Consider the following 562,226-nt stretch of genomic DNA (forward strand, 5'->3'; position numbering starts at 1 on the left):
GGGTCACAAGAAGCAGCTGCCCTTTCATACGAGCCTTATCTGAAAATCATTGAGGAGGAAACCAAGAACTAAAGGACATCAGTTAAAATTCCCACCTCATTCTATCCACAAAGGAACGAGTTTTTCATTCATTTTACTGTTTGAATACTGTTCGAGTCAATTAACATGTACTGACCTACTGTGTGAGCAACGCAATTTTCTGGACCCTTCATAGGACAAGTTTTCAGTGTCTACAGTATATATAGCACAATCTGGTCAGTGGGCTGGGGGAATACGACAGAACTACAGAATACTGTTCTTGTCTCTCAGCAACAAATACTTTACCTTGGAAGCAAACTTAATTGCAGGAAATAGGCCATTCAGGATCAACATCATTTTGCCTGTTTCCTCCTCTGTGAAATGAGGAAACTGGACAAAGGTACCTTTCAACTCTAGTACACGCTAAACATTCCGAGGATTTCAAACTAAGCACTTCATATTCCTTTGCTCTTCCATCCTAATCTCCATAAATATCCTCCAAGATTTTACTTGGAAACTTTTTTCAATTCCTTCAAAAAAGCATCATTTCAGTTTTCACATTGGGTTGCCCATAGTTTTAACTCCAACTGGTTTCCTTATCTAGTCCTCTCATCCATCATTTCACCTCTCCCCAAAGACTCTACCATGTTTCAAATTCATACTTATCTCTCAAACACTGTAATCTGAAGCCTCCTAACAAGGTAGGCTTTGTCTGTAAACCCTCAGGAAAGGCCTGACAACTCAGTGAAAACTGTTCAAACCAAGTTGGAGTACCTTGCAACACACCTCCATACTCCCATTCATCTTGTCCAATTTGTTCCCTTTATTCAGCTGATTCCTATCACTTCCTTTCTTCTTTCTCCCCCAGACTGTTTCCAGCCTAGTTCCAGTATCTCAATAACCTTAAATGTTGATTTGTCTATCTTTTTTTCTGGAAATATCCCAAAAGATCAATGTAAATGAAATAGGAAAAGCAGGGAGAGGATGGAGATGGAGCTCAACTAGTTCATGGTCTCAATTTCCTGAAACAAGTCCTTGTGAAAGAGACTAAGCCTTTTAATGCCATGGTTTATGTGTGGCACAGACCGGGTATCCCCAAAAGTTTAATGGTATGTCCATATAGCAAAGGAGGAAAAAAAAAATCATTCTTTCTAAAAATAAGGATGGCTAGTCACTGAAATTCCAGCAGATGTGGCAGACACCTCTGTTCACCACGTCCATGCTCAAAAGACCTAGGAGCAAACTTTCTGGAATTGACCAGCAGACAGGAAGAAATGAGGTAAAGAGAGGACAAAAAGTCTTCTACCCCCTTTTAGAGAAAGATATCCCTACATTTACCAAAAAGAGATAACAGAGCAAAACACAATTGCAGTGTAGTAAAAAGAATGTGAGCCAGACACAGCTAGATTCCTATTCTTATTTACTAGCTTTAAGAATCCAGGCAGTTACTCAACCTCTATGTTCTGTATTGTAAAATCTGTATTATTTTACTGTAAAATTGACCCTGTATCTGTGAAGATTAAAGGAGGTAAGATCTATATATATAATACAGCATCTAGTATTTAGCAGACAGTGAATATTGGTTCCTCTTTCTACCCCTACACCTTTTTCTCAACTGCAGTTAACAAATCCAAAAAACATTTCATTGGCTATTTATTAAGCTGTATTCCTTCAGGGTCTTTGGCCATAATTAGCCAAAATCTAGTAAAAGTGAAGTGCTAGGAGAAAAGTGAAAACAGAAGAAAAATCTGGATGCAAGTAAGGCTCCCAGCATCTCTAGTGATAGCAGTGACTTGTGTAGGACTCCAAGGCCAATCAGATTATAAAACAGCACACTTAATAAATGACAACATTGGTGACTAATAATGAAATTCTTTATCACTTTGGAGAAAGAGTAAAAGTCACACATTGATAATCCATGATGCCAAGCTTCTGAAGAGTAAAAATTTCCCAACGAAGAGAGGTATCTCCCTTAGTTTCTGTTTTATCAATATGAATAAAAACATCTGCTCCTTCACCAGCAAGTCCGGTACTCAAAAAGAACTGACCGAAAGTCTGGAAGAACCACCAATTCAAGTGTGAAGGGCTAAAGCTTCCAAACACAGCCACTGTTTTCTGTCACGCATCTTCATCTCAGTGGGGACATGGCCACTGCCCAGGGAACCTGTGGCAGGGATCCCAAGGTGGAGCAGCAGCAGATGTCATGAACACTGTGTGGTAACAGTGGCTTACAGCTTCCAGGCTCATAGCTCTGCGTGATGAGCTTCTGCCTTTAACAACTCACTGGGCTTCATGAAGATGCCTTCCATGGCTTTCCAGTAGTTGTTCTGGCTTGGCTGGGCCATGCCATGTACCTCCTTTTGCCCACTAATAGGTCGACCATATTGTTCTCCTGTGACGGACAGCAGAACTTCAGTGGAAGAGTGCTTGAACCGCACCTCACCATCCCTCACCCAGTAGGGCCCATTACAGAGCACAGTCCAGTCATCCAGATAATCACCTTCACCTTCCTCACCAAAAGCACTCACTTCCTGAAAGACACAAATGGTAGCAATATTAGCATGACTGACACATAGGCTTGGAAAGGAGAGGGAAAAACTAGGAAGAAAAATAAGAGGCTTTCCAGTATTTAAAAATAAACTGGGGGAAGGATGCCTGGGTGGCTCAGCAGTTGAGCATCTGTCTTTGGCTCAGGGCATGATCCTGGTCCTGGGATCGAGTTGTGCACTGGGCTCCCCGCGAGAAGCCTGCTGCTCCCTCTGTCTATCTCTCTGCCTCTCTGTGTATCACATGAATAAACAAATAAATAAAATATTTTAAAAAAGAAAAAAGTCAGCTTTTAAAAAAATAAAATAAAAATAAACTGGGGGAAAACTTTTAAAATAATAAACAAACTGTGGAAAAAGATAAAAAGACACAAAGGACATGAAATCAGTTGCCCTAGGATTATGTTCCAAATACTAAGTTTGCAAGTAATCCTGTATTTGCCTTATATCTTCTCTTACAGTCTTACTCTTGCTATTTGACTTTAAATATTTCTGCCTCTTTATATTTTAAGAGACCCGGTGAGCAACACAAATTGAAAGGGGGAATGGACTGTGGAGACTGGCAGATCTTGAATCTCCACTCCGTGTAATTCCTTAATTTTCTCCTCTAAAAACTGATGACAGTATCACCTTTACAATAATTTTGAAAACTAAATGAAGTAACAGAATAAATAATAGCAGAGTCCTTCCACTTGTCTTTTAATCCCATTACCCTTAAGGCCAAATATTCAGTTTCTACTGCAATAAAAAAGTTATGGAGTATTTCAGAAATAAATAAATACACGCTAAGCTATATAAACTATATAATTTTAAAGATATTTTTATTGGGTACCTGGGTGGCTCAGTGGTTGAGCATCTGCCTTTGGCTCAGGTCATGATCCCGGGGTCCTGGGACCGAGTCCCACATCAGGCTCCCTGCAGGGAGCCTGCTTTTCCCTCTGCCTATGTCTCTGCCTCTCCAAGTGTTTCTCGTGAATAAATAAATAAAATCTTAAAAAATAATAAAATAGGGGTAGCCCTGGTGGCACAGCGGTTTAGCGCCGCCTGCAGCCCGGGGTGTGATCCTGGAGACCCAGGATCGAGTCCCACATCGGGCTTCCTGCATGGAGCCTGCTTCTCCCTCTGCCTGTGTCTCTGTCTCTCTCTTCGCTCTCTCTGAATGAATAAATAAATAAATCTTTAAAAAATAATAATAATAATAAAATAAAGATATTTTTATTTTTTTATTAATTCTTTTTTTGGTAAAGATTTTATTTATTTATTCATAGAAACAGAGAGGGAGAAAGGGGGGCAGAGGCACAGGCAGAGGGAGAAGCAGGCTCCCTGCAGGGAGCCTGACTTGGGACTCGATCCAGGGTCCCCAGGACGCTGCGCATGGGGGCTGCCCTATTTTTATTTTTTTGAGCAAGAGAGAGAGCACAAACTAGGGGAGAGGCAGACAGACGGGGAGAAGCAGACTCCCTGCTGAGCAGGGAGCCGTATGTAGGGCTGGATCCCAGGACCCTGGGATCATGACCTGAGCCAAAGGCAGATGCTTAACCGACTGAGCCACCCAGGTATCCTCCAAAAACCTTTGTTAAGTCTGATCTAATCGTAACAAAAACATCAGACAAATCCAGAGAGGAGCACCCTATAATATACTTGACCAGCATTCCTCAAAACCGTCGAGGTCATCAAAAAGAAGAGTTTGAGAAACTGTTACACCTAAAAGAAGCCTGAGGAGACATGACAACTAAATGTAATATGATATCCTGGATGTGCTCCTGGAACAGAAAAAGTACAGTAGGTAAAAATTAGGAAATCAAAATAAACTATGGAATTTAGCTGATAACAATGTATGAATACTGCTTTATAAACTGAAGAAAATTTACCATACTAACATAAGATGCTAATAGGAAAAACCACGTGCAAAGTGGGGGTGGGAGGGAAGCAGTCATTAAGGGCTATCTCCTAAAACCTCAAGGCTTAAAAAAAAAATGGCATAATATTGGGAGGCCTGGCTGGCTCAGTAGGTAGAGTATGTGATTATTGATCTCGAGGTGCTGAGTTCAAACCCCACATTAGGCATTGAGCTTATTTTTTTTTAATTAATTAAAAAATAAAAATTAAGGGATGCCTGGGTGGCTCAGCGGTTGAGCATCTGCCTTCAGCTCAGGGCGTGATCCTGGGGTCTGGGGATCAAGTCCCACATCGGGCTCCCTGCAAGGAGCCTGCTTCTCCCTGGGCCTATGTCTCTGCCTCTTTCTCTGTTTCTCTCATGAATAACATCTTTAGAAAAAAGAAATTTTTTTTAAATTAAAAAAGTGGGATAATACTTAATTCATTTTCCTAATGTGGTTAGTTGGCATCATTTAAAATAATAATCTTTTTAAATCTTTATTTTTATTTTTTTATTTAAAGATTTATTTTTATTTTATGATAGAGAGAGAGACAGACAGGCAGAGGGAGAAGCAGGCGCCATGCCAGGAGCCCGACGCGGGACTCGATCCCGGGACCCCAGGAGCGCACCCTGGGCCAAAGGCAGGCGCAAAACTGCTGAGCCACACAGGGATCCCCTCTTTTTAAATCTTTTATTTATTGATTCAGGAGAGACACAGAGGCAGAGACATAGGCAGAGGGAGAAGCAGGCTCCATGCAGGGAGCCCGATGTGGGACTTGATCCTGGAACTCTGGGATCATGCCCTGAGCCAAAGGCAAATGCTCAACCACTGAGCCACCCAGGCGTCCCTAAAATAATAATTTTTATTCAAAATTTAGAAAACGTTTATTACAAGTATAGTTGACACACATTGTTCTAGCAGTTTCAGGTGTACAACATTGTGATTCAACATGTCTATACATTATGCTATGTTCACCGCAAGTATAGCTACCACTGGTCACTACACAATGCTTTTACAATTATCACCAACTACATCCCTATGCTGTACCTTTTATCCCTGTGACTTCTTCATTCCATAGCTAGAAGCCTGTTATCTCCCATTCCCCTTCATCCATTCTGCCCATCTCCCCAATCCGTTCCTCTCTGACAACCATCAATTTGTTCTCTAATAGGTCTGATTCTGCTTTTTGCTGTTCATTTGTTTTCTTAGATTCCATATATAAATGAAGTCATACAGTATTTGTCTGACTTATTTCACTTAGCCTAGTACCTTCTAGGTCCATCCATGTTGTCACAAATGGCAAGATCTCATTATTTTTTTATAGCTGAGTAATATTCTGTTGCATATATATGTATACACCATATTTCCCTCACCCATTAATCTACTGATGTACACTTAGGTTGTTTCCATATCTTGGTGATTTTAAATAATGCTGCAATAAACATAGTGGTGCGTTTATCTTTCCAAATTCGTGTTTTCATTTTCTCTAATACTTAGTACTAGAATTATTGGATCATATATTTCCATTTTTAATTTTTTGAGGAACCTCCATACTGTTTTTCACAGTGGCTGCACCAATTTACATTCCTACCAACAGTGCTCAAGGGTTCCCTTTTTTCCACATCTTTGCCAACACTTGTTATTTCTTGTTTTTTGATTGTAGCCATTCTGTAAGGTATAAGGTAATATCTTACTATGGTATTGATTTGCATTTCCCTGATGATTAGTGATGTTGAACATCTTTTCCTATGTCAACATTGGGTTTCTTTACTGCAGAATTTATCAAGATGACTTATGATATGCTAACACATACCTTTTGTCTTTCCTCATTTCTTGATTTCATCTAGATGTAAAGTCTATTTTGACCAGAAACAATTTCCTTCACACTTATGAGACAAAGGCATTCTCCAGGTCTGCACACACAAAAAAGAGTATCTACACCTTGAAAAGAAAGGGCTAAAACCAAAATATTAGATAACTCAACTGAGTTATGCACAGGGCATCAATGATCCACAGGATGCCATCTCACCTGGTTTCCAGAGAGAGGTGAGGTGAAGTGGTGACTATGAAGGTTTCGGCCAGTGTTGACATGTGTCAGCCGGATGGGCTGGCCACATCTGATGGGGGTTCCTCTCTCACACACTGTAGCTGTTTTCCCCCGTATCCTCCAGTAACTATTGCTGTCATCCACAGAGGTTACACCTGTCACTGACTGCTGCCCACTACCTGCAGTTCAAAAAAAAAAAAAAAAAAAAGGTAAAGAAAGGAGAGTGAGCTCAACCTAATCCCTCTCTTTTCTAAGGCCAATAATGCGTCCTGTGTCATAAAACAGGTTTGAAGGAGTGGAGAGAGGAAACTCTATGCTTGAAATTTTTTCATCTACAGCATTTAAATATAAGTGAAAAATAATGTTTATATTTCATATAGTACACATACTTAAATATATGTTATTACAATAATACATAAACATCATTATTTTCCGATAAATTATACTTAAGACTGTAGCATATCAGAAAACTAAGAATTTGCATCAAAGGGCACTAAATAAATTAACTTATATCCATTTTTTTTTGAAACACAACTATTAGTCACCTATATACAATAACCTGGATAGCCCCTGGTATATGCCAGGTGTTTAATCACATAATAGAAGTATGTTTAGGGATCCCTGGGTGGCGCAGCTGTTTAGCGCCTGCCTTTGGCCCAGGGCGCGATCCTGGAGACCCGGGATCGAATCCCACGTCGGGCTCCGGGTGCATGGAGCCTGCTTCTCCCTCTGCCTGTGTCTCTGCCTCTCTCTCTCTCTCTCTCTGTGTGACTATCATAAATAAATAAAAATTTAAAAAATAATAAATAAATAAATAGAAGTCTGTTTAATATTATTCAATGCTTACTATGTATTACAATCAAAACCTTGTCACATTTCACAATAAAAAGGAGACCAGCTTTTGCTTTTGCTGTCAACTTTAATCCAAGCAATTAATCACTGCAGGTCCTGAATTCCCCATAAGTTATCTATCAATAGGTTATAAAAGTATTTATAAGGGGACATTTGGGTGGCTCAGCGGTTGAGTGTCTGCCTTCAGCTCAGGGTGCGATCCCAGGGTCCTGGGATTGAGTCCCACATCAGGATCCCTGTATGGAGCCTGCTTCTCCCTCTGCCTATGTCTCTGCCTTTCTCTGTGTGTCTCATGAATAAATAAATAAATAAATCTTTAAAAAAAGGAGGGGTATTTATGGGGATCCCTGGGTGGCTCAGTGGTTTAGCACCTGCCTCCAGCCCAGGGCATGGTCCTGGAGTCCCGGGATCGAGTCCTGCATCAGGCTCCTGCATGGAGCCTGCTTCTTCCTCTCCCTGTGTCTCTGTCTGCCTGCCTCTCTCTCTGTCTCATGAAAAAATAAATAAAATCTTAAAAAAAAAAAAGTATTTGTAAGTCCTCTAAATTTGGTTAATACTGCTTAAAGAGGTACAATTCTTCAGGTTAAAAGGCACCAAGTTAGGGCAGCCGAGGTAGCTCAGCAGTTTAGCGCCTGCCTTTGGCCCAGGGCATGATCCTGGAGTCCCAGGATCAAGTCCCGCATCAGGCTCCCTGCATGGAGCCTGCTTCTCCCTCTGCCTGTGTCTCTGCCTCTCTCTCTCTCTCTCATGAATGAATAAATCTTAAAAAAAAGAAAAAAAAAAAGGCACCAAGTTAAACACATAGCTACAGGCTTAAAAAGGAAAATATACAAATAATAATTGGTAGTAGTCAGCTAATGTGTACTGAGCACTTTCTAAATGTGAGATACCAATCCAAACCTTTTGCCTGAATATTCTTATTTGATACATGTATATATTCTCTAAAGTAGGTATTATTATTATCATCCCCAATTTACACTGGAATGTCAGAAAAGCTGAATAGTACACCCATGGTCACACAGCACCAAGAGACAGCGCTGGGGTTTGAACATAGATAGCCCAACTCTAGAACTCCCACAAAGCTTTACTTTCTGTCGTTATATCAGAAAGACTACTCTCTCATATAAACTCTGGGGATATTCTATTCCCTAAACCTTCATCTACTACTCAATTCTTTAAAGGCACTTGACAGGGGCTCCTGGGTAGTTCAGTGGCTGAGTGTCTGCCTTTGGGTCAGGTCATGATCCCAGGGTCTGGGATCGAGTCCCTTACCAGGTTCCCTGCAGGGTGCCGGTGTCTCTCATGAATCAATAAATAAAATCTAAAAAAATAAATAAAGGCACTTGACACTTTCCTTGTTACTCTCTTTTTTTTTTTTAAGATTTTATTTATTTATCCATAGAGACACAGAGAGAGAGAGAGAGAGAGAGAGAGAGAGGCAGAGGCACAGGCAGAGGGAGAGGGAGAGGGAGAAGCAGGCTCCATGCAGGGAGCCCGACGTGGGACTTGATCCAGGGTCCCCAGGATCAAACCCCGGGCTGCAGGCGGCGCTAAACTGCTGCGCCACCGGGGCTGCCCTGTTACTCTCTCCTGTTCTTCCTAGCTTTGCCTTCAGTCAGCCTGGCCTCACCTGACAGCCTTTTAATGACACCTTTCACACTTAACACATTACACCTTGCACCACAATTATATGGGTGAACGTCTGTAGCCAACCTACCAGCTTCTCTCTATTGCCTCTTCCACTCAGCTCACAATAAGTTTGTTACATCTTTTAAAAAAAAAAAAAAAAGAGGCAAACCAAGCCTCCTTCCTTACTTCTTGGTTATTGCCTTACAGCTCACTTGGTCCTGGGTTATTATCATGTATCATTAAATTATAGTCCATACTTTGCGTCTTCTATTTTTTCAGTTTTATTCAACCCTTGACTTCCTCTCCCCATGATTCAGAGATCAGACAGCAGATGGGACTGCATTCAGAGTGGTATGGCTGTAGACTCCTCTCCCACCCTTAAACATTGGGATCACTCAGAGTTCAGTCCTTATCCACTCTATACATATATATTTTTTTTTTTTTAAGATTTTATTTGCTAGAGAGAGAGAGAGAGAGAGAATGAGCAGAGGGAGAAGCAGACTCCCTGCAGTCAGCCTGATGCGGGGCTCGATCCCAGGACCCCAGGATCATGACCTGAGCTGCAGGTAGATACTCAACCCACTGATCCACCCAGGTGCCCCTTAAATACTTACTGATCGGAGATCAGGACAAAAGCATTTATACATGCTTCAACAGGTTTTTCAAGTGATTCAAATTGACACCAGATTGAGAACCACAGTTCATTCTGGGCAATCGCAGGTACTCTACCCACATCTTCAATTCCCCCCACCCCCAGTACAATGATGTTGTACTTAACTCTACCTCAGGCTCAGCACAGATCTCTTTTGAGCTCCAGACCGAATCTGGTTCTCAAATCTAGCTGCCCATTACAAGCACCGGAAGAAGTTTTCAAATCTACAGATTCCTATTGTCAGACCTCTCTCCCACACTGATTTAGTAGAATCAAACTAGGAAACTAGATCAAGTTAAAAAGTAACAAGCTAGACACACAGCAGGTGTTCACTGAATGGCTGCTAGGATTATAAGACATCCCAAGGACAACAACTCAGTTCCTTTCCTAGTCTAACTGGTCAGACATGTTTTGAGAATCATAAACCACAGACTAGCCCCCATGCTCTCTTAGCTAATAGCATCATCAGTCATCTAAGATAGAAATCTAGCAATGATCCTAGATGCATTGCGTATCCTCACTAACTTTTCTCTTTTTTGTCAGTTGTTTTCCTGTAACTTGCTAACTGGCTCACTATTGTATCTCCTGTGTCTAGAACAATATTAGGGACATAAGAGTTTATTAAACCTACACTGAATGAATGAACGGGTCAACAAACTGCTAAATTATAAATGAACCCACAAACCAAGCATTTTAATTTCCTATGTTATAAAGCCCTCTAAGCGGTTTCCTCTCAAATTCCAATGAGTGCTTAAAATTCTTACAAGTAGGGTAAAGTTTGAATAAAAAGAGGCCAGAGAAAGAGTTGAAGAGCGAGTTTAAGATGCAGAACAGCTAGAATAGAAAGATACAAAGAGTGAGGTCTTGGAGTTCAAGACTTCTTTGGTACAGCACTTACTGTAATTTTCTACATGTCTGTCTCTCCCGCACTGAGTAGTGCCACCCTGGAGTAGCTGAAAGCAGGGTTTGAAACTGGACAGATTTGGTTCGAACCCCGCCTCTGTCATTCACTAGCTGCAAGGCTCTGAGCATGCGATTTGAGTTTGTTTTCTCATCTGTAAAATGAGGATAACAATCGTCTCCTCCTCGTAGGAATGTTATAAATCCTAAAAAGTACATGTGTAATGTGCCCGATACGTAGCTCACCGGATAGAAGCTGGTACTACGCCCAATTCTCCGCCTCTAGACCTCAGGAATCTCCCCCGAGCTCCTCTAACCTTCCCAAACCACACCCCTCAGATCTTCTCTTGGCTCCGCCCCCTCCGGAGCCTACCAGGCCTTCCCAGCCCACCCGAACCCGGGCAGCAGTACCTGACCCATAGCGCACGTCGTGTGAGTGCAATCGCACGTTGTGGCGCGTATTGAGTAGCTTCACCACAGAGCCGCATGTAACGACAGCCAGATTGGACGCCCCCACAGCATTCCACAAACCTCCCAACAACAGTAGCGACACCACAGCCATCCTAGCTGTAGCGCACAGCCCCTAATCTTCGGAGAAAACTCGGCCCCTCCCCGGAACCGGAAGCTGCGGACGGAACCACAGAGAGGAGGAAATGAGAAAGCCCTCGTCTAGTCTTTATGGTTCCTTTGGCTAGAGCGGCCTGAGGAAGCCGCGAGGCCTGACGTTTCCGATCCCGAAGCTCTGTTCCCAAGTCTCTGTGACACTTACCTTCCTGAACCGCTACGGCAAGTATTCGCGTCCTCCCAAACGAAGCCCCGAGAGCCGGGTGAGAGAAGAGAGAGCAAGAAAGAGCCCGCCCACTCCCAGTGACAGGGAGCCGGAAGTGACGTAGCACGTTGACGCAGCAGCGGCGGCGGTGGCGGCGGAGGGGCCGTGCGGTGGGTCCGTACTATCCTTTCCCAGTCTCGGTTCGACGACTCCATTTTCCTCGGTGGGGGCTTAGCGCACCGGAGTAGCGGCGGCTTCAGGCAGGTAAAGTTCGAACTGGAAAGCGTGTTCCTCTAAACCGGTCAGGTGAGGAACCAGGCTCCTAGGGCCTGGTCCCGTAAGAGAAGAGGTACTGGGGAGCCGTATGCGGGAAGAAGGGGGCCCTCCGGGCCTTCTCTGCTCTATGAGGGGGAAAGGAGAAGGAAACCAGAGTAGTTGCCTAGAGTCTCAGAGCTTTTCCTAACCCTGTGCTACCCGAAACCCGTGAATTGGGTGCCCTGTTGTATCAACAAGCTTCCTGGGATTCCGTCCTTCTCCCGAGAGCTTGTGAAAATTGGGCCACGCCAAAGGATTGGGAATGGAAGGACTTGGGGCTTCTGAGTCAGGATCAGGTGACCGAATTTTTTTGTTCTGGTGGTGTTAAATCTACGGATCTTACAGCAGCTCGGCCATCAGGCTACAGGGCGATGCCAAATACCATCTTTTTCGGTATTGTTAAAAATAAGATTAGAACTTTTTATAGATGGTTGCCTCCATCAGTCGCCTACCACAAACATCAGAATAGGCTATTAAGTCAAAGCTTCATTTTCTTCCAGTTTCTGCCTTTCTCTCCAGGCAGTCCCTTGCTGGAGCAGTTCGTTCCTTTTGGTGGTTTCAAGAAGTGATACTTATTTTTCTTTAAGAGGAGGCCTAAGCTCTCTGATAATATGTCCATGGAAATTCACTGTAATATCAGAAGTAGCAAGGGAGTATTGAGTTACACCGCTGCTATTAACGAACATAGAGAGTGTAAACAGTTTTGAATTTGATTAATTTCTTCGAGAGAAAAAAACGCCTACTTGCACTGTTTATTTGGAAGTGACTGGTTCTAAAGTGTATTGATTACAAAAGTGTGATTGTTTCCTTATCCTCTGAATTTAGATCCCTTTTCTATCACTTGTGTCCCTTCAGCCAGTACAAATACATTCTTCTTTAGCTGGCTTGTATGGCTACAAGATAAGATAAGCATAGTTACTCCCTAAGAGGTTTAAATCTCATTTAGAGGTTAATCACGTTTAGAAGTGGTGCAGTCTAGAGAGGCTCAGTCACGTTTCACAGTTGTCCCTCAGTAGCCCTTCACAAGAAGGGGCTATACTGGAAACGGTCTTTGGAGGCAAGTAAATTTGCCCTTGGTCTTAAGTTCTTGATCTCAGTAAGTGGCACTGTGATCAGGACCCTGTGTAAAGTCCTTGGATTCTTCCTATTATTCTCCAGTAAAATCAGTCACCCAGTCCTACGTTGCCATGACATACACATTATGTTCTGGCATCCCCCTTATCCCCCTCCAACTATCCTCCTACTTTTTTGATTTCCCTTCAAAGTCAGATTTCTCTGTGTGTCAACTTTCTTGAATTTTATTCATTCTTCGGACTCTACTAGTCTGGTATCTCTTATAACCACTTGGTTGAAATTTTTCTGGTCAAGGTTACCAGTGATTTCTGTATTGCTAAATATCATGGATACTTTGTTCTTTCCTCAATCCCTGAAATATGCAACACAGTTTACTCTTGTCTTGCAGCTTTCTTCTCTTGGTTTCATTGACACTTCACTACTGAATTGTCTCCATTTCTCTGGTTGCTCCTTCTCAGTCTCCTTTGCTAGGCATTTTTGCTATCTACCTAGTTTCTAAGTGTTGAATTTCCTTCAGAGTTTAATCTTGGGCTCTCTGCCTACTTCCTTTAGGTGATCCAGTTTCATGGCTTTAATTACCATCTGAAAGCTGGCACCTGTCAAGTTCAAATCTCTAGCCAGCCTTTTCTATATTCAAGAATCCATACACAGAATGCCTGTTTAATAGCTCCATTTGGATGTCTCTCAGACATCCCAAACCTAACATCATAATAAAAATAACATTTTAACTTTTTTCTTTTAAAGATTTTATTTACTTATTCATGAGAGACAGAGAGAGAGGGAGGCAGAGATACAGGCAGAGGGAGAAGCAGGCTCCCTGCAGGAGCCTGATGCGGGACTCAATCCCGGACCCCGGGATCACGCCCTGAGTCAAAGGCAGACGTTCAGCCATTGAGCCACCAGGCATCCCTCAAAAAGAACATTTTAGTTTTTGCATCATTCCAAACCTGGTTTGTACTGTCTCACTAGTACTCTCGTCCACATGGTACCAAGGCCAGACCTCTGAGAATCCTCTGGGATTCTTTTCCCTTGCTATCCTTCTCCCGAAGTCTTTTGGTAAGTCCTGTCACTTCTTCCAAAATATATTTCATTTTTTTTTTAAGATTTTTTATTTATTTATTCATAGAGACACAGAGAGAGAGAGAGGCAGAGACACAGGCAGAGGGAGAAGCAGGCTCCATGCAGGGAGCCCGACGTGGGACTCGATCCAGTGTCTCCAGGATCATGCCCTAGGCTGCAGGCGGCGCTAAATGCTGTGCCACAGGGGCTGCCCCCAAAATATATTTCTAATCTGTTTTCTGTTCTCCATCTCTGCTTCTATCCTATTCCAAACCACCATCATCTTTTGCCTACAACAGTGGTATCCTCAGTTTTTCCTGTTTCCATCCAGATCCCACTGCAGTTCATTTTGCAGGTAGCTGGTCAGTCTAATCATATCACCTTGCTTTAAACACTCCAGTGGTTTTCCATGGCCTTCAGAGCCTCCACTTAAACAGGCCCCTCCTTCTGCAACTCTACTGCCTTCACCATTCTCTGGTCACATTGTCCTTGGGACATTGCCTACCATATGCCAAGTTCTTGCCCACCTTTTCTACTAGGAATCTCTTCCTTTGGCTCTTTTTTTTTTTTTTTTTTAATTTTTTATTTATTTATGATAGTCACACACACACACAGAGAGAGAGAGAGAGGCAGAGGCAGAGACACAGGCAGAGGGAGAAGCAGGCTCCATGCACCGGGAGCCCGACGTGGGACTCGATCCCGGGTCTCCAGGATCACGCCCTAGGCCAAAGGCAGGCGCCAAACCGCTGCGCCACCCAGGGATCCCTTCCTCTGGCTCTTGATACCACATCCTACTCATTGTTGACATCAGCCTAAACTCACCCTCTCAGAGATGAGGGTATTTATTTCCTTCCTCGTAATTACACCAAGGTTTATTTTGTTTGTGGTTTGTCTCTTACACCAGAATACAAGTATTCTAGGAACAAGGACTTTTGTTTTCTACATGCTTGACATGTAGTAAGCACTTATTAAATAAATCTTTGCTGAATTACCAAGTAAACTAAGTCAGTTCTGTTTAAAACCCTGCAGGGAGGACGCCTGGGTGGCTCAGCTCTTGAGCACCTGCCTTCGGCCTGGGGCATGATCCTGGAGTCCCAGGATCAGGTTCCCACATCAGGCTCCCTACATGGAGCCTGGTTGTCTCTGCCTCTCTCTGTGTGTGTCTCTCATGAATAAATAAAATCTTTAAAAAATAAAATAAAATAAAGCCCTACAGGCGCTTCCCAGCACCTTTTAGGGTCCAAAATCTTTAACTTACCCTATCAAGATCCTTAGAGCTTCACTCCAACTCATTATGAACCTTTCTCCCTCTCTCTAGTCAAACTGGCTCTCACTGTCCCTGCTACAGCATATCCTGAGGCTTCTGCTGGAAGTACTCTTCTCCAATACCACTACTCCTCACATGACCACCAAAGAAGCCAGTTCCTTGGCTAATTCCTCCACAATCTTACAATCTTTATTTAAAGTCACTTCCTCGGGGATCCCTGGATGGCTCAGCGGTTTGGCGCCTGCCTTCGGCCCAGGGCATAATCCTGCAGTCCCGGGATTGAGTCCCACATCAGGTTCCCTGCACGGAACCTGCTTCTCCCTCTGCCTGTGTCTCTGCCTCTCTCTCTGTGTCTCTCATGAATAAATAAATAAAATCTTTAAAAATAAATCAATAAATAAAAATAAAGTCACTTCCTCAAAACCGGATTGGAGTCCACTCTTACAGGCTCCCATGGTACCTTGATCATCAGTTCTTTCAATTACTCCTTTAGTTCTAGATCAGGGGTCAGTAAACTAAAGCTCCTTGGCTAAATAGGCCACTCCCATTCATTTACATATCATCAGTGTTAGATTTTGTGCTACAGTGGCAGATCTGGCCCTCTGTGGTTTGATGACCCCTGTGCTAGGGCAGGAACTATATATTCCCCAGTGTGTGTGGCAGAAAACTCAGTAACTTATTCCCTCCCTGTGTTGCAGGGATTTTGACTCTGGTTACGTATTTCAGTTTCTGCTCCTCTTTTGTCCTTTCCTTATTCTGCAAGGAAACGTGGAAAGAAAAGAGATAACTCATATTTTTAAATAATTACTTATGTAAGTCATCGTCAACAATAATGTTTTTTATACTGTTATTTAAAAAATCATAAGATTGTTATTTCCTATAAATGTGGTGTGCACATTAAAATGACGATAGGTAGAGTAACTTTTTCTGTATATTTTTCAAGTAATCTCTATACCCAACATGGGACTTGAACTCACAACCCTGGGGTGAGGAGTAGAGTTGCATGCTTTACTGACTGAGCCAGCCAGGCACCCCCTAACTTTTTATTTTAACATCTTGATTTGGTTTGATTAGGATTTTTCTTAAGGAGTAGTACTAAAGTTTAAAAACTTGTCTAGGGATCCCTGGGTGGTGCAGCGGTTTGGCGCCTGCCTTTGGCCCAGGGCGCGATCCTGGAGACCCGGGATCGAATCCCACGTCGGGCTCCCGGTGCATGGAGCCTGCTTCTCCCTCTGGCTATGTCTCTGCCTCTCTCCCTTTCTCTCTCTGTGACTATCATAAATAAATTAAAAAAAAATAAAAATAATAAAAATAAAAAAATAAAAATAAAAACTTGTCTAGGGGACGCCTAGGTGGGTCAGTGGTTGAGCGTCTGCCTTCAGCTCGTGGTGTGGTCCTGGGGTCCTGGGATCAAGTCCCACGGGCTCCCCTCAAGGAGCCTGCTTCTCCCTCTGCCTGTGTCTCTGCCTCTCTGTGTCTCTCATGAATAAATAAAATCTTAAAAATAAATAAAAACTTGTCTAAAGTAGATTCTGAATACTTCACGTATTAAACTTTCAGGTTTTTGGATTCCACATTGGATTGTCATTTCTGAACACTTTTGGAATAGCCCTGGGCTTTTGCTCATAAAATACAGAATATCTTCTCGTTGAAACTCCACACCAGGGGATCCCTGGGTGGCGCAGCGGTTTGGCGCCTGCCTTTGGGCCAGGGCGCGATCCTGGAGACCCGGGATCGAATCCCACATCGGGCTCCCGGTGCATGGAGCCTGCTTCACCCTCTGCCTGTGTCTCTGCCTCTCTCTCTCTCTCTCTTTCTGTTGTGTGACTATCATAAATAAATAAAAAAAAAAAAAAAAAAAAAAAAAAAGAAACTCCACACCAGACTTGTGGGTCTGTTCCCTATACCGCTAGGCCCGTTCAGACCTAAGACTTTGCTCATGTTGCTATTTCCAGGTTATCTGCTTAACTCTTCTCAATTTAGGCATCACCTTTTCTGAGGCATTCTCTGACCTTTCTCTCCTTATATTGCTCTCAGTCCTGGTATATAACTATAATACAACATTCATTATGCTTTGTCATAACTTCATTTATAAGTTTTTTGAGATAGCTTTTGAACTCTATCAAAGTAAAAAGCATATTTTACTCTTTTTTATATACCTAACTTTTAGCACAGACCTTAATTCTATATGCGTGTATATGTATATATATATATATATATATACACATATACACACACACACGCACGCACATAAGAGTAAATGTTAATTGAAGCTGGCAGTGGAGAGAATTAACAGACATCTTGTTTTGCTCTGGTCTCCTTTTAATTGCCTCCTACATCATCTTGTTCAAAAGGAGGGACCACCAGGGGCCTCCCTGTGGCAATCTGATCCCAGCTCCATTCCCCTTCCAGAGAATGTCATGGTAACCACCACCCTCTCCCTTTGAGCCACATCTTGTACTGCAGCTTTCCTTCTGCCTGGAGAAACTTCCTTTCACTAATCCCTGCTCCTTCTAGACCTATTTCAGTAGTAAATTTAACTTATGGTCTGAATATAGGGAAAATTCAGGAGCATAAGTACTAAATAAGAAATTTAAACTCCGCTGGGTTCATCCCATATCATATGTTAATAATAATAATAATCATATGCTAATTAGTATTTTTGTTCTGGAATAGTTGCTACTTGCCAGCCTCAGCCTGCAGTGCTGCTGCAGCGCCCTCCGCACATCTAGCTCCTGCAAGTTGCAGCAAGTCAGGCTTGCTTCTGGCACACCTCTTTTAACTGAAAGTCTTGGCAGTGAGCTAGATTGGAAGCATTCCCCGCTATAGCACAGCATATACTCTATTGCTAACCTAGGGAATGGGAGGAAAGCTGCGTGTAGCACAGAGCACCAGCTGCCCCCCCACCCCCCGGGACTGGAAAAAGCTGTTGTTTTCATCAGGTAGGCTGTTTCTCTCTAAGTAGACTGGAAGGCATCTGGTCTGTAAGAGCTGGCATTTAATGTGAAGATGTTGAGGATTTATAAGACTGAATTTGTGGGTCTGATAGCCTAATTCAAGCAATGTGTGGAGGCTGCTGTACCCAATAATGGCTTAGTTCCGCGGGGGGTGGAGGGGTGGTGTCAAGATTAAAATTAGAGCAGGAGATTTAATTAGCAGTTTTTAGATACTCACTATTGGCAGTTGTCAAAGTAAATTACCTTAAGGACACAGAAATCTTGGGGGAAAAGGAGCATCAGTCTAACCGCAAGACTTTTATCACTGCCCTGTGGGATGTCTCACAACTATATAGCATAGCAGCTCTCAAATGTTTTAATCTTGGGACACTTGTACACTCTTAAGGATAATTTAAAATTGCAAAGATGTTTTGGTTATGTGAGTTATATCTATTGATATTTATGATATTTTCATATTTTAATGTGTCATTTTGATTTGATAAGAAATTCAAATTGGGTATATTGGGACGCCTGGGTGGCTCAGCGGTTAAGCGCCTGCCTTCAGCTCAGGGTGAGATCCTGGAGTCCCTGGATCAGGTCCCACATCAGGCTCCCTGTATGGAGCCTGCTTCTCCCTCTGCCTGTGTCTCTACCCCTCTCTGTCTCTGTGTCTGTCTCTCTTTCATAAATAAATAAATAAAATATTTTTTAAAAATTGAGTATATTCATTTTACAGTCATAATAAAGCCAGCACCAAAAAAAAAAAAATATATTTGGGAGTATACAGGTATATTAAACTAATAAATTATACATCCTTTTTTTAAGATTTATTTATTTATTTATCAGAGATCTAGAAAAGCAGAAACATAGGCAGAGGGAGAAATAGGCTCCCCAAGGGGAGTCTGATGCGGGACTAGATCCCAGATCCCGGGATCACTCCCTGAGCCCAAGGCAGACAACGCCCAACCGCTGAGCCACCCAGGCAGCCTCACATTATACATCTTAAACTTACACAATGTTTTATGTCTATTATATGGCAATAAAGCTGTGTGTGTGGGTGGGGGGGGTGATAGTAAGTCCTCTACATCTTAATATAAATAATGCTTTTATGAAACCAAAACAAAAGTAGTGAGAAGAGCAATGTTGTTGTTTTTTTTCCCCAAATCTTTTTAAAGATTTTATTTATTTATTTGAGAGGGAGCATGTGCATAGGAGTGTGAGGATTAGGGGGAGCAGAGGGAGAGGAACAAGCAGACTCCACCCAATGCAGGGCTCAATCCCACACCACAAGATGACCTGAGACAAAACCAAGAGTCAGATGCTTAACTAACTGAGCCACCCAGGTGCCCCACCCCCCCCATCTTTTTAATGTCTGTCTTAATAGAATATAGCTGGATTTTCATATTTGTTTTTGCATTCAATGTTGTGATACAACACATTATATTACCTCTGGAAAACTCCACCGTATGCTCGAGAGAAGGTGGTCCCCGGACCATACTTTGAGACCTGCTGATATAGTAGAAACAACTGTGACTTTGGAATCAGACACACCTTAACTCAAACCTCAGCTTTTGTGTTGGATATCTGTATCAGCCTGAACAAGTGATTTATTTTGTCTCTGTCATCTCCTTTGTTGAATGCAGAGAGAAGTGCAGTATAACTCCTAGGACAGCATAGGGGTTAATAGGTATTCTTAAGTGTCTGGAACCTGGTAGATGTGTAAGTACTGTTCCTCTGGGTACTTTTTTTTTTTATTTTTTTATTTTTTTTTTTTTTTGCTTTAAGGAAGTGCCTGTATTAGTCTTGCTTGGGTTTTGTGTGAGTGTTGTGGGTTGGTTTCTAATTCTTTTCCCATGCCTATTCTCTACATATAATACATAAAATTGTTCTATGGTCATTATTTTTTTAAAAGATTTTATTTATCTGACAGCATGCACAAGCAAGGGGAGCAGGAGAGAGAGAAGCAGACTCCCTGCTCGGCAGGGAGCCTGATGCAGGACCCTGGGATCAAGCCAAAGGTAGACACTTAACCAACTGAGACACCCAGGCACCCCCTCTGGTCCTTATTTGTTTTCATATCTCTCTCCCTCTACCAGAAATCCACTCCTCAATAACAAATAATCCTGTTTTCTCCTCGAATTCCTAGGTCCTAGCAGAATGTATGTACCTGGCAGTCATTCAGTAATACTTGAATAACATCTAAAACCTCAACCTGAAATTGAACATAAGACCATATCATTGCCCCTCTCTCTCCACCAGAACACGGTATCTTCAGTTTTGTTTCCTTGAGTTCAGTCAATCTTAAATTAATTGGTTGTGGTATCAGTTGATATCACTAAGAGTAATTTTCAGAAGAATTAGAGCCCTAGCACTTAAGGCTCCTTCTAGAGCTCAGACCATTTCTGGTAACTGTTACCCAACCTCCTCTTTTCTCCCATCCCACTGCCATCTTTCCTTGGTTAGGTGGCAACAGTATGAGAAAGTAAGTAATTTATTTAACAGATATTTAGTGGTTCCTGTTTTGTACAGGACACCTAGAAGGGTGCAGCTTACATAGTACAGAATCACAAAGTGCCGTGGGATGCCTCTTGTGTTGCCATTTGTTTTCATGGGGTTTTTTTAGCCCTTCTGTTAGGTAGGGTCTCTAATTTCCAGAAGCTTATGGGTTTTTTTTGTTTGTTTGTTTGTTTTTAAGATTTTATTTATTTGGGGATCCCTGGGTGGCTCAGCGGTTTCACGCCTGCCTTTGGCCCAGGGCGCGATCCTGGAATCCCGGGATCGAGTCCCACATCGGGCTCCCGGCATGGAGCCTGCTTATCCCTCTGCCTGTGTCTCTGCCTCTCTCTCTCTCTATGTCTATCATAAATAAATAAATATTTTTTTAAAAAGATTTTGTTTATTAAAGGGGGAGGGCAGAGACACAGACAGAAGAAGAAGCAGGCTCCGTGTGGGGAGCCCGATGTGGGACTCAATCCCGGGTCTCCAGGATCATGCCCTGGGCTGAAGGCGGCGCTAAACCGCTAAGCCACCGGGGCTGCCCCAGAAGCTTATGGTCTTAAGTGTGAAAAACAGGCACATACACAGTGGACCATAATTCAGGACAAGATGAGGACTGATGCTGAGTTTATCAACAGCCAGCTTCAGGTTTCAGGATAGGATCTTGATGTTATGATGTGTGTGATGTGTGCTATTTTTTAAAGTCCTGCAAAGCCTGAGGCACCTGGGTAAGCACATTCAGTTAAGTTTCTGGCTCTTGGTTTCAGCTCAGGCCCTGATCTCAGGGTTGTGAAATCCAGCCTTGTATTGGGCTCTGTGCTCTGTGCTCAGTGCAGAGTCTACTTCATATTCTTTCTCCTCTCTTCCTCTCTCTGTCTCTCTGTCTCTCTCTTTTGTCAAATAAATCAATCAAATTAATTAAGTAAAATAAAGTCCTACAAGGCCCAGGAAACTCCATGTTATGGTTCTGCCATTTCCAGGCTCTGGACGAGTCTGAAAGCAGCGAAGTAGAAGACAAAATTGGGATTTGTTGGTACAAAATTGTAGAATGCTGAGGAAAATTAACCCCAAGATTCAAAATCAGACTCAGTTAACATTTTTTGAAACTGTAAACTAGGTTCTTTCCCTCTGTGTTATGTAATAGTCTCAACTACTCGGCAAAGTAGGTAGCACTATTCCTGTTTTCCAGATGAGGCTGATATCCAGACAAATTAAATAATTGGCTTAGTTTATATATCTAGTAGATGTTGGGACCAGGTTTATTTTTTTTTTTTTTAATTTATTTATGATAGTCACACAGAGAGAGAGAGAGAGAGAGGCAGAGACATAGGCAGAGGGAGAAGCAGGCTCCATGCACCGGGAGCCCGACGTGGGATTCGATCCCGGGTCTCCAGGATCGTGCCCTGGGCCAAAGGCAGGCGCCAAACCTCTGCGCCACCCAGGGATCCCTGGGACCAGGTTTTGATCTCTACTCTTGAGCCCAGCAATCTTTGTATTTAACTATGTTGCCTTTATTTTGTAGACCATGAAAGTCACATTCAAAGTTTTTTTGCTGGGAAGGTAAATGTAAAAATAGGTTTATGAATCTAATATTTCTAAAAAGACCCCCTTTTCACCCAAATGCTCCCAACTAGTAGTCACACAAGTGGGCTCAAGTTCATGAAATATTATTTAATCTGTTGAAAAGAATTTTCCTTTTGACTCTGTCAGCAGCCAGGTATAGTGTGTATGAAAGTGCCTGTCATTAAGTTGGCACTTGTTTCCCAAATTTCTTATGAGCAATTCATAGAATCTCCCTGCTGCCACCAAATGCCTACCTACATAATCATTAAATTTTTTCCTCATTTGCCCTTGCCCCTAAATGATGAGTGAGATAAAATTCTTTGGTATACAGTTAACCCTTGAACAGTGCAGGAGTTAGGGCACTGGCCTTCCATGCAATCAAAAATCTGTTTATAACTTTTTTTTTTTTTTAATATTATTTATTCAGGGATGCTTGTGGCTCAGGAATTGGGTGTCTGCCTTTGGCTCAAGGCGTGATCTCAGGGTTCTGGGATTGAGTCCCATCGGGCTTCCTGAATGGAGCCTGCTTCTGTCTCTGCCTCTCTCTCCCTCTGTCTCTCATGAATAAATAGAATCTTAAAAAAAAAAAAAAAAGATTTTATTTATTCATTTGACAGAGAGCACAAGCAGGAGAGCAGCAGGCAGAAGAAGGAGAAGCAGGCTTTCCACGGGGCCGGGAGCCTGATGCAGGGCTCGATTCCAGGACCCTGAGATCATGACCTGAGCTGAAGGCAGATACTCAACTGACTGAGCCACTCTGGCACCCCAAAAATCTATATAACTTATGACTCCCCAAAAACTTTACTAATAGCTTACCATTGCCTGGGATAACATAACACAACCTGAATAGTTCATTAACACATATTTTGGGCATTATATGCACTATATACCATATTCTTAAAGTAAGCCTGAGAAAAGAAAATGTTAAGAAAATCACATGGATGAGAAAATATATCTACAATACTCTTATTTATTGAAAAAAATCAGTAAGTGGACCCATGCAGCTCAAACTCCTGATTTTCAAGTCAGCTAGCTATGTAGAGAGAAGTCCGGTGTAATCATTTATCTTTTTAAAGGCACACGTAGGGGATCCCTGGGTGGCTCAGCGGTTTAGCACCTGCCTTTGGCCCAGGGCGCGATCCTGGAGTCCCAGGATCTAGTCCCGCATCAGGCTCCTGACATGGAGCCTGCTTCTCCCTCCTCCTGTGTCTCTGCCTGCCTCTCTCTCTCTCTCTCTCTCTCTCTCTCTCTTTCTCTATCATAAATAAATAAATCTTTTTTAAAAATTTAAAAAAATAAATAAAGGCGCACGTAAGAGGAGTAACCATGGGAGGAGTGGAAAATGGATGAAATGGACCCATCTGATTTTTTTTTTTTTAAGATTTTATTTATTTGTTCATGAGAGACACAGAGAGAGAGAGAGAGAGGTAGAGACACAGGCAGAGGGAGAAGCAGGCTCCATGCAGTGAGCCCAATGCGGGACTCGATCCCGGGACCCTTGGATCACGCCCTGGGCCAAAGGCACCAAACTGCCGCGTCACCCAGGCATCCCAACCCATCTGATTCTTAACTGTCTCTTCCTTAGGTGGGAATGATTGAGGGGGCAGAGCAGTGGCTTGTGGCTAAAAGGCTGTTTGTGGAAAGAGTTAAGGACACTCTGTAAAGTCATGTGTCTCATTTATCCTTATCTTCCTTCCTTCTTTAGTCATCCTTAGGCAGGCGGTGAGAAGCTGCAAACATGTCTGATTTTGTGGAAAGCGAGGCCGAGGAGTCAGAGGAAGAGTACAATGATGAAGGCGAAGTGGTGCCCCGAGTCACCAAGAAATTTGTGGAAGAGGAGGATGACGGTGAGGAGGCCCCAGCCTCAAGCTTCTCCCCACTATTGCTAAGCTTTGGATAGTTGGATTCTTGCTGATGAGAGGCTCAGGCTGAGCACAGAAGTTATCACACATGAGGTACCAGCTTGAGAATTTTCAGTAATTTATAGCAAATACTTACTGAGCATCTGACTGCTGTATGCCAGGCACTGTGCCTAGAATTGGAGTATGAAATAAAGACCCTGCAATCATGGAGTTTATGTTAGTGGGAGGGGACAGAGAGTAAACCAACAAATAAATATATACATAATGTTTTCCTCTTTGAGAGACCTAGCAGTGTTGGTATTTATGTGCCCAGTTTTCTATTTCTCTGGCCAAACCCAACCATTAGGATCCTCAGCAGAGTAGAATCATGAAATGGCTTTAAAGACAGAAAAGTAAATACAAGTTTTATTAAAAGAATTATAGATAGAAGAAATCATATGGCTGCTGAATTTATAAACTAAGATGGAAACAAAGATTATTGGTGGCTCTAAAACTCCTAGTAGGACTTTGAAGAGCCCAAATAATTAGGAGGATCATCTTGCCTAAAGACAGATGGTGAACATAGAAAGGAGATACTACTTTTCCAGATGCTGCTGCTCTAAGTTAGTGATCATGTTTTATATCTTCAGGTGAGACTGAAAAGTTAACATGGCACCCATATCATTAGGTTTAGAGCAGAAAGAGAATCACAGTTTAAGCAGGTGGCCCTATCCCACCCCAACCCGTTACCCAAACTCTATGCTTCAAACATACATGTTTTCCAGATGAGGAGGAGGAGGAAGAGAACCTAGATGATCAGGATGAGCAAGGCAATCTGAAAGGCTTTATCAATGATGATGATGATGAAGATGAAGGGGAGGAGGATGAGGGTAGTGACTCTGGTGATTCAGAAGATGATGTTGGCCACAAGAAGAGAAAACGCAGTGAGTAGTCTCTCCTCAGTCAAGTAAGGCTGGGGTGGAAGTTGCAGTGGAGAAGGGGCCTCCACATCACCATGGGTAACACTTTGTTTTCTCCAGCATCTTTTGATGACCGCCTGGAGGATGATGATTTTGACCTCATTGAGGAGAATTTGGGTGTCAAAGTCAAAAGAGGAGTAAGTGTCATTCTTTGTCTCTGTCCCTGGGGATGAAGGAAAAAGCCCTTGAAATTGAGTGATTTGGGGGGAGAAGACACCTCCAGAACAATTTGGGAAGCATCAGAGAAGAGAATATTGCTCCGTGTCCTTATGCCATGGAGACTAGAGTTGCATCCCACGTCTGGGTGCCTGTTAGAAAAAGGCCTGTCAGAGTTTCAGGGGTGGGCCTTAGTGCTGAAAGAGCATAACTTAATGTGTTCTTTGCCATCTCCCTTGGTCAGTGGAACTATGGTGGGGATATGAGAATGAGACTAGAAAACAAGCATCATTATGCTAGTCTCCTCAGGCCCTGATGAGACAGGTTTTCCCACCCCTAGCAAAAATACCGACGTGTCAAAAAAATGTCAGATGACGAGGATGACGACGAGGAGGAATATGGCAAAGAGGAACATGAAAAAGAGGCTATTGCAGAGGAAATCTTCCAGGATGGGGAAGGGGAAGAAGGGCAGGAAGCTGTGGAGGCCCCCATGGCTCCTCCAGAGGAGGAGGAGGAAGATGATGAAGAATCAGGTATGTGACATCAGGCAGGAACGCCTGTGTTTGGGTGGGTGTTGGGATTGCATAGACCCTAAGAGCAGGATGGGAAACCATTCTTCAGCTACAGGGCTTGCAGCATTTGACAGAAAGTTCATTTTTAGGAGCCTCCCTATTCTTCTCACTGGCCTCCTACATGGTAGGAACTAAAGCCATTCAGGGGATCCCTGGGTGGCGCAGCGGTTTAGCGCCTGCCTTTGGCCCAGGGCGCGATCCTGGAGACCCGGGATGGAATCCCACGTCGGGCTCCCAGTGCATGGAGCCTGCTTCTCCCTCTGCCTGTGTCTCTGCCTCTCTCTCTCTCTCTCTCTCTGTGACTATCATAAATAAATAAAAAATTAAAGCCATTCAGTCCTGGTTCATGCTCTGCCTCTGAGCACTAATCCCTTCCTTCCTTGCCCAGACATCGATGACTTTATTGTGGATGATGACGGACAGCCCCTGAAAAAACCTAAGTGGCGGAAAAAGCTACCTGGATACACAGATGCGTGAGTGGGGTCTGGTACAGGGTGGTGATACAGACATCTGAGTAGGTACAGTCAGGAAGGAGGAAGTGAGGTTTCTGCCAAAACTGGGACATCCCAGCTCTTAACTGTTTGGCTTCCTTGCCTTAGATAACCTTTACTAGGCAAGAATTTCACACTGCTCCTAGAAGCCCTGAGAGCTCTCTACATTATAGGGCCGCTGTGGAATCAGGGTGGAGTCACGTGTGTAGGCCTCCATCCAGCCTCCCTCTGCTCCTGTAGCTCCATGTTTATTCATTTAAACATTTGCCTTCTAAGTGTAATTTTCTTCTAAGAAAACTTTTGCTCTAAGAGGATACTGTAATGCCTTAGCAGAAGATATATCTGCTGAGCAGAATATGGACCTACCTGCCCTTGTTCTGTTTGATTTCCCAACACTGGCACATACCAACCATGGGCTTTTATCTTCCATAAATAATAGTTTTCCCAGAAATCTTCCCTAACTAAGCCTTTATTGCACTGTAAGTATGCTTTTTAAGATTTACCTTTCTCTTAACATTCTGGGTTTCCTTTGGGGCAAGCAGAGGATCTCTGCATGGGCTGCATCTGTTTCCTCTCACTAGAGCCTAAGCCAAATGCCTCTTGCTGTCACCCACAGGGCCCTGCAGGAAGCCCAGGAGATTTTTGGTGTGGACTTTGACTATGACGAGTTTGAGAAATACAATGAGTATGATGAAGAACTGGAGGAAGAGTATGAGTATGAGGATGATGAGGCTGAAGGTGAGATCCGAGTGCGCCCCAAGAAGACCACCAAGAAACGTGTGAGCCGCAGGAGCATCTTTGAGATGTATGAGCCCAGCGAGCTGGAAAGCAGCCACCTCACAGATCAAGACAATGAAATCCGAGCCACTGACCTGCCTGAGAGATTCCAGGTAAGAAAGCTTCTTTCCTTCTGCCAATCTGTCATTGCCTGCCCTGAGCCTCCTTGCTCCTGGGGTTGTAGCAGAGAAATAATCTAGTAGTAATCTGATGTTGAATGGTATATAGGAAGTTGGCTTTGAACCCCATCTGACCAGGAAGTGCAGGGAGTCTAGGTTTTAGAGAAGGCTCTTGTGCTGCTTATGCTTCTTGAAATGGCACTCTTTCTTTAGTAGGATATATAAGGTGTCTACTTCGTGCCAAGACGGTGCTGGAAATGTGTGTGTGTGGAACACACATTTGTGTCCTGAAATGGTATATGTAAATGGTATATGTGTTTCCTACACGGGATACAGGGTAAAGTCAGTCTCATTGTCTTATCCCCTGCAGCTCCGCTCCATTCCAGTCAAGGGGGCTGAAGATGATGAACTAGAAGAGGAAGCTGACTGGATCTACAGGAATGCCTTTGCCACACCAACCATTTCTCTGCAGGTACCCAAAAAAAAGATCCTCATTTTAACATGAACCGGAAGCCACTTCATCAAGCTGAAGACCTGCTCCTCCCATGCCCCAAACATCTCTGTGCCTAGTACAGGACAGTATGGGTGTCTGCAGGTGTATGAGAGATTTTTCTAGATTTTATCAGACAAAGTTATCCTCTGACATGAAATAGTTTCATGTGTGGTAAGACAAAACAAGTAACAATGTTATTGCTATTTCTTTCTTTCTTCTGGCTCTAGGAAAGCTGTGATTACCTAGATCGAGGGCAGCCAACCAGCAGCTTCAGTCGAAAAGGGCCCAGCACAATTCAGAAGATTAAAGAAGCCCTGGGCTTCATGCGAAATCAACACTTTGAGGTAGCATCTGAAGCTCTCTAATGGCTCATTGGTTAGAAATTCAGTGGGGGCAGGGTGGGTAGTGGGGCTCCTAGGTGGCTCAGTCAGTTGAGTGTCCAGCTCTTGATTTTTGGCTCTGGTCATGATCTTGGGATTGTGGAATCAAGGCCCACGCCAGCATGAGCCTGCTTGAGACTCTCTCCATATCCCTCTACCTCTCCCACACCCCCACTTCTCCGCTTGTGCATGCACGTCCTTTCTCACTAGCTCTCTCTCAAAAAAAAAAAAAATTTTTTTTTTTTTTTTTTTTTTTTTTTTTCTTCAGCTAAGGGATGAGGGTAAGGGGAGCTGCCTGTCAGGTAGAGAGCCCTCCTGTCCTCACATATGTCCTCACATTGGCTCAAAGAGTGTGAGAAGCAAAGGAGAGAGACTCTAGTGATCAGGAGAATGATGCCACCTGTCTGCAGCATCATCTTCCCCTATGGGGGAGAGCAGGTGCCCTTGATGAGCCTCTGAGGGAGGCCATGTTTCCAACTTGAATTTTCTGGAGCCACTTACCCCTCTGGCAAAGGAGCTTCTTATAGATCTTTCCACTTTGGTTGACTGCGGTCTCCTTGCAACCTTAGGTGCCTTTTATTGCTTTCTACCGTAAGGAGTATGTGGAGCCTGAGTTGCACATCAATGACCTGTGGAGGGTGTGGCAATGGGATGAAAAGGTAAGATGGATCCGTACCCTCTAAGAAGCTGAGGTGGGGACTGGGAACCACTACTTCAAGAGCCTAAGCCTTCTGTATGGTGGCAGCCCAAACCTCTCTATTCTGTCAAGCTCTCCTCAGGGTCTCCCGGTAAAGAATAGAGCAACTTTGGGTCTCCAGGGCCAAACACCAGCCCTTACCCCTGCCCTATCTTGTCCTAGTGGACCCAACTGAGGATTCGCAAAGAGAACCTAACACGGCTATTTGAAAAGATGCAGGCCTACCAGTATGAGCAGATCTCCGCTGACCCTGATAAACCTCTTGCTGATGGCATCCGGGCTCTGGATACCACTGACATGGAGAGGTAACATGTGCAGGGTTTATTCCATTACAAAGAGCCCTCAGACCTAAGATGGGCCCCCAGGGAGCAGCATAACGTACGAAATCCTCAGCACAGGGCCCATCCTTTAGAAATCCAATTTGTCACCACATCAAAAGTGATCTTTTTGGCAAACAAATTCATCTTAGTTATCTATATTGTTGAAAAAGGTTAAAAGAATAAGAATGTCATGTTTGCTGATCTGAAAATTCCCTGCATATAAAGTTACTTGGAAACCAAATTATAACCAGAAAGTATCTTGATGAGCCTGCAATCAACAAGTATGGGAGGGGAGCAGATGACTTTAGTGGCCAGTGTCATGAAGCTGGTGGAGTAGGGGGACAGGCCATCTCAAAGACTCTGAACTTTGCTAGAGACATGATGCTTCAACTATCTTTCCCTTTTTTTTTTTTTTTTTTTTTTTTGGTCTTTCCCTTTTTTTTATCCATTTCTAATGATCATCATTTGACATACTCCTTTTCTCAGATACCTTAGTTGAAAGTAAGTCATGGTCTGGTGGTGGTGGTGTGTATCTCTAATAATTGAAGAACATAGGCACCATTCCAGTTGAGATCTTGCTTCATGGGAATTGGGCTTCTTGTAGCAGAACTGGATTTATTCTACTACTCAGTGACAATTGAGATCTTATGTCTCTTTCCTCCAGGCTGAAGGATGTACAGTCAATGGATGAGCTGAAAGATGTCTACAACCATTTCTTGCTTTATTATGGTCGTGATATCCCCAAGATGCAGAATGCCGCCAAGGCCAGCCGCAAGAAGCTGAAGCGTGTACGGGAAGAGGGAGATGAGGAAGGTGAGTGCTGGAAAGGAAAACCTGGGGAGGCTTGATGGCCACAGCATCCCCTAGGATGGCCTGGGCTGAGTGCCCTTTGGGGCTTCTCTACAGATGTCAGGTCCTTGGGAGTGACTGGAAACTAGAACAGTAACTCAGGATTTCTTCCCAGGTGAGGGTGAAGAGGCAGAAGATGAGGAGCAGAGGGGCCCAGAGCTCAAGCAGGCCTCCCGCCGAGACATGTACACCATCTGCCAGAGTGCTGGGCTAGGTAAAAGCTAGCTGCTTTGTATCCTGTGTATTTAGCCCTGAGCAAGGGGAGTTCTTTGATTGCCACTAGTGGGCAGGAAAAGGATTTAGTCATTTCAGCGATTCACCAGTGCAATTCTGAACACTTGCCCATATTACCAACACCCAGCCCACAGTAATAGTCCAACCTTTCCCTAACTACCTGAAGGAATGAGAAGCTCACATGATCAGAGGGATGGAGTCCATCCTATCTTTGAGAGGTTCTTCCATTAAACTGTAACTTCCATCTTAGTTTTGAGCCCAGGAGTCAAAGAAAATTCCTATTTCTGCTGCCTGATAACAGCATGTCGGGTGCTTAAAGGCAAATTTTTTGTGTTTTGTTTTGTTTTACTATTTATTTTTTAAGATTGGTTGGGGTTTTTTTTTAATTTTTTTTAATTTTTATTTATTTATGATAGTCACAGAGAGAGAGAGAGAGAGAGAGGCAGAGACACAGGCAGAGGGAGAAGCAGGCTCCATGCACCGGGAGCCCGATGTGGGATTTGATCCCGGGTCTCCAGGATCGCGCCCTGGGCCAAAGGCAGGCTCCAAACCGCTGCGCCACCCAGGGATCCCTGTTTTTTTTTTTGTTTTTTTTTTTAACAAAGTTTATCCTTAAACATATAACAGGATATAAGACAATACTTTGTTGTCATAGGTGCAACAGATGCTGTGACAGGGAATCCAGATATTTAAACAGGAATGGAATTAAGAGTCATCATTGCCTTGGGCACAAAAAACAACTTAACTTTTTGCCAGATTTCTTAATTCCACCTGTAGGTCCCTTCCCCGAGTCCTTCACTTTTAGCTCCTCAAGTTTCTTCTGCTCCTATTTTGGTTTCTGCTTGAATGCTTTATCTTTTTCATCCATCTTTTGGCGCTACTGCTAGTCACCTTCATGACTGGACATGGCACCTGCTGCCCTTTCCCCACACCCTACCCTTTTTCACTATCCGTAAACTTCCTGGTCCTGCTTATTTGTGACCCTTTTACAGTTTAGTTCCCAAAATTGCTGCTCTGGACTTAGAGACCAAAGACATTTGTCAGCCTAGCTGTTGTCTTACCTTTCACCCTCCTGTTTGCTTTAGATGGTCTGGCCAAAAAGTTTGGGCTTACTCCGGAGCAGTTTGGGGAAAATCTCCGGGATAGCTACCAGCGGCACGAGACAGAGCAGTTCCCTGCTGAGCCTTTGGAGCTGGCCAAGGATTATGTCTGCAGGTAGGCATACAACAAGTGGCTGGCAGGAAGAGGGGCCTGGGGGCCAAGGCACTGTCATTCTGCAGCTGCCCCGTTTCCCCACAGCCAATTCCCGACACCAGAAGCTGTGCTGGAAGGTGCTCGCTACATGGTAGCCCTGCAGATTGCCCGAGAGCCCCTTGTCCGACAGGTGCTGAGGCAAACCTTCCAGGAGAGAGCCAAGCTAAATATAACCCCCACCAAGAAAGGCAGAAAGGTGAGCTGGTTGAAAGGTTTTGATCTAACATGTGGTCCAGCTTTGTGTTCAACTGGATTGAATTTCTTACTTTTGTGCTCAGCTGAGCTGTCTGCCCATGAGCAAAGAGGCACTCTTTGCTCCTATGGTCAAGCCAGCCTATTAGTAGGCTGATGATTCCTCTTGCTGTACACAGGATGTCGATGAAGCCCACTACGCTTATTCTTTCAAGTACTTAAAGAACAAGCCTGTTAAGGAACTGAGAGATGACCAGTTCCTCAAGATCTGCTTGGCTGAAGACGAAGGGCTGCTCACCATTGACATCAGCATAGACATGAAGGGGGTAGAAGGGTAAGCAAAGCTTTGAGCTGGGGACTGTTTGGGGGAAGGTTTGATGAGGGGGGCAGGCCTTCAGGAATGTGAATCACAGTTTCAGAGTCAAGCAAGCCATTGTCCCTGGCTCACTTGTGTTTGGGGACATTTGAGTATCCCCTCTCTTCTCCACCCTGACACTACAGTGTTCTCTCCTCAGCTATGGCAATGACCAGACCTATTTTGAAGAGATCAAACAGTTTTATTACCGAGATGAGTTCAGCCACCAGGTGCAGGAATGGAACCGACAGCGCACCATGGCTATTGAACGAGCTTTGCAGCAGTTCCTCTACGTGCAGATGGCCAAGGAACTCAAAAATAAGCTGCTGGCCGAAGCCAAAGAATACGTCATAAAGGTTAAGGCAGAAACTCATGGTCTTTAGGTCCATGGTTTCCCCAAACTAGAGTGGAGAGCACAGGAACCCCTTAATAGTGGTCTTCTCCGGGTGGATAGAGTGTAATCAGGGGGACTGCAAACAAGGCTACAGATCACTCCAGGACCTCCCCATTTGAGGACCCTTTCAGCTCCCACCCCCAATCCAAATGTTTTTGGCTTATATTGTTGTCCTCTATATACTCCTGTTTCCAAAAGCAAGGTATGCCTTCATACCAAAAGTTTGCCAAGGGCTCAGAGCATGTGCACATGTCGTTAAAACCTTTGCACACACGTGCCCACATCTGTTTCCTTATTAGCACACTTGGTTAGCCTCTTGGCCATAGATCCGTGTGTCTTCTCCTCAGGCATGTAGTCGAAAACTCTACAACTGGTTGAGGGTGGCACCATACCGGCCAGATCAACAGGTAGAGGAAGACGATGACTTTATGGATGAGAACCAAGGGAAGGGCATCCGAGTCCTAGGCATTGCTTTCTCCTCTGCCAGGTAACTGCCCATTCGTGCTTGCCTGGCCTCACCCCTTCCCTCTCTTAATCTCATTCTTCTCTTATTTATATTCTCTTATTTCTGATTTATTGCACTGTTCTGGTCTGGTTGACAGAGATCATCCTGTATTCTGTGCCCTGGTCAATGGCGAAGGAGAAGTGACAGACTTCCTTCGGCTGCCACATTTTACCAAACGGCGAACTGCGTGGAGAGAGGAGGAAAGGGAAAAGAAGGTAAGTGGCTGGGATGGGGTAACCAAGTGTACATCTTAAGTGCATTTCACAGTTGCACTGGGGATACATGTTTGTGGTCTATACAACATCCTATACAAGACCCTGATAATCTCTACCTGGTTGCTGAACTCTGGAGTCCTAAGATAAGTCTCACTTTCATAAGCAGTAGATGGCACTCAAGTTCTGGGGCAGAATTTACTTCTGGCTAGAGGCCAAGTCCTAGACCTTGTGTGCATCTGGGAGCTGCCATTCTGGCCTCTGTTCTTACTAGCATCTGGGTCATACTGTTCCAGGAGCTGAAAGCCAGTGAGGCATTAAGCCAACCTTTTCCCAGCTTTAGCCTTTCAGTGTGTGTTTTTTTTTTTTCCCCAAGGAAAAAGGAATTTGAATTCATCTCAGGTATATGTTTCTGATTTTATTTAACATAAAGATAACTCCGTTTTGCTGAAGAGGGTTGCATCCTAAAGTAATTTTTAACAATCCTTTTTTTTTTTTTTTAAGAAAAAAAAAAACGTTGAAATGAGATTAGAATAGCCCTAACAGCCAAACAGTGGTTTATGTTAGCAAAACCTAAATATGTTTATTCCTGGCTGGATCAGTCAGAGGAGCATGCCACTCTTGATCTTAGGATTATGAGTTCAAGCCCCATGTAGGGTGTAGAGACTACTTCAAAGAAAGGAAGAAAGAAAAGGAAGACCCAGGTGTGTTTGCTCACAACTGAGTACAAGCCAGAAGCGTAGTAATTTTAGGAAATGTTAATGGATATATAACCAGAGGTCTTAGTCTCCTGTTTGTGTTCCAGTTAGACAGTGTGTATGTATCATATACACTTGTAGCTTACTTTTCTCTGGTCTTATAAGGTCTTGGGATTACTTAGGGAGAGCAAACTTTTAGAAATCTCCATATCTTCAGAGCCATTCAATTCCAATTTTATTTTAATCCAGGCTCAAGACATTGAAACCCTAAAGAAATTTCTCCTGAACAAAAAGCCTCATGTGGTGACAGTCGCAGGAGAAAACAGGTAGGAACACCAGGGGATCAGACTAGACCTAGCTTAAATTCATTCATCCCTTCTTACTGAATCTGGTATGTGCCTCTAAAAAAGTGAGCATGTGCCTCTGTAGACCCTTGGTAAATTTCCTATCCCCGGGGAGTATTTTGTCTTCAAAGCCTTTTCCTCCCCCACCTTACCCGCATCCCAGCCATAAGTCTGCCTATCCCTGAGAAACAATTCAGAAAGAGCCCCGACCAACACCCCTCATCCCTCCAGGGACGCCCAGATGTTGATTGAAGATGTGAAGCGCATTGTGCATGAGCTGGACCAGGGCCAACAGCTGTCCTCTGTTGGGGTGGAGCTGGTTGATAATGAGTTGGCCATTCTCTATATGAACAGCAAGAAATCGGAGGTAATGCTGGAGCCCCAGTCTTAGGACCTGCACAAGTGAGAGTTGTCAATCCCAGGGAAATTCATTAGGGAAATGAAGGTGACCAAGGGCACAGGACTGCACTTACTCAACCCATCCCAGGATGCTTCATTTTGCCAGTCATGGCTCAGATTAGGAGCCCTGCAGATTAAATTGGCCCCAGAAAAACAGGGCCCCAGAGGAAATGAGAAAGTCACTTAAAGTCAGAACGCTTTGGACTTCCTTTTGCTGTTGGCACCTGAGGGAACTTAATGGTCCTGCTGGTCCTCATTTGACTCTAGGCAGAGTTCCGGGATTATCCTCCAGTGCTGAGACAGGCCGTCTCCCTGGCCCGGCGCATCCAGGACCCTCTGATTGAATTTGCCCAGGTGTGCAGCTCTGATGAAGATATTCTGTGTCTCAAGTTTCATCCCTTGCAGGTGAGTAGGGTTTGACAGATAAGCCTAGGCAGGCAGAAAGGCACAGTCATCTTATCCCTGCCTGCTGTGTGTCCACAGGAGCATGTGGTAAAAGAGGAGCTGCTCAACGCCTTGTACTGTGAATTTATCAACCGAGTCAATGAAGTTGGGGTCGATGTCAACCGTGCCATCGCTCACCCGTACAGCCAGGCCTTAATCCAGTATGTCTGTGGCCTGGGACCTCGAAAAGGGACCCATCTCCTAAAGGTAGGGTTGGGTTGAATCAGAAAATAAGGAAAGTTCCCATTTCATTGAGTCTTTACACTATGCCAGTATGATTTGGCAAAAGGCCAAAATTAGGTAAAGAGACTTGTCCATAGTCATTCAACTAGTGAGAGTCCAAGTCAGACTTTAGACTCAGGTGGCCACAGCTGTGCTCTTCACTACTATAGCAAATGGCTCATGGGAAAGATAGCTGTAAACCAGAATTTAAAACAGATGGAAGAGGGAACCCCAGGTGGCTCAGCGGTTTAGCCCCGCCTTCAGCCCAGGATGTGATCCTGGAGACCTGGGATTGAATCCCACATCCAGCTCCCTGCATGGAGCCTGCTTTCCCTCTGCCTGTGTCTCTGCCTCTCTCTCTCTCTCTCTCTCTCTGTCTCTCATGAATAGATAAATTAAGAAAAAAAAAAAAAAAACAGATGGAAGAAAGTAAGAAGGGCACCTGGGTGGCTCAGTCAAGTGTCTGCCTTTGCCTCAGATCTTGATCCCAGGGTTTTGGGATCAAGCCCCAAGTCGGGCTCCTTGCTCAGTGGGGAGTCTGTTTCTCCCTTTCTGCCTTCCATTCCCCTGCTTATGCTCTCTCTCCCTCTTTCTCTCTTTTTCTCAAAATATCTTTAAAAAAAAAAAAGTGGAAGTGGGAAAAATACTAGACACAAACCTCAGGACAGTGATTTATTCAAGTGGTAAAGATTTCAAAATAAAATCTTAAAAAAAAAAAAAATTAAGGGCAGCCCCAGTGGCGCAGCGGTTTAGTGCCGCCTGCAGCTCAGGGCATGATCTGGAGACCCTGGATCGAGCCCCACGTCAGGCTCTCTGCATGGAGCCTGCTTCTCCCTCTGCCTGTGTCTCTGCCTCTCTCTCTCTCTCTCTCTCTCTCTCTGCATCTCTATGAATAACTAAAATCTTAAAAAAAAAATTTTTTTTCAGTCAGGAGTTGAAAGGGAATGCAAGGAGCTTTAGAAGCATGGGTAATACTCTTTTGCTTAAGATGAGTAGTGGGGTTGTTGGATATATGTTTTATCGTTAACTTTTTTTTTAAGTTTTTGTTTGTTTTAAGTAATCACTACGCCCAATACAGGGCTGAAATTCACAACCCCAAAATCAGGAGTCACATGCTCAGAGCACCTGGGTGGCTCAGTGGTTGAGCATCTGCCTTTAGCTTGGGTAGTGATCCCAGGGTCCTGGGATCGAGTCCCACATCAGGCTCCCTATAGGGAGCCTGCTTCTCCCTCTGCCTCTCTCTGCCTCTCTCTCTGTCTTTCATGAATAAATAAACAAGCCTGGCTCTGTGGCGCAATGGATGAATAAATAAATAAAATCCTTGAAGAAAGAAAAAAGAGTCATATGCTCTTCTGACTGAGCCAGTCCAGTGCCCCATTATATCATTTTTAAGCCATACGTTAGTTACCTTTGGCAAGTGTAATATAGTTCATTAAAATAATTTTTAAAATAGTAGGGTATAGTGTTAGATATCGAGGCATGGGGAGAGACTTCCCATCATAGAGGGTTTCCCAGAAACATGAAAGCAGGCAGGGAGGGGGGAGGCCTGCCTACTGCTCTGGTTCACCCCACACCTCTCCCCTAGATCCTGAAGCAGAACAACACCAGGCTCGAGAGCCGGACCCAGCTGGTCACCATGTGCCACATGGGTCCCAAAGTCTTCATGAATTGTGCTGGCTTCCTCAAGATTGACACAGCCTCCTTGGGGGACAGGTGATGCCCTCTGCCTGGGTGGGCCAGGAGGAGGTCCCTTGGGCTTTGCTTTGGGGATTCAGAGAATTAGGGCTGTCAAAGGGCCCAAGGTATTTGAATTGAGAAATATTTTAAAGCAAAGGTGAGGAACCTCTATTGAAAGTCAAGAGCCTCTGACCTATGGAAAAGATCGGTTCAATTATGTGAAACTTTTTTTGCGTGAGAAAATCATAAAAAGAACCAACTTAACTTCATAAATTAAGGCCAGGATACATACAAGACTTCGTTCAGTAAACACAAACATGTTCTCTTATTACCATCTACCATGGCTAGGTAAGGGTGGGACTGGCAGGGGCAATGGAAAAGGAGTGTGGGGGTATGAGGAAGTAAGGAAGGGGGAGAGAGATTCGGTATGTTTTGAGATGATGTTATTGAGAGAAAGTTCTATTCACTTGGACTTTGGACTTCACCATTGACCTCTTCCTCTCCAGAAGTTATCAACTCAGTCTTTGGAGGATCTTTTCCACGGGCACATAGCTCCTCATTCAGTAATGGAAATCAGTGGGGAAATAGGCTTCAAGTTCTAAAACTTCATTTTCCACCCAGCTTTGCTGTAACACTCCACGAATAACATAGGTCCATGTGAGTGCACGGGCAAGACCAGCCTGGGAAGGCTTTATGGGGGAAAATAGCTGCCAGCAAATTGTCAGAAGTCTCTTTCCCCCTTCTTGTTTTATCTTACTGTAACACTTATTTAAGTTCATTATAAAATTCATTGTATAGCAGTATTATGCAGAAAGTGGAAGTCCCCCATAATCCCACCCCCCAGAGATAACTACCATAACGATTTGGTGTATACTACAACGTTCCTAAATTTTATTTTTGCTATGCATTTACTAACTACCCATTTACTACGAAAATGGGATCATACGGTTCATAGTGTTTTGCAGTGCATTTTTCACGTATCAGTATATTGTGGCCATCTTTCCATGTCAGCACACATAGATCTACCTCATTATTTTTAATGGCTGTATAGTATTCCATTGTATGGAGGTACCCTAATTTATTTAACCAATTCCCCATTGGTGGACATTTGGGTTGTTACTAGAAGCTTCTTGTTTTATATCCTTGCCCCTTTTCTGCCTTGCCTTCAGCACTGACTCATACATTGAGGTTCTTGATGGTTCCCGAGTCCACCCTGAGACCTATGAGTGGGCCAGGAAGATGGCAGTGGATGCTCTGGAATATGATGAATCAGCTGAGGATGCCAACCCTGCAGGAGCTCTTGAAGAAATCTTGGAAAACCCAGAGCGACTCAAGGACCTGGACCTTGATGCCTTTGCAGAAGAACTGGAGAGGCAGGTGAGTGACAATGGAGAGGCCTGACACAGAAATCATGGCCTAGTTGGGAGGAAACTCAGGCATCAAATCTCCAGAAAACTTCTACTGTTAACATGTGAGACTTGATCCTCTCTTGTCCCTCCCCAGGCTATACTGGGTTTTTCTTTTTTTTTTTTTTTTTTTTTTTTTACTGGGTTTTTCAAGGAAGTGTTCACTCTGCCTCTTAAGGAGCCAAGGGAGTCTCAGACTGATACAGTCACTACAAGGGGGTGCGGGGTAGGGATTGCTGTCAGTCAAATTTCCTTTTAGACCTTGTCTCCTCCTTTCCTATTTTTTAAGATTTTATTTATTTATTCATGAGAGACAGAGAGGCAAAGACACAGGTAGGGGGAGAAACAGGCTCCTCACAGGGAGTCTGATGCGGGACTTGATCCCAGGACCCTGGGATCACACCCTGAGCCAAAGGCAGGTGCTCAACCCCTGAGCCATCCAGGCGCACCTCCTCTCTTCCTTTCCAGTAGCACAGCTTTGCATGTGTCTATTTCACACATCGGGATTCTGTGAAGCATTTTTATTCTAGAACGTTGCATGGTTAAGAGAAAACTTGAAAACTTCCTATCTTAAATGTTGAAAGGGAAGAAGAGAGAAGCCCTGATGGGGGCCATTGAAAGCCCTTGTTGGGATGCCTGGGTAGCTCAGTGCATGAATGTCTGCCTTTGGCTCAGGATGTGATCCTGGATTGCCAGGATGGAGTCTCACATCAGCCTCAAGAAAGCCCTTGTGGCTTCAGTCAGGAATGGTTGCAAGGCTTTTCCTGATGAATATCTTTCCCAGGGCTATGGTGATAAACACATCACCCTGTACGACATCCGAGCGGAGCTGAGCTGTCGGTATAAGGATCTCCGGACAGCCTACCGCTCTCCCAACACAGAGGAAATCTTCAATATGTTAACCAAAGAAACGCCAGAGACCTTCTACATTGGTAAATTCTGGGTCTGGTTTTTAGTTGGAGGAGGATATGTAAGGGTGGGGGGGGTGCATTAACATTCAAACCAAGCCATGATTCCAACAAAATGAGGCAGGTTTGTAGGTAGAAAGGACTGGGGACATTTAAGAAGATTATAAAGTCCTGGACTAGAAGTCAAAACTAAGTCCAAGGTCAAATTGTGTCTTTAACCTGCTGCCGCAGGATCTTTAGGGAGTCACTCATAGGCTTCATGTTTCCTTGTCATCAGATCAGAAGATTTCCCTTCTCAAGGAAGGAGGTGAGGGAAACCACCTCCTCCTATAGTGGAGATGCTATAAGACAGATGTTTTTTTGTTTTTGTTTTTGTTTTTTTAATGATAGTCACAGAGAGAGAGAGAGGCAGAGACACAGGCAAAGGGAGAAGCAGGCTCCATGCAGGGAGCCCGACATGGGATTCGATCCTGGGTCTCCAGGATCGCGCCCTGGGCCAAAGGCAGGCGCCAAACCGCTGCGCCACCCAGGGATCCCAAGACAGATGTTTTGTCAGGAAAATATCAGTGGAAGGAGTCACTCCTCCAGTTCTCTTAGCCTGTTCCCTTTTCTCTTCTTTCCTTCCCTGTCCTCCCTTTCCCACAGGAAAGCTCATTATCTGCAACGTCACTGGCATTGCCCACAGGCGTCCCCAGGGTGAGAGCTATGACCAGGCAATCCGCAACGATGAGACAGGGCTATGGCAGTGCCCCTTCTGTCAGCAAGACAATTTCCCGGAGCTAAGTGAGGTAGGTGCTGCAGTGTTATTATGGTTACTGGATTTCTTCAGTCAAATGTTCTCTGCACTCTGGAAAGGAGTCGAGAATCGAGCTGTTACATGCTTTTTGTTTTGCTTTGTTTTGTTTTCTATTACATGCTTTTACCGAACAAATACGCAGAGAGGGAAGAGGGCTGGAACACATACAGGTCTAATGTGAAGTCCCTTTGTATGCTGGTCAGAAATCGGTGTGTTTCCTTCTATTCTGGCTCAGCCTTTAACCCTGTTTCCCATTCTCTTGGAATCTAACCAGATTAGAGACGTGAAGTCGTATATTATTACAGGCTAGGAATCTCCCTGTTCATTCTAGTTAGAAAGTATCTGTAGGTTCTCTTTAATTTTTCCATCTTCCACACACATTTTAATTTGTCCCAAGTTCTTCTAGACACTATCTGCCTTTCTAATGGTCAGAAGTCATTACAGCCACTCTGAAAGCTTTTTCTGAGTCTTCAAATGTTAACAGGCAGTCTGTGAAGGTGATAATTTCTGAACTGTACCTAATAAAAGAAGCTGATGGGATTTGTCCGGGTTACAAGAAAGTCAAGGGGGGCCTGGTTCATTGAAACAGGTTGTTCTGAGGAGACTGATGTGTTTATTTCTAATGTCCACTATGTCTGAACAAAATGTGCAAGAGGGCCTCAGTTGCAACTAGAGGGATGTACAGATTAGATTAACATAAAGGATTGATCTGATGGCCAGTGGTGCCAAACATCAGTTATGAATTAAGGAACATTAGGGATGTTCAAAATCTATGTTGGTGGGTGGCTAAGTCATTGTGTTTTCAGACATGTTGCCAGGTGTTATGATAAGATAAATTACAGTGTCCCAGCAGCTCCTTTTTGAATGTGTGATCTCCAGAATCCTAATGACCAAGCTCCTATTCTGATGCACTTTTTAGGTCTGGAACCACTTTGACAGCGGTTCATGCCCAGGCCAGGCCATTGGTGTCAAAACACGGCTAGACAATGGTGTCACCGGCTTCATCCCCACCAAGTTCCTCAGTGACAAAGTGGTAAAGCGGCCGGAGGAGCGAGTGAAGGTAGATGAATGACCAGGCTAAGGCATCTAGTGCAACTTACAGTTGTCCAAATTGTGCTTTCCGGAACTTTGGGCTATGCCCCCCTAGAAGTGAAAGCTCTGTTCCCAGTGCCTGCTGGTAGAGGGAGAGTGTCAGGAGGATTTATAACTAGTTGAAAGAAGCCAGGGTGAGAAGCATGTGAATGAGTAGCAGCTTTTGTTCACTGTCTTTGTGAAAGTTCATTGGGTTGCCAAGCCCTTCAGGAGAGGGCTCTCTCTTCCTGTGTGGGAAGCTGTGCTTTAGACTGCAGGCAGGAAGCAGGACCCAGCCTTACATGCTGTGAAACAAAGGCTAAGGTCTCTTTCTGTTCTATATTCTTCTGCCAACTGCCATTTATTCACCCAGTAGATACCAGCACTTGACATTACATATGCTGTCTCTAGTCTCACAACATGGTAGGGAAAGAAATATTACCTTCCTTTTTCAGGCAAATTTGACCGCCTTTTCGGGGATCACCCAGTTAGTTGATGACATGGCTGGTACCAGATCTGCCAAATTCTCTCGTTCTAAGTGTCATGAACCCCTAAGAACTGTAGAGTTAGGAAGATTGGAGAAAGACCCTTCTAAAAAAGAAGCTAGAGGGATTTTTTTTTTTTTTTTTTTTTTTTAAGATTTCATCCATTCATGAGAAACAGAGAGAAAGAGAGGCAGAGACACAGGCAGACGGAGAAGCAGGCTCCATGCAGGGAGCCCGACATGGGACTCGATCTGGGGTCTCCAGGATCAGGCCCTGGGCCAAAGGCAGGCGCTAAACCGCTGAGCCACCCAGGCTGCCCTAGGGGGATTTTTTAAAGGAGAGCCATGCAATGCAATGGGCTTGTGCCACTGTTTAGATAGAAAGGCTCAAGTCAGAGGGAAAGAACAGAAAGCACTTATTTGCCTCCTCTCCAAAAAGGGCAGCCAGACTTTGATTGCACCCCAGGAACAGTAATTAGGTAACTTTATGGGAGAAGGGAATAGTGCCAGTGGCAGAGTAGATCCCAGGAAGCTCCTGTTTGGTTTTCCTGCCTAGAGTAAGAGGCATCTGTGCCGACCATGGCCCGTAGTCTGCAGACCAGACTCCACACTGAACTCCTAATCTGCTACTTGCTAGCTGGCTAGCTTTGGGCAAATCACTCTCCATCTTTTGGCCTAGACTTTGGTTTTCTCACATGTAAAATGGGGCATCGGGCTAGATCATCTTTGTCCCTTCCAGCTCAAATGTTCTGTGGATCTAGGTGGGAATGACCGTTCACTGCCGCATCATGAAGATTGACATTGAGAAGTTTAGTGCCGATCTCACCTGCCGAACCTCAGACCTCATGGACAGGAACAATGAGTGGAAACTGCCCAAGGACACCTACTATGACTTTGATGCCGAAGCAGCGGACCACAAGCAGGAGGAGGACATGAAACGGAAGCAGCAGCGGACCAGTGAGTGTGGCCTCCACCACACTTCTGCAGCCCGGGTCTTGGCAGCCCGCTCTCTGCACTATGCACTTGCTGATGGCTGTACCTCGGGGCGGGGGGAGTGAGTGCTCAGCTTTGAGGTGCTCAGGCCCAGAAACATCGTGGCTGGAGTCAGTGGCCAGGCTGGAAGCCAGGGTCTTTGTGGGTCACGTGTTCTTTGGTAATGCACTATGACTCTTAGAGCTTCATTCTCTCAGCACCTTAGAAAGCCAGGTTCACACATCCTTCACCTCAGAGAACCCAGGTCTGGAGAAGGTGAAAGAGTCTCAGAATTTGATAGCGGGTCAGAAGTGAAGCCACAAGTTGTCCTGCCGTTGTGGGGTCTCAGTCCCCTCACCCAGTGTGTACTCCTTTCCTGCCCTCCTCAGCATACATCAAGCGAGTGATCGCACACCCGTCCTTCCATAATATAAACTTCAAGCAAGCAGAAAAGATGATGGAGACCATGGACCAGGGTGACGTGATCATCCGCCCAAGCAGTAAGGGTGAAAATCACCTGACTGTGACCTGGAAGGTCAGCGATGGCATCTACCAACATGTGGATGTACGGGAAGAGGGCAAAGAAAATGCCTTCAGCCTGGGGGCCACACTGTGGATCAACAGCGAGGTGAGAGCTGGCTCCTGCCCGCTCCCCATCACCTCTCCTTCTCTTGGAAACAAGCCATTTCTGGCTACTCTGAGCTGATATAGTGGCTTATGTGCATTATATGTAGTTTAGCTGCACAGAGCAGTGGAACAGGAGGTTGATTGTGAAATGAGTCATTTGATAACACTTTTGTATGTTTTGCTCCTTTCTCTGTGTTCTCCAGATTTTAAAATAGACTACCTTGAGAGCATCAGCAGAGAAATAGAAGAAAATATACATGTAGAAGCACGTGGTTGTGTACACATACGCACACACGTTTCTCATTTTTGTTTTCAGTAGAGAAAAAATTGGGGAAGCTCTCTTGTTCCCAAGTGGCAGGGTAGAATCAAAGTTATGGTTTAAAGAATTTTGTGCCTTGTAAGCTCATAAATCTGGGCATGACTCAAACAGATAATAACTTGAGGGGTCTTTGCAGTGAAGTGAGGCTACAGCAGGGCTGGGAAGTCCATGTCCTCCTCTAGATCCTCTTTTGAGTGGATTGGATGAAGGGCCAGGAGTTTCAGCTCGGAATGTGACACACGGGGCCTTACCATCTCCCCACAGGAATTTGAAGACTTGGATGAGATTGTTGCTCGCTACGTCCAGCCCATGGCATCCTTTGCCCGGGACCTTCTGAACCACAAATATTATCAGGACTGCAGTGGTGGTGACCGTAAGGTGAGCCCAGGGCTCTTCCAGGCATGACCTTTCCCAATGACTTCAGGATATGATTTCCCTTCAGTGTAGGGGATGTTCATCTGGTGAAGGAAGTGTACCTCATGTATGTACCAGACATTGTGTACCAAGCATGCTGCTATCCCAACCTCTCCCCCTCGTTCTACCCCCAGAAATTAGAGGAGCTGCTCATCAAAACTAAGAAGGAGAAGCCCACCTTCATCCCTTATTTCATCTGTGCCTGCAAGGAACTGCCCGGCAAGTTCCTACTGGGATACCAGCCCCGGGGTAAACCCAGGTGAGCACTGGTGCTGAGAAGGTGCTGCCACTGGGGTCCGCAGATAGTCTAGCAGGGGAGTTAGAGACATCTGGAGCAGTATTCTCTCTCTGGTTCTGCTTAACTGTCTTTTGCCTTTTATCTGTTTAGACCAGCAGTGGAGGTTGGAGCTGGGGAGAGAGGGTGATGATTTAGAGGCAGAAGGGAAAGATTTGGTAAAAAAGATACTTTCCTCAGCCCTGTGAGAAAAAGTTTTTCCTTTGCGTCTTCTGTCTCCCAAGGAGTAATGGAAATCACCTGCCCCTGTCCACCTGACTAGCAAAGGTGGGGACCAGGACACAACTCTTTTTACTCTCCACTTCACCCTTGCCAGGGCGAGTCAGCACATGATGGCTCACTGTCACTGTTGTGTGCCAGATAACTTGTGCCTGTTCCGAAGGGGTGGGTGAGAAGAGCTTTTCTTCTTCCTACCATCGAATCCCCCTCTGCTCCCTTTTGTGTGTGACTGACAGGCTGGCCTTCCTAGATATTCCTTTGTCTGGGTCCCTTTAGAGCTCACTCTGAATTAGACAAAGTCCCATTTTTTCTAGATTTGCTTTCTTGTCTGTTACTCAGGCTGATCATTCTTCCAGCCTTCTCTATGCCCCCATCCTTCCTTCAGCCCCTTGGCCAAGGCCAGTGCATTTCTGCTCTTGTCTCTATACTACTTGCACATGATAAATAGTATAGATTATTAGTAGGGACTCAGTGGCTAGGTGACAGGAAGCTCTAGACTCCAAACTCTACACCATCTTGGGCATATGTAGAGTATTGTTTCTGAGAAACCATTTCTGACTCACCATCACGCTTCCAGAGGATGACAGCCAGGGCTCTTGGCTGGACACTGTCCCATGAGGAATAGTTGAACAAACAAGTGACTTTTTTTTTTTTTTTAATTTTTATTTATTTATGATAGTCACACAGAGAGAGAGGCAGAGACATAAGCAGAAGGAGAAGCAGGCTCCATGCGGGCTCCATGCAGGCTCCATGCACCAGGAGCCCGATGTGGGACTCGATCCCGGGTCTCCAGGATCGCGCCCTGGGCCAAAGGCAGGCGCTAAACCGCTGCGCCACCCAGGGATCCCACAAGTGACCTTTAAACAAGGGAATAGAGGCAACATGATAACTTTCCGTGGGAAGGTGTGCAGACTCCTTGTGTTGCAGAATTGACGATACTTCAGTGTCATTAGGTTTAGGAAGCAGGGTTCAACTTTATAAATGAGAACTTTATATTTGTCATCGTCTGTGGGTAAATGACAGTTATCCTTAAGTCAGCAGAACCCTATTGAGGCATTGTGCTAAGTGCTTCCCATGCACCATCTTCAGGTATTTCTTACACTCAATTCTAAAGGTTTAAGTGTCATTTCTCTCATTTTTCAAATGAAACGGAGACCCAGGTTTAGTAACTTCATATAAAGTCATCTAAGTGGCAAGTGACAGAGCCACAACTGGAACTAGAACTGGTCTGAACCCAGAACCCATCCTCTTATGTACTCCCTACACTACAGTGTTGAGTAAGGTCAGACTAACCACCTTAACAGGGGTGCTTCCAGACTCCCGGTCTTGGGAATTGTTTTTGGTACCCTGGCCCCTCCAACCCTGACACTGCGACCTCACTCTTACCCTCACCTGCAGTGTGCTGCCATCATTCTGCAGCCCAGGATGGTGGCCCAGCCCCCAGCAGGCCTTCCTCTGGCAGCCTGTACACCAAGCTCCTGGCCTTACCTGTGCTCACCTCAGAGTGCGGCCTCCTTTGACAGGGTCAGGGATCTTTCATCTCTCCTTTCCCCCAGCACCCAGTGTGGCTCCTTCACAGGGTGATCTGTTCTGGCCGCTTCTCAGGGCTGGCCCCAAGTGGTATCTGACACATGTCTCCTTCCAAAATCCCAGGATAGAATATGTAACAGTGACTCCAGAAGGATTCCGGTACCGGGGCCAAATCTTCCCTACTGTGAATGGACTTTTCAGATGGTTTAAGGATCACTACCAGGATCCTGTACCAGGTGAGTTCTGCTCTGAGCTCTGGGGTGTGCTTAGGACACATAGGCCCTGAATCAAGGTGATCACTTGCCATCTGTGGAAGGGATGAGGCATGGTCTCTCACCACAGCTGTCTCACTTCTGCTCCAGCCTCTTGGCATCAAGGAAGTCCTCCATCTACTCTGCCGATGCAGCTTCCCTTCTCTCCACCCACCTCGGGACCTCCTCCAGCCCCCTACATTGTGAAACCAGAAATAAGTTTCTGAACAGACAGAACTAACTTTGACCATTTCCTATAGGCATCACTCCTAGTAGCAGCAGCAGGACACGGACACCTGCTTCTATCAATGCCACACCAGCCAACATCAACCTTGCAGGTAAGGAACCCATGTCTGTGACTGGGAGCTGGAGGGATGGTGCTAAAAGGACTTTGACCTCTAACATGCCCATCCTCCACCTCTCTGTGCTTACAGATCTGACACGGGCTGTGAATGCCCTGCCCCAGAACATGACCTCGCAGATGTTCAGTGCCATTGCAGCTGTGACAGGTCAAGGACAGAACCCTAATGCCACCCCAGCCCAGTGGGCCTCCAGCCAGTATGGCTATGGCGGCAGTGGAGGAGGCAGCAGCGCTTACCACGTACGTGGCTTGGGGGCAAGGCTCTCTGCGGACGGTAAAGAAGACTGAAACAGAACCATCATCCTTTACTGACCCATGACCATAGACTGGCCTCTGGCAGTGTCCACCACAGTGCCCATATGTACAGATGGGGCTCACAGCCTTAGGAACTGTGTCTGACCCATAGCCCTTTTTTTCAGGCCCACTTGAGGGTAAAGGGAGTAAGAGAAGGTCTGATTTTTCCATAGTCCTTTGCGATCTTTGGGACCTTCAAGCAATCAGGGCTGGTGGGCTCCATTGTTGTGCCAGGTCCCATCCTGCTGGCCTCTCTCTACTGCTTAGGACTGCACATGCTCAAGAGACCCACCCCCATTTAACTGTTCACCTTTCTCCAGGTGTTCCCAACGCCAGCCCAGCAGCCAGTGGCCACACCACTAATGACCCCCAGCTACTCCTACACAACCCCCAGCCAGCCCATCACCACACCACAGTACCACCAACTACAGGCCAGCACCACCCCACAGTCTGCCCAGGCCCAGCCCCAGCCCTCCTCCAGCTCTCGGCAACGGCAGCAGCAGCCAAAGTAAGTATATAGTTGGTGACAGAGAAGGTTATTAGGGGCAGGTGTTGTCAAGAGGCCAACAGGCTCAGCATAGGCAGGACCCTGGACCTTGTGAGGGCCGTGACCCCAGTGATAGCCCAGGATGACTGCTTTCTAGAAGACAGAAAAGGGCAATGTGGCAGCTTACCACGACTGCTACTGCTACCCAAAACTAGGAAGTCCATTTCTGTAAGGATGGATGATCAGCAGTGTTTGGTGAGATACCAGATACTCTGGTGAGCTGCAGAGTATCCTGATCTCAGGCCCCTTCTTCCTCTCCCAGGTCCAACAGCCACGCGGCCATCGACTGGGGGAAGATGGCAGAGCAGTGGCTACAGGAGAAGGAAGCAGAGCGGCGGAAACAGAAGCAGCGGCTGACACCTCGGCCCTCTCCCAGCCCCATGATCGAAAGCACCCCCATGTCCATTGCTGGCGATGCCACCCCACTCCTGGATGAGATGGATCGGTAGGGGGCCTGCTCCTAGGACTCTAGTTACCTCTGAGGCTGGGAGAGGCCCAGCCGCCCACTGCCTCACTCCCTGCCCCTCCTTTTCTGTCCATAAAGTGACGTGAATTGACGTTCTCTTTGGTGGTCAGCCTGGATGGGTGACAAGCTGGATGGCCTTGGGAATTTGAGCTCAGTGTACGCTAGGTGACAATTCTTCCACTCCAGGCCCTCACCGACCACCTATCCTGGGACCAGGCTGGGAGGGGAGTGTGGCAGGGAGGAAGAAGAGGAAGACGAGAATGAGAGTGGAACAGTTTTGTATTCTACTCCCTACAAGCCATTTTTGAGCTTCTGCCCTCATCTGACTCTGGGCTGTGACCCCGGGGCACCAAGCTCAGCACATGAGTCTCCCCCAACTCTTGTGGGGAGAGGAATGCTATTTATTCAGTTTGGGGCAGGAGGGAGAAGAGGGAAAGTATTTCTGACCCTGATGCCGACAGCTCTGGTGGCTAGCAAAGCAAAATTGCAGGGGACAAAGGGGAGCAGTGCTAACCTGCCCAGCCCCCACCTGGCCGCCTTCACCCACCTGCTGCTGCCTCCGCTTCCTGCCTGTCATTTGAATAAACAGTGTTTCTACAGAGCACTTGGCAAAGCCTCTCTCTCCAACACTCCAGCTTTTGAAGGGTGGCTTTCAAAGCAGTGTGTGTGGAGCTCTCAGGGCTCCCTCTGACTCCTTCCAGGCCATCAAAGAGGCAGTGACTCAGAACAGCAAGCAGCTTCTGAATCTGACTACCTGGGGCCACATCCCTGCTCTGCCTCCGAGCCCTGTGCCTGTTGTCTCTGAGCCAGCCATCTTCTCTGTAAAGTGGAGTGATAATCTGCCTCATCAGGGCAGCCGGTAGGATTGAGAGAGGACATGTGAGCGCTCCGCCCAGGGCCTGGGACCTCATGAGGCCCCAGTACCCATTAGCTGTTGTTACTGCATTCACAGGTGGCTGTCCCATCCACTGTGCCCACTAGCCGCTTCTGGCGCAGTGAAGAAGGGCTGCAAGTAAATTTTGGTTTCTCAGTTTGAGCCCCTGCACCTCTTTCCCCACTCATTGCCAGCCAAGGCTTGATCTGTGATAGCTCTACATGAGGATGTCTGCCCCAGGATGGGCCCCAGGCTTGCCCTGGAAAAGAAAGTGCCAGGCTGCTACAGGGGAGGCTGGCCTCCCTCTTATCAGCTTGGGACCAGCCAGCTCCCTTGGCCCTAGCCCCTGCTCCTGGCCCCACTGCCTGTGTGTATTCCAAACTCCTGGTCTCCCCTGTTTCTTCAGAAGGGCCTGGTCTCAAAGCTTTGTGAGTTTGTGCTAAATGAGGCTTTCCTCCTCCCTCTCCTCTGCTTTGGGGCTCAGCAGAGAAATCACTGCTGCCCAAACTCCGTGAGCTTCCCATCTTGACTTCATTACATCATTCAAGATCTCTTTGGCTGTTGGCAAGAGTTGGGAGGGAAGAGCCGGTCTTCTGTCAGGGACACAGCAGCCAGGAAGACCATGTTCCCTTTGGTGCCACCAGCATCTTCCTAAGGGCCACTTAGAAGAGGGAAAGGCCAGGCACAGTGGCACAGAGTGGGTTAAAAGGTTCAATTTATTAGGGGTATCACTGCAGACAGCACTGCCTATCCCCGAGTGGATTTCACAGACCAGTCTCCCAAAAGATGGGGAGCCTCCTTCCCACCCCATCCAGATGTGCTCTGCCCTGAGCCTAGAATGTTACAGAGAAACAGGCTGTGCCCCGCCTCTGCCCTCCCTTCTGTTCCCATGGACTCCGTCCTGAGGAACAAATTACTCTTCCAAAACCCCAGTAGCCCCTGGCCCCTTGACTCCTGCTGTGCCCAGAACCCACCCCCTCCCCTGGGAAGGGACAGGTTGGAGGGAGAGAGAACAGCAGCAGGGGGTCAGCTACAGGCTTGATCGCATTTATTCTTCACCCTGGATGCCCTGGCCTCAACTGAGATTGGGATTTGATGCTGGGGGAGATTTCCTCTTGACCTTCTTGACTGGTGAGGCCCTTGCCCCAGGTTTCTTAGTCTGGATGGTGTTCTTCTCTCTCTTCCTGGGGGACGAAGACTCCAAGATATCCTCGCTAGAGGGCTCCTCCCGCCTGGGGTCATTGTAACTGTCCTCACTCTCCAGGTCTCCCCGGCTATCTGGGCTGGACTCTGACATCCTGGTCAACTCTCTCGGGCTTACTGACCGGCTCAGGTCTGGAGGTGAAGATTCCGATTTAACTGGGCTTTTCTTCTTAATCAACTTGCCCTTCTTGACTTTTTTCTTCGGCTTTGGCTTCTCATCTGTATCCTCTTCCTTGTCTTTCTCTTTCTCTTTTTTCTTCTTTACCTTCTTGATCACCTTGTGGCCCTGGGACTTCCCTGTGGGGCTCTCAGAGCGCCAGATAGTGATGGGAGCTGCTGAATCCGGGGTACTTGTGATTGTGCCCATAACTGGGTCAGCGGGTGTGGTGGTGGTGGTGGCCGGCCCCACCTGGGTCGGAATGGGGGGCTTGCTTTCTTCTTCCTCCTCCTCCTCCTCCTCTTCATTCAGATTATCTGCCCCACAGTCATGGTGGATGGGATGGTGGATCACGGCCACAGAGACAGGCCTATAGCTTTTGCACCTGGGAGGGAGGGGGGGACAGGGAAAGAGAAGATTGACAGAGAGTGGGGGGGCCAGTGCCCCTTAGTGCCGCCCTTGTCAGCCTGCCAGCACTCACCAGCCATACCAGAACCGTTCCACACACTCCTCCTCTGGGATGAGCTCAAAGCAAGGGGACTGGATGATGTTGAAACATGTTGAGCCCTCATCTCGGGAGCAGGCTGGGCCCACATCTCGGGAGCTGCTGCTATTTGTCTTCTCTGAGCAGTCCTTCAGCCTGCCACACAGAGGACTCAGCCTGGCTCCCAGGCCTCCATGACTCCCCCACACACACCAGGGTCCCAGAGTCAGAAGGACAGCTGGCTTCTACCATGCTCAGTCCAGGCTGCCAAGAGAACCCTCCTCCCCCTGGCTTTGGGGCAGAGCCAGGTCTATGAAGCAGAAACTGGGCTGGCAGTGCCAGGTCAAAGCTGAAGGGGGAACCGTGGGGAAATTGTGGGCCTTGCTCTGCCCAGGAGTGTCTCTCGGGCTGTGCGTCCCCCAAGGAGGAGGGCCCTTACCTAGAATCACAGTCGCAGTGGCTGACAGAGTGCAGGTGCAGGTTGTGGTGACCATAGTCAGAGGTGAAGGGGTGGATAATGTGCCCAGTGCACTGCTTGTGTTTCCAGCAGCACCTGTCTGGGTCCTTGAATTCACCTGAGAGGGCAGGAGTCTGGGTCATGCAGGGATGGCAACAGCAGTACACCTCTGGGTCTCCCCTCCCATAGCTCAATCTATCTTCACCAGACCCCTCTGCCACCCCCACCCCTACCTTCCCTGGCACCTTTCTGCTTCTGAGTGGTAACCACCCAGTAGGAACTCAGCACTCCCCTTGCCCCTCAGGCCCCCTGCACAAATCCTCCAACCAGACTCTCAGGAAAATGTATCAGCAAGTTTCCCTTGCTCCCCTCTGATGCCTGCCTATCATGCTGGGGAACTCCGCAGGCTGCCTGGGTAGGGGAAGGCCCTCAGGCCAAGCAGACCATGGAGCCACATGGCAGAGAGGAGCACCACTTCAGAGTTCCTAGCCTGCCCTGCACCACCAGGAAGCCCCCATCCCTAGCCCTCAGCCTCAGGATCACTCCAGCCCCCAGACTTGCTGTGGCCTGGAGGCTCAAGCCTGGGGGAGAGATTTGGTCTGTCTCCTCAGCTTCTCCTGACTCTAGTGCTTGCTTTCCCTCTTCTTCGCCAAGCCCCTCCCCTCCCTTCTGACACCTTCTTCACTTTCTCACCTCTCTCCTGTTCTCCATGCTCACTCTTCTCTACTCCGTACTCATGGCCTCCTTCCCCATCCCATCTCCTTAGAGCCACAGACTTGAACAACCCGACCCCAGCCTGAGCCCTTCCATCCCTTGTATGCAGCAAGTTCCCTTTCCCAGGACACAGTTGAGAAGCTGCTGGGGGTAAGGATTTGGGATTTGGGGGAAGCCCTGGAGCGAGCCTTCACCTCGTTTGTTCAGGTGAACATAAGCCCTGGACACACTGGACACTCAGCCTCTACCCCCTCCATCTCTAGTCTACCAATGGCTCTCCCTCGGGCCACCGCATGAAGTGACTTCCATGTGCCTAAGGTCTCACATACTAGGACAGAGAGAGCAAGGCACCTTCTTGCAGTTCCTCCCCCCTCCCCTGGACTCCAGTTCTACCCACCCCTGGAGGAAGTAGTGGGTTGGCACTGATAAACTCCAGGACAGCCTGGTAGGGGGTGCAGCAGCTGGCTTACTCCCTCAGGCCAGGAGGACTGAGCCTTTATCCAGCCTCTACAAGGGTGGACCTGGGACAAGACGTCACACCGGCCCCCAGCCAGGAGTTACCAGGTTAGGCGTGTGTTAGTCCAAGTGGCCTTAAAAGTACTTGAGAGATGGCACAGCAGCTTGGTAAGAGCTTTGCCCCACATTTCTCCTTCCTTCCTTTTCCCCCACCAGGCTGTGAGGGTCCCAGGTGCCCCATATGCCCCTGTCCCATTTGGTGGCCTCCATTTTTGCTTCTCCTATGCTCCTTTTCCATTCTGGGGGGAATAAGGCATGTGAGGCTGGACCTTGGACCACCGCCACCACCACCTTCTTCAGCACTGAACTAGGGACAGGGGGCAGTATAGTGTCAAGTGCCCTGAACTTGTAGTCAGACAGGCCTGAGTACAAGTCCCAGCTCTGTCACTAGCTGGATGTCCCAGGGCAGATTACTTCTCTGCACCTTCATTTCCTTATCCACAAAATGGGGATGGTGGTAATACCTATTTTGCAGAATTGTTGAAAGGACTCAGTTCACATATGCCAAAGAAATTTGTGCACCATAAAGTGCTACAAAACACAGGGGTGACTTATGGCCTCCAGAGAAAGGGCCTTCCCCGCCTGGCAGGGGTATGGGATGGGGTGGGGCTGGAGCAGCTGGGGTCCCCCCTTTCGGGACCAAACACTTCACTCCCTCCTGCCTGCCACCAGGTATTAGTTTTCCCAAATGAGAGGTGGTGGGGAACCCTGGGGCCAGAGATTCCCTGGACCCACCTTCAGAGGAGAAGGTAGATGCATCCGTGCTAGACGCCACGCCAGCCAGCAGATGTCCTCTCTCCCAGCTGGGTAACCTGTTTACATCTGAGAGAGTAGAGTGGCAGTGGCAGCAGCCCCTCCCCATGCCATTCACTCATCACAGACTTCCTGAGAAGCCCCACCTGTACCCTGGAGATGCAAATTAAAAAAACGATCCAACACGCCCCCTTCTCAAGGAGCTGAGGGATGGGGTGAGGAGGGGGACTCCAGAGGATGAGCAGTTCAGGCAAAGAAGTGGGGGGGAGGAAGGCCTGTGGGAGTTAGAACAAGGGCATCTACCAAGGAGTGCAACAGTGCTAGGGGATGAGGAGAGGTGATGAGGAAGGCTTCTTGGAAGAAGCGTAACAGGAGCAGAATGTGAAGTAATGAATAGGAGTAAGCCAGAGCCTAGGCAAGGAGGGACAATTGCAGGAATTCCTGGGGCATGTGGAAGCTGGTCAGAGGGTGTTCCTGAGCTGGATAGGGCAACAGTTCCATCAGCAGCCACAGGGCAGAGTCTGCCGCTTGCCCTTACTTCCCACAGCTAGCTTTGTCCTTTGGGGCATCAGAGCTGAGTCCTGCTCCTTTTTTTTTTTTTTTTAATTTTTATTTATTTATGATAGTCACACAGAGAGAGAGAGAGGGGCAGAGACATAGGCAGAGGGAGAAGCAGGCTCCATGCACTGGGAGCTCGACGTGGGATTCGATCCCGGGTCTCCAAGATCGCGCCCTGGGCCAAAGGTAGGCGCCAAACCGCTGCGCCACCCAGGGATCCCATGAGTCCTGCTCCTTAAGCTGACTGCTTGGGGGATCCCTGGGTGGCGCAGCAGTTTAGCGCCTGCCTTTGGCCCAGGGCGCGATCCTGGAGACCCGGGATCGAGTCCCACGTCGGGCTCCCGGTGCATGGAGCCTGCTTCTCCCTCTGCCTATGTCTCTGCCTCTCTCTCTCTCTCTGTGACTATCATAAATAAATAAAAATTAAAAAAAAAAAAAAAAGCTGACTGCTTGGGGGACTTCAGTGGCACTTGGTCATCTTTCTACAGGTCCCTGGTCAGCTCTTTCTATTTTCCACAACACAGTAAGTACCCAAAATTTATGGAATGAATGAATGAATGAATGAATGAATGAATGAATGAATGAATGAATAACTTCCAGCACCTTCCTGGAAACTCCTACCCTGCTGCTGTTCCTTTCAGATCATTGTACCAGCATTGCCTGAGGCTGCTCCCCCGCTCATCGACTCTCCCCCAGCCTGGAGAAGTATCCCTCCACCTTTCTCCTGCCCAAAGCCCCTGAATCCTAGGTCCCAGTCAGAATTTTTACCTTCTCCTTCTTTACTGTTTTTTTTTTTTCCCTACAAGCAATGACTATCTTTAAACAAAATACTCTATGAACCCTGCTTCTCCCTCTACCACTGCATATCCCACCTCGCTTCCTTTTCAATCCAGGTTTATTCACTTGTTCATTTAACAGACATAATTGATTAGCTTCACCAGGCACCAGTGGAGGAGGCCAAGTCCCTACCTTCAGTTAGCTCAGAGTCTCCACCTCTCTTCTCTGCCAGCCACATACATCATGGCAGCTACTGGGCCTTTCTATCAAAAAAGCCCAGGCAAAGGCCACCAACAATTTCCTTTTTATTTATGTATTTATTTATTTAAGCTTTTATTTTTTTAAAGTAATCTCTATGCCTGATGTGAGACTCAAACTCATAACCCCAAGATCAAGAGCCCCCTGCTCTACTGACTGCAGCAGCCAGGCACCCACCCCCTCAACAATTTCCTAATAACTAAACCCAGTGGCCTTCTTTCTTCTCTTGACACTGTTGACCAATTGATCTCTTTTCTTCTGCAAACTGTTCTTCTGACCCCCATGACTGACCTCTCTCAACTCCTCTGTCTTCCTTCTCTGAGTGGCTATTTAGTTCTTTCCTGACTTCTTTGCAGTTTCCTTTTCCTCTGCTGTACCCCTTAAATTGGTAATTACCAGGGTTCTGTTTGACCTCCTTCTCAAAGACTCTACAGACTTCTCTTGGATAATGTCATCCACTTACATGGTTTCAACATCCATCAAAAAAATGACATAAATCAGGGCCTCCAGTTCAGACTGCTTTCCTGAGCACAGAATCAATATTCTCTAGGACATTTGCAAAACATCTTAGACCAGCACATCATACACAAATCTATCTTCTCCCTGCCCTCCAGGAGCCATCTCCTTTTATCTCTTTCATTTCAGAAAGGAATGGACACCTTGGCTAGAAATCTAGGGATGGTTCTTTCCTTCACTTCTACACCCAGTTGATGACGAAGTCTTACCATGCCTACCTGCCCCCCACATCTGCCTCTAACTTGGTTCAGAACTTCATTATTCCTAAGACAACTCAAGAACCTCCAGCCTAATCTCCCTGCCTTCTGTTTTACTACCCGCATGCAGACAATGCAGCTAAATTGAGTTTTCCAACCAATCCACCACGTTCCTCCTGTTTAATAGCCTTCCACTACCTTCAGGATGAGGTGCAAACTCCCTATCATGACATAACTGACCCCCCAGGACCCAGCCCTGGTTCCTTCCTCAGTTGTTAAGTTTTTCTCACTCATCTTTCCTCCTACCCCTCTCTTCTCCATTTTTTCTCTCCTGCCTCTCACTCCCCAGAAATACCTGTTTATCTTGGAAAGAACAACACTCTCTCTCCAAGCAGAATTGGTCACACATGTCTTGTGTCCTTTTACCCTGCCATGGTACTTTATGCACTTACTCTAGGGCAACTTGAGAACAGGCCCATATTTTATCTGCCTCTGTATCTGCAAGTTCTGGGACATGAAAAGTGTCCCATAAATGTCGGTTGATTGAATAAATACATGAGTAGAATAGAAAAAACCCTATTGGAACCAACCATAAAGAAGCCACAGCACTGGAGATTCTGTCCAGGGTTCAACACTGAGGACTTTTCTAGAAAAGGAGAAGTGGCCCAGGATAAGCATCTTTCCAAAGTTAGGCACTGTGCTGGGCTTTTATTTATTTATTTTTTTTAAGATTTATTTATGAGAGAGAGAGAGAGAGAGGCAGAGACACAGGAGGAGGGAGAAGCAGGCTCCATGTCGGGAGCCCGATGTGGGACTCGATCCCGAGACTCGATCCCAGGACTCCAGGACCGACGTCCCGGGCCAAAGGCAGGCACCAAACCGCTGAGCCACCCAGGGATCCCCCTGTGCTGGGCTTTTAAAATATGCCTTGGATCTGAAATCCTCACCACAATCCCTTCTATCGGTGGGGGACTCAGAGAGTCAGGATAAGAAAGTTGTCCAAAGACACAAGTTAATAAATGGATCAAAACTCTGCCAAGGGGTGGGACTTGGTAACTTCAGGTAGGAGGAAGACAACCTGCTCTCTAATTTCACAGATAGGAGAGCTCCTACTTAGGAGCAGCAGCAATTGTGGCCAGACACAGGGCAGACTTCATAATGAAATGAGTAGAGGGACGGCTTGAAAGGAAGAGGGAGGCTTATGGTGGTATTCTTGGTGGGGCATTCAACCAGGTGCAGGGGCCTAACTCAAAACTCACAGGTGATGCTCATTTGTACAGAATCCTCCCAGTCCTGCGGGCTGAGGCGCTCCCCCCGCCCTTGTGGCACAGGTGGTGGGGTTCCAGGTTGGGCACCAAAGCAGCTGAATGGGGGAGGAAGGGAGAGGGGGAAGGGAGAAAGGAAGGGAAGCAGGGAGAAAGAGGGAGCTAGACAGCGCAGTGTGCACTGTCTTCTGGGAAATACCGCCCTGGCCCCGCCAAATCTGACAGTAATTGTGATGTCACGCGTGGAACCTCCAGACTCCTTCCTCCTCTGAGATTCAATGGAACCGCCCGGCCCAACCTGGCGACTGGGTGGGCGCTGGACCAGGCGCTCTGGCCAGGCCCCGCACTTCTTAGGCAGCGGCCAGGGCTCCGACTGCAACAAGGCAACGCCTCCCACTCCTACTAGCTCGGGGCCGGCCGCTCTGGCTCCAGCAGGACCGCCCGGCCGACCCCGCAGGCACTCTCCAGGGCTCAGGACCCCAGTCCTCAATCATTGGCCCACGGCTCGGCGTGAGCCCGCCCCTAGGCCCTAACTCCGCCCCGGCCCAGCCCCGACCCCGCCTCCTTCGCCAGGCTCTACCCTGTTCTAAACCCTCCTTGAGTGCCACGCCCCTAGACCGAAACCCACCCCCAAACTCCTGCCCCGCCCCCTGCTCACCAGTGCTGCTCTCAGCCCAGAGGGTGGCATTGTCCTCAGTCTTTTCCTTAGTCCACCTTTCGATCGTCAGTGTCGTCCTGACCCACATCGCTCCCAGCCCAGTTCTCTCTCTACAAGACTTCCTCGCGGAAGTCCAATCCTGAACCTCAGCTTGGCCGAGCCAGCCGTAAACCTCAATGTCAGCCTCGCCCCGATCCAGCCCTTAACTCCGCCCCATGCTTCCCAATCTCTCCCTCCACCCTCCCCTTGCTCTGCGTTGTTTTAGCCCAAACCTAAGCTTCAGCCGCGCTCTTCATCCGGGGCCTCCCACCTCCTTCCCGCCCCTCTTCGTCCCACCTGGAACCTTAGTACCGCCTCTTTCTCTCGGGCCTAAACCTTAGCTCGGCCGCTCAGGCCCAGCCCCCTCAGTCCCATCCCTAGCTCCTCTCCAGGCCCCGCTCTTAGTCCTACCCCCGGACCTTAGCCCCGCCCCCACCCCGTTCTTAGCCCCGCCCCAGCCATTCTCTCCACCTCAAGCTTCCGCAGCAATCCAGCCCCTCCCAAGCCCTCGGAACCCAGCGGCTGCCGGGGAGCCCCGCCCGCCCGCAGCCCCCACCCCCACCCCCGCCCCCACCTCCCTCACCCTCCCCCCGGCGTCTCCGACCGAAGCGGCTCGGGAGCCTGGCTGGGGCCGGCTCGCTGGCGTGCGCGCGCGCTTTTCCTCGTGCCCCCAGGCCTCTCCGCAGGAGCCCAAGGCCCAGTTCTCAAGATGAGGACTTGAAGTCGGCTCCCAGCCCCTCGGGGCACCCATCCCCAGGGCCCCTTCTCAGCGTTCCCTCCCAACCCCCACAGGCGCCGTCCCAGAGACGATACTGCCCAGTAAAGATGTCAGCATAGGACCAAGGTCTTGCTTACTCTTCCCCAAGACAGTTATTAAAATGATTAAGGAAAAAAATAAATTAATTAATAATAAATAAATAAATAAATAAATAAATATGATTAAGGTTTCTGAGCTCTTCCTATGTATGTCAGTGCTTCATCTTATTTCATTCTCACAACACCATGTGTCTCCATAGGTTTGCTTGTGACGGGGAGCAGGGCCGTTGGCATTCATAGTAACTTACTACACACACCCGCCCACCCTTAAAATATAGCATATACACTACACATACAACAGTCACACACGTGGACTGATGCAATATGCACACATGCCCATTCCCCTCACAGAGAGGGCCCAGAAAACCGAACCACATCCCTGATCCCCAGGCGGGGTACAGCACAAACATTCCACAGCAGCTCTGTGGTTCAGGTTTGTCACACACGTGCATACACACACCGAGTCACAGATTCTGTGCAACAGGAGGGGTGAGGAGCAGCACAGTCCTGTGAGGGAAGAGACATGGAAAAAACAGTCCCAGGGAGTGTGAAAAAGTATTACAGCCATACCACCCACACTCCACACATCACACTCCTCAAATTGTCTTGGCACCAGGCTCCTAAACCAGGATATGTCTCAACAGATGGAAAAAAGAGGAAAGGATGATGTTTAAACTCTGTTTTCTCCAGTCATCAAGGGCCTCTCCTGCTGCTGCTACTCTGCATGATCCCAGCCTTCACCCTCCTCCAGACCCAGGAGGCTGAGTGGCTACTGCCGCTACCCAGACTCCTCTCCTCACCTTAGCTCTAGACAATTCCAGGAATTGCAGGGAAGAAGCCAGGAGAGAGGAATCTGCAGGAAAGCCAACCCTTCCAGGACAGAGTGGCTGGGTGAGAATGGTACCAGGCGCCTGGGAGCCCGGATCCGTGGGGTTTTTTTGTTGTTGTTGTTGTTTCTTAAAGATTTTATTTATTTTTTCCCGAGAGACACAGAAAGAGAGAGAGGCAGAGACACAGACAGAGGGAGAAGCAGGCTCCCTGCAGGAAGCCCGACATGGACTCAATCTAGGATCTTGGATCACACCCTGAGCCGAAGGCAGATGCTCAGCCACTGAGCCACGCAGGAGTCCCTCGGATCTGTGTTCTAATTTCAGCCCCTCCGAGGCCTCTCAGGATGACACCAGGCCACATGGGTCCCAGCATTGTTGCCTCAGATGTCTGAGATGCTTCCACCCAATCTATAACTCTGGATCAAATGTCAACAATGGGGGGCACCCCTGGGGGCGCTCAGTGGTTGAGCTTCTTTCTGCCTTTGGCTCGGGTCCTGATCCCAGGGTCCTGGGATCAAGTCCCGCATCAAGTTCCCCACATGGAGCCTGCTCCTTTTGCCTATGTTTCTGCCTCTCTCTTAGTGTCTCTCATGAATAAATAAATAAAATCTTTTATTTTTTTTTTAATTTTTATTTATTTATGATAGTCACAGAGAGAGAGAGAGGCAGAGACACAGGCAGAGGGAGAAGCAGGCTCCATGAACTGGGAGCCCGATGTGGGATTCGATCCTGGGTCTCCAGGATCGCGCCCTGCGCCAAAGGCAGGCGCCAAACCGCTGCGCCACCCAGAGATCCCAAAATCTTTTTTAAAAAATGTCAAAAATGAGCCAGGTTCTTTACCACTCTTCCCTCCAATTAGTTACAATAGTTAAGGTTTTTGAGCTCTTCTTGTGTATGTTGGTGCTTTACCTTATTTCATCCATGAAACCTCATCAGTGTTATTAGCCTGGTTTTACAGATGGAGAAACTGAGGAACAGAGGATAAGTGATTTCCCTGGGAGTCTGAGAGCTCTTTCCTTTGGTTCCTTATCCCCAACTGTGTCCTCCTACTTGGTGCTTATTCCCATATTTCTACCACTGGATAATTGTTTTCTTTTTTTCACCCCATTTCTGCTTTCCCTTTGAAAAATACTTCTCTTTGGGGCACCTGGATGGGTCATTTGAGCGTCTGACTCCTGATTTCAGCTCAGGTCATGATCCTGGGGTCCTGGGATCAAGCCCCACATTGGGCTTCCTGCTCAGTGCAGAGTCTGCTTCTACCTCTCCCTCTGCCTCTCCTCCTGGCCTTTCCCCCTGCTTGCACAATCACTCTCTTGCTCTCTAGAATAAATGGGTAAATCTTTGGAAAAAATAATGAATTAAAAATAGTATTTCTCCCAGGGGAACATAGTGAGAAGTGATTGAGGATAAACAGTGAGGACTCAAATGGGGGACTTCCTGATTCAGAGCATATTTTTTTCTTTTTGCAGAGGGAAAAAAAATATGCTGGTGTTTTTTTCCTTCCTTTTTCCTTTTTCTTTAAGATTTTATTTATTTATTCATGAGAGACACAGAGAGAGAGAGAGAGGCAGAGACACAGGCAGAGGGAGAGGCAGGTTCCACGCAGGGAGCCCGATGCAGAACTCGATCCCAAGACTCCAGAATCACGCCCTGAGCCAAAGGCAGGCGATCCCAAGACTCCAGAATCACGCCCTGAGCCAAAGGCAGGCGATCCCAAGACTCCAGAATCACGCCCTGAGCCAAAGGCAGGCGCTAAACTGCTGAGCCACCCAGGGATCCCAATCCTTTTTCCTTTTTATTTTATTTTATTTTAAGATTTTGTTTATTTATTCATAGAGACACAGAGAGAGAATGGCAGAGATACAGGCAGAGGGAGAAGCAGTCTCCCTACAGGAAGCCTGACGGCGGACTCAATCCTGGATCTCCAGGATCACACCCCAGGCTGCAGGTGGCGCCAAACTGCTGCGCCATCGGGGCTGCCCTCCTTTTTCCCTTTTTTTTTTTTTTTTTTTCTTTCTTTTTCCTTTTTAAAGTAAGTTCTGGGGGCAGCCCAGGTGGCTCAGTGGTTGGGCATCTGCCTTTGGCCCAGGGCGTGATCCTGGAGACCCGTGATTGAGTCCCACATCAGGCTCCCTGCATGGAGCCTGCTTCTCCCTCTGTCTGTGTCTCTGTGTGTGTGTGTGTGTATGTGTGTCTCTCATGAATAAATAAAAATTTTTTAAAAATACTATAAAAAAATAAAGCAAGTTCTGGGCCTAACGTAGGGTTTATTTTTTTTAAGATTATTTATTTATTCATAGACACACACACACACACACACACAGAAAGAGAGAAAGAGAGAGGCAGAGACACAGGCAGAGGGAGAAGCAGGCACCATGCAGGGAGCCTGATGTGGGACTCGATCCAGGGTCTCCAGGATCACGCCCGAGGCGCTAAACCGCTGTGCCACTGGGGCTGCCCCTAACGTAGGGTTTAAACTCACAGCCCTGAGATAAAGAATCAGATGTTCTACTGAGTGAGCCAGCCAAACACCCCTATGCTGTTTTGTTTATTTTATTTTATTTTTTTTATTTATTTTTTTTTTTTTTAAATTTTTTTTATTTATTTATGATAGTCACAGAGAGAGAGAGGCAGAGACATAGGCAGAGGGAGAAGCAGGCTCCATGCACCGGGAGCCTGACGTGGGATTCGATCCCGGGTCTCCAGGATCGTGCCCTGGGCCAAAGGCAGGCACTAAACCACTGCGCCACCCAAGGATCCCTGTTTTGTTTATTTTAATCATGTTTTAAAATGTAAAAGGATGCAACTCATAAATTTATGTTTATATTATTAATAATGTTAGATATACATTAGATAGTACATCTTCTGAGTAAGAGCCAAGCCCATACCCGCGCTGGGCCTTCTGGTCAACCCAAAGAGCATTCAAAACCTCCATCACTTCTTACAGTGTTCCCCTCAGAGAAGTTTTTTTTTTTTTTTAAGGGAAGGCAGAATCGGTGAAAAAAAGAAAACAATTATCCAGTGGTAGAAATATGTGAATAAGCACCACGTAGGAGGACACAGTTGGGGATAAGGAACCAAAGGAAAGAGCTCTCAAAGCCAACCACTGAGAGTCCAGGACACCCCTCCAAAATGTGGTTCCTGAGCTCTCAGCCTGTCTGGGCCCAGGGGTCAGATATGGCCAGAATCCAGCAGGAAGCTCCATTCCCAAGACAGCCACACAGCCCTGCTAATTCCACATCCCTCATCCCCAACAAAGGACTCTAGTCCCCAAACTGCTAATAATAGAAATTTTAATGCATAAGGCACAGTGTGAGGCTGGGATCATTAAGCATCCTCATACTCAAAAGGGCCCAGCAGGCTAAGCAAAAGCAGCAGGGATTACCTCCCCACTGCTGGGCACCCTGGAGAGCCCCTGGAGGAGGGGGAACATCCAGTCTTTGGCATGGTGCCTGGGGCAGGAAGCGACTAGCATGGTCCCCGCTACCCCTCCAGGGGTACTGCCACCAACAGGCAGCTCTTTGGTCTGGAAAAACAATCAGTGCAAATGTCCAGGGTCGAAGTCTAGGGGAGTCAAGGTGGCACAGTGCCCCAGGGCTGGGCAGGCTCTGGACAGTCCCCTTACCGCTCACGGGCAACACGTGGGCTTCTTCTTGCGAGCAGTTAGATAGAGGTTACTGTCATCACTATGGATGCCTAAAAAAGGGTAGAAAATATGTGAAGCAAGGATTAGACGTTCCCCATGCTCTCTGCCACCCTCACCAGGCAGGCACTCACGGACAACATCTCCGATGCGCCGGGCCCCCGATTTCTCCAGCTCAGCCAGCACCGTGGCCTCAAAGGTCAGTGCTGCCACACGGAAGAAGAATTCCCGGACATTTTCACCTGACACATGGAGCAGACAGGTGCTCAGGGGCTGTTCCAGGCCTTGAGTCATGGGGCACAGCTAAAGGTATAGGAATGAGAGGCCAGGTAGACAAGAGTGCCACAGCAGAAGACCTGAAACCTCTGCCTCACCAGTGAGAGAAGAGACAGCCCAGTACTCAGCCTTCATCTCTTGGGCCACCTTGAGGGCATCCTTCTCCATCAGCAGGTACTGAGCAGGAGTCTAAGGGAAGGTCAGAGTCAGATGGCAAGTGGGGGTAGGGAGTCCCCTCACCAAGTTGGAAGCCCCACGTCCACCCCCACTGACACACTCACACTCAGGTCCTTCTTGGAACCCACAAGGAAGAGAAGCACACTGGAAGGGTCATTCTCCTTGAGTGCATCAGCCAGCCATTGTCTGCCAGAGAAGGGAGACAACCAAGGATAAGTGAGCTGGAGAGGCTCCTCTCGCTGACACTCATATGCCCATTACTCTCTCTCTGGTCTTCAATGCATTCTTCCCCTTCCCTACTAATGCCCCTGACCACCCCTCTTTTCTGACCCCTCTCTTCCTAGAGCCCCCATTATAGTCCAGCATCCCCACATACTTGGTATGTTCCAGGGAGGCCACATCATTCAGGTTGAAGACAATGATGATGGCTGGAAAAGTGGCAAAAACAGCTGACATTACTGGCTCATTTCCCAAATCTCCCCAACCCTAGATTAGAGACCAGGAACACCCACTTGCCCCACTTGCACCTCAGCTCTTACCTTGAGCTCCTCGGTAATAGGTTGACGCAATGCATTTGAACCTCTCCTGTCCAGCAGTATCCCAGCTGGGAGAAAGGAAGGGGTAGGGTAAAGCACAGGTATGTGGGTGTGTGGGGGGTGGGGAGGGGGGTATGGCACTGGGGCAAGGAAGGGCAGGAAGGTATGGAGGAAGTACTCACAGCTGCAGACTAAAGGGAATGCCCAACACCTCAAATCGTTCCATCTCAAAGTCCACTCCAATGGTGGCCTTGTAATTCTTATCAAAAGTATCTTTGCAGAACCTGAGGGAACACCAGATGCTCTGGCCCTGAGCCTGGCCCACCTGGCTAGGTCTGGCTGAACCCTGGCCAGCCCAATCCAGCTCAACCAGAGCACCTTCTTACCTATTAATGAGACAAGTCTTCCCCACTGACAGGTCCCCCACCACAATGACTTTGGAGATCTTAAATCTGCAGGACACAAAAGTAGGCAGGAGGAGTGAGTGCTATCTCTTGCAACCCAGGAGTCTCAATGTTCCCTACGGAGTCTATAAAGTTAGCTGTACCCTGGCTGAGGTTACCATAGACATGAGGCCTCCCAGGCAACTTGCCTGGACACATATGCTTGCAGAAGAGTGTTCTGTGTTTCAACATCAGAGAGACATAAATCTGAATCCCAGTTCTTACATTCGCTATCTGTGTGACTTAGGACAAGTTACTCAGCCTCTCTGAGCCTCAGTATCAACATTTACTAAGCGGAGATTTACTATATATTCTATTGGACTGTTATGAAGGTTCAAATGAGATAGATGTCCTATATTCTGAGACATACTGCCCCTTCACTCCCCACACATACATTTTAACATCTCTGAAATCAGGATACATCTTAAATTGAGCCCCCAGGGCTCAAATGAATGGTATGTGGGAAGCTGAGCTGACAATCACCCTCTCTGGTTGGACACTTTCTCTGTGTCAGGAAGTGAACTGCCACCTCTCTACCCCACTCCATTTCATAGGATTCAACACAACCTTGCTGGGAAGAAAAGAGAGAACAAACGGGTATAAAAAAAGGGGGGGGGGGGTAATAATCATATAGCTAGTAGAGGCTGAAATGGAGCCTCTAGGGGTTTGTGTGTACCCTAGCTTGGACTACAGGGCTTCCGGGGACTTCCTTTCTTTGCTAAAGGTGTCTAACTCACCCCACGGTGCCTGTCCGGTGCTCCTGGCATGCGCAGGTGACGCGGGGGTGGAAGTCTTTGTGCACGTGCAAAGCGGCCTCCTTCCTCAGGCACTTAGAGCGATAGAAGAGAATGGGACTCATCCACTCCTGGCGCACGTCCCGCAGCCAAGCTGCCCTGGGCGGGGCGGGGCGGGGGGGGGGGGCACGGGGACCACCCAGAAGCAGCAGGCCTAGCTGGGGCGCAGGGCTGGGCCCTAGCCTCTAACTGATCTGGTGCCGCCTCCTCCCCGCCCACACCCCACCGCAGCCAGAAGCCCGACGTGGCCCTGGCGCCTACCTGGGGCAGCTCCGCCAGGACGCGGTCCCTCCGCACCGGCGCCAGAATGTTCATCTCGCCTGCGACCTTGCGGGGAGCCCCGAGAAGGCGCGGGGGCCTGATCCACCCCAGCGACCCGGGCCCGCGGAGACCCGACAATCACCCGCGACCGGGGTGTCCCGACTATAACTCTGGGCCACGGGGAGCCTACGGGAGCCCGCGGCCTCGGGGACGCTACGACCACAGCGGGCCACGGGGATGAGACAATCATCCGGGGCCGGGGCGAACCTACAATCACCCGGGCCCGGGGCGTCCCGACGACGACTCGGGGGCGGGGAGACTCAGCCGCAGCCAAATGGGGGCGGGAAATCCCGTCCGGGGGGGGCCGGGCCCGCGCAGACCCCACAATAACCCGGGGCCGGATAGTTCCTACAATGACTCGGGGCCGCGGGGACCCGACGACAACTCGAGGTTGAGGCGGCCCTACCATAACACAGCTGCCCGGGGGCGCAGAGCGGCCCGCCGCACGGGGTCAGTGTGGGCAGGGGTGGCGCTGCAAGGCCCGCGGGCTGCTGGAGGAGGGGGCCAGGGGCCCAGTCCGCTGCAGGGCCCGGCGTCCCACTCCGCTCTCCCTCCGCGAGCGCAGTAACATGATCCCCGGAAATTCCTGGAGAAGGGCCGCCCCCTGCCCCTCTCCCGGCAGCTCCTGGCCTCGCAGCCTGTCCCAGCCTCCCCCTCTTCTCCTCCCCACTGCGCTGCCCCAGCTCTGGGTACCCTGCCAGACGCCTCACCGGCACCAGGACCGCCTCCACCCAGGCTGGAACCTGCCCAGATCCAAGTCCCCCCACCTCCCCCACGGCCGTTCTCCCCTGTACCTCTGGGCGGGGCTGCGGCTCCAAGGGGACCCTTACCCAGTCAAATTGGTGATGGACAATCGGTGATCGCTGCGCAGTATCTGGCTGGGCTAGGAACAGGCGGGGAGGGGAAAGGAGGAGAGACGGGGCCCAAGGAGAGGCGGCGCTTCCCTCCTCAACTCCAGGCCCAGGACGTGACTCATAGTCTGCCCCCGCTCGCCTGGGATGGAGTGGGATGGGGGAAAGCATACAGGGGATACCGGGGGCAGAACGGGGTGCCTACCGAGGAAAGAGACGTCCAAAGTCCCGAGTCTGTCTCCTTCAATGGAGGGTAAAGAAGAGCTAGGTGATCCTGGAACTCCTCCCTTTAGGTAGGTCACCGCTCTGGTACCGGCGTTCTCTCTGATCCCATCGGAATCTTACCCCCAAGGACAGCTCTTCCATTTTGCAGGTCTGCAGAATAGAAGAGGGGTGTAGGACACAATAATTCTCGCCGTCCAAAGGGGACAGCTAGTTCCAAAGCAGGGAAGAGGAAGATAGAAAGGGTAGGGTGGAGATGGGATAGACACAGACCATCGGAGAAGCAAACCGAAGCATTCCTAAAACTTGTTCTGTGTGGGGAACTGAATTTGAGGATGCCAACATGACTGGAGCAGGGGGAGGGAAGACTACTTAAAGAGAGGGGACTATGAATGAAATTACTCACGAGAACTAGCAAGTCCTAGTGAAATCAGTGCAACGGGTGTTTTTAATATTGGTAGTTTAAAGAATATTATCGGGAAAACGCACGACATCTAGGACTATCACAGGTAAAGAGGGGCAGATACGGCCACCTTCTACCTCCTATGACACTTTCCTCTTCTCCTCTGCCTGACTCGTCTTTTTCTGCGACCAAATCACTGTGTTATTGATAAACCACGTCGCCGCTCTGGACCTAAATTTCCACAGAAGTTGTTTGAGGGTCTTGGACCAGATAATTAAAGTTTGTTTTGTTTTGTTGAGAGAGTGCACACAAGCCGGAGTAGGGGGCCGCAGAGGGGAGAAGTCAGATCTTTGCTGAGCAGGGAGCCCTATGGGGGTCTGCACCCCAGGACCCTGGGATCATGACCTGAGCAGAAGTCAGAGGCCTAACCTACTGAACCACCCAGGAGCTCCTGTACCAGACAACTTCTGCTCTAACGTTCTAGAACTTTGCTTCACTCTCCCTGAGTCAACCTAATTATATTTAGCTCAGTTTTCAGTGTTACTGTCTCCTGAAACTGCAATACTTTCCTCAAAATGGGAAGCGCTCAGGATCAGACGCCAGCTGCAGCTGGCTACACGAAACACATCCACGACCTTAGCAAATAAACATAATAAAACGTGCCTCCAAAAAACTACAACCCCCAAGACACTTTAGACTCTTTTGCGGGAAGGGGTGGAGCATGCTTAATCACTCTCGCGAGGGCATTAAACTTAACTACTATTCCCAGAGGGCGCTGCGCTACAGTTTATCCAATCAGCTTTAAATAAAAAGCATCGCGAGTCTTCGGTGAGACTGCGCTCTATAAGCCCGTGGAAACGAGCCTGGGAAATCCCTTTCACGAAGATGGCGCCGAAGGCGAAGAAGGAAGGTGTGTGTTCGGGCTGGGGAAAGAGGGTTATCACGGTTAGCTGGCGTGGGGTCTCTTCGGAATGAACGAACTGGGAGGACAGCGGCTAGGCTAAGCTTTGGGGTGTCCTCTCCCGAGCTGCGTGTCGCATTCCGCCATGCCACGGTGCGTGTGTACCCAGCCTCGTGGGCTAGGCTCTTCTGAGGTGGTTTGTGGAGGCAAGCCTGGCCGGCCCCACCTGTCGGGGGTTGCCAGACTGTTGGCTTTGGGGAACTACTTATATCCACCGGCCGGAGCTCCGTGTCTCCAGACCTGTAAAAAACTAGCCTCCAATTTAATTTCCTTTTTTTTTCCCCCGTGTTTTAGGCGGTGCTATATAGGTAAATAAAACTGCTAACACATCTTGTCAGATATCAAGCGTTCGATTATCGTTAGTTCCTCTTTTCTGCGTCGTATTCCTGGACTTCTTCCCAAGTTCGAACCAGTATCGTGCATATGATGGAAAAATCTTAATCTCCTGAGACTTGTGATGTCTTCAAAGGAACCACTGATGCACGTGTGGTCTGGGGCGCCCGCTAGGACGGAAGTGATTGTTTTCTGAATCCCGAGCCCTAATTTTCTTTCTTTCTCTCAGCCCCTGCCCCTCCCAAAGCCGAAGCCAAAGCAAAGGCTTTGAAAGCTAAGAAAGCGGTGCTGAAAGGCGTGCACAGTCACAAAAAAAAGAAGATCCGCACGTCACCTACATTCCGACGACCCAAGACCCTGCGTCTCCGAAGGCAGCCGAAATATCCTCGAAAGAGCGCCCCCAGGAGAAACAAGTTAGTAATGCCCTTTCCTGTGAAAAGATGTTGGGTAACCATTCGTAATTTGGAAACTTACCAAACCTACAGCATGGGTTCTCAAATACATGTTGGTACCTAGTGTGTGTCTTCCTAAGGGGAGTGTGAAGGGATTGTTAGTGCCCCATTTAAGAACAAGAAGAGACGGGGATCCCTGGGTGGCGCAGTGGTTTAGCGCCTGCCTTTGGCCCAGGGCGTGATCCTGGAGACCCAGGATCGAATCCCACATCGGGCTCCTGGTGCATGGAGCCTGCTTCTCCCTCTGCCTATGTCTCTGCCTCTCTCTCTGTGTGACTATCATAAATAAATAAAAATTAAAAAAAAAAAAAAAAAAGAACAAGAAGAGACGTTTAACTAATTGTCAGGTTAATTATTGTTCTTATATGACCAGGATTTTTATATTTTTTTAATTTTTAAAAAACGCCTATTCACTAGAGATACAGAGAGCAGCAGGCACCCTGAGGGAGCCCGATGCAGGCCTGGATCCCAGAATCCTGCAATCATGACCTGAGCCAAAGGCACTCAACCACTGAGCCACCCAGGTGCCCAATGATTAGGGTTTTATTTTTAAGATTTTAATTACTTATTCATGAGAGATACCAGAGAGAGCCACAGAAGCAGGCTCCATGCAGGGAGCCCAACGTGGGTCCCCATTCTGGGTCTCCAGGATCACACCCTGGGCTGAAAGCGGTGCTAAAGCGCAGAGCTATCCGGGCTGCCCTGATTAGGGTTTTAAACTCCGTTTTCTTGGAGTGTAAAAAGTAGGACTTTGATAAATGTATTTTGTTTTGGAGTTCCAGATTTAGTTATTCATTGTGCCTATTGCTGGAAGGAATAGTCCTAACAGGTGCTGATTCTAGATTGATAAGGACACTTATAATAACCAAATGGACATAGAAGGCCTGCAACAGTGTATGTAAAAATTCTCATTTACACTCAAGAAATAGGAGGGAATAGGCAAAAGATTAGGGTCTTTGAAGTGTTTTGTAGTAATAAGACTGACTTTAGGGGCCACGTATTAGAACAATAGTAGTAACTGCCACCTTCTATTTCTTAAAAAAAAAAAAAGAAAAGAAAAGAGTGATAGAGTGGGTTGTGTCCGTGGAGGAAAGCACTTTTTACCCCCATTTAGACTTAGGATTTAATGTGATGAGAGGTTGAGACCTGATATCTAGCTTTAAGACAGGAACGTAATGTCCAGATGAACAGAGACTTGCTTTTCTGAATTTCAGGGGGAAAGGTGTGTGGTAGGTATGGTCAAGCCATTGTAAGTTTAACTTGGACTATAAATAAAAGTTGCTTTCATTCATTGGTCCTCAAACCAGTTTCAGCAACTAGAGGGGGCAGAAATGTCTATCTCATCTCCTAGTGAAGCACTAATGTTCTTTGGAACTCTACTCTGGGTTTCAAGATTCCATAGTCCAGCTTTATGCTCTTGAAGTAAGTTGTTTACTCTCTGAAGCCTCAAATTCTTTTAGAGGTTTGCCCTTCAAAACGCTAAAGTCAAAGAATGAAGGGGGTTTACTCAGATGATTCTTCAATCACTTGAAAGTCCTTCAAGTGGAAGAGAGTGCACAGGTCTCCCAAGTTTCAGGGTGCAGATGATGACACTGTTTAGCGACCAAAGTCTGACAAAAATGATTGCTACTTCATTGTCTGATGCACCTGGGCTCTTCTGGCTTCAGGCTCTGAAAGAGGGCCTATCTTCTCTTTTATCAGACCCAGGCCAGCTGACACCATTTTGCCTCTTCTCCAGGCTTGATCACTATGCCATCATCAAGTTCCCCTTAACTACTGAGTCAGCCATGAAGAAAATAGAAGACAACAACACACTTGTGTTCATTGTGGATGTCAAGGCCAATAAGCACCAGATCAAACAGGCTGTGAAGAAGCTCTATGACATTGATGTGGCCAAGGTCAACACCTTGATCAGGTGAGTAGGGCCTTCATCAGGAGCCAGGAAACCTACATGGAGTCAGGTAGGTTTCACAGCTTTTGAGCCTTGAGAAATGAGCAGCTTTTGCTGTATTTCTATGTGGTATGGGCTTTTGAGGATACATTAGCTCTCCTGCCTCTAGGACTTGATGTATGGTGTTGGCTTTCTTGATTCTTACACCTTTAGATAGACAGGCCCTAGACCCAATTTATGTCAGATTATCTGCACTTAAGTCTTAAAATGTACTGTGGTGGTCCCCACAAGGGGACTTGGCTTCATATGTGGTTTGGTGGCATCCCTAGCCTCTTATGCAAATGATGGAAAAGTCACTATTTAGGAAAGAATGACATGAACAAAGGAACTGCTGATGTGCCAGAAAGACTAGGGGGAAAGGGAAGGGGTTAGGGGCAGTAAGGGCAAGAGGAATTAAGACATCCTTCATCCTAGGCCTGATGGAGAGAAGAAAGCATATGTTCGACTGGCTCCTGACTATGATGCTTTGGATGTTGCCAACAAAGTAAGCTTCCTTTTCTGTGAACTCACCCACTGCCTGGGTCCAAGTGATGGCTCTTTTGGTCATTAATAAGTGACCAAAAAAAAAAAAATTGTGTCCAAAACATGACTTCTCACTGGTCTTAACTGACTGCACCCCATATCCTTAATAGGCCCTGCTTCACCTCATTTTGCTTTTTAACTGTGACTTTTCAGCTAATCTTCACATTTCAGCTCCTGGTAATGAAAGCTCCCCTTTTGTTTTTCAGATTGGGATCATCTAAACTGAGTCCAGCCGGCTATAAATCTAAATATAAATTTTTTCACCATATATGTTTGTTTGTTGATTTCTGGTTGGGCTTCTGGGAGGCCATACTATGGTATATATACACACTTAGGTAACAGGGCTCGGGTAAGACTCTTGGTCTACTTACCCTGTTGGAACACTGCCTTATTACCACACCACACTTCTTAAAATCCCAGCAAAATAAAATAAAATCCCAGCAAAATAAAATAAAATCCCAGCAGTGGAAGCTCAGATATTTCGGGCCCGGATTGGGGTTCATTGTCCTGGGACAACTACAACTTGCCACTGTTGGAGGGGTAAGAAAAACAAGAATCCTTCCCTTTATCTGGAAGAGGCTTTGTAGGAAACCAACACAGAGTTCTCATTAGCATCCACTTCAGGGCAGTGTGGACTGGTTGGCTTTCATAGCACCTGTCCCCACACCCAACTACTACGTCCAACCGGTCTGTCTGCTTCCCTCACCCCTTGCCCAAGAAAGGACAAGGACTTCAGAGGAGTGCTTTCAATCAACATTTTCAATAGTAGGTGCAGCAGTCGGCCTCAGAGGATGCCCCAGGCGTGGAGCTAATTCTCTTACACATGGAGGCTGTTTTTGGCGCCTTTGCTCTTGCCACAAGTTGCAGGCTTTGTGCCTTTCATTCAGTCAAAAACTTGCCTTTGTGTTGCTGACTGGGGACACGCTCAGGGCAGAAGTCTGAGCGGAGGAGGCGGGAAAAGTAGGTGAGGATCATGACGTCCAGCATGAGCAGTATACTCAGCAGAAAGGTGCCCAGTGTCCTCTGGCCCCAATAATGCAGGAAGAAATAGGTGAGGTAGGCCTGAGGGGCCAGGCGGAAGAGAAAGTACATGACCAAGTTGACATACTTATTGACCCTGTACAGGAGGAGGTGCTGGGCGTTGTTTATCTTCATCATCATGCGGATAGTGAGGAATATGTTGCTGACCTCCACCAGCAGTGTTAGGACTCCCCCACCAACAAAACTGTTCCAAAAGATGCCTGAAAAGAAGGCACTCATGGCCTAGAAGGCAAAGAAAGGAGAGAGCAGGTTAGGGACTCCAGATACCATCGATTTCCTAAAAATTGGTAGGGATGGCAAAGCTACCAGATGGTTGGCTGGGAAGTCCATCCTTATTGGCTTCCTTCTGGATTATAGTTTATGGTGGATTAAACATAATTATATTTTGATCCCCGCCCACAGGTTCTGGCTCTGGGTAGGGTTTCCAGTCTTCAAGGAGGTATTAGGCCATGGATTGCTGGCCTCAAATAGTTACCTGCCAAGGGCACACACAGTGCCAACCTTCACTCAGTGTCCTGGTAGGAGATGTAGGACACAGGTTGGAAATGAATTAGGATAGTATTTACCTCCCAGATCCAGAAAGGGCTGAGACTAGGTTGCTAGCACCAGGACTACACCACATCCCCTGCCTATCATTTACCATGAGGTGATGAACGAGATATTCCCAAGAAGCTCGTGTCTGACGACTAACCACGATGTCTACCGAGTCGTGGATGAAATACCCTAGGAAGGGGACGGAGAGAGATCATGAATGTAACTGAACAAAAAAATTCCCAGTCCCCACACATACTTAATATTTTCTGGGCAAGACCTACCTGCGGAAAAGCAAACGAGCAGATAACCAGAAAGCGACCATGCCGTCTCAATCTCCACCAGTATCTCGGGGGTCTGCCATACACTGGGAGGGAAGACGGCAAGCTCACAACATCTCGGCATCCCCGAGGACCCTCTACTCCCCCCATTACCCTTCCCGGTCCCCAGGGAATATGGGCTCGCGTTATTGGCCGAGTGGAAGTGAGGAGAGGCTTGGCTGAAATCCAGGTTATCTCCCGGTTCCTAGATGAGCTTTCCCCCTCCCCCGGGGAACTCTGCCGTTCCTAGCCGGAGAGCTTTCCGAACGGAGAGTCAGGTTGAAACCGCTTGGCCTGAGCCTGCCAGAGTGATGCCGAGGATAACGTGGGCTCCCCTAGCCACCCACCTTCACTCCCCCAGTCCTTCACTCACCACAGCAGCGCCCAGATCCCGGACACAATGGAATGGGCGAAGGAGACGAGCAGGTTGTGCCAACGCCAGGTGCGCAGGGGGTCGGCGCGCACGTGCGCGGGCAGGGGCAGCCGGCTGAGCGCGCGCCGGAGCGCCCGGAAGGTCAGCGTGGCGCCCAGAAGCAGCGGCAGGGCGGGGTGCAGCAGTGAGGGCATGCTGGCCCTCTCTGCCGTCTGTCTGTCTGCCCCCTAGCCGGCCTCGTTGGACTGCTCAGGAAACCGGGATCCTGTCGGCCCACCTCGCCCCGGCCGCCTCCCCGCCGGCCGCCAGCCTCACAGTTTTCGCTGAGCCCTCTAGGCCCCTGCGCTGCTCGCGTTCGCACCCCGCCGGTCTCTGCCCCCGCCCCGAGCCGCCCCCGCCCCGCCCCGCCCCGCCCCTCGGCGCCTCGGCAGCGGCCCGGGCGAGAGCCCCCTTTCCCCGGAGCCTCCGGGCCCCGCCTGGCTCCCGCGGACTTCGGGTGAAAAGGGGCTGTCCTGGGGACGCCGCCGCCGCGGTACCCCTCGCGGGCGCCCCTCGACTGCCAAGAGTCCAGCCTCGCTTGCTTGGCCTCATTCACCGGCGTCCCCACTTTCCCCGGGGCTCCCGGCTCCCCCGCCTGGGCGGGTACTGAGAGAACTCTCCGCCCTCAACTCCTTTCTGGGCAGAGCGGGGCGGGGCCCGCCACACACCCGCGTCCTTTAAGCCCAGGTCCTGCGAAGCGCTCCGAGCCCCGCCTCGATAATGGTCTCCGCCCATACCCTGTTCTGCCACTGGATCTCTGGCTTCTTCAGGCCAGAGACGGACTTGTTTACCAGCCTCTCCGGTGCCCCTCATCGACGTGGTGCCTAGGAAGGGTCGACTAATCCACCACCACCCCTCTACCCAGCCCGCTCTTGGGCTACTGGGGCCCAGCGGTTGTCACAATCCTCCCTCAGACAGACCCGGCTTTTCTGGCTCCTTTGGGCTGGCACGCGGGAGACCTCCGATTTGCACGGGCTACTGGCGTAACCCTTACTCGAGGCCAGTGGTCTGGAGCGGTTGCAGCTCGTGGTCACTAGGTGTCAGCCTATCCCCACGTTGGCGCGGGATCCCCCTCCCGCCTCCAAACGTACGAGGTGCAAACGGAGGAAAGGCTGAGAATCCAAGGCTGGGGATGGTAAAGGAGAGGAAGGGAGCAGTTGGATGGGGGGTGGTGAGGTGGGGGGGAAAGATGCTGCGAGAGGGAAGGAAAGCTAGAAGCCTGAGGTGCCGGAGACCCAGGGACCAAGAGGTTTGGGTGTTTGTTCTGCCTCCTTTGATGGCTCCAAGATTACATATTAACTAACCCCTGTGGGGCTCCTGGGTCAACCACGGCTCTACTGGTTTCTAGGTGAGAGCACGAGTTTCCCGGGTTGAGCGGCTTTCCTCCTCTGAGCTCTCTTTTGCTCACAGGGCAGCTTTGTTCATCAGCCAATAGCAGCCTGAGCCAGCGACCCAGGGCCCCTCGTGGGGCCCCTCTAGTGGTCTTTCCACGTGGGCAGGTTTGAGTACCCTTTTGAGGGGTTGGGCGGGACAGAACGTAAACACTGCTTTCCTCCCATTCCTCGCCCACTCAGAAATAGGGACGCTGTCCCTTAGCTAATCACCATCCTCTTACTCCTTAACCGAGCTTTTTATGGAGCTCGCAGAGCAGAAGGCCCAAGGAGACAACAGGAATTAAACTCACTTCCAGTCAAGACCCTAGATGATCATACTAACCAGCCCCCTACAGTTTAGGCAGGAGCCTTGAACCCACATGGGTCAAACAGCTCTCCTTCCTCCTCTCTCTGATGCTCTCCGATAGTGGTGTACTTCTCTCATCTTCTCTCCGCCTGGCAGATTCTCCCCACAGTTGAGCCTTGAAGGCGATGGCCTGCAGCCAAGTTGTGTGTTGGTGTGTGGGGGCAGGAGGAGTGATGAAAGTGCTGGCGAGCGCGGTGCTCACTAGCTGGGACAGCCTGGAGTTTCCACATCCCTAGGTGAATCAATTTGCACAGCTTGGGGTTTCCCAGGTCCCTACCTAGGCAAACACGAAACTAACCCGGCACCCTGCCCCACAGACCGAGAGTGCTGATGCTCTCTTGGTACAGTTTTGGTAGTTGATCATTTGAGTGCCAGTGAGAATCTGCTCTCCTTCCGAAATAGCATCACTAGTGGGCAAAGAGGTGGGCTGAGAGAGGTCAGTCGTCGCTTTCCAACCTCGCTGGTTGTGCAGGGCACCCCTCCGCTCAATGGATGCTTCGCGAGGGCCAGATGCACACCTGTTTTTAGGCAGTGGCTGGTCCTGTCCTAGGCGCCAAAAATGGCATAACACCCCACTGCTGGGACCCTGAAAAGGCAACTGTGGGCGGGGGCTGCAAGGACTGTGTAAACAGCACAAGACAGATGCAAAGCTGAACCCACATCAATCTCACTTGCTCCGCCCCGCAATTATCTTGCAGCGTAGGGGGCGTGGTCCTGAGTGGGCGGGTCCGCGCACGCGCCGCATCGGGGCGGGGGGGGTTCCGGAAATGTGACTCTGAGAAATAAGATGGAGAAGTACGAGCGGATCCGAGTGGTGGGGAGAGGTGCCTTCGGGTGAGCCAGGGATCTGGGGAAGGAAAATGGTCGGGGAGAGGGAAAGTAAGCCCCAGCTCTGACCGCGAATTCGCTGCCCGGTTAGCCCCGCCCCGAGGCGTGAGCGCCCCTTGGAAAGCCCTGCCCTCGCTTCCGGTCCCGGCCCGGGCTGGGAGGCTCCGCCTCTCGCGAGGTCACGCCCCGACGAGCCTCGGCGCCCCCGCAGAGTTCTGTTCTTCGATTCCTGACTAGTTCGTTCCACAGATAGTGAGCCCGGCGCTGTGGGCTCCGGACGCTCCCGGCGACGCGTATATAGTAAAGACCAAAATGAGAGTGTCTTTTCCCTCTCGGAGCTCACAGACTGTAGTAAAATGATACAATAGACAAGTAATTAAAAGTTATTAACAAGCTGCGAGCCTGGAATACGCCAGGGAGTATTTATTTGGGGTGGTCAAGGAAAATTTCCCTGAGAAGTGAAGTTTAAAGCCACGACTTGAGGAATGCAAACCAGCAATCCACAGGTGCAGGCAGAGCTTTTCAGGCAGAGGAAGCAGCATATCCTCACGTGGAAAGGAATTCAGAGTATTCAAGGAACTGAGAAAAAGACTGGTGAAGTTGGAATGTAGCGGGCAAGGTCAAGAATGGTATATAAAGGGGCGCCGGGGTGGCTCAGCTGGTTAAACGTCTGCCTTCGGCTCAGGTCATGATCCCTGAGTCCTGGGATGGAGCCCGCACGGGGCTCCCTGCTCAGTGAAGAGCCTGTCTCTCCCTCTGCTACTTCTCTGCGTGCGCTCTCGCTCCCTCTCTGCCAAATAAATAAATAAAACCTTGAGGGAAAAAAAGAATAGTATGTATAAAAAATAATGGTATAAAATGTGATTGTCACAGAGGACAGATTATGGCATTATAGGCTGAGGTAAAGAGATTGGATTTATTTGAAGTGTAAAGAGAAGAGGTTTCAGCAGAATGGTCTTCATATGATTTGCATTTTTTATTTTTATTTTTATTTTTTTTTAAACTGTTTTTTTTTTTTAATTTTTATTTATTTATTATAGTCACAGAGAGAGAGAGAGAGGCAGAGACACAGGCAGAGGGAGAAGCAGGCTCCATGCACCGGGAGCCCGACGTGGGATTCGATCCCGGGTCTCCAGGATCGCGCCCTGGGCCAAAGGCAGGCGCCAAACCGCTGCGCCACCCAGGGATCCCGATTTGCATTTTTTAAATGTCACCCTGGCTGCTGTGTGGAACTTAGAGTTGAGGATGCCGAAAGTAAAAGGCATCATTTTAAAGGCTAGTGCAGTATTTTAGGCAAGAAATAATGATTTGGACAAGGGTATAGCAGAAGTCAGAAATGGATGAGTTCATAATATTTTGCAGATAGAAACAGGATTTATTGATACGTTGCTGTGAAATGGAGGAAAGATTTTGGGATGATTTTCTGGTGTCTGACTTTAATGGTGGTGTCAGTTACTAAGATGGAAGAGACTAAGGAAGAAAAGAGTTTGGGAGGGGGCACCTTGGTGCTCAGTGGTTGAGCATCTGCCTTTCGCTCAGGTCGTGATCCCGGGGTCCTGGGATAGAGTCTTGCATCGTGGTCCCCGCAGGGAGCTTGCTTCTCCCTCTGCCCCTGTCTCTGCCTCTTTTTCTGTGTCTCTCATGAAAAAATAAATAAAATCTTAAAAAAAAAAAAAAAAAAAAAAGAAAGGGCTTGGGGCAGAAATCAAAAGTTTTATTTTGAATTTGTTAAAATTTCGGATGTTTGCAAGCAGTTCAGGTAGAAATGCAAAGCAAGTAGTTGGATTTCTGAGTCTGGGTCTCAGAGGAGAGGTCTGAGTTGGAAATACAAATTTGATACTTAGTTGATCCTCTTACAGTCCATTCATTCAGCAGATACTCATTGAGCTCTTACTATGAGCTAAACACTGGGCTATGATCTGGGGATATAGTTAAAAAGGAGAACAAGAACCCTGCTTTTATGGACACTGACTAGAGTTGAAAGAAAATAATTGTATGAACGGCTTCCACTCACTGAGCATTTCTGATGTGCCAAGCACTGTGCTAAGTGCCTTACATGCATTTTCTTTTTCTTTTTTTGTTCTTACATGCATTTTCTCATTTGATCCTCTCAACAACCGAGGGAAATTGTTTTTATCTTGCAGATGTAAATGTCATATAGTCGAAAACTAAGTGAGTAGTAAGAGCAGGAGCCAGGATTTGAGCCTGGCAGTTAACTCCAAAGTCTATGGGAACTTATGAAGATCAAGACTAATGTCACACTGCCTGTGATGAAACTGAGTCTCAGATAAGTTAAATGACTTGCCTAAGGTCTCACACAGAGTTTATGGTCAGTTCTCCCGGTTCTTAAACTCAGTGTTCTATGCATTTAGTTATAGACCTGTTAATCTTGGTGTCCATTCTCAGTCTTTTTTAAAGATTTTATTTATTTGGGACACCTGGGTGGCTCAGCGGTTGAGCATCTGCCTTTGGCCCGGGCAGGCCATGATCCCAGGATACTGGATCGAGTCCCACATTGGGCTCCTTGTGGGGAGCCTGCTTCTCCATCTGCCTAGGTCTCTGCCTATCTCTCTCTCTCTGTATCTCTCATGAATAAATAAATAAAATCTTAAAAAAAATATATTTTATTTATTTGAGGGAGCACAAGTGGAGGGGAGGGGAAGAGGGAGAGAGAGAAGCAGACTCCTCACTGAGCAGGAAGCCCAACTTGGGGCTCGATCCCAGGATCCTGAGATCATGACCTGAGCCAAAGGCAGATGCTTCACCAACTGAGCCACCCAGGTGCCCCACCAACTCCCCTCTCCTAAGTAACATCTGGGGACCAGGTCTGCCCTGCCTGATGAGTGGTGGGAGGCTCAGCTGGTGCCCACCCCTGTACTCTGTGTCCCCAGGATTGTGCACCTGTGCCTGCGCAAGGCCGACCAGAAGCTGGTGATCATCAAGCAGATCCCAGTGGAGCAGATGACCAAAGAAGAGCGGCAAGCAGCCCAAAATGAGTGTCAGGTCCTCAAACTACTCAACCACCCCAATGTCATTGAGTACTATGAGAACTTCCTGGAGGACAAGGCCCTCATGATTGCCATGGAATATGCACCAGGTGGGCCAGCCTCCTTGCACTGACCTGGCTCTGAGGGCCTCTCACCTCTGGGACTGGCAGACACAGATCAGCTGCCTACCCTTCTCAGAATGGGTTTGACCAAGGGTCAGAGGTAGAGTTCTCACGCCAGTTGTGTAAGGCTGGCAGGCCCTTGCCCTGTCTGGACTGTTAATTTTATTAAAAGAGCCCCATGCCTGGGACAGCCTAGATCTTAACTAGTTCCTTGTGGCTGCAGGTGGCACCCTGGCTGAGTTCATCCAAAAGCGCTGTAATTCCTTGCTAGAGGAGGAGACCATCCTGCATTTCTTTGTGCAGATCCTGCTGGCACTGCATCATGTGCATACCCATCTCATCCTGCACCGGGACCTCAAGACTCAAAACATCCTTCTTGACAAACACCGCATGGTTGTCAAGATTGGTGACTTCGGCATCTCCAAGATCCTTAGTAGCAAGAGCAAGGCCTACACGGTGCTTGGGCACAGAGGGGACCTTAAGGGTGCTGGAGGTTTTGAGGGCCAAGGCGCACTCTGCATCCCAACCCCCCCCCCCCCCAAGACCTTGGCCCCTTTGCCGTGACTGGGTGGTCCTGCAGGAGGAAGCACTTTGCCTGCTTTAGGGAGAGGCAGTTTCCCAGTGGGCTTTGCACAGACCCTTCCCTCCCCTGAGCTATAATAATATCTGCTTCCCTCCTGCAGGTGGTGGGCACCCCGTGCTACATCTCCCCTGAACTGTGTGAGGGCAAGCCTTACAATCAGAAGAGTGACATCTGGGCCCTGGGTTGTGTCCTCTATGAGCTGGCCAGTCTCAAGAGGGCCTTTGAAGCTGCAGTGAGTTATACCCCCAAAGAGACAATTGGGAGACCTCCTCTGGAAGTTCTTGGCTAAGATGTTTCCCTCACCTGACTGGTAGATTACCCTGGGGCAGGGCTGTGGCTTCCTTCAGGCTATGGGTTCCTGAAGGTGGGGCTTGGGTTCCCCATTAAACTGAGGACTCCTAAGGGCAGGGCTCTCCTATCAGGTTAGGGACCCTCCTAGGGTAAGACTTGAATTCTCCCAACAACCTAGGGTTTCTGAGGCCACAGATGCAGCACCTCTGTCAGGAGTTCCTATCACTGGGAGTCCCCTCATCAGAATGAAATTTGAGTGCGGGGCTATGACCACTCCATTAGACTTGCTGGGGGTGCTGCCACCCCCCCACCAAGAGCATGGCCCAGGCTCTGGCCAACCTCACTCTTGGTGCTTTCACAGAACCTGCCAGCATTGGTGCTGAAGATCATGAGTGGCACCTTTGCACCCATCTCTGACCGGTACAGCCCTGAGCTACGCCAGCTGGTCCTCAGTCTGCTCAGCCTGGAGCCCTCACAGCGGCCACCACTCAGCCACATCATGGCACAGCCCCTCTGCATCCGTGCCCTCCTCAACCTTCACACCGACCTGGGCAGTGTCCGCATGAGGAGGCCTGTGCAGGGAGCAGGGGAGGGGGCTCTGGGCCGCAGTGGGACACCAGGGGGAGCACAATGAACCTGGGGCAGGGGGAGCTCAAGGCAAGTCCTCCATTTCAGCGTGTGGAAGCACCAGGAATGGTCCTTGTCCTAAAGCACCCCCATCTGACCCACAGGGCAGAGAAGTCTCTGGTCCCCGGGCCACCCATGGCCCCCGGCGGCAGCACAGGGAGCAGGAGCGCCGGCGCCCGCTGCAGGGGTAAGTCGGGGCGCACTGCCAAGCCCACTGATGCCAGGCCATTCCCACCAGTTTAACAGGCCCAATGCGCCGTCCCTCAGGCATTCCCCGGGGACTCGGCCGGCCGGCCATTCCGCCACCGCTGTCGTCGGTTTACGCGTGGGGTGGCGGGCTCAGCGCCCCTCTGCGGCTGCCGATGCTCAACACAGAAGTGGTGCAGGTGGCAGCTGGACGCACGCAGAAGGCCGGCGTCACGCGCTCGGGGCGCCTCATCCTGTGGGAGGTGATCAGGCTGGGGCGGGCACCTGGACGGCGAGGGGCGGGAGGGGCGCTCGGGGCGCTGGCCCGCTCACACCACCCCTACCTCGGGCAGGCCCCGCCCCTAGGCGCCGGAGGGGGCGCCCTTCTGCCCGGGGCCGTGGAGCAGCAGCAGCCCCAGTTCGTCTCCCGCTTCCTGGAGGGCCAGTCAGGCGTGACTATCAAGCACGTGGCCTGTGGGGACCTCTTCACTGCTTGCCTGACCGGTGAGTCCATCAGAGGACCATCCAGGGCATCGCACAGAGTCTGAGAGGGCTCCCCAGAGCAACTTCCCTCATTGGTTGTCATTTCCTCATTAATGCTTTTTTCTTTTTTTAAAGATTTATTTATTTATGATAGAGAGAGAGAGAGAGAGGCAGAGACACAGGCAGAGGGAGAAGCAGGCTCCATGCCAGGATCCCGATGCGGGACTCGATCCTGGGACTCCAGGATCGTGCCCTGGGCCAAAGGCAGGTGCGAAACCGCTGAGCCAACCAGGGATCCCCTAAGATGTAATTATTTTTAGAGAGAGAGCACATGCGTGCCTGCTGGGTCAGGGGCCCAGGGCAGAGGGCGAGAGAATTTTTTTTTTTTTTTTTAGGATTGTATTTATTCATGAGAGACACACACACACAGAGGCAGAGACGTAGGCAGAGAGAGAAGCAGGCTCCATGCAGGGAGCCCAATGCGGGACTATCTGATCCCAGGACTCCAGGATCCCGCCCTGGGCCAAAGGCAGTTGCTCAACGGCTGAGCCACCCAGGGATTCCAGGGTGAGAGAATCTTAAGCAGACTCCCTGCTGAGTGCAGAGCCTGATGTGGGGCTAGATATCAGGACCCTGAGATCATGACCTGAGCAGAAATCAAGAGTCAGGGTCTTAATTGACTGAGCCACCTGGATGCCCCATTTATCCCTCACCAGGTAGTTTACTGACACAATCTCCTTTACCCTCCAGAACAGCCCTGGCCAGGTAGTTACTGTATATTATCCTCATTTGAGGTAGGCTCAGATCTAAAGCTCAGAGGCTGTCACCTGTCCACACACACACTTGAGACACTCCTGTCCTTTTTCTACTTCCTGTCCCATTCTTCCAGCCTTTGCTTCTGACTTCTTGCCCCTCTAACATGTGACTGGCCTATCTGGAAGCCCAACCCCCCCCTTCTGTTTCCTCACCACCCCCTCTCCAGACCGAGGTATCATCATGACCTTTGGCAGTGGCAGCAATGGGTGCCTGGGCCATGGAAGCCTCAATGACATCAGCCAGGTGGGTGTTACAGGTACCCTGGGAAGGAGGAAGTAGGGAGATGGATATCTGATAGCTGACTCCCAAGTTGGGGGCAGGGGATCCCCAGCAACCACAAGTCCCTCTAGCTCCCAGGCTGCACCTGCTCTGGGCAACCTAGGGGAAGTACAGAAAGACCAGGCTTCCCTAGTGGTTGCAGTGTATGTGTGTGTGTGTTGGGGGGGGGGCAGCGGGGGAGGACAGTTAAAGAAACAGCTGTCTCATGAGAAATTTGCAGCCTCCAGCTTCTCCCTTCACGGGATGCTGACGGCCAGGCAGCTAGTCCAGACCCTCTGCTTAGTCTCTCTTGCTTCCCCCTTCCCTCTAGCCCACCATTGTGGAGGCCCTGCTGGGCTATGAGATGGTGCAGGTGGCCTGTGGGGCATCTCATGTGCTGGCCCTGTCCACTGAGCGAGAACTCTTTGCCTGGGGCCGCGGAGATGGTGGTAAGCTCTTCACCCTGTTCTAGCCTCTCAGCTCCATCTCACAGCACCCTGACCAAGATTCATTCCTCTCCATACCTACCTTCCACCCCATGGCCCATTATCCCTCTTTTCTCTTCCCATCCCATTCATTTATTCCCTAAACACAACTTACACAACTTAACTGCATATCTACTATGAGCCCACCCGGGGCTGGGTGCAGAGAGACAAGATGAACAAGAGTCATTTCCTTCAGGTGCTTGTGATGAGGTTTCTCTCATCTGACAGTCTTAAACAGGACCCCCTCTGGGTCAGATGTCATGCTGAGAGGACTTACATGGGGTCTCTGTCCTCCTGGCAGACTCAGTCCTAGTGTCTTTCAGAGGGGAGAAATGACATCTCCCTATAATAAAGGACAGACAGCATCAGGGCTCCCCCCAAGGTACAGAGATGTGGGAATCCAAGGAATGGCATGGGATTTCCCTGCACGAGACAGAGGTGACATCTGAACAGAGCCTTAAGGAGGAGTAGGGTTTTGACCACAGAGGGCCCAGGGGTAGGTATTTCAGGCTGAGGGCACAGCCTTCACTCATGTGGTCACCTCCTCTCCGTGGCTCCCCCTCATCTTGGCATCACCAACTCTAAAACTAGCCCCCTCCTGGTTTCTCCTTGTAGGCCGGCTGGGACTGGGCACCAGGGAGTCCCACAGCTGCCCCCAGCAGGTGTCCATGCCCCCAGGACAGGAAGCCCAGCGGGTTGTATGTGGCATTGACTCCTCCATGATCCTCACTGTACCTGGCAGAGCCCTGGCCTGCGGGAGTAACAGGTAGATTGGTGCACTGGCCTGCCCTCTGCTGCTCCCTGGCTGCTAATGCTTCATCTGTCATTGCCTTACCTTCCATCAAGGGTCAGAACTGAGGGTGGGGCTGAGAGACCTGCTGATTCAACCCAGGGTGGGATCTGCCCCTGGTGACCAGCTCTTGCCCAGATTGGTGGGGTCAGGAGGGTCTATGCAAACTGACCATTGAAATTGGCTTCTGGCTCCACCTTCAGGTTCAACAAGCTGGGCCTGGACCGCCTCTCCCTGGGGGAGGAGCCTGCCCCCAACCAGCAGGTGGAGGAGGCCCTGAGCTTCACACCACTAGGTTCTGCACCCTTTGACCGGGAGCCCCTGCTCAGCGTGGACCTGGGCACTGCTCATTCAGCTGCCGTGACTGGTGAGTAGGACCTGGCACAGGGGGACACTCCTGTCCACAGGTGGACTCCACTGGCCTCCTTGGGATCTCAGCTGAGGTACCCCTTTCTCTTCTCTTCCCTCCCCTACAGCCTCTGGTGACTGCTATACTTTTGGCAGCAATCAGCATGGGCAGCTGGGCACTAATGCCCGCCGGGTCAGCCGGGCACCTTGTCAAGTCCAAGGCCTGCAGAACATCAAGATAGCAATGGTAGCCTGTGGGGATGCCTTCACTGTAGCCGTTGGGGCAGGTGATTGATTAGTGGGCACTCTGGGCACAGACAGGGGTATGGGCAGGCCCCTGGGCAGTGGGGGGTATCCTTCTCGGGGCTGCTGAACCTCCTATTGGGGCCAATATGGCAATCCAGGAGGGTAGCAACCTAAGCTTTGTCCTCCTGTTTCCCTCCTTGGGATTCTCTTTTTGCAGAAGGTGAAGTGTACTCATGGGGCAAAGGGGCCCGAGGTCGACTAGGCAGAAGGGATGAGGATGCTGGACTCCCTCGGCCAGTGCAGCTGGATGAGATACACCCCTACACAGTGACTTCTGTGTCCTGTTGCCATGGAAACACTCTACTAGCTGTTCGCCGTGAGTTACAACTTTTCCCACCTCACCTGCACAAGGGTTAATCCAGCGAGTCCCTGCCCACACTCCCATTCCCCAGTGGCCACAGCCCAAGTCGCTAAAAGCATCTTAAGCCTCCAGATAAAGCAAAAGCTGCAGGCTGAAACAGCTTCCTGCCTGGGGAGGCCAAGGGAGTTTGTTTCTTCCGTCTCCCTGAAGAGATGGCTGCTCCCAGTGCTTGCCAGGGCCCAAATGTATTCTTTCTCCTACCTCCAGTCCAGTTTAGTTTGAACCTGTTTCCCACCCGTCAGGGTCCAGAGTCCAGGGCCCATCATGGGAGTGGGAGCGGAGGTGGGTATCCCTTGCTGTAAACGATGCCCTCTGGGTGGCTGCAGGGGTTTCTTGTTTTTACCCTCCAGCGGTTACAGATGAGCCAGTTCCACCGTGAGGGACCTAGATACATCTTGGGACCACCTTGATATTGCTTCTCCTCTGAACACTCTCAAAAACTGCAGATGCCTGCAGCAAGACTGTCCCCACCAGCCCCCTGGATGGTACTCAGGGAGGTATACCAACCAGTGAAGCGCCCACTCTCTTTTGGCCCTGGATCTGTAAACCTTAACCCACCCTGTTTCCCAACATCTCCCTTTCTCTCCCCACCCCTTTTAAGTTGGTGTCCCCAAGGTCCAGCCAGCCTGGCTAGAGTCGGAAACCAGACCTAACCTATGGAAGCAGGGTGGTCTCGAGTCTGGGCAGAAAAAAGCTGGAGGCTGCTGGCTGTGGCTTCACCTAGACCCTACTCTTTTCCCCTGCCCACTTAGACAAATAAGCTGATAGTGCCCCCTGGGAGAGCAGCACAGTGCTGTGGAACAGGGCAAGCCCAGTCCTGTCTAGACTGGCCATTCTGGCCACCTAGCTTCTGCATTGCCTGGGGCAGGGAGCCTCACCACCCACCCTGACTCTAATACCCTGAGGCTTAGATTTGCACAACTTCTGAGTGGACTGGGAGTGCATCTGCAAGCGCACCAGTGACTACTGCAGAGGGGGATCCCTGTTGAAGGTTTCCTTCACCCCAGTCATTCCCCCAGAGCAGGCTGGGAGAAAGGGTAGCTGGCTGGGCCCGACCAATTTCCAGATGACTGGGAAATCGCGCCAATAAAAACATCAGCTGCCTGCCTAGAATGTGGTCTCTTCAGGGGTGGGGTGGCGGCCCGACACCCCAGGGCTGGGCAGGGCCGAGGTCCAGGGAGGAATGTGGGCGCAGCCTGAGGCTGGGGCCGAGGTTCCCCTGGCCCAGCGCCCAGGCCGGCTTCTCCGCGCCAGCCGAGCTCCCCAGATCTGGTTGCCAGGCTTCGGCTGCCTAGCACCTGCAAGCTGGAGTCCCGGGCCTCAGGGCGACACGTGGCCCCCCGAGACCGAGACCGAGCCATCGACTCTGGAGAAGCGAACCTTTGTGGCGCGGCCCGGCCCAGCCGCCGGGGCCCTCCGCCCTATCGAGCCTCAGGGTCCCTCCAGCCCTGGGGAGAAGGAAGCGGAGCCACGATCTCTCTTCCCGGAGGGAGAGAGGAGCCGGTGCGCGGTGGAGGGCGCCAGGCCGGCGGCCCGCGGACCCCGGAGCCTCGAGCCCGGGAGGTGGGCGGGAGCTGGGTGCGGCGGGCGCTAGGACCGCGCGGGCGCGGCTCCACCCCCTCTTCCGGCGGGCGGGCGCGCGGGCTCTGGGGCTGGGCGCAGGCCGCGGCCGCCAGTCGGCGCCGCCCGGAGCCGGGAGCGCGGCCGGAGCGAGGCGCGGGCTGTGGGGCCGTCGCGTGCCCGGCCCCGCTCGCCCGTGCCCGCCGCGCGCCCGCCATGCCTGGCTTCGACTACAAGTTCCTGGAGAAGCCCAAGCGGCGGCTGCTGTGCCCGCTGTGCGGGAAGCCCATGCGCGAGCCTGTGCAGGTCTCTACCTGCGGCCACCGCTTCTGCGACACCTGCCTGCAGGAGTTCCTCAGGTGCGGGCCGGGGGGGCGGGCAGCGGCCGGTGGCGAGGACGAGGGGGGACGGCGCCTGGGGAGGGGCCCGGGCCCGAGGCACGCCGGGCCTTTGTCTGCGCCGCGGCTCCGTGATCTCAAGGGCGCCCACCGTGACGTCACGGCGGAGGCGGTGACGTCAGACCCCGAGGGAGGACCCCACGCACTAATCCGAAGGGGCCCGGGGCCCGGGGCCCGGCCGGCGGCCGCGCGGGGTCGGAAGACTTCGGTGCCAGCCCGCGGGGTGGTGGAGGGAGAAGCCCTTTCTGGCCCGGGGCCGCGCCCCCCGCCCCCGCCCCCCGCCCCCGCCCCCCGCCAGCCGGAGCGGCCGCATCCTTGAACTTTGAATCCGTACGGGAAGGGAGGCCGAACCCTCTGCCCGCGCCGCGCCTTAAGCCTCTGGAGTTTCCGCCCATCTAACCTCTTCTGATTCTAAGAACAATCCGAGAATGGCAGCTTTTGTTCTCCCATTTCACAGATGGTGAAACAAGAGCTTCAAAGAAAGGCCGCGACTTGCCTACGGTCGCACAGTCCCTTAAAGGGTTAGCTGGGATTTAAGCCCCCAAGCCCCGGCTGCTTTTGGTCGAACAGCAGAGGGAGGATAGTGACGCTACAGACCGCCCCTGAAGCACTGGGCCCCTGGGGTGCCCCTCCTCGCCACTGGGGCTCTTGAGTACCAGGGGTGGTCTGATAAATCGCCAGAGAGGGGGTCGCACCCTGCGTGTTACTGACCCGGGGATCCGGGTGACCCCTTGGCTCTGGGGCATCTGTTGAGTTTTGGGTGCTCCGCGGTGTCTTGAATCTAAAACTCTTTTGCTGGGAATTGCTCGGGCCCCGGTGTGGGAAGGCGAGATGAGGGAGCCCCCACTTCTGTGGAGGTCGTGCCCCGAGAGCACAAGGGAAAGCTGTCAGGAGGCTGTTTGCTGAGGGGGCCTAGGGGCGCAGGCAGGGAGCACTTCTGGGGCTCCTGCCTCAGTGCTCCCCCCTCCGTCTCTCAGCCCTCCGCAGCCCCTAGCTGGCGGAAATCTCAGCAGGCCCTTTGTTTTCAGTTCCCCACAGCCTGGGCCGGCTCTTGCCCTCACATATGCTCCTGTGAGAGCTGCTGTGCTGCCCCCTCCTCCTTACCCTCACCCTCCTCCCTCCTCCCTTCACTGTACACACATACTCCCCTACAGACACACAGTCCCATTGTCTTTTGCGGTGCCCTTCCCGGCCCTCTGGTTTCCAGATGAGGCCAGCTGAGCCCCTGCCCCCACTCGCAGCTGACCCACCCTGACTGCCTGGAAGGGAGCAGAGGAGGGGGCTGTCAGGCGGCTTCCCTCCGCCTCCTCTGCCCCTCTCCCCAGCTTCTGCCCCTCCCCCTCCCGGAAATCCCCTCTTCCTCTCCCACAGCCACCTCCCCCCATCCTGTTTTCTCCCCTGGGTCTGGGCCTCCACTGCACAGCCTGGAGCAATCTCTGGCCCGGCCTCTCCGCCCCCCCTCCCAGCGCCTGAGCTGTGCAGCTGAGGCCCCCAAAGGAAAGAAGTGGTTGAACAGGCTCTGTCCCTCACCACCCCCTACCCTACAAGCAAGGGTGTCCATAGCCCCGGCGGAACCTTTGTCCTGGCTGGGCCCCAAGCTGCTCGGGCTAATCTGCCTGAAGCCTGGGAACTTGCCTTAGTCCCCTCCCTGTTTCCAAAACCTCTAAATCAGCACATTCCTGGAGCAGCCAGGCAGACCCCTCCCCGGTGGCCCACCCCTCTTTCCCCACTCCTGCCAGGGCTATTACTCAGGTTGGTCCAGGAAGGCTGGTTGCCCTGTGGGCATGGGCACACCTCTTCAGTGCCTGGACATGTATTGTTCTTGCCATCGGTGGCATGGTCATTGGTGGTAGTGGGGTAAGGAGGTGGGTGCTAGAAATCCTTTGGGCTGCCCATGTCCTACAAAGTACCATCGTGGACAGGGCAGCCATGTGGCTTCCGCTTCCGCCTTGATTTCTGCCTCCCACCTCCCTGACTCACATCTGCCAGGAATGCTATGCCTGAAGTCCTACCGGTGAGCCCTTGCCCTGCCTAGGCCACACCAGACATGTGTGACTGGTCCTGGCTAGGGTCAGCAAGGCCCTGTTGGCGGAAGGAGGTGTGCCAACAGGTTCTTTGGTGCAAGGTCAGAAAGCTTTCAGTGCATGCCGTGTGGTGACCAGAGTCTTGGCTGTGCCCCCTGCATGGTTTTTCTTGCCCTGCCTCTTGTCTGTGTGTACAGTGTAGTAGAACCTATATGAGGTTTGGAATCAGTCAGACATCCAGGTGCTGCTTCTGCTGTGGGTCTCAGTTCTTTCATCTGCAAAATGGAGGCACGGAGCCCCTTCCCAGAGGCAGGTGGTAGGACTGGATGGGAGTGTAAACAAGTGCCTCGGAGTGAGCCTCTCCTCTTTGCTTTAGAAGACACACCCTTGGGATCCCTGGGTGGCGCAGCGGTTTGGCGCCTGCCTTTGGCCCAGGGCGCGATCCTGGAGACCCGGGATCGAATCCCACATCAGGCTCCCGGTGCATGGAGCCTGCTTCTCCCTCTGCCTGTGTCTCTGCCTCCCTCTCTCTCTCTGTGTGACTATCATAAATAAATAAAAATTAAAAAAAAAAAAAAAAAAAAAAAAAAAAAAGACACACCCTTGTGGGAGGAGGGAAGGGATAGGGTAAACTGGCCCCAAACTGACCTTTGACCTGGGTTCTTGGACTAGAGCACTAATGGGGGCTGGGCAGCCCTGCAATTTAATCTCAGCCCATCCCCGAACCCCCCCACCATCAGCCAGTGAGAGGAGAGAGGGCAGGTGTCCTGTGCCTTTTCCAGTCCAGCTGCCCTCCTGGGGGGGAGGGGTACCAGCTGCCACCTGTCGGCCAAATGCTGTCTGAGGCAGCTGTCTGCCTCCACTGGGCCCAGAACCCCTCTATCCAGGACAAGAGCTAGGATCTTCTGGGGTTCTGGGGATAGTGGGTACCCACAGGCCTCTGGCTGAGAACAGGTCTAGAGAGGGAGTGTGAGGCTGCCCTGGTTGAGGGGGTGAGGCCTGGGTTCTCCCTTCCCATAGCTGGAGCCTGACCCTGCCCCTCCCCCTTCACAGTGAAGGAGTCTTCAAATGCCCTGAGGACCAACTTCCTTTGGACTATGCCAAGGTGAGTCCACAGTGCCAGGCAGAGGCCCAGGTTACAGGCTTTTGCCCTTGGTGGAGGCTGGAGCTGCTGGCAGCCAGTCGGCTCAGGGCCAATGTCAACCCTGTACCGTGGAATCGTGCCCCCACAAAGGTGGCCTCTTCCCTCCCACCGGGCCAGTTTGCAAATGAGGCCAGTGTTTGCCCTGGAGGGTAGGCACAATGCCCAGCCTGTGGGGGTGCACAGAGCTGCTCTGTGCCCAGAAGAAAGGCTCCCCCTCCCCTTTGGGGGCAAGCCAGACCAGTGGCTGAGGGCCAGGACCCCTCTACCAGGAGGAAGGAAGCAGAGGATGTGGGGGCTGCCTGGAACTGAGCAGGCTGATTGGCTACCACTCCAGAGGGAGTGTCCTGTGCAGGCAGGTTGGAGACCCTGGTGTCCAGCTGTGGAGCAGATACCACCTGCTGGGCCTTTTCTCTCTGGGCACAGAGGGGAATACAGCTCCAGGGAACCCGTTACTGACTCTAAGGTAGAGCTAGCCTGTCTGGGGGTGGTGGGGGTGGTGGGGGCGGTGGGGGTGGTAACTGGGGCCTGTAGCAGGCTCTGACCCTGACCAGTTCCTCTGCATCCACTCAGATCTACCCAGACCCGGAGCTGGAGGTGCAGGTGCTGAGCCTGGCGATCCGCTGCATCCACAGTGAGGAGGGCTGCCGCTGGAGCGGGCCGCTCCGGCACCTGCAGGTGAGTCTCTGGTGGGGAGGGCGGGGAACAACCCCTTTGCCGGCTGGCACTAACTGCCTCCCCCCACTCCCTAGAGTCACCTGAATACATGCAGCTTCAATGTCATCCCCTGCCCCAATCGCTGCCCCACCAAGCTGAGCCGCCGGGATCTGCCGGCACACTTGCAACACGACTGCCCCAAGCGGCGCCTCAAGTGCGAGTTCTGTGGTTGTGACTTCAGCGGGGAGGCCTTTGAGGTGAGAGGGGCCTGGTGAAGGGCAGGGGGAGAGTCGGGCACCTGGTAGCCCAGGGATCCCTCAACTCGGCCTTTCTGGCCTTCCCGCAGAGCCACGAGGGCGTGTGCCCCCAAGAGAGCGTGTACTGTGAGAACAAGTGTGGTGCCCGCATGATGCGGCGCCTGCTGGCCCAGCACGCTGCCTCTGAGTGCCCCAAGCGCACCCAGCCTTGTACCTACTGCACCAAGGAGTTCGTCTTTGACACAATCCAGGTCCGGCCCTTCCCGAGTGTGGGCGTGGGGTGGGCAGGGAGTGGGGAATCGAGCTACTGATCCCTGTTTCTCTGCCTCTGTGGCCACAGAGCCACCAGTACCAGTGCCCGAGGTTGCCTGTGCCCTGCCCCAACCAGTGTGGTGTGGGCACGGTGGCTCGGGAGGACCTGCCTGGCCATCTGAAGGAGAGCTGTAGCACCGCCCTGGTGCTGTGTCCCTTCAAGGACTCCGGCTGCAAACACAGGGTGAGATGTTGAGATGTCCTGCTTTCCCGTTGGCCCCCTTGGTCCCTGAAGCCTCATATGCAGACCAGGCCCACGGTGGTTCCTGCTGTGAGGCCGCTACTGGCCTCCTAAGTGCCCTCTATCTTCCCCGTTCAGAGCTGGGTACCTGCAGCTCTCCCCCCTCCCCCCTCTCCCCTGGGCCTGCTCCTGCTGAGAACTGTGTGTCGTCCCCCCCCCCCCCCCCCCCCCCCCCCCCCCCCCGCCTGCTCTGGGCTTTGCCAACAGTGTCCTAAGCTGGCGATGGCACGGCATGTGGAGGAGAGTGTGAAGCCACACCTGGCCATGATGTGTGCCCTGGTGAGCCGGCAGCGGCAGGAGCTGCAGGAGATGCGGCGGGAGCTGGAGGAGCTGTCGGTGGGCAGTGACGGCGTGCTCATCTGGAAGATAGGCAGCTATGGACGGCGGCTTCAGGAAGCCAAAGCTAAGCCCAACCTCGAGTGCTTCAGCCCGGCCTTCTACACACACAAGTACGGCTACAAGTTGCAGGTCTCTGCGTTCCTCAATGGCAACGGCAGCGGCGAGGGGACTCACCTCTCGCTCTACATTCGCGTGCTGCCAGGTGCCTTTGACAATCTCCTGGAGTGGCCATTTGCCCGCCGTGTCACCTTCTCCCTGCTGGATCAGAGCGACCCTGGGCTGGCTAAGCCACAGCATGTCACGGAGACCTTTCACCCTGACCCAAACTGGAAGAATTTTCAAAAACCGGGTACTTGGCGGGGCTCCCTGGATGAGAGTTCTCTGGGCTTTGGTTATCCCAAGTTCATTTCCCACCAGGATATCCGCAAGCGAAACTATGTGCGGGATGATGCCGTCTTCATCCGTGCCTCTGTTGAACTGCCCCGCAAGATCCTCAGCTGAGTGCAGACAGGGCTCCAGGAGAAAGGGAGGATGGAATGTGACCTCAGTCGGGAACTGGCTGAACCTGGAGAGGGGGCCGGACCCCCTTTCAGCCTCTTTTGCTGCCTAGGTTCTGTTCCTCCGTTCCCCCTCCCCCCCTTCCCTCCTACCCTCAGGTGCCTCCTATTGGTGCTTCAGCCCTGGCCCCTGGGTGGAGCAGGTCTTGGGGTCACCAAGGGCTTGGAAACAAGTGATCCCAGGGTCTGTCTCCTCTCCTGGGCAGGGAAGACATGCCTTGGTGCCGGCCACACTCTACCCGGGACTGAGGTACCTGCTGGTGCTATGTCCCAAGAGCCATAGTGGGGGGTGGGAGTTGGGAAAGTGAGGGGTAGTTCAAAGAATCTGTCTTGATGAGATCTGATTTCTCTTCCCCTTTCCCCAGCTGTGCCCTCTCCGGTTATTTATTTACTTAGTGCCAGGAGAGCACGGCGGGGGAGCCCTGGTTTTTAATAAATCCTGAATTGTATTTATTAACTTGGTTCCAGCCTGACTTATCTGGGATGGTCAGGGCCCTGGAAGGCAGGGCCCGACTGCGAGGTCACAGGGCCGAAGTCAGGCTGCTGCATCGCCCTCTGGCGGACGGCAGGGGAATCGCGTCGGCTTTGTGCGGCGCACAGCTGCCTGCCTCTGCCGCCTGGTGGTTAAATGGGGAGATGCAGGCTCTGAACATTTTAGAAGTTGGGAGTCCCCTGATCCTCGCTCCACTAAAGCCTAGGGTTTCCACCCTAAGTTGGTGTTTCTTGGTCCAGTAATGATAGCTGTCACGTGGCAGACACCGCTAGGTGCTTTACCTGTATTATTTCATTTAATACAACAGGCCAATGAAATCGCTCCCATCCCCAAACTAAAAGGACCTATCTCGACTGGTTGTGATGAAGACTTCCTAAGACAGTGCTTGTTCCTAGCACAAAATACGTGCTTGACAGAAGGTTCATCCAGCCCCAAAGCCCAGCCCATATCCAGGGACTAAGCCATGGGCCTTGTGAGATGTACAGGGCACCTGGATTTTCTCATCCATATTTGTTTACTTTTCATAGAGGCCTCAGTGCCTGTGATTACCCACATTTGACTGACAAAACAGGAATGGAGGCGTGAGCCGAATTCTCAGGGCTCGTTCAAGCTGGTTTGGGACAGGGCCTGGATTCTGTTGGAAGCTCTAGCAATCCTGGTAGTATAGCTCCCTTTAATTTTGGCTGTAGAATTGAGTTTGGATCCTTGCTGTGCTTGCTTTTTGGCAAGTTGTTCAGCTACATGGGGCACTGTAAGACTTACTGGCAAGATGGAGGGAGTATTCCTATTCCCCTAGACTTGCAAACTTCACAATCAATCAAGTCCCTTACTCTTTCTGCTTGGCCCTGGGAACAGGCCCAGTGTGTGACTACCACTACCTTAGTAAGGGGCAGGTTCAAGGGCTGGAGTTTTTGCCTTCACTTTGCCACACAGGCTGAAGTGAAAAGAGCTTGTGTTAGGATTAAGGACCTTCAAAAGGTCACATTCACTGACCGAGGGGGAGATGGGACCCTGGTGGCCTTGCTGAGGAAGTAAAGACTGCTTCTCCAGATGGTTCCATCTTGGTACAGTGATGCCAGGAAACTGGTAGGGAAAAGCCTGGGCTCTGCCAAATGCCTGCGTCAGGCAACAGGTGGAAAACCGTGCGTCCAGCATCCGTCTTCCCAGAGAAGCCGGACACCCTGGGTCAAGCTTGGGCCCCCTCTGCTGGCAGGCCTGTGCCGTGCACCACTCGAGAGCACACGGACAGGGAAGGTCGAGCGGTAGCTTCTAGAGTTGTGTTCAACAGTGGGTGTTGCACTTGACTCCAGACCCCAAACCTCATTCCAGCGATGCTGCAAGCAAGCAGAACTGCTTTGTGGAACTCAGGCCAGATTTTGTTTTGGTTTATTTTCTTGAGATTTTATTCATTCATGAGACACAGAGAGAGAGAGGCAGAGACACAGGCAGAGGGAGAAGCAGGCTCCCTGTGGGGAGCTCGATGTGGGACTTGATCCCTGGTCTCCGGGATCACACCCGGAGCCAAAGGCGGACGCTCAACTGCTGAGCCACCTGGGTGCCCCTCAGGCCAGGTTCTGCATCAAAATGTGGGCTGGACTCAAGCTCCTGTCCTAAGAGGCAAGACAGAGCTGGGCTCACCTTGTGGGTCAGCTCTATAGCTGTGTGACCTTAGGCAGACTCCAGGTATGTAACCCAGGTATGACCTTAGGCAGACTCCAGGTATGTAACCCAGGTAGAAGGCTTGTTTTTACTGGGATGGCCTAAGGAATAAAGGAGGTGAAGCCCTTCTCTAAAGCCCCCCCCCCCCCCGAGATGGGCGTGCCCAGAAGGGACTGTACTCTGAGGGGGCACTTTGCATGTTATAGATTACAGCACCTATGACCTCCAACTGTCAGAGGCCCTCAGAATTCCAAAGTGCTGGAGGAGAAGGGGAGGGAGGGACATTCAGTCTTCAGTTGGCTTATCAGCAAACCAGATAGATCCCTTTTTCAATGGTCCTTGGAGTGAGAGTGACAGCACACCCAGCCGGCAGGGCTGGGCAGCTGGCTGCAGTGACTACCCCATACTTTCCAACCACCACAGCACTTGCTCTGGGGTAACAGACTGGGAGGGCTCCTGAGTGGGACAAACACTACGTGGCTCCCCTCTTAAAAACGAGGACTGGCTTCCCTTCTAGAAATGAGACAGGTTAGAAACCATTACAAGAAAAATCACCTCACACATTCACAGCATTCAACGAATAGGACGAGATCAGAAGGTCAGTTTTTTCTTTTTACTGGTTTATAATAATCTTAAAAACCCCATCACACCCATAAACCACCACAGGTGAGAAGATGAGGGAGATGGAGAATGAATGCTACAGTATGTGGACAGCATAGGGAATCCAGGTATTCCCTAGGGGCAGTGTGGGATGGAGGCAGGGAGTGTGGACAGGAGGCCCTGGCTTGGACCCTTATTGCTGGTTGGGGACTGGCTGGCAGAGAAGGGAGAGGGGCTCAGGGTGAACTAGGAAACATCTCACACCAAAGGCAAGGGCAGTTGGGGGGGAAGTTAAACAGGGGAGGGGGGGGGTCACAGTACATTTTCCATGCAGACTAGGGGTGGGAGTGAGAGCTTCAGAAATTTGCACCCCTACACAGGAAGAGATTTGAGGGTTTGAGGTTTTGATTTAAAGCTCCCAAGTTGGTGTCTGGTCCAATTTCCTAAGATGGCAGCTCACCTCTCAGGGAGAGGCATTGGAAAAAATTACGGCAAAAATACCTGGTTTGGAAATCAAGCAAGGGATAAGGGGAAACAGTGGTGCCCTTTCACTGTAACTCTGAGAAGCGAGACCCGGAAGGGGGCCCTGGGTGAGATGGCGGTCAATGCCTGGGCGGGCTGGGGGTGGGGGTGGGCTGCACCAGAAGCTGCAGGTGCCCCCTAAGGGCTCAGGGACAGGGAGGTACCAGTGTTCACAGACGGCAGGGACATCAGGAACAATAAATTAGGACTTCATGTTGCTATCATTTGGCATGACACAATCAGGCATTTTCTTTTTTTTTTCTCTTTTTAAATATAAGGCAACTTGCCAACACATAATTTAAAAACTGGTCTTCAGTCACATTGCTTCAGATCACTAGAGAATTTCTGGCTAAAGAACAGTGGATAGTATAGTAAACAAAACCCCAAATCTTAAATAAGAACATCAGCTAACATTCCCCAGAGACAAGAGGAAAGGTAAGGGCTTATTTGGTTTAAAAAGGAAAAGAAAAAAAAAAAAAAAAGACCCCAACTATGTATCTTTAACAGAAGGGTGCAAAAAATTACAAAATGATCTAAATTTAAAGTTACAGAAAAGTTTAAATTTCTAGCCAACTATTTGTCACTTGGGAGTGAGACACATCGAGCATGGGGTGAAGGATGGGCAAGGGCGGGAGGGGCTGTTTTCCATGTAGACCCACCTCCAGCTGTTAGAACCATGCTCATTTGGTAAAGGAAGAATTCAAAGAGCTTAAGGCTTTGTGTTTTTTTTTTTTTTCTTTCTTTCTTTCTTCATTAAACTGGGGCTGCAATAGGAGGTGACTAGAGGGTGAATGTACCTGTGGGGCCGCTCACACAACGCTACTCAAACCCACACTACATTCATACAGAAACAGGACATTTAAAACTTACAGTGTAGAGCAATATTCTTAGCCAGTGTAGAGAGAACCAAATGCATTTTTTTTTTTTTTTTGGTGTTTTTAATTCCAAACCCCAATGTGATCATCCTTCACCTACCTAGTTCCATAAGATCCTGTTTTGTTTTGCTTAGGTTTTGGAGGGGCGTAAGGGATGGGAGCAGCAAGTGAGTTAGGAGAGTGACACCAGTGACAAAGGGATCTTGGGTCACAAAGGATCTTGGGTTGGCTGAATGCTCACTACCTTACTACCTTTCTCTAGGGCTGGAAGGGGCCGGGGGAGGGTGGGTGTCAGGAACTAAGACCAACACAAGGATCTTTTCCCCACGTCTCAAGGCTATGGCCAAGTACCTGCAGGGTGCCCTTGAGGAGTAGCAAGAACAAGCGCAGTGGCTCTGGAATCCATGTAGATGTAAAACAAAGCCCTGAGGAATGGAGGGGGGTGGGGGGAGGTGAAGACTGGGTGAGTTTGATTTGAGATCTTTGGGTGAACAAGGAATTTGCTTCCAGAGCACTTGGGAAGTCTGGCTTCTTAGTCCCAAAGAGACAGACAGGGAGAGGCCTAGCTTAAGGGTCTGGGCACCTACAGCTGCCTCACCCAGGGCCCTTACCTTACCCACACCTCAGTCCTGAGGGGAACAGGCAGAGGTGCAAGAAGACAGGAGGTGGCTGGCGGGAAACAGCCAAGGTAAAGGGATTGATTGGCAGCAGAGAGAAAAGCCTGGAGTTGGGGTTAGGGCCTAACATAAACCCAGAAGTTACTGGGGATGGTGGAGGGGAGGATGAGGGCACAGGGCATCCCCTGGTGTCCTCAATTAGATCCCACCAAATTCCCTTAGACATCTAAGAATGATCACATTGGAGGAGCGAAAAATTTGAAACTATCCAATGACTCCAAAGTAAGTCTAAACCTAGGAGGGTGATGTATGATGTGTAGCTTGTGGAGGGCAGCAGGGCTACCTATCTATACCCAGGGTGCTGAATATGAAGATTTCGACTATCTGTGGGATCAGGAGCTCGGTTGCCAGGGGCTCGGTGGGCCTTGCTCAGCATGGCCAGGCTCTGTTCTCGAAAGCAGGCCTGCTGGAAATCCCCACTTAGGTAATCCACTGTTTGCATCAAGCTGTTCTGGCTTGCCACTGGACCACCCCCAGTCCCTGCTCGGTAGTGGGCCCCAGCAGCCGTCCCACAGTCAAGGGGTGCACCCGTGGGCTGCCCACCATGGAACGGCATGGCGAGGTCCTGAGACCCCGAGCTGTCGCTATTGGGAGTGGGCAGAATGTTGTTCCACAGGGGTTGGAAGTAGTGACCATTGGGGTAGGCCAGTGGGGCTGCCAGGCCGTTGACGGGCGGGGATGGGGTTGGCTTCTCCAGGGGTGGCTTCAGATGGAAGGACTGTGCCAGGCAGAGTTCCTGCGGGTAGGCAGGGGCCTTGCCCACAAAGCCAGGCCCTGCCAACTCGCGTCCTGCTGCATGCTTGCCTGTCAGGCCAGGGGCCGGCGTCCCACCAGCCTCACTGCACATCTGCTGTAGGTGAGCCAGCTGGTGCTGGTTCCAGGCGACTGGCTTGAGGTCGCTAGGGTAGCCAGTGGGGGCTCGAGAGATGCCTGTGGGCAGGTTGACAGGGCCTGCGGCAGGCAGTGCGGCTGTGGCCGCATGGGTGTGCTCCATGGGATTGACCACACATGAAGGCATTGGCGTGGGGACGCTGTGGGTCGACACCCGGGTGCTTGCATTGATGAGCAGACTGCGACTAATGGGGCTGGGATTGGCGATCTGGCCCTCACACACTGAGGTAGTGCTGATGCCTGCCCTCGTCTGGCAAAACTGGTTGATCTGGTGCACGATGCTGCTCAGGTCCGGGGGCTGGCTGTGCTGCAGGGTGGCCGCCATTGAAAGGGGGATAGTTGAGGTAGACACGGTCACATTCGGGGGGGCATCTGAGTCTGGCATCTTCCGACCTCCATGCAGCAAGGGATTGGGGGGGTGCTGGAGACCCTGGTGAGACAGGGCTGGAGGGTGGACCAGGCCCTGGGTTTGGGCCATGGGCTGAGGGTGGCCCAGGCCCTGAGGCTGCTGGAGGCTCTGAGGGTGGGACAGCGCCTGGGGTGGCGGGATACCCTGAGGGTGCTGCAGCGTCTGGGGAGGGGCATGGGCCAGGGTCTGTGCATGCTGCAGGGCCTGCTGGCGGGCCAGAGCCTGGGCCTGGGGGTGGGCTAAAGTGCTGGGTGCCACAGTAGCATAGGGCGCCACTGGGGGGTTCATGATGGCCTCAGGGAGCAATCGGGCTCGGGTGCCGTCAAAGTCCTTGAGTATGCTTTTGGCTGGCACTTTGACAATGGCAAGCAGGCCTGCCTTGGTGGCAGCCTGAGTCGGGTAGGGGCTGTAGCGCTGGGCTGATGTGTCGAGGCCGTTCACAGTACGACGAACGTGTTTCCGCTGGGGAACCTTCACACTGTTGGGGAAGATTTTTATAGTCAGTGGGTTGTTTGCGACCTTCTTAGCATACGCGTCCAATTCGGCTGGGGTAGGATAGTGAGCAGCTCTCATTTTCTGTGTAGTGTCCCCTAGAGAGAGAGAAGGGTAAGGAGAGCAAAGAAGGAGAGGGAGCTCATGAGTGCCAAGCCAACCAGCCCTTCTAGATTCCCCTTTTGAGGGCGTTAGGTGGAGCAGGGGATAAAGAAGTTCTAGTCTTCATCTTAGACCCAGTCTTACTGAGCCCCTATGGTAATGAGCACTGCTAATGTTTAGTCAGTACTTGTAACTGGGCAGGCCTGGTGCTGAGTGACAGGCTATCTCAATGAATCCTCACTCCTGCTTTAGAAGGCAGCTACTATCAAGGATTCTCATTTATAAATGAGGCCACCAAAGATCAGATCAACAGAGGAACTTTCAAAGTCCTGGATTCTGGAGAGCCAGACCTGGCCAATTCTCACAAAGGTTAATTGAGGGTTGGTTCCCGTATATGGTACTCTCTCCAAGTCCCTACCAGCCCATGCTGGCCTTGGGGGGTGAAGGTTCTACACAGAGCTGCTTGTCAGGGCCCTCTGTGGCCACTCAACTCAGTCCCTTCCCCATGACATCGAGCTAAAGAGGGCACCCAGAGTGGCACCTCTTCAGCCTGTGGCAGCCAGGGAGGAAGCAGCTTTCCCTTGTGCCCTGGCAGCTAGGGCACCATACCCACTGGGTGGGCATCCTGGCACAGCAAACAGGATGCTTCTTTCTCAGGAGCAGAGGAATAAGCTGCCAACATCCCTTCCCTAAGCCTTATGTCGCAAGTTCACTTTTGTTTACAGCTTACTCTTTGCCTGATTGGGTGAAGATCAAAAGGCTTTATTTCCTTGTGTGTGTGTGGGGGTGACAATAATGACAGGGCAGCAGGGAGGGAGCTGAGAAGAAAGGATTCAGAGAATCTTAAAGTTCTGAGAGCCAAAAATAGTCTGTATTTGGCCCTTGTCAGCTGTCACTTTCCAAAATGAAAGAGGAAAAACCTGCCTTCCTTTGGAGACTGCGGAAATACCCACTCAATGTGCCTCATTAATGTTAACAGTCTCTCTGTTCCCATCTCCAGTGGCCACCCATCAGGGGGCTCGGGCGGATGTCAGACTTCTAGTCAAAAAGGAAAAGGCTCTGAGAACAAGAGCTCTTTAAGGATGCCAGGCTCCTGCAAAAGGTCTCAGCTCTCTTCTCCCTTTCTGAGGTAGGGGTCTCTTAAGTATACACAGAGGGAGCTTAGTAAAAGTTTGCTGATCAAGTCCACAGACTGCCCCAGCAGAAGGAAAGGGCCTGGCCGGGAGCCTAGGCTCAAGTAGCTAACTCCCGCCCTATTTCTCCCCCTTGCAGAAGGCAGCCAGGACACAGCATGACTAAGCTGACCGAATACTCAGCTGGTGGCCTCAGCTGCCTTGGCCCAAGAAGATCCCATTCAGTCACATCACTGGGCATCAAATGAAAGGGAAGGGGCTCAAGGAGTGTGCAAGAAGGAAGAGGGCACAGTTGCCTTCATTGAGTGGCGTGGCTGGTTAGCCTGGCAGCAACTGCTTAGAAAATGCTGCTTTCAGAGGCATGAAAAGAGAAATCAACTCCACAAGGCACAGAGAGATTTGGTCCCATGCTCACCAAGGCAGAACTAAGCAAAAGAGTACAGGAAAGAGTTGGGCTTTCAGGGGCACAATACCTCAGTGCAGTAGGGCACTCCCACGTGTTTGAGGTCTGCTTTATTCACTGCATACAGAACAGATGCTCTGTCCATAAATGAAATGTTTGTAAGATGACCAATTTGAAGAAGGTCTTAAAAGGATGAATGTGACAGTGACAGTTGAGGCCAGGAAGGGAGAGGGAGGCAAAAGACGCCCAGAAACCTTCTATCCATTAGGTAGCAGTAGCTGGTGAGCAGAATCAAAGCCCTGAGAGAAGAGTCTGTGTTCTGCTGCTTCTTATAAGCCACTGACCCTCAATGGGCATCAGTCTCCATAGAGTGGGGCCAGTTTCTGACCCTCACTACATTCTCCTAGATAAGAAAATACCAAAAAATCTGGGATCACTAATAGTCCAAGGCAGCAGCATTCCATTAGAAGCTGCCCACATCAGCCACTGTACGTTAGGTGTCTGACCGGCCAAAATCACGTGACACTCCTAGCACAGCGCCTTAACCAGAGCAGACATGTAGTGGACTCAGCAAGTGCCGTCAGTATAAGTTCTATTCTGCCCAGACACCTTGGGCTCAGCTGAGTCATGGCAGTCCAAAGCCGCTGGATTTTAGTTCAGACAGGTAATACAGGCCTGCCCCTGGGCCTTCCTCAGTGTTGGTGGGCTTCTCTCCTTGCAGGCCAGGTAAGACAGGGTGGTACAGTGGCCTGCTGACCAACAGAATCCTTTGTTCCAAGTCAGTACCAAGTCTCAGGGTGTCCCCACCGCCCCCACTGGAAGGTAGCTTGGCTTGATTCAGGAGTATGGAATGGGACACTTACACCAATTAGTTCTTTTTGTCCTGCTTCTGCAGATGTTGACAGTGGTGGTTAGAGCAGTCAAATAAAGGAATCAGAATCACAAGGAAGTAAGGCTAGGAAGGGTGGATATAGGCTATAGTATGTTTAAGAATCTCAAGGATGAGATGAGTATATTGGACAAAAAAGAGACTACATTCTTGGAATCCAGTACCACCCACCTCACGTACAAGACATAAGCCCAGCCCTTAAAAAAAAAACAAAAAAAAAAACCCAAGCTTTCTTTACACTTTATCTTACTCCCACACAGGCACCCTGGAAGCTTTCTTCTATAACATCTTCCCTTAAGTATACAGCTAACACAGATACCACAGCTTTGTAAGCAACTTATTTATTTTTATTATTTTTTAAAGTAAGCTATATGCCCAACATGTGGCTCAAACTCACAACCCTGAGATCAAGAGTCATATGCTCTACAGACTGATTCAGCCAGGTTCCCCCATAACCAGCTTATTTAAATACCTGGTACCAAAGATATCACTGATCAGGACATAAGGCAGTGTACAGAATAGGGAATCTGTGGGGGCGCTTAGGTAGCTCAAGTCATTTAAGCAACTGACTCTTCATTTCGGCTCAGGTCATGATCTCAGGGTAGTAAGACTGAGAGGTAGTAAGGCTCCACACTTAGCACGGAGTCAGCTTGAGATTCCCTCTCCCTCTGCCCCTCCCTAGCTCATGTATGCATCTGTGCACTCTCTTTCAAGTAAATAAATAAAATCTTAAAAAAAAAAAAAAAGAGAGAGAGATTAGGGCATCTATGGCTAGAACAAAGTTAGAGAGATCCAGATTCAAATACTAGCTTTATTACCTACTATTGAGGGTCTCAGTCATTCTTCATATACATAGGGATGATACCTGCTTGTTGTACCTCACAGAATTTTTAAAAAAGATTTTACGTATTTATTTTATTAATATTTTATTTACTTATTAATGAGAAACACACACAGAGAGGCAGAGGCAGATGCAGAGGGAGAAGCAGGCTCCACGCAGGGAGCCCGATGTGGGATTCGATCCCAGATCCTGGGATCACGCCTTGAGCAGAAGGCAAACGCCCAACAACTGAGCCACCCAACCACTGAGCCACCCAGACACCCCTTTATTTTATTTGTGTGTGTGTGTGTGTGTGTGTGTGTGAGAGAGAGAGAGAGAGAGAGAGAGAGAGAGAGAGAGAGAGAGAGAGAGAATGCACGGACAGGAGGGGCAGAGGGAAAGGGAATTCCAAGCAGGAGTGGGAGGCAGGGCTGGATCTCACGACCCTGAGATCATGACCTGAGCTGAAACCAAGAGTCAAATACTTAACCAATTGAGCCCTCTACCTCACAGAATTACTAAGATCAAGAGATTCACTGAATAGGAAAAGCTCTGTAAACAGGAACCTTAACTATCAGAAGTTATTATTCAAGGATAGCAGGTTTGGTGGAGTCTACACACAGGGAAAAGTAACCTGACCAAGAAATCCCCCTGGATTTGAGTCTGGGAGTTAAATGTAGCAGAAAGCAGTGTTATCTATTGCAGGGACTACAGGAAGCAGCAGCGGGGTAGGGGTGTGAGGGGGAGAATCTCCCTGAATCCCATCTTCCTCACAGGGGCCTCCCTGTTTATCTTTCTATTTTGAAGGTCAGAAGACACAAGTATCATATGCAGCAGGAAACTATCAATAGGTGGAGAGGCACAGGCAGTGTTTCAAACACCAGCTTTGGAGTCTGACCCAAGAGTAAGTTCTAGCCTAGTCACTGAACAGTAATGTGACATTCAAAAGAAAGATAAGAGTTTCTCATATGGGATCATTGAGGAATGAATGAGAACATAGATAAATATACTTAAAATAGTGCCTGGCACACAATAAGCAATCAACAATTATTAGCTAGTATTTCTGAAATTTCTATGGGTTTATCCAGAGGGCTAATTCACCATTTCCAGGCCCTTCCACCAGGGGGCAGATAGGCATAGAAAGTAATAGCAAACCTGGGTAATTTTGACCTTTGTCTCAGAGATGATTTGAGGACGTGCCTGGGTGGCTCAGTTGGTTAAGCATCTGCCTTTGCCTTGGGTCCTGATCTCAGGGTCCTGGGATCAAGCCTCTCATGAGGCTCTCTGCTCAGTGGGGAGTCTGCTTCTCCCTCTCACACTCCCCTCTGTGCTCTGTCTCAAATAAATGAATAAAATCTTTAAAAAAAAAAAAAAATTTTTTTAAAGGATGATTTGAGGACCAACGACGTTTGATCATTTCAGCCACTCACCTAGCAATATTTATTGAGCCACTACAATATACCTGATGGTGAGCTGGAGAAGTAGGAGTAGAGGCTTGGGGTAAATGCAGAAAAAAAATATTCAAAAAAACAATTTTCTAGGGAATTGGGAAAAGATAGGTCAGTGGAAGTTTTCCCAAGTAAAGTTCCAAAACTGCTGAGAACTCTCAAAGCAAGTGACATCATGGAATATACAATCTAGAAAAGCTCTAGGAGGGCATCCACCTAACCCCAACTATGGTCCCCTAGCAAGTGCAGGACCCACCAAAGCCAAGATGTTCCTTAATCCAGACTGCCCCACAGCAAATGACACATCTAGGATGGGAAATGCATTACATCCTCCTACACACAAAGAAAAGAAGAGGAGATGAGAAATGCTAGGGTCAGAAGGGATCGATCCTATGATTCTGTACCTGTGGTGGGTTAGGCCTGGAGAAAGCAATTAACCAGGTGACTTAGAGTGCGGGCCAAGATGCCACACATCCTATCTCTTGACCCCTGATCCATCTCTCTTGCCTTGAACTCTTACAATACAAAGCACAATAATCTATAAACATCTGTACCCCATCCCCACCCTACCAGACACCAAGTTCTGTTTCTAACAACTCATAAGACCCTCCTGAGGATGAGGGGCAGAGAAAGGCTGAAGAGCAGAGTCCAAAAACTGGTTTAAAGCTCTCTGTAGCTGAGAGGTCTCGGCTCTGAGCAGGGCCTTGGTGCTGGTTCCCAAAGGAGAGAGTTTAAGCTCCACCTCATCCTGAATGTTTTATGCTAATAATAATAAGTGACATGGCAGAATTTTTTTTCTTAAACATTTTGGGAGAGGTGAGAAGAGAGCAAGTAGGCTTAAAGTACCATCAAGTTTTCTTCTCTGCAAAGGCTTCGGTATATTTAAGGATAGAAACTAAATGAGACAAAGGGATTCCATTACACTATCCCTGAATCCAAGGAAGAAGGTTATCTCAATTCTTGAATAAAATTTGAAGACAGTGGTTGGCAGAGGCTACTTTGAGACTGCTTTGGGGAGAAAGGGAGTGGAGATCCAAAATCAGCACCAAAGATAAAGCTGCCAATTTGCTCTTCCTTCCAAATGGGTTACCCATGATATCCCATCCCTGGGTAAAGCTGTTTGAGTACATTAAGAAACTTAGAAGAAGGGATCCCTGGGTGGCGCAGCGGTTAAGCGTCTGCCTTTGGCCCAGGACGCGATCCTGGAGACCCGGGATCGAATCCCACATCAGGCTCTCGGTGCATGGAGCCTGCTTCTCCCTCTGCCTATGTCTCTGCCTCTCTCTTTCTCTCTGTGACTATCATAAATAATAATAAAAAAAAATTAAAAAAAAAAAAAAAAAGAAACTTAGAAGAAAGTCAATGGGCTTTTCTGTCATGCTTTAAGTATACTCCCTTCTCTAGTTATATCCCTGGAACCCCAGAACCAGTCAAAATGCAGTTAGCATTCAGATTTCAGTGGCCAGAGAGCACGTACAACTTTATTACCCAAAAAAACAAAACAAAACAAAACAAAAAATTTTATTACCCAATCATCATTTATTAAGAGAAAGACTGGAGAAAAAGCTGGTACAGCATAGCATAGCTTGCCTATTGGGTGAAGCAGCTACACAAGGAAGACTGTTGCTTTCAGCTCTGACATTGAGTTGGATTCATTGGCTAAATTCCAGAACTAGCCAGGCTCCGAGTCTTACTCTCCTTCAAAGAAAGGAAGTCAAGAGGCTAGACAATTTTTAACTTCTTTTTTTTTTTTTTTTTTTAATTTTTAACTTCTGAAGATGATCTCACATAGCAGGACATAACAGGGGTCAGCAAACTACAGCCTATGGGCCAAAATACAGCTGCTGTATTTTTGTAAAAAGTTTTATCAGAACACAGCCATACTCGTTTGTTTACATGTAGTCTATAGCTGCCTTTGCCCTATAACAGCAGCTCTGAGTAGACGCAAGAGGGGCCATCTGGCCCACAAAGCCTAAAATATTTGCTATCTGGCCTTTTATGGAAGAAGTTTACCAGCTTCTGTCATAAAGGATTTGGGTAAGGTGCTAAGGCACCTTTTCTATTAAAGGGTAAAGCCTAGATGCCTCAGTGACTTCCCCCTTTGCTCTGAAAGGTCTATCCCAAATTGAGGGCCATTTTTATACTTAAAGAAACTGTACATGGTAATGAACTAGGAATAGAATCTTTTCCTTGCACATCCTTGTAGTGCAGGGATAGAAGCCAGGAATCTGGGAAAACATGAGGTATAAAGCCCCAATTCCAGCCAATTTAAGATAAGAATCTGGGGCTTCTGGCTGGCTCAGTCAGTAGAGCATGCAACTCTTGATCTCAGGGTCATGAGTCCAAGCCCCATGTTGGGCGTAGAGTTTACTATTAAAAAAAGGGGGGGGGGAGAAATCTAATAGTTTTCAAAAGTTCAATCTTGTAGGCAAGTTTATTAGCAGGAATATACCCAGAGAGCCCGAGAAAGGTAGCTCCCTATCACTTCCAGAGGTTAGAGCTTCTTTACTTGTGAACTGAGGTCACTGGTTTGGCAGAGAGAAGAGCCAAAGAGAACTATTTCCATGGTAGAGAATGCTCAGAGTGTCCAAAACAACAGAAAAGGGTAAATAGGTTGTTTCAGAGATACAGTAAGTAATCAAGAGTGTGAGTTTTCATTCAATCCCTCATGGGGGTTCAAGCTGAAACATCTTTTTTTTTTTTTTTTAAAGTCTTATTTATTTATTCATAAGAGACACACAGAGAGAAAGAGACAGGCAGAGACACAGGCAGAGGGAAAAGCAGGATTCATGCAGGGAGCCTGATGCGCAACTTGATCCCAGGACTCCAGGATCATGCCCTGCGCTGAAGGCAGGCACTAAACCACTAAGCCACCCATGGATCCCCACCAAAACATCTTTTTGAAGGGTGACATACATATCCTGTAAAACTCCTTATAGTTTTGTTGCTCAACATACAGCTATCAGCACAATTATAATTAAAATGATACACCCTGAGGAATTCTAGTATTTTAAGAAGATCTCTCTGATCAGCAAAGTGTCCACACTGCTGATAAGTCTGGCAGCTGCTTTCTTGCTGTCTTTGCTGAAGAATAGCTTAGAGGTACCAAAGTTCAGAGTCAACATGCCCCTGATGTGCCTCCGTATTACACCCAAATGTAGGGACAAAATAAAGATCACATCCGTCCCTGGGATCCAGATTACTTACATTTCTGAAGTCCAGTGTTCATCTGCGTGTGAGAAAGAAGCTGAAAGGACAGGTCACCTGGCCCTGGTAGACAGGCTAGCATGGCAGACTGGCATCAACACAACATGGGGCAGTCACTCACACTGCAATGAATAAGAAAACAAGGTTATGGAATACAAGGCAATTCACTCAAGGAAGATACCAGGGACATCAGATATGAGCAGCAGTGGCCAAGTTTAAATAGACAAACAATTTAATTAGCAGCATGTTGGCTGAAAATACACCTATGTCTTTATCTGTAGCACCAATTTGCTCCCAACTATTACTATGGCCAAAATGGTGTTTCAGGGCAGCCTGGGTGGCTCAGCGGTTTAGCGCTGCCTTCAGCCCAGGGCCTGATCCTGGAGACCCGGGATCGAGTCCCACGTCGGGCTCCCTCCATGGAGCCTGCTTCTCCCTCTGCCTGTGTCTCTCTCTCTGTGTGTCTCTCATCAGTGAATAAATAAAATCATTAAAAAAATAAATAAAAAATAATAAAATAAAATAAAATAAAATAAAATAAAATAAAATAATAAAATAAAATAAAATAAAATAAAATAAAATAAAATAAAATAAAATAAAATAAAATAAAATAAAATAAAATAAAATAAAATAGGGATCCCTGGGTGGCGCAGCGGTTTGGCGCCTGCCTTTGGCCCAGGGCGCGATCCTGGAGACCCGGGATCGAATCCCACGTCGGGCTCCCAGTGCATGGAGCCTGCTTCTCCCTCTGCCTGTGTCTCTGCCTCTCTCTCTCTCTCTCTCTCTCTCTGTATGACTATCATAGATAAATAAAAAAATTAAAAAAATAAATAAAATAAAATAAAATTAAATTAAATTAAAATAAAATAAAATGGTGTTACAGTCAGCACAGATGCATGGGTGGAGAGAAAATAAAAACTGGAAATACCTATCCACACAAGTAACTGGAAAATAAGGTACTTATCTTTTATGCTCACAAGCGGTGGATACACTTTTAGCATGTGCATTTCCTATAGATGGCCTCTCCATACTGCTTTTGGGCAGGGCCACAGGGTTGCCAGATACATGGCATACTAGCTCTCATCTGTGCCCCAGCTAAGGCAGGAGCAGAAAGGCTAGGGCAGATTCTAGCTGAGGTGAAGGGAAAAATTATTTTTCCCTGAAAATAGAACAGGGTTCTTGAGGAGAGCCGGCCTTCACAGGACCTGGCTCAGTCTATTTACAGACCTGGTTGGGGCAGGGGCAGTCAGACATTTCCAAAAGCAGTACAGTGTATGAGCGGCAAAGGCACCCAAAGTCCAACTTGTGATGGCAGTAATCTGAGCTCACTTTTAGAAGGAAGAAGGAGCAAAGCATCCTAGGAGACGCAATTAACTACTGTTAAATCAAATTCCATTTCTAAGTTTCTGGGATTTACCTTTCCTATTGCCTATCACACAATTAGACCCCCTAGACCCTAGAAAAAAGAAAAGAAAAAAAAAAAAAAAAGCATTGTTCCCAGAATAAATCAAGGAGGTAGAAGGCTACCAGCAGCCCTCCGTAGGTAGGTAATCCTGACATTATGTCAAGATGGCCTGGTTTCCTCAGTGATGTCTACCAACAAGAATTGCCCAAGAAAGCAGATCTGATGTGGCCTTCTGTAGGGAAGAGCAAGCAATGTGAGTTTCCTGTGTACCAAGGACCAAGCTTTTCTCAAACAAGTATAATGCACTATAAAATACATGAATTCCTTTCCTTTATTGCAAAACCCAGAAATCAAGGTGGCATGTTTTTTTTTTTTTTTTTTCAAGGTGGCATGTTAAGGCTCTAATCCCAACAAAAGAGGAGTGGGAAAAGAGCTCAAGTATAAACAAAGACCACAAATCCTCTTTCTTTCTCTTTGAGGGCCCTCTGTATGTGAAACTACCTTGTCCTGATGAGTATCAAAGAGCTCCAGCTTGCAAGGCCAGGTAGCTGAAAAGACAGTTTGTAAAAGAAGCTGCTCAAACTGTGTCTAAGATAGCAAATGCAGAAAGAACTGAAGATTGAATGCCTCAGTGAGAACAGAGCTGCCCAAAAGTTTGGGCATAGATTCTGCTTTTTCAGGTCTCCGGTGGGTGGGATAACAGAATGTACCCAGCGCACCAACTGCAGTGCCTCAAGAAATAAAAAGGCTTCTGTTGGGGTCAAGTGAGTGAGGTACTGCTTACAATCCCTTCCCCTGTGAAAGCTGTTCTTTATTTAATAACCTCTCCCTACGCTCCTAATATAGGAGAGGGCAAAATCCCAGGAACAGAAGGGAATTATTGGATACTGGAGCCTAATGTTGTTAAAAGGACTACATGAGGGGCATCGGTGAGGTTTTCTTAATTAGGTCTCCCAACCCTGCTTGGAGATGGGTAATAATTTCACTTGTCATATCATCATCTCTAGCCTGGATTACTACAATAGTCTTCTAAATGGTTTCTCTGTTCCACTCTTGTTATCACCAGTCTACTCCCTACACAGCAGCCAGAGTAATTTACTTTTTAAATTAGAAATCATATCAACTCAAAAATCTCCAATGATTCCCCATTTCACTTTGAATACAATACAAAAATCCTAACAGGTCCACAAGGCCTACCATGACCTGTTACTACTATTTCCAACCTTTCTGCCCCTCCTGCTGATTCTACTTCCAGCCACAGTGGTCTCCTTATAGCTCCTCCGAAGAGCCAACCACACTTCACCTCCATGCCTTGTACTTCATCTGGACAGCAGCGATGCTGTAAAGATAGAGAGGTTCAGAGAACACATTCCCTAAGCTGTCTTCCAGATATACTCTTTCCCTGTACTTTTTGGAAGAAACCAATCTATGCATGATCACTGCAATCTCCGGTGTATCTATTAAATCTTGCTGCCTACAACCAGGAGGAGATGAGTGTGGGGGGCTGTGGATCCTATAACATATTTGACCATAACATACCACCCCTCAAATCACAACTGTGGATTTCAATCGGAAGAAGATGAGACAATTAAAACAGCTAAACTGTGGCAGACACAGTAATGGATTTATTAATAGCAAACAAAGGAGCAAGAATAATAGGTGAATTCTGTAAGACTGCAGAAAGTCGGGGTGCCTGGCTGGCTTAGTCAGTAAAGCATGCAGCTCTTTATCTTGGGGCTGTGAGTTCAGGCCCCATATTGGGTGTAGAGTTTACAACAACAACAACAACAGACTCCGGAAAGTCAATTTTTAGTTTAGGCAGGAGAGGGTGATTGAGGAAGAAAGATACCAGAGCTTGGTGCCCTCCGTGATGATGTCCCCAACAAGAACCACCCAGAAAGTTTAGAAAACTCATCATCTAGGCTACTATTAAGAGTACAGCCTCCAATTTGTGACCCTTTCTTTAAGAGTTTAGGATCTATCTCTGCCTTCCTTTCCAAAAAACTGTCCTCTGTACTTAAGGAAGACTTCAAGCCCCTCGAACAGTCTCAACTGAAGTTGAGAATCAGATTCTGAAGGAAAAAAAAAAAAGGAATCAGATTCTGGGGGCAGCCCCGGTGGCCCAGTGGTTTGGCGCTGCCTTCAGCCCAGGGCGTGATTCTGGAGACTTTGGATTGAGTCCCACGTTGGGCTCCCTGCATGGAGCCTGCTTCTCCCTCTGCCTGTGTCTCTGCCTCTCTCTCTGTCTGTCATAAATAAAAAAATCTAAAAAAAAAAAAAAAAAAGAATCAGATTCTGGGGCAGCCTGGGGGGTTCAGCAGTTTAGTGTCGCATTCAGTCCAGGGTGTGATCCTGGAGACCCGGGATGGATTCCCACGTTAGGTTTCCTGCTTGGAGCCTGCTTCTCCTTCTGCCCATGTTTCTGCCTCTCTCTCTCTCTGTGTCTCTCATGAATAAATAAAATCTTAAAAAAAAAAAAAAAAAAAAAAAAGAATCAGATTCTGCAAGGTCAGGAAAGGCAGGGAATATGGCAAGGTTTGTAATGAAACAGGAAGGAAGTAACTGGGCAGAATAAAGAACTCCTCTGGAGGCCTGGTAACTGAGCATAGGCCTTTTATTTAAAAACCTCAAACCAGGGAATCCCTGGGTGGCTCAGTGATTTAGCACCCGCCTTCGCCCCAGGGTGTGATCCTGGAGTTCTGGGAGCAACTCTGACCACAGGCTCCCTGCGGGGAGCCTGCTTCTCCCTCTGCCTTGTGTCTCTGCCTCTCTCTCTCTGTGTCTCTCATGAATATATAAAATCTTTAAAAAAATAAAATAAAAACCTCAAACCAGGGGTGCCTGGTTGGGTTAAGCATCCAACTCTTAATTTCGGCCCAGGTCATGATCTCAGGATCCTGGGATGGAGCCCTGGGTCAGGCTCCACACTTAGCGGGGAGTCTGCTTAAAGGACTCTCTCTCTCCCTCTGGCCCTCCATCCACTTACACAATATTTCCCTCTCTTTTTTTTTTTTTTTAATTTTTATTTATTTATGATAGTCACAGAGAGAGAGAGAGAGAGGCAGAGACACAGGCAGAAGGAGAAGCAGGCTCCATGCACCGGGAGCCCGATGTGGGATTCGATCCCGGGTCTCCAGGATCGCGCCCTAGGCCGAAGGCAGGCGCCAAACCGCTGCGCCACCTAGGGATCCCAATATTTCCCTCTCTAAAAATAAGGAAATAAATCTTAAAACAACAACTTCAAACCACCCACACATTTTGATTACCACCTGGGTTTTTCTAAAAAGCAAATTCCATATATATAATTTTACAGTTGATACTTCCAGAAGCACAAGTAGATCCAGAAATCAACACTAGCATTACCTTCTAAAGGGACATCAAAATTCAAGTCCTGACTTCAAAACAGAATCAAGTAGTAATCTAGAGCTCAGGCCAAGTGAGCTCTCAGCCAGCTTTCCTGCTGCCAGCTGGTCTACTCCCTAAGCAGGGGGACTATATCACAGTAAATTCAGAACGAAGGTGTTCAAACTCTACTAGGGTATCAGCACCAGTGCAAGCACTTCAGACTACCTCTAATTAAGAAACAAAACCCTTGTGCCCACTGGGAAAATTCAAAAGTACTTCCATCTGTTCCCCTCCATGTCCCTCTCCCCAATCCCTGTCAGAAGACTCCCAGAGGTTATATAGTGTTGTGCTGTCACATTCTGCTTTCCTGGGCGCATCTGATAAAGGACTAGCTCTGTGACTGTAAGAAAACCCCAGTTGTGTTTGTGCTGACTGTCCCTGCTTATGCTTAAGATCACTGAAAGGTAGAGAGAAAATCAAGTGATAGAGATTTATTACACTTGAGTGGCTCAATGGTTGACCATCTGCCTTCAGCTCAGGGTGTGGTTGCAGGGTCCTGGGATGGAGTCCTGCATCGTGCTCCCCATAGGGAGCCTGCTTCTTCCTCTGCCTATGTCTCTGCTTTTCTCTTTCTCTCTGTCTCTCTCATGAATAAATAAATTAAATCTTAAAAAAAAAAAAAAAAGATTTATTTTTACTCAGGGTTCTGGGGTAAGGTGAAGTAAGTCTAGAGCCATCACTTCCAGCCCAGTTTCACCACCCACAATCCACTGCCTCCCACTACATTTCTTTGCCAATTCCCTCTCTTGCTTTCCCTTCCCTGCCTGCAACCTCTACCTTCAAAAATATCTCCTCAAAAAAAAAAAAAAAAAAAAAAGGTTGACTGGCCAAGTTTCTGATTCATGCTGTGGTTAAAAATTTTTAATTTGTCATTTGTGGTCTTTAATTAAAAACTGAAATTGACACCACTGCCATCTCTGTGACCACAGGTAAAGAAAGAAAACCTTATGCTCCTTATTTGACTTCATTTTATAAAATACATTCAACAGTGATAATCCTGTGGACATGCATCGTAAGAGAATATGATTAATACCATGAAACTGAATTAATTTAAGAGTCCTCAGCATCTCTGAATAAAGCCTTCTCATCTGTGAATTAAATTAGGCTTATTTTAAAAGACTACTTTTTGATAAGGAGGAAAAAAGTTTTATCTTACTGCTCTGTTTCTTAACTCTGGGGCAGGGGGTGTCCAAGAAATTTGGCTAAAACCTAAGAGAACGGGCAGCCCTGGTGGCACAGCGGTTTGGTGCCACCTGCAGCCCAGGGCCTGATCCTGGAGACCCGGGATCAAGTCCTACGTCGGGCTCCCTGCATGGAGCCTGCTTCTCCCTCTGCCTGTGTCTCTGCCTCTCTCTCTCTGTGCATTGCTCATGAATAAATAAAACCTTAAAAAAATAAAATAAAATAAAATAAAATAAAATAAAATAAATAAAACCTAAGAGAAACACCAAAATACTGCTCTGGGGAAAATACAGGGGGAAAGACAGCAAAAATTACATGTTTATCAAATCAGACTCTGAAAAATCAGTCATCTCTATTGTCTGTTACGATAAAATAATCTATTCAACAGGTAATTTTGTCAGTCCAGGTTTAACCATCAACTTCCAATTAAATTGAACTTTTCACTAATTACTCAACCCGAATAAAGTTCAGTCATTGCTCAAAGGCATCTTTCTTTTCTATCTTTAACCCACAGGGGTGCTAAAATTCACTTGGAATTGTGACCTCACAACTCTAGGGAAGCAGAGAGAACAAATGTTCACTCTGGGCTTACTTTTTTTTTTTTTTAAGATTTATCTATTTGAGAGAGAGAGAGAGAAAGTGTGTGCAGGAGGAAGGGTAGAGGGAGAGGGAGAAACAGACTCCCTTGGTGAGCAGAGGCCAGGGGCTGAGCAAGGAGCCCAACATGGGGCTCAATCCCAGGACCCTGGGATCATGACCTGAGCTGAAGGCAGATAGATGCTTAACCAACTGAGCCACCCAGGCACCCCTACATTTTTTTTTTTTTTTTAAGTAATCTCTTACTTACCAACGTGAGGCTCAATCTCAGGACCCAAGATCAAGAGTCACATGCTCCATGGACTAAGCCAGCCAGGTGCCCAAGGGCTTACAATTTTGAAAGCCCAGAACCACCCATACTGCAATCCATCCCTACTTAGGGGTTTGAAAACATTACTCCTCTACTAACTGCCCTTTAAAATCTATGACAACAGGTCCTCTTCTTTTCCGGGTCCCACCCCACCCTAAATCCCTAAAGGTGCTCTCTTCTTCAGCAAGGATGCTCTTTCCTGGATCCTGTAATTATTTAACTCCTCTATGACCCAGTGCTTTCTCTTGAAGGTGTTATTCTGGTACTGGTAGAGTATTCTTCCTGGACATTCTAACCTTTCAACTTGTGAGTGAGCTTCCCTAGACCAGAGGCTGTCTTTTATTTTATCCTTCTAAGTTCCAGAATCAGGAACAAGATTATCCCATAACAGATACTGAATAAATACCACTGACTCACATTCCTGAAGAAAATAGCATATATTTTAATCTCAGGGTCTGGAAATTATGTGAATTTACATCCTTGAGACATATGGATAATACAAGTGCCAACAAGTGCCTGTGCATGTGCGTGGGGCAGGTACCTTCATTCTGCGAGAGGACAGAAGAGATAAAAAATGCCTGGGCAGCTCTTTCCATCTCTCGCTGCCATAGTGAGAGGAGCTGCCACCATATCCACCCACCTGCAATGAATGGTCTTGTACAACTACTCCAGCTTCCTGATCAAAAGGAACAAGCAGACACATAGCAACAAATCCAATAACCTGAAGGCTCACGACCTCTTCCACTACAACAGGCCAATTGGTGTGGAGCTGGTGGGCAACAGCAAAGGTTTGTGGTAGTGTTCATGAAGCCGAGATTCTTTTTTTTTTTTTTTTTTTAAAGATTTTATTTATTTGTTCATGAGAGACCGAGAGAGAGAGAGAGAGAGATACATAGGCAGAGGGAGAAGCAGGTTCCATACAGGGAGCCTGACGTGGGACTTGATCCCGGGTCTCCAGGATCAGGCCCTGGGCTGAAGGCGGTGCTAAACTGCTGAGCCACCCAGGCTGCCCTGAAGCCGAGATTCAGGCAATGAAAACCCTCTACCTCCTATGAGCAGACCACCACTAACAGGAATGCCACCCTCAGCAGCATCAGACACATGGTCTGCAAGAACAAGTGCTGTCCAGATCTGCACATGGCTGCCGTTCACAGAGCCGCTGCCATCCTGTGCAGCCAGATGCCTGTGATGGTGAAGAGGAAGCAGCTTGCCACACCAAGGACTCTTGAGCACCTGCCCCCCATCTCCAAAGCAATAAAGATGTCAACCACCAGAAAAATAATTAATTAACTTAAAAAAAAAAAAAGCCCCAGGGTGCCCAAATGGCTCAGTCAGTTAAGCATCTGCCTTTGGCTCAGGTCATGATCCCCGGGGTCCTGGGATCATGTCTGGCATTGGGCTTCCTGATCAGTGAGGAGTCTGCTTCTCCCTCTGCCCCTCTCTCCCCCACCTTGTACTTTCATTCCCTCTCTGACATAAATAAAATCTTTTTTTAAAAAGTCCCAAATAGGGATCCCTGGGTGGCGCAGTGGTTTGGCACCTGCCTTTGGCCTAGGGCGCGATCCTGGAGACCCGGGATCGAGTCCCACATCGGGCTCCCGGTGCATGGAGCCTGCTTCTCCTTCTGCCTGTGTCTCTGCCTCTCTCTCTCTCTCTGTGTGATGACTATCATAAATAAATAAAAAATTAAAAAAAAAAGTCCCAAATACTGCTCTCTATTTACATTGTATTGAAAAGTATCGTTTGATTTCTGTACTTTAATCTCCTTTAAGTAGAAATCAGTGTTCCTAAAAGTGTGAAAATGCAGGCTGTGTCCGTTGTAGGCAGCTAAATCAGAACTTGGAATTTTTCATCATGGTATGTAACAGAGCTTGAATTTCCAAAGGCCCATCAGGACTGGATCACTATAACTTAAGATGAACCACCTCAGAAAGACTGGCCTTTGCATTTAACTACATTCATAATCATAGACAGTGTTGTCAGACAGGATAGAATTTTACTCACAAGTACCTGGGACTGTGCCCAGCAAGACAAGGAGAACAAAAAACCAAAAGAAACCACTTCCTTGAGATGAAGACACAAATATTGAATTTTTACCTGTTATAGTTTTCTTTTTTTTTAAGATTTAACTTATTTTATTTTTTTTATTTTATTTTATTTTTTTTTAATTTTTTTTTTCATTTATTTATGATAGTCACAGAGAGAGAGAGAGAGAGAGAGAGGCAGAGGCATAGGCAGAGGGAGAAGCAGGCTCCATGCACTGGGAGCCCGATGTGGGATTCGATCCCGGGTCTCCAGGATCGCGCCCTGGGCCAAAGGCAGGCGCCAAACCACTGCGCCACCCAGGGATCCCAAGATTTAACTTATTTTAAAAAATATTTTACTTATTTATTTCACAGAGAGAGAGAGAGGGAGAACACAAGTAGGGGGAGAAGCAGGCTCCCTGCTCAGCAGGGAGCCCTATGCAAGGCTTCATCCCAGGACCCTAGGATCATGACCCGGGCAGAAGGCAGACACTTAAGTGATTTGAGCCACCCAGGTGCCCCAAGATTTTACTTATTTGAGAGAGAGAGCATAAGCAGGGGGAGCAGCAGGCAGAGGGAGAAGGAGAGGCAGGCTCCCTGCCAAGAAGGGAGCCTGTTGCAGGACTTAATCCCAGAGTCCTGGGATCATGACCTGAGCCACCCAAGCACCCCCTCCTTTTATAATCTTTTTTTTTTTTTAATTTATTTATGATAGTCACACAGAGAGAGAGAGAGAGAGAGGCAGAGACATAGGCAGAGGGAGAAGCAGGCTCCATGCACCGGGAGCCCGACGTGGGACTCGATCCCGGGTCTCCAGGATCGCGCCCTGGGCCAAAGGTAGGCGCCAAACCACTGCGCCACCCAGGGATCCCTATAATCTTCTGTAGAAACTTGTTCTGTATCAAAACAGTTTCTAATTATTATTCAGATGAAATACACTTCAAATATGTTACAATTTGTGGCAATTTTTAATCTTCAAAGCCTTGAGTCCTTGAATCCGCGAAAAGCTGCCCAGTGACAGAGAAGTACTGATCTCACACCCAGATGGGGAACCTGAAGCAACAGACCCAAACTATTTTTTTAAAAGGTAATCTGTCAAAAAGATATCAAAGTTGGGTACAATTTTAAGTCTTAGGATATCTAGAAAGACCTTTAATAGGCCTTGAGTGCAAAACAAGTCAGACCAAGACAGGTATTATTCATTCTGATAAAAAAAGAAATGGCAGTTCCCCAGTTAGCTTATGTAAACTTATACAGCCTACAGCTCCAACACAGAAAAAGAATTTTAAGAATTTACCAGGCTGTCAAGAAATTTTGGCAAGCATGTATTTAGAGAACAGCTAAACAAGCTGCTTATTCATGCCCTTTCTCCTCCCCTCAACTGTACTAGGTACAACAGAGGCCTGATTTCTCTAGTGACTCCATTGTCTCAGAATCACCTCACCAGAGAGCGGCCCTTGAACCCAGTCTAAAGTCTGACTTTGAAGTCTGAAGGATGACAGAAATTGAAGAGGCTTAAAGGCAGACACTAGGTAAATAACTACAAGGTGTTATTCTGAAACAAGCTGAGGGAGAACGTTTGGACCATGTGTGCCTGTTTCCTGACCCTGGTACAGAGGTGTCTCTTTCCTGGGTCTAATGTACCCCATCAAAGTTCACTGCTGCATTTAGACATTTCAAGTGGCATTTATAAATCAGTATTTGTGTTATGTAAGAATTAACACTGATTTACACTGCGTAAGAGGGTATCAAAACTGCAAAGAGTATCTTAAGCAAAATTTTGAACAAGTGTTGAAGTTATGAATGGAAGCAGTAAAAGGGATAGGATCTACAGCAACATCTGAATTCATGTAAGGGGAATGAAGACATGGCTCCCTCCAAAGTTGTATGGAAAAATATAAGCAACTACTAAATATGTGAAGAAATAATATAACTATCTAATATTTAAAGAAATATAAATTGGAGCACCTGGGTGGCTCAGTGATTGAGCATCTGCCTTTGGCTCAGGGCGTGATCCCAGGATCCTGGGATAGAGTCCCACATCAGGCTCCCCAGAGGGAGCCTGCCTCTCCCTCTGCCTAGGTCTCTGTCTCTCTCGAATAAATAAAATCTTTTTTAAAAAATGTAAATTGGGCAGTCTGGGTGACTCAGTAGTTTAGCGCCTGCCTTCAGTCCAGGGCGTGATCCTGGAGACCCGGGATCAAGTCCCGTATCAAGCTCCCTGCATAGAGCCTCTGCCTGTGTCTCTCTCTGCGCCTCTCATGAATAAATAAATAAAATCTTAAAAATATATAAAATAAAATAAAAAATGTAAATTAAGTGGAATGAGATTTTATTTTTTTGCTTAAAAAATGACAAACATGATTGAAAAAATCTAAAACGTAGAGAGTCAAGGATATACTGAAGAATTACTAAAGTGAGATGTTTAAATGTATACTTTTTTTTCTTTTAAGATTTTATTTATTCATTTGAGGCAGAGATACAGAGAACACAAGCAGGAGAGGCAGAGGGAGAAAGAGCAGTAGATTCCCCGCTGAGCCAAAAGCCGGACAAGGGGCTTAATCCCAGGACCCAGAGATCATGACTTGAGCGGAAAGCACACACTCAAACATCTGAGCCATCTAGGTGCCCTTGATAGATACACTCTTTCTGGAAATAAGCACGAACAGGTTTTTTTCTTTTCTTTCTTTCTTTTTTTTTTTTTTTTTTTTTTGCATGAACAGTGTTTTTTTCCCCTTAAGATTTTATTTATTTGAGAGAGAAAGAGAGAAAAGTGGGAGGGGCAGAGGGAGAGAGAATCTTAAGCAGACTCTGCCCTGAGCATGGAGCCTGACGCAGGACTGGATCCCACAACCCTGAGATCATGACCTGAAACCAAGAGTTGGGCACTCAATGGACTGTGCCACCCAGGCATCCAGGGGCTGCATAAACATTTTTAAAATATTCATATTTTTAAAAAATAAAATAAAATAAAATATTTTTATAAAGAGGAAGAGGGATAGGAGAGACAGATTAAATTCTCTGTCTTAATTCCTAGACTTGTGGCTCATTCCACTAGACAACTACTTTTTTTTTTTTTTTTTTTTTTAGACAACTATTTTCTAATCTGCATTGTGACCAGCTTTTTAAAAAAATTGAGTAAAAAAATTTTCACAGGGATGCCTGGGTTGCTCAGTGGCTGAGCAACTGCCTTCGGCTCAGGTCCCACATCGGGCTCCCCCCTCAGAGAGCCTGCTTCTCCCTCTGCCTATGTCTCTGCCTCTCTCTCTCTGTGTCTCTCACAAATAAAATCTTAAAAACAAAAAAAGTGATTGAACATTGCACCAGAAATAGGACACACAAAAATTCTGCACTTCATAAAAATTATGCAACAAAGAACACAGCATCACTCTTGTAATATTCTTGCCGAAGACATATAATCTAAATTAAACATGAAAAACCATCAGACAATCGTAAATTGAGGGGCTTTCTAGAAAATAACTGTCAGTAGCATTAACGTCATGAAAGTCAAAGGCCTGAAGAACTGTTCCAGATTGAAGGAGATCAAGAATACAATATACCATAACAAATAAATGCAATGTGTGGGGCACCTGACTGGTTCAGCTGGTAGAGCACATGACTCCAGATCCCAGGGTTGTGAGTTCACGCCTCATGCTGGGGGTAGAGCTGGCTTAAATAAACAAACAACAAAAATCCACTTAAAATAAACTCCAATGTGTGATTCTGAACTGTATACCCTTACTGCAAAGGGCACTACTGGTACAAATAGCAACATCTGAGAGGGGTCTGAGAATTATATGACAGCAATGCATCAACGTTAACTTCCTGATTTTGATCGTTGTATTGTGGTAATGCTGGAAATTATTCTTGTTTGTAGAAGATAAACACTAAAGTATTCTAAGATGATGAAGCAATCAGGTCAAATGATTCAAGGTACTATATTTGCAACTTTTCTGTAATTCTGAGATTGTTTCCAGGCATTTTATTTTTTTTTTAAGATTTTATTTATTTATTCATGATAGACAGAGAGAGAGAGAGAGAGAGAGAGGCAGAGGGAGAAGCAGGCTCCATGCCGGAAGCCCGACATGGGACTTGATCCCAGGACTCCAGGATCACGCCTTGGGCCAAAGGCAGGTGCTGAACCGCTGAGCCACCAGGGATCCCTGACATTTTATTTTAAAAACAAAACAAAAAATACACAAAAAAAGGAGACTCATGCTCCTTTTTTCCTTCTTGAGTATCTCAGACATTCTGTCTGTATCTGCTCTCTCTACATCTTCAATAAACTCTGCTTTCACTTCCAAAAAAACAACAAAATTTAAAAATTAACAGGGACGCCTGAGTGGCTCAGCAGTTGAGCATCTGTCTTTGGCTGAGGGCGTGGTCCCGGAGTTCTGGGATCGAGTCCCACACTGGGCTCCCTGCATGGAGCCTGTTTCTCCCTCTGCCTATGTCTCTGCCTCTCCCCTCTCTCTGTCTCTCTCATGAAAAAATAAATAAAATCTTAAAAAAAATTTTTTTTAATTAACAAAAAAGGCACCACTGTTGAGGTCTGGAAAGGGGGTAAGTGCTGGAGATCATAAAGAAGAGTTGGAGAGGATGATCTGTTGGTAACCATTATCATTTCATCTTCATGAAAGTGACTTACCTCTACATCGGTGAGGGCTGACATTTGGGGTTCTTGCCATCTGGAATAGATTTCCTATATTTTTCTGCCTCATCAACTTTCGATTTCTTTTCAACACTTACCTGAATATTTTCCCCAGTACCTATACTTCAAAGTCTCTCCCAACCTCCACTCTGTTCTGGCAATGCTTCCATTGTGTGGCATTCAATGCAACCCTGTTACCCTAAAGGTTTTGGAAAGGTTCCAAAAGAAACGTCTATCCTATGAGATGCTTAGGTGGCTCAGCAGTTGAGTGTCTGCCTTCGGCTCAGGGCGTGATCCCAGAGTTCTGGGATTGAGTCCCACCTTGGGCTCCCTGCGAGGAGCCTTCTTCTCCCTCTGCCTGTCTCTGCCTTCTCTCTGTGTCTCTCATAATAAATAAATAAAATCTTTAAAAAAAAAAAGAAAAGAAAAGAAACGTCTCCCCTAAAGGGACCCTATTAATAACCCTCCTTTTTCAGGCCTGACATCCACTAGCATTTCCATCAAGTTCATGTTTTTTGTTTTAAGACTTTATTTGACAGAGACAGAAAACCCAAGCAGGGAGAGTGGCAAGCAGGAGAGGGAAAAGCAGGTGCTCTGCTCAGCAGGGAGTCCAACTCAGGACTCAATCCCAGGACCCTGGTTATGAAGACCTGAGCCAAAGGCAGATGCCCAACCACTGAGCCACCCAGGCATCCCCAGAGTTTAACAGTTTTGACACTCTTTCCTCCCACTACACAAAAAGTTCCAAATGACTTCATGAACTTTATCTCCAGATTTCCTGAGAAGTACCCACTGTAACTAGCTTCTCCACTTTCACACCAATAGCAGCTGGTAGGCAGTCTTGGTTATTCTAAAGCAGAAAGGTTTTCGGTAACAATCAATGAAGAGCTTTGAAGTTGTAAAAGGAAGATATTTATCACTCACCCTTTCTTCTTTCCTTTTTAGTGTGATCAGGGAGGCTTTGGAGGAGAAACAGCTGTATTATGCCCCTTCTCCAAGCAGCCATGAACTTTTTGCCTTTATTTCACACAAACAGTAAGAAAAGTTAGCTCTTAAAATGCACTGCCACACTTGTTGGCCACTTATTCGCAACAAAATTTTTATGCAGCCACATCCATGAAGTATCTAAGGAGACTGATAAGCCCTTGGAAAGAGAGCCTAGCAACAAAAGACAGAGTGAGCAAGGACATCTGAAATAAAAGAAACAGCAAGTCACCTGAAGATCTAGGAACAGTCCCAGCTTGGAGTCGACTTTAGTTTTTTGTATGTTAAGGAGATAAGATTTTGCTTATAAGACCATTTACTTTTCAGGGTTACCATCAAATAATATTGAAGGGAAAGTCTAAAAAAAAAAAAGCAAAGGGACTTTGTCATCTTCAGAGAAAGACAAACTATTCCTTCTATCACTTTTTTTCCACCTAAGCAAGGATGTTTCCAAAGATATTATGCAACTTTCTATTAAAATAACACCGGGGCAGCCGGGTGGCTCAGCGGTTTGGCGCCGGCCTTTGGCCCAGGGTGTGATCCTGGAGACCCAGGATCAAGTCCCACGTCAGGCTCCCTGCGTGGAGCCTGCTTCTCCCTCTGCCTGTGTCTGTGCCTCTCTCTCTCTCTGTGTCTCTCTCATGAATAAATAAAGAAAATCTTTAAAAAATAAAAAAATAAAATAACACCTAAGAGATGGATCCCTGGGTGGCTAAGCGGTTTGGCGCCTGCCTTTGGCCCAGGGTGTGATCCTGAAGTCCAGGGATCGAGTCCCGCATTGGGCTCCCTGCATGGAGCCTGCTTCTCCCTCTGCCTGTGTCTCTGCCTCTTTCTGCCCCTCCCCTCCGTCTCTCATGAATGAATTAAAAAAAAAAAAAAAAGAAAGAAAGAAAACTTTAAAAGTACTCCAAACAAAAAGTACCCCAAACAGGGGGCATCTGGGTGGCTCAGTGGGTTAAGCATCTGACTTTGGCTCACGTCAGGATCTCAGGGATGGAGCCCCATGCTGGGCTCACCACTCTGGGGAGTCTCCTTGTCCCTCTGTCCCTCCCTTTGCTTATGCTCACGCTCTCACAAATAAATAAATAAGTGCCCCAAACAAGGGCACCTGGGTGGCTCAGCCGGTTAAGTGACTGACTCTTGATTTCAGCTCAGATTATGATCTTAGGGTTGTGGGATCAAGCCCTGCCTCAGCTCCATGCTAACACAACATCTACTTGAGATTCTCTCTTTCCCTTTCCCTCTGCCCCTCTCCCTGCTTGCACATGCTTGCTCTCTCTCGCACGATCTCGCTCTCTCTAAAATAAATAAATCTTCCCTGGGTTTGGGGAGTGGATGGTCTCTTCTAGGTGCCCTCACCCCAGTAAAGGAAACTGGACAGAGAAATAAATAAATACAATCTTTTAAAAAAAATCTACAAAAGTGCCCCCAACAAAAGTTTACTTTTGCACTTTGAGGAGAATTTCATATGCAAGCAGTAGACTAAATTACACCTTGCCAATTACTATAATCTTACAATAAGTACATACTGCTGTGAATGACATTTGGTTACATCTCAATCTATTCTCTTATGATGGGCAGCAATGAACTCAAGGGTATGATCTCAGAATATAAAAAGCCATTAAGGCTGCTCCTAATAGATTCTTCTAAAATATGATCCTACACAGCTCTTCAAAGGAAGGACAATATGTTTTAATTGTGAGATGAATTTTTACGTTGCTTTGATCTCCTGTCTAAAAGAGGTCTGGAAAAAGAAATAACTACAGTGGAGGAAGGGAGTAAAAATGTGTCATTCTGGTTATTAAAATCCATCAAGTTCATATTTCAGCCTTGGGATAACTGCAGCCAAAAACTGACTTGCAAGTAATTATCACCACTATCTGCAATAAAAGTTAATTGGACATAATTGAACTAACGCCCTAATCGGAGGGAAGCTGCAACTGGCAAACAGCCCACTTGTCTTGCTTCTTCAATCTGCAAATGAAACTGCTAATGATAATTTGTGGACAAACAAGAAATTGCTCTCATGGTTTCCCCACTGCAAATCACTCAGCAATTCCAGCTAATGCCCAGCATGTTGAGCCAGGAGAAAAATCATTAACTAGCGTTTCCTTTGATAAAGATGAATTTTAACCATAACCAAGTCCATTAAGGCTGAGAGTTGCTGGGAACTGTTAAATTTTCCCTAACCACCCTAAGTAAGGCACTCTGGCCTTATCTCTACACTCTACTACTATGCACTAGATGTGCCCTGTGATGCTAACATGTAGTACTTACCAAGAACAGACTTTTTTTTTTAAAGATTTATTTATTTATTCATGAGAGACACAGACTGAGAGAGGCAGAGACACAGGCAGAGGGAGAAGCAGGCTCCCCGCAGGGAGCCCAATGTGGGACTCGCTCCCAGATCCCAGGATCACAACCTGAGCTGAAGGCAGGAGCCCAACCGCAGAGCCACCCAGGCGTCCCACTAAGAGACATTATGGAAGGCCAGGAGCTACTATTACACTAATAATTTATCTTCTCATAAGAGAATCCTGGGTAACCTCATTTTTTTAGACTGGCAAATGGCATTGTTGATCTGCTTCAACAGCAAAGATTAAATCACTTCTGAATAGATGTTTTGGAGCTGATAGATTTGTGTTGCCTGACTCATTTGCCTTCAATTCTGGATAAGAGCTGCACCTCTTCCCCTGGAATTTTGTACCAGATTCTGCTTTTCAGTTGTATCTTCAGCCCAAGGGACTAAGACTGCCCTAGGGGTACTGTGGAGTCTTAAGAAGCCACTCTGTTTTACAGAAGGGGAAAACTGTGATCTTTAGTAACTTATAAAGTGGGATGACCCTGCTGAGGTGACAGAAAGTAAAAGAGAAAAGTAGGTACACAAAATGCTTACCTCTGTTTTTTTTTTTTTTTTTTTTTTTTTTTTTTTTTTTTTTTAAGATTTTATTTATTCATGAGAGACAGAGAGAGAGAGGCAGAGACACAGGCAGAGGGAGAAGCAGGCTCCACACAGGGAGCCCGATTCGGCACCTGATCCCAAGACCCCAGGACTATGCCTCGGGCTGAAGGCAGGGGCCAAACCGCTGAGCCACCCAGAGATTCCCCCTATGTTTTTTATTTTTAAGTAATCTCTACACCCACTGTGGGGCTTGAATTCACAACCTGGAGATCAAGAGTCTCATGCTCTACCAACTGAACAGTTAGGTGCCCCTTCTCTGTTTATTTTTCTTATTTTATTTGAGCTCTATTCTGGCAAGGAGGTAGCTAGAAATTAATGCAATCAGAACATTTCCCAAAGAAGCAGCTGGACAACCTGCTCATTTGGTACATTTTTTGTTAAAAGTTATTTTGGAAGGTTGCAGTTCACTTCCTGCAGTCATTAAAATACACTTTCTGATGGAAACAGAGGAAAGCCTAGGAATAGCTCAGCCAAGATGTAAAAAAACAGAGAGGGATCAAGAAACTATAATATGTATAGAAAAGGGAATAAAAGAGTTTAACCTGAAGAGAACACTTAGTAGGAACATCATTTATTCACTCCCTGAACAACTGCGATGCACTAGGCACGGTGGTAGTACTATGTATTGGGAATACAAATATGACAGACATCCCTGGTGAGAAATGTGATTACTGTGGTGAATGTTTCACAGTATACACAATATCAAATCATTCTGTTGTACATCTTAAACTAACACAATGCTGTAAGTCAATTACACTTCAAAAAGAAAAAAAAGTGGATCAAGTTGTTTGAAAACCAAAATAACAAAACAAGGGGTGCCTGGGTGGCTCAGTTGCTTAAACGTCTGCCTTAGGCTCGGGTCGTAACCCTGGGATCCTGGGATTGAGCTCTGCATCGGGCTCCCTGCTCAATGGGGAGCCTGCTTCTCTCTCCCTGTCTACCTCTTCCCCTGCTTGCTTGCTCACTCTGTCAAATAAATAAATAAAATATTTTTTAAAAAGTTTAAAAATAACAAAACAAATACTTCAAAGGAACAATGAGAAAGTAGGGGGAATAATATGGGTCATTGAAAGCCAAGCAAGAATTTACCAGACTGCAAAGGGTAAGCTACTCTAGGCAGAGAAAACTAGCATTAACTAAATGCATGTTTGGGAAACCACAAATGGTCTGGTATGAAGAGTTGGGTGTTGGGTGTATGTGACAAACCCTGGAGATGAGCCCGATATGCCAAATTATGAAGAGCCTTATATTTCATACTAGAGGGACAGAACAGCACTTTAAGAATAAAACTGGAAAAAAAAAAAAAAAAAAAGAATAAAACTGGGTTGGTGCGCCTGGGTGGCACAGTCCATTAAATGGCCAACTCTTTGTTTTGGCTCAGGTCATCGTCTCAGGATCTGGGATCGAGCCCTGCATCGGGCTCCGAGCTCAGCTTGGAATCTGCTTGAGATTTTCCCTCCCTCTCCCTCCCTACCTCTTCCCCTCCCACTCATGCTGTCTCTTTCTCTATATATAAAATGAAAAAATTAAAAAAAAAATTTATATATAAAATGAATAAATCTTTTCTTTAAAGATTTTATTGGGCAGCCCGGGTGGCTCAGCAGTTTAGCGCCACCTTCGGCCCAGGGCGTGATCCTGGAGTCCTGGGATCAAGTCCCACATCAGGCTCTCTGCATGAAGCCTGTGTCTCTGCCTCTCTCTCTCTGTCTCTCATGAATAAATAAAATCTTAAAAAAAAAAAAAAGAAAAAGAAAAAGATTTTACTTATTCATGAGAGACACACAGAGAGAGGCAGAGACATAGAGGGACAAGCAGGCCCCTCATAGGGAACCTCATGTGAGACTAGGACCCTGGACCTGGGATCATGCCCTAAGCCAAAGTCAGACGCTCAACCGCTGAGTCACCCAGGCATCCCAAATGAATAAAATCTTAAAAAAGAAAAAAAAGAAAAAAAGCTGGGGTTGGAGTCACAGCTTAATATTCTTACCATTAAAAATCAGCATAAAAGTAGCTCCATATCTTAGAGAAAAACAGTGATGATTAAATAAGATAATATTCATTTTTTTAAAAAGCTTTTTATTTATTCATGAGACGGGGCGGGGGGGGGGGCGGCGGGCAGAGACACAGGCAGAGGGAGAAACAGGCTCCATGCAGGGAGCCCAACGCGGGACTCGATCCCGGGACTCCAGGATCAGGCCCTGGGCTGAACGCGGCGCTAAACCACTGAGCCACCCGGGCTGCCCAATAAGATAATATTCATAAAGTGCTGAGTACAGTGTCTACGCTCAATAGTAGTTATAACTATTTTTTAATTAATTAATTTATTTATGAGAGACAGAGGGAGAGAGAGAGGCAGAGACAAAGGCACAGGGAGAAGCAGGCTTCATGCAGGGAACCCGATGTGGGACTCAATCCAGGGTCTCTGGGATCACGCCCTGGGCCGAAGGTAGGCGCTAAACCACTGAGCCACCCAGGCATCCCAGTAGTTATAACTATTATTAGCTAATGTCAGACTTTATCCTGAAGCCATGGGGAGACAGGGACAGGTTTTGAGGAGAGTAACATTGATCAGATGTCTATTGTAAATCAATCTGTGGAGGGCAGCCCCGGTGGCTCAGCAGCTTAGTGCTACCTTCAGCCCGGGATGTGATCCTGGGGACCTGGGATCAAGTCCCACGTCAGTCTCCCTGCGTGGAGCCTGCTTCTCCCTCTGCCTGTGTCTCTGCCTCTCTCTCATAAATAAATAAATAAATAAATAAGTAAATAAGTAAATAAACAAATAAATAAATAAAATCTTAAAAAAAAATCAATCTGGGGCAGCCTGGGTGGCTCAGCAGTTTAGTGCCACCTTCAGCTCAGGGCGTGATCCCAGAGACCCGGGATCGAGTCCCACGTCGGGCTCCCTGCATGGAGCCTGCTTCTCCCTCTGCCTGTGTCTCTGCCTCTCTCTCTCTCTCTCTCTCTCTCTCTGTCTGTCTTTCCTGAATAAATAAACTCTTTAAAAAAATAAATAAAAATAAATTTTAAAAAATCAATCTGCTGAAAATGTGAAAGACAAACAGAAGATGGCAGAAATCAGTTAAGTGCCTATAGTGATTTCAAGGCAAGAGATGATGATGATGATGATGATGAAGTCTTAAACAAAGATGCCATAAGGAGTAGATTTATTTCTGAGCTCAAAAACAGGTTAATAAAGTCTAAAGAAAGGCAATTTTACATGAACATAAATAACTTGAGCTTATTCAATAGTGTCACAGTACTAGAAATGCTGTTCAAAGTACTTTCACATGAATTCTCTTATCTGAGTTTTTCAAATGCCCTTTAAGATAGTTTGTGCAGGGACACCTGGATGGCTCAGTGGTTGAGTGACAACCTTTCGGGCTCAGGGCATCAGAGTCCCAGGATCAAGTCCCACACTGGGCTCCCTGCGTTGAGCCTGCTTCTCCTCCTTCTGCCTATGCCTCTGCCTCTCTCTTGGTCTCTCATGAATAAATAAATAAAATCTTAAAAAAAAAAAGGATAGTTTGTGCAACATCATTAGTTCCATTCTCAGAGATAAAGAAACTAGGAAAAGCTCATAAGTGCCTAGACTACAACCAGGTTTTCTGACCCCTGGCTCTCTTTCCATTTTCACCACTGCCTCCAACACGATGCCACTGTTGAAAATCAATTCTGAGAGACCATCCCTCTTTGGTCACCTGTTCCAGTGTTCATTTCAAAATCAGGAAATTCTTCTGCTATCTTATATTCATTGTTCAGGAGCTTCAGTCTATTCCTTTGTCTTCTTCAAGGTGAATTAGGGCTAGTCATCTATCTTTATATAATGTTCCTTCATATTTTCATACTATAAAATGTCATTTCTCTAATCTGGGCTAACTAACCCCCATTCCTTGATTTTTTTTTTTTTTTAAAGATTTTATTTATTTATTCATGAGAGACGCAGAGAGAGGCAGAGACATAGGCAGAGGGAGAAGCAGGCTCCATGCAGGGAGCCCAACACAGGACTCAATCCCAGGTCCCCAGTATCATGCCCTGGGCCGAAGGTGGCACTAAACCGCTGAGCCACCCAGGCTGCCCGTTGATTTGTTTTTCACATATTTTTTCTCTTAAGCTAGTCCTTCAGTAACGTGATCCCGTTTAGTTCTGGCTCCAGTAAGACAATAATCTCTTCTCATACACTCCAATTCTAATCCCTAGATTACCTCTCCAATTAATTCATATCAATATTTACTGAGCACCTACTATGCAGCAAGACACTGCTCAGGAGTGAGGGACTTGGCAAAGATCAAAACAAAGACTTATGCTTCCATTTTTACACAAGGTAGAGTGGGAGGATCAGACAAATTTAATGAGCAGGTAAGTTATGTAAACTCTTAGAAGGTGATAAATGCTATGAAAAGAAAAATAAGCAGTGTAAGGAGAGGAGTACTAGATGGGACAGCGATTTTAAATAGCATAGAGTGGTCCTTACTGAGAAACTGTCGTTCTCCGTGGTTTATCTGCTGGTTTTAGTGCAAGACAGCAGTAGAGGTTTTAATTTTTTTTTTTAATTTTTATTTATTTATGATAGTCACACACAGAGAGAGAGGCAGAGACACAGACAGAGGGAGAAGCAGGCTCCATGCAGGGAGCCCGATGCGGGACTCGATCCCGGGTCTCCAGGATCACACCCCAGGCTGCAAGCTGCGCCAAGCCACTGCGCCACCAGGGCTGCCCGCAAAGAGCTTTTCTTAAAAGGAACGGTTCCTTTTGTCTCTCTGCACAAATGTTCTAATACACCATCACACTCCAACTGCACCCTAACCTCACAGGGATTGAATGAAACCTAAGTACTAAAATCCTCTGTAAAACACTTTACTGAATGCACAGTAACACCTAGCAGGAAAGGTTAAAACCAAGATATGGATTCTTAATTAATCCACTGGTTCCACTTTCTGCTGAATGAAAAAGGTCTGGGAGAATAAGATAAGCAAAAGCCAAATAAATCAGTACTTCACAGCTACAAAATTAATGCCTTCACAATAGTACAACCACTCCCAGCTGAATAGTTGAGTAATACAGACAGTCCATTCAGGAATCCAGGAAATGTGTCTTTTCCATTGATATACTGTGACCTGGGATGAGCTGCCTTTAACTTCTCATAGTCTTGATACCTCTGTCCTTTTAAAATAGATTAAGTTTGGGACACCTGAGTGCTTCAGTGGTTGGGCGTCTGCCTCCAGCTCAGGGCATGATCCTGGGATCCGGGATCAAGTCTCGCATTGAGCTCCTTGTGGGGAGCCTGCTTCTCCCTCCTCTGCCTATGTCTCTGCCTTTCTCTTGTATGTCTCTCATGAATAAATAAAATCTTAAAAAAAAAATAGATTAAGTTCTATCCTTTACATAGTAAGTGATAAGTGAACTGCCAATAGAAAAAATACTTCAGCTTTTGGAAGGAAAGAAGTTTTTTTTTTTTAATTATTTATTTATTTATGATAGTCACACACAGAGAGAGAGAGAGACAGAGAGAGGCAGAGAGAGAAGCAGGCTCCATGCACTGGGAGCCCGACGTGGGATTCGATCCTGGGTCTCCAGGATTGCGCCCTGGGCCAAAGGCAGGCGCCAAACCACTGCGCCACCCAGGGATCCCGGAAAGAAGTTTTTTTTTAAAGGTTTTATTTACTTATTCATGAGAGACATAGAGAGGCAAAGACATAGGCAGAGCAAGAAGCAGGCTCCCTGCAGGGGGCCCCGATGTGAGATTCGATCCCAGGACCCCAGGATCACAACCTGAGCCAAAAGCAGATGCTCAACCTCTGAGCCACCCAGGTGCCCCTGGAAAGAAGAACTTAGGTTATGACTAACAACACTTATGTTTCTCTCTGAAGCAACAGGGATGGTGTCAAAATCCCTTCAATTCTCCAAGTGGCATAAAATCTGATTCACTCAGATCAGCAACTGATCCTGAAAACCACTTTGCTGAGTGCAAAGAATTATCAATTGATCATGGAAACCTTGCCTTTTAAATCTGCTGTAATATATTTTTTTAAGATTTTATTTATTTATTCATAGAGACAGAGAGGGGTGGGGGCAGAGACACAGGCATGGGGAGAAGCAGGCTCCATGCAGGGAGCCCGACGTGGGACTCGATCCAGGGTCTCCAGGATCACGCCCTGGGCTGCAGGGGCGGCGCCAAACCGCTGCGCCACCGGGGCTGCCCTAAATCTGCTGTAATATTCAGTTGATCTTCCAATGAGGGAGGGAGAGAGGGAGAGACAGAGAGAGAGAAATAAGTAACATTTTCCCACCAAATAGCACTTAAAGAAATCCTCAGCTTTGAAATTTATAATGTATAGTACTACTTTAATCACACCCTGACTTCTAAATGAATTTCATGTTGGCCAACAGTTGTCATCATTAGAGTATATACAGGCCAATGTTGAGAGAAGGGGTTTGTTTTGGTAACATTTCTTTGGTTTGCTTATCTACCACATGCCCACGTATGATGAATGACTGGCCAATACTGTGGGGCCAGAAGATGCCAACAAAGGAGACATGCTAGTACCAAAAGCTAGTTTATCTATGATCTACTTGGAAGATCTCAATTCTCCACAGGACCTCATTGTAATTAGACAATAAGGGTCAATGTCAAAAAATTAAACAATCTAAAGGATACTAAATTGAGCTAAACTTTTCTAGGTCCAGTAATGACTTATATACTACTTGGTTTTTTTGAGATTTTATTTATTTATTCAACAGAGAGAGAGAATGAGCAGGGGAGAGGGAGAAACAGGCTCCCCGCTGAGCAGGGAGCCGGATGTGGGGCCCAATCCCAGTACCCCAGGATCATGACCTGAGCTGAAAATAGATGCTTAATGGACTAAGCCACCCAGAGGCCCCTATATACTACTTTTAATGATTAAAGAACTACATTTAATTCAAGCTTGTGGGTATCTTACTTACTGGTCTCTTGAAGGACCAGAGAAAGAAAACAAACTCTAATCAGTTTGTTCAGCTAGAAAATCCCAGTTAAAAAGCAGAGGAAGGGATGCCTGGGTGGCTTAGTGGTTTAGCGCCTGTCTTCATCCCTGGGTGTGATCCTGGAGTCCCAGGACTGAGTCCCACATCGGGCTTCCTGCATGGAGCCTGCTTCTCCCCCTGCCTGTGTCTCTGCCTCCCCACCTCTGTCTCTCATGAATAAATAAGTAAAATCTTAAAAAAATATATTTCAAACAAACAAAAAACAAAAGTTCTTGGAGAAAAGAATTAAATAAATTAGAAATTTCAGGGTGCCTGGCTGGCTCAGTCAGTAGAGCATGTGACTCAATCTCAGGGTGGTAAATTCAAACTGGGCATAGAGCGTACTTCAAAAATTTTTTTTTCACTATATTAGAAATTCAAAGGGAAGAATTCAGAGACCTTGCCTCTGGGTCTTGCTTCACTACCAAATCACTAAGTTATTTAGACATTCTCAGGGTATTATTTTTCCTACCTCAGAGAAATACTGAGACCACTAAGAGTCTGCTTATTTCATTCACTGAATGAAACTAATCTAAAAGTAAAGATGTTTATGTTAATACTGGAAATGACTTCTGGGCTGAAAAAACTCTTGTCTTAACCTTTCGTGAACTGTTATATAATTCTATCCTACAGGGCAGCCTGGGTGGCTCAGCAGTTTAGTGCTGCCTTCAGCCCAGGGTGTGATCCTGGAGACCCAGGATCGAGTCTCATGTTGGGCTCCCTGCATGCAGCCTGCTTCTCCCTCTGCTTCTGTCTCCCTCTTTCTCTGTTTTTCATGAATAAATAAATAAAATATTTAAAAAATAATTCTATCCTACAACTCCACATTTAATTTCAAAGTATAATACGGACTAAAGATACATAGATGTACTAAAGAAATTTAAAAATTTGTTTAAACCAGGGGATCCCAGGGCACCTGGGTGGCTCAGCGGCTTGGTGCCTGCCTTCGGCTCAGGGCGTAATCCTGGGGTTCCGGGATCAAGTCCCACATCGGGCTCCCTGATTGGAGCCTGCTTCTCCCTCTGCCCGTGTCTCTGTGTGTGTGTGTGTGTCTCATGAATAAATAAATAAAAATCTTTAAAAAGTAAAAAATAAATAAATAAATAAAACAGGGGATCCCTGGGTGGCTTAGCGGTTTAGCACCTGCCTTTGGCCCAGGGCGTGATACTGGAGTCCCGGGATCGAGTCCCACTTCGGGCTCCCAGCATGGAGCCTGCTTCTCCTCCTCCTGTGTCTCTGCCTCTCTTTCTCTCTCTCTATGTCTATCATAAATAAATAAAGAAAGAAATCTTAAAAAAAAATTTTTAAAATTTTTTGTTTAAACCAGAAGAACCAGATTCTTCTATCACATGTATTTGCAGCTAATGAAACCTCCCAGTAAATAAATTTCTTTTTAAGATTTTATTTATTTATTCATGAGAGACACAGAGAGATAGATAGAGAGAAAGGCAGAGACATAGGCAGAGAGAGAAGCGGGCTCCATGAAGAGAGCCCAATGTGGGACTCAATCCCGATCCCAGGTCTCCATTATCACGCCCTGGGGCAAAGGCAGACACTACCACTGAGCTGAGCACCCAGGCGTCCCTCAATAAGTAAATTTCTAAGATCTGGCCTAACAGACTGTCCAGTATTCACAGTATGCTAACATATAGACCAAAGTTGGGGGAAGGAGCAAAGGCCTGGATTCTAAAAAGATGAGCAATCTGAGTGATTTTTAAAAAAACAAAACAAGGGATCCCTGGGTGGCGCAGCGGTTTGGCGCCTGCCTTTGGCCCAGGGCGCGATCCTGGAGACCCGGGATCGAATCCCACGTCGGGCTCCTGGTGCATGGAGCCTGCTTCTCCCTGTGCCTGTGTCTCTGCCTCTCTCTCTCTCTCTCTGTAACTATCATAAATAAATAAAAAAAAAAAAATTGGGATCCCTGGGTGGCGCAGCGGTTTAGCGCCTGCCTTTGGCCCAGGGCGCGATCCTGGCGACCCGGGATCGAATCCCATGTCGGGCTCCCAGTGCATGGAGCCTGCTTCTCCCTCTGCCTGTGTCTCTGCCTCTCTCTCTCTCACTGTGTGCCTATCATAAATTAAAAAAAAAAAAAATTTTAAAAAGGCATTTATTAAAAAAATATAATAAAATAAAAAATTAAAAAAATTAAAAAAAAACAAAAAAAAATAGGTTAAAAGTTTTTATCTAAAAGACATCTCTGTTTTGAATAGCTCTAACAATCCCGTAAATGCAGTATCAAACATAGGGTAATTAATTCAGTGGACTTTTCCCCTTTTGCTGCCAGACCGAACAGCTCTAAGGATAATCTCCTTCACCCTCCCAGGGCTCAGTTGGAAGATTCATTATTTATGCCCTCAATTGTTTACTGTGTCCTATTTTCCATCCATCCAGGCCCAAGGGCAGTGTTATCACTGGCCTGTTTCCAAAATGAATGTGTACAAAACCAAAGATAATCAAATACAATGGTATCCTACCATTGAAGAGCAACCCTACCCACCACTTGATCCAGGAGAGAAACAATGCTGAGCCAATGTTACCAAAAGCTAAACTCTCTTATATGGATGAAGGGAGGTCCATAAGTCATTCTGGTCCGACCCCCCGCTATTTTTTTTTTTAAAGACTTCATTTATTTATTCATGAGAGACACACAGAGAGGCAGAGACACAGGCAGAGGGAGAAACAGGCTCCACGCAGGAAGCCTGATATGGGACTCAATCCCTGAATTTGGATCAGGCCCTGAGCCAAAGGCAGACGCTCAACTGCTGAGCCACCCAGGGGTCCCTCCCCCCGCTATTTTTGCAGGTATGTGAGCCACTCAGCAACATATATGCAAATCCAACAGGATTCTTAAAAGGCAGTATCATGAGAAAGGCAGCTCTGGCCCTCACCAAGAACAGACCCGTAAACTATTTAGGATTAAACTGATTGGGATGCATTTTGCCTAGCAACCATTCATTCGGAAGAGTTCAGTAACTCACCAGCAATCAATTCCACATCTTTATCTGAACAGATAACAGACTCTACCAAAGTCCTCTATCCTCTGGATTCAGACTCACAGCAAACTTCCTCTTGGAAGCTGAAAAGATTCAGCTTCTAAGAGTCAAATCCCTGGGGGAGGGGTTTAAGCACACACAAAATATTGTCTCAGACACCTGACAAAGCTGAATAGCTTAAAAACTACCACCAACCACATCTCCATATGAATGCATTCATTGTCTCTAAATACATCTCCCACATAGCAAAATTCCCAGTTCTTTTTGCCTCCAGTATTTCCCCATCTTGAGCAAGCTTTTCCCGATTCCAACCAAAACTTATAACACTCAAGATGATTATTATGAGAATCAACACCAAGGGTCCAATCTTTTCTGTCACCTTCTCAAGGGGATCATTTTATACTTCTGATGTGAATGGGGGATTGGGCTCGAGTCTCCCTTTAGAGAGAACACAGGGCCCTTTTTCTTAACACATCTAAGCTGTGACTCACAGAAATAATCAGGATGGATAAAAACAGATTGCTAAAGAAAATTAAATCAGCTACTTTAACTTCAGCAGCACCATGTCCCCTCAACCTAAGAGATTATGGGAAGTCATGGCTTCAAATAATTGTTTCCTCGTAGAGGACCAAATTTGAGGAGTTCTATCTCCCTTTAAATGATATTTGGAGATCAGTGTAGATACACCTATGATTAGAGTTCTATACATAGCCTTTGTCTCCTGGGGAAAATTCTTTGGGGAAATCACTGTACCATGCAAAATATTGATTACACAAATCAGGCAAGAAAATAGATATATAAAAAAATTAAGTGAGCAAAGTGTAATATAGCTTTACAAAGCTGTATTAATTGCTTACCCACTGGTAGACAAAAAGCCACCTAGAAAATCAAATAGGACAGCAACTTATTTTTTAGTAGAAGCAAGCTGACATGATACATGCTTTAAATATGCCCTCCAAATTTGTTGTTGTTGTTACTTCCTCAGCTTGCAATAGCCTGGACATCAAGTGTGCTTTGTTCTATACGGTAGCTAGCTGTCAAAGCTTCAGTGATTTTTAATAGTTCATTCTCAGTAACAAGTTAGGTAAGAAAACATCTAGGGTATCCTCTTAGCCTTTCAATTTAAACATGATTACGGAGTCTAAGAGATGAATGGGTAACAAACAAAACATCCTAAATCCAACAAAGGTTTACTGTGAATATACATTTTTGCACAGTTTTTTTTTTTTCTTAAAGATTTTATTTTTTAAAGTAATCTCTAAACTCACTGTGGGGCTCAAACGAACCCGGAGATCAAGAATCACATGCGCTACTGACTGAGGCAGGCAGGTGCCCCCTTTTCTGTATAATTCTGTAGTAAGGCTACTTGAAATTTAGAAAATAGATAGATTCCTGATCCCTAGTAAGTTTCCACAACTGAGATGGTTTCCTATCCTATTACCCCTCTTCTTCATGATACTTGCTTTCACCACAAATTGCCCTTTATCAGGGATCCAATATATCAATGCAAAGGAAAAATACTGATCCAGTTAAAATTGTAATAAAGCTCCAGCACCTCATTTCTATCTTCAAAATTGAACTCCAGTTAGAACAAACTGTGGAGGGGGATCCCTGGGTGGCTCAGTGGTTTGGCGCCTGCCTTTGGCCCAGGACTGATCCTGGAATGCTGGGATCGAGTCCCACATCGGGCTCCTGCATGGAGCCTGCTTTTCCCTCTGCCTGTGTCTCTGCCTCTCTCTCCCTTTGTGTCTCTCATGAATAAATAAATAAAATCTTAAAAAAAAAAAAAGAACAAACTGTGGAAACAGAACCTGGATTATAAGAATGAACTCTCAATCATTTCAATTAATATTTACCAAAGTGCTGCCAAAAATTGATATTTAGTCTGGCATTCTAGCTCTTTGCTAATCAACATTAAGATATATCTTGTCCAAACACCTTTAGTGAAAACACCCAGTTAAATTAAGCAAGTTTAGCAAGAACATTGCCACTCATCACAGAAAGGCGCGCGGGCACGCACACACACACACACACACTTTATTTCTAACTATGATCATAAAATTTGGGTTTACTATCTTCAATTGGTAACTTTCCTCTCAATTAAAAACTTATATAGAGGTTTCTGATTTTGGCTGAAGATAGGCTGTGTTCTTCAGAAAAAAGGAATCTGTAAGTTGTAGAAGCAAAACAACTCAAAAGCGATATAAACAGAATTTAAATTGTAATGCTCCAGCCACCCAATTTCATAAAATTGGCAGGGAGGGGTACTTTAAAAAATAATTAAACAGAATTCTTTTTTTTTTTTTTTTTTTTTTTTTTTAGTTTGGTTCTGGTTTTTCACGACTGAAACTAACCTCTCTGAGAACCTATGGATATAAGAAATAAACCAATGGAGAGATAGACAAGACTTTCAGTTTTCAATAAAAGCAAGGTAAGTTTGCTCTCTCTAGGTAGGTTTCTCCAATAGGGCTGAGTATCTAACAAAGCCCATGACAAGGTCTTAGGAAGAGACTTCAGAGTTAATCTCTAACAACTATCAGGATTTCCTTTGAACACCATTTGAAAGGGGCTGCTCCCTCTTTCCACTAGCACCTCCTTCCTTTTCAGATTGTTTTTGCTGATTAAGGCTGTCCCAAGTAGGAAAATGGTGAAGACAGCCTTAATGGACCCAGATGCAATATAGTTCCAAAACCCCACTCCTAGCCTTCTTTTCTTTTTTTTTTTTCCTTCCGCGGTTTACTACATCAGATGCCACATAAGAAAGGGCTCCCCTTTTCTTCTCTGTTCATTTTACTACATATGAGACCGACATCGACATATTAGTAAAAAAAAAAAAAAAAAGAAAAAAAAAAAAAAGATATGAGTCCTGAATCTCCTCTCCTTACTCTGCTGCAGGGGTGTGATGATGGGAGGGAAAGAAGAATGAAGGGCAGAATCAGAAAATCAAAGATAAACTGATGGGATGTGGAGCTCTTACTTCCTATTCCATTTCCCCTTTTCTCACAAGGTTAAGTCGGCTGAAGTCGGGGTTGCATTAGAAAAAGAACACACACACACACACACACACACACACACACACACACACACACACACACACACCTTGAGCCCTGGAAGGGAGGTGAGGTTCACTCCGCAGCGCTCGGTGGGGCTCCAGGCTCCGCCCCGCCCGCCTGGGGCAGCTCAGCCCTCCTCGCCCCGCCCGGGCAGAAGGGATGAGAAGGGGCTTACAGCAGTCTCGGCAGGGGGAGGGGAGGGGGAGGCGGCTGCTCCGAGTGCCAGGCTCTCTGACTCTGAGCACAGCACTCCGTGGTGCGCCGACACCCCCCTCCCCCAGCCGGCTGCTGCTTGCTCCCCTTTGCTGCCGGAAGCCAGCCCCGCCCCCTCAACTCCATCCCGGCCCTCTGCAAACCCCCGCCCGCACAGCCAATGGCAAGCCAGGGAGCCAGCAGAGCGACCCGCCAAGCAGCCAACTGGGGAGGCCCACTGGGAGGTCAGCCGCCGGGGATAGGCCAGCTACCCACGGCCCCGGCCCCTGCGCGGCTCCTCTTTGTTAGAGCTGCCCCCATCTCCCCTGGCTACCACCCCAAAGCCGGGAGCCAAGCATCCCACAGCTGGGCTAGGTGATGCTTCGCCCCTTCTACCACTCCCTCGCCACTGTTTCTGCTTGAGTGCTCGGAGTGACCCCTATCCAGACGATACCTCCCAGAGTGCCTCAGACTTGCATAGCAATAGCTACCAGATGACACCCAACAGTAAAAAGATGCTCTCGGGGGCCTTTCTGCCTCGCCCTTCTTTTCTCAGACTAATCAACTTCACCGTGGATAGATATAGGTTTGCATATTAAGTCAGCTGCACACATCCATCTACCCAGTCTGAAACTCCTGCTTCCTGTGACGCAGAAATTACGAGGGGAGGGAGCATACTGGGAAGGTTTGTAACTGGAAGTTGGTGGGGGGTAGAAGGGATACATCGAATAATCTGAAAACACAAACCGCACGCACATACACACACACACACCCAAAAACACACACAGTTGGCTCCAACCCAGTTCAGATATAAAACATCTACATCCAATTAAATCCAAGCTAACCAAATCTTTAGCAGCTTTCAGCACAATCAGGAAGCAAAGATTTAAGCTATATACCAAATATTAAGAAAAAACTCTCAGCAACAGCCAGATCGCCACATAACTGGCAGGTTGCATCAACACTTTAATCACTAATGGCACCATTTGGGCAAAACACTGCTGAGATGGAATATGCCACACACTGTAGAATATTTTCTTAGGTGTAGAGGTAGAGCAGTGCATGGGGCTCATTTAAGTAAAATACCATGGGGGTCAGGGAAGGCAAACTATTACCTATATTGCCATTTTTGTCTGCAAAGTTCTTGCAACTAATATTAAATATCCTCATCACACTCTACAATCCTCCTTAGTTCCCCAAGTAGTACTATAATTTTTAAAAGAAAAAAAATAATTTTTAAAAGACAACAAAATATTTGCAATTTAAGTAGCTCTTTCTTATGTGGAGCTTAAAGCATTTCATATCTATAACCTCAGTCTTCTTGTAAGATGGAAAAGGAACTGTATGGCATGACTCTTTTAAAGACAGCTCTTCTTTTTTAAAGATTTTATTTATTTATTCATGAGAGACACAAAGAGAGAGGCAGAGGTATATAGGCAGAGGGAGAAGCAGGCTCCCCAAGGAGAGCCTGATGTGGGACTCAATCCCAGGACTCCAGGATCACTACGTGAACCAAAGTCAGACACTCAACCAGGTGCCCTTTTTTCTTTTTAAAGATTTTGTTTATCTAAGAGAAAGAGAGGAAGTCATGTGAGGGGAGGGAGCAGAGGGGAAGGGGAGGGGGATAAGTGGGCTCCATTCACCCAGGGCTCTATCCCAGGATCCTGACCTGAGCCAAAATTAGAAGCTTAACCCACCCAGGCGCCCAGAAACTAAAATTTAAATTGTTCCAAGATCACACATGCACCAAATTAATAATTTGCCTAGAAATAAAAAAAAAAAACATACCAATATCACCACTATTATCACAAATGTTCTTGGCAAGTGGATTAATTCAGATAAAATTTCTAATATCCTCTTCTAAAATATAAATGAGGGCAGCCCTGTGGCTCAGCGGTTTAGTGCCGCCTTCAGCCCAGGGCCTGACCCTGGAGACCTGGGATCAAGTCCCGTGTCAGGCTCCCTGCATGGAGCCTGCTTCTCCCTCTGCGTGTGTCTTTGCCTCTCCCCACCCCCCACCATGTCTCTCATGAATGAATAAATAAATAAAAATCTTAAATAATAATATTAATAATAATAATAATATAAATGAGGAACTCTTAGGGAGTTTCAAATGCCTTAACTAAATTAAAATGTCAAATTCACCTTGCCAAAGTATCTATATAGTCCACAGAAGAATTAGAATAGTTTAATGAAAGATCACTGGGGAAGCCCAAATCATTTCCTCCTAAAAAAAGAATTTAAGTCCAATTTCTTTTCACATCCCTCAAATGTACTCTATCTTATTATCATTACCCTAACAGAGATCTTTAACATGTCTGTGGGGTACCTATAACTTCTTCCTAGTCTCCATCATTCTGCATACCACTGCTTTCAACCATTTCCTCTTCTCCTTAAGAACCACGGAAACAGGGATCCCTGGGTGGCGCAGCAGTTTGGCGCCTGCCTTTGGCCCAGGGCACGATCCCGGAGACCCGGGATCGAATCCCACATCGGGCTCCCGGTGCATGGAGCCTGCTTCTCCCTCTGCCTGTGTCTCTGCGCCTCTCTCTCTCTCTGTGACTATCATAAATAAATTAAAAAAAAAAAATTAAAAAAAAAAGAACCACGGAAACAGTAAAATTCATTGCCTGTAAGTCCAGGGTCCTATGTCAGGGACTATACATTTATATTTATTATTCTGTCATAATAATCCTATGAAGGGATCCCTGAATGGCGCAGCGGTTTGGCGCCTGCCTTTGGCCCACGGTGCGATCCTGGAGACCTGGGATCGAGTCCCACGTCGGGCTCCCGGTGCATGGAGCCTGCTTCTCCCTCTGCCTCTCTCTCTCTCTGTGACTATCATAAATAAATAAAAATTTTTTTAAAAAGTGAAGAAGAGGGATCCCTGGGTGGCGCAGCGGTTTGGCGCCTGCCTTTGGCCCAGGGCGCGATCCTGGAGACCCGGGATCGAATCCCACATCGGGCTCCCGGTGCATGGAGCCTGCTTCTCCCTCTGCCTGTGTCTCTGCCTCTCTCTCTCTCTCTGTGACTATCATAAATTAAAAAAAAATAAATAAATAAAAAAATAAAAAAAAAAAGTGAAGAAGAAATAAAGACATTAAAAAAAATAACCCTATGAAATAGATATTTTCCTCATTTTTATAGATGAAGAAACGCAGGTCCAAAGGATCTTCTCTAGGTCATGGAAAAGTCAGTATTAGAATTTGAGTCTCCTTGGCTCCAAATCTAATACTCCTATCCACTAAACTATCTATGGCTCTCTCGTACCTATGTCATCCGGCCAAGTTTCCATTCTATAGTTGTTCTATGTTCCACAATCTAACATTATCCTGTATTAATGAACTTACTTCCTACCTTTCCTCAGCATATTTTCCCCACACCAAATTAATCTGCTTAGTGTGTATCATGTTCATCCATTTCTACTTTCATGCCATGACTTGTGCTGTTACAATCATGTGATTTAAATCCATTCAAGGCCCAGCTCAAATTCCACCTTCCCTGTAGAGCTTTCTTTGATGCTCTCAGCAATGATTCCTTTTTTGAATCACTACCACACAATTTAATACTTACTCTGTTGTCTAATATGTGATTTGTCTTTCTAATTTAGACTATAACTCAGAACTTGTTTTGTTTTGTTTTTTTATTTATTTGTTTATGATAGTCAGAGAGAGAGAGAGAGAGAGAGAGGGGCAGAGACACAGGCAGAGGGAGAAGCAGGCTCCATGCACCGGGAGCCCAACGTGGGACTCGATCCCGGGTCTCCAGGATCGCGCCCTGGGCCAAAGGCAGGCGCTAAACCGCTGCGCCACCCAGGGATCCCCCCGTAACTCAGAACTTGTATATTTGCCTTTGTATCTTCTCCCTTCCCAATTATGTACAGTAAGGCACACATAGTAAAGCCCTCAATAAATATTTAGATCAGTAAACTTTATAGCAAAAGAATGGTCCAAATCACCTAAATGACCCATAAAAGCCACTAAAGTTGAAATGATTAATAATTCTCTTCATTTTCATGATACAACAAATTCTTATTCTGCCACTACTAAGTATTTACTCACTCTGTGCTTCAACAGTATCATGGACAAATTGATAGGAGGGGCTTCAAGAGCTCTGGTAGTGTTTCTTCATCTGGGAACTAGTTATACTGGTATCAATTTGTGACAATTCCCTGAACTGTGCATTTATATGCACTTTTCTATACTGGATATTTTGTCTAAATAAAAACTTTAAAATATCAAGTTTCAGATTGTATTACAAAATAACCATCTATTTTTAAGCACATGAGTATTATATATATCTGTAGGTCCAAGAAAATACCTGGAAATATATACACCAATCTCTCAATAGTAGTTACCACTGAGAGGCGAAGGGGGAGCAAATGAGAGAACTTTTTAAGTATTTGTCTTATTGGATCCCCCAAAAAGTAAACAACATTCATTAATTTTGTAATTTTAGATTAGTTGAATAGTGGAATTAACAGATTATTTTTTATAGTTTTTTAACTTTTTATGTTGAACATGTCGAACTTTTACAATCAGTAAAAGATACTAATAAAATAACACTTAACTCAGCGGTTAAGTGTCTGGGTGTGATCCTGGAGTCCCAGGTTCAAGTCCCACATTGGGCTCCCTGCGTGGAGCCTGCTTCTCCCTCTGCCTCTGTCTCTGCCTCTGTGTGTGTGTGTCTCTCTCTCATGAATAAAGTTAAAAAAAAAAATAGAAAACACATTGTCTCTCAGAAGCAGAGAAAACATCAATGAGCTAGACTGAAAACTAATTCAGGTAACGTCCAACTAGTCCGATCACACTTCAATATTTCTTGAGTACTGTGTTTGGCAAATTTCCCAGATGGCATTTGTAATAAACAAAACACCAAAAAAAAAAAAAAAAAAAAAAAAAAAGCCTTTGACACTTAATTTACTCCAATCAAAATAAATATACAGTTTACAGTAGAATTGAATAACAAAAACAAGATCATAACAATGATCTATCCCAAGCAGAAGCTGAAACTACTAAAAGGGTATTTTCCCCATAAAGACCTGCTATGTGGGATCCCTGGGGTGGCGCAGCGGTTTAGCGCCTGCCTTTGGCCCAGGGTGCGATCCTGGAGACCCCGGATCGAATCCCACGTTGGGCTCCTGGTGCATGGAGCCTGCTTCTCCCTCTGCCTATGTCTCTGCCTCTCTCTCTCTCTCTGTGTGACTATCATAAATAAATTTAAAAAAATAATAAAAATAAATAAAAAAGACCTGCTGGGATCCCTGGGTGGCGCAGCGGTTTGGCGCCTGCCTTTGGCCCAGGGCGCGATCCTTGAGACCTGGGATCGAATCCCACATCGGGCTCCCGGTGCATGGAGCCTGCTTCTCCCTCTGACTATGTCTCTGCCTCTCTCTCTCTCTCTCTCTCTCTCTCTCTCTGTGACTATCATAAATAAATAAAAAAATTTTTAAAAAAAGACCTGCTATGTGACATTTTCTAGAATTCAAACACCCATGAGACAGAACATAGATTAAAAAAAAACAAAACAAAACAAGGGGATCCCTGGGTGGCTCAGCAGTTTAGCGCCTGCCCTCAGCCCAAGGCATGATCCTGGAGTCCAGGGATCAAGTACCACATCAGGCTCCCTGCATGGAGCCTGCTTCTCCCTCTGTCTGTGTCTCTGCCTCTCTCTCTGTGTCTCTCATGATGAATAAATAAGTAAAATCTTTAAAAACAAAACAAAACAAAATCCTTATTATCCACTAGTCTTAAAGAGAACAGCAGGTCTGAAAAAAGTGTGAAAGTTAAAAAAAAGGCAAAGTCTTCAACTATGATTTCAATGTAGCAAAGTATTAAGTTTGCTGGGTTTTTTTAAACTGGCTGCACTTTCTCTTTCAGACACTAGAGGGAAGCATAAAATCCATTCACTGTATCTTTGGAAATTCAATTTATTTTCTTTTTTTAAAGATCTTATTTATGTATTCATGAGAGACACAGAAAGAGAGGCAGAGACACAGGCAGAGGGAGAAGCAGGCTCCATGCGGGGAGCCCGATATGGGACTCAATCCCGGGTCTCCAGGATCACGCCCCTGGCCAGAGGCAGCGCTAAACCGCTGAGCCATCCAGGCTACCCCATGGAAATTCAATTTATTCATTCATTCACTCACATCACCATATATTATTGCATTCCTATATACCAGGAACTCTATTAGACACAGAGCCAAAAAGAGTGAATAAGCTATAGTCTTGATCTTTAAGGTGCTTAATCTAATCAGTTAAAAAATGGCAAAACTACAACAAAGAATTTATATAAGGAAAAAAAAAAAAAAAGAATGTATATAAGAACCAAATCCAACTTTTCCAAGACTGTGGGCTTGGGGCAGGACAGAAGGGGAAGGATTTCTGGCAGAGGGAGAAAACAGAAACATGTATCCATATAATAATTCACACTAGATAAACCAGCTTATCCAAATTAGTTTCTTCTATTTATTTTCCCACCTTAACCTATATGGAAATAATCTATACCTAGAAGGTATCTTTAAACTATTATCTATAGAAAGTAAAGGTATAAAAAAAAAAAAAGTAAAGGTATGAGGTGTTAACAGGTGGGGAATATTTACCAAAATCCTGAATTGACTAGGTTTCAAAATCTATCACAGTTTTTTCGTGTTTTTTATTATTATTATTATTTTATTGACAGAGGGGGAGAGAGTATAAGCAGGGTAAGCGACAGGCAAAGGGAGACAGAGAGGGAGATCCCAAGGGGCTCCATCCCAAGACCCTGGGACTACGACCTAAGCCAAAGGCAGATACTTAATTGACCAAGCCACCCAGGCGCCCCTATTATACAGTTTTTAAAGAATTTTTTTTAAGTTTATTTAAGCAAGCTCTACAACCAACGTGGGGCTCGAACTCACAACCCTGAGATCAAGAGTCTCATTCTCTTCCAACTGAGTCAGCCAGGCACCCCCATTATATATAGTTTTTAAAACATGAAGGCAACAGATAGAAAGTTAAGGCTGCTTACACAACAATAAAAATTCTCATTTGCAATCATGATAAACTATACTATACATCCATGGAAAGCATAAATGTAAAAAATAAATAGAAGTTTCCTTTTTTTTAAAGATTTTATTTATTTATTCATGAGAATACACAGAGAGGAGAGAGAGAGAGAGGCAGAGACACAGGCAGAGGGAGAAGCAGGCTCCATGCAGGGAGCCTGATGTGGTACTCGATCCCAGGTCTCCAGGATCATGCCCTGGGCTGAAGGCGGCGCTAAACCGCTGAGCCACCCGGGCTGCCCAAATAGAAGTTTCCTAAATGTGCTCTTATACAAATTAAGTTTCCCAAGTTAGGAAATAGAGACATCTTGGTTGGCAAATCATTTCCACACCTAAATAATTCAAGCCTATACAGGAAAGACCGACTTGAATTCAAAGTCACCATAAGAATGATGGAAACATTTGTATGGTATATTTTTCCCTAATCCCAAAATGACTGTTCCATCTTTTGCTATGGTCTGGGATGTTTGGATTGTGTGTGTTGAGGTTGGGAAGTTGGAGACAAGGAACAGTTGTTAACTTCTCATATTGAGGGTAAATTTCGCATACCCATGATAGCACATGGTAGAAAAAGTAAAAGCCAACATCCTGAAAAAGTTTCACACACATACACAAAATGAGGCAGCAAACTTGTGAACCAAGCATGATTTGGCATCTTTAAATGCAGAGCCAATTCTCTTCTAGTGCCGAAGCCAATGGCTTCTCCTGTAGATGAAATGGCACAGTTCCTGAAAAAGCCCTGGACGCTGTTTCCCCACAATCCTATAATCTGTCAGAAGACAGAAAACAAAAAGAAGGCTTTGCCAGCCAGAAAAAGCAAATTATAACCAACACAGAGCCAACACTTTACTTCAGACAGAAGGAGCTTTTCTATGCATCTCTGGAAGAAACAAAAGAAGCTTACTATAGCTCAAATAACCAAAGGCAAACATTTTATCCAAATGCCATCTTAGATAAGCATTTGATGCAATAGCCTGCCTTTTCATTTATTATTCATAGCTTTAAAGAATAATTTGCAACATTTATGAAAAAGAGTTGATGGCCACAAAACACAAAAAATGTTTATAAGTCAATAGGAAAAAGACAACCAAAGGGAAAATTTTCAAAAGGCATGAACTAGTAGTCACAGAACTAATACATAAGGTCAAATATGATATATATATATATATATATATATATATATTTCATATTGTTAGAAAGCAGTGGCAAGGCAAGCGCCTTCTTTATATAGTCCTAAAAGTATTTTTGATTTGACAGTACTGCCAACTGGAAGCTTCAAAGAAACTTGGCTATTCAGAATTTAAAAAAAAAAAAAAAGGATAATGGTACCTAAAATCATCACACTGTGCACTTTAAGTATCTTATAATTTTGTCAGTTATACCTCAAATACGCCAGGGTGGGGAGATAAGGATGCCTAGCATAATACATTCCTAAAAATATTTAGAACAGAAGTTTTGTGAAACATCTACTCTGGGAAGGCAACTATTAAAAAGAATGGATACAGAGAAGCTGCAAATCAAATCCAAAGAAACTAAAATAAGAGCATAAGTGCCTTTACCTGACCTAAAATAGTTGAAGTCAATCCCCAAGTCTACAATGAACAAGGGAGATAATGGAAGCAAATAAAAGAAAATCTAAATACAAACACAGAGGTAAAGCTTTTCTCAAGTAAGCTTACTCAACTGCCCTGCTGTGGAAACAGCCCATTCTGGGACCCCTTTTCCAATCAACAAATGCCAAAGAAAAGCAAATAATGCCTGGATGCAACAAAAGTATTCCCATCAAAGAGGAAAAGAAATCTAAACCTTTTACTTGTCCTTGATGGAATGGGGTGCCTGGCTGGCTCAATCAGTGGGACTGAGTGATCAACAGTGACAGTGACTGAGTGATCAACAGTGACTGTTGATCTCAGGGTTATGAGTTTGAGCCTCACACTAGATGTAAAGATTACTTAAAAATAAAAATCTTTTGGGGAGGGGCATGTGGGTGGCTCAGTGGTTGAGTGTCTGACTTTGGCTCACGTCGTAATCCTAGGGTCCTGGCAGGGAGCCTGCTTCTCCCTCTGCCTATGTTTCTGCTTTTCTCCGTGGGTCTCTCATGAATGAATAAATAAAATCTTAAAAAAAAAAAAATCTTTAGAGCAAACTGGGTGGCTCAGTCGGTTAAGCATCTGCCTTTGGCTCAGGTCATGATATCAGGGTCCTGGGATTGAACCTCAGCGGGGAGTCTGTTTCTTCCTCTCCCTGCTCATACTCTTCCTCTCTCTCAGATAAATAAATAAAATCTTTTAAAATAATAATAAATAAATAATTAAAGTCTTAAAAAAGAGAGGGAATGAATCGTGGGAGAACTCAAATTCCAGAAAAAATACCCAATTCCAACGTATTTGTAAAGCTAAGAACTTCATGTTACTTTGTTCTATACTTAGCAATACACAAGTCCCTACTGAAAAACAATACACATGATCAACTGAGCTATCAGCAGGGTAAAGTTCTAAACATGTCAGCAGATTACTGCTTAACCATTTCAGTTTTCACTTATCAGTTTCAGACATTAAAGAACCACATCCCAAGTTTGCTCTATTAATGCCAGTTTAGAGGCCAAGAAAAATTTAGTTCATCAGATTCAAATTTCAAGCATTTTCTAAGTACATTATACGTAATGATGCCACAAAATCTTTTCTTTCTTTCTTTTTTTTTTCTCCACAAAATCTATATTTAGCCTCAGGTGTGGAACAAGGAGTGCTAACTTTGCCTGAAATGGCACCATGTCCCTCCTCCAAGCTTAACTGCTTAACTGCAGCCATCACCTAAGCCTTCATGGAAGTGGCTATATGATGTCGCCTAAAATAAATTAAAATGCATTTTCAATTTTTTTTTTGTGAATGGTTCCACTAATTGGCTATGATGCTTTAAATATAGATAATAAATCACCCCTACCAATCCTTTAAACATTCAGTATTATAACTGCCGTACCCTCACTTGAACCAAAAGCCAAGACTGGTAAAAACTCTTTTGATACATTTCCTCGGGAGTGGTATTATAATAAATCTTTTAGAAATATTGACTAAATTTTGTGATTCCATAATTGTTACATTCCAGAAATCAGGGTAGCATATCTTTTCCCAAATCTAGAGCTATTTTTTCTTCAAATAGTACTTATAAAAACATATCACCTTTCTCAAAATGAACTTAGGGCCTCAAACGACAGCATGTTGCTAATTTTCACAACATCCCAATAAAGAACTATTATTTAGCATTTATATCACACTTTAACTTGCAAAAGTGTTTTACAATTATTTTCATTAGTAGTCATGCCTCACAACCACGCATGAGCTAAACTGGTCCTGTTATCCTCATTTGACAGCTGAGAAAACTGATGTATGGTAAGGCAAAGGTTAAGCCAGTCTGCTTTTCCAAAACCAGGAACCTAATTCTTAAAAACAGTTTCATTCATTCAACCAGTGTATCTGTATTGCTTATAACCTTAGTTTTCTTTTTTTTTTTTTTTTTTAAGATTTTATTTATTCATGAGAGAGAGAGAAGAAAGAGAAAGAGAGGCACAGACACAGGCAGAGGGAGAAGCAGGCTCCATGCAGGAAGCCCGACTCAATCCTGGGTCTCCAGGATCACGCCCTGGACTGAAGGTGGTGCTAAACCGCTGAGCCACCCAGGCTGCCCTCATAATCCTAGTTTTCACAGATTCTTAGAGCACAGGTAACCATCTAAAATGATGGTACAGGGAATCCCTGGGTGGTTCAGCGGTTTGGCGTCTGCCTTTGGCCCAGGGTGTGATCCTGGAGTCCCGGGATCGAGTCCCACGTCGGGCTCCCTGCATGGAGCCTGCTTCTCCCTCTGCCTGTGTCTCTGCCTCTCTCTCTCTCTGTGTTTTTCATGAATAAATAAATAAAAACCCTAAAAAATAAAATAAAATAAAATAAAATAAAATAAAATAAAATAAAATAAAATAAAATAAAATAAAATAAAATAAAATAAAAATAAAATAAAATGATGGTACGAAAAAAATGATGGTACAAAAACATTAAATTATTATAACATTTCAACAAAAATATACAACCTCATTCAAATACAAATAGGGAAGGATTTAATAACAATGACATAGGGAGTTTTCAGAAATTGGTTTCCAAAACTTCTACATCATTTGAAAACAAAAAAAGGGTCAAATGCTTCTTCATCTGATTTTTCTCTTCAATCCACTACAAGCAGACTTCTAAACTCCATCATTCCAATGAGTGGTTCTACTCAAGGTCACTGATGATCTCCAGCTTGCCAAACCCCGTGAGTACTTCTCTGTTCTTCTCTGAGATAATAATCAATATAGTGGTCCATTCTATCCTTGAAACATATTCTTTACTTGGCTTCCATAATATCACTGGTTTTTCTCCTACCTCAATGGCTGCTCCTTCCCCTTCAGATTTTCTCTAGCCACAGTCCATTCCTAGGTGACCTCTTTTTTTTTTTCCTCCTAGGTGACCTCTTGATTAAATTTCACAACTTCATATTCTATTTACATGTTGATGATTTACAAGTCTATGATTCCAGCCCAGATTTCTCTCAGGGATGCCAGGCTATCCTTTGCTAGCTATCTTATAGCTAACTACCATATAACTCCAGGTGGCTGTCTAGCATGCATCTCAAACTTGACATGACCAAAACAAAATTATTTTTTTTAACCAGAAAATTCCTAATCTTAGTAGCTTCTTTTTTAAAGATTTATTTATTTATTTGAGAGAGGGAGGGAGGGAGGGAGGGAGGGAGAACGTGTGCACATGAGCAGGAGGGAGAGAGGGAGAAGAAGATATAATCTCAAGCAGACATCATGCCAAGCAGGGAGCCCAATGCAGAGCTTGATCTCACGACCCTGAGATCACAACCTGAGCCGAAATCAAGAGTCCGACACTTACTCAACTACACCATCCAGTCATCCCAACCACAACAAAACTGTTAACAAATATGTTCTGCCAGAGTCCTACTCATCTCAATAAATATCATTACTATTTACCTACCTAGTTGCTCCAACCAATAATGCAGAAGTTAGGCATGATTCCTCTCTTTGCCTCACTCCCTCTAGCTGCTGCCAACCCCTGAGCAAGCCTTGTCCAATTTATTTTCAAAAGAAACTCCAAATCTGTCTACTTCTCTACATTTCTACCATCACTTCAGTTCAAATCATCACCAACTCTCATATGAATTAGTACAAGTCTTAGAACTAGTCTCTTTGCCTCTACTCTGTATTCCCCACAATCACTCCATTTCCATACAGTAACCAGAACATTCTTTCTAATTACAAATCAACTCACATCATGTCCCCATTTAAAAACCTCCAAAAAACACATTACCCTAGCTTTATTTTTTTTTTAAAGATTTTATTTATTTATTCATAGAGACGCAGAGAGAGAGGCAGAGACACAGGCAGAGGGAGAAGCAGGCTCCATGCAGAGAGCCTGATGTGAGACTCCAGGGTCTCCAGGATCACGCCCCGGGCTGCAGGCGGTGCTAAACCACTGCGCCACTGGGGGCTGCCCTATCCTAGCTTTAAAATCTCAGTGTCATCTGGTCTCTGCCTTCTTCTGGCACCTCTCTCTCCCTCTCATCCACCATTTTCGCCTTCTTTTTATTTCCTCCAAGATACCAAGTTCATTCCTCATTAACTTTGCATTAGAATGTCTGATCTGGTTATCTCTGAATTCTCCTAACCGCTATGCTCTTAGAGAGGTATTCTTCAGTCTCTTAATCTAAAGTAGTTACCTGTTCATTCTCTAACACATCACTTTAATTCTCTGCATAGTACTTTTTTTTTTTTTTTTTTTTTTAAGATTTTATGTGGGCAGCCCGGGTGGCTCAGCGGTTTAGCGCCGTCTTCAGCCCAGGGCCTGATCCTGGGGACCCGGGATCGAGTCCCATGTCGGGAGCCTGCCTCTCCCTCTGCCTGTGTCTCTGCCTCTCTCTCTCTCTCTCTCTCTCTCTGTGTCTCTCATGAATAAATAAAATCTAAAAAAAAAAGATTTTATGTATTTACTTTAGAGAGAGCAGCTAGAGAGAGAGAGAAAGAGAGCACGAGAGAACATGAGAGCAAGAGAGCACATGAGTGCGGAGAGAGGCAGAGGGAGAAGCAGACTCACTACTGAGCAGGGAGCCTGATGGGGGATTCATTGATCCCAGAACCCCAGGATCATGACCTGAGCTGATGCAGATACCTTTTTTTTTTTTTTAAGATTTTATTTCTTTATTCATGAGAGACACAGAGAGGCAGAGACATGGCAGAGGGAGGAGAAGCAGGCTCCATGCAGGCAGCCCAATGTGGGACTCAATCCTGGGACTCCAGGATCACGCCCTGAGCCAAAGACAGATGCTCAACCACTGAGCCACCAGGCATCCCGCGAAGGCAGATGCTTAAGCATCTGAACCATTAAAGCACCCCTCATTAAATGGTTTTTAAAACCATTGTCTTTTGGGGGCCCTGGGTGTCTCAGTTGAGCATCCACCTTCAGGCTGGGGTCATGATCCTGGCGTCCTGGAATGGAGTTCCACATGGGGCTCCCTTCTCAGCAGGGAGACTGCTTCTCCCTCTCCCTCCTGTTCATGCTCTAACTGTATATGTGTCTCTCTCAAATGAATAAATCTTTAAAAAATAATAATAAAATAAAAATGGTCTGTTTATTCTGTCCAGAATACAAGATCCACAAGAGGAGGGACTTTGTCTCTCTTGATTACCAGTGTATTACTAGTGCTCTACATACTAGAAACTCAATAAATTTAGCAGGCTTAGTTACCCCTACCCACAAAGAGCTCACAATCCATTTGAAGAAACAAACATTTAAATAATAAATGTAATGCTAGCAGAATAATGAAATGTCACAGAAGCCAGCAGCAGGAGTGATTAATTCTGTCTTGGGCGCTGGAAAGACTTCACAGAAGAGAGGAGCTATGAGCTAAACCTTAAAGATTAACTGAGAGATTCACCAGATTACTGCTTATGTTTGTTCTGGAAGAAGCAGCCATGGAGGGAAAGAAAATAGCTTGAGCAAAAGTATAATGAGGAAAGGAGGAAGAAAGATGGAGTCAATCATCTGCTGATATCAGGCACTGTGGATAATGAAGGGTCCTAAAGGGAAAGGGCGTAAGTAGTCTTACAATTTAGGAAGATCAACTGAAGGGGTGATAAGACTTGAAGCATGCAGACCAGTTAGGAGGTTACTGCAACTGTCCAAGGAAAAATAAAAATGGTCTAATCCAAGACTCTGGAAATATGGTTGGAAAGGAAAAGGCAGATTTAGGAGATTAAAATCAAATCTAGGGATCCCTGGGTGGCGCAGCGGTTTGGCGCCTGCCTTTGGCCCAGGGCGTGATCCTGGAGACCCGGGATCAAATCCCACATCGGGCTCCCGGTGCATGGAGCCTGCTTCTCCCTCTGCCTATGTCTCTGCCTCTCTCTCTCTCTCTCTCTCTCTCTCTGTGACTATCATAAATAAATAAAAATTAAAAAAAAAAGTACCTTTAAAAAAAAATAAAAAAATAAAATAAAATCAGATCTAGAGATCAAGCAGATACAAGTGATAAGGGAGAAGAAGCAAGGTCAAATCCAATGTTTCTGATTTAGGCAACTGTATGACTATTAATAAGCAGGGGATCTACAAGGTTTAGATTCTGTGGGAAAAATAATGAATTCCAAAGTGCCCATAAGATGTGCAGGTGGATTTTGGAAATACAGGTCTGGATACCAGGAGAGAGAGATTTGAGTTAAATATAGAGATTTGGATGCTGTGTCTCTGTGTATAGTGAATTACATTAGCTATAAAAAATGAAAGAAAGGGTGGCTAAGAACAAATTTCTCAGAAACATTAACATTTAGGGACTGGATAGAAAAGAAGACTATGAGGGAGACTGAACAGGAATAGGAAGAGAAAAACCAAGTGTGGACGATATCCATAGTCTAAAGCAGCAAAGATGGGATGGCTGCATGACTCAATTGGTTAAGCATCCAACTCTTTTTTTTTTTAAGATGTATGTATTTATTCATGAGACATAGAGAGAGAGAGAGAGAGAAGAGAGAGGCAGAGACATAGGCAGAAGGAGAAGCAGGCTCCTCGCAGGGGGCTCGATGTGAAACTCAATCCCGGATCCTGGGATCACAACCTGAGCCAAAGGCAGACAGATACCCAACTGCTGAGACGCTCAGGTGTCCTAAGCATCCAACTCTTGATTTTGGCTCAGGTCATGATATCAGGTTTATGAGATGGAACGGGGCATGGAGCCTGCTTAGAATTCGCTCTCACTTTCCTTCTGCCCCTCTCTCCCTAAAAAATAAAAATAAAGAAGGAGCGTCTGGGTGGCTTAGTCAGTTAAGCATCTGCCTTTGGCTCAGGTCATGATCCTGGGGTCCTGGGATGGAGCCCACCCACCCAGGAGCCTGTTTCTCCCTTTCCCCACCTCCTGCTTATGCTCTATCTCTCTTTCTCTCAAATAAATGATACAATAAGGAAGGAAGGAAGGAAGGAAGGAAGGAAGGAAGGAAGGAAGGAAGGAAGGAAGGAAGGAAGGAAGGAAGGAAAAGGAGAAAGGAAGAAAAGCAAAAAATAAATTAAACAAATAAAAGAAATAGAGAAGCAAAACACACTAAGGATTGAAAAGCATCATCTGGGTTTGACAATTAGGTCACTGAGCAGAGCAATTTTAGGGGAGTGGTGGGGACAAAATCAAATTACGTGCTTGAAGAATAAATAGGCTGTGAGAAAGTAAAGACAACAGGTGGAAGACTACTTTTAAGAACAGAAGAGATACAATAACTGGGGGTGGGGGGACAAAGAACTGGGGGAAAAATAAATGCAGACATAAAGGCTGAAGATTCAGATGAAAGAAAAACAGTGATACAAGGTCACAGAGGGATTAACAATATGGAACAGAAAGCAAAGGCCAACATGAATGCAGTAACGCCTGTAGGTGTGGAAAAAAGAAGTAAAGATAGCTTTCACTTGATAGCCTTTGAGAGAAAGGGAGAGAATACTAGGGGACTTAAGATCCGCTGGATTAACAATTTACCAAAAGCAAGCTTATTTAGGTGAGACAGAGGAGTCTAACTAGTTACCCAACAACCTCCTACTAATAGGAACGATCTTATTTTATCTTACATCCTTACTTAGAAATCTGAGATCTGGTGGAAAACCAGAGTACTTGTGGAAAAAAAGAGCAGACATGAAGCAGAAACACTAGCAAAAGTTCAAATTGCCTCTCACAAGAAAGTGGTAGTAGAAGGAAGAGGATAGATGGCCAAGCAGATGGGAAAACACTGTTAATCAATATTGGGCCTGGTCCAGCTGCTCAAAAATCACAGCCTATTTTCTCAATGTCTTAACAAATCTGAAAACCCACACTCACCTAGGAGCTATAATATTTAATTTCCAAGAATTTGAAGGATGTGTCCTGCCACAATATTCTGAATGTTCAAGCTTCAGTTCATTAAGTAATCCCTAGGAGAACAGATAGCTTGGCTACATGGATGATATTCATGTATCCCCCAATTACCTTGATAAATGTCTTCCTGTACTTTCTCATGCACAGAAGTAGACAACATATCTTTAGGTGACACAGCAGTGTCCCAGGATAGGAAGATAGTGGGGAAGGAAAGCTAGTAGCATCATGATTGAGAATAAGCAAACTTAACAAATAAGTAAAAATAAATGGAAAAATATTCCTGAAGTCTTTTTTTTTTTTAAGGTTTTATTTATTTATTCATGAGAGACACACACACACAGAGAGGCAGAGACATAGGCAGAGGGAGAAGCAGGCTCCATACAGGAAGCTTAATGTGGGACTCGATCCAGGGACTCTGGGATCATGCCCTGAGCCAAAGGCGCTCAACCACGGAGCCACCCAAGGTGTCCTGCATCTTTTTTTTTTTTTAATTTTTATTTATTTATGATAGTCACACAGAGAGAGAGAGAGAGAGAGAGAGAGAGAGGCAGAGACACAGGCAGAGGGAGAAGCAGGCTCCATGCACCGGGAGCCCAACGTGGGATTCGATCCCGGATCTCCAGGATCGCACCCTGGGCCAAAGGCAGGCGCCAAACCGCTGCGCCACCCAGGGATCCCTGCATCTTTTTTCTTAAAGCAGGCTCTATCTACACCCAATGTGGGCCTCAAACTCACAACCCCCAGATCAAGAGTCACATGCTCTACTGGGCCAGCCAAGCACCCACACACAACATATTTTTTAAGTATTTAAAATATACTAAAAAAAAGAAACAAAATTAAGTTAAAATTCATATTTACTTAGGAAATTACATTTCTGGAATTCTTTAAGGTCTCCCTCTTCCGGGAAGCCTGGGTGGCTCAGAGGTTTAGTGCCTGCCTTCGGTCCAGGGCGAGATCCTGGAGTCCAGGGATCGAGTCCCGCATCGGGCTCCCTGCATAGAGCCTGCTTCTCCCTCTGCCTATGTCTCTGCCTCTCTCTTTCTCTCTGTGTGTGTCTCTCTCATGAATAAATAGAATATATTAAAAAAAAATCTCTTCATCTTATCACTTTGTAATAAAATAATCCCCTGGGGCACCTGGGTGGCTCAGTGGTTGAGCATCTGCCTTCAGCTTGGGTCATGATCCCAGGGTCCTGGGATTGAGTCTCACATTGAGCTCCCCATGGGGAGCCTGTTTCTCTCTCTGCCTGTGTCTCTGCCTCTCTCATGAATCAATAAATGAAATCTTAAAAAAAAAAAAAAAAAAAAGAATTCCCCTACCCTTAGCCCATGAAAACCATTCAATATATAAATTCAAACATATGGGGGATCCCTGGGTGGCTCAGCGGTTTAATGCCCGCTTTCAGCCCAGGACGCAATCCTGGGGTCCTGGGATCGAGTCCCACATTGGGATTCCTGCTTCTCCTTCTGCCTGTATCTCTGCCTCTCTGTCTCTCTCATGAATAAATAAATAAAACCTTTAAAAATATATTTAAAAAATAAATTCAATCATATAGTGAATAGCCTTTTGAGTTTGGCTTCTTTCACTTACCATAATGCATATGAGATTCATTTATGTTATTGCATATATAAACAGTTCCTTTTTATTGCTAAATAGTATTATACTGTGAATATATCACAGTTGGTTTATCCATACTGAAGTTGAAGAGTATTCAGGTTGTTTCTAGTTTTCGGTTAAGTACAAATAAAGGTGCTATAAATATTCACATATAGGTTTTTATGTCTTAGGTTGTCATTTCACTTGGGTAAATACTTGGGTCATATGTTAAATGTATGTTTTACTTAGTAAGAAATCACCACAGTGTTTTCCAAAGTTCTAGTTGTTCCACATCCCTGCCAGCCCATAATCTAGTCAGTTTCTTTGTTATTGTTTTTTAGCCATTCTAATGGTATATCTCATTATGATTTTAATTTGCATTTTTCTAATAACTGAGATGCTGAGCACATTCTCACACACTTACCTGTCATCAATCTATCTTCTCCAGGGCCACCTTGGTCACTTAGTCAGTTAAGTATCTGCCTCTTGATTTCAGCTCAGGTCACAATCTCAGTCATGGGATCCAGCGCCACACTGGGCTCTGCACTGCTGAGCATGGAGCCTGCTTAAGGCTCTATCCCTCTGCCCCTCCCCTACTCCCCCTCACTCTCACCCAGCTCCCTCACTCCCCTACTCCCTCACTCTCACCAGCCACTATCTTCTCCAATGAAGTTATTCAAATCTTTCACTCGTTTGATGGTGCTCTTTGCTTCTTGATGAGCTGTGAGCTCTTTATTCATTCTAGATATGAGTCTATGCATGTCTGATCTATGACTTGCAAATGTTTTCTCCCATTCTGTGTCTTTTTTTTTTTTTTTTTTTTTAAAGTAAGCTCCATGGAGCCTTTGAGTGGCTCAGTCAGTGAAGTGTCTGCCTTTGGCTCATGTAATGATCCCAGGATTGAGCTCCACATCAGGCTCTCTGCTCTCTCTGCCTGCCACTCTGCCTACTTGTCCTCTGTCAAATAAATTAATAAAATCTTTAAAAAATAAAGAAAAAAAAAGTAAAGTAAGCTCCATGCCCAACATAGGGCTCAAATTCACAACCCTGAGATTAAAAGTCACATGCTCTACCAACTGAGCCAGCCAGGCACCCCATCTCTTGTTTTTTCATTTAGTATCTTTTACAGAGTAAAGGTTTAAAATTTTTTAAGATTTTATTTATTTATTCATGAGAGACACAGAGAGAGGCAGAGACATAGGCAGAAGAAGAAGCAGGCTCCCTGCAAGGAGCCCAATGTGGGACTCGATCTTGGATCCCAGGATCACCTGAGCCCAAGGGAGATGCTCAACCACAGAGCCACCCAGGTATCCCAGGAAGTTTAAAATTTTGATGAAGTTCAATTTATCAACTTTTTTCAATTTTATGGATCTTGTTTTTGGTTTGTATCTAAGACCTCTTTACCTAACTCAAGGTAACAAAGATTTTTCTCCTGTTTTATTTCAAACATTTTATAGTTTTCCATTTTACATTTAGGTCTATGATCAATTTTAAGTTAATTTTTACAAATGGTATGAAGTATAGGTTGGGTTACAGTTTTTCTTTCTTTTACTTATAGATATCCAGTTGTTCCAACAACTCATTGTTAAATCTATCTTTTCTCTTTTGATTTGCCTTTGTACCTCTGTAAAAAATCAAATGGCTACATTTAATAGTCTATTAAATATATGGTCTATTTCTGGACTTTCTATTTTTTCATTGATCTGTCAAAATATCCTTTTGCCAATATCATACTGTCGGACCTTCCAGTAAGTCTTGAAATCAGGCAGTATGAATCTTCCAACTTTGTCATCCTTTTTCAAAATTGTTTTGGCTGCCTTGGTCCCTTTGCCTTTCTACATAAATTTTACAATCAGCTGTCAAAGACTTTTTTTTTTTTTAAAGACTTTATTCATTTATTCATGAGAGAGACAGAGAGAGAGAGAGAGAGAGGCAGAGACACAGGCAGAGGGAGAAGCAGGCTCCATGCAAGGAGCCCGACATGAGACTCAATCCCGGGACTCCAGGATCATGCCCTGGGTGGAAGGCAGACGCCAAACCGCTGAGCCACCCAGGGATCCCCTGTCAAAGACTTTTTAAACCTTCCCCAAAAGTATCTACTTTTAGGCGGGAATAAGCTGCCTAGGATTACTTTTAACAAAGATGGAGCGTTGCAAGGGTTGAAAATCTTGTTTATTTTTTAAAATTCTGATTTTTTTACTTGCACAGCTGCTCTGGGATTTCCTACAGTTGTGCAGAAGTCAAGAAAAATACTTCAGGGGTACCTGAGCGTGAGAGAGCGAGAGAGAGCACATGAGCGTGCACAAGTGGGGGTGGAGGTGGGCAGAGGCAGAGGGAAAAGAGAGAATCCTCAAGCAGATACCACACTGAGTGCAGAGCCTGACACAGGGCTCAAACCCAGGACCTTAAGATCATGAGCTGAGCCAAAGTTGGAGGTTTGGGTATGCCGGGGTGGCTCAGCGGTTGAGTGCCTGCCTTCAGCTCAGGGCGTGATTCTGGAGTCCAGTATTGAGTCCTGCATTGAGCTCCCTGCATGGAGCCTGCTTCTCCCTCTGCCTATGTCTCTGCCTCTCTCTGTGTCTCTCATGAATAAATAAATAAAATCTTAAAAAAAAAAAATCAAAACATGGGCAGCCCCGGTGGTTTAGCGGTTTAGTGCTGCCTTCAGCCCAGGGTGTGATCCTGGAGATCTGGGATCGAGTCCCACGTCGGGCTCCCGGCATGGAGCCCGCTTCTCCCTCTGCCTGTCTCTGTGTGTCTCTAATAAATAAATAAATAGTCTTTAAAAAAATTAAATTAAGTTAAATTAAATTAAAATAAATAAAATAAAATAAAATAAAATAAAATAAAATAAAATAAAATAAAATAAAATAAAATAAAATAAAAAAACGAAGTTGGAGGGCAGCCCCGGTGGCGCAGCGGTTTAACACCGCCTGCAGCCCGGGGTGTGATCCTGGAGACCCAGGATCCAGTCCCACATTGGGCTCCCTGCTTGGAGCCTGCTTCTCCCTCTGCCTGTGTCACTGCCTCTCTCTCTGTCTCTATGAATAAATTAAAGAAAAAAAAAAAACTTAAAAAAAAAACAAAGTTGGAGGCTTAAGCAACTAAACCACCCAGGCTTCCCAAACTTCTTGTGTTTTACAAACAATGGTCCCTCTGCTGTCAGTAAACTTCCCTCATTCTTCAACTAATTCTTACTCACCCTTCAGGTCTTTCCTGGAGGACATTCCTCCATCCACAAGCGTTTCTTGATCCCCTAAATATGCATCAAGGGTTAACCTGTTTCTACTGTACCCTGAGGACCTCTAACATCACTCTAGATAAATAGGGGGGCCTGGGTGGCTCAGTCAGTTAAGTGTCTGACTCCTGGTTTTGGCTAAGGTCATGATATCAGGGTCGAGGGATCAAGCCCCATGCTGGGCTCAGCATGTTATCTACTAGAGATTATCTCCCTCCCCCTTTCCCTCTGCTCCCCCCCACCTGCCTGCACATGCTCTCCCTAAAATGAACAGTCTTTAAAACAAATAAATAATAAAACTTTAAACAAAAAAGAAATGCTGGGGATCCCTGGGTGGCGCAGCGGTTTGGCGCCTGCCTTTGGCCCAGGGCATGATCCTGGAGACCCGGGATCGAATCCCACATCGGGCTCCTGGTGCATGGAGCCTGCTTCTCCCTCTGCCTATGTCTCTGCCTCTCTCTCCTTCTCTCTCTGTGACTATCATAAATAAATAAATAAAAAAAAAAAAAACAAAAAAAAAACAAAAAAAAACAAAAAAGAAATGCTTGTTATTTTTTGTGGGATTTTTCTTTTAGTCCTTATCTTTTAGAGAAATATACAGAAATATTAATTTATGAATCTGGGATTTGTTTAAAAATACCTTGGGTAGGTTAATCAGTAGGAGCAACATAGATAACACAAGATGGACACGAGTTGACAATTACTGTAACAGTGATAGGAATTCATTATACCGATGTTTACTCTTGCTTCTATTTGAAATTTTCCATTATAAAGAGGTAAAAAGAAAACCTACCTACAGAATTAATTTTCTCTTTAACTTTAAATCTCCAAGGAAAGGGAGAAAAGGAGAGGTATGGGGAGTTAAGTCTTGAATCAAGTTGAGACCCTAGGGATGTCTGTGATTTCCAGCATTTGATTCTCCTGTCAAAGCCAGGCATCCTGTTTAATGTCAATATTTAAAATGTTTAGTAAAGTCAACCAACAACTTTAGATACTATGCATATTACTTCCTTTCACAAAACATGTTTTTCCTTTTATTTCAAAATCATAAACTACGAAAAAGCACCTAAATCATAGGAAACTGCCCTTCCAGAAAACAACAGCATGTGTATCTTTCACTTATCATTCGGTATATTTATTTCAGTGTTTTCAGTTCTTATATAACTGGTGAAAAAGCTACGGAGTAGCAGATGAGACAGTTGGCTTGAATTCCTAATACCAACTCTGAACCAACCTGGCACTGGTTCAAAATTGTCCTATGGTCTGCTGAGGCTCTAGTTCATAAAAAAACATCTAGTTTCCAATCAGAGGCATTCAGTGGAATAGACTCCTTTCCCTCCTATATTTATAACTGATGGTGGAAAAAGGAGTTTTCAGGGTAGCTGGCTGGATCAGTCGGTAGAGCATGAGTCTCTTGATCTCAGGGTCATGACTTCAAGCTCCACATTGGGTGTGGAGCCTACTTAAGGAAGGGGAAGGGAAGGAAAAGGGAAAGGAGGGGCACCTGGGTAGCTCAGGGGTTAAGCATCTATCTGCCTTTGGCTCAGGTCGTGGTTCCCAGGGTCCTGGGATAAAGTCCCGCATCGGGCTCCTGTTGAGGAGCCTGCTTCTCTCTCTGCCTGTGTCTCTTTTTTTTTTTTTTTTTTAAAGATTTTATTTATTTATTCATGATAGTCACACAGAGAGAGACAGAGAGAGGCAGAGACACAGGCAGAGGGAGAAGCAGGCTCCATGCAGGGAGCCCGACGTGGGATTCGATCCCGGGTCTCCAGGATCACGCCCGGGGCCAAAGGCAGGCGCCAAACCGCTGCGCCACCCAGGGATCCCTCTGCCTGTGTCTCTAATGAACAAATAAATAAAAGCTTAAAAAAAGGGGGGGGGCGGGGGGAGAAAATTTCACTGGGGAGCCCAGCTAGATTAGTTGGTAGAGCAGCATGCAACTCCATCTTGGGGTCATGGGTTCAAGCCCCATGTTGGGTGGGTGTAGAAATTACTTAAATGAATAAATAAATGGGGCACCCGGGTGGTTCAGTGGTTGAGCATCTGCCTTCCTCTCAGGTCATGAACCAGGGGTCTTAGGATTGAGTCCCAAATCAGGCTCTTTAAAGGGAGCCTGCTTCTCCCTCTGCCTCTGTGTCTCTCATGGGTAAAAAATAAAATAAAAAAAATTTTAAATTTTTAAAAAGATTTTATTTATTTATTCATGAGAGAGAGAGAGAGAGAGAGAGAGAGGCAGAGACACAGGCAGAGTCGGAGAAACAGGCTCCAAGCAGGGAGCCCGACGCGGGACTCGATCCCAGGTCTCCAGGATCATGCCCTGGGCTGAGGGCGGCGCTAAACAGCTGAGCCACGGGGGCTGCCCTATTTTTTAATTTTTTTATTGTAGTTCGATTTGCCAACACATAGTATAACACCCAGTACTCATCCCATCAAGTGCCCATCACCCAGTCACTCCATACCCCCGCCCACCTCCCCTTACACTACCCCTTCTTTTCCCAGACTTAGGAGTCTCTCATGTTTTGTCACCCTCTCTAATTTTTCCCACTCATTTTCCCTCCTTTCCCCTATAATTCCTTTAAATTAAAACTTAAAAAAATGGAAAAATAAGGAAAAGTATTAGCACTGTCTGAATTACTACCATAGAAAAGATACTTAGTACCACATTCCCATAATGCCAATCCCTCCAGATGATGTGAATGAATAGCATACAAAGCAGCTGGAACACAGACTCACAGGGTAATCACATTGACTTTAACTATTATTTATAGTCTAATGATATCTAGATCTAGATCTGTATCTCCACTCTAAACCTTTCTACTAAACTCAAGACCCAAATATGTAGAAGTTTGTTTTTTTAAGATTTTATTTATTCATGAGACACAGAGAGAGAGAGAGAGAGAGGCAGAGACACAGGCAGAGGGAGAAGCAGGCTCCATGCAGGGAGCCCGATGCGGGACTCGATCCCGGGGCTCCAGGATCATGCCCTGGGCCGAAGGCAGGCCCAAACCAGGGATCCCCAAATATCCAGAAGTTTATTGGACATTTGCTCCTGGATTTTCCTGACACCTCAAATCTAATATACCTAAATCAAATTCATTTTCCCTCAAATGTAACACTGTCTTACCCCTGTATTACCTACCTTAGTTAATGACCTCGCCATTCATTTAGTTGCTCAAGCAAGCAAATTCAAATCCATCTTTGACGACTCCTTCTCCCTTACACATTCCCCAACATAATAAAGTCAGTAAGATCCTTCTGGTCAGTCTCCTAAAAAGCTCTTTAACCTGTTTACAATTCACCATTACCACTGTAATTGAGATCTTTAAGATATCTAAAGTGATCATCACACCAAGTCTCATAACCAATTAGTCTCCCTGCAGCCAATTTCACCCTTTAAAATCTAACTTCCACACTGCTAACAGTGTTACTTTTCTTAAACAGTGATCTGAATGTGTTCCTTACCTGACTAAAAACTCTCCTGTAACTCCCTAGCATCTACAAAACAAAATTCAGACCCCTCACCAAGGCCATTCACAATCTGGTATCTTTCACCTCACTTCATTCCATTCCATCCTCATGCTCCATGATCTAGCCACATTAAACCACTGGCCCACAGGTCCATACTCCTATACCTCAGCGCCCTTATGCAAGCTGTTCTCTGTATTTTGAAACACTATCCTCTCTAATCCTTTTTTTGTTGAAGCAGCCAAATTGTATTCATCCTCTAAAACCCAACTAACCCTGAGGTGCCTGGGCGGCTCAGTCTATTGAGCACCTGACTCTTGGTTTCGCCTCAGGTCATGATCTCAAGGTCTTGAAACTGAACCCTGCACAGGGTTCCCCACTCAGCATGGAGTCTGCTTGAGATTCCCATAAAGCTCCCTCTCCTTCTGCCCTTCCCATGCTTTCTCTCTCAAATAAATAAACAAGTAAATCTCTAAAAATTAAACAAATAAATAAGACCCAACTCGGGACGCCTGGGTGGCTCAGCGGTTAAGCGTCTGCCTTCAGCTCAGGGAATGATCCTGGTGTCCTGGGATCGAGTCCTGCATCGGGCTCCCTGAACGGAGCCTGCTTCTCCTCCCTCTGCCTATGTCTCTGCCTCTCTCTCTGTGTCTCTTGTGGATAAATAAATAAAATCTTAAAAGATAATAATAATAAGACCCAAGTCTTTCTCTAGGAAGCTTTTTTCAACCATCCCATCCTCCCACCAGTGGTCCCACAGTACTTAGTGCAAATCTCTAGGATAGCACTTACTATGCTAATTCATAATCATTTATGCATTAGTCTCTAATTAAAATGTGCGCTCTTGGGGTGCCTGGCTGGCTCAGTTGGTAGAACATGTGAGTAGATCTCAGGGTTGTGAGTTTGAGCCCCAGATTGTATGTAGAGATTACTAAAGAAAATAAACAGGGGGCCCTAGGTGTTGCAGTCAGTTAAGCATTGGACTCTTAGTTTCAGCTCAGATCATGATCTTGGAGTGGAGAGATAGAGCCTGGGTAGGACTTTGCACTCAGTGCAGAGTCAGGACACATTCTCCCTCTGCCTCTTCCCTACTGCATGCTCGCTCGCTCTCTCTCTCTCTCAAATAATCTTTTTAAATTAAATAAACACACACATTAATTAACCAATTAAAATATATTTTTTAAAACGTGTGCTTTTTAGGGGCACCTGCCTGGCTCAGTTGGTAGAGCATGCGAGGCTTGATCTTGGTTGTCATGAGTTCAAGCCCCACGATGAGTCTCTAAGATTCATCCTTACAAACAAGAATTATTCATATTTTTAATTCCAGTGCCAGCACAATGCCTAACACACAGTAGACACTTAAATGTCTGCTGAATTTGATTGCTGAAAGGATCAATTCCAACATTTTTTAATGAGACCAGAGACCGGGATCCCTGGGTGGCGCAGCGGTTTAACGCCTGCCTTTGGCCCAGGGCGTGATCCTGGAGACCCGGGATCGAATCCCACGTCGGGCTCCCGGTGCATGGAGCCTGCTTCTCCCTCTGCCTATGTCTCTGCCTCTCTCTCTCTCTCTCTGTGACTATTATAAATAAATTTTTAAAAATTATTTTTTAATTTTTAAAAAGAGAGACCAGAGACCAAAAAGCTTAAGACATTCAAACCTGGTTTTGGTTTACTGGTGAAAAGAAAAGACACCACACAAATTCATGCTATTTCTACTTTTTCATATTTTTCCCTACTAGCTTCAGGGTTAGTAGCCAGAAACTTAGTAACTAAGTTTATTAAACCACTCTTTAAATGACCTATATTTTCCCAAGAAACAGTACAATACAATGCTATACTAAACCACCATTTTATAACTGAACCTTAAATCTGGTAACTTATTGCCCTCCTTGTATTAAATGCATTTTTAAGGGTACCTGAGTGATTCAGTTAAGTATATGACTCTTGGTCTCAGTTCAGGTCTTGATCCATGTAGTGAGTTTAAGCCCCACATTGGGCTCCACACTGGGCACGAAGCCTACTTCATTTATTTTTATTTAAGATTTTTTTTTAATTTAAGATTTTATTTATTTATTCATGAGAGACAGAGAGAGAGAAAGAGAGAGAGGCAGAGACATAGGCAGAGGGAGAAGCAGGCTCCACGCAAGGAGCCTGATGCAGGGCTCGATCCCGGGATCACGACCAGAGCCGGAGGCAGACACCCAACCGCTGAGTCACACAGGTGTCCCAAAGCCTACTTTTAAAATAAATAAATAAATAAATAAATAAATGCATTTTTAGGGGCACCTACCTGGCTCGGATGGAAGGGCATGTGATTCCTGGCCTTGGGGTCATGAGTTTGAGCCCCATACTGGGGTACAGATACTACTTAAATAAATAAAACTTTTTTTTAATAAATAAAACTTTAAAAAATATATAAAATAAAAATAAATGCATTTTTTAAAAGATTTTATTTTTTTTACTAAAGATTTTATTTATTTATTCATGATAGACATAGAGAGAGAGAGAGAGGCAGAGAAACAGGCAGAGGGAGAAGCAGGCTCCATGCAGGGAGCCCGATGTGGGACCCGATCCTGGGTCTCCAGGATCAGGCCCTAGGCTGAAGGTGGTGCTAAACCGCTGAGCCACCAGGGTTGCCCTAACTTTTTGAGACAGAGATAGCACAAGCAGGGAGAAGGGGAGAAGGAGAACCAGACTCCCTACTGAGCAAGGAGCCCTACAGTACAGGGCTGGATCCCAGAATCATGACCTGAGTCAAAGGCAGATGCTTAACCAACAGTCACTCAGGTCCCCCCTAAATGCATTTTTAATAAAGAAAATTTAGCATTTTTCCTCTTGAGTTGTATCTCCTATCACTCTAAGCTACAAAGCTCTAAAAGGGGCATAATCAAAAAAAAATAAAATAAATTTTTAAAAAGAGGGCATAATCGAGACTTGATAGACAGAAAGACAGAAATAGATATTAAACACTTCTCTGCTGAGAAAGCATTCACCTCTCATCATTAGTACAGTGACTTCACACTTATCCCCACTCTGGTCAGCTGTGAAGCTTCAACCCTACCCCTGGCCACTTTGCTTCTCACACTACTCTCACTTCCCACTTTATTATATTAGTATCATCTTTTTAGAGTTCCTATTACATTTTAGGAGTTGAAACCCAAGAATCAGGCTCAGTGTCTTCTGAAAATGTTCTAAGCTTCCTGTCCTGCTCTGCTGCATTATACAATGCTACTCTGCCAAAGTCTTAGCTCATTTCCTCCACCTTCTTGTCCTGATATGGTGGTACACATCAATCATGCCCTCTCCCTTTCCATTTTCAGACTTTACTCTCTGCTTGGAATGCCCTATCTACCTTGTCCATCTATCAGCATCACACAGGTTATGCAAGGGGCCTTTACTGACAATACCTGCACCCAGACTTCCATCAACTCTCACAAGTTGTACCTCCCTCTAGTAGAGCACATACTGTATTTCATCAATTCTAAGACATACTGTTCTTCCCACATTTCTTTAAAAACAGGATATATCTTACAACTGATGGCATGCCAGTCTCATTAGCAGCATTTCTTTCTTTCTTGTTAAAGTAACTGTGAGCTTTACAACCTGACACCACAGATTTGATGAAATAAGGTATTAGATTCTGTAGCAATTACTTTATATACTTCTTTTTCCTCCACTAAACTGTAAATTGAGAGAGCAAGGGCTACATTATAAACATCTCCGACCAGCATAGATTTAAGCACTCAACAAATACTAGTTAGATAGCATTTATTCAGCATTTGCTAAGTATTAAGTACTATCCTAAGCATTTTATTTGTACTAATACATTTAACCCTCAAAACAACCCATGCAGTAAGTACAGTTATTACAGATGGAGAAACTGAGGTTAAGAAACAGAGGTAAACTCATTCAAAGATTCACAAAGTTGCAGAAGATTTGAACTCACGTTTGTGGATTATGATTTATACTGCTGGTTATCATTTTTCCATTCAGCAAATATTTTTTATTTAAGATTTATTTGCTTATTTGGGCAGCCCCAGTGGCGCAGCGGTTTGGCGCCGCCTGCAGCTCAGGGCGTGATCCTGGAGACCCTGGATTAAGTCCCACATCAGGCTCTCTGCATGGAGCCTGCTTCTCTCTCTGCCTGTGTCTCTGCCTCTCACTCTCTCTCTGTGTCTCTGTAAATAAATAAATAAAATCTTAAAAAAAAAAAAAAGATTTATTTGCTTATCTGAGAGAGAGAAAGCACACTTAAGACAACTGGGGGAGGGGTAGAGGAAAAGAATCTGAAACAGATTCCCCATCAAGTACCAGCCCAACATGGGCTGGATCTCACGATCCTGAAATCCTGACCTGAGCCAAAATCAGAGTCAAACGCTTAACTAACCAAGCCTCCCAGGCAGGGCCCCCATTCAGTAAATATTTAAAGAGCAATTATTCTAGGGCCACTATGTACTGTGCTAAACACTGGTAAGCAAAACTGGGTCCTCAGAAGGCTACTCTGAATCATATATCCATTCTTGAATCCTTCACCCTCCAAACACCAGAATAACCTACAAATTCACTAAGTTAAATCTCTTTCCTCTTTACTTTTCCTTTTTAATGTCTTCCCTTATAACCCTCCCTTAAAGTTTTTAGCACTCTATCAAGAACCAAACATGACAAAAAACAACAAAAAAACCTTTGTGCTCAATTATTAGCAGCTGTGAAAGTATCACAAAGGACAATTCAGTTTAGGAATGGGTGGCAAGATCAAAAGGGCTCTAAAGGAACAAAGGTTCTGTTCACAAGCAAATATTCAAAGTAAAAAAAGAGGTAAAAATACTATAATTTTGTTATTTCTTAACATCATAATTTTGTTTTTAAATAGACTATTTTAAAAAGTTTTCCCCTGGGGCACCTGAGTGGCAGTTCAGTTGGTTAAGGATCCCACATTTGATCTCAGGGTTGTAACTTCAAGTTCCAAGTTGGGCACTGTAGTGGGTGTAGAGCTTGCTTTTTTTTTTTTTTTTTTTTTAGAGCTTGCTTAATTAATTAATTAGTTAATTAATTAAATCCCAAGGCATGAGATTTTTTTAATTACTAATTTTATCAGAATAAAAATGAGTTAGTAACCATTAATTCCTTTTTAGCCCTTGCTTTCTCAGAAACTTATGAAAAGTCCTGACATTCCCACTTTGTTTTTATTGTTGTTAGAATATTTTACTTATTTAAAGATTTGAAAGAGAGAGAGCATGCACATGCACAAGCGCGAGCAGCAGTGGCAGAGAGGGAGAGAAAGAATTCCAAGCAGACTCCATGCTGAGCACGGAGTTTGATGCAGGCTCCATCTCAGGACCCTGAGATCATGACCTGAGCTGAAACCAAGAGTCCAACGCTTAACTGTGCCACCCAGGCACCCTTTACTTCCCCACTTATGACAGACTGCTCACATAACAGGTAATCAAAGCACTGACCATGCCCTTTCTCTCCCGCAGGGGAAGATTCTATTTGGTTCATCTACTACATAAAAATAACCAAAAATAGGAAAAAAAGAATAGAAAGGACAGGAAATTCTCTTCACAGCTGAACAAACCTCTATCATTTTAACATAACACAGACGGCATTATGGAATTATTTGAACCAATGGAAATTTCCAGTAGAGGGAAAAATACATTACCAAAATTAAAAACAAATATCCAATTACTAAAATAAAATAGGACAGCGAGGCCAGCTCTAACATTTTATACCTCTATTTCATCTTCTGTGTGGGAGTCAAAAACAGAATAAATTTGTATTCTGTAAAAGACCAATGAAAAGAGTAACAAGTGCTTTCGTTTTTAAATTATCCTTTAAAAAAAGAAGAATCGATGTTATGGATAATTACCAGAGAACCAAGGAACTACAGCAAAAACTTAAAGATAACCTATCACTGTGCATTTCCAGGAAAAAGCGGTAAAACAAGTTTTACCAGATGGAGAAGTTAAAGACACCTGGGGTTCATTTCCCCCATTCCTATAAAATAATTCACCGTTCTTATCTGAGAATCTTTAAGGATCTAGTACAGCCACTCCCCTACCTTTGCTCAGATGAAAGACAAATCACTCACTAATTTCCAAAAGGCCTCTCCATTTCAAGCTTTCAATCAATCTTCATAGCCAGCAAAAGCTGAAGCATCCGTCTCCTTCTGTCCTTCTGAAAGAAGTTTCATCTCTTTCAAAAGCAGTGGCTAGAAAGCCATTTTCTCTCTCTAGAAGCACAAGGTTTAACTCTGTCCTCTGCTTTGTCTATCCTAAATAACAACAAGAATAACAACAAAGCCTCATGAGTGCTCCTTCAGCCTCGCAGAAAAGAACCAGCCACCTTCTGGCTCTCGCACAGCTGCTTCTGTCTTTCTCTGAAAGACACTCCACCCTGGAGGTTCCACAGGCAGAATAACAAAAAGTGGAGCTGAAAAAGCTGCTATATGCTTATCTGACCTCCAAAATAGAGACAGGGCCCTCAAGCAACCAGAAACTCCCTAGCAAAAGAAAACTTTTTTTACAGTTTAAAAATAACAAATTGTATTTGCACATCCCCCTTTGTGCAGCCCTCCCAGCTTGTCTCAAACTAGTTGTCTCAACTCATAATAAAGCACATTAATACCAACTGTGTTATAAGACAAGGAACATGAGTAAGCTATGTTCTGAAAGCATTTAACAGATTGGCCCCTCCATTCTCTATTTCCTTCCTCTTGAGTAAGGAGCTACACACCATTTGTAAAAATGCCCAAGAGTATTTTTCCTACACAAGTCTGATGGCTAATTAGTCACATCACAAACTGGTATTTTTGCACATGATCCACCGTGCCTACGTAGAACGCACATATGTGCCTACTGAGGTTTTACAAACAATATGCTTCGCCTTGACAAAGAAATCAATCATTCTACTAATGACGGCAAGGTCTAAAATCCAGTAATATCGTGGTAATGTAGTACCATCGGCATAGTATCTACAATTTACAATCTTCATCAACAATCTCAAGCACATACATGATGCTTGCAATAGCCCACTGAAGCACCCCACATGTTTAGAGGTTCAGAAAGGTTAAGTGGGACCGGCCCAAGGTTATATCTATCAGCCTTATCAATGGTGGACGTGGTTTCGAGCCTGTCAGACTCTAAGCCCCCTAGCTTTTTCCCCTAGATCCCTCCCAGCTTTAAACAGAGGGCTCCCGACTCCCATCCTCCACCCAGAAAAGCCCATGACTCCGGGCGACCGGCCCTTCCCTGCCTGGATCAGAGTTAGCTTCTTCTGCTCCAGCAGGGCTTTCATCCTCCACCACCCTCCCCCCGCGACCATTCTCTGAAAGAAGCGGAAAGGGAGAGGCGACCGAAAGCTCCTGGGGGAAGGGATGATGACAAACGGGGAAGCGCGGGACACTGCCCTGCCGAGGGCTCCCTCCCTCTGCAGCACTCACCTCCTTCCCTCCGCCAAGCTGTCCGGCCCCGGCGCGGGCGATCCGGCCACCTATGCCCCAAATTCTCCCATCATCACCTCAAACTGTCCCTCCCCCACGCCCCTTCGCCTCCGACAGAGCCCCTCCCGCTCCGAAGTCGAGGTATCCTTCCACCAGGCCACCCCTCTTCTCTCTCGGCGTCCACCCCTCTTCCACCATCACTCACTGTCGGTGACTGGGCCCGGCCCTCATGGCTGCTCCGTAGCCGCCCGCCGCCGCCACCGCTGCTCCACGCCCCGGCCCCTCAGTAGCCGCCGCCGCCGTCGGGACTCGCCGGGAGCCGCTCATGCGCCTGCGCAGCCTGGAGTGCCGGGGCCCTCTACAGACTCCCGCGCCTGCGCAGCCCGCGCCGAGGCGTCTTCTTCAGTGCCTGATGCCCTGGACAGCCCCCACCACCACCACCACCACCACCACCACCACCACCTCGGGTCTCAGGTGGATATGGCCGCTGGCCTCGAGGACTTGTTAGGCTTACAGGCTTTGGCGGCTGACCCTAGGTCCAAGGCCTCTGGATTATCTTGCCTATGTTTACTAAGTGCCTGGGCCGAGATGCCCATAAGGAGCCATAGACATAATGACACTTTTAAGATTCTGGATCCTACTTACACTTAAAGCTCTGAATGCAGGTGCTCTGAGGTGACTGATAACGAACTTGGATATCTTTCAAGAAGACGATCACATCTAGAATGCATTGGGGCTAATTGTGTAAGAAGCAACTTTGACATCCCATTATACACTACTGGCCAGGAACTGAGTGCTCCGAAGCCCCGAGCATCTTGTCAAGGAGGTGACTGCATTTAAACTTCTTTGGGACACTGTTAAATTCAGTCTGTCTATCAAGCGAATACTGTGTATTGGACAAAGATGTTCTAGGCATCTCATATCTGCTGCCATCAAGGAATTTGCAGGCTAGTAGTCCCCTACTTTCCAGCTCTCACTATGAAGCCTGGTCCTTGTGCAAATTGGTAAACAAAAACTAGACCTTTAGCCCAGGGAGACCCAACCATCAGCCCCTAGACCATTGTGCTGCCTTGGCATAGCCAAACAATAGATGAGGCTTAATTGAGTCTTGGGAATTCAACAATACAGACTTAACAGCTGAGGGCAATGCACTGCAGTAGAAGAGAAGAGGAGATACAGGACTAAACTTTCTCCATATTACCATGATCCCCATCTCATATCTAGCCCAGTCTTACCTCTACAGTTCAGAATTTGGAGAGAGAGGGACCAAGATATAATACAAGGCAAATGAAGTTCAAGGAGGAGAAGGGATGTCAGGGAGTAGTTCCATTCTTTCTGTGAAAGGTGTTAGAGAAAGCACAAAGCAAAAGAAAGCAACTTATAGAGAAAGCAAAAGCTACTCTTGATCTCAGGATCTGATATGAATGTTTAAACTCCTAATCTAAGGCTAAGGAGGGATGTCTGGGTGGCTCAGCAGTTGAACACCTGCCTTTGGCTCAGGGCATGGATTCCGTCCAAGGATGGAGTCCGCATCCGGCTCCCTGCATGGAGCCTGCTTCTCCCTCTGCCTACCTCTCTGCCTTTCTCTGTGGCTCTCATGAATAAATAAATAAATAAATAAATAAATAAATAAATAAATAAATAAATAAATAAATAAATAAAAACATATTTTAAAAAAGACTAAGGAAATTTTTCCCTCATTTTGAAAAGAAGCCAGAATAGGCCCTACAGTAAAGTTCGAGAATGCTGAAAATGGAGTGTCATTTATATTACTAATTACAGATTACTAATTAAAAATGCAGATGGGGTGCCTGGGTTGTGCAGTCGATTAAGCATCTGACTGACTCTTAGTTTTGGTGCAATTCGTGATCTCAGGAGGCATGAGATCAAGCCCAGTTTGGGGTTACACGCTCAGCACAAAGCTTGAGATTCTTTCTCCCTCTCTCTCTGCTCCTCCTGCTTGTTTTCTTCTCTCTCTCTCTCTAAAATAAATATTTTTTAAAATGCATATAATGGAATGCTCAAGTCACTAAGAAGTGAAAGGTTATTCCCTGTAGCACCTAGGAACCTGAGGATTTTTTACTCATCAGATACATGTGACTTTTACATACATAGCTATATGTTACTGTGGGAAAATAATGTATAGATTAGCATAATTCAGTCCCCAGAAAAGCAAATCTACACAAAATTGCACACTTCATGTATGAACTGCCTCCCACCTCTTGACATATATAGAGTAAAATACAATTGCTGACAGAGTAGGGTGGTAGGGCCCAGGACCAATCCCAGAAGCTAGCGCCTGACTTGGAAGAGTTGTCATTACTTGCAAAAGTATTATGCTTTGGAATGAGAGCACATTTGGCACCATGGGGAAATTGAAGAGCCAGAAAGAGGAATAATTAATATTGACACTATGTTCTGATGAATGGATGTATAAAAAAAAAAGGCCAAAAGCTGACCCCGAAACTTCCAGGAACCCTACTTTCCTAACTCTACCACCACATGCAATCAGTCCTCTGCTGGAATCTACATGATGATGATACAGCTTCTTTTTAAAAAAGTTTATTTATTTATTTAAGTAATCTTTATACCCAGTGTAGGGCTCAAACTCATGACCCCAAGATCAAGAGTCACACATTCATCTGACTGAGCCATCCAGGTGCCCTGGCAGCATATCTTCTTATATATGAATCATACGGGTTTCCTGAACCATTTCCCTATTTGAATTTCTTTTTTTAATATAGATTTATTTTTAAGTTTATTTTTAAGTAATCTCTATGCCCAAAGTGAGGCTCAAACTCACAACCCCAAGATCAAGAGTCCTATGCTCTTTTTTCTATTATTTTATTTATTTATTCATGAGAGACACAGAGAGAGAGGGGGGGGGCAGAGACACAGACAGAGAGAAAAGCAGGCCCCATGCAGGGAGCCTGACGTGGGACTCCCAGGTCTCCAGGATCACACCCCGGGGTGAAGGCAGCTCTAAACCGCTCAGCCACCAGGGCTGCCCCTCTTATTCTCTTTAGACTGAGCCAGCCAGGCGCCCCATCTCCTTGAATTGCTTACCAAGGGCAGAATAGCAGTTTTTTTTTTTCCTGCCAAGTATCGACTCACTATATCTAACGATAATCATTCAGAGAAGCACCTCTATTCCATTTTCAGACCATATGATTTGAACAGAGCACAGAAATTAGACCCAAGTCATTCAGCATGTAACATTCTCTAAGCTACAATGATTGTTTCAGGAATGGACATGTAGCCAAGTCAGAACCAAAATACACATGGAGAATTTTTCCTTTGGGGAAATCTGTTGCTTTTTCCAACTAAAACTGAATGTAAGATGTAAAATCTGGAGATGCTGCAGCCATGTCAACACCACAAAGGTAGAGCCAATCTATAGAAAGATATATTCAATCTATAGAAAGATCCTGAACAAAAATTTATTGAGTACACATTATGTGTTAGAAAATATTGTTGGTGTAGAAGATACAGCAGTGAACAATATATATTGTCCTTGTCCTCAGAGAACTTACAGTCTAGTAGAGGATATATAATAATAAACACTTGAATGACATTTACTATATGTCAAGGACTGTTCTAAGTCCTTTATGCATATCAGTTCTTTTCATCATCACAACAACCCTATCCCTATTTTATAGATAAGTAAATTTAAGAAGAGAGAAGTTACTTGCCTCGGATCACACAGTAAATAATGGAGCTGAGAATGAAATTCTGGATATCTGGCTCTATAATCTTTCTACTCAAATACTATATTATAAACTGCCTTATCATAGGAGGAAAAAAGATCCTAAGAGAATTAACCAGTCATGGAAGGAGTGACCTAAGGAGAGACCTGGAAGTGAGAAAGAATACCGGGCAATTGGAAGACTGAAAAAATTTCAATTGAGCTGAAAAAAGAGGAACGACAAGAGATAAGACTAGTGGAGATGCCTGCCTGGCTCAGTGCAAAGAGGATGCAGCTCTTGATCTTGGGGTCCTGAGTTTGAGCCCCATGTTGGGAGTAAAGATTACTAAAAATAAATAAACTTAAGAAGAGAGAGCGAGAGAGAAGTCTGGTAAAGTAAGCCACTGCCACATTAGTTTATACTTTATTCTGAGGGCAGTGAAGCAAGGGAGTGACTTGTTCAGATTGGGGCCATGAGCGGTTGGTAAGACTGTGAAGACTCTTCACAATGCTCTGATAGTATTTCAGGCACTGCAATAGGATTGCTGCAGGTAGTGAGAAATGCTTTGAGGAGGTGACATTTAAGCTGAGACCCGAAGAACATAGAAGGCAGAAATAGCAGATAAAGGCCCTAAGGCAGGGCAGCCCCGGTGGCGCAGCGGTTTAGCTCCGCCTGCAGCCCAGGGCGTGATCCTGGAGACCTGGATGAGTCCACGTCGGGCTCTCTGCATGGAGCCTGCTTCTCCCTCTGCCTATATTTCTGTGCCTCTCTCTGTGTGTGTGTCTCTATGAATAAGTAAATTTAAATTTTTTTTAAAAAGGCCCTGAGGCAGAAATGAGCTCAGTATATTCGAGAGATGGAAAGAAAGCTAGTGTACTGGACTCCTTGGGAGTAGAAGGAGGGCTCAAGGACATTGGATAAGTCTAGTGGTAATAGTTAGGCATTGGAGGGTTTTAATCATATCCTTCCATTTTTATCCCCTTAAATCTCTACAATCCATCTCTGTCCACCATCTTTGCTGCTATTTTAGTGAGAAACACACAGTGACATCTAGTTGAAAAAGGACTTCCAGATCAGGAAGTTTTGGGTTTTTGTTTTTCAAATGGAAGAGATTAAGCATTTTATCTTTTTTATTTTTTATTTTTATTTATTTTTTTTATTTTTTATTTATTTATGATAGTCACACACAGAGAGAGAGAGGCAGGCAGAGACACAGGCAGAGGGAGAAGCAGGCTCCATGCACCGGGAGCCTGATGTGGGATTTGATCCCGGGTCTCCAGGATCGCGCCCTGGGCAAAAGGCAGGCGCCAAACCGCTGCGCCACCCAGGGATCCCGCATTTTATCTTTTTTAAAGATTTTATTTATTTATTCATGAGAAACACACACACACACACACACACACACAGAAGCATATAGACACAGGCAGATGCATATAGACACAGGCAGAGGGAAAAGCAGGCTCCATGCAGGGAGCCTGATGTGGGACTTGATCCCAGGTGTCCAGGATCACACTCCAGGCTGCAGGCAGAGCTAAACCACTGCGCCACCAGGGCTGCCCCTTTTCTTTATTTTTTAAAAAAGATGTATTTATTTGAGAGAGAGAGCACGTGCAAGTAGGTGGGGGGTGAGTAGGGACAGACGAACTGAGAGAAACTCAAGCAGACTCTGAGTGCGGAGCTGGAGGCAGAGCTCAATCCCACAACCCCAAGATCATGACCTGAGCCGAAATCCAGTCTGACACTGGGACTCCTGAATGGCTCAGCCGTTGAGAGTCTTCCTTCAGCTCAGGGTGTGATCCTGGGGTTTGGGATTGAGTTCCACATTGGGCTCCCTGCAGGAAGCCTGCTTCTCCCTCTGCCTATGTCTCTGCCTCTCTCTCTGGGTCTCTCATGAAAAAAATAAATAAGGGATCCCTGGGTGGTGCAGCGGTTTAGCACCTGCCTTTGGTCCAGGGCGTGATCCTGGAGACCCGGGATCAAATCCCACGTCGGGCTCCTGGTGCATGGAGCCTGCTTCTCCCTCTGCCTGTGTCTCTGCCTCTCTCTCTCTCTCTGTGTGTGTGTGACTATCATAAATAAATAAAAATTAAAATAAATAAATAAAATATTTAAAAACAAAAAGTCTGACACTTAACCAACTGAGCCACCCAGGCACCCCTGAGCATTTTTTTAAAAAAGATTTTTATTAATTTGAGGGGTGGGGGTGGGGGAAGGGGCAGAAGGATAAGCAGACTCCCCCATTAAGCAGGGAGCCCAATGTGGTGCTCAATCCCAGGGCCCTGGGATCATGACCTGAAGGCATACACTTCACCAACTGAACCATCCAGGCACCTCAAGATTAAGCATTTTAAAAATAAATGCTGATGAGAGGAATATAGTACAGAGAGAAATTGTCTATATAGAAAAGTAAGAATATCGGGATCCCTGGGTGGTGCAGCGGTTTGGCGCCTGCCTTTGGCCCAGGGCACGATCCCGGAGACCCGGGATCGAATCCCACATCGGGCTCCCGGTGCATGGAGCCTGCTTCTCCCTCTGCCTGTGTCTCTGCCTCTCTCTCTCTCTGTGACTATCATAAATAAATAAATAAATAAATAAATAAATAAGGAAAAAAAAAGAAAAGAAAGAATAATTCATGGAAAAATGTTCCTGAATGGGGTAAAATAATTAGCTTTAAAATAAGGACATTTACTGAGAGCCTCCATTGTTCTAAATCCTCCATTTTTCTAAATCCTAGATTCAAATGGACACGTGATATTAGGTAGATGTGTTTATTATTTTCTTTTTTAAGATTTTATTTATTTATTCATGAGAGACACAGAAAAAGGCAGAGACACAGGGAGAGGGAGAAGCAGGCTCCATGCAGGGAGCCCTTGTGGGACTTAATCCCAGGATCCTGGGATCATGCCCTGAGCTGAAGGCAGATGCTCAACCACTGAGCCACCCAGGCATCCCTGTTTATTATTTTCTTCTTCATTTTACAGGCGATGAAACTGGCACTTGGAGAGTTGAAATAAGTTATCCAAACTCACACAGATAGTAAGTGGCAAGTTGACATATGAGCCCATCAGTCTATTTCATTTGATTAGCCTCTCCTAATCTCATAAAATACAAAATTTCCTCACAATATCCTTTGAGAGAAAATCTCCAGGAAAGAAGAGAATTAACAAAGCACTTTGACACATTTCCTCTAAGTTTTTGTGTTATCCCAGGGATTCTTCCAAGGCGTTATCCGTTGCCACTGCTGTAGTACTTAGCATATGTTCCTTGGATGACTTTGCATTTATTTACTCAAGCTCTTCAACCACTATTTAACCTGAAATTGCCCTTCACCCTAATTATAGTTGAAATGACATTTCACCTAACTGTCCATGGAAGAAGATTCATATTTTTCTGATTGCCAGCTGTCCTGTATTAAGTGGTATTTCTGTTCCTTGGGCACCCATATGCCCAAAGAACATCCAGAATGTCATGTGCCAGAAAGGTTGTTTCTTCTGCTAATAGAGCAGGCAGCCTGAAAGCTGGTGCCTGGTGCGATTTGCAAACCATCGACGCATTTAGCTGCCCAGTCTCTGTCAGTCCTGTGTCACTCAGAACTACTCTGAACACTCAGCCTCTCATTCCCACAAGAGCAGCCCAGTCAGTGGTTCCCACTATCTTTCCAACAAGTTTCCCCTCTCTGTCCTATATCATCAGTTTTCTCCTCTCCCCCTGGTCATTGCCATGAGCAAAAATCACCGTCTTAAAAAAAGAAAAGAAAATCCTTTCTTAACACTTCTCTGCCCCTCTTCTGTTACCACTCCCTTTTGTTCTGCTTCCCCAGATTTTTTTTCCTGGCTTTCTTCAATTACTTCTTTCATTTCTCTCTCCCACTCTCTTCTAAAACATTTCATTCATTTATTTGATAGAACACAAGCAGGGGGGGCAGCAGGCAGAGGGAGAGGAAGAAGCAGGATCCCCGCTGAGCAGAGAGCCCAACATGGGGCTTGACTCCAGGACCCTGGGATCATGACCTCAGCTGAAGGCAGACACTTAACTGACTGAGCCACCCAGGTGCTTTCTCTCTCTTTCTAAGGAAGCTCTCCACCCAACCCAACTTGGGGCTTAAACTCACAAGCCTGAGATCAAGTACTTCATGTTCTACCAACTAAGCCAGCTGGTTTTCCATTTTCCTCTCATTCCCTCTCAAACTCACTCCATTTAGGTTTTCTCTTCTTTTTAAGATTTTATTTATTTATTCATGAGAGACAGAGACAGAGAGTGAGGCAGAGACCTAGGCAGAGGGGGGAGAAGCAGGCTCCAGGCAGGGAGCCCAATGTGGGACTCAATCCCAGGACCCCAGGATCATGCCTTGGGCCAAAGGCAGACGCTCAACCACTGAGCCACCCAGGCCTCCTACTCCATTTAGGTTTTCACCTGGAACATGCTACCTGAACTGATTCTGTCAGGTCACTAGTATCTCTCTGTCTCCCTCTCTCTCTCGACCTCCAGGACACAAAATACTGAGGCAGATTTTTGTCCATTTTCTTCAGTCATACATCCCCAGCACCTGGACACGGCCTGTACATAGCATATGAATAAATCCCCAAGAGTTTGATTGAGAGGCTTCAAAGAATGAATAAAGCTTAAGGCCGCAAAATGACTAAGATGTAAGTTCCGCAGGCCACTAAGGCAATCTGAGGGATTGTAGGTGACTGTGCAGCTTCTCCCTTTAAGACCCTCTTGTTTTTCTTCAGAAAGGAATGTCCTCAGGGAGGAGATCGTAAGGGAGGTTAATAGATGGTAAACTGGGTCTGTGCCCCTGGGGAACACACACCCAGGGAGTACTCCCTACAAGAAGCTCGCATAAAGCAAAGGTGCAGACTGTTAGAGAACGCTGCTGACCAGCTAGGCCAAGCCGGGGGCTGGGGGAGGGAGGTGCTAGGGGAGGGTGTGCAAGCCTGAAACCAGAGAGAACTAAAAGGCCCTTACGGGGACCGGCGGAACAGCACCTGCTCCGGCTCCCACTACCTTTCCTCCTTCGATGCGTCAGTTTCTCCAGCTGGGAGAAGGCAGAAGCTAAGAGAAAGGTTTCTGCGCTTGGCCTCATGGGAGATGTAGTCTCTCAGGAGGCAGGGCTAGAAGGGCCTTTTGCGAAACTCTGACAGGAGAAGAAGGAAACAGGATGTAAATGGGGGTCCAAAACGATCACCATGTCCACACAAACTCTAAATAGACATCTTCCTTTTTCTTAGCTTCGGTCTGTCTCCAGAGCTGTTTCTCCTCCAACCCACTTCCTACGTGCCGTGCGTCCCCGCTCTCTGGGCCAATCTCGCTCTCTCCTGCTCGCTCGCCTTTCCACGGCTCCATCCAACCGCAGGTGCGCGCCTGGTCCGTTCCCGGCGTGCCTTGCGGCCGCAATGGCTGCCGCCAGCCGCCGCTCCGCTCTTCTTCTTCCGACCGTGTTAGGGATCAGGCGGTTGGGCCCCGATGCCGCTAGGGAGTGGGTGGCTCGGCTCTCCTCGCTCTCTGACTGTCCGCGGAGGTGCGTGTCCTGTTGTTCGGGAGCCGCCTTCTCTGGTCCCCGCCTGGCCTCCGCCTCTCGCCGTTATGGCCAGAGCTCAGCCTTGGACCGCTTCCTCGGACTCTCTCAGCACGGCGGTTCGTTGACTTCTCATCCTCCCGCCGTGTCCATGCACAGAGGTAAAGGGCCCAGATAGGCTTGTCCCGGACTGTCACGGTCTTAGCCCTGAAAGTTCCGGGCGGGTCGGGGAAACTCCTCAGTCCCTGGGGTATCATCTCTGGTCCTATATTATGGAAAACGATCTTGAGGCCCCGAGAGAGAGGCAAGCCGTGAAGGATCTCAGAAGAAAGATATACCAGGTTCCAAGAGGGAACCGATGTGGTCACAACCAGAGACGCACGAAAAGAGCAAGCGATTGAAGGGCCACAGGCAAGGCAGAGTTGTCGCTCTCTGCCCTGAGATGGGAAGCAAACTCGACCCAAATAGTGCCCCCATCTATTTGTCAAGAGACTGAATTACACCTAGGAAATAGCTCCTGTTCTTCAAGTAGCATAGACTACACTTTGGTAAGGAGGCTGGACACAAAAACTGGTAATTTTTATGTAGTGTTATAAGAAACTAATACTTAGAAATACTGAGCAAGCTTGCAGAGCCTACATAACACCCTTAGAAGGGTGAGATTGTCCGAGCTGGAGGGATTTCTGGCTGTAACTGATCTGGCTATACTTTCACACACATACACATATTTATCAGATAAAGCACAACTTCCCAGTACGGTTCCACACGGTAATTGTATTAAGTGCCAGGCATTGTGTTTGTTTTTATAAAATTGCCAATTGTCAAAAGAAGGTTTTAAGATAAGTAGGTATTGTTAATATTATCTCCACTTTACATGTGAGAAAACCAAGGAACTTAGAGAACTTGGTAAACTCATATAAACAAATTAATGGACAAACTAAGTCTCAAAGCCAGGTCTCAGCTTCAACCTGATACACTAATCTTGTATTCTTTACTTCCTTTGTGTGTGAGTAGAACTGAGTACCTGACAGGGCATCCAGATTGCACTACCTCTCACTCCCCTCCTGCCCCCACACACAGATGAGCAGGATCTCCTCTTGGTCCATCGTCCTGACATGCCTGAGAACCCTCGAGTCCTACGAGTGGTCCTCCTGGGTGCCCCAAATGCAGGGAAATCAACACTCTCCAACCAGCTGCTGGGCCGGAAGGTATGCTACATCCTTGACCCACCACCCTCCCCTTCATCTCACTTTTTCTGTTTCTTCATGAATTGACCTACAGTGGTCTGGGACCTCACCTAGGATTTCTTTATTTCTGGCAGGTGTTTCCTGTCTCCAAGAAGGTGCACACCACTCGCTGCCAAGCTCTGGGGGTCATCACAGAGGAAGAGGCCCAGGTGGTGGGTAGCCTGCAAAGGAAGTCCAGCAGACTGGGCAGAGGGTGGACTTAGGAGGGTCTCCTTACAGTTCAACTTGAAGAAAATGTTTAGATTAACTGCTTTGAGGGAAGAGGGTCTCCTCTTTTGTTAGGCCTAGTGCAGATCTCTCTCTCCTTTCCCCCCTTTGGCATCTAGTCAGAAAGATTTCATTCCCTCTTTATTCCTTCCCAATCTCCCATATATTCACAGTCATCATCTTTTCTTGGATCTCATCTAGAATTAAAACAAAGGTGGAGGGTAGAAGTCCAGGCTTCTGATGTCAGTGGTGGTCTTTCTTTCACTTGCCCATCTCGGGGGCCGGGCATCTCTCTTTCTTGATTTTAGATTCTGCTTGACACACCTGGCCTCATCAGCCCTGCTAAACAGAAAAGGTAATAGCTGTGGAAACGGGTTTGTAAAGGGCAAGGTGGTAAGGGAGAGGGTGGGGAGATTCCATCGTAGAGGCTGGAAGACCCTCTTATCACACCTTATCCCTCATTAAGAGTATATCAGTCCTGGGGATCCTTGGGTTGCTCAGCGGTTTATTTTTATTTTTTTTTAATTTTTTAATTTTTAATTTTTATTTATTTATGATAGTCACACAGAAAGAGAGAGAGGCAGAGACACAGGCAGAGGGAGAAGCAGGCTCCATGCACTGGGAGCCCGATGTGGGATTCGATCCCGGGTCTCCAGGATCGCGCCCTGGGCCAAAGGCAGGCGCCAAACCGCTGCGCCACCCAGGGATCCCTGCTCAGCGGTTTAGCGCCTGCCTTCGGCCCAGGGCATGATCCTGGAGTCCCGGGATTGGGTCCAACATCGGGCTCTCTGCATGGAGCCTGCTTCTCCCTCTGCCTGTGTCTCTGCCTCTCTCTCTCTCTCTCTCTCTCTCATGAATAAATAAATAAAATCTTAAAAAAAAAAAAAGGCAGGAAGTCAGTATCTTGGACTTTAAAAAAAAAAAAAAAAGAGTATATCAGTCCTAAGACCCTTCCTGACCTATGTTTGTATGTCCTCAGGCACCATCTGGAGCTTTCTTTGTTGGAAGATCCATGGAAGAGCATGGAATCTGCTGATCTAGGTTAGACTCATGATGGGAATCTGAACCCCAATTGTTCATGGTAGTTTGGAAGCTGGGGGTTGACCCAGAGCCCCTATCACGGACACTTTTAGGGGGTGGGGAAAGAGTGGTCATATTTTTGTCCTCCTCCCCTCACTGCCTACTTCTAGTTGTGGTTCTGGTGGATGTCTCAGACAAGTGGACTCGGAATCAGCTCAGCCCCCAGGTGCTCCAGTGCTTGACCCAGTTCTCCCAAGTCCCTAGCATCCTTGTCATGAACAAGGTGAGCACCGCCTACCTGAATAAGGAGTCTCCTTTCCTCCATGGTGCCCATCTCACTGACCACACACCTCCTACCCATCCTCCATGTCCAGGTAGATTGTCTGAAACAGAAGTCAGTTCTCCTGGAGCTCACAGCAGCCCTCACTGAAGGTGTGGTCAATGGCAAGAAGCTCAAGATGAGACAGGCCCTTCACTTACAGTCCGACACTCCTCGCCCCAGCCCAACAGCTAAGGGGCCAAACATACAGTCCATGGGAGGCCCTCAGAGGATTGGCTGGCCCCACTTCCGAGAGATCTTCATGTTGTCAGCTCTAAGCCAGGAAGATGTGAAAACACTAAAGGTCAGTTAGCCTTGGTCATAGTGTGGCCTTTCTTTTCTACCATGTGAAGACAAGCCTTAGAGTTCCTCCTGGGGGCAGCCCCGGTGGCGCAGCGGTTTAGCGCTGCCTGCAGCCTGGGGTGTGATCCTGGGGACCCAGGATTGAGTCCCACATCGGGCTTCCTGCATGGAGCCTGCTTCTCCCTCTGCCTGTGTCTCTGCCTCTCTGCTCTCTCTGAATGAATGAATAAATAAATCTTAAAAAAAAAAAAAAAAAAAAAAAAGAGTTCCTCCTGGTAGTGAGAGTGAATAAGAAAGGAAAGTCTTGGTTGGGACTGAACTGCCCACCTACCCTCTTTGTACCCACAGCAATACCTCCTAGCACAGGCCCTGCCAGGACCCTGGGAATACCACAGTGGAGTCCTCACTAGCCAGACGCCTGAGGAAATCTGTGCCAACATCATCCGAGAGAAGCTCCTAGAGCACCTGCCCCAGGAGATGCCCTACAGTGTACAGCAGGTGTGGGCGTGGGCACAATGAAGGGATCTGGGGGCTCTTCACCAGGCACACAACCAAGACAGGATGCCTGGGGCCCAGAGAGGAAGGGATATGGGCCTGTCTGACTAATCATGTCTCCCTGTGCAGAAGACAGTGTTGTGGGAAGAAGGGCCAAGTGGGGAGCTGGTGATCGAACAGAAGCTTCTGGTGTCCAAAGAATCTCATGTGGTAAGTTGGGTTAGGCTTAGAGAAAGGACCAGGGCATTAAGCAGGGGTTCTTCCTCCACTGCTTGGAAGCCCTGAGAGCAGGCTCATGTCCTTCTCTGTTTTGTTTTTGTTTTTGTTTTTGTTTTTTATGTCCTTCTCTGTAATCCCATCCTCAGAGGATCCTGATTGGCCCAAAGGGGCGCTTGATCGCCCAGATTGCACAGGAGGCAGGCCACGACCTCATGGACATCTTCCTCTGTGATGTTCAGCTCCGCCTCTCTGTGAAGCTTCTCCAGTGACCACCCTCTGCTGCCTCTCCCAAGGGTCTGAGCCAGAGCTGCTGGCAGGAGCCACTGACCAGAATGGCCCCTGCCGAGGGCCTCTAGGGACTGGTGGGAGGCATGGACACTGCCCGACGGCTGGCTTGGCCTTGCTGGGTCTGCCTAGCCCCTATTTAGCCATGTCTCCTTTTGGAGGCAGGAACTTAGCTCAGTTCTCAGGTCGTTTCTCTGCCTGGGGCCCTAGCTACTTCAGTCTTGAAGTTGACTCTTTTGTAGGAACAATGCCAACCTGCTTCTAGCTGGCACCGAACCCAGAGTTTCTCCCTGAGTTGCCAGTTTTAGCAGAGAGGTCTTTTTCCTATCCCCTCAGTTCCTCTACCTTAAAGCGATGTGTGAGGACCTGTGGGTCCTAAGTGAGATAGTGCCACTCACCCCATGCCTTTCCCCTTCTCGAATGCTAATAAAAAGACAAGCATGCTGGTTCTCATCTTTATTTCTTTAGCACAGGAAAGTAAAAACTCATTCCCTCACCCCCACACTGTTGTCTGAGCTGGAGTGTCCCTTCCAGTGGTCTGCTCCAGGGTCCCGAGCTGTCTTCTTGGCACGTATTGTGGGTACAGCAAGAGAACCATTACCATTACTAAACTCAGTAATGGTAACGGTTTCCTCGCCATCCCCAAGTGTCTTGGCGGTCAGCAGGCTGGATAGGCTGAGCGGTAAGCCCGGTGGGTTTGCAGCATGCTCTGCCCTCCTCATCTGGCTCCAGAGCTGTGGGGACCCGGACTAGTACATCATCTATACTGTAGTATCTTGTCGCAAACTTACAGTATATGATGATATCCTAGCCAGGGCCCCGCAGCAGGCACAGGGAGCATGGCTTGGAGAGCACTGTGGCAGGGGGAGCCAGGGGCCCACGGCAGAGCAGGACAGGTCAGTACACACAGAGCTCCCCCCTCCCTGCTCCATAGCTCCTGAATCAGCAGTGCCTTGATTGTGTGGTCAGGGGCAGCCCAAGTCAGGTAAGGAAAGAAACTGGCCTGGAAAATCCTGCAGAGTTAGAGTCTGTTGAGATCTCCTGGGGGACCCAGTGCCAGAATTAAACAAGCCAGAGATCACATAATGAGACAGAAGGTTCCCTCTGGTCAGACTGACAAGCAGACAGACAGGCCCAGGAGAGAGCACTTACCTGGAGCTGGAACTGCATGTAGACTGGGGAGGCCTTTAGAGGTAGGGAGGCCCAGACCCTGGCTCTTCACTCAAGCTGCTTGCCTTTTAATCCATAGGCCCCTCCCCTGGGTGGGGCACTTTCCCTGGGTTCTAGAAAGCCCTGCCTCTTAACCCTTTCCCTGCTAGACTAGGGTCACTGGCTCCTCTCCCTGTTAGGCCCTTTCTCACATGAATTTATGGACCTTGCTAAAGCTAGGATCTGCCTTTCACACCTACCCCATGAAGCTGATCATCTATCTGCTGGGCCTGGGAGGAGGAACAGCCTCACCCCATCCTTCAGGGTTTAATTGTTGCCCATGACCCAAGTGGGAGTGGTGGTTATTTTGGTCATGGAATGGCGAAGGTGGTGATAAAAATGATAGTTACAAAAAAAAAAAAAACAAAAAAAATGTTAGTTGAACCTCTATAAAGCAGAAAGGGTCCTGACAGCTGGGTTCTTGGGGCAAGCTCTGCCTTAAACTTCAGTTCCTGGGCCCCTGCCACATGTGTATGTGGAGCCCAAGTTGGGTAGACCTAGGCAGGCCAACTTCTTGCCCACTTCTGCCATGGCAAGCTCCCCTGGGCAGGGAAGGGGGGGAATCCTCTGCTGGGACATATGAGGGCAGGTGAATTCAAGCTCTTCTCGAGAGAGTGTAAGAATGAGTAAGGGGCCTGTTCAAAGCTTAAGCCACTTATATGAGAGCCTAGCAATATTCAGTTCTCTGCCTCTGGAGAAGGTGAGAGTCTTCAAAACAGGGCCTCTGTTATTTTTTTTTATATATATATATTTTTAAAGTATTTTATTTATTCATGAGAATACATAGGAGAGAGAGAGAGGCAGAGACACAGGCAGAGGGAGAAGCAGGCTCCATGCAGGGAGCCCGACATGGGATTCGATCCCGGGTCTCCAGGATCACGCCCTGGGCCGAAAGCAGCGCTAAACCGCTGCCCTTATTATTTATTTTTAAAGATTTATTCATCTGAGGAGAGAGAGCATGTGCCTGTGAGAGGGAGTAGGGGATGGGGGCAGAAGGAGCGGGAGAGAATCTTAAGCAGACTTCCTGCTGAGTGCGAAGCCTGACGTGAGGCTTGATACCATAACCCCAGGATCATGACCTGAGTGGAAACCGAGAGTTGGACACCCAACCTACTGAGCCCCCAAGCACCCCACCTCTGTTATTTTAGATATCCATTCCAAGAGACACATCTGCTTCTGTGCTCCCTCCCCTTCCCCATCCTAGACAGTCTGGTCTGTGTTCTGGGAGACAGTTATACCCCTCCTCTGAAGGAGCAGATGAGACCAAGATGAGTGGGAGGAGAGACCAAACCTACTTTTGATTCCTTGGAGATGTTCTGCTTCTTGCTGCCACAGAATGTCGGCACATGCTCTTCCCTCTGTTTGTTTTGTTTTGTTTTTTTAAGTAATCTCTACAGCCAACATGGGGCTCAAACCTAAAACCCTGAGATCAAAAGTCGGGTTTTGATCTGGCACAGTCTTCCCTCCTTTCTTGTCTAGTTAACTTCTATTCCCTCTTCCTATGTAAGTATCACCTCTGCAGGGAAATCTTTTCTGGCTAGTTAAATCTCCCTGTTATGGGCTCATTCATCTGTGTGATTAATCATTTAGGCAAATAATCACAATGACCTGGTTTATTGGCTGATCATGTCAAATGTCTGACATAGAGCTAAACTCAATATGATGTAGGGGAGAAGAAAAACTTTGACCTGGGGAAGCAGGCAGTTAAAACTATAGCTCTTAGGCAAGTCTTTTTCTCTCAGACCCTTCCTGTTCTTGTAGATGCCATTGTGACAGTCCCCAGTTCAGAGCTGAGCTGGGTGACTAGCTACTCACAAAGCACTCAGCCCAATGAACCAGCCAAGTCCCCCTCGTGGAATATTCTTAAAAGCCGCTCAAGGCATTGAGAGCCCAGATTTAGAAATAAAAGGCCCTGGGGCACCAGGATGGCTCAGTCAGTGGAGCGTGCAACTCTTGACCTCAGGGTTGTAAATTCGAGCCCTACATCAGGTGTGAAGATTACTTAAAAATAAAATCTTGAAGGAAAGGAAAGGGAAGAGAAGGGAAAGGGAGAGGAGGAAAGGAGGGTGCCTGGGTGGCTCAGTTGATTAAGTGTCTGTCTTCAGCTCAGGTCATGATCCGAGAGTCCCAGATTAGAGCCCCTCCGACTCTCTGCTCAATGGGGAGTTTGCATCTCTCTCTGCCCCTCACCCCTCTAGTTCTCTCTCACTCTCTCTTTCGCTCTCTCTCTTTCGCTCTCTCAAATAAGAATCTTAAAAGAAGAAGAAAAGGAAAGGAAGAGTAGGCCCTGAGTGACAATCCCTCATCCCCTGCATAGCTCTGTGACCTTGGAATGAGTGCTCTCAACTTCAGTTTTCCCATATGTACCATGGGAGCAATCCATACCTAGCTCATATGGTGGTGACAGGGTCCTGTGAGTGCTCATCTCAACTTCCCAGGTCAGATCTAACACCTGTGGAACCAATGTCCATTTCCTTCCCTTCCTTCCTCTCTGTCACTCACTAGCTGTGTGACCAGAGGCAAAATTCTTCTCTGAGTTTTGGTGATAACACAGCTCACCAAGTTGTAAGACTTGAGAAATATGGCTGAGAAACCTTTATAAACCCAGGCGCTCTAGCCAGGTGAGAAAATACTGTATGTCTGCTTCTTGCCCCCTTTCCTGTCCTGGAACCTCTCCTGCCACCTCTACTCACCCCACAGATACTTCAAGCTCCTTTACCAGAGTAAAGGCTTCATGTACTAAGGCCAAGATTTGTGCCACTCATTGCCTGGCTTCTGCCTAGAACCTGCTTAGTCCTAGACCAGAGGTGAAAGTGAGCAGAAACCAGGGATCCTGGAGGTAGAAGAGAGCGCTGTCTCGGTCAGCCTGAGATCCTGTGGCTGTGACCCTGGCTGGGGTGGAGGGGGCTGGCACAGAGTCTGAGCCTGGGTGGGGTAGTCTGGAGATCCTGATAAGCAGACTTGGGGCTATCAGGGTGGAGGCTTTTCTGTTTATCAGGAGCCTGCCGGGGCCCCAGTAGGAGCTGAGGACACTTCCCGCCCAGAGTTGTCTCCTGGATGGCAGCCCTGCTATCCCTTTGCCTCCTTAGAGCCCTTTCCGCAAGACCTGTGGAGACCCTGCCCTCTTCCTGGCCAGCACGGGGTTGAGAGGACACAATCCACATCCTCGGACCTGGCCTTGTATTCTAACAACTGTTCCTTTAGCTCAGAAGCTCCGTGGCTCTCCTGAAGCCCGGTGTGGACTGGTCTGGGACCTTAACCTTCTCACGTCTAATTCCAGCCCCTGCCATGCCAGCTTTAGCCCTTGACTCTTACTGTGATCTCCTTTGGTTGAAATTCTTAAACCATATGGTGAATGACAAAGTTAAGGGGGGGTCAGATCTGCAAGAATCCTTCAAAATCATGGAGTTCAAGTAATCCATTTGTGGAGGAGAGGAAACCAAGGCCCAGAGAAGGGGAGCAAATCACCCCCAAAGCCTCAGGGTTCCCATCACCTTTCAGGACCTGGGAACCCATGACCTTAAGAAGAACAGCACAGCAGCAGCAGATACAGATAGACACACATAGCACATGGAACACACACATGTGTGTAGCACACGCGTAATGCCTAAATATACACAGACACACAGAGATACATAAGCACACATATTTAAAAAATAGATTCAGCTTGTAAAATTATTCTTAATTTCCTCTGGACTTTACTAAGTTTCATGAAGTCGGCAGCTTTGCACAAGAAGGCGGCCCAATCCTAGGGTCAGTCAGTGTCTCAAAGTACAATTGGCAGCACAATTCATCCTGGAACCAAGGACTTTGAGAAGTTCTGAGAGGTTCTTGCTTTCCTGTTTTGCTTTACAAAAGGGGAACCCAAAGTAAGAGCCTGGTAGAGTCAGTCCTAGGAGCATAAATGGTATGAGAAAGGAAACTGTTCTAATCTTTACTCTCTATGTGATAGCTTGGGGCTTGAGATCTAGGGGACCGATCAGAGATGACTGCCTGGGTTCATCGTGGCCAGCCTGTGAAGTTTCTCCTAACCCCCCCTGACACCTGTCCCCTCAAGTCCAGGCTTTGATCCTGCTGTTTTCCTCATCACACTGAGAATTCATCTGATCTCTTATTTGTCCCCAACTACTCTGTGAGTAGGCCCCTTGTCGGATTCTTCTCTGGGCACCAGCACCCCTCAAGGGTGCTGCCTTGTGAGGTGCTCAGAGAATACCTTACACTGAACAGATGCTGACCCTGCAGACAGTACCCAGTTAGTTTCCACGTACTCGACCTGCTCTCTTACACTCCCCCGTGCCTTTCAGCCCCACGAGCAAGTGTATGTGTTGAACAACAACCACAGATGCAGTGAAGTCCTAACAATGACTTCCCTGGGGGCTTTGCCAATGTCCATCAGTCTCAAAAACATGACCAGATACCAACTGTATTTTTTTTTTAAGATTTTATTTATTCATGAGAGACACACAGAGAGAGGCAGAGACACAGGCAGAGGGAGAAGCAGGCTCCATGCAGGAAGCCCAATGAGGGACTGGATCCCGGGACTCCAGGATCAGGCCCTGGGCCGAAGGCAGCGCTAAACCGCTGAGCCACTCGGGATGCCCCACTTGTATTTGTTTTGTTTTGTTTTTTAAAGATTTTATTTATTTATTCATGAGAGACAGAGAGAGAGAGAGAGGCAGAAACACAGGCAGAGGGAGAAGCAGGCTCCATGCAGGAAGCCTGATGTGGGACTCGATCCCGGGTCTCTAGGATCACAACCTGGGCCGAAGGCGGCGCTAAACTGCTGAGCCACTCTGGCTGCCCCTAAATGCATTTTTTTGATAGAGATTTTACTTTTTAAGATTGATTGATTTATGATAGACACAGAGAGAGAGAGAGAGAGGCAGAGACACAAGAGGAGGGAGAAGCAGGCTCCATGCTGGGAGCCCGACGTGGGACTCGATCCTGGGACTCCAGGATCGTGCCCTGGGCCATAGGCAGGCGCTAAACTGCTGAGCCACCCAGGGATCCCCAAGATTTTATTTTTAAGTAATCTCTACATCCAGTGTTGGGCTCAAACTCATGACCCTGAGATCAAGAATCTTCTGCTCTGCTGGCTGAGCCAGCCAGGCACCCGTGCACACCAATTTTATCATAGAGAAACTGAGGCTTCAGGAGTAAACACATGGCCTGCATGATATGGTAAATTGGGACATGAGTCAGGATGACAACTCTGGTCTCCAGGCCCCAGGCTTTCTTTATACACAGCCTTGCTACAAATGAGATGGATTTTGTGTGTGTCTCTGTAGGGAGACTATTTGAATTTCAAAGGCAAGAGAATCAGACATGAGTTTTGCCACTTAGCAACCATATGGTTCTGAGCCTTGGTCTCCCAGTCTCTAAAATGGGGATGACAGGTGCCTGGGTGGCTCAGTGGTTGAGTGTCTGCCTTTGGCTCAGGTGGTGATCCCAGGATCCAGGATCAAGTCCCGCATTGGGCTCCCTGCATGGAGCCTGCTTCTCCCTCTGCCTATGTCTCTGCCTCTCTCTCTCTCTCTCTCTTTCTCTGCCTCTCATGAATAAATAAATCCTTAAAAAAAAATTTTTTTAAATGGGGATGACAAAAAAAAAAAAAATGGGGATGACAATAATACCTGCCTCACAAGACCCTCAGGGAGATTCAGTGAAAGAATGTGTGTGAAGCACCCACATGATGCAGGTGTGCCCTCCTCACTTGCACTTGCTCTGATTTTCCCACCCAACCAAGCCTTTTTAAACCTCTTCCACAGCAGCTCCAAACCAGCAGTGATCGGGATCCCTGGGTGGCGCAGTGGTTTGGCGCCTGCCTTTGGCCCAGGGCGCGATCCTGGAGACTCGGGATCGAATCCCACGTCGGGCTCCCTGCATGGAGCCTGCTTCTCCCTCTGCCTGTGTCTCTGCCTCTCTCTCTCTCTCTGTGACTATCATGAATAAATAAATAAAATCTTAAAAAAAAAAATAAATTCAAACCAGCAGTGATCCTCTCTCTTCTGACTCCTGCAGCTCGTGAGCCAGGCCCTTGCATGGAGCTCACATGCCCTGGACACACACTCCATCCTTGCCTTGAACCAGAGCCTTAGCCTGTGTGGCTCAGGGGTTGTGCCTTAAGAGTTCTTGCTTTTCTTTGAGACCACCACTTTCTGAGGAGGGACTCAGAGCTCAAAGGAAAAAGCACAGCTCCGGATTTGTCAGACCCTGGATCCCACTATTACCTGCTTTTGGAGTGTTGGCTTCCTTATCAGATAAATGGGTTGAAAATGCCTTCTTTTCCACAGTTGTTATGCAGGTGAAATGAGATAGTAGAGGTGGAAATTTCTAAGTATAGCCTGGCTCACGTATAAAGATTATTTATTTTTTCGTGAGAGACCCACATAGGCAGAGGGAGAAGCAGGCTCCCTGTGGGGAGCCCAGTGTGGGACTCCATCCTAGGACCCCGGGATCATGACCTGAGACAAAGGCAGATGGTCAACCACTGAGCTACTCAAGCAACCGAATGTGGCTCCCATATAATAGGAGCTCAACAAATGCCAGATTCCTTCCCTTCCAGCTTTGCAGTGGGCTTTCCCTACTCCCCCTCCCCACTGGGGCAGATACTCATGGGCACCCATGCTCTGCAGACACCTCTGCAGATGCCCATGATAGTGCCCACCTTGCATACCTGCCCAGGCACACACAGAGTCAGAAATAGAAACTTTCCAATCAATACCTCCCAAAGTCTGTTTGCTCATCAGCTCCCACTTCCTACTCTCTGGGTCAGTGGGAACTCCCACGTTCAGACCCTGGCCATGCCCTCCTGCCTTCAAGCATAGCCCTGAAAGTGGCTATGGGGTGGGAAAGGATCCCCAGGGAGCATGGGTGTCCCTCGCTCCTCAAATCTTTCCCGCCATCAGCCAGGCCTTTACTTCCCTCCCTCCCTGCCAGGGCAACCTGTCTGCCTCACAGCTGCTGTGGGTGAGATAGGCGGCCTGGATTATCAGGGCAGACAAGGCTCCTTATGACAGTTCCCCATGCCCCCCCTTCCTCCAGGCAAAGGCTCCAGGGCCCTTAACCCCCTCTGTGCTGGCCTTTAGGCCTGGGGACTGGGAATAGCAGAGAGGCAGCAGGCCCTGTGTCCCCATATTCAGTTCCCGTGACTGGAGTCAGTAGTACAAGGAAATAGGGAACAGTATCACCTGTGTCCTCTAGGATCCCAGTCTATACTCGGGGCCCTCTCCTGCCCATCCTGGGTCCACAGCAGCCTCACATAAGGAGGGGACAGCCTGGGCAGATGTTTAAGGGCTTAAACCAAAGGCCCTATACTCTCTACTCCCCCTTCCCAAGACTGGTTCCAGGCTCTAGGGATGGAAGCCTGGCTCCACCCTAGGGGACCGCTGGCATCAACGGAGGTGCTAATACATCACCCCTCTCTTCCCACCCCCACATCATGGCTCCATGCTCCTCTGCAGCATCCTTCCAGCCTCTGGCAGCAAGGCCCTTGCCTGTTTTCTTGCTGACTTCCCTTCTCTTGGCCGTTCTGGTCATCTCCTTGGGCTAGCCACTATCCCAGATACTGAGGCTCACCAGGACCAAGTCCTCATCGGGCTCCACTGCAACCACCCAGGTCTTCCTTTCCTGGAGGTCAGCAGGAGCATGGGGTCTCAGAGTCTGGCTTGCAGTCCTGGTTCTGGCTCAGACACTGTGTGACTTGGGCAAGTCCCTTCACCTCCATGCTCCTCCGTTTCCTCATTTGATAAAATAGAGGCAGTAACTCTTTCACAGGGTTGATGCAGGGATTAAATGAGTAAAATAAATAAACATATACACATGTATAGACATCTATATGTATAATTTTAATAATCAGGTGGAAAATAACATTAATATCTGAAGAAAAGGGGTGCCTGGCTGTTTCAGTTGGTAGAGCATGCAACTCAATCTCAGAGTTGTAAATTCAAACGCCATGTTGGGTGCAGATTACCTAAAAAGAAAATCTTTAAAAATTAACAATTAACAATTAAAAAATAAAATCTGAGGGCAGCCCAGGTGGCTCAGCAGTTTAGCGCCGCCTTCAGCCCCAGGGCGTGATCCTGGAGACCTAGGATCAGATCCCGCATCGGGCTCCCTCTGCCTGTGTCTCTGCCTCTCTCACTCTCTGTATCTCTCATGAATGAGTGAATAAAATCTTAATAAATAAATAAATAGGGATCCCTGGGTGGCGCAGCGGTTTGGCGCCTGCCTTTGGCCCAGGGCGCGATCCTGGAGACCCGGGATCGAATCCCACGTCGGGCTCCCAGTGCATGGAGCCTGCTTCTCCCTCTGCCTGTGTCTCTGCCTCTCTCTCTCTCTCTGTGACTATCATAAATAAATAAAAGTTAAAAAAAAAATTAAAAAAAAAAATCTGAAAGAAAATAACAAGAAAAAAGAGATGCCTGAGAGCAGACTTTATAAGCCAGGTGCAAGAAAATAATACTAGGGAGTACATACTAAGGGCTCACCAAGGGCCATGCCTGATGCTTGTGGGAGCTGCGTCATTTAGTCCTTATGACAACCCCAACCATTGAGGGCCCCAAGCTCAATCCTTTTTTTTTTTTTTTAAAGGTTTTATTTATTTATTCATGAGAGACAGACACAGAGAAAGAGACAGACAGAGACACAGGCAGAGGGAGAAGCAGGCTCCATGCAGGGAGCCCGACCTGGGACTCGATCCCCAGTCTCCAGGATCAGGCCCTGGGCTGAAGGCGGCGCTAAGCCTCTGAGCCACCCGGGCTGCCCCTCAAGCTCAATCCTTGAACCTCTTCTCTCTGCTGCCTGCGCTCATTCCTTTACTGATCTCCTTTCATCCCAAGGCTTCACATGCTATCTGCACAGTGATGATTCCCTAGTCCACATGTCCAGGCCAATCCTCTCTGCTAACACTAACTTGTAGAGTGAATCTCCTGTTTGCCGTTTCTCTAACAGGCACTAGACTTAGCAAGTCCAAAACTGAGGTCTGATCTCACCTTGAATCCTCTCCTTCAGCTGTTTTTCCCATTTCAGTAAATAACAACTCCATGCTTCCAGGCAGGCCCCAAACCTTGGAGGTTTCTTTCTTTTTTTTTTTTTTTTTAATATTTATTTATTTATTTATTTATTTATTTATTTATTTATTTATTTATTTATGATAGACATAGAGAGAGAGAGAGAGGCAGAGATACAGGAGGAGGGAGAAGCAGGCTCCACGCCGGGAGCCCGATGCAGGACTCAATCCCAGGACTCCAGGATCGCGCCCTGGGCCAAAGGCAGGCACTAAACTGCTAAGCCACCCAGGGATCCCCACCTTGGAGGTTTCTTTCTTTTTTTTTTTTTTTAATCTTTATTTATGATAGTCACACACACAGAGAGAGAGAGAGGCAGAGACACAGGCTGAGGGAGAAGCAGGCTCCATGCACCGGGAGCCCGACGTGGGATTCGATCCCGGGTCTCCAGGATCGTGCCCTGGGCCAAAGGCAGGCGCTAAACTGCTGCGCCACCCAGGGATCCCTGGTTTCTTAAATTAACTTTAAAAAAAGATTATTAGAGAGAGAGAGAGAAAAGGAGAGAGAAAGCCAGCTGGGGGTGGGTGACAGAGGGAAAGAATCTCAGGCCAACTCCCTGCTGAGTACGGAGCCCATCACAGGGCTCAATCTCAGGACCCTGAGATCATGACCTGAGCAGAAGTCAAGGGTCGGATGCTTTACTCACCGAGTCACCCAGGTGCCTCAAATTAACTTTTTATTGAAGGATAACACGAGTTCAAAAAGTGCACAACTTGTAAGAGAATTGTCACAAAGTGAACACATCCATGTAATAATCACCCAGGTCAAAAAGCAGCATATTACCAATATACTCCCAGGAGCTAGTCCTCTCTCAGTCCAAAAGTGACCTCCATCCCAACTTCTAATGCCATGGATTAGCTTTGCTTGCTTTTTTGGACTTTATATAATGGAATGATATGGTATGTGTGGCTTCTTTGGCTCAATATTATGTTTGCAAGATTCATTAAAATCGTTCCATGTGTCAACAGTTCATTTTTATTACTGCATGGCATTCAAAGTCATGAATATACTAAACTTTACTCATTCTACCATTTTAAACATTTGAGTTGTTTGAATTTAGGGGCCATTATTCATAATACTGCTAAGAATATTCTTGTAGGGACATATATGTGTATTTCTTTGGAAGTGGAATAGTTCTGTCAAAAGATATGCTTGTGTTTAGCTGTCGTAGATTCCATCAAATAGGTTTTCAAAGTGGTTGTATCAATCTACATTTCTTCCAGCAGTGTATGTGTATGAAAGTTCTAACGGCTCCACATCCTCACTTACACTTGGATTTGTCATTCTTTTCCATTTTGGTTATTCTGGTGGGTGCGTAGGGATATCTTTTTTGTTTTGTTTTGTTTTAATTTGCATTTCTCTGGTGAGTAATGGAGTTAGGCTGCTGTTCACAGTATTATTATTTTTTAAGGTTTTATTTATTCATAAATATGAATGTATCTCATGAGAGACACACAGAGAGAGGCAGAGACATAGGCAGAGGGAGGAAAAGCAGACTCCCTGCGGGGAGCCCGATACTGGACTCGATTCCAGGACCCGGGATCACGCCCTGAGCCAAAGGCAGACGCTCAACCATTGAGCCACCCAGGTGCTCCCTGCTGTTCCCATTATTGCTGTATAACAAATCATCCTCAGCTATAGAAGCTCAAACAATGAACAGTTATTTTAGCATCTGGCACTGTTTCAGCTTTAAGGGTCAGGATTTCGGGAGGTTGGCTGGGCAGAATTGGTTTAGGGTTTCTCACGAGGATCTGGTCAGATGGGGGCTAAAGCAGCTGGGGGCCGGCCAGGCACCTCTCTCTTCCAGAGCTCAGGGCCTATCCTTGGGGTCTGTCTGCTAGGGCTTCCTCACAGCACCGTTGCCTGAGAATGGTTAGACTACTTATTTATTTGTTTGTTTGTTCATTTAAGAGAGCAAGAGAGAGAGAACAGAGGGAGAGGGAGAGGCAGGCTCCCCGCTGAGCAGGGAGCCCAATGTGGGGCTCGAGCCCAGGACCCTGGGATCATGACCTGAGCCGAAGGCAGCCCCTTAACCAACGCTGCCACCCAGGAATCCCAGGGACTGAAGGCTTAAGGACAGAGTATTCCAACAGACCAAGCAGAATCTACCCTGTCTATTGTGATGCAGCCTTGGAAGCCACATAGTATCACTTTGGCCATATCCTATTGACCCCAATAGTCACAAAAGCCTACTCAGTTTCAAGTAAGGGGGCATAGGCTCTCCTTTTAATTGGAAGGACTGTCAGTCACTGTTAAGAGGAACACAGATGGGATCCCTGGGTGGCTCAGTGGTTTGGCGCCTGCCTTTGGCCCAGGGCGTGATCCTGGAGTCCGGGGATCGAGTCCCACGTCGGGCTCCTGGCATGGAGCCTGCTTCTCCCTCCTCCTGTGTCTCTGCCTCTCTTTCTCTCTGTGTCTATCATAAATAAATAAATAAATAAATAAATAAATAAATAAATAAATAAATAAATCTTTAAAAAAAAAAAAAAGAAAAAAAGAGGAACACAGAGAATGGATGATACTATTGCCACTATCTTTGCAAAATATGATCTGCCACACACGTTTTCTTTCTTTTTTTCATTTTTTTTTTTAAGATTTTATTTATTTATTTGAGAGTGAGCCGGAGAGAGAGAGAGAGAGAGAGAGAGAGAGCAGAAGCAGGGGCAGAGGGAGAGGGAGAAGCAGTCTCCTGCCAAGCAGGGAACCTGATGCAGGGTTCCATCCCAGGACCCTGAAATCATGACCGGAGCCAAAGGCAGACACACACTTAACTAAGTCACCCAGGCACCCCTGCCACACATGTTTTCATACATCTATTGGCCCTTCTGTTTAGTACCTGAGCCCATCATTTGTCTATTTCTTTTCTGCTGGGTCATCTGCCTTTTTATTTTTATTTTTTTTTAAGATTTTATTTATTTATGAGAGGCACAGGCAGAGGGAGAAGCAGGCTCCATGCAGGGAGCCTGACGCAGGACTCAATCCCGGGACCCCAGGATCACGTTCTGAGCCAAAGGCAGACACTCAACCGCTGAGCCACGCAGGCGTCCCTGCCTTTTTATTTATTGATTTGTAAACTATATTCTGGATGTTAGTATTTTTCCCCCAGATACACATATTGCAGATAACTTTTCCCATTATTCTGAGGCTTGCCTTCTCATTCTCTCAATGGCGTTTCATGTGTGTGCATGTGCATGTGTATTAATTAAAATTTATATTGAGGTAATTGTAGATTCACAGGCAGTTGTAAGAAATAATATGGAGAGATTCCTCGCACATTTTGGCCAGTTTCTCCAATGGTGACATTTTGTAAAACTACAGTATAACATCAAAACCACCACAGACAAATATCATAGGATGTTCACATTGATATAATCTACCCATCTTCTTCAAATTTCCTGTTTTACTTGTGCTCACTTGTGTGTGTGTAAAGTTCCATGCAATTTTATCACTTGTGTGTGTTCATGTGTCCACCACCGTGGTAAAGTTACCCAACAATTCCAGTACAAGGGACCCTAATGTTTATGACCACACCCACTTCTCTCCTGCCACTCCCACTCCTGGCAGCCGCTAATCTGTTCTCCATTTCTAAAATTTTGTCATTTCAAAAATGTCATCCATGGAGCGCCTGGCTGGCTCAGTTGGAGAATATGCTATTCTTGATCTTGGACTCATTAGTTCAAGCCCCACATTGGGTGTACAGCTTACTTAGGTGAAAATAAAACTTAAAAAAAAGTCACACATCTCCCACCCATTAGGATGTCTACTCTGAGAAAACCCAGAAGGGGCACCTGGGTGGCTCAGCAGTTGAGCATCTGCCTTCGGCTCGGGGCATGATCGCAGGGTCCCGGGGTGGAGTCCCACATTAGGCTCTCTGCATGGAGCCTGCTTCTCCCACTGCCAGTGTCCCTGCCTCTCTGTGTGTCTCTTATTAATAAATAAATAAAATCTTTAAAAAAAAAGAAAAAAAAACAGAAAATAACAAGTGTTGGCAATGATGTGGAGAAATTGGAACTCATACACTATTGGTGGGAATATAAAGTGGTACAACTGTTGTGGAAAAGAGTGTAGTTCCTCAAAAAATTAAAAATAGAATTATTGTATGACCCAAAAGAATTGAAAGAAAGATCTTGAGATATTCATATACTCATGTTCATAGCAGCATTATTCACAATAGCCAAAACATGGAAGCAAGCCAAGTGTCTATCAACAGACAAATGGGTAAACAAAATGTTGTGTATACATACAATGGAATGTTAGCCTTAAAACAGAGGGAAATTCTGACATATACTACAACATGGATGAACCTTGAGGGCATTTGCAAAATGAAAGAAGCCAGACACAAAAAGACAAATACTGTATGATTCCACTTATATGAAATACCTAGAGAAGTCAAATTCTCAAGTTCATAGAGACAGGAAGTAGATTGGTGGTTGCCAGGAACTGTCACAGGGAGGGATGGGAAGTTTTTGTTTTATGGGTACAGAGTTTCAGGTTTTTTTCTTTCTATAAGAATTTTTATATTTTTATTTTATTTTATTTCTTTAAGATTTTATTTATTTGTTCATGAGACACACAGAGAGGGAGGCAGAGACACAGGTAGAGACACACAGGAGGCAGATGCTTAATTGCTAAACCACCCAGGCGTCCCTATATATTTATTACAAAGAAAGAGAGAGAAAGAGAGTGAGAGAGGAGATCCCTGGGTAGCTCAGCACTTTGGTGTCTGCCTTTGGCCCAGGGCTTTCGTGATCCTAGAGTCCCGGGATCAAGTCCTACATCAGGCTTCATGCATGGAGCCTGATTCTCTTCTGTCTGTGTCTCTGCCTCTCTGTCTCTCTCTCATGAAAAAATAAAATCTTAGAGAGAGAGAGAGAGAGAGAAAGAGATGGAGTGAGGGGAGGGGCAAAGGGAGAGGGAAAGACCCAAGCAAAGTCTCCACGTGGGCCTGGACTTCACAACCATGTGATCATGACCTGAGCCAAAATCAAGAGTCAGACATCTGACCAACTGAGCCACTCAAGCACCCCCAGAGTTTCAGTTTTACAAAAAGAAAACAATTTTAGGGACGCCTGGGTAGCTCAGCAGTTGAGCATTTGCCTTTGGCCCACGGCGTGATCCCGGAATCCCTGGATCGTGTCCCACATTGAGCTCCCTGCATGGAGCCTGCTTCTACCTGTGCCTGTGTCTCTGCCTCTCTGTGTGTCTCTTATGAATAAATAAAATAAAATAAAATAAAATAAAATAAAATAAAATAAAATAAAATAAAAATTCTGGAGATGTTGGTAGTGATGGTTGCATAGTAATGTAAATGTACTTAATACCATGGAACTGCATGCTTAAAATGGTCAAGAAGGTAAATTCCCTGCATGGAGCCTGCTTCTCCCTCTGCCTGTGTCTCTGCCTCTCTCTCGCTCTATCTGTGTCTCTCATGAATGAATAAATAAATAAATAAATAAATAATAAAAATTTTTAAAAAAGGTAAATTTTAAAATGTTAGGTAAATTTTACCATAATTAAAAAGAAAAATTGGGACATCTGGGTGGCTCTGCGGTTTAGTGCCTGTCTTCCGCCCAGGGCATGATCCTGGAGTCTCTGGATCAAGTCCCGCATTCAGGCTCCCTGCATGGAGCTTGCTTCTCCCTCTGCCTATGTCTCTGCCCCCTGCCCCCCTTCTCTCTGTGTGTCTCTCATGAATAAATAAATAAAATCTTAAAAATAAATAAAGTTATATAAATGGAATCAGATACTATGTAACATTTTTGAATTAGTTGTTTTAGACCAGCATAATTCCCTGGAAATTAATGTCTTTTGATAAGCAGATTTTTTTTGTTGTTGTTAATTAAACATTTTTTTTGCCTGGGTATTTATTTCATTTTTCAATGTGAAATTTTAAAAAGATTTATTTAATCATGAGTGACACAGAGAGAGACTCTAACTAGGCAGAGGGAGAAGCAGGCTCCTCACAGGGAGCCCAATGTGGCACTCGATTCCAGATCCTGGGATCATGCTCTGAGCTGAAGGCAGATGCTCAACTGCTGAGCCACCCAGGCACCCCTGTTTATTTAGTTTTTTAAAATGAACTGTACTCCCAACATGGGGTTCGAATTTACAATCCTGGGATCAAGACTCACATGCTCCACTGACTGAGCCAGTCAGCCACCTGGTTAAACAGATATGCTTTTTTTTTTTTTAAGATTTTATTTATTTATTCATGAGAATACACAGAGAGGAGAGAGAGAGAGGCAGACACAGGCAGAGGGAGAAGCAGGCTACATGCAGGGCGCCCAACGCGGGACTTGATCCCGGGACTCCAAGATCGTGCCCTGGACTGAAGGTGGTGCCAAACTGCTGAGCCACTGGGGCTGCCCTAAACAGATATTCTTAATTTTAATGTTCCAATTTATCAATCTTTTTATAGTTTTTGTTTTTCTTTTATATTTACTGATTTTTGTATTGGTTTAAAAAGTGCTTGCTTACCCTAAAGTCATAGGGATATTGTTATTTTCTACATGTTTATTATTTTACATTTTTTTCATTTTTAGTATGTGTGCTGCCGAAACGAGCACATTTTTTCATTTTTAAAAAAGATTTTATTTATTCGTGAGAGACACAGAGAGAGAGGCAGAGACACAGGCAGAGGGAGAAGCAGGCTCCATGCAGGGAGCCCAATAAGGGACTGGATCCCGGGACTCCAGGATCAGGCCCTGGGCTGAAGGCAGACCTGTAAATATGGAGAACAAACTGGGTGGTTGCAAGAGGGGAGAGGCTGGGGAGATGGGCAAAATGGGTGAATGGGGAGAGGGAGATGCAGGCTTCCAGTTATAAAATGAATAAATCATGGGGATAAAAGGCACAGCATAGAGGAATATAGTCAGCGGTATTGTAATAGAGTTGTATGGTGACAGATGGCAGCTACACTTGTGAGCACTGCATAATGTGTATCAAATTGTAGAATTGCTATGTTGTACCTCAAATGTTATGCTGTGTGTCAACTATACTTCAACGAAAAAAAAAAAAGATACACAGAATAACAAATATTGTGAAGTGTAAAAAAGAAAGGGAAAAGAAGTGAAAAAATCTCTTGGATTTTGATTGGGATTGTATTTAACCTATAGACCAACTTGGGAGAATTGATAATCATTGCAATGCTAAGTCTTCAAAAAAAATTTTTTTAAAGATTTTATTTATTTATTCATGATAGACACAGAGAGAGAGAGCAAGAGAGCCAGAGGCACAGGCAGAGGGAGAAGCAGGCTCCATGCAGGGAGCCACCCAGGTGTCCCTCAAAGCGATATTCATATGGGGTTGTCTATTACTGATTTGTAGGAGCTCTTTTTATATTAGAATGCAAATCCTTTTTTAGTTATAGGTGAGTATTTTTTCTGACTGTGCTTGCCTCTTCATTTTCTGAGTTTTTTTTTTTAAGATTTTATTTATTCATGAGAGACAGAAAGAGGCAGAGACACAGGCAGAGGGAGAAGCAGTCTCCATGCAGGGAGCCGGGTGTGGGACCCAATCCCTGGACCCTAGGATCATTCCTTGGGCCAAAGGGAGGCACTCAACCGCTGAGCCACTCAGGCGTCCTTCTGAGGTTTCTTCACATGAATAGACTTAACTTTGATGGTTTGATTTATCAAGTTTTCTTTTATGGTTACTGCTCTGTTTTGTCCTAAGAAATCTAGCCTTTGTGAGGCTCATAGAAACATTCCCCTTTTATTCTATAAGTTTTGCAATCTGAATTTTAACATTAGGTCTGTGATCCATCTTTTTTTTAAATTTTTTAAATTATTTATTTATTTATGATAGTCACACACACAGAGAGAGAGAGGCAGAGACATAGGCAGAGGGAGAAGCAGGCTCCATGCACCAGGAGCCCGACCTGGGATTCGATTCCCGGTCTCCAGGATCACGCCCTGGGCCAAAGGCAGGCTCCAAACCGCTGCGCCAACCAGGGATCCCCTGTGATCCATCTTGAACTCGTTTTTGTATATACAGTGAAGTAGAGGTTGTTATTGAATTTTTCCCCCACACAGACACACTTTTTCCAGCACTTTTTTTTATTTTTATTTTTTAAATTTATTTATGATAGTCACACACGGAGAGAGAGAGAGGCAGAGACACAGGCAGAGGGAGAAGCAGGCTCCATGCACCGGGAGCCCGACGTGGGATTCGATCCTGGGTCTCCAGGATCGCGCCCCGGGCCAAAGGCAGGCGCCAAACCACTGCGCCACCCAGGGATCCCCAGCACTTTTTTAAAAAAAGATTTTGTTTATTTATTCATAGAGACACAGGAAGAGAGAGAGAGAGAGAGAGAGAGAGAGAGAGAGAGAGAGAGAGAAGCAGAGACACAGAGGGAGAAGCAGGCTCCATGCAGAAAGCCTGACGTGGGACTCGATCCCAGGTCACCAGGATCACACCCCAGGCTGTAGGCGGCGCTAAACCACTGCGCCACGGGGCTGCCCTCCAGCACCATTTTTGGAAAGGATTTTCCTTTCTTTTTTGTATTGTCTCAGGCCTTGAATGATACTTTTTAGATGTGTCAGATCACATCATCCTTCTTTGTTCTTTTAAAGGATTTTATTGGGGGCAGTCCAGGATCCCTGTGTGGATTCTGCTTCTTCCTCTGCCTATGTCTCTGCCTCTCTGTGTTTCTCATGAATAAATAAATAAAATCTTAAAAAGATTTTATTATTTATTTATTTGACACAGGGAAAGAGAGGGGAGGGGAGAACACAGCAGGGAGGGGGGCAGGCAGGAGAGGGAGAAGCAGACTCCCCGAGCAGGGAGCTGGATGTGGGGTTCAATCCCAGGACCCTAGGATCATGGCCTGACCTGAAGGCAGATGCTTAACCCACTGAGCCACCCAGGCACCCCCATGTCATTCTTCTTCTTCTTTTTTTTTTAGATTTTATTTATTCATAGAGAGAGAGAGAGAATGAGAGGCAGAGACACAGGCAGAGGGAGAAGCAGGCTCTATGCAGGGAGCCTGACGTGGGACTCGATCCAGGGTCTCCAGGATCAGCCCTGGGCTGCAGGCGGTGCTAAACCACTGCACCACCGGGGCTGCCCACCCCCATGTCATTCTTCTTTCAAAAGACTTCTGTAGGGATTCCTGGGTGGCTCAGTGGTTTAGTGCCTGCCTTCGGTCCAGGGCATGATCCTGGAGTCCTGGGACCAAGTCCCGCATTGGGCTCCCTGCATGGAGCCTGCTTCTCCCTCTGCCTGTGTCTCTGCCTGCCTGGCTCTCTCTCTCTCAAAAAAAAAAAAAAAAAAAAAAAAAAAGCCTTCTGTAGTTTCTTACCGCAGAGTCAAGGCCAAAATATAACCCACTAAGGTTCCACATGATCTGCAAACAGGTTTCCTTTTTTTTCTTTTTTTTTTTTTGCAAACAGGTTTCCATCCTGACCTCACCCACTACCATTCTCCCTGCTGCTCATTCACTTGCTTCCAGATACACTGTCCTTGCTCGTCTTTGGTCATACCACACACACATTCTATCTCAGAGACTTTGGACATGAAACTCTTCACTCGGCGTATTTCTTTACTTTCATCAGTGCTACCTTCTCAATGAGGCCTTCTTTTGACATGCTAAAATTTCACTTGCCCCCAAACTTGCTGTTCTTTACCTCCATGTGAATGTAAGCTCTAAAAGCTAGGGCTTTGTATGGTTCACTGCAGTCTCCGCACCATCTAGGGCAATGACTGGCACATAGCAGACATTATGTAAGTTTGTAACGAATAAGAATACAAACAAAGCCTGGGACACCTGGGTGGCTCAGCAGTTGAGTGTCTGCCTTTGGCCCAGGGGGTGATCCTGGAGTCCCGGGATGGAGTCCCACATCGGGCTCCCTGCATGGAGCCTGCTTCTCTCTCTGCCTATATCTCTGCCTCTCTCTCTGTGTCACTCATGAATAAATAAATAAAAATCTTTAAAATAAATAAATAAAATCTTAAAAAAAAAAAAGGTTATGAAAGCCCTGAGAGGTGAAGTTACTTGCTCAAGATCACACACGTGATAGCAGTCTGACCTCAGAGTTCATGCTCTTAAGCCTGACAAATGGGCTTCATTACCAAGTGGGGCTGAGGACCGGCAAAGAAGTGTGGTGAATCTGGCAGCTCCCCCATCTTCTGTCTACAAAGGAGCCAGGTCTCCCAAGGCTCTCATCTGGGAGGAACACCTGGGCCAGTGGCCTCCCAGCCCCAGGAGCAGTACTGGGGACACGGCCAGTGTGCTGATGCCCCCCAGTGGCTGTCATGGGGAAGAACAGACAAAGCGTAGCCTTTAGGCTGAATGGGCATATGGGTAAGGGACCCAGTTAGTCCTTGCTTTCTAGTCTCCCCCTTCACAGAAGACACAATACAGGGCATAGGCATAACAGATCTTTATTTTACTAGAAGGGACAGGCAGCGGGGCAGTGCAGCATCCAAGCCCCAGACCCGACATGCAGCATCCACATGCAGGAACAGCTACACAGGCTGGGGCAGAGCCAGAAGTGGGAGACTGGAACCAACTGACACCCACAGCATCCCTGCCAGGATGCTTGGGCCCTGGGCTCTTCTGTCTCCGATAGTGCAAGGAGACAGAGGACTGGACTGCTTCCCCATGGCTGGAACCCTATCACTCTGGTCAGAAGGAAAGATGGCATAAGGGGTATGGAGTCTGGCCAGTCTACAGCACTCAATTCTGTACATGGTTGGCACAGCCCTAACCACTGGAAGGGCCTAGCCCAATGTCCAGGACAGCACAGCCCTAGTAGGAAGAGGGTCTACACACCTTCCAGTCCCCAACAGAGCTAGACCCGGATCCCAGGAAGGCTTAACAGAGTTGGGACCAAGCCCTACTCCACCTAGTAGGGACATGTCCATGAAGGGGACTTCCCTGAGCACAAGCAGGGGCCTCCTAAGGCAGTAGTAAAGTGAGGGAGCTGCTATAGACAGGAGGCCTTGCCCCTGTGCCCCTAGGTGGGGAGAGAGAGGTAAGGTATGAGAGCAGGCCTGGGGCTGGGGAGGGCAGTGGCCAGCTAGGCCTCGGGGGTCGGAATGGGAGAGGCTGGGGACTTCCTGGGGTAGGGCCAGGAAGACCAGGCCAGGAGAGGAGAGGGTGGCCATCCTACCCAGACCCTCTGCACCCATGCCGAGTTTTGGCAAGGGCCACAGGGAGGATGGACGATGCACAGAGCACTTCAAGGCACCAGGATTCTGAGGAGCAGCAGGGCTACTACCCCCCACAGACAGTGATTATAATAAACGACTTCAGCCTAAACTACAGGATGTGTAGGGGGGGAGCAGAGACAGAGACAGATAGATGAAGGAAGAGATGTACAGAGGTGGACACGAGGTGGGGGAGACAGACCTGATGAGTGTGGCAGTGGAAGTGAAGGTGTGGGAAGGAAAAAGAGAAAAGGAGATGGCCAGAGACAAGAGAGAAGGGAAGACAGCCAGAGAGGGCCTGGACACGCAGCACCTCTGGTCCCTACAAAATAAGGCACCAGAGTCAGTAACGCTCCCGTTGTCGCTGTGGTAGTAAAACGGCTGCTGAGGGGTACAGGCCTTCATGCCTGTGCACCGGTGGCCTTCTTGATCAGGGGTATCTGCAAGGAGGGGAGACGTCATGAGGCCTCGGCTCTGGGGCCCGGGATGGCTCCACATGCAGCTAGCTGGGCGCTCACCTTGGATAGGTCCACGCCGGTGAGGGCATGCACAGAGGCAGGCAGCTCCGCCAGTAGTCGGTTTACTTCTGATGTCACCTTGCTATTGTCCCCACTGAGGACCACAATCTCATCGACTTTGGTCAGTGGGGCAGCGATTTTGGCAGCAATCTAGGAGGCAGGGTGGGGTGGGAGGAGAGCATGCTCTGACTCTGTCCATCTGCCCTGTCTGGTATCTTTCCCACCTTCTTCTACCTCATGCAACCCCAACGCAGCTTGGGTGGCTCTTATTTGAAAGCCATGGTCAGGGAGACCCAGTGGGCCAGGTGAGCCTGTGCCTGTTGTAGGGTTCCTGCCCTGATGCTGAGTACTTCTGCATTCAATGCTTCTAGCCAGCCTGTGGCTGTGCTCCTGACAAGGCCCCCTCAGACCCACCCCAGGGCGGGGGGGCCTCACCTGGGGCAGGGCCTCCAGCACCAGTGCCATCTTGGCTGCATCCCCGTATTTCTGGTAGGCCTCAGCCTTGAGCTTCATTCGCTCGGCCTCTGCTTTGCCCATCGCCTCGATGACTGCTGCCTCCGCCTCACCGATTTTGCGGATTTTCTCGGCCTCTGCCTGTGCTAAGAGGACCTGCTTCACCCTGCAGGAATTCAGGCCGAGCAGGATCAGTGCCAAGTGCCAGGGCCCTCTGCCTCAAGCCCTCTGCCCTGATGGGTGTCGGGGTGGGGAACCTAGGAAGGGAACTAGCTACCCTGGCCTTCTGGCTCTGGCCAGGGGGAGGCCACTGGCTACTGGATGAGAAGGGGAGAGGGGGCTAGCCAGGATGCCCACTGAGCCAAGTACCATACCAGGCCCTGGAGCCCCCTTTATCTCATCTAGTCTTCCCAGCACCATTCCCACAGGGGAGGCAGGTCACTTCCAATCCACAGTCAGAAAGCAGGCACAGGGAGAAGTGGCTTCCAAGCTGGGACTGGGAAAGCTGATGGTGTGTGTGGACGACAGGGGAGCTTGACTACTTCCCACCCCGCCACAGCCAGGGTGCTCACTTTTCACCCTCGGCGATCTGCTGGATGCGATGGGCCTCAGCCTCGGCGGGGCGGCGCACCGTGGCAATGAGTTCCTTGTCCGTGCGAAGGATCTCTTGTGCCTCCACTGCGATCTGCTTCTTGCGCTGTACAACCTCGATCTCAATCTCTTCCTGCCGGATCTTCTGCTGCTCCCGGGCCCCTTGCAACTCATAGGCCAGCTGGGCCTCGGCGGTCTGTGGCAGGAGGATGGGTAGGACATTAGAGGCTGGCTGCCAGGCCCCTAATCCCCAACCTGGGATACCTGATGGCGCCTCACCTTGATGTTGACTTCCTCACTGAAAGCTGACTTCTGTAGCTCAAAGGCTCGCTTGGAGTCGGCAATCTTGGTGTCTGCCATGAACTTCACATCCAGCATCTCCTTCTTGCACTCCGCTTCCTGGCAACAACAAGGGCAGGTGCTGAGGGCCCCCCAGGTAACCAAGGCCCTGCTGCCCCTGAGAATCCTGGCCCCAGGGGCAGGAAGGAAAGCTGGTGTACCCTGATGCCTGCATCTCGCTCGGCCTCGGCCACCCCAATGTCGGCATCTCTCTGTACCACAGCGGTCTGCGTCTTGCCCAAGGAGCTCAGGTAGTCCACTTTGTCATACACGTCCTGGGAGGGAAGGGGGAGTCATCCTTGGGAGTTGTAATAGGCACAAAAGTGCCAAGCACCCAGAGGGGCATGTGGGGAAGTGGGCTGCAGCCTTCCCATCACATGTCACCTTAATGGTAAAGCTGAGGATCTCAATGCCCATGCGGCCGACGTCAGGAGCCGCCACCTCCCGCACCAGCTTGGCAAACTGGTCCCGGTCCTGATAAATCTGCTCCACGGTCAGGGTTCCTGGGGACAGAGCAATCACAGGCTGGCTTCCTGGCGGCCCAGCCCACTGGGACAGGGAAGAGGCATGCAAGTAGCGGTCTGAGTGTTTGCACACGTTGTACAGTCTGAGCTGGGTCTTCCTGGGGTTTCTTCTTCACAGCATTTGACACTGAGTCACCTCCTGCAGAGCCCAGGCTGGTTGAGGACAAGTGTCCCAAGCAATCCCAGGTGCCTGATCAGACTGGCAGCCCCTGCTCCCCATACCAATGCCTTCCCCTTCCCTCAGGTCCCTGAAGTTTTTTTTTTTTTTTTAATTTTTATTTATTTGTGATAGTCACAGAGAGAGAGAGAGAGAATGAGGCAGAGACACAGGCAGAGGGAGAAGCAGGCTCCATGCACCGGGAGCCCGACGTGGGATTCGATCCCGGGTCTCCAGGATCGCGCCCTGGGCCAAAGGCAGGCGCCAAACCGCTGCGCCACCCAGGGATCCCAGGTCCCTGAAGTTTTGAAAGAGAGTCTTGGTGGGACTGCCATGCCCTGGGCCCCTCCCTGGCCTGGGTTTGGAGAGCCTGTGAGGTTCCTCAAAGGCAGCAGAGGTGTCTGGAGGCAGGGCGGGGCCTTACCGAGGATGGAGCGCAGGTGCCCCTCCAGGGTCTGCAGGACGACGTTCTTAATGTCCTGCACGTTCTTGCCCAGAAACTGCTCACAGGCCACGGCCAGGAGCTCCTTCTCCGTCATGATCTTCACCTGCCAGTGGTCACAGAGGTGCCTGAACCAGGCTGGAGGGGGGCAGGTGGAGGCCCCAGACCCAGAGGAGTGGAGGATGGTGGCTGTGCCCCTCCCCTCCTTGTTCAGACCGGGAGGCCTAGGGGCCAGGAGGGGTAGTCTGGCTGAGGCCTCTAGTGGGGAGAGCATACAAGGAATTCTTACACTGACACATTTTATCTTCAATGGCAGCCTCAGGCCTAGACATGGCCTTTTTGCTTGGGGCTCATCTCCCCACCCCTCAGCCCACTCACTGTTCCCTCATTAGCCAACTCCCCCCCGTAGGCTCCCCACAGGTAGGAGACCTGCAAGCTGAGAGGCAGAGAGGGTGAAAAGGAGAATGAGCAATAGGGACACAGATATACAGACTAGGGAAGGTCGCCTAGACAGGGCAGGAGACAGGTCCAGGGGGACGTCACTGAGGTGGGGTGTCTTCTGGCCTTTCCTTCCCGAAGTCCTAAACCAACCACTCCCTCACCAGAGGCCTATTAACTCGGTTGCACCTTGCTGCCCTGTGAAGTCTAGGGTGGGAAGCCCCTCACTCAGACCCCGAGCTGGGAATAGAATACTAAGCAACCTCCGAGAGAGCTCCTCTGCCTCGTGTGGCCTTGCCCTCTGGTCCCCACCCTTTTAGACCCCGTACCCAGAGAATAGGGAAGGCCTGGATTCTGGGACATGGCCCTTCCAACACCTGCAAAGAATAGGGTGGGGTTAGTGAGACAGGAGCCCTCAGCACTGGTTCTGTCCCTCGTGGGCCCGCTGAGGAGAGAAGGGGTATCTGTTAGTCCTGCTGAGTAGCCAAGGGGCCAAGTGAGCACGTTCCAGTGGTGATGACCCTCTCTTGGAAGGGGGCTGGGGGCGGGGGCATTGGAGAGAGACTGCCCCTGGCTGCTGTCCTCTCCTCCTCCCCCCACACCCCAGCACAAGGACGAGGCAGCTCAACGGACATGCGCGGGGCTGCTGAGTTACTATACCTGGGCGACACCCGTCACAGTTAAAGCTACCCCCTCGGCCGTCTCTACGTCCTCGCAGCGGGGCTGCAACGTCATAATCTCTAGGGAAATCCTGCCAAGAAATGCAAAACAGGGGCATGGGTCTGGGGGCCCAGGGTCTGGGGTGTGGGGAGAGTCCAATATCTCACTGCTCCAGCTGGGACAGGCCAGGGATCCTGCTGCAGAGGGTGGGGAGGATGCTTTGAGGGTCTGTAGTCAGAGGAGTATGTGAAAAGATGGGTGGGAAGGCAGAGCAGTGTGGGTACAATGTGCTACCCATGGCACACATGTCTTTGCTCAGATCAGCCTGGCTTGCAGCACGGGGAAAGTAGAGAAGTGGTAGTGGGAGGTCTGGGTCAGTGGGTAGGGTCCAGGTGTAGCTGTGTGTGTGGGGGTGTGGGGGAGTGGATGTGTGTGTGTCCTGGGAATGACATGTAAGTGCTGGTACTCCAGGCTGTGCTGTGCAGGTTGTCCACAGGTGCCATGTGAACATCCCTCAGGGGCCTTCACCTGTTCACCAGGTCTGCTCAGTACCCCAAGATGCCCTGGGAGGCTGCCCAGAAACCTCTGCCTACTAGCTAGGTATGCTAGGAGTATGCTAGACCAAGATGCTGGACCAAGATGGAGGTGATCCTGTGTCGGCCCCCTGCCAGGGAAGTCCTGCTCAGTCCCTTCACCTGGCATCAGGTTTGACCTGAAGCCTATCCTCTGGGGTTGGGCCCAGGTGGCTCAAGTAGGGAATGAGGGCTGAGGTCACACTAGGGCTTCCTGGCCCAGACAGTCTCAAGGGTCCACATCACCTAGCTTAAAAGGGATGTGGGCATTTGCAGTTGTTCCAACTAGGTAGCAGTTTGGAGAGGGAGTGGGGTTGCTTTAGCTAGAGGTGGAGGGAGGCCGGGACCCTACCCGTTCCCTGCAAGGTGCTCTGAGCTGCTCAGGCCTCTGTGCTGAAGCCTGCCCACCTGAGGCTACAAGGAGTGGATGAGGTGGGGACGGTTCCCTTCCTGAGTGGAGCCAGCAAGATAGGTGAGGAAGAGAGAGGTGGTCTAGGGTTTTGCCTGAGAAGCCTGAAGGGCAATTTCATACAAGTGAAGGGAATGGGTAAGATGATGGTTAGGGCTCTTCCAGTCTGAGGACACAGAATGAAGGCTCTGAGGGGGCAGGGGCTTTCTGATGTTCACTGCAGCATCCACAGTGCCAGGAATGGGAAGGAGCTCAAGAGAGAGCTGATGAGTGAAGCAATGAAGGTGAATGCCTGCACAGCACAAGGAGAGTGCTGGGAGGCACCAAACACCCCAGCTCGGGAGAGGGTTTCACTGGCTACAGCTACATGGCAACGAAGAATGAGACATCAACGGTCACTAGCCTTTCCAAGTGAGACTGGATTCACGATAAAGCTTGGGTTTCTCTGGCACTTCTTCTTTTTGGTAGGTGCTATGCCCAGTGTACAGCCTAACACTGGGGTTGAACTTAGGACCCCGAGATCAAGAGCTGAGCTGAGATCAAGAGTCAGACACTCAGCTGACTGAATCACCCAGGTGCCCCTCTGCAGCACTTCTTTTCCAAAAATCCCAGAGTCCTCATCTTTCTTTACCTGCCTTTCCCATATACCTACAAAGCACAGAGAGGACAGGATTCCCAATTTTACACATAAGGAAACTAAAACTAATGATAAGAGATTTCCTCAAAGGCTTTTGCACAAAAATTAGGGGCAGGGAAAAGCCAGGACTCATTTTGCTAAGGCCTGTCAAGGAGATCAGAGGAGGCCAAGGTGCTAGTAGAACAGAATTTTTCAGGGGACCTGTCTCTGGCCTTGTGAGGAGGAGTGCTAGGGCTTGACATGTCAGCACGGACAGGTCGGGCTGGCAAGAGAGCTCCACAGTGCCTGGAGTGGCTGGACTGAACCCTCTGTACCCAGACAGCCTAGTTCTGGCACATAGGGCACTGTGTCTCCTGCCTCAACTTACCCTTTGGCATCCAAGGACACCCACTGGCAGACTTGGGCAGAGCTTCCAGAATCCCTTGCTCTTTCCCCACTAGCAGCCCCAGTGGGTGAGGGCAAGGGAGCTGGGGATCTATAGGGGTCCATCCTGGTACCCAGAGCAGCACAGCTGGGAGCAGAGGGGAGGGAGGCACACTCTCAGGAGGAGAGTCCATCCAGTTCCTGCCTGCCAGGCCCCGCAGGGCAGGAAGAGAGAAGGTTAGACACAGAGGAGGAAGCAGGTGGGTTATTACCTGTGCAACCCCTGTTACGAATAGCGGGACCCCCTCCGACGTCTCAATATTCTCACAGCGACACAGGATGGTCATAACCTCCAGAGACAGTCTGAGGAGCAGCCAGGGGGAGGGAGAGGTAGGGACAGGAGGGGTAGGAGGGGACACAGCAAACACACACAGTGGTTACCAGACAAGCAATGATGCCTGATGCCTGGGGGCAGGGGAGGCTGCTCTTCGTACTCTAGCCTTCTCCTGCCAGCTCGGCCTAGGACTGTAGGGGGACATAGGAAACCCCCTTGCTGGCCTCTGAATATCTTCCCTAGCCCCCATACCCGCCTGAGAGGAGCTGCTGGGCTGGGGGAAAAGCCTGCTGATGCCCTGGGCCTATGACCTGAGATGGGAAGGCCTGTGAGCTGGGTGCCCAGGTGGCCCACCACCTCACTTTCCCAGGACAGTTCTGGCACAGTCTGGGAGACTCAGCCTCAGCTCTACCTTCTAAACACAGGCAAACCTGTGTTTCCAGAAATTGGGCAGGAAATGCCATGCTGGGGATTAATGAGCCACGGCAAATACTTAATCCTGCTTGGGTCTGTGCTATATATCACTAAGAAGGCAATTTTGGTCCAGGAAAGCCCCCCACCCCCCCCAAAAAAAAAAACCAAAAAACCAAAAAAACAACAACAAACGCTGGGATTTTCTGATTTGGAGGGCTAAGTGTCAAGGGAGGCTGAAGGAGGAAGTGTGTCCCTGCCAGGATATTCACAGGGACAACTGGGAGGTGATGGAATAATTCACTTTGGAATTTCCGAAGCTGGGCATAGGCAGAGGAGAATTATGGCAAAAAAAGCAAAGGGCCTTGTGCAGCTGCTCAGCCCACCCCAGCCGACCCTCCCTAGTGCAGCACATGTGTGTGAGTGGTGCGGGATGTGTGTGTGCAGGGTGGCTGGGCAGAAGCTAGGCTGTGTGCAGTGTGGGACGTTTCCTGAGACCAGAGGAAGGGAGGGCAGTGGCTGAGGACAAAGGAGCAGAGGCAGGTGGACCAGGGGATGGGAGCAGTAGGCCATGAGGAGCCCTGCCCTTACCTGTCAGAGGGGCTCTGGCCATGCAGACATGCAAAGGCTGCCTTCAATCAAGCCCCTAATACTAGCACTCTTGGGTTGAGAGGACTCTATGCCTGGCTCAGACAGGAACCCACCAAGCTCTCTTCTGGGGAAGGAGGCGAGAGGGAGAGAGGAGAGAGGGAGGGAAGGAAGGAGGGAAGACAGGAGGCTGCAGCTCAGATGCCAGAGGTGGAGGATTCACTCAGGTAAGGGAGAGAGCTGCCACGTGAGGGCCTCAGGATGGTACAGGACATGGCAGCAAAGTGCAGCAAGAGGGACTTCATTGAGCCTGGAGAGGAATGGCTGACAGCGGAGGTGGGGCACATGGAGGGTGGCTGCGGAAAGGGAGGCTTGGAATTCAGGCTGGATTAAAAGCCTCTACTTTGGGATCCCTGGGTGGCTCAGTGGTTTAGCGCCGCCTGTAGCCCAGGGGCTGATCCAGGAGTCCCAGGATTGAGTCCCATATGGGGCTCCCTGCAGGGAGCCTGCTTCTCCCTCTGCCTGTGTCTCTGCCCCTCTCTCTGTCTCTCATGAATAGATAAATAAAATTAAAAAAACAAAAAAAAAAACAAAAAACCCTCTACTTTGACTGGAGAGGCTCCTGCCGGCCTAGGGAAATATAAGCCCCAGCTTGTAGAGATGTCCTTCATATAGGCCAGGGGTCGGGGAAGGGGCTTCCCTCAGAAACAGGGCCCACGAAGGGCAAGATCTACAGGCTCAGACTCCCCAGCAAGTGGGACCAGAGGGAGAATGCTAAGCCTGGGTTTGTGAGACCAGTTTCCTAGGATGAGGTCCCAAGCCCTCCACTCCTTACTTGCAAACCTGCTGTCAGAGAAGCTCGGCCCCGTCTTGGAGCTCTGTCTGCTTCCTGCAGCAAGAAGCAAGAGGGGGTGCCAAGAAGGTAGAAAAAGGGCTGCAGGGATCTTGCCCTAGTGGTGGAGGCCTATGCAGGACAAGTGTCTGGCTTAGCTGCAAACCCTCAGGCCCAGCTGTGTGTCAAGATATTTGGACAAGATACTCTGTGATCACAGGACTGCATGTCCTGTGGGTGGGGTGGCAGTGCCTCTGGAAAGGGCACCCCATGGCTTCTAACATGGCCAACTGGTATACTCAAGAGGGCCTAGCAACCTCCTGAGAGGAAGTTGTGACCAGTATTGGTTACTCTCTGACACTTTTGGCCTTGGGCCCTAACAGTCCCACAGGATCCCTCTATTCAGGTAGAGCAAAGTGAGGAAAGAGAAGAGGGGGTGACTGCGATATCAGTGAGGTTAAAAAGTGGACCTCCTTCCCATGCCCCTGACCCTAGCTGACACCCTTGGCTTCCCTGGGGTCCCAAGCACTGGCAGCTCAGTGCAGGCCACAGGGCTTTTCCCCACTGCTTCCCTTTGGGGTGACCACCACTTCCCCTCTCACAGCTTTCCAGTTCGGCTACCCCTGTTGCCTGGGTCCTGGCCTGGAAGGATCTGGGCCTAGTCAGGAAGGGGGTGATGGTGGAAGAGTGGCTGGCATGCTTCATCTCCTCTTTGGTGAGCAGTGAGGGAGGCAGGAGAGGCCCGGGCCAAGTCTGGGCCTGCTGGGGGTGCTGAGGGTCCTAGGGGAGCTCCCAGGAGAGCCCGCTGAAATGTCCCTTCCCCTGGCGAATCCTTCCAGACTGACTGCAGAGGTCCCGATCCATTTTGTCTGACCCAGCACCCATTCCTTAGCTCCCCTCCCCCTGTCTGTAAGCGGCCACTGCCATGGAGCCATAGAGCTGCTTCAGACCGTGGATCCATTCTCTGCTCTTCAGCCATTGCCTGCATTGTCCGGGCTTGCGCAGGCAAGGGCGGGTGTGGGTGGGTAGATCTCTGCAGCCTCTGTGGGTCTCCACAGGGAGGATAATCCAGGCAGGTTTCGTGAATAACCGAGCGAGACTTAGGGAATGAGGATTCTGCGTGGGCATGACCTCGAATTCTCTGGGACACAAGTGATGTCTCCAGTGGAAAAAAGCATCCCTACTAAGGGGATGGTGCCCAAATGGGCCCCGTGGACCCCTGTGCCACCCATCTCACCTGCTTTTTAGGAGGCCCCACCCCCCAGGATGGAATGTGGCAAGTGGTGGATGCTCCAGCTGACTGTGGGGTGAAGAGGGGGAAGCCTGGAAATCCTTTTCTCCCTTGCCCACTTGGACACCAGGTTCCCGGGGGGCCCTGAGCCCTTACCTCTGAGTGTCGGAGATACACCACCAGGCCCAGGCCCAACCGCCAAACACGTACTGTTTATAGTCAGAGCCACAACAGCCCCCTGGAGAGCAAAACAAACCACTGCTGGTCAGTCAGTTCTTGGGTTTGTCTGCCCTGCATCCCTCCAACAGCAATTTTGGCTCTACCCGCTCTGACACTTGACAACTCCCATTGAATGGGTGCTGAGCTTGCACAGAAATGAGAGAGCTCTTAAGCCCTGGGAATCTAGTTCGGTGGATGGGTAATTTACATAAAAAGGAGGACATCCTAGAAAAAAAAAAAAAGGAGGACATCCAATGAATGGTTCTGAATGTGCTTTCAGAGAACAGAAGAAGTCAGTGGGCAGGAGTGAGCAGGAAAAACTTTCAACTTTCATTCAACCATTCATTTAGCAAACAAGCAGAATAGGTTTCTGTGCTAGGGATTCAGAAATGAAGCTACAGTTCCCATCTTGAAGTATGTAGGAAAATTTCCTGAGATAACCATACTACTGTATGATTTCCCTCTTATCAGGGCATGTGCAGGCAGAAAGGGAACACAGGGGGATGAAGGGATGAGGGGCATTGGGAAGCTGATGGGAGGCAGGAATCTTGGAGCCAAGATGGGATCCTTGCTCATGCCCAGCAGACACATCTCAGGAAGGCTGGTTCTCTATTCCCAGGGCTTCAGGGTGACTTTGTACCCCTGGGCAGGAGAGTGAATGGAGAAGACAAGGCCTCAAAAAAAGGCCAGCCTGTGGTACCCACAGAAGAAGTAGAGACAAAGGGAGAAGGTTTCAAAAGGAAGTGGTGCCTGAAAACTATAAACTTAACAGAATGTTGCATCTGGCCCCAACTGTAGAAATGTCCGGCATACTGTCTATGCAGAAATGAGAAAAACCAATTCCTGAAATTCTTTTTCTTTTTTTAAAGATTTTTTTATTTATTCATTTGAGAGAAAGAGAGAGCACATAAGCAGGGGAAGGGGTAGAGGAGAGGGAGCAGCAGACTCCCCCGCTGAGGCGGAGCAGGAGCCCCATGTGGGGTTCAATTCCAGGACCTGGAGATCATGACCAGAGCTGTAGGCAGACACTTAACCATCTGAGCCACCCAGGCGCCTCCAATTCTTGAAATTCTTGTTGTGAACTGTCCTGCAAATGCCAAAATTATTCATCAAGTTCAAGAAAAGTTTAATAAAAGCTAGAGGGGCAGTTTCTTTGCAGTGCAAAAAAAAAAAAAAATGCACAGGAAATAGATGATTCAAAGGAAATGTGATTTGGGAAAAAGCCAATGGGTGTTGTCATTTTCTGTATTCACAAACTTGAGTTTTCAGGAAAGCTTTAGAGTGTGTGCCCCCAAAAGCCGAGGGTTAGGGGTAGTTTCATGTAGTTGGGTCACAGTGTCTCTGAGGACCCACAGCAGAGAGGGCAGATCATAGGGTGTTTCAGGTATCAGGTCAAGAAGCTGTGTGTGTGTGTGCATGTGTGTGTGTGTGGTGTGTGTGTGATGGGGGAATCACACAGAGACTGAAGCTGGGGAGCAACAAAATTATATCTACATTTTAGAAACACAACTTTGCACAAGGAAGATGGGGGTGGGGAGGTCTAGGAGATTAGGCAGGAGCCTTTTGCAGTGACCTAGGCAAGGCATGATGGCTGATGTCAGAGAGTAACTTCCAGAGAGATCTTGTCCAAGAGAATTTTCTGTGAGGGGGGAAATGTCCTATAGATGCATTGTGTAATATGGCAGCCACTAGCCACATGTGCTTAGCTTACTAAGACTTGAAATTTGGCTGGTGTGACTGAAGAACCGATTTTATAATTTAATTACTTTAAATTTAAGTGGCTAGTGGCTACCATATCAGTGCAGCTCTGGAGTCCAGGTCTGAGTGGGTGGTGAAGCCAACAAGGGAAAGAGAGACAACAGAGAGAATGGGGCTGGGGTATTTGGGTGGCTCAGCTGGTTTAAGTGTCTGCTTTCGGCTCGGGTCACAGTCTCGGGGTCCTGGGACTGAGCCCCGTGTCGGGCTCCTTGCTCAGTGGGGAGTCTGCTTCTCCCTCTCCCTCTGCTGTTCCCCCTGCTCCCGTGCTCCCTGTCTCTCAAATAAATAAATAAAATTAAAAAACAAAACAACAACAACAAAAAACCCTAGAGAAAACAGGGAACAGAGAGGAGCTCTGCACAGGTGGAGGTGAAAGAATGGGCCCCGGGAGTGCAGGGCCTCTGGCAGCGTAGCTGGTATCAGAGAAGGCTCACTCAGCTGCCCACCTGGTCCCCGGGGCCTGCCGCTGTACCCAGTCACAAGGAGCCCCTCCAGAAGTCCAGGAGCAAAGAGCAGCCCTGCGGTATGAGTAGGGGTGGGAAGAGGAGATCAGTCCAGTTCTCAGTGGTGGAAATACTGGCCCACAGGGCTGTAGGCTCAAGGGAAGCTATTGCAGGCTGCTCTGCCCTGGGGAGTGGGGTAAGGAGGCCTCCAGGGGCAAGCAGTCAATCTGAAACCTAAGCCATCCTGGGATCCACAGAAACTGAAAGGGTCACTCTGGCCTGGTGAAGACTGGGGCCTAGCAGCCTCCGGCCAGCTCCAGGGAACTTCTCCATGTGCTAGGGACAGGGGAAGTAGTGGTGGGAAGGGAAGTGAGTGGGGAAGGGGGTGACCACCCTTTATCTTTAACTTAGTCTTTGACCTTGGGAGGAGGCTGTCACCGCTTAAGCTGGGATTTGGCCAAGGACACATGGCCAGGTTCCCAGGGGTAGCAACAACAGGAAGCTGGGTTGGCCAGCCTGCCCCACCCCCAGCAGCCGCCTCCCCTGGAAGGCATCTTTTCCCAATTTCTGGTCATGCTGTCTGAGCACCACTCCCCAAAGAGAACACTTAGGTGCCCCTTCCTTGACCTCCCTTGTTCTCACTCTTTTTAGACCCGGAAGTTTCTCCTAATTTTATCTCACCTTTTCTAACCCAGCTTACTTTCCTTTGCCCTGTCTTCACCCACGCTGAAGAATCATACAACATCCCACGATAACCTCTGCCCCACTCTCAGCCCCTCCAGATCCAGCATGGGCTCTTTTCCTCCTCAGAAATACTGCCCTCCTTCCTGCCTCTCTTTTACCTTCTCACTCCTCCAGACAACCATACAAGGGGGATTCAGCCTTTTTTGAGCCACAATCCCCTTTAGTAGTCCAGCAATGCTGGAATGTTCATAAAGGCATAAAATATATAAGAAATGGATTATCTTGAAAGTTGCCAAAGTATCAAAATAACCAAATGCATGATACGTAATACATGATAATATGTATGATACAGTAAAACATTAAATAATAAGATCTAGTGGTAGATTTAATAACTAGCTTAACTTCAAAATCCCGATGAGCATGAATGATTTTGAAGGTACAATGCAAAAACTGTGGTGTGGTAGGAAAATACCTACTGATACTATCACGGGTTGTGGATGACATTTACAATATGAAGAAATGCTAAATTTCGATTAAGGTCGGTGACAATAAAAATGCACGTCTCTCCCTATCCAAATGCACAGACCTCTAAACTCTACCCCCAAACCCCAGGTTAAGAACCTCTGACCCTATTGTAGAGATGAGAGAAAAGTGTACAGTGTTTGGATTCCCCTTTTAAATTCCTGACAGTAGAAACTGAGAAAAAAGGTTTTATATTACAGAGTGAAGGAGGGAGGTACGACAACCTGAAAATTTTCCAGCCTTTTCAGGTGGAGAAGATGACCAGAGATGTATCTATCAGCATCCTTCCCAAATTCGGCCTCCAGACTTTGGATGAGGCTTAAGCAGCCAGGTGGGGGCGGGGCTGGGAGTGACTGCTCTGCTCTGCTGGGACTTCGTGTAGGAGAGAGCTGCATCCTTGCTGGATCATCTCAAATCCCCAGGTACTGTTATGCTGGGCACTATCCTCCCCTCTTCTCTCCCATTCTTCCTTGACTCCACCCTCAATTCTCAGCACAGCCTCTTCTCCCCACCTCTAAAACACCTTTGAAGCTAGCACTGCACTGGCCTCTGGCCAGAAAACCAGGTTTCCAGCAAGTGGAAGGTACAGAGTAGCCCACATCAGGTGTTGCTCTCACTCCTCAGTCTCAAAGCTCTCCACAAGGACAGGACTGGAGCCTTCGTCTCCTCAGCCCAGGGTCTGGGCTTCCAGAGAGAAATTCCACAAGAGAAACAAAGAGCGGTGCAGATTCAGGTTCAAAAAGTCCTCTTTAGGACTGCGGCCTGGGAGATGGGTGCAAGTCTGGTGTCAGTGTTCTCTGACTGGGGGTGGGGGGGGTGGGGAGTGTCTCCCTCCTAACCCCAAGGCCACTTCTGGTCTTATCTGCTCCGGTCTTATCTATCTTATCAGGGTCCTGGTCAGGAAGAGTGGAGATTTCCAGTTGTGGGGGACAGACTGATTTTGAGGTGCAAACTGAGCCAGAGGCCATGTTCTGGGGTAAAAGTTCCCAACAGATTTGTCACACCTCCCCAAGGCACAGCTACAAACCCTGGTCTAGTCCACCCCCCCCCCACCCCACCCCCCGCTTCTGCGGCCAACCCTAAGAACTGGTACACAGGCTGGAAATTGGCAATGGTGGGAAGACCTGAAGGATTCCTGCAGCTCTGGGGCTCTAAGCTGTCAGGAAACAACGCCCCTCCCCGGCACCTGTGAGCTAGGTGTTGCACACGCTGGTGGCTTCAAAGGCTTCAGCCACCTTTCAAGGTACCAAATACACAATTTAAAAAGCAGCCTGCAGGCAAAGATATCTCTCCCTTTCCCAATTCGGCAGTCCTCCGCAAGCCCCCGCGGAAGCTCCGAGAAATTCTGGAGCCTGTAGCATTTTGCAATCGGCGACACAGCCCAGAGCCCAATTTCTCAACCTGTAGAGGCCGCACCCGCATCTCCGGGGCGGGCAGTGCCAGGAAACCCCAGCAAGCCCCAACCTGCTCAGAATTAACGGGAGCCCAAGGATCCCGGTCCCGGGGCCCCGCCCCAGGCAGGCACCTACCCTCCAAACTGCGAGACCCAACCCGAGGCCCGGGCGCTGGAATCCAGCCAGGCCGCTGTGTTCTGGGAACCACGGCCGCCCCCAGTTCAGGACCCCCAGGCCACGGTGGAGTAGAGGAGAGGAGACGGTGCCCAGGGAGGGGGCAGAGAAAGGAGGGAATAAACACAAGCACACACGCAGGGGGAGGGGGCGTCCCGAGGGCGCGGCAGGCGTGAGAATGGGGGCTCCCCCTGCAAGGTTCTCAGGCCCAGCGCCCGCGCCCCGCTCCCCGCACTGCCCCCCGCGCCCTCCCCTGGCCTAGCCCGCCCCGGCTTGCCCCGCAGCCCCGCCCCCGCCCCGAGCCCCCTCCTCGACCACGGAGGGCGCAGCGCGCGCACCCCAACACCGCCCGGCGCCGGCGCGCGGGCCCCACCTCCCTCGCCGCGCTCTCACCTGAGACCACCAGCGCCTCGTTGGGCCCCACCGTGTGGCAATTGCCCATGGCGCCGGCGGGGCAGAGGGCCCGCGGGGACCGCAGGGACCTGACGGCGCCGAGCGCACTGGCGGCCGCGCCCAGCCTATCCCGCCACCCCCGCGGCCGCCCGCCCGCGCCCCTCCGCGGTCGCAGCCCCGCCGGAAGTGTGGCGGCGGAGGGCGGGGCCGGCGGCGAGAGCGGCGGCAGCGAGCGCGAGGCGAGGCGGTCAACACGCTTTATTTCCTGGGGCCCAGCCCCCCGCGCCCCGGGAGGACGCCCCCCGACCCCCCGGGCCGCCCCGTAACGAGCGCCCGGACCTGCCTCTCCTCCCCGCACCCACCCTGCCGCCGTCGGCCCGGAGTCACACCGCCCCTGCCCTTGCCGGCCGGGAGACGCGAGACCTTGGGCGAGTCCCTTCACTCCGCAGCCGAGTCCCGCCTCGGCGAAGAGGGTCATTTAACTACCGGGCTACAAGGTTGCAAAGGGCCCAGTTCAGGAATTCGCACCTTGCACTCCACCAAATGACCACCGTCCCGGCCCTCACCCAGAGCTGATCAGTCACCTAGCGCGGGGACTGGTAATACCAAATTCAAATTCCTCAGAAGCAATGCTGGCGCATTTATCCCCCACCCCTGAATCTGGGAGTATGGCTATTTTCAGGAAGAAACCATCGCCCACGATTTCATTCCACCAGGAAAAGAGCTGTTCAGGACATAATGTGGAGCCCCAGAAAAGAACCACAGAGGTAAAAATTGCAAACCCCTCAGTGCTCAGGGCATGGCCTGGCGCGCAGTGAAGGTTTCCAAGGGTCACCCAGTGCCATGGAAAACATCCCAGCCTAGGGATTAGGAAATGCAGGGCTCAGGTTCAGTTTGAACCTGGATTCTGCGTGTGACCTTAGGCAAGTCTTGCGAACTCTGAGAGGTGGGGCAGGGTTCAGAAACTGTGGGCTCCTCAGGGTGGGGGCTGCTCGGGGAAGATGGGGTCCTCGGGTCCTCAGGCTGGGAATCTTCATCAGCTTCAGCGTCCTTGCCAGGCCCCAGCCCTGCCAGCCTTTTGCTGGCCTCCCACAGCTGGTGAGCTGCACGGTCATCTCGGGCGGCTGGGGGAACCTCCTCCACATGGCAGTTGGCAAAATATCTCCCACTGAGGGGCTCAATGCCCTCCTGTAGAGCGCAGTACAGGGGTGTCTGGGCACCCCCTCTTGGTGCCCGCAGCATGAGCCAAGCTAGTGGGCGTAAGAGTGGGCACAGCCATCCAGGAACATGGCGCAGGAATAGCTCCGAGTTCACAGGCCCTGTGGACAGGAAGAAAGGAAGTGGGGAGGACGGTGGGTGAGGGTCCAGGGGAAGAGCAGCAAGAACAGGGCTAGAAGGGGATGAGGAACAGAGTCCAGTTCTAGGGAAACCAGGATAGTGTGGAGTGCGCATTCAAGTCCCTTGTGGGGGACAGCAAGCCTCCTCCTTTCTATTGGGGCTCCTGTCCATTCTCATGTCCCAGATTTTCCTTGTGCCGCCCCCCCCCCAGCCTGAGGGCACATTTTTTCCTTCTTCAAGTCCTCTTCCTTTGTTTAAGCAGCAAAGGTATTAACACCAATGGCAGACCGGTCACTGTTTTGGACATTAGAGCTGAGGAGTGTAATAAAAGCTTGATAACCATTAGTTGTGGTTATTGTCACTATTATAATTACTAGTGAGTCTTAGGCAATGACTATCTGAAGTGTGATATGGTGAGTGCTTGGCTGGCTTGCTCGTTAGAGCATGTGACTCCTGATTTCGGGGTTGTGAGTTTGAGCCTCACTTTGGTTGTAGAGACTAGTTAAAAATAAAATCTAAAAAAAAAAAAATGCGGTATGGTAATATGGGTGGGATAGATCTTGTTATCCTGTGATCTGTTCCATAAGGCAGAGGTGGGCCTTATTCATCAGTTAACTCACTTAGCCTAAAAGCTAAAATGCTTACTGTGGACTTCCAGACCCTAGATGACTCGGCCCATCTCTATATCTCATCTCTTGCCACTCTGCTTCTCTCACTCTGTTCCAGCCACATGGGGTTCCCTATTCTTTCTCCAGCCTGCCAGGGACTTCTGTCCCAGGGCCTTTGCAAAGGCTATCAGCTCTGGTCTTTACACTCTTCTCCTCAGAAAGCCACATGGCTCATTCTCTCATCTCCTTCAGGCATCTACACAAATGTCACCTTTTCAGATATGTCTTCCTTGACTGTCACAGAAAAACAGCACCTCCTGTCATTTCATATCCCTCTCACTCTGCTTTATTTTTCCCGTTGCATTTTATTGCCACCTGTCATTGTATATATTTATTAGTCATGTCCCCTTCCCTTAAACTAGCATGTAAATTCTACAGGGAAAGGGTCTATGTTTTGTTCACTGCTATGTTCCCAGCACCAGGATTAATGGCTGGTATGTAATAGGTACTCAGTAAATGCTTTTTTAATGAATAAGTAATTATTACCCTTCCTCATCATTCTTATTTTTATAGTGAGTTCATCATATGGATGGCTTCTTGGAGTGAGAGCCTGGGCTTTATTAATTGCCATACCCTAACCAGTACTCAGCATCCAAGCTAGTGGTGTGAGGGGAATAACCCAGACAAGGAGAGCCTCCTTCCAAGATCAGCAAGGAACAGTCTCTCCTTATACCATGTTTCCTTCCTGTTCTGAGTTTCTGTGGCTCAGTGAGAGGCTGGGGGTGCACAGGACAGGTTGAGGTTGAGAGAGGGGGAATGAAAGCCAACCAGAGCAGTCAGAGATCCAGGCCTCACCTGGGTGGGCTGCATAGCAGGTGACACCAGTACCCTCAAGCTGAGTGGCGAGCTCCCTGGCAAATAGCACGTTGGCCAGCTTACTGTCAGCATATGCCCGCAGCTCCTGCTGCCAGCCCACCACTGGGCGGTCCAGGCGTGTGAAGTCGAGGCGCCCTCGCCTGTGGGCAGCTGAGGATACCACCACCACGCGGCTAGGGGCGCATGTCTTCAGCCGGGGCAGCAGCAGATGTGTCAGCAGGAAGGGACCAATGTGGTTCACTCGCAGCAGCAGGTTAAACGGCTTGTGGGTCCGGCCACAGGAACTGATCCCTGGGGCAGGGGCTAGATATGAGCAACTGCTCCACAGGGAACCCGGAAGGCCACAGTGTCCCCATCTGTGAGACAGTGGTAGGGGGCATCCTTCCCACACATCCAATGGGCTTTGGCAAGACCTGGCCGGAGGGTATGGTTGCCCACCCGCCGCCCCCCTGCAGGGCCTGCTGCCCCTCACCGGCATTGTGGATGAGGATGTCCAGCCGTGGCTCAGAGCTCAGGAAGGCAGTAGCAAAGGCCCGCACAGAGGCCAGACTGGCCAAGTCCAAGGCCATGAAGATGACCTCATTGTTCCCACTCTCCTGTGGGGCAGCAAGGGCTGGGCTTGTCACCAGGCATCTCTCTCCTCTTCCCTCTCCCCAGGTACCAAATTTTGAGAGTCCTCCTCATACTGTTACTAAGATTTGCCCTTAGGCAATAGAATGTAGTGGATAAGCATGTGGACTCTGGATGCAAATCTTGACTTTGTCTTTTATTAGAGTGTGACATTAGGCAAGTGTGACATTAATCTTCCTGGGGCTCAGTTTTCTCACTGTAAAGTGGGAATAATGTAGCACCTATCTCACAGAGTTGTTGTGAGGATTGAATTAATATACATAAAATACTTAGAGCCTGGCACTCAGTCAGCACTGTGTAGGTAGTACTTGGTATTATTATCATCATTCTCTCTGCCCATTATTGCTTATCCTGAAATCTACAGCAGACATCTTTCTCATTGGTCTCCCCTCACCCACTCTTGCCCCCTCACCCCAGTCCAGGCATGTGCAGCCACTGAGGGGTTCCTCCCGGAAGGCTATTCTGACAGTCCATACCCTGCTGAAGACCCTTCACTAATACTGCTCCTCCTATAAAATCTGAGTTCCTCAATAGGGTCTATAAGGGCCTCCAGCATCTTCATTTTGCCTCTTTCCCCTATATTTTGTGCTCCATCCAGCCTCAATAAGCCTTTTCTTTCATTTTTTTTTTTAAACTCAAATCAGCTCTCTTGCCTCAGGGCCTTTGCATATGCTGTTCCCCCTGCTGTTCCTTTCCCTACCGTCTTTCATTAATGTAACTTTTACCAATCCTTAAACGTCTTAGAACAGCAATTACTTCTTTCGCAAAACCCACTTCCTAGCTGGCGTCTGGTGCCCCTTCCCCGCTGGTCCCCCAGAGCACCAGCGGACCCTCTTTTCTGCACTAACAACCAGCTGAGGGAGCCGCTGTGTTCACCCCTCCGCATCCCCAAGTGTCCGTTTTCCGCTCGCCCTCTCTGGCCCCCCCTCACCTGGCGGAGGTCGAAGGCGGCCGCCTCCCCGCGCTCCCGGCTCCGACAGGCCAGCACCACGCGCGCTCCCCGGCGCGCCAGCTCCAGCGCCGTCATCTTCCCGATGCCGCTGTTGGCGCCTGCGGTGGGCGGGCGGTGGGCGCGCTGAGCCCCGCGGGCCGCCGCCCCCGCCCCCGCCGCCCTCGCCGCCCCCGCCGCCCGGCCTCCGCGCCCCGCGGCCAGCCCGCCTGCCCGGCCCCCGGCACTCACCCGTGACCACGGCCGTGCGGCCGCGCAGGCTGGCTATGCCGCCGCAGGGCGGGGCCTTCACGAGGTTGTAATAGATAAGCACGTAGGCGCCCAGCAGCAGCCCCGCGCCCAGCAGCAGCGCCTCCATGCCGGCCGCGCCGCTCGGCCCCCGCACCGGCCCCGCGCCTCCCCTGGATCGCCGCCCGCCCGGCGGCTGCCGGTCCGCCCCGCACCCGCTCGGGCCTCCCTGAAGGCGGAGGCGGAGGCGGAGGCGGGCGGGAGGCTGGGCAGGGGTGTGTGTGCGTGCGTGTGAGCGTGGGCCCTGCGAGCGCCCCCTAGGCATGCGCCTTCGTCCTGTAGGTGTGTGCTTGTGGAGCACCTTCTAGAGGCCCGTGTGGGTTGGGCCCTGGCAGCGCCCTCTAGGTGTGTGCCTGCGTGAACTCCTTCCAGAAGCGTGTTTGTGTGCGGGGGCACCCTGGCTATGTACACGCATCCACCAACTCTGAGTGTGTGAATGACTCGTGAGTGTGTAATGTGCCCAAGGGCCCTGGGATTACCCTTCAGGTTGTGTGTGTGTGCCTGTGTGACCATCTTTTTTTTTTAATTTTTATTTATTCATGATAGAGAGAGAGAGAGAGAGAAAGAGAGAGAGGCAGAGACACAGGCAGAGGGAGAAGCAGGCTCCATGCACCGGGAGCCTGACATGGGATTCGATCCCGGGTCTCCAGGATCGCGCCCTGCGTCAAAGGCAGGCGCTAAACCGCTGCGCCACCCAGGGATCCCTGTGTGACCATCTTTTACATGTTTGTGCCCACGTGGGCCAAGAGCCGCCCCAGGTGTGTACATGCATCTGTAGTCTCTGCCGATGTGTGCTTGAATGAACATCTGCCTATGTAGCTGTCCTTTGTGCGCATGCCCGTAGCTGAGGCCTTGCAGGAGGGGTTCACAGGGTGTGTGTAAGCCCTCTGGGTGTCAACTGTGAGTAGCAGAGACTTTCTCTTCTGGAGGGGTGTCTATGTACACGAATGCTGTTATGTCTGAGAGAGAGATTGATCCTGGAAGCCTTGCCCTCCAATTCCTGATCCTCACTCCCAGCCCTCTGCTGCTAGAATTTTTCCTGTTCTTCCTATAAAGGTCAGAAAGAGATGAGGTAATGGTCAGGGTGGCACCATCTGTCCAGGGCTGTTATGATTTACTCCTTCATTAGCTGTTTATATCTCCCTGTCTCTGCTCCCCATCCTCTACATTTCTGAAGGGAAGCATTCAATGCAAAACCCATTATCTGACCTCCAGGAGGAAATTTCTCTGGGATGGTCCTCACAGGGGGTAGAAATAGGTGAAGAAGCTCCATGACTCAGTTTAAGAAGTGACTATGATGGCAAGGTAAGTGGGGACAGGTAAGGAGGGTTAGGGTATGGGTAAGGGTACTGCTGGCCAGGTGACTTGCCAGGACAAGGACTAGCCTGAGTAAACCATTGTAACTTAGCACCTGCTGTTTGACATTTATGGTGTGACCAGCAGTGTGGTTAGCCTTGGAAATACTGAACAGAACAATGTTTCTGTCCTTGGGGACCTTGAGGCCCATCAGGGCACAGGGAGCAGTGGTGGAGGCTAAGCCAAGCAGGTAGGTCGAAACTAGGAACAGACCTGATTCCAGGGGAGGGAGAAGTTTCCTACTTGGCTGCATTATTGGTTTGGGGTTCTATTGTAGACGCTGTGGGATGAAGCTGGGAATGGAATGTTAATGAAACAAATGGGTGCATTCTCCATCCTCAGGGCAAAACCCTGACACACCACTTCCTGGAACATTGCTGGGATAGACACACAGGTGATCTCTATCTAAGGAGTCAAAGACTTGTCTTCAGGAAACACTTCCAAAAGAAAGTTTCTCATGTATGGTTGGAGAGGAGGAAAGGATGGGAGCTTGGTTTGCTGAGAGGGTTGTCAGGGCCTAAGAATTAAGAAAATGCCATGCACACATCTTCTGATGAGCTGCAATTGTAGGGAAGTTAGGATCGCTAGTCATGTAAGTTGTGGCTTGACTGGGTCTAGAGATTGAATCTCTCCTTCGCGATGCTTCCCAGAGACATTTAAATCGACAAATTGTTCCACACTAGATTCTAAGCTCCAAGAGGCAGGGAGCACATCTGTCCTGTTGCCTGCTCACAGTGGGTTACCTAGACCAAGCCCCAAGTCCCAGCAAAGGCCATGCAGAGAGGAGGAATGCAAGTGATACTTGGTTGAGGTGCTGCATGCCCAGCTAAGGCTGACAAGGATAAAGCCAGGCATTGACTTCTCCCAGAACCGATGAATCAAACAGGATAGCAAAAGACTGCAACCAAAGGTAGCCCTAACTCCTGAGGTTAGTGTTTCTAGGCCAGAAGGCAGAGGTCTTACGACAGCTCCTGTTTTCTTATCTTGATTTTGGAGTCAACAGGAAGGGGCAAGGGCCCACTCTCTTGGATTCTTTTTTTTTTTTTTCCTCTTGGATTCTTGTATATGGTTGCATCAAGTGATTTCCTCAAGTCACCCATAAAGCCAGACAACAGCCCCCTGCTCCCCCTTAGCAGAAGCAACCCTAGCCCTTCACTTTCCTACACCTATATTGGGCTTACTTTCCTCCCAGACCTTCCACCCTCCTGCCTTCCCTTGGGGACTGAGTGTCTGGGAATGAAATGAATTCAGAGACTGCGACCAGGATCTTGGGGGAGGGTCCCCTCTGTAAGGGTGATGACAGGTAGGACAGACAGGCAGAAAACATAATTTGAAGTATTTTTGTTTTTTTATATACAGAATACAGGAAAGTTTCTGTAAAGTCTAAAACATTACAATTACTATGTACATTGGTACTACTAGGGGTGGGAGGGTGGGGAAAGGAGGGAGCCAGGGGTGGGAGGAACAGGAGAGAAGTGGCAAGAGAACAAAAAAAGGAGACAAAACAGGTTTACGACAAAAACGTTTTTGCTACAATAGACAATTTGAAGAAAACGCTCTACCACATGTAGTACTGTACAGTTTTTAAAAACATTGAAAAAATGTCATCACTGGATGTATTTACACAAAATCCAAATACACTTTTCCTTATTTGAAATAAAATAAATGGACAGCCAGAAAAAGAATTCATTTCTCATTTGTCCATAATACACAGTAGCTACCTGTAGTGCAACCGCTGCAGAAAGGGAAAATAACTTGGAGGGTAGGAACCACGGAAGTAGGGTGGGTAGCGATCTTTATATTAAATAAAACAATGATATTGTATAGATTTTGCTGTATGAAAACTGTATTTTTTCTTTTAATATAAAACTATTGTCACTGCCACAAAATAGAACAAGTTTCTGATTATTTTACAACGGCGGGGGAGGGGGAGGGGGCGGGAGTCGGGTGGGGAGCGGTTTCATGTTTGAGGACGTGTCCAGACCGCCAGCCTTCCCCTCCCTGCCCACGCTGTTCCTCAGCTCGGGTCTGCCGCTTTCCCATGAAATGTTGAGTACAAATGTATGTGCAAATGCCCCCTAGAACTTGAGAAAAGAAAAAGGATTTTTTAAAAAACAGTCAAAGGTTTTTCTTCATTTCATGCAAAGATTGTGGTTGAAGGGTTTCTGGTGGAGTCTAGAAAAAACCCGGGCTTGGTTTGTGTACATTTTTGCATCGCAGGAGTCTTGGGTGGGGCGGGTGGGTGGGCGCTGGGGCAGCTGCCCGTCCTAGGGAACGGAGTTGGAGCGCAGCACAGGGCCCTGGTGGGGCTTGAGAGACAGCTTCTCTGCCAAGACCCCATCCTGCAGCAGGCCGGCATCGCCTCTGGGCTGTTTGGTCGCAAACTCAGTGATGCTGAAGACGAACTGCAGGCACCCCAGCTTGATGTAGCTGCCGTGGTGCAGTAAGGCCGTGCCCTCCCAGCCGGCCCCACTGCCCCCAATCAAGCTCGAGCTGCTGGCTTTGCAGTTGCAGGGTCTCTGCTGTGGCCCCTGGGCCTGGGAGCTCATCACGGCTGCCTCCTCGCTTGGCTCCTCATCCTGTTTCTGGTGCCGGCGGCGCCCTGGGAAGAAAGAGGGCCATCACTGGGAGAGGAACGGTGAGAAGCCAATCCATCTGGGCTGTTTGCCCCTGGCTGGGGCTCTGTTCCTCCCCTTTCTAAATGCTGTGTTCCTAGGGCTGAGGGACACCAGGAAAGGCCCCAGGGAGCTGGAAGTCCTTAAGGAGGTGTATGTACCCATAGCACTGGCTTCTCTGTGGCTTTCCCTGGGCCCATGGGCAAGGAGAGCCTGGCCAATGGGACCGGGAAGGTGAGAGCAGGTCATTGGCAGCAAGCCAGAGCCACCCTGACAGGGGTCTTAACACAATGTGTCCAAGAATGGCCAGCTTTGTGGCCACAGGCTCCAACTTACTGATGACATTCTGCACTTTGGCAACAATACTGCTTGGGGGGGTTGGCGGGGTCTTCTCGGAGAAGTCACATGAATACAGCACATTGTCCACCGTTGTCCCGTGCTCACTGTAGTTTAACAGCTCATAATGTTTGGTATTCTGAGGAGGAGGAGGGAAGATAAGATGTGTGGTCTGCTGCGTGGGGCCTGGGGCTAAGGGGAGAGAGGACACATGGAGAAGGCTGTGCTGCTCTACCTCGGGAGCTCTCTTTCTTCCCCAGTCAAGCCCCCCCCGCCCCCTTCCCTGTTTCTTTAGAATAGGGCTCAAGATTCACCTCCTCAGGGAAGCCTCCCTTCCCAGTGCCCCACAACCCCCGCTCTACCACTGCTCCTTTATTCTGTGCCTCCTTGGCACGGGCTCCTGCTGAAATGCTATCCACTGGCACAGAGGGTTTGGCCTCCTCCTGTGCTGGTCCCCTGGCCCTGCTTTCGGGTGGGCTCCCCCTGCTGAGCCTGTGACCAACCTTAGGAGAAATGGCAATCCTCCTCCTAGGGAGCAGGATAGCCATGGTAAGATGCCCTTTCACGCCAAGACTCTTCTCCTCCAGGAATGACAGGGAGGGAAGAAGAGAAGACCTCCCCCTCCTTGCTCCCCTCACCCAGGGCATGGAACAAAACCCTACTGCCTAGGAGAGGCCTCAGGTTGGGAGAACTCCCTCCCACCCCATTCCCAGCCCTCACCTCATCATAGAATATGCAGGCGTGTTTCCCGGACACGTAGTTACAGTGACCATAGTTTGTAAGGCACACGTCCATGTCAGCTCCTGCAAGTGGCAGGAGTAGAGGCAAAGGCAGGCAGAGAACAGACTGTAAGGTGTGTGTGTAGGGGGAAGGTGGGTGGCAGGGAGTGAGCTTTGGGGCAGGCACTGATAAGACCTCAGGAGAAAGCTAGCTCAGGGCCTCTTCCTTGTATTTTTGAATAAAACTGGTTTCTTTTCAATCCCCTTCTAAAGAACAGCTGTCCCTGCCAGCTGATCTCATTTAGAACACATGGCTGCTGCCCAGAAGGGAAGAGTGAGTGCCTGAGGATGGTGGGTTATTTACCTGAGGGAACAACACAGGGTGTAGGGTTTATAGATCTGACTGTTGGAGAGAAAGGGGATTTGTAGGCCGAGGGCTAATCTGACAGGCCCTGTGTACAGGATACAGGACTGAGTAAGGGTTAGGTATGTGTGAGCCCTATCACTCTTTCAAAGACCTCCAGGACAATGTATGTGCCCTCTGCTTGAGTTTTTCTTGCGTGTTTAAAATGCCTCCCTGAGCAGCAGTCAGAGCTGACTCCTCTCTCTTGAGGTCATGCTGGGCCTAAAGCAAAAGGGCTCGAGCCAAAGAAGACAAGTAGCTGGTAATCTCCTTTCTTAGTCCCTCTTGCTTGAATATCTGCTGGGTTAAACCAGTCAGCCCTGGAGAGGGTTTCCCTCACCCATTTTTCTGGCCTCTGTGGGGAAGGGGGGGGTGTTAGTATTTAGGGCTGAACAGATTCATTGCCTCTTCTAGTTGGCTCACCTGTTCCAATGTAGAGGGTTCGATAGCACATGTTCACAGCTCCTCCCAGCCCCAAGAGAGGGTAGAACACAGCTCGGGCCTGTACTTCCTTTCTTTGTACTACAAGACAAACACAGGGACGGCATCATTCAGAAACTCAGGACCTGAGACCCAAACAGAAACCAAAAGAGCCTAGACCTTTGGCTTGTGGCCTAGAGAAAATAATCCCACTAGATGAGAGTCATCTTGCCAAACTCACCTTGGACCCTGGGCTGCTTCAGGGTGATGCTCTCTTCCCCCACCCAGAGCATTTGTCAACACAGGGTAAGAGGGACCATCTTTGAAGATGGTCACAGAACTCAAGTGTGAAATGTTCTGATGTTGTGGGTCAGAGGTGGGGCCTGAGCACTGCGTTTCCAACAAGTTCTTAGGTGATGCTGATGCTACTGGTCTGGGGACCACACAATTTCAGTCAGTAAGGCTCATTAAAGGTTAATGCTCTAAGGAATATCCTAAGCACTTAAACTCTTGGGAAGAATTTCTAGGAGGCCAGCCCAACTGTTATTTTTTTTCTTTTCTTTTTTAAGTAGGCTCCATGCTCAACATGGGGCTCAACCTCATGACCCTGAGATCAAGAGCTGTATGCTTTACTGACTGAGCCAGCCAGGTGCCCCTAGCCCAGCTGTTATTTTGCTTCTCACCATAAAGGGAGCTTAAAAAATTCCCTTTTGGGAAACCTTTGTAACCCATATATTTGAAAGCAGTTCAGCAGAAAGCATACCACATATACCCAAAAGCACTTATAGATGCTATGTGTGTCTCAGGGTGGATGAGCATGAAAGAAAGTTATAGCTCAGACTTCCCTGAGTCTGACGTGAAAGCTGTGGTTGCCTTTTTGTTCCTGTTTTCTGGGGAAAGAAACCATGGTGCTTTATTAAGCCCGTTAAAGGCAAACAAGGAGCACTGAGGTACTGAAAACTGAGATTCCTCATGGAGGGGAAATAGCTGCTCACATACAGAAAAGATATCTGATGGTATGCTGTGGTGGCAGGTGTGTGCATGCGCACCTTCTGTGTGGTGCCCTCCAGAAGCCAGCGGATGTGCCCCGACACTGCCCGGTGAAACTTGGACCCGGGAGGGGAAAAGCTGATGTATTCTCTGCAAGGCCAGAAACTTGATCAGCTTCTCGTCCAGCATATTTATCTCGATTTCTATTAACCAAAGAGAAAGATTAAAAAGCAGCTGAGGAGGAAATGGAATGTGGAAGTAGGTGAGGGTCATACAGTAAATAGTTTAGCATTTCTAGAATCTAGCCAAGTGATTTTTCTCGGACAGCGGAATACAAAGTGGCCTAAGGATCCAGAGCTGGGCATCCCACTAGCCATTTGCAGTGAGACATGGGCCCTGACGCAGCCTGTGCAGCTGCCTCTTGCAGGTGGGTAGCTTGATTTTAGGTCAAGTGGTCCTAGAAAGGCAGAGAAAGAAAAACCACTTGCCTGTTGGGCGGGGGTATGTGGGTGTGTGTGGGGTTTATGATGCTGGATGTCTGACACCGAGGCATATATTTTCTACCCACCCTCTCTTCAAAGGACAAGCTCTGCCTCCATTCTCTTTAAGTTTGGGAACAAGGCCCTCCTGGTTTTATTCTGCCTTCAGGCTCAGCTTGGCTCTGCTCTCCCCTCTCCCTTCACCTTTGATTATGTGTATATGGCCATGTAGAAGGCAGAGGTAGGAGGGGCTTTCCTTCTGAATCCACCTCCCCAGCCCTCGGAGATGAGGCAGCCCTTCTGTTCCTTTCTGAAATGAGCTTGATGCTGTGCGGGGACAGCACCTTCACACAGCAGCTGGTGGCAGAGCAGCAGCTCACTCACTCACCTCCATTAACATCCATAAATGCTCGAAGTGAGTTGGTGAGGTCCACCATGGCAGTAGAGTTGGCTGGGAAAGAGGGTACGGTTAAAGCGCTTCCTATGGATAACGTGCCGGGGCTGACCTTGCCATCTGGGGACGGAGCAGGAAGACTGTTACTTACGTCGCCTGAGGGGAAACCCACCGGTCCAATCCCCCACTGCTGAGACAGGTCTGGATTTCGGACCCAAGGTGATGTTCCCTTCTTGATTCTCACCCCATAGGCTCTGGAACTCCTAGAGCTAAAAATGTGTGGTGAGGAAGGGCAGATGGAACGACAATGCACCCGGGCACGCAGGAGTCTCCAGAGCACTGAGAACCAGTGCAATCAACTGCTCTGGGGAATGCGGTGGGGCAGCTTTGTTCTTTAGGCCATGACTACCTCCCTGCTGCCTCCATTCACTCAAATAAGTGGTATCTGCCCCTTCAATTCCTGCCTCCTTAAGTTCGACTCACAGGGTGCAAAATCTATCCAGGTTGGTATTAAGAGGTTAACAGGGACAGGAAAAGAGCCTGAGGGTAGGGGCCATCCTGGGACCAGGGGCCCCCATGCAGAGAAGTCACAGTCACCTGGTTACCGAGACTCCCAGCTGACTAGGAGGCCAGCTTCAGTTCAGACAGGAGAGACCACAGGGGGTTCCAGCAGCATCTGAAACCTGGTTCAGATGCTGGGGTCAGCAATCTCGAGGTCCGGAGTGCTGACTGGGGACAGCTGAGAGTCCCCTGTATCAATACAGGGGGCTGCCTTTCTGGACGTGGCCCAAGGGTGAGCTTTTGGGACAGACCAACCTCTGTGGGCATGCCACTCTACAGCTATTCTGAAAGGCAGTGTTGCTTTCTACCCCTGCTTTTCCTGATGCAGAAGCTCCTTCAAATGAGCGGGCTCTGAGAATCTAGATCAGGTGTGATCTAGTCCTCTGGTGTGGATCCTGAAACACAGAGGCCATCACCTAGCACCTCAGGCTGGTCCCAGTGGCTCCAGAGAGCAGCTGCCTTCCTCTAAGGTGATGGAACAAAAACACAAAGAAGACTAAGTCTGAAAGGTGTGGGAAGTTGGAATCAAGAAACCCAGCCATAGTTCCAATCCTGCCACTGACTCAGTGGGCCACCTAGAGGAAATCACTTAAACTTTCAGAGCCTAAGCAAACCCACCAATAAAACGGGGACAAGTTAACGTGTTTCTCTTCTATCACATAAATGTGGGGAGGGCAAGTAATAGAGTGATCAAACTCCTCTGAAATATGCACAAGAATGTAAGTGTCTTTTGAAGTTTAACTGCCAGGAAGAGCATGAAAGGACTCCAAATTACCCCAAGGCTGAGCAGCACTCACCTGATGATGGCGCTGGTGAGCAGAATCGTTGGTTGGCTCCTGTGGCCAAGATACCATCTCCTGCTGCTTGGGGGGGAGTGAGCACCCGGGTGGCATTTGGGGGTGAGCCCAGTGGCCTTGAATCTGTCAACGGAGGTCCTATCTGTGATTGGACAGTCTTTCTTTGCAAAGTGCTGGTGTTCTCGATGCTGGCACAAGAGCTGGGAATGGAAGGGGGCAGGCTTGGGACAGGAACCAAACTCCTCTGGGGGCAAGAGCTGGGGCCAGTGGCATTCTCTGTCTTCACAATGATGCCGACGGTGTGGTTCTGAAGCCCCCCAGCCGCTGGTGGCGTGAGGGGCCGGGGCCAGCCTTGCCGGTGGGAGAGGCCTGGTAAGGGGGTGTTGGCGCCTGGGAGTCGCCGGGGGTCCGTGGAATCAGTGGGGCTGCTGTAGAGGTGTGGGCCATTGGCTTTCACCTCTGTGCTCACTGGCCCGTTGGCAGTCCCGCAGGGGGCTTTCTTGGATTTTTCCACACAAGAACTGCAGTTGATGTCCTCTAGGGCTGGGGGCTGGTGGGGTGGAGAGCAGCTCAGGGAATTCTGGGTGCTAATCCCTGAGGGGCAGGACAAGGGGCAGTGGGAAGGTGTAGGTGCCTTGTCAGCTGTTTGCAGGGAGGTGGTGATTGAGCTGTCAGTCACAATAACAGGCTTAATATCAGCCTTCTCTGTCTGTTCAGAGTCCCAATGCGAAGGCATCTGCTTAGCAGATAAATGTTTCAATATGCTGCACTGGAGCGCAACAACACTACAGAGCCACTGCAATGGAAGGAGAGGAGAGGAGAGGAGGGTGAGAGGCCTGGGAGGCGCTGGTCCTTTCTGCCCCAGTGGCCAGGGCTACCACATGGCTGATAAGCACTGTTTCCAAGGTCCCGTTGCAAATGCCCAGAAAAGGTGTGCTTGACTTCTGACAGGATTCCACCTCCAGTCCCAAGCAAGACTTGTTGGTACACTCAGCAGGCAACACCCTGGTCAGCAGAGCTTGGGGTTCTCAGTCTGGCTCTGCCTCTAAGGTTCATATTGTGAACCAATATTCAGCAAGTACCCTAAGCAACTGCTATATGCTCAGCATTACCACCTAACCTCTCTATGAGTCTACTCATCTCTTTCTACAAGACAGATATGCCAGTCTCACAGCACATGGGGGGACCCATGGAGAGAAGCAGACTGGTTGACTCTGTAACTTCTTTTACTTCAGAGTATCGGCCAGAAGTTCTCTCTGGAATATTCAACTCTCAGGGGGTGAGGGTGTGGGGGTGGGGCTGCAGAAGATGGGGATGGGAACAGCACTGAGACTACTTCAGTTGAGGTGAGATGGAAGGAGACTGGCTTTGGAATCCCGGCCCTACCTTCACTCACCTCTTGCTGCTCTGCCTGGGTGGCTAAGTGCTCAGAGTTCAAAAGGTGCGTCTGTGATTCCTCAGGGATCCCATTGCAGATCAGCTCCCCATCCCGAATGGCCGCAGGTGCAATGAGAGGGGGTGGAAACTGGTACTGAGATTTGATGGCATCGGGAACCTGGTTAGGACAGAAAGAAGGAGGAAGGAGAGGGGAGATAGCGCCAACACGCCCAGGTGATTCTGCCCTGGCCACATTCTTCCATTTGTGGTGCTGATGCCCATGGGACCGTCATGCACTCTGGGGTCCACTAGGACAAGCAGGCTCAGTGGGCTGCAACTGCCCTGTGCCTCAGACACACACACATTAGCCTGAGAAGGAAGAGAGCTAGAAACAGCAGGCAGGCGCCCTGCCCATACCCTGCTTCTTTATCAAGGTCTAAGGCCCGTAGAAGACAAAAACCACTGCTTTAGCCTAAGAAGTGTAAGACAGACACTAGACACAGTTTCAGAGTGGGACTCTAGGCTCTTACTGCTCAGCGGCAAGTTTGGGAGTTGAGTGAGCAGGATCCGAGAAGTAAAAAGTTAAAGGAGGTCACATTCACAGTGGAAATGCTCAGCATGAGGCCTGGCCGGTGATAAGCACTCTATCAATGTCTGTTTTCTTCACCCATTCATTCATGACTGATGAAACAACTGAAGAACTCTTTGTAGTACAAAGACAAAAGGCACATTCGGAATCCTAACCATGTAAGAATGAAAGAGCCACACAAGCAAAGAGTCATTCATACATTCAGCCAACATTTACTGAGCATCTCCTGAGTCTGGGTACTGTACCAAGCCCTAGAGATCCAGAGATGAATAAAAGCTCTGCCCTCAAGGAGCGCACAGTCTAGCTGGGGAAATAAACACAGAAACATTACAAAGCAGTGTAAGGGGACCTAGTATAGCGGCGTGGCTAAGGAGCTACTAAAAACATTAGAGGAGAGTGCTCATGTCTGTCTTGGGAAGACAGAACTCTGGATTAGGGAAGATGTCGCAGGAAAACAATATCTGAGTTGAGCCATGGAAGTTGAGAACTTCCAGGCAGATAAAGGGTAACTGAAGGTAAGGGAGCAGCATATAAGGCACAGAGAGGTGGAAGCACTTGGTGGATCTGGAAAACATGTGGAGAACAGCTTTGGTGACCAAGTCCTTATTGAGGATAAAAGAAGAAGAACTGAAAATGGTTTCCAGAATTTTGGTTTGAGGGAGCTGGATGGCAATCATGATCATTTACTGAAACAGGAAATACAAGAGGAAGAGGAGATTTGGAGGCAGAACACCTTTGGTCTTGGGCAAGTGGAGACTGAGGTGTCTCTGGGATGGGCAGGCACACAGCAGTCTGGATATGAGGAGAAAGGCAAGGCATACGGAATTGAGAGTCAGCACCATTGGTGGTGGCCAGTTCCATGGTTTTATCCAAGGTCACCTAGGAATGGGAGGGGGAGGAATGGAATGGTAGGCAAATCTGAGGTTGCCCCCTGGCGAAGAGTGAAGGGGTAGTAGGAAGAGGAATCCCCAACAAAATACAAAGTTCTTTTTTTTTTTTTTAAATACAAAGTTCTTAAGCCAAATTTGCTGCACTGCTCTACATCAATGATAAAGATGTTCCATGACAGAGCCTGAGCAGTTCTCCATCACTGCCCTGTGCTGCTATAGTCCTCAATTCATTTTCAAATTGTCTAAGTAAAAAATGTGTTTCAGGCAATTCATGTCCTTGGATTTTCCTCAAGACTAGGAAAACCTTTAAAAAAGAGGGGGGGGGGGATGCCTGGGTGGCTTAGTTGGTCAAGTTTTCAGCTCAGGTCATGATCTCTGATTTGGGAGATCGAGCCCTATGTTGGGCTCTGTGCTGGGCGTGGAGCCTGCTTAAAATTCTCTCTCTCTCCCTTTCTCTGCCCCCCACTTGTCTTATTTTTTTTTAAATTTATTTATTAATGAGAGACACACAGAGAGAGAGGGAGGCAGAGACACAGGCAGAGGGAGAAGCAGGCTCCATGCAGGGAACCCGACGTGGGACTCAATCCCAGGTCTCCAGGATCATGCCCTGGGCTGAAGGCTGCGCTAAACTGTTAAGCCACCAGGGCTGCCCCCCCACTTGTCTTAAAGAAAGGAAGGAAGGTAGGTAGGGGGAGGGGGGGCTCTAAAGCAACAGGATTTTATCAGAGCCTCCTGGACTGTTCACTTCAGCCACCAGGCTCTCTTCCAAATCTACATGGGGAATTATACAGTTTAGGTTATTTTCAAATCTGTTTCACTAAGGTATAAGGCATGCCACCTCTGTAATACCCCCAACTGGAAACACCTTGATTTGATTTTGGAAACTGGTGTTTGCATTTAAGTATAAATATTTACACAGTTAAGAGATTATTTTACAATTTCCAACAGTTAGCATTTTGCTGGTGCTGACATCCACTGGAAGTGATGGGAGTGGAGTGAGTGATTTAGAGCGCGGCTGCCACCAAGTGGCCATATTTGAGAATTGCTGGTCTCCAAAGACAGCACTGCCTGTGGGATTACTTCAGAAGAGAAAAAAATCAAGCATGTTGTAATATTAGTGTTGGGCTCTCTCAGTCAAATGAATAAGGGAACTGATTGGTTTATGAAGACAGCCTCAATACCTCTAAACGTTTTTCAAACAAAGGAATTTTTTCTGTCTATCTCTGTGGACACACTTTAGCAACTGTCAAATGCATGTTAGATATTATTACAGCAAGGCCACAATTTGGAGTATTCATGATATATTCCTAGCAGCCTGGAAAACAGATTTAACTCTCCTTTAGTCATTCTCCTCTTAAGTTCCTCAGCTGGGATAGCTCCTCACTTTCCACATGGTCCTCTGCTTCATCACTATCACCTTCACCCCACTAGGCAGTTCTGGGAAAGGGGCCATCTCCCAGGAACAGATAGCATGAGCGCCAGGCCCGGGGTGGTAATAGAGCACATCTGTTTGATGGAAGGGGCTAAAGAGCACTTATCTTCAGGAGAACCGGTGACTTGTAGAGTTTGTGGTTTGGCCTTCATAATTCTGAACTCCATCCTCAAGTATGAAAACACATTCACTACTTGTTGAGATACCACAGACAAATCTCAGGGCTTCAGTCTTCCTGTCTCTAAATTTGGGCCCATGATCCTCTGTCTATCCCATGAACACAATCAGAGCACACATCATCCTGCTTGAACCAGGTTGGGACTCACCTTCAAGCTTCTTCTTTTGACTGACTGGAGCACACGGCGGTTAGGAGGGTGCTTCTTATGGATTCGGTTCAGGAAGTCCACTTTGACCACATGCTGCGAAATGGTGTCCTGGAAACGGTCAAACACCTGGCACCGATTGCTCAGTGTCATATTCTTCTGGTTCAGCTAGGAAAAAAGCAGACACCCTCTTGCAATGAACCTCAAAAGGCATCCCCTCCCAACTACCTCTATTCTCTAGGTTCAAAATATAGAAGCACTGGGCCAAATAGGTTCTTTCTGTCAGGGGCTGATATGTCAAAACACTTCTGTCAGATGGCCAGGGAACATGGATAAGATGTTCTCCCCCAGCCCTGTCTGGTCTAGCAGGGGTAAACTGGTCTCTTCTATCCTCTGGAGAAGCTTGAGGGGGATAGGAAATCGCAAATTAGCTAAGAAATGCCCTTTAAATTCAGCCTCTGACAGTTCACACCACCTTTTGCAGTGTACCCTGATGGAGCATAGGTTTCAGAGGAGATGTGGGCCTTGGCCCCTGAGACCCAGACTCTTTCTAGAAGGGATTTTTTTCCCCAAAGGAAGCAGGACAGTTTCCTAAATAGGAGCTTGGCTGATAACAGGGATCAGCAACAGAATCCTGTGTGTCCCTGCCCTACTCCTCTTCCAACATACCAGGGAATATTAGTGAGCCCATCTGGATATATCACAGTCCTGCTCTAGAGGAGGTGGAAAGCCTGGACTGCTCTTGAGGCAAAAGGGAGGGAAAGAAAGAATTTTATGCAGGAGCATATGGAAGGCATATGAACACTATGCCACTTTCCCTCTTCTACGTCTGCAGAGTCCATTAAACTTTATTTTTTTTTAATTATGGGAGGGAGGGGAAAGGAGAGGGCAGAGGGAGAAGCAGATGCCCCGCTGGAGGAGGGAGCCTGTTGCGGGTGCTCGATCCCAGGACCCTGGGATCATGACCTGAGCCGGAGGCAGACACTTAACCGAATGAGCCATCCAGGGGCCCTATAGTCCACTACACTTTAATTCAAAAGAAAAGATCTCCACAGCAGGTTCCTAATTAGTAAAGTAGGAAAAACCTCTACGCAGCTAATAAAAAAATTGCCTAATTAATTTTTCATCTGTTGGAAAGCTGCCCTTTAAGATTTGTATTTGGGCACACAGCTTATGGTTGTTTTTCTCTGGTTCAGCAGGGGACAAAATGAAACACTCATAACTGAGCCTCAGAGAGAAGCTTCCTCCTAGATAAACCTTTCTGAGCAGTGTCAGCCAAATGAAGAGGCAAAGCAACATTTTTGCCCAAGTGTGCAAGTCTGTAACTGAGGTCCTTTGGTACAATGTGAGGAGTACACTGTCATGCTAAGGGTCAAAAGACAATCCATCCATGGTTATTATCATCTGATAGACAATTTCTTAAGCAATAATCTTTTAAAAACATTTTTTTAAAAAGACTTTTATTTATTTGTTCATGAGGGACACACACAGAGAAGAGAGGCAGAGACACAGGCAGAGAGAGAAGCAGGCTCCATGCAGGGAGCCCGTTGTGGGACTTAATCCCAGGTCTCCAGGATCACGCCCGGGGCCAAAGGCAGGCGCTAAACTGCTGAGCCACCCAGGGATCCCCAACAATAATCTTTTTAATCTAGAAAGGCTACTCTTAGGAGGGAGCTGCTCTTCTGAAGCCCTCACCCATTCAACCTTGTAAATGACTGTTCTTAGCGTCTAGCATAAAAGGGACTAAGCTTAAGCCTCTTTTGGAGATAGCAAACTACAATTCTGTTTGAGCCCCTGGTAGCATCTGGAAAATGCACCCAAGACTCCCGAGAGAGAAGATAAAAGGACCCTCACACCATTCATTCATTCAACAACTTACTCACTGAATATCTATTATGTACCATGACAAGGTGGGTGTCAAAAACTAAAGAGACAGGAAAGGGCCTCAGGTGTTGCAATAACTGTCTGTCTGGAACACTGTTATCATGCCAATTCATCAACTCTCCCAAGTTACTGGAAGTTGACTGCCTGTGATAATTCCTGAGATATGAGGATAGATGTTTTAGAGTTTCTTAGTTTGTTCCCTCTAAAAATAAGAGTCAGGAAAATACGGAAGCAACTACCACGAGAGCATTTATTCCCATAAGTTGGATCTAACATACCCCTCTTTTAGAGCTGTAACGTCAGCTGCTTAATTCACTGTGGAAGAAATTATGCATAAACAACCAAGTCTGCCTGAACAGATAAACTGAGGCATTGTGGGTAAAGGGAAAACACACAGCTGAAGCATGTCAAAAGAATCAGAACTGAGTAGGATGGTCTGCAGAATCCAGCATCTGAGAGATTATAGTGAACTCTGGTACAGAGCTGACCCTAGTATGCTTTTTCCTGAATCAGTCCATGCCCCAGCTGTGCTCAGAGAAAACTGAAGGGGTGACGCTGTACTTACCACCACATGTTCGATGTGATTTGGACACATCCATCTGCCCAGGGGCATGGCAGTGAGCGGTGGCTCGAGGCAGTCCATGTGGAACAGGAGGGGGCAATAGTCACACTGGATGAGAGGGGCCACGCGGCAGCTCCTGCAAAAAATGGTTGTAGGCCATTTCTGTGGCAAAACGGGAAAATTCAAACCAGTTCTGCTCTGTGGAACAGCCTTTCCTCCCTAATCCTTACAACATTCTCTCAGAGCCTCCCCTCTAGTGATCAGTTACACTCATGGTTTAGGAAGACAGATGAGGTTGGGGGCTACCACCAGGCTCTCCATTATTCTCTCTTTTAAGAGGAATGTGTCTTGTGGGGAAGTGAATGTTTATTTGGAGTAGAGCTAAAGTGGCTGTCAGAGCAGGAATGATCAATGCTCAGTACCCACAAGGGGAAGATAGCCAACTCTGTTCTGATCTTTCTACTCCTGAAAAGAAAGTAACTACCTCATTAAAAAAAAAAAAAAAAAGAAAAAAAAATCTCCAGCAGTGTTTCTAGAGTCTTATACTATATAGCAAGAAAGGACTTCTCTTCTACATGAAGCACTCAGCAAAAATGACACAGAGAGAGAGAGCTGTGCCAGGAAAGGATTCTGTAATGTGTTTGTGTGTATACAAGTTTAAGGGAGGAGCTTCAGCAAACACCAGATATGACTTGTAACTATGATACTCCTTGGGTCCCTGAGATGCACTGGAACCTTAGTCTGGGCCTGGCTCAGAATTCTGCTGTTCTACTATCCAGTTCCCTACAGCTTTTGTTGTGGAACATTTCCTTTTTTTCTTTGGCACATTTCTTTTTGATAGCTATTTTCTCCTGCTATCCTGCCCTTCTAAGTCACCCAGGCCGCTAAGTCCAGCTTCAGTAATTGAAGCAGCTGGTTCCTGTCACTGAGGAGATCCTATTTGAAGGAAACCAGTGTCTCAGGAAAGCTACAACTGGGGCAGCCTGGAGGCTTTTGGAAGTCATCCAGTCTGATGCATATTAGCTACCATGGATACTTATACTACTTTTAAACTCATCTCTGGTGACTTAAAAAATTATTTGCCTTTTCCAGGGCCCTGTGTTTCTGCTGGCCAGACTTCCTCCTCCTAGCTAGTCTAAATATCTCCCACTTCTGTTTAAGACCAACTCCTCTCATCCAAGCCTCTATAAACACAGTCTAAGGTACTTTAGGGACTTTGTTGTTAAGATAGTCAAGATTCTGGTCAATTGACCACTCAGTCTCTGTACTCATGCCATCAGGATATGGGTTGTCCACATTTAACATACAGGTTTTGGAAGAGGTGACAGAAGAGAGAAAAAACATCAACATCATTTGATGACTACAGAGAAGAGCCCTCAGGATGGAAGAAAAATACCTGTTGCATGTGAAGCAGACTTTGACTGGTAAGGGAACAAGACCATTGTGATCTAACTCATGCTGTGTCTTCTTAACATTTTTCCCTGTGGTTTCCTCCTTTCTTCTCCTCTTGCTAGAACCTAGAAGAGAAATTGATGGTGCTGAGCTTTCTTGGATGTAGAGTTCCTAGTCTGGGATATGGAAACAACAGTAAGTGAAAGAACAGATCTCAGTAAAAGCATGTGCCATGGCCTAGACATGGGTCTCTGAGACCCCCTGGGCTGATTTCAAAGGGAAAAAGGAATAGGAAGGTAGGAAAAGGAACACTGAGACAGAAATCAGAACTATGGTCAGAAGTCATCTGCTCTGGGGCAGAAACACATCTTTATGTTTTGCAAATATAAAGCAGTCAGAAGCTTAGGTTGTTAGATATTGGCAACCTAAGGAATAAAGTGCCTACATCAAATGGTCAACAAAGATGGTTCTGCGGAGGTGGCAGAGGAAAAAGGCTATTTGCCTTTACTGCATTTTTACAGAAATCAGAAAGGCTTTGATTCCATATGCATCCTGCTGACTGACCAAGATTCTTAAGACTGCCAATTTCACTTTCTCTGGGAAAAAGAAAATAATGTCTAGAAGCTTTGTGGTATCAAGAAGACAGGACTTAGCAAACAAAAAAAGGTACGATAGGCAATTTGGTAACATCTTACCAAACTATAAATGCATAGTTATAACTGAGTTATTCTAACATTAGAATTTACCCTACAGGGCAGCGCCGGTGGCTCAGTGGTTTAACGCCGCCTTCAGCCCAGGGTGTGATCCTGGAGACCCAGGATCGAGTCCCACATCAGGCTCCCTGCATGGAGCCTGCTTCTCCCTCTGCCTGTGTCTCTGCTTCTCTCTCTCCTCTCTGTGTATTCTCATGAATAAATAAATAAAATCTTAAAAAAAAAAACTTGAAAAAAAAAAAAGAATTTACCCTACAGATACACTCACTCACATGTACACAACGATGTATTTACAAAATTATTTGTTGAAGCACTATCTACAATAACAAGAGCAGGAACAACCTGAATGTCCACTAATAGAAAATTAGTTAAAATAAATTATAGTACATCTATATTATAGACTATTATGCAACCGCTAAGAAAAACTGAGGAATGTCTACATTAATATGGAAAGATCTCTAGAGCATACTGTGAAGTAAAAAAAGCAAAGTGTAGAGCAGTATATTGAGTAAACTAGTCAGACGGAAAATACTGAGCATATCTATATTTGCTTATATAGGCACAAATAAATTCTAGAAGGAAATACACAAGAACCAAACATTGGTTATCTGTGAGGGGTAGAAAGGTAGAAACCAGGCAAATAGCAGACAGATGTGGAAGGGAAATTTTTCATTTTAAGCCTTTGTATATTTTTTGGCTTTTCAACCATATGAATATATTACTTATATTAAAAAAAAAATAATACCCTGAAAAAAAAAGTAATACCCTGAAGGGCAGAATATAAAAAAACTGAATAGGCACAGTATAACCTAAAATCTTCAAAGATGTCCAGAAAGAACAAAGAACAGGAACCTGAGAATGACTATGTGTACAGTGACCACATAGGCAGCACTGCCCTCTGGCTGGACGGTAGTCTTTTGGGAAAGGTGGGGTGGAGGGGAGGGGACATAACAATTTGGCTAACCTGGTAGTGCAGTGGTACAAGTCAGTTCATTGGGCAACTGAAATTGGGTAGGGTTCCGCTCCATGGCGGCAGCAATCAGCAGCTCAAAGGGCCGCCTTAGCTGAGGCTGCACATAGTCTGGCTCTGCTGCCACTGGCTCCTCGTCCACGTCAATGATGTCCTCGTCGACGTCATTCTGCTCAGAGGTGGGGGTCTCTGTGCTGGCATTGGATGTGGGCGTGCCAGGCCGGCTGGCTCTCCTCTCCAGGATCCGGGCATGGGCAATGGCCTTGAGTTCAGTTTTGCTGGCTGATCTGTCCAACAAGTCAGTATCACTGCTGGGGGATGTAGTCCGTTTGCCAGATTTGTCCACCAGTCCATTGACGTGGCCCAGCTCCTTTTTCTGCTCTCGTTTCTGCGCAAACAAACAGATAGGCCCATCAAATAAAGTACGACAAGACAGAAAGAGATGAATACTATACAGTCCTGCTAAACCACTAGCCAAAATTATGAAATTCTCTAACATGTCACAGACTCATCCACCTGGGGACTTGGAACACCAGCCTGTTCAAGATGCAAAACTATAGCTGAACTAAACTAAAGCTGGCAAACTATAGCAGGATGGGATCAAAAAACAGTAGGGGAAGTTAAAAATACTTATACACACTTATCATACATCTTTTACTCTAAGTCATCATATGATACACACTATCTCCATACAAAGTACAGAGATTAATGGATAAAAAGTTATCACAGTGAGAATAAATTTAGGTTAAGTGAGAACAGGAGAAAAACATAAGAAGACTCAACCTCACTGTTGTTTGCCTTGGAGCATTCTGACCTCCTGAATGGTTTTAAGAATTCTGCTCCAAATAAAGTCGGCAAAAGCAAAGGTAAAAAGTAAAAGAGGCAAGCAGAGCTCCTTGTCCAGGGAGGTTGGGTGCTGACATGGAAAGAAACTACACTACAAGGTGGATGGGTGGTATGTGGAAGGTAGTTCCCCAGTGATCACAGTGTCCAAGAATGGTGGCTTTCAATGTTTCAAGTTTAACTAGAACTCTGAAAGGACACTTCTTCAAATGGGAAGGTGGGGAAATGGAAAAAGACTATGTTTATTCAGTACGACTGGATGACCTGTATTACATTTTCCTCTAGGACTCCAAAGGGTGGTCAAATGAAGGTTTAACACTGGTCTCCAGTCAGGAAACCTGGGATCTGTCCCAGTTCTGCCAATGATTCCTTATGACCCTGGGTGACTCAGGTTGGTGTGCAGAAATTTCTGTCTGTAAAGTAAGACTAGTAAAACCTTTCTTCTCCTCCTTTCAGAGATATGATGGAGATATAGGGTCACACGTATGAAAGGGATGGCTCTGAGTTGGAGGAAGATCCAACCTCCACTAGGAACAGGACCCGAACATCAGAGGTTGCTGGGGCCCTTTCAAAGGATGTATTGTTTCAATCCACTTCAGCATAACTATAGGAGGCAAAAGGGGGATAGAGGTAGCGGTGCTGGAAAAGGCAGACCTGGCACTGGTAGGCAAGAGGTCAGAGTGGCATTTCAGGGAAAGCACAGTATGTTAGAAACAAGCTACTATAATCCCCACCAAGCAGCTCTGGTTCTAGAAAGCTGATGAAGACGTAACAGAGCTTTGGAGTGAGGCAATTTGGCTCTGTTAATTCTTTTGAGTCCTTGGGAAAGTTATTCTACATTTGTGAGCCTCAGTTTCTTCTTTCTAAAATGGAGATACTACCACCAGCACCTACAGATGGCTGTATGGATTAAATGAGACAACATATGTAAAATACCCAGCATATAATGGGCACCAAAATAATATTAATTCCTCTTTTCCACCGTCTTTTCCTGGCTTCACTATTCCTAACCCTTTCATGTCCAGTTTCTTCAGAGGCAAGTTTCTGAAAGGCCTCCTAGCTGGCAGGAGTTCTGACCTAACTGGCCCTCTTCTAACCTAACTGGGGATGCATACAAAGAGATCTTGAAAGGTGGACAGGCTGGAGGACAGCCTGGTTTGTGCACTTTAGGAGATATCAAACTACAGCGGAGGCTAAGTGGTTGACTTGGCCTTGCCTTGCCTTTTAACAGGACCTTTTTACACATGTTGAAAAAGAAAAGTCTGCCTGTTTACCTTCTAAAAGGCTGAAAACTGTTACATACATAAACCACAATTTCTGAATTATCTCATCCTGTTTCTGCAACCAAGGAAATCATCATTCATTGTGACATCATGTTCAGAGGCCAGGAAAATAGAGGTGATGTCAAAACAAAGGCAAGTTCCTTGGTGTGTAATGAGTGTGGGGAGAGGGAAGGAGATGGTTTACAACTCCAGACAGATTCTAATCCATAGTCTATAATTTGAGGATTGGTTATCATAATCTGGATGGAAACACACCCTACTTCCTTTTTTTGATAAAGAGGAATTTAGCTTTTGCACCCCACAAAAGGTCTCAAAGTAGAAAATCATGTTCTCAAAGCTAGTACTGAATTATCAAGGCCCAAGGGAAGGGGAGTTAAGGAGGGATTAGGCAACCTGGGGTACAAAAATGTTCAAAGTCCTCTCTGTCCCTCATACACTTAGTTTCAAGCATCTGGATACCAGTGACATGTGCCTTGGGGTGAGGGGAATCTTTTCTCCACTAAGCTGGAGAAGCAGCCTTGTTTTTTCTCAGCCAGTTTCAGTCAATGGATACAGCTGCCACATTCAGGCCACTTATCAGCCTACTCCTGTCACTAGTGAATGAACATGGCTTGGTAAATTAACACACCTCTTCTGCCCATTTCAGCAGCTCATGTTTGGATTTTAGGCCCTACTGGATTCCAAACAGTCACCATGGGGAGAGTGAGGGTGATTCCAGGGCTGGAAAAGACAAGAAGAAGGGACGAAAATGCCTTCAGGGCCAGGCCATCTTAGCTCTAGAATATCAGTGCTCTAGATCTGGCATTCTGAGCAGAGCCTTCAGAAAGCAGCATTATTACCTTTCGGCGAACAGTGCACCGGTGACACATCCACTCCCCAGGAGGCAACATCTCTTCACTCAGTGGAGGGTTACTGTGGTGAAAAGACAAGGGCAAGACTGAGTACTAACCTTTGATGCAGCAGGAAAAAGCCTAGCTGGGTCTGGCAAAAGGCCGCATTGGCCCTTGACTCCTATTCTGGCCGGTCCTGCAACACTACTAGGGTTCTCTCTCTTTTCCTTTAAAATGGTTAGCTGGTATCATTTATAATAACCTTAAAGAGTGAGGACCCCCTCCCATATCTTGGAAAGAGAAGCCAAAGCCACAGCTATTAACACTGGGCTTAGAGGGAAAGATAGAAAGAACTAATTTGGAACCTTGAGAATCATTCCCAAACTGTATCATGCTAAAATCATTGCTAGATCCTCCATATTCCTCAAAGTTTGTTAATGTAAAAACTCTTCCACCTGCTCTTCTGAGCCCCATGTAGCACAGTCCCATTCCATCTTCCCAGGAGCCTTTCAGGTACTCTTCCCCCTAGTCAAATATAAGACTTGCTATTTCTTTCTCTATAGCACTTTCCCCCTCGAAAGCTGTGCCTGTTAAAACTCTATTAATCCTGTAAAACTTGCTTCAATCAGCCTATAGTAGATTAAAGATGGCTGCAAATTCTTTGCTATTCCTACCATCCAGAGGTAGGCCATTTCCTTCCTTTTGAATAAAGCTTGCCTTGTGACTTATTTTGACTAATAGAATGCAGCAGAAGTGACCACGTTATATAACTTCTGAGGCTGGGTGTTAAGAGACCTGCAGATTCCATTTTTACATGTTTGGAATGTTCCATCTCAGAGCCCTGCTGTCATGCTGAGAGGCAACACAGAGGAGACTTAAGGAACTCCAATTAACAGCTTCCTCTGGACTCCAAGCCAAAAGCCAGTATGAACTACTGCTAGGTGACTAAGTCATCTTGAACCATGCCAGCTCAGTTGAGCCTCTAAAGGACTGTGGTCTCAGCACCAAACTGAAGGGAAAAACCACTCAGTGAGCTCGGTCAACCCAAAGACTTGTGCGAGATAATAACCAGGGTCTGTTTTTAAGCCACTGAGTTTTGGGTATTTTTTTATATGCAGCAACAGATAACTGAGTACAGCTCCTCCATATGTTCTTCCTGGATTACTCGGACATTTTGGACCTCTGGGCTGCATAGGTTTTTTTTTGTACTTCTCATGTTTTCCCTTGTGTGACAGGTTTTTTTTCTTCTCAAGTTTTATTTATTTTTAAGTAATCTCTATACCCAATGTGGGGCTCAAACTCATGACCCCAAGATCAGGAGTTGCATGCTCTTCTGACTAAGCCAGCCAGGCACCTTAGTTCTCTTATTTCTTATTATATATTGGAAGCCCTATGCCCAACGTGGGGCTTGAACTAACTATTTATAAATAAATAAAAAATACATATATATTTATTTATTTAAAGATCTTATTTATTCATGAAAGACACAGGAAGAGATAGGCAGATGGAAAAGCGATGCAGGACTCTATCCCCGGGGCCTCAGGATCACAACCTGAGCCAAAGGAAGATGCTTAACCACTGAGCCATCCAGGTACCCCTAAATTTATTTATATATATATATATACACACACACACACACACACACACACACATATACATACACATATGTGTATATATATACATACATACACATACATATATTTAAATATTTATTTATTCATGAGAGAAAGAGAGAAAGAGAGAGAGAGAGAGAGAGAGAGGCAGAGGGAGAAGCAGGCTCCATGCAGGGAGCCCGACGTGGGACTCGATCACCGGTCTCCAAGGACCATGCCCTGGGCTGAAGGCGGTGCTAAACTGCAAGCCAACCAGGCTGCCCTAAATTTATATATATTAAACATTATTTATAAATATGCCCAACATGGGGTTTGAAGTCAATCCTGAGATCCAAAGTTGCATGCTCTACCAACAAAGCCAGCCAGATGCCCCTCTTTTATTTCTTTCATTAGAGGGACAGAGACAAGGATTAGATAGATCTCTTCCCTCTTTGTAGCTTAATAATATACAGGTTGTGCACACAGTAGTCACTCAGTAAGTCAATACTGAATCAGAATTAGAGCTGTGTAGGGAAGGCCTTACTTTCCATTAAGGTTACAGCAAGAACCATATATAGGATATTAAATCCTTGGGAGGGTCACATTTTTTTTTTTAAAGATTTATTTACTTATTCATGAGAGACACACACAGAGAGAGGCAAAGACACAGGCAGAGGGAGAAGCAGGCTCCTTGCAGGGAGCCTGATATAGGACTCAATCCTGGATCCCAGGATCATGCCCTGAGCTGAAGGCAGATGTTCAACCGCTGAGCCACCCAGGCATCCCAGGAGAGTCACATTTCTTTTTTTTTCTTTTTTTTTTGAGAGTCACATTTCTAATGTCTATACAGTAGTGGTTCTCAAAGTGTGGTCTCCAGATCAGAAGTAAACATCAGTATCACCTGAGAACTTATTAGAAATGCAAATTGAGACCTCACTTCAGGCATACAGAATGAGAAATTCTGTTATACAGAATGAGGCTACATTTACACTAAAGAATTCCTATAGTTGGTTCCTGGGGTCACCTATTTGGAATGTTAAGGAGGAAGTTTTTCATAAAAAAAAAAAAAAAAAGGTAATAACTGAATGTTGAATAATAGAAGGACTCTTCTTAAAGTTCCAGGGCTTAATATTACACTGCTCTACTGTTTCTTTTCTTTTTCTTTTCCCCAGATTTTATCTATTTGAAAGAGAGAACATGACTTATGGGGGGGGGGGGGGAGTCAGTGGGAGGGGAATAGAAGGAGAAGCAGACTTCCCACTGAGCAGGGAGCCTGACATGGGGCTCAATCCCAGGACCCCAGGATTGTGACCTGAACCAAAGGCAGACTATCTAAACGAGCACTTGGCTTGGAAATTGTCCTTGCTCCTGCTTTGCCATGCTTCCCTGGAGCCCTGGGTATACATGTCGGGATGTCCACCAAGCCATCACAGGTCCTGGCTTTCTTTCCTTCCAGTTTCCTTGGTGAATCTCAGGAGATCCTTACTAGGAAGTAGAAAACTGGAGGCACACTGGCCTGCTGTGACAGGTCTTCAAACCCTAGAGGATCAGAGATGAATGTCACCTGTAAAGTCTTCCCACTTCACTCTAATGGATTTCTGCACAGGCTACATCCAAACTAATGAAATGCATGCATGTAATCTGCAAAGGCCTACAGACTCTGCTATGCTTCAGCAGCTGTCATATTAAAACTAACCCTGAAAAGGTTGTCACTTCTGATTCTGTTTCTCATCATTTCTTTTCATCTGCCCATTTGGCTTTGTACCAAGATACTCTCCACCAAACATGTAAAGCAGAAAAGGGCAAGGAAAGGTAGTTTGAGCTTAGATCTTTTACCAAGATGTAAAAGGCTTCCGGGCCATTCTTCATGCTTCCCTCAATCTAGCCCCAACTCCTGCTGGCAGACTGAGTTATTTAAAACAAAATTTTCTTTCTTTTCTTTTCTTTTCTTCTTTCTTTTTTCTTTCTCTTTCTTTCTTTCTTTCTTTCTTTCTTTCTTTCTTTCTTTCTTTCTTTCTTTCTTTTCTTTCTCCCTTCCGTCCTTCCTTCCTTCCTTCCTTCCTTCCTTCCTTCCTTCCTTCCTTCCTTCCTTCTTTCCCTCCCTCCCTCCCTCCTTCCTTCCTTTCTCTCTCTCTCTCTCTAAGATTTTATTATTCATTCATGAGACAGACACAGAAAGAGAGAGGCAGAGATACAGGCAGAGGGGGAAGCAGGCTCCATGCAGGGAACCCGATGTGTGACTCAATCCTGGGACTCTGGGATCATGTCCTGAGCCGAAGGCAGATGCTCAACTGCTGGGCTGTCCCTTAAAACAAAATTCTGACCTTATTACCCTCCTAATTTTTTAAAAAAGATTTTATTTATTCATTCATGAGACAGACACAGAGAAGCAGAGACATAGGCAGAGGGAGAAGCAGGCTCCCCTGAGGGGAGCCTGATAAGGGACTTGATCCCAGGACTCTGGGATCATGCCCTGAGCCGAAGGCACTCATCCACTGAGCAACCCAGGTGTCCCATCACCCTCCTAATTAAAAAGCCCTTAAAAAAAAAAAAAAAAAAAAAAAGCCCTTCAGTATCACCCCTACCCTAACTATTATAGGATAAAGTTCAAGCTCCCATATTGTCGGTTAAGACCTCTGTGGCCAGGGATGCCTGGGTGGCTCAGTGGTTAAGCGTCTGCCTTCAGCTCAGGGTGTGATCCTGGAGTTCGGGATAGAGTCCCACACAGGGCTCCTTACATGGAGTCTGCTTCTCCCTCTGTCTATGTCTCTGCCTCCCTCTCTCTCTCTGTCTCTCATGAATTAAAAAAAAAAAAAAAAAAAAAAAGACCCCTGTGGCCAGAGTCCTTCACCTTTCTCCAACATCATTAACCTGGTGGCTCCCCACAGTCATATCCTTTCTCCACTGCATGTCTGTTTGTTCTGGAGGTGCTACCTACAACCACAAAAGCTGGGCCTTCCTTCGTTCCTTTACCCAGTGGACTCTTTATCTTTTGGGGCTCAAGTCAGATGTTACCTCCAGGAAGCCTTCCCCTGAAGCCCGATTCCCTACAGCACTTCTGTGCCACACTGTACTGAAACTGTTATGCATCCGATTCCTTTTCTCTATGCCTTACTTATCTTTGTACCTTCACACTCTGCAAGATGTCTGACACATACTAGGTATTCAATAAAGCTTTAAAAAACTGCGGAAGGGCAGCCCCGGTGGTGCAGAGGTTTAGCGCCACCTGCAGCCCAGGGTGTGATCCTGGAGTCCAGGGATAGAGTCCCACGGGCTCCCTGCATGCAGCCTGCTTCTCCCTCTGCCTGTGTCTGTGTCTCTGCCTCTCTCTCTCTCTGTGTCTCTCATGAATAAATAAATAAATAAATAATCTTAAAAAACAAAAAAACTGCGGAACACTAAAGAATGGACTTCTAGGAAGTGAATGCCTCCAAAGTCACGAGGCAGCAATACAGTTGGGTAGGCACTTGTTTTGGTGGTTAAATCACTCATGAAATGATTTGTTTTCTAAGTTACAAAACAATAAGACATGAGAGTCAAAGTCCACACTTGCAAACCTGAACTTCACACTGAACCACCACCCCCAACTCATTTAAAATCTTCTTTAAACAATTTGATTTCTTGTTTATTTTTCTGAAAACAGGGGTCAAATGCCTAAAATTTTAATTAAGAGGCTCTTAAAAGTACTTCTGGGGGATCCCTGGGTGGCTCAGCGGTTTAGTGCCTGCCTTTGGCCCAGGGTGTGATCCTGGAGTCCCGGGATCAAGTCCCATGTCCGGCTCCCTGCATGGAGCCTGCTTCTCCCTCTGCCTGTGTCTCTGCTTCTCTTTCTCTCTGTATCTCTTATGAATAAATAAATAAAATCTTAAAAAAAAAAAAAAAGTACTTCTGGTTGGTTTCTAAAGGATCACTTTTAGAGATAAAGTTTAAGAACATTCATTTCTCAGAATTCTAAATTAATGGCCACAGGCTCTTTTTGTTTGCCCTAAAGTGTCTGATGAGGGCTTTTGAGTTTAGGGAATAGCACAGGAAAGTCAGAGTATTGTCTCCAGGATGAGCACAGAACACTTAAGAGTGAGGCCTAGTTAAGATTTTGTTGCTTTCTGAGATAGAATGTGCATCTTGAAATAAACTTGAAAACGTGGTATTTTGAGAAGGCAGTAGTATGTAAGATAGGATGGATAGGGAAGGAAAGTCTGTTTTTAGAAAATGGCCATCATAGAGATGCCTGGGTGGCTTAGTGGTTGAGTATCTGTCTTTGACTCAGGTCATGATCCTGGGGTCCTGGAATCCGGTCCCGCCTGCATCGGGCTACATGCAGGAAGCCTGCTTCTACCTCTGCCTCTCTATCTCTAATGAATAAAGAAAATCTTAAAAAATAAAATAATAAAAAAAGGAAAATGATCATCACAGATACAGCAGGAATACAAGAATTGCCTATCATAAAGCTTTCTCCATGTTTCCTCTTTGCCATTAGCAATTCCTTTCAAGCTATCTAGAAGGTAGTTTTTCAACTCAAATACCTATATCTTTAAAACGATTCATGAAATAGATCCAGGAAAGCTAGATTGTTGGAGTAATAAGCTCACAAACTAGTTCAGAAAGAGGCTGTTTTGCAAACAGCTAGTTTTGTTCTATATCAGAAATATTGCCAAAAGGGAAAGGATTCCAGGGAGAAAGGAGATTCTGCAGCCTCCGGACACTCCCATACACATCCTGAAGACTTTCACATCTCAAAGTTTTTTCCCCTATAAGAATGGTGTTCCCTTTATTGTGCAGCTCTGAAACAATTATATACATGCCAGAGTCTTTAAATCATAATATATCTGTCAAGAAAAAGAAGGCTTTGTCTCAGCTCTCTCTTATCCCTATATATCAATGAAGACAAGATGCTGAGGGCCATTCTCTATAAACGGAAATCATTAAAAGTTAAAAGTCAGGTAATGTTGGAAATGCTCTATCAGAGTTTCCTCTGCTCAGCAATGAAAACCATGAGGACACTATAATGAGCCAGTGCTGCTTGTAAAGACATCAATATGCTTCCTAATCACTAAAGCCTAGAAATAGCATAGCGATAATCTCATCTTACATCTACACAGCGTATTACAATTCAAAGTGTTTTCACAGATGTTTTTATTTGATCTTCACCAGCACACTGTGAGAATTCTTACTCCCATCATACAGGTGAGAAAATGGACTTATTTAAAGCCATGGAGCCAGTTAGGTTGCAGAATTAGAACTCAAATCAGTTTCCTGGCTCTCTCAAATCTTGAGCCCAAGCTGTTGCTAAAAAACCTTTGTGAGTTCTCTTATTTCTGGGAGGAACAGTGGAATATCCATCAAAGTATCTTCTTTAACCTCAAAGTCTAGCATTTCCTTCTACATCAGTCGATATTTATTGAGTTCCCCCTGCTTACTACCAATGCCATGCTAGAGGTACCACATTAGAGGAAGGACACAAAGCAAACAAGTTATGATCTACTCTACCATGAAATGGCCTTTGGGGAGAGAGGACCAGAGTCATTCGTCCAGTCAAGCACTTAATGAATAATTAATTATTATATGGATGGCAATGTGTTAAGTGGTGAGATTTCAGACAAGGTCCTTATTCTCAGGGATCATAGGCTAGAATAACATGAAAAGGACAGTTGACAACAAGACCACATACAATCAACTACAAACTGAACCCACCATAAAGACCTATACAAGACTCAACTGTGCATGGATGCTGGGCTCAATGAACAGCCTCAGAAGTTTGGTTTCTTAAAAAAAAAAAAAAAAAAGAAGTTGTTTGGTTTCTTGGTAACTGAACGTGACAGTGGCCTTTTCCCTCCTCTCTTTCTATAATTCAGAACTATTCAGCAAATGGTAATTCAGTCAGTGATCCTTTAAAGACAGCAATACTGGGCAACCCGGGTGGCTCAGCGGTTTAGTGCCGCCTTCAGTCCAGGGTGTGATCCTGTAGACCTGGGATCGAGTCCCGCGTCGGGCTCCCTGCGTGGAGCCTGCTTCTCCCTCTGCCTGTGTCTCTGCCCCTCTCTCTCTCTCTCTGTGTCTCTCATGAATAAATAAATAAAATCTTTAAAAAAAAAAAAAAGGCAGCAATACTAAGGATCTCAAGGGGTTCAGGAGGAAATTATAGTTTTGGAAGGTGTATTTCTAGATTTGAAAAACTACATGAAGAAGGAAAGTTCAGGGAGTGGTGACACTTTCCTAGGAATGGGTATTTTATGTCCATTTAGAACTCAACAGTATATGAGCCTTTATTTTTTTATTTTTTAAAAGATTTTGTTCATTTATTCATGAGAGACACAGAGAGGGAGAGAGGCAGAGACACAGGCAGAGGGAGAAGCAGGCTCCATGCAGGGAGCCCAACGTGGGACTCGATCTGGGGTCTCCAGGATAAGGCCCTGGGGCTGAAGGCGGCGCTAAACCACTGAGCCACCCGGGCTGCCCTGTATGAGCCTTTAGATTCCTTCTGAGAACTGTCCAAGTCCTAGAAAGGAAAGTGAGTCCTGGAATATGCATGAGAGCTGGCTTGTCTTGGAAAACTGGTAGCTCTTTAGAGAGTACCCTGTGAGGACAGAGCTTTTGCAGAGAATATCTATCCATCTTCACTGCTGTGGAGGTTTCCTCTCAGATTATTTGTTAAAAAGCCTTGGCCTGCAATTCCTGGCCACAGTGACATTCACTGCTTTCTAAGTTGCTATTTAACAACTACCTGATCTTAAAGACCTTCTGTTAGCTATAAAATAGTTCATAACAATATAGCTCTAAATCCACAGAGATTGGACAACTGAAAGATATGCATCTCAGGGTTTGGTGTGGCTTTCTGTGAGGCCTGACACGGCCTATAAACTGTTAACAGTAACATCTGTACACAAACCAATTAGAAAGCTGGTCAAAGGCATTACTTTTTTTAAAAAAAGATTTACTTATTTTAGAGAGAGGGAAAGCATGCATGCAGGACGGTGGAGTCAGAAGAGAGGGAATCTCAAGCAGATCTTGTGCTGAGCTCAGAGCACAATGTAGGGCTCGATCTCATGATCCTGAGATCACGACCTGAGCTGAAATCAAGAATCGGTCATTTAACCAACTGAGCCATTCAGGAGCCCTGGCATTAATTTTTTAAAACTAAAACTCCTAAAGCCAACCCCTGCAGCAGGACTCCAACATCTAGACCCCCATAAATAAATTTAAATGGCTTGACTCTATTTCTGATCAGGGCTGTCTAGATTAATTTCCGGAATCATGGAAGAGAAAACTACATACACCCTGGCCCCCAGCTGTGATGCCTGCATTGATAGACCTCTCCATGTCAGAGATTCAAAGCCCAGAGCCAGATGAACCCAATTCACAGCCAAAGGATGAAGTCCAGTTTTAATTTAGAATGCCTCTTTCATTCACTAATGAGGCTGCAGCCCACCACTGCAGGTGGAAGATGTTAGTTGTCATGGTTCTTGGCTCTCTAATTAAGAGGATCTATTTCAAGTCATACACCAGTGTGGCTGATCTGAGTCTCACCTCACTCATCTCCCTCACCTATTAATACATGTGAACCTGCAGACATTAACATTTACCTCAGATTTAGTCGCCACCAGTGGGACCTGTTGCTCCATAGCTCTGCGTTAATTATCCACCCAGCGCAAGCAGTTTTTCAATATGGAACTGGAAGGGAGAAGGGGGAGGGGAACAAGAGAACAAAGGGAGGAGGGGAGAGGTGGAGATAGGGAGACAGGGAAGCAAAAGACTGCCTTTGATTTCAGAGACCTATTTTTTGCATTACAACATGCAGACAGGAAAGGCATTGGGCTCTGGCCGTATTTTTTAAAAATATGTTACGTTACTAATGTATAGCTTGCAACTGTCCATCCAGCTAAGTAACACTGACATTTTAAAACTTGAGCCAAAGGCAGCTGGGGAGACATGGAAATATCACTTAACCAAATCAAAAGCTTTGGTGTGTGTATTAGGACAAAAGAAAGTAAGATGCATAAAAAATATTTAAGAAAGAAGGCTTTCTTCTTGGACTGATAAAATATTCTACTTAATACAAAGACTGAACAGGAACTCTATGCAGATAGCATATCCAAACACAATATACCCACAGCATTCCACTCGGGTTCTCTTCTAAAAGAGGTCAGTTGCATGAACTGCTAGGGTCCCTCCTGTCAGAACCCATCATTCTCTAAGAATCAGAAGCTCTCTAGCCTTGGGATCCCTGGGTGGCGCAGCGGTTTGGCGCCTGCCTTTGGCCCAGGGCGCGATCCTGGAGACCCGGGATCGAATCCCACGTCGGGCTCCCGGTGCATGGAGCCTGCTTCTCCCTCTGCCTGTGTCTCTCTGCCTCTCTCTCTCTCTGTGACTATCATGAATAAATAAATAAAATCTTTAAAAAAAAAAAAAAAAAAAAGAAGCTCTCTAGCCATATATGCTCATATATAGAGTTCAGTTAAAATATCAGACTAAGAATGATTTCACACACACACACACACACACACACACCCGCCGCATCTGTATGTCTCCTCCCTTTTTTGGGTGGTGGTGGGGTGTCAGCCAGCAAACAATAGCACTGAGCAGTTTTGATTTTTAATTTCACAGTTCATGGGTCTCATCCATCCATCTGAGGTCCACTACCAGATAAAAATCCTGCAATTATATTTAACGGTATTGTCTAAGAGTGACTGTAAAAGACAATACATGCTTACAGCAGGCCTGCTCTCCCTCAGACTAGCCCTGTTGCCTTTGGCCAGCTCAGGAAGCGTGTTGGTACCAGCCAAAATAGGAGTGAAGGTGATCACTGACAAGGCCACTATCACATCTCAGCCTCCCGGCAGCCATCTTGATCTACAAAGGAAACTATGAGCATACAAAACAAGCCTTTTTAAGTAGGTTTTTAAAAGATTTTTATTTATTTGACAGAGAGAGAGAGGAGAGCATGAGCAGGGGGGAAGGGCAAAGGGAGAGGGAAAAGCAGACTCCCCGCTGAACCAGGAGCCTAATATAGGACCCAATCCCAGGACCTTAGGACCACAACCAGAGCTGAAGGCAGCCACTCAACTGACTGAGCCACCCAGACACCCAAAAAGCAGGGTTTTATAAACTTAAACCAGCTTCTGTTCTAGAAAAGCTCAAAGGTGCAGGATAAAATTTAATTAAAAAATATTCTTAAAGCTTAAAAGTTGTTACTAATACACTCAAATTTAATGGTTTGTTTCAAAGAAACAAATCTAATGAAATTTAAATGTCAGCATATATGCTTCCTCTGGGCACTTGTATGGGCATCAGTTTTTATTTTCAAGCACAGCCTACCTTTCAAAAGCTGGCAAGATGGCTATACTGAAAGATATTGGAGATAAAAGCAGAAAGTTCACGGGGTTCTAGAACCTTAATTCCTTACCCTCCTTCATCCCAGCTACCGACTCAAAAACAGCTAATGCCACAAATTACATAAAAAAATATAAGGACTACTGGCTTTTTCATGCAAAGCCTCAGTAGCAGTGTTAACAAGGAGACCAATGAAGTGCCAGGCCATTACAAATGCCCCATTGAGAAACTTAGCTAGTTGCGTCACTTCCACAGGCATACAATCCTTTCAAACTAGCTGACTGTGCCCCCAAACTTCATTGCCCTCTATGTAGAGCTGGCTCATGGCATCCTCCCAGTGAAGGACACCTGGAGAACAGGGTTCTAAGTGTAGCAAAAGGAGGGTGGGAAGGCAGAGCGCCAACAGTTAAACCAGGTGTGTCTCGCTCTGCTAACTTCTCTACAAGCTGAGACTGGGTGCCACAGGGCCTTATCTATCATTAGTCTGGCTATTCTGGCAATCCTGATTCTCCACAATGGCAAACAAATTAGCTGCAAACATTTTAAAAATGAGCTTCATTCATTCACCTCATGATAGATGCTGGAGCCCACCTGTTTTTTGGAAGAGTCACTATTCTGGCCTCAATAGTCACTTTCTGATGTTCCTAGGGAATGTTCTTCCTTGGAAAGAAGAACCAATAGTTGTAATTGTGTATTCCAGAAGAGTCTCAGAGGTATATGGAAAACTGGGTACTGTTCACTGGCCAAATTTTAGTGGACCATCAAGAACAAGGAGGTAGCCAGCCCAAATTTTTTTGCATATGGAAATCTGGATCAGTTTACATCTTATAGATACTGGACCTAAAATTCTATAAGGGCTGGGAAAACTAAAAACACTAACATCTTTATTTGAAATCCAACTAAATATAGAGAGGATGTTTCTACTTAGGACCCAGCTGCTTTTCCCTAAGGAGGACTTCTGCTTCATTTACCCTCCTCTGACAGGGTCTTCTTAAAAAAAAAAAGGGGAGGGGGAGAATAATGCTATTATTTGCATCAAAACAGCACAGGGTCTATTCTCTCCTTCTCTTCTACCTTTTCCCCCTACCCCATTTTACTCATAAACCTCAAAGCTCCCCACCTACATGATTGAAGTAATCTCCTGGCATGCTGTCAAACAGTGCTATCGTGGTTTGATGCCACAGCTAAGTGCTGACTTGGGCTTCTGAAGCCTTCCAGTTATACCCCCTGTGACCTATTTAGGAGGTGAACAGACTTCTCAGAGACAGAGCATCATAATTTTTTCCCTTTGGCCCACTTTTCTTTCAGATGATCTCTAACCAAAGAATGATCACCCTAAAGGCCTGAATGTGTGCACACAAGCGGTAAAATTTAAGGAAAGCTTACATGCAGCAAGCATACAAATCTTGGACATAATCACTTTCCTGTAACTTATATAAACTGCAGATCCTTTTCTTACCATTCAGCTTACTTCAACACCAACAAACTGAAGCCTGCAGCCAAAGATGTCTGATGAATTAGGTGTTATAAGAGCTAAGTTAAGCTAGAATGACTGAGTGTTGTCTAAGCCAGGCAAAACTATGAGGACTACAAAGGAAGGATAAAGAAAACAAAAATGATAGAGCAAAACAATGTTTATCCAAAGACCAAAATCGGTCACAGAATTCTCCCTATGTTTAAGATGCTCTTTCAAAACATGGCAAGGAAGATCAAGGAAAGCTGAATACAGCCAATCTATGTACAGAAAGATCTAGGAAAAGTCATAGGTTTAGACACATTTAATGAGATTAAGAGTATAAATTTCATAATGCACTTTGACCAAAAATTGATGAATGTCAACCAAAAAAGTTCACTGTAGAGTTTCACTGTTTCCAGAGCTTCACTAAAACCAAGAATCAGGAGAACTCTGATGGTTCAGTGAACGTGGGAATTAAAAAGCTCCCAGCTCATCACAGGAGCCCAGGGCTGGTGTAAAGAACAGGAGTAGCTCCTCATCACCCAGTTTTGTAATGAGGAGTCTTGCCTATAATCACTTAAGAGTTCTATGCATTTCATTAGCTTCTCTGCTCTGTTCTCTGCACAAACGCAGACAGGAGAAAAATAATATTCAACAGTCCTCTGAGGGTCACAGCTGGATAAAAGTGTTTGTGCTGCTACAAACAGGGCTCCACCCTGAAGCTCAAGCTTGCTAGTAATTCTGAGAGGTTCCCTCACTCTGGCCTGGCCTGGTGGTAAAGTGGTGTCTTTGGGCTATGGTTAAATTCAAACCCTGCAGAGAGTCCTCTCTTGTTCACTCAAGCTTATTTCAAAAAGAGCCTCATGCAGACCCCAAATCAGGAAAGTCTGATGCTAGCTAGGTTCAGGCATGGAGTCCCTGCCCTGCTATTACACTGTCTTTTGTCCTTTCAAGATTGGGAAACACTTCCTGGGAGATATATCTTGCAGTTTGTCAGAAAACAGGGGAAGGGCAAAGACTAAACACTAACACTATTAACACATAAGAAACAAATGTAATTAGGGGGAAAGGAATGGTCACCGTGTGTTTGTGTTAACAAAGATACCATCCACTTGGTAGAACCAGGTATCAGTTCTGTTCCCCAAGCATTGCTTATCTTTGCATGTCTCTCATTTGTAATACTGCTACGAATTGCATAGCAGTGAACAGAGGAAATGGGTCAGCCTCTGGCTTTCAAGAAGTTTAGTGAGCATTTAAGTACATGGTTGCAAAAGGGAAAGTAGCTTTTTGAATGAGTCAAGCTTTACATTAATTGAAATTTTATCAATCTGTAACGTGTACTTGGAATTTGCTTACTGTGAATTCAACAGCTCTACGTGGTAGACAAGTTCTTTTTTGCTGATGCGTCAAAGCAATGATTTCTCCTTTTTATCAGTGTCTACTGTACCTCTCAGTGTCTTCTGCCTCCCATACAAATGTGCTAAAACTTCATCTTTATTCTTATTTGCTGAGACCTAGATTCAGATGTTTAGGCTTAAAGGATGCAAACTTTGACATCTATAAACGGCAGGCAGAAAAAGGAGTCACCTTCTTATTCTTAACTGCTCTCAAGTCATGGGAAAAGCAGTCAGCTAGTGACCTGTGCATGTGTCCTGGGCATGGTGACAAATCCGCAATACCAAAGTGCCTTTCTGAAATTTGGTCTAGGACTTGCACTGAATACAATGTCCTCTTCTTTCAGGAAACTGGCAGGGCGACAGATGTACTCCTGTCCAGTCTCTTGGGAGGCTAGCATTATGCAGAGGTGCTCTTATAAGTGTCACTCACTGAATGGCAATGCAGCTGGCCATGTTTGTACTCCCTGGGGAATCTTAAGTCAAAGGAAGAGCACAGTAGAGGTGGGAAAACACCCCCCACCACGACTTAAACTCTGGCACCTTAAAATAGGAATGCATTTAAAGGAGCCTTGCTGCATTATCATAATAATACAACCATCACAACCCCAACCAAAATCTACTAGGGCAGATTGCTTAACTACACACCCAAGGAATTGTATATCTGCTTGGGTGAGACAAGGAGGTTCAGAGAGAGATTTCAACACCCTTCCTTCATGACCAAAAGCAAAAAACATTCGGCTTCATCTATTTTCTATTGTCCTATCACTTATAGGAGAAAAAACGTACCCATTTCTGTTAAGAAGCAGGACGTCTGCACTCCTAGGTGGCAAAAATCCTCTTGGGGGGCATCAAAACAGATGGTTTCTTTTTATAAACTATATAAAACCTTCAGGCAAATATTCTCTGCACTCTGTCTCCCTATTTATTGCTACCTGGGTTTACATAAAGACACATATAAACAGGTGAGTTCATTACAATGTACAATTTTTGTTCTTGTTAATGGAGTTCAAGAGCTAGCTCAATTGATCTGGAGTTATTTCCACTCCAAGCTGTAACCTATCAAACAGAGAAAATGAAAATCTTCCTTAAACTAGGAGCCTCACAAATATGAGATTTCTGTACACAGAAATTTTTTTAAAAAGATTTTTATTTATTTATTCATGAGAGACACAGAGAGAGAGAGTCAGACACAGGCAGAGGGAGACGCAGGCTCCATGCAGGGAGCCCGACGTGGGACTCGATCCTGGGACTCTAGGATCACACTCTGGGCCGAAGGCAGGTGCTAAACCGCTGAGCCATTTTCTATTGTGGTGGATTTGTTATAGTTTTTCTAGGGCTAACTTCCAGCCTTAGACTCTTTACTAAGAAGGGTCACTCAGAAAAGCTGAAACACAAAAAATCACATTGTAGGGTTCTCTCCACTGAGATATACCATCCTGACTGGAGTTCACAGAAGAAAACCCTTAGTCACTGTCATTACATTGATAACATAGGCATAGACATTAAAGTTTGCTTTAAATCAACTACTTTTCTTCTAGGTAAGACTCAAAAATTAAAAAATAAAAAGGGTAAATGAAAAGACAACCCACACTGGAGCGCCTGGGTGGCTCAGCCTGTTAAGCTTTTGCCTTCGGCTCACATCATGATCCCAGGATCCTGGGATTAAACTCCATATCAGGCTCCCTGCTCAGGAGGGAGTCTGATTCTCCCTCTCCCTCTGTGTGTGCTCTTGCTCTCTCTCTCAAATAAATAAATAAAACCTTAAAAAAAAAAAAAAAAAAAAAAAGACAACCCACAGAAGAAAATACTTGCAAATCATACATCTGACAAAATACTTGGTATCCAGAATATAAATAATTCTTACAACTCAGTAATAAAAAACCAAATAACCCAATTAAAATTGGACAAAGGATCAAAATAGACATTTCTCCAAGAAAATATCCAAATGGCTAATAAGCACATGAAAAGATGTTTGGTATCATTAGCTATTAGGGAAATGCAAATTAAAACCATAGCACTTCCTGCTCATAGGATAGCTTTTATCAAGAAGACATACAATAACAAGTGTTAGAAAGGATGTAGAGAAATTGGGAGTCTGGCAGTTCTTCAAAGGTTAAATATGTGTTACTCTATGACCCAGCAATCCCATTCCTGGGTACACAACCAAGAGAAATGAAAACAGATGCCCACACAAAACCTGCACACAAAAATGTGCATAGCATCATTACTCACAATAGCAAAAAGTAGAAAAAACTCCAAATGCCCATTAACTGATAAATGGATAAGCAAAAAAGTGGTATATCCATACATGGGATAATATTCAGCCATAAAAATGGATGAAGTACTGATAAATCCTACAAGGGTGAACCTTGGAAACTCACTGAGTCCTTTTTTGAGTATTACTTGTCCTTTATTCAGAGCCTAATAAAAACCAATGTCTCATCAACGCACAGCAAGGACAATTTGGATCCCTTTTCAGTTCAAATTACACAATTTGTCTTTATTTTATGATTTGGCTTAAAAAATTATCTTGGAGACATACTTAAGAATTTAAAACAGATCAACAAAATAAATAAAAAATAAATAAAACAGATCAACATGAATTCCCTCTCCATATATAAGTGAAGACTACCTAAATATGTCCTTTATACAATTACACACGTAAAAAATACACTAATCATTTACGAAGGCCAAAACGGCCCTAGTATTTTAGTGGAGCCCATCTGTAAAGTATTTTGAGAGCAGGAAAATACATAAGGAGTAGCAGGAAACTAATGAGATTACAACAGCATCCTACTTTTCATTGAGTATGGTAATTAATTTGGGGAAAGGCCCAAAGTGAAAAATTTCCCACAACAGTACCACTAAGTACTTGCCTTAGGTCATACAAACACTCTTACCTTTGAGGAACATTGTCTCCTCTTCCCCTTTAAAAAATTTCTGATGCTTCCTTTCTTAACCAAAGCCATCTAGGTCACACATTTTTGTGTAAACAATTCTATTAAATATTATTATTATTATTATTTTCAAATAGTCATTATCCTTTTATCATTGAACCAAAGCACTTGCATCACAAGAATTAGTCCCTGAGCCCCACATTAAGTTTACAAAGCATGCATGTGTAATTGAGCTCAAGCTCAATGTTACTGGACCCTTCCTGTTTGAGTGGAACATTTAAAAACAATAATACACACCTGGATTCCAATGTGATGCAGCAAATGTAAAAATAAATAAAATATACATAAAACCAAAGTAGGTTTGTTTATTGTTGAATCATTTTACTATTGAGGAGGCAGGGTGATGGGAGGAAGTCCAGATGCTGACACCTCCAGATCTTCAGTGCTAGGTTTCCAAGCACTTAAAATGTTAGAAACAAATTCACAAGATAACATTACAATAAATGTATTTTAATTCATTGCTAGCCTGATACTACTCCAATGAGGAGCTAAACACAACAAAATCAGGAAAATCACCTTCTTACAAGTTCAAACAGCAAAGATTTTCAGCAAGGCAGTTTTCTACTCTGTGTGTGAAACCTTTCTTGTTATGACTCACTGAAAATTAGATATGCAAAACTCCAAGCTGAGCTTAGTTTTGCCTGTGCACAGAGACCTTTTTACTCTCATTCTTCGAAAACCTCATTTTGGATCTTGCTGCCAACACCAAAGAGAGGAAAGCCGGCCAAAAATTCCAAATATAACATGCGGAGGCAAATGCTACAGAAATCTGTCTGACGGGAAGCAACCATGCTGAGGTCTGCTGAGGTAGATTCACTTCTCAAGCAGACCGTGTTGGTCCCTCAGTCCGTTTGGAGCAAAATGCCATGAGAGAGAAAGCAATCAGAGGGAAATATCTAGTTTCTAGTCAACTTCACTGCCCATGGCCTATTGGCGTTCACTTTATTGGTGAGAACAATTCAATCCATTCACAAACAGAAAGATGGGTCAGTGGCAACTAGGGTTCCACCAGTTATTCTAATTTTTTTAAACCAATTTTTAGGGACTAACCCATGGAGACCAGGATTTTCAGAAAGTTCAACTCATGGCATGACAATTATGATAGGTGTCAGGTTCACCAGAAAACACTCAAAAACATCTCTCCAGCTCTCCTGGGGCAAGTTTAGTAAACCCTACCACCGCTCTGAATAATTGATAAACCAGTTAAACTCAGATAAAATGATTACACTATCACTTAAACAAAAACAAAAAATCACCTCTTTAAGTTTAATTCTTCAGTGAGGTCATGGTGCTGAGCACAGGACAATTCATTCCCTCACCTAAAGGATCATTACAGAAAAACCAGAAACAGGGCTCCCAATCTAACTGGGAAGAGCACTGGCCCCTGAGAAAAGACAAGACAATTAAAACAGTTTATCTGACCAATCATTTCCTATAGTAGTTTATCTTAGAAAAATTCCCTGTGGTTATGGCTATGTCACTAAGCCCAGGAGGTAAAGTTTGCCTAGGATCACTTCTAGAACATTTTGTTAGATCTCATTCACTGTGAGGCAAGCTGGCAAGACAGACTAAAGACTGAAAGAGGACTTGTCTCAGAGAACTTTGAGTGAAGACTTGCAGAACTAGTTATGATCTACAGGGTTTGCAAAACCTCCATCTTCATGCTTGTATATTCTGTACATTAAAGAAAATCATCATTATTATGCTATCTAAATACAGCTAACTCTTGGAAAACATGAGTTTAGACAGCAGGTCTTCTATGTGGATTTTTTTATAGTATGGTACTGTATCTTCTATGATTTCCTTAGTATTTTCTTTCTTTTTTAAAAATTAAAGATTTTATTTATTTATTCATGAGAGACACACAGAGAGAGGCAGAGACATAGGCAGAGGGAGAAGCAGGCTCCTTGCAGGGAGCCCGATGTGGCACTCGATCCCAGGACCCTGGGATCATGACCTGAGCCAAACACAGACGCTCAACCGCTGAGCCACCCAGGTGTCCCTTTCTTTTCTTTTCTTTTCTTTTCTTTTCTTTTCTTTTCTTTTCTTTTCTTTTCTTTCTTTCTTTCTTCTTTTTTTTTTCCTTTCTTAACATTTTCTTTTTTTCTAGCATACTTTGTTGTAAGAATACAGTGTATAATACACATAGCACGCAAAATAGGTGTTGACTGTTTATGTCGCTGGTTAAGGCTTCTGGTCAACAATAGGCTATTAGTAGTTATGTTTTTGGAGAATCAAGAGTTATTAGATTTTTGGCTGCATGAGGGTTGGTGTCCTTAAGCCCTCAGCACTGCCGAAGGGTCAACTGTAATCCAGTCTTAGTTAAAAAGGGAAGCAAGAGAAAATATAGCCACACCTAACTCATTCCCACATGGTACAAGCAAGCAGAAATGGCGTGAATTAAAGCCAGGACACTCAGAAATCAAAATTTTCTAAGACAGTCAACTACTTGACCTAACTACTCTGGTGGAGGTAGTTAACGAAATACTTCACTTGTGCTGGAAAGAATGTGGAATGGGAGGCAGGAAGGTGAAATAAAGCTCATTGGAAAGAAGGCTTCCTGCCTTTGTACCAATATTTAGAATGCTTTGTAATTTATGTAATAACTCAGGTAAATCAATGGTACCTTCAGTACTGGCTCTTCAAAGAGGGAATTGGAGATGTAAAACAAGCCCTGCCTCACTTACTAGGATTCTCAAATCTCTGATTACCAGTTCCCATTCACCATCTTCAAAAAATGAAAGAGAAAAGTATTCAATGAAATGCACAGTCTGGGCAAGCCTGAGTCTCACCAAACAGCTACAAGTACCTCCCTCTTCTCTTAGCTGAGGTAGAAACTGTTAATTGTTACAACTTGACAAGACTCACACTCATCTAATTAGAAGATCCCGAGGTTAGGTTTTAGAGTTTATAAAGCCCAAATCCAGGCAAAACAGCACACTTTTTCCATTCCTGAAGTTTCTGATGAACAATCTCCTTACTAAACACAGGAGACTGAAGATAATGAAAAGCTTATAAAATTCTCAACACAGGGGTCACCATTCTTGGTTAACTCACACTAGCTTCATCCTAGGAATGAAACATCCGCATTTTAAATCAAGGTGGCTACAATTCAGTCCCAGTATATGTATCAAACAAGCACAATAAAAAGTGTAAGCAACAGGAAAAAACTGATAAGCAACATAACATATCCAGATACAAATCTATTCCTTGCTCAAGAACAGCTCAGGAAACTTGACCAGAGATATTTTCTCCAGGTGGATTACACCTTACAGGAAGCAAAGGCTAAAAACCACAGACCCTTCCTGCTGGTATTAGTCACTCCATAATAAAAAATTTAAAACCAGCAACAAAGCTTCCTCCAGGATAACCATTTTCATCCCTGCAACATTACGAGCCCAGATGGGGTGCCTTCCTGGGCAAAAGTATCTGGGGGGTGGTAATGGGAGCTTCCTACCTAACTTCTGACCACAGACTTAATTTGCCCAGTATCAGTCATCTGTCTAATAAGTGCTCCAAAACCTGTAATTAGTACAAATATACAGTAGGCACCAGTCCACAAACTGAGAGACGGAATGTGAATGAACAGTGTAGAGGGCTTAAAGAAAACTTCACTTTTTCTTTTTTAAACAGAGGACTTAAAAAAAAAAAAAAGGCAACATCAAAAACTGGTGGGAACAAACAGAAGACCCTCTCTTTCCCGCTTTCACAAACGCCTGCTTCAGTCAACTGTTGCTGAACAACAGAACAAGACCCATCAGAACACGACACAATCTGGACTCCCTGCTCAGATGCAGGATTTTTGTGGAGGGCAGAGATGGTTTCTCCAGGCAGAAGCTGGAGTTTAAACTCTTCCTGGCCGGACTGTTCTGGGCTGAGCTGCCAGGAGGATCACGCAGCGGGCGATCAACTCAGGTCCCTCCCTCTCTCGCCCGTCTCTTCCCTCCTCTCGCGTTCAGTAAGGGAGGGGGGCGGGAGGGGGGGGAGAGGGAAGCGCGCAGCTTTCCAGCTCTCTGCTCCTTAAAAATGCCCTCGCCGAGCTAACCGCACACAATCCTGCCCCGGCAGCAAAGAATTTTGCCACGAAGGGCTCGCTGATCCGGAGCGGGGAAGTGAAATCCGCGCCCAAGGGCAATTTTAATTGTCTAACCCGGCCCGATTTCCTAGGAGGCGGCAGCGCGGGGAGGGGAGGGAGAGAGGGAGGCAGCTCCGAGAGGCAACAGGGGGCAAGCGGAGCCAGAGAAAGGGGACCAAAGCGGCGAGATCCTAGCCCTGGTCCCTGAGGAGCTTCTGCAGAAAAGACTCCAAGCTTCTACCCCCACCGTTCCCCGGGAGACGTTTGCAAATCATATATGCAGCCAAAATGGCGCTGAGAATAAAAATATAATTTAAAGGCAGGTCGCCATATTGTAAACAGAGAAGCAGAGGAGAGGCGGACTCGAGAGACACCCTCCATGATTTCTTCCACAGCCGCAAGCGCCCGGGTGTCCGGACTCCCGGGTCTGGACCAGGCCAACTCCCGCAGCCGAGGGCTCCGCGCACCCGCCCGCAGGAGAGCCCAGCCCGGCAGGAGCCCGAGGGTGGCGGGCGCGCGGGCAAGCGAGAGGCACAGGGCCCAGAGCTCCTCCCCTTCCTCCCCCGCCACCGCCGGCCGTGCCCTGCCGGCTCTGTCCCGGCTACCCAGAGACTTCCAATCCCAGATGGGGCTCTCCTCACTCGTCCCAACCCCCACCTCGGGGTCCGGACCCACTGCTGCTCCTCCCCCCCCCCCCCCCCAAACGGCCAGATCCCGGCAGACACCTGGGGGCGGGGAGGCGCTCGCCCCAGCCGATGCAGAAAGTCAGCTAGCGGCTGCAAGCGCCCGTTATTTTCGGCAGCCAAGGGTAGGCCGGGTGAAGGAATGTGCCGAGAGGGGTCCGCCAAGGAGCTCCAAAGGGGTCCCCAGACCTTACCAGCACTGGAGGTGGAAGGCGGCCGGGCAATGGTCACAGCACAGGAGATCCCCACCTTCTTTGCAGCTATCGCAGCTGTCGTGGTTGGTGGCCCTGCCGCTTCTACGGGGCTCTTTTTCAGGCTTCCGACTCCGCTTTTCTGCCTCGTCCGTCTTGGGGGGAGCCAGCAGAGCTTGGATTTGCTGCACACACATACAAACGGCGTGTGTGCATACTCGGAGCTCCCGGGCGGTCCGTCGCCCCCCCGGCAAGGCTTCTCCGTCACCCACCCCTCTCCCCCCTTTTGTCCTTCTTCCTCCCATCCAAGCTGCTCCCAGAACCTCTCAGCCCCCGGAACCGGGGGGAGCCCACCCTAACAGCGTTCCTGCAGCACAACGAGAACAGCTTCTTCCAAATGGGGAGGATCAGGGTAGGGGGATGGGGAGAGGGTGCGCGGTTCCCTTCTCGCCACTTCCTTGTATGGACAGTGGGGGACTCCAAAGCCAGGCTCTGGAGAGGCCTGAAACCCGGTACCCGGACGTGCTGGGGAAAGCACAAAGGGGCCGACGAGAAGGGGGTGGGGAGGCCCGCCGGTGCATCGACATGGAGTGGGTTGGTGCCTCGGGAGAGCGAATCCAGGGCGGCGGGTAGGTGAAACTGCTGCAAACGTCCTCGGAGGCTGAGCTCAGCCCCTCGAATTGCAAAGAAGGGAGGGAGAGTCTGGGTGGGAAAGAACCCCCCCTCCCCCGGCCCTTTTGCGCTGTGAGCTCAGGACCGGCTTTGTGGGGCGGAGGGCGGAGGTTCCCTCCCGGCGCTGGGGGAAGGGGATGAGGAGGGCCACTCTTACCTCCATCAGCCCCCCCCGACGTGTCCAAGTCGTACACGATCGTCTTGGTCTCCATTTTCTCCCACATTCATCCACCTCCCGGGCTGGGCGCTCTCTGCTCCGGCCCCCCCAACCCCAGGGGGAGGGGGGAAGCGGGGGGAGGGGGCGCTCCTGACCCCGGCCCCCCTTCTTTTTCCTCAACACGGGTCCCGACTTCCTCGCCCTGGCTCCCCCCCACCCCCCGGCCCCCTGTCCCCGGGACGGCAGCGTCCTCCCCACGGGCCGTGAGGGGGGAGCGGCCCCTCAGCCCCGGCCCGGCGGCTGGCTGCACGGTGGGTCCCGGCTCCGGGGGTCAGGCCTCGGCGGGGCCTAGTCCCACAGGCTAAAGCCGGCGCTGGCGACCGCTGGTCCGGCCGGGAAGGCTGGCGGGCGCTGCCATCCCGGGGTTGGGGGGATCGGAGGGGGGGTGAGAGGTTAGGTGAGGTTGTGGTACGTGAGGTGACTGCGGGGAGGGTGATGGGGGGTGGTCCCCGGGCTCCGCCTCTCGCCGCCGCCGCCGTCTGCGTCCCGGCTGCCGCGCACTTGGCGCAAACTTACCGCGAGCGCCCGCAAAGCCACCCGCGCAGGCGCCCCGGGATCGCCGCTCGCCGCGCGCAACCGCAGTGACAGCCGGCGGCCGGGCTCCCGCGCAGCCGCAGTGAGAGGGTACCCCCCAGCGCGCAGCCGCGCTGGCATTCGTCTGGAGCGCCGAAGCCCCGCCTTTCTGCCTTGCGCCAGCGTACTGAGATAAGGGGGCGGGACGTGAGGTCTCGCGCAGGCGCCTGGGACAGTTCCTAAGGGTCACAGCGCAGCCGCAGGAACATGGGGGCTTTTCTTCCATTGGTGTTTTGTGTATAGACCAGGAATACTCTGCTCCTGCGCAGGCGCGTTGAGAATGCTGCCCCCTCCCGCCCTACACCACAGCCGCTTTCCGCGCAAGCGTATTGTCACCTGCAGGCCCTAACAAGAATGCTTCTACTTTCGCCATTTTGGTAATGGGATATGGGCTACCATGTCCTTGGGGTCCTCAGGCAACAACGGGAAGGAGTTAGGTGTGGTGTTGGCTGGAGCTGGTAGGCTGTCGGTGACAGCAACACTCCTAGAGATATTGTACTGGGTCGTTTGGTTCCCAGCGTCAGGTGTGGCTGAACTAGACGCCATATTGATAAAGAGAAAAGAAAAGCCGTCGCGACGGAAAACTATTCTTTTGGTGTCGGGTTGGATGGCTGCTGTTCACACTACCCTCCCGCTCCCGAATTAATTTTAGCCTCAGCATCCCTGCCTTGCGTAATGATGACACCATGGAGAGTTTCGCTTGCCCGTTACTACCCTCTCTTGGTCACCGTCCTTGAGAACTGCTCCAGTGGAAGCCAACAGCGAAGAGTTAGTAACACTGACAACGCCCAGCTACCTGTCTATGGCGGACTTCAACTCCCAGTTTGCAATGCGCAGGAGGTCCAAAGGGCGAACGGGAGCGTATTGCACCCTGGGATCAAAAATCGCGAGGGATCTGGTGGATTGTGGGAGTCGTAGTTCCCTGTGCATGCTATGCGTTGTAGGGTAGGAGGACGCGAGGAAAAGAGATTTGCCTGGTAGGAAGGGATGGTTTTGAGAAGGGATGCTGTGCTGTATGCTGGGATTTGTAGTCTGAAGGCCTCACCCCGAATTCCTCCCTTATGGCGCCCGCCCCTGCCCTTGTTATCTCTTTCAGAGATGGCCAGTTATCTCTTGCCTGACTGGAGGTGAAGAGGTGGAGAAGGGAATGAATGGCATCACTGTGCCTGCCACTAGGCGTTTAGTTGGCATTGTTGCCAGGTAGTTGTGTCTTGCTCACCTGTGATCGTTAAGGTGTAGCATTTGCAGAAGGATAAAACTAGAAAGGGATTAAAGGCCATCTGTGTTAATCTCATTTCCAGATGCATGGAGGAGCGATGATTTGCCTGGTTCACATAGTGAATTTATGGCAGACCTGTGAATGAAACAGCTTTAATCCCGGGCCAGGACACTCTCCATTATGCCGGGTTAACTGTGAGGAGTTGTTGCTGCTCACAACAGCAGCAGATATTCTTTTGGGATAGCGAAGAGGATGAGTTAGGGTGGGGATGTCAGTGTGTGGTCTCAATATTTCTGTTTTTCTGACTTTTCTGGTGTTCCTCTTGGTGCCTAGGAAGAATGATAAGGTCATGGGCCTTATCTGTCATGTAGATGTCATCTAGATTGGCTGCTTTCTGCCCTCTACCAGCCTCTGCAAACAAGAAATCCTAGTGGCTATGGACCAGAGAGGCAACCATCAGAGAGAGTAGGGGTGAGCTAGTTGTATGAAAGTGGCCGGACCTCACATCTTCTGAGGTTTTGTTTCATGCCACAGGCCCTCAGAAGTTGGAAGCCATGGGCCCTCTCTCACTAGCTTCTTACTGCTCAGGGCCCAACTGTGCTGCCGTGTCAGCCTGAAAGTATTATGGGGCAGATAAATAGTCTGTTGGCCTGTGCCCAGTGAGTAAGACTTTGCTTTGATCAACATCATTATTTGCAGTGGAAAAGAGGAACAGGTGGTGGGTTAACGAGGGAAATAATACTTGGCTCTATTGACAAGTGCCAGGGGAACTAATCACTCTACACACCTTCCTTTAGAACTTGGGAAGGGGAGGTCAGCTCAGCGTTTGGAAATGTGCCACCTTGGAGAGCTCCAGCCCTGGTTGCTCAAGGGGGATTGAGGAGAGCTAGCAGGTGGGATACAGATATCTTCTGAAGTGACCTCTTGTGGTTAATATAGGCACTGCACTCTACATGGACTGGAGCTTCTCCAGCCTTCAAGATGGGTAGAGTGGGAGGTGGGCAGCCATGAGTGATCAAGGCCTCTCTGTTGGAAGACTGTGGAAGTAGAATGTGCTGGTTGCTGCCATTATTTCCTTCAGGGATTTTGTCTTCTGCCTCCTGAGTATCCATAACTCCATTGCCTGTCTCTTGCTCTTACCCTGGAGAGCAGCCACACAGAACACACCTCTAAGCATGGATGTGTGTGCTGGGGGCCAAGGCTGGGCTAGCACTTTCATCTCAAAACGTGCTGGGAACCATAGAGAAGAGACATCGGGGCTATAAGTGACCAAACAGGTCAAACTTAAACAGATCCTCTCCAGCCAACTTCTTTCTGGAGCCCATAGATAGGCTTTTGCTAAAATAGGAGCCAAGTCCCTGACCTAAACTGCACTGCCCCTCCTCCTGATAGTCTGGATATTCCCTGAGGCCAAGATGGACTAGGGCCTCATGTTTATAGAGGTTCAGTCTCCAATTCTTATTCCAATTTCCTAAGTCTTGCTAGCTGGGAAAGAAGGGGAAGGAAGAAAGGAGAAAAGAGGTGTCAGGCTTCCTGGGCCTTGTCAACAATACAGTGGCATTGGGGAGGGGCTTGAGAGTGTGCTGGCCTATAGTACTGGACCTAGCAAAAAGAAAGAAAGGAAACATTGCGGGTAGGTAAGCAGTTGGGTTCCTGGGCTCCCAAACCCCTGTGGATCAGCCACTGGGGCATCTTATTTCACCTGCCATTTGTTGTACTGACCTTGTGGGGACAGTAGTCTTTGAAGCACCTGCATGTAACTTATTCTTGATAAAATGTCAGAGTGATCAATTGGTGGACCCAGCATGCCTTCTGGTCTTGAAATCCGCATCCCATTGATTTCCCACCTCCTTTCCCTCCAAGAAAGCACCATCTACCTGGCCATTGCTTTTTTTTTTTTTTTTTCCCAAAAACACCGTTTTAATAAGGAAACAACAGAAATAGAAGATTGTTCTCTGGCTGGAGCCCAGACCCCATATAATACATTACATGTACAAACTGGCCTGTAGCCAACTCCTGGGTCTCTTCTGTGGGTCTCTAACCCCCTGTTCCATGCCAAATTTCTGGGCCCTTGGACCTCCGCTCCTCTCCAGAATGTGCCTGCCCATTCCCCTTATCCCAAAACACAGTGGCCATGAGGGAAGACTGGTAGGTGGCTGGGGTTGGAGGAAGGACTAGTGGGAAAGATGTTTGTAAAGCCAGATCGATATTAGGGTAAGATCTCCCTCTCCTTGGCATGTAGGGCTGCCAGGGCAGCAGTGGGGTGTCCTGCTTTGGTGTGGAGCATGAGTGCCTAGGGAAGCCCAACCTGAGCGTGGGGTAGGGTCCCTAAACACCTTTGGGTCCCTTAGAATTTTTGCCTCCAGGAAGCAGAACTGTCCATTCCTGGGGCCTTAGAGAAGGATTAGAGACCTCCCCGAGGGGCTGATGTCAGCATGCCAGGACTACCCAGAGGTCATTGTTGACAGCAGCTTTGGCCACTGGTGATAGCCCTGTGAGGGGCACCCTGGTGCAGTCTCCACCACCATCAAGTTCGCCTTGCTGCAGGGTGCCACATGCTAGCCTGGATGGTGGTTAACCTGAAGAGAGGTGTGCTTCCTCTGCTTGTGAATTCCAGGCTAGAGGTCCAGGGCATGAAGGAGGGTCAGGAGAATGCTGGTACTTGATGTATGTACTCCAGCTGTGCTCTGCCCAGAGGCAGATGCCCCCTGATTTGAACCCAAGGAAGGGCCCTATGTGGGCAGCGGTACCAAGAATATAGGCCCTGGTGGGCATTGCAGGTGGGGAAGGGCACGACTTCTTGAGGGATTGGTGGCGTCTCTTCCCAGATGGTATGTACAGGAGGTGTAGGGACAGCAGGAAGCTGGAAACTTTGCTGCTGGGCTGTGATGTTGGGTTGAGCTGGCTTCTCCAAGCTGCCCCCATCTAGATGGAGACTTCATATTCTTTCGTCTCCTGCAAAGTAAAGAGACTGCTGGGAGTTGGAAACTTGTATAAGATTTGCCGGCCCATAATCCACCTGCCCAAGGAAAAGGGAAAGAGTGAGGGGGCTTGGAGGGACCCTCAGGGGTACCTGCCCAAGGGAGAATAGAATTAGATCCTCTGAAAGGGTGCAAAGAATGGCATGGGCACTTACTCCAATCTCATAAGTTGGATTGTCAAATTCTGACTCCACAGTAATGCGGTCATAGGGACGGGGTCGTGTCCGGGGCAGCCGCAGGGGGCTTTTCCCCTGGAGCCTGTGGGACAGAGAAGCCTGTGAGTCAGAAGTGCTGGGCAGGAGTGAGTTGGGTATATAGGGCAGGAAGGGAAACCAGACTCACCTAGAGAAGTAGAGGTACACACCTCCTACCAAGAGCGCCATCACCACCAGTGGCAAGAAAATGGCGGCTGCAACGTGGGCAACATCCAGGGTGCTGGAAGCAGCAGGTGCCTTGGCAACTGAAAACACAGTGGATGGGATTGGGGGAGAAGTCCCTATGATCCAGAGCCCATATCTGCCCTAACCTCTGCCCAGGAGAATCCGGGTAAGCAGCTCCCTCTAGCTTCTAACTTTTGCTCTGCTGGTCCCAGACCTCTCTCTTTCTCTGCCCTCCCTTCTTGGGGAACCCATGGCCTGGGAGCTGTGAGAGCCAGGGCCAGGGAGACTATTTCCCTGGCCCTCAAGGGGGGGGCTCACCATCCAGGCTGCGGCCGCTGTAGAACCCATCCAGAGAGGCTGGAACAAGAGGGGAGGGCCAAGGGCAGAGGTGAGACCAATGGGCCAACCACTAAGGCAGGGAGTAGACTGATCATGGGATGGATTTGTCCAAGGAGAGTCTACCCCAGCATTTGTCTTGGTGTCACCAGATCAGAAAGATCTGGCAAAGACTGGGGAGACTAAGGGTAACACGAAGGGCATGTGGGCAGGGGGTTCTGGTTCTCAATATTTGGCGTCTTTGCTAGAGCAGCCCTGTAGGACTGGCAGGAAGTTTTTTTTTTTTTTTAAGATTTATTTATTTATTTGAGAGAGAGAGAGAGAGAGAGAGAGAGAGCATGCACACATGAATGGGAAGGGGCAGAGGGAGAGGGAAAGAGAATTGTAAGCAGACTCCAAGCTGAGCTCAGAGTCCAACATGGGGCCTGATCCCACAACCATGAGATCATGACCCGAGCCAAAACCAAGAGTCAGACACTCAACCAACTGCGCCACCCAGGCGCCCGGGGACAGACAGGAGTTCTGAGGGTGGCAAAACACTCACCAGCCCTACAGATGGGTGGGGGGTCACTCCAATGTGAAGGGTGCCCGGGCACACATTTGATGCTGGCCTGGCCCTTCAGCACGTAGCCAGGGGCGCATGAGAAGTGGACAGTCGCCCCAGCTGGGTGTAGCCGCTTCTCAGGACTGTGGGCACCATTCTCAGGGGCGCTGAGGCCGTGGCATGGCTTGAGCTGTTCTACTGCAAAGCAGGCAGAGCCCAGTGAGGGTGCCAGGCCTCTAGTCTCCAGAGGTGGCATCTTTTGTCTCCTACCAGAATCTTCCCCTCATAACCATTTGACACTTACGGAGACATTTGGGGGCCCGGTCGCTCCACTTGGGGCTGCTTGCTTGACGGTCATGGCAGGTGAGGATGGCACTACCAGTCAGTACAAAACCCTGGTCGCAGATATACTGCACGGTGGCCCCCACAGGAAATTTGGGGCTAGATATGAGACGTCGGCTGTGCTCCACGTCCCCAGGGTCATGGCAAGAAGTCACTATGGGTAGGGGGGTAATGGGAGAAAGTAGCCCAGATAGAACTCAACAGAAGCCAGTCCACCCTGGCTTTGTTCCAAGCCAGCCAATATCTTCATGATATGTGGCTGTGGTGCCTATTTATCTGTCCCTGCCATCTTGCTGGTGCATCCCTCATCTGTCCCCTTCTTATCCATTTTTTTTTATTTTAAAAAAATATTTATTTATTCATGAGAGACACACAGAGAGAGGCAGAGACATAGGCAGAGGGAGAAGCAGGCTCCATGCAGGGAGCCCAACGTGGGACTCTATCCCGGGCCTTCAGGATCACACCCTGGGCTGAAGGCGGCGCTAAACCGCTGAGCCACCCGGGCTGCCCTCTTCCTATCCATTAGAGTCAACAAACACTGGCCATCCATCAGGAAGGAAATATTTGAAATGCTTGGTGGATAACCCTTTGAAAAGGTACTATCCCCATTTCATAGATGAGAAAACTTAGGCTATGAAAGGGGGAGGAAGTTCAAGGGTACTAGCTGGCAACAGCTGAAGTCTGGTTCAGAATCCAGGAGAGAGCCTTGTATCTTGCATTGAAGAGGGGAATGTGGAGAACAGGTACACTCACCTTTCTGGCAGGAGGGCAGGTCCTCGCTCCAGGTTAGGTCCCACTGGCACATGAGGACACTGGACCCTACCACCTGGTAGCCAGGGTAGCACTGGTAAGTGACGACAGTGCCATGTACCAGCTCAGGCTGAGATGGGCTCTTCCAGCCATTGGGGATCTCAGGCAGCTCCGGACATGTGTCATTGCGGGGCACCTCTGGGGGTCATAGGGGCAGCAAGATGCAGGCCCTCAGCCATCACTAAAGTGACTGTGCTAGCCTCCCTCACCACAAGGGCACCCCAGCTCCTGCCAGTTTGGCCTGGGCCTAGCCTGGCCTGGGCAGGCCCAGCAATGCATTCCTTCATGCTCAAGGGCCCCTCCTTGCCTGTCCCTGACATCATTCTGTCTCTTAGATTCGGGGGTTATCATTTTGGCTTTATGCCTGCCTTTCTTTCTGCCCTCTTCCTATCCATTAGAGTCAACAAACAAAGACAAAGACAAACAACAAACAGAATTCTTTCTTTCTTTCTTTCTTTCTTCCTTCCTTCCTTCCTTCCTTCCTTCCTTCCTTCCTTCCTTCCTTCCTTCCTTCCTTTTTTAAGATTTTATTCATGAGAGAGAGAGAGAGGCAGAGGGAGAAGCAGTCTCCCCACAAGTAGGGAGCCTGATGAGGGGCTTGATCCTAGGACCCCCAGATCAAAACCTGAGCTGAAAGCAGATGCTCAACCAACTGAGCCACCCAGGTGCCCCTGGGCTTTACTTTCAAAAGCACGTTGGCCAGTTCCTCATGCCTGAGAGAGGAGCCGGGGAGGGTGGGGAAATTGCCACTTCTCTTAAAGATTGTTAGAAGGTAGAAACAAACACCTTTCTGAGTTTCCTCTTTGTTATGAAGGTCTTCCTGATGCCTACCCAAATCTCTCTTGCTGCAACAGAAGGCTCCCTTTCACTGGGCCCTCAGGGAAGATGGAGAATTAGACTGGCTTCCTTCAGGTGATGCCTGGAGCTTTTCCAGCTTTCCCTCGTCAGATTAAGAGCACTCAGGCTCATTGCCCTGGCCTTTCTGACTTGCCATGGTTTGGGATCTGTGTTCTGGCATTCCCTCCCCCAGGTGGTGGGGCAGGCAGGGCAGGGGCAAGCTCACCAAAGAAGTGGATGACAAAGCCCTGCTGGTAGCCCAGCACCAAGGCCCCGGGGTCTGACTGGAACTGTATGGTGACGTCAGCCATGGAGGTAAAGAGCTTGAAGTGGCCACGGGGTCCTGAGTACTGGCCCAAGACCCGGGCTGTCAGGTCGTCCCCATCATAGAAGGTAAGCACATCACCAGGGCCTATGCGCAGCCTGTGGAGGAGGACTGTCAGGGAGGGTGGGCCTGGGGACTCTAGGGTGATCTGGGCAAGAAATGACCCCACAGCTCAGGAGCTGGCTCAGCCTTGCCCAGTGGGCACTCACACTCGTATGTCCAGCATGATGCGCTTGTCCTCTTCTACGTGCACACCCCAGATGCAGTCCTGCCCCCGGCTATAAGGCTCCGGCCAGTTGGGGGAGAGCACCACTCCAGCTGAGTCTGTAATCTCCCCACTGCACACAGCTGGAAGGCAGGGGAGGCCCAGGAGGTGCATCCCCTCCACATCCCCCCCACCCAGTGCTATGTCCTGGGGCTGCCACCGGCCCACAGGAGTGCCTACCCATTGCTGGGAGCCCGCACCTCCTCCCTAGGTGGGGGGCTTGAATCACACATGTCACAGGGCCCCTCTGGCCCCAGGTTCTGCAGCTGGCTCTGGTCCCCACCCTGCTCCCTGCCCCGGGCAGGTCTGTCCACAGGTCCCTACTGACCTCGGCAGGCTGGCTCTGTCTCATTCCACTGGGGGTCGTGGGGATCAATGCACTCGATGATGATGGAACCCTGCTCCAGGGTGTAGCCAGGGTCACAGCTGAACTCCACGGTGGAGCCCACGGGATAGGAGGGGGCACTGCTGCTGAAGTTGCCATATTTGACAAAGGGCTCATAGCAGTGGCCCTGCTGGAAGGCTGCAAACCACAGGGGCCAGCCCAGCTTAGCCTCAACTGGGGCAAATGGGGAGAAGGGGGGAGCCTCCCACCCCAAGGCCTTTATCTTCCTGACCACAAATGTATGTCCTAGGCTTGCAGCAGGGGCAGGATGCCCAGAGCACCATACCCTATCATACCCTGCTCAGGAGGCAGGCTTGATCACCATTGTATTCCCAGCACCTAGTTTTGTGCTTCATACACACAGGGCACTCAATAAATGTTTTTTTGAATGAATGAATGAATGAATGAATGCATGCATGCAGGCATGGGTGGTTCTAGAATGTCTCCTGCAGCAATTTTCTTCTCTAAGGGTTGGGGCCTTTTTTGTTCTTCAAACTCTTGAGGATTCATTCTCTTGGACTAGAGGGCCTGGGTCCAGGCAAGGGTCTCCTGCAAGACCAGGGTAGGAATCCCTAAGAACTGGAAGGGAGGGAGAGGGGAGCACCTAAGTGCTAGGTGAGCGAGGGCTAAGTTGGAAGGAGTGATGATGGGTTGGGGGTGTGTGTGTGAGAGAAGAGGTCCTAGACTCAAGCCCTCCACCCCTGTGAGGCCCCAGCAGGCTCACCCTCATAGCGAAGGGCCATGCCTGCGGCTGCCCCACTGCTATCAGTACTGAGTTCCACGAAGAAGTGTCGGCCAGAGCTGAGCAGTCCCTCAATGGGCAAGTACTCCACCTCATAGGAATCATACACTGGAGGAGCCTCCACATTGTCCCCGTTACGGATGATGAGCCTGGGCCAAGAGAGAGAGCAGAGGCTTGGCTGGTGTCACTGCCCTGGAAGGTGTGGGGCCTAGGCTTGGGATCCATCCTTGCTGTGGGGCCTTAGTAGGCTGCACACTCCCATCCCACCAGGACTCTCCTTACCTGTCATCATCCTCTGCCAGGGAAACCTTCTCAAAATGTAAGTGCAGCCTCTGGCCTTCTGGGGCCTCAAGCAGCCAGTGGCAGGTGAGATTGTTGCTGTAGTTGCCCGGGAAACCCGGGGAGACAATGCGGCCAGTGGTGGCATTGCGGGTCACTCCACCGCAGGCAGCTGTGAGATAGGGCAGGGACTGTGGGCTGGCTTTTGGTCCCAGCTCCACTGGATTCTGAATGGCCTACCAAGCCTACCCACACACCCCGGCTCTTGAGCCCTCTGTGCGTTCGTGGTGCCAAAGGTCAATCGTTGGCCCCTGTGATCCTGCAGCCCCAGACAGCCTAGACTCCAGAATCCTACCTCCTAACCTTTCACTCATCTGGAATTATTCAACTCCTTTGACTGTGGTAGATCTGCCATGGTCTAGCCAAGTGGCCCTAGGTAAGTCACCTTCCCTCTCTGCTGACTCCTCTGGGAGGCCTTCCCCACTCTCCGCCCCCGCAGGCAGAGCCTTCAAGCCCCTTACCCAGGGCCTCCCACCTTCTTGGGTATATCTGCTGCTTCTACCTCATGCCACTTCCCTAAAACCCATTATTGTTTGGATATGTTCCTTAACTAGGACCCCCTGGGGCAGGTGCCAAGTCTTTTTCAGGCCAGGAACAGAGTTGGTATTCAGTGTTGGTTGAATAAAATGAGTTAATGAATGTAAAAAAGAGGGCAGGACTAGACATAGGCTGACAAACTACTGGTATACATGGCATCACCTCCAAATCTTCTGCCCTCAGCAGACATTGCTACCTAGGGCCTGGCCTCGCATACTTCCTGAGATAGCATCACTACCACCATGGTTCCTGGACTGAGCCCCCTGGCCTGGCACTGTCCTTTTTCCAAGGGGAGGCTGAGCAGCTCACCCAGCCCCATCACTGATGGGGCTTGTGGGTTACTTGGCCACAAGCATCTGGCAGTTGAGCAGGGCCAGAGAAGGGGTTTCAAAGACAAGAGGAGTGTGGTTGGTTTCAGGCAGCACTTTCTTCTCCTAGACACACAGCTCTGGAGCCTGTTTGCTCTCAGAGACCAGGCTGCCCTGGCCAGAACATGGCCTCTTTGTCTCTGGATGTTCAAGATGGCAGAATTTTTAAATTTAATAAAACTCCTGGGGCTGGGGGTGTTGTGGTGCTTTTCTTCTCTGCTTCTCTTCAGAGAGGGCAAGACCCATCTTTCTTCTTGGTCTCAGAACAGAACTGCCCTGTGAATGTGAGCATGCCCACCCTTCACTTAAATTTGTCTGGGGTTCCCTGTTACTTCCAAGTCATCTAAGCTTGAGGGGCCATTCGAACCCTTCATGAAGCCGGCTTTCTCCTGACTTGGCTTCAGCCCCATCCCATGTACCTTGCTTGTCCTGTCCTCTAGTGTGCTGCTTTCTGCCTCCACATCTTTGCATATGCTGTCCTCAGGATCCACTCCACTTCCCTGAGCTAACATTCTTATAATCCTTCCATGTGCTCTCCCTGGGAAGCTTTCTTTGCCTCCTTCCTCATCTTGGAGCAGCTCTCCCTCGCTTGGATCCTGACCATGCCCTGAATTCACCCCATCACAGCTTGGTCTGCACAGAGCTTGCTACATGCCGGTTTTCCTGCTTGCCAGAGAGCTCCTTGAGGGCAGAGACTGGATCTGGCTTATTCACCTCTGCTTGTGCCTAGCACTCAGGAAGCATTTATAAGATGGAGTAAGGTTCAAGAGCCCAAGCTATTAAAAAGAAAAGGAGAGAAAAGAAAAGATACCCAAGCTGCCTTGCACACTGCAGACTAAACGCCCCATCTTCCTTCTGCCAAGAAGCCCCTCTTCACTGGCAGCAACCTCAGACTTCCTGGTCGTGCAGGTCCAGAACCTGGGAGGATGTCTCCTTCCACTTGCCCCCCTCCGTTTGTCAGTATCTCTGGGACCTCCTCCCTCCTTTCCCTTCCCAAAGTCACTGTCTATGTTCAGACCCTCTTGCCTGCCTGGACTCTAGACACCACCTGGCTTCCTGGCCTCCTGGTCTCCAGACACCACCTGGCCTCCTGGATTCCTGGCCTTCAATTACCACCTGGCTGCCTCTCCTGAGGAACAGTTCTGAGCTCTTCCCTGGCTGTTTTGAGTCCCTGAACACTCCCTCACCTTGTTGCCTCTGTGTTAACTGCTCTGCTAAGTGTTCCCTCCATTAAAATGTCAAATCTTCCATGTCACTTCCCCCAGGAAGCCTCCTAAATACCCAACTAAGAATGATTGCTTCCTCCCTGCCCAGGTCACTTTGTGTGTCTTCATTGGTGCTTCCTTAATTCCTGCTCTGGAAATTGGTGATCCATGTGCTTTTTGCTTCCCCCACTTCCTGGAATTGTAAGCTTTTTGAGGGCATGATCCCTGTTTAATTCAGCTCTATATACCTTTGGTGCCTCTATGTAGGAAATACTCAATAATGAGGTTGGATAAACGCTACTGAGGTATGGGACCATTTTTTGGCTTCCTTATAGAGAGCAAATGGAAGGTTCCAGGCAGCAGCTGAGAGCAGGGATAAGCCCCCCACCTTACTCCTCTGTTTAGCAGAGTCCCCCAGAGCCACTTACCAATGCAGACAGGCTCCTGGGAATCCCAGAAGGGCTGGGTGGCATTGAGACAGGTAAGAAGCCTGGCACCCTTCAGCTGGTAGCCAGTGGCACAGTAGAAGTGGGCGCTGCCTCCTGGGTGGAGGCTGGTGACAGTCACAGTTCCATAAGCAGGACGCCGGGGAAAATGGCAGTTCAGGAGATAAGCTGCAGAGGGAAAATGGGTGACACGTGTTTGTGTGTGTGTGTGTGTGTGTGTGTGTGTGTGTGTGTGTGTGTGTGTTGGGGGGCTGAATCATAGCCAGGGCAAAAGGGGCTTGCCACAGCCTGCCTGGACATGTCACTTGGGGCCAGAGGAAGTGTCGGGAATTCTGGGAGAGACTCTGATCCCCTCCCCAGAAGGTGCCAGTGATATTTCCAGCAGCCTGGGCTGGTTAGTGGAGCAAGCACAGAGCTGGAAGTTAGGAGGCTTGGCTTCTGGTCCAAGCTTTCTGATGTTTTTGGCAGGTTTTTTAGCGTCTCTGTGTCCCAGTTTCTCATTTATTTAGTGAGTTTCAAAATGCCAGCCTACCTACAGGGTTATTAAGAGAATAGAGGGGATAGTATTTTATTCAGTGTGGTATCCCCGAATCCAGCTGGTAGCCCGTCTTTGAGAAATGTGTGCTGAATGACTTATAGATGTGAAAGCACTTGAAGCAATGAGGAGTCTATTCTGATGTAAGCATTCATACTATTTTTCCTATAGGGGACGAATAGGAATTACAGCCAGAACGACTGAAGTCAGACAGTAAAAGCTTTCCCAGTATTCACTGGCAAGGGCTGTGGACTTCTTTTAAAAACAGGATGGGGCGAGGGTGGGGAGGCAGGGCACGCCTTCCTTGGAAGTGGGGGAAGGGCAAGTTGCCTGGGAAACTTGGTAACTTTTGGAATTGTCATACCAAGTATAACCAAATGGTGGCAGCAAATCCTACAAAACAACCTGGCAAGTCCCAACATAGAGCCAAGCCCCAGGTGATACTAAAGATGGGGGTCAGGGCTTGGGTCCAGAGAGGTGCGAAAGAAGGCCAGAGGGGTCAAGGAGAGAGGCTGAGTGAAGGCTGGGCTATGGAGTCTGAAAACCCTTGAGGGTGGTAAGAGGGATGGGGACCATCTAGATTGAGGATCTTGGGGTGGAGGTGCCCACCCTTACTGATGGCACTAGGCAAGATGGAAAGAGAGGTCTAGGCAGGAACTCTGCTAACTTCTGTGTAATTTGTATAAATAGAAAAAGGAGCTGTATCTGAGCAGAATGGGGTCCAGAAATGGGTTTTGTGATTTTCACCTGTCCTGGCTGTAGTCACTGGGCTTGTGCAAAGGGAGAGGATGGTTTTAACTCTTCCTTCTCATGACAATGAGTGGTTACTTGTAATTGGCAGGCAGGGCAGGGCAGCACTTAGGGGACTGCCTGGGTTTGAAAAATACAAGCTCCCCTACTTGCTGTGCCACCTTGGGCAAATTACCTAACTTCTCTGTGCCTCTGTTTCCTTGTTTACCCACCCATTCAGAGTACAGCATCTGGTGCTGTTACAAGAGAGGTTAACTGAGAGGACACATGTGCAATTCCTGGCACAGAACAAATACCAAATGTCCCAGCCTGCTGTTATTGTTAGTAATCTTGATTCATAAAAGCACTTCACATCTGCAGGCACCATCCAGCTTCTAAAATGCCTTTATACTCTTCCTACTTGAGGTCTACAACATGCTTGGGTGGAAGGAAGGCAAGGCATGGGTTCTTAAGGATGAGGAAAACTGAGGTTAAGAGAGACCGGGGCACTAGTCCTGATCCCACAGCCAGTGAGCAGTAGAGAGGGCACTTGAAGCTCCTGGCTCTGGAGCCCATTGCGTTCTAATCCCCTCTCCTACCTGTTTCCCTGGGTGAGGTAGAAATCAGGGCTCAGGAGTCAGAGAAACCCATGAGTGACACACAAGGCTGGTCGGTTAGGGTGGCCATCCACAATGACCTGGGGAGAGACCCCAGGCCAGAATGGGATGGGCAAAAGAGTGTGAGGCACTCCAGCCAGAGTGCAGGGAGGGGGTGACATCCAGAGAGTTCTAGAGGTCTAAAGGTGTCAGTACATCTGGCCACGAACCAGATGTACTGACACCTTTCCTGTGAGTTCTTATCACAACTCTGGGAAGGGCGGTCCCCCATTTCACAGATTAGGAAACTGGGATGAGGTGAGAACAGGAGGCTGGGGGCAGATGAGGAAGCCCCCAGACTCCATCATGGCCACTTCCCAGGAGGAGCTTCCTCCTGTTGCCATGACTACCGTTCCCAGGGAGCCTGGATGACTGCAATCTGTTGAGCTATTTTCTCCCTGGCGTCTGTTTCTGGGGCCAAGTCCAGTGCCAGGAATGCTCAGGAGGGAGGAGGGGCATGCCTGGCAGAGCCCTTTGCTTCCTCACCCTGCCTGAGGCTGTGGGAGGGGAACTGGAACCTGGTTCTGCAGTTGAGGCCCTTGTGGGGGCCCATCCTTGTGATCTCCAACATTATCCTGGGTAGCACAGTGATATGGATACCAGTCCCCTCGCCCCCTCTTCTGGCACCCTCTTTCTCCAGCCCAGGGAGACACGCGTGTGAGCACATGCTCCTCCTGTTCCCATCTCTGGGATCAGGGCTAATTACAGCCTATAATTAGGGGAATTACACTCATTAAGGAAAGAGCTGATCATTGACAAAAACTGGGCCGAGGAGGGAGGACTTCTGGGAGCTGAGCAGAAGGCAGGGCTGGGCCAGCTCTCCCAGCCCCTCCTTGGTGTCTGCACCCCTCCCTGGGCCTCCAGCTCACTGCCTCTCAGCCACCTTTGTCTGGCCAACAGAGGGAAGGTCCAGGGTTTTGTGCAGAGGAATTTGCGGCAAGAGAGAAGGTTACCGTGGCGTGAAATTATGCCCGCTGCTAAGGAGGATTGATGAGCCATTAGGGAGGCTGGCCGGGCCGCCTAGATGCTCACCCTTGTCTCAGCTGGCCCCTTGCCTCTCTCTGCCAAGCCCCGGGCCAGCCCCTGCCCACCACCAGGCTCCCTGCTGCCACACCTGACTGCTCTCCCAGTTTGGGTGGAGAGGCTAGGGAGGGGTGAGTGCTGCTTAGGTGGGTTCCAAGCATCCCCATCTCCAGTCCCTGTCCTCCTCCCTGGGCTATGGACCCTGCAAGGCTGTGGAAGTGGTCCCTGACAATGTAGGGCAATGCTATACTTGTTCACACCAATTATTTCCCCATTAGCACTCCCCAGTCTGAACTGGTTACCCTGTCACAGCAGTACAAGGGATTAAGAAGACTTTGCCTGGGGAAAGGGTGCCAGGGCCAGGAAAGATGCTGATGGAAGAGGGGCAGAGGCAAGCCCCAATCCCTCCCTTTTGTATCCTGCCAGCTCTTTAATACTTGTTTCTGGTTCCTTCATGGAACCAGAACTAAGTTCATGGAATGTGCTAAGTGCTAAGCACTTCACGGGAACCCTCTGGTATAATCTTCCTCATGCCTTTATGGAGGAAGTATATTGGTCACATGGTACAGCAGAGGAAAAGGAGGGTTGGAGAGGTCAAATGACCTGTCCAAGGTCAACAGCCAATGGGAGGGAGATTTAGACACAGATCTGCCCGTCCCCTGAGTCTGTGATTTTCCCATTCTATCTTGCCACTCCCCTATTTCCAGAGGTGTTCTGAGCTGACTGGGTCCCTAGGGTGCTAGGGTGGGTGAGGCAGTTCAGGAAGACCAAGTTGGTAGCTAAGGACCTCCAGAAGGTCACTATCAAGCCCCTTTGATCTTGACCACCTTGCATTTAGGAGAGAGGGCTTCTATTATTATTGCCTATTTAAGTGTCCACCTCCCCTAGAGATTCTGGATTCCTTGAGGGCAAAGGATCTGGAGGGTTGATATTGCCATCTTGATATTGTCAATGACCAGCACAGTCTTGGCAAAGAGCAGATACCTAGGAAGAGTTTACTGGATGAATAAATGAATGAATGAATGAGTGAATGAGTAAATGGCAGTGGGCACCCCTGGGGCTACCTGATTCTGTGTCAGGCCCCCTTCACAACCAGTTTTCTGTAGGGTAGTAGGTGGAGGAGGGAGGTGTCAAATATGTAATAATCAACTTTAGTTGTACAGAGCTTCACTAGGCACCTGTGTCTGTCCTCCATCATCCCCCCTCCCCTACACAGACCTATAGTAGCACCAGAGATCCCCAGGAGGGCACCCAGTCAGGGCTGGTTCTTCCCTCAGCTGCCCAGGCCTACCTTGGTAGTGGAAATGGAATGTGCCAGGCCCAGCAGGTGGTGGGAGGCTCTGGAACCTCAGTGCTGCTTGGTGGGTGGGGCTACGGATGACTTGGCCCCTCAGTAAGAAAGACTGGTTGGCCAGGGGCAGCGGGTCAGGCCCCCCCAGGCCCTCCACAGTCACTGTCTCCCCCTCTCGGAGGCTGATGTTCTGGACCTGCCATGGAATAGACAGTGAAAAGTAGAGCAGTTAGGCTTCTTCCTGCCAACTGAGCCCCACTGCCCACAGTCTCCTGGGGGCCCCAGACATGGCCTGTCGTCAGGGCTGCTTGGCCACTGGAACCTCCAGGCCCTGGGCTGGGCACTTGAGTGCAAGAGGAGCTCATTTCACCATCTCAGTAACCCTGTGAGATGGGATCTGAAGTTCCTATCCAAGGTCACATAGAGATTATTAGCAGAACTAGAATTTGTAAGCATGTCTTTCTGTCACCAAAGCTATTCAGTGACACCAGGACACCAGCTGCTTCCTGTCCCTTCATTTCTCTGGGGGATGGAGTTGGTGTGTTGAACTAGATGGTGTCCAAGGGCCTGGCCCACCATGTGAGGTCTTAAGCATCAGTCCCATGTGCCCAGCTTCCTCTGGACTCCTCCTGTCATTGGATACTTTACAGGCACCCCAACCCCCAGCCTGCCTCATACTGAGCCTTCCTCTTCCCCAGCCAGCAGCTTCCCTCTCCATTCATCTGCATCCTCGTAGTCAAAACTGGCATCTTGCCTCCTCCCTTATACTCCATGGCCAATCAGTCATTCGGTCCTGTCTATTGGACCCAGATCTTTTTACTACTTTTCATCCCCCCTGCCACTTCACAGCTCCTCGCTGCTATTGCTCACTTGGATCACTACGGCAGCCTCCTGACCGGCTTCCCTGCCTGCAGGGTTCCAGCCACTTCTCCCTCCACGTCAATATTTCTTAACTGTAGCCAGTTAGTAGCCCCAACCTGTGGCCTGATGTGGTGCTTCCTCACTGAAATCCTTTGGTGGCACTCCGCATAGCCCACAAAGACCCCACTATCTAGTCCAAATGCCTTGCTGTGGCTCACAGGGCCCTCCCTAACTTAGCCCCTGCTGATTGCTCAGCCAGGCCCTTCACTGTGCACCCCCCTCTCCACATGCTGGCCACCATTCTCTTCTCTCTCTTCTGGGCCTCTTTTTCTTTTCTTTTCTCTTTTCTTTTCTTTTTCTTTTCTTTTCTTTTCTTTTCTTTTTCCTTTTCTTTTTTTTTTAAACTAGTCTAGTGATATTTTTTTATTTATTTATGATAGGCACACAGTGAGAGAGAGAGGCAGAGACACAGGCAGAGGGAGAAGCAGGCTCCATGCACCGGGAGCCCGACATGGGATTCGATCCCGGGTCTCCAGGATCGCGCCCTGGGCCAAAGGCAGGCGCTAAACCGCTGCACCACCCAGGGATCCCCTTTTCTTTTTTCTTTTCTTTTCTTTTCTTTTCTTTCTCTTCTTTTCCTTTCTTTTCCCTTTCCTTTCCTTTCCTTTCTTTTCTTTTTCTTTAAGATTTTATTTATTTATTCATGAGAGACACACAGAGAGAGGCAGAGACATAGGCAGAGGGAGAAGCAGGCTCCATGCAGGGAGGCCGATGCAGGACTCGATCCCAGGACCTCGGGATTCATAACCTGAGCAAAAGGCAAACACTCAACCACTGAGCTGAGCCACCCAAGTGCCCCCAGGCTTCTTTTTCCAATCCTTCCCTCTGGCTATCCCAGGCCTCTCTACCATCACCCCAGTCCTCAGGCCTTCGATCCCTGGAGCATCTTTCTGGGCTTCATGCCTTCATTCAGTCAAAGGAGGATTGGACTGCAATAGACTGCCCTGGGGGGAAGTGGCAGTGTGGCCCAGTACAAGAAACATTGGATGGGGAGCCCAGAGATCTGTTCCCTCCCCCAAATCCCAGTTGGCTCCTCCTCTCTATCCCTTAGCTCTGAACATCACCCCCTGCCCATTTTTTCTCACCTGGAGAATGGCCTTCCCCCCTGCTATCCTCAGCTCATCTCTGGGTCTTGGCTGGCTCAGATCAGATTATACCTCTTTCTTACCCAAACACATTAGTGACTTCAGATTGCCCAGAAGACAAGGTGCAAAGTTCTCAGCTCACAGCTGGGCCCAGTGGCTTTGCCAGCCTCATTTGCCCACTCTGTAGTCAAATGCTACACCTCACTCCACCCTTCTGGGTACTTGCATATGCAGGAATGCCCTCTCTTGCCCTTCTAGTGATGCTGGTCATTCTTTCAGATCTCAGGACCACCACCCTCTGCCTTCCAAGCCAGGCCAGTCAGTTCTTTTGCATCAGGCCTTCCGCACCTGTCCCTTCTCTCAGTACGTCTCCATTTTAGCTCAGGATAGCATTTGGGGTCACAATGCCCTCTTCAATAGCCAGTCGCAATAAAGATGTGTGGAGAGAGTGAATGTGTGGGCCACTGGAGGCTTTCTTCGCCAGATACCTGTGAGCCGAGAAGCACAGAGGATGGATGCTGAGCCCAGGCAGGTCCCAGGAGACAGCCGTGCTCTGGGTCCCTCAGACTGTGGGTGCTGAGAACAGATGTGCCCTAGGGACTTCTCTGCCTGGGAGAAAAGACCTAGTAGGTCTTTGAGGCCCAAAAGAAGGCTGAAGACAGGGTGCTGGAACGGCAGCGTCAGCTGTCCGTGAGGAGCCTCCCTTATAGGGCACGTTTGGGTGGAGGGTGCCTGACCATCTGCCAGGGACATTCCTTAGGGAATTCCTGCCGCAGGCAGAGGCTGGATGAGGTCCCTTCAAACTTGGAGATTCTGTGATTCTAGAGTTGGGCAAACAAGACTCACACACGTGGAATCTGTAATTATCGAGAGACGCCAGGCAGCATATAATCTGCCTTAAGTGGCACTGAATGCATGCAGCGGGAATCCTCTGTGCAGGGAGTGGAGGGGTTGCAAGCTCAGGGAGAGTGTGGAGCTGGTAGATCTGCAAGGGCCTTGCAGGGGCCTGGTCTGGGAAGAGGAGGAGGGAGGGAGGATGTCACTGCAGGGAAATGGCTGTGGAGGCAAAAGCAGAGAAGCAGAAATGAACTTAGCATTTTTCCTAGTTGCCACAAACATCCTCTGACCTACAGCTTCCAGCTCGTGACCCTGCTGCTCTGCCACCAGCAGTGCCACCAGTGGTGCCAGCACAGCAATAGCAATTAGCATTCATGGAGCACCTACAATGTGTCAAGCCCTGTTCTGTTTACAGGCATTATTTCCTCCTCGCCACACTTCTATAAGGTACAGGTAAAATCCCCATAAGTAAACAGAGGCTCAGAGAGGCTAAGGAACTTGCAAAAAGATCACTAAGGTGTAAAGTAACAGAAATCTTGCCTTGCTGGAGGCAAAGGCAACTCCTTCTCTTCCAACCTCATGGGGGTGTCGCCTGTCCAGATGTCCAGACATGTTTATTTCCGGACCCCATGCCCACCAGGTTTAGCAGCAGGGTAGATTTTGGTCAGACCAGGCTTTTTCGAAGATGTTGAGATTTATGTTTCCACCAGCCATTCTTCCCCCTCCCTTCCCCAGGAGCCCGTAAGGCTAAGAAAACTGGGAGCTGAGGCTTATGGCCCCCTCAAGCTAGCCTGGCTTCCAGCCTGCCTGGTAGTGAGGGCTGCCATGAGAGCATGGGATGGAGTGGGTCTGGGCTGCCTGGCTCACATCCAGAAGGCACCCTGTCCTCACCTAGGGGCTGTCTGTTGGCTCTGGTCCCTTGGGTTTCAAGCACCCACTTGCCGGCCTGCTGCAGTGGCTGCAATATAATTTGTCACTTGTTTGAGGGCCAGGCCTGACAGGGGCCAGACAGGGCTGAGTGTTGGACAAGGAGGGTGATGAAGTCTTGATGCAATTTGCAGGCATCTGAAGAGCTTGGGAGACAGATTGAAATGTCAGCTCTGCTCACAAGGGCTGTCTTCCCACACCCATAAGCCTGTGACAAGGGGAGGGGAGCTGGGGGCCAGGTAGGGGGTAGATAGAGCAGAGGGAAGACAAATCCCACAGGACCCCGGGCTGTCTAGCACTGTCCGGCTTCCAGCTGACCATGAGTTCAGTTCAAGGAAGGAAATGCAGCCACTTTGAGGGGGCCGACTCCTTTCTGAATGGGAGGTGAGGAGGATTTAGGTTGCCCTCTGCCAGCCCCAAGACCATTAGCCTTGACTGGCCTGTCTGTCCCCATTCTGAAGCTGCCAGTCGGGTCTCCAGAACATGTCCTAACAGTGTGACTCGTGAATAGGATGATATCAGAATCTCCTGAATAAAACCCTGCACAGGCAGATGAGCCCGAGGATGACTCTGGTGTGTGAGCCCCACCCCCAGAAGATGGCCACAAGCCCTGCACCACTACATTCTCCTGGTCGCCAGCATCCATGTATATAGTCTGACAGAGGCCTGGTTGCATGCACATAGTTCCCTCAAACACATGGCATGGCACACATGTGCCCTCATGCCCTTCTCCCCCACATCCATGTGCTCCCTCATCCACACACTCCATAAAATCCATGTGCTCCCCTACCTCCATGGGCTCCCCCACTCCCAACAGTAGCATCATCACAGCTTCTCCTATGAGACCCTTTATAGTTTCCAAAGCTCCTTCACACCCATTATCCTTTCAGATCTCACAAAATCTCACTAAGGGAGGCAGAGCAGAGTATATTTACTTCTACTCTATAGATAAGGGAACCTTGTAATCAGAAAAGTTGAGAGTTCCTCTTTGGGTCACACAGTAAATGCAAAACAAAGCCAAGATTCTGGACTCTGGACTCCAGATTCCTGGTCTAGTGCTTTGTCTTCAAGCAGTAGCATTCCAGGTCCTGCCCCCAAACTGGAAGAATTCCAGGTGAGTGTCTTAAAGGAGAAGGTGGGCTGAGCTGAGAAAAAGAATTGGGGTAGAGCCCCCCAACAATCCCCAACTGAGCTCCCTCTTTGGATTTGCCATACCTGGGCCAGTCTCCTGGGCCAGGGGAAAACCAGAGGCTCTTGAGTCCTGCAATCAAACCCAGTTCCATCACTGACTGGTTGAAAGGTCCTTGGGAAAGTCACATGACCTTTGTGAACCCTAGTTTTGTGTGTGAAACAGATGGTCATAGACAGTTGATAGGGTTGTGAGGATTAAGTCAGATCCCACCCATAAGGAGCTCAGCACAGAACAGGCACAGCTTAGCAGTCCTCTCCCCCTTTCTTGGGGAGATCTGGGCTCTACCTTGGTAAGACCGTGGCTTTTGCCGCAGTGATAGCTCCACCTCAGGTGTGTCAGGGCTTTGCCTAGGAAGCACTGTACCTGGGAGCCACCTTCTGGCCCAGGTCCTACAGCTGCCAGGAAGCAGGAAGGAGGGTCAAGAGCTTGAGGGGCCCTGCCCAGTCTGGCCTATGAGGGGGCTTCCTGAACCCAGAAGAAAGACACAGGATCAGAAGGACTGGCTGGGAGGGCCTTTCGGCATCATATGGTTCATCTCCTTTTACAAAGAAGGAAACAGTTCCAGGGAAGGCTAGGGGCTTTGCCTGGTCACTGAGAGATGGGCTGCAGAGGCCCACATGACAGCCTCTGAGCTCTTATCTGAGCTGATGCCCGTCCATATCAGACGGGCAGAGTCTGCTCTGAGGATGGGGAGAGGGGCTGAAATCCACAGGGCAGACCTGCCTGCACCTCCATAATCCCTCTCAGATGAGCCTTCTAGGAGCCAGAACAGAGGAGGTTGCCCGGAAAACTCACCCCATTGACCCACCACCCTATTGGTGTCCACATGAGGCCTGGTCCTGGTTCTGGCTATCAGACTGGCAGTTGGCCTGGCATGAGAGAGCTGTGTTCCAATGAGGCCACCTGAGGTACTAGGAGAGAGGCTATGGGCAGCTGTGCCCAGGCTCCAGATGGTACAGAGAGCAGCCAAGCCAAGATGGAGACTGGCAGTGGGAAGGTTCTTGGAATGCCAAGTGCAATAAGAGGCACATGCCAGGCCCAGAATGGCCTGGAACTCTCAGGGGAGACCAGCTGCCTGGAGAAGGGATGGGACCCACATGGGCTGGGGGGCTTGTGCTCACCCATCCTGAAGGGGCTTCTCTGGATCTCTTAAGACAGCCCAGTGCCCGACCCCAATCAAAACAGGCAAACCTCCCCTGATTACAGAGGGCCTGAGCTGGCTTCCTCCATGTGGGCAGCCCAGACCCTCTGAGGCCCTCTGAGGCCTGAAGGGAGGTGGGGGCAGGGGATAAAGCAGGTTAGGAGGGGCTGGAGTCCAGGACACAGAGAGCTGAGGAGTTAGGGGCTCTGGAAGCCCTGAATCTGATCCTCATGACTTGAGCCCCAGACTTGATCCCCAGACTTCAGCCAGAGCTGTGGTCACATGGCAGGGGCTCAGTGTGATATCAGGGATGTGATCTGTGGGTCCTTCACATGCTTCTCTCTTCCCATGGTTTCTCCCATCCCCACTGCCTGGATTCCATCCCTCTACCTACCCTAACCATCCCTGTGAATTCATGGAGGGGCAAGTAGGGGCTTACTCACAATGGAGAGAAGCCACAAGTTTTTCCCAAAGTCTGAAGGAGCCTTAGGCACCTTCTAGAACTTCTGGCTGCCTCGCCCATTCCAACCCCCACTGCCTGGGCAGAAGGGCACAGCTTTCAGTCCTAGCTTCTGGCAGGAGTGCAATCCAGAAGGCCCTTAGCTCACCTCCCACTTTTGTGCAGTAAAAAGCACCTGTCCCAAACTACCTGGCAAACTTCAATGGCCAGTTTGCCATAGCCACCTGCTTCCCAGTCCAGGCCTGTCTGCTGACCTCTCATTTGTCAGGCCTCAGAGCAGGTATTATGGCCTTTGGAAGGCCTTCTCCGGCGCTCCAGGCTGGTGAAGTGTGCCCCATCCTGGGATTCCTACCGTCCCCTGGGCTTCCCACTCCATCCCAACAGTGCTGAGCAATCTGGAGTCATGACTTATAACGTCTGTGTCCCTTGGGAACTGTGTCCAGCATCCAGCACAGAGCCTGGCACATTGGAATTGTTCAATTTATAATTGCAGAACAAATTCATTCATCAAAAAACGGTAGCTAGTGGTTAATGGAGTGACCTTAGGCAGTTCCCTTTCCTTGCTGGCCTCAGTTTACCCAGCTCTCCATAGGTATTGGTCTGCAGTATTGGTAATTCTTCTGGTCCCCAAGTGACCTGAGTGGTATGGCCTGGAGGCCCAGCTAGGAGCAGAGGTTGTGGAACTGGCCCTGGAAGAAGACAAACTTTTAACTCTTGCTTTGGCCCTGGCTAATTCTGTCCTTTCCACCAGGCCCTTCCCACCATGGCCTCAGACTCTAATTCAGGCTATCAGGGCCAACAAAATCCCCAAGGACTCTGCCCCACGGTCATAGAGGCAGAAGGTGGCACCAGCATCTGCTTGCCACATTTCCAGACAGCAATCTGGGGCTGTGGCAGGTCTTCATCTCAAGGTTGCCTGGTAACAGCTTTGGCATTCTGATGGAAAAAAAAAAAGTGGCAGCACCAGACAGCAGTCACAGGGCTTAGATGAGGGGGGTGGGCCTCTAGAGTGGGGCCTGTGGCCGGGGCCAGGGCTGGGGCAGGCAGAGCCAGCCCCTTTGCCCCATTGTGGAGTGCCAGCAATGGGCTCAGCCTGGCCCAGTGGGCCTCAGTGGGAATGGTAGGCTTGGGGGGCAGGTGCAGCAAGCTCAGGCCTGCAGGAGGGCACCCAACCTGGCATCTGCCCCTTCCCACCCCCTTCCCTACACCTGCAGCTGGCGCCTTCCACCCAGTGAACCACAGCCGGTGCCGCCTCTCATTAGGTGATGATTTTACATTAATTACCTTAATTAAGCGGCACTGAGTGCTAATGGCTGGGGGGGGGGTGGCTGCTCCTAATTACCCAGAGCGAGGGGCACAAGGCTTGGCAGAGCAGGAGCAAATGGTTACAGAAAGAAGGGAAGGGGCCCACCGGTGGTGGGAGAGGGTCCCCCTCTTCTGGATTTGGCTCAGAGACCTGGACCTGACATCCCCAGGACAGGTGTAGTTGGCTCCAGGCCCAGATCCAGGGGCTTTGGGATGGATGGGGGCAGGCCTAGAGCTGGGAGGAGGGAGCACAGCCCTGTTTCTTGGACTCCTCCTCTGCCCCCTTCCCTGTGCTCCTCAGTCACCTGTCCAATTCCCTCCTTCACCTCCATTCTGTCTCCAGACTCAGGCCACTGTAACCTCCTTCCTTCCTTCCTCCATCCATTTGTGCATTGTCCCTGGAGCCAGTCCATGGAGACCCCATGCTGGGTCCTGTCCTCCAAGGTACCCCTCAAGGAGCTCACAGTCCAGCTGGGCATGTGGCCAGCTATTAACAGACTCATAGGACGAGGCATGAGAAGAGAAGTCACAGAGAAAGTAACACCAAGTGCGAGTCCTGGGAAGGGAGAGTAGGATGACTCTTCTGGGCAGAGGGATGAGCATGCACAACTGGGGTTTGTGGGGAGGGCAGGCTCATCCCATCCAGTTAGCTGCAAGCTTCTCAGTGCGAAGGGGGATAGACAACAAGGAAGGGAGTGGCTAGACACTGGTTAGAGGGACTGGCCTTGATTCAGAGGCCTCTGGGAAGGTGTGGAGGGAAGAATTGATTTCATATGGGAAAAATGACTGCAATTGGAGGGGTGCCCAGCTGGCTTAGTCAGTAGAACGTGTGACTCTTGATCCCTGGGTCATGAGTTCAAGTCCCATCTTGAGTGTAAGAACTTACTTAAGTAAAATAAAATAAGGGGCACCTGGGTGGCTCAGGTGGTTAAGCGTCTAGCTCTTGATTTCGGTTCAGGTCGTGATCTCGGGATCGTGAAATGGAGGCCTGCATTGGGCTCCACGTTCAGCGGGGAGTCTGCATGTGGAGTCTCTCTCCTGTCTGATCCTCTCCCTGCCCGGCTTGTGCTCTCTCTCTCTCTCAAATAAATAAATCTTTAAAAATAAAATAAAATAGGGCAGCCCATGTGGCTCAACGGTTTAGCGCCACCTTCAGCCCAGGGTGTGATCCTGGAAACCCCAGATCAAGCTGGGCTCCCTGCATACAGTCTGCTTCTCCCTCTGTGTCTCTGCCTCTCTCTCTGTGCGCGTCTCTTGTGAATAAATAAATAAAATCTTTTAAAAAAATAAAATAGCAAAGTGACTGCAGTGGAGGGCAGTGGGGGCAAGCATGAGTGGGGTGACTAGTGAGGCAACCACGGCATTACTGGGGGAAGGATGATGGAGGCTGGAATATGTGGTGGTTGTGGGATGGAGGGGAGAAGCAGGGAGATCTGAGTTTTGGGGAGTGCCATGATAGAACATAGGCATGAGCTGACGGGACGCAGAGAAGAGGGAGAAAGAAGGGCCAAGTCGACCTCACCATGCACGCTCCAGGCACCATCCACATTGCACAGTGGTGGCCCTGCTCTATGTCTCTGATGGGTTAGGGTCCATCTCTGAGGTCAGGAGTGGTGTGGCAAGCAGGTTTGGGGGAACAAAAGGTGAGAGTTGGCTTTGAGATATGCGAAGGTGGAAGAGCCTATGTTATATCCATGAGGACCTACAGGCTCAGGTTTGAGGGTTAAGAGAGAGTCTTAATCCCAAGGGAGAGATGAGATGGCCCAGGGAGGCAAGGGGCAGGAGGTTGGGGCTGTGGGCCTGACTTGCCCACTAGCTAGTTCTCTCTGCTGGTGCACCGTGTCTATCTTCCCCACCTTTGCACTCCAGGAGCCAGCATGAGGCCTGGCCCGGGGGAGTATTTGCTGAAGGAATGAGTGAGTGGATAAGTCAGCCAACAAGGCCCCATGGCCTTTTCAGGCCCAACCACGCAGCCCTGCATTCTCACTCATCAGCCACATAAATTCAGACACTCCCCCACTCCCCTACTCAACCAAGAGTAGAGCCGCTCCTCAAGCTCTCCTGAGCTCCTGATGGAGCCCCTGGGAAAGAGCATGGGCTCGCCTGGCTCTCTTGCAGCCCCTCTCAGCTGAGAGCATGGAGGGATAGGAACAGTAGCTTTTCACTCTCTGGTATGGACGGCAGAGGCTCGTCAAGTTTTAGGTCCAGCCCTGGTTCTAGGCCGACTGATGCCCCTAAGCATCCCCACCTCCCCCAGTAGCCAGCATCCTTCTGGAAAAATAACATATTAGCCCCAGCTTTGTCCCCGTGGGATCCAGGTCACTTACCCTGATTTCTACACCGTAGCCAGGGTAGACGGAAATGTAGTAGAAACAGTCCAGGCCGACATCAGTAGGTGAGCTGGGGGCCACGGGGGAGTCCAGAGAGCCCTCTGGGCCAGAGAAATTCCAGCTACAAGGGCCTGGGAGGCAGGAGGAAAGACAAGGCTAAGCCTAGCTCTGGTGCTGTTGGTTCAACCAACGCTGACCCGTGTATGCGTGCATGTGCATGAATGCGTGTGTGTGTGTGTATGTGTAGTGAAGCCTAGCTCTTGGGGAGTCTACTTCCCTGTTGAAAGAAGGGGACCACCTTTTCTCGAGTACCTATGTGTAATCTTATCTAAGTCCTCACAATGGCTCAATGAGGTGTGTCTTATCACCATTTTCCAGATGAGGCTCAGGGAGGTTCAGCAAAATTTCTAGGGTCTGTTGTAGTTGCTTCCAATGAGGATTTTAACCTAGGCTATCTGGTTCCCATCCCATGCCTCCTGCAGGCTGGCCCTTGGTGCCAAAAGGCAAGGCAGGTGTCCACAGTAACAGGGACAGAGGATTTTAGGGGCCCACAGTTTCCCCATCCCCATTTGTAGATCTGCAAGCCAGCAAGTAGCTGACCTGGTGGCTGGACCGTGGTGATGGTGGTGGTGATGATGGTGGTGGTGGTCTCCTCGTCATCCCCCGAAGCTGTAGAGGTGGTGATGGTTCCCTCCATCCCAAGCCCCATGATCTGAGACTTGACCTCTGGAGCCCATGGCCTGCCCATATCTCCAGGTCCCTCTTGGGTTGGAGTCCATGCTCTGCTAGGGAGTGTGGTACTGGGCCTTTCCCCTGGGCCCAGGGTAGGCACTGGAGGTAAGGGAGCTGTGCTACGAAGCACACGGGGCTCTGACTCTAGGCTCCAGGGTCTTTCTCTGGACTGGGGCTGAGTGGGTGCTGCTACCATGGCTGGTGTGGGGCTGGTGAAGACAGGGCGGCTGTCCTGGTTGGCCAGGCGGGGAAGGGGACTTGGGGTGAGTGGTGTAGGTGGGTCAGGCTGAAAGGGCAGTGCTGGCCTCAGCCCCTCCTCGCTGCCCTCTAGCCCTTCTTGTAGGAATTCCTCGAGCAGTGGGTGGTGGTTGAGCAGCTTCAGGGTAGGGGCTGTTGTGACGAAGTGGACACCTCGTTCTGGCTGCTCAGGTGTGGGGGCCACTGTCAGCTCCCCATCCGTCTCTTCCATTCCTGGGGCCTGCCCTTCCCCCATGGTTGGGGCCTCTGAGGAGAGTCCTGAAATAATAACGAATGATCAGAGATTCTCCCCCTGCCCTACAGTGAGCAGCATCACACCCAGTCCAGATAGTAGGAGATCTATCTCTGTTGACAGAGAGGCTTGGGAGTGTACTCACTGTTGAGAATCAGGAGCTATAGAACTTCAGAGCTGGAAATGAGAGGATATCACATATTTTCGGGATATCATGTGAGAGATCATTTCTGCTCCAGCACCAGATGTGGACACTACTAACTTATCTTTCCATTATTTCCTGCTTTTCACAGATTTGGCCTCAGAGTCCTTCTAAACACAACACTCCAGGCAGCCATGCTTGTTACCTTAGACCGACATGAGAAATAAATATTTGCCATTTCTAATTGGGGCCTTATTTTATACGTGAGGAAACAGGAATTGGCTTCAACCAGTGACTTGAAGACCTGAGGTAAGACCCTTAGCAAGAATGTCATCCCCCACCATGGAGACTTTCCTGCCTGAGGTTATAGGGCATTCAAATTCATTTTCTGTTCTCAGTGAAGCTGCAGTGAAGTCTCAGGAAATGCTTCATATATTTGGGGTTTTGTTTTAGATTCCCCAATGGGTACATGACATCTTTGTTAGGGTCCCATTATGTCCCATTTCTCTCACTTATCAGAAAATCATCTCTTTTATCCATTTTTTTGTTTTGTTTTTGTTTTGTTTTTGTTTTTGTTTTAAATCCTTTTAGAGCAGTGATGTAAAGAGAGGGGGAAGAGCCAAGCTCTAGAGTAAAGCATGTGTGGCTTTAAATCCCAAATCCATTCCACTCTGGGGCTGTGTGACCTCAGGCAAATAACCTAAACTCTGAAACTTAGTCTACTCATCTATAAAATGGGGTTTCTTTTTTAGGATTAACTGAGATGATATTTCTTTTCCTCATTTGATCCAATCTCTCTGAATTCCCATTAGTTTTCTCTTGTTTCCCTCCCATTATCTTTCTTGTGATACTAGCCAAGGTCCATCTAGGGCAGGGTCTAAAGCAGGGATTAGTTAGGCTCAACTCATGGCAGACATTGTTAATCAATTTTGGGTATTTCTTGCTGAGCCACACGGGACTTCAGAATCCTTCTCAACACAGTTATCCAGGCAGCCACTACTAATCAATTAGATAGGCTGTGGAAGATAAAACTTATTGCTTTTGCTGGTTTGAGATACAAATTGTTTGCTATTGATTATTTTGACTTTTTTAACCACCATAGCTGGACAGATGATGCATATTCTGCTTGTGGCCCACTAGGCTCTTCAGATCCTTAACTGCCAGGAAAAGGTCAATGAATTCTGGCTCCAGATTCAGCTCATACAGAATTTTGCCAGCTTCGAGAAGGATGGGAGGATATTCTAATTCTAACAGCTCTCAAAATGGCTGCATGAGCACTTGACAGGAAACACAGCCAGGGCGAGTTAACAGTTTGCAAGAAGAAGGTTGGTTCCTCTGAATGTCTGATGGTGGGGCTGTCATTCCACAGGCTCACACCCACCCCATGGATTGGCAGGCATGAGGAAGTGGCAGATGGCCTACATTCTGTTCAGGAGCCCATAGCAACTCTGATGTGTCAGACAAATGGGAGGAGGGAAGAGATGGGACAGGAGAAGTGGGTGCAGGTAAGAGGGCTGGCTCTCCATTACTCTGGGTCAGAGGGGCCTTGGTGTCCCAAAGCCCTGAGAAAACAGGACAAACCCTTATCTCCTGAGATGCCCACTAAAGCAGCCCATCTGTGCCTCGGCATTCTGTGCCAGTCACTGACGATACAATGCCCAAACTAGATGCCCAGCCAGGCCCATACGCCCTGGAGCAGATGGTCTGCCAGTGCCCTGTGTCTTTCATTTGAGTCAGTAATGGAGGGTCCAGGCAGTGCCTATGTCATGCCAGGACAGGGCTACTCTCTTTGCCCACCTCCCAGATGTCACACAGTCTTTGCCAGGTGAGCTGAAACTGATTTTAGCATAGCACAAGGAAGAAGAGCCTTTCTCATCACATAGGCTACAGACTGAGTCCCCTTCCTGGATTGCCCAATAAGAGATGTGGCCCGTGGCTTCCAGGCTAGGGAACTGGGATTCTTCACTGGGGGATGAAGGGCAAAGAGATCTTCTGTCTCGGGAAGGGACCATAGTGGGCACAGCTCCTCCCGCCGGCTGCCAGGTAGGTGCTGGGCAATGGAGCAGAGCTAATGGGCACCTCCCGTCACTGTCGATTGCACTGATTGTGTTATCTGGGGGGACTGAGCACTTGGTTAAATGGGATCGAGACAGCATATCAAACAAGCAAATTGATTCCGTAATCAGCTGCCACTTGGTCCCAGAGGATGCTACCCACTGTCAGAGAGGGTAAGACAATTTCCGGGAGACAAGCCATTTCTTGGGAGAGGGCATCTCCAGATCTCCTGGATGACTCTGATGGAAGCCTGAGGCCTCGTGACCTACCCTCCCTACCACCAGGTTTCTCAGGGTCTCTGCCTGGGCTGAGTTCAAAGGTGCAGAGATTGACAGAAGGGAGTGTGTGATGCAGGGCATAGGGAACAGGGGTATCAGGGACCCACATGCTCAGTCTCATCAGGTACCTACTGTTTGCCAGACACTGAGTCAGGCTGTTCCCAGATCTTGTATTATTAAATTGATGCTACAATTCTGAGAGATGGGAATTACAAAGAAGCCAAAGCCTAGAGAACTGGGGTGAGGGCTCGCTCAGTCACACAGTGATGGAGCTGGGATTTGAACTTATGCCCATCTGGGTCAAAGCCTTAGTCTTCCCAGGATACTAGCCTGCCTCACAGGAGAGTGGAGCTATCCAGTAAAGAACTCTCTAGATAGCCAAGGAGACTAAGGCTCAGAGAGAGAATGGACTTGTCCAAGGTCTCATGCAATTTGGAAGTAGAGCTGGCATCTGGAACCTGAGTTGAGCCTGACCTGCTCTGGACCTTCAGGAAGCCTTCTGGGTGGGACCTAGAGAGCACCCACCTCATGCCCAAAGCATATCTGAGTCTGGACCCCAAACCAGAAACCAAGAACACTGGTTTCTCTGGACAGGGGCACTGTGTCCCACATACCTGGGTTCAAGTGTTAGCTCTGCCTCTTAAATCTCACTTGAGCCCAGGCAAATTGCCTCTCAGAGTTTTTGTGTTCGCTGCTGTAAAATGGGCACATTGGATGGGTTTTCAGAGAATCTTACTGCTCTAAATTTTAGTTTTGAGGGAAGCATTGAGGGAGAGGCCACAGAGTGGAGGCCAGGCAGCCCCCACCCACTCCTGGCAGGGCAACACTGAGGTCAGCCTAAGGTAGGGAGGGGCTGGGCCAGGACCAGGCTTCTCCTCTCTGAGGGAACATGTTCCCTGGTGGGTGGCAGTGTGTGTGACCCTGAGAATGTCAGCATCCTCATCTGTTAAATGAGGATATTACTACACTAGTCATGCAAAGGGCAGCTGCCTCCAAGGTCTGCCTGGAGGAGGTGGACAGGTCCCCCAAATCCCCACCTGTCCCCTCCGACTGGTGCCAGACTGCAGGAATGCACTCCCCTGGCTGCCCCTCTCTCCTCTCCTCCGGAAAGGACGCAGGGCCCAGGGCTTCTTCCCAGTAGAGGGCTGGGTCCGGGAAACCCCCCTCTCCTCCCCTCACCCGCCATCCCCTCCTCCTCGGAGCCCCGGAGCTCCCCAGCAGCACCCCCGCCCTGGCGTGGCCCTGCCTCCGCCTAGGCCCTCCCCCCGCATTAGCTCTTAAGCTATGCAAATAGACATCGGAGGGAGCCCTGTTTAAAGTATTTAGACGAAATGAAAAAAGGCTTTCATCGGCACTAATGAGCCATTCAGGATGCCTCCCCGGTGGATTCTCTCCCGCTCCCGCCTCCCAGCCCGAGCGGCCCTCCTCTCCTCTTCCCCCACCCCCCACCATGGCCCCTCTAGGGATTGGAGGCCCCTCCCCACCAGGCCCAGACGAGGCCTCCAGGGGAAGGCCACCTGCCCTGCCCTCTCCTCCCCAGGGCCCAGCTTGGTAAGGGTAGAGATGAGAGTCCTGTGCTCCACCCTGAACGCCCCATTTGGATGGGGGTAGGGGGTGGATGGGGGTCGGGGAGTCCTCTAGCCTCTGTTTAGCAGAAGCCTGAACACTGGGGACTTTTTTTCATAACATCCAACTAGGTAAGTGTTATCGTTCCTGTCTTATAGATGGGAAAACTGAGGCTCACTGAGACCCAAGAGGCTGCTGGTGGGCTGTGGAGCTGGAATTGGTCTGTGGAGGCAGTGATGAAGGACTGGGGTCATTATGAAGTGGCCCTGCCTGGGGAGACCTGCTGCACTGGGCAATAGACTCCAGATGCCACCTCAGGGCCAGCTGGGCTGCCCTATTTGGTGCTATTGTTTCTGCAAATCTTCCTGCACCAGACAGCCAGAAAGCCTCAGGTTTGAATCCCAAATCTACACCTCACGGGCTCTGTGACTGGGGCGGGGGACTGCCCACTTGAGCCTGTGTTTCTCCATCTGTGGAGTGGGGGCATTTGGGTTTGGTGAGGGCCATCTAGAGACTGGCCTATGCTCACATCTGCCAGCCCCACCCCATCCTCTGTGAAGGCAGAAGGGCCTCTGTCACTCTGATAACTATCTTCCTGCAGAGGTGCCAGGCATTCCCCGTCCAGGGCCACAGCTGCTAGCCTCCTAAGGATGAAGCCAAAGCCAGCACAGGGAGGGGTGCCCAAAGTTCTGAGATGAGGCCAGCCTTGATCCCTACCTTGTAGTAGCACCAGCTCTCAGCTGGGGTTGTGAGGGGGCAGGGAGGAGGACAGCAGGTGGGTATAGGGGGAGTCCGGGGATACAGTGGGCTGGGAGCCCACCCTTCTGGGTTCTGGAGGTTAAGCTGGCCCAGCATAAGAATGAGAATTTAATGTGATACATTTATTATCCCATAAAAGTTAATGAGTTTATTCTGGAGGTTTCCTGGCCCCTTTCAAGTTTTAATAGGGGATTAGTGAGGGCCTGGCCCCTGCAGGCCCTCATTATCCCAGAGCCCAAGGGAGGGAAGAGAGGTCCTGGGAGTGAGAGTGCTTGAGCCCCCCAGAGCCAGAGACTGGTCTCCATAGTGACAGTACCCTGGGCCCAGGTCTGCCCCTGAAATAAGAGGCCCTAGGTAGAGGCTAGCAGGGCCACCTAGGGCCCCTGAGGCCTGAGGTCCAATTCTAGAGGCTTCTGATTCCATGTGCTACTGTAGTAATTACCACACAGTATCCCTGCATCTGAGGTAGGTTTCCTGTTATCTGACTACTTGTACCAACAGGAAAGGCAACAGACTCCCCGTATGACAAATGGGGAAACTGAGGCCCAAAGCTGGGGTGTGGCTTCTCTAAGGTCACCCAGACTATATGGCAGAGCCTGAATGAACACATTCTACCCTTTGTGGTCTGGAGCCAGGCAACTGGGGCAGGTGTCAGCTGCCAGTACCCAGTGCTCACTGTGTGCCCAGCATGTGCTCCATGCCTTCACATGCCACTCTTATCCCCTCCCTTACTCTACCAAGCTTTGGGTCATTATCCCCAAATATAAAGACATTTGGGGCCAGAACAGCTAAGTAACTTATCCAAGGTCTCATGGCTGAAGAATGGCAAACCTGGGACTAGAACCCAGAGCTGGCTAGCTCCATCGCTCAGCTCTGTCCACTGCTTTCACTGGGGCCTCCCGACTGTCCCTCCAGCTGCCTGGCCCCACTATGCTAGGGCACTTATACTGGGAACCCCGGCAGCTTGGGGTGGTGGGGAAGGAAGTTCTGGTGGTGTCTTGCATGGGCATAGTTGGAGTGGGCATAGAGATACACTCAAAGGGATCTTCTCTGCCAGAACAAATGCTTTCCTCCTTCTGCCCCATTTACTCAGTGTTCCTTTATCTCTTTAAACCCTCCCCGTCCTACTAGGCCCAGCTCCTATACCCCTTCTGGGGAGCTATCACTGCTGGCCCAATGGGTGACAATAGCTCCCTCCTCAGACTTCCTGGGGACACCTCCTGGTGGGCCCTCAGGACATGTACTACTTGTGGGCAAGGATCCAGCATGAGGCACCTCTCTCCACGTCTCTGCCCACAAATACTGACCTCTGGTACTTGGCACAGTGAAGGGTGGGCTCAAGGATTCTGCCTATCTGCACACTTGGAAGGCTCCCTTCTCCCCAAAGTGCCTGGCCCTTGTCCAGTAGGGGTGGGCAGAGGAGGGCAGAGGCGGGCAGGGGCGGGTTCTACAGGGAAAAGATGGGCAGCCAGCCCTTGGCAGTTCCCCAGCACAGCCTCAACTGGCAATCGATGAAGAGTATCTGTCAGCACAGATAGTGCTGTGGGTCCCTGACCCCAGACTACCCTCTTTTTCTCTGCAACTGACCACCCTCCCCATCACACCCTTCTACTATCTTTTCTTGGTCAACTCCAAGACTTGACTGCAGTCCAGTCAAGTCCGGAGTGCAGATATGAATGAGGGCACTTCCTCCTGGCCAGGCTCCAGGCGAGGAAGTTGCTGATCCCTAGAATCTGAGCCCATGTGAACTTCTCACTCCTCCCTCTTTTATGCAGGAGGAAACTGAGTCAAAAAGGCTTTCCAGGGATCCCTGGGTGGCGCAGCGGTTTGGCGCCTGCCTTTGGCCCAGGGCGCGATCCTGGAGACCCGGGATCGAATCCCACGTCGGGCTCCTGGTGCATGGAGCCTGCTTCTCCCTCTGCCTCTCTCTCTCTCTCTCCTCTCTCTCTGTGACTATCATAAATAAATAAAAATTAAAAAAAAAAAAAATTTAAAAAGGCTTTCCAGGGATGCCTATGTAGCTTAATGGTTGAGCACCTGCCTTCAGCCCAGGGCATGATCCTAGGGTCCCAAGATCGAGTCCCACATTGGTCTCCCTGCATGGAGCCTGCCTCTCTCTCTCAGTGTGTCTTTCATGAATAAATAAATGAAATAAAAACACAAAACACAAAACAAAACAAAAACAAAACAAAACAAAACAAAAAACAAAAGGCTTTCCAGGTCACACAGCGGACTTGGGGCAGGGCCGGGACTCAGGATGTTGGGACTCAGAGAACATCTTGCCCAATTGCTCTGAAGAGTAAACTCTCTAAAACTTACAGGGCTGTATACCATCTGTGGCAAACCTCCAGGGACAGAGAGTTCACTCTTCCTGAGCTGCTGGGGGCAGCTTTGTCCCTCACTATCCTGGGTTGGGGTGGTGGATAACCCTGAGCTTTGGCAACTCAGGGTTGGGGTCTTCTTGTCAGATGGAGAGAGCCGGGGTGGGGATAGGTAGTGGCCCCCGGCCAGGAGTCAGCCCGCCTGGTCCTGGTCCAGCCCCTCACAGGCTGGGTTTCCTTACACAAATCACTTCCTGAACCTGAGCCTCCAATTCCTCACTGGTAAAATGGGAAAAGTATCTGAGGGCCCTGCCAGCTCTCACCTTCCAGGATCCAGTGAGTCACAAAGGACTTTGTGAATAAAACTACGGAATGCTACTGTTGACTGAGAACTTATCACCTGCACAGCACCACTCGAAGCGCTTTACTGGAATTAACTCATTGAATTCTCATAATAACTCTATGAGATACGAACTTTTATTATTCTATTTATAGATGGAGAAACTGGGACCCAGGGAGCACAGTTTCCAAGACTACTAATTTGAATGTATCAGATTCAAACCCGGGGGTGGTCCAGCCCAGAGCAGTGCTCTTAATAGAACTTTTTATGATGAGGGAAACATTTTATATCTGCATGTCCAATATGATAGCCAGTAGCCACTCATGGATATTGAGCACTTGAAATGAAGACTGAGAAACTGAGTTTTAAATTTTAATTCATGTTAATGAATTTACATTTAAATGGCCACATGTGGTTAAGGCTACCATAATGGAAGTGTAGCTCTTACCTGACCTCTTGTAGTATTCACTGCCTCTCAGCAGGAAAGAGCCTAAAGCTGGGGTCTCAGAGAAGAGTTAAGATGGCGTGGCAGTATTTGTTTCCCTCCTTTGAGCCTGGAAAACTGGGGACTGGGGTTGGGCAGGAGAAATGACAAGGAACCCTGGTACTCTTTAGATTTTTCATAAGGGTCTTATGAGAACTGGGCCTATCACCACTCACCCCCTTGGGAAGGATGAGTGCCGCCCACCGATGATGTTGGCTTCCCAACCTTGACTGAGCACTGGTGTTCTGAGGGGATGGGCAATTTTGGGAGTTGAGGTAGAGGCAGTTTAGGAGGACTTCGTGGGTGGCAGACAGCTAGGAAGGCTTGGCCTCCTGTGATTTGGCCCAGGATGGGGCCAGGCTATGTGAATGTCCCATGACAATGCCCATTGTGCTTGGTTGATTTGCTGCAACCTCAGTGCCCATTCAGGAGCACAGGGGGGCAGGGAGCCTGGCCTGCCACTCCCCAGGGCTCCTAGGGCAGCCCCAGAGCAGCTGCCTGGCCTGAAGGTCATGGCAGGGCACTTACAGTTATTGAGCACTCTCTATGGGTCAGGCGTGGGCCTCCCAGAGAGTTGTCTTCCACCCAGATCAGCAGCTCTCCATGCTTGGAATCAGTATTTTCCACTTTACATGGGAAGGAACCAAGACTGAGAAGCAAAGTAAATTATCCTAGTTCATACTGGAAGAAAATGGCAAATAAGAGGTTTGAATCGGGTTTGCCTGGTCCACAGCCTGGGCTCAAAATTTCTGCCACACTGAGCTGCTGCTTTCTGTGAGCATGTGTGTGTGCATGGGTGAGTATATGGATCCATGGGTATATGTGAGCATGTGCACAGAGGTCCAAACACATGCATGGGCCACAAGTCACTACCATTTGTCCTTGCCCATGGATGCCACACCCTGGAACCTGACTTCATACGGTCCTCAAGCCCAAAAAAGGCACTGCTCCCAGAAGGGCTGCACTTTTCTCCAAGGGGGCTGCTGTGCTCCCTCCTTTTCACTCTGCCCCCTTCTTGGACCCTAACCTGACCCTTCCCAGGGTCCTGTGGCCTGGACAGTCTCTCAGGCCCTGGGTACACAGGGGGGTGGGTGGGAATAGGGCTCTGGAACACAGTGGGGCCAACTCCCTTCTCTTCTCCCCACTGCACCCTACCTCCTTTGAGGCTATATGACCAGGGGCCAAGGGTAGAGGGAGCTCCCAGCTAACTGCCATGTTCTCTGCTTTCCAATTTAAAATCTAATATGGTCTCACCACTGCAGAGCTGGGGGCTGGAGAAGTGATTAATGAGGCCTCTGCTACAGCATCACCTGCTGCGTGCTCCACCTTCCCCTGCAGCCCTGCGTTCCCCTCTCCTGCTTGCCTGCTGGCCCTGGGAACCTGGGGGCCCTAGCTCTGCCTGCCCACAGTTCCTGGAGCTTGGGCAAGTGGCACAGGACTGGGGTCCCCAAGGAAAAGGGTAGGAGTGGCTTTGGAGTGGGGGCAGTAGAATTGACCCTCACCCCTGGAGCAGACTGGAGGAGTGGGAAGAACAGCAGGGGTCCCTGTGGCATCACCTCCCTCACCAGCCTGTTAACCAGTCAATCTGTCATGCTCCACCCCAATTACACCAACTCAAAGTAGTGTGGCCAGGGCAGGGAAGGGACTTGGCACTGAGCTGGGTGCTCAGGTCAGCCCTCCCCCAGCACTAATTCTCCAATCACCACCTTGTCAGCAGCAGGAATATATTTCTCTGAATGAAAAACTTTAAGAATGTTAGCTGGGACAAGGAAGGCTGTAAGGGCAGGGATTGGATTCTCCCTGGTGCCAGGACCAGGACCAACTCAGGCAGCCCAGTGCTGAAGTTGGGCAACTGGAGTTGATCTAGGGAGGAGCCTCCATTCTCTGCCCTTGCCTTACTCCAGGTACCTACCATGGACAGTTCCTCCCAGCCACCCCACCCTGCAAGACAGGGCCACAGGGTGCCAGGGCCCCAGAGTAGGTAGCTTCCAAGTCCCAGACTGGCATCTCTGCACTGCTACCCCCTCCTAGCCCACATCCTGAAGTTCAAAAACCAATACAATTGGGATTACTCCCAGTGCTTGTGTTTGCTGCTGAGCTGAATTAACAGCAGGGTAGCCCTAAGATTCTGGGGCCTCTAAGTCACATGAAGGGGCTTCTTCTGTGTACCAGGGCCAAAGTCCCCTCCCAGACCTGTGATTTTTGCCCTGTGGCTGCTTTTGTCAGCTGCATCTGAGAGGAGATGGATTGGGGGATTTGGCTAGGGATGGAGGGGTGCTGAACCCAGATCCCTGGGCTGCCCTGGTCCTTAATGTTGGTGTATGCTGTGGCTACTCTCTGCCTATGAAGTCACTAGAGTATTTGTTCTTAGCTGTGAGGCAGAGGAGCCTGGTGATGCCTTGTCAGAACCCTGATCCCAGCATGAAAGTAGCTCTCCACTGACAGGCTGTGTGACCTTGAACTTGTCTTGCCTTCTCTGGATATGGCTGGTTTTTCATACAGTATTCAGGCCCTGGCTTCTTAGAGTCTTTGGGTAGGTTGGGTGGAGAGTCACAGTCCTGTCTTTATGGGTGGTACCCAAACTCAGGAGCTGTTGGAGCCCCTTGGTTGGTGGTAAAGGTGAAGGTGGGGGACTGGCAGTGTGGAGCACTGTGCTCTTTTGACTTATCACTTTCCTTTGGTATGGCAGTGGACCCTGGTCTCCTCACCTCTATCTGTTGGCCAGTATTTGCTGAGCACTTGGAAGGCTAGGCTGTGTGTATGTATGTACATGTGTGAGTACATATAATGTATCTATATGTGCATGTATGTGCATGCATGTGTGTGTGTGTGGGAACAACCAGGGAAGTGGAGGACGGAGGTGTGAGAAGAGAACCTAGGGAGGGATTGAATATTTTTGAGCACCTATGGTGTGCCAGGGTCTGCTGGCCTATTCAGCTGCACTACTTGATTAATCCTCCCCATCCCATAGTTAGAGAACAAGACAGCTGTGGGAAGTGGTCTAGCTGGGCCCCGAAGCTGACCTGGGGCTACGTCTGCCCTGATAAACTCAAGAGACAGATGAAAACAGATATAGGAACAAAGAGCCTCAAAAAGCAAGGGTATCCAGAGCCCAGAGGGCAGGCATCCACTCTGAGGAAACCAGAACTGCCTACCTGCTTGGTCCTCCAGATCATACCCTTTGGGGTATGTAGCTGTAGCCTACCCCCTTCCAGCTGGTGCCAGTTTCCAGAGCATCTGGGGCAGTGGTGGGGAGGGACCCAGGCATCCCAAGAGTATAGGGCTGAAACCTCTTTGGGAAGTGCCATGATAGTACCAGAGGTACCTAGAGGTGAAGTGTCATCTCATCCAGGTGTGCTCCCTCCATTGAACTTCCTGATACTTTGAGCCCTTCTCTGACTCTCCAGCTTCTATGGGGAAGACCTAGGAGCTCCTGCCTTACTTCCAAACAGCTTCAGGAAGAGTCACTGGGGCCTGGACTCTCAGGAATTTGGGGAGAAGGTAGGAAGAGAACAGCCTGGGACCTTTTCCCGGGCCCAAGCAGGTGGGATGGAGCCTGATCTGCCCCAGAGTATAGGCCCTGCACCTATGGACAAGTCCAGGCTCCCCTTGCCTCCACAGCCTTGTAGGACTGAGGAGAGAGGGCTTTACCCACCCAGCATTCTACACTGTGAGACTCCCCAGGCTCTGCCTATCCTCCCCACTTCCCCAGCAAGCCTGAGTGGGGGAGGGGAGGGGTGCAGAGCTGCCAAAAATAGCAGCAGCAGTTCCCGCTATAAGTCTCCTCGAGGGGTCAATGGAGCCCAAAGTTGGGGAGGAAAAGGATGGAGGGAGCTACAGGGAGGGGGAAATACCACCCTCAGCTGAGACCTGCTATGCCTACACACAGGGCCACAGTCCCAAGGGTGCAGGGATAGAAGTACCCAGATATGCAGGGACATATGAACGCCAAGGGAAAAATGGACAAGCCAGGTAGAGATGCACACAGACAGGGCTCTTTGCATATCTGGGACTTTTCTTCCCAAGACTCTTAGAAATACCAGATAGACCCAGATGCACAGCCCCCATCCCTTCAGACTTCCCTCTTGTCCCAACCTTGTTTTGACCTCCAAGGACCCTGCCAGGTTGGGTGTATGATTGCTTTGAATTGAGAGGGCTAAGTCCTCCTTCCTTATCCCCTCTAGCCTTGTCTGCTTGAGGCCCTTCCCTACCCTGGGGATACAGGTGCATCAGGGATACAGGTGCAGCAGAGACCAGACTCAGGGTACCACCCAGGTGGCTAGAGTCTCAGGAACACCACGTCAATCTAAGCAGCAGTTCTCTTCCCTGACCTGACTGGCAGGCCAAAGGGAAGATGGGATGGGGGTGGCTGGACCCAGCTGGACACAGCTAGGGCTCTAGTAGGGGATGGGCAAGAAGTGAATGGGAAATGAGGGAAGGGGACAAGGGGAGGCTAGATAAATAAATGCTCTAATGACCTCTCTCAGGCATGCCTTGTTTCATCCCACCTTCATGCATTTGCCTGGAGATGCCAGAGGCTCTTCTGTCCTCAAAAGAAGGTGACTCTCTTTCCCCCATTTCCTCTAACCAGCCAGAAAATAGGGCCTCATGACAGGAGGAGACCTGCCAGCTGCCATACCAGATGTTTCAAATCACTAACACATCCCCTTGCTAAATGTAAATGATGTCTAAGACAGTGTCCATGGGAGCAACAAGCAAGGGTCAAAGGCCCTTAGAAACACCCTGAATCCAACCATCATACCTCTGTACTGCTAACCTTCATACCTACTGTACAGCTGGTGCTCACTCTCCATCCCTGCCTTCGATAGTTCAGCACTGGGCTCTTCCACTGACAATCTGAAAATCAGCCCCTCTTGGTACTAGACAGCTCTGGCTATTGAAGGACCACCACGGGGGAATCCCTGGGTGGCTCAGCACTTTAACACCTGCCTTCAGTCCAGGGCATGATCCTGGAGACCCGGGATCAAGTCCCACATCAGGCTCCCTGCATAGAGCCTGCTTCTTCTTCTGCCTATGTCTCTGCCTCTGTCTCTCTCCTCTGTGTCCTTCATGAATAAATAAATAAAATCTTTAATAAAAAAAAAAAAGGACCACCACCCCAAGTGAGGCTTTTGGTTTCCTTCCATCACCACCCCCTCTGATTTCCTTTGATCTCGATGCTGTTCAATGAAAGAGGTGGGATGGACAGCATGAATCCCCAAGGAGACTGAGGCACAGGAAAGGGACATGATTTGCACAAGCTCAGCCAGCCAGCAAGAGCCAGGACTGGATTTAAGTCCTGGAGGTCCTGGTTCCCTGATGAACACTCTTCTATTCTTCCTTAGCTGATGCCCCCTCTTCCCTGAGGCACGAGTCGGCTCTCCATACTGCCCGATAGCCCCCCTCTCAGGCTCTGGGACTCCCTAGGCACCTGCTGGTTGATGGGACCCAGGCCAGACACTCAGCAGGTGGCTGCCTGGGGGACAAAGGAGCTGGTGCTCAGCTGCTGGGCTGGCAGGGAGGGAAAGCTGTGGGGGGTGGGGTGGAGGGATCTGGTCTAGGAGTGGGGAGAGGCAGGGTCTGCTTCTGTGAAGTTAATAAGGAGCAAGAATGCAAAGGGGGATAAAACAACATGCAAATGAGCATCTGTGTAGAAGGAGTGCTCAGTGGTTTAGGCAATTTTCATAGGGGCTATCCTGTCTGTCCTTCCAGCCCAATGACCAGCAGGGAGGAGGGTCCTGGGGGTAGAGAGAGGAGCCTGTGGGGAGGGAATGAGTGGGGGACCAAGGAGATGGTGAGGTTGATGCCAGGGTGTCAAGATTCTGGCTGGGACCCTAGAGACTGCATGAGGTGGGGCCGGGGCAGGAAGAGACCCACTGCTTGCATTCTGCAGCACAGAACTGGACTTGTTGCCAGGAGCGGCCCTGCAACTGCTCTGTTTGGGGGTTAGGGACACCTAGTCACAGCAAAGATGGGAAAAGTTATGATGGAGGGCACCACAATGGCCTGGCCCAGGGATTCCAGAGGCTTACTGGACCCCCAAAGACCAAATAGGTGAGCCCTCTAGCCTCAGACAAGAAACTGACTCAGAGCAATCCCTGGCTAGGAATCTCCTGTGCTTTCAAAGATCAAGTGGTTGGATCACATACGTAGATGCTGTTTGGCATCTCATTTGTATCTCATTTAATTAAAATCAGAGGGTCCAGGTCTAAATTTGGAGGCAGTCAGAATTGAGCTTATTAGAAGGCATCTCCCTCTCCAAACTGGGTTCCTTTAGGATGGTGATTATGTTGTATTCTTACCTATCAAAGCACCTGATAGGGGCTGAATAGAGGGTTGTTGAATGGAGAATGGATGAGTGGATGAAGGATTGTCAGGCTAAATTCCTAAGGGGAGGCATTTAGCTTTTAGAGGACAGAGAGCCCTCTGGGCTGATCAGGAAAAGAGAGGGTGAGAGAACTGAAATAAGCAGAGGGACACAGGATGGCATTCCAGAAATGGAAAAATGGCTGAGCAAATACTCAGAGGTTGGTCCAAACAACACATGCGTGGATTTAGGGTTCACCCTAGCATCTTGGTCTGGTCTCTCTGTTGCCTCCCTTCCCATGACCACTCAGTTTCTTCTCATCTCCTGGCAGAGTCCCTTATCCCTGCTGGGCCCAGCCAGGACCTCTCACCCCCTCCCCTTCCCGCCAGCCCGCCTGCCAGCAAGGCTGCAGACTCTGTAGCTGGAGACCAGGATTGTTGTTGAAGAAGCGGCAGGTTTGTTTGCTCCAGAGCCCGCTGAGAAATCTCAACAATCGATGACCAACAACACTGCTGGCGGCTGCAGCATCGATCTTCCCTCCCAGGGCTGGCAGCTGGGTGGCAGGTAGGCAGGTGGAGGGAAGCTGGGGCAGGCTTGACACCTGGCCCTGTCTAGGAGATGAGCTGAGCTTCAGGCAAGTTTGGGCTTTCCTGCCTGGGAGTGGTGGGATGGTGGTGGTACCGGGCCTCAGCAGGGGGTACTTGGGGGTAGGGTGGGGCAGCCCAGAGGCCAAGACAGGATTGACTGGTCTTCTCATCCAACAAGGAATGACAAGGTCTTCTCATTCCCAAATGCTGGAAGAATGAGTAACTCAAGGTCACGGACTTCTGAGCCAAGACCAAGATTCACTTGACTCCCAGCTTCATACTCTGTCCTGGTCTCCCAGTGTCAGAGAATGTTTTATTCCTTGCCACTAAGAACTGAGCAAGATAAAATGTCCCTAATCTACAGCAGTGAGGACTGAGGGTAGATATCAGGAAGATAAGTCACTGTCATCATCAGAAATGGGCCGGAAGAAAGGCGCCATTTATGGGTCTCCGTGACAACATGGGATTGAACTTGACCTATAAAATGCAGATAGTAGCTTCTATCTAGAGTATGGAAAGCGGGGATCCCTGGGTGGCTCAGCAGTTTAGTGCCTGCCTTCAGCCCAGGGCGTGATCCTGGAGTCCCGGGATTGGGTCCAACATCGGGCTCCCTGCATGAAGCCTGCTTCTCCCTCTGCCTGTGTCTCTGCCTCTCTCTCTCTGTGTGTGTCTCTCATGAATAAATAAATAAAAATCTTTAAAAAAAATAGAGTATGGAATGGAAAGCATTTAGTACAGTGCCTGGCACGTAGTTGGTACCTAACAAATGCTTGCTAGTATTGTTATTATAGTGATGATAATAGTGATAGTGTCCTGGGTTCCCATGTGCCTGTACTAAAGCTTTGCCTCTGGCTGGGGGAGCAGACACAGTGCTGTCTGTAGACAGGCTTTGCAAAATAGGCAGGCATTTTGGAGTAGCCTGGCTACTTATTGGCTGTGAAGTCCAGGGTCAGTGACTTAATCTCTCTGAAGCTCAGTTTTCCCATCTGTAAAGTGGGGATGGCTAGTCTCTTGTATTAAATAGAAAAAGCATGTGAAGGGCTTGGTCTGAGGGTTCTGGGCTAGGCCTCATACCTCAGTACATGTTTGTGAAGTGAATGAGTGAATTGTGAATACAGGTACTCCAGGGACTGTTGTTTCAGGAGATGTGAAGGCTTTGTGGACATGCATTATTATGATCTTGGATGATGCCCAGGGTCCCCACTTTTCCATTCAAGGGTATGTTAAACTCAGGGCTGCTCCCAAGGCTTCATGTTGGTCCCTCTAAGCTTTGTAAAGATGGCTGAAGCTGAGATGGAGGAGGGGGCTATGATGGGAAGCCAGATGAAATGGGTTTGTCCCTCCCTTACTTCCGTCCCTAATTTCAAATAGGGCTCCTCTCTCAGCCAGCAGACGTGGTAGGCAGGTGCCATGGGAGGGAGTCAAGAAGACTGGGCTCCGGGCTTAACTCCACCACTGTCCACACGTGCAACTCTCATGAATCTATTCAATATGCATTTAATATCTGTCGTGTGCTAGGCTCTGTGCCACTGGGGACACAAGCAGTAATGGCACTAAGGGGTGGCTGGAGAGAGGCTTTAGCTTTCTCAGAATGGCCATCAGCATCCCACCCTCAAGCCACCTCACGCTGACGATGTGACAGCATAATTTGTGGAAGGAAAAGACGAAGTAAAGGCTATAATTTACAGTGGGGATAATTGGCCAACTCTTAGGAAAAGGAAAAAATCCTAACATACAATCTATGTAAAAATAGTGTGCTTGCTACGCAAACTCAGCCTCAAGACACAGTCTCAGCTGCCATGCACCAATCTTTCCTTTCTGACCCTAAACTTCTTCCAGATAGGAATTCTGGAACTGCCCCAAGGTAGAGGGGCTCAGCAAAACAGACTTGGCTGTCTCCTTTCTCAGTTCAGTTTTGCTCCTGGAGAGAAGCATCAAGCAGCCAGGCACTCGTGACTCAACAAGATAGATACCTTAATGAGGGAAACCAGGGGATGGTGGGAGGCCAAGAGTCCCCTGACACGGGCTGGAGGTCAGGTGAAGCTTCCCCTGAAGAATCATAAATATATACTGAAGAATTGCATGAAGTGTCAACCACAGCTAGACCCAAAGCATGAGATGGAATGAGATTGGCCCAGGAGGGGAAAAGAATTTCAGGCAGAAGGAATGGTAAGAGCCCAGGAGCTGTTGAGGACATGGATAGTTTGGCAAATTGAATGGCCTGGCTGGGTGAGTGGGCTTCCTGGATCAGGTGCTTCCTGCTGGAATTAGTCTGGGATGGGCCTTTCCCTTACCTCCCAGCTGCTGACCATGGCTAGCAGCATCGTCTCCCTGACGCTCTACTCTTACATATAGATCTTGGCTCTTTCTCCTTCAGAGCAAGCCAGAAAGCTGGGGACCCAGAAATCTGCCTGACTTGACAAGTCCTTGGAGGCCACAATGTGCTCCCAGGCTTGGCAACCATCAGTTTGGTGCAACTTTACATTGAATCCTTCAGAAAGTAGAGACTTAGAGAGGGCAGAGGCATGCCTGAGGCCACACAAGGGAGCCTGGGCTCTTAGCCTTCAGGGCCAAGAGGTTCCTTCACAAAAGTAATCCTTACCCTCTAGGCCTTTACTCACATCTTTCTTGTTTGGGGGTGGGGTACACAGCTCTGACATTTCTGCCCAGGCGGGGGCGCAACATCCCTGAGCTGAGACCAGCCAGCACCTGCGGGGCCCCCAGAGGAAGGAAGGGGACATAGTGGAGGCAGGCTGAAGGGCTTGGTCGCCCCTGTCTGGGTGGAAGGAGGGGTTCACAAAAGCCGACTTTCTGAAGCCCTCCCACCATTCAGGCAGCCAAGGTGGGGGGGGGGGGGCACGAAAGATCTAATTAAGCCCAGTTTCTAATTAAGCCCAGCCCCTGTGTCGCCTCACTCCCTATTATTGTCCCCAAGGCATTTTAAGCTGCCACCCTGCTGAGGAGGCTGGGATGGCCGCCAAGGCCTGCCAAGCCTGATGAGCTTAGACCCATGAGGGGCAAGAAGCCAACCTGGACTTCCCCTCCCATCCATGGCAATCTCTGGGTCCTCTAGTCTCCTCAGAAGCCTAGGGGAGCCTCTTGTCTGCCAAGTCTACCTCTGGGGTTCTGAGTGAAATCTAGACTGCCTCCCAAGGGGCCTTATCCCCAGTGGCCACTTCCTGACCCCCAAGTGCCAGACTTCGAGGCAGGGAGCAGGACCTGGCTTGCGCTTCCCTGCAGCCCCCTGACTCTGAAATGTTCCGTTAGAATCCCGCACCTCCCACTGAGTCTGAGGGAAGCAGCAATTACCATTTTAGGTTAAGGCAGCCCTGGTTTGTTAACCCTTTCAGCACTGGGACTCCTGGAGGCCAAGCCCTCGTTCTCTTCTTCCTCCTACAAGCCTTGCCTCCCAGACACCATCCCCTAATTCTTGGCAGACTGAGCAGCCCCTACTTGCAGTCCCCTCCCTCCTTCTTCCTGCCACACACTCCATCAGAATTTAGAGACTGGAAGCATTGGGTCCAAGGTCACAGGGCCAGGGAGGCAGCCTCTGCCCCAGGAAACTCAACCCCACCCCAGTCTCCACCTTCACAATCTCCCCAGGCCACATTCACACATGCAGAGTTTAATTAACTTTATTGATATTCAGAAATTAGGAGAATGACTAAAGGTAATTGCTCATTAAAAATCATTAAACTGACACAGCAGGCCTAGACACATGCCACCCCAACGGCTTTCCTCCCCCACTGTGGCAGGATTGCTGGGGCACCGCCCTCTGGTCTGGAGGATCACAGTGGCCCACAGCGCCCCTCAAGCCAGAGACCAATCTCGACACATCCTCCCCACCCCGCAGTTGGATAGGGGTTGAGCCAGGCCCAGGGTGATCTCACCCTTATCCCCCTTCCAAGGCCTCCGACCTCTGGGGCCCTTCAGCTACTTCTGGGTGCACCCAGGAACATCTCACGGGCTGCCTAGAGCTGTGTCCCTCAATCTATGTGTGAGCCAAGCTTTGGGTGGGTGGGGACCAGTTTCAAGGCCACAAGGCCTCGTGCTCAGCCACCTGGGCTTCAGAGTCTGGCTCGAGGCCTGCCTTCTCATGGCTGGAGCCCCCAGGAGTGCCAAGATGGCTGAATGCACTGCCTCTCAATGAGGAAACTCATTACCCCAACTAGGACCTCGAATCTCCACTGAGATAGAAGGACATGCCAGGGCTTGCCCTGGTCCAGGTCCTCTTTCCTCATGCCTGGCACTGCAGGGCTGCTTCCTCTTCTCCCTTGGGGAGAGAAAATAAAGGTCTTGCCCAGCAGGTGAACTACTACAACATATACCCCTTGGGCAAGTGGCCCCATGGACATTAGAGAGGTCTAGGTGTGTCAGGGAGGGACCCTGACTGGGGGCACACAGGCTCTTGGCCACAGAATGAACAGATTCCTCCCAACTGTTGCACCCATACCTCCAGTGGGGATCCTCCAACTCTCATCCACACCAGCCATCCTCCTGGAGACCCGCAGTCTCACTTCAGCCCTGCAGGGAGCTCTCTGGCAGAGGCTGTGCGGCACACTCTCGGCCTTACACACTCCTCACACTGGCTCACTGCTGAGCCCTCACCCAACATCCAGATCTCCTGAGTGCAGACACACTTGGATCTGTTAATCCAGACACACTGGGCCCTGATTCACACATTCACACTCAGACCCACACACCCACACACCGAGTCTTCAGACATAGGCAGTGAGCCCCAGGGGAGGTGTCCAGAGCAAGACATGGCCAGACCGCAAGACAGGTGCCGAACTCCCAGGGACATCCTTGGATGGTTGGGCCAAGATACAGGCTTCTCCCCTCCTCTCCCTGCCCTCAGCAGGGTGGGGTTTTTGCGACAACCCCCGACCCCCCTGCTGCCCCTGAACGTGAACACTAGGTTCTGAGTTCTGGGAGCCAAGGGAGGACCAGTCATGGGCAGCCAGGGGGCAGGGAAGGACACTGGGCCCCGAGCGACAAGAGCCAGAGGCTCAGAGAGCAGCTTCCGTGTCCCTGGGAACGCAGAAAACTGCCGTCCAGGGGCCCAGCCTGGTCCTGGCCCGGCTGCCCTGACCTCCGACGTGGCCTGAAAAGATCTGAGGAGGTTAGAAACTTCCACCTTCTCCCCACTCCACATCAGAAGCTATGAACCATATACTTTGAGGGCCGGTGGGTCCCAACTCCAAGCAAGATCCCCGTGAACCCACAAGTCCGGCCGGCTGCTGTAGAAGAAAGACCTGGGCGCGTCCGTAGCTTTGATGAATGCTTGTTTGAGCCTGGGCGGCAGGTCCCGTCGAGACTTGGAAACCTTCCTTCCCCCGAGGCACAGAGCCCTCATCCTCTCCCCAACACTCCCTGGCTGCTCACTCCATGGCCAAGCTTCCCTCGACCCGGGACCAATGAAGTTGGAGTCCCGGACTGTGAACGGAGGACCAGGGGCAGCAGGGGTGGGTGCCAGTCCTCCCGCGATGAGTCTGCTGCCGTGGGGTGGGCTGGGGCTGGGCAGGACGGCAGGCCCGGAGGGAGAAGAGCTCTGGGAATGTGCAAGGGGGAGAGTGCAAGGAAAGGACTTTGGGGTGGGGTGGGGGGCAGAGTTCCTAGCCTAGGACCTCAGTTGCTGCGGTCAGAGCGAGCAGCCGAATATGGGTCCCCGGGTCCCCGAATTTCTCCCTGGAATTGTATTCCGGGTTCCGACTCCGGCGTGGCAGCGCGAAGCGGAGGGAGGTGAACGACGTCCCAGTCCCGGGTCCGGCCGCCATCCGGCTCGATCCCTCCGCAGCGAGGGACCGAGGCGCCCGGGAACCGGCAGCAAAGTCAAACGAAGTTTGGCGGGCAGCAGGGAAGGCGGGACCGCGGGCGGCCAGCAGGACCACCCTGACTGACTGCCCCTTGCCCTCTCCTCGCTCCTGCACGCGCCCCGGCGCTGCTAGACGCCTGGAGTGTGGCGAGGTAGCGCGCGGGTGAGCGCGTGAGTGTGTGCGGGGAGGGGGTGGCGTGATGAATTGCAGCAGAGAAATACCATTAGATCCGGGGAGATGATTAAAGGCGAGGTCTTGGCCGGGCGCGAATGGCGGGATCCGCGGCAGCTTCCCGCCGGTGGAGCCCGCGCCCCGCCCGGCTCGGCCGGCGCGGGGGCCAGCGCAGCCGGCGGAGCGCGGTGCTTGCGCGGGGCAGCCAGATGCACGGGGCTGCGCGGCGGTACTGCCCTCTTCCCACCCCCGGGACCCCGCCCCCGCTCCCGTCCTGCCGCCGGACGCCGGGGTCCCTTACCGTGAGCCAGGAGCTCCAGCAGCGAGGGCAGGAGCAGCAGGGCTACCGAGCGCATGGTGCCGGTTGTGGCCGCGCCCCGGGTCGGAGCTACGGCGGGGAAGCGGGGGGCACAGCGGGGCGTAGGCGCGGGGGACAGAGCGGGGTCTTGCCGGGTAGAGGGAGCGGGGCCGCCGCCGCCGCCGCCGCCGCCGCCGCCGCCGCCAGCGCCTGACAGAATCAGCACCACGGCCAGCGCCTGGCGTCGGCGCCGGGGATCGCCGCGCGGGGCTGGAGGCGGGGGCGCGGGAGGAGCGGTTTACCGTAAAGTCTCAAGCAAAGGCGCAGAAGACCCAGCGGCGGGAGCACAGGCTCCCGCGCCGCCGCCAGCTCTGGGGAAGAACTGCCCTGCTAGTGTGGGCACACGGCCCCCTCCCTTCCCGGCTGCCCACGCCCAGCCAAGCCTGCCACCCTCTCCCCTATTAGCAGCCTGTCAAGGAGGTGAGGTTCTCACCTGATTCTCCAGGAGAGCAACCCTCTCGCCACCTCACTCCACCCCATCCTGGTACCTGAGGGCATCAAGGGTGACCTGGGAAGACATTCTCCAGTGAGGCAGCTGGCGAGGCCCGCGTGCCCTTGTGGCAGCTCCGTCTTGGGCTGATAATGAAGATGGCTTTTGTGCGTACAAAGGACAATAAATTATTACTTTGCGCTCAATAAATGCCAGGGCTCCAGGCAGCTGCATCAGCAGCAAACTGTGCTCACAGAAAAGCTTAATTATCCTGATATTATAGTTAAAAGCCAGTGGTATTCACGTCCTGGGAAGACAGTCTTCGCAGGAGGCAACTTGGGCCAATCTGTGGGCAGTTGAAGGTAGTATCCTGGATCCCCTTGCAGCCCAGGGTCTCTAGGACTCTGTCTTGGCAATACCCCCCACCCCGGGCAGCCCCGCAGCACACACACAGGACCAGAAAAATCAAAGTGACAGCCAGTGAGACCAGACCCTTCATGCCTATCTCTACCCAGGTTCCTGGAACTGGTGGAGAAAAGGGGACAGGTATGGAGGATGGGAGCATTTCCCTAGGATATTTTAGATGGAGACTTGAAGGAGGACCAGGGGAATAGCCAGGGAGGCTGTACCATTTCAAGGACATGGAAAAATAAACGTCCATGGCTCTACTTGGGCTCAGGAACTCCAATGATTCATAGGGCAGCAGAAAGGGCACTCATAGTTGTGTCATCCCTGAGACTGATGTTTAGACCTAGGAGATTCTGGCTTCATAGATAGGCTCACCTGAAAAGCCTCAGTGGACACAATGGGACATGACCCTGTGACTGATGATATTTCCTATAGAGGAAGAAGAGGGTTGAACTCCCTGTGGCACCTAGGGAGAAGGACAGCTTTTTGATTAGTGCTTCTCACCTGAACTTGGCTCTTCCTCAAAGCTTTCAGACCCTAGTCATTGTCCAGTGCCCTTCCTGACTTCATCCTGGAAGCAGGTGGCAAGACTTCTACTCTTAATTCTCATTCCTCAGAGGGTCTTTTGATCCTTACTCCACAGTCGTCCAGCTCAGCTCCTCAGATTCTTTCCAGATCCTCTTCCTGTGAGCTCTGGGGAGTCTCCTTGAACTGAATCACCACCCTAAAGAATCCCAGGCATCAGGCAGGTGGAATTATCTGAGGGAGTCACTGGGAGAGGATTGCTGGACAGTCCTTTCAAGAAGCTGAGAAAAAAGAGGGCAGTAGCAGAGATTGGCAGAAGAAGGGGAGTTGACAAAAGAATCAGAGATGAGGAGAGGTGCAGAGGGGAGAAAAAGTTGTCAGCAGAGGAGGGAAGTGGTAGGTTCTATGGCAGAGAGAAGTTTGGGGAAATGCTGGCAAGTGGTATGAGAGTCCTCCTTTCCTCTTTAAAGGTATTCCTGACCTCCTTGATTTCTAGTTCCTCTGGACTCAGCTTGGCAAAAGGAGGGTGAATCATGACCCAGGGATGAACGTTGTATGACAGGATGATTCATGGGGTTTTGGAGGCTGGTGGCAGGCTTGTCTCCTGGAAGCTGGGCTGGGCACTACTCACAAGAGGGAGGGTAAATGGAGCCACTCAAGAACTTGCTATGTTTCCTTCCCTATTGTCTGAACTAAGGTAGGCATTCAGGAGGGTGGGGGTGGGTCCAATGGAGACTACAAGTCCCAGAATGCAGCACTCTGCCTTGAGCTCAGAGGATGGGTTTATAGTGCATGATGGGAATAATAATGCTCCAGGGTTGTCTCTCCCTCCTGAAGATGGTCAACGTGGCCTCTGTGCAATGGGTTCCCAGTTAGGGAACTGGGCCAGACTGGGAAGCAGTAGAGTGTTTGTCAAGCACCCTGTCTATGTCCTCTAAGCGACTCAGTCTACCCAGAGCTCAGCATCACCCACAAACTGAGGACAATAAGATGCCCGAGGGGGTATTCAGCTCTATGCTGTAGGCTTATAGTGTACTTAAGTCATATACACATTTGGAAGTGGCAGCCTTGCAAGTCTCCCTTCACTTGTCTCATTTCTCCCATTTTCTGTGCCCTCCACCTGGCTCTTTAGATCCAGATGACCCTTGTCTACATAATTGCCTAATTGTTTTCCTCATTATCTGTCAACTCTGCGAAGGTGCTTAATAAATATTTGTGAATAAATGATACGGCAGTAGTGGAGGTAGAGGGGTGAGGAAGGAATGTCTAAAGCCCAAGGCAGGTTACTGGTGCCAAAATAGTGCTGTGAGATAGTGGAGAAGGGGATAATTGCTCCTTTTGGGGGCGCAAGGGGGGGCGGTGTCACTGAATGCTTCACACAGCAGGCAAATGGATTGAAACCAAGTCTTAAATAATTTTTAGGTTTCAGTCAGTGGAAAGGAAGAGGGAGGGCATCCAAAGTTGGGGGAGTGGCATATGCAAAGGTAAAGTGGTGGAAAAGGCAAGATAGTTTGGGGTCAGTGAGAAGACTGGCTCTGGTGGAACAGGAAGTCCTTACAGAGGTTTAAGAGGAAGGATGGGAGTAGACTTGTGGCTGGACTTTGTGGTCATTTGAGCTGCAGTACATCCTTGGTAACTATACAGAAGGATTTATCCCATCACAAAGATATCTCACCTAAACAAGGGAGTCTGGAATTGTTAAGGTGGGTTTTCAAACACTATAGCAAGTGGTAGTAACTGAGAAGAGTTCTCTGCTGACTCAGAAGGTTGGTGGGTGGGGTCTGGGTTACAATGGCTGCATTAGGATTGAGGGCCAGAGGGAGGGAAGTGGGGCTTTCCAAACCCAAGGACCTTTGCAGCCTCTGCCCAGGCAGTGCCAGACAACCAGCCCATATCCCTGGAGACGCCAGCTTCACTTTCCCGCTTCCAAACAGCCCATCAATTTGCAGGATCACAGGCACACTGGTGACTTATTTTGAAGTCTCTGCCTTCAAACTGGATGACACTTGCTTTCTGAGCAAGAGAAGAAGAAAATGAGCCTCCTCCAAGAGAGCTCTCAAACCAGAGCTACATCTTCTGTGGAGCCAAGGGAGTTTTGGAGTTCTAGGGAAGCAGGGGCAAAAGACTGCCACCTGACTCTAGAGATTCCCAGGGGCACAGAGCTGCCTATTCAGCTCCCCCACTCTGCAGAGGGACTCCCGGACCTGGCATCAGCTTGAACAATCTGGGATACTATGCTTCTTCAGTCAGGCTTCCTGGAGTACTCAAAGTCAACCCTTTGAATTTAGGGGTAGGAGGAGGTCCCTACCCTGGTAAATGGGGAGTCCTGGCATCTAGGCATTTGCTTCCAGGGGCAGGAGCACATCAGCTGTAGCAAGACCCCAGGGTGGATGGAGACAGTAGCATAAAGTGGCTTGATGTGAGCTGCTTTCCATCTCTAAACCAAGGCTTCTAGCCTGTCCATCACCCCCAGCCAAGGCCTTTGATCCTCTACAGCTCCATAAATGTTTAATGGCACCGGCTGGACAGAAATGAGGCAGGTGCTGGGATGGAGAGACTGGGAATAGGACTTAAAATCCACAATGTTGGCTAGATTATTTTCACGCAGGAGCCCTGGGATAAGTGGGAGGAAGCCTCCCCACTCCATGTGACAGGAGAAGTCCCAGGGTTCAAGTTTGTGGGACTAATAAAGGAAACTCTTTGAAAACCCACCAAGGGGCTGAAAATAAAATGAATAATCAATTGCAAAAGCCCAACCCCGATTTTGATTGAAGGAGAAAGATGGAAAGTTAAATGACAATCAAATGCAAATACAGCTCAACAAACACCATGGCAATTACCAGGCGTAGGAACCACATGGTGCTTGCAGGCAGCAGGGGTTGGCAATTTGGAAGCCTGGGCCTGTGCAGAGGTGATGGGCGTGGGGCCGTTTTAATGGACAATTAAATAGATGCAAAAAAAAAAAAAAAAAACACAAAAAACCCCACAAAACCCTGCATCTATTTTGCATATACTGCTAATGAGTGGGGATCCAGAATCCTGGTATTCAGGGGGAGGCTATGCCAAGTTCTCTAGCTGCTTCTGCACCATTTCAGAATAGAGGCGGCCCTGAGTGCTTGAGAGGTGATACCAGGGGAGGCACATGAATCAGAGGACCTTGAGAGGGTCACGGAAGTCTCTTTGGAATCTTCACACCAGCTGGTGCTGAAGGGATGAAGGCTGAGGTTGAAGGGAGTCTGTGGGGTCCTCCAAGAAAGGGCTTAAAGTGTTGGTCTTCCAACAGCCCAAAGGCCCGATGAGAACAGCCTTCTCCTCTAGATTTGCATAATGTTTTGTATCTCATTTGAATGCTATTAATTTGGTGTCAGGCTAGGTTGGCACAGTGTAGAAAAGAGAACAGCTGGCCTTCTCCCTCCCCTACGTACCCTGAGGCTCACCCTGAGCATTGTCCTCCCTAACTTGGGGAGAAGGCCTCCCCTTCCACCATCACCTCAGTGTTCCCTGGCACTTGGAGAGTCCCTTGGTGAAGCCAGCTCCCAAAAGCCAAGGCTGCCTGGGCAGAGTGGCCACCTGCAGACTTATACTGAAGGAAGAAGAAAGGGTCCCTTGAGGTCACTCTTACCAGACCCACAGATACTGTGAGAGGATGCTGGCGGCCTTCTCCCCAAGCAATCAAGGTGGCTTGACTTGGAAAGGGTCCAAAGATAATAACCAGGAGAGGGAGGGAACAAAGACAGGTGATAATCCCAGAGAAATATAGAAGGCTCTAGAAATAAAATTCCCTGAACTCAATATTTCTAGTGCTTGAACTTACATAAAATACATCTGTCCAGAGGCATTGGGTTAATGGTGGTGTGGCCATAGAGCGGGGGTCCTGGTCCCAGGATGATGGCCATGTGATGAGGGAGTGGGTCACCAGAGAGGCTGAGCCCCTGAGAAAGGAGGAGAAAGCCTAATGTGTATCCTGAGGCTGCCCTGGGCAGCTGGGCCTCAGGAAGCTATAGTCAGCTGGAGTGTGGGGGTGGGAAGAACAAAGCTTCCCAGGTGTCCTCAAAGGCATCTTAGTTCTTTGCTATGTGGAACCAGTTAGGATGTTCAACTGACTTCTTGCCTGGGTGGTCTGCCCTGGAATCTTGGTCAATAGATGCGAGACTACTTATGCACAGAACAAAGAAGGAGGAGGTGCCACTGACCAAAAGGTGGTCTTTTGTCAGGAAGAGTCCCTCTACCCAACAGAATCCTGGGCCACTCCTCCCACTTCTGAGAACTAGGGCAGGATGAGGGTGGTGGAAGCATGAACAAATATCCACCCAGATTGACCTCATACCCCTGTCCCAAACAGTACTCACTCTGGGTCAAGCCATAGCTGGGGGACAAAAGAATGCTCCATACCCTTTTTTTTTTTTTTTTTAATGACTGAGACAAATTGGGGGGTTGCTTTGAATAATGTGAGAGGATAATTGAGTAGGCAGTGTCATTGTTCCTATTGTACAGAGGAGGACACTGAGGCCCTGGGAGGCTGAGTGATTTGCAGGTAGTTCATGGTGATACCAAGATATATTAACAAGGCACAGCAGGTAGGCATAGGTGCTGGTGGGCCTTGACAGGGGTAGGTTGTGGGAGGACCTCAGGCTCCCTGAACCTCTGGCCTGTGTCCTGGGTTCACCTGCAGGGGACCTGTGCCTACATTCTCTCCCCTGGCTCAGGATATGTCTGTGGAGGATATGCTGCTTGGAATAAGTGAGGGCAGGGCTGGTCACTTATTAACTAATTCACTAGACAAATATTTATGAAGTATCCACTGTCTTAAGTGCTAGGGGTGCAGAGGTGAGTGAAACAGACACTGCCCTTGCTGGCTCAGAGCTCAGAGTCTAGAATGGGAGATCTTACCCTGAATGGGTAAATACAAACTGTAGCATATCAGGTGCTCAGGAGAGGTTCATAGGCAGTAGCAACTTCACTGGGGGTTTGACCTAATTAGGGAAGGCTACCTTGAAAATGTGTTGATGGAGTAGAAAGCCACAGGACAAGTAGGTGTTACATGATTGAAGAGGGACAGGAAGTGCATTCCATGCAGAGGGAACAGCATGTGCAAAGTCCTGGAATCAGCAGGACTAAGAGGTGATTAATGTGGCTGGATTGTAGAAAAGAAGTATGTGGTGGGATGCAGTAGAGAGGTAGGCAGGTGTGGAGCTCCAAAGCTTAGTGGGGCTGTACATGATCTAGGTTCCCTACCTGCCCGTTATGTCCATCCAGTCATCTGTCCATGCCCTCCCTCATTCTACCCAATTACCTACCTAATTTGTTCAATGCCCTCTCCCTTGTTTGTTTCCTTGTTTGTTTGCTGCATGAGGGAATGTTTATTGGTGCTGGGATCTGAGGGCAATATAGAGAGGCAGAGCTCTCAAGGAGCTCCCAGACCAGGGAGAGGAGATAGAGTCTAGAGTCTCAACTCACTGTAATGTGGCATATCTATCTCTACAAGGTGCTTAAACAGGATAATAAAAGCCCTAGAGGCCATCTCCCATGGTTCAAGTTTTCTAAGACAAGGCATCATCATCCCCTCCATGGGGATCTTTCAGCTACATGGTTCCTCCTGATGTGCAATCTCATTCCTTTCTGCTACAAAAGTAGCCCACTTCTTACCACTCCAAGGTGGAGTGTGTTTCTGATGCTTGTATTCACTGACCCTTCTTTTGGGTCTCAGGGGTCTCATACTTTCAGGAGAACACAGGGAAACATGGCCAGGTCTCCCTGAGACATCAGAATCCAGCTCCAGACATTTTCTTTTCTGGGTGTGAAAATAGGACAGAAACCCTGGATGTCCCTCAATTCCAGCCATGCATTTCCACCCTCCACTCCTCCTTGAACTACTTGTCCTCTGCTTGTGACATCACAATGGTCTCTATGGCAACTGATTGTGAGGTCACCAATCCTTAAAGCAACAGAATCTGTGGATCTGGACAATGGCCTGAAGGAGAGAGGGTGAATTCAAAATGGGGCTCCAAGAAGAAAACCCTCTCCTACTAGGAAAGGGCCACCCAAGTCCTACGGAAGGGAGGAGGGCTCCACTTCGACCCCCTTTGCAGAGAGGGGTAAAAACAATTTATTGGTCTTGTCTTCACTGGAAAGCTTCTACACTGACACTGAGCCCCTCCCAAATTGCCCTTGAAGGTAGAACTTCATATAATCTGACTCAGATGGACTGCAGAAATTGATGGGGTGGCTGAGCAGCATCCTTGGGTCACTAACTTCACCCAGGTATCACTGGGAAGTAGAGGCGGGAGTGTGGTTCTGCTCTCAGCCCCATTGACTCAGAAAGTCTGGCCAAGACCTGGTGTAAGTTTGAGCTTTGATTTCCCCATCAGGGAAAGAGGGAAGGCACTAAGGAGCCTTGTTTCCTGACTTATAGGATAAATAACAAATTGGCTTAAGGCTGTGGGCCTGCCCTCTGTCTTCTGTGAGTGAGTAGGGGGTGGGAGGGGGGAGTGACAGTGAGTGGAGAAGGGTGGAGGTGGGCACACTAGGGGTGTTTTTAGATTGGCCGCTGGTTTTTCTGAAGCCATGTTAGTGGTTTGGGAGAGTAGGACCCACTGGAGAGGGAGACTGCTTATCAAAGGGCTAAGGGGCTAGTGCCCAGGCTTGGAAGTCAGGTCCAGGTTTAAATCATCCCAATCTCATGCTTGCCTTGGGCAAGTTTCTGGGCCTCTTTGGGCCTCTGCTTCCTTACTTAGAAAGGGAAAACAGGGGTGCCTAGGTGGCTCAGTGGATTAAGCATCTGCCTTCGGCTCAGGTCAGGATCCCAGGGTCCTGGGATAGAGCCCTGCAGGGAATCTGTTTTTCCTTCTCCTTCTGCCTGCCGCTCCCTCTGCTTGTGCTCTCTTTCTCTCTGTGTCAAATAAATAAATAACATTTAAAAAAAAAGAAAAAGAAAAAGAAAGGTAAAACAGTACCATTTGCCTTTCAGAAAGGTATTCAGGGAGATAAACTGTAGGAAGGCTGGGCACAGAGTAGGTAGTCAATAAATGCTTATTATATTCACTTATCTGTGCCCTTAGCTTTTAGCTTGGGTTTTGCATCTTTTATGTGCTTTATTATTTTTTTTATTTTTATTTTTTTTTAATTTTTTATTTATTTATGATAGTCACACAGAGAGAGAGAGAGAGAGAGAGGCAGAGACACAGGCAGAGGGAGAAGCAGGCTCCATGCACCGGGAGCCCGATGTGGGATTCAATCCTGGGTCTCCAGGATCGCGCCCTGGGCCAAAGGCAGGCGCCAAACTGCTGCGCCACCCAGGGATCCCTTTTATGTGCTTTATTAATGCTTGTGACTGAAAGTATAGCATAGGAATCGAGGACAGTGCTTAGAGCAGGGGAAGTCAATGAACCTGGGTTCAAATCCCGATCCTTACAGCCTGGCATATGGTAAATGCGTGATGGATGGTGGCAATGTGCTCAGGCTCGAGGAGGGCTGTTTTGACACATGGCTCCCAGTTTCTGTTCACTGTCAGCTTTAAGAAACGGAAGTTAATCCGTGGTGCGTCCGGAACTGGAGAGTGGTTGAACCTTGAGACAGGGGCATAAGAATGGCAGCCTGCTCGGGAAGGGGTGACCACTCGCTCATGCCAGTCACAGGCCCCGGGGCCCTGGCTGGCCTGGTGCTCCTTGAAGTCAGGGCCGGGCAGTGTCTCAGTCATCAGTGAAGCCCAGGCCAGGGCCTAGCACATGGCAGAGGCTCAGGAGCGGTTAAAGTCCATGGAGTTAGATGATGTCTTATTGACCGTACCCTGGCTAACATGTTGTATGTACACTTCATGCCAGGCTCTGTTCTAAGCTCTTTACATGTTGTCAAGCCCCACAGCAATTTATGGAATTGATGATATTATCTGTCTTTAAAATGAGAAAAGAGAGAGGCTAGGAACATAGCCCAAGGTCACACAGTTGGTAAGTAGCAATGGGGTTGGGATTTGAACTCAGGTCCCCTGGCTCTAGAACCTGCGCTCTTCACCCCCATGGTATGTCCAGCCTCACGGGCCCTATCCATCCATTTTGCCACAGTCACCACCATGAAGTCCCTCCTCCACCTCTCCCTCCTGCTCCTGTCTTCTTCCAGCTGAGCCTGGATCCAGTGCAGCCCAGTGCAGAATGCAAATTCTGCCCCCACCAGCCTCAACCATCTGCCTCCCCCTCTGCTGAAATAAAGCTGTGACTGCCACTGCCACCACCACAGCCAAAGCCACCACCGGATCCCTTGCTTATTTCAAGTCCTTCTAAAGCTTGTTGAGTTCTTAACTTATTAAAGATAAGCACATGGAAATAGGGAGCAAATCTCTTTATTTATGACATAATCTCCAGCCCAGAAAAGCGGCAGGAACAGTGTTGCCTATATTAGGGAACCAATAGGAAAAAAATCAATTAGATCCGCCAGAGCGTTTCGCTATTAACTTTCTTCTGATGTTTCTCTTAAGGCTGGCCGTGGGGGTCCCTGCCAGCCACAGGCTGCAAGAGAGAGGAGAGCTTTGCAGCAACAGCAAGGAATGTCACAAGAAAGGCAGCAGACCAGGCTACCAGACGGGCCTGTGAGTCTCTCCATCCAGGGTCTCCTCGGCCCTTCAAACCTCAGCTGAGAAGTCCTATGTGGTGCTCCTTGCTGCATGTCAGCTGGTGTCATCAGGGGCAGCTTGTTATTCTTTGCTTCTTGCAGACCTGAACTCCAAGGCTAATCACATCTCCGCCACATCCTTAGAGGGAAGGATCCTCTTCTTCCTGGGAGAACATTATTCTGGTGGGGCTCTCGTTGGCTGATCTTTAGCAGAGTTGCTTTCTGCAGGGCGACACTGCCTGGGACTGGCAGCCACCTCATGAGGTCCTCATGCTCACCCGCCTGCCTCCTGGAGCAACTTCCAAGCTGTCTCCCATGCATAGGATGCTCCCTGGTTCCTGAGATCCTGCAGCAAGGGGGATGTCCTGGCTCCCATAGTAACCAAGGCTTCATCTCCCCAAAGGCAGGGCATCGTGGCTCATTCACTTGTGTTTCCTTGGGGCCAAGTAGGTAGCAGGCGCTCAGTAAATAGTCATTGAATCAATAATTATGGTAATAATAACTCCATTACGTTTACTCTGTGCCAAAGCTGAGAAAGGCAGATGCTTTTTTTATACCTAAAGCAGAACCCTTCTGCTTCTCCCTGAACCAGAAGAGGCTTCCAGTGTTTTGTTTTGTCTTATTTTTTTAGCCAGAAGCAGAGGTGGCAGCAGGTAGGAGAAGTATCATAATCCCCACTTTACAAGGGAAACTGATGCAGTAAGAAATAACTTGTCCAGGCTAACAAGTGAATGATACGCTCTTTTAGCTCCATCCACTTTTAGTCATTAGGAAGTCCTTCTTGAGGTCTAACCTAAACCTTTCTTGTTTCTTTTTTCTTTTTCTTTTTTCCTTTCTTGTTTCAACAGCACCAGTCCCTTCTCTGTCCCATGCAAACTTTCACTAGTTGAGGAGCATCCGCCAGCTCTTTGCACGGGTTGGCCTGCAATGAATATTAAACAGGAAACCTCACAGAGGCCAGCCCTGCAGGGCAGGCAATGAAACAACCCTCCTCATGCCTGTTCATTATTATAATTAATATTGAGCTGGGGTTGGTGGCGACCTCGCCCTCACCAGGTATTGGGGCTATTTTAGAAGCTTATTCAGATCAATGACAGACAGCTCCAAATAGATAAACTCCCTGCCATCCAGACGAATCAATTGTAACACTGCCGTCACAACAAGCCCAAGAAATCAATCTGATTTCAGGCGACATGGTAACTCAGCACTGGGCAAGCTGGTTTTAATTTCCGTGTGGCTGAGACCCAGCTTCCTCTGCGCACTGGAACACCCCTCTCTCCCAGCCAGTGTGCCCAGCTCACAGGTGTCCAGGCAGGCTCTCAGAGGACTCAGGCCAAGAGGGCAGTCACATGGAGACAGGATGACTGGGAGGTCATGTGACCTTGAGGAAGGCTCTGGAACCCCCAGACCCAGGAGGAGCTGAGTCAGACCTGCTGCTGGGATCCTTGTTTTGCTGGCTTCAGCTCCGATTTTTCCGCTGCCCTCTGCAAAAGCCGGGCCTGGAGGCCTTTCTGGGCTGCCTCCCAAGTCAGGGAGCTGCAGAGGTGATCTGCTTACCTGAGGCAGCGGGACAACTGCCCTTCTTGGGCTTGGAGATGGAATTTGTCTAGCAGGAGAGCAAAAAAGCTCTCCAGAGCAGATACAGCCATTTATTGGGTGCTTACTTTATGCCCGGGCACTATGCTAAGTATTTCACACCTCATCTTAACCCTCATAACAGCCCAAAGAGATAGAGAAATTCTCTACATTTTTGTAGAAGAGGAAACCAAAGCTTAGAGAAGTTAAGTAACTTGTCCTGAGTCACACAGCTGATAGGAAATGAAGACCGGATTTGAACCTGGATCTGTTAGACTCTCTTCCCTAAGCCTTAGCCACCAATACTGTCTTAAAGATGACATGCCCTCATTCTCCCCCTCCTGGATCCTATCAGGTTAAATGAAGCCATGCTTTTCCACCACGGTGCCAGGGAAGGGAGACTCTCAGGAATTCTCACAACCGGCACAATGAATTTCCTGAACTTTCACCCTGATGTTCTGGGGTGTTGAGGAAACAGGAGGGTCAGGAGTCCACACTGGTCATCTCACATTTCAGCACATAATCCCTTTCCCTCCCCCAATCCTGTTAATATATCTAGGTGGTGAGGAGTGGGGCCTGGGCCAGGCAGCAGGGTGTTCTAAATGGCCAAGATTAGGGCTTTTCAAATATATTTTAGCTAAGAAACTCTCTAATTAGGAGACAAGGATACAAACAGATGAAAATGGATCTGGTCCGGGCAGCCCTGGTGGCTCAGTGGTTTACTGCCGCCTTCAGCCCTGGGCATGATCCTGGAGACCCGGGATCAAGTCCCACGTCAGGCTCCCTGAATGGAGCCTGCTTCTCCCTCTGCTTGTGTCTTGGCCTCTCTCTCTGTGTCTCTCATGAATAAATAAATAAAATCTTAAAAAAAAAAAAAAGAAAATGGATTTGGTCAGCTGGCAATAGGGGGTTGGGAGCCCTCCTGCTAAATCATTCTCTCACCTCCAGAGCAGTGGTCCCCCAACCCCCCACCCCCGGCCTTCTAGTGCTTCAGTTAAGCCCTGGGCCTGGCTGATTTTCTGGCTCCAACACTATCTTTCAGCCACCAGCTACCTTGAGTCTGTTCTGGACTTACAGCATGGTAATTTAGGTGCTAAGTGGGCAAAGCTGCTCCTAGTTCCCCAGGGAGGCCACATATCCATCTCCTTTGGGGATTAGTGTTGGGCATTTCAGGGAGGCATAGATCTGGGAACCAGATGGCCCTGGATTGTGAAAGGGCTCTTCCGTCTGTCCTGGGGAGCAAAAGGCCTGGGCTGGCCCTCGTGGGAGGTGGATGCCTGTTCATCATGCTCAGCACCTTGTGTCCTCCCTGAGGGAAGCAGGGATGTCTGGATCCTGAAGCCTAGCAGTGGAGAATGTGACACAGTACCACACCGGCAGTAAGCAACTGAAGCAGATTCACATTCAGACCTGTGTGGCTCCAGAAGGTGGTGGGTGATTGCCTGCATTCTCTCCTCTCCAGACCATGGCTACCCCTCCTGCACCCCCCCCACTCCTGCATTCTGCATGAAATCATCAGTCCTTCCACCCACCAAATACAGAATATAGAGATAAACTCAAATTGTAGCGAGAGGGAATGGGATTAGATACTGGCAAGGAGGTCCTGATTCATGAGCTAGTGCTGTAGGAGGGGTCAGGGGGCAGGCAGTGTGCTCTCTTCCTGGGGAGGGGGGGGAGGCTCAAGATAGGTCTCAGTTCATCTGTCCCCTGTGGCTCCCCCTTCCTGAAAGCCACCGAGAGACAAGATGACCTCTGCTGCGAGAGGCTTTGTCTTTTATTTTTTGAATACAGAAATAACTGCACATGGTTCCACAACTAAGGGGTCGGAAGCCCATCCAGCGAAAGCGTTCCTCCCACCCAATCTCCCAGTACTCCCCAGAGGCAAGCACACTGGATCCGTTTCCTGTCTAGACATATACAAATAGGGACCCATACTCTCTTTCTTTAGTCCTATTTTTAATACACAAGATATAGCATACCCTACACACTGTTCTGTGCCGCGTTTTGTCACCTGACAATATATCTTGGAGATTACTCCGAATCAGTACATAAAGAGCTGCCTTACTCTTAGGTGTCTTTTTATGGTCACAGGCTTCTGGGGAGCTCAGAAGTAATCAGATCTGGTTTGATTAGCTTCACATTTCCATTTACGACGTCGCCGCCCAGAGAGGGCAGGAAAGCTCTCCAAGGTCACGCAGCAAGGACTAGGGAGGCGCGCCGGCTTCTCCCCCCATCCTGTCCCCAGCCCCTGCCCCAGCCACCTCGGGGCCGAGCGGGGCGAGGAAGGCAAGGGAGAGGGCGCCTCTAATTGAAATGCTGGCCGCGCGCTCGTTTGCAATCGGCACCTGGAGGTGCGCGGTGCGGCTGCGGGTGCGGGTGCCGGTGCGGGTGCCGAGCGTGGCCAGGCCTGGGGCGCCGGGCGGGGCGGTGGGGCTGGGGGTTCGCGGGGAGGACGGGCGGCGGCCAATTCCCGGGAATCCCGCGGCGGCGCGGGCTCGGCGGTAATGAGCTCCCGGGCCGAGGTGAGCTTCCCCCGCTGCTCACACGGCAGCCGCGTGGCACCAAAGGAAACGGGTACTTTTTTTCTTCCGTGCCTGACAGCTCATTAGAAGAATTAATTTACTCCAGCGTTTGCAGTTTAAAGGACATTATTTACTGGTTAATTGTTGTTATTACAAAATGTTAAATATCATTATTTATTTCCCAGGCCCTGACAGCGTCGCTGACGGGAATTTATTAGGTGAGGCCGTATCACCCTGGTGGGCGCCCCTGTGCGGGGCAGGGCGAGGCGGCAAGCTGGTTTGCCCCTGGGCCGGGACCTCTGCGCAGGGCAGGCCCTTGGAAGGGCAGAAAGCCAGCGGCTGCCCTCTGGCCCATCCTAGGACGAGTGGCCATTGACCCCTCATCCCCCATCTCTGCCTGCTTCGTGGGGCGGTTGGTGGCAGACAGGGGACACACTTGCATAAACCAACAGTTTGGGCATCAGGGTGGCAGTTGCCAGAATGAGACCTGGACTTTGGGTCTTGCCCTTTAAAGGTTACCCCCCAAACGTAAGTATTCAGGCCACTTTCTTGAAATTTGGCAAATTCAAGAGCTGGAAAGGAGGTGAGTGGTCACCTGGTGTTGGGATCCCAAACTGGTGGCCTCTAGCCCGCCAAGGGTTTATAGATTTGAGCTTGACCTGTTCACAGGAGACTTCACATAAAAATCTAGATTTTGGGCAGCTCCCGTGGTGCAGCGGTTTACGCCGCCTGCAGCCGGGGGCGTGATCCTGGAGTCCCGGGATCCAGTCCGGTGTTGGGCTCCCTGCATGGAGCCTGCTTCTCCCTCTGCCTGTGTCTCTGCCTCTTCTCTCTCTGTCTCTATGAATAAATAAGCAAAAAATCTTTTTAAAAAATCTAGATTTCTGGCTTGCCTTGAAAAATGAGAAACTCTTGCCACACTTAACTCACGGTTTTTATTTTTGTTTTAAAGATTCTATTTATTCATGAGAGACACACAGAGTGAGAGAGACAGAGACACAGACAGAGGGAGAAGTAGGTTCCTCGCAGGGAGCCTGGTGCAGGACTGGATCCCTGGATCTGGGATCACACCCTGAGCTGAAGGCAGGTGCTGGAGGCAACTGCTGAGTCACTCAGGTGTCCCTGTAACTCACTGGTTTTGTATCAACTGACAATGACCAGCTGGCTGTGAAGGGCAGTGTTCAGGGTATATACCTGCTACCTGACTATCCTATCTTCCACCCTTTGCTTCTCTCTCAACATTACTTTCCTCTGTAGGTATCTGAGTTTTCGACTTCCAATCTGACTTAATGATCATGTAGAAAAAAGAAGCTGAATCCAGAGCAGTCAAGTCCCCCTCTGCCAGGACCACAGCCCAGCCCACTTTTTGCCACACCTGGCTGCCCCCGCCCCCATCTCCCTGTCCCTACCTCCTCTGGGTCAGGTTTGGCATGAGTTGCAACAGGGAGCCTCAGGTCTTAGGGTAGCCTCTGGGCTAGGAGTGAGATAGCTTAGATTTACAGGAATCATGGGTTCAAAAATTTGCATCTATTTGTTTATTTGGGAAGTGGCTTCTGAGGACCTACTATGTGACATATAAAAATGATTTGGATACAAATCTTGTCCTCAAGGAATTCACTCTAGTGAGACTGTGTGTGAAACACGCATCCAGTTACAGTCCTGGGAGGTATATGAATGGAGAGGCATGGGGCAGCCAAGAGGAGGAAAGGGTGACTGGAAGTACAGGAGGGGACCCAGGGAGGAGGCTTTCCAGGGAAGGGAATGAATACTTCGTGGAGCACATTCTAGGCTGGGTGGGCCGCCTGTGTCCTCATACACAGACACACATCATCTGTACCTCTCATAACATGGTCGATTAAAACTGTCACTGGTTGGTGAATAGTGGTTATCCCAGGCCTCAGAGAGCCCTCACTTTGCCAACTATATCCTCCCCCACAGTGAATGCTGGATGCCACTCTGGCTTTGGGGGCCCTCTGCTCTGACTGGGCAGCCACCTTGCTGTACACTCAGTCCATCAACCAACCATCCCCTACATCTGACAGCTGGTCTATGAGGCAAGGCCAATTACCCTCCTTTGACAAGTTAGGACCCCGAGGCCAGAGATAGGAGACAGAGCTGGGGACTGAGGGAGCAGATGAGCCCTGGGAAGGAGGAAGAGGGGACTCTTGTCTGAGACCCCACACCCAGCCCTGGGAAATATGGATCTTTTGGGCAGACTTCAAACAAGGGCCCTTTAGACAGGTCTTCGGCCCCATCCTTTCCTGGCAGGAACCTAATGGCAGCAGAGAACCTCAAGGAAACTAGGAAGAACTACAGGGAGATGAAAAATACTTTGAAAAAGAATGAAAAGGGGATCCCTGGGTGGCGCAGCGGTTTGGCGCCTGCCTTTGGCCCAGGGCATGATTCTGGAGACCCGGGATCGAATCCCACATCGGGCTCCCGGTTCATGGAGCCTGCTTCTCCCTCTGCCTATGTCTCTGCCTCTCTCTCTCTCTCTCTCTGTGACTATCATAAGTAAATAAAAAATTAAAAAAAAAAAAAAGAATGAAAAGGGCCTCAACTGAGCCATTACTGTTGCTGTGCTGTAAATTATTACAAAGTTATTTCTGACTGGCAGCCTGGTTTATTTTAGACCCCACCTCACTTCTTCCAGGTTATAGGCCCTAATTCCTTGCCTAGTGAGTCAGAAAGAGACTAGTGGTACCGGAGTGAATCCTGAGCAGATTCAGAAACTGTTACTACAGCTCGAAGGATTTTACTGATTCCTGGAATATCAGGGCATGCTGCCCTTTGGAGGTCTTCTCCTCCAGTCCCTTCATTTTATTTTATTACCATATTAAATTTTAAAAAATTTTATTCATTTTTTGAGTAGGTAATCTGTCCATGGTGCAAAATTCAAAAGACATAAAAGAGTACCTGGTGAACAGTCTCCCTCACTCCTCAGAGACAGCCAATGGTATCAATTCCTTGTGTTTTACTATATTTAAAGATAGCATTATTTTGGGTTGTCTGGGTGGCTCCATTGGTTAAGCATCTGCCATCGACTCAGGTTATGATCCTGGGGTCTTGGGATTGAGCTTGGTATTGAGTTCCCTGCTTACCTGGGAGCCTGCTTCTGCCTCTCCCTTTGATCCTCTCCCTTGCTCTCTCTGGAATGAACAAATTAAAAAACCGTTGAAAAAATAAATAAAATAGCTAAATAAAATAAAATAAATAAAATGTTTATCTTTTTTGTTCATGTAGAAAACACAGTAATTATTGCAGGGGGAAGTAAAAATCATATACAGTGCCACTATTTAGGGCTGAATATTGTTAAGGTTCTGGTGTATAAGCAGCAAGACTTTTATCTTTGCATGGACACATCTCTGGTTACAAACTTGCGTAACCTGAGTTTATTATTTGTTTACATTAAATACATTCTTCAAAATAACCCTCTGAGAGGATACATACTAAACTGCTAATAATGAATACTTTGAGGGGAGGAATGGGACTAGGTTAGGATTAAGGGAAAGGGTGTGCTTTATTTTTATTATTTGGCATTTTTTTTAGAATGCAAATATGTTCATTACTTCCCCCATATTGCATCTGATTATAAGTGACTACACTGGAAGGCAACTATTTAGCCAACCCTTTATGACTGTGGTTTTAAGATGTTTGCAGATTTTGCCATTATCAACAAAGCTGGGGTGAATGTTTTTGTACGGTTCTGCACACTTGTCCAGTGTTTCCTTAGAGCAGTTTTTAAGAAATGGAATTGCTGGGTCAAAGGGAATGTTCACTCTAAGGCTTTTTGATACGTCACGTCAAAATTCTTTCCTTCTGGGCTCTTCTAATTGCACCAGCAGTGCCCACACTCTATTCCCACTTCCGATATGCTTAGCACTGCACAAGTGTGAGGTTTGTGAGATAGTGGGGCAAAAGCATGGGAGGCTGGGATGGTTTCTTCTCCAGCCTTAAGAAGGAGGCAGTGTGTGATTTGGGGAAGCCTGCCCAGTGCCTCAGAATCCTGGGATGCTGGCAGGAGCCCACAGGGGAACTCAGTGGTTAAAGGGAAAAGGAAGAGGCGGCAGGGAATGAATGTAGAACCCTTAGGGGCCTCCACCTGTCCCAATCACAAAGCCTAAGGGTTGTGTCTGGATCCAGAACCTTCCTTCAGATGTCCAACTATAGGATGAGTGCGGCACCCCACCCTCTCCATCTACAGGACAAATTAGACCTAATGGCATGGCTAAGATGCCTTCTCTTAGAGCTCTTCCAGCCCATGAGAGTCCATCCCTCAAGTTCAAGTGGCACATGGAGGATCTTCCGGGGTCTGGGTCTCCAGCTCCTGCCTTCCGAGTGTCATAGTCACTTTTTGGTTCCAAGTGTAAGCACTTGGAATTGTGCCCAATTCCATGGGTCTCACCCGTAGCCTTGTACCTTTAGATGTTCTGGCAAGTTGACTCATCCCATTTGGAAAGCTTCAAGAGGAGAAAGAAGGATTGGAGACAGACTTACTGATTTAATATTGAAAAGATATTGTTCTGAGGGTGCTCTCTCCTCTCTGGAGCCCACCACCTCCACAGTGGCTGAGGTTCCTCTTGATGGGGTGACAGGAGAAAGCCCAAGACTGCATATCATTGGTGAGATGAATAATACATTTGAAGCATCTCACAAACTGTGTTTGATCCACCTAAAGCTTCAGCGGTTAACGCATTTCTCTTTATTCCCAGCAAGGGAGGGCTGGGAGCTGTCAACATTTTCCTTTCTGCCTAATTTGTGCCTTCTCCATCAAGAGAAAAGCAGGGGCAAGGGAAGGGAAAGAGGCAAGGAAAGAGGGCAACACACTCCCTGAGTGATGCACTGAGCCCACTGGGGCTGGGGGTTACTCTCACAGCCTGGGAATCCCTGGGATCACCAGGTCAGAGAAAGAGGAGGCTCTGGGGTGAGGGGCTGTGCCGTGGGGGCTAGGGCTTTTTGGGGGCCTATTTGCAGGACTGCGTGCCCCTGAGAAGCTGATCCCTGGGAGGGCCCATCTCCAGTGTTTCGGTGGGAGGTTAGAGGGGGGAAACTGAGGCTTGCCAGCTGCCAAGCATGGAAGCTTCTCTCCTATTCTCATGGGTGGTGGGGGTAATGGCATTAAGCACTGCCACTGACGAGCTGGGGGCCAGGAACTATGCCATGTTTAACCAACATGCATTTGGTACTCTTCATGTTGCTCTGAGGATCTCACCCAAGGTCCCACTGCTAGTCCATGTTGGGTTATCTGGCCCAAAAGTTCACATTGTTTTTTTTTTTTTTTTTTTTTAAAGATTTTATTTATTTATTCATGAGAGACACAGAAAGAGAGGCAGAGACACAGGCAGAAGGAGAAGCAGGCTCCCTATGGGAAGCCCAATGTGGGACTCGATCCCAGGACCCGGGGATCATGACCTGAGCCATCCAGGCATCCCAATCTTCACATTCTTAACCACAGTGCTGTTCTCCTTCCTTTTTAAAAAATTTTATTTATTTATTTATTTATTTATTTATTTATTTATTTATTTATTTGCTGTTCTCCCTCCTGACTCATCTCTGATACTTTGTTCAACTTGTCTCCTGTTCTGGAGGGGGAACAGAGAGACGTAGCCAACCCTCTCACCATGCCTTACTTCCCTCAGGTATAAAACGGAGATGTTACCAATCGTACCAACCTCACAGGATTGTGGTGAGGATTAGATAAATCAATACCCTGGGTTCTCAGAGCCTGGAGTGTAGGAAGCACCATGTGCATTTATTCTTATTCCCAGCTTATTTTATGCCATGGTCAAGTTGCAATCACCTTCCTCCCACTGACCTTGAACCATCCTCCCTCTTGGGACTGCCTGTCTCTGTCCCCTTCCACCTTCTCTGTCCAGCCAGCTTAGGGCCCCACTGCTGGACTCCCCACGCCCTCTTCTGATCAGTCCTCTACTTCCCACAGACCTTGCCTGTTTTCATGGCTCTTTTCTCTTCTGCATGGCCAGCAGAGGAAATGCCCATCCCCTAGGTCACCGACAGCCGACTTTTGCTGGAGGCAGGGCACAGAGAGAAAGTCGTCCTGGGAGGAAGTGGAGCAGATGGTCCCCACTGAGGCAGGAACAAGGGATGGAAGAGCGAGAGAGATTTTCCTAATAACTGACAACATGTCTCCACCCCGAGCCATTCATTCCTATACTTTCACAGGCTCCTCCTCCCCATGGGGAAGCTATTCATCGTGTCCACTCTCAAGCTCTCCAACTGCAGCGTGAACTGGGATTTATGCAGAGGAGCAAAGGAACTCCTCTGAATTCCCAAGTGTGGAACCGGAGGAAGGGGTCTGCCAAAGCTAACGCCCAAACCGGATTTGGGAGAGGACCTCCTCAGAGCCTGGGTGGTGACAGGGGGGTCCTGGGGAGGCAGGACCTCTCCTCACAGGGTAAGGCAGGCCCTGTGGACCCTGGCAGCCTGGCCTGTGTGCCTGCCCTGTGCCCCAGAGCCCTTCTGTTCAGGTCTGGCATCCCACGGAGGTGGCATTCTGCTCAGCAGCTCAGAGCACAGACGGGAGGGCGGGCATTGCCGAGAATCGATTTGCGGGAGCAGCGGGGGCTTTCTCTTCCCTCCTTACTTCTCTGGTCTTTGATCTCCTGTCCTTCCTCTGCAGCCCCATTCTTCTCCTCCTTCTTCTCTTGATCTCTCCCTCTTTCTCTTCCTTCAGCCAAATCACAGCAGCTCCCTAGAAGGGGGGTGGGGAGCTGCAGTCCTTTGTCCTCTTGCTCCTTCTGACTGGGTGGGACTCGCTGCCCAAGGTGCCAGCTTCCTGCCCAACTCCTGAGGGTCAGGTTTGGCCATGGTGAAGGGACACACACACACACACACACACACACATGCACGCACATGCACGCTCAAAGAGCAAGAGCTGAAACCGAAAGAGCAGCTGTGGGAGAGAGGGCAAGGCGAAGATGGAAAGACAGGGACAAGATTCAGAGCATCAGAAAGCCAGGGAAAGAGGTGGGGAGAGTCAGAGACAACGAAAAAAAGAGAATTCAGCAAATTAAAAATTTTACAACCATCCAGCAAGTCTGCAAAAATGATCTTCCCTGCGGTCTTTCATTTATCTCATTATCTGACTCCTAATGTGCTTTCCCCCCCCCTTTCTTTTCTCGCCACACTTGGTACAAAATCTTATTAGTTTTTTTTTTTTTCTTTCTGGCAGGGGCTTCATATAGTCTTTTTCATTACATTTCCTAATAAAAGCAATCACTAGGAAGGCACGGCTGGAGGATTAAAAAGCCACCTCAGCAGACGCCTGGCCAGCAGAGCCATGACTTGCTCTAGCCTCATTCATGCTGCCAGGGGAGCCGGCCAGTGCCCACAGGCTAGGTCAGGGTGGCCCAGGCTGTGCTGTGGAACATTCCAGGGCTGGGAGAGTGGCTTCGCAGCTGCAGGTGCACAACGTTGTAGGAGGTGTAGGAAAAGAAGAGCTGGAGGAGGTGTAGCTCGTCCTGGGAGTGGCTTCAGAGCAGGAGTGAAGGAAGGCTACCTGCCTGACACCAATGCTCTGATTTTGATCCAGAAAGAATATTTTGGGCCTTTGCCCTCCCTGTAGCACATTCTTTTGAATAACACTAGTAATGTCAAATCCTCACCTTTTGAGAATACATTTGATTTTGTTCTCCACACTTTTTCTTTTTGTGGTGATAAAATTCACTTACCTTAAAATTTACCGTTTTAACCATTTTTGAAGAGTATATAGTTCAGTGACATTAAGTACATTCACATTGTTGCTTTTTAAAAAAGATTTTATTGGGGATTCCTGGGTGGCTCAGCAGGTTAGCACCTGCCTTTGGCCCAGGGCGTGATCCTGGAGTCTCGGGATCGAGTCCCGCATCAGGCTCCTGCATGGAGCCTGCTTCTCCCTCTGCCTGTGTCTCTGCCTCTCTCTCTTTGTGTCTCTCATGAATAAATAAATAAAATCTTTAAAAAATATATTTAATTTATTTATTTGAGAGAGAGCGCAGAGTGAGGAGAAAGAATGGAGGGAGAGGGAGAGGGAGAAGCAGACTCCCTGCTGAACAGGGAGCCTGATATGGGGCTCGATCCAGGACCCTGGGATCATGACCCGAGCCAAAAGCAGATGCCCAACTGACTGAGCCACCCAAGTACCCCTAAGTACATTCACATAGTTGTGTAAACGTTACCATCAACCATCAGCCACCAGCCATCTCTAAAACTTTTTCATTTCCAAACTGAAACTCTGTGCCATTACTAACTCCCATTCCTGCCTCTCCCAGCCCCTCATAACCACCAACCTGTCTTCTGTCTCTGTGAACTTGACTGCTCTAGGTACCTCGTATCAGTGGAATCCTACAGTATTTGTTCTTTTCTTAAAGATTTTATTTATTTATTTGTTTGTTTGTTTATTTGTTTATTTATTTATTTATTTATTTATTTATTTATGAGAGAGAGAGAGAGAAAGAGGCAGAGACACAGGCAGAGGGAGAAGCAGGCTCCATGCAAGGATCCCGATGCAGACTTGATCCCAGGACCCCAGGATCATGCCCAGGGCTGAAAGCAGGCACTAAACCGCTGAGCCACCCAGGGATCCCAGTATTTGTCCTTTTCGCGATTGGCTTATTTCATTTAGCATAATGTTTTCAAGGTTCACCTGTGTTGTAGCCTGTGTCAGAATTTCCTGTGTTTTTAAGGCTGAATGATATCCATTGTGTAAATATACCACATTTTTTACACCACACTTAAAAAAAAAAACAGAGACATTTCTATCCATATAAGAAAGTGAAAAGAAGCAAAAACCCACCCAGATACTCATCACATCAATATAACGGTTCTTCTCTCTCCTGTGTGTTTTTCTCTTATGCTAATAATTATATCTCCACCCTGTCACTGAGTAATCCTGTCCTCTAAGGGCCTGTTCAACCCACTGTGAGCTAGCAGCAAGACAGAGGATACTACTTGGAAAGGGCCAGAAGTTACAGGAAACAAGTGTGATAAACAAGTTAAGGCAAAGGAAGGAACCTCTAAAGCAATAAGATATTTTATTCCCTGGGTTATAAACCGGCCCTGAAGTATTAACATATTGCCCTCCAGGATGATTTAGGTCACACAGTGAGTGCCACTGGGTTAACTACAAAACCTCTCAAGGGGGTGACTTTGAAGAGAACAATAGTCATTTGGAAATATTTGGCTTATGTTTTAAAATAAAGGTACAAAAATAAATCAAAGTGGCTTTTAAATGTCTTGTTGCTTTGGGGATCATTATAGGTGCTCAACCAGCACTGTGTGCATTGGTTCCAACCAGCGTTTCTCAACGACCAGAGAGCATTGTGGATTTAGGAGATATGCAAGAGGAGGCACTATTGCAGGGGTGTGTGCATCAGTATCTACCTGGTACCATGGGCAACACAATAGCCCATTCCCCACAAGGAGGTTTCCATCTCAGCGGCTGGTTCAGTTAATAATGGCAATGCCTTGGATCTCTGTGGTCCTTTGGGAAGCTTTTATCTTTCATTTCTTGCCACTCTCTTCTAGGACTCTCTTGCTCTTGGTCTCTGCCAGTCTCTGTTCCTGGCCCAGACCCTAGAAGATAGCAGATTTTGCTCAGGGAGAGTAGAAACCCAGAGGTTAAGAAGACAACCACACCGACCCCCTTTCCTCCCTTCATTTTGTGTCAGAGCCCCTGAAACAGATCATGGATTTCACTACATTTCCTCTTGTCATGGCCATGCAGAAGGCATTTATTTTCCATGTGGCCTTAAAAACTGGATCTATTCCTTACACACACACATACACACCCTCTCTGTTTCCACTAATATCAGCCTAAGCCTAGAAAAGATCACCCCCTTTCTCTTCCTGAGAAGCTGTCCCCTCCCTTCTATCAGTGCTCCAGGGGGCTTTTATTTTTATTTTATTTTCAGCTCTCTATCAATCAAGGGGAGGGGGAGACACTTTATTTGAACCCTTAGTGAGCAACAGCAGCAACTAGCAGCTGCCAGGGCAGTGGGAACTTCATTTCCGGCACTGACGTTTATAAATGTGGCACAGAATACCAGTAGGGACTGAAATAAATCAAACAGCTTCTCCAGAGGTCCCTAGGGGCTGCTTTAGAATTTCTTTCCATTGGGGGTCATGTTCCTTCTCTTTCTTTGCAGGGGAGGGGAGGAAAATGCTGTGACTTACAATATGGACGAAGCCCCCTTCTTGCTCCTTCTTCATAAAAGCACTCACTGAGCTCAAGACCCAGGATGGTCTGGAGTGAGAGCCCTGGGTCTGTCTCTGGATGCAGACAAAGGCTTGGAACTTGAAGTCCTAGGGGGGCGGGGGGTGGAATGCTGGCTCTGTCACTTACTGGTTATCAGTTTCCTTGTCTGCAAAACGGGGTTAAAAATGTTTGCCCTGCCCACCTCACAGGACTGTCATGCAGATTGAATGAGATGTCTATAAAGTGAGTGCCCTGAAGTTTTTGATGAGCTCATGCAATGCGATGTGGGTTCTTATGGGGCAATGATCAGGATCAGCGTTGTCCAGGAAGCTTTTGGAATGGGCTTCCGGCAGACCTTCTCCAGCGCATTCCACAAACCTTGGCTGTCTCTTTTCCTTTCAGAATTCTGGACAAGGAGCATAGATAGTCTGTTCCAAACACAGCTGGACTTTTCCCAATGTGTTTTCTAAGCCTTCCTTCTTCTGACCCTCTAAATACTGAGAAAATACTGAGAAAGGTGGACAACTATGATAGGTAGAGAGATAGAGTGAGAAAGGCTGAGAGAGAGAGAGAGAGAGAGAGAGGGAGAGGGGTGGGAGTGGAGAGAGACACGGAAAGAGAGGGAGAGACAAAAAGAGGGCTGCCAAGGACGGAGGCAGGAAGAGGGGAGCATTTGGCTAATACCATGCTACTGTGAGCTTGGCGTGGATCCTTTCAAAGTTCTGTACAAAAACCCTGCTCAATGAGATGAGACCCAGGGTGGGCTCCACAATCTTGCCCCTTTTATATTTCTTACATTTCCAGATGCTGCACACCACCATTCACCTGTTTTCATGTCTTTCTGTGGATTTGGATCCCATCCAGGCCAAACCCTGGCTGTGGTTGGGAGCTTCAGTGCAGGCAGGATGCTGACGATGCCCTGAGCCCCCTCAGGACAGCAATTACCTGTACAGCATTTTCTTCTAAGCCTTTTTCTGTAACAAGATTCCACCTACCTTCACTCCCCAGAGGCAACTTGTGTTGCCAGTTTCTTGCTATACTTATAGAGAGAAAACTGATTTTCTTTAAATATTTGTTCAACACTTTATTTAAGGAGGTTAGGTACTGAAAAGAAGAAGGGTGAACAGAGGACCATGCTTCTCTATTGTTCTCAGCAACGCAGCCCTGGTGGGCAATTGCATGACCCAGTCTTTAAAACAAAAGCTGTCCATAATCAGGACCCACTTTCAGCTGAAAGCAGTTAACCTTGGAGGTCACAGCCTATACTTGCATCTTATCAAAACAGTCCTCTTTTTTTAAAGATTTTATTTATTTATTAATGAGAGACACATACAGAGAGAGGCAGAGACATAGGCAGAGGGAGAAGCAGGCTCCGTGGGGAGCCCAATGGGAACTTGATCCCAGGACCCTGGGATCACGACCTGAGCCAAAGGCAGATGATCAACCACTGAGCCACCCAGGTGCACCTAGATCTTATTTTTTTAAGTGATCTTTATCTCCAATGTTCCCAGTAATCTGATTGCAACTGAGGTTGGAACCTGGTAATGTCAGACAGAATTATTTGGACTGACCATCCCAGTAAAAACAACTAGAAGTGCTAGATAAAATATTTTTTAAAATACCTTAAAAGCTCCAAAGAGTTGATAAAATACCAAGGAACCAACAGGTCAATATGGAGGAGAAAACCAAACAAAGCACAGAAACCACTTTTCCCTGAAAAAGCATCTGTCAATTCTAGCAAATCTGAAGTTTCATTTTGATCACTTGGGATAATGTATGGGTTAGAAATCCATGCTCAATGCCTGTACATGGTGGGAAGCTTAATACAATGTCCTCCCTTCAATACACTGAGATCCCAAAGGACTCCCGCATGATCCAGAGAACCTCAGATCTGGGGGTCTCTGTTTTGATAGCTCAGGACTGGTGATGCCCCTAGTGTCTGGCAGAAGTCAGCACAATACTCTCCAGAGAAAGCCCCTTCCTATTTAGATTGTTCCTATATATGTGGAATAACATGTAATAAATTAATGTGTAATAAACAATAATTTGTTCAAGTGCAGATATTTACATGGAATAAGACATTATGTAAAGGGACAAACCATGGGGATCCCTGGGTGGCGCAGCGGTTTGGCGCCTGCCTTTGGCCCAGGGCGCGATCCTGGAGACCCGGTTTCAAATCCCACATCGGGCTCCCGGTGCATGGAGCCTGCTTCTCCCTCTGCCTGTGTCTCTGCCTCTATCTCTCTCTCTCTGTGACTATCATAAATAAATAAAAAAAATTAAAAAAAAAATAAAGGGACAAACCAGACTTTAAAGAAACCAAATACAGGGGCACTTGGGTGGCTCAGTGGTTGAGCATCTGCCTTTGGCTAAGGTTGTGATCCTAGAATCCTGGGATTGAGTCCCATATCAGGCTCCCCATGGGGATCCTGCTTCTCCCTCTGCCTATGTCTCTGTCTCTCTCTCTGTGTCTCTCATGAATAAATAAATAAAATCTTAAAAAAAAAAACCCAAATGCAAATTCTGAAAATTAAAAAATATAATAGTAATTGCAATTAAAATTATTTTTTAAAATATTTTATTTATTTATTCATGATAGACATAGAAAGAGAGAGAGAGGCAGAGACACAGGCAGAGGGAGAAGCAGGCTCCACACAGGGAGCCCGATGTGGGACTCGATCCCAGGACTCCAGGATCGTGCCCTGGGCCAAAGGCAGGCGCTAAACGGTTGAGCCACCCAGGGATCCCTTGCAATTTAAATTCAACTCATTAATTTAAAAGCAGCTGAGGGATCCCTGGGTGGCGCAGCGGTTTAGCACCTGCCTTTGGCTCAGGGCGCGATCCTGGAGACCCGAGATCGAATCCCACGTCGGGCTCCCGGTGGATGGAGCTTGCTTCTCCCTCTGCCTATGTCTCTGCCTCTCTCTCTCTCTCTCTGTGACTATCGTAAATAAATTTTAAAAAATTAAAAAAAAGTAAATAAAAGCAGCTGAGATGCAGTAGAACAGAGAATTGGCAAAGTGGAAGATAATAGTGGGAAATTACCCAGTATGAAACATGGAGAGACCAAAAGAGGAGAAGGATGGAGAAGATAGTAGATACAGTGGCTTAGAGCTTTAATATATGTTTAATTAGAATCCCAGAAAAACAGAAAAGAACAAATAGGGCAGAAGCAAATATTTGAGAAGAGAAATGGTTGAGAGCTTTCCAGGACTGATGGAAGATACTAGTCTACAGATTCAAGAAGCCAATAAATCTTAAGCATGAATGTCCTGTCTAAACCAGCAGCCAAATGAGAGAGGAGGGAGGGATACAGGAGGGAGGGTTGTCTTTCCAGCCCCAGTGGACTTAAATGTTATGTAAAATACTCAATTAGTAGAAAGAGCACTAAGCAGCAGAGCTTTGTAGCTTTGGTGCCTGAGATTCTCTGCTCCCTTAGGCTCCCCTCCCTCTTCCATTGCCTCAAGCCCTCTCCCCCAGCCAGGCCCTGGTATCCTACCACTTCTCTGCGAATACCCTCCCTCAGATCTCTCTTTCTTTCTTGGCCTCAAGGAAAGGAAGGAGGCCCAAGGAAGAAAGAGAAAAAAGAACAGAAGAATAAGAATCAGAGAGAAATCAGAGTAAGGGAGATGAGTCTTACAGGTATTATGACTCAGGAGATGGGCCAGACTGGCTTTGGGAGTCAGCCAGGAGGCAACAATTAGAAGATGGAGATTGAAGATGACTTAGGAGTTGCTATCCCAAATTCTGCTTTCCTTCAGGCTTCCCTCTATTCTCTGCCTCCATGACCCTATGTTTGGTAGCATTACGTCAGGAGGACCTGAGCTCCCATGTCCACCTATGTTCCCTAACAAGCAGCAACATCAGCAGTCAGGCTGCAGAGGTAGGAGAATGGAAGACCATATCTCCTTGAAAACTGGGGAATACCAGAGCACCAAATCCCTGGAGTTGGTCTTCCTGCATGCTACTAAAGTTTGGTTGATATTGTCACCTGTTAAGCCAGCCTGATCCATGTGAAAACCACTTGACTTTTCCTGCCCCTGGTACTCACTCCTTGCTGCAAATCTTGATTGCAGAGTGTCCTGATAGCCAGGCTATGAAGTATGGGAAAGCCATGGAAGAGTCTCTCCTACAAAGGGGGATAATATATTATTTCGGTCCCAAACACACCCTCACCTCCAAGCGGCAGAATTGGGATACCTATTCTCATCACTGTTTGATTTGCTATTTTCTCCAATGTCTGCTGAGCTTTAATGGGACCTCTCCAAAAGCCTAGTGGTGGAAATAGACCTGCTCAGATACACATAGGTGTAAAGAGACCTACTTAATGAACACCTGAGTATATCCTTGAGCACCACAGTTAGATGGGTGTGCAGATGTGCACACAGATTTGTGCAGAGCTGGGATAGAAAGACTTAAGACAAGACTGAGATTCCAGTGTTTGATTTTTGTCTGACATCTTAGCGAGGCTAAGGCAGGTGTGGCTGCTACTCTCTGAGCTTTGCAATGTTGCCCAGGGATGACAAGAAGAAAAATTCTGAAAAGTCCACCAAAAAAAAAGACAAAGACTCAGTGAACAAATCTGGGGGCAAGGCCAGAGAGGAGAAATGGTCTAAAGGAATAGTTCAGGACAGGCTCAATAACCTCATCTCGTTTGACAAAGTGACATACGACAAACTCTGTAAGGAAGTTCCCAGCTATAAGCTTGTAACTCCACCTGTTGTGTCTGAGAGACTGAAGGTTCTGGATTCCCTGGCCAGGGCAACCCTTCAGGAGCTCCTCAGTAAAGGATTTTTTTTTTTAAGATTGTATTCATTTATTCATAAGAGATACAGAGAGAAAGGCAGAGACACAGGCAGAGGGAGAAGCAGGCTCCATGCAGGGAGCCTGACATGGGACTCAATCCAGGAACTCCAGGACCATGCCCCGAGCCAAAGGCAGATGCTCAACCACTGAGCCACTCAGGCTTCCTGGAAAATAAAACTCTTAAGTCAAGAAGAAGAAGAAGGGGGAGGAGGAGAGGGAGAAAGAGAAGAAGAAGAAGGGGATTCTAGTGTTCATCTTCAAGGAAGTTTTCCCTTAAGACAATGAAAATGTCTCTTTCCTCATTTTTACCAAATTTTCTTCTGTCCTAGTGAGGTCTGAGGTGGATGCTCCCTTCCCAAGCTACATGGTGATTTATTTTTTTTCTCAGAGGTTTCAGCCCCAATTCCCAGGACTTTCCTTATTTTCTTCCCTCACCTGGAGACTGCCTAGGAATGGAACTCTTATATCTTGAGGGAGCAGGGTTGCGGTAATATCTGCCACTTAACAAATGCAAACACAAAGACACAGCAGGAAGCAGAAGCCAGGTTCTCTGGGTGTTCTATCCCCACTACCTCCAGGCACCGTCCTCAGCAGCTCACAGAGGACACTGCCAGCCTTTAATAAACCTTGCCAGGCTGGCCTGGATAAGAACCCCCGAACTCCCAACACCGGATGGCTAGAGAACTCTGTGAGTGAGGATGCCTCTGGCAGCCAGAGAAACCCAGCATACATTCAGCAAACATGTCTGGGTGCCTTCTCTGTCCCAAATGCCTTCGCCATGCAAGGAAAACTACACAGCCCTCAGGAAGAACGGGCCAGCTCCATAGGACTCATGCGGGAGCCACGAGATAAGAAACGGAAACAGCAAAGTGCTGTGCAGTGTGCTACTTCTGAGACTTAAAACAAAGACTAGGCAGTTTAAATATTTTTGTAGCCTCATAGAACATCTCTGAAAGGAGACAAATGAAAATGGTAACAGTAGTGCATGTGAGGAGAGCAAAGTGGCTGAGGACAGGGTGGGAGGGAGACATCCTTTTCGCCACGCTCTAGACTCCTTCCCCTTAAGGAGCTGGGGGTCGAGGGAGGCAGACACGCGAACTACTGCATTACCCTCTGTTCATTTTTGTCCCTGAGATGCAGAGGGCGTGAGAAGGGAGCACAGGACAGAGGATATCCAAGTTGGCTTGGGGGTGTTGGGGAGTTTGGAATCATCGCAGCGACGTCAGGACCTCTCTCCGCTCAGCCTTGCCAGGGCCTAAAGAAAGCGGTGAGAAGGGACCGGCTGCAGAGCTGCAAGAGCCAGTGGAGGTCAGAAGCAAACTGCCTCCCGTGCCAGGCTAAGGCGCTGTGGTTTTCATTGTAATAGGAAATGGGCGACTGTTACAGAGTTTTCAGTAGGGGGTGACCTGTTCCATTCACCGTTTTAGAGAGAGGACTCCGGCAGAGGCGTGGAAGGATAGGTACAGAGTGGGCACGGAGGGGCCGGGAGCCCCCTTATGAGGTTACTGCGGGAATCGAGGTGAGTGAAGGCAGATGGATGACCTGGGGCAAAGGCAGCGGAAGGGGCCCGGCTGGAGGGGTGGGCGGTGGGAGGGTGAAACCGGAGACATGCACCGGGTGGACAGTGTGTGTGGAGACCACGTTCAGATCCAGCTGTGCAGCTCTCGGTTTTCTCACTCTGGCATCTTCTACACATCAGGGACCCAAAGGCCCCGGCAGCTGGCAGGATGGGTCTGGAGGGGCCACTTCCTGGTCTGCCAGCCTGCCTCCTTGCCCCAGGCTCCAGCTCCCTGGGAACAGAAGATTCCCCCTCGCCTTTCGACTCTGAGGTCTCTTTTATTTATTCCACGCCCTCTCCCGATTCGAGTCCTCATTATTTCGAGCCGTACAGCTTGCTGCTTCCCTGGCTGGGCTCGCCCGCCCCCGTCTGCGAAGTGTCAATCAAGCCATCAGATGAGCAGTTCAGCCTCACATCCTTGGCGGCTCGGCCCCAGGACACGAGCTGCAATTGCTGACACACAGCAGCGCGGTGTAGGGCTGCTGGCTTTTTCTTTAATAGTCTTCCGATCCAAAATGGGTGTTAAAATGGAATTTGAGGGGATCGCTTCTCTCTGCCTGCCCCTGTCAGGACAGCCACAAGGACGGGCAACCCTGAGAGAGAGGGGAAGCCTTCAGAAGTCTATTTCCTTTTCATTTCAAGGTTGGGCCGAGGCCAGTGTCTGCTTTCGGAGGAGCTGTTTGAAATTCTTAACAAGAAGCAGAATGCTTGAGTCTAGGAATCCAGGGCAAGCTTGTGAAGTAGGGATGGGGAAATGGAAGTGTCGTCTTATTTCTGGAGGGATATTATATTAAACAAAGGAGAGGGGGATGTAGAGCCGCTTTGTAGCTTCCCTGGAGAACGAACAATAAGAAATGGCCCAGGAGGGGCGGGTGGGGGGACAGCAGGAAGCACGGAGGTTAGAACAAAGAAAGAACTTCCCCCGGCCCTGGAACCGGTGACCAGCGGAGATCTGAGGAATCTGCTTCCCCAGGGAATTCCTCCTTCCCCTGTTACAAATTGTGAATGAAAGCAGGGTTTTGAGAGAGTATGGAAACTAATGAGCATTAAGCTCAATTACTGTGCCAAATTCTCTTTAGATCTTTGATCACACACACACACACATAACTCATGGTTGTGATCTGAGTGTGTCTATTTGTGTTCTGTTCTTTTTCTCAGGATGATTTCATATATATACACATTTTTATGTAGCCCACAGACCTCAGCTTGTCATTTTGAATTGCTACATAGTATTCCGTTGTGTCAACGTGCCAGAATTTGCTCAGCGATTCCCTGTGGCTGGGTTGTTTCCAGTTCTCTAGATTGTAAAAGCATGGCTATGAATGTCTTCATACAAATGTCTTTTTCTTCCCTTGGATATTTCCTGGGGGTATAGTTCCCCAAGTCAGATTTCTAGATCAGAAGGTTCACCATTCTACTGTGCCTGCACGCTGCCCAGTACTCTCCAGAAGGCCCAGACCATCTGAGTCGCCCCTTCGTTCTCTCTCCTTCCCCACAGCACTGACAACACCCAATTTTATAATTTTTATTTATTTTTGCTCATTTAATAGGCACATAATCGTACCTTGAGGTTATTTCATTCCCATTTCTTTCATTGCTAGTGAGGCTGGGCGCACTTCCATGTGAGGATTTATTACCTGTTTCCCTTGTGTATAAACTGTTCATCTTCTCTGACATCTTACCAAGACAAACCTGGGGGCTGACCTTACCTATTTCTATCAAGCCTTTGCATACTTAAATAGTACACTTTTCCCATCATGTCTACCATTTTTTAAGGGGACTGTCCAGTTGTGAGGCAGATGCTACCCCATTCATGTGGGATAGGGGTGAGGTGGAGTTGAAATGACTTCTGGATTCTAGAGTGATTTTTTTTCTAGAAGAAAAAAAAGCCAGTCATAGGTACCCCTTCTCTGGACCCCCATTTTCCTAGTAAAAGAGGGTCTGGGCCAAGAGGACAACTAGTTGCCCTCCTTTGCTGGGGGTGGCGGGGGTGGGGGGTCACTTCACTGAGGCTGGGCAGCCGCAATGGGATCATATGGATTTTCTGATCCAGTATTTTTTTCCCCACACAGTATGGCCATGAAAGAAACAGCAAACTATTTAAATCAGAATCATCAGTATGAGTTCGGACGGATCACCAGCATGGCACAGTGGTTAAGGGAACAGGATTGGAGCAGATGACCCTAGGTTCATATCTCAGTGCCTATGCTTACTAGGTGTGTGGCTTTGTAAGCTTTAATGTCTTTGGCTGTAAAGAGGCATTTCAGTTTTGGCTGCATAAAAAGTTAGCCCAAAACTTCATGGTTAAAGTAACAACTGGTTTTATTCTATCTCATGATTTCGTCGATCAGGAATTCAGATGAGGCTTGGCTGGGTGATTCTGCTCTGTGTGGCATTAGCTGGGTCACTCAGTGGTATAGAGCTGGTGGCTGGGCTGGGCTGGAGGTCCAAGGTGGCTTCACTCTTATGTCTGGCTCTCCATGCAGTCTCAGGGCCTCCCCACATGGTCTTTCCCACAGAGTGGTTGGACCTCTAACATGGTGACTCAGATCAAGTGCTCCAGGACAAGAAGAAGCTCTCAGTGTCTTAAGGCGGGGGCCAGAAAGTGTCCCAGTGTCACTTTTCCGTAGTCTTTTTTTTTTTTTTTAAGATTTTATTTATTCATTCATAGAGATGCAGAGAGAGAGAGAGAGAGAGAGGCAGAGTCACAGGCAGAGGGAGAAGCAGGCTCCATGCAGCGAGGATCACGCCCTGGGCTGCAGGCGGTGCTAAACCGCTGCGCCACCGGGGCTGCCCACTTTGCCATAGTCTATTGGTCATGTAGTCACAGAGCCTGTGACGGGAGGAGTGACAAAGAATTTGGGGCCATCTTTAATGTGCCCAAAGTGGAGATAAATATATGTTCTCCTAGGGCTGCAGGGATTAAATGAGGTGATGTGTACAGAGGCAGATGTACCATGAAGCTAACAAAACTTCATCCACAGTGCTCCTTAATTGGACAGTCTCTTCCTAGTCCTAGCACCTAATTTTGTATTCATAATTTTTCTTTTTCTTTTTTAAAGATTTTATTTATTTATTTATTTATTTGAGAGAGAGAGAGAGAGAGAGAGAGAGCATGAGCACGAGCAGGGAGAAGGGCAGAGGGAGTAGCAGACTCCTTACTGAGCAGGGAGCCTAATTCAGGGGCTCGATCCTGGGACTCTGGGATCATGACCCCAAAATGGTACAAGAACCAGGTCCTACAAATCCTAGCTCTGTCCTGAATGCATGTAGTGGTATTTTTTAGCACACTGCCTGGCACAGAGGGCTTGCTCACATTGGGGACCCTGTGTGCCCGGGGTTGGTGCCTGGTCCCCACTCTGTGCCTCAGGAGAAGGCTCCTCTTCTCACTCTGTCCTTCCCAGTTATTCCGGATAATTTCTTCTCCTTTGTAAAAAAATGAAAGCAACACGCTGAGAATAATTTCATACTCACAAAATTGCCCTCCGGATTGTTCCCTGCATCTACCCCCTGACCTCACCATCCACCAGGGAGGTGAGCCTTACCCTGGGCGGAGTGCCAAGTTCTTAGCTTGGCCCTTAGAATCTCCAAAAGAAATCAGGCTGCAGGGAGAGAAGCCAGCAGGGGGAGGCAGCATTCCTGGTGCCCAGCTTGGTCTAGGAGGCATTGAAATTCCAAGGCCGAAGTCCCGAGACAAAGATCATAATGAGACAGGAAGGTGGCATAGGAAGGAGCCATTTGCATGACAATAATTGAGCCAAGAATAGAAAGCTAGAGGGATACAAGGGTGAGGCTGGCAGCTGAGCTGGGCTAAACTTCAGGAATCAGACTACCCTGTTCTGCTCTACAGGGGAAGTGGGGGCTGGGCACTATGCCAGGCTTTGCTGGGAGGGAGGAGTGGAGGGAAGGACACAGCTCAGGGGATTGTGGGAGTGTTGGCCAGGCTGGACTTTGCCCTACTCCTCCCCCTTCAGCCCAGAGGCTACTTTTGTTTGGTTTCTCTTTTGTGTGTGAGCTTTGTGGCTGTAAGGCTGAGTGGGCATCATGGCTGCTCAGAAAGTTCTCTGTGATGCCATTGTGATCGGGGCAGGCATCCAGGGCTGCTTCACGGCATACCACCTGGCCAAACACAGGAAGAAGGTCATCCTGCTGGAGCAGGTACTGTGTCTCCTCCACACTCCTGACTTTAGGGACTGTCCTTCTCTCCTCTTCCAGAGAGAAGTTTCCAGAGCCAGCACACTTTGGGGTGAGCCTTTTTTACCCAAAGGATACAAAAATACAGATTTGAAAAGATACATGCATTCTGGTGTTTATAGCAGCATTATCAACAGTAGCCAAACTATGGAAAGAGCCCAAGTGTCCATTGACTGATGAATGGATAAAGAAGGGGATGCCTCAGTGGCTTAGTTGGTTAAGTGTCTGTTTTTGGCTAGGTCATAATCCCAGGGTCCTGGGATCAAGCCCCACATTGGGCTCCCTGCTCAGTGGGAAGCCTGCTTCTCCCTCTCCCTCTGCCTGCAGCTCCCCCTGCTTGTGCTCTCTTGCTCTCTCTCTCTCTCTCTCTGTCAAATAAGTAAATAAAATCTTAAAAAAAAAAAGGGGGTAGAGAAGATGTGGTGTATATATACAATGGAATATTACTCAGCCATTAAAAATGAAATCTTGCCATTGACAATAATGGGGATGCCTTGCTAAGTGTGATAAATCAGTCAGTGAAAGATAAATACCATGTAATTTCACTCATATGTGGAATTTAAGAAACAAAACAGAAGAATATATGGGAAAGGGCTAAAAAGATGGAGTCAAACCCTAAGAGACTCTTAAAGATAGAGATCAAACAGAGTTGATGGAGGGAGGTGAGTGGGAGATGGGCTAAATGGGGGATGGGGATTGAGGGCACTTGTGATGAGCACTGGGTATTGTATGTGATGACTCACTAAGTTCTCCTGAAACTAATGTTACACTATATGCTAACTAGTGACTTGAACTTGAATTTAAATAAAAATTTGAAAAAAAATGAAGGGGGCTAGATGGGAATGATCTCAAAGGTGCTTTCTAATTATGCTTCTCTATGAGACTATGAGTTAAGTGGGCTGGGCTTGCAGCAAGATGACCAAAGACTAACTAACAAAGGGACTTTGGGGTGTGAGGTAATGTTACCAAACAGGAAGCAGAGTTTTTTTTTTTTTAAGATTTTCTTTATTTATTCATGAGAGACACACAGAGAGAGAGAGGCAGAAACAAAGGGAGAAGGAGAAGCAGGCTCCATGCAGGGAGCCTGATGTGGGACTCGATCCCAGGACCCCAGGATCACACCCTGGGCCTAAGGCAGGTGCTAACCCACTGAGCCATCCAGGCATCCCAGGAAGCAGAGTTAGTACTCCTAAAGAACTTCTATGCTGGTAGCCAAATCAGTAACTTGACCATAAAGGGAGAACTATGAAAATATTTGAAGAGGAAATGCTCCTGATTGACAACACATGCTGAGCAATTTCCTAAGGGGTGGAAGAGACAGCACAAGGGGTAACAGCTTCAGTTGTCTCTCTTGTTTTCTGTTTCCAGTTTTTTCTACCACACTCCCGAGGAAGCTCGCATGGGCAGAGCCGGATAATCCGAAGGGCATACCTTGAAGATTTTTATACCCAGATGATGGATGAGTGCTACCAGATATGGGCCCAGCTGGAGCACGAGGCTGAAACTCAATTACACAGGTTGGTGGATGGGGGAATTCCTTGAAATGTGGGGCCCAGTGCCTGGAGGTGCTTTGAGTATGTGAGGGTACAGTGCAGTGAACATGTGAAATGCTGTGGAGGGACACAGGGCCTAGGGAAGTGCCAGACACATAGGAGCATTCTGCTCCCTGTTAGGATTGCCCCATAGGTCAGCTGGCTCCTGTCACACTCTGAGTTCTAGGACTGGGTTCAGAGCACATGTCCAAGGCCAGCAGAGGGTATATTGTGAAGACTGCTGAAAAGACACGGAGCTGATACCCAGAGCTGGTTCTTTATATTCATACTAATATCAAAACTTTTCACACTGGGTCCTCTCTCCCAGGAGCCACCCCTATAAATCCATTCATTCTCTCTGAATTCCTCTTTCTATAGGTCTCCTCTGTAGGCCTTATTGCTCACTGGGGATCTCTGCTGTCCCCATGGCTCTCTAACCTTTAAAGCTCCTCTGTACCCCCTCACCTCCATTGACCTTTCAAACAGTCATGGGGAAGAAGGCAGACAAGCCATGGTGCATAGAGAACTTTAATCACCCACCACACGTCCCTTCCCACCTTCTCTGTGGCTCTTAACTGAACTCTACAAAACCACGACTCTATCCTACAGGGTGGCAGTTATTTTAATGGCCGAGAACCAAGAGGTTACTGTTCTGTTGCAAAAACACCATTAACTTAAGAACAAAGTGAAATCCATTATGCAAATACAGCTAGGACAGCTAATTACAGATTTATTCCAGAGGTAGCTAATGCACACAGCACCCAAATAAAGGAGCATGTCTTGCTGAGGGGTGGCCTGGCAAAGGGACCCTTCTCTGTCAGCCATCTGTGAATACTGCTGAGTATCTGGTACTAAGAGAAGTGCTGAGGCCTTGGAGGGCACACTTCTTCCCAGCAGATAAGGAGGTAACTAAGAGATGTTAGGAGAGTGTCTGGAATCTTTCAGAAAGGACATGATTCTGAGACAGGCTTGAACTTGACTTTGTGTCTACCTCTTACTGGCTGTATAACACTGGAAAAGTTTTTGTACCTCTCTGTGTCTCATTTTTTCCTCACAGGGCTTTGTGGGGGATTAAAGGAGACTTTTTTTTTTTTTTTTATAAATTTTTATTTTTTTTATTTATTTATGATAGTCACAGAGAGAGAGAGAGAGAGGCAGAGACACAGGCAGAGGGAGAAGCAGGCTCCATGCACCGGGAGCCTGATGTGGGATCCGATCCCGGGTCTCCAGGATCGCGCCCTGGGCCAAAGGCAGGCGCCAAACCGCTGCGCCACCCAGGGATCCCACTTTTTTTTTTTTTTAAAGAGAGGAAGAGGGACAGAAAGACAGAGAATCTTAAACAGACTCCATGCCCAGTGTGGAGCCTGATGTGGGATTCAATCTCATGGCCCTGACCTGAGCTGAAATCAAGAGTCAGATGCTTAACTGACTGAGCCACCCTAGGTGCCCCTTAAATAAGACTCTCATGAAATACTTGGTATAGTACATAGCATCTTTGGATAAGTGGCAGTTCCTTCTACCCATTTGGGTCAGCTGTATCCTATCTCTGTTGCATAGGGAAGAAGAAGGGCAAGAGGAGACAGGTGGGAGGTAGCAGCCATGGACATCAAGGAGAATGGCTGCTGGAGCAAGGGAAAGGAACCCTTGGATAGGAGATTCTCATAATCTCACAGTCCTCATGGCAGGAGGATAGGAATTTGGAAAGGCCTTGGGACCAGGCAGGCCTGGCTCTACATGTCAGCTCTGACACATTTAGCTGTGTGGTCTGGAGCAAGCTGTTTAACCTCTGGGAGACTCAGTTTTCTTACCTATAAAGTAGGGCAATTTCAGGGGTCTGTTGTGAGGATGAGTATGTGAAGGGTTTGGAGTGGTGGTACCTGACAAGTCCATCATCATCACCATCATCACCATCATCATGTTATTTAGTGCTCATGATAAGAAACTTAGGCTGCTTTAAAAGTACCCAATATATGCTAATGCATTGAATCCACCCCACAACCTTATGAGAGGGTTGCTGAGTAGTCAGGCTCTTAACCTATTAGTGCAGATTGCGAGATCACTACACTTTTAGTCTAGAATAGGGCTTGGTGAACTTTTTCCAGAATTGGCCACATAGTATTTTCGACTTTGCAGGCCATATGGTCTCTGTTGTAACTATTCAACTCTGCCAATTACTCAACTCTGCCATTGTAGTGTGAAAGCAGCCACAGATGATATGTAAATAAATGAGCGTGGCTGTATGCCAATAAAACTTTATTCATGGATGCTGACATTTCATGCACTTTTCATGTCCTGAAATATTCTTTTGTTCTTTATCAACTATTTAAAAATGTAAAAATCATCTTGGCTTGTATGACAGACAAAAATAGGTGGTAGATCTGATCTGATTCTTGGGTCATAGTTTGCTGGCCCCCGGCTTAGAAGATACCACAGAGTGGTGACCTTGTCCATCCCCTCTGTCCAAACAAATTCATGCCTAAATCATCTCGGGTCGAAAGACTGCTAATATATATTTAAAGACAGGAAGATATCATAGTCCCTCTTAAAAGACAATTCCAAGGGCAGCCTGGGTGGCTCAGCGGTTTAGCGCCGCCTTCAGCCCAGGATGTGATCCTGGAGACCCGGGATCGAGTACCACGACAGGCTCCCTGCATGGAGCCTGCTTCTCTTCTCCTTCTGCCTATGTCTCTGCCTCTCTCTCTCAATCTGTGTCTCTCATGAATAAATAAATAATTTTAAAAATAAAGAAAATAAATTTTAAAAAATAAAAGACCATTCCGATGCTTTAATCCCCACTTATGAAAAATGAATAGTGGAGTGAATGTGCTTTGGAAAGCCTTTCAAGTTCTACAGAGTGCTAGGTGTTGCCATTATTATTATTATTAATTATTATTATTATTATCATAATCATTACCCAGTTCTTTCTTGTGGCTAATCTGATTCACTCGAGCACACTATTTGATTCTTTTACTTAGGGATACAGAATAGATACTTCCCATTGCCATTCTTTTTGCTTTGGCTCTTAATTCTGATTTTCTACATGCGTTATCATCTTTGTGGTTCTCCTAGGTTCTTCTGGGTTCTCCTAGGTTCTTCTGGGAGAACCAGCGCAACATCATCATGTAACTGATAGATCCGAATGTATGTACTTAATGCTATTCGATGGTGATAAAAAAACAACAAAAAAACAACAACCAAACAAACATCTTCAGGAGTTGGTAGTGAAGGTGGTTGTCCAATTCTTTTCCTCCTGTTCCGCTTCTTCCTGTGACAGTGGCATACTAAACATGGGTGGGCTCCGGATATTTGCATACATTCTGGGTACAGACAATGACACGTGTCAGATCACAAGGTCTGAATCTTTTGTGATGCATACAGCTGGGATGCTGATACCACCAGCAAATCCCAGCTCTGTGGCTCACCTCTTGCTTGTCCCCCCTTCTCCCTTTGAGTCCTAATATCTAGCTCCTGACCCAGGCTGCCCCTGCTTAGCTGACAATATCAGACAAGATCACAGCCGTAGGCAGTACAGCTGCTGGCAGAACCTGGTGGCCCCCTCTGCAGCTGCTGCTTCCTGTGTCTCTGTGAAGTGTCTGGCTTGTCAGCCACATCCCCTCCCTGGAGCAGTCTTTGTTAACCAATTCCACCTCGGCCCACTGAGCGGAAGATGAAAGCCAAGAGCTCCTCCAAAACCAACAAAGACAGCGGCCATGGCTGAGTCCCTTCCCCAAGGTGCTCCACTGGCACTTTTCACCCTGGGAAGGGGAAGAGGGAGCCCGGGCTGGCAGGTGGCTGACCAAGGAGGGCTATCTGTCCCTCCCAGTTCCTCCCTGCTCCATCGGGCCGGTGGCCTCCTGTCCTGCTTTAGTAACAGATGGAAGGCCCTGATCACCAGCTCCTTACATCAGGTCTGAGGCTTTAGTTGGCTAGAGGAGTCAACAAGGCCCTCAGGAGGATTCTTCGATTACCTCTTCCTGGTGCTGGAGCCAACTCGGGTTGGGGGGAAGTCACAGTTCCTACCCCATGCTCTGCACTCAGCTGGTCGTATGCTGGGAGCTGGGAGCTGGGAGCTGGGAGCCACACTTTCCAGGGTCCCCTGACAATCCAGCCTCACTTTAAGATGCTTTCTTTCTAGGCCAGCCCTGAGCCGGCATTTCCTGGACATTTTTTTTTTCTCCCTTGCGATGGCCTTGTCTCTTCTCATTCCTCTCCTCTCCAAACTTTGTCACTAGGGTCTGAGCAGGAAAAGAGCAGAGGGAGGCCCAGAGCACAGGGGTGAGAAATTGATGCAGAACGAGTGGTCTGTTTATTGGGATCTAGGAAAAGCCATTAAGAAAATAAGCACTTAAATGATTTTCAATCTGCCCATGGAAGTCATCTATCTTCATCCTGGGTGGAAAAGGCCCATTTTCTGATCCCGGTTTTGACTGACTGATTTCCAATTCTGTAAGCATTTCCCACAGGAGCCTCTCACCTATCTCCCATAATGACAGACCTTTGCATTTGCAGGCAGTGTTTTACATTTATTTCCGATTTGCTCATAATGGTCAAAAATCTCTCTCCAATCGGAGGCATTTCTCCAGCAGTGCACGGTTTCCCTCAGGCCAAATAGCTCAGCTGTGATCCACGGAAAATGAGAATTTCCCAAACGCATCTTCGGACGAGGGGAGGGTCCACCATCACAAATTCAGATGGAAAATTTCCCACTGTTAGATCAATATCTGGGCTAAGAAATAAATGCCACAGGGGCAGAGAGCTGGAGCAAAATGATTACAATTGGCACAATTACATTCACCGGCAGAATCAGCTCACTGATTGCTCCTAGGGATGGGAGCTCCCGCTTCATCCACCACGGGATGGCTTGGGAATTAGAATATCACTCAGCATTTCATAATTTGACAGATTTGCCTGTTGTCTTGGCATGGGTTTTGTTTTCCCCATACAGTACATTCCTGTAAGAAGAGTTCTTACTTCAAGGAAGGAAGGGAGAAAGGGTGGAAAGGAAGTAGCTAAATCTCAGGGTGTATGGGACACTGCGGTTGGGATACAGCAGGCAGGGGTTGGAAAATGCTGCTTTGCAATTGCTGAGCCAGGGGTCTGACATTATAACCGCTGAGGTGAGAGGTAAGCCAGGTCTTTCCCAGAATTGTACCCAGCCCACATCGGCAAACGAGGGCTCTAGGACATATACTTGCATGACTTCTTAATTATCCTCTTGACCAAGAAGTCTATTGGGCAAGTTTTCATTACCTGAGAACCAAACGAAGCCCTTTTTGGGGCCACGGGAAAGGGGCCCTGCTGGCTAATGGGGATGCTACAGCATCCTTCCTCTGCTAAGCTTTGAGGAGGCGGAGGCGCTCATCCTCGCTCACCAGTGCTGAATGCTGGGTAGGCGGGGGCCATGGCAAATGGATTGGGCATGCTTCGCAGCTCTGTGTACTGACACCGGCCCTGGGGCCTGCTGTGTCCCTACCCCCTCCCAATCTTCTCTTTAATCCCCCCAACCAGATAATGTGGGATTTGGAAGCATGTAATATCCATGAGACTCCATTATAGGCTATTACGAGCTTTATACACAGTACCTGGGGGATGTACCAGGCTGGTGCTGGTCACTGCAGCTGCTGAAAGGGAGAGGGACTGTAGCAATGGTCCCAGGGCCAAAGTGACCCTTCCATTGTTTAGATCCATTCCCATCAAAAGGGAGCTCTGATGTCTTGTGACAGAGAGACGGAAAGTATTAAAGAGAAACAACTTTTACTCCCCTGGAGAGTAAGAAGCATAAAGGGAAGTATAGGGAGAAATAGAACCACAGAATCACTGAATTAATTGCCGGAACCCCAAGAAACCATCTATTGGTGTTTCTGTGTGAGGGTGCTCTCAGCATTTGGGTGGGATCTTCTGGAGCATTGCAGGTTCAGCATCCCCGGGCCCTGCCCACTAAACACGAGAGGGGCAACCCCCAGGCATTGTGGCAACTAAAAAAAAAAATGGCCCATGCCATGTCCATAAGCCCCGGGGTCGGGGCGATACCACCCTGGTGTGGCACCACCAATATATTGTCCAGCAGGCTTGCATTACAGAGGAATCTGGGGTCTGGAGTGGTGTGCAACCAGGGCAAGGTCACAAAGGGTCTGCCAGGACTGGACCCAGAGCCAGGTCTCCCCATTTAGGATCCTTTCCATAAAATGGGCAGCCTCTGAGGAGGAACCAGAGAGATGCACAGCAAGGGACAAAACATTATATGTGAAGAAAAGGAACAAAGGAAAAGAAACAGCAGGGCCATAGAGTAGGAAGGGAGAGGATAAAGAATGGAGATCAGGATAGTGAAGGGGTCAGGGGATGGAGGAAGAGGAAGAGACACTTACCACTTTCTAGATGTGGGAATAAGAGGATTTCTGATAACTGCCCTCAAGGCGGGGATGGATCCCAAGAGGAGAGAGGGACAAGTAAACCAATAGTGAGAGCCAAGGGCAGACTTAGGAATGGGCTGGCAGCCAGCTTAGTAATACTGAGTGTGACCCTGATGACAGTACTGAGATGACTTTACAGTTTTTTTTAACCTTTTTTTTTTTAAGATTTATTTATTTATCTGAGACAGAGAGAATGCATGTGGGCATTGGAGCCCCAGTTGGGCTCGATCAGGACCCATGAGATCATGACCTGGCCTAAACCAACAGTTAGACACCCAACCGACTGAGCCATCCAGGCACCCTAATTTTTTTTTTAAATCTTTTTAAGTAGGCTCTATGCCCACCCAGTGTGGGGCTTGAACTCATGACCCTGAGATCAAGAGTCACATGCTCTACTGACTCAGCCAGCCAGGCGCCCCTGACTTGATCAGTGTTTTTTTTTTTTTAAGATTTTATTTATTTATTCATGAGAGACACACACACACACAGAGAGAGAGGCAGAGATACAGGCAGAAGGAGAAGCAGGCTCCATGCTGGAAGACCAACGCGGGACTCGATCCCTGGTCTCCAGGATCACACCCTGGGCTGCAGGGGGCGCTGCCCTTGATCAGTTTTTTGAACATGAGGCTGGGACCCTCCTTCTCTCCTTGATGGGATCTTTGCTGAAGAATGAGAGAGAATGGCCCAGGGCCCTGACTCATACCATCATCCATGTGCCTTTCTTTTCTTGCTTTTTCTTTTTTTACAGGCAGACTGGGCTACTGATGCTGGGAATGAAGGAGAATTCAGAATTAAAAACAATCCAGGCTACTTTGTCTAGACACAGGGTGGAACATCAGTATTTTTCAGCTGAGGAACTGAAGCAACGTTTCCCCAATGTTCAGTTGGCCAGGGGAGAAGTGGGGCTCTTGGAAAAGTCTGGAGGAGTTCTCTATGCAGACAGGGCCCTCAGAGCCCTCCAGGTAGTATGCATAGCCCTTGGGGACAATGCAGCTTCTGTTGTGGTTCCAATATGCTGTCCCCAGCCTCCCTGGCTGGAAGGGAGCCATTGCCCTGCTGGCTTTATTCTTGATCTCGTTGATATGGGACGGGAGGTCTGGAGTCTGTGCTCTCTTTTCTGCCCTAAGTGAAAGACTCTGTTCACCAGGGTGAACCGTATAGCTATATAACTAATTTGCTCTTCCCTGCCATTGCCCTTCCAGGATGCAATTCGACGTCTTGGAGGCCAAGTCCATGATGGAGAGAAGGTGATGGAGATAAAACCAGGGCTGCCAGTCATTGTGAAAAGTACCTCCAGGAGCTACCAAGCCAAGAGCTTGATCATCACAGTAGGTCCTTGGACCAACCGGCTCCTCCGTCCCCTGGGGATCGAGCTGCCTCTCCAGGTCAGGCGGGCTGAAAGCCTCAGAGTTGATGTTTAAGAGAAGAAACCTGGGAGTCAGATGGACTTGAGTTTGAGTCTCAGATCTGCCACTTGCTAGTGGACGAACTTGGGCAAATGAGTTCACTTCATGAGCCTCAGTTTTATAACATGTAAAATGGGGACAGGGCTGTTGGAGTATTAAATTATATAATAAACATAAAGCCCTCAGGAACTGGCTTGGTTGGTAGTAATGCCTCACATCTGAGGCCTTATTAACTGCTGGAGAGAGAGAGAGAGAGAGAGAGAGAGAGAGGGAAGTAGGCCTGGGTGCAGTATGGGAGACTAAGACTGAGGGAAGAGACAGAGATGCAGAAATTTTTGTGCCTCGTATCAAAATAGAACAGATTGATGATGAGAGAATTGGGTGAAACAAGGATGGACAAGTTAAGGGGGGGATCCAGGCTTGTATTTAAGAGCTACAGGACCTCTGGAGAGGCTGTTCTTGCTGTCTGTAGTTTCCTGGCTTTCCCCCTTCATCTCTCACTTCTCTTCCTCCTTTAAGACTCTGCGGATCAATGTGTGTTACTGGCCAGAGAAGGTTCCTGGAAGCTATGGCGTGTCCCAGGCCTTTCCCTGCTTCCTGGTCCTGGACCTCAGCCTGACTCCCCACCACATCTATGGGCTGCCCTCCGGAGAGTATCCTGGGTTGATGAAGGTGAACAGAAAGGCCCAGAGAGGGTTGGTAGGGCACCCCTCCCTTGCAGATTTGGGGCAATGCTCTAACTTCCCTTTCAACAGATTCCCCAGATCCCCCCAGGGAGCAGCAGGAGCAGGAGAATACTTCTCTATTCACCATTTGCAATGCATGACCCCCAGCTGTCCCAAGCCCCCCTCCCCAAAGGGAGCCCTTCCTTTGCAAACATGGGGCTAGTGGGGGGAGGAACAGTTAAGGCAACCTCATGTGGCAGCAAACAGCATCTGTCAGGGCCAGGGAGAGGTTGTGATGATGGATGGGGGCACTCTGCGTCTGAGCCTGCCCCCTGGGCTGGGTGGGTGTGCAGGAGGGCCGGCCTCGCAGCTCACACTGCTCTGATTGGGAGCTAGGTCTGCTATCACCACGGCAACAATGCAGATCCTGAGGAGCGGGACTGCCCGGAAGCCTTCTCAGACATCCAAGACGTCCAGATCCTGAGCCGCTTCATCAGAGATCACTTACCCGACCTAGAGCCCAAGCCTGCCATTCTGGAGCACTGCCTGTACACGGTAAGGGTGTGGGCAGCCGGGCCAGGCCTGGCCCTCTCGCAGCCCCAGAGAACAGGGGAAGGACACAGAGAGACCTTGCACTGCTCCAGCTGGCTTCTCTTTGACCCCTGACCCGGTATGTGACTTGAAACAAATGAGCTTATTCCTGTGGGCTGGTCCACCTCTACTGGAGAGGGCCCGGTTGGAGGTTATTCATATTCCTTTTCATTAGCAAACTAGGTTTCTGCCTGGCAGCCCCTCACTATGTTTCCCAGAAGAGCTCTAAAAGATTTTTTGGCAAGATGTTCTCGTTGAACAGGCCTTAGGGACAAAGAGACGAGACAGATGTCACCAGGGCCTGAGGCATCTTGGCTAAAGTCAGTTTACACGCATTAACTGAGCACCTACTGTGTTCATAGCGTTGTATGAGAAGAGAGGGCAGATGGACAAATGAGAAAGACTGTCATACCCGGAGGGGGCGCTGGCATGCAGAAAGCATTCCTGTGCCCCATTCCCATTCTTTCTGGAAAGCAATCCAGCCTAGTCCCCTCCCATTGGAGCCTGCAGTTCTTCCTCCTCCTTCTGTTCTCAAAGGACGCAAGTGTGATTGTTTCTTTCTAGAACACCCCCGATGGGCACTGCATTCTTGATCGACACCCAAAGTATGACAACATTGTCATTGGTGCTGGATTCTCTGGTGAGCCTGAGGAGGGAAAGATGTGCCTTAAAGCCGACCTTTCTCAGTGCCAGGCAAAATGGTGTTTCTAGGCTCGCAGCTGGCCAGAGCTTAGACTTGAGTGTATGAAGGGGCTGGGCAGGCAAATAGAGAAGAGGTACTTCTGGTGGGAGGCAACCTCCAGCTTTGGGATGTTAGCTCTATTTGGGGACAGGGTAGTGGATATTCAGGGACCCCAGCTGCTTTCCCTGAGGATCCTTGACAGCCTGCTTTCCTTTCCCTAGGACATGGATTCAAGCTCGCCCCTGTTGTGGGCAAGATCCTGTGTGAATTAAGTATGAAATTAACCCCATCCTATGACCTGACGCCTTTTCGAATGAGCCGCTTCCCTGGCCTGGGCAAAGCCCACCTTTGACCCCTGGCCAGCAGCTTCCCTTGTGCATATGTATAGGAGCTGGGAATAAAGCCCTCTGGCTACTAAATGTCATCCTGTTCTCCTGCCTCTCTTGAGTCCCCAGTCAATACCAGATGATTGAATCCACTTTCTTTTCCCTGGCCAGCTCCCCAGTCCCACTATGTTTTTGCTTCCAGAAGGTCAACCAGATATTCTAAATCACCAAGTAGCAAGGACCTTTGAGATGGATGTCTCAATAAGGAGGATGCATAAGGACTGGCTCAGGGGATCCAAGCAGTTGTTAAAAAATTCTCTTTGCTGAGACATTTCATAAACTTGGGGTGGAATTGACTAGAGCTGCCCAGGGGAGGGTAAACAAGATGATTTGTAGATCACGACTTACAGGAACTTGGAGTTCCTTTTCCTAAAACATGAGCCATCCTCCATCACAGACTCCCATAAAATCTGGCTCACCTTGGGTGCACAAAAAATGTTTGTTGAAAAAAATGTGTTGAGCAAGCAAAGAAATGAATAGCTGCATTGCATTAGAGTCTGTGGTGGGCTTTATTCTCCATGTGACCTTATTTCTTCATGACTTTGTCTAAATCAGCGCCACAGAGCCCATGACCCCAGGAATCCTTGGGGTCTTTATCCCCTCAATGCCCTGCACCCTCTTTCCCTGGATTCTTTGTCTGGTTCTTGGCCTCCCCTTGGCTCTGTAAGGACGCTTAGTTCTCCCCAGTCTCTCATTAGGGTGTATTGTCAGGTCCTTATGAAGATGGAGCTGTTATACCAGAAAGGAAGAGAGAGACACACTCGCTTAGAAACCCTGTTCAATGTTTGAATGTTAAATGTGCCATTTTATTATCATTAGGATTGCTCCCACTTAATGAAACGGCATTAGCACCGAGTCGGCTGGCCTCCTTGCACTAATTGCTTTGGAAGGAAACAGGCTTATAACTACCCCAGGGCGGGTGAAGGGGTGAGGGGTATAAACAGGGACTCAAGCAAGGCTGATTGTGCTCTGCTGAAATCCCAGCCGGAGCATCTCCAGACCAGGCCAGTTTGACCTGAGAACTCCTGCTCCTGGGGGAGAAAAATTGGGACCAATTGGGGTGAAAATGTTAGAAGGAAGTGCTGAACAGAAACAGGAAATGGAGATAAGAATAAAAATATTCCCAAAGGAAAGACAACACAAAGAATATAGCCTCATAGGCCTAGACACACGGTTCAGCACTGATTTCTCCAGGGGATCCTAAAGCCAGCCAGGCTCTCAAGTCCCGTGCCATGTCTGCTTCTTGGGTGCTCTCAGAGGATCCCTCGAACCTCAGCCTCCGTAAAGTGGGAATAATTACATCTGTATAGTAGGAATAATGGACTACAACCAGGATGAGACTTGAAGATGTGATGCTAAGTGAAATAAGCTTGACACAAAAGGACAAACACTGGAGGATTCCACTCACATGAGGTACTGAGAGCAGTCAGATTCACAGGGACCAGAAATGGAATGGTTGCTTCCAGGGGCTGGGGAGGTAGGGGGAAGAGGGTGTTAGACTTTCATGGACACAGGGTCTCCGTTTGAGAAGATAAAAAAATTCTGTGGATGGATGGTGGTGATGGTTTCACAACACCATGGTTTAACCACATCACAAACACAAACATGGTTTAAGAGAATGTACTTAGGGATGCCTGGGTGGTGTAGTTAAGCCTCCAACTCTTGATTTCGGCTCAGGTCATGATCTCAGGGTTGTGAGATCCAGCTCAGTTTCTGGCTCCATGTTCAGTGGGGAGTCTGCTTAAGACTCTCTTTCCCTTGCCCTCTGTCCCCCACCCCCTCCTAAATAAATAAATAAATTAATTAATAAATAAGATAATGTACGTAATGCCATGAAACTGTTACACTTAAAAATTACTAGAATGGGGGATCCCTGGGTGGCACAGTGGTTTGGCGCCTGCCTTTGGCCCAGGGCGCGATCCTGGAGACCCGGGATCGAATCCCATGTCGGGCTCCTGGTGCATGGAGCCTGCTTCTCCCTCTGCCTGTGTCTCTGCCTCTCTCTCTCTCTCTCTCTCTGTGACTATCATAAAAAAAAAAAAATCATTAGAATGGTACATTTTATGTTATGTATATTTTATATTTTACCGCAATAAAAAGAGTGGGGATAGTAATACCGACCAAATTTACAAGAGCGTGCAAGGATCAAATGATATCATTCATCAAATACACAAAGATTGATTGAAATTCTGCTATGTGCCTGGGACTGTGCTAGGCATTGTGGGTATACCTGCGCACAAAACGGATGAAAATCTCTGCTTTTGGGGTGTTCACCCAGTTCAGAGAGAAGACATATAAGAAATATGTATAAGTAAATTATATCCTGGTTTGGAAGGAGACAAGTGCACGGAGAAAAAGAGCAGGGCAGGGAGGACAGAGAATGCTGGGGGAAGGGCTGCCCTCTGCCACGGTTGTGATACAGCACCCCCCCACACTCCTACCCCCCCACCCCACCCCCACTCAGAGGGAAGTGGCATCTGAGCAGCCCAGAGGAGAAGGAGTGCACCATGCAGATACCAGGAAATGTGTGGGAGGACGTGGTAAACTGTAAAGCAAGGTATTGTGTTATTTCTGAGAGAGAGAAAAAATGGGGTACCGAGACAGAGATCAGTGTAGGATCCTGCCATCTCCCAAGCTGGCAAAGTTGGGGAGAAAGGGCGCTGGGAACCTCTCCCTCTCATTCAACGGCTGCCTGCCCGTAGTTCCCTCTGCCTCTGCTTCTCCCAGTACTGCCCTCCTCCCCCAGCCAGCTGCAGCTCCCCTTCCAAAATATCCAGTCTTATTCAGCTTGCTGGTGACAGTAAAGGAGGGGACCAATGTCTAGAAGAGGCTGAGAAAGGACAAGTGGGGGATGCTGACAAGCTCTGCCTGAACTCGTGTGTCCTAGAAACCGAGGGGGAGGGCAGCAGGGGCGGGGGCAAGTGCGAGTAGGAAGGGGCGTTGTGGGGAGGGATGAGGTCAGGGAGGAGCGGAGAAAAGGAATTGAAGAAGAGACTGGTAATGTACAGGCCAAGAAGGCAGCTGAAGACCTCCAGGGCTGCTGCTTACCCCCAAAGCCAAAGGAAACTGCTCCAGAATGCCCCAGAGCACCTCTTCTTGGGCTGGGCTGGGGTCCTAGAAGAGAAGAGGGGATGTAGGGCATGAAGAGTCTCTGGGCACAGAGGAGAGGAAACACCATTGTAGAAGGCCAGGGTTGGGGTGGGGTGGGTAGTGGAGGGGAGACAACTTAAGGGTTCTAGAAACACTGAAGGATTTGCCGAAACAGACCTATCAACATTGTCTCCCCGCTTCCCTTGTGCTTGAGCAAAGCCAGCCATCCCCTTTAGGGCAGACTCTACCTATCTTCAAGATGAGGGAAAATCACAGTCAGCAGGGCAGGCAATGAGAGACCTCTGGAAGGGCAGCAGGGGTCTGTATAGGCTGCAGGGGAGAGATAAGGGCAGCAAGAGAAAGAGGCCAGTGCTGATGCCAACCAGACTAAGGAAAACAGAGGCAGGCTAAAAATAGGCTGGGGTCGGGGAGAGGGAAGAAAGCCAGTCCAGAAAAGAAGGGAAAGCAGAGGCAATCGATGCCATTGAGATTCTGACCCAATTCTTATTCTCTCAGCCTCACCAAACTGAAAAGCTAGAGAGGGATGAGGTGGGAAGGAAAGGGAGGGAAAGATTGGCTCAGGGAGTGGAGAGTCAGAGGAAGGGACATGAGTCCTGGCACCCAGGAGGTTGTGGAGCATGAGTCAGTCCTTAGGACGCGGGCAAGAGGTGGTGATGTGATGTTGGTACAAGTTCAGCCCTCATGGGAGTCTGGCACCCCAGGACAGGCCGAAAAGCTTCAGGAGTGTGAGTATGACTTGGAAGAGGAGGTTCAACTGTCTAAAAAGGTGAAAGGAGTGAACAAAGTTGAATTAGTGTGGAGACAGTAAGCAGGGGTGACGATACTTGAGTTTTACTTCTCAGGTGACGAAAGAGAATTTGCTTATTGGATATTTTATTTCAGTGGTGGGCTTTGGGGCAACAAGAAGGATTTAGGTTAGACCTCAGGAAATCTATCCCACTAAGTAGATTTGTGAGATATTAAAACATGCACATAAACACTCTTATGGTATCCTTTCCTTGGAAATCTGTAACAGCCAGAAGTCCATCTATTTGGGCCTATATAGACTTTCCTGAAGGCCAGGGCCTTTCTTCCATAAGCTCCTGGAAGACTTCTGGTGAGAGAGGAGATCTAGGATTTTTTTTTTTTAAGATTTTATTTTTTCATGAGAGATATATATAGAGAGAGGCAGAGACATAGGCAGAGGGAGAAGCAGGCTCCTCACGGGGAGCCCAATGCAGGACTTGATCCTGGAACCCAAGGATCACACCCTGAGCCAAACACAGACACTCAACCACTGAGCCACCCAGGCATCCCAGATCTAGGATTTTTTACTATCCTTGAGGTAGGGTCTGAAATGGGTTTCTGGACCGGGGGCCTATGGCAGGGCAAATGGAAGCATCTGGGGGTGGGGAAAGGGGAGGCACAAGGTGAGCTGGATCTGTCAGGCTGGGAGAAGCATCAGAGGCAAGGGGCAGGATTCTAACGTGCAAGACCCAGTGGCATTTACATAACTTTGAATAATGAATAAGCCCAGCTCTGGGGCTCCTAGTCAGCATGCTCATCTGCATCTTTATTAAGCCTTATAAATGATTCAGCTCCCTACCCCTTCCCCCCAGCCCCTGGCCAGCCTGCCCCAAGCATCAGGGTAGTTGATTGCTCATTATTTTAGACTAGATTTGTTTCACCAACATTCAGTGAGGCATGGAGTGGGGGACACAGGAGGGAGGAATGAGTCCAAAAGGCAGGCGAAATAGAGGCATAGGGGAAGAACAGAAGCCCCAGCCTCAGGAAGGCAGCAGATGGCTGTGAGCTAGGGACCTGGGCAGCATTCTCTAAAAGGCTCCTGGGGCCAACATCTTCAGGAAAGAAAAGTTTTTTGTTTTTTTTTTTTTGAAAGAAAAGTTTCTTAGATTCCCCGAGATGTGCTGGGTTCAAGTCCCATTCAATCTCTGGTTTTCCTTACATCTGCTGCCAATCCCCTGACAGGCCCCTGGCTCAGCCCATTGCAGCATTGAGCCACTTGAGCAGCCAAATGAGTACAGCCCCCAGGGAAGTTCTCACTTTTTTCCTGAGGCAGGAATTTTGCTATTTTCATGAAAAAAAAAAAAAAAAAAAAAAGAAAGTCTGCTATACTTGCAAGGTAAGAACAGACCCAAGCATATTAAGGGAGAACGAGATAGACACGGGCACACGTGGTATGTGAATTTGTAGGGAAAAGGAAGGCTTGTGCCCACAGAGAGTTTAAGCCCCTCTGAAGGAGAAGGCTGGAGAAGCTGGGCAGCCCTCAAAGCGTCTGGGTAGGCATGATAGTGCCAACTGCTCTGGGAGCTGCCCGGTCTACTGGCTAGAGTCAGGGAGAAGTATTAAAAGCCTAGATGAGGAGGAGTTGGCAGGAAACCAGTAGGGGGAAAGGTAGAGCATCTCTCAACCCTGACTGCACATTAAAACTACCCAGGAAGCTTTAAAAAATATGATGCTTGGGACCCACCCAAGACCAATTAAATTGGAATCTCTGAGTAAGAAGGCCCTTAAGCATAGTATTTTTTTTTTAAAAGCTCCTCAGTGTTGTTTAGATCCTAATTTGGACAAACTTTTAAAATTATATATATGTGTATATATAATAGATATGTATATACATATGTAGTCTATTAATTATTAATATGTGAAATAAAATCAGAGAAATCTAAACATTGACTGGATATTTGGTATTAAGAAGTTATTGATGATTTTTTTTAGGTATGATAAGAGTATCATGACACTTTTACATTTTTTAAAGAGTCATTTTCTTTTTTTTTTTTTTTTTTTTAAGATTTATTTGAGAGGGAGAGAAAGTGCGAGCCAGGGAAGAGGCAGAGGGAGAGAGGGAAAATACTCAAGCAGACTCTGCTGAGCACAGAGCCTGATGTGAGGCCTAATCCCAGGACCCTGAGATCATGACCTGAGCTGAAATCAAGAGTTGGCTGCCCAACTGACTGAGCTACCCATGTGCCCCTAGAGTCATTTTCTTTTCTTTGAGGGATAGACACTAAAGTATTTCTTAACAAAGTAATATCGTATCTGGGATCTACTTCAAAATAATCCACTGAAGGGGATGGGAAAGTGGGTGGGGAGGGGGGTAGATGAAGCAAGATTTGCTCAGTGTTGATAATTGTTGAAGCTGCTTGATGGACAAAGATGTTCATTAATGATTCTTTTTACTTCTTGTATACAAAACATAATAAAGGGGGGCTCCTTGAATCAGTTATTTCTTTCGAGAGAATGAGAGAGAGAGAGAGAGAGAGAGAGAGGAGGGGGGCAGAGGGAGAGGGAGAGAGAGAATCCTAAGCAGGCTCCACACCCAGCACATAGCCCAGCATGGGACTGGATCTCTTCACCCTGAGATCACCGATCAGAGCAGAAATTAAGTCTGAGGCTTAACTGACTCAGTCACCCAGGTGCTCCATCCTTGAGTGTTTCTAATATGCAACAGGGTGAGAACTACAGAGCCTGGCACTCCACAGGAAAGGGGCTACCATGGCACCTCCGTGAGTACAGCTGGCTTCAGGAAGAAGAGGTTTGTGGGACCCTAAATGATAGATACGGGTCCTGACTGCAGGCAGAGCCACAGAAACCACTTGGGGAACATGGCAGAGATGCAGTTGGAGGTGTGGGGTGTCCAAGGGCTCTCAGGCTTCTTCCCTCAGCCAGCCCAGCCTCTGGAGACTCAGAGTCCCCATGTCCGTGCCCCAAGGTGCAGGAGGTTGGGGTTGGTTGCTGGACCAAGGGGAGCCGCCTGCCTGAGGCACCCAGAGCAAGAAGTCAGCCTAGTCCCAGTCTCTTAATCCCGCCCTCTCCTGACTGACTCCACTGGAGCTGGACCCCCATCTCAGATGGCACTCCCCCCTTCCCAACTGCTGTCACCACTGCTTGCCTGAGCTGTCACCCTTCCCCCCCATGCTCATCTGCCTCTGCCAGGGAACATTAGCCTAGCTGACTTCATCAAGGAGGTGAGGGGAGGCAACACAAACCCAAAGAAGTGGGGGCACCCAGGCACCCACCCCCAGCGGCTGCTGGCAGAGCTGTCTGAGCTGCTGAGAGATTCGCTGAAGCTTGGTCTCATTTGCATATCACTCCTTTAATGAACAATTCGAATGAATCCCAAATTTTCAGTTTTCAACTTTCCGTGACTGGTGGGATCTCCTCACATTTGTCTCTGACCTGGACCGACCATTCCCATTGTTTTCCACGTGCTCCTGCGAAATAACTTCCTGCCCCAGAGCAGGTGAACGAGGCCCCCACCCGACCCTGAGCCCCTCCCACGCAGAACCAGCCCAGCCGCCCCCCCCCCCCCAGGCCTCCATCCCCATCCCCGTCCCCACCCGGCGGCACCACCGGTTCGGCATCAGGCTCAGTTTGGGGTTCGATCTGTCTTCTCCACTCCATTACCTTTCCCTGATGGCCTCTAGGGCTGGGAAGGGGAGAGACTTGGAGGGGGTCTATTTAAGAGATTTTTGGAATCTGTGCTTGCGCATCACCCGCTGCCATGAGTTATTTCAGCGCCGATGTTTGTCTCTAGCTGATTATTCCAGCCCGAGAACAGGTGGAGCAGCCTGCGGTGGCTTATTCGTCAGCCAAGGCCATCTGTTCCCAACAAGCCGAGATTTGTAGCTGATTTCTACTGGGGAGCAAGGAGTGGGGGCGAGGAGGGAGATGAAGCCCACCCCCAGCCCCAGGGGACTTACTCGGGCTTACTCGGGCACTTCTGCCAAGCCTGAACCCCCACCCCCGGCGTCCCCTTCTCATACCTACACCTTCTCATTTTCTCAGAGAACTCACTAGCTTGACTCTCTGAAACATCAAAAATAGTTTTTCCTTAAGGGGCTAAACCTACTTGGATGGAGTCAGGTATGAGAAGCACAAACCCATCAGCCAGGCACAAAGTCTGGCCATTGAACCATGTCTACCCACAGAGATCTTTAAAAAAAGAAAGAAAGAAAAGAAGTATATAATAACCATGACACAAATATCCTAAATGACCTTTTGATTCTCGGCTTCTCCTTACCCCACTCTACCAGTCCCTCACAAGAGTACAAGAGTTTCCTTGCCTAAACTTGTCACCTGCAGGGCTCCAGGCTGCACGGAGGGCCCGTCTAGATGCTCCCCCGTGTTCCTCTCCCTTAAATACCCCGTTCAGGTTCCACCCTCCAATCTGCTCCTCTTCCAGCTTCTACTCTGAGCTGTGCCAAGAGATGCCTGCTGCTTTAAAAACAGCTCCCCCCGCCCAGCAAGGGATCTAAGCAGTTTAAGCAGCTTTGCCACATTGGTCCCCCCCCCCCTCACCGCACTACTATTTCTATCTACGAAATGCCAGGAAAGAAGCTACTCTTTAAAATCACACTAATATGACAATTTGGGCCCTTCTTTGGTGTTTGGCACAGACATACATCTGTACTGACTTTAAAAAAGCCGTCTGCAAACTTTATAAGCAGAGATACTTCATCTATAACCCACATCCTCAAATAAACCTATTTCTAATTTTTAAGGTCCCTTTTTCTAACACTTTTCTATTTATCTGTGTTTTCACGTGCACTTTTGTTGTGTGTACACATTCTGGTAAGAACCCATTCACAGAGCTGTAAGAGTGCCTCCCTTTCTCGTTGGTTCTCCAGGCTTATTTTTGCCAGTTCCTGGGAGCAGAAGCCCCTTTTCTACTATTAAATTTTGCTCTGTTGGCTCAGTATGTGGTCCGCTGGAAAGAACAGCCTCCACAGATGAGCTCTAGGACTCTTAAAGGCAGGCCACGAGTTCTATGCTTCTAGTGCAGAAACTTCAGGGCAGTGCAACTCTCTAGGGTAACTCTTCCTTGCTCTCCCAAGGATAGTACTCCTGTGGGGGCCAGAAGCAGCTCTCCAAGTAAAGGTACCAAGCTGCCAGTCCCCAGGACTAAATATGAGCCCTGAGGCCTATTTCACTGCATACAATCTTGTATTTGCCTGATTACCAGTCATTGACCTGTCTTTCAAAGACATAATGTTTCCAAGGCTATTGGCTACATCTTCTTATACCAGAATGTGTTTTAAAAAAGAAAGAAAGAAAAAAAAAAAAAACCAAAAAACCTCCAAAACCTCCTTTTTAGATTCTCTGCTTTCAAATCCCTAGTGTCCTCTTTTCCCAAAATCCATTTGCTTCTTTTCCTAATCTAGTCAGATCATAGATATGGTGCAAAACATATAAAAATTTATTAAAATGTGGAAACTCTTTGACTCTTAATCCACCTCAAATATAATTTGCCTGGATGGTGTTGAACCTTAATATCCTTTTTGAGTTTTTTGGTGTTTTTTTTTTTAAACTGTCATAGCTGACTTTTGATATCTAAAACAAATTCTATCTGCACATTTAAGTATTCCACTGGGAGATTTATGTCACTGACTTCAATTGCAAAGCACACATCCTTTTTTGGAATCTCCCTCATGTATATGACCCATCACTAGGGTTTACACTACAAAAGACTCAATTTCTCTGTGAAATTCCTTCTAAACAATCTAGCCTCCTTGTTAACTCCAAAATGACTATTGCTCTGGAAATCACTCCTCCCAGATCAAATCCCAGAGAACGGGGTCTGGATTTTTCCGTTATACTGTAATGAAATTAGACTGAGGTGAATATAGCTTAATGTATGCATTCCGGGCCATGTGGAGCTGTTACTCATAGTGTTGGCACCATATGCATGAAGCACAAATGTGATAATGTATGGAGGATGTTCTGAAAATTGTAAGGAGCAACACAAATGTAAGGTTGACATTTCCCCCCAAAATGCCAAGAAGCGTTTCCTTACTTAGGCCAAGCTTTGGTGAATACCATGCACACAGCCATCAGAGAGGAGGATCGTGACAGTGATTCTTGGCACTCTTTCAACTCCCTTTATCCCCTGACAAGGCCAGAGCAGCTGGGAGATGCTTGGCCCTTTGCTAGAACCAAGCTGAGGATCCTTTTAGGATACACATCACCTCTTGGAGCCTCAGGGAGAGGACATTGCATGGTTGTGATAAAGGTTAGAGGACATAGTAAATGCTCAGCAAATGGGAACATAGTAGGTGCTCAGCAAATGGGAACTATTGTTGATTTCATCTTCCTCCCCATCCCGGGGGTCACTACTGACAGGCGACAGGTGGGAAAAGGTACCCCTCATTGGGAGCTTCTGCCAAGGACCTCCAAGAGCCCTCAAAAAGGCGGGAAACAGTAAGGTCGAGTGGCTGACGGAGACCGGTCCTCACGCAGAGGGAATCCTCGAAGGGCAAGGCTGATGGGCTCGGGCCAGTCAACCGCTTAGGAACCTTCCGAGCGATGGCAGTGGCTTCCTGGCTTCGCGGAGCTGCGGGAAGACCCTTCGGGCGGGGGCGGGAGGGTAGGTGCTCTGCAGGCCCAGGGCGGGCAAATACTATATGAACATGTTAATACAGGGCTCCGGGCGGATGGGAGGGCGCCTGCCCGGACTGGCCGAGCCCCCGGGGAAAACCCAGAGGGCGCGGGGAGAAGGCGGAGGAGCAGCCGAGCCGCTGGACAGGGCCAACCCCAGACAGACAGACTCGCCCGGGGAGAGGACCGCCTCCCCCAGCGCCCGCCGCCCGCCGCTCCCGCTCCCTCTGGCTCGTTACCGAGGGGGATGAAGGGGGGGGGGGGAGGAGGGTCTGCGGGCAGCAGGGAGGGGCTCCCCCGAATTTAGGAGCCAGGAGGTTCTTGCCAGCACGACCACCTTGTTTTACAGTTGAGGACACTGAACCCGAGAGATTAAGCCCCTTCTCCCAGGTCTCAGTGCTAGCGTCAGGAGCGCTCCTGTAAGCAGGTTTTGGCCACTTTTGTATTTTGTTTTTACCACGGCACGTGGCCACGACTTCTGCAGGTGAAAACGCAGCAGCCCCAAATGCAGCAAAACTTGGTGCATTATCAAGCAGGTCCTGGGTGGCCCAGCAGGCTGGGGGATTTAGTATGGACTACTTCCTGGGGAAGGATGAAAGGAGTTGGGGAGGCAGCCAGTAGCAGCAGCAGGCAAGGACAAATTACCATAGGTTGGTCTGGAATGTGTTGCTATGTAGAAGGTGGGGATGAGTTCCAGCTTCCCTGAGAACCAGCTCAGAGGAAATGAAAGGGGAGCGGGAGGATTATGGTCAGATTTCAGGCAGTCGTTTCTCTGAGGGATGACAATGGGGCCCTTTGTTCAGGGGCCAAGGGAGGCTGTGGACTCAGCCTCCCCCCTCCCCCGTGGGAGGCCTTTGGGAACCCATTTTCCTCTAGTCCCACAGAGCCCAGCACGGAGGACAGGGATTCATGATTCACTTTGAAAAGTTCCCACCGTTCAGGTAGGAGATCCTTCTCCAATGGGCCTCCTGGGCTCTTTGCTGAGGATGAGGACAGCAGAAGCGCAGGCTCGGGGGCCCTGAGGGGAAAACAGCAGTCATGGCATCTCTTGCTACATGCTCACTGCCAAATTGATTCAAATTGGCTTGGATATGAACATATGATTAAAGGAGCTGCGCGATTCATTTATCAGGAGAGATTAAAGAGCTGCATCTGCGCAGCCTAGCCGGGGGACAATTAAGGAGCAAATCGCTAAGTGTCTGTGCCACCAGGCATGGGGGCGGGGCATGAGGGGGCACAGCTGGGATAATCTGCCAAGAGGACACAGGACAAAGGAGGGAGTTCAGGAGTCCCTGTGGGCCGCTCTTGTCTCTGGGCATAGCCTGCGCCACCATGGGGAGCCTTTGGTCCTCACCTGCACCTTTCACCCAGGAGTTAGAGCAGTCCTGAGGGTCTGAGATGACAGAGGAGACGCTATCAAGGCAGCTTTGAGCCTGGCACAGGGGCAGATTTGCTGCCTGTTTTTTGAGAATCATTTACATCTTAGTGACCAGAGCTGCCATGAGTGTACAGTGTACAGGGGAGGGCTCTGAAGGCGCACGCAAATAAAGTTGGGCTTTGACAGCCCTGCAGGCACCTGGACTCCCCTGGGGAGTTGATGCTGAGGGCATTGCCTCCTTCCCAGCCTGGAGCCTAGCACCCTGGCCGAGGGGCTTTGTGGCAACCTGAAGTGTTGGTCATGTGAGGCTAAGTCCGGCTTCCTTAGAAGATCCCTGCCTGTGGAGATCCCTACCATCTTTTCCTGCCTCAGGTCCTTTGCTTAAGCTCTTCTTTTTTTCCAGTAGCCCTGTGGAAGTGCTATCCTTTCTTTAAGCCCCAGTTCAAAATACCAGCTCCTTTTAGAAGCCTTCCCATCCTCCTCCACCTGAACCCCACACCCCATTCTCTCCCCATAATATGCCCAAAGCAACTTTTTTCTCCTTCTGTTTTCTCATGTAATTATTTCCACATGGGTCTGCCCATGTCCACAAACCCCTAGATGACAAACACTATGATTTACTCCTCTCTACTCACCCAAAGCCTGCACATATTATATTAGTAGGTGCAGTACCTACCTATTTTGTATGTCAGCATCTCCACTAGAATATCTGCTTTATAAAAGAAGGAAACTCATTGGTCCCCAGCACTTAGAACAGTGCCTAGGCCATAGCAGGCAGTTATGAAATATTTGTCAAGTGAATGAATAAATTAGTAATATAAGTTCTCTGACTTGAATAATAATAATAAGCCTTCTGCCCCTAGACTACTAGATAATGATGATGGACTTTCCAGTTAGCCAGAGGCCTGAGTCAGTGTGGGTCAACAGAATTGGGATCTTGTCTGAAGGTGGGAGGTACTTTGTCATACTAGTTCCTGCAAGAAATAGAAAACACACCCATCTAACTTGAGAGGACAAGTAAAAGATGAATGTGAGGAGCCAGCAGTTAAAAAAAAAAAAAAGTTACTTTTACTACCTTCTCTATTCAACTGGAGCAGTGGAGGGGGAAGTCTCTTTCATTCAAGATGGATCCATTTGACACTCCTCTCCCACTCATTCTGGGGGACTTTCCTCCCTCCTTCCCTTTCTTGACCCTTTCTGGGTGGCTGACATCACCAGAGCCTTGGCATTAGGGCTGTCTGATACCCTTTCCTGACTATCTGTACAAACCAGGGGAGCCTGACTGACCAGCTGTAAAAGAAACTTTATGAGTGCAGGGATTATAACTGGTCACATTACAGAAGGTAGAGGAGGAGGAGGAGGAGGAGGAGGAGGAGGAGGAGAGGGAGTCATTTGTTTTTGCCTTTCTGCAAGAGCTGCCTCTTAGCTGTCAGTGAGCAGAGTAAGGGTGGACTGAGGCATGAAGGCAGGGACTGAGTGGGGCAGAGAAGCCAGAACTCCCAGCCTACTCGAGTTGCCCTATGGCCAATGGGGTTGGAGGCCAAGGAGAGTTCTGCCATGTTTTGAGCAAAAAATCATATTTGGAATGATTAAAAATAAATCTAAAAATTTTGCCTAGTAAGGACTTGCATCCAAAAAAAAAAAAAAGACAGGATCTCTGATTTAATAACCAGAGGGATGTCCACATTTCTGAGTGGAGGCCAGGGTAGGATGTGGTGTGGATGGCTCTGATTACAATCCACAGGCTCTTAAAATAAAAGGAGGGGTTTGTCCTCCTTGATCAACCTTTTCATCCTTCTACCTTTGCCTGCCCCAAATGACCTGCCAAAGCTGTGAGTGGCACCGGTCTGGTGTGGGAGTAGGCTAGAGACCCGGGCACTTCCCCAAGTCCCCAGCAGAATCCTGATTCTGCTCTCCAGTGAGCACCCAGGACTTAACCTGAGCCTGAAGGAACAAGCGGGAAAATTGGCAGAGCCAGGAGGGAAAGGGCATTTATTTCCATACATCAGGTAAACAGGGAAGAGAGAGCACAGCCCAATGAGTACAAACCAATTGCGGGAGAGAAGGGGGGACAGCAGATGGGAGAGGCACCAGGCACTGCCCTTGGGCCCCCAAGCCTGGTGGTTGGTGGGATGACCTGTAGGGTGGGGGCTGGGACTTTTGGGCCTCATGTTGTCATGTCTGGAGTGAGCGTGTGGGGGCAGGGCAACTGGAAGAAGAACAATGACTTGGGCTCAGGACACATGTGAGGACTGGTGTCTAATACACACCAGTACTGACCCAAACCCCCATCGTCAGTTTTTCTGATCACAAGCCCTCAACTCAAGGCCTTCCCTCTCAAGTTGGGCCTGTGGTGCAGGAAACTTGGACAGAATGGCAGGGAGGCAATGCTTGGATAAGCCCTGAATCGGTGTAGGTGGAATAGGTTTAGTCTTAAATAAATCATTGCACGTAACACACTGATGAGACGATGGGGGGTGGGGGCTGGAACTGCTGGATAGTACATATGCACCCCTGTCTGTGTAGGCATGCTCAACCCAAATCCAGAAACACCTGAGAGCCCCACCTCGTGCTGACTTAAGAATCTGGACCCAGCTCCACTTACTGGTCTCTCCAGCTGCACAGAGAAAGGACTGCTCTCTGAGGAGTGAAGATGGAGATGAGATTCCCCTAGTCATTCCCGCAAACCCCAGCTGCCACCACAGCCCCCTCCCACTCTTTCAGGGATGCAGCTGTGAGGGAGAGGTTGGCTATTTAAATTAAAAGGAAAAAGACAGCAGGCACTGAGAAGAGAAAGCCCTCAACCCAGGGGGCGGGGGGGAGGGGGGGTAGAGAATTGCTGTTCCTGCCCCATCCCCTGACTCTTCCCCATGGACCCAGCAACCTAGAGTGTCCCATCAGGCCATCTGTCCATTGTCCCTGAGCAGGGGGCTGAGATGGAGGTCAGCTTGCTGGCTCCATGCAGTGCCAAGCCACCTGCCACTGCCCACAGTGGCCCAAGGTAGAAGCCAAGAGTGTGGCATTCTGGAGGCAGAAGGAGCAAAAAGTTCTCTTTTCGAAAACTCCTCTCCCCCTCCCCCCCACCTCTTTCATGTGGAGACATCAGACACCCACAGCTTGGAAAGCCCCCTGACCCAACGGGGCTGGGTGTTTCCCATGCAGATCAGCAGTCAGGTGGGGGAGACCTGTGCCCCGCCGTTTCCTGGGAGAGGCGCCGTGGCAGCAGTAGCCATTGGGTGCAAGGGGTACAGACCACTCCCCTGGGCTATGCGTTGGTCTCTGTTGGTTTGGCCTCTGTGTCGCTGTCACTCAGATAGTTATGGGAGTATCGCAGCCTGGAGGTGCTGTCCAGAGGGTCGTGCTCATCATCTGACCGGTCAGGGGCAAGGGACTTCCAGTAGCTGGTAGGGCTGCAGGGAGAGAGGCACAAGGTCACTGGAAAGATGATCTTTACCTTCAACACCAAAGCCTTTGGGTCTGGGGAGGCTCCCAAGGCCCTGTCACAGCATTTCCCAAAAGCCACAGATTGAAAAGCAAATTCAATCCCTCACACTCAGAGTAGTGAGAGAAAGGAGCATATTGTCTTGATTCTGAAAACTTTTGAAACTCCCAAGAAAGCAGTGCTATAGGGTATGCGTAAGAACTGGCTACAGACTCCTGTGTTCCTCCCCAGAGAAATTCTGATTTGCTGGCTTCTGTGTGGGACTGAGGAATTTTGCTGTTTTTTTTTTTCTTTATTTATTTATGATAGTCAGAGAGAGAGAGAGAGAGAGAGAGAGAGAGGCAAAGACACAGGTAGAGGGAGAAGCAGGCTCCATGCACCGGGAGCCTGACGTGGGATTCGATCCTGGGTCTCCAGGATCGCGCCCTGGGCCAAAGGCAGGCGCCAAACCGCTGCGCCACCCAGGGATCCCGAATTCTGCTTTTTCAATTCCTCCCCAGAAGATTCTGATGCAGGTGGTCCATGGACCATGCTGACAGGTCTCGTAGATTACAGGGCACCAGCCTGCCTAAGGTAAATTTATCCCTAAACAGAAATCCTTCCCTACTGGATACTCCCAGACCTGAACCCTTTCCCCTCAAGTTTTCCTGAGGTCTCTGAGACTTTCTGCCCTTGACCATGGCATCATCCATTCATCACAAGGAATGGAGGCTCAGGTTGTAGGGACTGGCAAGACCTCTGTTTTGGAGTAGCACAGGCATCCCTTCCTTGGCACCATAACCCAACCCTGGAGAGTTTTCATCAGGTCGCTGGGAGCCTCCAACTTCCCCTCACCAGGAGGTGAAGAAGCATTATCCCTGGAAAAAGCAGGCTCATGACATTGAGCAAGGATGGAAACCTCTTGCTCCAATCTCTTTTTTCTTTCTTTCCCAAAGCCTCAGGGCTGCCTGCCCCTGCCCCTCCCACCTCTGTTGCCTTTGCAGGTTCAAGTGCACCATAATTTCAGCACTCTTGAACAAAATGCAGCTCAGAGGCGCTCCACCCCTACCAGTGCCCTGCACTCAGAATCCCTGCCCACTCCGCTCCCGAGGACACCACTCTGCTTCCAGATCCTAGAGAGCTTCCGCCAGGATAAACAGGAGTTTGGTAACTCTTCTGCTCACAACTCTGCTTTAAGAATCTGAGCGGGGACCTTGTTTACTGGCCCCTTCGAAGTTCTTCTATCCTCAAACCAAAAGAAGAGGAAACAGGGTTCTGCAAGAAAGAATCACATTCTTAGCTTTTCCAACTGTGTCTGAAGAAAGGGTTTGGCTATTGAGTACTTCCTGTGTGCGAGACTGTCCCAGGCACTCTGGATATGTGTCTTACTCTTCAGGACAACTCTATGAAATGTCAGCGGGAAGTCGGTTCAAAGAGAGGAAACATCTCCCTCAAGGTCACACAGTCAGTAAGTAAATTTGAACTTGGACTCTTAAACCTCAAGGCCTTTTGCTGACTCCACCCTGCTGCTAGATTAGGTGACCTGAAGAGAAAAAGTGAACAAATCTGAATGCTCCTCGCTGACCGGGGTGAGAGCCCAGGGGGTTTGTAAAGATAGGTCTCTCTCTCTCTCTCTCTTTCTCTCTCTGTCTCCCTGGGGAGAAGGAAGAGCCTGATAGAATACATGTTCAATTATGCAGAATGGTTCAGGAATGGGGCAGTCTGGTTAATAGTTATCATATTTCTCATGAATGAATTACCATTTTTAAAGGAATCAGAATAGCACAAAACACATTTAATACAAACTAGACTGAACATAAATGAGTCTTTCTTTGATGGGCCAAAGGCACTTAAGGACTCTAGGGTATCTCAGGGACAAAATTATAAAGCTCAATGATGACTGTGCAACATAGAAAAAATTGGGGTTATTTTAGCTTTTGGGTTGTTTGAATTCTAAATTAGTGGGAGCCTGGTTTTATTTTCAATGTTTGGACAGAGTTTCTGGGCACCCAAGTGCAAAGTTCTGCTGTTGGGCAAGAGGACTTTGTGGAAAAACAGTAGGGTTATTTTGGGGGCAGACAGGGGGGCAAGGTGGATGCCAGGGCTGCAATCCAGATGTAAACAGGGCACCACAGGGTAGGGCTGGTCTGAGATCTTTTCCATTCTCGTGCTTCTCCTGAGTGGGGCGGCAGCCCCCACTCCCACATTCCTGTGCCTGCCAAGCAGATACCTGGATAGATGATAGCCAGGTTCTAGCACTGCTCCAGATGTGGGACAAGTGACAGAGGTGGCTGGAGAGGGGGCCAACTCCATGCTCCTCTCTGGAGCTCCAGGGAGCTACAAAATACCTTGCTCCTCGCTGGGTATGCTTCAGCCAGGCTCCTTGGTGGATTCACAGTGCCACAGCTGAAGAGCCAACAGCAGGCAGCTAGCCTCCTCCCCAGGGCAAGAGTCAGGGCTGGCAATTTGAACATTTTAACCAAATTGTTCAAAAAGCTTTCCTCCCCACAAGCCAGCCGTTTCCTGCACAATGCTGTCACAAACAATTTGGTGTATAAGCTAATTCATGCTGGGTGAGCCCAGGGTGGCAGCCCCCTCCCCTTGCCTTTGCTATGGATGAGTTCGCCTTCTGAATTCTCACCGGTCCCCGCCTTGCCAGATGGGAAGCTAAGCCACCACTCAGCCCCTGCCCCACACTTGGCAGTTTCTCTACCCACAGCCAGTTTGTGCAGAGCCCGGCCAGGTCGTCCCTTCCCTGGCCCTCCTCTTGCCGGCTCTGTATTGGCCGGCTAGCTTCTTCTGGCTCAGTGCCCACTCTCCCTGCAGTGAATCCAGTCCTCCTTGGTGGTGGTGTGTAGGGTTTCGGGACTACTCCGGTTTTCCTGGTGGACAAGAGGGACTGTGCAGGTGGCTGGGGGAAGAAGCAGGCATCACATGTTTTTGACGTTGGGCTGAAAGCACTGGGTCTGAAATACACCAGTTGCTGGGTAGCATGGGAGGGCCTGGCAAGGCCGGAGGCTCCCTCTTCAGGCAGGGGTGCAGTGCTCAGAAGGGCCTGGCCTATCAACTCACTTCCTGCACTGGGGGAGCAGGGCACTTGGCAGGGCTGCTGAGGGGAAGGCTGATGTGGTAGACACAATATTGTGACTCCTGTCTTTTCTCACTGTGGGGTTGAAAACAGCTCCCTAGTGCAACTGAGATGTTTCCGCTCTTCCCAGAGCACCCTGCAACCATCTGCCACACAGGGGAAGCAACAGAGGTGTGCTGAGCCCAAAGACTTGGTTTCAGAGCAGCTCAGGGTTTGAGGAATCCAAGATGGCCATGAGCCTGGTCTAGGTTTAAATTCCACCCTCTCCCCACCATCCCCTCACCCATTTCCAAGGAGTGCAGATAACATTCACTTCTACTTGTCCGTTTCTTAGATCATAACTGGTCCCTTTGGGTAGAACTCCACCAACTCGCTGTTACTTGCTCAGAGGCTCCAGGGCACTAGAGGCCCAAAGGCATGCAACAGGTGTGTGTTAATTCATGCACCTGGGAAGCAGTGCCCATGCTCCAGGTGGGGGGCTGCACTCTGGGGTCATACCTCCTGGGAAGCAGCAAGCTTGCTCTGGGAGGTACCATGCCGAAAACAGCTTCACATAACCAGGGTGATCCAAGTGTCACCACCCACCAGGGAAACTGGCAACAATGGGATTCCAGTGAGTCAGTCTTTGCCTTTCTTCTGAGGTGGGGGTGTGGGCATAAAGGGCCTAACTGCTAGATCTCCCTTCCCACAGAGAAGGCTGGGGGAGGCAGGAGAGCCAGGAGGGGGCTGTCACTCAAGCAGCTGGTAATTTCTATTCATTATAACTTTTTAAGATGAGCTGAGACGAGGTGACGCCCATGTGTGGGCTTCAGGTGGGAGGGATGGGGAGGGAGTCAGGCATCTCTGGGTTTGATGGAGGGTGTGGTACTGTGGGGGCTGCAGCCCTGTAAGCCTTGCACTCTGAGGCTTGAGCTCTGTGCCGGGGAGGAAGGTGGTTTTGCAGGGCAGGGAAGAGCTGAGCCAAAGGCCTCATAATAGATGATAGCCACTAACGCACCAACTCACACCCAGGAGGTCCACTAGAGCCCTCTCCCAAGACCAGCCTGTTGGGGCCATGGACAAAAAGCTCCCATATTGGTGCTGCCAGGCACACACAGCAAACATCTCACCCATGTGCTCTGCCTTGGGCCATACAGAAGAGCAGTCAAGGGTAAGTTGAATAGACTCCATTCTGATCCCAGCAACATCACTTCCCAACTATGTGACCTTGGCAAGTGACTTCGCGTCCCTGAGCCTCAGCTTTCTCTCCTAGAAGATGGAGCTAGTCAGACCTTTGTTACAGAGTTAGTATGAGGATTAGGTGAACGAAGTGTGGCAAATATCTAGGAGGGCCCCTGGCCTGTTATTAGGGACTTAATAAGTGTGACCAATCATCCTAAGCACCATCAGGTGACTGGGCTCGGAGCTCAGATGGACTACCTGGCCCCACTCTCCACGGTAGCCAGAAAGCTCTCGGAGGCCAGGCTGGCTCATCTGGATGGGTTGGACGGAGAGGCCCAAGCGGTGAGAGGTGAGGTGGGGGCACATTAGTTAGTTCACACCAAGGGGCACACTCCATGCTGCACTCCATGCCGGGTGCCACCTACTGCACTAGTCGCTCTCAGGTCGGTACAGGTACCGCATCATCAGGCTGTCCACCTCCTTCTTGCGCTTCTTCTCCTCCTTCCGAGATTGCCGGCGTGCCTGCCCGGCCTCCTCCTCTTCCACAGCTGGGCCCTTCTTCACGCTTGAGCGGCTGTGGCCTGACACGGTAGAGCCACTGGATGTTGATGAGGACTCTGACTCTGTCTCTGTTCTCTTTCTTCTCGATTTGGACTTCTTCTTGCTCTTTCGAGAGCGCCCCTTCTTCCGCCGCTTGTGCTCCGAGGAATCCTCGGAGCTGGAGCTGGAGCTGGAGCTGCTCCTCCTCCTGCTGCGGCCCTTGCGGCCGCCCTGGGCCCGGGACACGTCAGCGGCAGAGGCCGAGCGGCGGATGCTGGTGGCCTGCGCTGGGAGGTCCAGCTGGACGCTGCGGACGCTTTGGATGCTCTTGCGGTCGTCCTCCTCAGAGTCGGGCTCCAGGCTGCTCCTCTGGAACGGGACGGGTTTGTAGCTCAAGACTTCGTTGATGGCGGCCTCCAGGTCTGGGTCCAGGTAGGAGCGACGGCTGGCAGGGCGGATGCCAGAGCCTAGAGGCTCATCGGTGACAGAGGCTGAGATGCGGGGCCGCGGAGGCACCGACAGACTGCGGGCCAGTGACGGGTGGCTGTACTGGGAGTGGGCCTCGCTCAAGGCCACGCTGGCCGTGTCATCCCACGCATCCAGGCAGCTCTGGCCCAGGGACAGGTGGGAATCAGGGCTGTCCCGGCCTAGGCCTGAGGCCCGGCTCAAGGAGGGGCTGAGGGTCCTGGACACGGACAGGGTATCAAGCCGGGAGGTGCTGCGCCGGGAACTGGGGGAGCCCGAGAGCGAGAAGCTCATGGAGGAGCGGGCCCCGTCCTCACCAGAGCCCCGGGAGCCACGCCGGGTGGCCGAAGAGGCCCGGCTGGTGGGGGCAGAGACGGTGGAGGCCCGGTCAAAGTCTGAGCCCCACCTCTTCTCCAGCCCCCGGCCAGTGCGGCGGCTGGGGGCCTCGGAGAGGGTGGAGCCGCGTTCATCCAGCTCATCCCTGGGCCCCGGGCAGGTCTTCCGGGGGGGCCTCTCGGGGGAGGCCGCCCGCTCGCTCAGGGTGGTGAAGAGCGAGTCCTCGTCCCCGGTGCCCCCGATGGAGTCCTTCAGGGTGAGCCGTTTCCGGTAGCTCAGGGAGCTCAGTGCTGAGGCCGGCCTCTCCTCCACCCCCTTGCCCTCTTTCCCAGAGGTGTTGAGGGCCGTCCTAGGGGAGGGAGGTGAGGCCAGGAAGAGAGAACCAGTAGTGGTTAGAGGCAGCACAGACAGAATGAGACAGGGAGAGAGAGAGAGAGAAAGAGAGGAGCCAGCATTAAACCCAGAGAATAAAGACACAGGGGGCGGGAGGAGACAGGAGGCAAAGGGAGCACCCGGCAGCACCCTGGCAAAGTGGCAGTGAGAGCATTGGAGGAAATGAAGCAAAATAATTTGCGTCAGTGAAAATAGCTTCATGGAGAATGTCATGTAAATTAGACCATTGTTCTATTTCATCACTTTTCCCCCTCTAAAACGTTTAGTTCAATTTATTTCATTGTCAACTACCTGGAGCCTTGTGCCATGCCATGGTGAACGGCAGTGGGGCGGGGAAGGCGGCATTATCTGCGGTAACAAAACGTTGTTTGGCTGAATAAATTAAGCCAATTAGAGGGGGCGGCTGGGTGCTTATGGTGTGGGGGCTGGACTTGGGAAGGGGCCTCAGGGGAGTTGGAGGAGGAGGGGGGATTACTTTGTTCTTCCAGCCTGCCAGCAGCCTCTGGGAGGGGGTGGGGAAGCAGGGATGGGGTGGAGGGAATCAGGATGGCTCTGAGTTGGGGAGAAGCTGGGAGGCTGCGGAGCCAGCAGGAGGCACTGGAGCAGAGGACAGAGGATCTCCCTCCCTGCTGCCACGCTGGCTGGGGAAGTGCAGGATGGGGAATGTGGAGCTGGATTTCAGGGGTAGGGTCTGCATGATGGGAAGACTGACCTGGCTGGACAAGAGAGGAATGAGTTCCTCCAGTGGATGGGTGCAAGCAGAAAGCGTGGGGTTGCGGGGAGGGTGAGGGGACGTGGTGAAAAGATCAGAGGAAGGAGAGAATGGGCAGAGAAAGAGGAATGTAGCTGTGTCAGGGGAGTCAGGGGGAACCAGTGCCTTTTCTGCTGCTATTCCCCTTAAGATTTCAGAGGTCCAGAACCGGCCCAAGCCAGCCCTGTCCAGGGTTGTGGGATCCAGAGTCTCCTTATGCCCCATTCCAGCCTTGATTCCAGTGCTCAAACTTGCAAGTGGTTCAACCAACATTTGTTGATGCATAAGCGGGGATGAATTCAAACCTACAGTAAACCAAAGCCCCAAGCCTGGTAGGAAAACATTTCCTGGGAAGAACAAGGGTGCCACAGACCCTAAGAAGACACTGAGACTCCTGTGCTCATTCCACATGTCAGGCAACAGATGCTGGGAGCATGAAGCCTGGTCTTTTTGGGATCAAGGCCCTACTCCATTATTCCTGGTGCATGAGGTGGCTTTTCTTCCCAGCTCAAGGCCACATGCTCACCTGGAACTCTTTAAGCTGCCATCATCGGAAGCTGCCTTGGAAGGCCCCTTGTTTTTGGACAACCATGACTTGACTCCGTCGACGCGGTCCTCCAGCTCTGAGTCCACATCTGAGTCCCCCTCGCTGTGGGATGAGGAGCAGAAAGGTAGGCAAGGCAGGGGAGGAAGAGATCACCCACTGCCCAGCAGGGAACGCAGAAGTGGTGGCAGGTTTGCCTTGGGTGGGTGTGGGGGTAGGATGCGGGGTGGCATGCACATCAGTGAGTCAGGGAGAACAAGAGAGGTTAGATGGGGCACACAGTTCACAAAGACCCGGCCCCACTCAGCAGGCCACACTGTACAATAGCCACCCCCAGGGCCCTGAGGAACACGGAGGCGCCTCCTATTCTATTTCCTGGGACAGGCTGGCTGTTCGGTCAAACAGAACCAATGAGGATGACAGGGAAACCATCCATTGATGAGTTATGGCTAAATGGCCGTCGGTTAAAAAGAGGAGTCCAAGGCCCTACAGTTATTCCCTGAGGTTGACTCCATCTCGTCTGCCCACTCCCAGAAATGGGGCCACAGCAGTGGCCATTTCCCACACTTTTGCTGCGAGAGCTAGACTGCTAGCCACAGGTTGGAGAAGGGCATCGTTATGCCTTCAGGTCAGCTTGGACTGGAGGCTCATCAGCCAATGGTGGCGCTAACCTGAGCATGACAGACCAGATCCCAGATCCACCCTGATACTTCCCTAAGAAACAGAGGAGGATGAGGACAGGGCATCAGCACTTCCTGAGGTGGTGGCAACAACTCTGGGATTCAAACTGGGCCCTGGAGATCCACTTGAGCCCAGAAAGTCCCAGACGACGCGATGGCTCCGTCTCTCCAAGTCTCCTCTTCCCTCCCTCAGGCAGCTGCCAGCTCTTGCTCCCAGTTGCACATCTGGTCTGGCCAAGCCAGCCTGAGCCCTCTCTACTTGCAGAAAAGCCCAAAGGAGTCAGATTCTGAGGCTGGAGTCATGGTGACTCCTTTACAAAGCAGTGAGGGCTTAAAGAGGGCTTCTGAATGAGAATGCTTTTAGAATTCTGCAAAATGTCTGCTCCCACATTCCCCTGCTATGGACATGCTAGGATTTCTCCTTGATACAAATCTCCTTTCATCTGTGTCAACAGGAGCAGCCCCATTCCTGAATTATGTTCTTGAATAAATAGCCGCACAGGCATGCGCGTGTGTGTGCATGCATGCATGTGTGTGTGTACACACATGCGCACACACACAGAGGAAACCACCAGACACTGTACTGAGGACTGTAGGGAGCATGACCTGTTGGGAAGGGAACAAAGCCCATATTTTATGGGTTTCCATCAAATACAGAATTAGAACAAAGACAAGGCTAGCTGATGCCCGGGGTAAACAGGAGTTTAGCAGACAGCCCAAAACCACTAATGCAAGCCCTGTGCCTGTCCAAGCCTGGCAGATTTACTATGGTACACAGGCCCCATGGAACGCCAATACCACCTGATTTATACACTCGTGCAAAAAACCTCCTTCTCTAGCTTCAGAGCCTGTAATTTATCACCACCGTTCATAACCATATTGATTGCCTTTAGAAAGGAGGTGCTGTATGCATCACAAAATCTATGTCTACATGTTAAAAGTGTTTCTGTATAAATCTCCCTTAATACTGCACTGTTTACTGCTTTCATTAAGGTTATGGCAATAACAACTGTATCTCTAAGTAAATCGAAACATTATTTTTCTGCCCACCTTAGCACACTTACGCGCTCGCTCGCTCAATAACTTGGACCTGAACCCAGCTGCTGAGGATGGAGCCACGGCCACCTCTGGCATCAGCAGGACTGTGGTGAGGACCGCATGCCCCAGCACACCTGTGTGAGTGCACGCGCATGTGTGTGTGCACACATGCATGTGCGCACATGCCCTTGCCTTGCAGTGGTCTAGAATATGATCTTAAATGTGCATTTTATCAGCCCTCGGAGCTCTCTACAGCCCAAGGATGGCAGGGCTAGAACGCGCAGGGGACACATAGTAGCGTACCCAGAATACGAATTTTCCTCCTTACATTCAGGGCAGCGAATGGGTTGAGAAGCTGGCCTCCCTGCCCTCGCCTTCCTTTTAGTTTCAAGCCTATAGATGATGTTTAGGTTCTTTTCCTTAAATAATCAGGCCCGTAAACAAACTCCAGGGGCAGGCAGGCTCAGGGGGCAGTTGAAATTTTAAATGGTCGGAATTAAACCTCGAGTCAAATACAATTTATGTCCAGGCTCATGTGCTATTAGTTAACTGGGAGCCGAATCGCAGGGGAACAAACAAACGGAGACAGAATGGCGGGGGATATTAATTGTGTGTGACAACCGGGCTCCAGCGGCCCTCTATCACTGTTACACACTATTACATTTATCATTAGCTCTCACGGAGTCCTCTGCGCTGCCGCTAGCCCATCCTGGCCAGGGGAGGAGGCCTGCCAGGCGAGAGAGAGCAGGAGAGGAAATCCAATGCCACACTAAAAAAACAACCTCCAAACAAACAGTCCTGGCGAACCTAACGGAGGATCACTCTGATCTGCCTGAAGGCCTGTGCATCTGCACCCGCCGTCCAGCTCCCGCCCAGAAAGAAGTAACCGAAGAGCGGGTGGATTTCCTGGGCTCGCTGCCACCTGACAAGACAGCACCAGCACGAACACCCGGGGCCCCCCCTCTGCCCAAAGTGCCCACAGGGAGTAAATACATCTGGCTGTGTTCCCTTCCCGGGCCACTGCCGGGCAGCCTGTGACTAGCTGGCTGGATGCCTTCTCCAAACAAGGAACTGCAGGGTGGCAGTTCCTCACCTCGCACCTTTGTCTGCCATGAGAAGGTGGGGGTCCTTTCAAAACGAAACGTACCTGCTTCTTTCTGGCAGCTCGGGCTCCAAAGGAGCCCTACAGTATGGACAACTCCAACCCAATCAGACTTTTCCCCCTAGAGAAAGAGGCCTGCAGAGGCAGCTCCTCTGGCTTTGTGAGGGAGGACAGGGCTGGCTCTCAGGAGGGCAGACTGTGGTGCTCCAGACTGAGGCTGAGCTCTTTTTTCTGCTGGAGGGCTGCTCTTCCCCCTGGTCCTGCCCACCCAGGGCGTGAAGGGCCAGCAGCCTGAGCCTCCCTGGGGGAGCATGCCTCGCTGCCCGCCCTCTACCTCTGAGGCAGGGCCCAGCCCCTCGCCTGGCCTCCCCTCAGGACAGAGTCAGCAGTGTTAGCATGAGACCAGCTGGGAGGAGGTGTGAGAGGCTGTGTCCATGTGCAGCATGCGGCAAGGGCCCTGGGGGGGGTGGGGAGCCAGAGTTAGGGGTGGTTAGACACCATGGGGAGAGGCAGAGAGCGCATGCGCTCCAGTCCTCACGGTTTATTCTTTCTTTTCTGATACTTTGTCACCATGTCCTGCAAACTGGAAACAGAAAGAAAATGGTAGGCAAGGGGGCCAGAAAGAAGGGGGGCAAACCAAAGAGGATGACCTCTCAGCTCAGGACCCCTTTTTCTTCAGCAAGAGATGGCTCTGATTGGCTGAGGCCAGCGGCAGTGGGGCCAAGTGACAGTGCTGTCCTCAGAGGGAGGTCTGGTTGCCCTGGGGCACCTTTTTCCTGCCCCAAAGGCGCAGGCACCCTGTGTGGGCCAGGACCCAGCCTGCAGGATGGGGCACCCGCGCTCACACAGGAAGGGGGCAGGTCTACAGGGCCTTGGGAGCTTCTCCAGGGCCCGACCCTCAGCCCCCTAGAGCCGATGGTCTACCTGCCTTGGGACTTCTTCCTCAGCCTGAGACTACAAATCTCTCTCTCCCTTTCCTGAACCATTCCCTGAGTGGGTTTTATGAGAGAAAATCTCTGGCACGGTAACAAGGCACCACAGGCCTTAAATCTCTGCCTTCCCCAGAGTGGGGCAGGCACCATCGGAAATGCAGCTAAACAGGAGAAATAACTCACTGTGAACAGGCAGAGCTGGAGAGGCAGGTTCCTGGGAGGCCCGGGGGAGGGAGGACAGGGAGGAAGAGGGCAGGCCCTAAGTTTTGTGTGTGACAGGACAGGGTCTGGTCTGTGCTGGGGTCTGGTGGTGAGGGAAAGGTGGGCTGCTGGCTCAGTGGCAGGGGGACAGAGGTCACAGTTGTTCTACCTCGTGGCCTGCTCCAGAGGTGGTCAGAAGGCCTCGGTGTGGCCACTGTGGCCACAGAGGCTGCCTCACCTGGTGATGAGGTCCTCATTCTCATCGCTCTCCATTTCATCCTCGATGGCAGCCTGCAGGTCCCCAATGCGCTTGAATGCCAGTTTTAGATCGGCCTGTAGGCTCTGGTTAGCAGCCTCCAGGCTTTCCAGATCCATCTCCTAGGAGGCAGAGTGGGCAGTCCAGTTCACAGGAGGGCTAGTCTCTCACCCAGATGCTCTAGAAAAATCCCGCTTCACGTCTCTCCCAGCCAGGCAGGAGCTCCATGGAGGCTACTGCAAGCCTGGGCTCATCCTTGGGTACCACCCTTGGCCCTCTGGCCTGCCTTTGGGACTTCCTGGACTGCCTCCTTGACATGTTCCTCTTCCTTCCAATGATCTAAACTCTGGTTTCTTGGTGGCCCACCCCCCACCAGCCCAGGGGGTAGGTGTGTGCATAGCAGCGACTCAGCCAGCCGCCTGCTTGGGGCCCTGGGGGTCAGGGTGCATTACCAGTTCATGCTTCTTGCGGCTTGCCTCAGCCTCCTTCCTGGCAAGCTCGCCCATCTCCTCCTTGGTGTCCCGAAGCTGCCGCTGTAGCCTCTTGTTCTGCTCCTTCTCCCGGTTCTCAGCTGCAGTGCGCTGATCCCGCTCCTCCGTCAGCTTCTCCATGTTTTCCTTGAGCCGGCTGGCCAGGCTCTGTGCAAGGAGGCAGGGAGGTGGGGGAAGAGAAGCCCATCAGCTAGGCCCAGACAGGGGTGTGGCTCTGACTCTGAGCTCTAGAGTCAGGAGGCGTGGGGTCCAACTTTGGCACCACCACTCACTGGTAGGTGGGCAAGAACTAGAGCCCTCTGAAGAGGCGTCCTTTGCCTTTCTATAAAATGGAAGAGTAACACCTACTCCCTCAGGGTCTATTAAAGATTGAATAAGGTCATGTACACGAAGGCAATTTGATGATGAAAGGTGCTATTGTCATCATCATCATTACCACCACCACTACCAAGGTTGGAGGAGTGCTCTGGCTACAGCTTGGGCCTACCCATACTGACACCACATGTGGCACCTCCATGGTCAGCAGGGCTTCCCTCAGAGACCCTGAACCCAGCAGCCCCAGAAGCTAGATCCTGTGCTCAGAGGTAAATGGTTCATTGAGCATTTCTGGATCAGGAGGCTAAACAGTCATCAGATTATTTTTTTTTTAAATTTTTATTTATTTATGATAGTCACACAGAGAGAGAGAGGCAGAGAGAGAAGCAGGCTCCATGCACCAGGAGCCCGACGTGGGATTTGATCCCGGGTCTCCAGGATCGCGCCCTGGGCCAAAGGCAGGTGCCAAACCACTGTGCCACCCAGGGATCCCCAGTCATCAGATTATAAGCACAAAGCCATCCCTCTAAGCCTGATGAATTTCTCTTCTTCTGGAAACTTGAACAAATTTTCTCCTAGCAGGCCAGAGGATGCTGGGCAAGAAATGACCGGGAGTTTTGGGACAGAGTGTGACGGAAAGACCTGCTTCTGGTTTGACCTCTAACTGGCCACGGGGTCTCCACTTCTTGGCCTCCCAACCTCTGTGTCTCTAAAATAACAGCACGAGGCTATCCGATCTCTAAGGGCCATTTGTGTTGAACATTCTATGCATCTAAATGACAAATACTGCCTTTCTGAGCAGAAGGGATACAGAGACAGGGCTGAGGAAAGGGATTGAGGCCCAGAAGAAAAAGAGACCTGTGCACTGATCTGCCCTGGGGCCACCAGCTCAATGGCTTCTTCTGCCCCTTGACAGCTGAGTAACTTAGGCAACCTCCTTAACCCTGCCCACGTGCAACAATGGGATCAAAATATTACCAACCGTTATGGGGTTGTGGTGGGCAGAACAGGAACATTACTAAGTCTCCCCTAACTCTCCCCGGCTCTCCTGAGGACTGGCACCTTGTCCTGGGGGGGGGTTTAGCCATATTCTCTTCCTAGGCCATGGGGACTAATGCCCTCTCGATGCCCACTGCCAGCCCCACGGTCACCTGTTCCCATCCCTACTCGGGTCCCTGCTTTGTGGCTTCAGGGGCTGCTGGGGAGGCAGTGGGGATGCTCCCCAGTTCATGCACCTGTGAACACAGTTCTCACGGAGAATGGCCAGTGCTTAGACACGTGTAAAAGCTCGAGTGGGAGGAGGAGAACTTAAAAATAGGACGAGAGGGGTGTTCACCCTGAGACAGTTCTGTCTGCTTCTTTCTTCCTACCTGCTCCACGGGAGAGGGCAGGGCTGCGCACACTGGCTTTGGGAAGCCAAAGGGAGTAGGCTGCATGCACTTGGAGTATGGAGGTTATGGGTGGAAGGGAGAATGAGAGAGAGCAGAAGGGGGGGAGCAGGAGAAGGAAAGAAGAAGGAGTGGCGGGAGAGCAGGGATGGCATGGGGAGAAAGAGAGAGGCTGGGAGCAGCTGAGGAGGAGAAATGCAAAGGGACAGGGAAGAAGGGAGCAGACATGGAGACAGCAAAGAGAGAGGAGGCAAAGCAGTGACAGGAGGGGCGGGAAGAACTGAGGAAAAAAAGGCAATAAAGAAGGGAAGGGAGAGAGTCAGCGAGCGAGCAGTGAGATGAGAGAACAGACTTCAGCCCTCACAGAAGTGGCGCCATCCGCTGCATATTTATGACCCTGCCAGAGAGCGAGTGAGGGGACCGGCGGGGGGAGCCCATGGTGGAGGAAAATATGAAGACAAAAAGCTAAGCTGCTCTGGTCCCTTGGCAGAAAGCAAGCACGGAAACAGAATGTAAAGCAGGCAGGCTCCACGGTGCCCAGAGAGCAGGCGGGGCGGGCGGGGGCGGGGGAGGCACCCGCCCCCGTCAGCTGGCCTGGCAGCTTGGCAGGGGCCTCCGAGGAGTGGCCAGGGCCTGCCCGGTGCTGCTGAGCATGCGCAGCTCCAGCTGCCAGGGCAGCTCTGCCCTGCTCTCGGCTGCGGACCAGGACAAGTGTGTGCCCACCTCCAGCCTCTTCACTTGGGTCCTTTCGAACTCCAGGCGGGTCTCCAGCTCCCGGATCTTAGCTTCCTGCCTGCTCACCAGGGACTTGTCCACCATGGACTGCTCCAGGAACTCCACTTGGCTCTGGAGGGCTTGGAGCTGGGGGCCAGGAAAAGAAAGAACTGAGCCCAGGAGGGAGGGGGCAGATGACCGGAAGGCTGAGGGAGCAGGGATGCACAGGGGAGGTGGAAGGATGGGGCCCTGAGCCAGAGGCATTCCCCACCTGTGCTCTGATGCTGGCACAGATTTTGCCCTTTGTAGAGAAAGGTAAAAGCCAAGGACCAGAGAGGGAATAGAAATGTGAAATGAGGCAGCTGAAGCCAAAATGTCTACTATGGTGATATGGCTCAAAGCCTAGGCCTTCACAGCTTTGATGCTGCTCTGGATTACTAATGACTGAGGGGAGCGCCTACTATCCCATGAGCTTGGGGGTTCATTCCCACATACAGTGGCCCCGCACCCTCTTTCTACCACGAAAACCCTGGTCCCCACCTTCTCCTGCAGCTCTTGCTTCTCCTTATTGGCTTCTTCTAGCTGAGCCTGGAGATCATTCATCTGCGCTAAGTCCCGCGAGGCCTGGGGAAGGAGTGAGCGCTGCAGCAGGATCCACCACGAACACAAACCCCAGCCAGCCACACTGCACACCGAGTGCTGTGCCGGGGCACGGAGGCTTGCCACTCCCAAAAGAAGTGGCGTGTGGGGGCCTGTGAGGAGGACCACAGGGACAGCGGGGTGTGGAGGAGCACCTGAGCCACAGCTGCCTTGTGCTTCTTCATCAGCTCATTCATGTCCTCCTGATCCTCTTCCAGCCGGCTTTGGATCTCATTCTTCTCACGCTGAAGACGGCTCAGCTGCTCCTCCAGCTGGACGGAGGCAAGACAGAGCAAAGGGCATCAGGCCTCAAGCGCCTGATGGCACGAGGTGGCAAATCTGAACCTCCCCACGCCACCTCCAATGGGAAGGGGGTGATGTCGGAGCCAGGCCCAGCCACTAGAGTGGCGTCCAGACCAGAGGCGCACAGGGAGCTGAGGGAAAGCTGTCTTTGCAGCATAGGCAGACCCTGGGCTAAATGACAGCTGCTTCCTGGCAGCTCTCTGAAGGCTAATGAGAAGGCAGAAAAGGTCTACCCAGAACAGAGCAGCCCGGGTGGCTCAGCGGTTTAGCGCTGCCTTCCGCCAGGGCGTGAACCTGGAGACCCAGGATCGAGTCCCGTGTCAGGCTCCCTGCATGGAGCCTGCTTCTGCCTCTGCCTGTGTCTCTACCTCTCTCTCTCTGTGTCTCTCATGAATAAATGAATAAAATATTAAGAAAAAAAAAAAAGGTCTACCCAGAACAAATGACCTATCATCCTGGCACCAGCAACCTAGGCCCAACCTGCATGCACTCTGCCCCCTTTAGGCCTTGGGGAAGGACCCCTCGAATGTGCAAGGCTCTCTTGGCTTGGATTCTCATCTCCCACAGGACAGCCTGCTCTCTGGCCACTGGGCCCCCCAGTCAGTTCTCTCCTGGGGGGAGGGGAGGAGACCGCCAACAGCAGCTTCAGGAAATGAATGAATCTATTAGCCTGTAATTCCAAACCAAAATGACTGTGTTGGCTCCTTCTCGGCCCCATCCATCTTGTTACCGGGCTGTGGGGAGCTGGGGAAGCCTCCGCCAAGAAATTTATTAACTCGGATTTAAATAAAATGGTAATTTTATAACAGCCTTTTTTAACACAATTAAAGAATTTGAGTTACTCACCTGAAAACTGCTGAGGAGCACAAATGTCACAGGGATAAATCAGGCCTGTGAGATTGGCATCTCTTCACAGACAGGTGACCGGCTGGGGGGGCCACAGAGCCCGGAGCCAAGCCCAGCCTCACTCCTCACCCCCACCCCCCACCCCCCCTTCCCCTGCCCAAGGAGGTACTGGTGTCTGCATACCAGTAATGAATTCTGGGCCAATGGATGGGCTGTGGGAGAGGTAGGGAATTAAAAGGGAAGCATTAAATAAAAGGTCTAATTAGCTGCCGCTTGGGCTTGTCAGTGGGCTGGCCAGGGGAAGGGGAGGGAACTGGAGCCATCCCATTCTCTTATCGGTGCTTCGGCTAATCTCTAGGCACCTGTTTACATCCCTCAGCCATATTAGCTGCCTTTATTTATGGTGTCGGGGCCTGTGGCCAAGCTCCCACAGGCAGGTGGTTAAATAGGGAGCCAGGCTCTTGCTGGCTCCCTCTTCCACCTTGCCCCCCATCCTATGCTTCTGCTCTGGGTGGGGAGAGGCCAAGGAGGGGTGGCCTGCTCTCTCTGCCAAAAGCCCTGGCCTGAAGGGAGTGGACCAGGGAAGGGCCCATATCTGGGGGGATGGGAGCTACAGTCATGGCTCTATCCTCCCTCGGCACTATCCTCCCTTGGCCCACCAAGCCCCGACCTGCACAACCCAGCTCCTCACCGCTGTCTTGGCTTTGGCAATGTCATCAATCTGCAGGTGCAGGTCTTCCATCTCCACCTCCATTGCTTTCCGTGCTTTCACGGCTGCTGCACAGGTGAACTCTGACTCCTCCAGCTGGGCACAGAGCCACCCCCACCCCAGGGAGGGGTGTCAGCCAGTCCCTGGGGGTGGGAGGGCCAGACAGGGGGCTCACAGGGGAGAGGGAGCCCAGGCGCTCTGGTCACTTCAGACCCCGGGGGCTGTGGCCTGCTGTGATGTATGCAGGCATCTCCTGTGGCAGGGTTGGCAGATGCAGGGACCCAGCCCCACCATCCTGGGGCTTGGCATTCAGGCTGTACGGCATGCACAGATCCTAGGAATCTGCTGGCTATGAGTGGCTTCTCCCCCTCCCCCGTTACCTTCCTTCTCAAGGACTCCAGAATCCCTGAGAGGAGGAGGCAGGAAGAGAAAGCACTGAAAAAATAAGCTTTGTTGCCCCTTGGAGCTGATGACTTCCTCTCTGGAAAGATACCTGGTTCTTCAGCTGGGCGATCTCCCTCTTGCTGGGTGCATTGTTCTTCAGGTGATCCAGCATGATCTGGGCGTCTGCCAGCAGGGCCTTGGTACGCTTCAGGTCTTTCCGGAGCCGCTTCTCAGACTCCAGGTCCCGCTGGCTCACCTGGATGGACAGCAGAAGGTGGGGCTCTGGGCTCTACTGCACAGCCTCTTCCTATCTTCCCCAAGCCTGTGGCTCACCCTTGCCCTCATCCTCAGGGTCCCCTGACAAGCAACAACAGAGGAAGTGCCGGGGTCATCATGCCAGCCAGTGAGAAAAGCCTGGTGTGCCATGTGTGGTGACACCCCCCATTCTACATGTGAGGATGGTGGGCTCTACAGAGCCTGCCCCCCACCCCCAGACCCCACTCATGGGCCCAGCTTTGCATTGCTGAGATTCCCCTCTCAAAGGCCGAATGGCATGGGCTGTGGGCCAGGCCCCATAGGCCAGGCCCCACCAGCAGGCTCTGCTCACCTGTTCGCTCAGCGTGGTAAGTTTGCTTTCCAGTTCCCGCTTCTCTCGCAGCACCTTCTGCTTATCCTCGTACTCCTCCTCAAGCTGCACTTCCATTTGTTTCAACTGGAGTGCCGTGGGAATAGAGGCCCATCAGTCCCTTCAATGCCTGGTACCAGCTGGTCCCCTTTCCTGGGGGATCCCATCCCCCCACCCGCCACCACCACCCTGGGCAAACTGGGGGCAGGCTGAGCCTGGGTGACCCAGAGGGGTCAGACTGAATTAAAAGTTCTCAGGGTTTCAAAGCAGCCTGGGAGGGAGAGCAGGTATTGTAGGCCATGCACAGCAGCCCCAAGCAAGACCTAGAGCTTCGTGGGAGAATGGGCAGGCCCCGCTGGGCTGGCCCAGCTGACTGCACAGAAAGCAGGGAGTATTCATTCCTCAGAGGACTGAGCTTTCTCTAGAGTCCCTGAAAGCACACATCCCAGTCAATGGCAGGAGCTTGAGCAGAGGTTGTTGGTCCAGAATGGCAATGGATGGATGGATGGATCATGTAGCTAAGGTAGGGCAACAGAAAAGCCCTTACTTTAAAGCTGTGATGAGGGAACCAGGGTTTGTACTGGACATGCTAAGTGTCCACTGTCCTACCTTCTTCTTTTTTTTTTTTTTAATTTTATTTATTTATGATAGTCACACACACAGAGAGAGAAAGGCAGAGACATAGGCAGAGGGAGAAGCAGGCTCCATGCACCGGGAGCCCGACGTGGGATTCGATCCTGGGTCTCCAGGATCGTGCCCTGGGCCAAAGGCAAGCGCTAAACCGCTGCGCCACCCAGGGATCCCAGCCCTACCTTCTTCTGACATGACTGCCGAGCCTCCTCCACCTCCTCATCCCGACTTTCCACCTCCTTGGAATGGGTCTGCCTCATCCTCTCCATCTCCATCTCTAGACGTAGCTTGGCCTGGAGGTGGTTGGGAGTATGGACTGGGTTCCTTTCTCAGCGGCACCCTGACCCCTGCCCACTGGACCCTGATGGCCAGTTCTCCCTAGGCTCAGGAGCAGAGAAGAGCTCTGCCTTGCTTGTGGCAGCCAGCTCCTCCAGAGAAGCCAAATTCCCTCACTAGATGTCTGACACAGGCCCAGAGAAGGCTGCCAGACATGGGGACAGTTCTGCAGACTTTCCATTTGCCCTTTAGGCTCTAGCTCTCTGAATTGACATGGTGGCTCAGTTGCAGGCTCGGTAGGCTCGTGGCCTTCTGGCTGCCACGCGTCCCGAGCCCCTCACCACTAGAGCTCAATCGAGGTTTGTTTTTGTGGAAGCTGCCTGAAAGCTTAATTATTTTCAAACTGGGGCTGGCACAGATCAGGTGCTCATTCAACACGACTGCATGTGGGAACGTGCCCTTCTCTGGCTACCCCCGGGTTAGCTGTGGGGACAGTGGTGCCCTCCCTTGGCCAGACCCTGTGGCACCTGCTCCAGCATCTGAATGGTCCCCGCCTGCTCATCCAGCTCCTCTTCCTGATCCTTCACTTTGGCCTCCAGGTCTCGAAGCTGTTTCTTGACCTTGGCTAGAGAGGCCTCATCCTTAGACTCTTGGGAAGAAATGTCTTGGAGCTCAGCCTCCAGCGAGACAACCTTCTGGGTGAATCCGGCAATGTCCATGTCTTTTTCCTGGAGTAAAAGAAAAGATGTTGGTCCCATGTTGGTTTGGGACCAGCTGTTGCCCGTGAGGAGGATGGGGCACGGGTGGTGGGTGGCTCACGCACTTCCAGTTGCTGCTTCAGGCTGAAGGCCTCAGCAAGGAGCGTGTCCTTCTCCCGCTGCAGCTTCTCCCGCTGCAGCTTCTCCCGTTGGGCCTCCTCATGCGCCTGTGAGAGCTCGCTGTCAAACCTATGAGGGAGCCAGGACCACCAAGGTGACTCCGTCAGGGGAGGGAAGAGTCTGGGTTTCCAGCACCCAGAGGCTGCCAGAAAGCAGGGCCATGGACAGGGACAGGACGCAAGCAGAGGGGGACTCACACAGCCCAGAAGTGAGGAATAGCCCAGAAGTGGGGGATATCCAGGATCCCAGGCCATTGAGGCCCTGCTGGCAACCTGGTCTAGGATGGGGGGGGAGCATCTCACTGAGTGGGTCTAAGGAACCCTTATACCAGGTGAGCCTAGGAGGGACCTGCAGACTGCTTTCAGGGAACAGGTAGACAGGCTCTCCTCAGTTTTTTCATTTCAAAAGATCAAAGAATGTAGGACCAGGGTGAGGGCAGAGAGGGCACTGGAATATGCAGAAATGGATGTCCTGCCTCATCTAACTCACTTTCCACAGTTCAATTTGGCAACTCCAGATAAGCAGCTGGCTCCAGCCCCCACCTCTGGGTGCCAGTCCCTGGGCAGGCCCATGTGCCCCAGCAATACCCGTGTCACCACCAGGACCCCTTCCCGCCACCCCTTCAACCAGGCCAGAAGCCAGCAGTCCCACTATGCCCAGCTGGCAGTGCGCATCGGCAGGTGCATGGTCCACAGCCATGGTCGGGGCCTCTTCCTTGGCTCCTCTACCTCCCAGCCTATTTCCCTGGCCCAGTGACTCTAAATAAGGAGCAAATTGCTGAAATGCCTCTTAACATCTTTTCTGAATAACTAATAAGGTTCATGTTGGAAAATTGGAAGGCTCCCCCCAACCCAATCCCACATCAAAAAAAAGGGAAGGAAACTCTGGGCAGCAGAAATGAAACCCAATAAGGCATTGCCCAGCAGGGAATGTAGTGAGATGGTAACTAGGCCAGGCTGGCACTGCCATGGGTGGGGGGGCTTGAGAGAGGGGTCCCACTAAGGGTGCCCCCCTCTACGTGAAAGGGAGGATGGGGGTAAAGACAAGAAGTAGGGTGGTGGAGAGGCATAGCCGTCTCCCCTCACCTTCTTCAAGTGGCACCCAGCTGGCAGGACAGCAGAGTACCAAGGAGGCCCAGGGTCACCGGAAGGACTCAGCTCTGCCCTGCTCACCCTCAGGGGTGGGGCTGTCCCTTCACGAAGGCACCTGGGACCTCTGCTGAGAAGCCCTCCCCTGCAGAGAGGAACCAGGAGCTCTTCCCACTCCCTGGGGCACCCTGCTGTTCCCAGGGTGTGTGGGTTCCCCGGTGTTGCTAATAAAGGCAGCCCATTCCCATCCCCAGCCAGGGAAATTAATTTAGATTGGATCTGATCCTGTGAGGGCTGCTTCCCCCTCGCCCCCCCTCCCCCGTGTCATTACCATAATGAGATGGAAGTGGCACAGTAGTTCAACAACATTAGTCAGGAGAGTGTGTTTGTGTGGCTGAGGCAAGCAAGATATGGGGGCAGGGGGCAAGGGGCAGGGGCACAGGTGCTTTCTGCATAGGGCTTGGTTGAAGCTCATCCTCACTGGGCCCAGGCAGGGGTGATGGGCACACACTGTGGGGAGCATGTCCAAGAGCAGAGGCATGAGCAGGCCTTCGGAGGGGGTGTGGCCAGAGTGCTCCTCAGAGGTCAGGGGTGAGACCTGTTCACATTCTGGGACAATAGGCCATGCAGGCAAGGCTCCTGGCCAAATTCAAGCCCTCTTTCCTTCTCTCTTCCCTGGCGGGGGGAGGCAGGGAGCCTTGTTTGGGGTTGTGCTAGGAAGTCTTCTGTGTCCAGGGCAGGGGATCCACCCACCTCCTCTGCTTCTTCTCCAGCTCGTGGTTGCGGACCTGCTGGCCCTCCAGGTGCAGCTTGGTGTCCTGCAGCTCTGCCGTTAGCCGCTGGCATTTCTTCTTGAGCTGCTGCAGGGCCCGCTGGCTCTCATCGATGTCTGCCTGCAGGTCCCCAAGCTAGGGCCGAGATGTGGTACAGGGCCAGCAGCCAGTGAGGGGCCAGGAAGTATGGGGGGAGAAGGTGAGGAGAAGGAGGGGGTGGTTAGTGAGGGAGAGATCCAGGGTTGAGGGATGGAAGTCAGGGACATCCAGGGAACCACACCTCTCTAACAATGCTTTGCCCTTGGGCATCCCCAGTGAGAGGCTAAGGCATCAACCCTACCCCAGTGCTCCCAGGGCTCGCCTGGCCCTTCACGGCAGCAAGCCCCTCCCGGGCATAGGCCTCCCTCCTTTCACCAGCCTCACCCGCCTCTCCAGCTGCCTCTTGTTCTGCTGCTCCACCTCCAGCTTGTCTTCAAACTCCTGCTGGAGCCGCTTCTTGGTGAAGTCCACCTCCCGCATGGCTCGCTCGTACTTCAGGCGCCACTCACCACCTGGAGGGTCAGGGGCAGACAAGGGATGGCTAAGCTGCTGAGGGCCTCTGAGAAGGGGCAGCAGGGGGAGACAGCCAGAGAAGGGACACAGAAAGGTCTCTGGAATGATGGCTTCCTCCCAAGCCAGGAAAGGACTAGAGAGGGTGCATGGCTATGTATGCTATCTACTCCCCGGGGACCATCACACCCCGGCCCCCAGACCCTGTCCTTATCACGGCTGTCATGGCTCTCCACGATAACCCCCTGCATTCACTGCCACCTCTACTTTCTCATCTATTTCTGTCACTATAGCCTTCTGCCAGCCTACAGAAGAGAGACAGGTCCAGGCCAGGGGTGTGGCTGCCCAGGGTGGGGAGGCCGAGCACCTCTGGCCTCAGACCCACCTGTGTCATCATCATCCACCTCCCCGTTGATCTCAGCTGCCCGGATGAGGCGGGCCTCCATCACCTCCATCTCCATCACCTCCATCTGCTTCTTCAGTGCATCGTACTGGGTCTGCAGGAGGGAGGCTTATGAGGTTACCATCCCTCTCCCTTGCTCAGTATCCACCATGGCCCTGAGCCACGCAGACCCTGGGCACGTGCTTACCCCAGGTGGACAGGGGTGCAGGGCCATCTGTCCTTGGGGGGCAGCAGATGGACACTGGAGCGTGGTGGTCACCAGCACGGCTGTCTCCACCCTGGCCCTGCCCTCACCTGCAGCTCTTTCATCTCCTTCTCGGCTCGGAGCCTCTCCGCGGCCTCTGCGTCCAGCAGCTGGGAGGCGGACTCTCCCGTGTTACGTTCATCAGTCAGCTCCGATGTCAGCTCTGAGATCTGGGGTTGGTGGGGGAGGGAGTCACCACCAGTTGAAATTCCTGCCTTACTCAGCTGGAACCCCCAGGGGACCTTCTGGGCCTGGCACTCTGCACAGGTAGGCCAGTCAGCCTGGTGCGGGGAGTCACTCACCCGGGTTTCCAGCCGGTCATTGCTGAGGCGAAGCTCGTTCCGCTCCTTCTCCACCTTCTCAAGCTTGCTCCGTAGCTGCTGGATCTCCTCCTAGGGTGCCGTTAAGGGGACAAAGTGAACTGGAGGCTCTGAGAGGCTGGGGCCTGGAATCTCCACCATTGTGGGTGAATGAAGCTGGGGAAGCTCAGGCCAGGACACAGGGGATAGGAAGCCACTGCCTCCCAGGGGCTCCTATCCCAAGACCCTTTCCTAGATGCTGGGGATGCCTGAGATTTTAGACTGAGAGGCTACCCAGGAGCTTGGCCAGCACCCCACAGGGAAGCCTTCTGTTTGATGGGCATCATTCAAGGCTCTCTGAACTATAAATGAAAAACACTTGGGAGCCCAAGACGAGCTGGCAAGAATTTTGCCCACATAGAGGAACTCATCCTTTTCCATTGATGTGGCCCTTCTGGAGCTGTTACGTACGTCTTTGCTCCGGATCTGCTCCTCAGACAGCTGTACCTCGATGAGGGGCCGCACGGTGGTAAAGAGTTTCCACCAGGCCCAGTCCTTCACCCCTTTGTTCTTTTTGATGTTCTTCTGCACACAGCGAATGGCCAGGTCCTGGATCTAGATTGGGGTGAGGGTGGTGCACAGCAGGGCTCTCAGTCCTAAGCCCTGCCCCTGGCCCTGCCTCCCCCAGCACAAAGGCCAGGCTGCTTCTCTGGCCACCTAACCCATGGTTCAAACATTCCCTGTGCCACCCCTCGCTTCCAGCTTCTCCCATCCCTCAGAGAGCGGGCGGCAGAGAGCCTGGCCCTGGGAGCACTGCACTGGGCACTAACCGCTCTGCCGTCATTAGGAATAATTTCATCTGCTTTATTTGCTGCCTGATTATTTCCAGCACCCTGGCCTAGATGTGCTATAAAACCTAATCTTGCTGAAACACAAGAGGCGGCGGTGCTGGCTGTTTTATGGACTTGCTAATAAGAAAAGGAGTCGCTGACACAGCTCCTTAATCTTCATGGAGCAGCCTATGATACAGAGCCCACCTTTGCCTAGGCGCTGCCCCCCATCCCCGCCCCAGGCCCAGGCCCCATGGCCCCCTGCTAGGTATTCCAGCACGTAGGCACCAAGGAGCTCAGAACACTTCCCCGCCCTGGCCCAGGGCATGGTGGCCCCAGGAAGATCCTGCTTCTCCCCTAGGTGACAATAACTCATAGTCCCAAAGCCTCCTGCCCCAGCATGTTCCCTTGGACTGCCCCCCACCCCCACCCCAGGAACTCTGCTCTGCCATCTAGGCTGGGGACTGGGATGGAGATACCCCTGGAACAGCACCTTTTTCTTCTTGAAGTGCTGGCGGGCCAGGTAGCCTCTGCAGGCTGCCTGGAACAGGGTTAGGTTCCTGCTGGTTTGTTCATCCCGCTGCTCCTCTAGCCGGGCCAATGTGCCGGCCCGGAAGAACACCTGTGGAGAGGCAGTCCTGATGAAGGCAGGAGATGTGCTGAGGGGAGCCCAGCAGAGAAACAAGCAGCTGGCACAGGAAACTAGCCAGCTTGGGAGGTGGCCCTGGGAAGAACTTGAAAATCCAAGGGAACAAGGGAGGAGGGAGGGAGCAAGGAGAGGCCCCAAGAAGGCTGAGAGGGGAGGGCTAGGCTGGTGGCTGGGGAGGGTTTTTGGGAGAGGAGGAGTAAGGTGGGAAATCTAACTTCAAAGAGAGATAAAAGGAGAAGGAAGTCAAAGGGAAGGTATCTGGGACAAGAAGGAAATACAGCAGCTACAGTCAAATGGGGACAGGACACCCCTCGGCAATATCTAGGGCGGTTTCTTCCCCGAGGACGGCCCACAGCCCACTGGAGCACCCAAACACAGGGGCCAGCTGCTTGGGTCAGGTGGAGTGGATGTGGTGAAATTGTGTAAGGAGAGAAAGGTCCAGAAGCCGTGCACAGAGAAAGGGCCCCCCCCCCCCCCACTCAGTCTCCTCTTTAGACAGTCTCCTCTTTCATTTGCCAGCATCCCGCCCCCACACACACACCCAGGTTTCAGCTCATGAAAAAGCCAGGGGATGGGTGGGGGTTGGCCCAATCAAGAGACCTGTCCTACAGGTTTGGGGGCTGGAGGGCAGATGGGAGAGGAACCAGCTGGGCGCCCCCACATCCAGCATTCCCTCTCTCTCTTTGGTGCTCCAAACTGGGACTGGGTAAAGTTTTCCCTGCTAAGGGAAGAAGAGGGGGGAATTTACAGATGAGAAGACTCCAGGATCCTCACAGAGGGCAAAGGGATACCTAGGTATATGCCCACCTCCACCTTGCCCAGGACACAGAAAGTTCCCTTCTGTGGGGCAAAGAGAAGATGTGAACTCCGTGGGAAACACTCAGAACCAATACGTACAGTATCCCTAAGGCTCCCTTCAGGGAAGAAGTGGGGAGAGGGCCTACACTTTCTGCTGAGAAAGCTTTGCCTCTGGCGACTCCACAGAAACCTAGTTCCCTGGGGATGGCCTAGGAGAAAGCCAGCTCCGGTCCTCAGCAACACTTCCTCAGATCCCACACTGGCACTGAGTGCCTGGGTTCTCCCATGGGCCTCAAGCCCTACCCGAGCCTCAATATCTCACAATGCGTGAGCCTGAGATTCCTCCAGGGGTGGGGAATATCTGAGTCCCCCCAGAACTGCTCCATCTCCCCCAGGTGACAATAACTCATAGTCCCAAAACCTCTTGCACTAGCATATTCCCTTGGACCCCCCCCCCCAACCCCACCCCAGGAACTCTGCTTTGCCGTCTAAGTTGGGGACTGGGATGGAGATACCCTTGGAACAGCACCTTTTTCTTCTTGAAGGTAGACATAGGTGCTAGTGGTCAGCACACACAGCTGTCTAACTAGGGCAGAAGGGAGGTGGCCTAGGGGATGGAGAGTGGTCCCTAGATGGCCTAGGGACTGGGGCAGGGAGCCTGAGACCTCTCTTGTGCAGCTATGCATTAGTGGGGGTGAGTGGGGGTAATACTCCTTTTGAGTATTAGGTGAAAGTTCAGGACCTCTCTTCCCCAGCATACCCATCCATACAATTTTACAAACAGAATCAGGAGGCTCTCAAGATCCTCTAACACCCTGCCTGAAATCCCCAGAGTTCTGTGGGCTCAGACAGCGACCCCCTCCTTGAAGCAATGCCACAAATATGCAGAATCTTTGCTCACCAGCCATCCAACCACAGCCTAGAAGCCCTGAAATTTCTCTCCCAAAATCAGATGTGAGAAAACATCCAACTTTGCCTCTAATTTCTGAGTGTGAATGGGCCCTGGGGCTCGCCTGCCTCGGCCAAGCACCTGGGATGAAGCAGAGGGTCTGAGCTGCAGCTGGGAAGAGGACCAGCCTGTACAGGCCCTCTCCTGACCAGGACATGCCTTGGAGGAGGTGCCACCCCAGTGCCAGCCAGCAGCAGCCCAGCCTGCCGGGGGGGCAGGAGCCCGCCCAGGAGCCGGAGAGGCTGAAGTGAAACTTTGGCTGCGGGTTTCCCAGGGAGGAAGTTCGGCTGGCAGCCCCTGAGCAGGCAGATAGTTGGGGATGGGGAGAGGTTGAGTCAGATACAGCAAGAGACCAAAGCCAGAAAAATAAACAGAAAGAGTGAGGCCACAGAAGACCCAGAGAACAGGGAAAGAAACAGAAAATGACAGAGCCAGAAACCAAGGACTAGATACCAGCAGGAACTGCCAGGGCCACAAGGAAAAGGGAAAAGCAGCAGAGACAAAGATACAGCCAGCGGATAGGAAAGAGAAGGGCCAGGCTGGTGACTCAGGATACAGAACAGAGAGAAAAGAGTGGACAAGCAACACCAAGCCTTCTTTGCGAGCATCTCCATGAAGCCCTGGCACCCACAGTTCCCTCCGTCCCTGCTGACAGGTAGACAGGCTTAGAACCCCTCCCTGGCTTCCACATGGCCTCCCTCCCAGCACAGCCCTTGGAGCACATACGTGGACGCCACCTGTCAAGCCTCCCAGTCTCAGGAGAGAATGGCGAGCAGGGCTCCTGCCCGTGGGAGGGACGCTCGCCTGACCCACTGGCGCAGAGTGATGCGGCACACTGGCACCCGGGGCCGGGCGTGCCTGCCTCTCATACACCACGTTCCATTCAGGTGAGGAATTGGACTTGTGGGCAGGTGGCGGCGGCACAGCCTCGCTGCATCCTGCTTGCTCTGCTGGGACCCTGGCAGCCCTCGGGGAGCCTCTGGAGCACTCTGCCTACTGCCTTCCTGCTTTGTCCAGCTCTCCTCCCTGCTGTCTCATCCTCCCCGCTCCCCACACCAGGACTCAGGCCAAGTTCAGGGCCACCTTCCAACCCACTCCCTCTCCCCGACGTTACAGAGGTTCATGGTCCTGAACGAGTCATTCCTTCAGAGGGTGGGAAGTCAGGTTTGCTGCAGAAGGGGAGGGCCAGCCATTTGGACAAGGGTAACCAGAGTGGGTGCCGGGCCCGGCCACCCTCACCCAGCTGGGACTGCTCACCCGGCTCAGGCCCATGCAGCAGCTGCTCTTCTCCAGATCCAAGGACTCCAGCAGCTCCTCCACTGCCTGCAGAGAGAGGCCTCTGTCAGGAAGGCCAGGGGCTGCTCCCCCCACCCCCGTCTCTATGCAGGGCTTTGCCTAGGCACGAATCCCTCCCCAGCCTCTACTGAGGCAGTCCATTTCTTATTCAACAAGTGCTCTTGGGCGGGCTTCCACTGCATCAGGCACTAGGTTAGATTCTGGGGACGTAAAGATGACTATGAGGGCAGTAAGTTATCTTGTTGGCGAGAGAGGTAAGTGAATTAGTGAAGTATACAAAGGAGACGGCACCTAAGTCAGACAAGAGATCACGGAAGGTGTCCTGGAGGACGGGAGGTGTTTGTGCTGAGTTTTTGGTTCTAAGGAAGAATTAGGCAAAGTAAGGGAGAGGGCATTTCAGGCAGAGGGACAAGCACAAGCAAAGGCATGGAAACACGAGACAAGGGAATGTACTGAGGAAACCAGGCAGCTTGGGAGTGAAGGGGGTGGGGTGGTTAAGGTACTGCTAGAAAGGTGGGCAGTAGCCAAAAGGGGTGGCGCCTATATGGAGACTGGATGGAGGCCCCCTCAGGCAGCTACTGCAGGCGTTCATAGGAGAGGAGGCTGGAGCCTGACCCAAAGGGAAGAAAGAGGCGGAAATGCCGATATGAAGAGATAGAACCTTGCACCTGCAGGTGTGCAGAGGCAGGGTGGGTGACAAGGAGGAACCTAGGGACACACCCAGGTTTCTGACTTAGGAAGCTAAACAGACGATGGTGCCGCTCTCCACGGTAGGAAACAGAAGAGTGAGACTAGGTTTAGGAGGGAATGGAATCTGTTTGGTCTGAACATGCTGAATTTGAGGTGTTACAAGGCATGTAGGTGGAAAAGTCCAGAAAAAAGCAGCCAGATAGAAACACACGTCTGAGGTTCAGGAGAGAGGCCTGGACTACAGGTATTGAGAGTCGTCAATATATACGTGGTGATGGAAGTGACGGGTGTGAATGAGATTGCCCAGGAAGAGGCTGTAGAATAGAATGCACAGATGGCCAAGGGCAGTGTCTGAAGGGAGAGAGAGACCTTTCCTGCAGGGGCAGGTGGAAGAAGGGAAGCTCAGCAGGAAGAGAGCATGGCCAGGTGTGGCAGCAAGGAAGCTGAGCAGAGAATGTTTCCTTAAGAATGGAGTTGTCAATGGAGTCACATGTAGCCAAGAAGCACAGTAAAGGGCACCACGGAGGGCAACGGGCAACAGATCAGTCCCAGGGTGTTAGGGCAGGGATCTGGGCACTGGAGGGTGGAAGAACGGGTTGGGGCAGGCAAGAGACAGACAAGGGTCCCATGTGAGAGAGGGTTGATGGGAGGCTCCTTTCCCAGCACAGGATCTGCAGAATGTTTCTCTCCTGAGAGAAAAGAGAGCCTGCAGCAGAGTAGAGGCTGCAGCACCGATGAAGTAGGACTCCAAGGAGCCACAGGAAGTGGATTCCAAAGCACAGGAGGAAGGCCTCTCCCACCCAGACAGGAGGGCTGAGGAAGAAGGCACCCGAAGAGAACTGAAGAGAACATACAAAAGGCAGAGAAGGAAGCCAGAGCCTCAGTTTTATTACCATTCAGAAGCAAGGTCAACTGTTGGGCAGATGACCTGGGGAGGTACAGCAGGGGGGAATTCAAGGAGAAAGACTGAATGGCAGGGAAGGAGCTTGGAACAGGGGCCAGGGAAGGATGCGCCATATGAAAACCTTGCCAGGACACATCAAGGGCAGTTGAGGCTGGAGACCATGAACCCATAGGACTTCCAGTCCGCCTGGTTGTATAATTTTCTCCATAGCCCTTGGGAACCCCAAACTCCATAGCCCTTGGGAACTCCCAAAGGAGTGCAGATACCTGAAGGCTGGCCCTTCACTGTGGGGGGTGGGGGACGTGGACAGGTATAGGGAGGCTCAGGAGAGCTGAGGAGCATGGAGGCCAAGTGACCAGAGGGCTGGACCATGGCATCAAGGCGGAGCAGAAAAGAAAGTCAGAAGGGAATGGACACAGCAGAGAAAATGGAGTGGGGTACAGAAAGGAGAGGTCTCAACAGAGTCAAAGAGCAGGTGTCCTGAAAGGAGGAGAGAAGTGAAGTGTGCAGGTAGGAGGCTGTGGTCAGAGAACGCCATGTTGGAATTTATGATTTCTCAGGTGAAGCATTTCCAGGGCTGACAAGGTCCTGGGTGCAGCCATGAGTGGGAGGCTGGAATAAAGGTCTGGGGTGAGAGAGAAGGGGGTTGTGGGTGGCTCATCTACACGCACACCAAGGTTGCTCAGGACATTGGCAGGTCCTGGATGGAGAGAAGTTTTTGAGGTCTCTGTGAATGTGGGTCTGTGACTTGGGGGGCAAGGGAAGAGGGGCTTTCTGCCCCATTTTGCACAGCATTCTCCCTTTGGGGGAAGCCATCCTAAGGTCTGAGATACCTTCAGAGTCAGGCTGGGTGCCTGAGGCCAGAAAACAGTGAAGGAGGCTTCCTCTGCTCAAGGAGCCCTCTGGCTCTCTGAGGGGGTGCTTCTGGGGGTTACAGCCATGAGTTTCTGAAGCCATGAGTTCACCAACCTGTGCTGACAAGAGGCCGGAGCCTTCGGCTTACCCTGGCGCTGTATCAATCTTGCCCCTAGGAAGGATGCTTGCCCCACCTCTGGACAGCTTTGCTTGCTGCAGGAACCCGAGTCCTTGATGTGGAAGTGAAGGCTGAAGGGCCCGGGTGCTACCAGTGGTAACACCCCAAATACTAGTTCTTATCTGCATCCTGAAGGCTCTTAGATGACTGGCTGACCAGAGAGCAGAGACCCCCAACTCTAGCCTCCAAAGGGGGTGACTCTTCTCTGATTCCTATGGGTCATGCCCCAGGCTGCCTTCTCCCCACTGGCATAGCTGGGCTATTACATGTCCCTGTCCTGGCCCCTGGGTGGCCAAATCCAGGAGCCTGAGCAAGGGCCAGCCCAGCTCTCTCCAGGGCAGGGAGGGTAGGTGCTTGGAGGGATCTGTGCAGAAGGAAGGGGGTCTGGTAGGGCTCTGGGGCCCAGACCTACCCGCCTTTCATCCATCACAATGTAGTTGCGCCCATGCTTCTTGGTCAGGTGTGGGGCCAGGACGTCGAAGCGGCGACGGAACTCGGAAAACACCATGTGGTCTGGGTAACCTAGAGAGAGGGCAGCCCCGAGCCACGTCTGTTGGCCCCTTGCCTGCTCCTGGCACACCAGATGGCCACTGGTGCCCCAGGTTGCACACAGGGACAGTCCCTGAAAGGGGAAGAAGCTACGGGGGAGGAGAGCCTGAGTGTGGGGCAGGCCTGGGAAGGGAGGGTGGAGAGGGAAGAGGCAGGGGTGTGGGACAGGAGACTGCAGGACACTTAGGGCTGCCCTCCGGGGGGATTGTAAGGTTACAACGGGTACAGGTTCCTTTAGAAGGAAGCAAGCTCCTTGTCAGTGAGGTGTGTGAACAGAGGACGGCTGACCACCTGGGGATAATACTATGGCTAAGAAAGATGCTTTCTAGCCTCTGTGTCTATGACTCTGTTAAACCCAGAGAGAACAATGGCTTCAGGACTTAACAATGAAAAAGAAAATAGGGTAACAGACCGTAGCAAGAGGAAAAGGGTACAGACTTGGGGTCAGAATCCTGGCCCTGGCTCATGGCACCATGTGACTTTGGACAAGTCACTGGAATCTCAATTTCCTCATCTTTATTATTTATTTTTAAAAAGGATTTTATTTATTTATTCATGAGAAACACACAGAGAGAGGCAGAGACATAGGCAGAGGGAGAAGCAGGCTCCCTGCGGGAAGCCCGATGAGGGGCTTGATCCTAGGACCCTGGGATCATGACCTGAGCTGAATGCAGATGCTCAACCACTGAGCCACCCAGGTGCCCCTCGGTTTCCTCATCTTTAAATGGGGGACCTACCACTTATCTTGTATGATAGTCCTGCGGTTTGAATGAGAAAATATGTAGAAAGCACGTTTGGCTCACATGGTGGGTGTTCAATAAAATGCTCCCTTCCTTTCTTCAGTCCCCGGAAACAGGATACAAAAAGGGTGGCCCTTCCTGCTCCCATCCTGACCTTGAGCCCCAGGCTGCATGACCAAAAGAATTCTAGATTCTCTTTCCCTGCGGAGCGTTACCTCTAGCAGAGACGTCCCTACTGTTTAGGCTTGAGGCCAGGGCAAGTGGTCAGACGGCTTCTGGCTCAGAGCAAGGTTGGGATGGAGGCTGGTAGGAGGTCACCCTGAGCCCATGGTAGAGGACACAGTCACAGAATTTCAAACTGAAAAGGGGTCTTAGGCCAGATACAACTCATCTCCCAGGCATAGGAACCGAGGCCAAAGCAGTGGCCCAACTGGCTGACTCAAGGTCACAGGGTTGCCACCAAAGGCAGAACTGGACTCCAAACCCGGCCTCTTGAGAGCCTGTTGGGGGCCTGCTACGCTATGCCGGCTTCATGAGCTCCGGGAAACCCTCCAACTGGGAGATGAGGCTGATGCATGTGCCCGATAATTGAAACAGGAGGCGGGGGCCGCTGAGGGGCCAAGACAAAGTGAGCTATTGATTGTATCTGAATTGCAATTAAATTGATGGGCCAGAATAGCAGGTCTGGACGCCTGGCATCTTAATTAATCATCAGCGCTATCGATGGTGGCGGGGGGCTGGGCCAGGGGAGGGGGGCCTGCTGCTGCTGGCCTCATCGATCTGCTTGTTTGAGTAAAGCACATTGATTTTGGTTCAGAGCGGTAACAATCTGGTTTTGAAATAATAAACACCAACTCCATATCAAGACGTGGGGACAGATCGATGATTTATTTGGAGCAGGGCAGGGAGCCTGCTTTGTGGCTTTGGCTGCTAAGGAAAAGTGATGGTGTCTATGGGGATACCTCAAACGGACCTGGCTATGGGTGGGTGGGACCCTGCTGGCTCTCCTATCAAAGGAAAAAAGGGCAGAAATCTGGCAGCCCATAACTTCTCAGGCAAACGAACCCCCTACTTGAGAGGCACGAACTCAGAAGCTGGTCTGCCTGGGTCCCATCTTGCTCTGCCACTTGTGAGCTGTGTGACCTTGGGCAAGCTACTTAACCACCCTGAGCCTCAGTCTCCTCATCTGGGGATGGTCATAGTATCAATACCTCATGAGGCTGTTGTGAGCATTAAGTGAGTGACGTTGTATGGTGAGTTCAGAACAGTGCCTGGTACACTGTAACTGCTCTAATAATGTTAACTACAGTTGATCCTTGAACAGCATGACATGAGTTAAGGGTGCTGGCCCCCTGTGCAGTTGAAAATCCAAATGTAAATTTAACTCCCCCCAAAACTTAATGACTAATAACGTATGGTTAACTGGACATAACAGCGGGTTAACACATTGTTGTGTGTTACATGGAGTACATACTGTATCATTACAGTAAAGCTCGAGGAAGGCAAATGTTATTAAGGAAGTCAGAAAGAAGAGAAAATATGTTTATCAGAGTGTATTACAAAAAGTCCACATGTAAGTGGACCCACACAGTTCAAAGCCATGTTGGTCAAGGGTCAGCTGTGCTATGACTCTCACCCTTTCCAATCCCTCCTCCAGATGGGTCTATAAAAAGGATCTGTCTGACCTTTCTTGGGAAATTTAAGTACCTCAGAAAGATTTAGCACCTCATCTCTCATTCAGGGGTATGGCCCCGCCACCTGGCTGCTCTCAGAGGTAGTTAGCACCACTGAACAGATGGCTCTATATGGGCATGGGTCTGCTGCCCCGGCCAGGCCAGAGCAGAGCAGGGAACAGGGGAGGGGGAGTTGTGTGAACGGGGCCTGTGGGGCAGGGCGAGGAGGGGATGAAGAGGACTGGATGCCGAAGGGAGAGGGGGAAGAAGGGAGTCCTGGGTGGGAAGGAAAAAAGAGAGGACCAGACTGGGCTGGAAAACCACCACCAGAGCAGGTACCAGAGCAGAAAAGAGATCTAGAGCCAGTCCAGAGACAGGAAGGGAGTAGTACTCCTCTAGCCCCATGGGTCCCACTTAGAAGGTAGAGAGGGGCAGGAACAGCCCGAGAAAACAGAAGCAGGAATTGAGTGGGAAGGAGGCCCCACCTTGGCGGTACATGCGCATGGCATCAAGCAGGCGAGAGCCACGGAGCTGGGCACGCAGTAGAGGCACGTCCAGCTGCAGGAGCCCAGCCTCACAGTGGTCTCCTGAGGGCAGGTCCAGCTCACTGCTGCTGCTGACTCGGCGGGAGGATGCAGACCGGGGCTCCCCGGCCCAGCCCTCTGCTACAGGCAGGAAGCAGTGCACGAAGTGCAGCTTTGACTTCTTGATGGTGTCAATGAGGGCGTCCTGCCAAAGGGAAAGAGATGTGCCTCAGTGGGTTCTGATGGCCCGGCCAGTGTCGAGGAGAGCCGGGACCAGTGGCAGCCACTTGGCTCCTCCCAGGATGGCAGGTGTCCTGCCACTGGCCAAGACATGCCAAGCCTGGACAAAGCCACCCTCACTAGGCCTGAGTGGTCTCTGAAAAGAGGACCCACCAGCAGCAATCACATGTGAGAGTGGGATGCTGAGTGGGTACTGGGTCAGTAGGGTGTGCCCAAAGCAGCCAGAGAAGCCCCGAGAGGGCCCTAGGGCCTGGGTAGACACACTCACCACCTGCAGCTTAATTTGGATGCACAGTGACTTCTTCTTGACAGCCGCCATGCCCGTGGTGAAGGTCTTCCGCATGCTGGTGGCCCGGCGCAGCGCCAGCTGTGAGCCACCCTCCAAGCCTGCGATGGAGCCTGACAGCACTGTGGTGCCGCCTGCCCGGCCCAGAAACAGGTTGCTAATGATTTTCCTACCAGAGGTGGAAGGGCAGAGGAGGAGAAGTAATTTTGAGAGAGTAGCAGAGGGTGTCTTCCCAGTTTCTGGGACACCCCCAAAATCCCCATATTGCCATGGCTGTAGGCCTGGATTATCTGGCCTGGGGCTGCATGTCCCACATCCTGGAGAGAAACTGGAGGGAAATCTTTGAATGGGAAGAAGAGAAAACTAGTGGGGGGCAGGACAGAGGTCTAGAGTAGGCAGGGATTGAACACAGCAGAGTGATCTGCTCTTGGTCATCACTGGGGAGGGCAGAGGTCCAGTGTGGCAGGAGGGATTAGAGCCCAACAATCTACCACGCCATATAATCTGTGTATGATATTTACTGGTTGTTCTCTGCCTCTCCCCTTGTCCCCAGTTGGGCAGGGAGTTTTCTTTTATTCACTGCCATCTGCCAGGCACCTAAAAGAGTAGATGCCCAATAATTATCTGCTAAATAAATAAACGGATGACAGGCCTTATGTGACTGACGGGTTTCTAAAGCTACTCTTGCCTTCTTTTAAGTTTTTTATTTGTATCTTCTTCTTCTTATTATTATTATTTGTTAATTCTTATTATTTTTTAAAAGTAATCTCTATACCGAATGTGGGTCATGTCAAACTCATGACCTGGAGATCAAGAGTTGCACATTATTCCCACTAAACCAATCAGGTGCCCCGTTTTTTAAAGTTTTGCTTTTTGTTTTTTGCTACTCTTGCCTTCTGTGAAGAATGTGGAAGTGCTATTCAAATTTCAAGGTGCCTCCAACCATATCCATAATTGGATAACCATATCCAATTTATAGGTGCCTCCAACCATATCCACCCCACTTCTACTCCAGGAGGCTGCCCCCAGGCCCTCAAGACCAAACTGGGCTTGGCTGTCACCTCTCAGGAACCAGAGGCTATCAAGCCTGCTGGTGAGGGGGCCTCTGAGACCAGGAAGCCCAAAACCAGCCCTGGGGATTGGACATGGCAGAGTGAGTGGTGTTCTTACTTCTGGGAGTCCTGCAGGAGCCGGGGGGCATTCTGGGTGGCCGGGTTCTGTTTGGTGTAGCTCAGCCAGCCAGATACATTGTACTCAACCCAGTTGGTGCCGTGACTGTGGCCCAGGAGAAAATGGTGTGGTTTGCTGCTGCGTAGGAGGGGTCTTTGGCCTGAGGGTGGGAGAAGTAAGGTTCAGATCATCAGGGTACAGGCCCAGAAAAAGCCCAGGCACTCTGGGCTTTCTAGGCAGTACCATCTAGACCCACATAAGTGGGTCCTCAGGAGAGGAAGCAAAAGAGCCCTCCAGGGGTATGACTCACCTTTTTTGTCACCTTCCTGAGGGCCATAGTAGGAGAAAAGGCGCTCCAGGAGGGCATCCTCAGTGGCCCCTGGCACTAGTGCCTCCTCTTCCAATAGCCATAGTAGGCCCCTTGCCTCATCGGTGCGTGCCAGTGAGCGGACCTATGGAGAAGTGAAGAAATGCCACCATGTCACATGGAATCCCTGGCCCAACCACACACTATAAATATGCTACACATATGCACATGCACTACAGCCCATGCCACTCACGGCTGACAGCCGTGACTAGAGAGAAAAGCCCACAGCAAAATCTATTTCCTAGGAATTGTGTCCAAAGCCACCAAAACCTGAAGGGCTCTTGTTAGCCATCCTTATCCTCTTGGAAATCAGCAGGGCCTTGGGTGAACCCACATTGCCCTCACTCTCTGGGCATCACATCCCAGGCAGATTAAAGGAGATGAAGTCTGGAAGGCCTGGGGCAGGGTGCATGGTCCAAAGGAAGCTCTCAACCAGCAATGGCTATGGGGTTAATCCTGGTCCCCCTGACAGTGGGGAGCCAGAAATGGCTTCAAGCCCTGCAGGTGGAATCCCTGCAGGGTCAGAAACTCAAAGGTCAAAATGTAAGGCTGGTGATTTAATAGATATAAATAATAATAGGTGGAGCCAAGGTGACTGAATCACACCTGTCCCCATCTAAAGGGAAGAACCACCAGTTGGTGGCCAGCTGCTTTCCTGGAAGAACACTGGCCTAGCATTGGTAAACGCTCCAGCTTTTCAAGAGAAGGTGGAAACACAAAATTCTGATTTCTAACACCCTGTGTGGATCACACAAATGAGGCCTGTGGTTGCATCTGGTCTCAAGGTGCCTTTTCCAAAGCATTTCCAAGTCTTCCTTGAGCAAGAAGGACAGAATCTTCTCCACACCCCATGCTTGCCTGGCCTTTCAGGAGTGGGGGCCAAGAGAAGTAAGAAAAGTGCCATTTTCCCTCTCTTTGAACCCCTCTGCTTGCATCTCCACCCACCCCACGGCTGCCCAGGGGAGTCAGTGTGACGACCAGGAAAAGCAGAAGGTGGCCAAGAACTGATGGCAGCTAAGGTCTCAGAGTGGCTACAGCTACCTGGCGTGACTGGGCAGTGCAGCCATTGGACAGTGAGCAGCAGGCTCAGCACTGAGGGGCCCCTGTCCCCAGAGGGGCCAAGGACTATCAGATAAGGAGAGCAAAGGGGAGGGATAGCCAAGTCCCATCCGGACACTATCTGACATGCCCCGCCCTCCTAAGCCGCATGCACTGTCTTCCCCACACCTCCTGGGAATGGCAAAGGCTCTCCAGGAGGCTGGCATGGAGACCCAGGTGTCAGGAAAAAGAAGCCAGCTTCCCAGGGGAGACACAGAAGTTGCGCACTTTAAATACTTGTCCCAGAGGGACAGTCTCCCTGCCCCCCACCCCGGCTGCCCACAGGAGGAGGTGGGGCAGGGCTCAAAGCAGAAGAGGGCAAATATGCCAGAAGAACCTTATGCAACTTCTCTGAGGATGATCAGTAAATGCCAAGTGCTCATCAGGCCAGCCAGGCCCCCAGGCAGCAAATTGCCCGAGATACAAGTCCAAAGTGTGACAAAGCCTGTCCCTAAGGTTGAGGTGCCAGGGCTCACATTCAGAGCTAGGTGTGGATTCCCTATTTGCACAGACTCCTTGCCCACTCTGCTCAGCAGCATCAGTCTCTTGGGGACAGCGGGAGGGATTACTATGTCCTCGGGGCCCAGCCCAGCCCTTGTGGCCCAGGAGGAGGAAACACCAGGGCTCCTGGCAGACATACACAAGGCTCAGCCAGTCACGGGACAGGGCCCGTGTAGGAGCAGGTATGCCTCCCCCACCCGGTCAGACACCCTGGGGCTAAGGCTCTCACTGTACCAGGGCAGAAGGAAGTGCCACTTCCTGGCCAGAGCAGCGAGAGCAGCAGCAGTTCACACGGTGAGGGCTCCACCGAGGGAAAGGCCCAGACAAGGGGAGAAAAGGAGAGCCCGGGCCCTGGCTGGAATTCCTACCAGGGACTGATGGGAGGCTTGGTCCACAGCTGCCACAGAATCATCCGTGGCTGGCTCCAAGTCGTCAAACGCCAGCTCAATGTTCTCCTAGGAGGGAAGGGTGAGTGGTGATGAGCACAGGCCACTTGAGGGGTGCAGCCCTACGTGAAGGCCAGGAGGGGGTGCTGGGTCAGCAAGTCTAACCTTCCATCCCTCTCAGGATCTCCCCTCCAGCAGCCCCACTGACAAGTGTTCACAACCTCCCAAGGCACCACATGGCATTTTGGGACAGCTAAAATTTGTTTCACCTTCTTGAATACTGAGCTAAATCACATAGTACTGTTACTTGGGCCAGGTGATGAGACTACACCAAATAAGTCTACTCTCAATTTCACACAATCATCCTTGAAACACTTGAAGATAGCTGTTTGCTTCCTGAATCTTCTCTCCAGGATAAATATCCTCCCCAGTTCATTCATCTCACCTGCACATGAAGTAGGATTTCTAGATCTTGTCCCATCCGAGACACCCTTTTACAAAGGAGCCCTACATAATCAGTCAGCATTGTAACAGGTCAGGAGCCAGGGGGAGGCCAGCAGAGGCCAGGCCTGACACACATGGAGGCTGGAACTGCATGGTGGCAATTTGGGGCCTACGTGGGTGCCTTGAGGGTGGGCAAGGAGGGGCTCTCTGTGGCCCTGAATGCATCTGCAGCTCCTTGGAGAGCTAACTCTCTGCAAAGTAAGAATATAGTCTGGGGCAGGACAAGACTACTAGTCTGGAGAGCATGGGGAAACAGAAATGACAAACAGCAGAAGTGGGGAAGGGAGCCACCAGCCAGGAAGCTGGAGCCTTCCCACTCCCCAGAAGTCCTTCCTCCCTGTGGGTGCCAGGAAGCTGAGGCTGGGGGCAGGGGCTGGGGGGTAGGCAGGCAGAGGCAAGGTCAAGTGCTACCTCCTTGTATCTTTCTAACTCCTGCACAAAGGTGCGCTCGTGGAAGAGTCTCTGCAGCCGGTCCTGGGCGTAGTTGTGGCACAGCTCCTCAAAGGAGGCTCCGCGGGCCGACCCACCCTGTTCAGGGTTCTGGAAGCCCGGAGTGTCCACAATCATCATAGAGCAGAGTGAGTGCTGGCTGGACTTGAGAGCCCTTCACAGGGAGAGCCTGGGTCAGAGCTGGCCCCACTGGTCTGCCCGTGGCGCCCGGGCAGCCCTGTTCTGCCACAAACCAAATCTCCATCCCGGCCCAGGCGCCCAGGACCCTGGTGGGGAGGCTGTGCCGCTCCTCGCCCGCAAGGACAGTGAGCCCTCTGCTGGTGGAGAACGGCTCTGCCTCAGCAATCACACCAGCTGAGAGGCATCAACTCCACCTTTGTCAAGGCAGGAAGCTGATCAGCTCCTGGGTCCTGCTGGGCACTCACCTGTTCACCAGGGAGACGAGAAGGGTGAAGAGCTCACTGTAGAGGCCAGACGCCATGCCCTCTAAGCACTCCAGCGCAGTCAGTTTGGGGCCTGTGGGGCAAGAGCCTCAGCTCTACCTCCTGCCCACCCTGGGGATCCCCACAGGGTATGCTCTCTAGCCACCCAGGGTCAAGTCAGCATGGGGCACTGGGGCTGGGCCTCTTCCTCTGAAAGAAGTATTTATTCACTCCAAGAGTCTCCCCAAACCAGAGAAGAGAGCAATGAGCCCTGGGTGAGGTCTCCCAATCATAGCCACCAGCCAAGGGGCTCAGTGTACCTGTGCCATCTCCCAGGCTGCTCTCCTCAGGGCCCTGGCGGAAGGAGGTGGAGCGCTGCAGGGTGCAACCCTTGTGCTGATGCTTGAAAATGGCTGAGGACAACTCTTCCAGGCTGCAGCCCAACAGGTACGCGGCCTTCTGGGCCCACTCGTGGCGGGCAAACTGCTTGCGTCCAGCTATGGGGTAGAGAAAAGGATCTGGCATCTTGGGTCTTTCTCCTTAGTCCGTTTGATGACTGCTCTGCCCTTTGGCTCCCATGGCCAAGGACTAGGGAGTGAACATCTTGAGTTAAAAATAGTCCTGATGATGCCAGAAGGGCTTTAGGCAAAACAGGGACAGCCAGGAGCTGCCAGCACTTCCGGGGTCCCCTGCAGTTGGAGAGAATGAACAGGTCCTAAAAGAGGGGGGGAATGCCACAGTGCTGCCACCGGAGGGCACCCAGGCAGCTTGGAACAACCCTGTTAGAGGGCTTAGCCTCAGGAGTCCCAACTTGGGGAAAGACAGTCAGAGGAGGTACAAGCCCACCTGGGATGAGCATGAGAACCACTGTGCCCATGGGGGACACATCACAAGAGAATCCTAGTGCCTCCCTCTCCATGAATACATGAGGACCCTCTCCCTTACCTCCAGGCGTCTGCCAGGGGAGACCACGAACACCCACCCATGGCCCAGCAGCAGGGAACGTGGAAAAAGCCTCAGGGGGAAGGGAACAGCCCACGCAGACAGACGTGCCTCAGCCAACATGTGTCTAATCACAGCAATTAGGGAGAGCTAACAAGAAACAAGGTTTTACCTTCAGCAGCTTCTGTAAGGCAAAGGACCAGCATGCAGCATGCAAAGAAAAACAGTGTGTTAGCAAACAGTCATCAACTGAAACTGCCAGGCCCACGGGAAGGGACTGTAGGGGGTGGGGGTTTGTGAGGATGAGCAGGCGAAAGAATGGAGCCACATTCTCACAGACTCAAAAATACACACAAGCACACGCACACAATCTGAAAGGAGTATGTTTATGGATGTAATCACACTGACATACACACACACACAGACCTATGAAGACACTATACATGCATGCACACACATGTGCGCATGTACACACATCCTCTGGAAAATATTGGAAGCTCTGAGGAGGTAACAGACCCTGCTCAACCAGGTCCATGTGTTGACCACCCAGAGCTGTCTGCCTGCGGTCAGTGCTGGGACAGGGTTAGAGGAAACCTGCTCTTGTCACCTCCTCAGAGTGAAAGAACTTCCTCAAGACACAGCCAACACGCCTACCCGCCTGCCCACCTACACAGTCTGGAGACAACTTCTTTAGCTTGGAGCCTGCTTCCTCTTTGGCAGGGATGCCACCTGCTGGGATTGTAAGGAATCTGACACCTAACCGTCTGTTCCTCCAGGCACCCACCCACCCACCAGTGCCTTTCTCCCTTCTGCTAAGCTGTCTGGGGCCCTTCACGTCCCAGAGGAGGAGGAAGCCAAAGCCCAAGGTGCTGTTCAGAGTCAGCATCCCTCTGAGAAAGGGGAGAAAGGGGTGAAGAGGTGCTCGAAGTGCCCGCCCATCAACGTCATCTCAGGGGAAGGCAGCAGTGCTCTTCCAGCCACACCAAGCTCTAGCCATTCACAAGCCCCCAGTGCAAGTGCTGAAGCTGCAGCCCCTTTGTTACCACGGTGCCTGCTGCCCCCTAGTGGTCTCCACCTTACCATGCAAGAGGAAGAGAGACACCTGCTACCAAACCGTTGGTAAAGAGAAAGCAAGACTGGGGGGTAGGGGGGTACTGGCCTCAGAAAGCCCCAAGAAGCAAGCCCCCCCCACTCCATCTAAGCCCCATGGGGGGGGGCATCCCAAGATGCAAAACAAGTCGAAGCAGCTATCCCTGGGATGCTGAGAAGCCTCATGGCCAGCAGACCCCCTCTCCACCCTCAACCAGGAGCTTCTCCCAGGCCAGTCCCCTCCATTATGGCAGAACAAGTCCATTCCCCAGAGAGAGAGCCCCAGCACCAAGATGGGACAAGGTGGCCTCTATACCCCAGGGAGGGGCTGAGGTCAGTTACCCGCTTGCTCCTCAGGGGCCTCTGTCAGGAAGGGAATAAGAAGAAGAGTTATTTCAGGAGGACTGCTCTAAGTTAGAACCCTTTATCCCCTCAGCCTCTGAACCGCTGCCCCCTTGTTCTTCGTAATGCTCTGCATCACTGCCATCCAGGTCCAGTGGTAGAGATGCTCCTCTGCGTGCTTGGAGCCTTCTGCTCTGATGTGGGGGATGGGGAAGAGGCACAAGCAACAGAGGGGTGTCTGATAACAGAGCTGTGCTGGGTGAGGACAGAGTGGCAGGGCCTCCACAAGCTCTCCCAGGAGAATAAGCCAGGCTGTTGGGACCCACGGTGGGTTACCTTTGGTGGCACCTGCAGCCCCTAAGTGGTAGATGGCAGCCAGGATGAGCCAGCAGGCTTTCTGTTCATCTGGGGAGATGCCCAACACCTTCATGGCGGTCTGGAGCTTACTGAACTGCTGAGCTGCCTTCTGCTTCTCCTCAGGCTGTACGGACAGACAGGCATGCTGAGACCACATCTCTGAGGGGCAGTCCCTCTCAGCATATCCCCATGCTGCTGAACCCTCAGAAAGGGCACGGCTAGGGAGAGCCATCCAGCTGGAACTGCGGTCCTGCTCTGCCCACATGGCACTCCAGGCCACTGGAGGCGTCCTCTGCTCCCAAGGCCCAGGACTGCCAACCCAGGCCCCATAGGCCCCTCACCTTGGCCAGTGGCACAATCCCAAACACATTGTTCTCTGCCAAGTGGTTCAAGTGGAGCTCTGTCCTAGGGGGTACAAATGAGGCATCAGCACAGTGCTTGGCCCCCATGCCAAGGGCCCTCTCTCTACCAGGGTGGACACAGATCAGCTTCCAGACTCTGAGTTCTATCTGCCCATCATGCCCTATCAGGCCAGCTGCTGCCACTTTCCCTAATTGGCCTGGACGCCTGGTCAGAGCACTAGCCTCCCTAGGACAGGTCACCAGAGATGCTCTGGTGAGAGTGTCCAGTCAGACCATTGAAAGAGAGCAAGGAATCTGCCTGTGGAGTGAGTCCAGACAGGACAGACATGCTCTCAGTTACAAGAAGAGCTAAGGAGGATAATATCCTGGGGCTGCTCCTCAGCCTCATCATTTAACAAAGACAGGAAGTCAAGATGCCTGGATGGCTCAGTGGTTGAGTGTTTGCCTTTGGCTCAGGGCGTGGTCTTGGAGCACGGGATCAAGTCTTGCATCTGGCTCCCTGCAGGGAGCCTGCTTCTCCCTCTACCTATGTCTCTACCTCTCTTTCCATGTCTCTCATGAATAAATAAACAAAATCTTAAAAAAACAACAACAAAGACAGCAAGACTAAAGGTCTAAAGGGAAGAACCTGGCAGATGAGCCAACATGGGGACTGTGGGGGGTAGCCCAGCTTAGAGGGCACTTCAAAAAGGCCCAGGCATTCAGCTCCAGTGTGGACTCAAACAACAGCTCTGCCCCACACTAGCCGTGTGACTCCAGGCACGCCCCTGACCACCTGCATCTTGGTGTGCTTTCCTCTGCAGCCCTGGTTTCAGGGGGTAGCAGAGGTCCTGGTGAGGCCCTGGGAACATAGAAGGGCCAATTTTGCCTCTCATACATAGCCAGATCTCCACGCCCAGAGCTCGGGAGCTGCTGTGGGGTAGAGCCTATGGCTCATTCAGCAAACCGGTCTGTTACCTCCGAGCCTCACAGGTAGCAAGCACACAATATAAACAACCAGGTGACAAGACCAGGAGCCATCAGTGAGCTGGAGTCCAGAGCAGCGTTCCCATTTCCTCTGTCCCATCTCACCTGAGCGTGCCATCCGCACAGGCCAGCAGGTAGTAGAAGACATTGAACGTGGCCTCACTGGCTGGGCGTCGAGCCACGCGCAGCTTCTCCAGAAGCATTGTCTGTGGCACAGCATGGAGGGTGTGGGCAAAGAGGGCGATGCCGAGTCAAGCTTCCCCCATCCCGTACCAGGACGAACCCGGCCCATGGGAAAAGCGGCTACAGCTTGCTCTCAACCAGAGGCCAGATGACCCCAGGGTCAGACCTGGGGCAGATACAGGAGCCAGGGGAAGACAGCCCAGCTCCTGGAGGGGTCCTGCTGCCCTTTGCCTGGGCCTCCAGGCAGAGTCTTCATAGGGAGCCAGGCACCCGGTGGTGAGATGTTTCATTTAGCATGGACGGAGATCAGCGTCAGCTGGACCTTACTGTACTGACAAGCCAGTCTCACCTGGGTGAAACGAGCCTGAGAGAAGCCCCCGGACACAGGGCCAGGGCCCCAGGAGTAGGGAGCAGCCAACCCCAGGGAAGGAGGCAAGGGGGTGGGGTGGAGCAGAATGGTGAAGGCTCGAAGAGGAGCAAACCAGCCCTGCTGGAGCCAGGGTCCATTCTGTTGGGGTAGGATCCCAGGAAAACGAGGCGCAGGAGAGAGCTGAGTGCCAGGGCGTGGAACCAGGCAGCCAGTCTCTAACCACCCTGCATGCCCCTCACCTGGATGGAGGCTGAGGCCACCTGGCCGGCTTGGTCAAAGTCCAGGGAGAGAATCTGGGAGAAGCGGGTGGCGTTGCCATTCATGATGGTGGGGCTGTTCCCAAAGGCTTCCAGAAGGCTGTACAGAGCCTGCCACTTCTCAACTGCAGGAGACAGCCCAGAGCCATGAGGAAAGCCTCCAGAGGCCCAGCCCAGGCCTACTCCCCCGGCACACAGAGGCTCTGAGTTACTCAGACCCAGGGGTAGAGAGGTTTTGAGGGCACAGAGAAGGCAGGGAGAAATAAAGATGACACCTACAGGGCACTTCCGTTCCCGCCCCTCTCAGTTTTTCCAGGTGTCCTGTCTCACCAGAAAACACCTTGTTCCCACTGGTGCCTGCGATGGTAGCCAGGTACTGCACCAGATGCTGGCAGCTGGTGGTCTTGCCACTGCCGCTGCTGCCCAGGAGGATGACAGACTGGTCCTGGCGGCTCATCAGCATTGCCCTGTATGCGGTCTGGGCCACGGCATAGATGTGGGGTGCCATGTCCTCCCGCCGACACCCCTTGAACATGTGCATCACCTTGGGTGGGAGGGGGATGGAGGGAAGAAGAAGGCTCTTAGCTGGTCTCACTCAGACACCCCTTGCTCCACCTTTCTGGGCCTTTCACTGCAGGTGGGGAGCAAGGGATTTTGAGGCTAAGGCCATGTGTTGGAATGCAGATTCTAGCCCAATCCTGGTTTCTGTTAGAGTTTAGGGAGAGGGCCTTATGTCCCCACCCCCTGAAGCAACTCCTCTTCCCAAGTTCAACTTTGAGAGTGGACCAGAACCCAGTGGGATGCCAAGGGAAAGGGGCAGAGCCAAGGAAGGTGGGGTAGGTAGTACATGGGTGGGTCCCTGAGGCAGCATGGTAGCCTAGGGGTCGCCATACCTTCTCAGAGTACACAGCAGGGGCCCCACGGGGGCTGAGGACGAGCAGGCTGGGGCCAGCGTACGTGTGTAGCAGGCTAGCACCATAGCGCTGGCGCAGTGTGTGAAGGACACTGGACTCGTTGAGGTATACCAGCGAAGCCAGATCTTCTAGACGGTCGCAGGAGGGAGCATTAGCCTGTGTGATAGGACAGGTGGGCAGGCGCTGAAGAAGCAGAACCTGTCTGTATTGCCAATCGACAGGCCTGCCCTGCCCAGCCCACTTCCTGTGCCCTCCACCTGCAAACCTTCTCCACATCATCCTCATCCACATCCAAGATGGCGCCATCATGGTCTAGCTTCACACGCACCTTCCCTTCTGGCAAGCTGAGCTCCTCGGATTTGAGCTGACTGCCTACAGAGCGGGGACAGACAGTCAGACACAGGCCTGGGAAGCCTCTGCTACTGTCTTTGGGCCCTCTGTGGTCTTGTCTCCTCCCCACTATATCACTAGCCTCTCCTCACTCACCACCCAGGCTTACCAGACCCAGAAGGCACACTCAGCCCTGAAACCTGAGAGGCCCAGGCATCTCTCCCCTGGGCCTCTCCAGACTCACCCAGTGAGAAGCCATCCTTATGGACCAGCCACACCTTCTCTGTCTCATACCAGGCCTCCTCAGCTGCAATCTGTTCTTCTGTCTTCACCTATCAGAGGGAGGGGGGAATAAATAGTCAGACCTTGCTCTAGAAAACAGAGTCAGGACAGCAGGAGAGAGGAGAAATGTGAGGGGAAGTGCTTCCAGGTGAGACACTTGGGAAGGGGGCAGTTGGATAGCAGATACAGAACAGGGGATGTCGGAGGTTCAGAGGAAGAAGGTGGGGAAGCCGGGGGATGTTGGTGGTCCTGAGGAGCCCTGAGAACAAGGACACAGAGTTAGGGACCATGCTAGCCTTGAATGTCAGGAAGGACAGGGACACTCAGAACTCGAGTCCAGAAGAGAGTAGACCACAGGAAAACAAACCTGATTCTACCTTCGGCCACCCTCTTCCCCACCTCCCTATGAAGCCTGTAGGATCAGTGTCCTGAGCCCGCACAGCTCTGCCTGGTCCACTGTCCACTGCTACTGTGACCTCTCATGCCCAGCTTCTTCCCTCAGCCAACTAACAACAGGCCCTCCTCCACCAAGCTGGGAAAGGGTACTTCCTCAAGACCTGAGAAGTGTCTACTGAGAACTCTGTACTGCAAAGTGACATGTGGGTCCTGAGTCCTAGCCTCAGCCTAGCCTTCCCTCCAGAGGATGCTCCACTGGATGCACAGGCCAGCCTTTCCACTCCTCCTTCATGCCTCCCCAGGACAGGCTAAGGCCATGCAAGAGCATGAAACAGCACAGACAGATATGTAAGGAGGGGGCAGAGTGCTGTGTCAGACACAGGAGAAGACTGCATGCCACATGGATAGACCTTGGACTAACTGTGAGCTACAATCAGTCTCTGAGTCCTCCACCCTCAGGAGACCTGAGGCAGAGGCGCAGATGCTGTTTTGTGATCCTGACCTCCTGGGTGAAGGATAGGAAAGGACAAGAAAACATAGTAAGTCTTTTCTTTGTCGCTGAAAGAAAAAGAAATCTGGGTTCTACTCCCAGGTTGGATTCCAGCTTCAGATAACTTCCTCTCCCTTGCAGACTGCCCTTCCCTGTTTGAGAGACAAGCATGGACTATACGTGGCCCCCAGGCTCTGGAAATCATGATCAGTGAAATCACCCTTCAAACAGGAGGACCAGGGATCCCTGGGTGGCTCAGCGGTTTAGCGCCTGCGTTCGGCCCAGGGTGTGATCCTGGAGGCTCAGGACTCGAGTCCCACACTGGGCTCCCAGCATGGAGACTGCTTCTCCTGCCTGTCTCTCTCTCTCTCTCTTTGTCTCTCATGAATAAATAAATAAAATCTTAAAAACAAAAACAAAAAAAGCCCAGGAAGACCACTATAGGGCTGGCAACATTTTAAATTGTTAAATGACATTAAAAAAAAAAAAAGACGGGGGATCCCTGGGTGGCGCAGCGGTTTGGCGCCTGCCTTTGGCCCAGGGCGCGATCCTGGAGACCCAGGATCGAATCCCACGTCGGGCTCCCGGTGCATGGAGCCTGCTTCTCCCTCTGCCTGTGTCTCTGCCTCTCTCTCTCTCTCACTGTGTGCCTATCATAAATAAATAAAAAAAAATTAAAAAAAAAAAAAAAAGACGGGATCCCTGGGTGGTGCAGCGGTTTAGCGCCTGCCTTTGGCCCAGGGCGCGATCCTGGAGATCCGGGATCGAGTCCCACGTCAGGCTCCTGGTGCATGGAGCCTGCTTCTCCTTCTGCCTATGTCTCTGCCTCTCTCTCTTGTGTGACTATCATAAATAAATAAAAATTTAAAAAAAAGTAAAAAAAAAAAGACTAATTCTTTATTATTTGAAGAAATCTAACTTCGTAAAAAAAAATCACAATGTTTTATTTTTTTTTCCCAAATCACATGATACAGGTGAAAACCTCTGTCTCAAATGGTTATGTTTTATGGGTCAGGTGTTTGGAACCTGACAAACAAGGAGACATCAAAGGGTCATAGAACTAATCCTTCCCATACTGGCCAGCAGGTGGAGCCAGAGAATGTCAAATCTTGAAGTTTGGGCCTGAGGGTGGGGAGGTAGGAGGGGCTCAGCCTTTCAGCTTTCTCTACCCAGAGTGAGCAGAATTGAAACACCTAGAAACCATAACTCTAGCCAGGCCCTTGGGCTCCAGTGGTTAAAAATCATGTGCCATGGGACACTTGGGTGGCTCAGTGGCTGAGCAGCCGCCTTCGGTTCAGTGATCCTGAGGTCCTTGGATGAGTCCCACATAGGGCTCCCTGCAGGGAGCCTGCTTCTCCCTTTGCCTATGTCTCTGCCTCTCAATCTGCATCTGTCATGAATAAATAAATACTAAAACAAAAACAAAAACAAAAACCAACCACACACACCAAAAGAAACATGTGCCACAAGGCCAAACTTGAGTGGTGACACCCAGTCTAGACAGTCCCTAAGGGCCTGACACAGAACTGCCGTATCTCAAACTTCCAGCACTGCCTCCCCCAAAGATCCCCCCAGACACCGGGTGGAGCCAGAAGGGGGAAACGGCCTTACACTCCAGCACGAGGCCCGAGCACAGACGCCAGCCCAGGTATAGGCCAGGCGTGGAGGGTAGTCACCAGAGGAAGCGGAGGGCTCCAGAGGGGGACAGGAGCACCCTACCTGGCTGTGGGCAGGAGAGGTGGCCTCAGGGTCCAGCTGCCAGCAGCAAACAAAGGAGAGAAAGAGAGAGAGAGAGAGAGAGAGAGAGAGGGAGGTGAAGACAAGCAGACCATTGGCATGTCCCCTTCAGCAAGCACTCTGGGCCAAGTGGGTGGGCACTCTGGCTGCCTGAAGTGCAGGGTGGAGGTTAGCAGGACGTAGTGCCAGGATGGGAAGCCGGCCTGGGCAGGTGGACCGTGCCCAATCGAGGAGAGGCAAGAGTAGGAAGGAGAGGCCCAGCTTGGCAAAGAGACACTTGTCTCTGCTAAGTCATGCACTGTGGCCTGGGCAGGAGTATGCTACTCTGCCCCCGGCCACAGTCTCTGCTGGATGGGATATCCAGTGCACTTTGAATTAGGCTCCTCTTCTGTGTGCTTGCCAGGGCAGGCTACCACAGCACACCCAGGGCCTGGGCCCCTTGGGTGGCTCTGGTCTTAAATCTAGGCACTGGTCAGCCTCAGTCCCCTGCAGCTAGCAGATCCCAGAACAGGGCTGTCCCTGGCCTCCAAATACACATAAAGGCACAGGGCCCAGGACCAACCATCCTTCAGAGCCATCATCCCTGTGCAGAACAAGACCACCAGCAGCTCCAAGGCCAAGACCCTTTCCTCACCCCTTACCCCCACCACACTCCTGTACCACTGACAGACAAGCATGCTGCCCCATGGCAAGTGGAGGTACCACTCTACCAGGTCCAGCTGCCACCTGCCCACAAACTGAGGGGCTGTGGGCAGACCTGTGGCCAGACCTGACCTGTCTGATGATTTGAAGACCTTTCTGAGGAGAAAGTGGAGTTGGCCTTGGACCTTGCCTCTAAGGAATAAGCAAGGAGTTAACAAGCCCCAGCTGGGTCAAGAAAGCCAATACGTCAAAAAAGGGGAGAGTTAACTCCTTGCCTCACCACCCATCAGGACCTGGCACCAAGACCCGTCCTCCAGGGCAAGAGAAAGGGGCTAGATCCTCAGCCAAGAGGGGTCCCCTCCCACAGGCAGAGGGCTCTGGGTCCCCTAGAAGAACAGCCCTCACTGCTCAAGCCCTCGGCAGAGCCCTCAGGCCACCACGGAGCCATCCTTCCATAGTCAGGTGCTGCTCCCACTGCCCCCCTGACACCCACAATCTGGCCAATAGCCTCGGGAAAGAGGAGCACCAGAGCCTGGGGAACCATACACGAGAGGTGGCATTACAGAAGCTGTGAAGATCCTCTCGAGCCGCTGCTGGGCCTCCTCTGCAGGGGTCAGCCGGACCTCAGGAATGGCTCCTGCCTAGAGGTTAAACCACTATTAGTCCTGGTCTTGGGCAGGAGGGGTGAGGTAGGGCACAGCATGCCAAGCTTCTAGCCTAGGAAGCTGCTGGGACCTCATGGACAAGTGGAGTAGGCTCAGGGAGGCAAGCCAGGCATGAACTTTAGTTTTTAAACTATGATGAGAAAAAAAGAACAAGTGCCTGGAAAGTCTGGGGTTCTTCCTTCTCATAGTCCTAACCACTTCGGCACCAGGGTGGCCCTATTCCCCCCACGCCCCCTGGCCCCTGCCCCAGGCCCAGGTGACAGGTGGGTGAACCTCAGGTTAGGGCACATCTCAGCCCCCCATTCCATCCTACTGAGAGGGACAGGCAGCCAGAGGGAGGGCAGCTAGGTCTGGGAACAGGCACATGACACTCTTTGGCTACTTAGAGGGTTCTACTCAGGGGCTGACAGTTCCCCTCACAGCCTGCCCATCAGGCCAAAATGCCCCTGCCAACTCCTGTGTGCCAGGAGGCGATTTCCCTGATTCAGAGAGCAGGCCAGCAGGGCCAGGAAGGCTGCAGCCATTATTTTCTCTAAGTTCTGTAAAACTCAAGAAGAATGGAGTAGGTAATAAGGCAGGTTCTGGGACCCTAGGAATCCCAGGAGGTAGCAGGCAGGGAGGGCCTGTAGGCTGTGCCCTACCCCCACCCCTTCCACCCTGCCCTTCCAGCCAGAAGAGCATGCAACAGCCTGGGAGAAGCAGTGGTGAAATTTGACTCCTCCCCTCCCATACTTTATGAGGTCTCAGAAGGCTCCACAAAATGGGGAAGTTTGAAGAGCACTGACCCTGACCAAAGGATCAGCCATATAGGCACCACCTTCCAACGTTCTCCCCTCTACCTCTCAGCCTCCTGTCCCACCTAGACGGTACTTTGTGAACAGATGGGGCCCCAGATCCAAAGGGGGCCCACTATGCCCATTTGCCAGCCAGGCATAGGGCTCCTCAAATCCTGCTGCCAGAGGGAACTGCTGGCCAGGCTTGAAGAAGATAGTGATGGCAATGATGGCATTAAAACCACTGTTATTAGCATCACTATCCATGCTACCATTCGTGGAGCACCCACTATGTCAGGGACTGGGCTCAGAATGTTCGTTATCTGTACCATTCCTCATCTTCACAGCAACCCTTCAAAGCTCGGATTATCCCTCATTTGTAATTCCAAAATCCAAAAGTTCCCCAAAACAAAAGATGTTTTTCTTAAGTATTTTATTGGCAAAACTTGTTTGTAGACTATCCCCTTGCTCCACCTATAGTGTGAGTGGTCATAGATTTTGCTGTGAAAGTATTTATGTTTGGTTACAGGTTGCTGCTCATTATGTATGACATTCTAAAATACAAAAATTAATTACTACCTTCCCAAACACTTCTGGTCCCAAGGGCTTCAGAGAAAGGATTGGAGACCTGTCCCATCCCCACTTGGCAGATGAAGGCTCAGTGATGGGACCTTGCTGAGATCCCACACAGGGTGAGCAGCTGGGGAGGTAAACAAAGGTCACTGGACCCCAGAAATTCTTTTTCTATCCTAGCACTGATCTGCTAAGACTCTGAACCTCTACTTGGGATCTGGAGTCTCCAACCAACACCATGCAGCCTGGGAACAGGCCCCATTCCCACGCAAGAGTGTCGAGTAACAGCAGCATGCTGGTTAGCGGTGCCCATCCCAGAGCAGAGGCCACCATGGGCTCTGGCACTCAGTTGAGGAAAGTCATGCAGCCCTGCCATTGGCAATTGGGCGGGCCCAGCTTCTCGGACATGCGGCCGTGTTGACGGAGCAGGGGGAAGCTGGCTGCGAGGGTGCCTGGCCCTCAGACAAGGGTGGTCAGGGGCGGGGGTGGGGGTTAGTGACACACTCGGGTACCTCCTGCTGCACGTCAGAGGCTGGTGACTTGGGCTGCTGTAATCCAGTGAGGGTTGACTTCAGGCCAGCAGAACCTGGGGCTGCCAGCTCTTCCGGTGGGGCCGGGGAACACTGCTTCTCTGGGGTTTCAGGCTTGGCTGGGGAGCCTGGCTTCCCTGAGGGGCCTGGCTCCTGGCTGGAGGGCTTCTCTCCCTTCCCAGGAGACTGCCTGCCACGGGCCTTGTGGTCCTTGCTCCTGCCCCGAGACATCAGGCTCCGCAGTCCCACAGAGAGCTCATCTTTGGCTGCCTCCTTCTTTGATTCAGGCTTAGGTGGGGCAGGGGGAGGCGGAGGAGGTGGTGGCTTGGGTCCAGGCACTGCCTTTTCTCCCCTCTTGCCTCTAGCTGGGTGCTCAGGGGATCTGACCCCTCTGCTTGAAGGCTCCTTGGCACTCCCAGGCTCCTCGCCAGGCAGCACCTTGCTCACCACCTTCCTAACTGCATTTGCCACTCTCTTCCGGGACAGGCCTTGGGCCTCCTCACTTGGGCTTTCTGCTGAGGCAGCCTCTGGGCCATTCATGGCGAGTGTGGGTGCAGGGCTCTTGGCTCTCTGGGAGGTCTCTGAGGGTACAGGGCTGGTGGGAGGCTGAGGACTCCTAGATGGGCCACTGCTGTCCTTTGAGCTGCCCTCTGGCTGCAGTCACACAAACACAGGTAGACATTAGCATCAGCCCTTGCATCCCTGCCCCACCCTGTGCAGAGGAAGTGAGAGGTGTGACCTCACACCTAGCCCTGGAACAGATCTCCTATATTCATCCATAGCTCAAAGAGGAAGAGGTCCATCTTCCAGATAGGATGATTGCAACTAAAAGTTTGGCTTCTCTCTCCCACACAGTACAAGCAGGTACTGCTGTCACCCTCTCTCTATCCCCAGCCTTAACCACAGAGCTGTGAGGTACCAGCACAGAGTGCCTGGAGGCCCATGAGGTGGCCCAGACTTACTGGTCTATGTCAGGGCAGCAACCATGCCCTATCCAGGTGAGCCTATTCCCTCGGAGCCCAAATACAGCAGCTATGGAGCATGGAGAGGCCAAGCAACCAATTCCTGCCATTGATCCTAGGCCTAATTCTGGTGTGTCCTGCCTTTGTGGCCCTGGTCTATCATTGTGCTTTCGGGGCAGCCAGACCCAAAACCTATCCATCCCAGTAAAAATAGTGGTCAGGGAACAACTTTCTGGCCCCAAGATGTGCCAACGTTTGTCTCTCCTGCTCCTCTGGTTTGTGGCCACTCTCTCCCTATCACCTGCACTCCTAGGGGCTACAGAGACCCGGTGCTGGCCTAGGAAGCTTCAACCTCAACCTGCTTTCTGTCAGCCTCTTTGCAGTTTTCCTTCGGCAAACCTCTCAAGTGTATGTGTACAGAGTAATAGAATGGAAAGGAGGCAGCTGGGGCCCACAGAGGGTTAAGCACTAAGGTGACCACAGATCCACTCTGCCCTAGAGCTGGGGCCCTGGCTCAGCCAGCCTCCCAGCCTCTGGGTGCCTAGCTGGAGGATGCTGGCACACTTTGCCTGACATACCCACCCTTCCCCCAACACTAGTGGGAACTGTCTGTGGTCCCAAGGGACAGTCACTTGGGAAAGCCAGGCTGGCTAATAGCAGGGCAGAATTTCCTGCAAAGCCAGCCACATTGCCCAGATAAGCAAGGTCAACCTCGGGACTCCTTGCTGGTCAGGCAATGCCCTGCCACTAATAGACCATGCTTGAGTTCCTGATCCCCAAAACAACAGCATTAGTTCCAGGGTACACCTGGGCACCAGGACCTGGAAGTCTGGCTTTCATCTCTGCTTGGACGCAGGAAAACACTCAGAGTGGACAGACTTCTCGCTGCCACACGGAGAGATTGCCCCACATCCTGAGCAGAGCTGAGGCAAGTCACCTCAGCTGTTGGGGTGGGGAGAGGAGGACCTAAAGGTGCCTCTTCCTCTACCTCTTGGACCAAGAGTGCTCCATGGCATGCCAGGGCACTGTGGAGCTGGCTAGTGCCTCCTCCCCATCCCCCTTCGGGCTTTCCTCCCATCCCCCCTGGCTGAAGATGGTGGCGATGAGGACAGTAACCATTGACACTCACACAATGTTTACTGTGTGCCAGGAAGTCTTCCAAGCACTTCACCTGTGATTTTTCACAAACTATCTGGATACTCTGAGGACCCTCCCTCCACAGATATCTCAAACACACATCTTTGAAATCACAAGCTAGCCTTGCGGGATTAACTACAGATCAGGTGGGAGCCACAATGTCTGGATGATCAAACCTCCATCTAAGGAAGTAGGGGAGTGGGGACAGGCACCATCTGGGATAGCGAAGCACGGATCTGCTTCAAGACCCAGCTCTGTCCCAGGGCCCCTGGCACTCCCACCCCCTGCACTAATAGCAGTCCTCTACTAAACTACACATCTTCAGACCTGCTATTCTGGAACTGTCTCCCCTATCTTGCCTCAAAAGAGTCCAGCCTTACTCAGTGTCCCTATCTCAAGGCAGAATGACCTGGGGGAGAGGCTGGGGTCATCGGGCAGCTGGAGCCTGCCTCTGGGTCACCCACACCAAGCAGCTGACAGGGTCTTGGGAAGACAGAACAGCTGCAGTGAAATCCATCCCTGTGTTGGTCTTGTGCCACCCAGAGGGGAATGAGGAGTCCCAACAGCTGAGCTCTCTTTTGGTGCTCCCCAACCTAAGCGTTTGCCCACCTAGGCCTCTCTAGCACCCAAGAGTTCAGGAAGCAAGAACTAAAGGTAAGAACTAAAGAGAGGGGTTGGAGGAGGTCTCCAAAGCACCTTGGTTTTCCCATCTCCTCCATGCACCCCAAGTTGGCATCATACATGCTGCACTTTCTACCTCATTAATGGCATTCCCTCTGGCCACCCCAGACAGGAAGGGGCACCCCACCATGCCTGCTGCTCCATGGAACTGCCTTATGAACTAGACTAGGGCTGGCAGGCACACCCACCCAGGCACACGCACATGTGCACACATACACACGCACACAGGGCTCAGAGAAGCACTTACAGCCCCTTCCTCCTTGCCAGGAGGGCCAGGCTTCAGCAGAGTTTTGTCTTCCTCTTTAACCTGAGGGAGTAGACAAGGAAGTCAAACTGCAGGTCAGGGCAGAAACTCTGCATCAAAGGCACAGGAGGAAAACATCCAATGGGCCCTTCCCTCCCCAGAAGGCAGAGTTCCTGTGTGTTCAGGAATACCAGCGGTGAAGGACATGGGCAACTTATCCTGTGCCAGAGTCAAAACCATCCAGTGAATGAGTAGTCTCCACAGAGCGGGGAAACCAAGTACCCTTGCCGCCAGTCCCCATCACGTGTCCCACTGGGGCTGTTTAAGAGTATGCCATCATGGCCTTGGTTACAGGGTGGACAGAAAGATCCAGATAACTCAACTCCTGCTGAACTCCACGAGTCATTCCCAGCTCAGAGAAGAAGCATCTGAACAAGAGCCGCCTGACCCAATGAGTGTGGAGGAAGGCTTGACCATGCTGTGGGGGCCCTGCCTGCTACGCCAACGGAGGCTGAACAGGCGACCTCTAGCAGGCTGGCTCCAACTTACTTCTAGGCCCCTGTGACATCCCCCAGCCCAGAGCCTGAATGCTTTCTCAGCCAGACAGCTGAGCAACGTCTGGAGGCAGGAAACAGGGCAGAGGTAGGAGAGGCCAGATGTTTTGCCAACCTCAGACCCACCAAACGGCTAACCATGCAGCTGAGGGAGGAAACCCTAAGGTTATAGGGGCACAGTGTAGAGGAAGGAAAGATGCCTGAGCTCTGGCTGCTCTGGCCAGGGGGTTGCACTCAGCCTATGAGCTAGCTGGCCTATGAGAGGGGAGTTGCAGAGTCGGGAAAACAGCAGCCACCAGACTGTATCTGGAAAAAGAACAGACCATGTGGATGATGCTCTGAAGGTTCCTTCAGTTCTGAGACTGGCTCAGAACAGACCCAAAGGGGCCACGCCTGAATCCAAATGAGTCCTCTGCCCACCCCTCACTGGCATCTCTCCCTCCAAAAGCTCAGACAGTCTTAGTGGATTTTTCTCCTCTTTGCCCTGTCACTTAGGACTATGGGAAAAAAGGCAGGTCTGTGAGCACCCCTACTCAGCTTCAGCATGCCCTTTTCCCCCCCAGACACAGTGGAGTAGTTGCACGGGAAGGTTTTCTTGATTCCTAATGGAAAAGATCCTTAGAAATTCGTCCAGGATCATGTTAATTATCCACCTCAGGGTGGGGGTGGGGACTCTCTATTTGTACCCAGAGTCCTTGGCTACTTTTGATCTCTAATTAGCAGCACCTAGGGCACTGACCAGCATGATGGCCGCTGAAGTTTTAAAGTTGCGTCTTGTCTAGAGAGCTATTTTCAATGGGCCTAAGCTTCAAAGTTAGTTCACACTGTTACAGACAGAGGGAAATGGCAATTATTCATCAGAGTGGGCTCTACTACTTTAGAAACTGGGATTGGAGCGATTAAAAGGAAAGGAGGGGCTGGTAGAGAGGGAACGAGGACAAGTGGCAGAGTCTGGGTCTGTGCCTACTGCCCCCCACCAATGTCCAATAGTTGCACCCTCCCCACACGCCCAAGGATCACACCATGCATTAGCACCTGAGCACACAGGTCAGGGGAACATCAAGTGTTCACAAACCACACAGACTTGCTCATTACTGCACGCAGTGCTGTTAGCTCAGGCTCAGGGATGGCCCAGATTCCAAGTCCACTCCGTGTCCTTCACCAGCTCCAATTCTGTGCTCCCTCCAGGGATGCGAGCTTGGGACCCCAAGTGTCCTGCCCAAGTGGTGAAGCACTGGGGATAACACTGACTGCCCCCCAAAATGCCTGGGACACTAGGCCCAGCTCTGAGCTCAGCTCTGGATTTAGCCTGAGGCTGACTCACTGCCACTCCTGCCCCCCCCCTCCCCCCCCCAGCCAAAGGCTCTGTCTGTCATAGGTCATTGCCCAGCTGGGGACTATGCACAGCACAAAGGCACGCCCAGGTCTGCAGTCTGAATCACCCTCTGGAACCCAGGCAGCCAGCTAGCTGGCCTGGCTCCTGACTCTTGGCTCTTCTCCTTCTACCCACCACCGTCCCCAGACACGGGGAGACCCAGTTCCAGAGACCTCAGAGCCAAAGCCATTCCCAGCGGCAACTGCCACAGCAGCCCAGGTTCCCAGGGGTGAGTCAGAGCAGCAGGGGGAAGGGAAGGGTGTGGAGGAGTTAACTTGGAGGGGCACCAGGGGGACAAAAGGCAGCTCAGCTTACCAGAGGTGGAGCTCAGAGGAGGAGCATGACTCAGCGCAGAAGCCCATCGAGGAAGAAGAGTGAGTTCACCAGCCCCCCTGGTCATCCTCCCTGGCCCCCAGATCCACACACATGCGCCGTCTTTAGCTCCCAGAACTCCCTGGCCCACAAGCCAGACTCCTGCCTGCACAGACCATGCCAAGCACATCAGAAAAGCACAAGGATTTTGAGACCCAACTTTCCTTTTGCTCCCAGAAGGCGAACCTTGATGAAAAGGCCATGGCGCCGAAGGTAGCCTGCACTCTGGGTCAGAGAAGACACGGGGGTGGGCAGGGTCGCTCAGGGAATCGGAGTCTTCCTAAAGGTCACGACCTGCTGGGACAAACACTGTGGGCGACAGGTGACAGGAGGGAGGAACTGGGGAGGGAGGCAGATAGCAAAGCTCAAAAGGTCAGAGAAGGAGTAAGGAATAAAACATAGGAGGAAAGAGATGGCCAGGTGGGTTATAGAACATAGAACGTCCTGCCCTTGGAAGCTGTGCGTCCTTGAATAAGCCACCTCACTTTTCTGGGCCTCCCTGTAGAATTAGGGGATGGATTAGTCTAGAAAATGGCTAAAGTCCTTCCCAGGTCTGCACTCTAGGGGTTTGGGTAGGAAGAGGCACTCTAGCCCTCAACTGGGTGAACCAAAGTTATGGGCCTGTGAAGGCATTAACAAAGCTTCTCCAGGACTGTGGTGACATTGCCTTCTGCTTGCCACATGCCACTACTGGCCAGGGGCAGGAGGGTGGGAAAATAGTAAAGCCACTCCAGCTACGGGGGAGAAATTAGAACGGGTCCTCTTGAGAAGCAACAGGCCGAATCTGCCTCAACCCAGGGAAAGGCTTTGTGCAAAGAATCTGTTAATTCAGTGGAGTTTCAAAACTGGCCCATCCTTCTTACTGCTTATCATGAATGACCAGTGAAAAATTAGAAATTGGGCAGCCCAGGTGGCTCAGTGGTTTAGCACTGCCTTCAGTCCAGGGCGTGATCCTGGAGACCCCAGATCGAGTCCCATGTCAGGCTCCCTGCATGGGGCCTGCTTCTCCCTCTGCCTGTGTCTCTGCCTCTCTCCCTCTCTCTCTCTCTCTCTCTGTGTGTGTGTTTCTCATGAATAAATAAATAAAATCTTTTAAAAAAAAGAAAAATTAGAAAATTATTTTGTCTATTTTATTATTTGGGTCATATGCCAGATATAAATAATTTCAGTCATTTGGTCTTGGATCTCCTGCTCAAGTTCCCTGGGAGCAGGGAGAGGTCCATTCATCTGAGGCCGTGAGGACACTTGGCCATTTGCACTTGGGCCTGTTCCTCTGCACCAGCTCCTCCTTAGGAATATCACTCTGAACACAAATGTGGGGTTCTCTCCAGAGGACATTATCTCTGTGGCTTTTGTGAGGAATTGCCTGGCTATTTCTGTTCTTGTCCTTATCACTGGCTTTTAAAGATTTTAAAGATTTGCTTAGGATGCAAAATAACCTAGCTTTAGCCGATGCAGAACAGGTAAGGAACTCAGCCCCAAAGATGGTAGTGACATCTTCACCACAGCCATTGCCAGAGCTGGGAATGACTTGCTTTGTGGAGCAAGGATACCAAGGCCTGTCTTCGCTGACCTGCTCTCTCTAGGGATTTCAGCCATTTCTGACAACATCATTAATTACTGTATATGGAACACCGGTAAAAGTATTTAACACTTTTTTATTTATTTATTTTTAAAGATTTTTATTTATTTACTCATGAGAGATACACAGAGAGAGGCAGAGACATAAGCAGAGGGAGAAACAGGTTCCCTGTGGGGAGCCTGATGTGGGACTCAAACCCAGGACCCTGGAGTCACAACCTGAGCCAAAAGCAGATGCTCAACCACTGAGCCACTAAAGCGTCCCTAACACATTTTTTTTTAAAGATTTTATTTATTTATTCATAGACACACAGAGAGAGGCAGAGACACAGGCAGAGGAAGAGAAGCAGGCTCCATGCAGGGAGCCCGATGCGGGACTCGATCCTAGGTCTCCAGAATCACACCTCAGGCTGCAGGCAGCGCCAAACCGCTGCGCCACCAGGGCTGCCCCCTAACACATATTTTTTAAATCTGTCTTACAACAGCCTCAGGACACAGGAATTACTTTTATTCTCATCTTACTGATGAAGAAAAAGACTTGGAATGAGATTAGGTCACAAAGCTATTAAGTGGTGGACCTGGATTTGAACCCAGGTTGCTCTGACTGCAAAGCTCCCTTACAGGCCCATCTTTTTTGCTAGTCACGTGTGGTCAGAGGGGCTAGGTCATCCTTAGTAGCCAACTCTGGCTAACATACTGTGTCACTGTCAATGTTTAGGAGGTCTGGAGAGGTCTGGATCAAGATGAAGCATGGATTGACAGTGAGGTATTTGTTCACTAGTGTTTACTAGTGACCCCACCACAATCCTGTCCCTCTGAAGCTCCAACTACTCTCTGACCAGCCTCCCTGGCACTTTTGGCCTCGTCTCCCTTTTTTTTTTTAAGATTTATTTATTTATTTTAGAGAGTGAGAGAGAGAGAGCATAAGGGGGAGGGGCAGAGGGAGAGAGACTCCATGCTGAGCCCTGGCATGGGGCTCAAACTCATGACCCTGAGATCAGGACCTGAGCCAAAACCAAGAGTCAGGACGCTTAATCGACTGTGCCATCCAGGTACCTCTCTGCCCTCCTCTTTGTGGGGGAAGGGAAGAGAAACCAATGTTCATTGAACCCTTACTATGAGCCAGTCACAGAGGCAGGCACTTTACACTGCTTCCTTATTTCATCCTCACAAAACCCACTTTCTAGAGGGTATGGATCTCACTGAGGGCCCCAGAGCTACTAAGTGGCAGTACTAGGATTCACGAGCAAGCAGGATGTGAGCCGTTTGTGCATCCACAGCATTCTCTGGACTGTGGTTTCCTCATGCACAGGATGCTATGTCACCCATCATACTGTGGGCCTTAATAAATAAACATTTACCGCATGACAGCACTGAAATGGGGGTTCTTTGGCAAACTCTTATTCCCATCTGGTCTCTTCCCTCAACTGTAAACTACAGAAAATAACACTTGCCAATCCTGATTCCCAGGGATGAGGGGGAAAAAAAGGAGGTAATACTCGCTCTAAACTTAGCAACGATAAATAGATGGAACACTCAATGCTGTAGAGTGGAAAAGGAGGGTGGGACACTCTGAGATTGCTGAGTAGCTCTTAGGGAAGCAACAGTAGCCATAAAATGCATCATCTTCTGGCCCTAGCCCTTCCATCTTCAGAAACCTATGAGCAATGGGCTGATTTAAAGAAAGGAGGGATCCCTGGGTGGCGCAGTGGTTTGGCGCCTGCCTTTGGCCCAGGGCGCGATCCTGGAGACCCGGGATCGAATCCCACATCGGGCTCCCTGCATGGAGCCTGCTTCTCCCTCTGCCTATGTCTCTGCCTCTCTCTCTCTGTGTGACTATCATGTATAAATAAATAAAATCTTTAAAAAAAAAAAAATAAATAAAGAAAGGAAGAGAAAAAAAAAAAAAAAAAAGCCCACAAACCCATGCAGAGACTTTTAATGATGCACTCTATGCCCCAAACTGGAAACAACCCAAATGCCTAGCATTAGGGAAGTAGCTCAGCAGTTTAGTGCCGCCTTCGGCCCAGGGCAGGATCCTGGAGACCTGGGATCGAGTCCCATGTTGGGCTCCCTGCATGGAGCCTGCTTCTCCCTCTGCCTATGTCTCTACCTCTCTGTCTCTCTGTTTCTCATGAATAAATAAATAAAATCTTTAAAGAAAAAAAAAAGGGAAGTAGGTAAACTATGATACTTCGGTACATACAATGTACCATTATGTTGCCATTTAAACTAACAAATATGCAGGCAAAACTCCACCTAAGGGATCCCTGGGTGGCGCCGCGGTTTGGCGCCTGCCTTTGGCCCAGGGCGCGATCCTGGAGACCCGGGATCGAATCCCACGTCGGGCTCCCGGTGCATGGAGCCTGCTTCTCCCTCTGCCTGTGTCTCTGCCTCTCTCTCTGTGTGTGACTATCATAAATAAATAAAAATTAAAAAAAAAAAAAAAAAAAAACTCCACCTAAAATAATACCCATCAAAGAAACCAAAACCTAAATGGTATGCAAACAGTGATCATCATAATCTTGTAAATTGTGTAAACTAGACACAATAGCGACATTTGGTATTTATTTTGTTATGTATTTGTTACTTACTGTTTATTTCTATTGTAAAGATAGCTAAATAGTCAATAAAAAAGAAAAAGCAGAGGAGATAATAGCTGCAAGCATTTGTTCTCAACAAGGAGAAATCCAAGAAATGTGCTGAGGGACCTTTTGATGCCCAGCCTGGGAAGGCTTCCAACACTCAGGGGACAGACCAGGCTGGGTTTTACCCACTGCATGGACCAGCAAGGACCAGCCACCCTTAACTTACCATCTTCTGTGCCCCTGCAAGAAGGAATGGGGGGCACGAATGCCCCCAGGGCAAGCTTTCTACTCACTAGGCTCCCCAAAGGCACGGAATTGCAAACTGGGAAAAATGCCTCAAGGCTCAGGAATCCAAGCAGATATCCACACACAGGGAGCCCCAAGGGCAGGGGGAAAAAAGAGATCTTGCTGTCTGAATTAGGGAACTCACACCTGTTCCCTCTGCCAACACTCATGCACATTCAGAGGAGAAAGAGGCATGGCATCGTCCTCTCTCTCCTTTCCTGTTCTAAGGAGCAGAGAGTAGCTCCCAGGAGACCCTTTCCCTGCCAGCCCCCCCCCCCCAACCCCAGCACCTACTTGTCTAAGGAGGAGGGTGGGAAGAAGGAACTAGCAGTAATAACAGCTAACCCTTACTGAGCATGTCCTAATTGCCAGGCACCGTGCTGAATCCTCTGCACGCATGAGCTCATTTAATCCCCACAACATTTCTCTGAAGGAGATATTAGCATGATTCCCACTTTACAAATGAGCAAAAGGAAGCTCAGAAATGACCTGGCCGAGCCCTCAGCACAGCAAATCGCAAATTAGAACTCACACCCAGGTCTGTCCTCCAGCAAGAACCTTCCAGGCTCACTTTAAGGGATGGAAGCAAGCCCTGCCTCCACCTCCCCTGGTTCACCTCCACAGTTGAACTTGTATGATGTCATCCACCAGAATAACAGCTTGGGCAGAAACGCAGGGGTTTCCAGAGATGACCTGCCCTTCCACCATGACCCGAATAAGCTTTGCACAGAGGTGCTTGAAAGGAACAAGGCCTCTGCAGGGAGTGGCCTGAAGGCCATGCTGCCAGCCAGAGGAGGAGGGGAAGAGTTTGGCAGGGACACCCTGGCTCCTTTGGTCCAGCCTCCAGTGAGAGCCCTCCCCCACCGGGGGGCGGAAGAGAAAGCGGCCGAGTGCCCACAGTCACTGCCGAGTGCCCACAGTCACTGCCGGCCAGCCCAGAGGAAGCAGGTGCACTGGAATGGCTTCCTGCTGCCACTGCGGTTGCAGACGGGCCTGGGGTTCCTCCTCCAATGGCTGGACCTGCTGGAGGCCTCCCTCCCCTGGGGACACTCGCTGCCCCACTGCGGGGCCCTTTGCCATCTGCCTTGCCATCATCACGCACGCCCCCCACCCCCCAAATCTGACCTAGTGCTGGTGGCCTGCGGGCTGGGGATCAGGTGGGGAGGAGGCTAGACCAGGAAGCATGCACCTCTCACAGCGAGGAGATTCTCGGGCCCCACCCCTGGCTACCCACACACACCTCAGCATTGGCGCCAGTTCTGTGGCTGGGATGGGGCAGTCCTGGGGCCCAGGGAGATTCAAATGCTCACAAGCACAACTCAGGCTCTCAGTATACCTCCGTGCTGGGCCAGCCCACACGCTGCCAACTGCTGACATGATGAAAACCTGACCCTCAGTGGCCAGGAGGGGTTGACATGGGGGAGTAACGGAATGACTGGGAGGCAGCTATGTCTCTCCTCACTTGCTTTTTTAAGGAACTTACTTCTCTAGAGTAATCTCTGCTGAAAATGAGACCTACAGACAGTCAGGGTATCCCCAAGATGCCATCTGTGCTCCTTCCAAGTGTCTGAGCCACAGAAATGCAGGAGACCATGCTGAGTCCACTTCTGGCCACCCTGACAGCTGGAGGGATGACCCCTGTATAGTGCCTTTTCTCATCTACAAGGAGGAAAAAGGGTGGAGGGCTACGCTGGTAATACGAGCCTTCCGAAGGTCCATGAGTTACTGGGCTTCCAGGCCTTGGAAGAAAAGAGTGTTCCAAGAAATGAGGGCCTCAGGCACCAATGGTCTGTGGGGAAGGCGTGTCACAGCCTGTGGGCAAGCTGATGCAGTCCCATGACACGGAGGTCTAGAAAATGGTGCCCCCTCCAAAACTCCCAAAGTCCTGAGTCAGGCCCAGGAGGTTTTGGGAGGTTGCCTGCACTGGATGATTCTCTCCCCACCAAGAAGCTCAGAGAGGGGCCCCAAGGCAGCGCCCCCTTCACCACCACCTCCTTCAGCCACATCTGGGGAAATAACAAAAAGGCCCCTCCTTTCGTAAATGAGGAACCGGCATGAGGAGCCTGGGACATTTCCGGGGTGGGTGGGGGGTCACAGGGACACTCACCCGCATGGCCTGGCCTGGAGCAACCCAGAGCAAGGAGTCTCCTCTCCGATGCTGCTCCGTTAGTGGCTCAAAATAGCACTGGCTTCAGCCCCGCCCCTGGTCCCCTCCCTCTCCCCAGGCCCCTCCTGCTGGCAGCCTGAGCTGCCCAACCCTGGCCAGAGCCAGTCCCAGACAGTGAGTGGCCTCCAGGACTGCGGATACCAGGTATGCCGGGATGGAGAGGGTAACACAGCGTGTGTAGATGGGGAAGAGGAGGCACGGAGAGTGAGGGGGCAATGGGTGGGGGGCGGGCAGTGTTGAAGGGTCAGGGGCAAGGGACAGGGAGGGTGGGGCTTTCCTACTGACACACACCCCGGCTCCCAAACAGCTGAGCTGATATGGCCCCTAAAAATAGCAGAGGAATTTGAGACCTGCAGCCCCCGGCCCCACAGGCCAGGATGAAGACAAGCACATGCACGTTCTCTCTCTCTCACACACACACACACACACACACACACACACACACCATCATGCATGAACACTCAATCACAGCACAGTGTTCTTGAGAACACACAAATCATAAGCTCACCCCAGCCATCTAATTACTGCGGCAGAGGCCAAGGAAACCACTAACGTCACATCCAATCCAATATACAGGGCCCGCTGCACGCTGGGCCAGAACGACAGCCATGCAGCCATCCTGGAACGTCTGGCAGGAATAGAGTGAGACCCACACGATCAGTCTGTGGCTGCCTTGCCGGAAATACACTGGGGACATGCAAAGAATCAACTGCACTTTCTGTGTATACACCTCTTGCCCTACACAGCTAGAGACTGCACAGGCACACAGGAGGGTGTGGTGGGTGGGCCTTGGCCCTGCAGAGGAAATTGTGGGTGTCTGGCCAGTGAGCAAGGGTTGCCCATGAAAAGCCAGTGCTCCTCATGAAGAGAAGGCCTTGCCTTGCTCTTCAGTTAGTACCAGGGATGTCGGGACTGGGGCTGGGGACCCCCAAGAGGCTGAAATGGGAGCTGGGGGCAGATGGGGAGGAGCCAAAAGACAGGTCTTTTGAAGCTGTCTCAGAAGCTGTAAGCTCTGCAGAAAAAAGGAAGCTGGCCTGTTTTTTTCCTCTCCAGGAAAAAAAAAAAAAAAAGAATGGGGTGAGGTGGTGTTAGGAGGGCCTGAAAAAGAGCTTTCACCAAACCAGTGTCCAACCACGGTGGCTGGAGATCCCCCAGGCCTGTTACCCCAGATAGTCTTATGAGCCCAGTAGGTCTTGTAAACAGTATGACTTTCTCTGTTGAAAGGTTGATAAGCACTGCCTGGGAGGACCAAAGCCCAGCTCTGCCTCTTCCCTACCACACAGGACCATTGGGACGTGGGGTCCCGCCTCTGGTTTCTAGGGACTGGTGTGTCGTCCCAGGGAGATCGTCTGGCCCTGCGGGGGCACGTGCTGTGTCAGAGCTCTTCACATCCCCAGGACTTTCTCGACACGCTGGTGCCAACCGTGGCTGCAGCTGAAATCCCTCATGGGACTCCAGAAATACTGATGCCTAAATCCCACCTTTTCCCCCTAGTTTCTGATTTAATTGGTCCGGGAGGGAAGCCTGGGCAGTAGGATTTGTAAAAGCTCCCCCAGGTGATGCTTATAGGTAGACAAGGCTGAAAACTGTTCAATATGAAGGCAGCAGAGGGGTCCCTTTGTTAAGTCACTGAGTGCCTGAAAGAATGAAGGGATGAAGCACGTAGCTGTGTGATCCCTGGGCCTGGGCCTTAAACGGCCCTCATCTGCAAAATGAGTGTTCTGCACCAGTAACTCTTCTCTATGGTCAGTATGAGACTGGTAAAATCTCAGTGAGTGAAAAGGTTTGGTTCTCAAAGCATGGTCCCCAAACCAGCAACCCCTCCCCCTTCCAGACCTACTGAATCAGAAATTCTGCATCAGGGCCCCAGCACCTGTGCTCTAACCAGCTCTTCAGGTGATTCTGAGAACCACTGCTCTGAAGGAATTATTCTTGGTGTCCCGTGGCTGACAGTGAGTCTCCCAGGTCCAGCCCACCGGGTTCAATCGTGGCTTGTCCATGCGGAAAGCTACACAACTGAACCCTGTGCTATGATTTCTTCACCTGTACAAGGAGGGCAATGAAAGTACCTACCCAGTAGGGTGATTGTAGGCATTAGAGGAATTAGTGCTTGCAAAGCTCTAGGAACAGTGTCTAACACAAAAATTTTCAATAAACTTATCGGAAAAAAAGTTTTCGATAGTTTTAATTTTTATCATCTATCTGTGATCATTGTCGGGGGATGGGGGAGAAGAGAAAAGCAAAGCATCACAAGCAAAATTTCCAGGTAACTGAAGACTATCCCCTTTAAGGCACAACATATTTTCTATTTTAAGTGATTTTCGAAATTCTATTACTAACTTATAAATCATAAAAACACACATTTTGTTGGTTCTCTTCTATTTTTTTTTTAAGATTTTATTTATTTATTCATGAGAGACACAGAGAGAGAGAGAGGCAGAGACACAGGCAGAGGGAGAAGCAGGCTCCATGCAGGGAGCCCGATGTGGGACTCGATCCTGGGACTCCAGGATCACACCCTGGGCCAAAGGCAGGCACTCAACTGCTGAACCTCCCAGGCATCCCTGTTGGTTCTCTTCTTAAGTAAAACACTCAGAACCCATCTCAAACATCTCAAACTCCTGAGCTTCCTCTCTTGAACTCCCCTCATTTCCCTCCTCTACAGATGAAAATGAGGGCCCATCATCCCCATTGTGATGACTTTGGACTTCCCAGCTTGGCTCCAGGCCAAGTATGCCCCTCGCCATACTCAACAGGCACCAGCCCTGTCCTAGGCGCTGCAGCCAACCTCGCTCCATGCCCGTGTTGGTAAGACCAGATGCCCTCTGTGTCCGGATTATCTGCTTTTTCATTCTTTTGTCCCCATCAGCTGTCACTCCACCTGTCAGCATGCCTGTCCCCAACAGTCTCACTTCCTTCTAATGAGCAGTTTCTGCCAAAGGCTAGAGAACCAGATAACCGAGCCTGATATAACAAAGTCCAGAGCAGAGCAAGTGGAATACCAGAGAGCTACTCTCCTGTGAGTAAAGGGCCTGGGTTTTCCCCCCAAGACTTGCTGCCCTCTATTTTGGTCACCTGAGGATCTTCTAGGCCCTCCTTCCATTCAGCAGTGCTCTGGAAGATGACCAGGGACTGGTATGTCATCCCAGGGAGATCGTCTGGCCCTTTGGGGGCATGTGCTGTGTCAGAGCTCTTCACATCCCCAGGGCTTTCTCGACACGCTGGTGCCAAGAAAAGTTACTGGTGCACCCCTTATGGGTGACCGAGGTGTCACTTTACTTTCAGAAGCTTGTTCTGAATTATTAGTAACCATGTGTCAATCTACTCTTTTATATTCAGACAACTAGATCCTGGTCATTCTGTCTCTGAGTTGACTTGTGTTACTGATGGAGATCATCTCAAAGCACTTTCTTCCCTCCGTGACAAGGGCAGACCTCTTCATTCAGAGAAGAAACCTGAGACCTGACAACCCACTCAGTGTCACACAAAGCCACCACCAGTACCCCTCCTGCCCAAAGGTTGGTGCTGCCTCAGGCCCCAGTAGGTCTTAAGTAAGCCCAACCTATAACCCCAGGGGGCTGGGCAGTCACTCCCACAGCCAACCAGACCACCCCTAGGCCCCTGGGTCTGCCTCCTGGCACTTCCCTTTCCCCTTTCTCCCTTCTTTTCCCCAGCTCCCCTCATGCTCTCACTTTCTCAGGCAGATATTCCCACAGTCCCCTGCCCTCATCACCACCAATGACTTAGAAATGCTTCTCTCTTCCCAGGCTCTGGGATTGAGACCCACATCGGGCTCCTTGTGGGGAGCCTGCTTTTCCTCTGCCTGTGTCTCTACCTCTCTCCCTCATGAACAAATAAAACCTTAAAAAAAAAAAAAAGAAAGAAATGCCTCTCTCCCTTGCCCAACTTTCCCATCTGTCAAGGTCGACAAGTGTCACCTCCCTCATGCAGTCTTCCCCAGACCCCAAGGCCTGCACAGAGGCATACTGCAAAGAGCACACCTTCGCAGTCAGGCACCCCAGTCCTGGATCTCAGCTCTGCGTCTATCTTGCTGCCTGACCTAAGGGAAAGTTACTCAGCTTCTTAGGGTGTCCACTTTTTTTGCCTTATAATACCTATTACTACCTTCTGGGTTGTTGTGAGAATTTAAAAAAGACAGTATATGTAAAGTACCTGGCATTAGGCCTGGCAAATTGTAGGTAGTGATTAAATTATTATCAAAAACCACAGTCCTGGGCAGTCCCGATGGCCCAGCAGTTTGGCGCCGCCTTCAGCCTGGGGTATGATCCTGGAGACCCGGGATCAAGTCCCACGTCGGGCTCCCTGCATAGAGCCTGCTTCTCCCTCTGCCTGTGTCTCTGCCTCTCTCTTTCTCTCTGTGTCTGTCACGAATAAATAAAATCTTAAAAAAAAAAATTAAAAAAAAAAAAAAAAAAAAACAACCAACCAACCACAGTCCCGTCTATACCCAGATATCACCATGTACACATGGTGGTTTTTTAATACTCAATATGGCACTTTGCTAGATACAATGGAATGAGCATAGATACTAAATGGGATTAGATTCTAAAGTCATCCTGTAAGGCAAATGTAAAATATAGCCAAAATTACTCTCGAAAATCCCTTAAATTGCTCACAAAGTATAGCACACATTGTTTTATATATTCTACGTATCTGCAGGAAAGCATAGCATGGACAGTCATGTACAGCCTACAATAAAAAGAAATACACAAAATGCAATGTTTAAATTTTTTCTCACACAAACATAAGTGGAATTTATTGAATTTTGATGTGCATGTGCCACAACTACACAGCATAAACTAATGTTTTGAATGGTAATCTATTTGTGATATGTCTAAATCTTATCTCCCTGAACAGGAGGGACCATTTCCTATGTCTTTTAAATCTCATCCCCCTCCCCAGCACTAGACACACAGTAGGTGCTAAGTATCCACTGGATTTAACTAACTGACCTGAAAGGTAACTGTTGTGAGATACATGGTGTTGAACACAATAGGGAAAAAAGAGATATCCACATAGAGTAACAACCTCGACTACCCTGCGGTGGTGGTGTGTGTGGTTGTTGGTGGTGTGGGGTGAGTGAAAGGTCCTCTGTTACTGGCACTGGGCCAGGCAGAGTGGCTAAGCAGGGGGGCAGGGGCGGGCTACACAGAAGGCTCTGAAGAGTGAAGCCATTCACATATTCAACTAGCAGTTACCGGTAATTCCTCAAGGTGAGCACCAGGGAGAAGCACCAGGCCGGCTTCTTTTTCTGGCACTTCACAACTGGACTGTGAGCTTCTCAAGGAAGAGGCTGTATGTCTGTGGTTCAGTCTGTGTGCTCTGCACCTCCCGAGAGCATTGGGTCCTGCTCAGAGGCAGTGCTCCATAGATGGATGAGTGAGTGATTGAAACAAGATGATGCGGACACAGTTCTGACCTCAGCAAACATACAGACAGGAAGAAGAGAAACAAAGCTACCCAAGTAATTAGAATTGGTGTAGGATCTACTCCATGCTCCAACAGGGTCACTGATAATGTTCTAGGGAAATTCAGAAGCAGAGATCTTTTCCTGCTGGGGAATAAAACAGAGAGCTTATGGGCAGCTTGGGGCTAGGGCCATGAAAAATGGAAGGAAGTGTAATGAGATGAGAGAAGAAGGGGATTCCAGGGTAAAGGAGTAAGATAATAGAAGCATGAAACATGAAGCACAAGCAATAAGTCTGGATGAAGTGACACAGATAGGTAAACAATGAGAGGCAAAGCTGGGAAGGTAAGTGGGGCCAGATCAAGAATGCCCACGTGTCATAGTGGACAGGTGTGGTTTCAGCTGTCCACAATCCATTCCTCTATTCTCTGATTGCAGCACCCCAATTTTTCCCTGGGGACCTACCCCAGCATGTGACTTGAATCTGGCCAACAAGTATGTCATATCCCCAGGCTACAGGGACTAGTTCATGGAAGGCATATGATCCAATCAGTACCGAGGCCATTGAATGAAACTTTGGATTACTGAAAGAGTCACACTTCTCCCATAAGACCTGAACCTGGTGCTGTGCCATTTTGTCATCAGTTGTCTGAGGACCAAGCCAGTATGGAAGATGAACTGAGAGACAGGAAAGGCCTGGTTTCTAGATGAGGCTGAACTTACAACCAGTTCTACCCCCTGAATGTTTCAGATGTTTGACCCCAAGCATTTCTTCTTTTTAAACCAGGTCAGCTGGGCTCTGTCACTTGCAATTGAAAGGGTTGTACCTGAGGAAAAAAGGGAGGTAAGCAGCCTAAGCACAATGCAGGCACATTCTGAGCACTAGCCACGAGTCAGGGCTGGAGTCAGGGATCGTGCTGCTTGTTTTCCTCACAAAACTCTGGGAGGTGAGTGCTGCAAAAGAGGAATCATGGTCTGGGAAACAGGCTTACAGAGGTTAAATGACTTGCCCGAAACCACATAGATAGTGATTGGCAAGACCAGTTAGGACACTAGTCATTCTGACTCCAGAGCCCTGCTCCTTCCACTCTCCCTCCTGCCTGGAAAACAGTGGGGGTCACAGCAGGCTTCTGGATAATGAAGGGACATGATTAAACCATAGCTTTAGGAGTGCTGATCTAACAAAAGGATGCTGGGAAGCAAAAGAGGCTAGAAGCTGAAAGACCACTGAAAGTCAAGGAGATGGCCAGAGGACGGATGGGAGCGGGGTTGGTATCTCCTGTATGCTGATGGTGGGGAAGAGACAGTGGGTGATGCAAGACAGAGACTCAGCAACTATGCGGGGAGGCTGGGAAATGGGCACGGAAGTTGAAGGGTGGGGTTAGGAAGAAGATGTAAAGCCTCCAACGTTTCAAGCTGTCAAGATTTCAAGAGAACAATCTGAAGCCACTATCTAAAACAGGAATGTCAGATGGAGATAGCTTGGAAAACACTGAGCCTGGTGTTCTACTTGACATCCTAAAAGAATATCTGACCTTATCTCTCTAGTTCCTCTTTAATTCAAAACTCCTTTAAAGAGAAAGAAAAGGTTTATAAACACTATCCCACAGTGCTTGTATTAGTACGAATTTGCAATGTACAAACTGTCATTAACAGAATTTACGGAAGCTAGGGGACATGCACTGTTTCAATGAGGTGGTGAAAAGGGCAAGCCCAGGTCTGGGTGCAGACACTGCTGCCCTCCAGGCGGTCTCGGTGGCCCGCCGGGCGGGAGTGGGAGGTGGGGGGGGGAGCCGGGTGGGCCCCGGGCCCCGGCCCCGGCCCCAGCCCCAGCCCCAGCCCCGCCTGCGCTTCCAGGCCCAGCCCACCTGCCGGCAGGCGCAGGGGCGGAGCCTGGGAGGGGCGGAGCCGGGGAGGGCCAGCTCCCGCACATGCGCAGTGCGCCCGGAGCCGCAGGGCGCACCCGCCCTGCAGCGCCTCGGCAGCCCGGCAGAGGGCGGCCGCTCCCTTCTCGCCCGCCCTGGCCGCCCGAGCCGCGGGATTTCACCTCAGCGGGGCAGGCGTCCAGGCCACGCCCCCGAGAGGCGTCCCCCGGGAGCTCGAGACTGAGGGGGCTGCGGCGGCAAGATGGCCTCTCGCTTTATGCTGGAAGGGTACGGTCGGGGCGGCCGGGCAGAGCGCGGCGCCGCCTTTGTCTAATCACCGCTCCATCCGCAAGACCCAGAACGGCCCCTGCATGTAGCGGGCACTCAATACGTGCTCACTGATGGAATAAAATGGATGCATGAATGAATGAGTACGTGCATAAACAGAAGACTCCGGGGACGCGACGCTTTAAACGTGTGCTGGGGGGCGAGGCCTGCGACCGGCAGTCTAGGAAAGTCAGGGGAGGCGGCAGCCCCGGATCACCACCCTCACTGCCACTGAGGTTAGGTCTCCGCACTCCGCCAGCCCCTGCCTTAGCCCTCCCAAAGCTTTGCTCAGACCCCGGCGACAGAGCCCAGGTGCATGTGGGCTTGTCCTCTCTGCTAAGACCAGGTCTGTCCCTCGCAGTGGGACCTGGCTGCCTGCACAGCCCACTGCAGTAGGTCTGCTGCTCCCCAGACTCTCGGCTTCGGGGGATTTCCTCAGGGTCCCTGGGGATTTCCACATTGCCTCTGCTTTGCCAAGCTCCCACGAGGCCCAAAGCCAAGCGCCTGCCTTGACAGAATCCTCCATACCGCTGCCCAAATCCTACCCAAACTTGGTTCACCCCTGAGTCTACCAAATGTACCACATACACAATATTCCCATCCCCAACCCCCTCTGGCAGACATGAGAGAATAAGCATAATGAACTATTGTTCTCTTTTTCACATAAATGACAACTCTTTTCTATTTCCACAGAAGAAAAAAAAGGAAAGCCAGTTTAAGGGTCGGCCACACAGATTTAAATAAAACATCAGGAAGGTCTTCCCGGGTATGAGAGATGGAAACACATGGTGCTTATTCTCAGCGCCAGGGAGGCTGCTTCAGACAAGCCTCAGGTTCCTCCAAACACTGGACACTTGATACATAGTTTGAGGATCTGTGTGTTCACCTCTGGAGGCCTTTTTTTTTTTTTTTTAGCCTGTTTCTAGAACCCTTTAAAGTAAAAATAAAGCTCAAATTCAATCTCCATAGAAGTAGGAGGAATGAAGCAAAAGCTTCTTTCCTACCAACCTACCACCTCCACATTACCAGCCTTGGCCAAATCCACTGGGGCATGTGAGCACCTGTGTGTTACAGAGCTGGGCAGAAAACATGCTTGGCAAGGTGGGGAAGCACTGCCCCAGTTGTGGTGGCTCACAGCCAGGGACCTGTTGGCCCTGGGGCATCAGGATTCCAGAGCTGCTGAAGTGTAGAAATTGCCAAAGAGGACAAGCCTTCCTTCCTGAGAGGAAGGGAAAATGCCACCATCCCCAGCCTCACCAGGAGGGCTGCAAGAGGAGAGAAGCCTTCAAGAGCACCCCACCATTGTTTTCTGAGAACTCTCTGAAGCTGCACTGTTCAATGTGGTAAGCCCGAGCCACATGTGGCTACTTAAATTTAAGTTAAATTGAAACAATGGGAATACTTCTGATTAAATTAAAACCAAAAAAATTTTTTTTTTTTAAGATTCACTCCCTCAGTCATGCCAATCACATTTCAAGTGCTCAGAAACCACCTGTGGTGGCTAATGGCTACCAGGTTGGAAAGCAAGGACTGCTGAACATATCTTTTTTTTTTTTTTTTTTCATAAGAGACATAGAGAGAGAGAGAGAGAGGCAGAGGGAGAAGCAGGCTCCATGCGGGGAGTCCCACGTGGGACTCAATCCCAGGTCCCCAGGATCAGACCCTGGGCTGAAGGCAGCGCTAAACCGCTTAGCCACCGGGCTGCCCTGAACATACCTGTTTTGGCAGAGCCTCCTGTCAGACAGGTCTGATGGAGAGAGCCCCCTTTCAGCTTGTCCTGGTCATCCTGTCCAAAGACTCTGTCAGGTGTTGCCCCCTGACCACCTGCTGTTCTCTCCTACCCCTGCCCCAGATTATGCTTAGGCTCCCGTCCAGTCCCTGTGTACCTTGCCCTGACCCCTGGGCCTCAGAAAGAAGTGGGGGAAGGGGACACAGTTTAGCCACAATATAACAACTAGCCAGGGAACAGAAGCCAGATGCAGAGGGGCTGAAAAGGCAAAGCTGAATGGAAGCCAGCCCCCACTCCAAGGCATCCCAGGCCTGGGAGAAAGCCCCTTGGTGCCACACAATCGTTCCTTGTTTCTACAGAGTCTCTGGACCATGCATGGGTAAGACATCTGGAATGTAGTGGCCTGAGGGCTTCCCCGCACCACCCGCTGCCGGACTCATCTGATGTGAGTGCTCCCAGAGAGAGATGTCCCAGCAGAACCCTGAGTTTTCAAGGGCAAATAAGGCCAATAAAGCTTCATTCTGAGCAGCATGCCAGGAGTTCTGCCCACGGAGCAATGGGGACCATAACTGGACATCTCCCTGTGTCACTCACTGGATGAACCAACTGAAGAAGGTAAGGAGGAGGACATGGCGGAAAAGGACTTTAGGACATGCCCGCCAGGCTAGAGAGGCTCAAGCAAGCTCCCCAAGCCTTGGATCCATGGAGGAATAAGGGAACAGGACATGGGTCTGACAGCTACCACAGTCTCTCACAGGCACTTAATATGAAAGGTTTTACTTAGAAAATCCAAGTGGGAGAGTCTGGGTGAGCTCATATGTGTGGTAAAGGAGCAGAAAATAGACCCAGGAAATTGTAGGTCGGGGCTGCCTCTCTGTTCTGTGCCTCCATTCTGTCCTCAGTTCCTGTTTAGCCCTAATCCAGATGCAAGATGGGCGTGAAGAAACAAAATAAGTTGTGGAGAGACCACAAAAAAGTGAAGTCTGTTTAACTGGAAAACAAACAGGTAGAAAGAAGCCTGGTATTCCGAAGTTGCTGGCATCGGACAAGAATTTGACTGGAGGCATTCATGGGAAAAGGAGCACAATTTTAAAGATGCATTGAACTACAGGCTAGTTTGGATAAACTCTGAGGCTGCCATGTGGCCCTGAGTCAACCTGGGGACTGATCTGGGTCTTATTTCCCCATCTTCACTTGGAGGCCCTTTGGGGAAAAGCACCATTCTGGAGACGAGAGTAAAGTGCCCTGTACTGTGCCCCCTTCATCCCCCCACCACCATCAGCAGAGCTGAGTCATTAACAGGCCTGTGGCATTCCTGGACAGATGGCCCATCAGGCTCCCAGGCACCAAGTACCTCCCAGCACCTTACAGACAGATTAATGATGACGATAATGCTATTCTAAGTGACTTGTGTGTAATGATTAGTTGAATCCTTAAAATAACCTTACAAGAAAGTAGTAGTAGTAGTAGTAGTAGCAGTAGTAGTAGTAGTAGTAGTAGTTTACAGGTGAGGAAAGTGAGGCACAGAGAAATTAAATAATTTGCCCAAGGTCACACAGCTTAGTAAACAGTCAGGATTTGAACCCAGGAGTCCAGCTGCAGAGTCCATGTTGTACCCAATATACACCAATGTATTAACAATATATACATAATCATCAGCATCTTCTGATTTGTGGGCTCTTCTGCCAATGCTGCCTGCCTCCTTTTTCTCCTCCCCAAATGAGCTGGAAGCAGTTCCACAGCCAAAACCAGCCCTTCCATCCAACTTCATATTTGCCAAGCATCTGTTTCTATAGCAACAATAAGATCTGCAGTTTCTGGATTTTTGAAGAGAATATGTGGGGCGGGAGAAGAGGGGACCCTTTATAGCATGGGTCCCTCTTTCAGAGGCACAGAAGAGAGACTGAAAACAGGTGTGTTAAGGAAGATGCAGGGGCTGAGTAGGGAACCCAGGGCTATGATAGAAGCCAGAAAACTGCTATGCCTTGCCTCAGAGACTAACTCCTATGGTCTGGACAGAGAAGGGGAAGGCCAGTTAGAAGGATTAGAAGCTGACGGCAGAAATGCTTTGGAAGAGTCTGAGAGAAAAGGACACCCAGACTAAATTTTGCAGTGTATGTGTGTGTGTGTTCCAAGCCATTTCCAAACTGGGTATCCTATCACAGAGCCTGGTTCTGCGCCACAGGTCGAGGCCAAGGAGTGATGGATGGTAGCAGGGAACAATAAAGGAGTCCTGGAAGAGGAACGCAGACCGGCATCTGAGTGCCTATATCGGGTGGTTCACCTCCACCGGAGAGGGTGAGAGTATTCTGGGTGGGGTGGTCAGGCTAATACCCCTCACCTTCACAACACCTAGGCCTCATTCCAGCCTGCCACCCCCAACCTCATTTATACAAGAAACACCTGTCATTGTCCAGAAATCCTGAGGCCAGAATCCAGATCACTGCAGGCCGCCTGTGCAGTGCAGGATCCGCCAGGCAAAGCCAAATGCTCGGGGGAACAAGAATGTTTGCTGGTCCCTTGATTCTAGGAAGACAGCCCACAGCCGTCTCCCAGGCTTCTCAGGCAGTAGGCCTAGTTTCCTTTCAGCTTCTATTGAACTTGATGCATGGCCAAGTGAGTGGGGACTCAACCTTACCCGGTGCCTGTGTCCTCTATGTAACCTAGGCCACCTGCGGGGGGAAGATCCAAGGCTGTACCTAGCTCAGCATGAGCTGAGTCCCCAGTGCCTGAAGTACCAGGCACATGGGCTTCCACAGCCTGGATGGCTCCAAGTAGCTGGAAGATGCCAGCTACTCGGGGAGGAAACCTTCCACTGTTCTGAAGCCAGCTTCTTCAATTGGCTCCACAACTAGACCAGTCGACTCACAGATGTGGGAGGCGGGGGCCAGGAGAGGCACGACCAACTGAAAGGGCTCCCAGCAGAAAGAACCAGTAGGGAGACCATTTCAGACCCTGTTCCTCACCCTGGCCTTGGAAGGCTCCACTGGAATCCCCAGACACTTTCTCCATGATGAGATGGGGCTGGGCATGAAACTGGGTATCAGTCATGAGTGTCTCATGCTGCCTGACAGTGCTGTCACTGCCTGGCCTCTAGCCCATGCCACCCTGGGCTGAGATCTATCTTTTTGCAGATGTCTTCTCTTCTAGAGAAAGCACAGGTTCCCTGGTCATAGGGATGGCGTATTCAGCCTTTCTCCTCCACAGAACTGAGCCCACAGGGTGACATGGAACAGGTGCCCTTCAAGGCTTTCTGACATCCCACCTCAATTGTGCCAGGCTCCATCCTGGGCTGTTCACATTGGGCCTTCCTATGGCCCAGAGCCATGCTCCCCACCCTCACCTCCCAGCCCTCCTCTGCCCAGGGCCAGGGCCAGCCTCAGTCTTAACTGCCAGGAGAAAGAGCCTTGGAAGTACCCTCTGCAAGAAATCTCCCCTCCCTATGGGTACCCTGCACACCATAGGGCCTGGCAGTGAGAGAAACTGGGGAGGGAAAGAGGAAGTGAGTCAGCTCCTTGCAGAAGTGGGAGTGGAAGGGAGGGGCCAGCAATACTGAGGTCAAGGGGCAAAAGGCACAGAGGCCAGAAGGGTCACTAAAGAGAGGGAACCAGGCCCTGGAGACATTACGGGGGCCCACTGAGAAGGGGTGGGTAAGGGGGACAGACTCAGCAGTGCCACCTCCTGCCAAGGCTGGGTGGCCCCCACAGGCCAGAGAACCTGGATCTGGCAGCCACAGCCCCACCTGAGGATGGAATCTGAGGCAGCTCCCCTTCCTGACTCACTCACCGGGTGGAGGAAGTGAGGCTTGTGGGATATGGCCAGCTATGTTCTCTCCTCACCAGAGGAGTTTCTGGTGCCGAAGGCCTCCCTGCACCACCCGCTGAGGCTCCGAGCATAGAGCAGTTGGGATGCCCTAGCATGTTCCCTGGCCCTCTCTGGCAGCCCCTGCCCATGGGGGAGCTGTCCCCAGGCTCCAGCTGGAATCTGTTGCCCTGACTGGGAAAAATCCTTGCTGTGAAAATTCCCAGCCTGCTGACATTCCAGCACGCAGGCAGAGCAGGAAAGCAGCAGAAGGAAAGAGGAAGTCTTGAGCCCTGCTGAGCTACATCCTACCCCCTCAGAGACTGCAGCCAGTATGACAAGCACATTTCTCCAAGGACCCCTGGGTTGGACGCTGTGTGACCCCACATAACTCCAAATCTGCTTCTTACCTGAGCCCAAGCTTCTCACCCAAAGACATCAGTACAGGGCCGGGAGGCAGGCCATCCTGTGACCTGCTCCTAGATGCCTAGAGTCTACCTCTCCTCCATTCCTGTGGGACATGCTGAGTGCCCAGGCACATAAGAAACAGGGAGTAAAGCTAGGATATGTCCTGCAGACAAGTCACCAAGGCAAGTCAGGGTGGGGAGGGTTCTAGAAACCAAAACTGAGGTACATGAGGAAAACCATGTAGAAAGAATAGGAAATCAGTTCCTGACCAGGGAACCATCTTCTTTCCTTCAACAAATATCATGAAGTGCTCCAGAAGCACCAGAGAAATAAGATAATGAATTAATAACAAGCTTGATGAAAGTTATCAAAGAAAAGGATGTGACAACTCAGAAGGTCAGGGAAGGCTTCCCTGAGGAAGTGACATTCAAACCAGGGCCAATGTGTATGAGGGCATGAGGATGGGCAAGGAAAGGCATTACAGACATAAGGAACAGCAGGGACTCCATGGGAGAAGCCAGCACGAGTTCTTCGTTGCTACCTACTACCTGCTAGGCCCTCTGCCAGGCCATGCACCTCACCTTTCCCCCCACAGTGCACATGAGGAAACAACAGGATGCAGTCCCCATGTGACAGAAGGAGACCTGTTCTTAGTCAGAGGTGACACTCTGAGGATCTTGCAACCTCAAGTACTGCAGAGGTCAGTACTAGCATGTCAGACCCCTCCAGGGTCTAGCAGATGTGTAAGGGGCAAAGTGTGCCTCTATATCACCTGCTAGAAATCACACTCAAACACCACCAAGACAGATGCTACTTCTCTTCCTAAGGCTTTCCCCAGCCACGCTTCCCAGTACCTCTCTCAGCTAACACCTGCTGCCACCTGGGCTCGCTTCCTCTGGCCAATTAATCCTCTGGAAAGACAGAGCAGCAGTCACACCCTTCTACAGCTCACTATCCACAGAGCAAGAGCAAGAATGGCCACTTACTCCTTGCTTCTCCTCCCTTTCTGGAGGAGAGGCCTACAGGGGCAGCAGGAGTCAGAAGGATGTAGGCCTGGGCTGGCCAGTGGATTTATGAGAATATCCAGACACCGTGTTCCCCTACCCTATATAGCACACAAGTGAAGTGCAAGGAGCTGATGCCCTAAATTCAACTCCTGATAAGTTACTTCATAGCCTTGAAACCTTCGGCCACATACTTATCCTTAACCTCTCTGTAATCCGGTATCCTCACCTGTGAAATAAAGACTATACTGCCTGTTTCAGAGGGTTGTTGGGCAAATTAAATGAAAACAGGTGGAACAGTGCCTAACGTAGAGTGAATGCCAGCCACAATCCTCATCCTGGCTAGGACCTCTCAGGCCTGGCCCCCAAGGCATTCCTGTGCAACAGAATATTTATCAGATCAATTAAACACCACTTAGGGAGCATGCAGGTGCCGGACACCGTCCTGGGGGCGCCACACAGGATCCTGGACAAACACCCTACATTCTTCCTGACCCGAGTCCGGGTGAAGCCGCTGGGTCGAGCCCCACCAGGGAAGAATGTCATGCCCTCATTCAGAGAAACCTATGGCGGGAGATTAAAGCAGCGGAGTGGTGACTCGGGTCTGAGGAAATAGTTTCCCAACCAACCCAGAGCCAACAACTGAAAAAATAAGCTTTGCTGACACTATCCCCTGTATTTAACAGAACAGAAGCTGCTGCCAAACACCACGCAGGGCTCTGGGCTGGGCTCCCTGCAGCCCCCCCCAAAACTGCACAGCAGGAGGGGTGGGGAGACAGAAGACTCCACTCCCTCTCAGCGCCCATCTGGCCCAGGGGGCGCCTGCGGTGATGCCAGAGGCCTGGAGCACATCCGCACCCGCTGCCTGGCACTAAGGATGGAAGTGCCAGGCAAGCCCCCTCCCCAACTGGGTCTTGGGCCGCAGCCCCCACAGACCCAGGCTCCCCAACTTAGGCTACAGTGAGGAAAGCCCAGCAGCTCAGCATGGTGGGGTGGCGGGAGCACTGCTGGCAGGCAGACCGCGTGCTTGTGGTTTCTGGGAAACGCAGAGATCGGCAGCATTTTTAAAATACTTGTGTTCCCACCCACCACACACCCCCCTTCACCCCACTCCTCAACCCCCCCACCCCAGTCTGGGTGTTTGCATATCTGGTATTTTCCAGAACCATCTCAATGTAAATAAGAGATTAGAAGGGAGCAGAGGACAGGGTGGCCAGGGGCAGCAGGGTGGGCCACGGGGCCTCTGGCCAGGGCCAGAGGGGCCAGCGCAGGCCACCTCAAACCCAGGCCCTGCCCCCACACCAGGGCTCTGAGCCGTGCCTGCAAAAACAACCAATGACCATGACATGTACCCACACCCAGTTAGTTCAATGTGGCCTGGGCACCATGCCCACCACCCACGGGCTGGGTGGCCAGGGCACTCTGGGGCTGCGGTTCGTCTAGCAGCTCATGGGGAAGAAGGCAGAATGTGCCTCTGAGGGCAGAGAAGGGAGACCTAGTAGAATAGAAATGACCTAGTCCACCACTCTATGCTGCTGGTCCCATGTACCCCACTAATCCAGGATCAATAACTCCCAAAGACCTTTCAACCAACATTTCTCACACACTTGACACCTACCCACTGGCACCTCATTCATTACCAAAAGAACTCAGTTTGGGTTCTACTCTGAGCCCCCAAGCCAGAGCTCTCACATGGTGAGGCTCTGATGTCAGAAGTGCCTAAAGCTTTGGCACAAAATGAAATAAGAATTTTCTGTTTAAAACAAACAAACAGTTACGATAACTCTCTCGGGTCCCCTCACTCTTTGGGAGCTTTTTACCAACACTTTACTATTACCGCTCAATAAACTTTGCTTTGCTGCCCCCCAAAATGAAAACAAACAAACACCAAAAACCTCTCCAAGCATCATTTGGAGTAACATTAGGAACAGAGGGGGTTTAGAACACTGAGCCAGGCAGCACCCAGCAGCTCCAGCAACACCAGAAGCCCCAGGAAAAGCCCACTGCTTAGCAGCTGGCCTGCCAGACCTGAAACAGTACAGTCTTCTGTCTCTCCTTGGTACCCTGCTGGTCCCAGTTCTGGAAGGCCTTGGGGGCCTGGGGCAAGGTTGGTGAGGCTTGTACAGCTTCTGTCCAGGACTCAAGGGCTTCCTGGCATAGGGGCCCCTGCCCTTCTCCCAGATGTAGGCATCCCCACCCGCCAGTCTCCTTTCTCCCATCGGCAGTCCTGAGATGCTGGAAAGACCTAGGGGAGCACCCAGCACCCCAGTTTTTCCTTCAGATGGTTGTCTCTGACGACAGGGCTGCAGGGAAAGAGTCTGAACAAAAGCATCATGAGTTCCCACTGGAAAGAAAACTTTACCAGGAGCAAAGATGGGAAAGCACAAGGACGGGCTAATTAAGGAAGCAAACAAAATTACCTTCCCTGGATGGCTTGAGAGACTGGGCAGAGGGGAAGGTACTGATCTTCTTTATTTTTTTTAATATGTTTTTTTAAGATTTTATTTATTTATTCATGAGAGACACAGAGAGAGAGAGAGAGGGACAGAGACACAGGCAGAGGGAGAAGCAGGCTCCATGCAGGGAGCCTGATGTGGGACTCGATCCAGGGTCTTCAGGATCACACCCTGGGCTGCAGGCGGCGCTAAACCGCTGCGCCACCGGGGCTGCCCAGGTACTGATCTTTTTTTATTTTTTTTATTTTTTTTTATGTTATTTTTTTTATTTATCATAGTCACAGAGAGAGAGAGAGGCAGAGACACAGGCAGAGGGAGAAGCAGGCTCCATGCACTGGGAGCCCAATGTGGGATTCGATCCTGGGTCTCCAGGATCGCACCCTGGGCCAAAGGCAGGCGCCAAACCGCTGCGCCACCCAGGGATCCCGGTACTGATCTTCTTAAGCATTTACTACCTACCGAAATCTACGAAAGGTGGTTTACACAGAGGTGACAACCTCTTCAGGAACCTCATAGCCCTATAGGCTTTAAGTACAAACCCCAGGTCCAGAGGGAGAAGAAACTGTATCACAGATCTCTGGTAAGTGCCTGACAGCTGCAGACAGCCTAAGAAAATAGACCCCACTGGAAGGGGGTGGGTGCAATGTTTTAACCACTGCTACCTCGCCCCTCCCACCACAACTTCGAAAGCTCAGGGAAGCAGTGCTTTCTGGGTAGAGCTCCCATGCAGGCTAGTTCCTCTGACTCTTGATGGTAGGACAGCCACATTAGCCAGGGTTTAGCCAGGTGGGCTCTTCTGAGCTTAGAAACATCCTACACTACTGCTTCCTGCGATGGGCCCACTGAGGATACAAACAGAAGGGCCTGGCTCTCCTCTCTCCCAGGCCTCATCCTTCTCAGTTGGCCCTTGACTTTCCTACTTGGATTTATGGAGCAGGAGAAAGGGATTCTGATCCAACTGGGACTTAAGATCCTCATCTGTACCACTACCTCCTTTCATCTCACTAGACTCAGGGAATGCTTTGTCTTTTGACAGACAATGTAAGAGTAACTGATCCAAAACCAAATACCCCAAAATGCTCTCCCTGAGGAGCCAAGAAAGAACTTAGTGTCTTCCTCCAAACCTGGCATCCTACTTGGCTCTCCTCTTCTCCATCCCCCCAGCCAGTCAGTCACCAAGGCTACAGAGTCCCTTGGTTGCTCAAGTCTGAAATCTCTCTCCACCTCCACTGCTCTACCCAAGTGTGGGCCTCTGTTCCAGGATGACAACGGTCGGGCCCTCACTGTTTGCTCCATGGCTGCCCTTGCTACAGCCAAAAGCATTCTCCACAAGCAGCCAGAGAGATTTTCTAAAATCTTTTCCTATCACTCCCTGCTTCCTGACCTTTGGTGGAAGCTCGCATTCCTTAGGCTGGTTCACACGGGGCCTTCATGACCTGTCCCCTGCTTGCCTCTTCGGCCACTTCTCTCAGTACTCATTCCTCACGCACTGTGCCCCCAGCCTTATCCCCCAAATGCGTCATTCTCTCTCCAACCTCTAGGTCTTGGTATGAGTCTCTTACAGCCCTCCCCTTCCTCCTGCCTCCCCTGCATTCACATCCCACCCAGATGTCAGCTTTCCCTGTGATCACTCCCAGGACTGTACTGGAAGTCCCTCTGCTGTGCCTCTGGGACCCTGTACCGGCCCCTGTTGGGGAGCATCTCAAGCAGCACTATCATCATCTACTACTTGACCATCTCTTCTGCTAGACGATGAGTTCCTAGGGGCTGGGGTTATGTGCTACTCACTGCTGGATCCCAGGATCTAGCACACAGCTTGTGCTCAGCAGATATCCGTTTAATGAGTGGAGTGGAAGAACAGATGGTGGAAGAAGAGCTGCTTCTCCCAGGCCTGCTGAGTGACTTCTATTGGGCTCCATGTCTGTCCTACTACTGTGGCTCACCCCTACTCCCAATGGAACCTTACTAGCAGCTACAAGGACATGTGGAGGTGTGAGCCAAGCATTCTGGACACACATCATGTGAGAAGGAAACCTGAGGGGCTGTCTCTCCCTGGGGCCTTCTCAACAGGCCAAGGAGAGGAGCCACGAGGCCTGGTCTCCATCTGTGTGCAGAAAGAGAACAGATGGCTAGCCAGTTCCCTCAGAGCTCCCTGGGGACAGGCAATGTGTGGACACAGTTGATGGATGACCTGATGGGCAGGGTGGCCGCCAGGAGCTGTCCTCGTGGGGCCAGAGTTGTCAGGGTGCCCCACCCAGAAGCCTTGAGGAAGTGGGAAGACTCTTCTTGGCATGGAACTGGGCTTAGAACTGCTGCCAAGAAGAGAAGCCAGAGTGGGAGGAAGAGGAGGATAGAGAGGATGAAAGCTGCAGTAGAGGCCGCAGCACTCCCACACCAGCTCCGGGTCTGTCCCAGGAGGTCAGGATGCTGGGCTCCCTCTGTTCCTCTCTGCTGTGGCCTGAGTTCCTGCCACCTGCCAGAGAAGAAAAGATGTGGGGCTTCCTCAGCCCTATGCGTCTCACTGCTCTCTCAGATGGCTCTTGGAAACTCATGAGGTTGGAGCTTGCTATATGTCCCCTGCCAGATCCCCCAGGCATCAGCCTGGGGAAGAAGTCCTCTGGGCACCATGGGGCTTGGCCCAGGGGGACTGGGGCAAGCCAGCATTTCAGGGATACCAGCTCTCGCTGTAATATGGAATCTACTGGGGCCTCTAAAGCTGAACCATTCATATCCCCAGGGATGGAGGAGCAGCAGCTCGTTGGAAAGGGAGAGTGGCTGAGAAATATGAGATGCCAGGATGATTCCTAGACTATAGAGAAAATGAAAAAGCATCTGGGATGTCAGGCCCAGGGCCCCACAAAGGTCTGTGCTGTGGTTCAGCGGGGGAGCTGGCAACAGTCCCCCAGGGGATTCATTCTTTAAGAACAAAATTCCATCTGTTAAAAATGTTAGCCTGGGAGTACACAGACATGGCAACATAGTATGGGCTTTGATTCTAAGATAAAGACTGCTCCTTCTACCCTGTGGTTCCCTGAGCTCAGTCTAGTTTGGTGACTGACACACAGTAGGTGTTCTATGAGAGTTTCTGGAATAAATGAGTCCTGGTCTTCCCTGGATTTCACAATAGGCTCCCTCCGACTCACTACCCTTCCTGACTAGCAAAACTGCTTGACTTCCACTGGGCCCAAAGTAAAGGAAGGTCTGGAACCCACCTCTGGTACTTCCTGCCAGACTTTGACCCTGCCGCTCCCAGGCTCTCCAGGCCCTACATGCTGCTAGGCTGAGCCATCTGAGCATCTACTTCCCCTCCCCGGGAGAAAGCCAGCACCAGGACTCTGCCTGCTTCCTTAGCATTTCCTCCCACTTCTGACTTTGATACATCTGGCCAGTCACTTAGTGCTGAAAGGTCCTGGCCAGGCTGTGCAGTGGTCTCACTGCAGGGACCAGATGAGCAATCCTAAAACCCACAGTTGGGAAACAGGGATGGCCAGAAGCCAACATGTTCTTCATGTTCTGTCTCCAGGTGGAATATTCTAAACTGATATGTTGTAGCCACCCTATCCAAAGACCCCAGGGTTAGAGATCACTGTTCCCCTGGAGACCCTCTCATACACATCATCGAAATCTTTTCTGCTCCTATATCATCCCTTCCACAGCTGTTTTGTGACAGCAGGATAACAGCTGGGGTCTCAGGGATAGTCAGATCATACTATTTCTGCAGGCTTGATAACTGTTATGTTTCCAGAGTGTTTTCTTCCAGGAGAGGTAGTGAAGACTCTTAGAGCCCAGGTGATCTTTATAAATCAGGTCCAGTCACTCCCCTGCTTCAAACCCTACAATGGTCCCATTTCACTGGGACAAAATCTCAACTCCTATTATGACTTACAAGGTCCTCCATGATCTGGCTCCTGCTTATCTCTGCAATCTTACCTCCTATTCAAGTCCTCATTCAAGTGCAAGAGGAGACCTGAAGTCATCTTACTCCAGAGCTAGCAAAAACAGTTGCACATCCCAGATATTCCGTGACACCCTTGCCTTGAAATAATTCATCTTTTTCTTTTAAGTCTAATGGCTAAAAAACATGGAAATCCTATATTTTAGTCCAGATACCAGGCTGGACTAGTAGTCCAGACTGTCTCTCATCTGAAGTGGCACGTGTTTAGCCTCCATGCCCCAATTTAGAGCTCAGGAAACATGGTGCCCAGACCCTTAACCCTTGTACCCTGAAGCTTATGTCACCAAGGACCACCCCATACTAAGGTCGCTACTCCTCACAGGTCAGGTAAACCATCCTTGGGGCCAAGGAATGGCATGACTTCACCATTCCTGGCTACCCCAGTCATCCCCCCAAGCACAAATCCCAACCTCTGCTCCTCCCCACCTCCCAGGGGGATATACTCACATTGGCCAGCTCCCTGCGGGGTCCTTCACCACTCCGCAGCCAGCTCCGGCTCAGCTCGCTGAGCTCTGGAATGGGTTGCACCTTGAGCCGCACGCTGTCCCCAGACTGCCGGATCATCTCCACGATCTCATCCCTGGACTTGCTCTCCACGTTGTGCCCATTAATCTCCACCAGACGATCACCCGGCACCAACCCCAGGGCCAGGTCCTTGGTGCCCGCGCCTGGCTCAGCAAAGTGTACCACCCTTCGGTAGACCTGGCCCTCGGGGCCCCGATCCAGCATGGTGGTGCGTCGCAGGGAGAAGCCAAAGTCACCAGTGGGCCTCCTTTGCAGCTCCAGCTCCCGGAGGGCAGGTGGTGGCAGGTGTGCCACGGGGGGCAAGCGCAGGTCAGCAGGGAACCTCTTAGTCACAAGCTCAGGGCCTCGGGACCGGGGTCCAGGCCTCGGGATGCCTGAACCAGGATGCTGTGCCAGCTGTCCCTCCAGAGTCCTCACCTCCACCTGTGGGGAGGGGGCTGCAGAGTGCTCAGAAGGGGTGGAGGTTTCAGAGGCGCTCTCATCCCGGCTCCGCTGGGAGAAAGAGAAGCGTTTGACAATCATCTGGGAGTTCTGCTTGGCCAGGGAGCCAAACTTGGCGGCCCGCTGCAGCACGGAGCCGCGGAAGCTGCCCTCCTCACCCTTGAGGTCATCGCTGGAGCTGGCGGTACTCAGGTGGCCCGAGTCCAGGATGACGCTGCCCCTGTTGCTGTCGGAGTCAATGTCAGTCAGGTGCAGGTCGGAGCTGCTGGCCACCTTGATGGGGATGGGGTTGGAGATTTCCAGGCGTGTCTTGGATTCGCGCTTTGAGGAGCGGTTCAGATTGAAGAAGCCGCGCCGCAGGCTCATCTCCTCCAGACTCCGCAGCTCCGCTGCCGACATCCGCTCCTTCTTCTCCTTCTTCTCCTTCTTCTCTTTCCGCCCACCATCTTTGTCCTTGTCTTTCTTCATGAGGTTAAACATGGTGGGGTACTGCTTGGGCAGGGGGCAGCACCCCCAGGGGATCACAGGTGCTTAGTACAGGGCCCTTGCGCCCCACCTTGCTGCTGCGAACAAAAACAAGAGACAGAGAAAGGATTATTCGAGCAGAGCCTCTTCCTGGGTCTCCCATCCAGACAAGGCCAACTAATGAGCACAGCTCCCCTTTCCCAAGAGCAAGCTCAGTATGTGCCAGGTGCTCTGCTTTATACAATACCGTCTCTGTGAAGTTAATCCTCGTCACACTGCTATGGGAAGTCTGTGATCACCCCATTTGACAAAGAAGGAAGCTTGAGGTTTAGAGAAGGTTGTAAAAGTCTGTAATGGCCTTTCACCATGATAAGGTGCTTAGTTAGCGGTGGTGTCTAGGAGACCTGCCCTCCTGGCAGGAGGGTGCCATCAAAGCAACCTTGTACCCGACGTCAGATTGAAACACAAAGCTGGGACGCCTGGGTGGCTCAGTGGTTGAGCGTCTGTCTGCCTTTGGCTCGGGGAGTGATCCCGGAGTCCTGGGATCGAGTCCCACATCGGGCTCCCTGCATGGAGCCTGCTTCTCCCTCTGCCTGTGTCTCTGCCCCTCTCTCTGTGTGTGTGTCTCTCTCATGAATAAATAAATAAAATATTTTTAAAAAAAGAAGATTCAAACACAAAGGAAAAAGGAAAGAGACTTCACATACCATCACCTCCCCAGAGCCAATATCGCCTTAAAGCAGCAGTCATCACATGCAGTTTGGCTCTTTGCTCAGCCTGCTGCCCCCCAGAATCAGCCTTAGCTCCTGCCTGACAGAAGACCTCGAAGAACCAACACTTTTTTCACGAGTTCCACTTGCCAGGCACTTGACACACACTCTCATTTGAGCCTCACATCATCCCTGCAACATAGGTATCATTATCTCTCCTTTATAAATGAGAAAATGGGGCTCAGAAAATTAAGTATAGGGATGCCTGGGTGGCTCAGCAGTTGAGCATTTGCCTTCAGGGAGTGATCCTAGAGTCCTGGGATCGAGTGCCGCATTGGGCTCCCTGCATGGAGCCTGCTTCTCCCTCTGCCTGTGTCTTGGCCTCTCTCTCTGTGTCTCTCATGAATAAATAAATAAAATCTTAAGAAAAAAATTAAGTATATGATAGTTGTCACACAGCAAGTCAGCAGCAAATCCTGTTTTCTTTCTGGGGCCTTGGCGCCCTGAGTGAAGCAGGGAAGGAAGGGGAAGTTCCAGACTGAACCGATCCTGAGAAACTCACATCCCTTCTCCACCCCACCCCCCCAGACCAACAACTAAATATAGCCCCGGGAAGAAAGTTGTGGCAGCCTGAGAGAAAATCTGGCTCCAGGGCACAGGGCACGTGCGCCTGCAGTGCCAGCCTACTCCTACCCCTGCGCACACCTGACTGGGGACAGGACCGAGAAAGACCTGGTGGGGGTGGAGTTGCAAGCCAGGAAACAAGTTCTAACCAGCAGGGAACAAAGAGTGGAAGTAGGCCATACCACCTAATTAGAAATTAAATGCAATTTTTTCTCTCTCCATGAAGGCCTCCCGCTCTGAGTTTGAGACACAGGACCTATAAGCTCACTTCCAGCAATGACCTTTTGCAAAGCCCTGGAGAGGCCTTTCCTATCTGTGTCCCACCACCGCCACAACAAAGGATGGCCCTCCAGGTTCCCCAACCTACTGAGATGGACCCCTAGCCCCTGTACAAATGCCGAGGAAGACGTCAAGGCCAGGAATTCCCAAAGGTCCTGGTGGCACTGTCTATTGCCTCCTCCCCACCCAGCACCCTGACCCATGTGGTTCCTGAGAGATCAATGTATCCGTCCCAGAGCAGTGCTCATCACAGAAATACAATTCAAGTCATAGGTGTGATTTAGAATTTTCTAGCAGCCACACTAAAAAAGGTAAAAAGAAACAGGTGAAATTAATGATAAATCTACATGAAAAACATTGAGACTATTTTACATTCTCTTTTCCATATTAAGTCTTCAAAATCCAGTGTGAATTTTATACTTACAGCACATCTTAATTCAGGCTAACTTAATCCAGGCGAATTTTAAGTATTCAACAGCTACTGGCTATTGAACTGGGCAGTACAATTCTAGAGAAATCTTTAATTGTAGAGCATATCCAAAGAGGTGGGGAATCTGACCCAGTTACTAGCTCCCTGTGGACCTAACAAGCACCCCTTTCCCCCTCTGATCTATTTCTACTTAGTAAAACAAAGTTCCCTCTGAACTTTTTGGTTCGAAATGCTCCATGCACAGTGCCTGGGAGTAGGAAGACAGGGCATATAGAGCCCAAGAAGTGCAAAGCCAGGGGCAGCCTTGTCCAGCTGAGTCTGGACTGATTTGGGATGGGGGGAATACCTGGCAGCAGGCATCCTATCTTCAGGGCTCTATTTTGACATGGGGAGTCTCTCTCTCTCCCCTCCTAAGCATTGATGGGGTATGGCACAGACCTACCACATATTAGGACGTGGGATATTTGGTTGGTCATCACCCACCCTATCCCTCACCCGTCACTACCTGTACCATTTTAAAAGGTTGATTTAGGGGCACCTGGGTGGCTCAGTCAGTTAAGCATCTGACTCTTGATTTTGGCTCAGGTCATGATCTCAGGGTTGTGAGATAGAGCCCTGCATCAGGATCCGGGCTCCAGGCTCGGCATGGAGTCTGCTTAAGATTCTCTCCCTCCCCCTCTCCCCATCCTGCCCCATGCTCCCACTCTCTTAAAAAAAAAAAAAAAAAAGGCTGATTTAGAAGATGGCTCCAAAGGTGTGGGAAATGAAGAAAAAAACCTATCTTGGGGACCAGAAAGGGACAAAGGAGTTTCTTGGCCTCAGCCTCAGCCCAACTGCAAGAACCCAACTGCCTACCACACCATCCTACCAAGACACCTCTTTTGGTCTTCAATTCTTACTCTGCAATCCTTACCTTATCCTGGCTCCTTGCTGGGGGCTAGCCATCTGAGCAGTGTCAACGGAAAACAGGCCCCAGAATTCTAGAATCTTTGGGCTGGAAAGGTCCCTGAGAAGTAAGTTCGTGGAAATCCCTGTCTTGGCAAAAGCTTGCCCCTCACTGCGACAGGCAGGAACCACACAGTCACTGCTACAGCAGCAGCACGAGTTGGGTAGCGTGGCTGGGAAGATTAGCAGGTCTGCTATCTAGGCCTGGATCTGCCAATAAATTGCTAGGGGACCTTGAGCCTGTCACTTTGCTCAAGGTTGGACTAGATGATCTAGGTTTCTTCTAGTTCAAAAATTCCAAATATCTAAGTCTCTTGTGGACACAGGTTACTTATTAACTTTCTGCCGAAGCTGTCCCTCTCATCCCAACCCTGGAGCCTTTGGAGGCTGAGTCCATTTCAGCCCTCCCCTCACCATCCCTGTCCTGCCAGTTATGCACACAGCTCACAAGGCACCCCTTCCCCACCATCATCCCTACAATTGCCTGGCTGTGGCTTGGGTTCTCTCCCATACCACCTGCCTGGAGCCACCTGCAACCTCCCTGTCCAGGGCCAGACCCACAGCACAGATGTCTCTGCTCCTCAGAACCCACTCTGCCAGCCACCTGGGCTGTCACCTTCCTATAGACCTTGGACTTTGCAGCATCTTCTGTCCTCAGGTCCAAAGTCTCCAGCAGCAATGACATCAGCACCTTCCCACTCTTCATTTTGGGCTGCACTTTCTATCCACCTCTCCTTCATCTCTTACCCTCCCCAGCAAAGGTTAACTTCCAGTTTTCTGACCTCCTGCTCTGCCTTTCTCCCCTCACCATATTCCAGGAAGCCTTCCCTAATTTTACATGGAGGAAAGGTATGTATATAAATTAGGGTATGTACCTACATCATCTTGACCCTGCTGCTCCCCAAATCAAAGTGAAGTACAATCAACTTAGTCAACTCAGCTGCCTTATTACTTAAAGATGGAGAGCATCTTGACGGCAAGGACCATTTGACTCATATATGCATCTATCTGTTCATCTATAGGAGAAATGATATACATATCCATACAATGGACTATGACTCAGCAATAAAAAGGAAGCAACTACTGATAGACACAACAGGAATGAATCTCAAAAACATTATGTCAAGTGACAGCAAAAGAAGGATTTGACAAAAAGAGTACAAGCTGGGGACACCTGAGGTGGCTCAGTAATTGAGCATCTGCCTTTGACTCAGGTTGTGATCCTGGAGTCCTGGGATTGAGTCCCAAGTCAGGCTCCAGGCTGCTTTTCCCTCTGCCTATGTCTCTATCTCTCTCTGTATCTCTCTCATGAATAAATAAATAAAATCTTAAAAAAAAAAAAAAGAGTACATACTGGTATGGTATTATTTATATGAAGTTCTAGTACAGATGGTCCCTGACTTACAATGGTTCGACTTATAATTTTTTTTTAATTTATTTATTCATAGAAACAGAGAGAGAGAGAGAGAGGCAGAGACACAGGCAGAGGGAGAAGCAGGCTCCATGCAGGGAGCCCGACTTGGGACTCGATCCAGGGTCTCCAGGATCACGCCCGTGGCTGCAGGTGGCGCTAAACCGCTGCACCACCGGGGCTGTCCAAGACTTATAATTTTTTTAAAAGATTTTATTTATTTATTCATGACAGAGAGAGAGAGAGAGAGAGGCAGAGACACAGGCAGAGGGAGAAGCAGGCTCCATGCAGGAAGCCTGACATGGGACTTGATCCCAGGTCTCCAGAACCACACCCCGGGGTTAAGGGAGCACTAAAACACTGGGCCATCGGGGCTGCCCTAGACTTATAATTTTTTTACTTTATGATATGCATATGTGAAAGCGATTTGCATTCAGTAAAAATCACACTTCATATTTTGACTTTGGATCTTTTCCTGACCTAGTGATATGCAGTAGGAGACTCTCATGATGCTGAGCAGTGACAGCAAGACGCAGCTCCCAGTCAGCCACACATTCACAAGGATAAACAACTGATACTTACAGTCATTCTGTACCCATGCTGTACCATTCTTTCACTTTCAGAACAGTGTGCAATCAATTACATGAGATATTCAACATTTGACCATAAAATAGGCTTTGTGCTAGATGATTTTGCCAACCGTAGGCTCATATTAGTTTTCTGAGCTCATATTAGTTTTCTGAACACGTTCTGAGCCATTGGCGAGGCTAGCCTATGATGTTTGGTAGGTCAGGTGTATAAAGTGTATTTTCGACCTACGATATTTTCAAGTTACGATGGGTTTATCAGGAAGGAGGCAAACTCACGGTAAGTCAAGGAAGACGTATATAGACAAAGCTAACCTATGGTGGAAAAAACCCAGAATAGTGATTACTTCTGGAAGGTGGGGATGGGAGTAGGGACAGGAATTGCCTGAAAAAGGGCATGAGGGAACTTTCTGGAGTGATGTTCATGTTACATTATCTTGATAGGGATTTGGGGTGACAGGTGTTTACATTTGTTAACAGTTATCAAATAGTGCACATGAGATTTGTGTATTTCATTATGTGAAATATTCACTCAAAAGAAAAAAGAACTCTAAACAAATACTCAAGTCTAGTTAATAATATGTGTACTACAGTATTTGGGGCAAGATACGCTGATGTCTGGGTGGTTCAGTTGGTTAAGAGTCCAACTCCTGATTTTGGCTCAGGTCATGATCTCGGGTTCATGAGATAGAGCCTCGTGTCCACACCAAGTATGAAGCCTACTTGATATTCTCTCTCTCCCTCTGCCTCTCCCCTCCTCTCAAACATAATTAATTAATTAATTAATTAATTAATTAATTTAAGATAAGTGAAACTAATGGAAGAGCTTAGGCTTTAGATGTCAGGTAGAAAACTTAGGACCATACCCAAGGTAATAACTATGCAATCTTGGGAAAGCCACTTCATGCCTCTGTGCCTCTGTTTTCCCATTGGTAAAATGGGGATAATAGCACCTAACACATATGGCATGGGGACTAAATGAAATTGGTATATAAGCCCAGAGTAGGTGTAGCCCAGACACCTAGCCCAGAGTAGGCCCTCAAAAACGGTAGCCAATCAGAGGCACATTCTTATCATCGAAATGGGATGGGAGACAGCATAATAAGGTTTACAGTGTGTACCTCAGCCCAAGTGTGACTAAAATAAATACAAACATAAAATCTTAACGCTGGACAAAACCTTTGTATATGGAAAGTAAAGCCCAAAGAAGTGAAGGCAATCCTGTGAGCACATGGCCAGGACAGATCACACTGGCTCAAGTCCAGAGGCCCCATGTAGCTACTGCCAAGACTAAGCACAGGCAATTCATAGCTGCAGAAATATGAATGGCTAACAAACACGAATAGGTATTCAGCCACAGACATATGGAAGAAAACAGAGGTATACTGTTGTTCACCTAGCAGTTTAGTAAAAACCACCATTATTAATAACATCAATCAAATAGAAGAAGATAGGAAGCAAGATATCTCATATGTGTTGCTGAGAGTATAAATTAGTGTAAGGAGGGAAAGTCGGTGGTATCTATGAAAATATTTAAATGTACATATTCTTAGACTGGGCAGTTCCACATACAGGACCTCTACTGATATGTTCACACAATAAACATGGCTAATCTTTGCATCACTGTTTGTGATTGCAAAATTCTATCAATATAAAGGTCTGTCACCAGGGGAATAGCTAAATTATAGAACTGGGCAGTTATCAAAAAGAATGGAGATTTGTATATACTGACTTGGAAAGAATCAATACTATATTGTTAAGCAAAAAATATCAAGTTGCCAGATAATATATAATTCTTATAATTATATATTTTTAAAACTGTTTATGTGTACATATGTAGCCATGCACATTATGTATGCACAATATTTGCATAATGTATAGAAAGATGTATGCTCTGGGGAAGAGACAGGGATTTTAGAAGAATCAAAATAGATTTGTGTTTCATCTATATTGTTCTAATTTTTTACAATGAGACTATTTAGCTGGTGGAGGGGTGTGTGTGTGTGCGTGTGTGTGTTTATCTAGGCATAGGGGCTTTAGATAGTGGGGTTATGTATAATATTTCTCCTACTCTTCTATATGCTCTTTATTTTCTACAGAAAAAAATGTCAATATTTATATTAAATTATATCTATGTAACATAATGTTATATGTAAACATATAGTATATAGATATATAATATATAAATATACCATATCACATGCTATATATGAATATATATAAAATATATATAACAAGCTTTTAAAGCTCCATTACAAAATTTTATCTGTAGTTTTCTCCGTGGAGTTGGGGCAAACAGGAGTAATAAGACTTTAGCTTTTTACCTAATAGACTTCCTGGGGATTAAAGCTTTTCTCAGAATATGCTACTTTTGTGATTTTAAATATTAAAAAGAAAGAAAAAGAAAGACTTGACAATCCATTTGGCATTAAGGCTGTAAACCAAGTGTGCAATGGTAAGTTCAAGGCTTGCCATCTCATGCCTCGGAAAAGTTTCAGTGACTTGGGGGACTTGGTTAAAATAGATCTTACTAGTGTCTTGTGTCTTTAAGTGGGGACAGATTTAAATGGGTCACCCTGCAGCTGGCAAAGCAGAAACCCCAGGAAATGGAAACTATAACATTAGACTCCCAAGACAAGCGCCCAGACTTGCCTGCTGTGGGTGGATACTTAAAAGGGTCAGTCTCCCCCCACCCCACTCCCAGACCTCACTCATAAATAAATACAAAGGAAATACTTTCCCAAGAGAGCCGGCCTCTCTCCCTTGGCCTCTGACCTCCCTAAGCGGCCGTTTCCTACAGCCCAGGGGCCTTTGTCCCGTGCAGCCTGCACCGGGGACTGCAAGAGCGACCCGGAGGGGCACGCCTGGCACCTGGCCCAGCCGGCGGAGTGGCGCAAGGTGACGCTGGTCGCCCCCGAGCCTCTCCCTGGCCGGTCCTGCTAAGAGCTCCGCAGTATCCCGTGACTCACTGCCAGGTCACACGGAGCTTATCTGGCTCCAGGTGCGCTCCCTCCGCTCCCTCCGACTGCACGCTTCTCACATGACATCAGCCCGCCGGCTCCCGCTCCCTCGGAACCGGCCCCGAGCACTTGCAGGCGCGGCCGCAGCCCCGAGGCACCTCCCGCCGCAATACTGTCTCCCCAGGAACGCAGCGATCCCGCAGGCCCCGGGAGGCCCCGGGGGGAACGACAGCGGCAGAGGGGCCAACAGCGCGGCCCGGTCCCCGGCCGGTCCCCGGCCGGTCTCCGCTGCTCTTCCAGGTGCACCTCCGCGGCTCCCAGGCGGGGTTTGCCACAGCCGCTGTCCGCTAAACTCAGCTAACACTACCCGCCCCTCCCCTTCTGTGTGACCTTGAGCAAGTCCTGTCCCCTCTCTAGGCCTCAGCTATTCCAACTATAAAACCTCCGTGGGCCTGAGAGTTCAGATTTGGCCCCAAGCCCTCGCCTTTGCTGGAGAGGTATTCTGCTCAACTATAAATTGCTAGTTCTAATCCTGCTCTGCCTCTGACTCATTGTGCGACCTTGAGCCCATCATCTAACATCTCTGAATATCAGAGAATAATAAAAAATAATCCCTTGTAAGTGAGGGTAAAGTACCTGGCGGAGAAAAAGGGCCCTGGGTCCTGTAAAATCCTCAGTCCACAGTTTAAACTGCTGCCTGACCATAAGCTCTTTGAACCATCAAGGGAATATGGATAATTTACAAGCCACACAGTTCCCATCTCAAGGAAAGTCGAGGTGGGGGGAGGAGTGGAGGCTTTCCAGTTCTCTGCCCTGCCCCTCCCAATCTATCTCCAGACCCCACTCTTTAATTCAGGCTACAAAGGGTAATGGGGGGGTTAGGCACAATGAGTACATCTTAAGGCACCCCAGGAGCCAGACCCAAAGGAGAACTTCAAAGCTCCATCAAGCCCCAGCCTCCATCCTGGGGGAACCTGTTAATCACAGCATAGGGTGGGCTGGGCCTTTAAACTGAGCCCTGAGCCTTTAAACTACACCAGGCCAGAGCCCCCCAGCTTTACCCACCACACTCAGGAGTGGCCTGGGACAAGGCCTGGGGCCCAGAGCCACCAACAGGACCCAGCTCACATGGATGATCTAGTTCCAGTCTGTGGCATCCACTTCAGGTCAGGAGTGTCCGGCTGGAGACAGACCTCTGGTTTGAAGGAACAAGAACAGCTCTGCTGCTCTGGAGACCTGTGACACACCAAGTGTGGATCAAGGTTTCCTGAGTTCCAGCAACTCCCTGCTCCACCCGAGTAGGGTGGATTCTCCCTTTCACATTAGCCCCAGTTGGGCCCCACCCAGTCCACTTTCAAGCACCTGCCTCTGGGGGACCCTGGAGACTTCTGCCCAATTTCTGAAGACACATGCACCCCTTGATGAGCACCCCCAAGCTAGGCCAGTGAAGGAGGCTCTAGGCAACAAACTGGCTGCCCAGACTGCCAGGAGTGCAGCTGAGGGACCAGGCAGGAGTTAGGAAGGGCACAATTCATGTGAGGGCTTCCAAGGAGAGCCTGGGGCACCCGAGGAAGCCCTCAGGCACACACCCTGGCACCTGAGCCAGGCCTAGAGCATAAACAAACTAGATACTCAGAGCTGCCAGGCACCAGGTCATCAACGGTTCAAAGTTCAAAGCTTTCAAAGGAAGTGACCACCAGCATTCCATCCCTCCCACACACCCCCTCCACCCCCACCTGCGACCCTTCTCACTGCCTGAACCCTCCAACACAATAGCTTCCCTCGTCATCTTCCTGGAATTGAGGCCCCAACCCCAATATCCCCGACCCCAAATGGACAAGTACATCTCCACCCGAGGCTGTATATAATTAGTCATGTCCAGCAACCAGGAGGATGTTTCCTGGAAAGTCCTCATCACAAAAGGACAGAGGGGAAGCCGAGGAGATGGCAGGCGGTTGGCAAAGAGCCAGTGAGGTCTGTCAGGAAGCCAGAGACCTCAGGAGAGCAACTTTCAATATCCCCAAATAGAAAGTAGCTTCTGAACCAAAAGGGTGGGGAAAGCTAGACAAGGCCTGGCCCGTTGCCATAACAACAGGAAACCAACCTGCCCAAGAAAAGGGCTCCAGATCTCATAAGCACATGGAAAGGCAGCCAGACCCTCTGGATTCAATGTCTCACTAAGGTGATCTTGCCCTGAACTGTCTGGTTGACCTTCCCTCCCTTCCAGCATGGACCCACTGCACACATACTTCTGGCAGGTCACTCTCCTTGGGTGGATTAACAAGGCCTCCTCAGCAACAGACATGCCAGGTACTTCAAATGAGCCCACACAAACCAGCCTGGATCATGGGCCAGGTAAAGGAAGGAGGGAATCCGATTCCATAATTTTGGGGGGTCCATCTGAGGGCAGGAGGGCTCTAGGTAGGAGAGCTCCTCCCAGGAAGCATGGTCCCAGGCCTCCCTACACAGACACAAACAGGGAGGACACTGCCAAACACATGCCCATTGGCCAAGTGACCAGGCAAAAGGAGTACCACTTAAAAAGCAGACCAACTGCCTTCCCCCACCCCCACCCCCACAGTTCATTCTGGCTGGCAGCCTTTCTAACTAATCAGCAGGACACATGTGCCTCGAAAAAGGGTGACATCCCCATCCCCCTCCCTGCCCCCAACAAAGCCCCAATGTGTTGTATGTCCCTGCAGGCCTTATCTCAGCCAGGAACATGACCCACTCCTCACCATGCTTGGTACCAAGCAGCACCCTGCCGCCCTTCCCCAACACGGGGGTGGGGAGCAGCTAACCTTACCACCTCCCCTTCCCATTGGCGAAACAACTGGCATGACAGGTTAGCAGGGCGGGGCGTCAGGGCAGTCTCTCCCAGAGGCCTGGGGCAGCCAGTCCGACCTTCCCACACACACCCCACCCCTTTGCAGGGAAAGGTGAGGTGAGCAGCCAGTCTCGGGGGACAGCCAGCACTCCCTAATCCTCCAAGCCCCGTTCACTCACCCCCATCTTCGTCCCCGGGAAGAGGGTCTGGGGAAGCGGGGTCTCCATTGTTTTGCCAGCTGTCTAGCAGCTGCTCTTTTGAGAGGAGCCCGCTGTCGGCCTGGCAGTGAAAGGGTGAAGGCCGCTGGGAGGGATAAAGGGCTCGGTGGAGGTGCTCGCCTTCCCCGCTGCTTTGCTCGGAGCCTCGCTCGCCGGCTCGCTCGGTCTGGGGGGGCCTGGGCCTGGCTCCGAGAAGCCCCCCTATCCCGGAGGCTGCAGCCTCTAGCCCGCAGCTCGGGGCCACCTGGGCGCCCCCCAGCCCTCAATCCCCCCAAACTGAGGGCCACCCTGCCCTGCCTCCGCGCGTCCCCGAGCTGGCAGCAGGGGCCAGAGCTCCCCTCCCCGCCCCTCCCGGCCGGCCCCCATGCCCCCGCGCCCAGCTCCGCGGCGCGGCCGGGGACGGAGCCGGGAGTCCGGGCCGCCGCTTCCAGGGGACAGTGGGGGAGGAGGAGCCGGCGGGCCCCGCCGCCCGCGCGCCCGCCCGGCCCGAGCCCGCCCCGCCGCCCCACCGGGCCCGCGCCGCCCCCGAGCGGCCGCCCCAGGCGCCCCGCGCTCACCGGCCGCCGGAGCCCGCCCGGCAGGCAGCAGAAGCGGAGACGCGGCATCCAGCGGCCCCGGCCCGGTCCGGGCTGGAGCGCAGCGCGGCGCAGCGCAGCGCCGCCCCCCGCAGCCGCGCGAGCCGAGCCGAAAGGGAGCTCCCTGCTGGCGGCTCCGGGGATAAACGCCCGGCCTTCCTGGCAGCGCCCGGGCGCGCCTCCAGGACGGGCCATGTGGGCCCGGGCGCTGATCCGGAGCCCTCTTTCCGCGTCCGAGGCCCCGCCTGGAGCTCCGGGTGCCCTGGGCGCCGGAGGCCGCTGGGCGCGCCCGGGGCAGGCACCGCGCCCGCATGTGCAGAGCAGGTTCCCTCCAAGGCCGGCCCCGGCCCCGGCCCCGGCACGGGTGGGGCGGGGGGCAGTGCTGTCCGGAGGAAGCATTTGAGACTTGCTGGTCACATCTTCCCAGGGTGGCTCCGCAGAGGCGGACGCTGGGCGCTGCTGGACGGTGCCAGATGGTTCAGTCCAAAGCAGGCTCTGCCCACATGTCCAAGGTGGCATAGTCAGGAGGTACTCCCCTACGTGGACACGGGCTTGTGGCAGCTTGGTCTGAGAGAGCCCTGCCTCGAGGGGAGCTGCCTGAGGGGCACCAGAGCCCAGGAGGCAGCCCCCAGTGGCACTCACTCACTCCCAAAGGAGTCCAACAATGCTAAGATCAACACCTTTCAGAAGCTTTTTGGAATGAGGTCTGCCCCTAGGTCCTCATGTCCTGTAAATGTCCAGTGAACTGCTACCCACCAAGAAGGGATTTTAGGCCACCTGGGAGAGGCCAGACGTGTTTAGAGACAGGCCCCCAACACAGGTGCTGTCTTGAGTTTGAAGAGGGAGAGGTGGACACTTCTACAGGCAGTGTCCATACTGGAGTGAGGTACCCTAGAATGTGAGAGACTGAGTGGGGCAGAAGGGCAGCTGCCTCCACAGTTAGACCAGCTGAGAACTTCTGCAGACAGGGGTGGCCCAAGCTGACAGATCAGGGAAGGTCAGAGCAAGGCGGCTCAGGAGCAAAGAGCTGAGTAAGAGCTCAAAGATCCTGAGGGATACACCACACCCAGGATGTGCTTTTTGAATAAAGGAATAGCATGTCCCCTAAATTCAGTTAAACAAACTTTTACTGAGAGGCAGCACCAGGCACTCAGGGACACTGAGAAATCAGACATGGAGCCTTTCTCCACAAACTCACATGGAAGCAAGCTGTGACTGTAGCAGGGTACACCATGCTGTCATCCCTAGGATGAGACAGCGCTATGATGGCTAGCTTGGCTGGAGGAGTGAACGAGAGCTGCTCTGGGAACATGACATTGGGGGCACCTGGGTGACTCAGTGGTTGAGCATCTGCCTTTGGTTCAGGTTGTGATCCCAAGGTTCTGGGATGGAGTCCTGCATCCAGCTCCCCACAGGGAGCCTGCTTCTCCCTCTGCCTATGTTTCTGCCTTTCTCTGTGTGTCTCTCATGAATAAATAAACAAAATCTTAAAAAAAAAAAAAAAAAGAACATGACATTGAGTGAAACCTTGTAGGCTGGGTTGGACAATGCTATTGTTACTATTGTTACTGCTTCCTGAGCACTTACTATGTGCTAGACACTATCTCTGCCACAACAAACCTATGGCAAAGAGACTATTATTTTATTTTATTTTTTAATTTTCTTATTTATTTATGATAGTCACACACAGAGAGAGAGGCAGAGACATAGGCAGAGGGAGAAGCAGGCTCCATGCACCGGGAGCCCGACGTGGGGATTCGATCCCGGGTCTCCAGGATCGTGCCCTGGGCCAAAGGCAGGCGCCAAACCGCTGCGCCACCCAGGGATCCCGAGACTATTATTTTAGGTAGAGATTGAGTGAGTGCATGGACTCTGGAGTCTGATTACCTGGGTTCAAATCCCTATCAAGTACTAGTTGTTTTACCCTGGATGATTTATAAAACTACTCTATGGGGACACCCAGGTGGCTCAGTAAAGACTTTGGGTAAAGACTCAGTAGTGGAATTACTCAATCATATGGTAATTCCATCTTTAATTTTTCGAGGAACTACCATACTATTTTCCAGAATGACTGCACCAGTTTGCATTCTCATCAAGAGTATACAAGAGTTCCTGTTTCTTCACATCCAACACTTGTTGTTTCTTGTGTTTTTGATGCTGACCATTCTGAAAGGTGTGAGGTGATATCTCATTGGGGTTTCAATTTGCATTTTCCTGATGACAAGTGATGTCTAACATCTTTTCATGTGTATGTGGACCATCTGGATGTCTTCTCTGGAGAAATGTCTGTTCATGTCTTTTGCCCGCTTTTGAATTGGATTTTTTTTTTTTTTTTGGTGTTCAGTTGTATAAGTTCTTTATATATTTGGGATACTAAGCCTTTACTGGATATGTCATTCACAAATATCTTCTCCCATTCTGTAGGTTGCCTTTTAGTTTCACCATGCAGAAGCTTTTTTTAAAAAAGATTTATTTATTTATTTATTTATTCATGAGAGACACAGAGAGAAAGAGAGAGACAGGCAGAGACACTGGCAGAGATAAAAGCAGGCTCCATGCAGGAAGCCCAATGTGGGACTCAATCCTGCAACTCAGGGATCATGCCCTGAGCTAAAGGCAGTTGCTCAACCGCTGAGCCACCCAGGTATCCCCATGCAGAAGCTTTTTATTTTGATGTAGTCTCAATAATTTATTTTTACTTTTGTCTCCCACCTCAGGAGACACATCTAGAAAAATGTTGCTATAGCCAATATCATGGTGATGATATTTACATACAACATTGAAGGCATGATTCATGAAAAGAAAGAATTGATAAACTGAACTTCTTAAAAACTAAAAAAATTCTGCTCTGAAAAAGACAATACTAAGAGATCACAGCGACAGATTGGGAGAGAATATTTGTAAAAGACACATCTGATAAAGGACTGTTGTCTAAAATATACGAAAAATTCTTAAAACTCAACAATAAGAAAACAATCTGGGACACCTGGGTGACTCAGTTGGCTAAGCATCTGCCTTCGGCTCACGTAGTGTTCCCAGGGCCCTAGGATTGAGCCTCACATTGGGCTCCTTACTCAGTGGGGATCCTGTGTCTTCCTCTACCTGCTGATCCCCCTGCTGTGCTCTCTCTCTGACAAATAAATAAATAAAATTAAAAAAAAAAAAAGAAAAGAAAACAAATAATCCTATTTAAAAATGGGCCAAAGACTTGAACAAACACTTCACCAGAGAAGACATACAGATGGCAAATAAGCATTTGAAAGATGTTCTATGTCACCAGGAAATGCAAATTAAAGCAACAGTGAGATTCCACTACACACCTATTAGAACGGCCCAAATCCAGAATACAGACAACACCAAATGCTCTCAGAAGATCTGTACCAGGAAGTCTTACTCATTGCTGTTAGGAATGCAAAATGGCACGAGTTACTTTGGAAGACAGTTTGGTGGGTTCCTACAAAACTAAGCATACTCTTACCATATGATCCAGCAGCTGCACTTTTTGTTATTTACACAAATGAATTGAAGGCTTACATCCACACAAAAACCAGCACACAGATGTTTATAAAAACTTTATTCATAATTGCCAAAATATACAAGCAACCAAGATACCCTTCAATATCTCTGAATGGATAAAATGCGTAGATCCAAACAATACAATATTATTCAGCACTAAAAAAAAAAAAAGCTATCAAGCCATGAAAAGACAAAGAGGAAACTTTTTTTTAAAAAAAGTGTAGTCATGAGAGACATGTAGTCATGAGAGACACAGAAAGAGAGGCAGAGACATAGGCAGAGGGAGAAGCAGGCTCCATGCAGGGAGCCCAATGTGGGACTCGATCCCAGAACTCCAGGATCTCGCCATGGACTGAGGGCAGATGCTCAACTGCTGAGCTACCCAGGGATCCCAGGGAGGAAAGAAACCAGTCTGAAAAGGCTACATAACATATGAGTCCAGTTCTACAACATTCTGGAAAAGGCAAAACTATGGAGGCAGTAAAAAGATCAGTGGTTGTCAGGAGTGGAGGGAAGGGAGAGATGAATAGGTAGAGCATAGAGGATTTTTAGGGCAGTGAAACCATACGATATGGATATATGTCATTATACATTTGTCCAAACCTATAGACTGTCCAGCACCAAGAGTGAACTCTGATATAAACTACAGACTTTGCATGATGATGCTGTGTCAATATCAGTCCCTCAGCTCAACAAAGGCACCACTGTAGTGCAGGATGAGGATGCTGGGAGAGCCTGTGTATTCGCGGGGCAGAGGGGATATGGGGACTCTGCACTTTCGGCTCAATGTTGTTATAAACTTAAAATTGCTTTTAGAAATAGAGTTTCCGGGATCCCTGGGTGGCGCAGCGGTTTAGCGCCTGCCTTTGGCTCAGGGCGCAATCCTGAAGACTCGGGATCGAGTCCCACGTCGGGCTCCCGGTGCATGGAGCCTGCTTCTCCCTCTGCCTGTGTCTCTGCCTCTGTGTGTGTGTGTGTGTGTGTGTGTGTGTGTGTGTGACTATCGTAAATAAATAAAAATTAAAAAAAAAAAAAGAAATAGAGTTTCCTGGGGCACCTGGGTGGCTCAGTGGTTGAGTCTCCACCTTCGGTTTGGGGCATGATCTCAGGGTCCTGGGATCGAGTCCTGCATCAGGCTCGCTGTGAGGAGCCTGCTCCCTCTGCCTCTCTCTGTGTGTGTCTCTCAGGAATAAATAAATAAATAAATAAATAAATAAATAAATAAATAAATAAATAAATAAAATCTTTAAAAAATAAAGTTTCTTATGAGACTGGGTGTCATATACAACTGAGGAATCACTAAATTTCACTCCTAAAACGAATAGTAGAGCATATGTTAACTAAATTGAATTTAAACTAAAAAATTAAAAAATATAAAAATGTTTTAAAAGTTTCTTAAGTTTGAAAAAAATGAAATGAATTAATATAGGAAAAGAACAGTGCCTGGCACATAGTAAGCATTCTGTAACTGTTAGTTTTATTATCACATCTTTCCTAATTCATAGCTATGGAAACTAAAGCACAGACCGATTTACACACAGCCTGCAAGCGGCAGAGTCAGGATTCAAACTGAGGTCTCCAGGACTCCAAAGCCCACATTCTTCCCCCTACAACATGACAGTGAATGAATAGACACACTAACATGTTTTATTTATGTGTGCCCACATCTAGGGCACTCCTGGGGTAGCACAGAGTGTTCCTAAGAGCTCCTCTAGCCTGACCCAGGAAGTAGTTTCAGAGACTAGGATGGCTTGAAACACCACAACAACACCCATGTCTGGTTGGTTCACAGTCACTTGGTGTTTAATCTTTTACTTCCCAAAGGTCAGACTCTCTCCCCCTCATAGAAAAATGTCAGAGCAGTGTCCACATAGAATAGCCCAGATGACCATGGAATGGTCAATTTTTTCAGAAGATTCCCGAGCTTCTAAAGCAATCTGACTTGAATCAAGGCTCCCCTCTGCCCCCAGAGAGAAACCTGGTGATAATAAAAGTCTCTGGCATCAGTTGAGTCCTTATCATGTGGGCAGGTGCTATGCTAACCCCTTGCCAGGCGTGGTCTCTTTTAGTCCTCACAGTCACCCTATTAGGGAAGTGCTGTTATTATCCTCATTTTAAAAATTAGAAACTAGGTTTAGGAATATGAAATAACGTGCCCAAGGCCACGTGACTAATAAATAGCAGAGTCCTGAATGCTTGCTTGAACCACTCTGTTGGGCTCTGTCCCGGGTGGAGTGGAAAGCGTATGAGCTTTGGAGCCACACAGCCTGGGAGGATACTTGGTCTAGGAGCTGTTAGCAAATTCCTTGGTCTCTGTAAACTTCAATTTCCTCATCTATAAAAAGGGGATAATAATAGTGCCTACTTCATAAGGGTGTGCAAGGATAAAACAAGCAAATTCATTGAAGGCAATTAGCCTAGTACTTGATACATAGTAAATGGTTAACAGATGCTAGCCCTTATTAATCACTCTGAACCTCCGTTTCCTCATTTGTAAAATAGGGGCTGATAATAATATGTAAGTCACAGAGTGATTGTGAGGCTTACAAGAATGGGCAAAGGGCAAGTAAGATGAGACTTGCCACGTGGCAAGCTACCACACCATCACTCTCCAAAATGGGTCGCAGATAAGCAAGCCAGCTTTTTTTTTTTTTTTAAAGAATTTATTTATTTATTCAGAGAAACAGAGAGGCAGAGAGGCAGTGACACAGGCAGAGGGAGAAGCAGGCTCCATGCAGGGAGCCGGATGTGGGACTCAATCCCAGGTCTCCTGGGCCGAAGGTGGCGCTAAACTGCTGAGCCACCCAGGCTGCCCATCAAGCCAGCTTTTTAAAAAGCCCATGGAGGAGCTCCTGGGTGGCTCAGTTGGTTAAGCTTCTGATTTTGGCTCAGATCATGATCTCAGGGTCCTGGGATCCAGCCCCATATCAGGGCTCCTCGCTCAGCAGAGCATCTGTTTCTCCTCTCTCTGCCCATTCCCCCAGCTGTGTACTTTCTCTCCCAATAAATAAGATCTTTTAAAAAATTCTTTTTTAAAAATGCCCACAGAATTGCAAATCTACCTGATAACAGGTGTGCTCAGATGACAAAGGCACACTTTAAATATTGTTCTTCAAAATGCATTTATTAACTTAAGATCCTTTATTTCTTTGCGTAGAGGCTTGGAGTATGGATGGAAAATGCTCTCCAGGACACTCAAAGCTAAATTCTTAGGGGAGAACACAGTCAGTCCAAAACAAAGGAGCATGTCTCTGATATGACACTAAACAGTTTTATTTGAGGAAAGTTCAAACACCTATGAAAGTAAACAAATAATATGACAAGGTCCCAAGTATCCATCACACAACTTTAATAGCTACCAACCCACGGAAAGCTTGTTTCAACTATACTATCTCATACCCAGTAGAGTCTTAAAACAATTCCCAGATACCATATAATTTCATCTGAAAAGATGTCAGTGTTTATCTTTAAAAGATAAGATACTTTTAAATTTTTTTTGAAGATTTATTTATTTATTTGAGAGAGAGAGAACAGGGGGAGAGGAACAGAAGGAGAGAGAGAATCTCAAGCAGATGCCACACTGAACACAGAGCTGGATCCAGGGCTCAATCTCATGACCCTGAAATCATGACCTGAGCCAAAATCAACAGCCAGCACTTAACTGAGTGAGCCACCCAGGTGCCCCAAGATAAGATTATTTTAAAAACAAACCACAATAGCATTGTCACACCTAATAATTTTAAGCAATCATTCCTTAATATCACCAAATAATCAATGTTCAAATTTCTAATTGTCTCCATAAATGTTTTTTTTTAACTGCTGCTTCGTTTGAATCAAGATCTACACATTGCAGTTAGCCGATACAACTTTAAAGTATCTTTTAATCTTTGTTTTCTGTTTTTTCCCTCTGCAAACAAATTTATTTGTTGAAGAAACTAGGTGTTTTTCCCTACAGATTTTCACAGTCTGGATTTTGCTGATTTCATCCCCATGGTATAGTTTAATATGATGCTCTGGTCTCTGTATTCCCTATAAATTGGTAGATAAACCTAGAGACTTGAACGGATTTGAATTTAATTTTTTTGGCAAGAATACTTCATATGTGGTATAGTCTCAGGAGGCACAGTGTCCTGCTGTCTCTGAAATGACACTTTAAGACATCAGAAATATGATTGTCTTTATTAGAAGTGTAAGCATATAAAAAGAACCCATCCATCCATAGATGAATGGATAAACAAAATGTGGCATTTACATACAACAGAATATTATCTAGCCATATATGATTGAACTTTGGGGTCATTATGCCAAGTGAAAGAAGTCAGACACAGAAGGAAAAAAATATTGTACAATTCCACTTACACGAGAGATAGAAAATGTAAATTCACAGAGACAGAGAGTAGAATAGGGGTTACCAGGCACTGAGGCAGGGAGAAAATGGGAAGTAATTATTTAATGGATACAGTGTTTCCACTGGGGATGATAAAAAAGCTCTGGAAATGGAGAGTGGTGATATTTGTACAATAGCATGAATGAGCTGAATGCCACTGAAATGTACACTTAGAAATGGTTAAAACGATAAATACTATGCCGTGCATATTTTACCACAACAAATACTCCCACACAATGGATAACTCTCAATATCCATAGCAAACAGACATCACTCTAGAGGCTAGCGCAGTACTTTCACCATATCTTGCAAATATCCCAAATGACTCATGTCCAGGGCCAAATGTACAATCTTCCTCAGCGACTTCTTCCTTTAGGGGATGACCCTCACCCTCAGTGAGTGAAGACAGCAGTCGGCTCTCCTTCCTCCTTTTATCTCCCTCCACTCAGGCATTGAGTCCTACTGGTTCTACTCCACATGTATCTCTTCAGTCTGTACCATTTGCTTATCCCCACTGCCACAGCCTTATTTCGGGGTTCGTCAGCTGTCTACTGGACAATTGCAACAGCCACCTCACCATGACCTGCTTCCACCTCATTCCAACCTGTCCTCCTGACGGCTGCCAGACAGATGCGAGCTTGTCTTTCCCTGGCTTGGAATTCTTCAAAGGCTCCCAATGATGGCCTACTACAAGGGTCAGTAAACTTTTTCTGTAAAAGGCCTGATAGCAAATATTTTAGGCTTTACATGCCTATCAGCTACATAACTCTGTGACTGTAGCACAAAAGCAGCCATAGATAATACCTAAACAAATAGGCGTGACTGTGTTCCAATAAAAATTTATCTACCAAAACAAGTGGTGAGCCAGATTGGGCCCGAGGGCCATAGTTTGCTGAACCCTGATCTACAGAATAGAACCCAAGCTTCTTAGTGTAACCCAAAAGAAAGGCAACTGCCCCCTCTCTTCTCAGGACCTAGACATCAACAGTCTGGGGCCCGAGGAGGGCAGCTTCCACTGCAGCAAGCAGGACTCTAGTTAGACCTTGGGAAGAACTTAGCTGTTAAAGGATTGTTAAAATTGGCCTAAGTTGTGGAAGGAGGTGGAGGAATGTCCATCTGTCTAGTTTTCTGACAAGCCCTGTCTGGACCCACTCCTAATTCTGGCATAAAGATATCAAAACTAAATTAAATCAGTATATATGAGTGAGCCTGTATCCCACACAAAGCACAGCATCACTATCCTGTCCACCACTAAGGTGCAAAGACCAGTTGGAGACACAAAATGGCAGGGAGTAGAATGAAATAACAGATCAAGGCGGCAGCAAAGGGGAAGCCATGCAACAGTGCTGATGAAGCATTAGGTGGAATCCTAATGGAAGCTCAGAGGAGGAAAAGACCAGAGGCGGGAGCAAGGAAGGCTTCACAGAAAGAGGCTAGTGTTTGAGTCTGTAATCGTAAAATTTATGATAATAACGGCATCCACTGCTTGCTGAGGAATAGTGGGCATCCACCACTTTATTAACATCGTCTTGTTGAATCCTCACAACAACCTCGTAAAGCAGTGTCATTAGTGCCTTTCTGTATAGTAGGAAATTGAGCCTCAAAACTTGGAGCAGGGATCCCTGGGTGGCGCAGCGGTTTGGCGCCTGCCTTTGGCCCAGGGCGCGATCCTGGAGACCCGGGATCGAATCCCACATCGGGCTCCCGGTGCATGGAGCCTGCTTCTCCCTCTGACTGTGTCTCTGCCCCTCTCTCTCTCTCTCTCTCTCTCTCTCTGTGACTATCATAAATAAATAAAAATTAAAAAAAAAAAAACTTGGAGCAGTTTGCCCAGGGTCACACAGCCCACTAGCAGCAGAGCAGGACTAGCTAGTTTGGCTCTGAAGCTTACCAGGGCAGAGCTCCCCAGGGTGGGGGGCACTGGCAAAGGGATTGGGTGAAGGTCTGGGGCACAGGTCCTGATGTGGCTAGAATGGGAAAGAGTAAATGACCAGCTTGGAAAGGGAGATCTGGGCTGGCTCATGGGTGACACTGGAAACCAGGCCCAGGAGCTTCAAGTGGTAATCACATCTGGATTGGGATGGAGGTAGGGGGCAGCGTGGGCAGGAAGGCACCTGACACGTTCAACATGGCAGTTCAAAAGAGTGAGCTATCAAGTCTACGCCAGAGGGACGCTGTGGGGACAGGTATGGGAGAGACAAGGAAGGATGATTCTTGTGAGGATACAGCTACCAACAGCCATCGGAGCAGGGGAGGGAGGAGTTGCCAACTGATTCAGTTCTGAGTGGACCAGGCAGCAAGGCCAAATCAATACCTAGAGGGCTAATGTTTACTGGACTTGCTACTGCTGGCAAGCACTTCACATGTAGAAACTCACCCCATCCTCACAACAGTCTCAGGAGGGAAGATCTATTATTATTCCCATCTTTCAGGTAAAGGAGCTGAGGCACAGAGAGGTTAAGCAACTCATCCAAAGTAACACAGCTGGTAAATGGCAGAGCTGGAATTTGAACTCAAGGAGTCTGCTTCCAGAAGCCTTGCTTTTGATCACTTCATTTTACTATGTAAATTGAGGTAATGATTTCAGGAGGAAGCAGGGTTCCCACTCCCTGCCACATTCCCTGCCTTCAACGATCAAGCAGGAGTGATGTTGATGGCAGGATTTTTTTTTGGCCAGGTGGCACTGCCTAGGAGGATCTCAGGTGTCTTCTGCTACCTTGAACCAGCTGTCTCTCACCATTGGGCAGGGGCCTATACCGGGGTCTGTGCTGTGCAGGCACTGGCCAGCTGGAGGGAACCTGGAGCTCAGTCCTGTCCTATCAGAGTGGGGCAGGGGGGAGGGTAGGCAGGCCACCCCCAGAAGTGGCATCAGCTGGTACAAGCCACAAGCAGGGGAAAGAACCCAAGTGGTACAGCTCCACCAGGTTCAGGAGGAAGGAGCCCACCCCCTGTCTTGAACTTGAAGTCCAAGTAGATCATCTTCTCCTTTGCCCTGGACAGCAGTCAGTACCAGTGGGCCAGGGGTAGGAGCATCAGTGATACAAATACAGAACATCAAACTCAAACAGGCAGTATGGACCCACCGGGAGGGTCAGCTCCATAAAGGTCTGCAGCACAATATCACATCATACATGGACATAACCCTGTCCGACCTCTGGCCATGGGTCTGGGCCGTAGCCGCAAGGCATTTGGGGAGATTCCTCACTCCTACGGGGACCTGTCCCTCTAGGAAGTGAGCACACCCCAAGAGCCCCACTTGGGTCCCTGTGGACACAGTAATCAGCCACCCTAAGGAAGGAATTAAGGTAGGGGGAAGAGTAGGAAAGGAAGGGGGTGAAAATATAAAGCCCCAGCAGGCAGATATTTGCATGACTATTTCTGGATCACAGCAGAGAGCTCCGGTTCCATCTGTGCCTGACGCCCAGGCGTGCCACTCGCTGCCTGACAAGGACAAGAATGAGCTGGCAGAGAAAAGGACAGTAAGGAGAAAAGGATGGAAGCAACAACTCTCAGAAGGAACCTGATGCCACTCCACATTAACCAAAACCATCTGCATGCTTATGCTGCAATTTGGCTTCTGCTAAAATGCTTGTAACCAAAGGGGGTTTTGAAACTTCTAATTGTCCTGGGCATTTTTTTTCAGACCTCCATATCCCCAGACACATTTCTCCCAAGATGCCACAGCAGACTATTTTGACTTATGTTGTTTTTCCTCCAGGTCCCAGGGTAACATATTTGGTCACTATGCCAGGATTTGGAAGAGAGGTCTTGAAGCTCCTGGTCTTGCCCAGTGGATGCTCCTGCTTCTAAAAGGGATCACGTTACAAAAATCTCATCTTGGGACGCCTGGGTGGCTCAGCAGTTGAGCATCTGCATTCAGCTCAGGGTGTGAACCCGGGGTTCGGGGATCGAGTCCCACATTGGGCTTCCTGCATGGAGCCTGCTTCTCCCTCTGCCTATGCCTCTGCCTTTCTCTGTGTCTTTCATGAATAAATAAATAAAATCTTTTTTAAAAATCTCATCTTAACTTTACATTTCTGTTGCTCCTGATCTTGGGAATTACTGCAAACCTTTCCAAGGCATAGTTTGGGTGGCATTTACACCAACTATCTCTATCAGCACCCTCTTTCCACCTCCCAAATCCATATACAGTCTAAATAGAGCAGTGGCAGGCTCATGGTGGAAATGCAGGGTCAAGACAGAGCTCCAGTCTTTACCACTGACTTGATCGCTTTCCCTAATCTCCTAAACAGATTCCTGGAGCTGCCACTGGACCCCCACCCGCTTCCCCTTAACTTTCAAAAAACCAGGCTCTCTTGATTCTTATCTCCCTGGCTGGTTAACATGCCTTTCCTCAACTTGCCAGGATAAAAACATCAACTCTCCTCGAGGTAAGTTCAACCCCTTGCCAATTCTGGAGGATGTGGTCTGTTAGAATGGCCACAAGCATCTCCAACTCAGCATGTCTGAACTAAACTTATTCCCTCGGGAAGGAATGGCATTGTGGCCACAGCACGGGCTTGGATTTAGACACCCAGAGCTGTGTGAGCTTGGGCAGGTTGCTCACCTTCTCTCTGCTTCCGTTTCCTCATCTGCAAAATGGAAATAATAATGGTATTTACCTCATAGAATTGTATGTGTTATCTGAGTTAATATATGCAAAGAGGAAAAGTAGCACATATAAGTGTTTCATGAATATTAAGTGTTTGTGTTCTTTTAAGGTTTTATTTTTAAGTAATCTCTACACTCAATGTGGGGCTTGAACTCACAATCCTGAGATCAAGAGTCACATGTTTACTGGCTTCGCCAGTTGGGCATCCTGGATATTAGCTATTTTTATCTTTCCCCTAAACCTACTCTTCCCGTCTTAGTGAATAGCACCATGACCCAAGTCAGAATCATGGTCATTGCCCATAATTCCTCCCTTTTGCTTCCTATCCACTTCTAATTGCTGGCTGAATCCCCCAAATGCTACCTCCTTACTCCCATGGGCATTGCCTTCTCATCAGCCTCTGGCATAACCTCAGTCCAGACTTCTTCTCCACCCAGAATCTCTCCCCAGCCTCCAGTTTTGTGCCTCTGGTCTACTTGCTCAATGGCTGCATTTCTAAATGATCATTTCGTTTCCCCGCTTAAAACCCTGCAATGGCCACCCATTGCCCTTAGGATAAAGTCCAACTCCCCAGGATGGTATATAGATGACCTTTGCCTACACCTCCAGTCCTGCCTGGCTCCTACCTACACTCCAGCCCTCATAATTCCTAGAAGTCCAACACATCCAGGCAGCTTCATGCTTCTGAGCAGTTACACTCTTCCTTTGGCCTCACCAGCCCCACTGTCCTTCCAGCTAATTCTTATCTTCCAACATTCAGCTCAAGTAGTACCTTCCCTAAGAAATTTACCTCACCTCATCCCAGAAAGGACTGACCAACCTCTGGGCTCCTGCTCTGTGCATTATCTGCTGTATATAATGTCGTCATTTCCATTTATTTACATAAAATCACATTTATTTACATAAAAACGTAACTCAGTTACTAGAAATGAATAATTTGATGACAGGGACAATTTTTTTTAAAGATTTTATTTACTTATTCATAGAATACACAGGAAGAGAGAGGCAGAGACATAGGCAGAGAGAGAAGCAGGCTGCATGCAGGAGCCCAATGTAGGACTCGATCCTGGGACTCCAAGATCACGCCCTGAGCCGAAAGCAGAGGCTTAACCGCTGAGCCACCCAGGCATCCTGACAGGGACGATATCTTATTTTTCCCTACTCCTACACTTAACATGTGTTAGGTGCTTGATATATGTTTATTGGATAAATAAGAGAGGGGCCTGGTTTCAAATCCAGTCTCCTGTCAATTGTTAATTATGTGATTGTGGTGCTGATTACTTAACTTTTGGGGCTGTCCTCTTATCTGTGCAGTAGAGATTTTAATATGGAATTGCAGAGACATAGTGAGGCTTATAGATTATGTGTTTTTTTTTTTTTTTTTTTTTTTAGACTTTTTTTTTTTAGATTATGTGTTTAAAAAGTTGCATGGGGAGCCTGGCTCAGTCTGTGGAGCATGCAACTCTTTTTTTATTCAGAGAGAGAGAGCCAGAGAGCTCAAGTTGGGAGGAGTAGAGGGAAAGGGAAAGAATCCCAAGCAGGCTCCGTGCTCAGCGAAGAGTCTGATGCAGGGCTCAATCTCACAACCCTGGGTCATGACCTAAGATGAAATCAAGAGCTGGATGCTTAACCAACTAAGCCACCCAGGTGCTCCTGGAGCATGCAACTCTTGATCTCAGGGTTGTGAGTCAGTGCCCCACTTCGGGTGTAGAGATTACTTTAAAAATTTTTTTGTAATTATTTTTAAAAACTGCTTGCCCCAAATTCACAAAGGCAGAAAGTAGAATGGAGGTCCAGAGGCTGGGGGAAAGATGAATGGGGAATTATTGTTTAATGGGTACAGAGTTTCTGTTTGGGACAAGAAAATGTTCTGGACTAGGGCACCTGGGTGGCTCAATTGGTTAAGTGCCAGACTCTTGATCTCAGCTCAGGTTTTGATCTCAGGGTCGTGAGTTCAAGCCCTTCATTGAGCTCTACCCTGGGCACAGAGCCTACTTACAAAGGAAAAAAAAATGTTCTGGAGATGGCCAGTGGTCACTGTTGCACAACATTGTGAATATACTTAATGCCACTGAATTGTAAACTTTAAAATGGTTAAAATGGGGGCACCTGAGTGGCTCAGTCTAAGCATCTGCCTTCAGCTCAGGTCATGATCTCTGGGTTCTGGGATTCAGCCCCGCATTGGGCTCCCTGCTCATCAAGGAGTCTGCTTCTCCCTCTCCCTCTGCCTGCCACTCCCCTGCTTGTGCACTCTCTCTCTCTCTCTCAAATAAATGAATAAAATATTTTTAAAAATTAAAGTAAAATGTCGAACTAGGGTTGGTGGAAGGGGAGGAGGGCGGGGGGTGGGAGTGAATGGGTGACGGGCACTGGGTGTTATTCTGTATGTTAGTAAATTGAACACCAATTAAAAAAAAAATTAAAAAAAAAAAAATAAAAGAAAAAAAAATTAAAGTAAAATGGTAAATTGTATGTTACATTTTACCACAAAAATATTTGGATCACCAAAGGGAGTTAAAAAAGAAAACCTTACTTAGGGCACGTGGGTGACTCAGTCGGTTCAGGGGCCAGCTCTTGGTTTCGGCTCAGGTCATGGCCTTGGAGTCCTGTAATCAAGCCTCAAGTCAGGCTCCGTTGTTAACAGGGAATCTGCTTGAAATTCTCTCTCCTTCTCCCTCTGCCCCTCTCCTCATCTCTCTCTTAAATGAATAAATAAATAAATAAATAAATAAGCCTTAAAAAAAAAAAAAAGAAAGAAAGAAAAGAAAACACCTGGGCAGCCCGGGTGGCTCATCAGTTTAGCGAAGCCTTCAGCCCATGGTGTGATCCTGAAGACCCAGGATCAAGTCCTGCATCTGGCTCCCTGCATGGAGCCTGTTTCTCCCTCTGCCTGTATCTCTACCTCTCTCTCTCTCTCTCTCTCTCTCTCTCTGCCTCTCATGAATAAATAAATAAAATCTTAAAAAAAAAAAAACCTTACTTAAGTACCTGTCATCTAGTAGGTGTTTGGTATAAATGGAAAAGATACTGAAAACTCCTAGTGAGGGTATTAAAACTTCTCCCAGGAAGCTGGCATGTAGCTGGCAAATGTCTGCCTCCTCAGTCAGGGAGGAGGCACCTAAGAGATGGAAGCCTCTGGAAACTTTCTTCTCCTCCTGACAGGACAGCCAGTAGTTGGTAGCAAGAGGAAACTACCGGTCCCCCCACACTCAAATCCGAGAAACCAGAACTAAGCTCCATCTCTTTTGATATACCCTGGCAGAAGGGTAGGAGAGAAAGAAATCGGTGAGGCATAGAAATAATTAGGGGGAAATGCCAGCTAGTCCAAGAGGAGAGTGGGGATTGAGAAACTTCTTTTCTATCTCCCTTGAAAGCTAGAGGAGGAAAAAGTTGTCAAATAACAGTGTGAGTGAACAAGCATAGACATTTCTGGTTGCCAGGGCTTTAAGGCAATGAATGAGAATGTAGTCTCTCAGAAGAGCTTTGAAAATGGGGCAGAGATCTCTCTGTGCAGGCCAGGGCTTCTCAACCTCAGCACTGACATTTTGGACAGGATAATTCTACACTGTAGGGGGTTGTCCTGTGCATTGTAGGAGGCTTAGCAACCTCTCTGGGCCTCTATTCACTAGTTGCCAGGGGCATCCAACCCACTAGTCAAGACCATTAAAAATATCTCCGTTGCCAAATGCCCTCTTGGAAACAAAACTGGCCCCCGTTGAGAACCACTGGTCTAAGCTAAGCAAAGTATTTTCCTACTTCGAGGCAGAAGATAAAAGAGTTGATGTTTAGATTCTAGGATCCAAAAGGGAAAACCCCAAAAGGGATAATCAAGATGCTGTGACCAGCTAGAAGTCAGGGAGAAGACTATGGGTCCCATATCAGAGGAACTTGAGATGCTCCAGCCAGCCACCAAGATCATGTAGCAGAGACCTTGCAGTCATGAATAGTGGTGAATCCTCAGCTTTTTGACCACTAACAGGCCTTATACAAATCAGCACCACTGGGCCCTGCTCCTCCTCTGAACTCAGATCTTCTGGTGTGAAGGTAGACAGCTAGGCAGATTTCTCTGGGCCTTCCTTGAAGCCACACAAATCATAGAAACCTGCGAGAGGAGCCAAGGCCTGGAAATATTTTCAGTTCCAAATCTCAGAGTATCTCCGCCCTTCCCCAGGCCCTAGAACACAGGGACAGAGAATGGCCCTGATGGAAGGTTCCTTAGGTTCTTCTAGTCCCAAATCAATATTATGGACTCTTTCTTTTGTCTCAGGCTCCCACGTGGCCAGGCCCAATACTGTTACTGGCCCTGTTTTCATAGAAAATATTATTATTTTGTTCATAGATTCTTTTTGGTATTAGTTTTCATCTTTAAAATATTGTGATAAAATATTCTTTTTTTTTAAAAAAAGATTTTATTTATTTATTCATGAGAGACACAGAGAAAAAGGCAGAGACATAGGCAGAGGGAGAAGCTGCCTCCCCACAGGGAACCCGATGCAGGACTTGATCCCAGCCACCCAAGTGTCCCTAAAATATTCTTTATCTAGATTATTGAGTGTTTTGGCATCTCTTACATTTTGTTCTGGAGGCTAGTGCCTCACTTGCTTCACTCTCTCTTCCTGGCCCTGCTCACTGAATCCTCAACAGAACAGCCCATGAGACACATTATGAAGGCACAGGTCACAAATGGAAGCCCAGAGGCTGAATTCTGCACATAAATGTGTTTTGTTTGGCTAGCGCTGTGTGTTTGGAAATGTCCTGATTTGTTGCCCATTTTTTTAAGTCGAGAGAATCACATAAAAATTCACATTTCTGACTCTTTTTTTGGAAAATTGGGTGATCTGGCAACACTTCAAACCACACACAATAACTGTCAGGACCTGGTGAGTGGCCTCCCATTTAGGGCAGGGGCGCTGGCCCTCCACAACATGCAGCCCGCTCCCCCCACTTACAAGGACCACCTCATCTGCTGCGTGGTGGTGTGCCAGAGCCTACTTGCTCCGGCTCACAAAAGCCAACTAGCAAATTTCTGGGGTGAGTTGTTGAGCAGAGCCACTACAAAAAATAAGTTATATAAGCTTACAACTAGATTACATTCAGAACAAATCTCCTAATTTTCTAATTATTTTACCACATTTTACTATTATCTGTGCTCTTGGGGTTATATACATCTATTGTACCCAAGAGGTGGAAATATGTATAGTGGCACACTACTACATGTCTCATCCCAACTCTGTACCCCATTACGTCACATGGGTGGCATTTAAATCGGCCACTGGAGGAGTATTTCCATGGCATTTTTGTAGCAAACGCTACAAAACAGGGCTCTATTTGCTGTTAGGTGCATGGTCTGGACTTAAGATATTGACAGAGAAAATATTAATAGCGTGTCAGGTCTGTAGCAGTTACATTGTGACTAGCACAACAATGTGAAGAAATAGTCTTCCATATTTGAAAACTACAATGCAGTTCAGCAAAGAAATCACGCAGTCACTGACTAATGCCTGAAGTTCAGACAAGAATCATTATTCCACTTTCATCTTGTGCCTTAACTTAGAAATGTCAACCAGGGCTGCCTGGCTGGCTCAGTTGGTAGAGTGTGTGACTCTTGAGCTTGGAGTCATGAGTTTGGGACCCACCTTGGGTGTAGAGATTACTTAAAAATTATATATTACAAAAAAAAAAAAAATACCAGGGGCACCTGGGGAGCGCAGTCAGTTGAACATCTAATTCTTGGTTTCAGCTCAGGTCATGATCTCATGGTTATAGGATTCAGCCCTGTGGGGCTTGAGATTCTCTTTCCCTCAACCCCTCCTGCTCATGCTCTCTCTCTCTCTCAAATAAAATAAATAATTCTTAAAGGTGAACAAACTTTCGGGACGCCTGGTGGCTCAGCAGTGGAGCATCTGCCTTTGGCTCATGGCGTGATCCCGGGGTCCTGGGATCGAGTCCCGCGTTGGGCTCCCTGCATGGAGCCCGCTTCTCCCTCTGCCTGTGTCTCTGCCTCTCTTTCTGTGTGTCTCTCATGAATAAATTAATAAAATATTTTTAAAAATATGAACAAACTTTCATACCAAAACTGTACTTGGTTATCATCATGGCTCTGGATTCTGGAGACCCCCAGAGCCAGACCCACCACTCTTTAACCTGAAGGGAAGTAGTTGTCACTGAGAGCTGGAGGCAAAAAGAAATCTGCCCAAGGTGGCAGGATATAAAATCAATGCACAGAAAGCAGTTGCATTTCTATACACTAACAATGAGACAGAAGAAAGAGAAATTAGGGAGTCCATCCCATTTACAATCGCACCCCAAACCATAAGATACCTAGGAATAAACCTAACCAAAGAGGCAAAGGATTTGTACTCAGAAAGCTATGGAACACTCATGAAAGAAATTGAGGAAGACACAAAGAAATGGAAAAACGTTCCATGCTCATGGATTGGAAGAACAAATATTGTTAAATGTTTATTCTACCTAGAGCAATCTATACATTCAATGCAATCCCTATTAAAATACCATCAAGGGATCCTTGGGTGGCGCAGCGGTTTAGCGCCTGTCTTTGGCCCAGGGCGTGATCCTGGAGACCCAGGATCGAATCCCACATCCGCTCCCGGTGCATGGAGCCTGCTTCCGGTGTCATGGAGCCTGCTTCTCCCTCTGCCTGTGTCTTTGCCTCTCTCTCTCTCTGTGACTATCATAAATAAATGAAAATTAAAAAAAAATTTAAAAAAAATTAAAAAAAAAATACCATCATTTTTTTTCACAGATCTGGAACAAATAATCCTAAAATTTGTATGGAACCAGAAAAGACCCCAAATAGCCAAAGGTATGTTGAAAAAGAAAACCAAAACTGATGGCATCACAATTCTGGACTTCAAGCTCCATTACAAAGCTGTGATCATCAAGACAGTATGGTACTGGCACAAAAGCAGACATGCAGATCAATGGAACAGAATAGATCTGTTCTATTCAAGCCAGAAATGGACCCTCAACTCTATGGTCAACTAATCTTCAACAAAGCAGAAAAGAAGATCCAATGGAAAAAAGACAGTCTCTTCAACAAATTGTGTTGGGAAAATTGGACAGCCACGTGCAGAAGAATGAAACTGGACCATACACAAAAAATAGACTCAAAATGGATGAAAGACCTATATGTGAGAAAAGAATCCATCAAAATCCTAGAGGAGAACACAGGCAGCAATCTCTGTGACCTTGGCCACAGCAACTTCTTAATAGACACGTCTCCAGAGGCAAAGGAAACAAAGGCAAAAACGAACTATTGGGATTTCATCAAGATAAAAAGCTTTTGCACAGCAAAGGAAAGAGTTGACAAAACCAAAAGAAAACTGACAGAATGGAAGAAGATATTTGCAAATGACATATCAGATAAAGGGCTAGTATCCAAAATCTATAAAGAACTTACAAACTCAACACCCAAAGAACAAATAATCCAATCAAGAAATGGGCTGAAGACATGAACAGACATTTCTCCAATGAAGACGTACAAATGGCCAAGAGACACATGAAAAAATGCTCAATATCATTCAGCATCAGGGAGATGTAAATCAAAACCACAATGAGATACCACCTCACACCTGTCAGAATGACTAGAACGAACAAGTCAGGAAACGACTGATGTTGTCAAGGATGCGGAGAAAGGGGAACCCTCTTACACTGTTGGTGGGAATGCAAGCTGGTGCAGCCACTCCGGAAAACAGTATGGAGGTTCTGCAAAAAGTTGAAGCTAGAGCTACTCTACGACCCAGCAATTGCATTATTAAATATTTACCTCTAAGATATAAATGTAGTGACCCGAAGGGGCACCTCTACCCCAATGCTTATAGCAGCAATGTCCACAATAGCCAAACTATGGAAAGAGCACAGATGTCCATTAACAGATGAATGGGGATACCTGGGTGGCTCAGCAGTTAAGTGTCTGCCTTCCGCCCAGGGCGTGATCCTGGAGACCTGGGATCGAGTCCCGCATCCGGCTCCCTGCATGGAGCCTGCTTCTCCCTCTGCCTGTGTCTCTGCCTCTCTCTGTGTGTCTCTCATGAATAAATTAATAAAATCTTTAAAAAAACAACAACAGATGAATGGGTAAAGTATATGTAGTGTGTATATATATATATACACATACATACACAATGGAATATTAGTCATACATCAAAAAGAATGAAATCTTGCCATTTACAAGGATGTAGATGGAACTAGAGGGCATTATGCTGAGCAAAATAAGTCCATCAGAGAAAGATAATTATCATATGATCTCAGTCATGTAGAATTTAAGAAACAAAACAGAGGATCATAGGGGAAGAAAGGAAAAAATTAAACAAGATGAAATCGGAGAGGGAGACAAACCATAAGAGACTCTTAATCATAGGAAACAAACTGAGGGTCACTAGAGGGGAGGAGGGGAGGGAGTTGGAGTAACTGGGTGATGGACATTGGGAAAGACATGCGATGAGCGCTGGGTGTTACATAAGACTGATCACTAACCTCTACCTCTGAAACCAATAATACATTATATGTTAATTAATTAAAATTAAATAAGAAAAAGAAAATCTGACTCTGCTCAGGGATGCTGTGGACCAGAAAACATGCAGAACAGGGATGATTGGGGATCTCTGGGTGGCTCAGCGGTTTAGTGCCTGCCTTCGGCCCAGGGTGTGATCCTAGGGACCCGGGATTGAGTCCCACGTCAGGCTCCCTGCATGGGGCCTGCTTCTCCCTCTGTCTGTGTCTCTGCCTCTCTCTCTCTGGGTCTCTCATGAATAAATAAATAAAATATTTAAAAAAAAAGAACAGGGATAATTATCCTCAGCCATGGGGGCCCTGCAGGAGGAAAACTCAGAAAAGGCTGGGAGACATAATGGGCATCCCTCCTATTCAGAATCCTGTCTTTTTTTTTTTTTTTAAGATTTTATTTATTTATTCATGAAAGACACATACAGAGAGAGAGTGAGAGGCAGAGACACAGAGGAGAAGCAGGCTCCATGCAGGGAGCCCGATGTGGGACTCGATCCTGGGACTCCAGGATCATGCCCTGGGCCAAAGGCAGGCGCCAAACCATTGAGCCACCCAGGGATCCCCGAATCCTGTCTTTTCAGTTCAAGGTGAGGATATTCTGAGTTCAGAATATCCTCACCTTCCAGTACTCAGGACCTAGTGGTGGGCACAGCCTTCCAGATTTAGGAAATTCCCTCCCCAGGTGTGGATGCTCTGAGGCTCCTATCTAGTCCCCCATATGGAGGGGCAGGTGAGGTCTGGCCCAGAAACCACCTGGCCCCCAGGGCAGCTCGGCTGACATTGGCAGGAACGAATCAGGAGCTGGGTCTATTCCACCCCCAAAGTGAAACCCTTTTCTCCCAGCTCGGTGGAGGGTCTTGGGAAAGCATGGGGATGAAGTTTAGGAGTGCCTTACCAGGAAAAAGTCCCCTTCTCCAGGAGGCTTTCCCAGTCTATCCGGTGCTCCTGACCTCTCAGCATCTGAGCCTGCAATCAGGGGCCTCAGGCTCTCGCTGCCTGTGTGGCTTTGGGTGACTCACTCTGCCTCTCTGCTCCTCATTTGTGTAACAGATACAACAAATGCTAGATGGCTTCCCACGGCCAGACACATACCTTGCCTCATTTATATCTTTTCTCCAAGCTTGTAAGGTTGCTATTAAGATCTCTATTTTGTAGCAGAGGAAGGTGAAGAGCAGAGGTTAGGTAATTTAACTGGGTTACTCAGTGGAATTCAAACCCAGGTCTGGGTGACTCCAAATCTGCAGCTCCCCATCATAAACTTTAAAGGACTTGACACAGGACAGCAGGAATGACCGTGTCCTCTACTGCAGGGTGTGGGAAATAGACATGAATTTTATATCTGCACTAAACTGCATAGGTTGGTTTAATTCTCATCCGTTTTAGGTTCCCCCTTTGCCTGCACCGGAATTTTGTCAAGGTGTCTCAGGGCCAGGGTGCAAACACTTAGCCCTCTGTCATCTGGCTCTGACTGGCATCACTGGGCCATCCATCGTCCTTTCAGACACTGACCGCGTGTGAGTAACTGCTGAGATGCCCTTTATTTCTTCGCTGGTGGTTTTCTTTGCTACATCAAGGCCAGGCCTGTGGGCCCAGGGTGCCTGGGAGCCAAATTTCCATGTGTTCCACCTCCCTGTCCTGCCATTCCCCCTTGCTTCCTCAGGCCCTAGCCCCAGTACACCACAGGGTCCCTCTTACTGGGACTCAGCCAGAGATTGTCATTCCTTACCTTGTGTCTCTTTTTCCCTCAGCCTGGAGGCAGCTTCTATAGTTTCTGGAGGGAGCCCATGCCCCTCAAACTCACCCCACCCAGCTATCACTTAAGGTATGTTCCTTGAATTGCCAGTCTCTGCTCAGAGGTACTGTATTCCCCTGAAGCCTAGGTTTCTGGAGAGTTAGGCCAGAAAGCAATTTTATTTCTGAGGCATCATCCCCTGTGGCAATGAGCACAGGACACTCAGCTCCTCGAAAAGAGGGCAGTGGTGGGGATGAGGTGTTAAAAAAAAATGAGTAAGCGCACTAGAAAATTTACATGAATAATCATGTACAAACATATTACTATTCTTTTTCCCATTCCTCTTTCCTTGGAGTCAGAGATGTTACAGACTTGCAGGGCTTGGTTGTAGTAACAATAAACAAAACCCCCAAAAAACAACTCAAAAAAACAAAACCAATAATGATAATAATAATAGCTAGTATATGTTGAATGCTTATTATGGGTCAGGCACTACGATAAGTGCTGTCCCCTATTTCACTTAATTGTCATAGAAATCTTACGAGGCAGTTCTTATTATCCTGTTTATACATGAGGAAACTGACCCTCTGAGAGCCTTTCCCCCAAGCTCACACAACCTGTAGGTGTAGAGCTTGGTTCTCACCCAGTTTTCTGACCCCAAAGCCTATGCAGCAACCACTGAGACACAGAGTTCAAATGCACTGTAAAGACTCGTTCAACAGCTGGCCCCTGTCACTCAGTTGCCTATTCACCACACTGAGAAATCCCGCATATGGATAAGTCTGCAGGTGAGGATATGACGGACTGTTGGTGTGAGCTGTCTTCATCAGCCAGAAGCAGGAAGTTGGTGAGGAAGGAGGTTACTCCCAGGGACCAAAAGACCAGACTGTAGGTCCTTGGCTTACCTGGCAAGGGCTCCTCAGGCTAGGCTTGGAAGCATTGCCCCAGGTTCCAGGCTGGAGCCACCTCCTGCATGCCTTCCCTCTTGTTTGGAGGATGCTGGAAATCGCCACCCTGTCCAGGGTCCCCTCATATCTTCCCAGAAACGAAGGTAGGTACCAGGAAATAGGTGTTAGGGGTAGCAGGTGACAGCAGTCTGGCCCTGGGAGGCAACAGATCAAGTGCGCAACAGATCAAGTGCAATAAAACTGAATATTGCAAGGCCAGCTGCTTCCTGAACACGGGCACGCGTGCATGCACACATAGTGACAGAGCCTGCTAACCTTCTCCTAATACGAGGTTGCTTTTCTTCTATAGTGATGGAACTTTTTATTTATAGCTGGGCAATTTCCACCCAGAATAAAGACCTCTTTCCCAGCCTTCTGTTTGGGAGGCGTGACTACATTCTGGTCAATGGATGCATGTGAAACAACTTCCCAGCAGGGCTCAACTGGGCAATTTTGTCCCCCTTGAGCCATTGACTGAGGTCACCTGGTGGTGTTTGGCGGGCACGTGGGTTGGCTTAGAGGGTCTGAGACAGCTTCATCATATGTCTGGCATCTTGGTAGGAGCAGCTGAAAGGCTCAGCTGGTAATGTCAACTGGAGCACCCATGTGACCTCTCTAGCATGAGGGCCTCAGGAGAGGATTTCTCTCTCTCTCTTTTTTTTTTTTTTAGGAGAGGATTTCTTACATGGCAGCTCAGAGCTCCGAGAGCTGTGTTCCAATAATCAAGACAGACACTCCCAGGCCATTTGCAGCTGAGCCTCAGAAGTCACCTGGCACCACTTCTGTCTACTCTGTTGATCAAAGGAGTCACAAGCCACCCAGATTGAAGGAGTACTTCTCAATGGAAGGAGGATCTGCAATCTAGTTTGAAAAACACAGCACCAGCCCTGGGCCACTTAGGTCTGGGCTGGAAGTCAGATAAAAAGAAACTTTTATCTTGTTGAAACCACTGTTATTTTGTTGCTCAACGCTGAATCCAATCCTAGCAGACACACATACGGATACAGACTCATTCACAATACGCAGTGTACATGTAGCCCACAAGACATAGGGGTAAGGAGACACCGAAATCTCACGGGAGTAGGAGTACCCACTCAGATCCACTCATTCAACACACCAAGTTCATAGCTGCCTTTCCCTGAAGCTCTTACATCACTCCTTTCCTCCTCATCATAGAGCTTCCCATGACCTATCATAATTACCCATCTGCCTGTCCATTCCATCCTGGCTCTACTCCTCTCTGGTACCATGTCTGTCTTGCTCATCATCATTCACTTAGAACCAAGCACAGAACCTCAGTGAATATTTGGCCAGTTTGCATCTTATAGTCCTGAGGTAATGCTTTGGACTGCTAGAGACTGGAGATAGAACGGAGAACAACAGTAAGACTGGCTTAGGAGTCTGAAAGGCGCCTGGATTGATGAGTCCCTGGACTGAGGTACCCAGTAGTAGATGCAATGGAGAGAGGGCAGGAGGGGAGCCTGTGTGGCTCAGTCTGTTAAGCGTCTGCCTTCGGCTCAGGTCATGATCCCAGGGTCCTGGGATCGAGTCCCACATCCAGCTTAGCAGGGAGCCTGCTTTTCCTCCTCCTATCTGCTTGTGCTCTCTCTCACTATCTCTGTCTTTCTCTCGGATAGAGATAGATAGATGATAGATAGATAGATAGATAGATAGACCATTTGTTGAAAGAGAAAACGTAAAAGAAGAGTAGACAACTGGGAAGAAAGTAATGAGCTCAGTTTTGGCTCTCTGTGTTCGAAAGCCTCAGAGGCAGTCAGGTAGAATCAGGCGGGAAGTAGTTGGACACACAGAGCTGGACAGACCAAAAAGACAGGTGAAGACATGAGTGCTCGTTCAGTGGCATTCCCACCTGCACGCATTCACTGTTCATTCAAAAATGTTGGAAGAAAAAAAAATGTTGGAAGAAGCAGGGCCCAAGGCAGGGAGGGCTCTTGGGATGGAAGCTGGCGGACCACATTCCCATCTCCACCACAACCCAATATGTCATCTTGAACAAGAGACTCTGCCTTTCTGGCTCATAATTTTCTGCTTTGTTGTAAAAATGGGAGGAGTGCCTCAGACCTATTTCCTTCCAGCTATTGCATGCTATGATTCTTAGCTAAATATTTGAAATATTTGAAGGTCTATTCTGTGCATATTACTCTACTAGACACTGACCCCATTTCTGCTTCTCACAAAAACCTAATCAACAATAATAAAAAGAAGGTAAAAAAAAAAAAAAAGGTCAGAGGTGCCTGGCTGGGTCAGGCAGTAGAGCAATCAACTCTTAATCTTGGACTTGTGAGTTCGAGCCCCATGGTGGGTGTAGAGATTACTTAAATACATAAACTTAAAAAAAAAAAAAAAAGAGGGCAGCCCCTGTGGCTCAGCGGTTTAGCGCTGTCTGCAGCCCAGGGTATGAGTTGATCCTGGAGACCCGGGATGGAGTCCCGCATCGGGCTCCCTGCATGAAACCTGCTTTTCCCTCTGCCTGTGTCTCTGCCTCTCTCTCTCTCTCTCTGTGTCTCTCATGAATAAATAAATAAAATATTTAAAAAAATCTTTTTTATTTTATTTTTTTAAGATTTATTTTTATTTATTTATGAGAGACACACACACAGAGAGAGAGGCAGAGACACAGGCAGAGGGAAAAGCAGGCTCCATGCAGGGAGCCCGACGCGGGACTCGATCCCGGGACTCCAGGATCGTGCCCCGGGCCAAAGGCAGGCGCGAAACCGCTGAGCCACCCAGGGATCCCCCCCAAAAATCTTTGTTAAAAAGAGGAAGAAGTTCAACTGCAGGAGGAGCCTGGTAGGTGAAGCTTATTATAAGCACCCCCATCCCTGACTCCTGTCTATTCTTCCTTTTCCTCATTCCTTGAACCCACCCCTCTCTACCCCCAATCATCCAGCAGGCCCACCTTTGGTCTCAAGGTCCTTCAGTCATTCCTCCCCTAACCCTCTTCTCTACCCTCACCGGCCATTTTCTTAAAGACAAATGGGAATAAAAATTATCTTAATTCCTTACATTTGTGTCACATTTGACATTTCTACTCTCTCCAGTATAAATGACATGGATTGTACAGGAACCATATGGTGGGCAGTGGGCCAGGCTCTGTAGCCCTGGGATGAAGAACATGTGAGCCCTGCCCTTTCCGGAGAAAGCAGGGAAGAGAATTAGCAATGCACTCTGATAGGATACAATCACATAGGGTCTGTAGGAACCTCATAGGAACCACACTGGAGCTGCGGAGGTGGAGTGTGTGTGTCTGAGGGACTGTGTGTGTGTGTGGCGTGTTCAGGAGGATACTCCAATGCCATGAAGCTTTCCTCAACCATCAGCACTGGGACGGATCTCGCAGACCAGGTAGCTCCATTCTCTCATTATATATTTGTAGAAACCGAGGCCCAGGGAAGTTAAGTGATTGCCCAACAACACACAACTGGTGAGGGTAGCAAAGACTCACCTGTGAATGATGAATGAATGAATGAATGAATGAATGAATGAATGAATGATGGATGGATGAATGAAATATGAATCCCAAACTTCTTCCAGTTCTCATCCATCATACTTTTGCACCCTCACCACACTCCCTCCTGATTATTCAGTAATCATGATATATTAAGCTTCACAAGTGCCAGGATACTGCCAGGCACCACGCTAAGCTCTCTGCGTGGATTGTCTCATACATTACTCACAGCAATTCTAAGTGTTTAATATGCTTTTATGATGTCCTATCATGATAATATTGAGTCTTGGGTTAATTGACTTGCTCAAGGTCACCCAGATAACATGTGAAAAAGTCAATATTTGAACATAGGTAGTCTGAATAGAGAACTATGTGCATGAAAAAAAAAGGAGAGAGAGAGAAAGGAAGGAAGGAAGGAAGGAAGGAAGGAAGGAAGGAAGGAAGGAAGGAAGGAAGGAAGGAAGGAAGGAAGGAAAGGAAGAAGGAAGGAAGGAAGAATCACCCAGCAACCTTGTGTAACAAGCAATTCCCAGACCCCACCCCCAGAAAGTCTGATTCTGCAGGTCTCTAGGGTGAACAAGCTGGAGCCTGCGTTTTAACCACGCACGCTAAGTGATTATGATTTGGTGGTCCTCGAATCACACCCTGAAAAAACCAATTCTCTTGCATCATTTTTCTAAATTCAGTTTTCTGGAGAGCCCCTCCCTTCCCAGAGTTCCTCCCTAGAAACTGTCCCCCAGGAACCGGCTTTGGGAGCCGAGGAGCGAGGGTGCCGCAGGGACAGTCGTGTGCCCCCTGGTGGTCAGAGGTTAGAGGCCCGGAGCTGCAGCCAGGAGGCCCCGGGTCCACAACACAGTCGTGAACTTCTCCGCAATTGCGTGCAGCCACTGTTACGTAGATGCCACTAAGTGCCAGCACTGAGCCAACAGAACACATGGTGCACTCGAAAGAAACAAGACTTTGAGAAGCAGAATTCTTCAAGGCGACTGGTACAGAGGCGTTAACTGCAAGCTATAGTCGGGCAAATTTCATCTGGTCCGAGTGTCCCTATTTGACGATACAAGGCTCTGTGGTTTAGGTCTTTAGGAAGGCTGCAGAAGAGTTTGTTGAAAAAGGCTGAGCCCAGGGCACCTGGGCGCCTCAGCGGTTGAGCATCTGCCTTCAGCTCAGGGCGTGATCCTGGGGTCCTAGGATCGAGTCCCACATCGGGCTCCCTGCATGGAGCCTGCTTCTCCCTCTGCCTGTGTCTCTGCCTCTCTCTGTGTGTCTCGCATGAATAAATAAATAGATAATCTTGAGAAAAGAAAAGAAAAAAGAAAAGAAAAAAAGAAAAGAAAAGAAAAAGAAAGGAAAAGAAAAGAAGAAAGAAAGAAGAAAAGAAAAGAAAGAAAAGAAAAGAAAGAAAAGAAAAGAAAGAAAAGAAAAGAAAGAAAGAAAAGAAAAGAAAAGAAAAGAAAAGAAAAGAAAAGAAAAGAAAAGAAAAGAAAAGAAAAGAAAAGAAAAGAAAAGAAAAGAAAAGAAAAGAAAAAAAAGAAAGACGTCTGAGCCCAGGCTCTGGAATGAGAACATAGCACATATTTGCAGGGCAGGTGAAGAGTCCAGGCTTTGTGCTCACCTGAAACCTGAAACCTGTAACAGTACTAATTGCGCCTTCATAGGGTTGTAATGAGGATGAAATGGGCTCTTAGAACATTGCCTGGCACATGGTACAAACTCACGAAATCATAGTGATTTTGATATACTTAGTAGTGAGATACAATGACGTGTAGAAGATACAAACCAGGAGTTCTGATATGTCTTGATTTATTCCCCTTGAAAGGGAACAGTGATAATTCTCAATCCTATGCCATCAAGGAACAAAATTTCCTCTCATTCTGAATTCTTTACTATGTGTCCACAGACATGAAAGCTGCTCTAGACTGCTGGCAGGAGTGTAAATTAGGATGACAATTTTGGGAAACTATGTGATAGCGACTGCCAGCCCTGAGCATGGTATGACCCAGCACTTCCACCCCTGAGCATATTCCCCAAAGAGATGCCTATATACCTTAACCAAGCACCTAGGTAAGAATGGCCATACCAAAACTATTTTTTTTAATTTATTTATGATAGTCACACAGAGAGAGAGAGAGAGAGAGAGGCAGAGACACAGGCAGAGGGAGAAGCAGGCTCCATGCACCGGGAGCCCGACATGGGATTCGATCCCAGGTCTCCAGGATCGCGCCCTGGGCCAAAGGCAGGCGCCAAACCGCTGCGTCACCCAGGGATCCCTCAAAACTATTTATAATAACCCCAAACTGGAAACCACACTAATGTCTATTAATAATAGAATGAATTTTTTAAAACATGGTATTTTCATAGAAGACAATGCCATACAGCGATGAGAGCTACAATTACATGCAATGACACAGGACAATCTCACAAACATAATGATGAAAGAAAGAAGCCAGACGCTGAGGAATACATACACAGTATGTATTCCAGTACACAGTATGAATCTGTGTACACAGAGTGCAAAATGGTCAAAACGAACCTAATGCTGTTAGAAATTGGAAGAGTAGTGACCTTTTAGGGGACAGTAGTGTCGGGCCCAGAGGGTAGGAAGAGGCTTTCATGGGGACTGCCAGTAAGTTCTGCATCTTGAGCTGTGTGGCGATTATACAAGTGTGCACACTTTATAAAAACCATCGGTTTACTCTATGCATTTTTCTATAAGTATGTTAGATTTCAATAAAAAGTTTACCTAAAAAACTCTTGATGGTCCCTCATGAGCAGTCACAGAATATACTCAGGTGTTGCTTATCACAAGCCGAAGCCTAGCACTCTATAGGATATGAGAATCAGGGAGAGAATGTGCCTCTAGGGATGGGAGATGTGGCCTCAGGCCCGTGAGGTGGAACCAGTTTTCCCACTCAGAGCCAAGAACGAAAGAACTGTATTGTAGATAAAACAGTCTCTAGGAACGCTGGCACCCAGGGCCATGGAACACGGCAAGAGAGCTCATCGTGGGTGGAGAATCAGAACGCTAATACTGCCCATCACAGAGCTACACCTGAGCACATGCTATATATGCTTGGTGTTTGGGAACCCTAGTCCAAGAAATCAGCAAAAATTGATCTAGAAGTAGTGAAAACTCATAGAGTACTAGCAAAGACAAACACAAAATAACCTCTATGGGAATTCCTCCAAGGCCTAAAGAATGAACAAGACCCTGCCCACTGAGGAAATAAGTAAACAAAGAAGGAAATGTCATGATAGAGAGATAGCAGATGCAATGAATGAGAATATTCGTAACCCAGGATTTACAGGTAAAAAGACAATCTGAAAAAAATGTTTCAGTTTACAAAACAAGAAAGAAAGCTAATTTAAAATAATCATGTTGAGGGGCCCCTGGGTGACTCAGTCGGTTAAACTTCTGCCTTCAACTCAGGTCATGATCCCAGGGTCCTGGGATTGAGCCCTGCATTGGGCTCCCTGCTTCTCCCTCTCCCTCTGCCTGCTGTTCCCCTGCTTGTGCTTGCTCTCTCTTTGTCAAATAAATAAAATCTTTAAAACAAAATGAAATAACTATGCTTAAAATGTTCAAATATGTAGAGGAAGAAATAGAATCCCTATGATAAGTGAAATATTATGTAGGAAAGGGTGGGCTTATTATTATTATTTTTATTTACTCATGAGAGACAGAGAAAGAGACAGAGACATAGGCAGAGGGAGAAGCAGGTTCCCTGTGGGGAGCTTGATGCAGGACTCGATCCCAGGACTCCGGAATCACTACTTGAGCCAAAGGCAGATGCCCAACCACTGAGCCACCCAGGTGCCCCAGAATGTATACTTTTCAAACCAGAAGAGAAAAAAAGAATTTGAAGAACTCGGTCAGAAGGGAGGAGTAGGGGGACACCTGGGTGGCTCGGCAGTTGAGTGTCTGCCTTTGGCTCAGGGCATGATCCCAGGATCCGGGATCGGGTCCCACATCGGGCTCCTTGCAGGGAGCCTGCTTCCTCCTCTGCCTGTGTCTCTGCCTCTGTGTGTGTGTGTGTCTCTCATGAATAAATAAATAAAATCTTAAAAAAGAAAAAAAGGAGGGAGAGGTAGGGGGGAGAGGCACAGAAAATCATAGTAACTAGAAGACACACAGACAAAAAACAAACAAACAAAAAAGAAGACACAAAGTAAGATTGCAAATTGTATATTCATACTATGGGTATTATACAGTCCATAAAATGAGTGCACATGATCTGCACATATCAACACGGACAGATCTCAAAAATATAATGTTGAAAGAAGCAAGTGATCTGCAAAATTTGTCATGTACATTTACATGTATACAATTTACATGTACATTTTAATATATTTTTTACAAAACACAGGAACTATCCATATGTTTTATAAGTATGTAGTTAAAAATATACAAACATAGATGGGGGCACATATACCAACTTCAGGATAGTAGTTGCCTCAGAGGAGGGAGACAAGGGAAAATAAGACTAGGGAGCAGCACAAAGAAACTTTCCATTTTATCCGTAAGATTTATTTCAGAAAGAAAAAAGATCTGAAGCAAATATGACAAAATGTTAACTCTTGTAAATTATGGCTAGTAAGTCTTGAGCTTTGGATATTGGAGGCTACTGGAAAAGGAAGCTACAGGAAGTTACTCTGTCTCTCTCTCTCTCTCCCTCTCTCCCTCTCTCTTCTGATGGATGTGAACAACGAAGCACACAGACCCAATTGCTACTGGAAAACATCCAACAATCATGAAATCAACCAGGCTTAGAATGAAGCCAACGCTGAAATCAGTAGAACAGAGATGGAAAAAACCCAGGCCATGAAACATCACTGGATCAACCAAGCCTGAAGATCACTTTACTGCACTATTGTCTGTTAAGTAAACTAAATAATTTTCTTATTTTCCCAGCATATGTTTGCATTACTAGGATTTTCTTGCAGACATACTTAGAGTAACTGATGCAATGAGGATGCAGAAGCAGGAATTTATAGAACTACCGGGGATGTAGAATTAGCAAAATTCAGCCAAAGGCTGGATATGAAGGGGAGAAAGAGAGAGAAGTCAAAACTCGTTCTCCAATTTTTGCCTTGGGTAGCTGGGGATGGTGGTGCCATCTCTGAGACAGGGAAAATCAGAGGAAGATCAGGTTGAGGGGAGGGGTGACAGTAGAGATAATCTGAACAGCTTGGCTCTATTGGGTTTGAGGAATTGGTTGGAAACCATCCCCCTGGAGTTGTCCAGGAGGTAGCCAAATACTCAAAACTGGAATTAAAAATGAATAGTGTTGCCCCAAAATTCATGTCCACCTGGAATCTCAGAATGTGACCTTATTTGGAAATAGGATCATTGCAGATGAAATTATGTAAATTAAGACAAGATCATATTGGATTAGAATGGACCCTAAATCCAGTGATTGGTGTCCTTCTCAAAAGGCCATGTGAAGACACAGAGAGACACATGGAAGGGAACATCATATGAAGACGGAGGCGGGGCCTGGCATGATGCATCTACATGCCAAGTAATGCTAATAACTGCTGGCAACCACTGGAAACTATGAGAGAGGCATGGAACAGTTTCTGCCTCAGAGGCTCCAGGAGGAACCAACCCTACTGACACTTTAATTTAAGACCTCTAGCCTATAGAACTCAGAGAAAGTGAGTTTCTGTTGTCTTAAGCCAAGTTCGTGGGAACTTGTACAGTAGCCCTAGGAAACTAATATCAAGAGAAATGTCTAAATTTGAAATATGGATTTGGGGGATCCCTGGGTGGCGCAGCGGTTTAGCGCCTGCCTTTGGCCCAGGGCACGATCCTGGAGACCTGGGATCGAATCCCACATCAGGCTCCCGGTGCATGGAGCCTGCTTCTCCCTCTGCCTATGTCTCTGCCTCTCTCTCTCTCTCTGTGTGACTATCATAAATAAATAAAATTAAAAAAAAAAAAGAAATATGGATTTGGGAGTCATCAACTTAAAGTGGTTGTTGAAATCTTGGGAATAGATGAGATTACCCAAGGAGAGTGTAGAATGAGAAGAGAGGTCAAGAATGGCCAGTGAGGACTGCCATGGAAGGAGCAGGAAGGGGCAACATAGCGGACCAAGAAGATTGAGGAGAAACAACAGAGACTGGTGACTCAGAAGTCAAGAAAAAGTGTTTCTAAAGAAGGACATGCTTAGTGGGATGGATATTGTAGAGAGAAAAGGGTACATTGGGTGTGGCAATACGGAGGTCCCTGGTCTCCCTGGCCAAAGCAGTATTGGAGGAGTGGCAAGGATAGAAATAAGATTGCTGTTATTGAAAGTGGGGAGGGGGATGTTGAAATAGTCTTTATTTCTTTCTTTTTTTTTAAATTTTACTTATTTATTTATTTGACACACAGAGAGAGAACACAAGCAGGAGGAGTGGCAGGCAGAGGGAGAGGGAGAAGCAGGCTCTGAGCAGACAGCCTGATGCGGGACTCAATCCTAAGACCCCAGGATCACAACCTGAGCCAAAGGCAGATGCTCAACCACTGAGCCATTCAGGCGCCCCCTGATCATTACTTCTTTAAGGCCTCTGGTCATGACTGGGGAGGGGATGTTGTCCAGAAGGGGAAGCAGAGCCTTGGGTGGGTTTGGAGTTTTGTCTGGGATGGAGTCTTAAGCCTATTTATAGGCTGAGGGAAAAGAATCAGGAGGAGAAAGTTTTAAAGATGGAAGGAACAGGGGGGTCCCTGGGTGGCTCAGTGGTTTAACACCTGCCTTTGGTCCAGAGCATGATCCTGGAGATCTGGGATCGGGTCCCACATCAGGCTCCCAGCATGGAGCCTGCTTCTCCTTCTGCCTGTGTCTCTGCCTCTTGCTCTCTGTGTCTCTCATGAATAAATAAGTAAAATCTTAAAAAAAAAAAAATCACAGGAACAGAACACAGGGACTGGAAAACAGAAACACAAATCCAACATATTTTTAAATTATTTTTTAAAAGATTTATTTATTTTATTTTTAGAGAGACAGAGACAGAGAGGGAGCATGAGCAGGAGGGACAGAGGAAGAGGGAGAGAGAATCCTAAGCAGACTCCTCGCTGAGCAGGGTGCCCCAAGTAGGGCTCCATCACAGGACCCTGAGATCACAACCTGAGCTGAAACCGAGAGTCTGACACTTAACCAACTATGCCACCCACATATCCTTACATCATTTTTTTAAAAAATTTATTTATTTGAGAGCCAGAGAGAGAACACAAGCACGGGAAAGGTAGAGGGAGAGGCAGACTCCCCGCTGAGCAGGGAGCTTGACTCAGGGCTTGATCTCAGAACCCTGGATCACAACCTGAGCCCAAGGCAGATGCTTAACCAACTTAGCCACCTAGGCACCCCACTTCTGCTCATTTCTTGACTGGATTTTTTGGTTTTGGGGTGTTAAGTCTGATAAGTTCTTTATAAATTAGACTTTTATTTATTTTTTTTTAATTTTTATTTATTTATGATAGTCACAGAGAGAGAGAGAGAGGCAGAGACACAGGCAGAGGGAGAAGCAGGCTCCATGCACCAGGAGCCCGATGTGGGATTCGATCCTGGGTCTCCAGGATCGTGCCCTAGGCCAAAGGCAGGCGCCAAACCGCTGCGCCACCTAGGGATCCCTAAATTAGACTTTTAAAAAAAGATTTTTTAATTAATTTGTTTGTCTGTTTGTTTAAGAAAGAGAGAGCATGAGCAGCCCCAGTGGCCCAGCGGTTTAGTGTCGCCTTCAGCCCAGGGTGTGATCCTGGAGACCCGGGATGGAGTCCCACATTGGGATGCCTGCATGGAGCCTGCTTCTCCCTCTGCTTATGTCTCTGCCTCTCTCTCTCTCTCTCTCTCTCTCTCTGCGTGTCTGTCTCTCATGAATAAATAAGTAAAATACACACAAAGAAAAAAAAAAGAAGAAAGAAAGAAAGAAAGAAGAAAGAAAGAAAGAAAGAAAGAAAGAAAGAAAGAAAGAAAGAAAGAAAGAAAGAAAGAAAGAAAGAAAGAAAAAGCAAGCACAACCGGAAGGGAGGGAAGAGCAGAGGCAGAGGGAGAAGCAGACTTTCTGCTGAGCAGAGATCCCCATGCAGGGCTCAATCCCAGGACCCCGAGAGTATGACCCAAGCCTAAGGCAGACACTTAACTAGTTGAGCCACCCAGGTGCCCCCTAGTTAGATTTTTAAGACAAAAAGTGAGTGGGAGTTTTTGAGGAGGTGGAGCATAAGTCACCTCTCCCTACGTGTGGGCTGTGCACAGTAACTTTCTTCCACAGCGTACACTATGGAAAAGGAGAAAAAAAAAAAAAAAAACCTTACAAGTGGAGAAACCTGACAAACACTTCTTTGAGCCAAGTAATCAAGATTAACATCAATAGTGATGAGTCATTTGATCGTATACGCCCCTGATATGATATCATGAGAATGGACCTTTACCTCTGTAAGTCCTCTTCCCTACAACACATTAGTTCAGTCTAATCATGAGAAAAACACCAGACAAATCTTAGGTCATTCTGTAAAGATACCTGAACTGCACTCCTCAAAACCATCAAGGTACCTGGGGCATCTGGGTGGCTCAGTCAGTTAAGTGTCTGCCTTCAGCTCAGGTCACGATCTCAGGGTTCTGGGATCAAGACCCAAGTCAAGCTCCCTGCTCAGCGGGGAGTCTGCTTTCCCTCTCCCTCTGTCCCCCTCGCTAATTCCTCTCTCTTGCTCTCTCTCTGAAATAAATAATATCTTAAAAACAAACAAAGCTGTCAAGGTCATCAAAAACAAAGAATGCCTGAGGAACTGTCACAAACAAAAGGAGCCTAAGGACACATGACAACTAAATATAATATGGTATCCATGCTGGAATCTTGGAACAAAAAAAGGACATTAGGGAAAAACTAAGGAAATCTATATAAGTATAGACTTCAGTTAATAATACTATTTGGGGCAGCCAGGTGGCTCAGCGGTTTAGCACCACCTTCATCCCAGGATGCGATCCTGGAGACCTGGGATGGAGTCCCACATGGGGCTCCCTGCATGGAGTCTGCTTCTCCTTCTGCCTGTGTCTCTGCCTCTCTCTCTCTCTCTCTCCCTTTGTCTCTCATGAATAAATAAATAAAATCTTTAAAAAAAATAATGCTATTTAATGTACTATTATTTGTTCATTAATTGTGATGGATGTATTAAACTGATATACAATGGTAATAATAGGGAAAACTGGGTGTGGGGCAGATGAGAACTTGTACTATCCTCACAGTAATTCTGTAAATCTAAAACTGTTCTGACATTTTAAAAAGTTTACTTTAAAAAAAAGGGAAGGGGTGCTTGGGTGGCTCAGTCAATTAAGCACCTTTAAAAAAAATATTTTATTTATTTAAATGAGAGAGGGAGAGCAGAAGCAGAGGGGAAGGGTAGAGGGAGAAGCAGGCTCCCTGCTGAGCCTGACCCAGGACCCTGAGATCATGATCTGAGCCGAAGGCTGATGCTTAGCTGACTGAGCCACCCAGGTGCCCCTAAAAGTGTCCAACTTTTTATCTCAGCTCAGGTCTTGATCTCAGGGTCATGGGTTCAAGCCCTCTGCTGGGCTCCACATCCAGTAAACAAACAAACAAACAAACAAACAAACAAACAAACAAAGCACCTGGTTGGCTCAGTTATTAGAGTATACCATTCTTGATCTCAGGGTTTTGAGTTGAAGCCCCATGTTAGGTGAAGAGCCTACTTAAAAAAAAAAAGGGGGGGGGATCCCTGGGTGGCGCAGCGGTTTGGCGCCTGCCTTTGGCCCAGGGCGCGATCCTGGAGACCCGGGATGGAATCCCACGTCGGGCTCCCGGTGCATGGAGCCTGCTTCTCCCTCTGCCTATGTCTCTGCCTCTCTCTCTCTGTGACTATCATAAATAAATAAATTAAAAAAAAAAAAAAAGCGAATCGTGAATGGCAAGTGTCCCAACAAAAAGGACAGTCAAATTTAAGAGAGAGGGTAGTGCAGAACATCCATTGGAACTTTGAAAAAGGCCTGGGATTGGAGGCACCAAATACCCACAAAAGGCCGTGTTAAGCAGGGGAGGCTCAAAGCAGGACATTGTGAAGATCTGTAGAAAGAGGAGCCAGCTTCCAGTTCCCCCACCTTCCCACCCACTGCGTGGTTAAAGCCCTTGGGGAGAGAAGACTGTCTGGACTTTGAATCAGAGGGGCTGCAGGAGACAGAACACCAGTCACAGGGGTGGGTGGAGATAAGCTGCTGAGCTGAGACCAGGAAGAGGAAGTGAAAGTCTCTGCTACACCTATTCCTCCTGGTCGCCCCCCAGCTCCAGAAAACTAATAGTCAGAGAGATAATCATTCTCAGCAGAAACTGAACCAACCCAAGGAAAATACCTACACATTTTGATCTCAACAAAAAACTGGTTGACCAATTCTTGTCCTATAATGAAACCTTCCTGACAATTTTCACCCAGGCATCTGGCACTCCTAATCAGGTTTTCCCCATCAGCTTCCTGTCAGATTTTTCTTAAATAAGAAAGGACATCCACAGATCATTACACATTTGAGAAAATCCTCCAACATTATTTAAAAAAAAAAAAATCAAAACAGAAGTAAAGGAACCCAAAGGAATAGAGATAATGTAGAAAAAAGAAGAAAACTTCAAAGAAGGAACAATATCCTCAGAGAGACAAATGAAAATATTACAGCTATGAAACAAGAATAGAGTGCTTTTAAAATGAAACAATCAGGGGCCCGTGGGTGGCTCAGTAGGTTAAGCATCTGCCTTCAGCTCAGGTCATGACCCCGGAGTCCCAGAATCAAGCCCCACATTGGGCTCCTTGCTTAGGGGGAAACCTGCTTCTCCTTCTGCCTCTCTCCCTTGGCCTCTCTCTGCTTGTGTTCGCTCTCTCAAATAAATAAATAAATAAAATATTTTTTAAAAAATGAAACAATCAGAGATAACAAAATTGGCTCTTGGACAGTAAAAACATGATCGCTTTGGTAAGAGTTTGTGGTCAACAAAATAATAGACCTCTAAAAATGTTCACACTCTAGCCCCCAGAACATATGAGTATGATCCTACGGGGCAAAGGGACTTTGCAGATAAGATAAAGGAACTTGGGATGGGGAGAATAGGCTGGATTACTTGGATAGGTAATCACTGCGTCCTTGTGAGAGAGGCAGGCAAGAAGATCAGAGTCAGAGAGAGAGAGAAAAGAAGAGAGAGATTTGAAGAGGTTCTGCTGCTGGCTCTGAAGTTAGATGGAGGAACCCTGAGCCCAGAAATGCAGGCAGGCTCCGGGAGCTGGAAAAGGCAGAGCAACACATTCTCCCCTAGAGTCTACAGAAGGAGAGCAGCCCTGGCTGCAGAGCTGAGAGATCCTACATTTGTGTCATTGGAAGCCACTGTGCTTGTGATAATTTGCTCTAGCAGTGAGGGGAAATGAGTGTAGGAGCAAAAGCTAAAATCAAGGAAATCTTTTAGATGTCAGAACAAAAAGACAGACATAAAATAAAACAGAAATATAAGGAAGGTGGAGTATCAGTTCAGGAGGTCCAACATCCAATTGAAAGAAGTTTCAGACAAAGAGACATTTTAAATAGAGGTCAGAAAATGATCAAAGAAATAATGCAGGAACACTTCCCATAATTGAAGAACATACATTTCCTGAAGGTCGAGTCTACCAAATGCCCAGAAAAATAAACGAAACAGATTTTCACCAAGGCACAGCCTCAAGAAATTCATATTACTGGAGATTAAAAAAAAAAAAGACTCCAGAATCTTCTAGAAAGAAAATAAAAAGTCTCATATAAAGGATCAGGAATCAAAACAGCATCACATATAAAAGACAGAGGGGAAATGCCCTCTCAATTTGTAGAGAACTAGTAGTCTATACTCAGCCAAACCTTCAACCAAATGTGACTGCAAAAATACATCTTTACACATTTTGATCTTAAAACATTCATCTCTTATGCACCATTTCTCAGGCAGAATGCTATTAGAGAATGTACTTTACCAACTGAAAAAATTGAACTATTAGGGGCATCTGGCTGGCTCAGTAGAGCATGTGACTTCTTGATTTTGGGGTCGTGAGTTCAAGCTCCACGTTGAGTGTAGAGCTTACTTTAAAAAATAAAATAAAATAAGAAAATAAAAACAAAAAAGTAAACTATGAGAGAAAGATATGGAATTCAATCCTGGAGCATAGCACAGGGGCTTCCGGAAATGTTTGCCAAGAGAAGTCTCTGGACAGTACCCATGCAGCAGCATAGAAAGACAGTTCTTCTGAGGTGTCTAGGCGGCACAGTCAGATAAGCCTCAACTCTTGGTTTGATCTGAGGGTTGTTAGATCGAGCCCCTTATTGGGCTCCATGCTCAGTGTGGAGTCCACTTGGGATTCTCTCTCTCCCTCTCCCTCTGCCCCTCCCCTCCTCTGGCTCTCAAATAAACAAACAAATAAATAAATCTTTTTTTTTTAAAAAGGAAAGAAAGAAATTTCTTCAGACTGGAGCAGGACAACAGAGGCTTCCAGAAGGAGGTTTCCAGGGGGAAAGATGGAGCCAAGAGGTAATCTGACAAGGTTGAGCATGCAGAATATCGTGTTAAGAGATACGTAATGAAAACACTGGAAAACTGAAACTATGAAAAAAAATACGAGTTAATTTTTAACTCCAGGAGAAGCAAAACATGGTTTATTTTTTTAAAAAAGATTTTATTTGTTTATTCATGAGAGACACAGAGAGAGAGGCACAGATACAGGCAGATAGAGAAGCAGGCTCCATGCAGGGAGCCCGATGGGGGACTCGATCTCAGGTCTCCAGGATCATGTCCTAGGCTGAAGGTGGCGCTAAACTGCTGAGCCACCTGGGCTGCCCCAAAACATGGTTTGAAAGAGGAAATGTGGGGCGCCTGGGTGGCTTAGTCGGTTAAGCGACAGACTCTTGAAGATCTCAGCTTAGGTCTTGATCTCAGGGTCATGAGCTCAAGCTCCACATTGGGTTCCACATTGGGTGTGGAGCCTACTTAAAAAAGAAAGAAAGAAAGAAAAAAATGCTACCATGTGTTACTTGGTCCAGAAGTAATATTTACAAAGTCACAGAAACAGACTCACTGAATATGGAGTTAAGCAAAATTTGTAGTATATCTGCACGAGGATAGGGTAGGGGAAAGAGCTAAAACCCTATCTGCCAAGAGAAGTAAGTATATGACACCTAAAATCAACGAATACCAAAGGGAAAACTAAAAGCGTTGACAGCAGGAGCCTCTGGGGAGCAGGGCTGCTGGGTTTGTAAAAATAAAACAAAACAAAACCATTTATTATACATCTTTTATTTTTTAAAAGATTTTATTTATTTATTTGACACCGAGAGAGAGCGAGAGAGCGCTATGCACGGAGGCAGAGGGAAAGGCAGACTCCCTACTGAGCAGAGACATGGGGGCCGAACCCAGGACCCTGAGATCATGACCTGAGCCACCCAGGTGCCCCTTAAATGAAGTTCTTAAGAAGGTGGAAGGGGTGTTAGTCAGGAAGTCAGGAAGCGATGAGCATCCAGGGCTCGTGCTGTAGAAACAAACACTGTTGGTGTTGCAGGTACTGTAGGTTCCAGGAGCAGGAGGCAGAGGAAGGCCGTGGCTGATGAAACAGGATGTAAGGTCCTGCTGGAAGAAAAGGGAGTGTTGGTGGGTGAGCAGCACAAGGAGAGCATGGAACAAGATGCCAACATGGACGTTTTGGGGGAGATGCTAAAGTAGTCCATATCAGAAACCCAGGGATGGTTTCTGTTACATGACGCTTAGGGCACATACCACTCTGCAGAAATTTCAAAGGAGGTGTTTGAGAGCTCATCTGATGGCTCTGAACCCTCCCTTCTTACCCCAGGGATATGTAGACTCGAAGAGATGAGAAGCAGAACTTGGAGACAGTTTTTGGACAAAGCTGTGCTTTGAACCCCACCACCCTTCAGGGGAAGGAGTGGAAAGAGTTTCATTTCAAAGAAAGGAGAAGATTCCAAGGCCCACTAGGAAAGCTTACTGTGTGTCCCTCCAGTTAGAAACCCAAAGATTGGATGGTGGGCTGGACAACTTCTGAGGGATGAGGCAAAAAAAAAAAAAAAAAAAAAAAAGAATTTGCCCTGGGAAAGTAAACACAAGTATTTCCTATAGACTGGAGGTGGGTTGTGCCTCAGAAGGAACTGGATGAAGCTGGAGGAGATTTAGTCCAATAGACGTCCTGGAGGATTGATGGGTCCTAGGGCCAAGGTGGAGATGTGTAGACCTAGGTCAGAGCTACTGCAGGTAAGGACTCTCCCAAGAACCACTAAGTGCTCACAAGACAAGCAGCTCTGAAGAGTCACCAGGTACAGAGTGTGAAGCCATCTTGCCACAGCACCATCTGGGAAGAAATGTTCTGCTCTCCCTCCTCTCCTATTCCCACCAACCCTGGGAGGATCAGAAACCAGTGAGTAAGTGAAAGAGGGGAAAAGGAGTGCACTTTCCCTGGGTGCAGGCTTTCCATCTAAAGTAGGTCCTAGGGGATCCCTGGGTGGCTCAGCGGTTTAGCGCCTGCCTTCGGCCCAGGGTGTGATCCTGGAGTTCCCGGATCGAGTCCCACGTCAGGCTCCCTGCATGGAGCCTGCTTCTCCCTCTGCCTGTGTCTCTGCCTCTCTCTCTCTCTCTCTCTGTGTCTCTCATGAATAAATAAATAAAATATTTAAAAATAAAAATAAAATAAAAAAATAAAGTAGTTCCTAGCTAGGGTGGCAGGGAAAAGACATACCTTTGAAAGGAGATTGAAGTTTTGGCTACTATAGTGGACTGAATGAATATCGAGGCTGTCTTTTGTGATTTATTTATTTATTCATGAGACACAGAGAGAGAGGCAGAGACACAAGCAGGAGGGAGAAGCAGGAGGGAGAAGCAAGGCTCCATGTAGGGAGCCTGATGCCGGACTCTGGATTCGATCCCAGATCCCGGGATCACCCCCTGAGCCTAAGGTAGATGCTCAACCACTGAGCCACCTATGTGCCCCTGTCTTTTGTGATTTAAAGTAACCAACTACCCGGGGTGCCTGGGTGGCTCAGTTGGTTAAGAGGTTGCCTTAGGCTCAGGTCATGATCTCAGAGGAGTCTGCTTCACCCTCTCCCTCTGTCCCTACCCCATAGCCCCTGCTCTATGCTGTCTCTCTCTCTCTCTTAAATAAATAAATAAAATCTTTAAAAAAAATAAAGTAACCGTCTAAGGTTTTATGACCCAAAAGCAACCAGAAAACTCACGACATCCCCCCACCAAGTTTACATCCAGGACAAGGGAGAAAAACTAGTGCCACTGAAAAAACATAGAGGGGCAGAGCAGGTGAAAATAAAGTTGTTTTTTTTTTTTTAAGATTTTATTTACTCATTCATGAGACACCAGAGAGAGGCAGAGACACAGGCAAAGGGAGAAGCAGGCTCCATGCAAGGAGCCCGACATGGGACTCGATCCAGGGTCTCCAGGATCACGCCCTGGGCCAAAGGCAGAGGCTCAACCACTGGGCCACCCAGGTGTCCCAATAAAGTTGTTTTTATGGTTATTCCCCGTGAGCCATGCTAATTCACACAAGTGAAAGCCAAGGGACTTCCAAAGCAACATGGTAAACAATGGTTTTGGTGCCAAAGAGAATTGAGTTTGAAACCTGGCTCTGCCACTTCCTAGCCATGTGACCTTGGGTAAGTAACATGACCTCTCTGAGTCTGTTTTTCTTCCTGTAAAAAGAGTTAGTTAAGCATATCTCACATTGTTATTTGGGGAGATTATACAAGATAACATTTGGGAAAACACTGAAAAACATACTCTCTTCCATTCCCCTCTTTGTTATGGGATGTGGACCAGGGTATGCAAGGGAAGGCTTCCTGAAGACAGTGACTTTTTGCACTGACTTCTCCAGAGGATGAAAAAGAAGCAGAGGCAGGGGAGCATCACAGAGTGTTCCAGACAAAGGTGGAGGGATACTAGGATTGGCAGAGAAAATGTAGGACATCCAGTTACATTTGAATTTCAGATAAATCACAAATAATTTTTTAGATTAAAAAAATGTTCAGAACTTCTTTATACTACAACATATCCATTGTTTATCTGGAATTCATATTTAAGTGGGTGTCCTGTATTTTAATTTGCTAACTCTGGTCCTCTCAATGAGACAGTGTTGGGCTGCTGGGCTGTGGGGAACAGAATGGGCTGGGTGTCACCTGGTAGGATAGGATCCAACCTCGTATCTGTTTTCTAAGTTTTGTGGGGTTTCAGTTGAGAGGACACGACTTGAGCTGCAGCATCACGAAACTCAATGAGACTGAACCAAACTGAAATGCCTTCTAGCCAGCTCCCCACCAAGGGAGCCTGAGAGGGAGCTTGGCCCTCAGGACAACAGCATCCCAAGCATGTGGGCATCCTTTGCTCCTGGACACCGAGGAACAGATGCCCAGAGCCAAATGCTCCGAAAGAATGGAGGACTCAGACTCAGGATGCCCCACACATTTTCTCCCAGCACCTGTGCCTTCTCGGGCCCATCCAGGCCCTGGCTCTCCTGCTAGGGCTAGGGCAAAACAGATCCCCCAGAAGCAGCCCCTTGTGGGGGAGGTAGGTGGAGGCTGAACGCTGACTGAGCCCTTTGCTTTGTACCCATCCTGCTTATTCCCAAACAACAGAAGTGCTGCTCAGCCGCCTGGTTAGCCCCATTATGCTCTTGCCACAAATTGCTGAGTCCAGGGGCTGCCCTGGCCCCATGACCTCACCCCTGCACTGGGCCTCATCCTGTGAGGCTTCCCCAACCCAGAGATAAGGCCAGCAGTCCATAAGATTCTTCTGAGCATCTTCCATGCTTGGCCTGTAACCCTAGCCGTGAGAAGCCCAAGTTTAAACTAACCAGGTTACATTTGGAGACTGTCTCATTCCGCTTAAGGGCCATTATCACTTCCATCCCGCTGGACAGCCAGTTGGCCCACCGGCTCATGCGATGAGTGTGTGGGCTGAGAACATAGTTCACAATCCATGTCCCCAGTAGATCAGTGCCCCCAGAGAATTGGACAGAATGTACTGCTAAAATCAAATAAAGAAAAATATTGGAATAAAGAAAACCGAATGAATGCGTTTTTTTCCAAATTCAAAGAAAGCATTTATCTGATACATTTTTCTAAGATCTTTACAGCTTACTCCCTCTTATCTCCAAGAGAATCTGGCACGAGACAGATCTGATTTGGGACAATCAATAACATAGTTGCCATTTATTAAGCTCTGAGTACCCTAAAACCTTCATTGCCCCGTCTGACGGCAGTGTGTCCGGTGCGTAGTATCATCTCACCCTGTGCCAGAGATGCAGGGCTGCCCAGAGGAAACAATGGTGTTTGGAGTGAGATAGACATGCATTCCAGTCGCTGCTGGATTCCCTGGGCCAGGACGAGGTCCATCAGAACCTCAGTAAACTCATAGGTAAAATGCGTACTATAGTGATCTACTTAATGGGGTTGTTGTGAGGATAAAGGAGGTCCCATTTAATTCACAGTAAATTCTCAGTACACTGTAGATGTTGTTATCAAGGATGACAGGAGAGACCCAAACCCAGCTTGGGAGAAGTAATTGCAAGCTGGTTACTCCCCTCATTTCCATTCCTGGAGTGGCTGTGCCCGACTTTTGTGGAAAGAGATGGTGGTGGTGGCTGAAGCCCCCAGGCTATAACCTTGGTGGGGCTGGGGAAGCAACAGTTCCAGACAATGCCAGAGGAAGAATCCTCTACAACTTGGTTACAAAGCATATTGAGGTGATGCCTGGAAAGTGTAATGGTTAGTTGGAGATCTGGAAGTCCTACTCCAGCTTCTCAGGCTTCAGGTAATTGAAGGAAAGCAGGAGGAGGACAGGCTAGGGCTGCTCATGACTCCAAGGATATTGGATGGATATTTGTAAATTGTTCGCAAAATAATTCTGAATCCCACCCCACCCCATCCCGCACACAATTGTTTTGTGCATGTGTGTTTGGGCTTTTCTATCAAACATAAGAGCCCCACTTTTCTGTAAAAATTAAAAATCAGCTCACAAAGTTGGGATGCTTGGGTGGCTCAGTGGTTGAGCATCTGCCTTCATCTCAGGTCGTGATCCTGCGGTCCTGGGATCAAGTCCTGCATCGGGCTCCCCTCGAGGAGCCTGCTTCTCCTTCTGCCTATGTATCTGCCTCTCTCTGTGTGTCTCTCATTAATAAATAAATGAAATCTTTAAAAATATATAAAAATAAAAAAAAATCATCTCAATCAGCCTTTGTTGTACTAACACTTAAATAGGGTGTAAAGCTCCAAAATGAAGACGCTGAGAGTACATAAAGCACCAACACAACACCAGCAGGTCAGTTTTCACGAGGGTAAAGGCTCTCTCGCAGTTACCCCTGTGCCCCCAGAGATACAAAACCTCACTGGAGGACGTCATTCATGTATTCATCCATTCACTCAAAACATATTTACTGAGCTAGGAGCTATGCCCAGAAGTGAAGATATAATGACGAACAAGACAGAGGAAGCTCCTGTCCTCACAGAGAATAAAGTGCAGTAGAAGAGGCAGGTAATTAAGCACTTGGCTTTTTTTGTTTTAAAAAATATTTTGAATTATTTGATAGAAACTGTGTTCACATTGCTCAAAAGTACTGGAAAATATACTGTGAAAAGTTTTGTTCTCCCCCTGGGACCCGAATGCCTCGGTTGCCCTCCTTGGAGTCCAATATTTCTAGTTTCTAAAGTATTTTCTACAGCATCACCAATGCAATAGTTGGAGATGTGCAAGGAGCCATGAGAGCACAATGCAGGGTCCCTAAGCCAGTCCAGAGGCCCGGGGAAGAATGAATGAACAAATGACCGCATAGGTATTTCCCTAAGACCCTAATTGTGCAGGGAGCAAAGAAAAGGTGAGGAAGAACTACCAGCCACAGACAGCTGGTCCCTTAAGCCCTTGAATGGCCACCAGCTGGCTAGAGCCTGCCATGACCCGCCCCCCAAGGCAATTCTGTCCCTTGCCAGCCACTGATCCAGACATCACCAACTAATCAAGCAGCAGAAACATCAAGGGTGGCACACTGTGCTCAGTGTCAGATCTCTATGTTTGGAATGTTCTCCCCAAGTCTGCAAATATTTGTGAATGTATCAGAACTCATCTCCTGGGTTTTGGTTCTACAAAAAAGGAGGCGCCAACAAATCTTGAGTCACAGGCTGGAGTGATTGGCAGAGGGATTGGGAGAACTTTACTGGGAATAGTTTCTTCCTCTCTCCAAGCTGCTATGGAATTTTATACGGTATCTATCACCAGAAAGAGAGCAGGGTTATAAGCGATAATAAACCTATGATGTGTCAGGGAGATATGCTCTTCTTTTGTGGGGTTGAGAGAGGCTGAGTGACTTGCCCAGAATCACCTAGCCAGTAGAGCTGGGATTTGAACCCCTTCCTCAAAGCCCTCCTCACCCACTGCGACCTCCTGCTTCTCACAGCAGCTGTGATATTGCAGTAACATATCCTTTCCTTGGGGCTCTTGGGGGAGCCCATGATTCTCCTACACTACTCACCAAATGCCCTGAACTTCCAGGGAGAACTGGTCATACCCTTTAGGGTATTATAGGCATAGTGCCTTAGGCCTGTGAGATCTCCAAGGTCCTGAAACAATATAGTAACAACCCCAAAAGATTTACTGGCCCCCCCAAATTTAAAATAAAACTGCAAAATTAAGACAAATATTTAATAAAATAGCGGCAGAGAGATTCATGTCCACTAGTCAACCATAACTGAATTCAGCCCTTACATGTCTATATAAATATAAGATTCCTGAGAACACAGTAAAACTTTTTTCTTCCTTCCTTCCTTCCTTCCTTCCTTCCTTCCTTCCTTCCTTCCTTCCTTCCTTCCTTCCTTCCTTCCTTCCTTCCTTCCTTCCTTCCTTCCTTTCTTTCTTTCTTTCTTTTCTTTCTCCTAATAAAATTCAGAATTTTTATAGTCCTTTCACATTTTTTTTCCTTTCACATTTTTTAACAACAAAACCATATATCCTGGCTGGGAAGTGAGGTCTGTTTTGATGTGTTGGCTTTGATGTGGGGCCCAAGGAAGGTCCCAGGACAGCTCCAGGAACTCGGATAAGCGTAGGGGACTAGTGCTCACACCGAGAACGGGCGAACCGGCGGGCCTCACCTTGCAGCTGTTCTGAGATCAAGACCAGCGCAGCCGAGGTCTGCAGCCGCTACCCAGCCTTGCCTGCAGCAGCAGGGCCTCTTTGGATTTCTGTTTCCCTGGTTTAAACAAAAGCCGTGGGGGGAGGCCTGCCCAGCTGGCTGAGCCACCAAAGCTCTGGGGATCAGGGGGAACAAAAGCAGAGGGAAAGCAGAGTGCTGACAGGGCCAGAGGCCATCGGCCAGAGGGCTATAAAGAGCAGGGCCGCAGAGGAAGGTGGCACCAGATGGAGACCCAGACTGTGCAGCAGGAGCTGGGTGAGTAAGGCCCAGCGGGTGCCCTGGCCCTTCCGATCCTTCCCCAATGGAGACACTCCCAGGAGGGGGCCCAGGGCTCCTGCCCTGAGGTCCAAGCATCCTGGCCTGACTGGAGGAGAGAGAGAACTCTGGGGGGGGAGCAGTCTTCACTCACTGCCCCAAGAGGAGTCATTTATATGGCCGCAAACACTGGCCCAGCGATCATGGCTGAGAGGGTGTGTGGGGCTCCAAGAAGTAAGCTGGCTCCTAGGGCATCAGGAGGAGGGATGGGGGGCAGGAGCTGGGAAAGGCTTCATCAGAGGGGCAGAATGGAAAGCTGTGTCAGAGATCATGTGCATCGGCTCTTGGGGCTGATACCAGCCAGAAAGAAGGGCTACTGTGGTTGAGCCACGGAAGCTGCCTTTCTTCTCCTCTCCTTCCCTCCCTCTGATCCTTCCTTCTTTTCCTCTTGCTACCACTTTTTCTGTCTACCTAAACTCCAGGAGCCTCAATATCCTTGTAAAATGGGGATAATGACAATACTAACCTCACAGGCTTGGGGTGTGAAGATGACATATATTAATGCATATCAAGCGTCTAGAGCAGGGCTTGGCGTCCAGTGAGGATGTCATTGGCTATCATCATCCCCATTTCTCGCTCACTTGCTTTCAGTAAGACTTCTTCAATGCCACTCATCCTCCCCTCAACCCCCTGCTTCCCAGACGGCTCAGCCCAGTGCCATAATCGTCAGCCAGGAGACCCAGGCCTTGCCACAGAGATGTTCACTTGGGACACCTTCCATGGAGAGACAGATTGGGACTCTGATAAGTGCTAGAAGTCAGGAAAGAAAGTGAGTCAGCGCAGGCTGGAAAAGCAACAAAGTCTCTCTGAGGAGGCAAGACCAAGGCTGGGCGAGTCTAGAAGACAGACCTGGGAAGGAATGGTGGCAGGGTCCTGCAGTGTCGGGTGGCTTGGGGCTGTAAGGAGCCAGGTGGAAGAGGACCACACGCTGTGTGTGGACTGGATGGTAGCCAAGGAGTTTACACTGGTAGGCGAGGCTGAGGCAGTGCTGCAACCCGTAGGGGGTACCTGGAAGCAGGCAAGAGGGTGACAGTGACACAAGCCAAGAGGTCCCATGGCCTGTTGGCACCTTCCCTGACTTATTGCTTCTAATCCCCTCCATCACTGCTTGTGGAAGCTCAACCAATGGGAAAAAAAATGGAGGCTCCGCAAGTGAGAGGCAAAGCAGGGACCCCAGTAAAAGTCTATCTACCGGACTTAAACCATCTTTTCCTTTCTTCTGTGCTGTCACCTCAACCTCCAGCCCAGAGGCCATGTCACTGATATGTGTTTTGTCTTCCAGAAACCCTTCCAACCACCAAGATGGCTCAAACTAACCCCATGCCGGGGTCCGCGGGGCCATGGAAGGTAAGCTCACCTCCATCACGTGGAATACTGAGCCGTCCCACAGGGCAGAGCATGAGATATTGCCATAGGGCAGCCCCCAGGGCTGTGCTTTGCATGGGGGAATGACTGGCAAGTAATATACCAGTTTTAGGGCGAGGGTCTACCCAACATCCATATGCTGTCTCAGGAAGGATCTTTCAGGATGCCCCATTTGGACAGAAGGATGACCCTGGAAGCCCATGATGGTGGAAGATGACACCTAGTTTTCTAGGTCACCTCTCCTCCACACTACTAAAATAATCTTAAAACAGAGCAGCCCAGGGGCACCTGGCTGGCTCACTAGGTGGAGCATGCAGCTCGTGATCTTGGGGTTGTGGGTTGGAGCCCCATGTTGAGTGTAGAGATCACTTAAAAATAAAATAATTTTTAAAAAGAATTAAAAAAAAATAGAGCAGTCCGGAGTGGATGATGCTGCCATGGAGAGTGGAGCATTTCTGGAGTCCCAGAAATAAAAAGAGATTTGCTACCAGATCCCAAACAAGGTCTTCTCACTCTCAGCCTGAGGTTGATTGTAACCATTGCCTGAAGTGGCTGATCCTTAGCTTTTCACTATTTTCCTCAACACCCCTACCCTTTTCACTGGGTTAACTCTAAGGACAGCTCACAGCTTTGGGAGTTTGTCCTCTAGCCAGGTTTAAGAGCCAAATTCTAGTTCAAGGTATGAAATGGGTTTATCACAAATCTCCATTTACACCTTGCATTTCTGTATTGAATATGACTGGAGAAGATAATAAATAACCCACAGGAAGTTCTGGGAGTCTCAGAGTCCTTACTTCTGGGCCACATTTATGCAGAAAGTAAGGTGGAATAAGAGTTTATGAGTCCTTGGCCTGTCCACTAGACCAGGCATTGTCCTTGGCAAACAATTCCTATCATAAACCAATCCTTACACTTCATCCCTTGCCTGGACATGTAAACACCACCAACCAGTGGTATAATCCAAACTCCTTCCTATCCTGTCTATACTGGAAGAGACCTTACCAGACATCCTGGGCTACAGACCAAAGTTAAGCTCTTGACCTGGGCCTCTGCTCTTCCTGAAGTACCACATTCAAACTCTGTTTTCCCATTCAATTCCATTCAGATAACCATCTATGATCAGGAGAATTTCCAGGGCAAGAGGATGGAGTTCACCAGCTCCTGCCCAAATGTCTCTGAGCGCAGTTTTGATAATGTCCGGTCTCTCAAGGTGGAATGCGGCGCGTGAGTATGGACCTCAGCAGAACCTTGGGACCCATATTTGTGGTCTCTGGAGACATGGGGCCATAAAGGTGGGGATAGGGAAAAAAGATGTTCCCCCAGATTCTAATCATTTCTGGGAGAAAGGCGTCCATATGGAGGTAGTCTCAAAGGAAATCACTATATGTGTAATTTAGTAACTCAAAGCTAGAAGGAACTGAAGATTCTAGTGGATTGGTAATAGATTTGAGGAGGGGAGCATTAAGGAAATGTAGACCATGGGGTGGGGCAGTGACAGGAATCAGATCTGTGCCCCTAGAGCTCATAGGCTGCTACATAGGATTCTCTCAGAAGAGGCACAGGACCCTTTAGTTTGTCTTGCCGACAGAAAAATAGAGGAAACCCGCAAGCAGCAACCTCTTTCCAGCTAACTCCCTCCTGCAAAGGCACTACCAGCTAGTTTCTCTGTGTAAAAAGGAACTCAACTCTAGGACGTGAGAGCTGTATCAGGTCCCAGTTAGTCATTCAGGAGTTTCTTGTTGATGATTAATTTCTTGGACGAATTAGACTCGTGGTTTGTTTCCTGACTCTTTGGCAGGATAGTTGAAGCCTTTACCACCAAGGAAAGGTCTCTCCCTTAGCCTAAGTGAAGCTGGCATAGCACACAGAGAGGCTTCCGGCTTCCACAAGTTGTGGGCCACTAAACTGAGTTAACCATTTAAAGGGAGTAAAATACTTTAAGATGTCACTGGTAGCAGAGACTTGGTTGTGAAAAGTGGACCTGAGGTGTTTTAATAAATAAGGAACAGGGATGCCTGGGTAGTTCAGCTATTAAGTGTCTGCCTTCGGCTCAGGGTGTGATCCTGGAGTCCCAGAATCTAGTCCTGCATCGGGCTCCCTGCATGGAGCCTGCTTCTCCCTCTGCCTGTGTCTCTGCCTCTCTCTCTGAGTCTCTCATGAATAAATAAAATCTTTAAAATAAATAAATAAATAAGGAACAGGTGTGTGACAGCAGGAGCTAGAACCCACAAAGTTATCAGGAAACAAGAGACTAGTAATCCATCAGCTGCCTGTCCATCCCTTTGCTTCCTTAGGGAGAAGCCAGTAGGTTTGGCTGGAGCCAAAGCAATAGTCAGTCACTAGATCCTGAACCTAGAGCTCCAAGTAGAGAATAAGGTGACTTGGAGAGAAAGGAAATCTAATTTCAGACTGACTTTGTTCATACGCATTACTCAGGTCAGTGAAGCAGACCCTTTCAGTGGATAATCCCCAAACAAACATTACATTCACAAACCTGCTTCAGGTAGCTGCCAGCTCGTTCCCCGCCTCTTGTGACAAATGTATCACTTTGCATGGCTCTCTTGGAATTGGCTTGATAAGCCGGCTTCTCCCCTGCCTATGTCTCTGCCTTTCTCTGTCTCTCATGAATAAATAAAATCTTAAAAAAAAAAAGGTGCCTCTCCCTGAGGCCATGTAGGCTCTGAACACCACCAACAAACCCCACTGCTTGTCTCTGGCAGCTGGATTGGTTATGAGCATACCAGCTTCTGTGGGCAACAGTTCATCTTGGAGAGAGGAGAGTACCCTCGCTGGGACGCCTGGAGTGGGAGTAACGCCTACCACATTGAGCGCCTCATGTCCTTCCGCCCCATCTGTTCAGCCGTGAGTCTGAATTTTTCACTTCTGTGCACGTGGGGGGATGGTGCAAGAGAGGGTGCGTGTGGATGGACATTTAGTGCTACTTCTCATCAGTTACGTTGAAATGCAGCAGGAAGGATAAAAGAGAGAACATTGGTCCCTCTGTTTCCAAATTTGCCCTTTGATTTTTTCCCTACTAGAAGGTATTTTCATTAAGCTAAAAGATTGGCAGAAGTGTATACTTACGAGGGCAGATCTTCAGTGCAGTAGGAGAACTAGTGAGAGCTAGGTTTGCGTTTTTGTACTACATACAGGTTAGTCTCTGCCTTAATGTTTGCGTAGTATTCATATCCCCTACCAGACTTTAGGTTATTTCCAGCACTGTACACACACATACACACACAGCCTTACTTTTTCTATTAATTTCTGTGATCTTTTCTCACATAAGTGAATATTAACTCCCTTGGTTGGCTGTGTGTTTCTTCCTGCTCTTATTATATTTTCTATGATTTTTGTTGCCCCAAAGTATTATATCAATTATTTGTACATTTTAAATGTTACGGTATTAAATTTGATTGGACAGGATTGAGTATTTTTATCTCCATATCTCCATATTGAAACATTCTTAAAATGTAAACCAAAAGCTTTTTTAATTTGAAAAATGTAGAAATTAAAGAATTAAGATGACAGCCATCAACACGGGTACTAAATGATTTAAAATTTTTTTGCATTACAGAATCATAAGGAGTCAAAGATTACCATCTTTGAGAAGGAAAACTTCATTGGACGCCAATGGGAGATCTGTGATGACTATCCCTCCTTGCAAGCCATGGGTTGGTTCAACAATGAAGTTGGTTCCATGAAGATACAATGTGGGGCGTAAGTACAAAAGACAGGGATGGGGCACATTTCAAAGTAACTCTTGCAAATGTAAACCTTGTATTAATACATCAATGGTTATAGTTTATGAGATTTCATACATTAGTATATTGGTATGGCTGACACATTCTAGTTATTAGTAATTTTCAAATTTTAAGTTGTTGGTACCAACTTCTACTTAAGGTCAGTGTTTCCCCCTCTTAAATATTTCTCTATGTAATTATTTGTTGACTACTCTTTTTAAAAATTTTTTATTTTTTTAAGATTTATTGAGAGCAAGAGAATGCATAAATAGGGGCAGCTGCAAAGGGAGAGGGAGAGAAGATTTCCCACTGAGTGCGGAGCTCCATCTCACAACCCTGAGATCATGACTTGAGCCAAAATCAAGAGTCAGATGCTTAACTTACTGGGCCACCCAGGCGCCCTTTTACATTTTTTTTCATGATCAAAAGTTAATTTTCAACTAGCTATAGCCATATTATGTTCACAAATGGTGCTTGGCACATTTAGAATGGCTGTTGTTTTCTAAACGTAAAAGCATTCCATACCAATTGTGTTGATGAAAGAGACTCAGGTTGTAGGGTACTGACCCCTTTCCTAACTAGTTTTAATAATCTAATGTGCTTTGGATTTTCTAGCTGGGTCTGCTACCAGTATCCTGGATATCGCGGGTATCAATATATCTTGGAATGTGACCATCATGGAGGAGACTATAAACACTGGAGAGAGTGGGGTTCTCATGCCCAGACTTCCCAGATTCAATCAATTCGCCGTATTCAACAGTAGTGGATTGAAAGCTCCAAGTAAGAGGAACCTTGCTAAGCAATCTAGTTTTATGTTAGCTGCTGAAATCCACAATAAATGTCATTAAAAAAAAAAAAAACACACACACAACTGTGTAGACTGAATGAACTACCACGCTTTTAGTTTTACTTTTTATTCATGAGAAACAGAGAGAGAGACGCAGAGACAAAAGCAGAGGGAGAAGTAGGCTCCATGCAGAGAATTTGATGCAGGACTCAGTCCCAGGACCCCGGGATCATGACCTGAGCCAAAGGCAGATGCTCAACCACTAAGCCACCCAGGCACCCCAGTTTTACTGATTTTTAAAGATTTCATTTATTTGAAAGAGAGCAAAGCATGAAGGGGGGGAGGGGCAGAGAGAGAAGGAAAAGCAGGCTTCCTGCTGAGCAGGGGGCCCAACGCAGGACTCAATCTCACTACCCAGAGAGCATGACCTGAGCTGAAGGCAATGCCTAACCGACTGAACCACCCACATGCCCATTTTTTTTTTTTTAAGATTTGAAAGAGTGTAAGTGCAGGGGGGTGGGGGAGGGCAGGAGAGAGAAACTTAGGTAGATTCCATGATCAGTGGACTGTCCGGCACACGGCTCTATCTCACAACTCTGAGATCAAGACCCTGAGATCACAATCTTCAAAAACAGTTGGATGCTTAACTGTACCACTCAGGTGCCCTTTTAAGTAGGCTCCAAACCCAGCATGGAGTCCAACATGGAGCTAGAACTCAGGACTGTGAGATCAAGACCTGAGGCACCCAGGCATCCCATTTTTTTTTAAGATTTTTATTTATTTATTCATGAGAGACAGAGAGAGGCAGAGACATAGGCAGAGGGAGAAGTAGGCTCCACGCAGGGAGCCCAATGTGGGACTCGATCCTGGAACTTCAGGATCATGCCCTGAGCTGAAGGCAGACGCTTAACCACTGAGCCACCCAGGTGTCCCCCACCATACTTTATAAATCACACCTATGGGGCTGAGAATTTTTAAAGACAAGCTTCAATAAAACCCCCAATTCCCTTTGTATCCTTGCAAGTCACTCAGCAGGCCAACTGACAATTCTTCCTTAACTCAAAGAACATAAAAGCATATGAAATGTATCAGTCTATATAGTGACAAACAAACACACTTATGGTAAATGTTTTTACATCTCTTCCCCACATTCCCTACTCTAACATGTTGATGTTAGCACCGATTTTTTTCAACTTGTGACAAATCAATGCTATACAAACTTAGGAAGTTTCTCAAATATGCATTGCCATGTATTTCAACATAAAGTCACAAATTCAGAATCTTGGCAACTTAGATCTAGTTGCTTAACTGCTTAGTTTAATTTTGGCTTCCTATTCCAATTGAAGAACATTAAGGATCAATGGGCATTAAGGAATAGGATAGCTGTTCTCACAGGTCATTTTAAAATAAATATGCCAATTCTAAGCATCTGTATGATTTGCTTTAAATCAATGACATATGACCATGGTACACTTAAGACTTAATTTGTACATCCCACAATCTTAGTTTTCAGTATATAACTTTTAAAAGCACACAAAAGATAACACAAACACCTCAGAAACTTTAAAATTTTTTATTCAACAATGTACACTTATTGTCTCTTAATTTGATCTACAAATTTCTCAAGGTTTTTTTTCTGATAAAATAAGTAAATCTGGGTATGGATGTTGAGTGTTTGTAATTTATATTTTTAAAACACTGAACATGGAGTAAGACATCAATAAAGGAAGATCATCATGTAACTGACACTTCCTCAGAATCCATGACATCAGAAACAGCTATGGCAAATACCTAAGCAATTAGCAAAAGGGTAAATTTCTGGCCACTGTTCTTTTATCTAGAAAAGGCCTATCTTTTTGACTGGGCAAAAAAAAAACACTGAAAAAAAATAGTTGGGAGAGGGAAAGAAAAATATCCTCCAACATAATTATAGTCCAATTATCCTTTCCCGCAGATCGAGAAGAGGTAACTCAGCTCCTAAGTGTTGATGCACACAAGACACAGAAATTACTTTGCTCCTTCAATGTTTGTTCTAACACTGAACATAAGTGAACTACTGACAGACGCGGAGAAGTAGCCATGGCCAACTTAAGATGACGCTACTACTCTCCTGCATTTTTTACTTTTTAGGCCAGGCATGATGGGCTACCTTTGCAATCTTGACTACTAGATTTAGTTTTTGACTGTCACTTTCAGAAAGAAGGGTTTTTGCTGTTTTCAAAGTCAACAGAACATACATCAAAAGCACACTTGATGATAGAGAAGTAACCCTCTTCTACACATTGGAAAAAACTTACAAATCAGAAATATTTCTTTTAGATCTAGGAGCATGGGGAAAGTACCATTAATATTATCTTCTACTTAAACTTATTTAGCCTCTTCTCTAAAAGTCCTAAGTAGATTACAAAACAATCTTTTAAAAGATGACTTGACAAACCTGGCCAGTACATCTACACAATTGTTTAAGTACACATACATGTGAAGTAAAGCTATTTAGTACATGCAGACTGCAGCAATTTAACCAAATTCGCCCAACTTCTTCACTTTATTCTAATCCGCTTGGGCAACTTTTAAAAGATACACATTATCTTTAAAATAACCTGTGCTTTGATCTTTAAATAGATGAATGATTATAAGCTCGTCATTCATTCAGTAAAACCAAACATATGCTAAAGCAATAAAGGGAAAAGATTATCCTACCTTTAAACCAGGCTTACAACACAGAATTGTCACAGAACTCCATGTGGCAAAGGTCCTTCCCTCATATCTGAGTTACCTCCCATTTCTATTTGATCAAATAAACCAAAGTTTCCACGAGGAAGTGAGAGCATCCAGAAGTTTGTAAAGCTGATAAAACTGCCCTGTTTCAAGAAAAGCCCTTTAATAGATACAAGTCCAGCTCTCATTTAAACTGAAGTTTATTAAAATAGGTGCCAGTTTTCCTCTCTTCTAGTTCTACTGATGAACTAGCCTAGAACTATTACTTTGAGCCATGTTTCTAAAGATGGTAAAGCTAAAAACAGCAAAGTAATAAGGATAGGTCACTTTTGGTAATGACACACAAATTAAATTTTCAAAACATGTGCATAGCTTTATTCATCTACTTAGATCTAACCTTTTCATGGAGCTTCAGCAAAATTCGAGTGTGCAAAATGCATTTCTAAAACGTAATGCAAGCAAAGCTTTTCACATTTACACTGGCAGGAAATACAAAGAAACTAACAAGTCACATTAGGGAGAGTTCAGATCTTTTTTTTTTTCTTTTTTTAATGACAAGAATTGCACAGTTCATTATTTTTAGACAATTGTTGCAGACATAAATATTTAAAATTTTCTAAGCCAAGGTGCTTTTACAATATTTTTTTTAAGTTGGAAAGAGCCAGTAACTTGGGATCATAGCTCACATAGAATTCCAAATTAAAGTGGACTCCATTATCTCCCTAGATTTTGCAAACAATGCTTTTTATAACACCTTTTTATAACACTAAAGGAGACAGCAAGCTGAAACTTTTTTCAAAGCACACAAGAAATGGTGTCATCACATTACTTGAAGAAGGTGCTGAGGGGGTAGGGTAAGGGAGCGAAGAATCCTCTTACTATTTCCCACTACAGAACAGCCACTAACAGATTAAGAACAAAAAAAGAAACAACAAAAAAAGTAAATTAAATCACTTCCCCAGTTTATAAAATAGTTCCAGTTTGTGACAAGACCTATAACTTTAAACAGAGAGCACCAGTTGGGCGATAGAATGAGCATTTCATACTGCATAAAAATTAGTGAGGTGGTAAGAACCGTCAACTATCCTAGGCATTACTACATGGCCTTTCCAAACTTTTTTAATATACATGCAAGGCACATTGATATAAAAATAGATCTCTGGCCAACAAACATTAAATAAGCAAATTAAAAATTTGGCTTGGCAATATTGGCAACATCAAAATATAACCAGATAGCTTTGGACCACGTATCTTTCTCATATTCCTCCACCCCATTTGGTGTTTTTTCCTCCATTATTTTGGGTTCAGACTCCTTCAAGTTTGGGTATGTGCTTGAGAAATGACTTCCTCTTGTCAAGTAGCATTCCTACTAAAGTTTATCTTTGTTAAGTAAAAATACACTAAAGAAGCAGAATAGTTGAGTTTTGATTGATTTGATTATACTAAATCTGACTGGCTCGGGATGGCATTATTTCTCCTCTGTATACAAACAAGAAAGTCCCCAACTTATATAGTAGACAATTGTTTTCTTTCTAAAAGATAAATCAGCAACAAACAAATGATACTTCCTTTAAGCCATTCTTCCAAAATCCTCTTTTTGAGGCAGAGAGAGGGAACAGAAACAAAACTAAGATTTAAAAGATTTTCAGTAGTAGAAGACATTTTAAGGCCAAAAAGTGTAATACTAACAATTTTTATTTTCATAAGTTACTGTCCTTCATAGGCCAATACCATAAATAGTTTATTTGTACTGATTCCCTCCTGAAGAAAAATTTTAAATTCATTCACTTTTGTTAGTGGCTGTGCTACCGTAAAGGTATTCAAAGCAACTTATAAAGGTATGGTATATAGTAATGTAAAAAGTGCATCACATTCTTGATTTTCAGTTTCTCATAGCAGCAGCAGGATTAATCCAAGACAGAAAACAGTTGTATTTTCACTTTAAAAATTCCTAATGCAACAATTCCTAATGAAATGTATTCAAGATTATGAAAGGATCCTCCTCTATTGAGGATAAACGAAACAGACTTAATAGACAAACAGGCAAACTAAAGGCATTCATTCATATTTACATATTAAAACCATTTTTGTTAACACCAAATCTTTACATCTAGCAAAAGAAATGTTTAAGAATAAAAGACATTACTAAAGCAGTATCCATTTTTGGAGCCTTTATTTAGCACCTGAGGAAAAAAGGGTAAATGGAAAGCTATGTAATTTACCTCAAGTTGGTTTCTTGGTCTGTAGGATAAAACTTTGATATACAACGAAAGCGAAACTGAATTGGAAAATGTTTGTAGCTATTTTAATAAGGCTGTAGAAAAGGGATACTGCATTGGAATATGTTTGTAGCTATTTTAGTAAGGCTGTAGAAAAGGGATACTGGAGTATTATAAAATGGCTTTAGAACTCTGGACATAAGCAAAATTTTGTGGATAAATAGGGAAGTTTGAATCAGCAATCCCAACACACGTGAGGATGGCTGTTCCATAGGTTTCTATTAACTGCTATTGGACACTCCCAGTAATGCAAAAGCAACACACCATTCATGCTTCACTGGGTGTTTCTATTATGCAGACAACTTAAAATTCTATTTATTCTTAATGAGTAGCAAAACAGTGTGAAATTTAAAACTCAGTAAAGCAGTGCATTTGAGGGGAACCAATGATTTCATTCTTTAAACCAACCCAAGGTGGTCCTGGCTCTCACGCAGCCAAACAGATTTAGGTATATTTAAAAAGAAATATTTTAAGATACTCAAAGCATAAGCCCATCTTTGTCACCATAAAATCCTGGTGCTCTGTTGATTAGCCACATTAATAAAAATAACATCAGTATTAAGAACTAAAGATAACCTATGTATCTGTAAACTCAGAGCAGCTATTAAACATACTTCTAATCTTACTCTCTGCCCCTCCCCTTATTTAAATAAGTATCAATACTCTGGAGAGAAAAGATGAGCAAATCCTATCCTCTTTCAAAATGTAGCAGTTTGATTATGGGTAGGACTATTAAAGGACACTGCCCAATCAGAATCTAATTCAATTAGTACACCATCAACAGATGTGATCATAAAAATTGTCCATAATACATCCTACTATAGTCTTTTGCAGTTAGCATAGGTATACAAGGATCATGTGTCGAGGATATAGCCCAGTGGCATAACTATACTCCTAATCCTTGGAAATGGGACTTTTACATCTACTTCTCTGAAGAAAGCCTTGACAGAATGACTTCCTCCTTACTTACAACTTTAAATCAAAGTCCTCTTCCAGTTTTCCTTGCCTGTGGCCATTGGGTAGGACATAAAATTTCACACTAAATGGCTTTTTGTGTTTAAAAGTTTTCAGAAGATAAACCATTAGATGCCTCCAATTGGGTTAGCAACAAGACTAACAACCAAGTATGAAACTACTGCTGCTATGTAATGTTTTGTAAAGAAACACATTTTGTGTTGTGGACAATATTCATGAGATTTGCTGTATTTCCCTAGAAACTTATTTGAAAAACCAATGCAGCACTTTTTTTTTTCCTTTATCAAGTTTTTGCAATTTTCAATGACTAGGTAAGCAGATGATTAAGGAGAACAGCAAAATTCTAAAATGGAGATAATTTCTCCAGCCATTTATTCCAAGAAAAAAACAAACTGGCACTAACAAATTCCTAATTATTGTCTAACCCCTCCCAGAAAGGAGGAAGGGCTAACTACAGATGCTGTATATATATTTTATGTGAAAGTTCATTTCTAAGAAAGTCAGAGGAAAGGCTATGCAATTAACTTCAGTTCAGCAAGGTGGGGGTGAATAAAGAGAAAGATAAATACACCCTGTCTTTTGTGGGGAAGGGGGAATTATTCAAGACATCTACAAGAGTGGTATGTGACACAGAAGCCTACAATCAAGACAGATTTAAAAAGAAATCTTCACCCATAATTAGTATCTTCATAGCTATTAAAAAAATAGGTCATGATTTCATTCTTAGTGCCATTTTTCAAATACTACCCTTTTAAGGATTAAAACCACCTGACTTTTATTCTGTGTAATGAAAACAAATGGCACAAAATAAATACAAGTTCATTCTCTGAATACTAAGTCTTACACACATTCATTTACTAATTTTTACTATCTCCCTCTGTCCCTCACACATACACACCACACACACACACACACACACACACACACACACTCCTTTTTCAGTCTTTATAATGGAGGGATGTTAAAAACCCCCTCTAGACTGTATTTGGTTTATGCTACAGTACTAATACTCTGAGTTGAAGAAAAATTCTTTATACCAAACAATAACACATTAATGTTATTTAAATGTGCTAAATTAATCACAGCTGAAGTTTGTTTAGAAGCTTACACAAAAATAATCAGAAAACAGATCAACTCTTAAGATTTTTTTTAATAAGTGCTCTGTAAGGAATTGTGTGAGGACCTAAGGAGAAAGATTGCGACAAGTAGAGTTAAGTGTTACCAAACAGCATAAAGGAGATTTGTCCCAAAGTCCTGCTTGTACCTAGGCAATTAAGTCCATTAACCCAATGCCCAAAAATACTGACGAATAATATGATGGGGCACTAGGGTTCCCAGAAAGACATTCCTAACTATATACCTCTAACCATATAATCAAGGAAATTTCAGTGGAGAAAATCAAGGTGAAATGTTGCATTGTTTCATTTAGAAGTGAACTCTCAAAAACCTTTGGACAAACAGGTAAGGGATACATTCTCTTTTTGGCTTCTCTAAACATGGAGGCCTGAGGGATATGGAAGGGAAGTAGGAAAAACATATTTCTAAAGATATTTTTAAGTGTTGCTTCTAAATTAAAAAGCCCAATTAGATGGGGGCTGGGGTTTTTTCCTTTTTAAATTTATATTCATTCAACCTCTATGTCACAAACCCAGAAAGTTTCTTGTGAGTTGTGAGACAGAAGAGCTTTTAAATTCCAGGCAAGCAAAATGGACGTTTAAAAAAAAAAGAAGGGGAGGAGGTGAGGGGGAAATCTGGCCCTAAGGCGACAAGTGGTTACACAAGGCAATTGAACACACAGCAGAACTTTAAAACCTATAAAACAAACTGGAGCCTTTTTTGTCCTTTAATCAACCTTATATCTTTTTTTTTTTAACTTTTTGAAAATTTTTATTAAAAAAAAAACACAAAAACACAGACTTCTTTCACTTCAGTATGTGGTATGTTGCATTTTCCAGTTTGTTCAATGCTTTAAAGCTCAAGGATGCCTCTGCTTTCAATTGTACATGGGCCTGAAGCATCCTAGCTTTTGGCAAGCAGGCAGGAGACTCAACAAAAATCAAAATAGGAACAAGGCAGACTAAATGCAGGGCACATCTGTAAACATATTATACATTTGAAAATTACAATATCAGTAAAAGTGATACAGTTTACAGGTGAAATGAAACTATCTGGAACTGGCCTACCACAAGTTTCTGAACCTGGACTGATACAATAAGTTATTATATATATATATTATGTATAAAAAGTTTTGTTTACATCAAATGGAATTGGCAATCCATGCTTATACTTTTAAAATCTAAGCAGGGCAGAAATCCAGACTGAAGATATTTTCTCTACTCTATGTGGAGTCCAACAGCTTCTTTCACAAACTACATGTTAAAAGTCTCAAATAATCAACAAAACAAGAAAACTCATCCATACTACAGTCACTCAAAATTGGACATTTCTTAAGCAAAGGGTTTGAGCAGAAGTAGGTACCCTCTCCTCCAAACACCCCAGGGGATCCAGTCTACTTTTATTAGGAGACTACACCTCTCTATATAAATGCCCTGCTATTTTAACCTGTATTTGACATACATGGATATACTAATTTCTGTGTGTGTGTGTGTGTGTGTGTGTGTGTGAGAGAGAGAGAGAGAGAGAGAGAGAGAGAGAGAGATGTGATGGGATGTTATGTCAGGCCAGAGAACTTGTTTTTATGCCACTAACATCACTCAATCTTAAACTGGACCCTTAATTTCTGCACACACACAAGAAAATTTATTTTAGCATGCTATATACAAGCTGCAGTGCAACAGGATGGCAATGTGATGATAAGACAGGGCTAATGCTCCTCTCTGCCCAAAAGAAAATTTCCAGAATTTCACATTATTTTCCTTAAAAAACCCATTTTGCTCTAGTAATAAAATATATTTATTAAGATATAATTAGAAGCTAATAAGCTCAGAAGTATAGTTTGCATGAAAACACACCTTCTATAGGTAGGGTTTATTACCTCCTCCTCACTGGCTAAAAACATGAAAAGTTTTATAATTTTCATGGAAATTTTTCTTCCCCTTTTAGAATTTTCTGAAAACTAAAAGAATTTACAGAAAGGTACAGAAGTTTCTCTTTAGATGTTCAATGAAAAACAAGGAAAACAGCACATTTAGTGTTAGTGACAGAGAGCAAGTCTGGAGCACCTACAGTTGAAAAGCAGAATATATTTTTGCTCCCACTTATACAATTACATTAAAATATGGGCAAAGGAATATTTTTTCATATTAAATCTCTAAAGCCAATTGTTTGTTCTGTAACTTTTCTTCAAATGACATTCATGGATTCTTCACTTGTTAAAGTCCATGTAACCAAAGCCAAGTGAACTATGTACCATCAACTATTCCAGAATTATAGAACTTCAATGCCCTCCCCTAAGCCCACCCCACAAAAAATAAAAGGAAAAGAAAGAAAGAATTTCCCCAACACCCCACAGAGGCTGCTTAACTCCTGGCAAGACATGCAAATCATATTCGCTAAAAAAATACACCCCTGCAAACTTCAAGGCATTTATCCAGCATTCTCGCAGGGCTCAAAGTATAACCAAAAGATCAAGGGAGGAGTGGGGGGAAAATGTTGAATCATTCTGGGTTCCCCGTGATTAGTGTATCACTTTAGTCACAGAACAAGATACAGATCTTTTAAAAGTGGATTTGCCTTTCCAGTGGGTCATTTCTTGCCCAAGTTGATGACAGCAGGAACTTTAGAACCACGCTTGTTAATAAGTCTGTATTCATTAATCACTTGCATTCACACTTAAAAACAAAAATTAACAAAAGAAAAAAGAAAAAAAAAAAAAACTATTCAGTACCGGAGATTAAATAACCATGTGTAGTCTCTTGAAATAAATTTGATTCCTTAAGAAGTCTAATTACTTTCAGTTGCCTTTTTTTTTTAAATAACTATATATATATATGTATATATATATATTTGTATATATTATCCTGTGATTCTACTTATGGTTCCTCTGCTGCGTTGAAGATCTAGGAGCATAAAAGCCTTGTGTCCCCCATGAACGGTGGCTCTAATGCTGCAGAAAGGTTACAAATAGGCAGTCTGGTCCTTCATTGATCTGGACTATCCATGGCTTCATTGTAAGTGATTATCCTTTTGGGATCTGGGGAGAAGGTTAAAAAATACATAAATAAAACTGAGATCTGAAATGCCAAAATGCCCATATTCCAAATAACAAATCTCAAATAACCATCATCATTTTAGTTGGCTCCTTTTATATAAACACAAATTAAAGACCACTTCTTTGGGGCGCCTGGGTGGCTCAGTTAGTTAAGTGTCAGGTTCTACCTAACTCAATTTTGTCTCAGGTCATGTCAGGGTTGAAATCAAGCCCTGCATTGGGCTCCATGTTGGGCTCTGTAATGGGTGTGAAGCATGCTTAGGATTCTCTCTCTCTTCCTCTGTCCTCTACCCCTAAAAAATTAAAAAATAAAGACTTCTTTGTATTAATACATAAATGATCTACTTTTCCACAACCCAATAGTTTGACATCCCAAAGGATTTCCAGAACAGGGTTCTCTAGCCAGTGAGGGCTTCAACTCCTATGGATTAGAAAGGGGTTGAGTTCAGTTGACAAGTGACAAGGGTTTATGTGTTTCTCCCAATTATAAAAGCCTTATTAAATTGTCAATAATTCAATACTAAAACAAATACTTGGACTTTTTTTTTTTTGTTCTTTTCAATAAAATGAAGTCAAAATTTAATTTAACCTGTGTGGAATGTCTAGTAAGGAACTGTTCAAGTGACATCTAGCACCAAACACTTCAGGTTAAGTTTGGCCAGAACTGGAAGTTCAGTCCTAATCATGACATATTTCTTCCTTCCTCCAAATTTCCCATTTCTCAGCAACATGTATAAATAAAGATTCCAATGTTACTCTAAATCCCAATTATTTAGCTATATGCTTCCTTCTTCAAGAGAGGCAGTAATTTTATTATGTACCATTTCTACCTATCATAAGAACTTAAAAAAAAAAAAACATGCTTTTAATAAAAAATAGGAAACTAATAAAACTTGTCACTTAATGGAAAAGTATAAAGGCCTAAAAATAGTAATAAAGATCTCAAGCTCACCTCAGCCTGAGTCAATCTAATTTAGTGCAGAGATAATATCCTTTCTAGGACTACAATAGCCACCCTATAACAACCTGCTATGAAGATAATGCTCATTCTAAATAGTTAATAACCATTTTACAGTAAATATAGGGATGTCTACTTTTGCAGATATTATTTTCTAGTCTACCTTTTTTTCATTTTCCTTTGAATAAGGCACACAGAAAGAAACTCAAAATAAGATCTTGCTAGTTACCTTCAGACCACAGCTGTGTTGGACAAGTAAGACCTGCCCTAAGTACAAGGGAGATGGAAGGAGGAGCAATGCTGGGAAATCAGGGAAACCTACTTTAAAAAAAAAAAAAAAGATTTTATTTTTAAAGTAATCTCTATACCCTATGTGGGGCTCTAATTCACAACCCCGATCAAGAGTCTCCTGTTCTTCCAAGTGAGCCAGCCAGGCGCCCCCAAGGAAACCTACATTTAATTTTGCCACTTGCTAGCTACACAGTGACCTCTCTCACTTGTATTAGCTAGCAAAGTGGATGGAAATGGATGCAATTCAGTCAGGATTCTAAAAGCCCAATTCTATTAGTGACTATTTCTCGAGACTGACACTTAACTTTATTTCGGGTATTCCACAGCTACTGCATTTTAATATATTTGGAAAAGCACACAATAATGAGGATAAGCAATGTAAATTTTTTGAAAATTCTTAACAATTCAGATGTGGATCATTCAGTCCCTCCGCCTTCCTACTATTCATGTCTTATACATGTGGTTCGTGAAGGAAGCTACTTTGCTCTTTAGATTTTTAACCATCTATTACTTTGAAGCACAAATGAGGCTAGTCTAAAATAGCTAATAATAATAATAAAAAAAAAGCTAATATTTTTCTGAACTATTTCAGTTCAGGCTACCACTTGTCTACCACAAATACAGATAAAGACTGACTATAAGTGGAAACATTTATGCTGGTTTCCTATATTAAAAGTATTTATGTTCTGTCTTACTTTCATCATCAGAGGGGAAAAAATTCATGTTCTTCACCTAGAAGGTGAAGACTATTTTCATATACTCTTTTCACTTACAGTGTTACTCCATCTTTAGCAATCCTGGTATAGCAGCCATGTCTTTTAACTGCATTTATTAAATAATTCAAAATACAAAGCCTAGTCACTTAGTGAAATAACACTAGATTATTCCCACCCAAACATACACTAGTCATTAGTACTAACATTTTAGGTAACCTAACCATTCTTACCTTGCTTCTGCAAATTCCAAACAGATTCCATTTCTGCAAAGGAAAAAAAAAAAAATTTATATGCTAAGTTTTACAGAGCAAAATTTAAAGCTACACTTTTCACTTTAAACCTAAAAAAAATCGGGCAGGCCCGGTGGCTCAGCAGTTTAGCGCCGCCTTCAGCCCAGGGCCTGATCCTGGAGACCCGGAATCGAGTCCCATGTCGGGCTCCCTGCATGGGGCCTGCTTCTCCCTCTGCCTGTGTCTCTGTACCTCTCTCTCTGTCTCTCATGAATAAATAAATAAAACCTTTAAAAAAAAAAAAAAAAAGAAAAACCTAAAAAATCTAGACTGGTTATTGCTGGCCTGAAGGTAGGGCTGAAATAGCACAGTTCTACTAAATCTTAGATAAAGATTGAGTGGTGACTCTTAATTAATCTCTTGGAATTCTTAAGAAATGTCTTTCAGATTGCCTTAAATTGGTTATACAAAGTCAATTATTATCTGAAATCAAACTACCAGGAGAGCAATTCTGTCTATTAAAATAGCAAAGATATGCTGAAGCATGCTATAGATTAAATATTTCTTGTAACAGCTCATTGTTATTAAAAACATTTTAATAGTATTTTTTGGCAACCCATCATAACCCATGGGTTATAACCCTAAATTTTCTGAATGAAGCATTCAAATTTGATTAAGCATGATGCTTAAAATGCCTTATTAAAATTTTACTTAACTCTTTGCTATAGGCAAGTGGTTCTGTTCTTCAAACTACACCTACTCTTTATTTTTAACCCATAAGGTCAAAATGCCAATCCATACCCATTTATTAGTAAACACGATTCTCATTTGCTCCAATTCCATTCAAATGTGATCCTAATGTGCTTACTTTGATATCTTACAGTAAAGAAAATATGTGCAAGACCAAACTATAGTGACATACAGAGAAAAGGCAAAAAAAATTCTATCTGGAAGCATTCCAGAAAGCTGTACAGAGGGCTTATTTGAAGGTTTGATGAATAAGACAGTAGATGACCACCATACCACAAGAACCAAAGAACAGGAAATAGGAACTACAATACCTTGAAAGGAAATACTCCACTAGGTTTACAATGTAAACAAAGACTACACAGTAACAGGAATGAACTATAACTAGGACTGAGAGTAAGTACTCTTCCCATGGCCATCCAACTGCCATTCTGAAAGACAAAAAAGTACCTTTATTCTGTATAACTGGATTTTGTGTAACTGTATTTCATATAGTTTACCAGCAGCTAATTCTAATTAAAAAGTAAGTAAAACTAGAGCTCATGAAGATAGGATATATCTGGACGTGGGTTACAGTTAAAGTACAACATAATCTCTCCCTAGGCCTAATAGTATATAAATCCCAAATTATTACTTTATTGTTTGTGGTTGGAGGTAGAGAATGGTAGGTAGATCACATTCTCCCTACTCTCCTCTATTTCCAACAAATTCACTCCTAAAAGTGATGCCTGGGTGGCTCAGTGGTTTGAGCATCTGCCTTTGGCTCAGGGCATGATCCTGGGGTCGAATCCCATATCAGGCTCCCTACACGGAGCCTCTCTGCCTCTCACTATGTCTCTCATGAAAAATAAATAAAATCTTAAAAAAGAAAAATTCACTCCTAAAAAACTTTTAAGTTTTGAAAATTTATCAGATTTGGATGTTTGGAACAATAAATAGGTTAATTATTCAAAATAATCAAAGTAATTATCCAGATAAAATTGCATTCAAGTTAGCACAACAATTGCCTGATTAAACAAAGACTGAGAAATAATATACTAGCTGTCACTTGGTCTAAGAGCTTAGATGGATGCCACCTATGGGCTTTAAATCACTGGATACCCAAAGAATGGCAGGAAAACCCATCTCCTAGGTCTAAGCAGGGGAGAGAATTGTGATCAATCTAATCTGGGAAAAAGAATAAATATCGGGAAGGCTATTCTACCCATGACACTCGTATCTATCACTCTAATATAATTTCTAATTCTATTAGTTTCAGACAATTAGGAATAGTTGAAATGGTCATTAGAGCTGTTATCCTATACATGTCTGTACCTCAGAATGGCTTATGTGAAGAAGTCCAAAGGTAAGGCTTTCCTTAGTTGAACGGACTTCAAAAATTTTAATCCAACACATTTTTTTCTTTTAGCGAAGTAGAGAACTCACATTTTGCAACAAATAAATTCCTGAAGTCTGTATTACTTGATGCCCCATTATTGTTAAGTCTACTTAATAGTAAAGATAAATGTATATTTAGTTGTATGTTGAGAAAAACAAAACTTTTAATTTTGGCCCATTGATGCTATAACATTTCCTTTTGTTGTCCCCCACAAACTGTTGTCAACCTGCCTCTTTCCCCTTCCTTTTTGGCAGGAGAGACGGGAGGACTATACGGAAGAGTCACTGTAAAAACTATAGTACTTTAAAAGCAAATAAACACATTTTAAAGACAAAAGTAACTATTTGCAACCACTCAGTGTCCTTTCCTTAGCTTAATCCAGAACATTCAGCTTTAGATTTTAAACACAAAGATTTTAAATGATTTCTGGTAACAAAGTTTTATTACACTCAAATAAGGGCTCTGGAGTAGTAAATTTGATTATGTTTTTTGAGGAGGGGAAAGGGATGTAGGACCTGGCTAAAAAATTAGCCATGAGCCAACCCAACTTCTAGCCAAGAAATGAATCAGCATGATCTGAAGTGCTGAAAAGAAAAATGAATGCAACTCTCATTCCAGTTGTTTAACATTAAATACTTCTGTTACTAGTAAAAACCTGATGTCTTTTTTTTTTTTTAAAGATTTTATTTATTTATTCATGAGAGACTCAGAGAAAGAAGCACAGACACAGGCAGAGGGAGAAGCAGGCTCCATTCAGGGAGCCCGACGTGGGACTCGATCCCAGGTCTCCAGGATCACACCCTTGGCTGAAGGCAGCGCTAAACCACTGAGCCACCAGGGTTGCCCAACAACCTGATGCCCTTAATTAGAATTTCAAGTTACCTTGAAACTCAACTGAAGATCAGAAAGGGAAAATAAGTATTATTTGGATGATTACATGCTATGCCTAAACAACCATAAGACTAAAAAGAAGCTATTGATAGAGAATATAGAAGAAATTAGCACTCTTTTAAGTTCCAGAAGTCTCCATCAAGATTCTAAATACAAAACCAGTTACTTTGTGTTAATTGTTTTAACTACACAAGAGAAGCAGAACAAAATAAGGCACATTCAACTATACAAACTCAAAATATAGTAATTAATCTTTCTACTTTTTTTAAAGATAATGATTTTATTTTATTTTATTTATTTTATTTTATTTTTAATTTTTATTTATTTATGATAGTCACAGAGAGAGAGAGAGAGAGGCAGAGACATAGGCAGAGGGAGAAGCAGGCTCCATGCACCGGGAGCCTGATGTGGGATTCGATCCCAGGTCTCCAGGATCGCGCCCTGGGCCAAAGGCAGGCGCCAAACTGCTGCGCCACCCAGGGATCCCAATCTTTCTACTTTTAATACTGCCCTTGCCCCCCACCACAAGGTCTTTTACTTCCAGTTCTTTTTAGAGTTGGATCCCAGCACCCAATTACTCAAGTAGTTATTGAGAAATGGCCACAGGACCAAATTTGCTAACATAAGTGAAGGTTTCTGCTTTTAAAATATACCAGAGTAAAAAAAAAAAAAAAAAAAAAAAAAAGCATACATACACCAGAGTAGGCAATTGTTAAAATTCTGTAATTTAGACTGCCACCACCCAAATTTTAAAATATAAAAAATTTCAAATAGTTATGGCACCTCATCAGTAAATAAAATTAAACATTTAATTTTCTAAAGCAGACTTCCTATGTAGCTCCCTTTCACAATGCTCCCTGTAGATGTCCAATTACCTACAAGATCTAAATTCCAAGTGGATTAAAAACTACTATTTAGGGGTGCTGGGGTGGCTCCCCAGCATGATCTCCAGGTCCAGGGATGGAGCCCAGAGTTAGGGTTCCTGCTCAGTGAGGAATCTGCTTCTCCCTCCCCCTGTTCATGCACACACCCCTGCAATCCCATCCTCAAATAAAAAGTCTTAAAAAAAAAAAAAAAGTACTAGTTAGGGGCTAGAGATACAGATGTGAAACCAGAAAGGCTCTGCTTCTGCAAGCTTAGTAGAAGAAACAGCTTTTCTAGATAGAAGCATCAGCATGAACAAAGCTTGATGCTATTAAAGTATGAGGTATGGTAAGCAGAGGTCGATAAACTGTTATCTACCCATTGCCTGTTTTTACAAATCAAGTTTTCTTTGAACAGAGCCATACCCATTTTCTATTATTACCCTTAGCTGTTTTTGTGTATAAGGCAGAATCAAGTAACTAGAATTGCAAGGAGAGACCAACCCTATGGCTCACAAACCCTAAAATATTTACTATCTGGGCATTCATATGAAAAGTTTACTGCCCTATGCTTTGGTGGTCACAATTAATTTACTAAGGCTGGATGTCACTAAGACAAAAAGATTTAGACGAAGCATACTATTCAGGGAACAGAGCTAAAAGTCACCAAGAAGGAAAGAAAGATTTACACAAAGATAAATGCTACTCTGCTATTCGGAGGACAGCACAAAGGCGCAAAGTTTACTATTTAAATCAAATAGGTAAAGGGGAGCAACTGAAAATATCTGAGATTATTGTACTCAATGTTAGTAATGATTGAGGTAACTGAAGAGTATGGATGAAGTGATAATATAGTAGTCTCCTCCCCCCTTATCTTCAGTAGATAGGTTCTAACACCCACCCACATACAGTGGATGCCTACAACTACAAATAGTTACCAAACCCTACGTATACTTCTCCCTATACATACATGCCTATGACAAGGCTTAATTTATAAATTAGGCACAGTAAGAGATTAACAATAAAATAGAACCATTATAACAGTGTAAAAAAAAAGTTATTTGAGTGTGGTATCTCTCAAATATCTTAATTATACTGTACTTACCATTCTTCTTGTGATGAGATGAAAAAATGCCCACACGATGAGATGATGGGAGATGAATGACAATAGGCAGTGACATAGCATTAGGCTACTACTGACCTTCTGACAATTCAAAAGGATCATCTGCTTCCAGACTGCAGCTAACCGCGGATGTATGTATTTCAGGCAACTGAAACCACGGAAAGCAAAACCACGGAAAAGGTAGGACTACTATACAGAGAAAGAGCCCAGTAAATGTTACTGCAAAAGTGAAGAAATTAGGACAGTTGTATTACAGATAAAAGGAAAACTGAGTATGTTAGGGATAGGATCCATAACCTAACAATTAGGGTTTGGGAAAAAAATGAATTCAGTTTTATATCCGAAGAATTAGTGATATTGAATATACAAAAAAAAAAAAAAAAAAAAAGAACAGAAAAGAAAAGAAAAAAAAGGGCAAGAAAGGGAGTAGTCAAGAAAATGCAAATTAGAGAATATAGGGAGGGAGCGTTCAATTACTGCAATTCTTACAGTTAAGACATTTTAAACTTTCTAGTCACCCTCTTTTTCTCCACCCAGATGTCACTGCCTGGTTCAACCAGTGGTACCTTACAAACATTTCTGCAGTGTAATCTTTTAACAGGCCTCTCTTGCCCTTAATTAGGCCTCACTTTCTACCTTCTACACCATAGCTATCATTCTCTCCCCCTATAAATATAAGCCTGAAAGGGACCAAAACATTTCAGTAGATTCTGTCTACAGGGAGACTAGATCTGTTTATCTTGTATAACACGTCTAGCATTTGACACAGCTGTATATCAAAAATAAATTAGATGACTAAATTAAAGATTATTTTAACTTGCACCACTCACCTTCCTTGAATCACTTTGAATGACTAGCATGTTCAAATACTATTCCATTTCCTCCACCCAAAATAGTTAGGACTTTCCTTGTACAACAAATAAGCCAATTTCCACTTCTCTTTCGAATCCTGACTAGCCTTCCCTGACTGGCCCCCACCTCTCACTTATGGGTTTCTCTATGTTCCAAATGCATTTCATACATTTTTCTACAGAGCCATCACACTAGTCATATATTTCCTTTTATGTATGTTTCCCTATTAGACTGAATTCCTTAATGACATGAATCCTCTTTTCATCTGCTTATCACAATTGCTTTGCACAGAGCTTGGTGTAATATGTAAATATTTGAACAAAATACTACTCCTAAATCAGTCAGGAAGTAATAATATAACAAAGTAGTACTAAGCCCTTTTCAAATTGATAATCAACCCTTTTTGACCTGTAAAAACAGCAATTGCATATGGTCCAACCAAAAATTCAGCATTTAATTCTTCAAAGAAAAAGACTAAAGCTAAGAGGGTTAAAACCAACTTGAAGCTCATTCTTTTTTACTTTTAAAATTGAATACTGTCCCAGTTTAACATAACATTTAAGGGGCACCTGGGTGGCTCAGTTGGTTATGCATCTGAATCTTTTTAAAAAAAATATTTTATTTACTTATTTATGAGAGACACAGAAAGAGGCAGAGGGAGAAGCAGGCTCCCTGAGGGGAGCTGGATGTAGGACTCAATCTCAGGACCCTGGATCATGACCTGAGCTGAAGGCAGAGGCTCAACCACTTAGCCACCCAGGTGCCCCAAGCATCTGAATCTTGATTTTAGCTCAGGTCATGATCTCAGGGTTGTGAGATGGGGCCCCACTTTAGGCTTCCTGCTGGGTGAGAAGCCTGCCTAACTAAGATTCTCTCTCCTCTTCTCCACCCCACGGCCCGCATTGTCTCTCTCTCAAAAAATAACACTTAAAAAAATTTTTTTTAGCATTTTAAAAAGCACGTTTCAGGGCACCTGCATTGCTCAGTTGGTTGGGAGCCCAACTTGATTTCAGCTTAGGTCATGATCTTGGGGGTCAAAGGATTGAGCTCTGAGTCAGACTGTGTTGATAAGAGTATCCTTGAGATTCTATTCTGTCTCCCTCTCCCTTTGCCCCCATACACGCACTCTCGCCCTCCCTCTCTCTAAATAAGTTTTTAAAAATCTAAAAAAACAAACATTAAGCATATCTCTCCCCAAAAGGGGAAATAAATCAAACAGAAGGCCAAACAAGAGGAGTCCCACAACTGAGAACCCCCAGATCAATTCACCACTGATCTTGCCTCCTAATCCATTACCAAGCCATTACTGGGTACCTCATCATCATGTTTTGCTGTTCTGATTTTCCTTTCCCAACCAGTCCTCTGTGCCTCCCTATTCTTTTGCAAAGAAGGCAGTCAGAATCTCTCTCCATGATATTTTCCATTTTAACTACACCCATAGAGTTAACATTGTATTTTCTTTAAAAAAAAAATTTTTTTTAGGGGCATCTGTCTGGCTCAGTCAGTGGAGTGTACGACTCTTGGCTTCAGGGTTTTGAGTTCGAGCCCCACATTCAGGGTGTGCTGGAACTCACAACCTGAGACTGACTTAGAGTTGCATACTCTACTGACTGAGCCAGCCAGGCACCCCAATAACAGCTTATGTTCAAGTAAACTCGACTGAAATAGTTAGAAATCATCACCTTTTCAGATGCTTAATTCTTCATTGCATCTATTTTAACTTTATATTCCCAATTTGGAGCTACACCAAACCAGACTAAATAGAACTGTCTGAACTACCTCTAAATACATACATTAGAAACTTGGAGCTTAAGGGTTTGCTTTTGGATTCTGGTTCATTGCTACTGCTATACTTCTAATCTAGTTTACTTTTAAGGCAAAAATATAAAATTCAAGTTGCTTAGAACGCAACTGCTACTACTAAGATAGTAATCAACAATTTCTGCTTTTATAGCATGGGTGGTTACTTCCCTCACCTACAGGATGTAAGCTAATAAAATTTGGGGGTTAAATTTTACCTTCTATAAATTCCTTACAAGTTACCTTTCAGACTAACACCAAAGTAAATTCATTACTATTGCACTCACAGACATAATGAAAAATCAAGCATCCTAACGTGGATGCTAAAATTTGTAAGCACTGGGGGAAAAAAAGGATTTCACAAGAAATTCAACTAGGGCTGAAATCAGTCAAATCAGCAGGCACCTGTTGCTAAGATTATGAGAAAGATAGCTGTGATGCCACCATCACAGTAATAATAAAATGCAGTAAAGGTGAAAATATTTTTTTCAGCATTGTGTTGAAAGAAAAAAATTAGTATTCAGATCCTTCTGTGAACCAAAGTAACCTTATACATACTCCCCCTTCCCTTTGACAGATTAACCATAACTTGTCTCATATCTCCTCATACCCGGTAGATCAGCTTCCTCATTGCCAAACCTGAAGTCTTTTTTTTTTTTTTTCTAATAACGTTTCTTTATTTTCAGATAACTAATACATTCTTATGGCTGCAAACACAAAAGGAAAAATCTTGTTATTTCTCTGCCTGGGCTATTCCAAAAATTCATCAGAAAAATGGCTTCCAATCTACCCTATGAACTGATGCCACAGGGGCACCTGGGTGGCTCAGCGGTTTAGTGCCTGCCTTTGGCCCAGGGTGTGATCCTGGGGTCCGGGGATCCAGTCCCACGTTGGGCTCCCTGTATGGGGCCTGCTTCTCCCTCTGCCTATGTCTCTGCCTCTCTCTCTCATGAATAAATAAAATCTTAAAAAAAAAAAAACACAAAACTGATGCCACATTAATCTACCTGAATGCAAGTCAGCAATACCAACTTAATTTTTAAAGCACTTTAGTACAATCTGATAGAATAAAACAAAGGCTGATACACTTATTTTATAAGGTAAGTGATTAAAAATGACATGATTTTTTTAGGTACACAGAAATTAGAAATAGAAGCATTAAAACTCCAGTCTTCTGTCAGTTTAAGTCACCTCCATTCCCCCAGCCCAGCTCCCTGATGCTCAATGCCTTCCAGACTAATCTGATGATCTGGCAGCAACTTACCTTCCTTCTCTTATGTCCTTTCACCACATCCAAAGCAGATCCCTTCCAATATTTACATTTACTCAGGATTTTCCAACTTATCTATTATCTTCTTCTTTGCATTTCCATTAAGTCAAAAAATCTTTCCTATCCATCAAAACCCAGTTTAAATGCTGCTGCCTCCAGGAAAACACAGGCTGCATTAACTCTTCCCACCTTTACTCCATTAAAAATTCTTCCAGGGATCCCTGGGTGGCGCAGCGGTTTGGCGCCTGCCTTTGGCCCAGGGCGTGATCCTGGAGACTGGGGATCGAATCCCACATCGGGCTCCCGGTGCATGGAGCCTGCTTCTCCCTCTGCCTGTGTCTCTGCCTCTCTCTCTCTCTCTCTGTGTGACTATCATAAACAAATAAAAATTTTTTTAAAAAATTAAAAAAAAATTTCTTCCACTAAAATCCCCTATTTTGATCCATATGACCTTTAAAAAATCCTTATAAACTTGTGTATTGTTTTCTCCTCTACTTAATTAAGTTCTTCAAAGAAAAAGACACACCCTGCCAAAGTCTTATATAACTAAGCAAAGTACTTTGCCTATATTATAAGGGAAAGGAAAACATACACTACACACACACGTATATTACTGCACAACTCTGGCAGAAAACAGAAAAGTAGGATTAAACTGAGGAAAGCTCTCTAAGACTCAAGAGTTCCCAATCCTAGCTGGCAATGAGAACCACTACATTTTTATCCGGAGTATAGCCCACATCTAGTGCCTCAAGTCATTTATGCTAATAACCTATAGAAGTAACACAGAAACAAGTTCTTAAAGTTTCATACTAAAGCCTAGTGTTCCCTCAAGGATATTTTTTACTAGGTAACTGTCATGTTGATCCACGTCAACCATCAAGAATTCTATCTTATTTTATTTTTTTTAAAGATTTTATTTATTTATGTGAGAGAGAGAGAGAGACAGAGACACAAGCAGAGGGAGAAGCAGGCTCCATGTAGGGAGCCCGATATGGGACTCGATCCCGGTCTCCAGGATCATGCCCTGGGCCGAAGACGGCGCCAAACCTCTGAGCCACCCAGGCTGCCCTCTCTCTTATTTTATTCATCCTCCCTTGCATCTCTACATACTGGGTAAAATTTACCATATTAAATTATTTTTTAATAAATACTCCAAAATATCAGCACTGAATACTTGATGAAGTTCCGTGCAGTATTAGTTAGGCAAGATAAATCAACCTGGTTTAAATGAACACTGACCAAACACACGACTCACATCAACCTACCTTATTTCAACAGATTTGTCTTCAAAGGACTTTTTGAATCAAATGACTTCAAATGACCATTTCAAAACCAAAGATTCACCTCAAAAAGTTGAGTCTAGTGTTACAAGCCTTTGAAAAGTAAATGCTTTAAAGGAGGTAACAGTTCTATGTCCTGGGTAGGTGCATTAAAAGCTATCACTCAAACATAACCAAAGTATCAACTAGCAAAATGTTAGGATACCTGGAATTTGCTTTTGAAATTCCTACCAAATAAAGTGCGAAGGTAGATAGGTTAAACAAGAATGAATACTTTCTAAATGTTCTGGCTGGACAATGGGTACATTGAGGTTCATTATAGGTTCCACTTTTGAGTATCAATTTTTTCATAGTTAATTTAAAAAGCTATTACTTTAAGGTAATAAATGCCCCTTAAGTGCCATTTGAGAGAAATAGAAAATAGGACTTACATCTCACCATAAATATTAATACTGCTATGTAATGGTACAATATTCCCCTAGATAATAAAAAGATTAACCCTCCCATTTCTTAAGAAAAATTAATAGCATAATATATATCAAAAGCTGAAAGAAAAATCCCAAGAACTAGATTTCCCACCAATCCCTTTTTTATGCCTCATAGTATCTTTATTTCCTATCGTCAAATGTACTGAATATTCAGATTTTCAAAGGATCTGCAGTATTTCTAAGGCTGCAAGTAATTAATGTTTAATCTAAAAAATGCACCATTCCTGCTCAACTGACACTAAGCACTCTCTTATCTACTATTTCCAAATAAAGTTGTTGAGGAGCTTACTTTTAAAGTAAGGAGGTATGCATAAAAACCTCTATTTCTGAGCCTAACTTTAACTCACTAAGTGACTGCTTTTGAACATTTAAAGAGAAGACTTCACTAAAGGACCAAGAAAATACAAGTGCTCTTTTAAAGGATAGTCTAATAAGCCCAACTGATTATTACCTCCTTTAGAGTTTAAAACAACTCAAAAAAAAAAAAAAAAAAAAAAAAGGCCAGCCTTCACTTATGAGAAAGTTCTTCAGATCTTGAAAAGGTTGTGGTTCAAAACAAACTCACAGAAAAGAGAAATTAGTGACCTAATGAACCAATCCACATTTGGCAGGAATTCAAAGAACTTGCCACTTTGGGAACTAACTGAACTGAACATTAACCATTGTTAGGGGGGGAAAAAACAATCAATACCAATTAAATCTCAATAATACCCAACTACGAAACTCAAATTGATGCACTTTACTAAAGCAAATCTTTCAGTAATATCAGCAAAACTAAATATAACTGCATCCAGGTAGGGGCATTTAGCTTATTTAAATACCACTAATTTCAGATCTAATTAGTGTCACTATAGGAAAAATGCATACAGAATACCTATAAATAAATAGGAGTTATTACTCCCATTTAAAAAGGCTTACAATTCTCCGTAATAAAAACATATAAAAACACCAGCCAACAACCACTTCATGGAACATCTTGTCCCAAACTTTTTTGCAGGTTGTGGAAGAACGTAACCAGATATTCCTTCAGGTTCCTAATTACCCATACAAAATATTCAGGTAAAGATTTTCCCAGTAGTGGTCTCTGGTGGGCAGATAGCACAGAAAATATCACCAAAAACACCAACTCCCCCAGCAGAACCAACTTATAATTAACTACAAGTCTTAAGAAAATAAGTAATTTTTTTTGTCCTAACTTTCCTAAAAACATCCACTTCCTAATTAATTTATTTACTTCCCAACAGCAGTGCTGGAGAAAAAAAGTACAGACAGGTAATTTTATCTGCCAGGATTTCTACTCCTAAACTCCCATAAGGTAATACTACTACTTACTCCCATTTTCTAAAGGAAGAAAAATAGAAAAGGACATCTGTTCATTTTACTAATGTCTTCCAGTTTGCAGATAAGGAAAGGTATGCAGAGGAGGCAATCTGCTTAAAAGTCACATAAATAGCTTTGTTATTCATCTCTGAGGCAGTGATCCTTCCAGGGAGAATATGGGAATTACCTCATCCCCACTATCTGATATGCTGCCCCTTCCCAGCAGCTCCAAGTCTCTGCCTAAATGAGCCAGTTAAAAATGGGAATGTGCAGCATATCTGAGGTGTGCATATGCATGCATGGGGTATAAATTTCTGTTAGGGGACTAGGGGAAGACCGAAGTGGAAGACTGAAAAAACCACCATTCTCAAAAGTACCAAGGTTATAAACATCATTCACTAAGACTCATTATTTGCTGTAGGGATTTAAATAAGTTTATACCATACAGTAAATTTTTCTTTAAGACACAAAGGGCTGCCTGGATGGCTCAGTGGGTTAATCTCAGGGTCCTGGGACTGAGCCCCATGTCAGATTCCCGGCTCAGCAGGGAGTCTGACCGTGTCCCTCTCCCTCTGCCCCTCTCCATACTCACTCTCTCTGAAATAAACTTTAATTAAAAAAAAAAAAAAAAAAGACACAAATAAACCATATTCTAAAGTTATGAGCATGGAACTTGAAAGATATGATTCCTTTTTTAACAGAGGCTTTGGGGCTATGAAAAGTACAGACCCCAAGAGCCTGGTTCCTACATTGCTAATTGAGCCTGCCATTGCAATTGTCAAAATTATTTTCCAGTTACCACTTAGCACGCATTATTCCTTCTTGGAAGAGAAGAAATAGTTTGACACTCCATCTTTCTGGACTCCTCCTCAAAAACACTGCTCCTACTCATTTTATACAAATTAGAACTATCAAGTGAGCTCACTAATAAAGAAGTACATGATATAAAAAGCAAAGGAGAGGAAACATCTGTTCAAAGAAAATTTTTAAAAAGAACTCATGAGAAAATATGTCATCCCTCTGGGCACCAACCCATCCCTCTTCATTCTTTGAAGCAGGTATAGGAAGTCAAGTACTTTTGTGTTTGTGTGAATATATAAACATTTTGAAGTTGAAAGTGAACATTCCTTCTAAATAGTACTATTTCCAAAGACCCTGAATTAATTTATCTACTGCTTATCCACTGTTCTCAACTTAGTTCCCAAATTCTTAAAAAATCTCATAAAAACTTCCAAAATTTACCCTTAATACACCAGTTAATAAATGCTTATTAAATTTATGTAAGAATCTTTATATAAAAACAAATGAATTACCTTTAGTGTGATATACAATAGCAGCCCTCAGGTCAAAAGAACCCCAGCTATCATTTCTTTCTAGGCCTCTCTGGTATCTCTGTTCTTTGGCGGAGCCTAACAAAGTGTTCGTAGGAGACACCAGAGGATTTTGATTTTCTATCTCATAGTCCTTTGAGAGAAACACTAAAGCACCTTGACTACTGGTGTCTGCTTTTTGCAGGTCACCTATATGACTGGGTTCCAAGGATAAGGCTCCACTCTCACTAGTAGTCCCAGATTTTAGAATGCTACTCAGAACTTGAGGACTAGTCCGTTTTTCCAGCTCATAAGCCTTGGGAAACACAGGATGCTCAGTTCCTGAGGGGATTATTTCAGCACCCTGTGAAACCAAAGTGGCAGGATATTCCCCTTGAAATGTCACCTCCATCACTTTATGATCTGATGACTTCCCAAGAACAGTCTCAGGGCCAGCACTGGGCTCATTTATAAATGATAAACCCCACTGATTCTGGAAGATATCCCCCAGATTTTGCTGATCTGTCTGAGAGGGTAGATCCACTTGTGCTGTGCTCAATAGCACAGTTTGCATATTTGAAGGATAGACAAAAAGGCTAGATTTAATTTGTTCAACAGCTGCTGAAGTCAGACTCATGTCCTGGAGAACTGAATCAGTCCCAGAAGAGACGGGTGTTAGAGTATTAGCAGCAGTAGTTAGCAGTGGCTGACCCCCTGGAGAATATACACTTGCATCAGTCCCTGCTAAAACAGGCCCATTAGAAAAGTTGGCCGAAGTAACAGATTTCAGCGCTGACATAGGGACCTGGGATAACCGACTTGAAGATTGGGTCTGGGTTTCCCCAGTAGACGAAGAAGATGAAGATGAAGATGGTGACACAGAGGAATTCTGTACAGTTTTGTTGAGGTTTTCCTTAACTTTGCTTGCATAACTTATTTTAGGAACTATTTTAGCACTGCTATTGTCCACTGGAAAAACTGGAGGTGGTTTAAATAGGGTCCACGAGTCCTCTTTGGAGGTAACAGCGGAAGCATGCTTTCCTTTGGGCCGATCATCAAACTTTTTGCTGCTCACACCAGGTTTAATATCAGAGCTTTTCCGTAGCATATCCCCCACAGCAGGTTTTCCTCGATTTGTTCCTCCAGGCCCAGTTTCATACTTCCAAATGGGCTTTGAACCATCTACTCGATTTCCCTTTTGTTCACTGTAGTCAGGCTTGAAATTTTCAAGTCCCTGTTTTAAGTTTGGGACACTGGTCTCTTGTTGCATTATTTTGTCCTGCACTAAATTAAGGTTTTCACAACCCTTGGCACTATTGCGCCTAGCTTTCCTTTTTTTAGGAGTGGTATATCCGCTCTCAGATCCACTACCATCATTATCTGCTCCTTTGCCCATATAACCATTAGTAATATAGCCAGAATTATTTGTTACAACACCATTTGGAATTGCTACAGTATCGGTCTTGTCTACAGACTGGTTCTCTCCAGATTTATTTTCATAAGACTTCCCATTCTTTTTGTCCATACTGTTTTTCTGAATGAAATTCCTGGTTTTAATTCCTGCTTTCCCAAAGGTGCTGGCCTTTACAGTCTGCTTCAAATTAGTGTCTACAATTTGTTGGTTGCCATTGAGCACCCTGGAAATAGGGTTGGTAGCTTCATCAGAACCCAGGCTCTTTAAAGATATTTCTCTTTCTCCAGGATTACCATTCAATTCACCATAGCCTAGAGAGAGGGGGGAAAAAAAGGTTTTTTTACAATATATAAATTACAGTAATACCTAACATTCAAAGAGACTATGCTATGAGCATATTAACTTGACTATGTTATTTCACAACTACAAGAAAACACTTGTGAACCCCATATTACTGATTAGAAGTCTACCAAGCAAGAAACTGAAACAAGCTGGTTTCAAACCAAAGTCTGAGGTCACAAAAAACTTAAGCAGTATGCCATTAATTCCTCTCATTTAACAAATCAACTTCCCCATTGTTCTCACAAGGCTGTTATAAAATTTCCTTTACAATTAACAGCAGGGCTACCCTCTGGGTAAAAATCAAATTATGCCAGTATGTTAATTTTATGTATTACAGGGAAGTTAAAGAATCCCTTTCTAGGGGTGCCTGGGTGGTTCAGTTGGTTAAATGTCTGCCTTTGACTCAGGCTCTGATCTCAGGGTCCTGGGATGGAGTCCCACATCAGATTCTTTGCTCAGTGGGGAGTCTACCCTCTACCCCACCCCCACGCACTCTCAAATAAATAAAATCCTTAAAAAAAATTTTTTAAATCCCTTTCTATGAAACCAGGAATGGCTGGTAGTCACCATAAGCAGTTTCTTTCTACTGCATTCCGCTAAACAAAAATCAAATACTTGTGAACTTTTTCCTACAGTAGTCTTAAATTTATTGACATTTCCCAGACATTAGATCATTCTGTCAATGTATGAAACCAAAACACCTATATACCAATGTTTTTAACTCTAAGATATATTTTCTTCATTTTACATCTGGGTAAGCAGACTGGAGAAATTAATTTGCCCAAGTCACAAAGTAGAGAACTGGAAATCTGAACTCCAGGCTGCCTATAACATGGTTTCCTATCACTACATAATACTGCATCACTTGTGGTGCAAAACTACAATGAAAGGTACCTAATTTTAAAGTGTTATGGTGTTCAAGTTTTTTTTTTTTTTTTTTTTTAAGATTTTATTTATTTATTCATGAGAGACACAGAAAGAGAGAAGGCGGAGAGACACAGGCAGAGTTGGAGAAGCAGTCTCCATGCAAGGAGCCTGATGGGGGACAGGATCCTGGGGCCTCCAGGATCACGCCCTGGGCTGAAGGCAGGGGCTAAACTGCTGAGCCACCCAGGGATCCCCAGTGTTCAAGTTTAAGACCTTCAACTACCATGAAGTTTATTACTATACGTTATTCAATTAGGCTAACAATAGCTTTTCATATTTCCTTACCAGTAAAATAATGGTATTAGTTATCTGTCTTTCTGTGAAATGTTCCCCAAAGCCTTTTGAGGTCAAATCATTAGAAACAGATACACACACATTCATTTAAGGCAGCTTTTCAGGGGGCTAGGGAGGGGTGTCCAATGAGAATACCAAATAATTTGCCTTTGTCACTTTCATCCTTGCAGGCCTTCCGCCTATGAAGACTAAAAGGAATGTGAGGTGTATATTCTTGTTTTGAAATTTTGTTGTAATTCCCAACATAGCAAATATCAATAAATATAACCACAGTAAAAGCTCTTTGTGCATTCTAAAGCATAAAGGATCTAAGATTTTTTTTAAGTTTCAGAACCAGGGATGCCTGGATGGGTAAGCGGTTGAGCATCTGCCTTCAGCTCAGGGCTTGATCCTGAGGTCCTGGGATGGAGTCCCACATCAGGCTCCCTGCAAGAAGCCTGCTTCTCCCTCTGCCTATGTCTCAGCCTCTCTTCTCTGTCATGAATAAATAATTAAAAAAAAAAAAAAAAAGGTTTGAGAACCATGGTTTTAAAAGAATTTTATGTGATCTAGAGCATAATCTGGGAAGATGAACAACAGGATTTACTCTTATTTTAAGACACTCATTCTATATCAGAGAAAAAGGACACGAAGAATGAACAAATAAAGGCAAGGCATTTTCTTCTATTGTACTTTCAGAAAATAACTCAAGACTATAATCATTCCTAAGATTGAGTGGCACAAAAGTTGTACCATAAAAACTATATTTTGCTAAAGCCCCTAATTTATGTAGTTGTATTTTAAATTTTTTGGCTGCTGAAAGAGGTTTTTTCTGACAGCTACTCAAATCAAACTTTAGGTGGAAAAATTCTAGCTATGAAACTACTAAAAGATCGCTGCTTAGGATGTTTTCTGAAAGGTTTTTCTTTCTTCAGAAAAGCAACTAGTTCCTAAAATGAGGCTATCAATGTTTTTAACAGATGCAAGTTTTACCTGTGTACATCTCTAGACTAAGAAGAAGAAAACTACATATACCACTTAACAACCTAATATGCTAAACAAAGGTTTGGACTCTTGGGCCCACTAGCCATAACTTTCTCAAAGATAAGAAAGCAATTTTAGAAAGGAAAAACAAAAACAAAAAAAACCCCACCCCAATGTCCAAACTAACTTGGACCAAAGCTAAGACTTTTAAGTGAACCAGAATAATTTTTCCTAAAATTACTAGTATTTAGTGGCTCCAATATCAGAAATCACCAAACAATTTAATAACAGCTCAAAAGCCACTATACTTACATTCCCATGTTTTAATAACAATTAGGCTAACAACAGCTCATTCTAACTATTTAAAATTTTTTCCATAGCAACTTTGCTGGAATGCAAAGTGTACCAGGGACATTTTCTTTTTAAAACTTAGGTATTTAAGAAAAATGCAAATACCACAGAATTACTGAAAGAAATCAAAGGGCTCCTTGTACTTTTATTATTTAGGTTTGCTGTGCTAAAGCATCTAACCCTACTTCAAAAGGACTCTGCAAAACTTCAGTACTGATAAATCTAGCTTTTGGAATAGAAACCGAAAATACTGAACACATCTGACCCTCTCTAGTGCCCTCTTCTGGAAAAAGAAACAGGTTCCTCTTTATAGGTTTATGGGTAATGGGTCATAAAAGCCCACTTCAACATATTAGATATATTTAAAAAGTCCTAAGTTTTCTTAGTAAATTAGTATTACACATGTTGAAGCAACAGTACTGCGACCAGGCCACACATGGAAAACTATTATCCCAAATTGTTTACATTCTCACAAAATTGCTAAACCCAGTTTCCCCCTCTTTATCCTCTTCCAGGATAGACCTATTAATTTAAAGAATACCACCTTGAATGGTTCAGGGGCTGTTTCTATCTGTAGAGGAGATTCTTGCAGGGGTATAATACCTGAGCAATGTTTCAAAATTTTCCAATGTGAACAGTAATACTGCTTTATATTCCACACAACCATAATAAAGCAAGATTCTTTCCTCTAAGTTGAAAAAGACCTAACGTTAAAACATTTAATGTTGTATACTTTCTAATAGTTTCAAACTGTTTCAAATCTGTTATGATTAAATACTCAATACATTTACATTCTCATTTCTACTGCACACGTGATGTCCCTACCCATCCCAGAAGTGGAAAATCTGGCATTCCAATTTGTCTTCAAGTTACATTAAATCTTCAATAGAATAGGAATTTTTCTCCAGCTCTCAGTAACTGCATCACATTTGATTTGCTGGGTTTAACATTTTCTTATCATTCCCTTCATTTCTTAATTTACAAAGAACCTTTAATTTGTAAAAAAACAAAAAACAAAACAAAAAAACCCTGCCTGATTCCAAGGTTTTAAGCTCATTTCTTCTCAAATGTCTTCTAAAATTACTTTTACTCTCAATTTAACATTTGTGAAAATCAAGAGTTTGGGGATCGTATCAATTTGAAAATAGGAAAACACCTTTCCTTTAAAAATGGAAAACAGCCTCGTCTGAGGCAAGATGGTAGTGAGCCAACCTCATGGATGAGCCACCTCGTTTCTCCCTTAAGGACAAGAAATAGGGGTCAAAAAAACTCACCCTCTACCCCATCCGATCATTTTTCTAATCCCTCTCCTCGAAATCGCTACACCCAAGCCCAGAAGGTAAATGCTGGGGGACTGGAGGGAGCTAGAACAAGCTTTTTTTGTAAAAATGAGCTGCTTGAAGAGAGGGCCCAAGTGAAAGCCTGAGAGGCGGAGTCGTGAGCGAACCTGGCAGGAGACGAGGTTCCTGTGGCAGAGAAACTCGTGACCGGGGAGCCTGGTTCCCGCTGGGTACCCCACCCGGCCTTCAGGCACCGCCTTTACCCAAAATGTATCCCCCCCGCCCCCAGCCCTCCTGCCCCAAGGAGCGCCGCAGCAGTCGCCCGCGGCCTCCTCCTCCCGGCCCCACTTCGAGGCCGGCTCCCCACCCGGACCGCCCGCGCCTCCCGCCGCACCCGGGAGCGGGAAACGCGGCCGCTGGCGCGCGGGGCCCGCTGCAGGCCGCTCCCCTCGTGGCCGCTTCCCTCCCCCACCCCAACCGCCCCCGCCCCTCACCCCAGGGACCCGCCCGGGGCCGCGCGGCCGCCACCGGGTTACACAACCCGGCCGGCGACGGGGGGAGGGGAGGCCACGGCCGGGGGCGACGGCGCCCCCGCAGGGCGGGGGGTGGGAGGCG

At 48.2% G+C, this 562,226-nt stretch overlaps 18 protein-coding genes, 7 long non-coding RNA genes and 3 other non-coding genes across 94 annotated transcripts in view; 14 read left to right on the forward strand and 14 right to left on the reverse strand.

The window, feature by feature from the left end:
- Nucleotides 1-1,654: 1,654 nt before the first annotated feature.
- Nucleotides 1,655-11,149, reverse strand: SDF2 (stromal cell derived factor 2). Its single transcript, XM_025476390.3, has 3 exons — nucleotides 10,936-11,149; nucleotides 6,474-6,670; nucleotides 1,655-2,549 (listed from the first exon to the last, which is right to left on the reverse strand). Exons 1-3 carry the CDS (start codon nucleotides 11,084-11,086, stop codon nucleotides 2,262-2,264), a joined length of 636 nt encoding a protein of 211 aa, XP_025332175.1. The 5' UTR covers nucleotides 11,087-11,149; the 3' UTR covers nucleotides 1,655-2,261.
- A 3-nt stretch (nucleotides 11,150-11,152) lies between these two features.
- Nucleotides 11,153-48,169, forward strand: SUPT6H (SPT6 homolog, histone chaperone and transcription elongation factor). 2 transcript variants are annotated; one of them, XM_025476380.3, is made up of 37 exons: nucleotides 11,153-11,557; nucleotides 23,709-23,850; nucleotides 24,630-24,788; nucleotides 24,885-24,961; nucleotides 25,321-25,513; nucleotides 25,941-26,025; nucleotides 26,660-26,933; nucleotides 27,310-27,411; nucleotides 27,660-27,776; nucleotides 28,382-28,471; nucleotides 28,672-28,814; nucleotides 29,494-29,642; nucleotides 29,794-29,892; nucleotides 30,998-31,127; nucleotides 31,212-31,362; nucleotides 31,538-31,692; nucleotides 31,874-32,069; nucleotides 32,455-32,594; nucleotides 32,710-32,827; nucleotides 33,772-33,848; nucleotides 34,098-34,233; nucleotides 34,533-34,670; nucleotides 34,749-34,916; nucleotides 36,517-36,644; nucleotides 37,778-37,985; nucleotides 38,799-38,946; nucleotides 39,568-39,710; nucleotides 40,638-40,778; nucleotides 42,035-42,230; nucleotides 42,635-42,873; nucleotides 43,456-43,569; nucleotides 43,740-43,864; nucleotides 45,773-45,885; nucleotides 46,161-46,238; nucleotides 46,335-46,501; nucleotides 46,876-47,063; nucleotides 47,365-48,169. In XM_025476380.3, exons 2-37 carry the CDS (start codon nucleotides 23,742-23,744, stop codon nucleotides 47,549-47,551), a joined length of 5,181 nt encoding a protein of 1,726 aa, XP_025332165.1. In that variant the 5' UTR covers nucleotides 11,153-11,557; nucleotides 23,709-23,741; the 3' UTR covers nucleotides 47,552-48,169. The 2 variants fall into 2 exon arrangements, with proteins under 2 accessions (XP_025332165.1, XP_025332166.1); XM_025476381.3 differs by having other exon boundaries at nucleotides 11,176-11,553.
- A 971-nt stretch (nucleotides 48,170-49,140) lies between these two features.
- On the reverse strand, nucleotides 49,141-57,406 carry PROCA1 (protein interacting with cyclin A1). 8 transcript variants are annotated; one of them, XM_025476382.3, is made up of 5 exons: nucleotides 56,956-57,406; nucleotides 52,709-52,795; nucleotides 50,726-50,861; nucleotides 50,284-50,442; nucleotides 49,141-50,187 (listed from the first exon to the last, which is right to left on the reverse strand). In XM_025476382.3, the coding sequence occupies exons 1-5, from the start codon at nucleotides 57,041-57,043 to the stop codon at nucleotides 49,518-49,520; spliced, it is 1,140 nt and encodes a 379-aa protein (XP_025332167.1). In that variant the 5' UTR covers nucleotides 57,044-57,406; the 3' UTR covers nucleotides 49,141-49,517. The 8 variants fall into 8 exon arrangements, with proteins under 8 accessions (XP_025332167.1, XP_025332170.1, XP_025332171.1 ...); XM_025476385.3 differs by having other exon boundaries at nucleotides 52,709-52,879; nucleotides 56,956-57,373; XM_025476386.3 differs by lacking the exon at nucleotides 56,956-57,406 and adding an exon at nucleotides 56,292-56,473.
- Nucleotides 57,407-61,916: 4,510 nt separating this feature from the next.
- Nucleotides 61,917-65,999, reverse strand: RAB34 (RAB34, member RAS oncogene family). 4 transcript variants are annotated; one of them, XM_049114253.1, is made up of 11 exons: nucleotides 65,625-65,999; nucleotides 64,453-64,544; nucleotides 63,659-63,724; nucleotides 63,455-63,556; nucleotides 63,276-63,340; nucleotides 63,113-63,164; nucleotides 62,841-62,922; nucleotides 62,658-62,748; nucleotides 62,418-62,525; nucleotides 62,266-62,336; nucleotides 61,917-62,166 (listed from the first exon to the last, which is right to left on the reverse strand). In XM_049114253.1, exons 1-10 carry the CDS (start codon nucleotides 65,850-65,852, stop codon nucleotides 62,269-62,271), a joined length of 954 nt encoding a protein of 317 aa, XP_048970210.1. In that variant the 5' UTR covers nucleotides 65,853-65,999; the 3' UTR covers nucleotides 61,917-62,166; nucleotides 62,266-62,268. The 4 variants fall into 4 exon arrangements, with proteins under 4 accessions (XP_048970210.1, XP_025332160.1, XP_025332161.1 ...); XM_025476375.2 differs by adding an exon at nucleotides 64,771-64,983 and having other exon boundaries at nucleotides 61,917-62,336; nucleotides 65,661-65,797; XM_025476376.2 differs by adding an exon at nucleotides 64,771-64,983 and having other exon boundaries at nucleotides 61,917-62,336; nucleotides 65,625-65,749.
- Nucleotides 66,000-67,075: 1,076 nt separating this feature from the next.
- On the forward strand, nucleotides 67,076-70,981 carry RPL23A (ribosomal protein L23a). The gene is made up of 5 exons (XM_049114254.1): nucleotides 67,076-67,216; nucleotides 67,830-68,013; nucleotides 69,791-69,967; nucleotides 70,418-70,487; nucleotides 70,732-70,981. The coding sequence occupies exons 1-5, from the start codon at nucleotides 67,192-67,194 to the stop codon at nucleotides 70,744-70,746; spliced, it is 471 nt and encodes a 156-aa protein (XP_048970211.1). The 5' UTR covers nucleotides 67,076-67,191; the 3' UTR covers nucleotides 70,747-70,981.
- LOC112677748 (small nucleolar RNA SNORD42) lies at nucleotides 67,685-67,751 on the forward strand. Its single transcript, XR_003147181.1, has one exon. It is a non-coding gene; the product is annotated as a small nucleolar RNA SNORD42 (small nucleolar RNA).
- Nucleotides 69,629-69,700, forward strand: LOC112677751 (small nucleolar RNA Z17). Its single transcript, XR_003147184.1, has one exon. It is a non-coding gene; the product is annotated as a small nucleolar RNA Z17 (small nucleolar RNA).
- Nucleotides 70,279-70,343, forward strand: LOC112677749 (small nucleolar RNA SNORD42). The gene has a single exon (XR_003147182.1). It is a non-coding gene; the product is annotated as a small nucleolar RNA SNORD42 (small nucleolar RNA).
- Nucleotides 70,982-71,266: 285 nt separating the features above from the next.
- TLCD1 (TLC domain containing 1) lies at nucleotides 71,267-73,163 on the reverse strand. Its single transcript, XM_025476377.3, has 4 exons — nucleotides 72,791-73,163; nucleotides 72,382-72,464; nucleotides 72,207-72,289; nucleotides 71,267-71,788 (listed from the first exon to the last, which is right to left on the reverse strand). Exons 1-4 carry the CDS (start codon nucleotides 72,982-72,984, stop codon nucleotides 71,405-71,407), a joined length of 744 nt encoding a protein of 247 aa, XP_025332162.1. The 5' UTR covers nucleotides 72,985-73,163; the 3' UTR covers nucleotides 71,267-71,404.
- Nucleotides 73,164-75,276: 2,113 nt separating this feature from the next.
- NEK8 (NIMA related kinase 8) lies at nucleotides 75,277-85,153 on the forward strand. Of its 5 annotated transcripts, XM_025476369.3 has the most exons (16): nucleotides 75,310-75,403; nucleotides 77,542-77,726; nucleotides 78,289-78,494; nucleotides 78,730-78,962; nucleotides 79,190-79,321; nucleotides 79,742-79,950; nucleotides 80,112-80,194; nucleotides 80,275-80,456; nucleotides 80,547-80,697; nucleotides 81,659-81,735; nucleotides 82,082-82,199; nucleotides 82,851-83,001; nucleotides 83,229-83,392; nucleotides 83,502-83,660; nucleotides 83,837-83,995; nucleotides 84,391-85,153. In XM_025476369.3, the coding sequence occupies exons 3-16, from the start codon at nucleotides 78,359-78,361 to the stop codon at nucleotides 84,417-84,419; spliced, it is 1,983 nt and encodes a 660-aa protein (XP_025332154.1). In that variant the 5' UTR covers nucleotides 75,310-75,403; nucleotides 77,542-77,726; nucleotides 78,289-78,358; the 3' UTR covers nucleotides 84,420-85,153. The 5 variants fall into 5 exon arrangements, 4 of the variants coding, with proteins under 4 accessions (XP_025332153.1, XP_025332154.1, XP_048970764.1 ...); XM_025476368.3 differs by lacking the exon at nucleotides 77,542-77,726 and having other exon boundaries at nucleotides 75,277-75,403; XM_049114807.1 differs by lacking the exons at nucleotides 75,310-75,403; nucleotides 77,542-77,726 and adding an exon at nucleotides 78,011-78,178.
- A 530-nt stretch (nucleotides 85,154-85,683) lies between these two features.
- On the forward strand, nucleotides 85,684-91,983 carry TRAF4 (TNF receptor associated factor 4). The gene is made up of 7 exons (XM_025476366.3): nucleotides 85,684-85,959; nucleotides 89,076-89,127; nucleotides 89,737-89,841; nucleotides 89,916-90,077; nucleotides 90,167-90,328; nucleotides 90,418-90,573; nucleotides 90,838-91,983. Exons 1-7 carry the CDS (start codon nucleotides 85,817-85,819, stop codon nucleotides 91,468-91,470), a joined length of 1,413 nt encoding a protein of 470 aa, XP_025332151.1. The 5' UTR covers nucleotides 85,684-85,816; the 3' UTR covers nucleotides 91,471-91,983.
- A 2,293-nt stretch (nucleotides 91,984-94,276) lies between these two features.
- FAM222B (family with sequence similarity 222 member B) lies at nucleotides 94,277-177,796 on the reverse strand. Of its 9 annotated transcripts, none has more exons than XM_035721543.2 (4): nucleotides 169,326-169,459; nucleotides 120,645-120,737; nucleotides 106,147-106,268; nucleotides 94,277-98,242 (listed from the first exon to the last, which is right to left on the reverse strand). In XM_035721543.2, the coding sequence occupies exons 3-4, from the start codon at nucleotides 106,226-106,228 to the stop codon at nucleotides 96,636-96,638; spliced, it is 1,689 nt and encodes a 562-aa protein (XP_035577436.1). In that variant the 5' UTR covers nucleotides 106,229-106,268; nucleotides 120,645-120,737; nucleotides 169,326-169,459; the 3' UTR covers nucleotides 94,277-96,635. The 9 variants fall into 9 exon arrangements, with proteins under 9 accessions (XP_035577436.1, XP_025332146.1, XP_035577437.1 ...); XM_025476361.3 differs by lacking the exon at nucleotides 169,326-169,459 and adding an exon at nucleotides 136,758-136,970; XM_035721544.2 differs by lacking the exons at nucleotides 120,645-120,737; nucleotides 169,326-169,459 and adding an exon at nucleotides 177,775-177,796.
- LOC112677653 (uncharacterized) lies at nucleotides 115,461-168,320 on the forward strand. The gene is made up of 5 exons (XR_007413217.1): nucleotides 115,461-115,906; nucleotides 116,051-116,156; nucleotides 116,460-116,601; nucleotides 135,981-136,089; nucleotides 167,160-168,320. It is a non-coding gene; the product is annotated as an uncharacterized LOC112677653 (long non-coding RNA).
- A 364-nt stretch (nucleotides 177,797-178,160) lies between the features above and the next one.
- On the forward strand, nucleotides 178,161-182,865 carry ERAL1 (Era like 12S mitochondrial rRNA chaperone 1). The gene is made up of 10 exons (XM_025476367.3): nucleotides 178,161-178,485; nucleotides 179,405-179,532; nucleotides 179,646-179,723; nucleotides 180,087-180,133; nucleotides 180,758-180,819; nucleotides 180,969-181,081; nucleotides 181,173-181,421; nucleotides 181,769-181,918; nucleotides 182,045-182,125; nucleotides 182,281-182,865. The coding sequence occupies exons 1-10, from the start codon at nucleotides 178,203-178,205 to the stop codon at nucleotides 182,401-182,403; spliced, it is 1,314 nt and encodes a 437-aa protein (XP_025332152.1). The 5' UTR covers nucleotides 178,161-178,202; the 3' UTR covers nucleotides 182,404-182,865.
- On the reverse strand, nucleotides 182,668-183,744 carry LOC112677652 (uncharacterized). The gene is made up of 2 exons (XR_003147130.3): nucleotides 183,572-183,744; nucleotides 182,668-183,153 (listed from the first exon to the last, which is right to left on the reverse strand). It is a non-coding gene; the product is annotated as an uncharacterized LOC112677652 (long non-coding RNA).
- Nucleotides 183,745-203,063: 19,319 nt separating this feature from the next.
- On the reverse strand, nucleotides 203,064-219,118 carry FLOT2 (flotillin 2). 4 transcript variants are annotated; one of them, XM_025476355.3, is made up of 11 exons: nucleotides 218,934-219,118; nucleotides 213,503-213,584; nucleotides 207,970-208,060; nucleotides 206,854-206,977; nucleotides 206,133-206,251; nucleotides 205,910-206,023; nucleotides 205,689-205,808; nucleotides 205,391-205,605; nucleotides 204,801-204,984; nucleotides 204,366-204,515; nucleotides 203,064-204,287 (listed from the first exon to the last, which is right to left on the reverse strand). In XM_025476355.3, the coding sequence occupies exons 1-11, from the start codon at nucleotides 218,980-218,982 to the stop codon at nucleotides 204,249-204,251; spliced, it is 1,287 nt and encodes a 428-aa protein (XP_025332140.1). In that variant the 5' UTR covers nucleotides 218,983-219,118; the 3' UTR covers nucleotides 203,064-204,248. The 4 variants fall into 4 exon arrangements, with proteins under 4 accessions (XP_025332140.1, XP_025332141.1, XP_048970765.1 ...); XM_025476356.3 differs by lacking the exon at nucleotides 207,970-208,060 and adding an exon at nucleotides 210,223-210,313 and having other exon boundaries at nucleotides 218,934-219,092; XM_049114808.1 differs by lacking the exon at nucleotides 218,934-219,118 and adding an exon at nucleotides 210,223-210,313 and having other exon boundaries at nucleotides 213,503-213,520.
- On the reverse strand, nucleotides 214,415-218,836 carry LOC125755833 (uncharacterized). The gene is made up of 2 exons (XR_007413218.1): nucleotides 215,770-218,836; nucleotides 214,415-214,652 (listed from the first exon to the last, which is right to left on the reverse strand). It is a non-coding gene; the product is annotated as an uncharacterized LOC125755833 (long non-coding RNA).
- Nucleotides 219,119-219,375: 257 nt separating the features above from the next.
- DHRS13 (dehydrogenase/reductase 13) lies at nucleotides 219,376-223,746 on the reverse strand. The gene is made up of 5 exons (XM_025476359.3): nucleotides 223,566-223,746; nucleotides 223,317-223,435; nucleotides 222,228-222,351; nucleotides 221,735-222,046; nucleotides 219,376-220,252 (listed from the first exon to the last, which is right to left on the reverse strand). Exons 1-5 carry the CDS (start codon nucleotides 223,690-223,692, stop codon nucleotides 219,801-219,803), a joined length of 1,134 nt encoding a protein of 377 aa, XP_025332144.1. The 5' UTR covers nucleotides 223,693-223,746; the 3' UTR covers nucleotides 219,376-219,800.
- A 2,670-nt stretch (nucleotides 223,747-226,416) lies between these two features.
- PHF12 (PHD finger protein 12) lies at nucleotides 226,417-268,923 on the reverse strand. Its single transcript, XM_025476340.3, is given in 16 exon segments — nucleotides 226,417-227,580; nucleotides 227,930-228,068; nucleotides 228,650-228,732; nucleotides 229,475-229,573; nucleotides 230,521-230,664; nucleotides 231,329-231,454; nucleotides 232,693-233,488; nucleotides 234,089-234,247; nucleotides 237,307-237,471; nucleotides 239,753-239,885; nucleotides 241,146-241,266; nucleotides 242,819-243,212; nucleotides 245,790-245,862; nucleotides 267,462-267,643; nucleotides 268,288-268,302; nucleotides 268,304-268,923. Coding segments are annotated over 16 exon segments (3,015 nt in total). The 5' UTR covers nucleotides 268,355-268,923; the 3' UTR covers nucleotides 226,417-227,245.
- On the forward strand, nucleotides 267,942-364,343 carry PIPOX (pipecolic acid and sarcosine oxidase). 7 transcript variants are annotated; one of them, XM_049114840.1, is made up of 9 exons: nucleotides 267,942-268,087; nucleotides 296,929-297,086; nucleotides 354,002-354,150; nucleotides 361,324-361,537; nucleotides 361,778-361,960; nucleotides 362,501-362,653; nucleotides 363,043-363,201; nucleotides 363,802-363,877; nucleotides 364,141-364,343. In XM_049114840.1, exons 3-9 carry the CDS (start codon nucleotides 354,086-354,088, stop codon nucleotides 364,269-364,271), a joined length of 981 nt encoding a protein of 326 aa, XP_048970797.1. In that variant the 5' UTR covers nucleotides 267,942-268,087; nucleotides 296,929-297,086; nucleotides 354,002-354,085; the 3' UTR covers nucleotides 364,272-364,343. The 7 variants fall into 7 exon arrangements, with proteins under 7 accessions (XP_048970797.1, XP_048970798.1, XP_048970796.1 ...); XM_049114841.1 differs by lacking the exon at nucleotides 267,942-268,087 and adding an exon at nucleotides 273,648-273,666; XM_049114839.1 differs by lacking the exon at nucleotides 267,942-268,087 and adding an exon at nucleotides 278,522-278,801.
- Nucleotides 272,019-317,970, reverse strand: SEZ6 (seizure related 6 homolog). Of its 6 annotated transcripts, none has more exons than XM_025476344.3 (17): nucleotides 317,763-317,969; nucleotides 296,014-296,661; nucleotides 295,411-295,544; nucleotides 285,216-285,411; nucleotides 280,964-281,149; nucleotides 278,369-278,537; nucleotides 278,069-278,235; nucleotides 277,288-277,482; nucleotides 276,904-277,042; nucleotides 276,596-276,792; nucleotides 275,476-275,670; nucleotides 274,685-274,876; nucleotides 274,381-274,575; nucleotides 273,819-273,857; nucleotides 273,463-273,580; nucleotides 273,276-273,378; nucleotides 272,019-273,110 (listed from the first exon to the last, which is right to left on the reverse strand). In XM_025476344.3, the coding sequence occupies exons 1-17, from the start codon at nucleotides 317,815-317,817 to the stop codon at nucleotides 273,078-273,080; spliced, it is 2,961 nt and encodes a 986-aa protein (XP_025332129.1). In that variant the 5' UTR covers nucleotides 317,818-317,969; the 3' UTR covers nucleotides 272,019-273,077. The 6 variants fall into 6 exon arrangements, with proteins under 6 accessions (XP_025332129.1, XP_025332127.1, XP_048970792.1 ...); XM_025476342.3 differs by having other exon boundaries at nucleotides 274,381-274,578; nucleotides 317,763-317,968; XM_025476343.3 differs by having other exon boundaries at nucleotides 272,020-273,094; nucleotides 274,381-274,578; nucleotides 317,763-317,968.
- Nucleotides 364,344-378,146: 13,803 nt separating the features above from the next.
- On the reverse strand, nucleotides 378,147-476,938 carry MYO18A (myosin XVIIIA). Of its 25 annotated transcripts, none has more exons than XM_049114830.1 (46): nucleotides 476,791-476,935; nucleotides 464,259-465,340; nucleotides 433,920-433,979; nucleotides 430,875-431,546; nucleotides 428,915-428,992; nucleotides 427,584-427,727; nucleotides 425,049-425,136; nucleotides 424,740-424,846; nucleotides 424,454-424,630; nucleotides 423,891-424,104; nucleotides 423,543-423,685; nucleotides 422,856-422,956; nucleotides 421,764-421,827; nucleotides 421,402-421,546; nucleotides 421,066-421,086; nucleotides 419,013-419,189; nucleotides 418,696-418,786; nucleotides 418,232-418,424; nucleotides 417,299-417,385; nucleotides 415,275-415,416; nucleotides 414,965-415,124; nucleotides 413,777-413,963; nucleotides 413,230-413,473; nucleotides 410,195-410,304; nucleotides 407,117-407,182; nucleotides 403,957-404,085; nucleotides 403,105-403,248; nucleotides 402,637-402,726; nucleotides 402,385-402,504; nucleotides 402,073-402,184; nucleotides 401,562-401,689; nucleotides 401,119-401,273; nucleotides 399,223-399,346; nucleotides 398,927-399,127; nucleotides 398,306-398,416; nucleotides 397,476-397,580; nucleotides 396,978-397,124; nucleotides 396,467-396,580; nucleotides 394,782-394,898; nucleotides 394,528-394,611; nucleotides 393,997-394,134; nucleotides 391,532-391,717; nucleotides 391,062-391,201; nucleotides 390,229-390,273; nucleotides 386,853-386,975; nucleotides 378,147-379,581 (listed from the first exon to the last, which is right to left on the reverse strand). In XM_049114830.1, the coding sequence occupies exons 2-46, from the start codon at nucleotides 465,255-465,257 to the stop codon at nucleotides 379,437-379,439; spliced, it is 7,128 nt and encodes a 2,375-aa protein (XP_048970787.1). In that variant the 5' UTR covers nucleotides 465,258-465,340; nucleotides 476,791-476,935; the 3' UTR covers nucleotides 378,147-379,436. The 25 variants fall into 25 exon arrangements, with proteins under 25 accessions (XP_048970787.1, XP_048970790.1, XP_048970789.1 ...); XM_049114813.1 differs by lacking the exon at nucleotides 378,147-379,581 and adding an exon at nucleotides 384,269-385,531 and having other exon boundaries at nucleotides 427,692-427,727; nucleotides 476,791-476,938; XM_049114812.1 differs by lacking the exons at nucleotides 378,147-379,581; nucleotides 433,920-433,979 and adding an exon at nucleotides 384,269-385,531 and having other exon boundaries at nucleotides 464,259-465,337; nucleotides 476,791-476,938.
- On the forward strand, nucleotides 379,578-389,106 carry LOC112677637 (uncharacterized). The gene is made up of 3 exons (XR_007413221.1): nucleotides 379,578-381,060; nucleotides 384,516-384,813; nucleotides 386,834-389,106. It is a non-coding gene; the product is annotated as an uncharacterized LOC112677637 (long non-coding RNA).
- Nucleotides 442,781-447,291, forward strand: LOC112677638 (uncharacterized). Of its 3 annotated transcripts, none has more exons than XR_007413220.1 (3): nucleotides 442,781-442,982; nucleotides 444,122-446,356; nucleotides 446,606-447,291. It is a non-coding gene; the product is annotated as an uncharacterized LOC112677638 (long non-coding RNA). The 3 variants fall into 3 exon arrangements; XR_003147120.3 differs by having other exon boundaries at nucleotides 442,791-442,982; nucleotides 445,504-446,356; XR_007413219.1 differs by having other exon boundaries at nucleotides 442,819-442,982; nucleotides 444,063-447,291.
- Nucleotides 450,117-454,432, forward strand: LOC112677639 (uncharacterized). The gene is made up of 2 exons (XR_003147122.3): nucleotides 450,117-451,801; nucleotides 452,547-454,432. It is a non-coding gene; the product is annotated as an uncharacterized LOC112677639 (long non-coding RNA).
- Nucleotides 476,939-517,275: 40,337 nt separating the features above from the next.
- LOC125755834 (uncharacterized) lies at nucleotides 517,276-526,275 on the reverse strand. The gene is made up of 2 exons (XR_007413223.1): nucleotides 520,847-526,275; nucleotides 517,276-517,608 (listed from the first exon to the last, which is right to left on the reverse strand). It is a non-coding gene; the product is annotated as an uncharacterized LOC125755834 (long non-coding RNA).
- Nucleotides 526,276-526,662: 387 nt separating this feature from the next.
- On the forward strand, nucleotides 526,663-531,002 carry CRYBA1 (crystallin beta A1). Its single transcript, XM_049113789.1, has 5 exons — nucleotides 526,663-526,671; nucleotides 526,959-527,077; nucleotides 528,574-528,715; nucleotides 529,428-529,570; nucleotides 530,209-531,002. The coding sequence occupies exons 1-5, from the start codon at nucleotides 526,663-526,665 to the stop codon at nucleotides 530,354-530,356; spliced, it is 561 nt and encodes a 186-aa protein (XP_048969746.1). The 3' UTR covers nucleotides 530,357-531,002.
- Nucleotides 531,003-531,937: 935 nt separating this feature from the next.
- NUFIP2 (nuclear FMR1 interacting protein 2) overlaps nucleotides 531,938-562,226 on the reverse strand; it is a 31,938-nt gene continuing 1,649 nt past the window's right edge. The window contains exons 2-6 of one of the 4 annotated variants that reach the window (XR_007413222.1): nucleotides 556,044-557,765; nucleotides 547,703-547,868; nucleotides 543,780-543,896; nucleotides 542,719-542,751; nucleotides 531,938-540,505 (exon numbers count right to left, since the gene is read on the reverse strand). Coding sequence is in view for 2 of the 4 variants with exons in the window: in XM_035721555.2 (XP_035577448.1) it covers nucleotides 540,491-540,505; nucleotides 541,711-541,802; nucleotides 542,719-542,751; nucleotides 556,044-557,765 (1,862 nt within the window). In the remaining 2 variants the exon portion in view is untranslated. Of the gene's footprint in view, nucleotides 540,506-541,710; nucleotides 541,803-542,718; nucleotides 542,752-543,779; nucleotides 543,897-547,702; nucleotides 547,869-556,043; nucleotides 557,766-562,226 lie in introns of all 4 variants that reach the window. The other 3 variants (XR_003147117.3, XM_035721555.2, XM_025476302.3) reach the window with 3 other exon arrangements.

Source organism: Canis lupus, chromosome 9, assembly GCF_003254725.2.
Source record: "Canis lupus dingo isolate Sandy chromosome 9, ASM325472v2, whole genome shotgun sequence".
In the NCBI taxonomy this organism is placed as follows: Eukaryota; Metazoa; Chordata; class Mammalia; order Carnivora; family Canidae; genus Canis; species Canis lupus.

Coding starts and splice junctions, on each gene's coding strand:
- SDF2 (XM_025476390.3), bottom strand. CDS start 11,086: ATGGCTGTGGTGTCGCTACTGTTGTTGGGAGGTTTGTGGAATGCTGTG. Junction 6,671..10,935: donor CGACGTGCGCTATGGGTCAG/GTACTGCTGCCC, acceptor TTTGAACTGCAG/GTAGTGGGCAGCAGTCAGTG. Junction 2,550..6,473: donor CACCTCTCTCTGGAAACCAG/GTGAGATGGCAT, acceptor TGTGTCTTTCAG/GAAGTGAGTGCTTTTGGTGA.
- SUPT6H (XM_025476380.3), top strand. CDS start 23,742: ATGTCTGATTTTGTGGAAAGCGAGGCCGAGGAGTCAGAGGAAGAGTAC. Junction 24,789..24,884: donor CCACAAGAAGAGAAAACGCA/GTGAGTAGTCTC, acceptor TGTTTTCTCCAG/CATCTTTTGATGACCGCCTG. Junction 40,779..42,034: donor GGCCGGAGGAGCGAGTGAAG/GTAGATGAATGA, acceptor CTGTGGATCTAG/GTGGGAATGACCGTTCACTG.
- PROCA1 (XM_025476382.3), bottom strand. CDS start 57,043: ATGTGGGTCAGGACGACACTGACGATCGAAAGGTGGACTAAGGAAAAG. Junction 50,862..52,708: donor ATCTACCTTCTCCTCTGAAG/GTGGGTCCAGGG, acceptor CTGCCCTCTCAG/GTGAATTCAAGGACCCAGAC. Junction 50,443..50,725: donor CACTGCGACTGTGATTCTAG/GTAAGGGCCCTC, acceptor TCTGTGTGGCAG/GCTGAAGGACTGCTCAGAGA.
- RAB34 (XM_049114253.1), bottom strand. CDS start 65,852: ATGCTTTCCCCCATCCCACTCCATCCCAGGCGAGCGGGGGCAGACTAT. Junction 63,165..63,275: donor CTATTACCGAGGAGCTCAAG/GTAAGAGCTGAG, acceptor CCACTTTTCCAG/CCATCATCATTGTCTTCAAC. Junction 62,337..62,417: donor GCGCATCGGAGATGTTGTCC/GTGAGTGCCTGC, acceptor ACCCTTTTTTAG/GCATCCATAGTGATGACAGT.
- RPL23A (XM_049114254.1), top strand. CDS start 67,192: ATGGCGCCGAAGGCGAAGAAGGAAG. Junction 67,217..67,829: donor GCCGAAGGCGAAGAAGGAAG/GTGTGTGTTCGG, acceptor TCTTTCTCTCAG/CCCCTGCCCCTCCCAAAGCC. Junction 68,014..69,790: donor AGCGCCCCCAGGAGAAACAA/GTTAGTAATGCC, acceptor CCTCTTCTCCAG/GCTTGATCACTATGCCATCA.
- TLCD1 (XM_025476377.3), bottom strand. CDS start 72,984: ATGCCCTCACTGCTGCACCCCGCCCTGCCGCTGCTTCTGGGCGCCACG. Junction 72,465..72,790: donor GGGATCTGGGCGCTGCTGTG/GTGAGTGAAGGA, acceptor CTTCCCTCCCAG/TGTATGGCAGACCCCCGAGA. Junction 71,789..72,206: donor ATCTCGTTCATCACCTCATG/GTAAATGATAGG, acceptor TTTGCCTTCTAG/GCCATGAGTGCCTTCTTTTC.
- NEK8 (XM_025476368.3), top strand. CDS start 75,357: ATGGAGAAGTACGAGCGGATCCGAGTGGTGGGGAGAGGTGCCTTCGG. Junction 78,495..78,729: donor TGCCATGGAATATGCACCAG/GTGGGCCAGCCT, acceptor TTGTGGCTGCAG/GTGGCACCCTGGCTGAGTTC. Junction 82,200..82,850: donor CTGGGGCCGCGGAGATGGTG/GTAAGCTCTTCA, acceptor TTCTCCTTGTAG/GCCGGCTGGGACTGGGCACC.
- TRAF4 (XM_025476366.3), top strand. CDS start 85,817: ATGCCTGGCTTCGACTACAAGTTCCTGGAGAAGCCCAAGCGGCGGCTG. Junction 85,960..89,075: donor TGCCTGCAGGAGTTCCTCAG/GTGCGGGCCGGG, acceptor CCCCCTTCACAG/TGAAGGAGTCTTCAAATGCC. Junction 90,329..90,417: donor TCGTCTTTGACACAATCCAG/GTCCGGCCCTTC, acceptor CTGTGGCCACAG/AGCCACCAGTACCAGTGCCC.
- FAM222B (XM_035721544.2), bottom strand. CDS start 106,228: ATGCTAGCCTGTCTACCAGGGCCAGGTGACCTGTCCTTTCAGCTTCTT. Junction 98,243..106,146: donor GAACACTGGACTTCAGAAAT/GTAAGTAATCTG, acceptor CTCTCTCTCTAG/GGGACACTACACAGAAAATG.
- ERAL1 (XM_025476367.3), top strand. CDS start 178,203: ATGGCTGCCGCCAGCCGCCGCTCCGCTCTTCTTCTTCCGACCGTGTTA. Junction 179,724..180,086: donor CAGAGGAAGAGGCCCAGGTG/GTGGGTAGCCTG, acceptor TCTTGATTTTAG/ATTCTGCTTGACACACCTGG. Junction 180,134..180,757: donor AGCCCTGCTAAACAGAAAAG/GTAATAGCTGTG, acceptor GTATGTCCTCAG/GCACCATCTGGAGCTTTCTT.
- FLOT2 (XM_025476355.3), bottom strand. CDS start 218,982: ATGGGCAATTGCCACACGGTGGGGCCCAACGAGGCGCTGGTGGTCTCA. Junction 208,061..213,502: donor TGTATCTCCGACACTCAGAG/GTAAGGGCTCAG, acceptor ATTTCTTGGCAG/GATTTCCCTAGAGATTATGA. Junction 206,978..207,969: donor CTGTGACGGGTGTCGCCCAG/GTATAGTAACTC, acceptor GACCACTGGCAG/GTGAAGATCATGACGGAGAA.
- DHRS13 (XM_025476359.3), bottom strand. CDS start 223,692: ATGGAGGCGCTGCTGCTGGGCGCGGGGCTGCTGCTGGGCGCCTACGTG. Junction 223,436..223,565: donor CCGCACGGCCGTGGTCACGG/GTGAGTGCCGGG, acceptor CGCCCACCGCAG/GCGCCAACAGCGGCATCGGG. Junction 220,253..221,734: donor CTGCTATGCAGCCCACCCAG/GTGAGGCCTGGA, acceptor TCCTGTCCACAG/GGCCTGTGAACTCGGAGCTA.
- SEZ6 (XM_025476342.3), bottom strand. CDS start 317,817: ATGCGCTCGGTAGCCCTGCTGCTCCTGCCCTCGCTGCTGGAGCTCCTG. Junction 277,043..277,287: donor GACAGAGCCAGCCTGCCGAG/GTCAGTAGGGAC, acceptor CCTGCCTTCCAG/CTGTGTGCAGTGGGGAGATT. Junction 273,379..273,462: donor GTGTACCTCTACTTCTCTAG/GTGAGTCTGGTT, acceptor TCTGTCCCACAG/GCTCCAGGGGAAAAGCCCCC.
- PIPOX (XM_025476349.3), top strand. CDS start 352,484: ATGGCTGCTCAGAAAGTTCTCTGTGATGCCATTGTGATCGGGGCAGGC. Junction 354,151..361,323: donor GCTGAAACTCAATTACACAG/GTTGGTGGATGG, acceptor CTTTTTTTACAG/GCAGACTGGGCTACTGATGC. Junction 363,878..364,140: donor CATTGGTGCTGGATTCTCTG/GTGAGCCTGAGG, acceptor TCCTTTCCCTAG/GACATGGATTCAAGCTCGCC.
- MYO18A (XM_049114810.1), bottom strand. CDS start 465,257: ATGTTTAACCTCATGAAGAAAGACAAGGACAAAGATGGTGGGCGGAAA. Junction 419,190..421,401: donor GGCTGCAGGTGCCACCAAAG/GTAACCCACCGT, acceptor TCTACCCCATAG/CTGGACGCAAGCAGTTTGCC. Junction 415,417..417,298: donor AAGCCTCCCATCAGTCCCTG/GTAGGAATTCCA, acceptor ACTTCTCCATAG/GTCCGCTCACTGGCACGCAC.
- CRYBA1 (XM_049113789.1), top strand. Junction 527,078..528,573: donor CTCAAGGTGGAATGCGGCGC/GTGAGTATGGAC, acceptor TGTCTCTGGCAG/CTGGATTGGTTATGAGCATA. Junction 529,571..530,208: donor ATGAAGATACAATGTGGGGC/GTAAGTACAAAA, acceptor TGGATTTTCTAG/CTGGGTCTGCTACCAGTATC.